Source organism: Spodoptera frugiperda, chromosome 31 (genome assembly GCF_023101765.2).
Source record: "Spodoptera frugiperda isolate SF20-4 chromosome 31, AGI-APGP_CSIRO_Sfru_2.0, whole genome shotgun sequence".
Classification (NCBI taxonomy): Eukaryota; Metazoa; Arthropoda; class Insecta; order Lepidoptera; family Noctuidae; genus Spodoptera; species Spodoptera frugiperda.
In genome coordinates, this window is record NC_064242.1 from 4,194,483 (window position 1) to 4,771,198 (window position 576,716).

Sequence of the window (576,716 nt, forward strand, 5' to 3'; positions counted from 1 at the left end):
TACATATGTAGCTTATGAACAGGTTACTGTTAGCTGTCGGCTCGGCAGATCATAAGTAAGGGTATCAGGTTAATATACATTTGAAAATAATGTAATTATGCGTCAATATGGATAGATATTAATATTATTCATTTACACGGCACTGTCTCATATGAGCAGAATAGGTCGACCCATACTCAAATAATTTATTCACTAAAAATCAAGAAATAAGAAACAATTTTAACAAAAAAAAACCGACTTCAAGAAATAAATATTCCAAAACAAATTAATATGCACTAAAAAGTAAAAGAAATAATTGCGTATTTTTCAACAACTTAATAGATCAACTAACTTTACTAACTCATCACACACATTATAATGTAAGTAGGTACAATTATTGTTATTTTTGGAGTCGGTGTCAGCCTAGGAAACGCCAACAACTAGCACGGCACGGGCACGGCACGGGCGGAGTGGTGGTTGAGTACCTACTTACAACTGGTGTAAAACTGCAATGTTTTGTTGTGATAATAGGTAAATAACAAACCTATCTTAGTTGGCTGACACCGACTCCAGAAATAACAATAATTGTACCTACTTACATTATAATGTGTGTGATGAGTTAGTAAAGTTAGTTGATCTATTAAGTTGTTGAAAAATACGCAATTATTTCTTTTACTTTTTAGTGCATATTAATTTGTTTTGGAATATTTATTTCTTGAAGTCGGTTTTTTTGTTAAAATTGTTAGTAATCTATTGTTAACGATTCTTCTAATTCAAATAAATCAAACGAAGAACAGATGTTTATTTTTCTACGAGCGAATTTATTGTAACTGTTTTCTAGTCATGGGGTGTTTTCTATTCACGGCTATTTTATTGCTGAACCAATTTATGCCTAGACTTTTACGAGACTGAGAAACTGTTTGTAGCCATTTAAATGTATTTCGTTTTCTCACATTATTTCGGAATAAAAATCGTATTAAATAGGGTTGGACGCCATGAGGACACATCAATAAGTCGTAGTAAACAATATTTAGATTAATTATTAATTTAGGTTTTGAATTATGACCTCGCTACGCTACAATAGGTACGGTACACTACGTTACAATAGAATTATAATTATAAGTAAGGACCAAGGTTTGACGTAATACGATATTTCAAATCAATAAAATTGTCGCCATAAGTACCTACATAGAAAAAATGCGTCCAATATTTTTAATAGATCAAATATTCCAGAAATATAGTCGACATCCCTATAAGCGGGCAAGAATAGAATATGTTTACTCTATTTTTACATTGATGCAATCGATGTTTCCGTCTTAAGATCTAAAAATATGCAATTATGTAATATTTTCTTTTCGGATATTTTCAGTTTACTTAGTTCTTCGTGAGTTATTTGAACATTAGATCAAGCAAAACTGACAAAAATGGCAAAACAGTGTTGTTTGGTTTAGAGGAATAGGCAAAAAGCTCAATCGTTTACTTTTGTCAACGAGTATTTTTGTCTGGTTGAGTGATTATTTAAATCTGAATTAAGTACGGTTTACAGCTTACTCACAATCACGAAATTATTTTACAAGGTAACTCGACTAGTTTCGAGTCACGCCAAGGGCTCATAGTCATAAGCAGCAATGCAGCATTGCGCTACAAGCTAGTTTGAAGAAGAAAATTGTGGTCTAATTTCTACTAATAATCTTAACACTACAAGTGTCATTTTTTGTAACGTCTTAACCTGGTTGTTCAAGTATGGGTGGAGTTATTTACATTGGGTCACAACTAGTCATCAGATAAGTGGAGCAGAAATGACATTTGACGAAACTCGACGATTGACTTCTTTTAATCATTACTTAGTGCCGACAAGTAAACGAAGTAATTATACCTTATTTGTAGAGGATTAATAAAATTGTACTTTCTTTAAAACACCTACGCAACCCGTAAGTTAAAAATAACTTCAGTATTTAAAAATAACTCTGGTTTAATTTTGTAGTTATTTTCGTAACTTTGAAAGCTTTTTGGAAGGCTATATTTATCTCTGATGTCTAAACTAAGTGGACTGATTAAAATTGAATGAGAAATAATTAATTTTCGGTTTTAATTATAACTTCACGCAAAGGACCAGTATAGTGATTACAAATAAGGTTTTACTTTGACGTTTACAGACGTTTAAAATAAAATTGCTGGCGTCAATTTATGATACAGTTGCGACAAATTAATTGCTTACACAGATTAAAATAAAAAAATCAGCAATTGCCAGCTATTTACTTTCACTAGGTTTTCATATAACATATTGCGTAATTAATAAATTCATTGTTTTTTCTCTAAAGGTCCATTTTACACTTGTTTTTTGTTTGTTCTATGTAATTGGGCGATGTTGTTTGCAAAACAGTTTCCTGCATATTATACATATTTGATTTCTACATGTAAAAAATCATACTTACTTTAAATAATTTGGACAATTGGAATAATAATATGATCAATTTTTTTCTATACCTATACTGCAGTATGGTTAGTGTAGTAGTGTGCACACTACTACACTAACCAGACTCCACAGTTACTATCTGCCGTATTCAGAGTCATTTAATAAGTACTTTCTCCAAACCTTAGAAATTGTTTTTGAAACAAAATAAAAGTAAAAGCTTTGTATTAGATGATCATAGAACTTACCTACTTAATTTGAAAAAATCTAATCTTTCCATCAACGAATCATTGACGCATGCAACTGACAAACCACTTTTTTTGAGGGGGGAAATTCAATGACGTCTCCCGCCTTGGGCGATACGAAAGGGAGTGTCATTCTACTACAATTCTCATAACTTCGTGTTTTCCCAGCTACACTACCTTCCAGCCAGACTAGTACTTTCTAGAAAAAAACCCAGAAACTTCCAACACTTTTAAAACCACTTCTATCTTTACGACAATTCAAGACATTGTCACGTACTTATCTGTCATCATCATTATACTTAATATAAATCCTATTAATTTATTGAATAAATTATTTATTTTGTTATTAACTACCATAAGTTGAGATATTTCCCGTGGGATATAAAGTAGGAATATAAAGAGAAGAAGAGCATAACCTACCCCTGTTCCAAATTTGACGTGTTTGATTAACAAACATACACACAAACATTCGCATTTATAATATTAGTAAAATTTGTAGGATAAACACCCAGATACCTAGATTAATGTCCAAACGTCCGATATTACTTTCGGTTATGTGGGTGTGGTCAGTACCTGTTATATATTAACATAAATTATGACGTACGTACGTCGCAAAGATCACATGACTTAGCAAAAACAAGTTGTTTAACTTGTGTTTCTATCATTTTAGTCGAGACGGTGTGTCCTTCAAGTTTTTTGTACATTTGTTCTAATCGAAGGCTCGTTCGTTGATGTCTTTTGTAACGCGAGCGTTGTTCAACACTCGAGAGGATTCTCATTTATTTCTAATGTTTCTTTTTATTTTTATTGTATCGAGATTTTTCTACTGATCATTAATATGTGATTTTATGGTAAACATGTAATTTATTTTTGTTTGTATGGAAAAGTTATTGATGGTCTTTTTTGTCTGCGTTAAATAAATTGAGTTATTTTGTATTTTCTGTCAAATCTAGAATTCGATTGGACTTTTGAATGAACTGTTGATTATTATGTTTATATTATTTACCTAATAAACTAATCAATGAAACCTTTATTGAGTATAATATTAAAGTGTTTTAGAACTGTCAAGCACGTGTATTATTTGTATGTCACATACAGAGTTATGCCACATATTATCCTGTATATGTATATGTATTCATAAATGGAATTATTGAATTTTAAACTTTAATCACTACCTACCAACCAACAATTTAACATAAAACAATTCTAACCAAATGTTTTAATTAACTTACAGATAAGCCGGCCAATTTAGTTACGAACACAGAACATGTTTGTCCAATTACAATGCTTTTCACATACAAGTTTCCTGTAATACTAAAATTAGGTAACATTCTGTCGATAAATTACGTAGTGGTCGATGTTAGGAATAAAGTAATTACCATTAACGTTACTTATTGGTATGCCTAGCGTCCAGAGTTAGGCACTGAGACCTAAGCTCGTGATCAGAAATCTTAGTATTCTATAGATGTGCTATGGTTAATGGTATTGTGACCTCTTAGTACCGAGCGAAGTTCTAAGTTTATTTACTAAGTACCTACAATAGCAGTACTTTGAGATGAGTCAATCTTTAGATCACCGGAGTTGTAACTGGCACCTCTTTGTAATTGAAACTTAATATCTTGTCTAATTTTAATTTTGCTTTATTATTTATGTAAGATTATTTTGTGTACCTAATTTATAATTAAGATAGCTATGGAATCGTCATTTATAAGAACATGTAGTCGATTTGGTGTGAAACTGTTAGTCTATATTGTTATAAATAAATAATATTTCAATATCTATAACTATTCGCAAGAAGCCTGAAATAAGTATGGTAAATACTCCTTGAAGGACCCTTATCATAGCACCTTAATAAACAAACCGTTAGGTGAATAATAAAAAAATAAGAGATAAAAATAACATTTGAATCCAAGCCACCTGAATTACCTAGATAACATCTATTATGTTAGTCCATTATTTGGTACAGATCTAGGTTTATTACCCATTCTTTTACATGGAACATACAAGGTTATGCGAGATGTAACGGTACATGGAATGTAAAATACGGGTAGATTCATTTAGTTATATCATATTATGTTCATGTTGCTATTGCTTTGAAAAAGTGAGTAAAAGTGAGTGTCCGTCCGATGCCTTACATGCAAAGTTTCTTAATCTGCATATTCGCATTATTGACAGATACCATCTGCCTTCCATCGATCGAACAATAGTCACATATATCATAATAATAAGTGCTTTTAGCTACACATATCTATGTATAATAAGTAGGTACCTAACCGCCGCACTCAGAATCATTAACTGCCAATTTCAATAACCTATCTATCTGTAGATTTGCCTACTAGCGATAGTATTTTGACATAAGCTCCTTACAAAAAGTGTCAAAATTCTATCTCTAGTAGGCAAATGTACAGATAGATAGGTTATTGAAATTGGACGTTAACGGTTACTATCCAGTCCTTAGCAATTGTTTTCGGCTCAAAATCGTTACCAAGGAATGGTTTAAGTAATTATTAAATGTCTCTGAGTATGGCAGTATATTTTATAACGAATGATAAGAGTGTTATTAGCTCTAGAAAGAAATATCTAGAATTGACCTCCCGGGTGTCAAACGTCAAACATCAATAGGTTAGGTTCAAACAGATAACCGCACTTCATTGATATTCATAACACTATAAAGTTTGTTTTTGAATTTAATCAGATGAATAATATTCTAACTACGTAAGCTACTACATAACAGCTGTTATTCTACGGAGAATATTCTCTTCCTTATGTGTTAGTACTTAGGTATTGATTTTTTAAGTATTAGTAGACCAGAAGGCGGTGATTACTAAATATCTACCATACCTATGCTCTATGATAGGATGTACTAAGACGTATGGTACCTACTGGGTAATAGGTACTTTTACCCGATCAAACTCGAAACTTCAATGTCGTTATTTTTTAATAATGTATCTAGTATTTTAATTTGTATTTTGTTCAAAATTAGAATCAATGTAAATACTAGGAAACTATAAAAATTATACCTAATGCCTCTATAATATCACTGGCAGTTGATATGAACTAAAAATAACAACTAACACAGACTTCTAGATCAAAAATCAACCTTATTACTTAAGATTTAAATTCGAAAGTACTTAAATACCTTAACTAGTAGGACCTACCCCAACATCTAGGTTTAGAATTCTAACAGTTTTTCCTCAATTATTGCCAACGAGAAAAACTAGAATGACGTAAATGTTGCCAGCAATTGGCTTTAATGCAGGTTAATTTATTCTGACTATGACAGATTTACTTACTGATGAGGATTTGAAACTGGTAATTTGTTTTAGTATTTTCCCTTTAGAAACTAGGCTTATTCTGGGCTTTTCCCTGAACCAGACTTTTGATACCTTTACCTACGTTTGGAGGTTCATGATCATTAATCTTTATAACCTTAGTGAAAGAAAAGTTTAACAAAGAAACACTAAAATCGAATACTGACTCATGACCATGATTTATTGGGTAGGTACCTATTTCACTGTTCAATCCACAATAGCGAGTGGAAAAAACGACTACTTTGTGTTAAAAAGCTTAATTATGATTCATATTACTATAATTAAAGCCGGCTAGTCTCTTAAGTTTTTGCGGTTAACCACCAAATAGGAAATATTATGGAAAGTAGAGTAACTAATACTGAGAACTGAACTAGGATGCCACTACCAAAAGCTTTTAGCAAAGAGGTTTTACCAAACTGTGCTATAGAGGAGGCCCATAGTCTAACAGTGGACTATCATGGATGATAATGAAACTAAGAGGAACAAAGAAAAAAAAATTAAAAATAACACAAACAATAAATAAATACTTATTTTCCCACGTTATATTACAATTAATATTTAATATAGGTAATAAGTTTTGCAGTCATTTGAAATCTCGTAATAATTGATCGGTATTGCACCAGACACAAGATGTTGCAATAGAATTATATAAATCAGTATCCGTCAACATTAGCTTAGATAAATATTGTGTAGCTTGACTTACGTAGGTACTTACATGGATCACTTGCGGAAAACATTATAAGTAAGTAAGCAAAGAAAGAAAGAAAAGAAAGAGATGAGTTAAAGTACATAATTAGTAAGAATTTAATGTAAAGATCCCTCTTGGAATAGGTTCACTTCCTAACTTATAATGCTCATAAGCACAACTGGTGAAATATGGGTGATTTCTATATAGATGCGCCTGATGTCTGCCTTCGGGAATCATATTTAAAAGGGTCGAAGTACATTACGTTGTGTCTTGATTTTCTTTACCAGATCTGTGAACCAACCTTGATTACCCAGAAAAGACAAGAAATCGGAACTATACATGAACAAATTGCTGCAAAGATGCATTCGAGGATAAATGCAGTAAACATATAACATGAACTTGTCAAAGGTCACTTTCGAACCTTATAAAAATCACATGTTACGGAACTACAGTTTGGCAGCAAAAACAATGTCAAGGCGTAAATAAGTGATCAGTATTCTCAGTCAACATCTCCAGGCGTTTCCTTTACAATGTAGCCTTAAGGGACCAAGGAAACAATCGTGCATTGTGCTTATTTAATTATGATGCACTGCGTAGGGAAAAATGGTGAGCAATGTATGAGACTTATAATATTAGTTGGTAGTTGTATGTTTTATGAACTGAATTTAGTGTGCCTTGTTGTCTTTTTTAAGCCAATAAGTAAACTGCTATAGTAGTTTCAAGAGACTAGTATGCTTATTTTACGAGACGTAATAGCAACTCTATCATCTCTTCAAGAAATCCACCTGGCTTATTATTAGTCTAACTGCCATACTCGGAGTCATTTGAACACGGTTCTTAGTAATTGTTTTCGTAACAAAATCGTTACTAAGGAATAGTTTAAATAATCGTTAAATGTCTCTAAGTACGGCAGTAAATCATGGTTAACTATAAAACATCAAGCAATATATAAGTGTTATATATATATACGTTTCCAATTACGACTCAGTATGGAAAAACGTGATGTCTTATTTAATAAAACCACTACTTATTATCTAAGCTACGAGTTAACAATAAATGTCTTCCGGGCTTTAATATAAATGACTATTATATTATTAATAAATACTTAATTAGACCTAATTAACTACTTTTTGCAGGAAGTTTAAAAATTTCGAAATAAATCTTGGCATTGGTACCGTATAATAGCAAAACAATTAAACAATGCCTGTTTTCAATTAAGTTTATATACTTTTTTCAAATAAAATAGTTAATTTGTCTCAGACGATCCGGAAAATTCTACTTGAATGCTGATAATAAACTAACTCGTTTACTTTTATTGCCGAAACCTGCAAAAAGTGCGATTCATTAAATAAGTAATTAATAAAACTTGTTTTCAACAAATGAAAACTTGTTGGGTTAGGTGTGGTATATTTAGATTAGTTAGTTATTCATTTTGTTGAATGAACACAAAATTCGATATATTTATTTGTTTTCAAATAAAAATCGTTTGTTAGTAAGCAAATGTAATCTTGAAAAAAACATTGAAGGAGCGGTCAGTGATTATAGATCGTTTTAAATTTATTCATAGAGCTATTTTCTTTGTAATCACAAAATGATTAATATAATGACTAAAAATTATTATATTCAGACGTAACAATTAATATAAAAACAACATTTGACACTGAAAGTCAGGAAACATACAGCAGACACCATTGAATCTAGGAAACTGAATTATCTATATATTTACATTCTTATAGAACTGTAACGAAAAGAAATTAACAGAAAAATGTCGTATGAAGTCGTGAGCAAAAGCTAGTTCTGTGTAAACTATTTTAAAAGCAATGGTGCAAGGGTTACAAAGGCCCACATTCCAACGAGGCGCGATGCACGCGTCTATTTTCGTCCGCTTAATTACACCACACATTATCTCACATTCTTCACTTAAACGTAGACGTGTTGAAAAGTGATAGATTAAAGTAAATTCGTTTTTCTCTTGAATTTACTTAGCTAATTAATAATCTAACTAAATTTAAACAAATGTATTTTCAATTTATTTGTTATAACTTACATAATTTTGTATTGTATAATCATATTTCCTAATTTTCAGAAATAGCACTGTAAAAAAATTGGTTCGAGTTAAAAGTATTGGGAATTTCGAAATTTTCAGTGGCATACAAGGGTGCATATGAAGCTTTTCTCTCTAAGAGTTCAAAGTCAAGATAAAATTGTTAGAAGATTATACAAATGCAAGTTTTCCCTGAAATGTATCTACCTATAATGCAAAAAGGTTACAGGATGTTTTATTTCCGAAAGAAATTTTCCTGATCCGACTATAGAGGGATATAGATTACGGATAAACTGAGGAAAAAGTTTAAAAAAATATACAAATTTTACCTTATCATAAGTTATGTTTCGACATTTCAATGTTATATTTCTTCAATATTAAGGACTTCACAATTGATGATTATTGATGATTGATGTTTTTGAACAAGTAGTTAAGACTGTATGACTGATTTTCAAAAGATGTTTTAATTGGAAGTGTTTGTTTGCATTAAATTAGTCACCACAACATAGGAATAATAAATAAATAGTACTATAACAAAATGTGCACGCATGAAGAGCATTCCTGTTTGTCCCTTTAGGGAATCACAGACATGTTCTATTTATAGATACTTAGCTGGCGCCCAGTAGGCAATAGTTGTGGTTTACAGAGTTCATACCTATTTCTTGAGGAAAACTTGAACAAATTCCTTATGAGCCCGCACACCTACCTACATTTAGCTGTCATGTTAATATTTAGTTAATAGCTTTTCATGAAAAGTTTTAGAATATTTTTAATTGGTTAGTCTGACAAAGATACGCGTAAATACATTCGTCTATTTATAGTCGGTGCACCTATTATTATCGTCTTGTCGTCGTGGCCCGAAGGTTTAAGACGCTCATCCTGCATGAGAGTGCGGGTCCGAAACCTACCAACATTCAATGTTACTTTTTCCGATTTAAATGTAGTTTTATACTAGTCTATATGCGCTTTTATTGCTATGATTATTTAGAACCTACTGACAAACGGTGAAGGACACTGGACAACATCGTGAAGAAACTTGGTCTTTTAAATTTGAAATCACCAACCCGCATTGTGCACATCAATGATCAATCATCATCATTGGTGATGATTTATTCATCTCTCATACTCAAACCTTCTCTATCCGAGAAGAGGCTTAGATTACCAGTGCCACTAATAGGCTGTTGACGACATGACGACGACACACCTATCATTGCACAAAGAAATCGGTCTACAAACTATTGTGACCCGTAGAAACTGGAAACTACCAACTGATAATCTTATCTAGTTTAAAAGTAATAAAAAACGAAGGCTGTAGTTAAATAGTTGTTGTTTACAACACAATTAGCTGTGACACAGATACTATAATAATGGGGTATTCTACTCATATGTCGTGTACAATTATCTCATTACTTTAGTAAAACCTATTAATGTGTGTTTACATACACATTAGCATAATTAGTATACCTACAAACCTACATAAAATTGCCCTATAGGTACTTGTTATAAACGATCCGTTATTCTACAGTAGTAAATAATGAAGGTTAATGTTCTTTTAGGCTTACTAAGTCTCGCGAAAATAAGCTTTACTATTTAGATACCTAGGTTCTTATAGCCTTTATTGTGGGTGTCCAAAAAGTTTAACTATCTAAACTAATCCACAGTTCAAATATCTAATTCTTTACTAGAATTCTTTATAGATGCCGCCTGAATTATAATAAAATTGCTTTAAATGCCAGACGAATAAAATTTTGGAAATCTAAAACATAGAAAATCACCGCTAATGGAGCGGTATTTCCTGTAAAGGTGTACTTAAAACGATTGTTTAAATAACTAATAGACGTTTTACGTCAGTTATATTCAACGAAATCGTCATATTTTTTAACGATGTTTTGAACTGCAGATATCATAACATAAATTGTGCCTAGGTATTCCCACGATTTAATATCTCAATAAAATGGTTACAACTACAAAAAAATAACATAAAAATAATGTGATTTTCGTATAAACGACGGCGAGGTTTTATACAGACTCCTAGGGAAATACTAAAAAGCTCTTCCTACAATTTCAGTAGGTAAACAATTTTACACAACTAGGCACTAAACAACAGGAAACCAAATACAGAGTAACACAAATTAACAAAAAAATAATAATAATAAAATTACGGAATCAAATTCTTCAAATACGTCACTGTCAACGGAAATAATTACGATGTAGGAAATAAAATAATGACAGACTACTTCCATTTAATATTTTACTGCATTATTATATGCAGTTGCAATGACATTGAATGCCTTAGTACCTGGCAATACCTATGTTGTTAGCGAAACAAGCTGATTTTATCACAAATCCGTGCATTGTTAGCAATGGCTATGCTTAACTTGTTATAATCTCATTTTCCATAAAAAACGTGACTTGTGAGTTAAGATTAAAGTGGGATTATGGAAAACCCAGAGCTAGATTTGTCCACCGGCTGAACCCATAATGGCCTTGATGACACACCGATCTAATTCTTGCATCGTTAATGTCAATTTATATTGACAATCATTTATCATTCGATTCTTTGAAGAACACTGAAGTAAGAAAACGATACCAAGAATTTTGATACCGGAAAAAATCAACGATATGTTGTTTGTTACGAGTACATGGAATCTAATCGAGCCCCAATTGCGTACTCGGAATTGGACCGAATCAGTAAATATCGAACTAAATATAACATTATGTATGACAAATTTCAGATAAATAAAAAAATACGTACATAATTAGGTACATAGGATTTGGTATTTCATTACTTTTTAAATCAAGTGAATTAATAAATGCAAGAGTACCTTAGCTATAATTTCTTTTTATTTGTTGATGTTTGACAATCAATTTGAAAACTTTACAAAACTAGACGTTAAGTAGAGGTAAATAAACTTAAATTTAATTGTAGTTACGCACTAAACAAGTTACTTACATGCACTTCAATTGGACAGTAGCATGAGGAAAACCGTGGGGTTTTTAGCTCGTAGAAATTCTATGGGTAAATCATAAACTTAGTGGATATTTCAAAATTACATAGTTTTTGGCTTATTTACTATATAAGTATATGTATAACAAAAACATTCACGTGAAAACACGCTACCATTGACAATTGATTCAATAAATTTAATCGGTAACCTAATAATATGAGGCCTCCTATTGAAATCTACTTCTATTTACTTACTTAGGGGGATTTTGGTAGATGATCAAGGATTAGAATCAATAATAAAGTAACACCTAAGTAGTTAAAACAAATTCAATATAGAAGGAGGTGCATTGTTGATATTATTAAGTAATACTTAATATCTAAATGAGTAACATCAATAACTGTTTGGAAAAACTACTCCGAAAAATATTTCAGAATAACCAAATAATAGATTATGAATTGCATATTTTATTTTCCTTCATCAGATTTACTTTAAGAAAGGATATAAGGTAAATCCCATGTGAAGGGAATAAACATACCTAATCTCCTTTAGTTCAGAGAATTAGCGACCGGTTTATCATCTCGAGGTCTTGGCCCAATAATATTATTATTATTATCAACGTTAATTAACTGTTTGCGTTAAATTCGCTTCATTAATACTTATTTATTAAGGATATTGTACATTTTTAACAGATAAAAAGGTGTTTGTTTTCATAATCTACGAAAACAATTTACCTATATATTGCGTTCTAGTTTTTGTTTTGCTTTTGAGTTTAAAGTACTAAGATTTTTCTTTGTGTGAGTGTTTTCACCTAAGTGTTAATAGATTATGAGTAAATGAAAAAAAACCCATTTTTTTTCTGCTAAAACCTATACGGGTGTTTACAGTGTTGTGTACATTTGGAAAAAATGCAACTTAGATAAATTAGATTTTACTAGAACTGGATTAAGGATAATACTTGTGAATGAGTTGGCCGGACAGACAGATCTTTATCACATCATAAGTAAGTACTTATAAGTAAGCAGTGGTCCGATTTGCGTACATAGGTACGTGTCGAATTATTCAATAGACCATTATGACGTTAACTTCCGCTGCGTCAGAAAATTGACCATTGTTTATACTTTTAAGTGCGTATAAAATAAAATACGCAAGTTCATATTTGCATAATTATTTAGGTAGGTTGTTGTAAAGTTGAGTTGGTTGAGTGTGAGTGAGTTCAAAACCTAGGTAATTAAATAATATAGATCTCTGAAGTCTGAGTGGTAAAATGTTCGTTAGTTTAACGTCAGATTCAGCTGCATCGCACTTCTTTTGTTACACCAAAATGTAATCTAAATTTTATAAAAATAGAAATAATTTCTATGAAAATGTAGAACAAAATTCATATAAGAGCAGCTATACCATATTTTGTCCGTTGCGTTGCGTTGCGTCCTTGCAGCGTCGTTTTCCATATATTTTATGACATGCTCCATGCATCGTCGCGACGCAACGCAGCGCAACGAACAAAACAAAAATATGGTTGGGGCCTAAAAAGTATATAAACAATAACCAAATTCCAAAACCAAATAAAAATTATTTTACATGATCATCACGACTCTTTAATGGGTAACATTAACATGTCTACCTATTGTATGCAACAACAATACAATACAAATACAATACATTAGTAGCACTATGATACATGTGATCGGAACTACGGTTCCGGTTGTAAAGGTCTGTGATGTGATGACGGAAACAACTTCACATTATTTTCTATATTAGTAATTGTGTATAAAATAATTTATTTTTTATACATTATCGTTATACGATTGAATGAGCACTGTGTGTGGTATTATGTATTGTATCATGAATGTGTGTACAGGTGGTTCTAAAATGTTAGTGACGTTCTAAAACTCTGATGTGAATAGCAAATTCATGTGTTTTTGTTCATTGTTTCTTTATGTATTCTATTGTGAAAGGTCTATGAAAAGGTTCGTTTGAAAATATAATATTATGTTGTAATTATGTAGCCATATAAGAAATTAAAGACAACTTTTTCTTAATATATTTTTAATAGACCTCATCATGTTCACATTAGATATTATTTGAAACAAATCAAACAAAATATGTGAAAACATGCATCGTGTTGATTACCTAGTGTTAATTCAATTGATGGAATACGTCTGAAATTATTACTTCGTAAGAGCCTGAATAAACAGTTAATTAGTAAGTAATTGATAATACCTAAAGAAAATGCCTAACGAGTAATTGTTCAAGTATCTGTTGACCTCCTCAGGTCGCCTTGGCCGAATTACCCACTTGGTGGAAAATCTTCTGATGATATTACGGTTTTGAGTCAAAGTATTATGATCATAAAAAAACTTGCGTGTTGTCAACGTTTATCAACGAAAGTATCCATTACTCATTCAAGCTAACTCGATCCTGACGGTGTAGGGCTACCATAAACGTCAGTGACAAATTTAAGGACATTTTTTTAGATGCCTTTTTAATTTTTTGCCATATGACGTTGTTAGGATCTAAGATCGTGTTTAAGATCTCATTCAGAGATACAATACTCATTTTATTTGTAACTGTTACTTCCCGCTTGCTTTAGTTTTCATGTTATTTTTTAATTGCCTCCGGGCGATTTATTGGCTGAGCTGTCAACCGCCAAGGCTGATGCAGACCAGTTGCATTTTTTTGCTAATAAAACTTCAAATGTTTCATTCACAAGAATTCGTCTGGTGTAAGTTTGAAAGATGTTACATCATCCACGTGAGTCAGCGATGATCTACTGATGAATTTGTTTCGAGCTTCATTGCCGTTAATATTTGAGACATTTGTATGCAAATGAGGCTGTAGTGTTCAATGGAAGGCGTGTCTTGTTGATGTTGTCGTCACGGAGTGGTCGCAGTACGCGTGTGTGCACATGTTTGGCATCATATAGCGTGTTCTCTTTTGTTCACGGCTATTCGGAATTTCATCCGAGAGTTGTTGACATACGACCGTGCTATTTTCGTTGGATAGTTAAGCTGAGCATGCATTTTTCTGCTCCCAACATCCGCATTCATCAGCGTATTGTCCGACTCTAGATATTTCACTTGTCGCAGACGCGAATGTGAGCTATTGACCTTCAACTATTAACTAGCAATGAATGTAAAACTTAATTATTTTTAACTACACAGCAATCTTGGAAAGAAAATCCAATCCGGTTGATGTAATTTAATTATAAAATTACGTGATATATTACCTGGTTTTTCACAGTTATTGAACACGATGAAGAACAATTTTATTGAAGCAAAAAGTTTAATATAATAGCCAGCGCAGGAACCTAATTAGTTGCGGTTTTAAAAATAAAAGACATTGAAATAAAAACATCCGCTGTTCGCCTGAAAAATAAGGTAATTAACAACTAATTTATATTTTAAAGACATTTACACTTAATTTTATATAATTAATATACCTAAAGCTTATTTAACCTCACTATACATATATTATGATTGTGTTTGTGTGTATGTTTGTTACTCAATTACGTCAAAACGGCTGAAAGGATCGGGATGAAATTTGGAACAGGGATAGATTGTGAAAAAACACATAGACTACTTTTATCCTACGGAAACGCGAGCGAAGTCGCGGGCAGAAGCTAGTAATTATGTATATTTTCCAATTTTCAGTTTTACCACCAAGTCTGGAATTCCCCGGTTCATATACCCGTCACCGCTGTCACCTCTGCCTACCCTTTTGATGAGTAGTAGACGCGACGTTATGTTAATTAGAAATATAGAAATGGCCTTTTTTAGCTTTACTTTCACTTGTCAATCAGATGTGAATTAGTTTTAATATTCAAAGAAATGATTCGTTGTTTGAACTTGTTTGTATAGCGAGAGTGAGCATAACTATTAATTACAAGTTGAAATTGTTCTGCTGAAACATAATATCAAATCTTATTGGTAGGTTTCAATCTTGGGAAGAAAAAGAGCAATTTTAAAATAGAAATTCTGAAGGCAACAGACGATGTAGTTCTTTAAGGTCTAAAACTAAATAAATCCTCGGAAGTCTTCAATAACTAAACACTAAAACAATACCTTGCAAATTGCAATCCAGTTAAGCCAATCTTGCAAAAGTCCTGAGTTTATTATCCTTAAAGCCCCGTGCTCATAACTGCAAACTGCATCCGGACTCGAACAAAAAGACAGCCAAATCCAAAAACATCAGCCGTCATGGGGTCAAATATTTCTGTACCGTTTCAAAGGCATTCAACTCCGAAGCAAGATCATCACAAACATCTGTAGCTATTACCAGTTTTTCTCAACAGAGCTTTTTATTTACAAAACATCAATATGACTCACCGTGTAAAAAGTGAGGTCAGTACAGATTATGTACGAATTACAAGATTTAAACGGGGGTTTTGGAAATCCTCAGGCATCTATGACGCACTTAGTAAAGCCTCTACTTAATTGCGAAAGATAATAATCAATCTGTCAAAGTCTGCGGTTTTCTCAATAACGTCGGTAACTCAATTTTATCAATATGCAAAGAATGATCAGATTATGCAGAAACGACTAAGTATTTATAATAAGTATCTAGAAATACGAAAGATTATGAATATTGAATTTCCACAACGGATTTTCTTTCTGTTATAATAATTTCTAGTTTTATATTTAAATAATTACTAGCTTCCGCCCGCGGCTTCGCCCGCGTGAAATTAGTTTTTGTCAATCCTGGTCCTTTATGTCTAAGAGACTCTTACAGGAGCCAGCCTCACGTTGTGTACAAAAATTACCTAATTTAAAACATTTTTGTACACAACGTTTGCTGTTTTGTTATCATTTGTTAAAAATTAAATGAGGAGATTGTTTGGACTCGACACTCGCGAGCAGGCCACGTACAGTTGGCCATGCGAAAAACAGTTTTTCTCTAAATGGACACCTGCTACTTTAAGTGTTTGCCCTTGCGCTTTGTTAATGGTCATTGCGAAGGCTGGTTTGAGGGGAAACTGGATTCTTTTAAACTGAAACGGTAAATCTGTAGGGATCATGGGTATGCGTGGAATCAAAACTTCTTCATCTTTAGCTATACCTGACATTATAATTGCTCCAATAATATTGCATCCTAGCTGCGTAATTTGCAATCGAGTCCCGTTGCATAGTCTCGGCGCTTCGAGATTTCTCATTAATAAAACTGGAACCCCAACTTTCAGACTCAGCTTATGAGACGGCACTCCTGACAGCTCTAAAGAGTTTAGAAACTCGGTAGGATAAGACGTCACCTGTTCACTGTCCATGACAATATCTACTGACAAATATTCGACAACATCGCCTTGCACATGTGACATCATTCTTTCATTGATCTTTCCCACGATTTCATTGGTCGGTGCTAATATTGCCCTTTCACACAGCCATTCTCTATTCCTCATGTTATATTCTAAACCGGGATAGACGTTGTTTTTAAGATCTTCCAAGTTTTGGACAGCATTACAAAATTCTTGATTTAATGTAATCATGCCGTTAGCGTCCGTAGTCATTCGACCTTCACCGATTTTCAATAGAGCAGCTGCATATTACCCCGATTGCGTATCATTATGTAGTTGTACTCGCATGTTTTTAGTGAGACAACATTTTTTTACATGCACCCATAATGTAGACGCTTACAAACATGCATTTATCTCATCTGCTGGAGTGCCTCTAGTAATGACAGGTAGTGTCTGTCGAAAATCACCAGCAAGCAGCACTACCATCCCACCCATTAAACTCGGGTTACTTCTGATATCTTTCAGAGTCCGATTTTTATAGTCCGATATTTATTTACAACCAATGCATAAAAAAGTAGGAGATTAGTAGCTTAGGTTAGTTTTACACCTACTACGACCTCTTAGATTAATTAAAAAAAGGAAATAAAAGCAAATCGGATTTTTTTAAAGTAACGGAAACTATCTTAACTACTTTTAACTATGAACTAAAAAAATATCAAGTATGTACAAAATTAATTTACAGGACCTAATTAATAAAAAACACTTAAAAAGTTATACGAAACAAAAAAAATAATTTTACTGGATCGAAAAATGTAATTCTCTATAGCGCAAATTTCTCTAATCGCATGCGTCCGACAACGATGTCTGCCCTCACGTGTCTGCCCGTTCGGGTAGGCATAGTTAGATTCGTGCGCTCCCCCACCACACGACAGCGCCGCGCCGTTGCCTGCCGCAGATGCCGCCACACTTCGGCGAATGTGCGCGACGACGACCGACGGCAGCGGCGGCGATGCAGAGTATTCGTTAAAAGGAATTTAAACTTCAAAAACGAACTTTTTTGTAACTTGATACACCCAAAACTTCTAAATTACATGTTCCTAGGTTCAGTGATTAAGATTTCGTATACAAAAAGTTTGGCTTTGTAGTTCCAGTTCCGAATCCGTTCCGTTCGAATTTCGGGAATTCCGTTTGTAGAAAAATTCTGCACATCCTTTGAGACCTACGTACCAAGATTCATGGTCTTATCTCCAATTCAACCCCTATTTCACCCCCAAACTGGTAAAAATTTCAAAATGCTAGAACAAACGATTTTTTGTTTCTTATGACGTGATATTTGACGAACTTGCATACTAACTTTCAACCCTTATTTCACCCCTTAGCTGGTCGAAATTTCAAAAATGCTAGAACAAATGTTTAATGATTTCTTATCAAGTGCTTAAATATAAAGTTTCATGGTTTTATCTTTTAAAATTAAGAAATCCCATACAAACTTTCAACCTCTATTTCAACCCCTTCATCCCTTTTTTTCGAAATAAAAAGTAGCCTATGTTCTGTCTCAGGGTCTAAAGATTGTCTGTACCAAATTTCATCAAAATCGGTTGCGAGGTTTAAGCGGGAAAGCGTAACAGACAGACAGACAGACAGAGTTACTTTCGCATTTATAATATTAGTTGGGATGTATTTTTAGTTTTAGCATTTGTAATGAATAGAGTAATAATATATCCTTGTGTCATCAGAATCAAAAATGTAGTTGCACGAGATTTTCCGTAAGAATTTTCGAATGTCTTTGAGATATTTAAATTTATTTATTTATCTTTATTGGCCCTCAAACAATAGTATGCATTATTTCGTTTAATAATAAACATTTCCAATATGTTTAGGTAAAATGTTGCAATCGATTACAGGTGAGCGCAGCATTCGTAAATAATATTCTTTAAATAAAATTATCTATTAATAGAACTAGCAATAGAAATAAATTAATTGTTCCTTCAAGTATTTAAGAAAGTAAATCCTAAAGTCCCAATAAATCAACATTATGTATAAGTATAGTTTTTTAAGATAACTTTTTATACGTCTGTGATTAAATGACGTTATGTACAAGACATAAGAGGTGTGTCGATAATATAAATGGATTTGCGTATTTCTGATTGGGTGTGAGTGTGAGACGAAACATTCAAGCACAATTCAAGTGCGAGGTGGCGACAATTGATTCTGACGAGACGTTCAACAAACGTGACCTTGAATAGGGTGTCCACGCCACGAAAATTTCGAAAGACTCTCCCTAAAAATAATTAAAACGAAGTTGGTTGATTGTATAAAAATTGATTGTGTAACCATTGTCGTTTACACAGGAACTGCGATAAATAAAAAAATATCGATTTAAAATATAATTTACTCGGAAAAAATATCTATATTTATTTTAATTTAATTCAATGTTACGATACGATATTGTGAATGTTATTGTATTTTTTTAGTCTCTAGCTGAAATAATAAGTTCTAGTAATGTTCTAGACTGAAGTTAACAAGGCCTAAGCTAGGGCCGCTGAAAGCCAGGGGCGCTATTACAGTGGCTGTCATTGTTCCGTGTCGGGCAAGGCCGGCTGATGTAATAAACGCGCTCGTTGCACCAGACGGGCCGGTCAATGACCTTGCGACCGGCACGGTCTATCGTAAATGGAAATTATGGTGAACATCGCGAATGTTAATGTAATGGGTAAGAGAGTCTGACTTGATAATACTTATTGTACATTTTGCGTGTAATTGACTACCTACTTGACTAGTGATTACATGGTATGCCTTTGACCATGGAATTTGCTTGTCAGGTTGAGGTTAAGGACTCTTAATTCGCTTACATAATTAATTAGCTTTTTTCACTTTTTTTCTATAGTTATCTAGTGTAGTCGGTTTAGTAGTTTATACTGCTTTGCTGGTGTGAGACCGAAAGTTTGCAGTTTCTCCTAGACTTTGACAATATTTTTATTTTTCGCTTTTCGTAAAGGTTAAAAAGGATCATTTTATACAACCTGGTGCACAAAACGATCCCAAGTAAATTCTAGGGCTGATAATTTTACCCTTTTTGTGTCTTTCAGAAATATTTAATCTGCATGCAAATTCCGTTGGAGATTAGATTAGTAAAATCAGAGCTGTTAATTTTCTCGCATGTCGTAAATCCTCCCTGTCTCTCATCATGGTACCTCGGTACCAGGTCTCTCACAGCAGCTTTTTGAAAAAGTTAATCAATAATTCTAAATCTGTAATGAAAAAACAATTCACTATCACTATAATGTCACAACACAAACATTTTTCCCGGGAACAAAAGACGGAACCAACTAAGGTCAAAGTCGGTTATTTTCTATGAACTTTTTAATCACTTGTGACCAACTAAATTCGCAACTCGCTTTTACGTCACCTTGAGAAACAATCGTAATCTTTTTCGGAAGTAAATATTTATCTGCAAGATCGGACTCAGTCTGTAGTTCACACTTCTCATAACTACCCAACCCACTTAGTACGGAACTAAAAGTAGGAAGCAATATACGGAAAGACCTAATGATATCTTTATATGCGTACGCATTAAAAATAAACTTATATTGTCATCTTGTCATCAGTGCGAACAGTCAGTCGACCACACGTTTAATCAGACTTAAATAGAACCTTAATCCATATGTAATAAGGGTGATATTAATAGACATTAATAGTAAATAGGTGGACTATACGTAGGTAAATGTATCAGGTAAATAAATAAATAATAGGTACGATCAATCACACATACAACGTAGACTATAAATTATTATGTATTTATAGGTTCTAACACGCATATTAATAAATTCTACATAAGGCTTTATGTAGACTGAAGTGAGCTGTAATTGATAGTCTTACTTCTTATAAATTGCAGTCAAGAAATCCCGTAGACATAGTAAACTTAGCTATACTTTATTTAATTTATTCTAAACCTATCTAGTTCAAGTTCGTATCGTAATTACTTTGTGACGTGGATTTTCCGTAAAAGGGGAATTGATTTAAATTGAAGCAACTCATGGATTATTTAGCCGACTCGATGATCGATTGGATCAGATGCTCTATTTTATCGTCATATAAATTACTTTCTACTCGGACTTTCGTACCTATTCGTAGATACGTACGTACATACCTATCTAGTCTCCACATTGTAGGTATCTGAAATCATATTTAACTGAAAACAAAAATATAACATGAATTTTACCTAAGTATAACATTTTCAGAAGTTCAGACTATAAGCACAGGGCATATTTCAGCGGAAAAACCTAAGTAAGATTCCGATTCGACCTTCACTAACAAGACAGTCCCTAATAAATTAATTCAATTCTCTCTTAAAAAGGCCAATAACGATACATTATAAATCAAATACGCTTTACAGACAGACTAAATGGGTTGTTTAATTAAAATTCCTAACCCTTGGAGGCCGGAGGAAACAATTGAAAGTGTTGAACTGCTGATGTAATGAATTAACCCGTTACAGCAGACAGTTGAATGTATCAATGTAACAAGGGGGTCAAATGTACCATTGCTCCGTTAGACATTATTGATAGATATGCTCTACGACAGACGTGAAGGCTGTTCCGATGACCTGAGGGTAATTTGTACCTAAATGAATATTTACACGTAGTGATTCGTGAATGGTGACATAGTTGTTTTTTTTTTGCTTAAGTGGTTGGTACTACACATCTTTGATTGCATATTCTCATACTAAGTTTGTCGTACTAGATTCTAGTACGATAGATAGTAGGTACCTACTCTAGATGTATCAGGATCAATTCTCTAGTAACTACATCTGTGGATTTGATGTTTGCATATAATAATTAATAAAAATGTGCCTTGTGTATTCCGATTTATGTTTATTTTTTACACGCTCAGTTTCATATCACACAAATATGTACGTATCAAATAACATTATGTCATAGATACATCCATAAAACAAAGCTCATAAGCTTATATTATGTAAGTACTTATCGTCTGTTATATAACAACAATAATAATAATTATGGTCATTATGATAGTCATGAACATGAATATGATGAACATCATGGCCTTCATGTGGCTACGTTTTTCTGTAGGTAGAGGTACTAAAGGTTGACATTGAATAGTTCACACTATGACTACAAAATCATAAAAAAAAATTCTAGAGATTTTTTTTGGAAATTGACGGTAATAATTTGGTTATTATTATTAATAATCAATTCTTGTTCTGGGTCCGAGTATAGTGTCTGTGAAATAGTCTAAATAAACTCACGATACAAGCGAAAATTCTAGAAGTGTTTAAAAACATCTTCAAAAATATTGCAACTTACTTGGAAAATTAATTCTATACTTACATCTTAAATTATTTATGTGTGGAAAATAAAGATTGATTCAGTTCAGAGATGACAAGCAATAGATCCGAGATACTGAGTGCTTGCATACATACAATATAACCTCACGCCTGTCTCCCATGGGGTTAGGCAGAGACAATGGAACGCAAATTGCTACGAATCTTACAATAGTGTTTGCAAAGGTAGTAAAAATAAAACTGCGAATATCAGTCATCATTATCATTTAATGAATCTGTTATTTACAAAAGATTTCGGTGGACTTTGTCAACAATAAGCTTCTTTGCATCATGTACCATTAGCGCAAGCCAGCGTGCGCTAGGCTCCATTGAATTAACATCGTTTTTATTCATTAACATTTTAACTGAATGTAGTTGATTTTGTTTCAACTTTCAAGTTATATATTTTTGTATCTAATATTACAAACTTTTGATTCTATATCAATATAAAAATTGAAGAAACGAGTTGTGGTAGGATAAACCAATCAGAGAAAAAATTACATTTTACCGACCACAATTAAGTTGATAAGGACAGTAAGAAGAAAAGCATTGTTTGAGGCAAATGTATTGTGAAGTAAAGCCATGTTAATAGCTAAAAGAACAAGTTTGTGACTTAATCTGTTCTCTCCATACAAATTGAGCTGATGAGAACGTTAATAAATAATTCAAAACAAAAGAAAATACAGCAATTCAGACATAATATGAAGTTACTATTACCATGTTAATTTTACATTACACGATTATAAACCATGCCTAAGGCAAAAGTTCTACTAAAAACACGATTTAATGCTACACACAGTTAAAATGCTAACTACAAAATACATTGACTGAGCTGTTTACACACACGAGTCAAAATAAAACTATTATATCGATTTTATTATTTAATAATTCATAATTTAATGCATGCGCTCATCAAAACATATCTAACAAATACATAATCACATGTTTAACTAAAAGGTAAACAGCTCAATAACACATCATGTGAATAAACAATACTTTGAGCCAATACTGAATCAAAATGTAATTAAATAATATAAAGACATTCACTTAGAATGACACCATATAATTATGTGCTTCTCCGTTCAAAGTTAATACATAAAAATCGCCTCTAAAAATAATCATGAGATATTACAAATTCATGATTGTATTCACGGTCGTAGAAATTAGACCAAAATATGTAGTCAACAGAGTTGGTTTTACTTTGTCACATTACGACCAACTATAAACTCTTCGGTTGCATCGATACTTCGGTTACCTTCATTCGACACCTAAATAATTTTTAATCTTAAAAACATAATAACACTTTTGGTTTTTACATAAAGCTATATAACAACAGTAACATTAATTCATATTTTTTCTGAATATTTCTTAATACGTTCTATACACTTTGTAACGTCATATCAGATTACATTATCTTATAAAAGAAACTTCATTAAAATTATCATTTACTTATAGGCATACAATACAGGTTGTTAAAAAAAGAAATATAATATTCTCAATATTTTTTCACTTTTATCACATAATATACCATCTCCTAACATCTAATTTCCTTTCACGTCCTAATGATAGAGTACACCTAATGCTTAAAGCTAAATTATGCAGTTTATTGACAGAAAAAATATCTATGACAAAAATATATATCCTATAGTTCAGATATATACATACTAATGTGGCAAGTACATAAGCCTATGACGACACCTAACGAGTGTTTGGTATTGTGTTAGATGCTCGTACAAATTGACTGCGTTACATTCCCTCACTTCTATGTAAACTCACTTAATATTAGCGGATTTACACAAGTACTTGTTCGTCACAATGGCACTACAGGAGTTCTATACAATGTCAAAGATTTAGTGGGAGCGGTCACTATGCGCATTGTACTTTCAAAAATAACTGTACGCAAATGACGCTTAAGATCTGCTTCATACATTTCTCTCGTCGTTGAGTCGTATAGAAAAAAGCCAAGCTCGAAAAGTTATCATATTCTAGCAAGTTTAAAGGCAAAATGCTACATTAACACGATGTACACACACTATAAAATATGTTAATAGGGTTTAATCGTATAAATTGATAGTCCCTTGCCTCGTTTCAAAATTCATACCAAGAAGGAGTCATATTGAAAACTGGCGCTACCTAAGTGTAATAGAAAAGTGTGTTCATACTTTAAGGTACCATTTTCCAAATAGATACACAAACATTTTATATAACTTTAGGTCCAAGACGACTACTCATAGCTACTCTATTAAAATATTTGGAGCAACTAGAAGTATGACCCTTAAAATATGACACACTTCTATTGCACGTCCTACTAACTGTCAGTACATTCATCAAGTGTCGACGAAAGAGTCCTAACATTAAGCCGCTTCATAACCAACGGGACATAAAATTTGTTTCACTAAGTACCCGACGCCTATCCGCAACTTATATTTACAACTGTGCATCTATTTACATTGTTATATTTGTATAAATCGATTTAAAACTCTTGTCAATGAAAACATGAATAAATTTAGACCTCTTTATATAATCTTATTGTCCGTTTCGAAAGAAATCAATCCAGTATGATATGATTGTATAGAAGGTGAGAATAGTGCCTACATATCTATGTATCATTCTATATCTTCTAAGTACTTAATAGCCTATAAGTACTAACATTATTGCTAATGACAATTATGGACATTTTTAGTTTCTGATCACAAAAACTGCAGTTTGAGTATTAGTTACACATGATTGTTTAAACATCGCTTGTTGACGTAGCACCACGACACATATATGGCACGTTGGAATACAGAACCTCACATATCCCTTCTATTTTCGAAATGCAAAGCGAATATACATAGACGCTTTATTGCTTGCAGTCAATTCCAGTTATTATTTATGTCATTAACTTATGGTAACTTCGTATAAATCTTCGCATTTATGTTTCATAATATTTTCTTCAACAAAATGAGTTATTTTCTAATATTAACTTAATATTTAATAGCACTGTACATTACTGTTAGAAAATAATTCATTTCGTTGGCTCCTTTTCGTGTCGTACATATACGACATAATAATAAATACCTAATGGATTTCAAGAAACCTTATCACAGCGTCTCCAATATAGTGAGATCGTATTATTTTAGTTATTGGAGAATAAAAAGGGTTCGTGAAATCTAATTGTATATCAAATCACCTATATTTTCGTTAAGACGCCCAATATTTGGAGGTAGAATACCGTCGGCTAATCGGCATTAACGTAGCATCAATTTGGCGATATCAAATCGACGTACAAAGTAATAATTTCGAATAATTACTAACTAGTACTCAAACGTACTGGTTCGATAGGAAGACGAAAAGTTTAATTTTATGAAAAGTAAAGTAAGTACTACGTTTCCTCATTTAAAATACATCAGAGATCGTTGACGAAAAAATAAAGGTTCTATCTCACCTAATCAGCCGACTACTCTTCATAACAGTTTATCTCATAAGATTAGTTGTTTCCTGATCTACAGGTCATATTAAATTTTATAACCACCGCCGTAGATGTCAATTTTGATTACCCTCTGATAAACACTAAAAAAGTTATTAAGAAAACCGTTGATTGTTAGCTTGATAACTTTGTTTAGAGTTCTGATAAATAAAAATAAAATATTGCACTATATTCAAAAGTGATACTGTTACAAAAATGCATTTCCACTACCTAAATTGGCTTTTGTGACTTCTATAAATCAGAAATACAAAACGATCAATAATATTTTGTACTCTATTATTATCTGCTAGTAGGAAATTTATAGTCTTTGAATAATAGTGTAATATTTTACAATCTATCAAACGTGAGGATTATGCCCCCTTCCCCCTTTGAGGGGGAGGTGTTCAGCAGTGGACTTCCTTAATGATCAGAGGATAAAATTAACATTACATAATCTAACGGTGGAACTGCGTGATTTACCTTGAAAATTAATACTCGATCATAATCCAAAATTTCATTATAGACAGAAACTTCTAACTAGTAATGTCAAAAATCGAACTTAATCTAAAGATTTTGGATTGAGATCGGATATTAATTAAGATTGTAAGTGGTTTGTGGGTTTAGAGTACGCTTTCTCTTTGTGGGGTTGGTTGGTCGGGCGAGGGGGGGTCGGAGGGGGAGGCAGCGGTGCGCACGATGGCGGGGGGGCGCTGTGCTAGCGCGGCACCCATCGTGATGGGGGTGTCGTCCTCGTCCTCCTCCTCACCTTCTTCCAAGTCCTCGTCAATAGGGGTTAAGACGTCCATAGGTTGCTGCACTTCTTCTTGTTTTCTGAAATTTATAGTGTTTCATTACATAATGTGTTTCTTTTTGTAGTCTGTAATTTCTTTTTCTTGCATATTCAGTTCAATAATCGAATATTACACGCCTAACCAATCATTAATTACGATCCTACTCTCCATAAGAAAACCATTAGCGACAGTGTAATATCCACTGTTCAAATAACACGATTATTACAACATTTTTAGTTTAATTTTCTCGTTGATCGATGGTGTATTTATAATAGTTTACTACTTCTTATTAAAGCCTTTAAACATTTGAAAGCTCAAGTTCACACTACATGAGTTTATAACATAATTTAAATTAAATAAATAGTGATATCCCTATAATATACTTTTAGTAAGCAAACTAATAATAATATCTTACCTGCGGAACAGAGGCGCAGCAAAAGACGTGAGAGTACTAGCTAAGAAGAATGCGGCAGCCATGTAGAAGGAAGCATCATAATTCTTAGTAGCGTCGTACACGGCGCCGGCGAGGGGGGAACCTATCATGGCGGCCGCGCCACGGAACAAGATCAGAAGACCGAAGGCATTCGTTAACTTGTCCAGACCTAGTAAGTCTACTAGAATGATCGATGTCAGGGAGATGTAGCCAGCTGGAAAAGAGAAATGTTAATTAAATATCATGTCATCATCATCAGCCGGAAAAAAGGTAATTTTTCACATTTCGGAACAAAATCATGTCATGGTTGCAAAATTATTGACATAAACTTTTCTTAAAGATCGACTGGAAAATACAATTCAATTAGATTATTTTCTTACATGTTTGTTAGCATGAAAAATAGCTTCAAAATAACCAAAGGTATGTACTCCTCAAATGACCAATGCAGAGATGCATAATGATAAGGTACCTGAGTTATATGCACCAAATTAGTTCTATAAGGAATTGGTTTTCATTGATCAGAGTTTTGAAATTTCATAAAGTTAGAAAAGTATCTAAAGTACTTACATATGGCGATACCAAAAGCGATTGCAATAGCGACGTACGTAGCGTATGTAGTGCAGAAAGGAGTCAGTCCAACTGATATCTGGAACATAATTACAAACATTATAAGTAATGCGCAAAAAATAAGATTTTTATATCATTGATTTTATAAGTAACTAGCAAACTCGGCGAACTCCGTTTCGCCACAATTTTTTTTTCCTGATTTTTCTATAAATTTATTTTTCTATAGATTATTCTTTTTGCTATAAACCTCACGGAGCCCGAGATCTTTCCAACGAATGCAAAACCGTGTAAATCAGTTCGTATGTTCTGGAGTTATAGCGTCAGGAAGGAAAACCCGACTTATTTTTATATAATAGATAAAAAAGAAAACTTGCGTAAAATTATGAAACCAACTATTATTTATGAGACGCGCGAGTGACGCGAAGGGAAGCCTGCTTCCTTCTTCAGATCTACTATGCGTACGCGAAAATTTCAAGAATACTGATTGAATACATAAAGCATGACTAACACACTTATTTTTGCATTTGTAACATTACTTATTCACAGAAATACGCAAATTAGCAAGACAATACGTATATTTTTAAAATGTACAAAATATTACAAGTAACTTACCGTAGCGATAACAAGGCAGACGTTATTGAGCAACAGCGAGTCCATCCAAGGGAAGTCAGCCACCCAGCCACAGGCGATACGACCGATCGTATTGGTTATACCGATGATTGACAACAGGAACGAAGCTTGAGACGGTTCTACACCCTGGAAAATGTATACAAACACTTATTAAATCATTTGTAGGTGATGGATTTTTAGAAAGAAGAAATGCCTTAATAAATAAAAGCATACGAATTCTTATTCGTATGCTTTTAGCTATATGATGGTACTTATTAACAAGTTTAGATCATATCGACACGACGACAAATCGGGAAAACCAATTGCCTAAAATTTCGTTGATTGAATGATCTCAATTGTGATGGACGAACGTGACCAATAGACATTGCACGTATCGTATGCCAGAAGTAAAACCCAACCACTACCTATCCCAATAATTTGTTAGGTGTTATGTGTTTGTAAATACACATACAACAAAGAAAAAAACTTGCAGTCATACTCTCGCTCTCATTTATTTTAGTCAATAATTAGAATGAGAGAGAAAGGGAAGTTCTGATTGACACCAAAAATATGACTACACGCAATATATAGTCCTTTGTGGTTTGTTTACTGGAAACATAACCCTTTAATTTTAAAATGTGAAACTTTGAAAAATATACTTACACTAAGCCGAGCAGCATCGACGATGTATACAAAAGGTACGTAGAGTCCCGCCATGCCGAATATATTGGAAACTCCGATCAACATGAAGGCTGGGTCGCGTAGTAAGCTTACATCCAACATCGATGATAGGGCTGATTTGAATGAGTCAGGAAGCGACAGACAGGGGCATAGGTCGTATTCTGAAAATATTAAAATATTTTTTTGTTAAAATGTTAGGGTATTTTTGGGCCAATGGCTATTTAACTAAGTGAGCTTAGCAAAGGACGAATTTCGAATAGTAGTAGTAAGATTTTTGGTCCTAAACTACACCACAACTTAATCTAATTCTGTTTCATTCATAGGATCTATTTCAAAAGATCAGGCAGGTAGTAACTAACTTTTGATTACGTAAATATTCACGTATATACGTATACATAAAAATACGTATATTTATCTGCCAATGCAAATGCACACAACATTTTCATGCCATATAAAGATTGAATATGCAAGCACATGACCTATTCTATGCAAATATTCTATGGTGTCTTGACACAAGTCCAAGTGTGTCAGCGATGAACTCAACCTACTGCCTTAGTTATCATATTTACAACATTATTATTACAAATTATGTAGTTATTCTGATAAAATATTCTGTACCATCAAAATAGTAGAATAAAAAATTTAATAACACCTACAAACTTTGTAATACGCAATATCTATATCTAATCTCTTGTCAGAAACCACAGCCTAAAAATTAATTGAAATTATACTTACGTTCTTGTCTCTCCAAGTCCCCAGTTTGTCTACTCTGTGGCAGACTCAGTACAGAGTTCCTATATCCTTGCAGGGACTTCTGGCTCTGATACTGAGGTAGATTGAGCACAGATCCTGAATAGAAGATATCTTTCCTGGACATTGGGCGAACCATGCGAGAAGGCTCTTTAGGACCAGACACCGAGAGTTTAGAATTGTACATCATGCTTTCTGTGTCACCCTGGAAAAAGAAAAAATGGTTTATTGTAGATATAATTATGAATGTTGCTGTATTGAAGATAATGCGTTATGTTCCATTTGGTTAACATTTTGTTGCCCAACAGGTAAGCGAAAATTTTGAGTTTCTAGATGATAAGTAGCACTTTAAAGTCTACGAGACTTAGATGTAACAATTTTTACCTTTTTAGAGAGTTATAAAAGAGCCATATCGTAATACCAGCCAACTAATGTCACACTTAAGCCATGGTTTAGTTTTCATTATTATTGCTTTGGGTCATAAATATTCATTTTAATGCATTTGGATGCAAATTGTTACAGAGAAGATATGGTTTTGGAAGACACTTGTGCTGACCGTGTCATGATTAATGGTACATTGTTTATAGATGTTGTGGCCTTGTTGGCCTCGTAGTTTAGTCTTCTCGTACAAAAGTACAGCAATACATATTTTTGTAGCGATGTGAGCTAGTACATAATTTTGATTGCGATATTCTATCTTGATGTATAGTAATCTTTATTAATCAAACCATTATTAACCTTTATTTCGAAAACAAATCTCCTCAAAGACCGACAACGCACTTGTAATGCCTCTGGTTTTTCGGATGTCTATGGGCGGCGTCGATTGCTTACCATCAGGTGATACATCAGCTAGTTAACCGGCTTATTTCATAAATTAAAAATTAGAGTTTGTGTCCAATATAGAATGGCTAGACTAGACTAAGATAATACAAACTATAAGACGTCGAATTGTCTAGTTACTTCTACAATTTCTTCAAGGGAAAAGCCATGACATAATCTGGTACTTAGTTTCATAACACAAGTCGTGTTTTCCTCCAAATATCAGTCACTAGCTCAAATTCAAAGTTAAAATGTTCTAAAAAAGTCTAGAATGATTGACGACGTGTATATTCGAGTAAACTAATGACATCTATTTTAAAAGTTTTCGCGATATACACAAAGTCTGACACATATTTTGGACTTTATTACAGAAGTTTAAGATTGAAAATGTTCTAAAGAAAATTGGCAGAAAGGTGTAGCTTGTTTTGCGGTATTTGTACACAGGAACAGTTTTCTTGGATGGTTGCCAGTCGACTATTTGGCAGACAATTACAAAAGTTCAAGGTCACGCGTATTGAGGAACACATTATTATCACATGTCAGTATTATGACCATATGTACGCCCTTGACAACAATTCAGTTGTCATATCTGAACCAGGTCAATTGGTTTGAACTAAATACAATTTCAACACTGACATATTTAGTTGGAATTGGTTAAGTGTTTACATAAATTAGTTGTATTTAGTGTCTGTGTAAACAAAGTACTTTCGTTGTCTAGTGGGAATTACATTTCGGATTTTTTCATCCAAGTCTTACAGAAGGTACTGACTCATGTCAATTTCTAATTATTATCTACTTATTGGTTCTAGGACCATATCTAGCTAACATTGATGGAATATCCGTCTGTATAGTGATTAAATTACACTATAAAAGCTGGAAAATCTTGTTCATTATTATGTAGTATGTTTTCCCGCAAAGAATCAGTAGAGTCGTTGTCTAGTATTACTTTTATAAAGTAATTTACTTTATACTAATAACTTACATCAGCATTCCTGTATTGACTGTTCATTGAAGTTTTGGACGTAGCTTTGATTGCAGCCAGGGACGGTTTGAATCTGAAATTACAAATAAATTATAATTAATACACACGGAGGTGACTTGTGAGTTTTGTCACGCAGCACGTGGGGAAAACCGAAATGCATTCTGGACTGGACTGAGTGATATTTAAAATAACTTTGTTCTTATTAGGCATCAGGGAATCAAATCACCTGGGTTTGATTATATAGTAAAGGAGGAAGAAGACGGTATACTTTATTAAAACTCATTGTTGACAACAAAATAAATGAATTAGTCATCGACACACACACACCCACATGCATTGCACTAACATACAATTAGTTGTTACCCGCTTCTAGTACTTTCCTACATATTCAAAACATACATATGTGACAAATCAACTAACAGAATGACTCATTACAATAAACATGCAAAATTAAACATAACCGATCACCTATAAACACAAAATCTAACATAAAATATTTACATATAAAGCGTCTCCATTGATTTCTATGTTATGCGGCACTACGCGGCGTGTTCAATCAAAACATTTGTAGAATTAAATCAAATCGTTACGGCGCCATTCATGCTTGTGTTCTCCAATCAATTCTACTATTGACCGTCTGTCGTTATACACTGACAATTGATCTTGAGAAATGAAAATAAAAACATGGATTGCTAATGCGCAATTTTTAAGGCAACGTTTAGACAATAGTAGGAGAATTGATAGGAGTGTAGTGCGTTAATAAATCGATCTACTTTCATGGAAATATTTGAAAAGCTAACTACGGTTTACTAATAAACTGTGCATCTACAAACAAACAAATTGAACCACACAACACATAACATTAAGTTTGGACTGTCAACTGAGCGGTATAAAGTGCGAAAATAAAACTTAAAACCGATAGTATAACCCCATCTCAAAATATCTTGATTTCGTTATAGTGCACTTGATACAACTCAGTTAACATTCAGGACTTTCTAGAACAGTGGTAAACTAACTTCTCTTGGCTCAACACCCAAACATAAAAATGTAAATGAATACTGTGTAACACACAATATAGGTCTCTGTCTAAAGTAAACTTTGGCTCGATTGTTGGCTAGACAATGTTGCTCATCAGTTTCTCTCGAGGGCTCGAGTATGAGCCCCAAAGTGTGAAACTAGTCGAGTTGCCTCGAAGAGTGCAAATGTTACGAGTGCAAAGAAAGTCTTACAAAGAAAAGTTAGCCCACCACAGTTCTAGAACATAGTACTAGTTACTTCCACCACCGAACATCCCACGAAGACCAGACCCTTGACCAGCGTACCCTATAAAAAAAAAACTATCTACTACCTATCACCGGACCTGTCGCCAGTGCTCTGTTTGCGCTGCCTGTCGAAGAATGGTACGGAGCCGTTCTTGGGCAGACCCGGCGCATGCGCACTGAACGCGGGGGATGATACGTTGCGGGACATCAACTGCTGTTGCGGGTTTACTGTTACGTTGCCGTTTTCGCCCTGGAACAGAAAGAGTAAGGTTAAGTTACATTTTTATAATAGTCGTTTATAAACTGAAAAACAAAGTATGTATTAATAATGGTTATGGAAAAGAAAGGATTAATAACGGGTTATTTAAAAATGAAAGCATTTGTGTCGACTATACTGACACTTGAGCCGCAGAAGATCTGACCGGGCTCCGGCTCGAGGAGCAGTAATAGAAACAGGGTGGGTTTTAGTCAGTAAGAGTCTGACACTCCCTCTCGCCTCACTCCAGGTGGAAGATCTGACCGGGCTCCGGCTCGAGGAGCAGTAATAGAAACAGGGTGGGTTTTAGTCAGTAAGAGTCTGACACTCCCTCTCGCCTCACTCCAGGTGGGTGGATGGGGGATTTCATTGGATTATTTTCCACCCTCAAAAAAGTAGGAAATGTCTGTTAATGAAGCTTTCAGGTCGTTGCACCTCCTATATTATATGCGTAAAGAGAAGAATGAGCTACCACTCTACTGTTCGATTTTTAGTGAATGTAGATTTTATGATCAAGTGTGAATAGTTTTATTGGGTTTTCATTTGATAATTTTCGGTTTCCCCTTTGTATTTTGATGCAAAACAACAATACTATCAGTTAATTCATAAAATAGTTTCCTCTATCTAGAATCTTAATATAAAACAGATTAAAGTTATAAATAAAGAACTAAGTAATTTATCACATATTTTTTAAATGATATATTGCTATATTGGTAGGTATGTTTGACAAAAATTCCCCAATAGCACTTATCATATAAACATTTATCACTCGGTTGGAGAATTTGAGTCACGTGCGTATTGAATTTATTTTAATCAGAATAACACCTACATATTACTGGACAATGTGATTGTTTGTAATTTGACTCACTGTCTAGTTATATCGTTTTATTTATGTTATTTATATGTATAATATGAATTTTTATTTACATTACAATGTATAATGTTGTGTTGACTTGGTATTATGACTAAATAATGCAGTTTTATTTGTTTAATGTTGTGAAAAAAGTTAGAATCTTATTTTTATTACATATTATTATTCATTTACTTTCCACATTAGCCAGAAAGTTACAATTTGATATTGAATTAATAAAGAAATCAATCCCATAATTATGACTATATTTTATTCTGTATCTTTTAACTAAAAAACGAAGCAGCACAGCATCATTAATAAAAATGTCACTTCACCGTTTCCGGCAAAGTATAATATGGTCGATTCCATATTAGGTTTGACTCCAAGTCCAAAATATATCTACATACTGTTAGGCTAGACATAAAGTTTCTTGTTATTATAACACCATTATCATCAAATGATATAACTTGTATTGAACTAGAATCAGTTTGATCTCATTCTTCAGAATTAAATTAGAGTTATGAGACATGGAGGTATAGACACCCAGAGAATATTCAAGTAGGTACGTTGCCGGCCTTTAAAAAGGAGAACGCCATTTTCTTGGAGATTCCAACCGCCGGGAGAAAATTAACAATATACATCCTAGCCTCATAAAGCAGACTAATCAATTAGAGCTACAAACTGAAACTTAGATTGCTAATTAACATTTAAATAAGAAAACTTACACCCAACGTTGATTAATATTCTCTAAAGGGTAAGGAATGCGTCTACCGTAACTTAATGCTGTATTTTCTTTACATTACAACTTGGTGTAAACAGTTACATAAGACTTTTAATTACAGAATAGAAATATTTTCAAAAACAAAATATGTGCTTAAAACAGGAAGAAGTAAAATACATTTATGTTTATGTGCGTTTTATATATTTTAAACGTATAGATGTTAGTTAATTGTACGCAGACTCGTGCACTGTTATTAAATGCTAAGAACGAGTGTCATCACATTAATATATTCGCACGTTTCTTGCCGACTCATGTCTGTCCTAGCTAGAATCGTGCGATCTTACTGAAGGACTTTCAAAGGCATTTTCTACGCAGCCAACGTCCGCAGACAACGTCCCAGACCTGCCTCAATAATATTTATTTTTAAACTTTATTTCTCCTCCTTTACACTGGGTTTTCCTAAAACAAATCTTGCATGTAATGAACAAAGAGGTCGACTCAGAGAAACTAAGAAAATATTTGTTTCGTGCGTAATGTTCCACAAATCGTCCAACGTACCTACGCTTTGTTATGAGCACAGGTATGTATTACAGGTAATTTAAAGTAAGTTAATGTAAAAATTTCGTTCTGGGTCAATGGCCTTTAGTACCTTATTATTACCTGCATATCTATAAGGGTAGATTTAAAGATTTATATTTAAAGTCCTGTTGAATAATTTTGATACAGGGACTGTGTATGTCACACATGGATCAAATTAGCCTGGTCGTGTAATACCAGTGCACCGCCCACATAAATATCTTTGACCCGTGGAACTGTGAAACACGTGTAGAGAAGTACATAACATACGTTACTTGCATTCTCGCAAGTGTAAATATTTGCTGGCAAATGGTGTGCTACTATGTTATATGATTTGATCATTTGTGAGCATGTAAGGGTATGTCCAACAAACTTCAGAGTAATGATGTTTGATTTTACTCGTATTCTGAGTGATATATTATGAAACTCATAGGGGGAGGTCTATCTTAGGGTTGACATGATGATGATGTTAGTTTTTATATCTCAAGACTGTGACATCATACATACATACATAACCTTACCTCTGTCTCCCATGGGTATGGGCAGAGAATATGCAACGCCAATTGCTACGAATCTTACACACTTCTTTCGCTTCATCAACAGCAACAATCATGAGTCTTTTTTATGCATATTCGTCAGTTAAGGGTACTTTTAATTGTCACATTACAGGCTATTAATGATGATAATGTATAAAAAAATACATACCTTCTTTTTCTCCTCGCCATCATCAGCAACTTTAGCCTCAGTGATTGTGGGTAAAGTAGGCACAGTCGGTACTCCAGGCATATTAGGAACAGTCGGTACTCGCGCCAACGCTTCCAAGTTTAGCGAAGAGTGCACTCCAGGATCAATGTTTAGCGGCGCCTGGTAATAACAACTTTATGTTCAGTAATCAAGGTCGATTTTAGTTTGGGAAGTCATACTTCGAATTGTGGAGTTAAGTCCTTTTGGAAGAGATAGGTAAACGTTACTTAAATTGCACTTTCATGCAATTGCCATGTATTTGCATCTGTGTTTTGAATTAATGGACACCGTAGCGATGATAGAAATGTTTAAGTTTGACTAAAGCACACTTTTAGTAACGTTTACTTATTTCGACCTTAAATCTCGGAGTAACTTATTTTCTTTATTATTGTCTCTCCTGTTTATAACCCTTTTAGTTATATTGTATCATTAAAATTTCATTCTAATTTACTACTGAATTAAATTGAATTTTGTATAACGCGGACGGATTAAATTTCGAGGTATGACTGTAACACAACCACGGAGCAAATCTTTTCATTCGCTCCATGATTCCAACTACCAATCGGTAGACTTCATGCACCACAATATCCAATGCGATAGTAGAATTTGAAAGATAGCATTCACAGAAAATGTTCGCGTGCTTCCCGTACAGGTAGGAAAGTTTGTGGAATTACAATCAATACCAGACTACTCACTTAGCGATAATAACAGCGACAAAGAAAGGGGAATAAAGCTTGCCAATCGTACGAAGCCATTGCCCTCAATATGGCATACAAATGCTGCATAATATATGAACATTGTCCACAAAAGGAGGCGACTTGTTAAATCAATTTCATTATAAAATATTAATATCTTTTGTCAATTTGTGATTGTCATCTATTATGCAGCATTATAAGGCTCCAGCATAAATAAAATTTTGCTATTAGTTCTAGCTAATCTAACATCGATCAAAACTAAAAATATTAGGGTTGAAATGTGCTAAGACCATCAAAAGCCAATTTTTCTAATGATTCGCACTTTGGAAGGATAAAGGCGTAAAAGATTTGTCCAATTTATATATTTTCATGCAATTTTATTTCAATTTCAATTTATACCCAAAATGGACCGCATGATAATACCATGTGTAAAATAATCTTATAGGCTCTACATGATCCACAAAAAAATATTCGAAATATGAAAGTGTGTGAGTGAAATTTGTAATGTTTGTACACTCTTAAGAACTACTTATTTCATAATCTCAATAAAAGAAACGTTTTTATAAAACTTAGTTATAAAAAAAAACAAAATAAAAAATCTAATTCTATTCTAAAATCATAGAAGATTCTTAATTTAACAAAAATAAATATATCTAGTTACGTCCATATTCTTCACCCAGTGCAAAATCAGCTAAAATTTTCATGCACAAAGTACGTACGTTGCCAAAACATGCTTCCTAATAATTTTGTTAGCACATCAAGCCGAGAGACAGGACTTAAAGTACCTAGCAGTCTGCTAGATATAGTATACCACCACCTCAAGGGAACGATGCGTTTCGTCTGCATTGTGATAAAGTTCATTTTAGGCCAAATTAAGATTAACATTTTTATAAATGTTCTCTTTTCAATATTTAGGACTGATTAATATTTAAGCGTGAGTTTTCAATGTGTATAAATGTGATATTGATAGTCTAAACAATTAACATTCCAGTTTGTATCTGCTTTGAATAAAATGGCCAATTCATATATGTAGGTAATTAGAATTAGATTGTGATAATACTTAAATTAGATTAATTCCAAAAACAATCAAACATCAAAATCGGAGCATTTACTTAACTCATTTACTAATTTCGTCAAGTTCGTAACTCAAAAACAATTTCAATTATTAAATAGAATTTAAAAAAAAAACATCTAAAACTAACATCTCTATTTTAGTGACAGCAAAGAGTTTCAATACTTTTAAAACAACGAAACTCATTTCACCTCATATTCCTTTCGCAAGACGAAACGCATCACTTTAAAAAGAGTACTTAGAATAGTAATATTAGTGAAAAGCATCTACATACAGTATCGTCTACAACGTTCACCTTCAACCGCTTCTCCATAGTACCGTCTGGGAGCTGGACTACGAAGTATGAACCTCCTATGGACCCTCGTTCCATTTGTAACCTCTTTTCTTCAGCCATACGCTGTAGTAGCGGCTTTTCGCCTGATGTCTGTAAGTTTGAGGTAATGTTTATAATGGGTAAAGAAATTATAATAAAGAACTAAAAATGTGTAAAAGAAAAGTGTAAGAATAATTTAAGATGTTCATCGCAGTAATCTTGGGTTGAAGTTCCTAAATCTTAGATAGGTTGAAATTGTTAGTTTGAATAGGAGGTTGACGTGTTGAAGTCGATTAAACTAAACTATCGATGCAATCATCAATAAATTGCCATTATTATTTATTACTGTGTAAATGTCAGTATTTCTATGTAAACAAATTAATTAATTAAGTCAAATAATGATGATCAGCAAATCAATCTGTTTATCATTCAATTACATTAAAATTATTATACCTACATACCTACTTAGTGCTTACTATTTAACTACTATAGGTATAAATACATATAGGTATTATACATACCTAGATTTTTTCTAATCACTACACTATGTAAACAATGCAATGGACAAATTCCTAGTAAATAACGTAGGTATATAAAATTATAGATGAGCAATGGTTTCCTTGTATTTTTGCATTGAGGTTTGTGGTAAAACACAAACTATTAACTAACAGTCTTAAGTACTTTGAAGAATAAGTATTTACTGTATCTAGGTGGTACACAGCAATTGATTTAATTACTACAAGTAACTACATAGAGGAATTAAATAATTTATACTATACCAATATTATAGAAGGGAAAGATTTTATTATTTGTTCGAGATAAGAGAGAAATCATCTAAATTCTACGTTAGAGAAACTGTAGGCAGAAAGTCAGCTACTTCTGGGCGGTTTTGCCCACACCGCTCAGCTTCTTTTGATGGTAGCGTGATGTTTTTTACCTTCCTCCCTTCATAAATGAACTATCTAACACGAATATTTCAAATCGTATCAGTTGTTTCGGAGAGTAGCGCGTTCAAACCAAGAAACAAACTCTTCAGCTTTAATAAGTATAAATATATAAAATTATAAGAATACAGCTTGTATGAGTTATTAATGATGTAGGTATAGCTGTATACCTATAAACTATAGATCGAATAGGTATTTCCTTAAGTCTGTTCTATGTATATACGAGTCTATTTTATTTAAATACACAGTAGTTACATAGAGCATTTACCAACTAGGTGATCCTAGGAGCTTAACTAAAATAGGACAGAGACCGACTGTATACATTTGTATAGTAAGACCAAGAAATCCTTATTAATTGACACGAACACCCAGCTTAATGAGTAAGCCAGTGTATCCTACTCACATGTAACGTAACATTGTGCCTTTTCATTTATAAAGGAGATGAGAGAGTGCAGAGGTGATCAAATTAAATGTATCACTCAATTTTTCACTAATTACGTTTAGAATACCATCCTATATTAGGTTGATCCTACATTGCTAATAACTGGGAAGGGTTGTCAAAGTAGTCAAACTATTGACGTGTACCTATTTAAACATAAAAATGTACCAATACTATAAAAAAGCAAGACACAAACCTTAGGGTAGACCAAAGGTCTCATCAGGGCACCGAAAACAGCACAGTTAAGGATCAGGCCAGCCAACAACAAGTTAGCATTTTGCCAGGACCCAAATTCATTGAGCAGTAGGGCAGCTAAGGGTGCAAAACTGAAGGTTCCCACTCCTGAGCCACATACAGCGATACCCGTAGCGAGGGATCGCCGGGACTCGAAGTAGTAACCCACGGCAACCACAGACGGAAGGTAGATCATACCGAAGCCGAGACCTGAAACAAAGATCATATTTAATCGAGGAGGAAAATAACATATTTATTTATTTTAATGATATCAACTCGTAATGAACCTAATTCATAACAAATAATAAATGTTATAACCTACTTTGCAGTTCGTATATTCCTACTGCGTAATTTGAATTGACATACTGAAGCGTTCGTTGTTTTCAAAAAGTGCGGCTGTTACCATGTGTTTGTGTAAAAATATGTGTGACGGGTCATGCAAATTGTGTTACTAGGTTTTTTGCATTATCGGTAGTACTTTCTTAGTGTATATCCTCATCGTGAATAATAATAAAGGCATCAATGACAATAACTATGTTATAGACTATAGTTATAAGGTCGGATGTGACAAAAACCTTCAGTAAATTAGACTTTGTTCCCAATTAAACCAGGAGTTCATTCATCCGTGACTCACGAAACGTCCAGTACATTTTCGCAGACTAAGTAGGAACCATCATCACAAGTCCACAACCGGCATTTGCATATGTTTGGAACTCACGCCGCTATGCAAAACAAAATCTTCAAAGAGGTGAAACACTATGATTAGTGGCAGTTGCTCAATTTGGCACCCTCCCAAATTACAGAGAACTTTGACCAATTTGCCTGAGATGCCTACGTCACATAATTTGGCGTGCGATAAAAAACACAGACCGTCATCCAGTCGCCGGTATTCCACTGCCTGACTCGTGGGCATTGACATCAGATTCGTATCGTTAGGACCAAGCCATCGATGCCTTAATAAACAAAGAAATCTTACATTTCATGAATAAAAAATACTTTTACACCCCACTCGAACGATAAACGCTTTCGAAAGAATACATTATGGTATATAAGTCGGTACAGACAATATGCTAATGAACTCCTTATCGATTATTCAAATATGCCTATAATATAATATTTCGTTTAATAATTAGAGCAAAATGGGTCAGATAAGATATAAGAGTTATTCACTTGTCACAATTATGCAATTATCGCACATCCTCAGAACTGTACCAGTCGCATAATTTTTATTAGTTAGTTTTATTACTAAAATCGTTGTAGCCGTCCCCACGTTTATCCTCATTGATTCTCAAACAAGTAACACCCCCTTTTAACTTCGTCCCTGTAGACGGCCTTGGCTAGTTACCGAGCAACATCTTAATGTAGTCGTTAAAAGCCGTTAACGACATAAGTGAATAGGAAAAACATTATCCCATTAACGTTTAATTTTATGATAACATTTTAGTACAGTATTAGTTTCATAATACGTGAAAATAATTCAGAATATGATATGGAGTGAGTCAGTGTTTGTTGTCGGCCCACAAATCAGTATTTGAAACCACACAAAGGAGCATATGGGTTGTTGCCTGCTACAAAGAGGTCGTCGCCACTTTATAAACGCATGCGTCACTTCCCAGTACAATATTCCACATTTCTCATCAAATAAATTAATCATCAATTTACACACAATGTTGTGTTCAGCTGGAAACGGTACAATGAATCGACATTTCACCCAGATTCTTTTCAAACGAAGAAAACTATGTAAACCACTATGTTTATAGGTTAGGTGTAATTACTCAACAAAGTAATACTATGTAATTATCTAACCAATGCAAATAGTTGATTTAAGTGGGCACTTAGTACTTTTATATATACCTACATAAAATGTTTTAAGTCACAAAGAGATAAGAAAATCTTCTTCAAAACAGCCACAAACACACTGACCTATTTCCGTACGTTAGTCAGCGTGATACGAATGCGAAATAAAAACAAACTTTAATTTAAAGTTCAACCATTCTGCTGAGGAAATAATGAAAAACTCCAAGTGTTTCAAAGTAAATTTCCTATAGACTTGTTTGTAAACAAATAATTGGCAGCAAAATTGAAAAGTTGTACGAATTTTTTGAACTGCTTCTTGGAAACTTCGGACAACAGAAGCAATCGACATCGAGGTCAAAAGTCTTTGTGAAGAAAATGTTTCCTTGGCATCTCGTGTTTTCTTTTTTCAAGACTTAAAGACTACACTCTTTTTTTGCAGTCTACAATCTTTGTTCACGTTGCTACTTCGAGTATTTTAAAAATACTTTTTCTAATATTCTTTAAGATTGGGTGCAAGCAAACGAGGTATTATGTTTTTGTTAGCAACTAACGATAAGGTATTTTCCTATCGAATTATATACAGCGCGTCAACTTGTCAATGTTTACTTAGTGCGACTTGAGGAATATAATGGGCAAATAAAATAGGTTTGTTCAATACCTCGCACATCAAACAGTTATGGATATTTTTTTTTCATCTCTAATTGGTAAATTCATTCAACAAATTCCCTTACGTCCAATTTTGAATAGTCAGACTATATTATTTCTATCGACATTGAAACTTGATGACCTCATCGTTTAGTTGCGAACTGGGATCACTAAAATTTGTGTTAAATAGACGTGCTAATCATCGAAACCTTTATGATTTCGGAAATACTAACAAGATGATGTCTCTGTGTATTTCTTCGGATTTTGATATACTAACCACTGATTTCATATTCACGATTTTCCTTACAACTCGGAAAATGGATCATGAATCTTACGCTTTATGCGACAGTGACATAACCGTAACATGAATAATATTTTAGACGAGAATATTTGAACGGGGAACCAAGACGACGTATTTTTCCATCGTTAAAACCTTGAATGGCCGGCCGTACGGTATAAGAATTAGGTCACATTGGATATTCTATTAACGATCCCATACGGGATTGAAAATAATCATTTGCCAGCTATTAAATCTTAAAATAGATGAAGTGTGTAAGTTGTAATGTGTGTACAATTAAAGACAATATAATATTCTAGCCTAGTAAGGCGCCATGTTGTCTGCAACAGTTGGCAGTTTGCCAAGCGTCCTATGTTCTTAATGACCTTGAAGTTAGTTTCAATGTACACCACAGACTCTTCATTTGTCATGTAATTAAGCCAATCGGGCGAACGAAGATCAATTTACTACCAATTAGAGAAATGTTTATTTTTGTATGAGCACTGGCTGAAAAGGGCTCTTCAAATACAAGTTCTTTTCATTAATAACACTCACTTGCATCCTCTGTACCAACGAGACAATCGAGTAAAAGTATCTTATAAAGTTCTGCGAATGTAGATTCCATTTTCAAGAAACTTTTCCCTTTCATAAAACAGGGACTTGTAACTACAAAGCGACAACCATAGCTGTAGTCTAGCGAGTCAGTATTAGTTATTAAAACGTCGGGCGACAGCAGTGCATTCGGCGAATGGAAAACCCCGCTTTTCCTCGAATTCAGTTAATTGCCAGAAGGGCTTAACACTTCGAACTAAAGCGACATTTAAACCTTTTCGTTTACATAAGTGTCAGTTGGCAAATGTCCAATTTCACACTCGGGCTGTTGCCTCTGTTTTCAAGGGTTTGAGAGAACAAAGAACGTGTCGAAACTCTTTAATATTGGAAGCATCTCGGTTTATCGAACAAAAGACAGGATAAAAACCGAATGAATATTTCTCGAGGTACAAGTTTGTTTGAATAAAGGACAAATATTGTCTCTTCTGAGGGTCGACGGTACGGATTACATACAAACATACCTAAATCTTCTTTTACAAGTTTCGCAAAATGTGTGGTGACAAAAAGCTCACGCAAAGGCTGCCCCAATTTTCGAATGCTAAGGTAACGAGCTGTCAAATCTCATATCTAATACTGTGATTTTTTGGTCTAACAATCATACTGGTTGTCGTTCGATGCGACAACAGATTAAATTGATCAGCCAACTAGAAAGGGATATAGAGTTTCCCATTCATATTGTGTCCTTGGCACTTCAACCCCTTATAGTTTATAGTGGCCACGGCCATGACAGTGACATACAAGTAATTACGGTAGTGGAAAGCCATACGTTTGCGTAATTAACAAGTTGCAACACTCCTATATCGATCCCTATATAGTAATTTCCTCTGGGATCTCGAAGGTTATCAGACAATATTGTTATAACATCACTTTGAGAGGTTTATGCGTAAGTCACAGAAATCGATTGAAAGAATTACAAACGTACAGTTACTAAGAGTGTGTAATTTAAATATTTAAATAGAATTGCAATTGGTGTTAAAATTTCCTGCATTCAAATGAACCGACAAATAATTCGCAATAAAGATTTCGCGCTCAATTGAACAGCAGAATATGCAGTAGATCGTCGGAGTAGTCGAAATATCTTCTATACATATAAGCGAGGTTTAAGTTAACAAAATAGTATTGTAATAATAATAATAATAAGTCCGCAAGGCAGCTTGTGGCGAGCTGTTGGGCAGTGGCGACCCCACGGACCTGACTCCCGGGAGAGGCCCTACTTTTTAACTCCGGTTGGTACTCGTGACTATCCGGAGTGGCCTCTCCTACCTCACTCTTGCCTTAATCGGCTGGTTTGAGTGGAGATTCGCAAGAGTGGAGTTGCCTTCAGCTCCACTTGGGGGAAGGACGTATCCCAGTAAGATGCTGGTAGGGGTCTTGACCGTACTTCCGGGATTGCTCTGATAGCCGTGGGATGCCTCCCCTTCCTCAAGCAGCTCAACGGATGTTGCTTCCCTTGTCGCTACATGCTAGCGGCCGTTTCCGGGGGCCCACTATTGAGTTTGCGAGTCACCCCCTGCCTGTTTATCCGTATTTTTCAATATTGGTCAGGGGCAGGGGCCATAGTCCCCATAGTTAACCGGTTAACTATTCCACAGCCACCCACACCCATATCCCTATCATTTCCTTTTACCATATCTCACAATAGTCCTGCATCAACCGGGGATTGTCCTTTGGTGTACTTTCATAGTGCATACAGGGATAATCGCCGGATGATGTCCCATTACATTTAGATTAAAATTGTTCAACGGGCCTCTGCGAGTTGGCTTCGGCCCCTCGTACGCCTTCCAAAGGTCCGGGACCCTGTGGTCCCGTGATTATGTAATGAACATACATAATAATAAACCGCTAACAGAACCGCTTACAGAAAACAACTACATACTACCATAACGCAACAATTCCCTGTCATAGCGCATGTTTCCGAACAGCGTATTGCTGACCAGCGCAGAGTAATCATTAATAATAGACTTATATCAGACGACAGATTAGAGGAAATAAAAAGAGAAGTAAGAAATAGCCTTAGTCTTAGCATACAGATAACACAAAATACTCAACATGACAACATATCAGCAAACAGTACAAATGTAAACGCCTCAAACCCTATTAGTGAATATGATCAAATTGGCATCCAAAATAGCACAGCAGATAATACAAATATAGATACAACAACATTGCAGGATGAAACTACTACTATGCTAGTTGATGAAACACTAGATACGAAAATAGAAAAGACCTTCGAAGAAATTTACCAAAAATATTTATCTACAGATCCTACCCATAGACCATTTATACCCAAACAAAAAACGTCAAAAAGATTCGCGCACATAATCTCATATTTAAACAGCACAGTTTTACCAAAGTATAGCTCTACAGAAGACGACTTTCTTAAAACTCACACACTCGTATACTGTGCGGCTCATACTGCCGCCCTATGTAATGGCACTAAATTCAAAGAACGTAACAATCAAACATCATCGCCTACACAAACACAATGTAACGAAACTTCATCTGATACTCAACACACCCAAACATCATCTACTACACAACACAACCAAACATCATCTACTACACAACACAACCAAACATCATCTACTGCACAACACAACCAAACATCATCTTCTACACAATATACTGACAACATAAGAGATAAGAGACCAAACTGGTTGAGACGACTAGACCAAAAAATACTTATAATCCGTAAAGAAATAGGTAGAATGACTCAATATATCAACGGCAACAGACATTTAAGACTAATTACACACATCGAAAAAATTAAACATAAATATAGAACACATTCCAGCTATGAAGAACCAAACACAACGAATGAGCAGTTCATGGACAGTCTAAAGCAGAAACTTACAGCTATAACAAGTAGGCGACGTAGGTACTTTTACTGCACTAAACGAAAAGACCAAAACACTCAGTTCACAAACAACGAAAGACACTTTTATAGAACATTAACTACCGACACTGCACATACACAAGACAGACAACAAGCAACAGAAATACCACATCCCAACTCTGAACAGCTACACAGTTACTGGTCGAATATTTGGTCAAAGACATCTAATCACAATCAAACTGCCAGATGGATACAAGACGACAAAGAGAAATTAGAGCAGTTACCACAAATGTCATTTGATGCTATTCCACTTGAGGTGTTTGTTAATGTCATCCAAAAAGCACACAATTGGAAGTCTCCGGGCACAGATCATATTCATAATTACTACTACAAGAAACTCACTTCCCTACACCCCTCTATCTATAAGCATATTAACGACTTCATAAAAAACCCCTACAACATCCCAGACTTTATTACACAAGGCCTAACATATATGATTCCCAAAGACTCTGACCACATGAACCCAGCCAAATACAGACCCATAACTTGCCTACAAACTTTCTATAAATTAACCACGGGATGCATTTCAGAAATAATTTACAAACATGTATCACAAAACAACATTCTAGCCGAGGAACAGAAAGGATGCCGTAAATACAGTCAGGGGTGCAAAGAACAGTTGACGATAGACCTCATAGCCCTAAAACATAATGTTAAACAAAAAAACGACATTTTCACAATGTATATTGACTACCAAAAGGCCTTTGACTCAGTCCCCCATAGCTGGTTACTATATATATTAGACCATTATAAAATACACCCAGATTTAATATTTTTTTTAACCGAAACTATGAAACATTGGTCCACTAAAATAAAATTAGGTAAAGTAGTGCAAACAGATCACATACCCATTAGACGGGGTATTTTCCAAGGCGATGCTCTGAGCCCTCTTTGGTTCTGCCTCGCTTTGAACCCTCTTTCCAATCTCCTAAACTCTTCTGACTACGGTCTCACCCTTAAAGATACCACCACCGGGCAAAACTTTAATTTAACGCACTTGATGTTCATGGATGACATAAAACTCTACAGTAATAATATATCAGGACTTTCTTCACTTGCAGACCTCACCCAAACCTTTTCAGATGACATAAAAATGACTTTTGGCATTGATAAATGCAAGACATTCACTCTCCTAAAAGGACAACACATCGAAAACAATCCGTACACTCTGGAATCTGGTGAAATAATAGAATCAATGACACAAAATTGTAACTATAAATACTTAGGATTTGAACAAACACACCAAATAGACAAAAAACTCACCAAAAATAAGATAACCACCAAATATAAACACAGACTTAATATGCTAATAAGATCCCAATTAACATCCCGTAATCTATTCAAAGCCATAAATTCATTTGCCATCCCAATACTCACATACTCTTTTGGAATTGTAAGCTGGTCAAAAACCGACCTAATCAAATTACAGCGGTCCATCAATACATCTTTGACCATAAACAGAAAGCACCACCCACGATCCTGTGTGCAAAGACTTACGCTACCGAGAGAAGATGGAGGGCGGGGTCTTATAGACATTGAAAACCTACATAACCAGCAGATTGCCAACTTGAGAAAGTTTTTCTTCCATAAAGCCCAACAATCCCCCTTCACAAACTCATTTCATGCCTTGATAAAAATTTCACCCCACTGAATTTGCAATCTTCTGACCCACAACGTAATGAGCGTATTTCCACCAAATCTGACAAAATTGTAGCCTGGGAACGTAAATCCCTTCATGGAAGACATCGCCTCGACCTGCAGCAACCTCATGTCGATATGAAAGCATCGAACGCGTGGCTGCGGCGAGGCGAACTCTTCCCTGAAACGGAGGGATTTATGATTGCCATACAAGATCAGGTTATTGACACAGCAAACTATCAAAAATTTATCATCCGTAGACCCAACTATAATGACACTTGTAGACGATGTCACAGTGCCTCAGAGACTATCCAACACATCACAGGTGCCTGCAGAGCCATAGCCCAGACAGATTATAAACACCGTCATGACCAAGTTGCCGCAATTATCCATCAATCCCTAGCTATACAAACAAAGTTAGTCACCGATAAAGTACCGTACTATAAATATAAACCACAGACCGTATTAGAAAATAATAATTTTAAACTATATTGGGACAGAACCATCATCACGGATAAAACAATATATAACAATAGACCAGATATAACTATGTTAGATAAACAAAAGAAATTAGTTTACATCATAGATATAGCAATATGCAACACCCACAATCTCACCAACACACATTCCGAAAAAATAGCAAAATACACAGACTTATCAATAGAGATAAAAACTCAGTGGAACGTTACCCACACCAAAACTGTCCCAATTATTTTATCCACCACGGGAGTAATCCCTAAAACCCTCCATAACAGTCTAAACCAGTTAAATATCAGTCCATCAACCTACCTTCTTCTTCAAAAAGCAGTAATTTTAAATACTTGCCGTTTAACCAGAAAATTCCTCAATACTTAGAAAAATATATTTCATTTACAGCACTTGGCTTTGGCCCGTGCTTTTTACAACCCCACAAGATGGGAGAAAACATAAATGTTTTAAAGAAATAATAATAAGTCCGCAAGGCAGCTTGTGGCGAGCTGTTGGGCAGTGGCGACCCCACGGACCTGACTCCCGGGAGAGGCCCTACTTTTTAACTCCGGTTGGTACTCGTGACTATCCGGAGTGGCCTCTCCTACCTCACTCTTGCCTTAATCGGCTGGTTTGAGTGGAGATTCGCAAGAGTGGAGTTGCCTTCAGCTCCACTTGGGGGAAGGACGTATCCCAGTAAGATGCTGGTAGGGGTCTTGACCGTACTTCCGGGATTGCTCTGATAGCCGTGGGATGCCCCCCCTTCCTCAAGCAGCTCAACGGATGTTGCTTCCCTTGTCGCTACATGCTAGCGGCCGTTTCCGGGGGCCCACTATTGAGTTTGCGAGTCACCCCCTGCCTGTTTATCCGTATTTTTCAATATTGGTCAGGGGCAGGGGCCATAGTCCCCATAGTTAACCGGTTAACTATTCCACAGCCACCCACACCCATATCCCTATCATTTCCTTTTACCATATCTCGCAATAGTCCTGCATCAACCGGGGATTGTCCTTTGGTGTACTTCCATAGTGCATACAGGGATAATCGCCGGCTGATGTCCCCTTACATTTAGATTAAAATTGTTCAACGGGCCTCTGCGAGTTGGCTTCGGCCCCTCGTACGCCTTCCAAAGGTCCGGGACCCTGTGGTCCCGTGATTATGTAATGAACAAACATAATAATAATAATAAGTCCGCAAGGCAGCTTGTGGCGAGCTGTTGGGCAGTGGCGACCCCACGGACCTGACTCCCGGGAGAGGCCCTACTTTTTAACTCCGGTTAGTACTTGTGACTATCCGGAGTGGCCTCTCCTACCTCACTCTTGCCTTAATCGGCTGGTTTGAGTGGAGATTCGCAAGAGTGGAGTTGCCTTCAGCTCCACTTGGGGGAAGGACGTATCCCAGTAAGATGCTGGTAGGGGTCTTGACCGTACTTCCGGGATTGCTCTGATAGCCGTGGGATGCCCCCCCTTCCTCAAGCAGCTCAACGGATGTTGCTTCCCTTGTCGCTACATGCTAGCGGCCGTTTCCGGGGGCCCACTATTGAGTTTGCGAGTCACCCCCTGCCTGTTTATCCGTATTTTTCAATATTGGTCAGGGGCAGGGGCCATAGTCCCCATAGTAAACCGGTTAACTATTCCACAGCCACCCACACCCATATCCCTATCATTTCCTTTTACCATATCTCGCAATAGTCCTGCATCAACCGGGGATTGTCCTTTGGTGTACTTCCTATAGTGCATACAGGGATAATCGCCGGCTGATGTCCCATTACATTTAGATCAAAATTGTTCAACGGGCCTCTGCGAGTTGGCTTCGGCCCCTCGTACGCCTTCCAAAGGTCCGGGACCCTGTGGTCCCGAGATTATGTAAAGAACAGACATAATAATAATAAGTACCTGGGATATGAGCAAGCAAAAGGATTAGATCACAAAGATATTAAAAATAAACTAACTTTAGAATACAAAAGAAGATTAAATAGAATTTGTAAGAGCCGATTAACAGGGAAAAATCTAATAAAAGCAATTAATACATATGCTATCCCAGTGCTGACATATTCGTTTGGGATCATCAAGTGGAGTCAAAGTAATATAAATAGTATAGAAAGGACTACTCGTACAACTCTCACAAAATACAATCATCATCATCCAAAATCAGCAATAGAAAGACTTAATATTAAGCGACAAAATGGAGGTAGAGGTCTTATATATATAACTAACCTATGGAAAAAGCAAATTAACTCGTTGCATAAATTCTTTAAGCAGAAATCTCTCATCAGTAATATCCATAAAGCAATAACAACGAATGACAATAGCTACACACCTCTTAACTTACAGCAAACTTATGAAGAAAATATTCTAACACCCAGCGAACAAGAAACAGTTCTGAAAGAAGCATGGCAGAAAAAAGCCCTACACGGGCGACATTATAATGACCTCGAACAAACACCCATAGATAAAGAAGCATCAAATAAATGGCTCAAATTAGGTACTCTCTTTCCGGAAACAGAAGGTTTCATAATAGCTATCCAGGATCAAATAATCAACACTAGAAATTATAGAAAATTCATAATTAAAGACCCTACACTTACAAATGACAAATGCAGAAAATGTCACATTCACTCCGAGACAATCCAGCACATCACTGGAGCTTGTCCTCATCTCACACAAACGGATTACACTCATCGTCACAACCAAGTCGCTAACATCATTCACCAGTCACTCGCCATTCAACACAACCTCATAGCAGACACACACACTCCATACTACAAATACACTCCTAGCACCATCCTCGAAAACTCCACTCACAAAATGTACTACGACCGCGCAATACTTACAGACAGAACCATCCACTACAACAGACCTGACATCACTCTACAAGATAAAATAAATAAAACCACTTACCTGATTGATATCGCCGTCCCCAACACGCACAATCTAACAAAAACAATAACTGAAAAAGTACACAAATATGCAGACCTTAAGGATGAAGTAACCAGAATATGGAGACAGGATAAAGTGTACATTGTGCCAATTGTCCTGTCTACTACTGGAGTAATCCCAAAACACCTTTTCCACAGTTTAAAATTATTAAATATCAAAGACACTACATACATCAAATTACAAAAAGCAGCTATACTAAATACGTGTCGTATAGTTAGGAAATTTATGCAGATAGATGAAAATGAAATCTCAGCAGCACCACCACCACCACCACCACTACCCCAAACTACAGAACCAATAGATAACCACAGACCACAAGCAGCTACAGAAACCGAATAATATTCTTCATAATATGTCCTTTACTTGGCGCGCGCCCGTAAAGGACATTAAAACCGGCCTTAGAGCCGAGAGCAAATAAGATTGCCAAAAAAATAATAATAATAGACATTATCTTTAGACATTTATCAATAGACATTTTCTTTTTATAAAAAGTAATCTAACTTGGACAATAAGAACAAACTTCAATCAAATCACAATAAACCGTATTCACGTGGATATAAGAGCACTGAAGAAAACTTTCTCGTGTATGAACAATAAAAGTTTTCAAGTACAAGATCTTGCACTCGAAATACGAATTGTATTCTCAACGATGAAGCTGTACATAGAAGTAACAAAGAACATGTTGAATGGCATCACGACAATGCATTTTCAAAAACAAATTATTTCTGTATCTAATGCACAAATACTTTGTCTTGAAATGAAATAATTGTGACGAATTGTATGAAAAAGAGATAGAGTCACATAGGAAAATGTATTATGCTGTAGCCACCATTTGCAGTTCATGACCCGCTTCTACATGCCAGTGATATTATAAGGCAACTGGACTTTGGAAAAAGGTAATGATAGTTACACTCGGGACCCAAGGCAATGAGTCAGTCAAATACTAAATACAAAAATAAAATTGTATGCACATATTATTGCAATTTTACTCCCATAAATTCATTGTTTATTTGACTCATGTGTTGATGACGGAAATAATTTGAGTCATGACTATGAGTTAGCTGTTATAATAATTAATCTGCACATATATTCGCATAAATATGATAAGTAGTTGTTGCTACGTCGAATTTGAAACCTGAAGCGTTAATTATTCATGTTCATGTCGCCATATTGTACCTATGTATCTCAATACCGACATTACCAGTTGTATAATTATTATCTAACAGTCACAGAATGGTACCGGTTGGTTGTGACCTTATTTTACATCTGTTATTATGGCCATTTGCGGGTAATGTCAGTCAGATGTACAAACGGGTATATCCTTTAAGTCTGTGTGGTTCGAAGGACGGGTGGCCGCGACTTGGTGACGCCACCCCATAACTGTGCTAACGTGCCAAGGCCGGCGGGCATTTACATAACTCACACGTTCCACATGAGTCCTGCACAGCCATTTTATTGCCAAGCCATTCTAAATATACTTGAAGTCGATACATATAGTGTGTTTACAGCTCAAACTTAATTAACTGAGACAAGAATTTTAGTGCACAACCTAAAACAGCAAATCACTGTAGCACTTTCTGAGGGAAAATGTACTAGAAAAATGGTTCGGTTTGGCCATACATTTCACAATGCTAATCTGTTTGTCTCTCCGACGTAAACTGAATGACGTGTTTCCGCTCGGGTGAAATATTTCAGCCATTTTATGCTGGAAATTCCAGTAAAAGAGGGCATAAAAATAAAAATCTCGTTAATTTTTATGTGGATATCAGAGTACATACTTAAACCTGACGTGGGTAAACATGTAAGGTATATGAGCATTCCAGGAATTTTCTATCAATATCTAATTTTAGGGAAAACAATATTTTGATCACAGGATCTCAGAATTCATCCCCGTAAGCGTCGTTGGTAAACACTTCGGACTGCCGAAGTGATTTTACCACCCAATTTGTACATATAAAACATACTGATGTAGATACAAATTGGGTGGTAAAATTATGTGTTTAATATTTATCTTGTAAAAATTACAAGACAATATGACGGCCTTAAATCTGCACCAAGAATTACACTCAATAGGCAAAATATTTTTTTGGTGTTTAGTAGAGGAAAATATAAAATTGCCAAAAGATTTCCTTTCCTATGAGTGACGACACCTGCTAGGTAACGAATTACGTCAATGTAACCCCGACATTGATTGATGGCAATACATGAGATTATTCCTCGTCCTTATAGTTTACTTCCCACATGGTTGATTTATCAAGAAATATCAATAAAATCAAACGCTTCCGCAGTTTATAGTTCTAAGAATCGCTTGCCAGGTAAAGTAAAAGCTCACTTCTATAAATATGAATTAATTTGTCTCTATAGTTTACTGTGAGCTATTACTTTAAAACTTTTGATCAATACATCAGAATTCATAATTGCAGTAACTACATATAATATCCCAAACGACAAAGCCCATCGTATTATTTGTTAGTCATTGGCAGATTGAAGAAGAAAGAGATACAGATTTATCTTACTTCCCACACCGGTCTATTTTCAGATTTGTGTTCATTGTAACTAAAAAAGTGCAAAATCATCCTGAAGAACAAAGAAAATAAAGACTCACCTCCGATCAACCCGTAAGTGATCATCATCATGGTGACACTTTTACTGAACGTGGATAGGACGAAAGCAGCAGCTGCTACAAACGACCCAGCCACGCAAACTGCTCGGCACCCAAACTTGTTGCATAACGCCGAAACTACAGGACCTGCGAACAAATTAATTTACTTCAAAAACAGCCCCAAGAAAACGAAACTCTACGTAACTATTTACATAATTCCAATCTCGAGGGGTTCCATTTAAATAAACAGCTGAATATACCATTTTGATTAACGCTCGAGCTTTAATCAAATCGCAATTAATTACGACCAAATTAATTTTGCTAACAGTGAAACTAATTAAGAAAACTATATTTCAGAATCGTTAGAAATCTACCCTACCTAATGGAGCTAAAGTGTTTATGTAAACAACTTCAAGATTCGAAGTTAAATTATAGAAACCTAATAAAATTGTTGCAATGTAAACTTGTACATTTTCTTGTTAAGGATTCTCTTAGTAGGTCATTGATATTGTGCCAACAGAATCAATGATACTTAGTACTTAGATATTATCTTAAATATACAATTAACATGTCAAATGTAATATCGGTTTCTCACGCAAGCTATGGTATGAAGATATTAAAGTAGGATCATTATCAATGACAGTCAGGTGACCACCTTGGTACTGAAACCTACATTACAAACTTGATCTGAGCTACTCGTATTATTTAAATACATTCTTAGAAATGAGTCCAAGGAATCGATGAATCGTCGCAAAGGATGTAACTTCATTGTAAACACGAGTTTTTATTCTTGTAAAGACTTTTATTTACTGTGCGTGACAGTCGAACTTTGTTTTAAAGTGAAACGAGTGTCGGAATTGGTGTAACAATCTACTCCTGCAGTGGAATGCAGATGTAGAATTTAGACTCCAATACTTGATCCAGATCATCAGCATTTTCTAAACTATAAGTTTCCTATTTTTTAGGATTTTTTTAGCTCTGGGCTAAAAAAAACCCATGATTATTTTTAGTTGTAACCTTATCGTAAACATCAGTAGCTACAAATGAAGCTATAATCACGAGGGATTTGATTACGTCATGTTAAATATGTGACAAGCATTATTTTTGATATTAGTAAAGATAATTTATACTAATCATGTGTTACCGAGTAGATAAACGCATGAAACTACGTAAAGACAAGATCTAAATTACTGATTAACGAAAACGCTGGGTCTTACTGACGAAAATGTAACCTGTTTTTTTTTTTATTTAACCAGGATGTCCGAACTTAGGGACCAGCATAAGAATTCCCGACAAAAAGTGAAAACTTTTTTCAACAAAAACGTAGGCAGATTGTTACTGTACATTATTTACATACGTCATAAACATACATTTAACTATATGTCGTGTGTCGTATCCTAAATCAAAGTTCGCGCGAAGATAAGGGTTCATCGAAATGTTGGGTCAGTATGCTAGGTCATCCTGTTTCAGACACTTTTGTTGCGAACACAAAATTATATAACACACTTCTATCTACATAGCAAAATTGTTTTCTAGGACACATTTTTTATCGGATCACCGCCGTATCTATGATCGTAATCGAGTACTTTCAATCAGGTCAATGGCAATTTAAAATAGATAAAATATGATAGCGTTCCACAGATAAAATACTGATGGGTAAGCCAACAAAACGATGACAGTCAGCAATTAAGTTGATAAGCAATTTCTACCAGTTTCGCATAGAAACAAATAAAATTATCAATCTTTGAGTCATGGGTTTTAGTCTCAGATTGGTTTGATTGTGTGGTTTATAAACCGCAACGAAATATAATTAATATTTCTATGTTAAGTGTTACATAAAACTTGTTAGTGTGGGCCTTTTCCAACTAATCCGGACGGATTTACGTATCTGCCACTAATGCTGTGTACTCACTTAGTTATCACAACGGCATCGAGGTACCACTCATAATGAACTACGTTTAACATCGACACGGTTATTTCATTTTACTGCATACGCTTCAAATGTAAATTACTATACGTATACGATATCAGTGGAACAGATTTAAGTATATATCTTGCCAGATAATCTTGTGTAAAAACGCAAACACGAGTAATCAAAGGAGTGACATGTTTTATAAATATTTGTTGTGGGCTACTGGGTTTTCTAGATTTTATAGATATGATGTTTTTGGAGGTTAATAGATAAAAAGAACTAAGTACGAACGTTAAACACTATCACAAATTAAAACCCCTAACAGGCAATAAGCCACGATTGTAGAGCGGTTAATTTACTACTTCTAGAATATGCTAATACCGCAATTTATTACAATATTAATGGACTGGTGTCCTCATGAACACTAGATGCTTACATTTCTAGTTAAATACGTAGGTATAAACAAGCCCCACATGAATAATGGATAGATGCATGTGACAACGTGACCCGAATTGAAAGGAAATGAACGAACGATTCGATTGCAATGTCGTCCAAAAAGGAGGAATTTAAAGGTAAAGCCAATTACCGTTTGTCAATTTAGATCCATCCGTCAGATGAAGGTACATCCTTCATTTCATATAATGTATTAATTACTTCCCATGAATGAGTAGAACAGAAGTATCTAATGGTCATCTACACTACTCTAATATACCTAGATACAGATGTTCGTGATACACGAACGCACTTAGTATCGGCAATTACAACACAAAGAGTAAGCAATAAATTATTATCAATCATAATAAATCTTACCAGCCGCTAGATAAAATCCTGATAGAAGACTGCCGACCCACGCGACAGTGCCTTTACCCTCGCCGAAGTAAGTTACTAGTTCTGGTAGGAATATGCCGAATGTGTAGGCTATGCCGTCAACAATCATGTTACACATGAAGGATGCGAAGACCACGACCCAGCCGTAGCCCCCGTCGGGGGGAGGGGGCAGGGCTCCATAGTCGTAGGCCTCATCGTCGTCGGCGTCTGCGGCTGCGCCTTCCGCCGTCAGTCTTGCTGCTTCTTCGCATGACGTCTCACTTTCCGTCTGTAACAAAGACATTATAGTTTAAAAACGTATATTTTTTTAATCACCACTGCGGCTCTCGATAATGGCGACGCGCGCACCCTGAACCACAATGCAGTTACGTTGCAGTATTCTGTATAATACTATAGGGAAGTCACAGCTGCTATGTGAGTGACTAAATGGCCATTTACTTTTCTGAATGTATTGACGATAGTCATTGATTTCAAATTCACGGAAGATGCAAACATTATTAATAGAAATTAATATTTCATAGCTATGAGTTATCATGCCCACCCAAAGCGCCAGTTTCAACGATCAAAATTAATTTGCGCAAACATTCCAGTCACTTCATGGACGAGTCATATCATAACGGCAAACAAAATCATCTAAAAATAAACCGCTGAGACGTTATGTTTAGGGTACCATATCAATCATCCGAATAGTTTCACTCCTTTTCCATTAAAATGATAAAATATTAGTTTCGACAGGGTTTACAAACATTTGTGGCTGACAAGTACAATAATATGTCATAGCATAGCTGTTTCCAAACAATTACACATTAGTTTTACTTTGTCATTAAAATTAACGCGTCGTAAATTCAAATCTATGACGTAATGTACGATTTCATTATTATTGTTTGTATTTAGCTTGCTTTATTATTGTCGTCTGTCGTAAATTTTATAAACGTCAGTAATAAAACGTTTGCTCTTAACGAGCCTCCGGAATTTTACCGTAGCCTGTCGGTAACTTAATTTCCTTAGCCTGGCAAACTTTTATTTTGAACTGCGTCGCTAACGCCTACGTGGGACTTCACGATCAATATGCTACCAAGTTTCAATATACATACAAAAAAGGACTATCAGCGTATGTTAATAAGGTTGTTCGTTAATTTCACGGCCATTGTCACTATCATTGCCAAAGGCTTTATTGTGATTAACATGCATGCTGAATGTTAAATGCGAGCAACTGCATGCGTCTATTATAGATAACTTGAAAACAATGAGACCACATTATACGTACTGGCAATCAGTTCTTTGTTCGTGTTAAAAAACAACGCGTTGTGGATGGAAAAGTGTGGAATAAGCTTTGTAAGAAATTGAAAACAACATTAAATGAATAAAGATAGATACATAAATACAATATATGCAACTACAGGAAGTTTCGAAGCACAGTGTATTAATAATGTTAGAATTGTAAACATTCTTACGTATTATCTGTTTCCAACCTAGTTCTAACTGCAATAACTGTACAAAGAGGCATGTTTACAATAAACACTAGATAAAACAATCTAGAAGCACATGTGTCGTTTAGTCACTCATGTCACAGTTGAAAATACTAATGTGGACATCCCTTTGTTGGCAGCATGAGCGGCGTTTCATTATCGTTTTATCATTTCTTTGTTTGCGGCCGTGGCAATAACAGTTGTCATGTTGGAAACTACAACTATCTGACACTTGGACACGTATAAAGAGGAGTGTTCTATACACGTTATCAAATATGAATAGCTGTTACAGGATAGCCATACAATAAATGTGCTAAAGTACCATTTAGAAAGGAATATGTTTGAAATGTTTGTACAAAATTCATCTTTTACTACATTACGTAGAATACCGTTTACCTGTCGAAGGTAACGTTACCTACTGAAATACGAGTAGTTCGCTACTAGAAGCTTATTAGTTTGGCGCGGTTGTTTACATTGAAGTTCGAACACGTGCTGCCAACCTGCTGTTTCTACACAGCGTATCTCAAATGATACCAATTTAAAATAATATAAACAATGCGGCAGCGGTGACTCACGACGCCAGAGGAAAATTACTCTAGTCCGAACCGCGAAGTGTTTACTAAGCGCGGATTAGTGTGAACTTTGGTGTTTGTCAACGGCATATTATATTAGATATTATCAGTGAAAACAGTTAACAGATAATAAACAATAATGAATTGAAAGTGTTAAACAATGCAACGTTTATTGCTACTGATAAAAGAAGAGCCAAAAGACATTTGTTTATATGATAACATTTAGTTGATCACTTTTAAGAAAACGAGCTGCAAATTAGGCCACGGCCTCAATAATAATTTGATATAACTCTAACAGTACATTACGATAATACAGCTCTAGAAGTTAAATAAAGCTTATGAAAAGAAATGATGAATGTATTTTATTGTGCTTCTTTCCTTTTATTTTTTTAACTGAAATTAACGTCTATTCATACGTTGACATGTCCACGGGTTTCTCATGGTGTCCAGAACAGAACAGGTTTGTTTTGAACAATATGAATATGGCTACCATTGTAACAGTCCATCACTTTATTTGCAGCAGACGGGTGCTCGACCTTGTCCGTGTTTACTCCACAAACCGCTCCGGCATAGTGATTTATTTTGTTAACATAGATTATGGAATATGTACACTACACACTTCCTAGTTTTCACTTAGGTGATAAACCGATTTGAAAGAACGTGGAAATCTTATAAGAATCGAATAGAATCGTTGAAACTATAGTTTAACATCCAATAATTGCATGATTTCCCTAGGTCGCATAACGAGTAATAGGTACATAAGTATGAAGCATAATTATTTCTATCCATTATGAACAATTAAAACGAGCATGACATGAGGAACACTGACAGTTGAAATTAAAATAACTCATTGCCTCATAGCAGTATGTGAAGGCGGAAAATTCGATCAAATCGAACGAGGAAGCCCAAATGGCCTTAGCACTTTGTACTTCAACATACCAAGACAAAGAATCTGTAAGGTTCGATTAGAATTCATTATGGGAAACATTCCGCGTTGCTATAAAATTGATACAATTTAACAATAATTCCTGGTGCCCTTCGATAGAACCGTGTAGTCTACACTCGGCCCCCGATAATTTATCACTCTCGTTTTTAACACATGCAGACTGAATATTTGAATAAGAATGGTAACATACCAGATGGAAAAATAATTTCTTTGTTAGGGTTGTCGCTTGAATAAACGACGACACAATTTATTATTTGGAATGTACAAAAACTTGGCTTAAACAAAAAGGGTCAATACACTACTCAGAAATGCGCAACAATGGGAATATTCCAAAATTTGTGCGCAACAAATAAGTAGAACATAGACCAAGAAGTTTAATCATACAAGTGCGTGAGCCAACAAGATGAGTATTAAAAGATTTATCTAAACCTAAGCAAAATATTAACAAAGAACGTTTATACAAGGATTTTGGAGAATATTGACTTACAAGTATTCATTCAACAGATGTTACACGTAATTTCACTTTAAAATTTACAACCTCGGTCGGTAGTGGGGGTTATTGACCCAACATTTACATATAGGTACGAAGTCTTAAATAAAATTTCACTGCAACAGCTCGTATTACACTCTGAAATGCAACTACATTAAAATAATCATAAGGGAGATGAAACATACTTAGAAGTTTTATAAGGAGTCGTTACTACGCCAACTACGACTAAGCTCTAATTGAATTCACAGAATCGTTTAAAGTATAAAAGGCTACTATAATGCTCGTAAAGTTTAATAAATAGAACTAATATCGCACTTTTTCAGACTGAAACCAGTTAAGGGCAGCATGAATCGGTTTAAAAATGAAAATAACTTTGAATAGAAAAAACTCTTTTCCTAACACACGAACAATGGTAATGTAACAGTGCTGAAATATCGTAGAGTCATAACAATAGCTATTTCATTTCCAGTTCCAAACTAAGCAAATTATTTGAATTTCTTCAGAAATGGAGATTTAAAGTGTATGTCGTTTAGTAAATTATTTATTTTAGTTAATTATATCTTGATAATAGTATTAAACTGGGCCACTGCGTACAATAGAAGGCAACGTGGTCGCGGCGCCGGCGCACGTGATCTCGATTGCCATTAATTGATTAGTACCGCACGCCTGTCGCAGGCTGCTTCTTTCAACCTATTATAACTATATGAAGACTTACTCGGGACTCAATTATGTGTAGAAAATGAAATAATTGACCCTTTCCGAGCATAGACGTGCACTGTTACTAGGTATATTCTCAAAGTATGTTAGTTGTTTTTTAAAGATTTAAAATGAAGAATTAAGCAATGAATCGTGTATGTGTTCGTGTGATCTCGTAATTATAAATTATCGATTTTCGTCGATGTAACTATTTAATTTGATTAGTCGGAAACATCCCTTTTGTATTTTTTTCTAGATGCCAACCTAATGTGAGATATGAAAAAATACGCAGTGAAGATTTTATACAGCCACACATCTAATATCTAGCTAATGATGTGGGTCAAAATGATGGTCTTTGAAAGGAATATGTCACCCGTGCTCAGTTTAATTAAGTGAGCTCTTTCGTCAAACCTCATTCTGAAAGAACGTGTGACTCTGGGGTTTATTTCTCATTAGAAACTTCGTTTGCAAAAACCTCGGTTAATTAGACGACGAAAAACATAAAGCAGAAGATTTGAAATGTTCACACTTTTAACTGCGTACATTTAATACACGTAATTATGCGAAACGATCTATGTGAGAACGAAAAGCGGTCGACAATTTTCACTGAAGTAGTTAAAACAGAAATTATGCCAATTAGAATATATAGGCTAATGAATGCTAATGCAATCCAATTACATGTCACAGTTCTGTAACCTAGTATAGAAGAATGTAATGAACAATCGCTAATCGTTGAGTAGTTAACTGATTATAGCTACAGTTTATTCATCATCATGTAAATAAGCCGGCCAACGATTTACAACTCCATGTTCTTTTTAAACATCGCTATAGAGGATAAATCATTCAACAAATTAAACGCACTCACCCTCTTTTTTGCACTCATATTTCAAGAAGCACTTAATAAATAGCACAGTTCAATTACACAGCACCCACTTCAGTTGCAATACCAACCGACAATGCCAGTGATAAGCCTCGAGTCTTTATACTAGATAATTCGATATCTTAATCAACACGTCTTGATAGTAACAAAACATTAATTATTTCGATATCTAAAAGATCCGGCCGACTACCTATAAAAGCCATTATAAAGGACTGACTGTATTTGAGGAATATAATCTTAGTGGAGCCATTGAATAATGTAGTCATACAGCACAGTGGACAATTAAACCGTCATTAATAATAAATGCATCATGTTACACGTGCACTACAGATTTAAATGCACCTTGAACACCTATGAATGTAAAGTATAAGTAAATAATATAGACGTACTCGCTTGTCGGTTTATGGTTTAAGTCAGCAGTGTCTTGGCATCGCACAGTGTTTTAGAAACCCTTGGGGGAGGACATTTTTAGCTAATAGCGTATATCGATGTAGTTAGTCTTAATAACACAAATTGCAAAAGAACCCCCATGTCAATTATTTTTAGTTTTCGAGAAAAAAATACTAAAGTTGCTAATTCGGAGTGTGGTTTAAATAGGTTTTTCTTTTATTTTTCTTTTATCTTTAAAATAAAGAGCAAAATTTGATATCCTGATTTTATGACATGTATTTATGTGTTATTCAAGCTTTACAACAGGTATGAATTGTAACTAGGTACAAAGATATTTATAAAAAATCCAATTTTAGTTTCTATTTTTTATTTTTGTATTGACATAGTTTCCGCACGAAATCTTCATGGCAAATGATAGTTAGCCTTTTGTACTATGTATTTTAAAAATCAGCCACATAATCCGTGGTATTACAAAATTATGTACAATTGAAAAAAAAACTAAGCGCCTTTATTATTACAAATAGCAAAGTCAACAATCAGCACTTTGCTTTTTAAATGATACAATAATTTTATCTAGAGAAGTCGACATTTTAGAAGATGATGATTAAAATAAATTCTTATTTAATCTACCATATAGCAAAAGTCATGTCATGATAGTTTGCAATTAAAAATCGTGTGGTGACTATTACTAGGACCTACGTAATTGAAAGAAATACACAATAAAACATGAACATATTAAACATAGGTATCTATATAAGAATTTATTTTAAGCATCATCTTCTAAAATGTCGACTTCTCTAGATAAAATTATTGTATCATTTAAAAAGCAAAGTGCTGATTGTTGACTTTGCTATTTGTAATAATAAAGGCGCTTAGTTTTTTTTTCAATTGTACATAATTTTGTAATACCACGGATTATGTGGCTGATTTTATTTAAGTACATAGTACAAAAGGCTAACTATCATTTACCATGAAGATTTCGTGCGGAAACTATGTCAATACAAAAATAAAAAATAGAAACTAAAATTGGATTTTTTGCAAATATCTTTGTACCTAGTTACAATTCATACGTGTTGTAAAGCTTGAATAACACATAAATATATGTGATAAAATCCGGATATCAAATTTTGATCTTTATTTTAAAGATAAAAGAAAAATAAAAGAAAAACCTATTTAAACCACACTCCGAATTAGCAACTTTAGTAATTTTTTTCTCGAAAACTAAAAATAATTGACATGGGGTTTCTTTTGCAATTTGTGTTATTAAGACTAACTACATCGATATACGCTATTAGCTAAAAATGTCCTCCCCAAGGGTTTCTAAAACACTGTGCATCGTCTACTATTAAATTATTAAGTTTATGTTAGAATCACGCCATGTTTCCATTGTCTGGCGCAGTATTCGAATGCTTACAATTAATCTGAAATACGATACGAGTGAATTTCTATGGATTGTTTCAAATTCATTTAATTTAATAATTACGTGAAAAGTCTTTAGTTATCCACAATTGTCTAGACTTACAAATGTGTCTCTGAAATGTCCAGTTTTTATTACTACTGCACAATTTATGGGAAGTTTACAAATACAGAAATAGATCGCAGTTAACGTTTAAACACGAAATTGCATGCATGATATTTATAACGAATTGAACTGCTGCATGCCGGTGGCTCACTGGCTCTGTGCCCGTTGGTTTTCACAACTCAATTTGAGGTAAGTCGGACGAAGAGACAATATTTCCACACTACTCCACTATGCTTTAGCTACGTACGCACAAGAAGATTTACACCACACAAAAATGGACACCAACCGTCAGCAATGCCCAAACTGAACTGATCAATGATTCCCAAAGAACTTTCAGTATCTAAATAATTTGCAAACAATACAAAATCGGAGCGAGTGATAATAGACATGTGCTCCAAACAAGGAGGCGGCCGGATGAACACGAAGGTTATAAAAATAAGACGTGACATATCAACTGAAACTTTAAACACAGTTTTATTACAGCAGGTGCCTATTCGTGATCCGTGTTAAATGTTAAATAATATCTTATATTACTTAAAACAATTTGAAACGCTTGTAGCGTTTCTATACCAAAGAATTTCCGACTGGATTTTAAGGAACCTCCAGAATTTTCATCTGGAATCATGAATCGGAGCTAATATTTGAAGAATGTACTATTTGAAGATAAGTTTGCCGCTCTTAAAACAATTACCTACGAAACTAAAATTTGAACAAGAGAAGTCAATAACTATAATGCAAACTAACATTAGACCAAAGCAACGCCATAGACCAACGAATAAAGAATTGATACAGATGTTGACCTAGCAATCAGTTACTATTAACCCATATATTGTTGGTTGCTTATCCAAGTATCCAAAGGACAAAAACGTGACTGATTCATAAACAACGCTGTTTCCTTTAACAACGCTTCCAAGTAGAAGTAAAATGTAGAACAGAGACAACTACATTGTACCTATAAGTTTTCATGAAAAATTTTGCAAAAAGATTAGGGTATGTTTGCAACAGTTAGGAGTAGTTTGGACATATATCGGTCGAATTAGTCACCCTAAAAAATGGAAGGAAGTGCAGATATGGGTACACCCACTTTTTGTCAGTTATGATCCGAGTACCGAGTATTAGGGGAATAAAATTGTCCTATGCATTGAATAATTGACTAAACCACAGAAAACCAATAATATTAATTAGTAAATAGACATTTCTATTATCGTACTAGTTATTTGATATGATCTTCTGGTGAACTGACTGAATAGTGATAGATATTTTACACAAACCAATCCCGTCGAAGTGCAGTGACCCAAATTAATCACTGTGATTGTTTACCCGAGCGCTTCGCAGATAGACATTGTTACAATATAGTTATTAATTCATCACTCTATTAAAAAAATGTAACATAGGTACATAACAATTAAAATTCCGATACAAGTGACATTGTAACAGAAATCAAGATATAAGTATAACTGATTAACTATTTTTATAATTGCGTCCTTAGCGACAAAGCATATCGATATAAGGCTTAAAATAATAATGAAGATAATACATTATATGTATTATCAACAGTATCGGGGTATTAAATCTTTTTCACCGTCTGCAAAACGTGTTAACATTTACCTAATCGAAAATTATAAGCAATCGTTCGGTTTTTAGGGATCAAGATTGTCAATTCGTGCGTCGATATTGTGTAACTATTAATCTGTTTTATTTTTTAGGAAATAGAGCTAATACGTTGTCTTTAATGAACTTTATCAAAATGGGTTAATTCAAGTTTATAAATAGAAATAATAGGTGAAATGTATAAGTGATTTTGTGGCACACGTGATGCCAGTTGAGCAAGTACTCCTGCATTCGATCAACAGAACATTTTTGTGTCCAGTCCGGTACAAAGATTGAAGTTGATAATCTACAGTAATTGAAATTAAATTAGTGATAAGAATTTTATTACTATTGGTGGGATAAATACAAGAGACAAGATTGTAATAAGTATAATGCGTATTTTTTTAATTTTATAAGTTCTACAGCAACTTTCATTTTGGTGTAACTAGCCTGTGATTGTGGCAGAAGAATTAGTATTTTTTTAACAAATATGACCTAGTTACCTCTACCTAGCTACGTAGACAGCAACGATGCGATTTTGTTAACCAAACCCTGAACATAGAATTACGAAGCCATAATCGTTTTGTCGATGAAACAAAAATTGATGTAGTTAGTACAATTTTTCTGAACGCTCAAACATAATAGTTACTAGCTAGACAAGAGATAGCATAATCGCTCAATTAAGTACAGGATTCCAGAGAACAATAGTTGAATAAATAGTACATACAACCTTTTTGACAGACTTCAAAAAAGAAGTTCTTAGTTTTCTCTATTTCGATATTAACTGCTAAGAGTGATACCAGTGTAGTAAGGTTTTATTACTTGGTACTAAATCATTGTCTTACCTAAAGTAACGTGCTATTCTAGGAATACCAAGAACAATAAATATTGCGGTTCTACAACAGATACCTAATAATTAGTTATAATAACACATTAATAGACTGATGTAATAATGTGAAAATTGGTAAATCCCATGGTACTGATTCCGTCACTGTTGTATAAGTACGTATGACACTTATTTTAATTACTTTATTTTTACAGCAGATAATGACTTAATAGTTACCTAGATCTTTGTTAGTTAAAACTATTCTGTCTTTAACTTGTCGATTTAAAAGTACCTAATCTATTTTTATTCTGATCGGAACACGGACGTTACTATCGATTATTCTCCTTTAATAATTCAATACAACGTAGCTATGTTATCCCTGTGAGGAATCTCCGTGAACTTTGTTAGGTAACTATGATAAGTTTAATTATAAATCTTTCTTCGATAGCGATAGAGTCTAGTTTGCCTTGTGATCGATGTATAGAACCTTGAACAGTCCTCAGTCTTCACGAAGGTTTTCCTATAGCCTTGTGGGACTGTCATTGTCAAAGACACGAGCGCGGTTTGATAGTCATTTATAGGATACTTTTACGAAACTCATAAATACTAGTAGTTACTCAGTAGAAAATGTATTTTTCTTTTATAGATGCAATAAAGTATAGACTTGGACTTTCAACCTTACAGTCTTGCAGTAAAATTTAAGATCCCTTGAATATTTTTTGCTGTTTTGGGCACCTACCTTATTGTAAGAGAAAATTTGCAACGACGTCTACCTACAATGCACATTGGTTTCGTTTCGTAACACTGGTTATGTATCATCCGCGCCATATAAAGTGTTTATTGGTGAATAACCATATTTTTAAATTTTATAATCTGTGTTTGTCATATACGGATGACTAACGATTATTTTTATCTGCAGCGGAGTCTCTACGTAACAAAATATTCTGAAATTCATTTAAGTGCAAGTATACATTATTATTACGTATTATATGAATTAAAATAAGGCATTATACAAGAATGATAGGGACTTAAGTACACATTTTTATTGTACTTTCTCGCAAACAAGTTTATCTTTCTTTGCGTATTGTATTATCCTTGATAATTAAGATAAGAAGCCTGAGCACTTGTTTTGTTTGTGATAAGAAATATTTTTACGAAATCAACTATTGCCACTTGATACTTCTACACCAATGATTGGTACATATTGCAGACTGTAGATCGCTTCACTGTAAGACAACCATTGGGATTATATGGGACTTGGTAGGAACTCCCTTTCTAGAAATTGTATTCGCAGTGTTTTCGTACCAGCAAATTCGACACTGGTACTTTAGGTAGCTAGTTTCTCCAAGAGCAAAATATTATCATAGAAACACTTCGCATAAAGACCTGTCTAGACAGCAAATTAAGAGCCCGAATAAAGCAAAGTCTCGAGTCTCTAATCCGGGGGAACGTGGATACATTAGGGTTTCTATTCTAAGAGTAAAATTTTAGCTAGACAGCAACCTCATCCATATTTGCCAACACGATTTTGATAGACGTATAGTGCTTGCTGAATTTGGAATTCAGGAGAATATTTTCCCAGCAAACAGTACAAAATTTGTGCGCGCCACAAATGCCGATTCGAGAGAAAATCTCATTTGCGTGGGTATACGGCTATATGCGAATATCTACTGGAAGCAATTTACGACGCGATTTTCATTTGTACACACGGTTTTATAAAGAACACCTGAAAATATTGAAGCTAGGTACTTCTTGAAAAAAAAAATCTCATATCCTCCTTTTTTCTTTACTTTTAAATTGAAACTGTTGGTTCAGTGAGACCGTAAGTTTTTAAAACAAAAACAGCGAACCGGGTCGCCATGAATCCGTATAACCCAGAACACGACTGTCTAAACTCACCATTAAAAACCGCAACATTAAAATTCCTTCTAACTATTTATGAGTAAAGGGAAACGTCTAAGAATATTTTTTACTACACAATTCGAAATACCGAAAATTGGCAACTAGCGCCGGACTATTACTCAGTCATTGATAAAACGGTGACCGCATAACAGTTTGTGCCAATTGCCGGCACCCGCATGCCACTAGAGCTGATTATTACGACACCGGTCAGAGTAAACCGCGGCAAACAAAATAATGGAGTTAATAGAGTTTCGGGGACACTCACAGGAAGGATGGAATGTCTAGTCGAGTATTCCTTCTGACTCAGAAAGCATTGTATAGTTAGTAGGTGTTGTCCCACAGAAATCATTAGAAGATATCGATGTAACTAACAGTAACAAATAGGTCATGATAGTGGATGATTTGCCATCAACAGGTGTCTGCTGTCAAATCTTTAATGGACCATAGCAATATTTTTTCACGGTAGTTTACGTAGTTAGTAGTACCTAGTAGTACAAAATTTGACTTTGGAAAAAATATGAGAATAACTTCACTATTTGCCTTTTAGATTTTCTCCTGTATCTTTTAACTAACTAATCCACCTAATAAAAACCCCGCTAAATTTTCCCTGTGTGCTTCTATTAAAATTAACACAATTCAATCTAAAATTGGTGTATCTGGTTAGTTATTTCGATTTAAAGAATCCATTTGACAGAGTACTAATGGAAATAGATTGAAATGTGAAAATGGATACATTCATCACATCTAAGTATTAACATGACATTGATGTATGTAAGGTATGTTATAATATATAGAAACTAGTTTATGTATCAGTGCCATTCTATGTACTCATCACTATCTATGCACATCTATTCTATACATTACACTACCATAAGTTGTTGTAACTAATGCATGTGCACGGTATTAGATTTTAATCTGTAACTACCTTAGGTATAATTTAATGGTTTAAATATAAAAAATAACAACAAAAAAATATAATAAATTCTTAAAAACTTCATAAAAAAAATATAAATCAAGCTGTAACTATTGATGCAATAAAAAGTTTAAGAGGCATAATTTCACATGAAACTAATAAAGAAATATAATCTAAGGAAATATGTACCAACAGACAATTGCAGGAAACCATATAATACCTAGTCAAATGAATATTTCCATTCCTTTTATTTCATTTACTTCAGATGTACTTCATTCCTTTCAATCTAATGACACTTATTCATCTTATTCATGCCTTATCACTCATCATTTTCATGTGAAGTGCTACTGTGCTATATTGGAAGATTCAATTCTATACCTACTTCACCAGAAATGATCTCTATTTTTATAAGGTAGGTACTTACATCCCTTTTTAGAATTATTCAAATTGATAATAAAATATTGAATTTACTTGTTTATTTAAAATGTGTTCATAAATTAATTGCCTCACTTATGAACAAAGAACAAAAGATTTTAATAAACTATACTAATATAAAAATAAATTAGTGATAAATTATAATTAATTTAAATAAATCATAATTTATAGTTTACAAACATAACAATAATTTACTACCTTATTACCTTTTCAAGTGTTGGCGGTGGTGGCGGTGGTACTATGACCATTTCCATGTTTTAGAATTCACTCTAACGAATTAACGGAACGCGTGCAACACAAGTCTGATTTACAAATGAAAAGGCTATTAGCATAATACCTGTACTATTATCAGTTCCGTTGCAGAATGCCGTTATGGTGATTAGACCTGATCATGATATGAAGTGTTGCGTGGACAATGTTTTTAGAACAAAGTGGATATGACCAATATCATACACGGCGTGATATAAGCAATTATAACTGGAGATGCATACCTATATTATTTGTATTAAATATAAATTATAAAATCTGATTTATTTAGTTTAAATGTTAATAAGTAACATTTGAATACAAAAATATTTTTAAATTTAACTAGGTAAATATCTACCTAGTATAGACAAGTTAAGATTTAACATAAAGTTAAATAATCCACTTTTCCTGTAACAATAAACTCACAAAACAATGTACCTAGTACCTATTTGTTATTGTGAGAATTAAATTCGGGATACCAGATAAATATTAAAACTATGTATATTATTACGCTAAACTAACCTTGGTCATCTTTAGTTATTCCACTCTTCACCACAAACACAGCACTTATTTTATTATTTATGAAGAACACAAGTAAGATGTGTACTAAGCAACAGTTAAAGAAATACTGAGTTATTTCAATTTGAAAATACCTATTTATCTACAAGTGATAAATAAATCGTTAGTAACATCCCCAAACGATTTCTTTGTAATTTAATGGAGTGCTATCTAATTATCAATCAATTACTAAATAAATGTAAATATTAAGAATATTAAGACTAATCATTCCTAAAGGGTTTTTAATGGAAATGTGTGTATAGTAAACAATGGTATAATTAACTAATATGTAGTTAACATGAATAAAAACCAAATTATGTGAATTATTTCCTATAAAAAAAATTAACATTGCTCTGTTTTAAAACATAATACTGGCACCTTTGTAGTTATTAGGGTCAGTGAGTATTGAGACTTTTTGGTGGTACAAAAAAACAAAAGATATGCAAAAAAATCACAAATAGAATTCAGAGACAAAAATAGTTTTGATTGAGACTTTGACAGATGGTTAGTTGAGTAAAAAGATGTTCTGAAAAGAATTTCTAAGATAAAAACACAGTGAATAAATGAAATGACTGAAGATATAAACGTCTGTTTTGATGTCACGGTTTAGATAACCCTAACACGAAAACTGTTATAGCTTGTGATTACTATACGAACGTAACCTCAAAATTAATCTAATATTAGCTCAATCTCTTGTCTGTTTTCATGCAAAGAGAATTTATAGTACTTATTATGCTGAACACTTACCCTGGAAAATGTTCTCAAACGATTGATACGAGGATTCGATGGCACATTATTCAGGGAGACCTTCGACATATTTCTTTAGGTATTTTCTTACTTCTTCACACAACAACAGAAAATAGAACGTTTAGTCACTTTCCAGCTGGCACTGGCTGGTTTGAAATTACACCAAGTTCAAGGGAAAACAGATGAATATTAACACCTTACTTTACAATAACAAAAGTTTAATTTTGACAGCACAAAAACGAGTTGCACAATCCCATATTTAACGGTTTAGTCTTTTATATACTGTTCTAATATATACACTGATCGAAATTAATTGTGCTCTGAATTTTACAAATAGAGATAACTTTTTTAATTCATTAACAAAACATTGAAAAATAAAATAAATTCAATTTGACAGATGTGCTTACGAGTCTGTGACGTTTCGTTTCACAGTAGGTACGCACGCGGTTAGACCGTTCTTCCTGCCGCCAGGCCGACAACTGCTAAACGTCAAACAAAAACGCGCGAAGTGCGTATGTACGGCGCGAAAATTGTTTTCGAGCGCATGTCGTATAAAATATTTCCACATTCATTATACTTGGCGATTAAATACCTCGTTAAGCACATTAAAAATTCCGTCAACAATATATTGCTGACCATAGATTTAATGGCATATTTATTAATAGCAATTAACTTCAGTTTTCAGTCAAACTATACTCTTTCGTCTACAATAATTATAAATTATATTTCGTTTTATGTAATGTTGTGTCTATTAGGTTATTTTATGTATTAATGTTTTTTACTTGTGGCTAGTATTTAATATGGACCATATAAGCCTGAAATAAAGGAATTATAAATAAATAAAATGAGTAAGTAAATAATCACTAGGTATTCCCAAACGACATGATCATATGATTTAAAAATGGTTTACCTATTGAAGAATTATATTAAAATACTGAGTTTTACCTAGACATCCACAAGTCTCTAAAGATAACCCGAGGTTTTGCGTAAGCAGGATATTCTATTTATAATCCGGCCTCTCATTGAATTATACGGATTCATGACGAAGGGCAATTTTCGATTGCTCGCTTTTAGGCGCAGGTCGTAAAATCCTACTTTTGTTTTATTTCCTTGTTGTTGTGGTACAAGAACAATTGGATAGATACATGTAAATTATGGTTGGCCTATAAATATATCTATAGTCTTTATAGTTAACTGCAGGCTATAGAATAGGTATGTAACTATGTACTTATCTACTAGGTAAGGCTCCTGACAAAATAAGACCGAAAGTATGTACCTACTTGGGTACGTGACAAGTTAGTTCATTTCAAACGTACTCATCTATACTTGGCATTTTCTTGTATCGCCTACAATTCTTTGTTCACTATTTTTATCCTAAGAAGACCTCCAAAAGTCCTTTTGAATGCCTAGAGAGCTTTAGAATAAGAAACTCAAACCGTTCAGCCTTCGACCCCTTGGATAGGTATCTACCTATTAAAATATTGCGTAGGAATTTTCAATAACCTATTTTAAAACCTGGCATAAACATTTTAAAGCCTCCGAGAGCATAATAGTATTACGTATAGGTCCCTAAGTACGCACTTTTTTAATGTGGCCGATTAAATTTTGGTCGAGTTTTTCTTTTTATTTATTCAGCCTTTGTTTTTTAGGCCTTAAAACCATTTGATTGTTTTTGTGCGCAATAAAACGACGTCTTACCTAGGTAAGTACATAATAAACGTATCCACACGTGACATTATTATTGATTTTCTATAAGTATCTGCAGAAAGAAGAAAATAAAACAGCCGCGGGCTTAGTAACGATTTTGTAATGAATGAAAAGTTAAGACCTATACAAAGCCTTTGTAATTACAGTCAACAAGAAAATTTACTGAGATAAATATATTTAAATAAATATGAAGCTACAAGCAAAAGTAAACCCAATACTTACTTATTAAAAAGTTAACTTACTCGATGAAATTTCAAGAACCTTAGTACCTACACCTATAAAAGCTACAGAATGTGTACCCTTAAACGTGCCTATTACGTAAATGGTTTTATGAACACATGAATGTTAAATTATTTCAGCAATTAGTTCAGTTTTAAAGTTAACAGCCTCATTAACATTGAACGTCTGCTTAAAAGTTTTGCGATGCGTGAATGCGGCTCATTTTGTGTGTGGAAAAAGAAAGTTCCCTTTGTATGACTTACCAATGATTTTTCCGTAGGGTTGACACGGATGCGTGGCTCCGAGTCTTCGTCTTCAGGCGTGCATTCGGCGCCGGCTGTTTGGCCCATGGTGACGGTTTCTGGGCGTGTGGTGTGGGCCGAAGCGGGGCCGCGTAGAGCAGCCCGCGCGTCTGTCGCGCGTCCACTGCCGCGCCGCCTTGGCTCCTCACAATTCACACGTATGGCGGGGAAAACTATCGATGTTAGAAAAAAAGTTAATGGAAATCTTTCGCTGTCACGACATTTTAGTTAGTGTTTATAGATTGTAAGGAAGTTGTATTTAGGTACTTTGTGCAGTTTGTATACTCATGTAAGTGCTTTAGTACTATACTAATTCTAAACTGGGGTACATAATAACATATTATACAACAGTGAGTACCTATTGGTCTTACAAAGAAACTTCTGTAAAATAATACACTTAGAATGAAAATAATACACTTGTAATTATTTTAAGAAACTTACTCTTAATGTAAGTTTCTAAAAAGCATATAATTTTCATAACACCATTCTGCCTACACTTTTACATACAACAGTAAGTTAAACTTAACTCTAACCAAGAATCACCAACCAACAACAACCAAACATGTATAAGCCGTTATCCCTAATTACTGTTTATCGATACCGGCCCATCCCTAGAGGTTGGCGCGGTCGATACAGCGAGCGCAGGTCCGCAACATACAGCTGGGACCTCTGACAGTTCGAACATGCCAACTTAACCACTTATGTGTTTTAAACGTTTGAAAAAAGAATAGAACATGCAGAACTCTTAAAACAGAAAAAAAATGTTTAAAAAAGAAACTGATTATTTAAATTTAAAAAAAATGCTTTTACAGGTAGAGATAGTCTATGGGTATATGTAAAGGGTGATTTTCCAGTGGATGGATAAAAGTCATTATGGGAGAACAAACTTCTTCGTACCTACGTAATTTAATCAGCTTCCCCATCAAAACGGCTTGACTTTAGAACTTTTAATTGAAGCGACTTAATTAAAACTAAGTCAATAAGTTATTGCATAGTAGGTAAATCTCAGCTTATTGGTTTATTCTTTATTATTGTTGCTGAGAAAGTGGTTCTCATTCTCGTTTCGACATTTGTAAAAAGTAGTTATTATTTAAAAAAAAATCGAATGACCTATATTTGCAAAAGTTCTTCCAATATTAACAGGCAATGGACTAATATAGTCAATCTAAGAACTGTTAGACCAACGCAGTGTCCCATTCTCTTCGACTGACTGCACAAACTGCAAAATGTATCGCAAGTCACAAGTTCACTCCCTGCACGGAATAAAATATTAGTATTAGGTATGGATCTTTTGTATGATTTTATTATGTTATAAATGTACAGTACAGTGTATTTATTTTCTGAAAAGAAATCCAGTGTGGTAGAAATGCACACTTTCACTAGTTATTTGTTAATTATACGTTTTATGCTAGAAAATTGTTAGAATTTTCTACAAAATTAACAAAAAAAAAGTATATTTAAGCATCTTTATTCATTTAACAAATATTCATAAATAATTTAATTATTTTTACTGTTTATAACATCTAGCGACATCTTGTATTCAATAGCGGAACTATAGCAGTACCGCCATCTACAACTAACGTAATTAATGCAAGTAAATGATTATAGATGGCTCTGATGGCTTTCCTTTTTAGCTAAAATGTAGGTTTTATTATTATTATTAAACAGTACTTATTAGGGTAGGCAGAAACTCAAAGAAATATTTAAAAAAATAACATAAATAGTTAAGTATTCATTTTGCCTAAGTGCATGCCTAATTACCTATATTATCACTATTTGCGTATTTTTTTAGAAATCACAGGACAATAAATATATAATCTGGCAGTTAAGTAGTTAAGTAATTGCTACAATAAATCTATTTAATAAGTAGGTATCTAAAATAAGTAATAGCCTATGTAAAACATAAACCTAGGTATTGAGTCATTATGAAAACAGTAATAAACTGATAGATATCGACGTATTTACCCATCAATCATCAAAACACATAAATTTTAGTTAGTCACTTGTGTACATAATGTACAAAAATATAGGTACTTCGCCTAATTGCATACACAAATATTAGTGTTATTGAATCAACTCATACCAATTTTTAATTTGATAAGGTGCTAGGCATGTACCTTAGTACTATGTATTAAAACAGTGGCAACAAATTGTATTAATCCATTCATCGAGAGTTCCATCAAACTTTTAATTATAGTAATGGAATTTTTATTTTATTAAACAATGTAACTTGGTGCTAGCAAAAACTTCAGTACAATATCAGCCTTGGCATATTCAAAAACGTACGCTCTTCATGCGCTTTCGCTAAGCGAAATGGCTAAAGAAAAGTTCATCGATCCAAAGTTAGAAAACGCGCGAGTGTACAAGAAGGCGTTGTGTAACGTGATTTACTCAATAAAACCGTTATTATTTATCGAATATCTCTATGGGATATACAGATTTTACTTCACCCGTGGAGAACTACGGCTATGTAATCGGAAAATGAAAACCTACAGCGTTTTAACGATCCTTAGCTTTCTCATTACTGTCTTCGCTTCCATAGACTTCCCGACGCTAGTGTCTGGCACGGCCAAGTCCGTGGTCGTAATGGAAGAGGTTCCCGTGTTCGTGGTCCTTGTCCAGTACACCACATCAACAATAACAGCTTCTTTCCTAGTCAACTCAGCCAACATCGGCATTTTCAATAAGCTCGCTAAAATAGATGCGGTGTTGGAAGCAGAATCAATCAGTGACTACTACAAAAGGTCCCGCATGGAAACGTATGGATTTCTATTTGTTCTAGTTTTATCTCACTTAATCAATATCATAATAGAATTAGTGACAGCAGAAGAAATAACAGTACACGCATTGATTGTCCTGCCATTATACTTCATACAGAAACTCGAAATAGTGGCTTTTTGCAAGTACATTTCTATGGTGAAACGCAGATTGGCATTGATAAATGACCATTTGAAAGTATTTGTCCAAGAGCAGGAGCAAAAGAAGAATAAGACAATATTTAGTGTATCGAAAAATAAACCTGATTCTAAAGAGAATATTGAAATTAACTTTATTGGTCGAGCTGTAGATGGCAATACCAAAATACGGGATCTAGCATCGATGTACGACGTAATTGGGAGGATTTGTTCCGTGATCAATGAAGTGTTTAACTTCCAAATATTTATGACGCTTGTTTCAACCTTTACTTACGTGGTAATAACGATATGGTCATCGTTGTACTACTATCGTACGCCAGCAAGTAATTCAGGGGAGTTGATAAACACAGCGATTTGGTGTTTCAGCGCGATCTACACTGTTGGTGTCATGTCGTTGGCTTGTGAACGATTGCTCTTAGTACGTAATCAGACTAGAGTACTAGTAAACAAGATAATAATGAACTACGATCTGCCGAACTCAATGAGGGTGCAGGCTAAAGCGTTCATGGAGCTGGTTGAGGCTTGGTCGCTACGCATTTACATTTACGACTTATTTTCAGTCGACATAACTTTGATGTTGAAGTTCATTAGCGTTGCTACCACATACTTGATTGTTATTATTCAAATCTCACATTTTGTTTAAATAATCTACTGTTATTTCTGCACTTTAGTTATGGGATTTAGCAATCGTATTTATAATGATAGCTTCTTTAATAAAGGGTGGAGATCGATTATGTTTGTTGCCCTATTTTAATTAACATTGACATTATATTTTAATTAACCACGTTTATTACGTATTAGATATATACATACTACGGTTGATATCCAATATCGTGTACTGAATTTACTTGTCCTTTAAAGCTATTAAATCAATCAATGAATCAATTAAATAGATGAAATTCCAAATTTTTTTAACTCGTGCAATCATTTCAATGAACTACAAACAATGAGAAATGAATTCAGTAGTAGTCTGTTTCTATAGTAACTAGATGCATAACATTTGTTTTATAAGTACCTTCATATTAATGTTTTCAAATACGCTAAGTACATAATACATAATTTAAAGCAAGTACCTGACAATATTTCTGGAGTTTACTTAGGGTATCTCATCTAACTTAAATGGAGCCATATTTTCTTCATCACAGATATCAAAATCGGTTTCTTCCCTTCAACATTATGATTAAGTACACGTTAATTTTGGATTTCTAAGATTGTGTGTGAGTTATCTACAATATCATATCTTTCTTAAAACGAATTTAGGTTGTCAGTCGGCCTAGCTAGAAGGTTAGATAATATGAAAAACGTAATAACTTTAATAGTTTAACAAACAATTCTATGTTTATTAAGTGATATTACTCTTCATTTCTTACTGTCGTATATTCTGAAGTAGACGTCTCATAGAAAATTTATTGAAAGTATATTTGTATTTATTCAGATAAACATGACAAAGACAAAAAGACAATCAAATAAGACAACCATCGAAGAGACTGAAGTCAGTAATGAAGAAAATGGAATAGGAAAAGTTATGCACACAATAAAACCTGTAATAATAACGGAATATTTTTTCGGAATCTTTAAATGTCGTCTAGTGAAGGGACAATTACTGCCGCCAAGCTGGAAAATGAGAATATTTGCAATCCTGTACATGGCAACGTACGGCTCACTGTTTTTGAAAACTTATTGCGATCTAGTTATGATAAATCAGATGAGAGGTTGGCAAGAGTTTTCTGCCTTGGTGGTGTTAAGTCAATATGTAATCACATCAGTCTTGGCTGGTTTTCCCGTCTATTCGGTGCCGTATATTCGCATTTATACATTATTTACGGAACTGGACAAGATGCTGCATGGAGAAACTCTGGACGTGTTTTATAAACAATCACGCGGTCGAACTTACTTATACTTATTCATACTCTTTATCTATAATGTTTTCAATTTCCTTTTAGATATGTTCAGCGAAACTAACTATACATGGGCGTTCATGATATTCCACGTATATTTGTTTCAAAAGTTAGTAGTTTTATCGTTTTCCAAACATATCGATATGATAACTTGTAGGCTGGAGGTGATTAATAGAAGTTTGAAAACGTTTGTTTTTGAACAAGATGTTAGAAAGACCACAATTTTCATTATGAGGAGTAGAAAGAAGGAAATGAAAGACAAAATGCATTTTATTGGACGGCCATCGGAGGACAATATGAAAGTCCGAGACTTGGCCCGAATGTATAACATTCTGGGAAAGATTGGTTTTCTAATTAACGAAGTTTACAACTTTCATATGTTCTTGATTCTGATAGCTGCCTTTGCGTACATAATAGTAACGATTTGGACGGCGCTTTACATTTATCGAAGCCTTGAATTTTCTGCGAAAGATATTGTCAATCTTACTTTTTGGTGCATCGGCGCGTTTATCAACCCTGCAATATTTGCTTTGGTTTGCGAGAACCTACTTCGAGTGCGTAATGAGACAAAGGTTTTTGTAAACAAAATAATAATGAACTATGATCTGCCGAGGACCATGAGGGTGCAGGCTAAAGTATTCATGGAGCTAATCGAAGCTTGGCCGTTACGCATTTATGTTTATGATATGTTTTCTGTAGATATAACAATGATATTAAAGTTTATAAGTGTTGGGACGACATATTTGATCATTATTATTCAATTATTTCATTTGGTTTAAATATATTTATAGTATAATGGTCCATCTGGTATCACTCGCGAACAGCTCGGGAATGGCGTACAACATGACTCGTATTAAAAAATATTGTTCTCAAAATCTTAATTAAAATGCAAATAAATTATATTACTACTTAACAAAACTGTGTTTCATTTTATGTAAATCACCTCAATGAAGATATCTGGTTCTGATAAATGGAACATCGAATCATCGAAAGTCACACAAATTCTAAAATGGAAATAGTCTTCAGATAATAATTTCTCTATTCTATAATAATATGGAACCAAATAGTAATGAAAAAATATTCTGGAAATGAGAGTATATGCTACAGAATAAATAGTACAAGTACTTATAACATGACAGGTCAATTACATAGTACCTACATAAGGACATACTTTTAACATGTGCCTTCTACCTAACCGTTGAGGATCTACAGCCTCTGTTAGTGCTCTCGGGTAGACTCTGTGGTCTACCACCGTATGTCTATACATATAACGCTTTTGATTGCAATATTAACCATCATTTTAGGATTTGGAAGTATTGAGGGTGATAACCATTTAACGCTATAAACCCATTATGTAAAACTATGTGACAAAATATATATATTTTTAGAGATTATTCTCTTTTTGATGGGGTAGGAGGTGTGTGAGCAAGCGCATCGCCTGACCAGGGGCCTTAGTCTGCTATTACAATTGTGTCAGAATGGTCGATCATTGAGCAGTGCGAGAGGGACGGAGCTATACAACCTACATAGCTCCGTCCCTCTCCCGTCCAGACTAAGGCCCCAGAGGAGTAACATGGGTGTTGCTGACCAACAGGCTAGCTAGCATTATTAACAACAGCTGATATTCAGTCAATTCAAAATAATGACACCACAATAAAATTAAGACTACTTAAATTGTCTATCATAACCTAGTTGATGTATAGACTGAAACAAAAAACAAATTTCAACAAGTCACAAAGTCAATAAATTTTATTCTCATTCATTTGATCACGACTATGATGAGTGAACACTTACTTCATTATCGTAATGGAAACTTGTCACTTCGAGTTTTATATTGCGAGGGAATTCAATGCTGAAAAATATATACCAACTATCGGACGTCTTTTAAAAAACTTTTGAAGTTATCTACTTAGAATCTGACATGGAAGAAGTAAAAGAAGGAGACAATGAATCGAATGGAGAGAAGAAAAACGCTAGCAATAGCGAGAAGAAGAAAATCATAGCGATATTTAATAATTTTAAAACAGAAATTTTAATAGAATACTGCTTCGGTATCTACAGGTTTCAAAACATCGACGGAGAACTACGACCCCCAAATTGGAAAATGAAAGTTTACGGAATTTTTATTTTCTTCATATACACCATTGCGTTTTGCTGGTTCATGTACTTTACTCCAGACGCAGAAGCTTCATCAGAACAGAGTGACATCATGACTAATCTGGACAACATCCCTTCCTTCGTCGTACTTTTTCAATACGCATCCTTGATAGTAGCCACCAATTTCTTCAGCTCAATGAACATTCGAATGATCACATTGCTTGCAGAAGTAGACAAGACATTACAATTAGAGATCTGTACTGATTTCTACAAAAAAATGAGTTCCCGTCTCAACAAATTCTTAATTTTTATAACCATCTCACACGTAGCCAATGGCTTGATGGACCTCATCACTGTAGCAGATAGGGCTTGGGCGATAACAGTTTTTCCACTATACTTTCTACAAAGATTCGAAGTATTCATTTTCTGTGCGTACGTAATTGTGGTGAACGGGAGGTTGGCAGTTATCAATAACTATTTGAGGGAATTTAATCAAGAACAGGACAAGAAGAACGTTACAGTTTTTACAGTTAAAGACACGAAAATTAAAACTGAGAAGTCTTTCAACTATATCGGACGCCCATCAGTAAGGAATATGAAAATCCGTGACTTGGCAACCACGTACGATAATATTGGGGAGATTTGTTTCATGATGAACGACGTTTTTAACTTCCAGATCTTTCTGACCCTAGTGTCTGCATTCGTGTACATTGTCATAACTATTTGGACGTCTCTAAGTTTCTATCGGGCAACAGCTTATAGCGCAAATACGTTGATTAATAATGCAATTTGGTGTTTTAACACTATTTGCAACGTTGCTACTATGTCTTTTACTTGTGAACGACTTCTTATTTCCCGTAATGAGACCAGAATTCTAGTAAACAAGATAATAATGAATTATGATTTACCGAAGACGATGAGGGTGCAGGCTAAAGCGTTCATGGAGCTGGTTGAGGCTTGGCCGCTGAGGATTTACGTATATGACATGTTTTCAATTGATATCAAACTCATGTTGAAGTTTATAAGCGTAGCAACCACTTATTTAATTGTTATTATACAGATTTCTCACTTCGTTTAAAATGTTTTTGAGATGATCTGTGTATTTAATTGGTCTTGTAGTCACTTATTAATACTATGTTTTCTGTGAATGATACCTAAGTGTGTTAATAAAATAATTTGCACAATTTGAAATTGGGGTTTAAATGCTGTATGTGTACCTAGTATCACCGTAATTTTCAGTCTTTTTAAGATTTGTTGTGCTTGTAATTTGTAAGTTATTGTAGGAAATAATAAAAATTATTTTACATTGATAGATGTTTATTCATTTTTCAATCAAATTTCTACTCTTTTCAAATAAATTCAAAAACGCAGACAGCCTATCATTTTTTCTATTAATCTATTACTTAGAATTTTACATGCATGCATACATAAAATTGTAAGCAATCTGAAGTTGAACAATGGAATTTTATTGATTTTTATATCAACATTTTTAGTACGGGGCTCCTTACCTTTAATAGCCTGAAAACGTCTCTTGACGATTAATTAGTACATGTAGATGGTTAGGAGTCGGCAAAGACTAAAATGAGTTTAAAAACCGAATATGTATCATAGTCAAAGTTATTTGGTTTAGTTTTGACTTTGACTCTGGTAATGGCTTTGTAAATTAATATTATAACAATTGACGAAGGAGTGGAACAGATAGGCATATGATTAGTTTCGTTTAATGACAGATTTATACAGTATCACAAGTGGTGCTTTTATCAACAACATTGTATATGTACATTGTATAAGTTGTTGAGAAAAGCACCACTGTTTTGTTAGTCTTAACTATCAAAACATTTTATCTTTGTGCATGTATTTAATAATATTAATAGTATCCTTAAAACGTGAGCGCGTTATACGCTCTGATTGGTTGGTTTATTCGAGCCGGCCAATCAGAGCGCCTAACGTGCTCTTGTTTCGATTACTTTAAGCGTAAAGAAAACTCGTACTAAGGGTACTGGATACCGAAAACTTTGTCTCCGCTAGAAGTGATAATAAACAAGTCTAATTATACATATTTCCAGGAAAATAACACGTGTTAAAGACAAACTCATTAGTGATATTAGAGAAAGCTATGGAACATATGAGGTTTAGGTAGCATGAATATTTTATGTACAAGCGAGACTTCATTAAAATAATGGAATATACCATAAATAAGACCCTGACAAGAACATAACATTAGTCATATTCAAGTACTCAACTACGAACAAACGTTTCGGTTCTTTTAAAGCCATAAAAATTGAGGCGACTATCATCATGGAAGCTGAAAAAGAAGATAAAAAGAAATCTCCAGGAGAAAAAAAGAAAGTTGCAGATGAAAGTGAGAAGCAAATTGTAGAATCAATAAACATTATCATATTCATCGAATACATTCATGGCATTTTTAGATTCTCTCTAGTAAATGAGAAACTACGTACACCAGATTGGAAAATGAAGGCGTTCACCGTTTTTATTATAGCAGCTTTTATTGTATTATTCACTACTTACTTCTTACTGCCAACTGATATCACGCATTATAACAGTGAGAATTACGTTCAGACTGCTGACAAGGTGCGCATCATCATATTGTTCATCCAATATGCAGTTTGCACCTTCACTGCATCTTTCCTCGTCAACTCCAACAACATCCGCATCATCACTACCCTTGCTAACTTAGATAACATGTTGCAAGTGGGAAAGTCCAGTAACTTCTACAGCAAGTCGCGTTGGGAAACTTATAAGTACATGGTTCTTGTCGTCATAAGTCAACTGGCTACCAGCATTTTAGATTTTGTTGCTATCGGAGATGTTGCTTGGGCAATAGCAGCTACACCCTTGAACTTCATCCAAAAACTGGAAATAATAACTTTTTGCAAATACGTGGACTTCTTAAGACGTAGACTATTGATGATCAACAGCTATTTGAAGACATTTGTCGATGAACAAGATCAAGAGACTGCTACGGTTTTTACAATACGATCCAGGACGGTGGAAACTACAGACAAGTTCAACTTTATTGGACGAGCATCAGATAGTAACACTAAAATAAGAGATGCAGCAAAGATGTACGATGTCATCGGTCAAATCTGTACCATGGTTAATGAAGTGTTCAACTTTCAAATACTGACAATCCTCATGAGTACTTTTGCCTTCATCATTATTATCATGTGGACCTCCCTCTACTACTACCGATCGGCCATTAGCGAATTGCCCCTATTGATGAATGTTATAGTTTCATCATTCTTTTGGATTTGCTATGTTGCTATCATGTCGATTGCCTGTGAACGACTGCTTCTTGTCCGCAACGAAACGAAGATTCTTGTGAATAAGGTGATCATGAACTATGATCTGCCGAAGACGATGAGAGTGCAGGCTAAAGCATTCATGGAGCTTGTCGAAGCTTGGACTCTACGTATCTACATTTACGACATGTTTTCCGTTGACATTACACTGATGTTAAAGTTTATCAGTGTTGCGACCACTTATTTGATTGTTGTTATTCAAATATTCAACTTCTTTTAAGCTTGAATTTGCATTACCCTCGCACTTTAGTATATGCAATATGTGTGAGTGTATGAATTTTCAAATAAAAGCATTGTGTTTGGAGTTTTGTTTTTATTTTACACTTATTTTATCATAGGTCTGTACAAAATTAATTAAAACTATTTAAATACTATATCTTATTACAATTTTTCAAGTTCATCAATGGGTAGTACGTCAAAAAGTTGTTTTACGTTTTTCATTATCGATTTAACGCCGAATTCTACCATAGGAGTTCCGAATTCTTCTGCTACCATCTTCCAGTTGCTATTCATGAAGTCGAGGACAGCGTTGCCTGGGAAAAAGAGATTTACCATCATTAATGAGTTGAAACGTATATTACCTTCTATAAAGTAATTAGTTAATGAGACCATAACCTAAATGGAGTTAACTCGTAGTTACTTAATGGGCAATAAACATTAATAGATTATATAGTATGGAAACTTTTAAAAGTTCAACAAAAAATAACAACAGGATATCTCACTACTAGACTAAAATGAACATGAAATAAACATTAAACCTATATGAGTATAAATAAGATTCAAACATTTTTAACAATACTCACTCATGGCGGGGTTTCCCTTAAACAGGTTCGTCATGCTATACATAACTCTGCCATCATAGCCGTGTTCGATTCTGGAATCCTTGATATCGATATACCGACGGCCGTCTGACCTTACAACTGACCCCAGTTGAAGTTGACTATGAAGCTTGAGATTTCCTAAAAAGTATAGGTATAAAATTAACAAAGGTTGCTAATTGAGGAAAAAACTTCATGCATAAAGGATAAAGGCTAATTTTAGTATCATTTTATATGATAATCTCTGTAACGAATGAACAAAAAGCAGAACGATTAACCGTTTATAAATTCTTGGAAAATAACAGATATAGCATTTGATTAAAGGGAAAATCGATCAAAATAATTATGGTTAGTATTTTCAATTGGGAAATTGAAGCAGACATACACATTAAATTAATTAAATTTTGGAAAGATAGGTTAAGCGATACTTACTGCACTTAATAATGGATTCTCCGTCTCCATTAATGGGGAACAACAGAAGCCTTCCAGAAGACCTGTACTTTCCTTTGATAGTCAGATTGCAATGCATCTGAGACTCAAATAAACCTCCTCCAAAACTGTAAATACAGTAAAAGTAAAAATAAATAAGCCATCAGAATATTGTTGACCTTTGTGAAATGTCTTATACGGATATAATAGCAAAAAATAAGCTATAGATTAAGCATTGGAGTCGTCTGATGACACAGAGTTTTTAGGGAGTCATCGCCAACTAATTGTGGTGCAGTCTAAAAATTTATAATTTTAAATATGACTAAATATTATAAATTTTACACCATATTTGTATATCCTCTAAGAAGCAGGAAGCTTTGAACTCAAATTAAATTGTACAGAAATGCTTACCTAGCATAATCGACGTTGCATGTTTTTAAACCTTTAGCGTAACCATTGCTAAAGGCTATATCGATTCCAGGTAATTTCAATTGAAGTTTCTTCAGTTCGTAAGGATCCAAAGATTCAATGCCTAGGTCGGGAATGCCATCAGCAATTGTTGGTAGGGCTGCTTGCACTGTTTTCCTTAAACATTCTGGTGATAGGTCTCTGCATGGTCTTCTAAATGATACTGAAATGCGAGAAAGGTCTTTAGATAAAAATTCATAAAGGAACTAAACAAACAATGTCCAGCTTCCAACTGCTCAAATCAATAAAAAGGTACAGAAAAAAAAAGATACTTACCGGAATAAGCTGATGTTAATCCAATAACCGATGCTAATGCAACACTGTAAAATAACGCGTCAACAACCATTTTTTGTAAACCTTAATTTTATAAAATAACTTAAGATAAGTTCTCTAGGAGAGTAAGTTTTGAACTGATAATCCTAACACTGCCCTTTCAATTTATATAGATACAAATGAAATGCAATTAGGCATAATTTGCGTTAATTACATAAATGACACCATAAGTTAATTAAAATTTAATGCAGGTATGATTAATGGGGGTATTGCAATTTGCTTAATGGGTTAAATAAAATTGCGTTTTAAGTCTAATTAGTCTTTATTCGGGGAATGTTATATTACTACTGCTTCTACCTTGTTTTGTTTCTTTGTCAGACTTATCTTGGTCAGGCTTTTTTGTTTCTGATTTATCTTTGTCAAGTTTATCTTTATCAGTCTCATCTTTGTTAGATTCAACTTTGCCAGATTTATCTGTTTCAGACTTATCTGTTTCAGACTTATCTTTTTCAGATTTATCTTTTTCAGATTTATCTTTTTCAGATTTATCTTTTTCAGATTTATCTTTTTCAGATTTATCTTTTTCAGATTTATCTTTTTCAGATTTATCTTTTTCAGATTTATCTTTATCTACATCAATTGTATGACCTGGACCAAATCTAGAATCTAAATCGAGATCTTCATCTTCATCGTCAGGATTAATTGGTTTTTTTGTTGTATGTGGTTTCTTTGTTCCAAAAATGTCATCTAGTACGTCAGGTGGAATGGTGAAACCTAGCGTTGTAGACCATTTAGGAGTGACAGGGGGATTATAGGTGGTCGGTTCAGTTTTCCAAGTTTGGGTCACCTCCTTATTGCCATCAACCTCTGGAGTAGTAGGTCGGAGATCAAATTCGTCGGAACATCTTGATTTATATCTGAATCTCACGTCTGAAACGAAAAATATACAAATTAGTAAACCAAAATGTTTATTTTATTTATGACTTTCGATAAACCTACTGTCTTAGTCGAATTTAAATTGAATGCTTTGACTTCGACATTGATGTAAAATATAATCGATAAAGAGTATTTTTTTTGTTAATAGAAACTTCTTTACTTACCAACACCACAAAATTTAGAACACACCAGATTTCCCATATTAGTGTAGGTAAGACCGTCTGTCCCGCAGACTGGGTCATATTCAGATGTCACGGGGCAATTCCGTATACAAGTCGCGATACTAGGAGGCAAAGTGACTGGAGGAGGTTCAATTGTTGTTGGTGGCCGAGGTGTTGGTGGCTGAGGTGTAGGTGGCTGAGGTGTAGGTGGCTGACGTGTTGGTGGCTGAGGTGTTGGCTCAGAGTTACATGGAGCAAATTTAGCTGCCCACACATCTGAAATAAAAATTGTGTATATCAAGTAATGTATAGGTACAATAGCTATATGAACCATATGTTATGGCGAAGTACCAAAATTACTTACCAATTCCACACATTTGAGCACACAACAAGTATCCAGGATTCTTGAATGTAACGCCATTTGTTCCGCAAACAGGGTTAAATTCTTGTGTTAAAGGACAATTTTTAATACATCTGTGCACATCTGGATCTGGAATGACTCTACCACATGGGTTTTGAGTTGTTGGTGGTGACACTGTAGGTGGTGGATGGGTTGATGGTGGAATTGTTGGTGGTGGAACTGTTGGTGGTGGAATTGTTGGTGGTGGAACTGTTGGTGGTGGAATTGTTGGTGGCTTAACTGTCGGTGGGGGCGTCGTCTTAGGCACGATACCACAAGCAATACACGCTTTGTCACACACAACTTGAACATCTGCGGATAAACAATCGACATTAAATTAACATCAAGGTCATACGTGTAACTAAGTAAACTAAATTATTATGCGCTACTGAATAGAACAACTTAGGGAAACTGATAGGTAATCTCTCAGATAAAAGAAACTAAATGAGAAATTCATCAAGGATAAGTCTCACCTTGACCGCAACTTCGAGCGCACATCAATCGATCTATGTTCATGTAAGTTATTAGGTCTGAACCGCAAACAGGTTGGAATGTTGAAGTTATGCGACAACTCTTCATGCAATGTTGGAATTCGGAGAAAGGTGTGGTTCGGCCCATGGGAGGTGTTGGTGAGGGACGAGCCGTGGTCCTCTGAGTAGGAGGCGGATCACCACCATTATCGACGGGCGGTGGGCAAACAGATCTCCGTCTTATCTCCACATCTGAAATTAAAAATTATTATTGTATTATTAAAAAAACTACTGATTATATTATTTTGCGAGTTAAACTGTTCCCTTTTTCTGATTCAAAGAATTTCTCTGAACTAGCATGTTTCATAAACCTGACCGTTGCACAAAAAACTAAAATTCAAGTTTTCAATTCACGCTAAAACATTTTTAAATATTTTTTTCCTCATACAAATAATGCCAGATCATATCTAAGTGCAAATTATTTTGAGTTTAGTGAACATCAAACTGTCTCAACAGTAGCTATTGCGAGATTTTAAACTGATAACTGGGTAGTCCGAATTAAGAATTAAAACTACATGAACGACTACCTTAATTGGTTTTTTATGTCAGGTAATATCCCTATACCCTTTTCCCGAGGCTGAAAAATACTATGCCGAAAACCGCATCAAAACCTGTTCAGCAAAACACGCGATAATCGCGCACGAACATACATACATACATACATACAGGACAAACCGTGAACCCGTTTTTTTTAAGTTATTAACAACGATTTACTCACGTCAATATATTGAGAAAATCTCTAATAGACGTAAATATATTGAGAAAAGCTCTGCTCATAATGAAGAGTTCCTGTGTAACTCGAAACTAGTAGAGCTTTTCACAATCTTTATATATATAATTCTTCTGTAAGTGTGTATGTCACTGAACTTCTCTTAAACGACTGGACCGATTTTGATGAAATTTTTTGTGTGTGTTCAAGGGGATCTGAGAATGGTTTAGATTCACAATTTTAGCCACTGGACAATGTTTTTTTTAATTAATTTTTAATTTATTAGTAGTTGTTGATTTCGAAATGTTTTACATTGGATCCGACAAATTTTCAAATTAAAGACGTGTAGACAGGACAACGTCTGTCGGGTCGGCTAGTATATTTATGTGAGTAAACCGTTGTTTTTTGTTAATTTAGTATGTTCACTATAGTTATTATAAAAATATGTTTTATTTATTGCTAACATATTGTAAAAATCTCACTTTTCACTGGAGATATCTAAAGAAAAGCTTACATATGTAAAAAGTTATTATTTTAACTTACTGACTCCACAGCTTTTAGCACAGAACAGTTTCCCTTCATTAGGATAAGTTTCTCCATCAGTACCACAGACAGGATTAAACTCAGGCGTTGAGGGACAGGATTCTATGCAACTTTCAATCTCTGGTGATAAGGTAGTAAATATTTCTTCTGCATCCGTTGTTGTTTCAGGTACCACTTCAGTTGTGGGTTCCCGTGTAGGCCTTGTTGGCCAGATGGGTCCTGTGGGCCATGTGTTTTTGGTGGGTGCTGGATGAGGTTCAGGATGCATAGTTGGCCATGATGGTTCTGAAGGTACAGTTCTTGTAGGACGGGGTTTTTCTGTGGTCACAGGAGGAATGGTTGGTGGCTCTGTTGGTGAAGTGTATGGAGGATGGTAGGTGGTTATCGGCGGTTCTTTTGTTGGAGGCTTTGTTGGTTCCGTCGGCGGTTTTGTTGGTACCGTCGGCGGTTTTGTTGGTGCAGTTGTTGGTTGTGTTGTTTTATCTGGTCTCCCGCAACTGTACAAAGAAATATCATGTTCTAATTCATCTGTGATCATGGCGCTTGCAACAGTGCGGATATATTGGAAATTCATAGGCATAAATATCGTGTTGTTGTTATACTGACATTTAAATTCTTTAAATTGAGACAGGGATGTTAAGAAGATAGTCACTTTTTTTGATAATTTTCGAAATGTGTCTATGACGTCACGTTTTTTGGTATAATAACATGCACCGGAATTATTAATGCTAATAATGATCCAATCAATTAATGAACATATCATTATTTTAATAGCTCGTGCAGTAAATGAGTCATTTGTAAAGTACCGAGGGATTCCTGTTACTGGTAAGGACAAAGCATGGGGATATTCGTTTCAAAATTATCGTATACTACGAACAAGATAACGATGTTTTGATCGTCGTTGATAAAATGTGCGTGGACTCCTGTTATTCTAAAAATGTTGTCAGTTTTTTTTAATAATATTGATTAGTTCTCCACGGACTGTTGGTCCGTGCAATTGTCATATGTACAATGTTGTCAGTTAACAGACACTTACATAGATCCTTTACAAGGTTTGCGGTGCCAATCATCGTCTGGATCATATTTTTCGAAGCTATCTTCGTCAGAGTCATCAGGTCCACTGTCATTTTCACCGGAATCTCCCCACATGTGTCCGTGTGGTCCTCCAGGTCCGTGACCCCACGGATGGCCGTGGGGACCGGGAGGACCACCGTGAGGACCTCCGTGAGGACCACCGTGTCCCCACGGACCACCACGACCTCCGTGGCCCCAAGGGCCGCCAGGTCCACCATGGCCCCAACCTCGCCCAGGACCACCACCACCGCCTCCTGGACCGTAACTTTCTACGACCACCATCCCTAATACTGCAAACGCTGAAAATCATAATTGAACCTAGTTAGGTGCCTTTTATAAATATTAAAGAGATACATTTCACATTGAATTGTCAACATGCAAAATTTTACAACTTTTGATTATTTGACAGTTTAGAAAAATGTACATCATTTTGAGGGTATTAGGCATCTTAGTTAAAATAATAAATATTAGGAAAGTAGGTGTAACATAAAATAAATCAATAGATATTTACTACCTACATTTGAAATAAAAAATACCATGAAGAGATGTGGGCGGTACACCTGTTAAAGCGTATCTTTATCTTAAATTCATGAAATTTAACTATACACCAAAAGTTTAATAAACACTCAGTAGTGTTTATTGTCTTGTATTCTGAATATAGAGTTCAAAGAAAATCTTCGTTTATAAGTAGCAAAAGGTTTCTGGCTAATGATGACGATGATGCTGGTGATCGTGATGATAATTATGGCGATGAGGATGATGATGATGTAACGAAGACATTTATATATCACATGATGCAGGATTGTGCTTCAGTTTGGCAATAAGTCAACAAATGCAACACGATCGATGCATCGTGCGACATATAATTCGAAGACAACTTGTGTTATTGTTACATGCTAGTGATAAAACAAAATACAACTATAAAGTTTAAAAAGTAGGTAGTACAGATGCCAGTAGAAGCTACTTTATTGCAAAGTAATAAGGTAGAAAATCGATTATAAAGACAGTTAAATCTACTGGTATCTGTAACGAAATCGAAGAGTAATCATCGCACACATAAACGGCACGGCCACGTCACGGTTGCAGCACAGCGTCTTTGGTTTTAGAAACAATACGAAAATACTGTAAGCGCGTTGTCAGCGGGCGGACCGCACGCTTACAGCCTTTTTGTATCTTAAACTTGTCATTTAAATTTGAACATTAAAACATTAATGTTCAAATTTAAATGAAAAGTTTATTGCTGTACTTCCACATGGCGATGCCGTTAATGTGTGATATGTGCTTAAGAATTGACAAATAACATAAATTGACATTAGTTGTATGGAGTTTTGTCAAAAGTCAAGACCGATCCAGAGGTATTGGAATAAGATCGGTTTTGAAAAGCGGCTGTAAATGTATGTTTTAAAATCACTTGCAGCCGAAGTTAAAAACCGACCTAAATTCATTTTTTTAGATCAAGATCGACTTTTCACAATAGTTAGTAGTAGTAGTTAGTATAAAGTTTTTGTAAAACACCAAGATCGATCAGAGATCTTAAATTAAGATTAGTTAAAGACTTGGTTTACAATCAATCAAAATAAGGTTAAATACCAACATAGGAGCTATTTTGGCTATAAGAGCAAGGCATTGACCAGAGGTTCTAAGTGAAGAAAATCATTACAATAATATAACCGCACTTCGATTTAAAGCACGCCGTATAATATACACGTATTAAATATCAGGTAAATATTGAGAAGTATTTGCGTACTTATAGGCAAGTACAGATTTACTAAACATGTATATTTTTACAGCTTAAGCTAAATACATGCTACACTAACAATACAATAGATTTTTAGTTTTAGTATAAGTGGAATTAAAACTAAAAATCTATTGTATTGTTAGTGTAGCATGGATTTCCGCAAAATAACGCCTGATTCTATTTTATATAAATACAGTTAAAGTAATGATGCAGGTACTATTTGTTCCTTGAAGCTAAATATCCTATATTGCATATAACATAATGTATATGGAGGTACAATCACATTAGCGACTACCCCCATTAATGAAAAATACTAAACAATTAAGAAGGTAAAAACACATTTAATAATTATTGTTGATGAAGCTAAAGAAGTATGTAAGATTCGTAGCAACTGGTGTTCCATAGTCTCTACCTACCTCTATGGGAGACAGGCGTGAGGTTATGTGTGTATGTATGTTATTATTAGTAAGAAAGGCGGAACTATAAAGTTATCTATTTTAAAATCAGATGGTCTAGATTGGGTGGACTATTCATTACATAATTGTATCTACTTTAACACGCAACATCACGCCTTCTCTGAAAGAGAATCTTTAACAACAAACTGACTCGTTAGTCAATTAGCCACAAGGTTCATTACCTTACAGGTGGACACAGGTACGATACTCAAGATAAGCAAAGTATGATTGGGGTTTATGGTTATTCAAAACCAAAATTCAGGGGACCCACCGATCAAAACTTATCTCAGTAATAGAACGATATCTCAAATTGTTACCAGCGTATGGATACATAATGGGCTCACATTTTATATAAACACTTCTGTCTACCGCTTAGGGCTTATCAAAAACCATTACGGTAACCTACTTAAGTAGACAAGAGTTACTTTCAGTTTACCCTCATCTAGAACATTTCGTATTACCTACATCTGCCAAAATATATTAAAAACTGTTAGGATTTAAATTATATATAGTACTGTCATAAATATCATGATATTTGTATATTCTCTTTAATTGATTAACATAGGTTTTCCCACAATCTCAGCTCACGATGAAGTGTGCATCAATAGTTATACAATTTATAGGTGACATTGACCGCAAATTATGACATTTGCCGGTAAAGCAAAACTGCACAAATATTGTATCTTCAATCGGAAGATTTTATATTTTATTGTATATATATATGCAACGTTACGCCTTTTATCCCTGAAGGGGTAGGTAGAGCTGCACATTACGGCACGTAATGCCGCTAAACAGTGTACACCCATATTTCATTTCGTGTTACAATTTTCATGTAATAAAGGGTGAGCCCATTGCCATTTAAAGTTAATTAAAAGTAAAAAATTAAGTTACTATTTTATTGTTACTTTTTATTTTATTTCATGTCCCAATCTTTAAAAAAAACCTTTAATCCTGTATAACACCATATATTAAGCTGAACGATTAAGTGACGAGATCGTACCTAATAGCGAGTACTAAAATATTTCTTGAAATCACAACACATCACGTTATAAAACTTAGAAAAACCAACTAGAGTTACTACCATAAAAATATAACGAAGCTAATAACGTGTATTAGTGCAAGCATGTGAGAACTAACGTACCAACTAGTTTTAAACTGCAAGAAAATAATATGGAGGTAGGTCAGTTACCCTCAGTGCTCATCTGTAATTACCCGTACTATACAATCAGGTTTTGAAATTACATTATCTCGCTAGTAAGTATTATAAAACATTATATAAACTTATATAAACTAGGTACCTTCGTTCTGAAGAATAGTATACCCATATCGAATAACTAATTACATGATTATCAATTCTAAAGTATAAAACGTACGATTGAAATTACTATGCACGTTTGATTTATAAGAAATCATAGCAGGTAAATCACAAAATATGTATCTAAAAACTTGACCATCCTTGAATGTCTATCTTACTTTTAATTAGGTTCCGGTTTCTAAGCACAGATACGACTTATCATTTCAAGATGAGTACGAAAATAATAACAAGAAATTACTTACCTATATACAAAAACGTCTTCATTTTTTCCACTGTGGCACTGTGTAGTTATTGTAAATAAGTCCTATTATACTAAATGCTAAACACAGTCACCCAATTCGAGGTCGATTCACAAAATGAGCTGTGTCTTCAAAACACGTGCGATCATACTTTGTTCTTTAAACAAATCCCCTCTCCATTTTCCTCTTACAACCCGTTTCCATCTTGTATCATTTTCGTTAAATATTAATAACCAATCAAAATATTTAATACGAATTAATTTATTTGTCTATGTAACAATTTCATCCACCAATTCTAAGTTTACGTCAAACGAAAATTATACTTGTCTCATTGTAATAAATGTCAATTTAATTTATCACTACTTAAATCCTACTGATGCGTTTGAAAATATGGAGTATTCGATAAATTGTTCCGCGGATTTATGAAGTCCGTCCGTCACTCGCCACATAAAGTCGTAAACTCGAAGGAGACACAATGTAAAAAACTGAGATAATGTGATGTTTCAACAGGTTTAAAAAAAAACAAAGTGTAGGACTCAACTCGCGAGTTTTCAACGCACTAATGACATCGACCAGTTCTATTGCAGCTTTTTAAATAGCTGCATTCACAGTTTGACTAAACAAGGTATTATATTTTTACTACTACCCTTTACGCATGACTTCTGTTACTAAGATTAAAACTATTCTGAATATGAATCTACACTCGGCGTCACAAAAATCGCACCTCTTTAAAAGTTCCCTTCATAGTCATTTTAACCCTATTAATCAATGGCAGACATATGACTGTAAGGTATCATTGGAAAGGTAATTCATTTAAGTTTAAGAATAAATCAATGGATTTGGTTTTTTGTTTACCAGGGAATAAAAAAGCAAGCAAATGCAAATGATTAAAAAGTTACATTTTATTTTATCAGCAAATAAGTTCTTAAAACAACTTAAAACCTAGTGTTACCCTCCCTAGCCCTGATGACTGCTTCCATGCTTTCTCTCATGGACGAATTAATGTGACAACAGTCTCTTGAGGAATGTTATCCCATTCTGAATATTTTGACAACATTTTTTTAACGTTACGTGCTGATGAGATCTGTTATGTTTAGGAATTCTAACTGTTGTTAATTTAAAGGTCGTTAAACGTACTTTTAATTGATACCAATATTAATAAGGTGTAATGTATTCGTTACTGGCGGGACATGTTTTAAACTTACAATTTTCCAAGAGGTGCGATTTTTGTGACGCCGAGTGTATATTAGGTTTACTTTTTGCATTCTCCCATGTACGTGACAGCAGTCAATTATTATTTGTTTTATTTAATTGTATTAGCAAGGACAATTAAATAAAACACTGACGAAAAATTATTTATATGTGAAATCATCCTATTTAAATATACCTTCCCAGTTCCTTGTTCTAAAGAACTTCATGGTTTTCATTGAAAACTAACTAACACTGACGACACCTTAAAAAGGAGTAGTTACTGCATATCCCCATTAGAAATAATGCTGATTGGTCGCTTTTACTTTTTTATAATTAAGAATCTTACGGGTTTCCTTAACCTCTTGTCTGTTAGTATGAGCCACAATAGAAAACACATTGTCTTGAGTATATCATTCCATCACACCATGGGTTAAAAAAAGGAATGAAATAAAGGACTGAACTGTCTTATAAAAAAATTAAAGGCTATTTGTCTTCATTTACAAAACTACTTTTAAATATTTTTATTCGTCCACCGACAAAAAACCCAAAATGGTTCTTTCACAAAAACCATTTTGGTGGACGGAAGTAATATTTTAAATATTCATTCATAGGTAGAAAATTTATATTTAACATTTCATCCATGAAAAAATAATTTAGAGGTACAAAAGTTCTAAAGGTAAAATAAATGTTTAATCCTCGCTTAGGTCTACGTTCCGGCAAACAACGGGTTAATTGTTTCATAAAAACATTAAATGGGCACCTCAATACATACATATAGATAGATGCATTTAATTACCCAATTAACTTAACATTTTCTTTAAATAAAAATATTTCTTCGAAAACTCGTCGAATCCGTATCAGTTAATTTACCTTTCCAAATATATAGATAACTGGATATTTTTAGGTTGTAACTAACTTTAGTATCGAAATTGCATCGTATTAATAAATATGATAGAAGGTAGTAGAAATGCGGCCTCCATCCCACTTGCCATGGCTTATAGAAGACGCTGACGCTCTTATGTAGAAGAGGTTTATATTACAAAATCTATAGCAATCTCACCCCTGTTTCCCATGGGGTAGACAGATAATACGGAACGCTAATTTTGCTTCATCATCAGTCATTAATATTTTCATATACATATGCTCGTCGGGTACTTTTAATTTGGCCCTTCTTTAATATATTGCCAATCTGGTCAGAAGATACACATTCAATAAGTATAAATATTAATAATAGATAGTATGTCAGAAAGCACTGACACCCTAAAAAAAAAATTAGATCTGGATTTTAAACCTTATACGAATAAAATTAAACTTAGTTGATTAGATTCGCATCATTAAGATCAATTGATGATTATAACGCATTTTAACGGCCATTGAATTTAACTGTAAGTATTATAAACACACGTAAACTATTTGTCAAGGGTAGCCATGTATGTGTAAATCATTAGGTTAACCAAAGAGTCAGCAAATGGACCTGGATTCTTCACAAAAAATGTAAGTACCAACAAATAATACTTGTACCGAACTGATTACCATTTTACTTCATGTATAACATTTGTCCAATCAAGAAGTGATAATAAATCAATCGTAGTACCTACATAAGTAGATGTGTCAAACTGCAACTAAATATGTTTTGTAATTTTAGGAATAAAAATTAACAAATATACCCACAAATTAAGGTAATGTCAACTTTTTGCAATATTGGCTCAAACGTTGGAGCAAACACCACTCATCCAATCTTTGTAGGAAAATAATCACAAACGTTGTGGATTGGAGAAAAGGCATTTACTGCCAACCTTTGGGCCAATAAGTTAAGCTGGTGTTAACATTGTGGTGACCGCTGTTCCACACTTGATACCTTCTGTCCATAAGACTAAACGACAACGGGTTATCTAAAATCAGACAGAACCCATTTTTTTCCTTTTTCGAGGCTCGTAAGCGCATCTGTACCCTTAGTACGAGTTTGTTTTACGTTTAACGAAATCGAAATGAGACCGCGTTCGGCGCTTTGATTGGTTGGTTCATTCGCACCGGCCAATCAGAGCGCCGAATGCGCTCTCGAAGCAGCAGCAGTCTCGTAAGCAGTAGCTTAGCACAAAAGGCTGATTCCGATCCTGGCAGCTAGTCATTTTTAATTTGGTAATTGTATATTTGTATTGTTAGCATAATATAAAAACAATGGAGGTAGTTGGTTTAGTATCACTACATTTTGGAACCTCAAACATTGCATATCTTTGATGCTTAAATATTATTTGAGGTTTTTGTAATATACCGTTATGGGACACAGGGATTTTCCTTTACTTAAAATAAAACCAAATTCTTTTAGTTGTATCATTAATTCCGTGTCCCTGCCGCTCGTGTCGTATTGCTGCGACAGAGAACATGCATGATTTTTTCCTTAAATTCACACGATCGCTTCTGTTTATTTAGTATCTATATTTATTATTTTTTTCGATTTGTAGCCGCACGCTTTAAAGGGTTAACAGGTAAATCATTGTAAGGAGACATTTTTATAATATGTTAGTATCCTAATTTTCTAGTCTGTCTGTTAGATTATTTTAAAACATTCGACACATATTTTTCTTTTCTTACAAAGTTAAAGTACCTTCAACGAAACATTGTATACCCTATTAAACAGGGTAGAAGTACTCTTCACACGTTTTCAAATTTCATATCCATCTTATGGTTACGTACCTGAAAAAGCAAGGTACTTACTTTACAAGGTACTTTCTTTACAGTATTATGTGTTTAAACGCTGGAGATAATATTAGTCTGTTTGATGGTTTTTTAACGGAACAGTTTTTATGTATGTATTTCATATACATACATAACATTTCTAATCAATGAATATCACATAATAACACAATTACAAACTAGTCTCTTAAAAGGTTGATTGTTTCGACCTTTTAACTATAAATATTGATTACTCACTAACACAATGGGAATTTCATCAAAACCTATAAATGGGTGCCGGTGAACCCAAGTGCATAACCTTCTGTATGTCTTCTGTATACAACCAATCGGGTTTCCCATACCGGTATCCGGTACCAACAAGTTAACTTAATTTCAACATTTATTAGTCACTCGAAACTCTTAGTGACCATTAAGTCAAAGTAAAATTACTTTATATTCGCACGAAATAAAACAAAATGCAACGTTTAAAACGCAGCCATTTTTAAATCTTTTAATGTGTGTTCGTAATTTAAATGGTATGAATCATCGCATGTAACAGAGATTGTAACATTTTTTTCAACTGACTGAATAGATAGCCTTTTGTTTTAAGGTCTCAAAGATACGATAAAAAGCTAATTAGCTAAACTAATTCGTGATTACTTCTTTATTATTATTATTCCTGTGATTCCTCTGGTGTTGCAGGTGTCCCTGGACGGCACTGATCGCTTACCAACAGGTGATCCGTCAACTCGTTTGCTTCTTATTCCATAAACAAAATGTTTGATATAACATGCTCAAACATATATTTACGAAATTAAATATATCCATTTACTAATTTCTCTTGGATTCTTACGTTCTCCTATTAGAGAATCTACTTAATAAGGTCAGATGTGTCATGGAAAAATAATCACTAAAACTTTCAAATAATTGAAACAACAATACAAAACGCTTTGGATTTTTAATATCTGTATTCTGTATTCTGCGTCCTGTAACGTGAAACCTGTAAAATTGTTCTCATGTACAAGTAAGTATACAGGCCATGTGAGTAACCGCAGTAGTACTTATTCAGAATATGGCGACTTAACCCAGTGCATTTCTTGTCGGAACAAAATCTTGCAAAGGAAGAGGTAGTCATAAAAGTCATACTTAAATGTCTCTAAGTAGCCATACATTTAAGGTTCTTTCTCTTTGAGCTTTGGGATAATCATTTAGGTACTTCACTTTGGGGAAAAACACAAAAATTTAATGTTGTTTGGCATCATTAAACACAAACACAAACGTTTAAAAGTTTGAGGTAAAAATTTAAATTCTTTTACCTGCAGTATCGTAAAGATGAAGAAGACAAAAGAGCCTAATTTAGGATTAATTGAATTAAATGCTTTGACTTTGACTTCGTTATATGGTTATTTTTTTAGAAAATTTGTTCTACCTTAAATTCTACCCAATTGTAAGCTGTGTTTTATTGCTACGCTTGCATTAGTTGAACAAAAGCAATGCATAGCCCATACTAGGCTTAAAAATACATCTGGTATAACTTGTAAGTACGACGATGATGAACTTAATTACATAGCAATCATAAACACGACCATAGCCACGTCGTCACATTTAGAAATATTGAATTATCTATGTACTCAAGCTACGCAATTACTTATTTAGTCTGGGATTCGAACCCACGACCCGAAAATAAATCGTATACAAATAACATGTCAGTCGAGCTGTCAGCCTTCTGGATCTTTGCTGAAAAGGGTTTTCAAAATAATGTATTTTTCATACGTACATAAAAACTGTATTAAACACCTATTCTTAGCAAAATGTTAATTCTATTTATATAACCATATTACATTATTGATTTTTATTATGTTCATAAACAATTGTTTCAAGACGTAATTATGTGATACCATTAAATAGATATTGATCAATATGACCCTTTATATTTTTCATTGGGTTCGTATTTTATACCGTATGGGTAAACCTTTTCCGACTTATTTAAAATACATATTTGTTATCATCTTGATATCTCATCGTGCGAAATAGGTCCAGTAGTTTATCCAAAAAGTGCATTATTCTCTTTGATCTAATTTGAACACTTTTTACAAATACGGCATTATAACAACCACGCCGCATGTCCGTAACATTTCTAGGCAACCTACAACATTACAGCTCTTCTATGGTCAAGAAACATGAAGCTGATCCCACAGAATTTAATACTTGATTAATTTCATTATTTATTTTGTTTGAAAATTTCATTTTTTATTTTCGGTTTTCGTTGAAATATTTAGTTGTATTATGCTTCTGTGGACGAGTACTACTTGTAGTTTCATTAGAATATAAGATAACTACAGAATATATTAATGATTTACTAAAAATGAATTTAGAAAGGAAATCTTTCTACATCTATATCTATACTTATAATAAATCTGTAGAGAGGTCAATTCTGTACATGAAATATATTTCCAAAATAACTATCAGCGGGTGATTAGTGATCGATACTGACGCCAAAAATGCAATCAGAAAATTTTTTGTCTGTCTGTCTGTCTGTCTGTCTGTATGTTCTTTATAGAAATAAAAACCACTCGACAGATTTCAATGAAACTTGGTACAATTGTTCTTCATACTCCTGGGCAGGTTATAGTAAAACAGGAGAACTTACTCCATTTTTGAAGCTTCCGTCGCGTGTGCAGCCTTAATGGTTAAAGCTACACAGAAATCATGTATGACGGATATATTCTCCTTAATTTTTTTTAATAAATATTCCACGACAGCAAATGTGTATCTTTTATGGTTGATTCACAATAACACGTATAACTCCCGATAGCTTAGCAGTTCGGAGCTTTCAGATTATATTTGTCTACTCTTACGTTTATAACACTCTCAGTCAGCCCTAATTAAAAATTTTCACATTATTATCTATTTAATAAAAAAAGAATCATAGAAAACGGTACAGAAACACCAAAGATATACATGAATTACGCTTAGTTTATATTAAGTAGGTAAAGCCGTAGTACTTTTATTAATTATAGGTATAGGTATTCTTAATTATAGTAGTTATAGGTATTTAGTTTTATCTAAAAATATAATAAATCTGTAGAAGGGTCAATTCTGTACATTTAAAATATTGAAAAAATTAATAGCAATATGGGAATGTTACTGGATCGATACCAATTTTTGTCTGTCCGTCTGTCTGTCTATCTCTATGTTCAGGCATCACGTGAAAACTAACGGTTCGATTTCGATGAAACTTGGTATAATTATACCTTATTATCCTGGGCATAAAATAAGATACATTTTACCCTGGAAAAATATGTAGAAAAAAAAAATCTTAATTCACTTTTATACTACAGAACGCAAGCTTAACAGCAGTAGAGGGATATCTTTAATTATTATGGGCCTCGCCGTATTTGGGTCCAATAGATATTTATAAGATGTCATTGTTAGAGTTACTCAAAATGGAGAAATAAAACATCCACGCGAAGACCGACATCCACGCGGACGGAGTCGCGGGCGGAAGCTAGTATAATATAAGCATAGAGGACTTGTTGTCATTTTGGATAAAAGGTAAAGTTATTCTGAAAAATACTATGCTGAAAACCAGAATCGGTTCAGCCAAACACGAGATAATAGCGCACAAAAATACATACATACAGAGTAAACCTCCTTTTTTAAGTTGGTTAAAAACGATTGTCAGGAAAATTCATTTCCACCTGAGCTTTCAAATGTTCAATAGAGTACAAAAATGAAACGACATATTATTATACTGTCAAAAATATTCAAATTATAATTTATTCAGTCCTATTATTAAATATTAAAATAATAAATTAGTTGGTTTGGGGGACGCCGTCAACGGTCGGTGGCGGGGTGGGGCAAGGCGATGATCTTTGTAGGTTCACAGCTGAAATTAAAAGAAAAATATATGTTAGAAATTGTTATATAAGTGAAGAAAAGCTGGCAATCACTACAATCAATTGATATAGCCTCAGATCTATGTGGACGACAAGATTCATTAATGTTGATTATGTGTAATCTTTTAAACAAAGATATATTGAATACCAATAGTCTTTAGGAGCATATTATATATTTTGCTGTAATGAATATTTCTAGAAAATCGGGTAATCATAGTATAAACTAAAGACTATGGGATAAATGCATACGATTCAAGTAAAATTAACGGTTTGCGAAAGGGCATGGCATTTTTCCGACTTGCCACCCTGTAGTTACGCCACTGCGTAGAAGCAATTAGTTGTAAGCGTTTCGTCTATGTCATGTAGTACCTACATATTATACCATTATTTTACTAAATAAATACCGTACCATTACATATTCCTATTTTCCTTATTATTATCTGCTAGGCAACAATTGGTCGTTTTACTATGACTAGTAGTCATATGTAATTAAAGTTATATGTTTGTGGTTATAACTATTGATTGACATGAAGATGAGTTGAGCTCATAATTGTATACATAAACCGTACACAAATTGCTTATAACATAACATATTAGTTTGCCTTTATAAGTCTGATGTGCTTTCTGTACAGAGTCTATAATTTCCTGATTATACACATGTGTATAATCTAACGGGATACTTAATCAGATGATAGATTTAAAAAAAACATACTAAATTAACTAAAACCAACGGCTTTCTCAGGGAAATATATTAAGCTCTACTAGTTTCGAGGTACAGAAGGACTCTTCATTATGAGCAGCATGCGCAGACGCGGCGACGTGTGACTGAAAGCTAATAATGCTTTTTCTCAATATATTTACGAGTACACCGTTGTTTTTAGTGATTGTTTACGAAAGGTAAATTTTTTATGCATTTTTGTGGAGGTTACCAAAAATCAAATCAGTATACTGTCCAACTGACTGTTGATTATAGCCATAAAGTGCTATAGTAATGTTAAAAATCCCTTAGAATTTCAGAAACAACAAATCCAAATAATACTTTGTCTACTAGAACAATGAGGCAGTCTTAAACTTGACATCCTTAAATCAATCACTCAACCTGATCAAAATAGTTGACTAATATAAGTACATATTTACATTGATCGATATTCTAGGTCGCTATACACAATGAGATCACTTAGTAAATCCCAGACTACTCACAAACCCACGTCAGATCTCTCTAAGGTCAGATCATGACGTTTAAACAATTTAATTCATTAAAAATAAAGTAATTCTTTGTCACCAATGACACACACAAGGTCTTTAAATAAGCAAGAATCAATTACACAACACAATTCCAATATTGTACCTGTATTTTCAAGGAAAAAGTTTCAACGTCGAATGTCAAGAATACCGGATTTTGAGACGTTGAATGTGATGATATTTAAATTCGGGGTTTATTACCAGTTTACCTGTTGCTTCAATTTCTTATTATTTAAAATGATCATTTTAGTTGTTGCATGTATAATAATAAGCTCAGTCTAGACAAGACAACAACCTTTTAATAGGCGATCAAATCTGAAATCGCATTTGGGACACTTTTGACTTAGGATTCTGACTGAGAATCTGATTCGAACTGGAGATTTGATTTTCTCATTTTAACGGGGTTCTCATTCTGACTGTGGATCTGATTTTAAACAGTGAAACGACCACTAAATTACCGATGCAGAATTAATCTATGTATATTTAAAAGTATATTGTATTTTTTTGTTAAAATGTTTCAGATACTTACAGACACCACACATTTGAGCACAGGACAGTCTTCCAGGGTTAGTGTAAGTGACACCGTTAGAACCGCAAACAGGGTTGTATTCAGCAGTCACAGGGCAAGACCTGATGCACTGTTGCTGAGCTGGCGACATGGTTGTGGTTGTGGTACTGGAATGGTAAAACATTTTTTATGAGATAAGCTGGAACGAGCAGATGATAAGCGAACGACGCTACCTGTCGACAATCGAAACTTTAGAGAAGTTACATGTGCGTTGCCGGCCTTTTAGAGGGTTAGAAATTTGCGCATTGGAGAGATTGAGGGTAATTTTAAATAAATTTATTCGCTAATTCCTTTCCTAGTATAAACCCAAAAGTGGTATAACTACTTAAAATCATGTCATTGATACCAGATTTATTGCATAATCAATAACAATCACGACATGCATTATAATCGAATAACATGTTTTTTTTTATAAAACGTATTTTCGACATTTTATGCACAATTTTCCTGATAAAATATCACATAACTTAACTATAAACTTTTGTATATTTAAAACAACTATAATACAAGTACATGATCCTAACATTACTTAATAACAATTAGTTGGCTTTTTATTTCATCGATGTTCGACCTAAATAGATAATATCGATTGATGTGCGTCATTCCCAATGCCATTCAGTAATAGTTCAGTTCAATAAAAATATGTCAAGTCAAACTTAAAGCAATGATAACATTTCAAATGAAACCACAACAACAATTGAGAACAACTAAGTGGGTATTTTAAAAAATGTGTTTATTCCTACTCACCCACTGGCAGATGTAGTTGTTTGTGGTCTCTGGGTAGTCCATCCAGGGAACTGATTCTGACCGGGGAACTGATTCTGACCGGGGAACTGATTCTGACCGGGGAACTGATTCTGACCGGGGAACTGATTCTGACCGGGGAACTGATTCTGACCGGGGAACTGATTCTGACCGGGGAATTGCCCTGGGAATTGGTTCTGACCGGGGAATTGATTCTGACCGGGGAATTGCCCTGGGAATTGGTTCTGGCCAGGGAATTGCCCTGGGAATCCGTTTGGCCTCTGTTGGCCTTGGTTCCCAAACCAATTTTGGTTATACCTGTCTTCTAAGTCATCGGGATTTTGTGCATCTTGTCCCAGAGCGCTGGCGAAAAGAGCTGTAAAGAACAAAACAATAATATTAATATTTTTCATACGACAAAATGCCCTGAGTACGAGTTAGCTTTACGTTGAACGAGATCGAAACGAGAGTGCTTTCGGCGCTGATTGGTTGGTTTAGTGGAGCGGGCCAATCAGAACGCCGAACGCAGTCTCGTTTCAATCGCGTGACCATGATCTGACTAATAAGCATAGTTAAACTCTTTAAACTTTTGGTATACCCTCAACAACCGTCGAGGAAATTACAATACAAAAAATAATAACCTTCCAACAGTCGGGTAAAAAGGCTTCATGTTTTTGGAGATGGGTTAAAAATATTTTACCTAATTACTAAGACAAATTAATTAGAAATTCCTAAGAAAAACATGTGTATGTGCGACAGCTTTAAATCTTGTTAAATTTAGCTTTGTGTATATTAAGTTCAGGTTACATTGTTAATGTACCAATAATTATGAATAAATTGTATAAAATAGGTTTTACATCACATACATATCATTTATTTTCATAAGTACTAACATAAGAAATGAATAATAACATTGTCAAGAAGTAGGAAGGTAAGATAAATGGACATTACGAGTCATCTAAATTAATTAACACGACCGTTACACTTAACGTCATAAGCAGAGGTTGTATGGGAATCCCCAAATTTGTATTTAATGTTTTACTGAATGAGCTCATTTTTCTTTAGAATTCATACTTTAATAAACGTTTTAGTTGTGGTCAATTTGCTTTTGGTCCTAGTTCTTACGTCACGTCTAGATTTGAAAAGCAACCGTCTTGTAGCGATTGCCTTTACACGCTCAAGCTATGATAAAATAGATACCGACTAGTATCTCTTCTCTCATAAAATCAGAATTCATTTAATTATAACATATTTGTTAACTTTTCTGCTAAATATTTCATCTCCATTTTTCTTAACTGTATGTATTCAACGATTTTGTGAACCTTCTGTTAAGCAATTTATTATGTTCCTAACAAAAGCAGACATGTTCGTTTGTAAACAAATATTGCGGTTTCTACTTCTAATAGATTACATTGAATATTATTCACAAAAAGAAACAACAAAAACTCGTTATACTACAAAACTGACGTTTGTGTGCTACCTGCGTCTGCGGATTAATAAATTATATTAACATTCAAAAACGTGCTTTAGCTTTAATTTAAATAAAAACCAGTTTCGCAAAATCTAGTTTTCATTACTTATTTAGTCCAAAACATAGATTAGCATAAATATTGGCCAAATAACACGTTTTAGTGTTAATGGATCACGAGTAAGTATGCAGATTTTATAAAGAGGGTACAATCGGATGATTGTTACCAAAAATGGCTTCTTCTAATAAATATTTATACAAATACGATAAAAATGGGTATTCTGCTATTATCTAATTCAAAGAGTTATCGCTACCTCAATTATCTACTACCAAACTATAAAACAAAAGAGGTTAGAAATAAAATGATTAAAAAAAACTTACCAATTACGAAAAAAAGGCACAGCTTCTCCATTTTAAAAAAAGAATAATTATGTTACTTTGATGGTAGTTGTGTTAAAGTTTTTGTCGAATAAGTACAACGTTCGAGACGCTTGTCGGCCACTGACTGTCCACTAGGAGACACCGGTTTTGTTTATAAACTCACGCGCATACGACCAACGAGTATGCGTCCGAGAATTAGTGTTGGGGTACAGTTATTCGATGTGAATTTCCCAATCCCTGTGACGTTTTTCCTTATAATTATTGAAAGATGTAAATGAGGAAAAGTTAATTTGTATCTTTAAATGAGTAATTTTTCTTGGTAAATCGATTAATGTCTCGAAACAATGTACAATCCTGTCACAATGTGTTAATTGATATATTTTATAGTTATCAACTGTTATAAGAATGGGTTCCTTGAGTTTAGTTATCATTTTCTTTTATTTTTTAAATTTATGCATTTATAATTGTACAGAGGCTGACTTAATGCTACAGATATTCTAATTTCTAACGTGTCAAGCTTTAAGTGATGGAATTTCATTATTAGCATTTATATGATTTAGAAACGATAATAGTTTAAAATTGATGTACCTAATATCTTAACATATACTTATATATCGGCTGTTTTGACTTTTTTTTGAAAAAGAAAAGGGTGCTTTGAAACTTTTACTGACTGGAAATCCTGGTATCCCGTCTCAAAAACATCTTCGAATTAACTCAGTTTGAAATCGTAATCTTGTTCAATTAATTATTTAAACTGAAAACTATTGTGACTAAGCAAAGAGTCTCGGGTTCAATTCACTTGGGTAAAGAATTTATTATTGGGGCTTATTTGATTATTCAAAATTTCTCAGTAATATCACGGAGTCTGGGATGGTGCCCGGTATGGAAATAGACTCACCACCTACTTATAATATTTTCGTATATTATATGGGACTCTTAACATACTTATGACATGTGGGTCTTACATTGTATTCTATGTATAATATTATTATTGTCAATATACAGGATCAATAAATCAAATTATCGATATATTCTCAACACTAAAGTATAAATTAATGACTTCGTCACCTATGTTCAAGAATTCCTGAGAACCTTTTTCCTCTAAAGGGGGATGAACCTTTGCATTGCTATAAGCATCAGACCAGATCTTCAACTGGTCTAACTGCTATAAATAGTGTTTTAATAAAACTCATATCCACAGTATTGTAGGGTATCAATAGAAGTACACACCTTTTTATTTTCGTGTATGTATAAAAAAACAGATTACCCGTAATGGTAACTTGCTCGCTTTTCTGAAGTCGTTTAGAAATGTAACCTATTACCAAAAATATAATTTGTTCTTTTGTTCGACCTTTTTTTATAAAGTACAATGGTAATTTAGTTCGAAAGTAAAATAGGTGTCTTAAGTAGGTGAGAAAATCAAGACAGGTAGGTGATTAGAAAATTTAGAGATGTGGAACCCCAATAAAAATAACATACCCTCTATATGCCTCAAACAAGGAAAATACAAAAAAAAATGTATCAGGGATTTTTTTATTAACTAAGTTATTTGGATGCTGTCTTTTTAGGCATGGAAATATATTTGCACGCTGGAAATACCTGGCATTTTTTATATGCATTTAACATATCTTGACCACTCAACCCACAATACACTCGTCCTTATTATCACTCATGGATATGTAATTCCTACATAGTATATCTTGTGAACAGGAGAGTACGTAGCTAGCGCCGTGTCTGCCGTATCAATTATACGGGAACAACGTGCTTAGGCAAAAAATAAAAACTTCTTCATAAACGTCAGTCTGACACTTTATCTCGCCTCACCGAAGGACGGTATCAGTCATCGGATGATTTTCATCCCCTAAAAATAGGGAACCCAAATTTTTTTTTGTACGGGGCCCAGCTAAGCCACGCTGTGCCACTGCTTATGAGTAGTTTCTGTTACAATTCCTGAGTACTATAATTACCTCATATGGTAAAGCGTGATGATACCATTATAGAACCATTAAACAACAGGATCTCCGTGAAACAATTTTCATTAATCTATAATTTTGTTCGCACATAATCATTGTATACTTCGATCTCGAACACATAAACTGTACTTAAATTAATAGATACTAAATAGTAATTGCAAAAATAAAATCATATAACAAACACTTATTTGAACAAAACATTTAATAGTTTCCTCAATTATCGATGGCTTAGAATATAGCTTCTTAACTGTTTTACGTTATGTACAAACCACAATTACGTCTTGTGGCGTCAATCAAATAACAAATACTTAGTTACATTACATATGTACCTATCTACTTATTAAATAAATCGATACCTGCGTATATACATAAGTGCCTACTTACAAAAGCCCCAAACAATAAAAGAGTAACGTATTATCAAGTCATTTTCTCACTTATTTTTGACTAGCTTCTGCCAGTGGCTTTGTCCGCGTTCCCGTGATATAAATAGTATCCTATCACCCAAGTCAGCTCATACCCTGTCTGTATACCAAATTTCATCAAAATCCGTTCAGTAGTTTCAGCGTGATTGACGAACAAATATCCAAATAAACTTTCACATTTATAATATTAATGTTATGTACTTAACTTATTTCAAGTACAAAGTAGTAAATAAACATAATATTAACACTTATTAAAATCCTCATTTATCTTAATCCTGCTCATCCATCTAACTCCACCATCAGACAATTATGAGTCGTGAGCTAAATTTAAATGAAAAGATAATTGATTTCACACTTTGATGTTGAGGTGTCCATACACACACGTCATCTCTACAGCACTCATGTCTCCCAAAAGGATAGAAACCTCTTACATACATACCTTTTTTTTCATTCAACCTCCATCTTTATTAGGAACCCCTAAAAGACTAGCACTAGTAACTCATCTGAAGTCGTCGTTTGCCGGTCTGTCGTATCGAAAATAAGCAGGTTTAATTACAATGTAAACATCTCATTACTAAGGTAAAGCCCTTTAAACACTAATAGTGCTGGATAACTATTTAAAGGTGTTAACCTTATAATATTTTATCATAATACCGTTTCTAGATACGTTACATACATACATATGTATCTTTATTATTGTATATCTTTGTGACGTCAATGAACATGATTCGCTAGCAAAGTATCGATGTCTCAGTAACTGTTGACCTCTAGCCTAAGTAATTATTATCACATATATTAGCACATTTTCATTGTTTTTTAATATTCTTACAGTAAAGTACATATTGTTTTTTATTCCAAGTTCAGTGCTTAGTGTCTTTGTGTTTACGTAATAGTGTCAACAAGTGATATTTTAGTGATGTTACTGATATATTTACATAGGTAATATAAACACTAGACAGGTTTAGAATAATTTGCACATGCCTATTATACACATAAGCTTGTGATCTTTATAGTTTTAACACATTACACATCTCTAAATTCTATCTAAAAAAAGAATCCCATCAAAAACATCCTGTAAAAAACCCAAGTCTCGCAGCTCAGTCTTTCTACCGTCAAAAGTTGTGAGATCCATGTAATACCAAGTCGGTTAATCTATTTAGTGTCTACTTGAAGGACCTTCTGTCTTAAGTTATTACATAAGTTATTATCATGCCAATATTAAAAATATTTAACGTTTTAAACAAATAGATCGACTTGGACATCGCTTGATTTGATTATTAGTATGTATCACACTACACAGCACGACGGGCCAGCGACCAACAGGAACGAGAGTTTCAATCGCGTGAGGCGCGAGAGACTAAAGAATCTAATATAATATTGTAATATTCATTTTGTTTTCATGCGATGTCCAAGTCGATCTATTTGTTTAAAACGTTAAATATTTTTAATATTGGCATGATAATAACTTATGTAATAACTTAAGACAGAAGGTCCTTCAAGTAGACACTAAATAGATTAACCGACTTGGTATTACATGGATCTCACAACTTTTGACGGTAGAAAGACTGAGCTGCGAGACTTGGGTTTTTTACAGGATGTTTTTGATGGGATCTCACTTCTTTTTGTAGAGCCTTTCTTTTTGATACCATCTACTTCTAACGAATTTTGTTAAAGGTCTTATGATATTTTCTTATTTTTATATGTAGTCTTCCTCTTTTTCTTTTCACATGTCCAATCATGTGTTTTTCATTACGTCGACCATTTTACAAGTAATAATGTTGTTCAGTTTCATGGGCTAAACACACCCTTACCCACCCTATATCCATATGAGGCAAGGGAGGGGGCCCTTGCCTCATATGGTAGGTACCTATCTACACCTATTAAATTTATAACCACCACCAACCACCAACTGCATAAATAACTTTGTAATCCCATACATTTATATGGGATTACAAAGTTATTGATGCAGTTGGTGTATTTGGAAAACTGGACCGAAATTACAAAATATTTAAGTTTTCCCATGATTAAGACACTAAACTCTATATGTATTCCAAATATGAAGCTTCTAAGTCTGCTAGAAGTGCCTTGGACTTTTGATGATCGGTGAGTCAGTGAGTGACAAAATTTAGAAACTTTAACAAGTTGTCATTCTTAAACTACTGGTTCAAATTGACTGAAATTTTAAATATTCCGTGTTTATACAATGCCGGATTAGTTACTGAAGATTCAGGTTTCTTGCTTTATCCACAGCCGAATTATAGGGGGTCGAAAAAGGCCCGAATTGCTTCGAGAAAAGGATGGTACGGCCGTGCCGCTTTTTTTTTGCTCGACTTGGCGGGGGCACTGCCGTGCCCCCAGAATGGAACATTTAGGCACCACAACGTCTACTTAGAATTTTAAGAAAAACGTAAAATTAAAAAGACTCCTGTACCCTTAGTACGAGTTGTCTTTACGTTTAAAGTAATCGAAACGAGCTCGTTTGGTGCATTGATTGGCCGGCTCGAATAAACCAACCAATCACAGCGCCGAACGCGCTCTCGTTTTGATTACTTTAAACATAAAACAAACTCGTACTTAGTCCGCTGGATTGGTAACGTGTAGCAGATTCAAATCCCGCATGAAACAACTTTTTGTTTCGGGTCTGGGTGTCATGTTTATGCGAACTTGTATGTTTGTAAACGCATCCACAGCAAAGGAGGAAATCCTATAGTGGAGTAATGTTTTATTTAAAAATAAAGTCTACCTACATATTTCGATCTTGTTATTAAATGCCGATTGAAGGAAGGAGAAATAAAATTAATTACAGTGTGGATGACGTCGTTATAAGGAATAATGGAATACAACTGTTAGGGGATTAACTCCAAGTTCCAGGTACAGTTCTATAAATATACTATAAATAATTATTAACATGGAACACAGATTATAATAATGGAACTTGTACCTAACATTAACCTCTCCTTTAAAGCTGTATTACAATCATGTATATTTTATGACAACTTAGAACCTAGAACTTGTCTTGGCTAGAGACGACTTTAATAAAGCCCTTAATACACGTCCCAATTCGACATGACACGACCATGACCAAATTGCGGTTGGCCTGACATAATTATTATGAATACTGGTCGGCCGTGGTCGGTTCCCCGATACAGACCAACTTAAAGGCAACTGATGTTTGGGTGCCCGACCGTTGTAACGTGTGTAGTAAGATCGGGGTAGTTGCTGCGTTCAGCCCAATTTGGTCGGGTACAACCAAATTGGGACGTGTATTAAGAGGTTAAGTCAATAACCAGTTAATATTATTTAAACATTAATAAGTTAATGTGTAATCTTTTTCTGAATGGTTTTTGAAAAAAAAATCTGACACCAAAACAGGTAAATGTTCTGAAAAATATCAATATGGAGGAAGGAAACATTGACAATTAATTTTAAAGACGTCACGTTTGTGAGTTCCCAAAAATATAAAAGTTAGGTATACTTAATATAAAACGCAAAATAACACCTTTTCCTTGAAAAAGAAAAATGTATCGTAATGAAACATGCCTATAGCCTTAAAACGAACCTATTGTCAAACTATCAAAATATTTATTATTTATGAAATTCCTTAATCAAATATTATTCGCATACAAGTCCAATCACGGGTACAAACTTTAACGTCACGCGTTTCACAAACAAAACTCAATACCTACTGGAATTCCCATTTGTCATTTATCACAGCTTGTTCCTAAAATATAGATACATACGTACAAGGTACCTACTTCCTAGGAATTAGATTGTCATTAAATGAAACACTAAATGATATAATGACTATTCATTTTTCAATCTATAGTTATGGTCAATATGTTAGTAAATTATAAGGCCACCATGCTTTTGAAAATGGTATGTATGATGTCATTATAGAGCATCTCTTATGTAGTGTAAGTGCTTAACACTTGCTAATAACGCTACCTTGCTTGCGAAAAAAAGAAACAAAAAATATTTTATGACGTAGGTGTGCGCAGACGTCATGTCATGTTGTACTATAAATGTGACTTTAAACGTCATACGTTTTTATTATGTGACGTAGATTATTTTAGTAGCAGCTACATTCAAAAATAGAACTAAGGAATAAATTTCTTTTAGGGGGAAAATCATCCCGTGGCTTCCCCGTCTTGGGCGAGGCGAGAGGGAGTATAAGACTTACTGCTACCCGGTAACCCGCTAGGCAGACCGCAGCTCCGGGTCGTTGACGTAGGTGCGTAGACGTCATAATTATATGATTCATGTTCAAAAATCATGTTGTGTTGTACTATAATGTGACTTTTAACGTCATACGTCATTTTTTTATTACGTGACGTAGATGAGTTTAGTAGCATTTTCAGTAAAAAAATAGAACTAAGAACGCACTGTACTAATAACTGACACAAACAGTATTGAGTACTATTTTTTAAGAGGTAACTTACTGAACACTTCATTAAGTGTATCCAGCACTTGAATAAAATATCATTTTTATGTATCTTTGACTGAATCATCATCCCAAATAAAGAATTGTAATCACACAGATCTGGGAATCAAATGAAACCTCGAACTCAGTACCTATTGACGCTTATCAGCGCTCGACCAAGAAAACGACAATACAATTTAATAACAATGTCCGGACACCTACACGCTTCATAACGATATTAATTACCGCCTTCCACGAACAATTATAAAATATATAAAACTTAAAATACATTAAAAATATCCATAAAGACTAAAAAGTAAAATACCCACAGAATGGCTATTAATAAAGGTGCAGCCATTAACTTCTAAAAACCAATAATTAAAATTAAAAGATTAAAAAAAAAACAATCCTCGAAGCCGTTCCTTTATCTGTAGCGAAAGAATACTCGCTCTCATTTGAAAGTCGAAGCCGTTATCAGAGGTTCGTCCTCCGGCCGAGTCAGAGGTTATCGCTGCCACCACTACTGTCATCCCCCCTTCCGCCCATCCTGGAACAGTCACTGATGCACCAGTGAACAGATAAGTTCTATACAACGTCGCTTACAATAAAAAAAAAAAAAACAATTCAAATCTTCGAACACTTTTGACAGGCGTTCGAATTTTGCTTGCTACAGATAAAAAATAAAAGTATCTAAAGAGGTTTTAATAATAGTAGTGTCGCGACAGTGGTGTCTCCAATATTTGGACTGAATTAGTTGGAAATGTTAAACGGGAAGTTTTTATTGTGCCTAGTTTTAGTTGCTGGTGAGTTATACAGTGATATTTTATCTTTTTAATGGAATCATTTAAATGTTTTTACTTCTTTGTTGTTGCTTTTTAATCAAACGAATGAGGAAAAAGATGTTTTATAAAATCAGGTTTATATAAACATCATTATTACACCTTAGATCATGCTTGAAATTAACCTATAATACTGTGTATAAGGAAAACTGTTTGAAGCTTTTAATTTAATTTGCCATAAAAGGATATAGAAATACAGATATTATTTTAGTTAATTGTTATTCAATGATGTTATTTCATAAAAACTCGTAAACATTGTATTATTTCTTTGTTTGAATTGTGAAAGGATTTATTATTGTCACCACTACAATACACTATGTACTCAGTCGCTTGCTTTCAAAGATCACAGTTTACAACTAAAATATCTTACATAGGTACTATATCTGTAACAAAAGCAACTCATCAACACATGTGCCTCTAAGAAATAACATAACCTGATCTAGTAAAAGCCCAAAACATTACAAAGATCTCATATTTACTATGAAGCAACACAAAGACGATTACTTGAAGTAGAATCGAGTGAAACATTAGACCGTTTGGCGGCTTGAGCCTAAGGTTATCGTAACACGCCCACCGAGGGCAGCGCACATTTATTATTAGCTGTGAGTAATCGATCATAGGGCAGACATACGGACGACGGTGACTGCAATCACTTTACACTCACTACTGCGAAAATCATCTCAATTTCAACCATTTATGTACTTCATTCATTCAGACTAGAATACATTTTTCACATCACATCACATCCCATATAAAGTGGTGATTGCTGACTAAAGGCACAAAGCCACACACTCCTCGCACGGAGAAGGTTTAAGCATTTATCACCACGCTTGATCAATCAATGCGGGTTGATGATTTCCAATGTATATTTAGAAATTTTTCCTCACGATTTTTTCCTTCGCCGTTTGTCAGCGGTATCTTATTATAGCCTTAGAAAGTACATATAATTCGGAAAATGTCACATTGATGCTTGTCGATGGTAGTTTTGAAAACCGCGCTCGCATGCATGAGAAGCGGGCATCTTAAACATCCGAGCCACCACGACATCTTGTCACCATCCTTATTCTTCTCAAGAACCCAGACTACATTAATTAACAAAGAACATCAGAGAACGCTGTTTCTCGATCTCCAATCCACCCTACTCGCTTTAATCATCGCCTATCACCAGGCAGCCTATTAAGTATAAAGAAAACCCTGCCAAGCGTGTTGATTATAGGTACCACTTGTTTTGTAGAGGAGGCCCACAGTCTATAAATAGACACTTCGTAGAACATTGATTAGTAATATGACGTTAGTTTCCCATTCTGAGAATAAATGAATATCCTGCTGTTGGTCATTGCTTCGGGACTGTTTCAGAAATCGGGACTTCGTGATACATGGACTTTGAGTTTTGACAATGTTGATTCTGAATCACTTAGTCAAAGGTTTAAGTCGACATTATTTACGTATATTTCACTTGGGGCCAGTGAAATACCAGCGCAAGGCCCTGTCTTGCACATGCTGAACTGGTCCCATTTCACATCGTCATTTTACCATTGTTTTTTTTTTAGTGTGAAATAAATATTTTTTCTTTCTTTCTCACTTGTGGCCACAGGAGAAGACCTGTCATCAAATCTGACTAAGCTTAACATGCTTTTAGATAAGGTTGTACATAAAAACAAATAAACAAATGACAACCACACATGACATAGAAGAATAACATGAGTAAAGATTGGTCAAAACAAATCTCATCATCATACCAATCAAAACCAAACTACTACATTGACACAAAAACACTAATCATCGACAAATTATCTCTGTCATACAGCCAATTTTTTACGGCCAGTGTTTTTATAAAGGAACCACAGATTACATATATGGATAAATGATGAGTGATGACGTGATAAGATCTATCTATGTATGTGTGATAGATACTGCCTCGTTGGTCTAATGCTCACAAAAAGAACAAGAAGTTTTAAGTTCGATTCCCGGATTAGAAACAGTATTATTGGGTTTTTGTGCCCGGTATAATGTCATAGGGTCACCTCCTATTACATGAGATTCATAACATTAAATAATAAGCTGATGTTGTATATATTAACGTGACCTGGGGATAAAAGGTGTGACGTTATTAAAAATACTATCGATCTTATCTGTGTACATATGTTTATGTGCCTGTATGTGCTACACGTATTAAACATTGCCTATCAACAATCTTTTAATGTTTATATTTAACATTGCATTAACGTAATCATTATTTATTTCATTTAATCTGTTGCCAAAGAAAAACGTAGTCTACGCCTACGCCGTAGCAGCTACGGCGTAGCTAAAAGTGGGCCCACTACGAAATATTCAAGTTTTTTTTCTTAACGTGACAATCTGAAACAATATGCTTTATTCAAGACTATGTTTGGTCTCTTATTTTAGAACTTATCATTAAAACTCAAACAATTAACTAGCTCAAAAATGTGAGACAAGCGGCGACGGCTTTATTCTCACCTCTATACTTAATCCCATTACAAAAACACTCTTATTACACATGTAACAAGTTACAATATTAAGCAAACATAAGGAGGTTAATAGCCTGCAGTGGACTGTAGACTACCAAGTCTGCATCATCATGTATCCACATGTCCGGGTCATATTCCTCCGGTTGTAAATCGTCAGCATAATATGACATCAGGCTTATCTCAAGGCACAAGCCACCAGATAGCCTGCAATATAGTAATTGTAAAGTCTAAGTCAATGAACTAGTGCACACGTGATCGAATCTTAACTTGAAACTATCTGTCATGTGACAGATTTTAACTGAAGACCAGGAAATAAAGCATTATTTTAAACATAATGAAGAATATTATTATTAATTTGTTTGATTTTAAAATATACATATAGTTTATTAGTCAAAAACATTGAGATATCAGACACACGTGCTACTAAGTTAGATTAATAAAAATAACTATTCTAACTTTAATAATTACAACAAACAATTTCTTATTTTTTCTAGCCTACAGGAAGTTATATGTACTATATAGGACTTCAATGCAGTCACATTCTTTAAATGTGACTTGCCCCCATTGACATTTATACGTTGAAAGAAATAATAAATATTTCAATTAGATGTGTTAAAATCAAATACAGTCGCCTCTTGTTAATTCGACACTGGAAGGACTCTTAAAATATTTCGAATTAGTGAATGATCGAAATATCAATAATCCGAAATTTTAAATTTATCTCTGTCAAAATGTCGCAACTGTTTTAAAAAGTCACGTAGTTGATTACGTAGAATTATTTTCTTCGTTCGAATTACCAAGTGTTTCAAAATTAGAAGAGATTTTCTAGAGACCTCTTCATAACTTGGAATTATAGAGAGACGTTCGAATTATCGATAGTTTGATATAACGATAGTCGACTGTAGTTGCAATGCATAGCTATTCGTACGTATTTGTCTACCAGGAAGTCTTAAAGCAGCTTGAGATTTTTTACTAGCTATCCACCCACGACTTTGTCGTATATTATATACATTCATACATACAACATACATGTCGTGAAGTTTCTGTCTAATCTAGTTAACCACAGATATTGGAAAGCCAAATTATACAATTCTGGTCTGGAGGGTGCTTCAGTAGTCATTATGAAGATAATCTTATATACAGTTAAAGAATTTGTTTGTTTATTTGATCGCGCTAATCTCCTGAACTACTATTCCGATTCGAATAATTATTTTTATGTTACACGTTAGTTAATGCTAGTTAAACATAAAACCTCCTTCATATAAAATAAATAAAATACTTTTATAATTCTTTAAAATTAAATTATTTTCAAACTTAACATTAATATAGTTTTAAAGGAAAATAACGTTTAGGTACTTAAGATATATTTCTCATAAAAATTAACGTAAACTCGTAATTCAATAAATAATACATAATTATTATATACAGTGTTATATACATTATCAATGGCATAGTATATAACATTTGTATTAATACATCCGTTAACCCAGTTGATTGCACCACAATGCATTATTAATATACTAATTAAATATTAATTTGGACGCGATTTACTCAAATATATCGTTTCTAATGTAGGTAAACTAGTTCTAACCGGATTTTGTCATTACTATCGATTAACTTGTTGATGTCATAAACCCTTTTTTCTAAAAATATGGGGTAAATATGTAAATTCTATTTACCTAGGGTAAATAGAGGTATATGACTTTTACTTCTTAAAAATATCACACTATACTATACTTAATGATACACATTATAAATTAGTTAAATAGTTTTTTTGTTCGGATGTTTGAATGTTTGGATATTTGTCCGTCAATCACGCTGAAACTATTGGACGGACTGACTTGAGTGATAGGATGCTATTTATCACACGGGAACTAGAAGCTATTTTAAAAATAAAACTGTAAATGAAAAATAGGATCAAAATACCGTTGTTTTTAGGACAAAGTTACATAGTATCTACTTAATATCTACTTTGACGTCATAGTTAATGTAAAACCCCATATTTAATACTTACTAGTGACTACAACTACATCATTAAACGATCCATAAAATAAACCACACACATATAGCAAAAACCTCAACAACACATACATACAAGTTACTATAGCCTGGGAAATTCAACATACGACAATCAACACAGAGATTAGTCACATACCTAATTATTTAACGCGTAGTACAACCGGTGAGTCACTGAGGAAGTGACCCTTATCTTGATATTACCCTTTCTGGAAACCAAACCGACATAGTATGATAAAAAAATCATAGTCATTACTCCATCCTGGGTCACTACGCAGTTAATAGTGAAGCTTCATTCGATATTATGCAATTGTTTTATCTACAATGCTATGGATCGCTTTGGATTTTTACCCGACTGCCACAAAGAGGGTTGTGTTTTCAGTGTCTGTATTTGTATGCTACGACTTGATGGAATTAAACGTGTTAGGTATCGTTGAATTCATCTTGATAGCGCCAATTGGTAACACCAAGTAAAAAAAATCTAGATATTAAAGTATACCTAAATCTCACAACAAGCTTTTAGATGATTTGAATTCAGCTAAGCATTTATTATCATGCAAACTAAGCGGGTATCTATACAAAGTTTAAGCTCAATTGATTAAAGATATCTGCTTCAAAACTCTGTTGCAAGACACATACATACAATCATTAACTATAAGGTAAACAAACTAAATGGGATTCATACAATGGTTACTTAGTAATTGTTTTCGGATCAATATCGTTACTAAGGAATAATTAAAGTATTCATTAAATTTCTCTAAGTACGGCAGTGAGAGTCATAATTTGTTAAACACTTCATCCTGGGTCACTGCGCAGTTGACAGTGTGAAGCATCATTGGATGTTATGCAATTGTTTTATCTACAATGCTACGGATCGCTTCGGATTTCTGATAACTTTTTAATGGACTGTTGGATTGGGCGTGGAGGAAGGTCGTACGATGTTTATGTAGCCATTGGGCAATGTAAGGTCATAGGGAATAGATAAGGATATTTTGGTAATAAAGTGAAATTACGTATCATTTCACAGTATGAACGAAGTATAAGATACCCTTTTGTATGTATTTTAATCGGCTTCTTTCTGACGGGGGAAAATCACCAATGACTTCTCCCGCCTTGAGCGAGGTGGGAAGGAGTGTCAGACTCTTACTGTCTACAAACCACCCTGTTCCTCCTCTTGCTTTTCAAGGCGGAGCCCCGGTAAAGTAAATCCGCTAGGTAGTCCGCAGCTCCGGATCAGGCATCAGCCCTACTAGACCCCATCTGTAGTGGTCTGATGGCTCTTTGAGGCGCGCGTAGAACGCGACGTTACAAATGTAATAAGATTTTATAAAATAATTTAACTATGAAACTATACGTTGACTTTAAATCAGAATGCAGTCAATATCGAGTATAATTATGTATAACTAGATACGTGCAATAAAAATTGTGGCAAGTTACATCAATTTCAATAAAGTGAGCACATGTGATCAACTTTCATTGTAATACCTGCCTTACAATAAATAATAATGTAACAAAAGTGGCCATGGAATATTTCCTTCACTTCATTTAATGGAAACCTTAACCTCTTATCAAGGTCAACGATGCCCGCTAGTGAATACAATGATAAATTACAGTTTTACAAATAAATATAGAAAAAATGTAAACAACAATTTGATCAAACACATTACACAACGCCTATGCGTCGAGCAATAAAAACCATTTTATCATGATCCCGCTTTATACCGTATGGGAAAATCTCATATGACTTAATTTAAACCACATAACTATGTATTTTTTTTCAATAACAAACAAAGCATTTTTTCTTTATGAGTTGTAACATTCCTAGACAACCTACAACATTACAGCTCTTCTATGGTCAAAGTACATGGAGCTGTTCATACAGAATTTAATACTTGATTAATTTAATTATCTCTTAAGTTGAAATATTTTGTTGTATTATAATATTATACTTCTGTGGACTAGTAATACTTGTAGTTCCATTTAAGTCATATGAGTGATCTTCATACTGTATGATCTTTCCGCACATTCAATGTTCATTTTATATTGGTTTTGCATAGTTTGATATGCATCTCTGTGTACTAATAAGTATAGATTAGTTCAAAGCACTTTTCATTGCAATTAAAAGATAAAGACTAATGCTAAGTCATTTCCAATTGACCTATACACTAGACCAAAGTTTAGAACGTAATAACTCGTAACTCTAAACAATGATTAAAGTGCAATGTGCAAACATATACAAAGTAATCTTTGTATAGTTCCCGGCACAAACTATAGTAATATTTTGTCGTGGTCAGGGGAAGTTCGCTCTTTTTATTTCTCATTCGGTATTTGCCCTTCATTTAGTTTTAATAATGTATATTTAGAAGAAAGTACGTGACATAAGACTAAGAATGAAGGAGTTGGTGTTGATTGTTAAATAAATTAGAAAAAGACGATGTGCGAACTTCATCTCCATCGTGACAAAATAATGCCGGAGTTTGACGGGTATTATACGATAATAACTATTTCTAAGACTCTTGTGATTCCACTAAGTGTCCAGGAAACAGTTGTTTAACAAATAAGCGACATTCCTAAGCATGTTTGTCCATCAAATACGAGTCAATGAGAAGGGGCGTGTGCACTATGCATTACAAACAATGTTTACATATTGTACGGAGCCGATAGGACATCACAAATGCGTAATATGAGGATGAGATCACAGGAAAAGTTTAGGAAAATAAATAACACTGATTAGATTGAGAGGTCAAATGAAATGTCAAACATTAATCAAGAACAACTGTTGAAAAACAATAATGGAATAAAACAAGAAACAATTAAGCTACGTTTATGTCCCCATTAATTTTATTATCATCGGTTAAGCAGTTATCGCGAATGAGTTGAGCGGCGCGCGCGCTTTGTTTTGATGGAGATTTGCGTTTGTTTGGTTGCAGGTCAAATTATGTCATAGTTTTATTTAGTCATTGTTTATGTCTCCGTTGTTTAACGTTTGTCTTTTACCGTTATGTATTGATTATTTTCTTATCTTTTTAATTCAAATCCTGTTTTTATTAAAACAATAATACTGTCAGTATTCATATTGATTCAAATCAACTTTTATTTACATAATTATTTAACTCTAATTAAAAATAGATATACTCAATTTCAATCCATTCTCCTTATAAGAGTTGAACTTCTTTTTACCAACTTATGATATACCAGACACTTATCCGAAATTCCTCATCTTTCCAGCATGGAACGAAGTACAACCAGCCAGCGTCCCGTTCCTGCCATCCCGCATCGGTGACGCCAATGACATCGGGGAGGCTGCTGACATGAGGGCGCCGGCTGAGCTGATGAGGGCACGAGTGAGGGAGGGCGTCCCTCCTCCTCTCTGTGCCGGCAGATGTGCGTCACCACCAGCAGGACCAGTGTGTGCTTTCGATGCTACGGGAACTGCTCGGACGTTTGAAACCTTGTGCGAATTAGAAGAGGTCTCATGTCGCGAGAGCACGTGTAAGTTACCGTTTTTACAACTCTTAGTAATTATGTTTAATGAATTTTTGAATTCTCTTTATCTTTCCTAAACAACTATAATGTCAACTGGTGTCACGAGACTGGTTAGGTCAATTTTGGTAACACATTTTTTGTAAATATAAGATAGTGGATCTGTAACTAGACAAGCTGAAACCTCCTAAAAATCAATGCTAATTGTAAAAATATTACTTCTCCTAGAATCGGATAAAACTGATAGATCAACGTAGTATTCCTTGTACAACGCTAACATCACATAATACTTTTAACATCTAAATTATGACCGCCATTTTTCTCATTCCAGATTACGCGATCACGGGTCTCGGAGAATGCTGATGCGGCGCCAGAACACGCAAAGTGCATTGGTTCTCACATAAGTGTAAGCATTACGTACCGCACAGCCTGAGGACGGTCGCTATATTAATGTTCAACTATATGTATTACTATTTAGTGTCAAATTAGCACAGCATCTGTCTCATAACAGTAGTCAAAATGACGTCACAATTTCTTCCTCATCACGCTTAAAATATTTCTTCATTTAAATCGATATCGGCAAATGCTTGCTACCAAAATAAAGTGACGTCAACATTGACCTCAATAATAAATTGAAAAGGTCTTAAATGTCACAGTGTCATCCGAATAAGCCAGAAATTGACAACTCAAATGTCAGCTGTCATGCGTCCCATTTTCAAGATGGCTGCCGTTGTTCGTGGCGCGAAATATTTGCATTATCGTACTGTTTTGAGTTGGGTAAACTGTGATGGTAGTCAGAGATATATTTAGTATGTACCTGTTTTGATCTAAAAATCTAATGTATGTATAAAGAACGCTTAATTAATTATTATATTATCGGTTTACTCACATAACTGTTTGACGAGGACTCGACCAGTTTCAAGCTATGCTAGAAGCTCATATTCATAACCAGCATTCCGCGACATACGACGCGGCGATTGTCGCGCTGCTACTGAGTAATGAGTAAGCCGATAACATAATAGTTAATTTAGTATGTCTCACGAAAGTTATAATATTCTTATTATAAACGCTTAAGCTCAAAATCGCTAATTAAGCTAGGATGTACTTACAATATTGTATCGAAGTTTATATTCTGAACCCTTTTTGGTTTACAAATTTGTGGATTGCATATATCTGATTGATTTTAATGAACTACCCATTATTAATAGCAATATGTGACGTGGTAATATAAGGTATTCAGGTAATATAATGCTTACGCTCTAAAAAATACTGTTCTTGTAATAACGTATGATAATTTAGTCTAATTTGCCTGCATATGTTGGTATGATATCTTTGATGGCCAAAGCTTTAAAAGCAGGATTTCTAGATTTTTAACCAAGATAATGAACATTGCTTTATGTATATGCTGATGAAAATTGATAATATTATTTGTTATATTTGGTTTAATCTCTGTGGTAGATTTAAAGGGCAGTAGCACACTTCGAAAAACTAATTCGATAAAAAGATCAAGGACACAATTTCACAAGAGGTTGTCTTGTGAAGTTTTCCTGCTGCAGTATATTTTGATTTAGAATTAGAATTATTTTTATGTACCTACTAGCTTTCTTAGCGTTGCGTTGCTTCGATGTTTTAACCACGGTCAAATAACAAAATGTAACCTATATCACTTCTCTCCAGCTCTATAAAAAAATCTGACCAGAACAACACTTCGTAGCGACGTGAAAGAAAGTTGCTGCTGGCCAAAGGCCTTCTCGGAAAAGATTGAAGCATTAAAACTGTGCTTGCTCAATGCGAGTTAGTGATTTCAAACTCATAATTAGAAACATAAGTCCAGGTTTCTTCGCCGTTTGCCAGTGGTTTCTAAAAAATCTCAGAAAGTACAGATAAATCGGAAAAAGTCACATTGGTATTTCCATTGGTAGGTTTTGAACCCGCACTATCATGCTTAAACCTCCGGGTCACCACGATATTTTCAAATACTCTTTCAAATTGATGATATTAAGGATTATTGTGCAATATTCTAAAATATACGAGTGATCTGTAAAAGCATTGTAATTTACAATTTGAAAGGACATCAAACCAACAAATATTTTTGGAGATATATGTTCGATACTTTTAAATATTAGCACTAAGACTTTGGTCGAAAAGTTCCTACAAATTCCAAATTTTAATCTTAATACCTTAAGAAAATTAGTGTGTAAGTAGTTTTAAAATTAATGCCAAAGTCATGTTCAAATAAAATAAAATACTCTAGTAATGTTTGTATTTGTAAGGTTACTGTGTAAGTCAATATTTTTTTTATTTATTTTGTACAAAGTACGGATCTTCATGACTGTTTATAGACTGGCCAGTGCCAGTTGCAACAATGTCATCATAGACAAAATTTAGCTTCAATAAAGATTTTACAATGTACAGAATTTGATTTTTATTTATTGTTATATTTTACTATACATGCTTTCATGAAACCCATTCTCATGTGCACCGACAGCAGGGTGGGTGTAAGAGGGCGCACTTACAACGCCGTTAGGAGAAAAACCAATAAAATGCTTATTTTTTTCTAATCTTCTAATCCTTGTATATAAGAGAGAGGTCCACAACCCCTGTGAAGACATATATGCTGATTGATGAAGGATGCAGAGACATCGGGTGAAATGGCCTTCTTTAAAAAACTCAACACTAAAAGATTAATGTCGTTTAGGTTTGGGTTAGGGCTGAACTTTTTAAACCTAGCTTAATCTAACCCAACATTCGGGAATCATACATAATAGTGTGGTAATGAAGTCACGGATCGGATAAAATATTATTGGAATATTTTCAATTATTCAAAAACTCATTCATTTAATTATTCAATAGCTCAGAGTCTGAATTTGTGTCCAGTATAAAGCAATAAGCTCACCCTCTATATCACAGATGAAAAGTTGAGCTCGACGTGACACTATTTTCGAAATATCAAATAACAGAATTTTACCATAAAAACGTGACTGATTCGTTCTACTATACGTGTATAGGCGACAAGCAGTCTATGTCACGACATGTAGGCCACGCCCGCCCTCATGACCTCAGATCTAGGTAATGTCAGAAGTGAAGTAAATACCCGATAATCCGGGATAACAAACATAGTGCGCTATCTAGCTGATATCATTTGTTTATATCTTTGGTACGCGTTGTATCATGTGACCGTATTGCGTTGATAGTTGCATACGTTTGCATTTTTGTGGAGTAATTACATTAGTAAGACTATAATCATTATTTACTATCATCTTCATAAGACAGTAGCAATCAACCCTAAGGCGTCCACTTAGGTTTTTATCTAATTCGTTTGTGAGATCCCCAATGACTTCAAAATCAGTTGGTTGGAGGGCTCATGCATTCAACGGTTTTCTGCAATCTTTACTAACCTGGAACACGATTTCTTACTGAGTCTCTTAAAAAAACTCAAAGTCACCAAACTCTGAGATAAAAATGGGTTATGTTCCGTATTTTATTGCAAGATTGAACACACACAATATTGTAATTCACTCCGAAATTAACAAAGCAATCAAACTCTTCCTGACCTAATTGTAAAAGAAAACACATATTTAACAGGAGCTTACAACCAACTAGACAGTTTAAACAACTAAAGAAAGGAAAATTCAGGACAGAGCTGTTCCAAGAGTATATTACAAAGGAGGTAGCGTTAAGCTGAAGAAAGTACTTTACACCTTTGTGTTATCAAAGATGTTCCACAAGAAAAGGAAATGAGGACGAAAGGAAATAGGACAGCGTTTTTTGAAGAACTCGTCATTACTACACATATATTATTTTTTAAATTGTAGTGGTTTTCAGTAATTTGTTATTACTAGGTACGTGAGTGAGTTAGTAAACAAACATTTTAATGTCTAACCCCCAAAAGGCTGGCAACGCACTTGTAACGCTTCTGGTGTTTCTGGGATGATCGACAGGCGGTGGCTATTGCTTACCATCAGGTGATTCGTTTGTTCGTGTGCCGGCTTAAAAATATGTCAGATATGAGCCTTCCCTTTATATACAGTGTCAGAGGTTTCCCTTACAAATAAAACAATGAATAATTAATTAAACTTACATAGTTTTAATAATATAATACGTACTAAATACGCCAATTACAAAAGTAAAACACACATTAGATCTGAGAGTACACAGCTAAACGCTTATTTTAATCACAGCTTCTTTGATGTTAGTCGATAAGCAAAGACAATTACAAACAAATATATATTTTTAATAAAATGCAGTCATGGAAAGCGGTTGACATCCTCCTCAGGTTTCATCTCTGGTTTAAGAGAGGCGGATACCGTCGGAGCCAGCACACTGACCCTTGCTGATCTTGTGGAGAGCTGGAAAATAAATAAAAATGTGTTACAATACTATATTTTTTATTTCTAAAGGAACGCAGTAATGTTTTAGTCATCGTAGTTTCTATACACCCCTTTGGGTTAAACATATAACAAGAGGTTGTCCCATATAACAAGAGAACAAGAGACAGGTATATTTCTAGCTTATCTAGAAATACTGTTATATGAAACGATGTTAATTTTCTAACATTTTTTTAACATACAATCCATTATGAATACCAAAAACTTAGTAAAGATGTTATATTAATGTCAGTAGTTTATCAAGACAATCTAGCTTAAAAACTTTTCTAGACAAGAATCTATAAAAAAGTAGAACATGGTTATTTTAGTACACCCACATATTTATCGACTAGACGTCTGACATGTTTGCTGTCTCAAAAACTTGTTCAATAAGTTCATTGCCCCTGTTATTTCCTAGTTCTAGTATTATAGGATGGTGTTTTCTAAGAACCACATCGTACAAATATCTATAGGTGTAACTTTTAGCACATTTACACTTGGCATTGGCTCAACTGTTAAGAATAATTAATATACACGTTGCTTATTTTGAATAAAGAAAATATTGTCAGATTCAAGTGACGACCTAGTAATATACCAGTCACAAAAAGTTCAGTTAGTTAATATAAGTCCTAAAAGTAACTAAAAGTTTTATGAAAACGTACTCCTTTTCTTAATACTTTTTTTTGATACCATTTCTTTGATTCCTTTTTTTATAGGACTGATCTGATATATCGCGATATCGATATCGATTTATCCATGTTATACCCCGGGAGCGCAGATATACGCGAGACACAATGTGTTTTCTATTATATACACACGTGGCATACAAGAGGTTAATGTCATAAGCAATTCGAACAATTTTCTATGACTATTAAAAAAACATCCTCATACAATAATCACCAGGTATAGGTACACTTTATACCTTGTTATGTAAAATTAAAATAACAAAATGTAGTGACTTTGTGAGTCACATTCCGGTCAGGCACAATGGTTGCCATTACCACGGTTACATGCCGCGTCACACCTAGCTGGCCACAGGTTTATATAGGCTCTGTTGTAAATTGTATTTTTATAGTGTTACGTTTTTAATTTACTGGTATGTACATGTATATTGTATACAACAAGCTTGTATAATTTTTGTTTGAAAGTTTCAAAGGCTACCTAAATACAGTTCGTTTACTAAAAGAACCACTGCTATAGACGCGTGTGGCGTGCAGTTCGAAAAAAGAAGAATTTTGTTTAGTTAATTAAACAATAGATAATTATAGGATATTTATAGAACACATATTTTAGATTTGTTTGTCCTTTACCTACGTTAATATCATCAGAATTAGATAATTATAATTTATTTAAACTATTTATTTAACATGACTCCATACATAAGAATTGGTTTCATAAAATGCACTACGAACGAATGACGAAAGGTTAAACTACGAAAATGTTATGTTTTAAAAAAACTCTCTTTTAAATCTGTTAACAATGCATGTCAATGATCTTTGTATGAACTGATTTTATTAGTGACTGTACCAACAGTTATGGGTATGGGGTATTTACCCATATTACAGAACAGTTTCGCAAAATCATGGGCCACCGACACGCCTTTGTTATAATAAATGAATATAACCATGTCTCTGTTATTGTACTTTTCCATTGAACAAGCTCTGAATGTGGAAACATTTCGATTACGACGCAAAATCGATAATGTAATTTGTTAACAACCCAACAATGAACTTTTTTTAACTGACCTTTAAAAGAAACTTATAGGGGACTATGTCATAGTCAAGTTTTTTTTTATGTATATGAGTATATTGAAGTTTATCGACCCTTTTGCTCTATAGTACATTGTTAAAGTTCATGTTGTAATCAAAATATTGTATTCTATTATTTTCTTCTTATTTTATACATGTACTAGCTGACCCGGCAAACGTTGTTTTGCCATATAAACAATTTCTATGTACTTTCTAGTGCCGACAGAAAATAACTAACCTATTTTAAGTGTGTAAGGATGTGGTATATGCACGAAATAGGTGTGTAATGCTGTGAACGATAAGGGAATATAGAAATAACAAACGCCAAGCACTATATTTATTAATAATTCATCATAATTTATTTCTGTAATATATATATACGTATCATTATTCGATAAGAACGGTAACACTATCAAAAAATATCAGTCTCTTAATGCTACAGCGTGAACAATATTTTTTGTTAGCCCATCTTTAGCTAACACAAACAAACTTGATGGTTTACCCACTCGTGAGCATGCTACGTATAATTGTCCGTGTGAAAAACATGGCGTGCTTAAATCTAAACCACAAACCGACATCGTTTGGCCTTGGGATTTATTGATGGTCATGGCAAATGCCAATCGAACTGGAAACTGAACACGTTTTAATTGAATTGGCACATCCGTAGGTATTATAGGAATCCGTGGTATTAATATGTTTTCACCTCGGAACTTTCCACTTAAAATGCTAGCTTCGATGACGTTCTTCATTAATTTTCGAATGACCAATCGCGTACCGTTGCACAGCCGTGGCGGGTTCAAATTGCGAAGCAAGATAATCGGAGATCCAACCTTTAATTGTAAATTATGCGGTGGCACACCTGGCAAATCCAGTGAGTTCAAAAACTCTGTCGGAAAATTTACAGATTCGCTCGCATCGCAAACTGTGTCAATAGATTTATATGATTCCAAGTTCCCTGGCAATAACTGTTGTATCTTCAGATTCAAATTGTCAACGTCTACATTTTTTGCCGCTAAAATTGCTCTTTCTGCAAGCCACTCATGATTTAAGTACTGTGTGTGTACATCGGGAAATATTTTATTAATGAGAGTGTCTTGTGAGTCAACGATTGTGCAAAAATCTGTCGGTAATTTTACGCATCCAGTCTCATCTATAGTTACTTTTCCATCACCGATATCTAGAAGTTGTTTTGAGAATGTTTCAGCGGATGGATCTTGAAGCATTTGAACGCGCATATTTACTTTCAGCTGTACTTTTTCAACATTACGCCACAGTGTAGATGATTTTAAGCAAGCATTAATCTCATCAGCGTATGTTGAACGTGGAATGACAGGAAGTGTTTGCCTGAAATCACCTGAAAGGACTAACAGAGTGCCGCCAAATAGTTTGTCGTTGTTTTTGATATCTTTTAACGTCCTGTTCAACGCCTCAAGTGAATGTTTGTGCGCCATAGTACATTCATCCCAGATGATAATTTTACATTGTTTCAGCACGGTGGCCATGGACGATTGTTTTTTTATGTTGCACACTCCGTCAGGATTAATTGTATAATTAATTTAAGAGAGTTATTATTAGTATTATTTATAATTAATAATGAGAGATACACTGACAGTAAACGTCACTACTAAGTTTGATGCATAAACACACATAAACATTAATGATGGCCGACAACTGTGGAGGGAGTGAGAGAAACAGGAGACCGGCTTCGGTCTCATCCCCACTCCGCGTTGTTCACTGGGTAGTTACACCGATATAGTCTGGCCAATGAGTATCCAGAGTAAAAGCGCGGAAAATTTTAAAAATTAATTAAATTACTAAAATGATTAATAAAAAATAGGGGTTGGTGATAGAAGGGCAAAAACTTAGGGTTGTATGTATTTTTAAATATCGTATCATAAAAAAATAAATAAAAAAAATTTTGTCGAAAAAATGAAAAAAAAAATTTGAGGGGTGGACCACCCTTATTATTTAGGGGTGTGAAAAATAGATGTTAGCCGATTCTCAGACCTACTCAATATGCTTACCAAATTTCAGAGGAATCGGTCGAGCCGTTTCGGAGGAGTTTGGACACTAACTTTGTGACACGAGAATTTTATATATAAGATAATTAAATTACTAAAATGATTAATAAAAAATAGGGGTTGGTGATAGAAGGGCAAAAACTTAGGGTTGTATGTATTTTTGAATACCGTATCATAAAAAAAAAATAAAAAAAATTTTGTCGAAAAAATGAAAAAAAAAAATTGAGGGGTGGACCACCCTTATTATTTAGGGGTGTGAAAAATAGATGTTAGCCGATTCTCAGACCTACTCAATATGCTTACCAAATTTCAGAGGAATCGGTCGAGCCGTTTCGGAGGAGTTTGGAGACTAACTTTGTGACACGAGAATTTTATATATAAGATAAAGGTTTTGTACATATCTACTGAACTAGCTACCATCTTATCGTTTTGCCAGCCACTAAGTTTTACTTTTACATCATTTCATACCTTATGTTCATATCCTTTATTGGAAATAAATAAACAAATCGTATATTTATGTTGTCACCCAAAAAAGGGTGAGCAAGGCTTTTCTTATTATGCAATGTTTACGTTACACAGCTGCAGATGTTGTGCAGTTGTCACAATAAACGCGAGGTTGCATAATTTGTATTGATGTTGTTTTGTTTTTTATTTACATGAGGAACAAGTACTGTTGCATAACATTAGGTAAACCTTTTTATCTGAAGACTTCTTAATACATTTTATTACCTCAAATACTTTCTAAAATTAATAGCTATCTTTCTAAAGATCTTTCCTTGACTTTCAAAACTTTCTTGACTATAAATTCCTAACTTTTGACTAATGATCAAATTAATGAAGACAATTATCTTCATAATCTTATTTTAAAGGTAAAGCTACTTACTATCATGGTGTTCACAGTTGTAGTTGTTCATGACGCATTCATTGCCGAAGGACTTGGGTTTCTCGCCAGTCTTGCCGGCGCAGATGGGGTCCAGTGCAACTGAGCTGCAGTCGTGCATGCACGCCTTCTTGCGAGCCGCCTCAGCCTTGACTTGCTTGAGGTCAGGCTTGTCTGGACGACAGGACACCGCCACTATCACCAGAGCTGGAACACGATAGCCAGGTAGTTAGGATCTTGTTTGAGCATATGAGCAGCTTTAGTAACAGAACAGCAGATTCAGTGATGGACAATTCTATTTTTGATGTTTCAAAAGTGCCTGTATCTGGTTTAATTGAAATAAATGCTTTGACTTTGAAGTTGAACCTGATTCGAATGTCAATAAATTGGTTTGTTATTGTCAGGTACGTTCGTTTTATAATTAGGTAGGTACATATATGTATTGTACCAAAAGTAATGTACATGTTACCAAGTTATAAGTACCATGTTTGCTGTTTGCATGCTTAATTGAAGTAAGGAACTATTAATTGAAAATATATTTTGTTATCTCAATGTCAATCTTTACAGCATCATACCACACACAGAAGTATTTTATGAGTGTTTTAGACAATCTACGTAACAATTGAAAAACAAGTTTAAAATGTGAGATTTTTTGGGATTGGTACCTACTGCAAATAAGATAAAATATTTTATGCAAGATACAAAAATCCATTAACACATTCAATAAATTGTATAAGAAACCACAGAAAAGATAATTGCTATTACACCCATATTAGCAAACACAAACTAGTTGTTAATTAGCATTTCGGAGTAGGATGTAAGACTGAATATATAATTTCATTACCACATACCTCATCATCACAGACAAAAAATAGTTGCAAACACATTGTATTCGCTTCACGTGAACAATATGAACGTTCTAGAAAAATGGGGACCTACATGATGAGTCATTACTTGAATTAGGATTCATTACAATTTTGCTTGTTTCCTGCCTCAATGACCTCGTTGGTCATGTACGTAGTAAGTGCAACTGCAGTGTACAGAGCATGAAAAACAACCCATCTGCCATTGAACCTGGTCAATCTCTTCTTTAGTTAATTCTACATAGTGTTTATTAGTGTAAGCTTAACAACTATAAATACATATTTAGAAATTGTCATTGTTACTAGGCAAACTATTTAGAGCCATCTCCTCCAAGGATTATTCGGTTAATGATGTTGTTCTTCAGTATCTCTGCGCTTGATCTCTCAAGGGTGATTCTTCTGATCCGGAGCTGCGGACTACCTAGCGGGTTTACCGGAGCTCCGCGTCGAAAAGCAGGAGAAGGAACGGGGTGGTTTTTAGTCAGTAAGAGTCTGACACTCCCTCTCGCCTTACCCAAGGCGGGAGAAGTCATTGGATGATTTTCCCCCTCAAAAAAAAGGGTGATTCTTGTTCCATGGAATTTAAGAAAGAGAAAGGTGTATACCTAAGAACAGTTCTAAGGAAGGAGAAAGGTCTACCTATACCTAAGAATAGCTCTGTTTATTCCTTGCAGGAACACAATAGGCAATAATACACAAATGCTAATGTCAAAACAACAACAACAACGTTAACCCTAGAAACAAAGTAAACAATAACAATACGGAGTGACTTGTATTTCGACGTATTCCTCTTGGGAGGTGATAATACAACTAATTTCCTACAAAATTTGCCCTGAGGTCCCTGGTCCGAAAGTGGCTAGTTACTGCAATATTTAACATTTTATTCAACAATTACGAACTGTCTACAAAAACATCGATAAATAAAAAACTGGATGAATACATGAAATGAAATTAGTTGTATTATCACCTCTCTGTATAATATAACAAGTCTCAAAATTATACAACTCCTTAACAAAACGGAAGTATTTAGAGCTCATCATGTAATCTAGTTAAAGGATCATGCGCACACGCAGCTGACCTTAACCAGGCCATTAAGGTCGTCAAATGGTCATCTAGGTAATGACAGGAAGAGGGACCACTTTGCACCAATGAGTACTAGTTTTTGAATGACGTAGGACTTGAATTAGGACTAAGAGTGTGATGAGTTGTAAACAGTTTATACCTAGGTACTACTTCTGTCGATGATCTTCTGTAATATGGTGATAATGAAATTAAAAGGAGTGTTTTAAATCTTATAATGCTAAAATTGCATGGCTTTTACAAACCAAAGGATGTTTTCTAAACCAAAGGAGAGTATTATTTATGTTATTTAAATAAAATATATAATCTATCTAGGTACTCATATTGACCGAAGTTTCGTCAAAAATTATAGGAAATATTATCAGTTATAAAGCGCTTTTTAAATTAAAATATGTTTTTAACGTTTGCTAGTGCGTTGCTATGCTAAAAGGACCATATTATTACTTCTGAATGCAGGGGATGACTCTTAGCCCTTTTTATTAACGTTTAATCAAAAATAACCCTTATTTATCTGTCGTATTAAGTTTATAATATCTTGCTAACGCCGGTTTTTCCTCAACCCTAATTAGATGCAGCCTTCTACATCAACAATATTTGCACACACAATTCTTAGAAGTCCTCTCTAGTATAACAACACTACTTATATATTCAAACAATACGAAACCAGTTCACAATTTTTTACTAAACTGGAAAAAATATGATATCTCTCCGTCCAAAAATTTCCAGCAAAAAGTTCATATGAATGATAACATTGAACTACATAATAACATTGAATGTACCTAACATATCACCTATCTATATATATGTAAACTTATTTAAGAAACTTTCGAAATGTTTTCTACGTTTTAAAATTTATATTTTCTATAGAAAAGGTAAATAAAACTCACCAAAAACAAACAAAGTAGCTGCCTTCATTGTTATTTCACACGATTCCGCGTTTGACCACAAGATGCGAATAACTAACAGGCGAGAGGGCCAGCCAATCCGCTTTATATCAACTTAGTGGGGAGCCCCAACGACCGTGATTGATGCAAATCTTACACTCCACGTCCATTACTCCTCATTCTAGATAATTTTGCCCACTCGCCAGTTAAAACCGGCAATGTACAGCGTTTTATGAGTACTCACTTAATGTACGAGTCTGTAATAGGTATATGTTGATTTTAACGCTAGTAGTTCATTGTTCAGAGACAGTTATTTTTTATTGAATGATTTTATTTAATCTTGAAACTTGTTTGTGATACATTGTAGGCACTTACACCCACAGTGGATAAGTAATATTTTATGTTCGTTACAATAATCTATCTACGCAGTCAAACACATTTATATTCTCAAATGAACTTCATGTCTGTAGACATCAATCTAGACTCACACAATGGTGTGGTTTGCTTAAGTTTTGAGTAGATTATCCACAATAGGCCTTTTTGCGGGGGGAAAATCATCCATTGACTTCTCCCGGCTTGGGTGAGGCGAGAGGGAGTGTCAGACTCTTACTGACTAAAAACCACCCAGTTCCTTCTCCTGCTTTTATGTACTTACGTAGGCACTGTATTGATGAAAATTAAGGATTTTCAGATACACACATAAACCTACTTGGCTTGGCAATGGCCTGAGCCAAAAATGTGCGTTAGCACCTTTTAGGGAGCACTAGGTCCTCTAAAGAGACCAGTCCCAAGCCGTCTACGACCTATCATTCCTTCTTCATTTTGTATTCAATTTCTTATAAACGGTAGACTTAAAGAATAAATAGTAATCTTAGAAACCGTTTTAATCAAAGCTTGTGGACTACACAGTGACAATGAACGGCTTGTTATTAAACCAGTTGCGGGACTCAGTTACTTTATTGAGATACATTTGATAACAGCGGCAAGATTTATTACAGGCACCGTTATAGTCTCTTTATGAACAGATCAGACTTGTATTAATATTGGTATATTTATCTGCCTATAGGTATCTCTTCCATATACTGTTATTTTCTTTATTTAGGTACCTGTTTAGCTTATCTTTATATATATAATTCTTCTGTAAGTGTGTATGTCACTGAACTTCTCTTAAACGACTGGACTGATTTTGATGAAATTTTTTGTGTGTGTTCAAGGGGATCTGAGAATGGTTTAGATTCACAATTTTGTCCGCTGGACAATGTTTTTTTAATTAATTTTTAATTAATTAGTAGTTGTTGATTTTGGAATTTTTACATCGGATCCGACGGACGGCGCTACCATCGCAGTGTCAAATATTAATGACGTTAGATATTGTCATAACATTTGAATAATAATTTTCATCAAAAACATAACCCTCCTTCTGGCGCAGTCGGGTAAAAAGGTCCAGAATGTTTTAGCTTATTAAAAAACTTTTAAATTTTCAAATTAACGTGTAGACGGGACAACGTCTGTCGGGTCCGCTAGTACACCTATATGAACATATCCGCTCTTTAAACTTAATACCTATAAACTGGACCGTCGATAGAGGGCGCCATAGACGAACGTAAATTGTATCGACCAGTTTGGCAATATATTAAAGAAGGGCCAAATTAACAGACAATTCCAAAATTCTCTCCATCTTCTAGTTTACTTTTATAAAATAATTAAGGTGATACAAAAGAACATCGATCCAGTTGTTTCAGAAGCAAGTTTTAGGGCAATATTAGCGAATCAAATCTAGTCTAATCTATGTATATTTGAATCAATTAAACACTGAAAACTCATAGGTAATTGTACCGTCTCGTCGTCTTACCAAATATTACTAACACTAATGTGTTCATTGTCTCATCACGATGACGAACCCTTCAAGTCTAATTTGTTGTAATCTGATATTCTTCCTACTTTACTTACAAACGGTAGGCTTGAGTCATTCTTCCGCTAGGTAAGCAGTAATTTAAATAATTCCACGAAATTGCTAGTTTTTGTAGATTATCCTGTTATATAAAATGAAGGAAGTGAACTTGAGAGTTATTCAGTTCCTAGCTACATTTAAAAAAGAACTTATTTACTTATTATAAGGAAAAATATGTATAAATAAGTAGGTGTTTATGTATTAGGTAATGCTTGTAAACAAAATAAAAATTACACTATCAACTAAAAGTGCAAGTTCTTTGAACTTAGGATAGATAACATTTTGAAAACAAAATCATTATTAAATAAAGTGTTATAAGAATCGCGAATAATTTTACAGAACATACTAGTAGATGGCGCTATAACATACTGCAAAATAGTTTGTTATAGCGCCATCTACCGGGGAGTAGCGAAACCAATACAAAAATTATTAAATACGGCTTCGTAACATAGATGGCGCTGATAAAATACACGCAAAAGTTCAAGTAGTTAGTCTTTCACATATTTTTAGTTTTTAATTAAGTACTACAACCTTTTTATAGCAAAACTAAGGAATTTAATCACATAATAAAGTCTACAATGAACAGCGAGAGCGGTCAGCGGTGACCGTTCTGGGATGTAGAATTTTATTCAAGTATCGGTTTTCTCTTCTCTTCCTCTCAATTCCTTCTCTTAGGTTTATGGTAACTAGGCATATGGCGCCCGCCAGGTTACAGAAGGTCGCCCCGAGACGCGCGTGTTTTGTGCTTTTTCTACTGCCCATAAAGTGATAACGGCGTCAAAATATTAGGGGCGCATATGAAACGTTTTGCATAGGGCGCTATCTAGGTTTCTAGGTATTAACTTATTATTCTGTGATACTACTCCCATATACTAAGCTCAGTATCAGATTATAATCAGGTCTAATAAGATTTAGTTAGGATGACACAGATACAATTACTTTATGGCCAATTTATAGCTGATAATATAGCACAGGTAGATCTTTGGTACGAAATAATTAAAACAACTTTTTCATATAAACATCTTTTTTTTATTCCAACTTATAACCATACATAATATACACAGTACAAAAAAAAACTTCCTAATACAGCAATAAGGACAAAAAGAAATTGTCACATACTTTATCTATCATTTTGTAACATAACCAAATTGAGAAATCTAGTAATAGGATAAACTTATCTACATGCCGTGTTGTAATGTACAATGCTTCGAGCGAATACGTTTGTTTTACTTCAATACAATAACTTAAAAGTATACAATTCTTAATATGTACTCGATGGAATTCGAATTAAAATTTACACAATACATACATATCACTATAGCTACAATTAAGCTGTAAATAACCTGAAGAGTTTTATTTGTATTTCAATTAAGGAACATAAAACATATCCACATCTCAACGATATCACCATAATCAGACTAATTTACATTGCACATACTCCGATCGCGACCGTCGGACTAAATCACATTTCGAGTACACTTACACACATAACTGGTACACAATCGACTCGGACGCTTAATAATGGCATCTTATACACGAAACGGCGCACAGCGCGTATCATACTCGCTCCCAATCTTACGTTTAAATGCGGAACTTAGCAATTAATGTTACGTTCGAGGTTGAGATCAAATGCGGGAGGCCCGCTCGTCTTCACTTGGCTTCGGCGAGCGCCTCCTCCAGGCAGCACAGAGAATCCTTTACCGCGTGATACACGATATTCTTAATCTGTAGCTTATCTTCTTTGTTAGAGTGCTGGCGAGACAACCGCCTGAACTGCTGCGCGAGCTCGAAACACCGCGAGACGTTCTCGGGTGAGACGAAGTCCTCGGCCACTTTGATACAGTCCAGCAAGTTCCTGACTTGATGCGGCGCTCCGGCCGGAATGAAGACAGCGTCTCCGGGGCACTGCAGGATCGCGTAGCCCTCCACGCCGTACTCGCGGTAGAGGCGCTCACGGAGCGCAGCGTCCAGGTACCAGGTCTGGTCGTGCACCGGGTCGTGCTGCGGCCGCGGCCGCGCGCCGCGCTCCAGCTCGGCTCGCACGAGGAAGTCGCGGATCTTGTCCGCGTCCTTCGCAGCGTAGATGTGCCACAGCGCCGCGGGGGGCTTGAGCCGCGCGCGGCGCCGCGACAGGACGTCGACGCCGGCCTCCTCCGCGGCCCGCGCCGCCTCGCGCGCTCGCTCGGGCGCGTCGGCGGGAGCGCTGGCGTGCACCATGACGTTGACGGCGTCGCTGACGTCGAGGTGCAGGTTGGTGGTGCCGCCCGCGCCGCCGTACGCGGTGTACATCTTGGGCCCGAGGTCTGGCCGTACGAAACATTCAGGTAACCGCGCGGCCAGATTGAGTTTGCCGGTGCGCGATGTGTATTCGCTGAGTGGTAACGCTCGCATGAGATCGTCGAAACGTCCGGGCAGAAGCTCCGCAAAGTCTTCGCCCGGTGGCCAGTCTTTTAATTTGAGCACCATTGGAGCGCCGCGTTCGTCTCGCAGCCTCTTGGCGGCTAGATCGAACCCGTCCCAGAATTTCTTGCCCAGTTGGTACGGTACCACTAAACCGGACGCACAATTAACCAAGTCGACTCTCTCTTCACCGAAATCCCGGGAGAAACTCTCAGGACTCCATAAGTTTTTATCGAGAATCGTCGATACGTCGGAGACTAGAACTGGTTGGCCACGTTTCCACTGGTCCTGTAACAACAAACAAAACACATTAATAAAATGAAGTAAAGATACGTTTAGCAAACCCTATTTTTAAATTGAGTCTAATATTTCTTTCAATTAAAAATAAAGTAGGTATTTACCTGGAACGGTTTATAATTGCCGGCGTGCATGGGGTCTGTGAGATGTAGAAGTTTCCCGTCGCAGAGCCAGGCGTGAGGCACGTCTGGGTAGAGCAGCTTGGACTCAGTGAGCGTCATGATACGGATGGGGAGCTCCTCGCGGCCTCGCCCACTCCTGTCGTACCGCTTCACTACGTTGGACAGCGCGAACGGTTTCGATTCTTCATCTTCATCTTTCTTTTCGTCTACAACGCTGGATATGACGTCATCGAGAATATCGCTTTTACTCTTCTTCTGCTTTTTCTTAGGCTGAGTCTCGCCACCCTCGGGCGCTGGTCGGATGAGTAGTTCCCGTAACGTTGAGAAGTTGCCTCCCTCCTCAGAGTCAGACGAGCTAGAATCAGACTTCTCTTCTTCGGCTTCAGTCTTGAGTGGTATGTCGGACAGCCAGCTAACGACAGAGCTGCCAGTCTTGCCGTTCTCCGACTTGACTGGCGACGAGCCGTTGGCGGCTGGCTCTTCCTTGATCTCTTCTTTCTTAACATTCTGTAAAAAGAAACATCAGTTGGTTAAAATACGAAAATTTAAATTGATTTTGAAGATTTGTCGGCAGGTTATGACAAATTCAAACATTGGCTTTCTTCCATTTTAATCGACTAATGTTAACGGTTGCACAAGTTTTGCTGAGTTTTATTATTAACATTGATTTGACAATCCACTACTGGACTATGGGCATCATCTAAGGAGACAAGACCCTCCTCTCCTCTAAGAGGTGGTGGTGGTGGTTGTGATAGCATAAGTGTTGTGTAACAAACCTTCTGCAGCGCGCGTTGCAGCAGCCTCCTTGCGGCGGTGCGCATGTTGTTGTTGGGCGCGGGCGCGGCGCCGCAGGAGCAGGGCGGCAGCGCGAAGGCGTCGCGCATGGCGTGCGCGCGCGCCGCCGCCGCGTCCAGCGCGCCGCCCGCCGCTATCTGCGTCAGCAGCAGGCGTCGCGCGGGGTGGGCGCCGCCACTCGTGCATGTTAGCCAACTGTGGACCAAAAATAAAGTTATACTACTGCTTCACTGGTCACTTATAAGCACTATTGCTTATGAAGTTTTATATTTCGTCTCCAGGCCTAAATTGGGATTAGGTCCAAGTCTGTAAGTTTTATTGGACTTTCCAATTAAAGAAACATTTCTAAATTCTAAAGCAGTAATTCTAGTTCTAAGTCGTAATTATTCTAGAATCATTTAGTATTCTAGCAATCTCTAATTTAGCTGATTGTTTCACCTTTCCTACTTTCAACCTGTTATGGTCTATAGCCTATGCAAAAGTAAACTTTGCGCAATCGAATTGCGAGATCGCAATAGCACAGCAATAGTGTTTATTGTATTTTGTTATCTCTTATTCACTATAATAACGAAGTTCAATAACCTTGTGATTACTAATCTAGAACTTAGAGATAGTTAAGCCAAGATATGTAAGGTTTCCGATAACTATAGATTTGAGACGTTATTTATGTTCCTGAACTTTAAAGTATTTACGTTTCTGATTGTCATAATGATAACATAATAAAAGTACTTATAGCTATGTGAAAACAAAAATAGTTTTGTAACAAAACTCACCCAAAGGAATCTCTTTCGCCGTTGGCATTGGCGTTTGAGGAGTTATTTGTTTCGGTCGTGGCTGGGGGAGTGTCGCCGCCTGATGTCCGTGACTGTAACAAACACGAAAACATTTTAGAAAATCAATCGCAATTACAGTTTGTGTTATTCAAAACTGACTAACACGATAGATTGCACCAATTAGGGAAGTGTGTTTTATAATAGTATTTACCTTATAACAGTCCAAACATACGACGAAGCCGCACTTTCCGCACGTCCAATGGAAGTTGAACAAGGTGGTCTCACACACATCGCATATTTCCCTGACTCCTTGCACCACTCGTTTCCATGCTATCGTCTTGTCTGGAAATAAACAAAACCTCATTAGCAATCGTTCAAAACTTAGAAGTGTTAGCTTGTAATTTTTTTTGTCATATTAAAGAAACTTACCATCGTTCAAATGATGGGATTCCGCCTCTTTCTCCTGTTGTAGCAGTTCACAGAACTGGTCTCCAATCTCCCTCAGTAGGAAGCAACTCATCTCGATATCTAACTCAGCTGCACCCGCGGATGATGATAGCCATAGCTTTTTATCATCCTGTAGACAAATAAAACAAATTATTATTATTTGTAACAAAATCAATTGACTGCGATTTTGAATTATCAAGCAATATCACCACAAAGATCAAACTCAGTGGAAAAAATAAGAAGCTCACCTCTTCAGCATCTTTGTAAGGATCCGAGAAGCCGGCTATCGCCAGCTGCCTGTTTTTGGCGTACTTCAGTCTTCGGAAAGCGTAAAATCTGCAGAAGATGTTTGGCAAGTCCTTGTCACGTTGGGCAGGTGACCAACGACACTCACGGCACTTGGCGAGGCGCGGGGCTACCTCGAAACAAGGACCGTTCTGTAGGAAGGAGTCGGGCTGCGCGCGGGACGCGGGCGTGGCGGGGGCCACACGGCGCGGGGGCTCGTCCCGCCGCCTGCCGCCGCGGCCGCCGCCGCGCGTGCGTCGCCCGCGAGCTCGCCCGGCTCCTCCGCGTCTACTAGACGTACTTCCACTGCCACTCCCACTTCCGCCAGAATCTGAGTCTTTATCGTCACTCTCTTTATCACTTTCGCTCCCACTTTCGGAAGCCTTCTTTCTCTTCGGTTCATCTCCAGCTTTCCTTGGTACGGCACCTTTTTTCCGTTTCGCCTTTGGCGGTTTTCTTTTTGGAGGTGTTGCAGACTCACGATCGGAACTAGAACTATCCTCCTCTGCATCGTCTACTCGACCGTTAACCTCTTTCGGCTTCCTTGGTTTAGTGGTCTTTCGTGCGCCTCGCTGTATTGACTTGGCAGCTACGGGCACGACAATATTTGAACTGGAATCGTCTGGTTCTGACACTCGGTTGATTGTCATCGGCAGTGTAATACATGTTCCACCGCCTCCTGAACAGTCACCTTCTCCGATTGGCGCGGTCTCATGCCGCTGTAACCACGCCTTCTTGCCAAGATGCCGGACGGGCGCACCGCCATTATCTCGAGGGGATTGTGCTGCTTTCGCAGGAGTATCACCGTCAGCTCCAGTAGTGACTGGTGGCGTCGCAGGCGGTGCAGGCGGCGTCGGAGCTGTGGGCGGCGCGGCCGCCACTGGAGGGGACGCGGCTACTGGAGGTACAGGGGTCGCGGGCGCCGGGCTGGCCGCGGGGGTGAGGTGCGGCGCGGGGGATGCTCCGGCAGCTCGCTCGGGTGTGGCGACGCTACCGTCTGCAGACGGTACGCGCACGTCACAAGGTGGGCCCGGAGCTTGTGGCGCGGGCTCCGAGCCGTGCGGTGTCCGTCCAGTACCGGCCGCTGCTGCTATTAGAGGTTCTGGAGCAGCAGATTCCTCAAGTCTTCGCCGCTTGGCATCAGCCTCGGGAGGGTCTGACGCACCACGTCGTCTAGGCGACAGGCGGTCAGGGTCGTCACGCGACACTCCTAAGTCTAGAGGTTGCAACTGGCACGGTGAGGTGGAATTAGAATCCACGACAGCGCGTTGTGGCGGGCGAGGCTCTGGAGTGCGCGAGTGCGCAGGGGGAGGTGGTCTTGAGCGTTGCGCGTATGGTGGAGGGTACGGGACTGGCGGTTGCTCTACCTTGCTATGTGGCATCGGAGGCTCGACAGCTACAGCGTAGTGCGCAGGCCCTGGTCCAGGACCCGGTGAATTGCACGGAGGTTTGCCATAAATGTGTGGAGGTGCAGGGCTCGAAACCTTAGGCTTCACGGGTTGTGCAGTCTGATAGTAGGCAGGAGAGCGAGGCGGCGGAGGTTGGTACAGCCGCCGCGCGTTCTTATCCTGGGCAGGTAGCGCCGCGTGTGGTGACGTCTGTAGGGTTGCGTGCGGATGTGGCGGCGCGTGTGGTGAGGGACCCGTTCTATACGTCCGAGATGGCAGGTAATGAGGGTTAGGTTCATTCCGAGGTTTGCTCGGATATGGGTGTTTCTGTTCTAGGTGGATCTGTTTAGGATCGTGCTTGACTATCACAGAGTTTTTCTCTGGGACCAGCGGTGGCGGTGCCGGTAGATGCTGGTCCTTAATTTTATCGTATCGATAAGGGTAATTGTAGGGAGCAAAGTTAGGTTCACCTTTGGGTAAGGAGGGATGTGATTGTTTGTCTGGTTTAGAAGGGATGGAGATGCGAGCGTGTTGCGCATGGTAATCTGCGGGGGAGGTGGCGGGAGGGCGAGTGGAGGGATGCGCGGGGTGCGCTGGGTGCCCTGGGGGGGAGTAGTACGCGCGGTCTGTCGGGGGAACTCGTAGTCGCTCGTGTTCCTGCGCCGCGGCACCTCGGCTCGGCGCCAGGCTGTGCAGTAACGACCATGACCGCTGTGAGCAAACAAACACATTCGTTAACATTGTGAAACATATTTCATACAATAACTTATATCATAAAAAGAAACATTGCCAGAAGAATTTATTCTCACAGATAATATTGATTAAGGGTTACTATTAAAATATCTATAAACAGGAACTACCTTTTGATTCGCCAGCCTAAGAGATTCTTCGAAATGCCTCGACACTAGTTTTGAGGCGGCGTTCTCATGATCTCTTCGTTCCTTTTCTTCCCTCTCTTGTTTTTCCCTCTCCCGTTCTCTTTCTCTTTCCCTCTCCCTCTCACGTTCCTGTTCTATCCGTTCTCTCTCCTTTCTTTCTTTTTGTTGCTTCTCCATCTCTCGTTGCTCCTGTTCCCTTCGATCTCTGTAACAAAGAAAAAATATTCGAATAAGTGAAATGAAAAACAACAAAAAAAAAAACGTTAACTGTAACCAAAAATGGAATTGATTATTTCTTAATTATGCCGTTTACTTCATCTTATCAGCTTACATAACAATATGTAATCACCGTCAGTGCATTATGGCCAGTAGTTAGCTAACATGCGTTTGCGCAACCTTCCAAGTGATAAATATAGGTAGGTATACGTGAAGATTAAGTGGGTCAAGGTCATTTATTTCACAAATGAAAATTACATGTTTTAAGAAACCATTCATTATGTATGGTTTCGAGAATAAAATCAGTACATTACTTTCGAGCTAATCTAAGTTTTAAAATACCAAAAAGCCTATAATTCAGTTCAAGATAAACAAAGGCACGTAACAGTTTAAGTGAATTTTCGTGTAAATAAATTAAACCATTAAGGTTTAATTTCGCAGACATTCTTAACTTAAATAAGGAAAACTAAAGAGCATAGACATTAACAAAGCACTTTTTATTTTTATTTTTAGTTCACGAATTGACGACAAAAAAATCTTTAGAAAATTACTAAGATATTTCAGGGCTGGTGTGTCATAATCTCATTGTCCTAATTCCAAATGGTTACTTGTTTACTAATACGCGTTGTGGTAATTGTAATCGGATGAAACGCGGATCGAATTACGTATACGGAAAAGTTTTATTGGCTTCGACTTTCAACCTTTAGGGGCACAACACTACTTACCTATATTTCGCTACCGTAACTCGTAACCCAATGAAAATAAAACGTTACGTAAAAAAGAAATCGATGGAGGTAGTCGTGGCCAAATACTATTTGGACACACGACATTGGATTATGTCATTAATGGTCAAGGTTCTATATTAAATTCCACACGCTTCGCATGATACGAAATTACTGCCAAGAATTTATTCGTATAATAAATATTTACATTTGAATATCAATATTTTGTAAACAAGAATCGAATGAAGGAAGTACACAAAGATCTTTACGAAAAGGAAAACAAAAACAGGAAAGTAAACAGTAAAGATTGCAACAATGCATTTGCATTTAATGTTTTGGTCCCTGTTTAATAAACAATATCAAACTTACGGATACACTACTCTTCGAACAATAATAGGACGTAAATACTCTGATTTCTTCATTTTAATTCAGTTTGAACTTAATCACTATCGAAACCGTATATGAAGAACTGAACTGTGTAATAAAACCACTGTTTTTAGTACAAAATCACTAATAAAGATTAATAATAATAACACAACGCTTGAAATCTTCAATTATAAATACGTCACTGTCAATGTCAAACAGATTTATTTTTAAACACATTACACAAATGGCATTCAGTTTTGTTATAATCAGCCAGTAATTTTGTTAAAACCTCTTTGTTGTAATAATTATAATCCTTTTATCAGTTTCCTGATTTTAATAATTCGTAAATATTTTTTCTTGCAATTTGGTGATAGTTATGTTATGAATTATGATAATATTTAAAATATTTATTGCATTTGCAATCGATTATCAAGAATAAAAAGCTTAATCGATTTTATGCAAATGATAAAGATATTAAACCGACCTATCAATTTGTGAATAACAATATTAATCCGGTGACTACCTAGTTTGAAACATAAAAAGTAGAGTATGATTGCGATAAATTCAAAACCAAGTGCATAAAAATGCAATCGAGCACAAACAAGCAATAAAACAAGCGCATATCGGATTTGCACATTACCACCGTCTGTCATTACCGTTCAATGACCTTGGCCTACAGCAACTTTTGGATGCTGACGTCATTAGGAACCTTGAACGCATCCATAGCACTTCTGGCACTTCATTGTTGACAGCTTTCCGGCTTCAAATGGCCAGATATTTATGGAATTCATACCTACTTCAAATGCGTGGCAAAATTGTATTCATAATTCGCCATCCACGTGAATAATTTATTCTTTCGAAACAGTTATTAAGATTACGAAATAGAAGAACTTGTTTTCCAATGAACAATGACTTATGTATTGTTAAAACAAATCAAGGTTTTATATAATAATACAACACATTTTTCTTAACAATGGGAGCAATATAGGCTATAGAACACTTTATTACTGCTTTTCAATAGATAATACAATTATTTGTTAAGTTGGTTGTGTATTGTGAACGTTTATTCTTTTCTTACAGAGAAAGCTATGCAAACATTGTTGTGTGGCATTTCTTTAAAATTACATGGGATTTTCCTAAAAACGAACAAAACGCACTCTTAATAAAAATAAGCCAAAAAGGACGAAAACTTAAGTCTTAATGACATTTAAATCTATTTTAATACCTAGATAATCGTACAGCACTATGTAGATTCTTACTGTTACCACCGAAAAAAACGCAAGTCATTCCAAATTATATCATATCACTGCAGGCATAGATATCAAAATACATATGATTAGTTATCATTCATAAATAATAATCTAACATTCTTATGTCATGGAAGATTTTATTATATCTAGGTATAATTATTTATTATCTGTTTAAAATGTATAACTTCCGAGCGTTATATTTTTTTTGCTACAGATTATACAATGATTCATAATTAATTCAATGTTGGCCTTATGTAGGTGTAACCTGATTATCTCGTAATATCAAATTAATTTATTAATTTTTTCATGTTATCTAAGAAATTATATACATTTTTTATTATCATATCTCTCTCTTACGATTTTATCTTGAGTAATAGGTATTAGGAACATACCTTAAAATATCATGATAAATTAGAATTACATATTTTTTTAATCACGTGAAATACAGATACGTATTTGTAGTGTCTTGTTTAATCTTAATATGAATTCCACAAGATTGTGTTAGAAGAGTATTATTGTACCAAAATATTGTGTATGTCGCTTGATCTTGGAATTAAAATAACCTACGAAAATTAACTTACGTTACAACTGTTAAGTATTCCTTTCAGAAGGTATTAACACCACGTAATTACGATGTACAGCTTAAGGTATCTAAGAAGCTTGAGTAAACCGCTAGTAAAACTAGAATATCAAATAAGTACCTACTAACAACAAAATTATAGGATATCCCGCTCGTTTAATCTGCTATTTACACCGACAACGACCTTAATAAACTGCCACAGGCCACTGATATAACTTTTAATAATAACGTGCGTGCAGACATGCTAAATTTTCAACACAAGAAGTCAAGGATAAAAACAACATCTTAATAACTTTAAGTTATTCATTCGAGATATTCGTTTTATTATTATGAACAATAAGAACCGGATAAAACCTACAAGGTTACATTAATACGAACGTAAATAGATTTTCCTCGTACATATACAAGTAGTTATAAAACCTGCTTCTTGTTTACAGCGATTTGTTGAGCGATAATATTTTGATTAGCTGACCTTCTACATTGATATTTATAGAAGAATAAAAACTATAGTTACTAGCAATAATAATAAGTCATTCATAGGGCATATTAACACGACAGTACAATGACCAGGTGTATTTTTATCTACGCGATCGATTGCCACAAAAGGACTCATGTCTTGCAACCTTTAAAAGGGCAGTAAACAATAACGAAGTTTCTAATAATAATAGTAGTTTATAACTAAGTCTTTATAAAATAGAATGATACGTCAATAAAATTACAAAAGGCTTTTCTTTTCAAAAGAACGATGTTTCAACTGCAGGTACCTAAATCTGTCTACAAAGGGTACAAGCGTCATATAAAATGTAACATCACCCAGGTAACAGCTGCGAAAGTCAATAGCAAAAAAAAAGTAATAAAAATAACCTTGTATGGTATGGGAGCGATGAATATTTAGCATAGCAATGTTAATACACAGCTTTTAGTTATAAAACGGGAAAATACTGACACGTCAAGCATACATATTTCCTCATAATCGACTTAAAGTTGTTAACATTCTAGTCACGTGAGGTTAAATGAGGAATTATTTATTTTATTGTGGCCTGGGTAATCACGAGTGAGTGGATTTATGACGTAGGGTAAAGAAGACTCATGAATTGTGTTAATTTGTATGCCTCAGCATGTTTAGACGATTGTGAATTATTATTTGCCATATCTGTAACTCCCTCACGATTATTCATGAAACGTGTCTCAGACGAATTAGCATTTCAATTCAATATTGCCAATAACTTATCGCCACGATAAATTTATTGAAAACGGGAAATATTCATGATTTATTATGTGTGTGTTATAATAGAGATGTGAATACATAATGTATTAAAATATGCATGTAAATTACGTCTTCATGTTTAGAGTGTCTATTCGTAGTTCAATAACCTTTGCATAATGATTTACTCAAACACAATTAACATGATATGGCCTTGGCTATGAATTCTGCGTGATGATGAAAGATATCATAATATTGCGATGATAATAATGTGTTTCAAGGTAATATCAATTTTAATTTATAGTTTGCAAAAAACCGATGAGAGACGACCCGATATGTACAATAAAACATTAATATCAGGGGTTTTTCTACCGGTCAAATGGCAAGGTTAAAAATACATTATCAGGTTTCGTTTAATTTATTAAAGATACGGTATTATCCAGTTTTCCTGTTCCTATAATGATTAATTTAAAAGCAAAATGTAGTCTGGTTTTTTGTCGATACTTGGTATTTTATTATTACGAGGAACTTTTGTATCTTACTTTTTGAATTATTTATAGACGCCTTCAAACCGTTCGGAAAACCCCGATAATGATAATATGGTACAAAATTTTAAGAGGCTTTGAAAGTGCATACGTTTTTAAATTTGTGCATAAGTACTACTACCTAATTTACACAATATTTCTTGACTTAGTAATAATTCAAATGTTTCAAATTATTTTAAACATTCACGATCTCAGTTAAATGTTGGACTTGCCTACACCTAAACACAAAATTACTGCCAATTATTCCATTATTCGCAATAAATAACTATAATTTTATTGTAATGGCAGGAAAATTCATAAACAAACACATAGATTAAAATAAATTACAGAAAATAAATTTTAGTTAATTTATTAAAACATTCCACGATTATTTTAAGTCCGTCATGTAAATAATAAAGTACCTATTTCCTAAACATTGTTTGAGAATAACACGAGAGTTGGCAAGCCACCAATTATGTTAATGTTTATCATTGCTAAGATTTTCTTGCATGTCGACAACCCTATTTCTGTCTGGAAAATGCTAATGTATTTTAGCTGTGGCCTTGCAAGTTTTAAATACAAAACTCGGATAGTTTTAGTCTTTTTAACCTTTGTTTTTATAACAAAAGCATTGTTATTTTGTGTATTTATTTGTTCTAATTATACACTTTTAATGCTGTGTTTAAAAATATCTACAGACAGTCTAGACGGATACTTTTAATAAGAATAGAATAGCTATTATCGTTGATGGTGTAGGTAGTATCATAATGTAAGAAAATTCTTGTTATTACATTTCTGCGAAGGTTAATTTTAGCCAAGGTCAGAGCTGTAACGTAAATAACAGATCGGAGACCATTGATAAATGTTTGCAAAAAATACAAACTGCCAAAGAGATTATGACGATATTCTTAGAATTCTAACAATCTCAAGGTTATGATGGGCTTTTACGAGTTATATGACGCCTATAAAATCTATAAATCAATACGTGGGTTACTCTAATCTGACCCATTATTTATAGAAGATACGTTCTTTTTTTCAAAGGAGAACAGGGTTCTGGCTCTGAATGTGGTTGTGTACGTGAAATTGTAACACGTTAATAATCTTGAATTTGAACTTAATAGTTTTAACTATTTAGAACACATTTCAAACCTTAATTACTAGATATCAGAGATACATTTGTCTTAACAGTAAAGTTTTTAAAGGTATAATTATAAAACCATTTACTAAATTGCCGAATTCATATTGATTATAGCTAGTAGTATAAATCGTTATTTCTGAATGCCTTCGTAAATAAATCAGTTTCTATAAATAAAATATAAAAACAGTATCATTTCACAGAATCATCAATAAATTACCCACCTATTTATTATGTTTGAAAAACCTCCTTCATAATAAAAAAAAGTAGGTAGTTTTATTTGACATTCGTTTAAATTTAGAATATTAATAGACAAATGCGATAAAGAAGTTTGTTTCCATTTACCACACACGTTTCTTTAATCACGTTCCAATTTCGTTCAAAATCTGTTTTTAATTAGGAACGTGATTACATCATCGTTTAATATAGATATTCTAAACATGACTAACATTCCCAATTGAGTTTATAATGAATAAAAATATAGCCTATTCATATAGCCTATACAGTACACCATGTGCTTAATGCTATTAAAAGCGAAAATTATTGGCTACATAAGTATGAATTCATCATTATTTATCGTTACCATAAGCTTTCAACTTTTTCTAATTTATAATCATGGCACAATACTATGATAATTTGTGCTCCCGTTATTTATAAATGAAACTTAAAACAAACAAGCTTGAACGAAACGCCTGGAGTGATTCGAAATTAGAACACGAGAAAAAATTTGATCCTGACATTCAACCATTTTTTACGCTCGTCAATCAGTATTTAGCACAGACAGTAATCACATTAAAAACAACTTTTATTTATTGCTCTACCAAGTTATTTATTTACAAAAATAGTGTAGGTATATTTATTATCACAACAATTTAAAGAATTTCGGATAACGAGCGGATGAAATCAGGTTAAGTACTTTTTGAAAGTGTTTCTTTAGGTATTTAGAAGTAATGGGTGACTACACGTAGTGCTTGTGTCATGACTCACTAAAGAAATAGCTTGTTTGTAAAGTAAAGATTAATTCAAAGAACTGACTCACGATAAACATGCCTAGCTATTAACAAATTCCTCGTTTTCATAGAAAAAAATCGGTTAGTCACGGGTGTGGTTGGTTTGCCAATGAATTTAATTGATTTATTTGTGAAGGCGTTATAACCATACCTAAACTGAAATACCGGTTTATTCGTAATACGTATTATTTATTCCGCATTTAATATTGTAAGAATTTCATGCTAACTTTGAAATACCGAGAAATTGTGATTATTACGTCTCGGTATGATAATCGTGTGCCTATTGAAACGGTCAATATTTGTCAATAATTTTGTTATTTACCCAAACATCATTCGATATTATCTTATCGACAATGTTATGTTATAAACAACATACTGCGTCTGTGTTGTTTATCTACTGTCCTTTCATTTCACTATGAGTACTAAACTGATAGCGATAAAAAGGAAAGTAAGACAAGGCTTCAAAGCCGGTAAACAATCCACGATTTACAGATTATAGTTTCGCAGATGTTTACAGAACCCAGTTCTTAATCTCGGGGTGTATGACCCCACTTAAATCTAGTAGGTTATTATCCTGATACCACTGTTGGCTACACATTGTTACTATCCGCAATTTAGGTAGTCTATAACACATTTCCTGGTATTAATCTTTTATCTCCGCAATACCTCATTTCTGTACACTAACTAATGCCACAACCTACGCCACGGCACTAACTATATCTAACCTAACTTGATTCAGGGGTATACTGTAAAATAGACTCACCGTAGCAGTCTTTCATGTCTCTCTCTATCGTAGGTCGCCGCCGCGAGGTAGTCATCGGCGATGGCATGATGCAGCGGCGCATGTAATGGCGGTTGATACCGCTGCTTCCACAGCAGCTCGCTGGAGTAGAGCGTGGGTGGCGGTGGGGGTGGCAGGTGCAGCAGGGGCGGCGGGGGACCTCCGCCGTAGCCGTGCGCCATGCCGCGCCACTCGCGCTCCTCCACCGAACTCGCTGAGCCGCCCGAACGGACTCCGCTCACTCCCGAGTCGGACCTATCGTCCGCATCTCGCGCGCACACTATCACACAGTCGTCCTCCTCGGAGGCCACGGCGCTGGCAACACCATCCGCGCCCGCACTCACTTCACTCTTCACTTCACACTCACTTGTCTTCACTTCCTCCTGTTTCACGCACTTGTCAGTTTCCTCACTGACTTCGACGACATCACTTGCACTGACACTTTCGGTAACAACTGAACCTGAAACAAGCGAAACGAACTATTAGAACAAGGTACTTAATACAATGATCAACAAATAAGTAGGTGCTATAGCTAGGTGTAAATTACGAAGGCAAATCATCATTTCAATCAATTAACAAATCATCCGGAATGATCACTATATTTCATGTAATTTATCAAAGCGCGTCTCCCTGTCAAAACGGATTAATATCGCGTTATCAACGAGTTGCCAGCTGCATATTTTCAAACGGCTGACGTCAGTGTTCAGTTCGTCGGTCAGTCGGCACGTTTGGGACGATGCCAATGTAAGCCCATTCACACTACACCCACGCGAATAAGTAGGTACGTAAAAAATAAAGTATTGTATGGACAATAATAAATAATTCATTAGCTTCCACGAAAAAATGTTGCAACACGTGAAAATAAACGTCTCGTATGTTTTATTTTTAGCTGAAGTAAGTAAACATCATTGTTACGTAGCCGCTAATGTTGTCAGCACACGTGACTATATAATCAATTTACTATTGCGCAACGCTTCACAGAGTACACATTCTACAACATATTGATTTACATAATATTAGGTATTTATGTTTGATGTGATAAACACCAAGTCAATATTTCTACTGTTGTACAGATCCCCACCATTTGTTACACGACAGATAGCGAAGAAATTATTCAAATGGATGGTTTATTAGTAACCGGAACAGGAAGATAGGCTACGAAGAGATATGGTGGCGTGGGTGGAAGTAACATGTTGGGTGTTGGCAGTAAGGCCCGGCGAGCCGCACGTGAATGACGTCTGGAGATGCGCCAAGCAACGTCGCCAACGACAGCCCGGACATTTGGCGCTTCACCAGAACGAGGGCAATGTGATAAAATCCCGGGGTGACGCGTCACATTTATACAAATTACTAACACAGCATAATAAGGAAGACTAGTTGCATATCTTTACCGAAGTCCTAATCGAAAATACACTTTTCGCATCTGAAGTCAAATTGAGGTACCTACATATCCAAACCATGGCACATGCTAAATAAAGTAGGCTATTTTATAGTTAATGTTACTATTGATCTTATAAACGTTAATTTTTCGAGGTTTTTCTTATTATTAACACGCGATTGCAATTTAATTTCCATATACATACATGCACAAAAACAACCGATAAAATAGAGGCGGGTAGGTAATTTAATTCATACCTATCATAAAATTCTAAATATTGCTCATATTAAATTTTCAAAGCAGATTGGGTTCACTATAATGCTTACCTAAATATTCTAAATAGGTACAACTCCGACACGACACCTACACAAAAGAGCGAGTCTGCATGTCGAGCGAACAATGGAATTTTAATGAGAAAGCTGTTAACGAGGATCCTCATCTACATAATCGCACAAATAATTATTCATAACAAACATAAACAGAGAAGAAACCGGCGGTGGTGTGCTGCCTACAGCTGGTCATTATTCACTGGGTGCGTGAGCCGGGAGATCTCATCTCAGCCGAAGCATAATGATATGATAATGTATCACGATACGGTTGCGGTCGTGCCGCCATATTTAATGCACTCGAAGATTACTCATCGGTGCACCGCGTCGGGAACCGGTTACGGCGAAATCCGTCAACTATGCTCGCTAACAGACCCTCGCAAACGACATTCCTTTCCAGTTATGATGACGCATCTACATTAAATAAATTGGTCATTCTAAATATAGGTGCACTGTAATTTGACACTAATCGCTGTACAAGTAGGTAGGTTGTTCGCACTAATTAACTAGCTATTAGACCGACAAGAATATGAAAACACGCACGAAGGCACAAAGTCGACGATAAACAAACCTTATAATAAATCACACGTAATATTTAACACACAAATAAAAGTACGTAACTGGGTACCTATTCAATCCAATCGAAGAACAAGCAAGTTGGCGTAATTCACTGCGAAACGTAAACGCGGAGTAGGCGTGCAGATAAAAAGAAATGCAAAATCACAATGGCTACGATAGCGTTACTTATTGCTTGCAAATGAAACGATAGTTGTTTTAGTCAACAATATTCGATAACAAGAAATTCAACAAGCCCCAGCTGTTTACAATGTTAAAAGAATACACGAGGCGGAGAAAACAAACCCGCCGCTTTACAAACAAACGACCATTGAACGAATGTAAACAAAAGTTGTGAAACAATGCGACAGTGATCAGCGGGAGGGGACAATGGGGTAACAAATAACTCGATGGGGAAGTGCGGCAACGTCGCAGAACGACAACGGTTGATTGACAAGACAAACGCCGAGGCGGAACCGGTGAGAGAGCTTTTCATTAGATGGAAAGGAAGGGCAAAAAGTTGACACGAAGGCTCTGGCTCTGAGAAGCGCGGCCGCTTGCCGCTCTACCTCGACGGTCGACGCAGTAAATCCTGACCACGACAATTTGAATTATTCATGAAGGGCGGGCCCCGGCAGCCGTAACTCAGACCGACTATTGCAGCAACCTCGCTAACTTATCTCCATATTATACCTATTACCTATACTTTGTAGGTATTTGCACCTGTACAAAAACTACAGAAGCAGCTACTTCTACGCATTTCAATAATTGGGTTAATGCAAAACCGATTTAAATAAATTCTAAGTAGCTATAGGCACATACAACACAGTTTGTTTAAATAAATTATCTACCTACTTATTTACTTCACACATTCACAGGTAGGTACGCAAGCTCGTGTAAATAACTACATAAATTATTAGCGCGGTTTTGAATTATTCATATAAAAGCGCAATACCGTTTACTGTGTCATTAGCGAACCACGTTTGCAGGTTTTCCGAGAATAGTTATCCGCAAACCCACAGTTACCAATTACGTCAACCGTATTTTAAGTAGCCGTTCAAACAAGAACGCGTCAATTGAGTTTCACCATTCTATTATGATGAGTCTTGATGAGGTTAAAAGGTCAAAATCATCAGACATTGTGTAGTTGAACAATGTAGATGTGGGTGATATTCTGTGTACACGTAGACCTTAGTACTCACGACTTTACGACTAGTTACTTGGAAGAAATCGAGTGCGTGACTAGCAACGATCAATCAAAGTTCCAATATCCCCTGAGCCACGGAATCGGTATTGAGCGTTATACAGGTAAGCAACTAATGACGGGAAGTTACGTAAAAGCCTATTAGATGTAGACCGTGGAACATTAAACGCATCGTTGAATACAGGTTATGTGGGACTACGAAAACAATTGTAACGTTTTTTGTTCTCATATATGTAATTGGGTACATAGAAATTAATTACTTTATAACTGGTTGAAACATCTTAAGCTTTTGTAATCAAAGACTAGCTAGCTACATAATAAAACTAAGTTCTTATGATTTGATATGCTATAATGAAAATTACGGTAACGATTCATAGTTACTTTATGCAAATTATCACGCCAAAGTAATACCTACACGTGTGTAATAGACAAATCGTTTGTACGTCAATAATCTCAAATAACCTGTTACCGTGTTATCTGAGCGCGTTTGCAGACTCAAAGCCATCTCGTTAAAACCACTGGAGCGTTTCTACTCGCCGACCGTGTAATGAAACACTTCCACTCAGAGAGAAGAGAGAACAGAACCGTTATTGGGACATTTTAGTCGTGAATTTGTGACAAAGCTTTCTCTGTATTGTCTAAACGTAGTCAATTAAAACAATTTACTAAGATTAATTAACGGCGTCGTCGTGTGTCGTCGTATAAGGTTCATTTTATTTTCTCAAATCAGTATACGTCTGCCGCAAACCACAAATGAATCTCACTTTCTAAACGAAGCTCGCAAATTACTTATTCGATCTAAGTCGACGTTCGCTTTTGAAATATCAACCTAGATTTAGATCGTTAAGCGTGCGACCGACACTTACGGAAGGCGGTCTCGTCCATATAGAGTTGAAATGGACGATTTCCTTTTACGTTATTTATTTTATAGCTTCTATGAAATGTAAGACAGCAGACAATGTAGCGGAGTATAGTAGCGCATCAGTTATCGTGACTACAGAATGCAATACCACCTTGAAGATACGATGTAGTGTAGCCAGATATCACGAGTGCCGGAGCTCGTGCAGTAAATTGCGCAATGTGCTATTGAAAGCGCGCGGAGGCGAGCGAGTTGCAATCTCCCTCGCATCTCACGACATGTCCCGATTGTTCGTGACCGGAATTCTTGATTTTCAGCATAGACAATACACAATCATGGCATATTTTTAAACGTAACAATCTAGGTTTATCGTCAAAATAGTTATGTTCAAAACTATTTCATTGAACAAATTAAATAGTTAATTAGGCACGTACCTATTAAATATTTTGCGATTTCCTGCCTGATTTTATCGTGTGTAACATTACGTGTCTATATTTTACTCAAGTTATCACTTTACTCGCCATATTTTGGTTGAAACGAACTGTTACGACTAGGTTCTTTATTACCTTCTGTAAGTACCTATTCTGTATTAACACACGGTTCAATTGAAATACGGAAAGCCTATGAATACCTAATCGATTATCGCTATCAAGGAATTAGAACAAACACTACGGGTCACTATACAATAAACAATAGTGTGATAAAACACGCGAATCGATAACGAATCGCTGTTTATGGTAACAATGCACACTCGGAAAGCATTCTCGATAACATCGACGATATGAAAGGTCATTCAGTGCACGACTAGCCGTTATAACGTAACGTAATAAATAACTAGTTATTTATCGTGCGAGCACAACACGATGATCTGATTGCCTGCTCGTTAGGTATGCGATTATCTAACAGGTAATGTTAGTAACGTATACAAGGTAATTAACACAGTTTTACAGCATTATCTCATGTGGTTAATTAATGGTAACTGTATGTACCTAATGACGTTGGTAAACCGAGATAACGTTTAATTTGAGTTTAATAATGATTGCATTCTAATGCATTTTGGCTTAAGATTTTGACTGCCAACAAAAAGCTGTTTAAGGCAAATCTTTGGTTACTGTCGGTCACTTTTGCCCCCCATGGCGTTTAATGTGTTAATTAATCTAATCGCATTTTAGACAGTGTGTATACCTAAGTATTTGATGAGTATTAACCTTTGAACACATATAACATAAAATACCTACTCAGCTTAATGTAAATAGGCAATTTATACCATAAATGCTTACAAGGCCAAATAAAATTAGAGACTCGTTTGTTAAACATGTTGACGACACCAATCATGATGAATAAGCACAAGTTTATTCTCACAAAATGTAATAATAAACATTACACATTTACGATTACGATATATCACGTCGTAGTTATTATTTAGTCCATGACGCTTTATGAATTATTACCGAATTAAGAACAATTTCTAGTTACCGGATATCGTTAAAATAACACTATTTAGTACGTCACAAAGTTCACGACCTAACAATGGCTGTTTAAATTTTTTGAAATAACCGTCGTTAACTATTGACCATTGGCTAACAAATTTTTAATTTTCAGTAAAATAATATTAAGTATCAAAAATACTTACAGCGCTCAATTAATTAATCACTCAGTATATCTTTCTTCAATTAGTTTTAATTTTTAAACAGCTTCGTCAATTTATAATAAACCACTTTAACTTCTTTAAAATCTTTCAAACACAACTCTTCAATACCAGGAAAACACCACAAATGACCTAAGTCACTATCACAGATTTTTCACCAAAATCCGAGTGAATCTTCCAAAGCTTGAAATCCTTCCAAGTTATATGCAGCAGGTCGCGTTTAAAATATTGTAGAACTTAGGTATTCACCAGCACACACTCACAAATTCCAGTAGGCTACGCTATTTATTATGTACAATTCACGACTATGACAAAATGATTCGTTGCGAACGTAATGTGGCACAGCACAGACGTGCAAAAGCCTCAGTGGCGCACAAAGAACTGAAATGCGCGGGGAAGGGAAGTGGTGTACGGAGGAAAGGGGGCGGGGGGGACGTGTGCGGCAGTCTAGCGGCGACGACGTAGCACTACGTAGCAACAAGTGAACGGCGCGGGTGTACGACGCGGGGTAGGCAGATGGGGAGCCGTCGCCCGGAGTCCCCCTCACGCACAAAGAGCACCTGACGCTCATGTGCACCCGTCCTGTCTTCCACCTCTATCTAAGGGACTCCGTGTCCCCACATTATACGACAGGAAGGGCAGATGTCGCTAATCACAGCGCTCGATTTACATAATCAAACAGCTGAACGATAACAATGTTTAAGTAGTCACAGCTCACAAGTAAATATTACCCCGTTAGAATCAAGATTGTAATGTTTGTAGTTCTTGTTCTAATTCTATTTTTATTTTCGTATTGAAATTAAACATATGGCTTGGACTTCCCCGGCTTGAATTGCTAAATTCTTTGAATTAGAATACGATAATAAAGCAATTACTTACACAAATATTATTACTAGATCGTGTTAGTATTTAGTTTTAGGTGCTCTGTGGAGGCGTATGAAAAGTTCTATTTACTTTTAATTAAAAATGGAGCCAGGTTAATCAATCGTGTCAAAACGCAATACAATGACTAAGAAACATACGGATCATGACTTAAAAATATTATTGTTATCTGCTAATAAACATTTAACGAAATTGAATGACAATAAGGCGGAAACGAAATTAATTCCAAGAAAAACACACTTGTTCATGATGAACAATGGAGTTTCATGTCATTACGTAAGCTTATTGATACAAACAGAATATTTGCTTAGCATTTCTGTTGCATGTTCATTTGCATTCGTCAGGCGAACATTTGAACACTACTGTAAATAATTACTAAGTCATAGTAAACATAACATTGGATGATACATACTTCCAAATACTTAATCATTAGTTAATTACATTGAATTCAGCTGCTCGATAATTAATTGGGTTATTGGCAATAAAATATTTCGTGAGCTGATTCAATATCCTACTAGAAACTCCGTTCTAAGGTTAGATTATCAATTAATTAAATTTTAATTGAGTATTTTAACGTCTGATTAAACTTATTAGCACGACAATAAATCAATCGACGTAGTAGGTATATAGAAACAAGCATTGTTACTCGTATAATAGGTATAAACAAATAGCGATCGTTGACCAACATACCGAAAACATTTTACAACGAGGTAACGATTTGGCACGTTTCCAACTATTCCGTGACAAGCTATACGTTCTACGTTTGCTTTATAAATAACACAAAGAGTTCAGCTCACAGGTCACATAAATAAAATTGATGTTTAACCAAAGGTATTCGCATTAAAAAATAATGTTAAACAAGCTATTTTTGCTCTTCGCAGACAAAAACATTTACTCTAATTACGTACGACGATAACAAAAACCCAATAAAGTTCTACGAAGTTGGATTGTTTTTTGTTTACCATACGATTTACTGCGAACTCAGTTAAAAAATCTAATTACTTTTTTAGTTAAGTAGATCATGCATTAACAATTTGTATAGAGTCATTATTAGTAAGTACCTAGTTGTTTTTATCAGTCTGCCTGCATGCGGGCAGGCGGATACGTGAGGATACATAGCTAAATTGCTAGGCAAAACCCGTTCGAAGTTTTTGTAAAAACAAGCAAAGAGGTCGCATACCTTGTTTTGGCCTTGTGCTAATCGAGTTAGCGGTTACATGCGAATAACTAATGCTCTGTAATTTGCACATACAATACGATGAAAAAACGGCGATATTTCAAGTGGAACGCGTTCATGTTTCATGTTAAGTGACTCGTATCCACCTACTTGTGAGTCTAATGTCTCGCGTTCCAAATAACAATGATAAGTAGTTAATGTCATTGAGATAACTGCGTGTCTATACAGAATCACGTATGTGATATGTTTTATAAGGAACACTACATCACTGTTCGAGATAATCTCCTAAAAATAGGTGTTTTATCATACAATAGTTTGCATATAGAGATAAAGCTTTGATAGTGAGAGGCGGGAATGTGTAGATAAGAGAATACAAACACGGCAGTCGATAGCCTGGTTGCAGGCTGATAACGGGCCCGTTACCAGCCGCCTGTTTGTACAAAGACCTGTATAAATAAACCTGAGAGCGTTTGTGAACTTCTCAGAATTTCAATAGGTGTATGTATGCTTCGTTTCATTTCATTTACGCTTGAGAAACTCAAACAAGTTATAAAAATGTTTTCCACGTGTGTTTGTACGGTTTACGAGTTATCTCAAGCTATGCTTGTTAACTTGTGTGAAACATTACAGGTTAATTAGACGTTGAAGGTTTTTAGTCGGTGAACACGGTCTGATATAGCGGAATATTAAATAAACATGTTTACATAAAAATTATGAAGTATTTTAGAGAAACATATTTTATTAATAACACCTTTAAGTGACATAGATAACGTTATCTTGTGAATTTGCGGTTGTTTGTTATGTTATGAGTACTTCGAGGTTACGATATTCTCTGTATTTAATCGGTAGTATTTACACAACACAGCTTCTTCAGAAATAAAATGTATCTATAATTCTTGGGTGTGTGCGAATGACTGGGTATCTACTCAAATGACTACAAGTCTGACTCAGATTACACGAGGGGAAAATAGTTCTTGCGTCAGAATTTGTAAAAGCATTTGGCTGGTTTTTACAATTTCCTCTAAGACAATGTAACACGTCATAAATAACCTACACACCAGATGATGATGTATAAAATAATCAAATGCAAGTTAGGTAAATATTTTTCTATACCTAAGTATAGGATAGGAACACTACCGACAACTTTGACAATAATAAAGCTAAGTAAGTATTTAGCTCTTATCAATAGTTACTCAGCTGCGGACGAGCTGTAGCTATTATTACGATTAAATTAATTCGACGATTGCCTGATGCAATAATAAAATGTGACTCAAGCCTTTATTTTATGAACATGAACGACACACGACTCGTACTTGGCATTCATGGACGTATTTTTATTATAGTATTGTTCGTGAACTGTGTGAATTGATTGTATTATTAGCCACGCCACGAGGGAGTGTCAAACTAAGTCAAAGCATAGATCAAAGAAAACAATAGACTTACGTTAGTGATGCTTGAAATATTAGGATGTAAGTACCTATTTTGGTCATCGGCCATTACAAAACAGATCGTACACAAGTTAAAAGACACCTACACACACTACATATTATCACACCCGTACCTACCTGTACGACAATCATGTTGACTGATGCATTTAAGCATTCAATCAGTGCGGACGTAAATCGTAAGTATTTCGTCATCATTGTCGAGATCACCGGACCGGTCTCCGATCGGATGTCAAAAACCGCACGACGCAATAAATTGTTGTCTCATGGAGAGTAAACATCGGCGTTCGGCCGCATTCATGCATAATTGATGAGGGTTCGGAACGAGCGCGTGGATTCCTGGCGGTCACGACTCGGTCGGCCCGCGCGCCTCCGGCAGCCATTTTGTGAAGCCTGCCCGCCCCGGGTGCGCCGCATCGTGAATATTAATACGACCTTATGATGAACACTCCGTACTGCTCGGATAATACCCCCAATTTAAAAAGAACTCATTTATTTCTAGTCCGTTTCGCTTCCGCTGCGCTCCATCGATCGCACGTAACGATCATGACACGATAAGTATTGCAAACAGTCTTTACTGTGGCACGCAACGTGCAATTAATACAGAATGATCATTATTAGTTTCTATTGTTACCGCCCGGCTAAATAGAGCATGCGCCAGTGTAATACATAATTTTAATGGCACAATACAACGCGTCCAACTCTCACGCACGGCCATTGTACCGTGTAATCGTAATCAAAAGTATTTTCTCTCGGAACGAAAGACTCGTCATTAATAGAGACGTTTCACAACAATTAGCGGGTAACCATTGGAACTAAAGAATAGAACTCGAGACCTTCTGATTGATGAGCGATACCCTTTGTGATGGGTTCTTACACAACTAATAGTTGCGCGGAGATGACGACGAGTTATTCTGTTTGAAGTTTAAACAATTAGGCATAGGTACTAATAACATTCAATTGTTCTAAGGTTGTAAACACTATCTGTGAAGGTATGTTTCCTTTCGCGGAGCTCTTGAATTTACGTTGAATACATTTGCGGTCGAGGCCTACCCTTCGGCGGAGCACTCATTACTGATGAAAGTCTACCGCCGCCGACTCGTAATAATGTGAAATGAAATACCGCGCTCGTCCGTCTGTGCGGTGACCGCAAGTGTAGGCTAACAAACATACGCAAACGTTGAATAAAACGAATGCGTAACCGTGAACTACGAATTATTGCATCGCAGTTCATACTGAAAAATACAAAGCCCGGCTCCGAATAGAAATATGCTCATATTTTACTTTTGACGAGCGTCAGCATACAAAATACACTATGCATTTTTATCACGTCCATCAAGCAAAATGCAAATTCAAGCTTTGTGATTTGTGATTATTTACTGAAATTTGACCACAATTTGAACATTCATAACGAGCGTATTATGTAAGTATAAGAAAAACTGCAGTAGGAAAAAAATAATAACAATAGGTACGCTTTTCTTGACGTATATACATATAGGAATAGATAACTTAATTACATGTAAAATGTATGTATATTAAATATGTCCAATACCCAACCCTAACAAACAGACAACAGGAAAAATATATGTAGTTGCACCTATACCTAAATAACAATTAATAATAACGGAGTAACTACATACATATATTGGATGTTATATTATTGACAAAGATACTGGAATACGCTGTTACAAAAACAGTGTTGTCTCCTAGATTTCCGTTACTTTTAGCGACAATGCCTTCGAAAAGGTGTGTAAAATACGATAAAACATATCTATGTTCCCGCCTCGTATGTCGTGTTTGAAGTCGAGCAATAGTGTGGGGTACCCAGACAGCTGCGGGCTACAGCCCCACTTCCTGTAAATCCAACGACCCATTGTTACAAGTTACAACTCACCATACATACTACCTTCATACTTTTTATGACGCATTATCTAAGAATAGCGACACAACAATCCAACCTTACGATCATATGACATTGTACATTATCTGCGTGACAAACAATGTTTTCAACAATCTCCTTTCTTCATACCACATTCATGTCTTGCCTGCAAAATGTTATCTATGCAGATAAAACATTTCACTTCAAACATCTTGCTATCTTCGTTCTCAGACTGTACAAAAGAATAAACAAACCGCGCCTCGCCAATTTAATGCACATTATCTCAAGAATGTTAATGTGTAATTTCAATTTCTTTCACGTAACTATATGAATCAAAACCATCATTGGTAGTTTCATCTCGGTATACGCGTATCGTGCAAACCGGTAATAGGGAGGATGCGTCTTTCTTTTTTGCACATACGAGTGAGTAGTGATGTCCAAACAATTTGTAGCGAAGCGCTGGGAACCTGGCTGGCGTGAGATCAGAAAGTCGTGATCGTCCGCCACGACGCGACGCCCCTGTACCTCAATTCACTAATCAAACCCCACAATGACTCCATTGTTACCGAGATGCTTTATACTTTTCGCTACACATAACAATCGCTTCCTTGAGCTCAAAACGGCAATGCAAGATATCAAAACATCTAGCACATAGTTTACTATTATAATAATGGCTGTGGAAAATACCATTGATAAATATAATCGCGAACGCTTTGTTTGTTTTAACGATTGAATGAAAAGTCAATAATGATGGAGCAACCTATTACTATGACAAAGAGGTAATAATGTGTGTCTACATTACATAATGGTGTCTATTCTTGTTTCAGCCACGTCATTAAGCAGTAATTATCGTAGACTAGAGGCATGACGATAAATCGTTGTTTAATATACGTACGTGAGGACAGAATGATATATCAATAGCAAATACAACATAATGGCGTTAGGTGTGGCGTGTGGTGTTCGGTCGTACATCATGGTCCTCGGTGGCGGACTGTCTGAACCCCCTCACTGGGGAGGGTTACAGCCGCAAGGGGCCCCTACTTTATTCATAGCAACATTAAGCCTACCATTAATGGTTAACTGGTGCAGGTTATCAAGGGCTTTCTCTTAGAAGCACATTCAGTGTTGGAACTGCGCCAAGAAATGTTTCAACGAGTTACATTGACCGTTATCGGCTACCTGGCTGGCAGCGCACGTACTCAGCCGGTTTAAACGTTCCTGAGAAAATCTATAGAGCACGAGCAGTGTGCTCAATTTAATAGCGTATTTGATGTACTTGGTAAATGTTAGGCTAGTATTCACAATGTTTCCGTTAAATGTTTCATTTTATTAAGATAGGAAAATAACTATGTATCTCCGTGTGTAATACTGTAATTAAGTCTCCCACAGCCCCGTGCGTCTACCTCATTTTGTCATAATTTACTGTTTACGAGGAAAATATTCGTATTAGAATTTGTTTGTCATCACTAAATTGTTTACGTAGGCGCATAAATATAACGAGTTTTAAAGAAACTTAGGCAAAATTTATTCAAATTACCCAATTATTTCCACAGATGCTTACGTGAACCCGTGGTTACGCAAAAACGCTTATTTCGGTAAGCAAACCTGCTTCCCAAGAGCCGACATTACGTCATTCAATCTATTTCTATAAAAAGTTGGGAAACACAGCTATTTGATACTATTAAAACGGCTCAATGAACAGATCCTTTAAAAATCTTAAGAAGTATATAATAATAACCTAATACTTGAAAAATAAAATGGAAATACAAAGATGAAGGACCTACATTAAGAAGGGGAGCGCGTTTAATTTTCAAATTTCATGTCGTTGAAAGATTATTGAACTGTGAGGGGGCGACAAGAGGAAAATGTCACAATTGAGGCGCCGAAGGGGCGAATGAGGGTTCCACGGGGCGGAGGGGTGGAGGGGTGGCCTCCACAGACCGCTCGCAGCTTGTTTACGTTGTCACCCATGAATCGAAGTAAATCCAGGGGCAAAGTTTGATTAGTTATTCTTTTATTTATGACGACAAGAGGCCATTTATTGTACAGCTTGATCTCTGTACTTTGAAACTCGTGATAAGAGGTATTTTGTTCTACTTATCTAATGGATGTGGGTGGTGATAAGGCATGGATTGTGGCATGAAATCATCGCATTGATATAAATAGGTTTCAGATATCACCAGCTTAATTGATTACTTTTATATCAGATCTACTGTTGTTTGGCTGATTGTTTAACGTATTTACCTAAATGTCACACCTTTTACGAGCCGATTTAAAAATAAAAATACCACAAATAAATTAGGGCGTATGTTATAAAGGTTGAGAGATTGAGACTACGCAGTGACCTCATTTGGGCCGTGTTCGAATTTGGCTAAAGATCTAAAAATAAACTGTTATACAATAACAATACAGTTTTCTGGGAATTTATGCCTACATTAATTAACAGGCCTCGTATTATTTCCCTAAAACAATAACCCAGAACAGTTTATCGTCTAACAAAGGATTGTATATTTGCTCAGTGTTATTGGCCCTTTTACAACAGCGGGTGTCTGTATCCGACCCTGGTTGCTAGGCAACAAATACCTATATGCCGTCTCTCAGAATTCCCCTTGCTTATTTATTCTCTCATTGCACCCCGAGCAGCTGATTCCATTCATAAATAGTGGAGGATTCCGTATTCTTTTGTATCTAGAGGTACCTCTTGAATGATGACATAAGGTAAGGGTCATGTAGTAAAAGATATTAATTGAAAAGTTCTAATGTACCCACACGAATACTATTAGCTTATGTGTTATTCAACACACATTAAAATAATTGGTTTAGATTAGTGTAATTATTACCTACTAAGTACACCTATACAACGTAATTTCAGCTTTTACAGCAGTTATAAAGTCGACAGCAGCGCTTCGTCTGTTTTTGTAACGTAATTGGTAGCTAATCATTGAAGTTTGTTTGTAATGTTTGGGATTATAAAGCGTTCAAGTAGTCCCTTTGCGCCCGATACCTAGTATTCTGTGCCGATACGTAGTATTTTACGAAACAATGAATAATTCTTAGTACTCCAACGGGGTTTTCCACGAATCATAGAAATACACAAAGCACTATTTGTTCTAATTCGAAAAGCATTCTAAAAATATCTTCAATAGATAGATAGGAATTATGTTTATGTCTCTAGCTAGAGAATAATTTAACAATTACGCAGTTTTGTTGACACTGCCCTATACCCAAGTATCAAGGAAAATAAACCTTAATGTTAGCGTTTTACGAATCAAAAGTTCAATTAAAATGGAATGAACGCGAAGCTAGGTACATAATTGCGCTAAATATAGTATGAAATAGAAAAGCCACGTCAACCCTTCTCGTGGAGGGCCCCAGGGAACAAAGGGACTCCACCTCACCCTCCCAATATTCACGTATAAAAGAAAACATTGATGTAAGATATGAGATAGACATTTCCGAGGGTGAACTCAAAATTATTATTCTTATAAGTGAGCGATTTGCCTCCTCTCAGTTTCTTTTGTGATTTAAAAATGGAGTTAAATAACGGGGTTATTATAATAAACAAAGCTAGCGTCTTGTTTAAGCTGAATAACAAAATGATCTAATTTCGCAAATTAATCAAACTTCTCTAAAAAGCAAACAAAAACACTTCAATTCGCACAAATATCTGAATTACGTTCACGTTTTCGTGTCCGCATCACGTTTGGACATTCCATTATCAACTCACGACGACCTACATCCATATTGGATTTCTATTTCACCAATAGACAAATCGACCCACGCCACGTCACAGACTCGTAACAAAGATGAAGTTTTACGAACTTTTTGCCGTCGACAATGCAGACCTTGATGCGAAATCAAATCATTCAAACGTCTGTTTCTTTTTGTTATTATTACTAATCTTGTTAACATTTCTCGGTAAAAAATAATCGGATCAATGTCGGTATGTCAGTATGACATCATTCTTCATTTGATACTCCAACTTAATTTGATACATTCACAACATGCGTTATGATATTTAATATCTAGAGCATGTGTTGTACTTACAATGACTCATTCTCCGCTACTAACGATGGCGATAATCGCCTCGTGAATTAAATTACATGAGAACCGGTTGCATCGAGTAAATTGCATGGTTTCAATTCGATTTATGCAATTTAAATGCCAGTGCGGTTAAAACGCAAGGCCAGCGTTATCAAGTCGAAAATCGACACGTTTTATGTAGGCCAGACTCGGTGGCGATAAGTGAGTAGCATAATAGCATTCCTTTAACCGTGCAGTAGCCAATTACGAGCGTGATAGTTTCGTTTTCACGTTCCGACGACTCGTTGTTTGCGCTTTTATTTGTCGAATTTAAATGGCGTCTGCGACCACTTACTGGAGACCTTTGATAGTTCAATAGGTCGCCTCGTTTCGCTTGGTGACAGTGACTTCTGGACGGACGTAGTAGGCCGTGTTAAGATTGTCATTGTTTTTTTAGCAGGGAGCCGTGATGCGTGACGTCCGCTCTCCATAATCGTAGACAATTTGTTGCGCAACCGAAGCTACGCGACAAGCCCAAGCAGTTTGTTATTCATTCGTCGCCGTTTGGCCTTTACTTTCTCGAATTCCATATAAAAAAGTCGCCAAATGGCCCGTTGGCGTTGACTAAAACATTAATTAGTCTGCTACGAGCGCTACATAGACTCGTCGTAATTACACTACGCTTACGGCAAGTAACTTATTTGCTCAGCTCTTATCGTTGTATGCTTTAAATCTACGTTAGTCTAAACAAAAGCGGGTTGCTGTAAGACATTAACCGAACATATTACACATTTATATTTCAACAAGTGTGAAAACAGGCCTGAGATACAGATATATCTCACAAAAAATTATAGTGTTCAAAACATGACAGAAATAGCGAGAGGTTTATGAAGTAATCAACCTTGACGCAATGTAAATTGGTTTGTATTAAGAGTTCAATACAGCAGTTAACCAATAGGATTGTCCGTGTGTTGCATGGCTAACAATTTGTATTGAAGGATGGCTCGGTGCGACCTCGTGGCATTTGGTCGCATGGCCGCTTCTGAATTTCTATTGACAATCGACGCATACCTATCTACTATGTGTAGTGTAGTGTACACATATGTAAACGAATTGATTCGTGACACTTTCTATGTATAGGATGGTTATGTAAGCCTTTGTTTTACGATTTCCCTTTACTTTAAAGCGTCACAATCACATTGTAATTGTAAACAAATATAAATTCGAACTGATAATTTCTTCTTCGGGTTTTTTGACAATCGATTTATAATACCGTATTTATTTATTTTAAAGAATCAGCTAATTACATGCTTACGTCACCGTCATTACTTATATCGTATTTTTTTGTTAATAAGATTAATAAAATTAAAATTGTTATGTCATTTTTACCATGAAAAACAAGTGTGACTTCAAAACGTATGTAGATCTTATCTACAATATGTTGACTTAACAATACAGTATGTTTGTCAAAAGAGTCAAAACATATTTAAAGCGATATAAAAACAGCTGTTTAATGAGGTAAAGTACCTAGTACCCAGTATACGGGCATAATATTGACAAAAACGAATAGTATGGAACATTTTTTGCTTGTTCATAGCTTTATTGATTCGATTGTCTGTTTTTTTAATACGAGCAAATAAATGCCTAGTAGGTAAGGTACTGGCCGCATTTGCATATTCAGGCCGTTGACGTCTATCGTATTTGGCCTCGAATAATAAAAGAATTTAATAGAAGTTTCTACTATATCTACATTAGTTAAGTTACATATTTATTTTTACTCAGATTTGCTTAACTTTTTGATTTATGAGATTATAATGAGTACAAAAGACAACTTATCAGTCATTTAATTTACAAAACTAAAAATTTTTATAGGTACAATAACATAACAAGTCATTAATTAATTATTTATTGTTATTGTCAATCATTAATGATTGTTGATTACGTATTCATGACCAAACATTGGTAGTTATTTTTGGATATCTCATGTATTTACTATCTAAGTACCTATTAGTAGTCATTTGCAATTTAAAATTAAATGTTGCCAGTTTAAAGTGAACGTGTAGGTTAGGTAGGTACCTACACCTTGCTAACACGGATAATTATAACAGTTTCGTACTTACGTATGTACTTAATTTACATAAATATATTACATATGTAGTACTTACCCAGAAACAGTTGGTAATTCGATGTTTATGGTAGGTAGGTACTTGTGTGAATATATAAGTTTCCTTCCTGGTACAAGCATAAGTAATTAAATTACAACATTATAATTCACTGGAATTCTAAAAACAACAGTGTTTTAACCGTTTACCTAACTTGAAACTGAAAATATTTAAAACTTTATTCACCGTCTGCCTTTACATTTTTATATTTAATTTCAAAACTTTCGTAAGTATTTTCATTCAATTAAGAATACCAAGTTTATTGTAAATGTCAAAAGCAACTTACTTTAGCTACAGACAGACAAAAAAAAACAAATGACTAAAATTTTAACATTGTAAATACTAAACGACCTCCATACAGAGAGATAATAAATCCTTAATCCTTATTCTCAACCATAATAAAAAAATAATAAAATGACATTTATTTATTCAAAAATCGTGTTTTAAATTTTGAAATTCGAAACATGTGTGTTCCAATTCTAGAACAAGTTTCGCCATATTTAAATGACATCTACCTATTAACTATAAGTTATTTATTTTCTTTATATGAATAAAATTATTGTTACAAATTGTACGAACAGCCGTATAATAATTATTATTATTGAGTTCTATTTGGTGTCCTCGGAAATATCATCAATAACTTTTATTCAGATTTTTATGTTCCTCGTTTTATTTATAGATATGAATGGGTACATCATATGTCTGTGTGTATTCTACATAATATACCTAACAACATATTAAAAATAGTATTACAGGATTTTCCCCTAATGAGATTGTAGAAATATTTAACCAAAAGTGTTGAATAAGTTTAATTAAATATTCTAAACTTAGGAACATTACATAAGTTTAGGTCCTATACAAAATAAACGCTATTTATAAACCACATCGTATAAATAATTTTGAGGAAACTTAATAGAAATAACACTGTTAATAGAATAATAACGATGTGAGCAGAAATGTAGGTATACCTATACTATACTCAAATAACAAACAACACGCACGTATTTTGATACCATAAATCTTACATAAGCCGGTTTTATTTATAAACACGTAATTAACATTATTAATTCAATTATAATAAATGTGAGGGAAAAATATCAACATTCGACGAAACCGGTTTCGTTAATATTCGCTTTAACATGTAAATTGAGGGGTCATATCAATAACAGGAAAAGAAATCGAGGTGAAACAAGGTGTCTTGAGAAACAACCGCTAAATATTCAATAATTTGTATTACGATCGCAAAGGAAAACCTGATTCGGTACAATCGGTACGGCATTCACGAAAGTTTCATCACATTATTGTAGTACCATTTCGTCTTTCGTCTTTTATTCAATGTCAAACACATCAAACGCTATTTTACTGCGCACATAACGTAGCGTACAATGTCCTTTAGACGCTCCACTCAAAAGCTTTTAGCGAACAACGACTACAAATAAACCCGAAATAGACAAACAAAAGTCTGCCCATGACATCACCAAATTGGTTGACAAATTAATTAATATGACGAAACAATTAGAAAATAAATTAACTTAGTTATTTAAATCAGGTTGACAGTTACGACTGTTATTGATATCGCATTTAATAGTAATCAATTTATATAGTAATACTATGGAAAACCAATGTAACCGGTCTAATGAACACCTTTCATATACATTACGGCATATCCGGTCAAGCGGGATCAAGATTGCGAACTAAACGCAACATATACCGTTTTAAATTAATATAATCGAGGAAAATGGTCACCCTATCATTTAATCCATGGCAGTTCGTTTCCACAGGAAACTATTCGTATTTACCCACACCACAAACATTTAGTATAATACTCATAGGTATGACTATGACTTGAAGTTTGATTGCATGCTAATGAATCAAAAGCCAGAAGTCATTGGCTTACAACCGTAGGCGTTTCATAACTCATGCCTAATTAAATGTCGAGGTTCTTGACTTGATAGGCAATAATACCATACAAGCGAGAGCCACTAGAGTCAAAGTGTACTGTATAAAATAACTCGTATTGACAGACTTCGGATGTGTTCGACGGACGACCCACGCGCATGGCTGCGCTACCATTATTCATATTGCTATGTCGACATCCCGTAATGGTCGGCATCAGTCGTTCATCTCCGCGCACCGCCGACGCCTATCTACATCTAGACTCGACACCTAGCCCGTCAAAAGGCCGTTGGCCCGCTTTACACGGGCGGCGTGGGTCGCGTGTTATGTGCATGCCACATCACAGAGGATACAGTTACGTCTAACTAACGTTTCCTATAGCCCCACATTGTTTTCGTATCGTATGTTTTAATTATCTAATTACGCAAGTGCAACGTCTCGTCACGAATATCTATTTGCGCCGGCCGCGAACGCTCACTTGCCAAAAGCTATTAATTACGACCGAAGAACAGAATATCTCGCCGGCTAATCCCCCGGAGACGGTTACGGTTACCGACAACGTTGATTAATGCCCGCAGCGTTCGTTTAACTCTTCTTTGTATACGTTCATGGGTTGTGTAAACGTGGATAACCTTCTTTCGGGTTGCTCAGACGTAAATAGGCTCGCATCCGCCATACAAATAAATAAATTATACGCATTGATCCGGCACAGACGCGCTCCGTTTGAAACCTTGAAGACGTATCCGTATGAATATTGGACCAGAATTAGTGGATGAAGCAATAATGGAAAGTGGCCGATGTTACCGATGTAAGATAGCTGCGCGCATCGACGTCGGATATTGGTGCCAAATAGCGCGCGATTTTCACTCGCATGGCAACAACACGTTAAGGCGGTCCTCTAAGCCAGAACAATAGAGAATGGAGATGGGCTCTCGTTGTATAGTTACGTGGTTCTCGCTGACATTGTGGCGATAGCGGGCGTGCGAAGAATGCCAATGGAAACAACTTTACTGTTGGTTTCCTCGAAGCCGACACGCGTGACGAACCGAGAACCGGTTACACGACACCGCGCAGAAACAATGCATTAGCAATGCTTTTCATTAATTTTAGACCCGCTCGCCATTTTATTTATAAAAACTTGCAGAAAATACTGAGAATTGCGACATTATACGTGTACGGTAAGCGTAAGCATGAATATTGACGAGTAGAACGAAAGTTTACACGTAAGTTAAACGAGTCTTATTAATAGCTACGAAACTAGTTCAGAGCGTGTTGCAATATCATCGCACCTTGTGTGAGTACACTTTCAAAAGGTGCATCCTGCGGCTGTAGATCATTCCCCTCACAAACGGGTTCGATACTGAGAAAGCAATCAAACTTGATCTACACGTAAACTGTGAAAACTATGCGAACATACACGACCTACATACGTGCAAGTATTGTTTAAATTTGTAATGTAACAAAATCCATGCGGTGCTCAACTAATATTTAAATCTGCTGCACCGTATCGTATAATCGCAGGATTAAAATAGGTCACCCGGGAGGCAAATAAAACGAGAGTTATTGAGCAAGTGCGGTGCGAACACGCTACATCCGCATATATTTCATTGGCTGTTAATTCAAACAGCAAATATCACGTTAAATATGGCCTGAAATGTATTCAGTCCACGCCGCTTAATCACACAAATCATTTACATATTTTATTAACGTTCTTAATTATAAAGTTACTGATCTATAATCTCATTATATGGCCATCTGCTGTGTGTAAACAGGTAACGTGACCTAAGACACCCTGAAGAGTATTTGAAGGTGAGCAAGCGAGCATAATTGAAAATATAAAACATCTTTGTTGTTGCAGAATGCTGTCTAGACGGGGGCATGACAAATAGAAAAATTAGTCTTGTAACAAGACGGGCAAAATTCATTTAATATTTTGCAAAAGTTGTATAAAATGCCTTAATATAGTTCCCATGAAAACAAAAGTTGCTAGAGCGTCGAGTGGTAACAAGTTATATAGTTGACAATTGTTCAAACAGTGTTGCGCAATGCATCATCGCATTGTCGATAGTCGCCAGGGAATTCAAGCAAGGTTAATAGATTACAGACGTTGTAAATTCAACGTGCTCCGCGTGACTATAAATACCTCTCAACTCTATGCAAATAGCGAACGAATTTACCTGTTTGTATCTTGATAAATGACGTATACATATTTATTATACACAATGGAAAATATGTTTCGTTTAGAATAAACGTCTAGGGTAACATAAATGGTAATTATATTGGCATTTTATGTGCCAAGAATTTAAGAATTTCCGATACATATTTTTAAACGTTTGGTATGTAAGTATGTCAGTTATAAGATTATAGAAATGATGAAGTGATACCTGTCATGAATTATTCACAATATAGAATTTAGATGACCACGAGACGTGTTCGTTGGCAGTTAATAATAAATTATAAAAACATAAAAGACAGAAGAACAGGAATAAAATGAGATGTCGTATAGCGAAAAGTTTACGAGGGGAGCGCGAGCCGCCGTCTACGCACACCAGTTGGCGTGGGTTCAATTCCTGTTTGAAGTATTTTAGGAGCCACGCACGCCGTTCACGGTGCGCCGCCGGCCTGTTTACAAATACTAGCGCAGACTCGATTCAATTCCACGAGATTTTGTAAACATTGTGCCAAAAGAGATTGGCTGGCGCGTTTGTTTAGTATATACCCCGCAGTAATATTTCCCTGCTGTTCTCTGTTGAGTCGTTTGCATTAAGTAAACATTCTTAGCATACTGTTAAACAATTGCCCACTGATGTTTGTTACAATAAATAATAAAATAAGGCTCATCAATACATAACACAATATACAAATATTTGTTTTCCTTCCTCAACACTGCGTGTGGTGCGGTACTGCGGTGGCATACATGTGACCCACTTTAAATAACCAGCCTTATTTGGTCAGAGGAACAAATAATACCCTATTTACTGTATAAAATTAATCGCTTAATTTACTGCTTCAAATATTATTATTTAATGTCCCATCGTCAGCTTGCATTATTGTTATGATGTAAAACCAAGTCATCTGTCATCGTAAATACTCCTTTTAAAAATCAAGCGAAGTATAAATAATTGATGAATGAGCCGGCCGTCCGGTTCGCTGTCGCGGAAGAAGAAATCGAGCGAAACGAGTGCCCCGGTATCGATAAACCGACCGGTTACAAGCACATCACTATGTATATTCGTGGGAGAGAAGTGCTAAATAAAACGACACAAAGAAGCCAAGTTCTCTGACATAAAACTGATTTATTTGTGCACGTAGAATAAAGGAGAAATAAATACAGTATCGTATCATATTCGACAATGAGACGGCAAAAACATGGAAGATTCCCTTCTACCTGCTCTAAGTCAAATCAAAAAGTCCTTAACAGGTTCTCGGAACGAAATTCCAAGGCAGACATTTCATTCCACGGATTCAATTCAGAGTATTGGTTTACGAATTTCAATTAGGTATTTTTGATTGATAAATTCGCAGTCGGTATTTCGAACAAGCAACTTGAAATAAGTGCTTTTTGTCCAAATTCTAAACTTACGGCACGAGTATTAATTGTGTTCGATTAAAATCGCAGCATAATGGCAAAAACCTTATAGATTTAATGGTTCCAGTGGCCATGTTTATTCATATACCTGCCGAAATCATAGCTGAGAAAAAAAAGAATGCTTGAAACGAGCAAAAAACAGTCCGAGACCACAATACAAGTTTTACTGGTTCCTTTATAGCTTCGGCAAACACGTTTCACGGGGAACGCACGATTTGGTCCGTCGGTCGCGCGACTTCACCGGCTATAATTGAGAGTAACCGCCCACGGTGAGAATTTAAAATGCAATGTACACAACTACTGTAGAGTTGGATTTCGTTTGGACAAGTTTCGCACATTATCTAAATATAGCAGAGAAACAAAAAGTCTCAAATCTCGTAAATATTTCGACATTTTTGCCTCGAGCGAGAAGTTATTTTGCGTTTATTGAGTCGGCTCTTGATTGCTCCGCTAAACGATTACTGGAGCATTGAACTTGGTAGTTTAGATTCTTTTTATGATTCCATACATTATTTATAGCGAATGATACTCGTTTAATATTAAAATTTAACTTTTTATCTATGATTGTTACTTATTTACAAAGTCATAATAAAGCAATAAAAGTGTTATTTTGTCAGGCATCAGATCACCGACCAAACAAGCAAAGCCCAATATAGTTTTTTATACAAACGAGAATATACGTTCACATGGGACTTGTTATTTGTTTGTTAAACAAAAATATTTCTCAAATTAGGGCCATGCTCTAAAATATTTCGTTAGAAAAATAAATGTAACCTAATTTAAATATTAGTATGTCACTTAACATAATAACAGACAGCTGTTTGTTTGTCTGTAACAACCTTGGGACCTGTCTACTTTCATCGAGTGATCACCCTCCAGGAACCATGGCGTGTAACATGTGGTCGATCAACGCGGAGTTTATTTATAGCAAGTCACTGAACATTAATATCTGCTTTATTTTTACTTACGTCTCTTCATAGAACAGCGGCATAATTTATTACGCAAGTCATGTTAATGATGAAAACATAAAAATATTAAACTTTTTCAAGAAATATTCCAAGTTTTGAAAACAAAAACAATGGAGAAACCAGTAGCCTTAAAAACTCAAATAGCTATTCTTAACTCAAGAACAACAGCAACAAGTGAATTTCGAAATACCAAGAAGCAGGTCAAAAACAGATGTAATACCGTTCGCAACGACAAAAAGGGGTCAGTGACTGTACGCTGGGGTGTTGAGGGGCGAAGGCCGGGTCGGGGGCGGAGGACTCATAATAATACATTTGAAAAAATAACCCCAAACATCTGCCACACATGTGCGTTCCATTTCATAGTGGAATAATGCAAGTGGTGCGCGCAACCACCGTGCACCGATACGGTCGAGCCTTTTTGTGCAGTAGCTTTTTGTAGTCTTCACGCTTTGTGCTCGCGAGCTTTCAAACGGACAAAGCTTTTTTTTATTCGAAAGGAAATCAATACGTTAGTGATGTGAAATTGAATGTATGCGCTCTGCAGTTGTATACGTAGTAACATTCGGTCACTGTTTTCAAATAGTTCCAAAATTAGCGACCACATGTTGTGCTAATGAGTTACATTTACAATATTACATTAAAACATGCATCGTTTAGGTGACGTAACAGAAAACATCGTAGTTGATGTGCGTAATTAGCAAGTTGGCGCTGGACACCACGCTCGTGGTCCGATGCATTTCTTAGAAGTTCGACATGCGACATGTATTGGATCGACGCCAGAATCGTCGTGAACCAGGGGAGAAAAGCGGCACTTGAATCTACACAGATTGAATTACAGCAGCTAAGAAGATGAATCATATTAAGATTAATATAGCTATCGATATAGAAACAAATGTTCTAAGAATACTAATAATAAAATGCTTTCGTGAGAAACATTGCAATATAAAATTTAAATCTCCGGTAAAATTAATGCTAAATTATAATAAGATAGGTCCGTAAGTGGACTGAATTGAATAAAAAAATGACCTTAATTTTGTTGACGTAGCTGTGTTCGGTGACTGTGACTTAATAACAAAAAGTGGCAGCAAAAAAGAAATTGTACAAGTTAATTTCTTCATAGGAATGGCAGTTTGTTTGGTTGAATACAATGAACCAAGAATGCCAGCAGGTATTGCTAAAGCTAAAGCCATAGAAGCAAAGTTCGTGACTCCTGGCCTTTGACTGCAAGTCCCCCGGGGCGACGAGGGCGCGAAGAACTTGTCTGCTCACGACCGGTCTCGTAAAACCACCTTCCAGCTGTATCGTATTGGAATCAGACAATGTACAAAATTGTCTTTAAAGGTATTTCACCAACAGGTTTCTGCCATTTAGAAATCTTGCTTCATTATGTTGGCGAGCAGACCATTTCCAAATAAGCTAAGAGTTCATTCGACTTTCTAGGTGTAAACAGTAGTCAGGCACTCCAATTATTTATTTATAAAGGATGCTGTTATGTATTATGGTTATAGAAACTAACCAACATCAGATTAAATAATATTTAACAAACACACATTCGAAGTGCGCAGATTATTTCACAACGTATAACATTATCATCATCGTGATTCCGCAGTTAATAAAATTCAAAATGGATGTCGTAATCGTAATCGGCGTCTGCGCAGCCGACAGCTACTTGAGGGGGAGGGCGGTGAGGTAAATCCCGTTAGGAGAAAGTAGCTGCCTACACTCCGGCGCACGGATCGTGACGAGCACTGGACCGACCGCCTCCGACGAGATACATTCAATTCGATTTTATCGTGACCAACCTAATACGGACCGTTTATGTCGCGCACAATACACGGATGACGGGTTATTTTTATATCACGACTTCCACATTCGGTCCCAAAAAAGCTCTTTTGATGCTTATCGTAACGCTCATTCTAATTGATTCCATTTCATTAAATGACCTTTAAAAATTGGACACAAACAGCAGCTTGTTGATAGTGACGGAAATTACTTTCTCTTTTGTCGTTAAGGGAACAAAGAATTGAAAAATCACTAGACTGTGACGTGGCAAAAAACATGTCAATCATCTCCTATTGTTGCAGAATTTGGACGAAAAGTGCTTGTTGAGTTTTGGTTTGAATGTCACTGATTGAAGTCAACGTTTTTTGATCTCATGTCACTCAATATTTTAACTTGACATCTGGAGGAAAAAATAAAATGGTTCATAGACATCACAACGAGTTTTTGCTTCAATACCATGGTACTAAGGTAACTTCTATCAAGAACATGGAACACCTTGCAGTACCGAATGTAGGCCTGCAATAAATATTCTTAACGAGCAGTGGTTTAACTGCTGCTTCTGTTTCAAGTTAAAAATTATATATCATTAGAACTGAATAAATTGCCAATGAAGCTAAGTCTTATTAAAGAAGATCGGAGGCAGACACGATGGACGATGCCACTCAACATCGTGGCGTGTCTGTGTTCTCAGCAATTATTGCGCAAGCGGTAAAATAAAATCATGGCGGTGATAAATAAATGTTTCATAACTACACGACTCGGCACTTGACGGCGATCGGAACTCGTTCCACCGGTTGGCTTGCAGGTGGCGCAGGCGTCGCGTTGACACTTGCCTCCCGCGACCCTGACAACTGCATTGCTCATTTCTGCACCGCATGAAGGCGCAATTAACTTGAAATCTCAAGTATGCCACGACACAGCACTAACCAGTGGAAAATTTGGTCAGGCATTCGATTCAAAGGTCACAATTACATTTGTTGTTAATAAAATTATAAGATCGGTTATTATTGAAAGTCTAGTAATGCTTGATAAAATTCTTTACATTGACTATCACTTCGATGAATCAACAAACTGCTGTAAATGATGGCATATGAATTGCACTCATTACTCCACAACAAGTGAAAGGATTAGGCAAACTCGGCTCACCTTCCAGGAAGCAATAAAACAATCATTATGTCGTAAATTGTCTATACGATGGTTGCCTGTACGCCTTATGAATACACCTATGGAGTTCATGTTTTCCCCTTGTCTCGTTTAATATTCAATTTGAATCACAACGAGGCATTATCATACGATCATTATTCAGTAACATCTCATGCTCGATATCATATCCCTTGTTCTTTTGTTTCAATTGTCTATTCATGTGTATCTTGGCTGTTTACCACGATAGTTCCTGTATAATATTTTCCCCACGAACAAATGACAAACGGATGTTCGATGATCACGTGTAATAAATTAACTTTATGTTATCATTTACTTTGAACTTATCGTTTCTTTTAAAAGTCGTCGTGTCAGTTGAACAACATTTACATAGTGGTTCGTTACCAGTATTATAATTCGTTGACTGGTTTAATTTGCTGTGTTCGTGAATGCGCGCGATTCAGGCATGAGTCGCGAGTGCGATAGAAAGTCGTGCAAAATTGCATGTTATGTGTAACCGGTCTGAGCCCGGGCAATGTGCTGGAAACTCGACCATCGCCGCACCATAAACACCCATGCGGGTGAATTAATTTAAATGACGTCATACGCATTACATTTTGAAGGCTCATTAACTCTAGCCACGCTCAAATTGCTCATGAATAAAATGTATCGTTAAAAATTTCATGAAACGTGTAAGAGTCGAATTTAATGCAGTGACAGTAAGCTTATCTTCAGCAAAAATTAAACTCATAATCGGCTTATATCAGCATGCGGGCTTGTTAATTGCACTCGTTTCACAAGGGCAACAAATATGGCGGATCATTATGCAAAAATATATCATTTGTAATTGTAATTTTAAAGATTTTGTTTGTTACATTTCTGTAAATTTATATTTTATAATAAAGAACAGGATTACTTGTGATTTACTATAATGCTTCTACTTTTATTATCACATTAAAGTTACGACTTTCAAAAGCAGATAATAATAATAAAACAAAACAGCTGTCTTATAAAGGGAACAAAAACTCAAGGACATTCCAATCTAAAGCACCCCATCAGTCAAACAGGTAATTCAAAAATAACAGTAACGGTTCCAAAGGCGATCCCGAATCTATTCAACGACATAATAGCCGACCCCTACCCTCGTCCCGATCCCAACAAAAGGGACAGGTTCGCTTTACAAATCTCTGAACTTATAAAACCGGTTTAGTTACGACTTACGAGTCGTGTTATGAAACTCATTTAATAATTCTGTCGGACGAATTAGCCGCGGCTTGGTACTTTCACCGGTGACTTTCTTACTCGTGCATACAACACGAAATACGAGTTTGTCTTGTTCGTTTGACCTCCTCTAGTATTGAAATTGTACGGTACTGTTCTTATCTCCGAATATCTCTTTGTTCGTTGTCAATCTAAATGCGCGATCAATTGTGTGGCTGTCAATGTCAATGGTACCTTGATGGAGATAGAATTCTTGGGAACAATTTACTTTGCTTCTTTTCAATTTTAAATTCACGTCTTTGTTATATTTCGTAACAGGGGCGTGGAGATGAAATTGAAGCTGTATTTAATGCAAATGGTAATGTGCGTGGATTCTACAGAAGCGTTTGATAAAGTGAACAATATTCTGAGATGAGTTTTTTGATGGTAGAGTTATGCTTATTATTGGTATTTTGAATTGGAAATAGTTACATTACTGTAAACTCTATACTCTATTATATTATTGATTGTCTTACGAATAAGCGCTTCTATTGAGTGTAAACATTTATGTATATAGCTAACATTCTGTAGTTCTATTCCAACATTGTGTCAAATGGTGCGTTCACAACTAATTATACAGACACACAGGTATACCTATAAAGTTCTGTGCGTGTGCGTCATCAAATAATCGAGCTATCACACGGTATAAACGCGTTCCTTCCAATTAATTACGAGTTGTAGATTAATCGTATCCGTCGGACTCACTGACGCGCCTTCACGCACGCATATAAAGCAGGTGTTTATGAAAAATAAATGTGAATTTTATTATGCAGACGCAGTTATAATAACTTGTAATCAGTCTCAGTCCCAATATACCAAGTTAAATATGGTCAACAAAAAATTAAGCCAACTCTTGGCATCACCACAAATTGATCCGGCTCGAACGCGCTATGAATATTCATTTAATTACACATCTCTATACGAGATTCAAGATGACGCACACCTACTTAATCGGAGCCGTTACAGGTTTAGTATCGTATTTATTTTTATTTATAGCTCAGGTCGATAAAGTAACAACACGATTTCGTGGAAAAACTGACGCCGCGTGCCGCCTCTATACTCTAAATTGAATAGGTATCATTTTATGATCCCTAATTCAACTTAAACAGTAAATTTCTGGTTTCAATTCTGATACAAGACAAGAATTCATAATTTAATACTGAGCAGTGAGCCATAAACACGTTCTGTAGGCGTTTAATAATCTCAATGAAAATACGTGGTATTATTGTTACAAGGTACGAATGAGCGAGAATGTAGAGACAGTTAAGGCCAGCTCCGAGCTCACATACATTACAAACAAAGGTTTCAGTTCAGTTTCGAGTGACCCTGCCTGTACGTACCTACTTAATTACCTACGTTGGAGCTCGGAAAAGGTGCGGTGAACGTGGTGAAAAGAAAATAAAGTTACAGCAGCGAGGGTGGCACCTCGTGTGTGGCGGCCTTTAACAGCCGGAGGGAGAACGGGACGTGTTGTTTTAACCTACTCCAAACAAGAACCAGTCAAATAAAACATGAAACCGAGACGACTGAGTTGTAGGAACACGAATTCAATGATACATGAATATCATAAATAACAATTAGCCACGTACCGTTGCACAAAATAGTATACAGTGTAAACCTATTTACCATAAACGAAACGGACGCACGAATAAAGAAATATGTAGAAACATCTATCGAAAACGCTGTGACCCCGTTACTCGGATGCTGAATTGAAATTCAGATTGTGAAATGATAATAACAAATGTATTTGTCGTCCGCTGTGACCTCTGGCTTTTAAAGTCGTGTTGTGAAGCATAAATACTCCATACATACGCAGATGAGGGCTGGACAAACAAAGGTACAGATTTGAATGTGAAATTAAGGATGGTGATCTCAATTTTTCAACGTAAACACGTTTATGAGACTCGTGAAGGTGGCGGCAGACTGAGAGTAATAAAATAAAATCCTTAATAGGTTATAAGTATGATAACGAGATTCTCATTTTATTTAAAGAATATAAATTATTCGGTAAGCATAACATACGTAGAATTTTGAGTAAACCGGTTTTTTCATTGGAGACATCAACATCTTTTGTTGTCAACAACTTTTTATTAAATTATCTCATTCCCTACAAAGCTGTGCTCTCGTTCGTCTAAATTGATATTCACTTCATCAATGTCAGATTTACTGAACTTTCATCATGACATCTCATCTATTTTTATATCACCTAGTTTATCACGAAAAACAGAAATTCTAGTCCAAACGGACTATTTTAATGCCTTTATTATTTTTTTGTACGCGACCAGCCTAAAATAAAAAAAAAAAACAACAGTTGCGTTATGGAGGCTGAGGTACGGTTATTTGGTATTAAAATTAGAAGAACGATGTGATCGATATGTTCCACTGAATACATGTTTGTATGAATAATTTTAATATATCATTGGATCAAGATTTTAATATTTATTTTCTACCTTTTTTGTTAATTTCGCTGGAATCACGTTCTGGCGAGGAACCTGAAACAAAAGAAACGATTGTTAAAACGAGTTGTTTTTCAAGTAAGTTTTACATTCTTAAAACATTGAAATGTTTATAGGTAACTCCTATTTGTAATAAGCCTAACAAAAATATTTGGTTACACGTAAAAACCAAGCAAAGCTCTTAGAAATGTACAAACAGATTTTTATCGTCAGACCAAGAGAGGTTTATCCACAAATCCCAGAATTATGAATAGTGAATCTATAAATAAATTGAGGAAAATATTTCTAATAACAAACCATGTTATGATAAACTGAGTTAAGATATGTATGGATTTAAAAAGTGTTCAGAATAAAGAAACTGAGGCCTAAAACTCGATGAATAATACTGTTATAGAGTTTCTTGGAATTATTAAAATGAAATACAAAGTTATTACGCCACGCTCAGCCGTTGACGTCAAATTTACGACTTCGTTTTAATTAGATAAACTTACATTAAAATTTATTCTTCGAAAGATATTAAGTTTATTTTGCCACCAAAACGGAACCTTTTTCGATTCAAAGGTCAATTATTACCCACTGAATATTTATAATGCTGTCAAGAATAGCAGACAAGGACCGGTTACGATAAACCCGTTTCGGTGAGTAAAAGGTATGCGAAACAACCTTCTTTTTTTGTCACGTATATTAAAAAAATGGAGTGGTCTGTTATTTATAAGTAAGTTTATTATGGCCAATTTGGTATTTAAATATGGCCGTATCCTTGCAAAGTTTTCGAAGTTGAATAATTTAACTGAATAAATAACATAATGAGTTATCGATTTGGAACGATTTCGAGCCGAAATGAGGTAGAAAGGGAATGGTAATTCTTGAAATGAATGTTCAAAATTGGTTCAATATGTCTACGTTAACGATATCTGCAGTAGCGATTATCTGCAGTTTCAGACATAAATTATGGTGAAGTAATGCGGAGAACTGATGGTCAAATCAGACAAGGGTTGGTGAATGCGGCAGGTGGGCGAATGGCAGTCTCTCGTGTTTCTATTTGCCCGCATGGCCGTCACTTGCAGCTGCCGGTTCACTAACCCGTGGACTCACATTATGCGACTCGACACCGACGTGGACACGCCTAATGGATTTGTGATACCATTTTCTTTACATCCTTTATTGGTTCGTTACTTTCCAATCTTTGGGTGGCCATCGCTTTTTATGGTTAACTTATTGAATTAATATTCGTTTACACTCCAATTGAGCTTGCATTAATGTCAAGTTAACCCGCTGTCATAACAACGATAATGCTTTCCGCATTTACATAGTCACGCGTAATCATTTCGTTATCTGTAATTTAGAAATGGACGCTATCATTATTCAAATTACATAATAACAATGATTCATTTTAGTAAACACAATCCCAAATTAGGAAAGTGGACCGCTTAGTCTGCAATCAATTCATAAAAAAAGACCTTCCATCCATAATTGTGGCGTGGGCGTACAAGAAACAGCTGAGTATAAATGCTTGTATGTCTCGTCTGACATTTTATACGAACCTGTTTTTAAGTTATGCAATAGAAAACATTATCCAGTTAATGGCACGTCGGCTCGGTTGGTTGTTTAGCATAATCACCTGTCAATTGTAGTGAAATACATGAGGTGCGCTATAATTACATAGATTTAGTAGTTTTTGTCCTGCGGTTGGACTTTAATTGTATTGCGTTACTTGTTTTATTAATACACCGTCGTATATGTTCACAGTTTGTTGTACTTCATTTCTGTCTAATGGCCGGTTATGATTAGTTTTGTGTTTTTGCTTTTATTCAAATATTTTTTCTTGTATCAATTTTTTGTGGCTATGTTGTTGATAAAAGTAATTATTAAGCGTGTACAACTCTTCTGTATATTTCCAGTCCAGTCAAGGCCGAGTTACACAGGTGGCTGGTTCTAGAGATAAAGTAAATTAATTAATCATAGTTAGTTGACGCAAAATATCGTTAGTCAAGACAAATTGTGATTGGCGTACTATCATGTCGGATCTATTCTGTCGATTGCTGCGAAACTAGTTTGAGATTACATACTAATCTGTTTATAGGATTAATAATAAACTTTATAGTTAGTTTTATACTTGTTTGAAAGTTATTATAGTTGACTAATCTTTAGGGAATTGAAAGCACAAAGTCAAGGTAAGTACGATATGTGCTCTATCGTGCAAATAAAATTAAAAGTCAAAACTAACACGTAATCTCACAAAATAAAATCATTCTAAATAGCAACAGGTTAATCTTTTTATTCCTAATAAACCCGAAGGCCAGACAGACAATAATAAAATTTTCTAAAGCCTTATTCTTTGGAATGAATTGCTATTTTATATTTTAATAGTGTCTGCTTTTTATACGCATATTTCCAAAGGCAATTTGGAGCCAATGACCAAGTATGGCTGTCTAACAAAAAGACACTTTCTGCCGAAATTAATTTTCAAAGGTTATAATGTACTGGGCAATTCTGGAGAAGGTCAATACAAATAATGAATCAATCGTAGCTGTCTCATAGCTACTACGCCTAATACCTACGTGGCGTAGCACTTAGCGCAGCGTAGCATGGCGTAGCACGTAGCGTAGTGTAGCATGACGTAGCACATAGCGTAGCGTACTTGAAAACTCCGGAGTTTCTTAGGAATTGTTTTATTATTTAGTTAATAAATTTAACCATAAAAACCTAATAAACTTAAAAACCCCAAAATTAAATTAAAATTAAGTATTTTAATAAACCTGTCTAGATTTTTATCACTTTTGACTTTGTAGAGTACACAAAAATAGCGTACATGTCTGCAACTCATCAGCTTAAAATCCGTCTAACTTAATACGTGAGAGGTTGCGAGACTTGAGAAGCTAAATCTAATCATGAGTAGAGGCTCACGCACGGACTAATGGTAGTGGCTGTCGGCATACTTGGAGGGAACAAAAAAACATGCCGTTTTACCCTTTAAGGCACCGCACCACTGCCTTTCTTGATCGGTATGTCGACCGACAAGTCTGCAACTGGTCTGGACGTGAGAAATGGGGACTCGACTGCGTTCATTGCCCGATATACCCCGTGCTGGATACTACGCCCTGCCCATTACTCGGCAATTTGACCGAACGAAATGAGCGAATTAATCTGTAATGTTTAGCGTACGCCGGTCATAAATTATTGGTAAAGAGGCGTTTTACTTCAGTGAATTGTGGTGTGCTGCGGTTAGTGTTTCATTACTAAGAAATGAGATGATCTTCTCATCGGCTACAAAACGGATGCTTGGTCGTGATTTAGATTTAACTCTATTGAACATTTTATCTGTTTGGCTAACGAACCTAGATAGATCAACTGAAAGCGACCATTCTGTAGAAATTAATCTAAAGTCTGATCTGATTCTAATGGCAAAAACAATTTTAACTTCATCGATCAAAATGTCGCTTTTGTCAGATAATGTTTAACTTTCTAATTGAGATAAGATGCCATAAGAACTGGTTGTGGTGTGTCGTCTAGTTAACGGATGTCGTCTGACCACTAGACCAGACACCAGTGGGACCAACCGACCCAACCGGATGAAGCTCATTGAATTTATACTCGTAATATATCGGAGTCCACTAATTCGGCCTCACATGTCGAAACATCTCATGTTACCAACACAAACATAATCGGACTCACTTAGTGGAATGTATGAGTATTGCAGTATAAATATTTTACATGTTACGAGAATGGTGTAATGAATCGATGTCGGGAAAAAACGAGTTATAAACGAGTTATCTCTCATCGGTGCCTTTCTCTCGATTTGTTTATAGTAAATCAGACTGAGTAACGTCGAACATTGAAAACACGCATACACTTGGCTCACGTTCCAGCTGTAACACAAACAAATAATAAGTTGGACCGGTCTGCCGCTTTATATAGTCTTAAAATAGGTATGTTTTCATAAACCCGATATGAGAGTTTACGCAGAACTAGTCTCGGGAATGAGGTCAAACGAGTTGGCATGCGATCCTCTGTCGGTCTGCTGAAATATGCCAACGGTAATAAACAATACGTTGGCATCTTAATGTTAATACCCACTGTAGAAACTTGGGAACAAATGTTGCGAACTCGCTGTTTGTTTCGTAACCAAACTCAACTTTATAATAATAGAAAAGAAGTAAACATAGGTTATTATTATTCAGGGTACTTTCAACTAGTAACACAACGTAAACCAGCAGTGGAGGTCGTAAATACGTGACGCGACGGTACATTCATTACGATAACAATAGCAATTGAAATGCAATCGAGTTACGAGTAGGAGTATTATATTTATCAATCGTGTCGTGTCGTTCAATGCACCGCCTTATCGTCTTTGTAATTAACTTGAATGGAGACTTGTTTATAAATCATGTTGATCACGTTGCAGACTCATCGATACTTATAACTTCAAAGACGTAACATTAAACTTCGGAACGAGGATGACAACGTGATTTATACATTAAGTATTTCGGAGGAACACGATAATATAATTTACTTACAAATATTGAGAACTCTGAAATATAATCTCTGGAGAGAAATGAATATTTTATTGGTTGAGGCTATAAATAAAGTAGCAATTTACAACGTTAAAACCAGCCATTGAATGTATTCCTTATGAATGAAGCATGACTAAAAACAATAAAAACAAACAGCTTTTTTGTTTACTTTTGTTTATTTTGTATTGCGCTGGCTCATGTTGAAAGGATTTTTTATTTTCCGGGTTGAAGCAAACCTTCACGGGCGGTCGGTCGAAAAAGGAAGCCAATGCAATGCACAGAATTCAGCTTTATTTCATAGACGAAAAAATAGAACAAAACCTTAATCGATTGTACAGAGACCGTGGCAAGAGATTCTTCCTTCGTTTATTTTATGTATAAAAACACTCAAGTGACAACTGTTGCGTTGTAAGATAAATAAAAAATATTGGAAACGAGGTCATTTTACATCGTCTAGTGATGCGCGTTCCTCGTAAAAGTCGTAAAAGTTACGATCCATTACTTTATTATAAGCATCGATTGTAGGCCGCCCACTCTGCTCAGGCTATCTGCACTTATTTGTCCGCTGATAATAACTGGCTGGCCATGAATTCCAATAAATTTGTGCAGTAACATTTATACCATGTGTGGTGTCGCAATCAAGTCGTAAATTCAAGGTAGACACGACTGTGTTATCTGGTAAATATGCAGCCATTTTAGATACTTTATAATAAATGTTGATTGGCATTGTAAATGGAACAGATTTAAATAACTGAGCAAGAAGTTTAAAAACATTTTAGGAATCGTATGTACCTATTTATTACTTAAAAAGAAGAAAATATCATAATCATAATATTTGCGTACTTAATAACTTATTTACGTGCAAAAAATGACTAAAACTTAATCTACCTAAAAGCTGAAATTTACATTGAAACAATCTAAAAGAGGAAATGGGGCATTAAATGTTGATTAACGAGAAAATGTTGGCGTTTCGTGGAAGCCAATAACTCATCGAGCTATTTGAGAAGCGAGACGCGACACCTACCCGACCGTAAGTATGCTGTGAGTACAGCCACCCAACGTCTGCTTGGATTTGTTTGCCAACATTCTCAAACCGATTGATGAGATGTTTACATATTAAATGCAAATCACGTAACGGATATAACACGGATGAATATTTATGTACAATGTAGAATCGAATATCAATAACATGCATGAACGTACTTACATGAAAGACAATCACTCTTGAATTGAAGACTACGAGATGGTAATAAATACAGCTCAAAGAATTAATAATTAATATGTATGTGAAACAAGATGCTCACGTTTTGAAATGGTTGACCAGAATAGTATTAGAGTCGAACGTATGTAACCATTCTGTTTTATTTATGAATGTTTACATTATTTATTTTCCTCTGTCGTACAGTGGAAGGCGTAGATACCCACCTACCTATGTTATGTATGTGCTAAACGCTTTTAGAATCAACTTGGAGCTATAAACATTGTCTATAAATGGAAACAGATCAAGGTGGAGGAAATTTATTCAGTATACCTATGTATTATCTTCCCGGTGGTTGACTGAATAATCCGATCAATTTGCGTCATTGGTGCATTAGAATTTCATGACTGTATCTTGTCTACATTATCTACCTTGTATTACGTTACGAAAGTCTAAACAAACATCAAATGGTAATCAAGACCAGTTTGTAAATAAATAAGTGGGTAGTTACTAAAGCGACCTTATTTGCATTTAAAAGAAAATGTCGTGAACTTGAACTGTGAACAAAAATTCATTTAGTTGAGAGTCGTATAAGCAATAAAGGTCATTGAGAACCCACGCAAACTCGGTTCCCATGGCCCTCGGAAACAATACCAGAATCGCGAGACTCGAGCGCATAAAGCTGAGAACAATCGAGCGAATGGAAACAAGAGAGCGATATAAATCAAGCTAAGCATTGCGTGCATCGGCCGGCCATAGATCCTCGCGTTTCAGCCCGACTACCCGCCGCGCCGCACCGCGCCGCTTATAATTACCAATACCGACTACTTTCGCCAACCGACGGCCCGCCGCCATCTTGCTATTTATATTGCAAAATGGCGGACGGCGCGCAGCACGTGTTCCTCTTTCTTTTGTTATTTGAAGGAACTGGCGCTCGTGCATTTCAAAGCAGAATGTGCTAATAATTTATTTGATGCATAAGTGCGTCCGCGTCCGACTCTAAAATTCTATAGTTGTAACTTCGTATGGATTTAGAGCTCGAGTCGTGAACAAGGTCTCTCAGAATTTACATTGAATAGGGAGCCGTTAAGTTGCGATGTGACTGGACGCGAGGAAGGTCACCTTGACCGAACAAGCGCGGCAGTTTGTCTTGTTGACTGAATAACATGGAATTAAATTACACTTAAATGTTTCATTTCTAAAATAACACATTAAAGATGTTAATGAACTAACCTTATAAGAAGTCGTTATTATAGGTCACGTAATTTGATGCGAGTCATTTTGGCTCAAAGTCAAAGACGTGCCACACTGACGCTAAATTAGTAATTGCTGCCAATTAGGTGCAAATGAATAGACCAGAAAAAGGGAACACAGATGTAAGCATGTTAAAAGTTATCTACAATTTAAAAAATAAATACTATAATAATGAATACGTACGGATTACGTAAGTAGTAATAGGATTACACATTCTAGTAAAAGTAGTGCGTCATTATACTTATCTATGTACATATTTGTATATAAGTCCACTGTGTACTAAACAAATATCGGAACATTAACGATGTTTACACAATTCTGAATAAGGACAAAGGATATTGATGAACTTGAAAAATCAACAATGTTATCAATCCATCAATAAATAGGTATTTTGATAAGAAAATTGCACAACTAATACATCATATTCATAACGAATTGATAACTCTTATCTGTAGTTGTAGCAACTAGGTCAACTCTAACTATGCCGGTGGTAAATGTACGATCCTTGTGATAATAACGTAATATGTTTTCCACTGAATATTCATTGTGATAAATTGTTTTCATATTATTTTGATTTATAGCACCCAATCCCTAGAAATCTTAGTAACTATGACGCAGTGTGCAAAAATAGAATACCTACGCCAACGTATTAAATTTCAATGGGGTAATGTGTAGATTTGATGGCTTCCTGCTAGTAAACCGATCGTGGATCGTGGCACAGGAAACCGAAATCGAATATAATTTCAATGCAGATCTTGCAAAGGCGTTCACTTAGTATTCAGCGAGTTTGCGGGCCAATGGCGAGTGACTATGATCGCAGTCCGGCGCCGCTTGAATATGTATGAGCTCGTCGAACACAATACACGCACGGGCTTAGCCGTGACACACATCCTCAGCAAATATCTAACCGATTCTTCACACTTTACATACTTTATTGAAAGTTTCCGCACCATTAAACTTCATTTAAATGTTTATTAGGACAACAGATTAACTTGTCCATCATTTAATGAGTTCAGAAATGTTTAATTCATTGTTGTGGAAGTGAAACAACAATGAGCTATTGTAGCAATGTCTAGGTAATCTTGTATAAATAATATGTTATTACAATTACAATTGATTATTCAATTCAATTCGATGAATACAATAGACTGATTCAGATTTCTTTTTAGCTCCTCGTGTCGTGTCATCAGCTGTGTCGTGGTTCATATTGACCTTACCGAGTGACCGACGATGGCCCCTTTTATACAAACTTCACTTAATTGAATTATAGAACTTTGCGGGTCATAAATTGCCTACTCGATGGCTGTTAATCTATTATTTCAGTTATTTCCGTTCACCGGTGTCCTTAATGTGCGATAATTGAGTTGCGCCGAAGGCCAACGGCCTCATTTCGTGGCATCGCATTTATCAATATTTGATTAAGCGTAGTGTGTGGTTATTAAAAAGCTTAATATGTTTATATAAAAGGCAAAAAAGGTTAAGTCGATGTTCTGAGAACGGTGAGCATGACATCACATCGTGCGAGTCGAGTACAATGTGAAGAACTCCATATTAATGCGTCGGGGAACAATGAATAGATAATAAAAAATGCAAATTAAACGACGACACGACGCTTAGATAAGAACATTACAAGCAACCTCGAATGTGAGATGAAATAAGTGTATTGTATTGCCTAAGCTTAATAATGATATCCGGAAAGAAGACAATAGTAGCCTAATTTATGTCAATCAACCGACACTTATTCAGCAATTTTAATGAGTCATTAGTATTTGTGGAAAACATATGTCGTCCAGCTATTCTCTGTCTCATAAAGTCATAAGTCTCGTTACCCACATCTGTCATGCTCACGGTTACGTTGCGTTGTTAACACATGTTGGCTAATGGGCCCTACCCGACATGCCACGTGTATGTTAACACTCGCTACGTGGTTTTGAAAGAAACTCATGCTCGTAAAATATTCATGGTTAAGCATCTCTTATTTCCAAAATAATGACTTGGCAATTTCCTCCAAAGTGAATTTAACGGTAACAAAGCTAATAAACGCAATCATCAAAACGGAGTTAGTGCAAAAATGCAATAGCGAATTGCGATGCACAATAGAAAAGAAACGAGAATGAAGCGTGCGAAGTGGTGGTGCGCGACGTGGGAAAGCGAATGGCGGCTTTGGTGCTGGCGGCCATCTTGGATTGGGCTCGTTCGGAAAACATCACGTGTCCACGCGTCCGCCTGGCAACAGCGTACAAGCGCTAAACGGAGCGGAACAATTCGTGTACACCATGTGCTTTTTTATTTGTGCAACATTCCGATGGCCGACGGCTATTGATTATATTGATTGGTTTGCGGTCTTTTTTAGTAGCTGCATTGATACAGTCGTTTCAGCAAATTTTAATAACTAACCTTGCGTAAATGTTTATTAAATGTGCGTCCACATTTAGCCTACTCTACTACGATACGGTAGGTATTTACCATTTATGCGAACCATATTTGGTTCATAACTAAATAGGCATCAAATGATAGCATATTTACTGTGGAAGGTCAATAAAACTTACAGGAAATTCAAGCACTTTTTACCAATTTATGCACAAATGTAGGTTGCCTATAGTGGTATAAGTAACTAATAAAAAAACTGATTTACCGATTTCAATAACGGTTGATAGCAGTATTTGTGTCTTGTTACGTACAAAATAGGGACATATTGCCTTACAGAGAATTCCAAAATCGAAAATCAAATGAGATTTATTTTCAGCAATCGCACTTATGACCTCTCAACCAACGAGGCAGTCAGCGAAGAAGTGGCAAAGTATCGATAGGTTCAAAAGAAACAAAAGAGGACGTCGGGAACTTTATCGTGTTGAGGTGCTCCAATTCTCAAGTTCATTTCGCTTTCTTTTGAACGCCCGTTTGACGGTAAATTAGTAGGTCATTCTACCAAGGTGCGCCTATGTTTACAGACATTTTCCTAGGGAGGGCAGATGAATACGGTATTTAAGTTCGGTTATTTGTCATCAGTTGGTTTATTAGTTTCATTTAATGTTGACAGACCCTTTTGCCCTACATCGGGTAAAGACCCCTGACTCACGTTTCTGCTGTTCATTTCCAAATGAGGTAAAATATAAATTTGCTACCTACTTGATATTTAATAAGCATTTTCCTCAACGGTTTCCTTTACTTTTTGATCGAGCTTCATATGTGCGGTTATGTAGAAATGCTTAAAGGTATTTCCGAATCTATATTACCACTGATATTTCCTACATCGAAAAATTCTAATATTCCTCAACGTCATCGCGGATATAACTTATATTTGTGTAAATACAGCATTTGCAATGGTCACTATCTGACGATGCAAAAGAGCCAAGCATGACATTTAGTTGCAACTAAAATACTAATACCGAAATTGTATATATTTTGTATAGAATGACTAATACGTATGGTATTGTGACATCCCATTCTATATATTTATATGTTGGTACATTTATTATGTAGGAGGTTAAAGCAAGTCGTTTATTGTTTTTCGTGACAAACGTTTCCCCGTCGACTCGCCACGCGTGACTCACTACGCTGCTAGTGTTATGTTGTTATTACGTCTACGCGATGTTGCCAGCTCAACACTCTAAACCTTCTATAGCACATTTTTTTTATGCATGGTTCGATCTTTTGTTATATTTGTGAGTAAACCTGCTTGTTTTTTAAGTGTCAATAAGTTCTATTTTTTATGAAGCAGTTAAGTTTGCTGACTTTAAGGACGATCTTGATATTCGTAGTCACATTCCAAGCAAATTCACATCAAAATTCTAACGTGAGCATTAGTATGTGTGGCGCGTCTCGACAGCTGATAGGCTGGGGTAGGCAAGAGCATCAATCTTGAGACGATCCTAAAAAGGTAGGCTCCGTTATGTAACTTGCTTTTGTGCCAACGTAAACATGCGCTCAGACCGAATACATTATGTAAAGAGTTTTTATCTCGCCTTTTTAGGAGACGCATTTGGTTTGGTTTCTCTCTACCTAGTATTGCATGTTAATATGGCTAACGATTCCTAGTTCAGCAGCAGACAACCGTTTCATTCTAACATACTCAATTAAACTACACGCAACAGAATGTCTGTGTCAGGAACGTGCAAACATTTTTGCAAATCTTATCTAATCTGGCTGGTTCACGACTGTACTAAATATATTTTATGATAAATAAGCATTTGAATAATATCCTGGGGTTATCATTACATAACCTCAAAAGATAACAAAAAAGTCAACAAAAGACAACTCGAACGCGGAGCTCTCGCCAGCTCGCTACCATCACGTAATTCGTGAAATTCAATGACAAAAAAGTGGATAAAAAACTAGCCAGTTGGCAAAAAAATTAACGGCAACCAAATCTGATAGAACGGGATAGATGTAGTAGATTGCAACCGTTAGAAGGAGACGGATGTGCACGCCATCTTGCCTGCATCGAGTCTTTAGTCACGCGCGGTAAAACAGCGTTTCTATTTTTTGCGCGCTCTCGTCTGACCTCGTTGGTTTATCGTTATCATACGGCTCTAATAATAAATGGATTTCGCTCGTCATGGACTGCGCGCTCGCACAACAAGCGGGCATGGCAATAACGCAGATAACCTTCGCCCCAGGCGCATCAAATTTATTGGCTTGCAATATGCAGCCGCTCGATTAATTGCACAAATTACCTTATCCACTAAATCAATTTGCATTATGTACGCACTGTGCTCAAACTGACTTCCCGTTGTAATGGTTATTGCGTAGATTAGTTAAGATTACTCGTATAACGTGCTCTATATTGTTGAATCTACTGTTGTTTTCGATAAACTACGTCCCACTTAACCCCTTAATGGTAAAGTTCATAGTCAATTAGTACAGCAACACAATTGTGAACTTTCGACGTCTGTGTGCAAACGAGACACAATTGGCCGCCTTTCGAGCGAGACTGTCCTGTTTAATAGAGACGTTTTAAACTAACAATCACGATATTTCGTGACTCAATGCTCAATAAGTAGATATAAGTTATGTATCTGCTTGTTAATGACGTTGCGTGACTATTTATAATTTAGCATAAAGTATTTAATTCAAAAATTATTAGAATTAATTCGTTGTTAGTTTTGAAAGCCCAGTTTTTATATTAGCTCCGTGGATATAGCGGTGACAAGTCAAGGACGAACTGAACACGAAGCCATTCAGAACAGTGATCATTCGTGATCATTCGCTGTTGAAGCGTCTTTATATCGGAAGGAATGATTTACTATCTCAATAATGTGCCATTTTGTCATTAATCATTTTACCCAGACGTGATTTGTAACGTAGAGCGACGTAAAATCGTGCAATATCCATAAAACACAGTTAGTGTTGTTTCCAGACGGACTATGTCTGACTATGACTTGTAAGCGACATAAAATTCCATTAGAGCAATAAAGTTCGTCTTAGTTAGTTGCACAAACTTCATGACCTAATATAAATAAATGTGGAGAAAAATAAGATTCTTTGTTTTCAGAAGACAAAGGAAGGAATAAATCGACTGGAGAGAACTACGCAATGTTAAGAAAGACGTGTGCACTTATACCTAGACTAGATCAAAACCTACACACAGTACTTTTAAGAAAACTTTACTAGTTAGAATAACTCGGGTCGTTTGGAAAACAAAACTAACTTTAAGCAATGAATAAGAAGACACTATAAATTAACTCGGGTAATGTAATACAAAGTTTATTCGCAGCCAGACAGCAATTACGTCGAGAACTTTAAGCGGTATTCACGAACACCAAAGAGGAGGGAGGTTACCCACGCCGTCGTCCCTCCCGTCGCTCACCCCTTTGAAACGGTTCAAACTCACAGCAGGGGGTAAAATTGTCAAAGTTCCACCACCCTCGGATTCTATCCGATTATTTTGGAATCTTTTAGGGTTTCTAACTTTGTTTGACACTTGGAACTGAGAGAAAAAGTGGTTCGTTCAGTGGATTAATTGAATTCATCGCGATTTCATTACACATTGTTGTCGGTGGGCCCGAAACAGAAGTTTTGGGTACTTGTTGAACGGATACAAACATTACTGCCAGTTGAATTGACACCCTTCACCATTTTACTGTTACGTATCGCTTGTCGCTTCATGACTGGTATCGGTGGAGAATGAATTCAGCTTACACAATCCAATTAAAATGTTAACCGAAACTGAGTGGTTTCAATGTTTCATAACGAAACAAACAAACCATTAAGTGGTAGTAGTAAATAAACACTTTATTTTAAAGCAGGAAGGCTGCGAAGAGACAGGAGTTGGGCGCAGTCCACAAAGTTGGCAAGTTCAGAACTTGTGCCGGCTGGAACTCGGCTGCTTCAAAACTGTAATGGCTGGAAGCAGATAATCTGCAAGTTTGTCACTGTAAGCAAACTTCGCTAATATGATCCGTAATTACTTTCCAAGCATGATCTTGATAACGCCCAAGAATATTTTACTGAGAGAGAAAATTAAATTTCAACTCCAGTCTAATCAATTATTAATGAACATGTTAAAATTGAAGTGATTTTGTAAAATTAAGTCGTCGCTAAGATTCACAGGTCTGCACCGGTTTTCCCCTTTTAATTTTGATGATTGATTTAGATAGATTTTAGGGCGCTGATTACAGGAAAAATATTCAAAAAATTCCATCACGTCAGAATTTTTAGTTATTTAACATTGTTTTTTTTTTGTAAAAATTGCATAGGCCTTCCCAGTTATTAATTGATATTTTATTCCAATCGTTTCTTACTGACCAAAAAACACACTAAATGGTTGCAGTAGACAATAATGAATATGTTCTCACAAATAAAATTAGTTAAATATAACTTAATTAACTAAGTGGCATGCCCTTATTATCAAAAATGGTCGTTTTTTAACTCATTTGCTAATGACCTCATTTCTTGTACAATTAACGTTTGTTTTAATTGAAATTAACTTAAATCGTTAGAAGAGAGTTAATGACGGTACATTAATATTTTTGTATAAATAGTATCATCATTGTTTTTATAAAATCAGTAGGTACTTCCGTGCAATTCGAAACGCTCTCTTGAAAAATGTCATCGCGAAAGTGTTTAAACTCTCCGGACACCTTTTGCTACATTTGTGGGCATTTTATGCTGAAAAAACAGCAGCATAACATTAGCGAATTAATAAGTAACGTTTATAATATGTATTTCGGCCTACCAATCGCCAATCAAGATAAACAGTGGGTCCCGCATAAAGTTTGTACGACATGTGTTCGTGAACTTCGAAAGTGGTCAAAAGGGAAGAGTAATAGCTTTGATCTCCTATCGCCTGTGCTTTGGCGAGAACCTCAGAACCAAATTGTGAAGAAAATGATTGAGAATTTTGGATAAATGGGATGTTCGATGAGCATTAAACTTCACTTCCTTAATTCGCATTTAGACTACTTTCCTGATAACTTGGGAGCTGTAAGTGAAGAGCAAGGCGAAAGATTTCACCAGGATTTGAAGGAGATAGAACGTCGCTATCAAGGGAAGTGGAATAAAAGAATGATGGCAGACTAGTTGGCTATTAAAGCGAGATGATCCTAGTCGCAATTTTAAACGAAAATCTCACAATAGGAGCTTCACTGAAAAGAAAGCAAGATACCACAAGAATATTTAATATTATTTATTGATTTATTGCTCTCCCTTAAGTGTATTTTTATATTTTGAAGTTATGTAAGTGTTTCCTTTTTGTAATAAAAAAAATAATACTTGGTAAAGTCGTCTTTTTTTTGCGAATTCACATAAAGGGATTTTTCAAAAAAACTGAGGGTGATAGGAAAAATCTAAGTACATATTCGTAATCAGCGCACCTGATTACCCCAAGATCAGCAATCAAATCTAAAAGGGGAAAATAAAAGTTAAAATTTGCAGACCTGTGTTATCTTTGATTGAGATCGTTAACCTTTAATTAATTCGACATCTGGTGTTGAGGTATTTCATCGAAATAACAAATGAAAGTCACGCAATGTTGACTGTTGTTGTATGCGAATACAATAAAAGAAAAGTTAAGAGTTTGCGTCAGTAAGTTACTTAACACAATTACACAGTAGACGAAGATAAATGAAACAGTAACAATAAAATTTAAACAATAAACGTCTCGTATAAAAATAGGACAATCCGTTCAAACTTTCATTTTAATGAAATGTAGAAACAAAGAATATTCAGAAAGTTTCATAACGAGCCACTCTTTGGAAATATAAACTGAACGTCATCTTGCGAAATGTAAAACCTTATAAAGTTAAACTTTCAAGTGTAAGTTGAAATGTAAATGTAATAAACAGTGGTACTGAATGTAAAATTGTATGTCAAAGAAAAAATGTAATTAAAACAACAAAGGTGAATGCAAAGTTACAAAAGACACAGGTGATAGGAACGTGGTTAATGATACTAGAGAAGAATATAAAACCAAAGTAGATGATAAAAGTCTTATTTCAAAACAACACAATGTCGGAGATAAGTAAATCTCAAGCCAAACAAGTATACGTGAAGGGGAGTTCACATCTATCTTGATGAATAAGTTACTGACACAGAACTTCCAATCAGCCTTAGTTTATATACCTAATTGAGTTGTACGGGTTCACCAACTTGGAGAATTGATTATTAACGTAGGAATTGCTATTGCAAAGTAAAGAGAGACCCCATTTAATACTGTCTTCAGTTAAAACTTTGGCGAAAACATGAAATTGTTCCTTAAGTTATTACAACCAGGGGAAAATAATATTTATGGCTCAGAGAATTGAGTTTGTAATGCCATAACAGGTCACAATATTGATTAGTTTTCCTTAGTGTACGTAGGTAAATTAGTTTGTAGATTACTGGTCTCCGTTTCTCCTTATTAGTCTGGGACGATTAGGGTCTTAGCAGCTAGATTACTTCATGCGATCGTTATGTTGAAACAACAAGTAATGAACTTCGATGTTACGTCAATAAATAATCTTCGATAAACTCATTATGATTACTGGCAGGTGAGTTACTAAGCGGGGTCGTAATCAGAAATTAATTAAAAGTAATTAAAGCAGACATCACTAATTACATTTTCAATTAGATAGAGTGAAAGTCAAATGTTTGTAGAGAATTACCTATTTAAGTTGTGTGAGTAGAAGATAAGAGAAGTGTAATTAAAATTTTACCAGGGCACGTATGAGATAGGTGTCATACATATCTAATCAATTTTCACTCAAGATAAAATGTCTATATTAGATATTGTTTTCCACAATTAGGTACTAGATGTAGATAAACGTCTATCAGTAATCGTTGAGTTTATGATCGATTATTTTAAGTACGTCTGTGATAGGTAATTCCGCATTGATACGTGGTAAGTCACGAGTTTTTATCGAAATATCGAATGAGTTTTGAACAAAGACAATTATTATTATTAACGATATCATATCTAATGTAGAGCAAAACATTCCACATCGATTTAATATATCATTAAATAATGATTAAGGTAAATAACTTCACTAACCTCGAACTAATATCAGTATTTAAGTTAATCTCGTATTACAATCGGCGTGACCACTAAAGTTCCAACAAACCCTATTTGGTATTCAGCGGATGTAACGAGTCCCGAATCCACGGCCACTGGGGTAAAACAATAACTGTAAATTAAGCTGGAAACTCATTAAAAGCGAGCTGAGAGAGGACGGTGCGGTGCTTCAACATGTTTTATACGATCGAACTTTAATTGGGCGGACCGAGGTTCACTTGATATTTTGTCAACTTACTCAAATTGGTTCGAATTCTCAGTACAAGTTTCAACCAACTGCCACTTTTTAACTTTGGATGTTTACAACTGCGCTCCGTTACATAACGTATCATTTTTTTCATTTGAGTTTGTATTACTGTTTATGTAAACTGTTCTTTTACGACACGAAAGCATTTAAAGCAACTCTCTTCTCTTGTTTTTGTTTAAAATTCAGAATTTTATTACCATTACGACCTTTACGATGTTTATTTTCCTACCATGTATGTGGCATATGAGTAATCACAGCAGGTATGATGGCTCGAGGCACTTGATTCCGTGAAAATGATTCTACATTTACATTCAAGTTAACTGCTCCAGCAAAGGTCGATCCGGTCGTTTACAGAGAAGGGAAACCATCAATCAACATTTAGTTGATACGACCACTTGGAATACGATTACTTGTACATCGACGTTGGCGCATTTCCAATTCCACTTCAGATAGTTATTTACAACCGTAGAGTTCATGTGCTGGATATAAATATAAATGTTTTAATTGCAATAAAAATTTAAATACCATGTCGTAACGATAAGCTACGAGTGTTGTTTATAGAAATGTCAGCAAGCGACGTGAAGTGATTAAATTATGTTGAAATGTGTATTCAAGATAAGTGGAGAAAGTCATTTAAAATATGTTGAACAATACACTATTAACAATACAATGTACGATTGAAAAGAGAATTATGTAAAAACTCAGTACACGTACGTATTTTGTGCATAAAGGCTTGTTAGTTATCTGCTATCTGAGTCACAGAATTTATGGTTTGTTTTCCTTTCTCTTACGATGCTCCGAATTGGGATGTATAATTTATAGCTCCTAGTTTAATGTGTAACGACTGCTGAGAATCGTATGAAGTTTATTCGTAAACAAACAATCCATTAACGTGGGGTACGTTCACTAGTTTATTACACAAAGGCGATATTTTATACAAACAACGATTAATTTTATTAGCACTTGAGATGACCCACAACAAAAACCACAAAATAAGAATAAAGTTCTCGTATGTATGTACCTATTATGTATCTATATAATATTCTTAAAAGTAATGCGTAATCTTGAGCAATAACAACAGACAAGAGCTCATTCAAATAAACATAAAAATTCCAGCAGCGATACGATACGACTAATAAAAAACTACGATAGTAACAACCTTTCATGACTTTCAATAATTTGAATTAAAGATAATATAGGACGGTTTACTGTCCTTAATATAAGCGGTTACATTTGCGAAACAAACGTAATTCGTAAAGTCTAAATGCCCTTGAGATTGCAACCATATTCTGTCGTTGGAGCGCAGCCAACCAATTCGCGATACCGCATTAATTCGCTTACTTAACACACAGTTTTATCGTATTCAGCATCGGTCTGTGACATTGCATATTGTAAGGAAATGTTAATATGTACAATAACTAAATCGCTACGTCTACAAAGATCAGCAATTTAATATAATACAAAGTGACACTTCAATAAAATATCTAGCATAATCTGTAGTAGGTAATCATGGTCGCCATAATTGCCCTGTTCATGGCTCCGATCTTTGTGGATGTAATAAAATTGTCTCCACTCGACGTTTCCTCATTCGCGAGGGTCACGACCTCTTACGTCGTATCTTTATGTATTTCATCTCCATTTTATACGTCAAACAAATTACTGGAGTTTTCCCAACGCTCAAAGTCAAATTATACTCATTGAAGTTTATTTGAAAGAACGATGCGAACGCTGTCGCTCGTAAATATTGTCCTCTGTTCATTGTTTCCAATAAAAAATATGATAAATGGCATCCATTACGGGGTGGGCACGTTTGGCGTGCCGCCACGGTCGTCAGCCTCGCCTTGACCAAGATCGAGACGTGATCCGAGATGTCCGTTTCACTGTATGCGCATATTGATTACCAGATTACAGTACTCCTTTGCATAATTCGCCAGATGTATATTGATAGCACGCCGTTTAAAAACATATTGAATTTAAATTTCAATGAAGATGGAAACGAGGTTTTACACAACAGTTAATGACATTGAGGTTAACAATATTGTGAATAAAAATATTTCAGTACAATAAAAATATGTGAGGATTGATAATTTATTTGCCGTGTTATTGTATTGTACATTTATCACAATAGAAGCGTCTAGTTCATACGTAACAACAACACATTTTATTGTCTGACGTAATGTCAAGAAACCACGTGGGCGCGTTCCCACATTTTATTCAATTCTTGTCACATTTGTCGCTGGAACTCGCCCGTTCTCTTGATTAAATATGCAAATAGAAACGTTTTATTTCCAAACTAGCAATTATTTTAGTTCATTGGTAATCTAGAATATAATTAGAATGCCGATTAACACGGGAAATGAAGTAAATTCATTAGCATAACCGTAATAATGTCGTGTTTAGTTTTAATGATAATTTGTTTTTACAAGACGATTTAGTGTTTATAGTCGTAAACAAACGACTAAGCAGGCGATGAACTGAATGGAAATATTTTGTTAACGACGTAGTTTTAATTAATGATAAAACTTTGTAAACACTCAAAGTTTTAGAAGCGATTTATTAAATTTCTATTAGACAAATGTTTGTTGCGAAGTTTATGCTTTTAAACAATGATAAAACGATGTGCTGAATAGTTACCAGACGAGTTTATTAAGAGTCAACATTGATTGTGCGTGTGTAATATAAGCGTAATGAAAATAAACGGTATTTGTGACCTAGTTCGCAATCATACGCCAGTTTGTTTAAAATGATAACACGCCGTTACCAATGATAAATTTAATAATGAGGATTTATGTTATCAGCAACACTTGAGAGATAACACGGGTATGTAAAAACACGAGTGAACGCTCGTACGACTAAGTATATCAGAAGACAAACTAAATTATCAAAAAGTAATCAAATATGTACAAAATCACATGATTTTATGAGGATATTCAGTTATTTATGCAGGGTAAAGTACCGTAAGGTTTTTGTTTACGTAGATTGTTCCAATAACACGGAAAACTGAGGTGAGTGACGTAGTATCTTTGTTTACAATAAGCGTACCTAATAGGCTCGTATTTCATGTAGCCTCTACTTTACCTATGAGCAATATGAACGTGTCAGAGGTACCTATTTTCTCGATGTAGTACCACCAACTTGCTTTATAAACTTTTTCCTCTGAATTAAACTAAAGAAAAAACAGTGTCAGTAATTTTATTAGTCAACATTTTACCTGTAATTTGTGTTAACAACCTACTCCAAAGGGCAGACCGTGTACTAAATATTCAATAAGGCTAATAAATACACTAGTAAGTGCTTTAGCAAAGAACTTGATGACTAATTTTATTTACAAAGGAACGAATATTAATAGGGAAAACGGAATGCGAATATTCACGGAGCAGACAATCAATTTCATGTTCGTGGAACATAAGACTAATAATGCTTCATCATTTTCCTATACGTGTTGGAACGCCCGGGAAGTATTAATACTCCATACGAGTACTAATGAAAACTTCTCCATCAATTCCCTTAATTATAATTATGGATGTTTACACGAAAGGTTTCCATTGTGTATTGTTGTGATTTCCAACCGAATGCATTAGTTCTACACATGGCTTTTAACAAGCACACACTTCTCCTTTTGTTTACAGTCTTATGGTTCCGCAAAAGAAATACAACAAGCAATAAGTAAGTTCTGAGAAAATTTCTAATGCGATCTATTGTCACGGTGTGGTAATGAGTTCAATATCGTAAGATATCTTGATAGGCCGATATCGTTATATGTATTTCCTATCGTGTTAATGACGCCATTTTTTGCGATCGTAAAATGTATTGCAATGTTTTATTAAACACGAGATCGATATCAACACGAACAATTTAACGATCAATATTTCTTTTAGTAGAGTATTTTTATTCTCATTAGCAACCAACGCTATGAGTTCTTGATTTATAATTTTATCAAATAAAAAACCGTTATAGCTGGTATCGTTAATTTTATCTATAGCCATTCGCAAGGTGTGTCAATGACATCATTTGAGATCAATTGTAATGATATATGTAGGTATAAGAGATAACGTTCTGTTTTTTATTCCGCTGTGATTTACAATGGAAACATTTGGGCGATGTCTGGCAAATGTTTTGGCATGGAGCCCGACATAACACATGCATAGTATGAATATATGCATGGTTAAGAGTCTGGAAATGTAGTTACACTAAACGAAAACTGACGCTGGCTGATTTATAGCGCAAAATTCATGACAGTTGAGTGCATTACGAGCTGTTTTGATCAAATGCTTGTTTCTGACGCATAAGGACGTGGTAAAGTATGAATGAATTAAGACAAAACGCACAATAAAAACATAGTAGAACGTAAATCGTAAGTACAAAGGGAATATCCTTGTATATTTATTTAAATTGTTCGAAAGGTATGCAGAGACACTACAACTGAAAATAAAGCAACCAAACAAAACCGGAGAAGCGAAGAACCTTGATGTAAATGTGTCACCACGTGTATAATTGTTTCAAACTTCCTTATTACATATCATCGCCAAAAATAGTTCACTACGTGTTGATAACCTTTAATCTCATAAGAGAATACACAAGATATGAGACTCTTAATCAACATCAACACACAAACGGATATAGAAAATATCAATGTTTTCAAAACATAAAACGAACACAAACACGCTCACTGCTTTAAAAATATTTGCACAATGGAAGTGGCGTGGATATAATGGAAGAAATATAGCTGAAACTTTGCTGAAACGGCGAAAAAATCCGTTTGCATCGTTATTCGCCCCCATTTCATTCAATCAATTCCAAGTATCAAAGGGGACAAATGCCTATTGATTTTCCGTGGTCACAAATGCGTCAGAACTGTTGACGTCAAATGTTTATTTTTGATCCACACTGGTTTATTGCTCAGTCATGAATCTAGCCAATTTTGCATTGTGCCCGCTGTGACAGCGTGCTGGCAATGTTTCATCGTACTGTAGAAATCTTATAATGAATTTTCTAGAAAACCTTCCTTACTCGTACTTTCAACTTTATTGAGTTTTATAATTAGTACTTCCTGGAAGTGCTACACACAATTAATGTTGATAGACAAGAGCTGTATTTTCAATAACACTAGATACGAGGAGAGTGTTCTAGACTCGAGCATAATACCTACTATCTACAATTGATCAGGGAAAATCATATTATGATACAATGAAATTATGTAAAGTGCTTGCACTTTCCAATACACGTGTTGAGATTATGACTTTACTCAACGATAGCGTCAATGAGAACTAATTGGAATACTTCACACAAATCTAAATCGAAGTAAATCGAAAGATTCGAAACAGATTAGCGTGTTATCACTAATGATTCGGAAAGTCACGACCGTTTAACATGGATAACAGACCAAACCGTAATCAGGTCGACAAATATCGTTTTACGTACAATGGACGAGACTCATGGGAAATTAATTCTCCACGCGGCTTCCAGGGCGTGATGACCTCGCAAACACCACTTATTAGATAGGAATATAAAACAGCTTGGGTATACCGACGAAGGTAAACAAACTAGTGACGACAAAATTGTTAAATATGGTAATGTATCACCGGATTCAGCTAGACGTCGAGACACAGAGACTTAAAAGGAGCAATTTAGTAGAATCTTATTGCAAGCGATAAGTAATAGTATTAAGAGATGTTTTTAATCGAGCGAAAATGAGTAAAAATTCCACAAACGAGTGTGGGAACGGCGGACAATTGGGTAGGTACTGTAAGAGACGACCATTATAATGTTTCAAAAACTAAAGTGTTATGTTTTGATAATAAAATGGAGAGACAATGATCTGTGCGTGGTAACAATAGTATTGTGTGTCTCAAAATGAAATGTAGAGAAGAATGTGAAAAGTATTTGCACCTTGTTGGTTATTAGCAAGTGCGACTTGCACAGCATGACGTCTCAAGGGCAAAGATTGCGGAGTCTGATTTCAAAACGCTCAATAAGAGCATGTTGTCTAGAGTTGTGGCAGGTGTCTCACAACTGACAATAGAAATGGGAGTAAGAGCGTAGTACAAAAAATGTCTACACCCTGGGATGAAATTATTGTTGCTATGCTACGATGTTAACTATCTGTACCTTTGGATACTGCTGTCAAGTCATTTCTCTCTTTACCTGAAACAGAAAACAATAAGAATTTTAAAGACGTTAAATTAAACGAACAATTACTTCTTAATGTCAGGGTGTGAGTTAAGGAAAATTCATGGCCTCGTTTTCTTTACGATAACAGTTATTATAAATAATGTCGTCTTTGATGACAACCACATTTCTCATCTGAACAGATAAGAGTACAAGGAAAATTGTAAAAATGACGTTTTATCGTACGACAGTGATAAAGTTATTTACTTACTAGACGATAAATATTTAATAGAGGAAGTAATCGTTTGTGAAGTTGTTTTTTTTATTTAATCCAATCTACAATCACTATCTACAGTCATGATTATATAAAAAATGTCATTGTTAAAAACATGTCGCATGCAATTCGCAGAAATGTATTCGATAAAAAATCATAACCGAACTTACAGTTAGAGCGGAATTAAATACGTCGTACAAACATTCCCACCGCGATAACCTCTACGATAAGATGCAAGTTCCCGGTTTAAATTAATTAAGTTTCCAGAATTACACGAGTGTATCTTTGATCTATTTTAGAATTTTATAATGGCAAGGAGCTTTAGCACAATATATCAATGAATTAACTTTCGCTAATTTGAATTTTAATAGCACTATAAATCGTTTGTCTGACGTCGTCGGTTAATGAGACTGCCACTCCTTCGGGTCACTCCACCCAACGGTCCATTGCGCTAATTAATTGCCTGTTAAACTGCAGTTCCTTGTATGTTAATTCTTGATGGTGTAACTGACTCACGTTCATTCAAACCGGATTAGTTTATACTTGAGTTAGCACTCATAGTATCTTGTACAACTATAATGTTCCCAGGCTCGAGAAGTTTCACCGGTCCGATTGGTTTATGATTTCATTACTGTGAGTCACGGACTAGATTTAATGTTGTTTTTAATTACTTATCAGTGTTTGTGCGATAAGTAAAGTAATATCTAATGGTTTTAGTTATTAATAATATTTTTCGATTATCGATAATTTTAATGCTCGTGTTGCTACTCAGGTGTCAGCTGTAAGATCATCCGTTCTTTTTCCGCAGTAATGCAGTTTCCGTTGTGCATTACAGTTACCAATAGCAATAGAAAGTGAGTGCGGAACACTATGGTTTCCACGGCGCAAACATTCTCTTAGTAACGGTACAGTGGTCCATCTATCATATTCAATTGCATGTCCGCCGACAGTCACTGCTATAGCCACTTAAGTGTAGCTCTCGTCATGTGTCCGCTTGATGAGGATGGATTTATTTATCGTTGGGACGCTTTTGACGTCTCTGAATTGGATCAAACTGCTTTTATATTTTTAACCCACTTAAAAGGAAAGAATTTTAAAACTATATTTAATTCACGTCAGCTTAGTCATTTTGAATTGGTACTAAATGCCTACGAAGCCTACGCAAATGAATAATGAAACGAGTTTTCGAAAACGCGTCACGACGAAGCACATTCCTTTGCACATACTTGAGAAATTCGCAAACATTGAGTATTGCTTCACATCAACTCAAGCGAAATTGTACACTATTTTAAATGTAGTACTTGAAAACAAAGATATGTTATATTATGAAGGAAATACGATAGCTGTGTCATCATAACGCTAACGGATATATAACATGAACATGATAAACTATAATTATAATGCTGTCATAGGAAGTGACAATAAAAAATCCTCGTTTGCTATCGGAGTATTGCGACAAAGGGATACTTAGAGCTCTTATCGTACGTGCGATAAACGCGATAAGTATTCGATATCATGCACTTATGATACAGATAACGGTAACAATCTAGTAGATTGCAAAACGCATGAATGTTTACTTATGGAAGATTTGACTGATAGTATAAAAAACGATAAGGATTTTCCGTTGACAGTCCAATCAATAACAATGTTGCACGATGATTGGATTTTAATGGAAACCGTCCTGACTTTGTAATTATAGGTAGTAAACATAATTTCAATTTGTAACCTCCGTCATTACCATATTGACCTTTACTCAAAATAACTTCTACAAATTAATGTTCTCGTTTCTAAGTTTATTTTGATACGTTCATCGTTTGTTTGTTTTTAGTAGAATACCCTAATTGAACGTATTGACCTTGAGAAGTTATTTTTTGTAAAGGTTATGAAGCCGAGCTTGGGGTTGGGTGTAGGGAGGAATGTGTCGACAGGTGTGAAGCATATGGTCTATATTTACTCCTAAAATGTGTTGAGTCAAAGTAAAGGTTGCAAAAACATTTTATATGATCTTTGGAATATGAACATGAGCCGTTTCTAACTTAGAACTAATAATAATATCTTCTTTGTTATTGTAGTAAACATGAGATGTATGGATGTATTTTTAGAGATTATGAAACAGAAACAAAACTTGAAAGATTCGGTATAAAATAACATTAAGGTTAGAATCATAAAAGCTTGGTAAACGATAATAATATGTATTAAAATACAAGTTATTTATAATTGTAGGTAGAGTATATTTGTGCTTCGAAAATGTTTTTCACTAAGAAGTTAACAAGTTCTTTTGTGAATAACCGTTTGCCAGTCCAATACGGGCTATTGTAGTAGAAAATTGTTGTTTCTTTTATAGTATTCAGCTGAAATTATACAAGATTTCAGCGGAAAGTATTAAACTTTCAGATTTTCTATTGTATTGGAGCTAGCTATTTCCGCATAACAGTCTTTTTAGTGTTACGTTTTTATTTGAAAGCCTTTATTGAGAAATACTAGGAAAAATATCTACTTTTAGTTGGAAGTAGAGATTGGTACCTACTCTGAAAGAATCACTTAATAATTTAATGTTTTGTTAAGAATTCCGTGACGGAGTTTAATGTCACTTAATTACATCTTTGTGTTCTTAACCGTCTGATGATAATTTTATTGATTCCTCAATTAACGATCACGAACGATCATTTGCTGAACAATTATGTTAAATCATTAAAATATCTGAAGGTTGACTGCATTATTTCATCAGAAAACTAGTAACAATATCTGTGGGCGAAAAGTAGGTAAAGATACAATTAACAATGTAAATAAGTATCAAAATACATGAACTGAAGCACCAGATATTGTAATAACAGTAACGGTATGGGGTCCAGCTGTATGAGGATCAAATGTCAAAATTCGTGATAAACTTAAAGGTCACGTGGTAAGTCAAAACATAATAAGGCTTATCTTACAGCGAGCTCGTTTAGTGGAAGTCGGCCATCTGATCTAACACAAGTGAGGGCATGACCCCGGCATGCCGCTGTAATGGGACCAAACACTACAGATCGGGTTTCTAAATAAACATTGACGTCTTTAACTATGCACTGAGAAACTCCTTCACTTAACGAGTTTGTACAGCATTAACTATCAAATAACACACTCATTTATTTTTAACTACACACGAATGTTAAAGGTCATCAGTCTATTTCTTAAATACATATATGTACCTGTCTGCATTGCTAGTTTCCTTGCGATTGCTAAAGACAAAATTATTAAAAACTTAAAAACACAATTCAGTGTCAAATTGGAGGTCACATCGCTAGCATTCGACGCTAACACTGTTAATAACAATTCTGTACAAAATTAACACATATTTGCATATTCTGAACATTCAACATGTGTTTACCATATTAATGAGAAACTTGAATGTTTAAACGATCTCATATCTGACATAAGCCAAAGCATCTTAATGAAAACAAAAAGCCGCACGTAAGAATCTTGATGATGTTAGATTATTGTAATTTAATTCATTATTTAAAGGCAGTTTCTGATGTTACCTAACCAAGTTCTTATATAATCATTTATAATATTTTTCTGTAAAGTGTAATAAAGAACCGCAAAAGACGAAGTTTCTCCCCCTATTATTAGAATCCGAGGAAAGAGCATTAAAAGTTTGGCATTTCTTTTGAGAAGTTTGTTGGGCTGGCAGGAGCAGTTGCGGGCAATATCGAACTAAACTGAGATTTATATCCGCTTACAACTTCTTTGACAACTGTCTGTAATGTTTCACTTGATTGAGAAACTTTGTTAACTCTTAATTTGTTAGCCGGCTTTGTGCTGATAACATTTCACTTTTCATTTTCAAGATCTTTGTTGCATGGCTCGGCATTTCAAACTTGTTTCTGACTTGAAATTAAATTTAAATATTACACATTACGTCCGTCACTTAAAATAACAGAATGCAAATTGCATATAATGGCCGTATTCAGGTATTCTTGAACAGGTTTCATAATACTTCTCATTTGCATTTTAAGATTTAAAATCTTTTAAAAACACGGCAATGAGGAAAACGTTATCCACTATTGAGTTAACCTCGATTTAGAAAAACAAAGTCAAAATGTCATGAAAGATTATCATTCACTTGAAACTAATTGCTTTGGAATGGCAGACAATAGTTATAATCGTGGCTCATTAAAATTTAATTAAGCTGGGTTAATTAAACGAATAGCATTGTATTACTAAATACCTAAAGACATTAACCTGGATGCGGAAGGTGACAAATCGAGAATCCTTTGGCATGACCTATATTTCTGTCAAATTGTATGCATATATGTTCAGTTGTTTTTGCGGATGTAACATTGTACAGATACCAAGCACACTTAATGTATTCATCTATCCGTTTTTTTTATATTTTAAATGTGCTCCCATGTTGAACACAGAGAATTTCATTGAAAATATTATTTCATTCTTGGAAATTATAATTACGTAGTTAGGCAGAAGTGGGAAATACCACACACAAAACAAAACATTAGCAATACATTTTAGCAAATATAAAAAAGAGGTTATGAAACTTAAAATACCATGTGACAAATCAGAACTTAAAACTATGACCACGTGCACGATGCACGTTAAAACCACGTGAACAACAAGACAGTCTGTCATGTTATGGTATTGATAACAAAACATGCAATACAGCTGATATACAATATCTAGATGTTTCTGATTAAGTATTAGCTCAGCCGCCACTAAGGTTATGTCAAAGTGACCTACCACTGTACTAAACAAAGAAACTGCAATGTCGAAATCGCATAATTTTATTGGCATTTTTACGCCATTTTCATTGTTAATTTTAAATTAAATTATAAAGTGGAGTTTTATATGTTTTAATTCTTTGTTTTGTTGACTAGTTATTTTTAAAAACAGCTCCAAGTCTGCCGTTTTTTTTTGGTATTAAATTCTGTGGGCTTTGTTCGGCAATCGATTTTGACGCTTTCTATCGAAATTTAACTTTTTATTTTCAGGTATTTTTTTATTGTTACTTTTCGAATCTATGTTTTGGCTGGAATGTGTAATTTGGTATCTGGATTTGGCTGGATACAACCGAAATGAAACGATACGGGAAAAAATAACACATCGTGGGAAAGAGACAGCTGCTCTATAGAGTTTACAAAAACATTGCGGATTGCAATTCAATTATTCAATCAACCGCAGACTGTCCAACTCTTCGTGATAATATCTCGATTGTCATTGAAACCAAAATTAATTGTCTTCTGGAAATAAATTTCAATAACTATTCATTTCCTTTTCCTTCCTTACTGTTGACAATGGAAATAATTTACAGTCCATTATAACCTGAGTCACGGTTGATATCAAAGGACGCTTGAATTTCAATTAAGACGTTGATTTGCAAATTCAAGAAATCAAATATAAATTGTTTGAAAACCTTGGAAGTTCAGTTGTAGCAAGAGCGAGTAGACCTCGTATTAATTTTGTTTTTATTCCAAAGATGGGTAAAGTTTATATGTACAAGGATTTTAGATTCAAAAATTGTCAGTAATATTAACAATAGGTATTTTTGGTAAAAGGACATTTGACATAAGTAATAAAATGTGTTCAATAAACCTGCGACGAGGAAAAACGGGCACGTTGTAACTAAGGCATGTTGTATTCAACAAATAACAAGCTTAATTAATTCCTGATTAAATGTTTATAATTACACAACGAAATCTCAAAGATAACCTCTACTAAACAAGTCCATGTAGACATAATAATTTCGTGATTCTTATCAACAAGAAACAATGACAAAGTTATCAGTAACATGATTAGTTTTATTACTTTTTGTTCTAGAAAGCCTTTTAATAACAAATAATGTGTTATCAGCATCTCACAAAGCTTGTTATCGTGAAATTACACACGGTCGGTGTAATGATAACGTGTTCAATTCACTACACCTAAACATGTTGCAAGATGTGTAAATAAACAGCAGATTTGTATTTTAGTCACTGTTACCAAGTGGAAAGCGAACAGTTACGGTTATGTCCCACGACATTGTGACCTGCCCACAACTTAGCCACTTACATTCACAATACTAACGTAAATTTGTAATACAATCACAATTTTCCATCCATTGTTATCGAACATTTGAACGAAACGGTCGGATAACACATCGATCTCACAGTAAATCCCGATTCCGCAACGCTCCAACGAATTGTTTACATTTTTTTTTGCACACGAAAAAAGCAGGTCCATATAGCCCCATATTTAAACTGGAGAATGCTTCTATCCAAAGAATTAAAGGGCGTTTTTTTGTTGGCCGAAAAAAAGCGGTGCTTTCTGCCCCGAAACGCTTTGTGAGGCTGTAATTATAAGTAAGAATAACTTTGGGAATATCTTTTGTTACAGGAGGGGGAGTTTTTCTGTCCGGGTAACGACCGCGGCAGGTGGTATATAAAATGGCGGCTGATAAATAAATTACGTGAAAAAAGTGCAACAAAAACTGTAGTAGAAGCGAGGACGGGCGAGCCGCCAATGTCAAATAGAGGTCGACTGTACATTTACAACGATTTATCAATTAAATGTTATTGCTTTGTGGTTTTATTTTGAGGAAAACAGGTACATATTTAATTTATCAAGCATTATGTTTAATAATAGCACATAACATGGTCGAAGCAGCTTATTTACCTTATACAAATTAAAGTAATAATAATATCAGAGAGCATGGAAGCCTTTGTATTTACATACACGCTAGTATACATATATAAGAACGTTACTTATTATAACCATAAAATTATTAAATTAAAATTATTATGTTTCGGTCTTTGCACAGTTGGACAAAGAAGTATACATGTTTGTTTTTACATTATACCCGTGTACTAATTACAGATAACAACGCAACTCTCGAGCAAGAATTCCGACAACAGCAACAAGACAATTAATTTGAATACCATTAAGTGTTATTAATTTACGTTTGTTATTCGTACTTTAAAAATAGTTCCATGATCACTATCATGTGAATCATAAATTCAATTTCATGCTGCGTGTACCGGGGAACACGTATTCTACACGCGATAAAGTTTAAAGGCCCCGTCTTTGTATTCATCCGGTCGAGTCCATTAATATAATGAAGCCACAACGCCAGCACATCACGTTCCTAGCACTGGCCACGTCCGCATGTGCTACAAAAGGAATGCTTAGTATTATTATTACGAAAGAAAAAAGCTGACACTATATTTTTTCCGCGGCATCCAGGTAGCGCAACAAAAACTGAGCGGGGGAGAGGCGGGAAAACCGGTCCATAGACTGGTAAAAAACACTCTTTGTAAAAGCAAAGGCATAAATCATGCGGGCTCACGACCGAGACCGGTTTGATGCGTAGTCTCGCTCGTCTTGACTCTGCACGGCTAATGAGCCTTCAATCAAGGTCGACTCTTCGAAAACGGCGACGACGTTTCCACGATGTAATTTATAACCTGTTTTGTACTATTGTGTAGTATTTTATAGTTGGGTTTAAACTATTTATATCCGTAATTGTATTACTTATTGGTCACAACCTGTTCTGCTAATAAGAATATTCATGAATGTGTTTGCGTCTAACAATAATGATATCAATAAAGTATTCCGCTTTATAATAATAACCTTGATAAAGGAAAAATAATTTACATTAAAACAGACGAGAGAAAATGTATAAGGAAGTTGAGATGAACAAATGTAGACAATTATTATTTTTTTACGTCGGAACTGAAGGATAATAATAAAAGCAACAATGAGCAGTAGCCATTGTATGAAGCTGAAAAACAAACATTTCTCATTAGGCGAGTAGCGCGAACAATCTATTGTTCTCTGAGAGGACATAACGGACCGTGTCGGATTTACGTCAACTGCGCCGACCGACGACCTTTGGAATGCCAAGTAATACAATGGTCCCTTTCCTCGATAAGATTTACTATTTTATGTCCTTAATCCTAAACGTAAACTGATAGTTTATACTTTATAGAAACACGTTTAGATTCCTTTTTGAGAAGTGTTAATGTTGATACACTTGAACAACACTCCCACTGACACTACTGTGTAAGTTCAATTAACAGGTATGTGCGAAAAACAAACAAAAAAATAGACATGAACAGCAGTAATAACCAGTAACATTACGTTCTTTTGCGTGGTCAGTAGTATACAAATAAAAAAGATGTACAAAAACTACATTATGCGCAAAGAGAAAAATAATTACATACGTTACGTAATTTAATCTATCAGCCTAGGGGCACGACGTTAACAACGAGTGGAGTGGAACCAATGGGTCAACGGCCGGCGGACCTCGGACCAATTCGCGACATGAGATTGAATAATAAGTTGATTGCGAGTACAGCCCAAGGCCGGCGGCCATTACTGCGCGTGTCGTGGCGGCCATTTTGCGCAGCGTGCACCCTTTGGAGATTTTCGTGTAATGTTCGTCCATGTGACCTAATTTCCCCCATTATCCCCTGAGAGATGCGACCTCTATTTGAATATTTTGGAGTGAACGCGTGAATCAAAAATACTCCCCTTCAAATTAGATTAAATTGGTGTTTTGTTGCGATGCCTCATTATTTATGCATGCGGATTTATAAATTCAATAAAATAAAAATAGAAGAGCTGTTTAGTTGTAAATTAGCAGATGAGACCGGTTATGTCCATTAATAGGCAGTTAATATTATAGAGTGACGTATGTGTTCTAAAACTATTCAGATTCGACAGTTGATTAAAATGTATTTGGGGAGCGATGATTCCATATATTATCATGAATAAATAGCTATTAATAATTAACGAACTGATTTTAATAAAAAATATGGAAGTGGAATATGAACAATGTTTGTTATGGTAATTTAATTCGATATGTGGCAAGGCAATGTCAGTTTCCTGCGTTATAATCGTCATATGAATTATATAACAATGCTCTAGGAGTATAAGAAGAAACGTTCTAAAACCAATTTGTTTGATTATACCTAGGTATGCTATCATAATTGTGGTTACACAAATAACTGCGGAAGTGAAACATAATTATATTTATTAGATTCTAATAGTACCTATGTTTATAATTTATCGTACAAATGAAGAAAATTATATTGATTAAATTCTAATAGTTTGTTTATAATTTTTTGCTTATTAAACAATAAGTAAATTGTGTATTTATAAATTATGCTTATGTTGTAGGTATAATATTGTTTTGATGACAATACCAGTCATTGTTCAGAGAGAATAAATTAACTTGAAGCGTTGTTTGTGAGGCTATTTTGAGAAAATGATGTGTCTACATTCCAGACGATGTCATTAAACCTTGTAAAAAGACGTTTCGAGACTTCGTAAAATATCAAAACTTGTTAATAAAGCTATCAAGATAAGTTTAGTAATAAACTTTAGTATTTCGAAAACCAGATTTACTATAAATTCGTAGGTATTGAATAAGTTGTATTCTTTGATCAAAAAAATGTGTATTTAAATAAGCGTTCAGTTCACAGCTGTTGGCATTTGAATGGCAAATACATACTTAATTAGGCAGTTATTTTGTAAGCTGTTAACGTGTGGAATTCTATAATAAATGGTTGCTATGACACGATAACAATTATATTAATATTACTTACCTGTTTTGTTAACATACCTACCAAACTATGAGTATATGGTTAACAAATTAATGTGTTTCTAATGAAACATTATTATATACATATTACATATACAGAGGAAAATTTTGTCAAGGATAATTTTATTTGTTATTTATTGTGTGAATTGAAATTCAAGTTAAAATTGTGGCTAACCGTTGCGTGTTAGCAAGCAATACCCGTATACTCAACGTAAATTACAAATTGTTCTTTGCGAGCCTGTTCCAACGTAGGCTATCGTCCTCTTTTATTATAACGGAATATTCCATTAAATAGCTGAAGGTTTAAAGGAGCGTTTTTTGTTCATTCACAAAAATATTACTTGAAAATCTTTTGATCAAATCGCATACCTACAAAGGTGCGAACTTTTTGTTTACGTGTCGTTATTTTTTATCAAAAAGGAAAAACACGTTTATTTTATTACCAAACAGATTAAAGGAAAAAGAGGTATACCTATTCCAATGAGCAATAACAAGGCAATGACTATATAATAACATGTAGGTAAATAGATTCAACAATAAATTATAAATTTAATAGACTTCAATTAATTATTGTCATTAGCATTCGTCATGCCATTACTGATAATAGCCACTATTGTAACAGACAATCTATTCGTTTTTCCTATTAATGTCCTTCACATAGTTGAGTGCGACACAGATCTGTATTTATACACTGCAAAAAAGGCCGTGAGCGTCAATCAACACAACGATCAATTTAATGCGCCCGCGCACCATCCGATGACGTCACACCCGCAGCCATCTTGAAAACTAGTATATTCTAACTTTAAACTATATTTAATTTAAATGTATGCTGTAAGTGGTTACGATTTTTTACTTTGCGTTCGCGTTCCAAGGAAATCGTGTGGTTATTCCTCTATGTACTTAATTATCTGCTAATTTTTCGTGCAAATATCAAGACGTAGCGTCAGCAGCGTATTCTCGCGAAACTTGAAACAAAAGCACGTTTTGTTCTTTATAACTGTGAATAAAACTTAATAATGTGGGAAGTTGCCTCATAAACATGCAGCAATCTGTTAAGAATAATTTTATGAATGTCTTCATGAGTACCTATCTTTTCTTAAGAGCTCATTTATGAGGAACAAGTTCTAATAATCTACCCTTTTATGATTCTTCCTTTTTGTCTAACGAAGACTGCATTCCAACCCAATTAACGGTCCATTCGATTCGATAGTCGTTTAAAATAAAAATACAAGCCCACAACCCTTTAATGTGAAGCCGGCATCGGAAGAGGTTCTACGAAAAGGCTGGTGATAAATTCTTCTAGGAACCGATTACGATTCGACAGCAAAATTCCCTTTAAGGGCACCATGAATCTTCCCGTTTACGGCGATTAGAGGGAGATGAATGTATGTGAGAGATTATCCAGATAGGGCCTGCATGCCTCGCCCTACTCGTATTTATGGAGCTGGTTTCAAAACCTGTTTGCACTGGACATGCGTTCTACGGAGGGCAAATAAAAGTCATAACGGAGCGAGAGTAGCCACCGGCAGCATGGCGTGATAATTGTGTGAGGAATGCATTCGCGCTGACGTGTGAAGAATACACAAACTCCGTGGTTTCAAGTGTCATTTGAATAATGTCGTAAATTAGAAACAAAACATTTTGGTGTGATACAATCAAGTTCTGATTTCACTTGTTAAAAGCTTGCGCAGAATTAGCCGGGTCGCCTTGACTCTTGATTACGATACGACCTTATTAGGGACTCTTTCACAATGCAGCGATTGAGGTTAAATCATCGATAGAATAGTAAAAGCGTGTTTTGAAGGCAATTTACATTGTAACTTCATTGACTTTAAATTACGACGATGAACAATTGATATTTGTGTTGGTATTTTCAATATTAAATTGAATGCTGTTTGTAATTCGTTATTTACGTATCTATGCGATGAATAAGAATAATTATGTTCAGTGGGTAGTGTAGGTACCTTTATGAATAGACATTTAAGAGACCTTTGTTTCCATTCAAAGCATGTTTAAACGAGGCCAGAGACTCGGCCTGAATAAACATATAAATCGCACTGTTTCTGTCCGTTCAATAAATTTCTAAAGAGGACAAAATAAAGGCAGATACGTTATAGCGGCTATTACTAATCTAGTCTCTTCGTCGGGGCCATTTAGATACGAGAACACCTACTGAGAGAATCTATTCACGTTTTACAGTACTTGTGCTAACATCCATGATGAATATGTAGAGATGATAACACAATTTCCTCTCGGTGATACTCAAAACCGGATTACCATCAGATATCCATATAAATAACGATATTCTGATTGAAAAAATGTCATGGATTATTCTGATAAATTTGGGTTTTAAATGCCTATTTAATAATAACAAAAAACGTTAAGCGGTGAATTAATTTCTAGACCCGTTATTTAGTATAACAAACAGCTGGTTTAACAGAGATTGTGATCGCGATGTGCGAGTGAGATGGCGTGTATTCAGTAGTTCAAGTAACGGTGTATTGGGGTGAAAGTACACATAATAACGTAACGTCCGTCGAAGCAAGTGTGTAAAGGACTGTTTGACTTCCAGTTTACATTAAAAATATTTACACACAAAAATATAAAGTTTAAAAACTTCTTGGAAATTGTGCCTTTATTGAGCCGTAAAACGATATCCTTTGCATAATGGTTTTAAATTGAGTATGAGTACCTACCTACTTACGAAATACCGTTTGTTAAAACGTAACTAAATAAGTGCCTTCTTATGGGGTATTTTATATTACTTATAAGTACCTATTATCCGCGTACTAAAAATTAAAACGATCAGAATGATTTTAATGGCATCAACACGTAGGAAATTGCGCACGCCGATCCGCCATGGGCGTACGAAAATATGCAAATCGCTATTTGTCCCACAGTAAGGACGGAAACGGTACTGCCGGCCATTTGCGATTCCACACCGATATTGTTAAGGCTGAGACGTCACTCTGAATAAATAAATGGCATAGATTCCGTGTAGAGGATTCGCGTCGCGTTCACGGCCGCGTTCCCAGCCGGCCATTGTTCTTTACGTAATGCCAACATGACGCGCCGGCAACCATTTATTATGCTTACGCAGGTGCCGACTCTTCACCGTGTCGATTTCCACCCGACTATTGTTCTTGTAATCGCGCTAATCTGCATATAAACACGGATATTATAAGACTGTTTCTAATAATGCAGTCACACTTGAATCATAATTAAGTCGTTCAACATAAATACATGTTAATTAGTCGTAGTGACTGAAGATCAATGCGTGACGTAATGTTAAACAATGTTCAATATTCAATGTGATTGTTTGTCAATAGGTGCTGTCATTAATGGCAAGCTGCTACTATCACGTTTTTAACACGACCTCGATGCAATAAAAATTAAATGAGCTCGGAAAGCCCGCTCCAGCGTGCCCTCATAAATCTTCCATAACGGTCGACCCAACATAAAAAGGGCATTCGGCTGTCTATTGAGGGTTCGAAAAATATAGTAACCATTATTTTTTACACTATCATTCGTTCTTATTCGTCTTTCAGTATGGAAAAGTTATTAAACTGTAGGTATACTACGAGTATTTATTATACTTATATGTCGTATAAACTTAAGGGAAATAATAATATATGCCATTGAAGCCTGAGTAGGTTTTGATGAAGATAAGGATAAGCTGTAACGAGGAAAACAATTACCTGAAGGCCAAACGCTACAAGTAGCGACATCTATACTTCAATATCGAAACTAATGTTTATAAAACCATCAAACTGTCTGCGATTGCAAGAGCTTCATTGAAATGCCATATAATATTACCTAAAATAACTATAGATAAATTACGCTATAAAATATCGACCATAATAAAATAGAAAAAGAGCAATAAACTGTTGATAATTTTAAAAGATACTTGAGAAAATGTGAGATTAATAGAGTGGAGTGTTCGTGTCTTACAGCCTTTTCTTCTAATTAAGTAGTAAGTTGATTCACGCGCACGCTCGCGTTGCGTCGCGTGTCACTGACCTTCGCACAATTGCGCGCCGGATACGGCTGTCATGCGTTTGTGTACTTCATCACAAGCGCTGCCTGCTTTATATCAAAACAAAACATCGCGAACACGTTCTGACTCATTATTTAAGTGTTAATTAATACAATTGCCTTTTGTTTACACGCACTTTCACGCACTTGATAACTGGAATCAGGTTACGTGGGCTTCGATGATAAATATCTTCTGTGTAATATTTTATACACAAAAAATAATGATGTAGAAATGTGATCGATCGCAAATAGCTACCTACGTGTTTTGGTATTGTAAATGGGTCTATTCCTCTCTCTCTAACAGCCAAGTTTCGCATGGGAACTCTCTTTTATTTTAAAGCTCTATCTATCAACGGTTAACGACTTTAATGGCTCTAATGTTTTTGTTCAACTACAGTTACTATCTACCTACGTGGGATTTCAAACAGCCAGTTTTTATCTGCATTTATATTCAATTAAATGTAAATGACTTCAAACGGTTTGCCAAGTTAATAAAGTACCCCGTAGCCTAAATAACATGTCTGTGCAGACAAAAATTGCATAATTTAACCCCATTGTCTCGACCTCTGCGTCATTATAGTCAGGTGAGGGTTATTATGGAGGTAAAGATTAGGGTGACACTGCATTCCTGCACGAATTTCTAACGCCACCCTACAAAACGTGCGCTAGACGTGTCACAATTTCCCTGTTCACCCCCATTCCACCCCGCCCACGGCATTCGCCCCGGGGTGGGGTTGTCGCGTGCCTCAGCCAGTTTCGTCGGCATGCAAATTTAATATTGTTATTTTTATTCCAACTTTACAAGGGCAGTGGGGGAAGCAAAGTATGATAAAGGAGCATAATGTGTATTAATGTATGCCTGGTTTCCTAAACTCGTATAATATTCACATGTAAAGGGGTTGCCTTGAGGATGTTTTATTATTGAATACAACGTTTTGCACTTAGTATGATAACGTCTGAATACAACCGCAAGGAATTGCATAACCATTTTACAGTTGAAACAAGTTTTTGGGTTGCGAACTCACGGTAATTAATTTCTTTGTTTAATTTAATTTCCTTTATTCTGATAACAAAGAAAATGTACTTTAGAGTTTCTTTATTTGGGTTAACGTTTTGTATGGACGTCGGGTTCTATCCCAGGGTCTTTCTCTATACATACATAGAACGTGTTATTTGCTAAACGTACCCCAGTCTCGGCGCACGTCTGATGCATTTAAAGGTGAATATGTAAAGTTATGCTAACTACATGAGCAAACGGGCGCGCACGCAAAATTTGCGATGTTCCGCCAACGGAATGCAGATTACTTCGTTACCGAATATCAAGATTGTATAAATCTGTCAATGAGATAAAATTTGCTCGAATCGTACCGGAGCTATCGTCTTCATTTGCAATTTAGAATGACCTTTCAATTGGGGGCGAACAAGACATTTAGTTACCTAAAGAGGACGAGTGGTGATTAATCTGTCATGTTGAGTGAGTGAGTCGAGAACAACATTATTTTCACAAAATTCTGACCGTAGCTTTCTAGGAATATTAGCATGAATATGTTAATGTACTTCAAAAGAAGGGGTTCATACGGTTGAAATGTGCAAATTGGTATGACGCGACACGCTTGTCAAACATCGTTACGTAATATTAAAGGACTTGTAACTGACTTGACATGACATTAGATTAACTAATGTACATTATTAATCTGCACATTGAATTATCGCTGACAAATATCTAAGACAGGCGTACAATTAGTTGAATTACACGGCGTGTTCGATCGCAATCTTGTTACGAGTCATTATATCAGTTCAATGTACTTGCTTGTTTATTATACCGTCATTTGTTAATATTAAATACCAGTAGAACATTTCCGTCGCACAAATTGAAACCCAGTTTAATAAACAAGGCCACCCAAACATCAATTAGCAACATAAACACGAACTATGATTACAATACGATAATTGAGTGTACGGGTTTTAAACGCACGAGTGACGCGACGCGGCGTCGGGGCGACGTGCGGCCGACACGACGCGCAGTCCTGGGAAACCAATTAAAATCAAATTGTTAGGTAAACAAACAGCCCCGCACCGCGGAAGCTTATCCAATATCCGAATTCCGTTAACTGACACAAAGGACTGTCGCTTCCACCGTCGCTTTGTGAATACACAACAACGCATATGTATTTGAAGAGGTATACGGTTGATAGCTCTCTGCCGCTAGTTGCCGCTATCGACGGAGTTATGTACAACGATTGTTCGGTTATCAAATTGAACATAATGTACTCTCAAAACAGAGTTAATCGATTGAGCTCAAGTTTAAACTAATTTAACGTCGATATTGTGTTCCTCGTCGTAAATAGGTTGTTTACCTTCTTCTAATAAACCGTAACGCTTGTTGATGTTATTTCAGGGAATGTAATATCAATACTGTTTTTACCCGAAGGAGTAGTCTCTTAGGATTACTTCCACTTTTCCCCAGTAATTTTATTACGCCCATGAACTGGGACGAGCTTGTTATTATAGATTGCGAAATAAATGCCATTGCTGATGCTGAGAAATAAAAAATACTTTAGTAACAGCTATTTTCAATCTGTTTCAGCACTTTGCGGCAGCTATTAGATCAATGTGCCAGTAGGGCATAATATCCATTTGCATAGTAAAACATTTCATTAAAAGTACTTCATTGTTTTAGCCTCGATAACCACGTAGAAATCAACAACATAAACATATTCTAAAATAAAAAGTAGTAGCGTCGTATCGTATTTGACTACAAAAATATTAGACACAAATATCTCCACATTTTCGCAACCAAATACGACTTAGAAACGTGACTGCCAAACCAAACGTATACAACAACGTTTTTCCATATAAGCAAAACAACAAAACATTCTCAATTATGTAAAGCGTTAGGTATTGTTTACTGAACAGTTCCGAGTAAGAAACAAGGCGCTACCAACCTTGGAAACTTAACTAGTTTCACATTGAAAAGTTGGTCCCACTGGCCAATGGGGCAGGTCGCGAACACTGAACGAAAGTGACCGAACTTGTGAAGTTGGAACGATGAACAACAATGTGAACAAAGTTCGAGCGATCCGAGCAATATTTGCTCGAAGCCCTGGCTGTTCACAACTCTAGACCAATATAAAGTTAGTTACGTGAACACAAGCATATAAATACAATGGAGCGCTAACCAACACTAAACTTGCCGACTAGCAAGTAAACAATAACTTTGGTATAGTTTTATGTAAACGCATCATTAAGGAATTGATGAACACTGGATTAGAACTTCTAGTCAGTTTATGTGGAGTGTACAATGTACTAAAGAAACTTTCATATTCTCATATAGCTACTTTAGAAGTCTTTTCAGACGAAAATCAGTATATAAGTTTGCGGTTATTTCCAAAGCTATTTTTGTCTTGTTTTGTAAAACAAGTATGTCACAAACACTTTCGTCTATTACTTTTATCATTCCACTTAGATCAGAACAGACTTTATTATTTTCACAACGCAAAAATGTCAGCCGGTATTAAATAAGGTTTTTGAAATCGCAAACGTAGTGTGTCTACGCAGAATAATGAAAACCGAAGAAGCCGCTCGCAGCCTACGTTATTAGATCTCAACTCTTTATTATGTAAATATAATATACGTTGGCCCAGAGGCGACGAAATTTAATATAAACGTACTTTGAATTATTCAAGGAATAATCAAAAAGACTCTTTCATTCTCAAAATAAGTCTTTAATATGTATGTGATTTTTAAAGACAGGTCAAACGGTTTCTTCACGAATAAATTGAATACAGATTTGCTCTCAAATATGCTTCTGTATGAATAACTGTAGCAGGCATATGTAAATTAGAAATACACACATTCGGGCAACAAAACAAGCCATGTTTAGGAGATAAAGAACAGATGAGATATGTAGAACCCATTTCTATTGAGTCAGAGTTAGTGTCAAAGCGAGCACAAAATAATTACACAAGGCAGTTCTCTGATTTATATGACACATGTATGTATCACATGTATCATCCCCGCTGCTGGCCTGGGGGCAGGCGGCCATTCTGTGACGTCACGCTACTGTCACTCGCACCCCGAGCACGAAATGAAAGCACGTTTTTATCTCCCTTTATCGCAGACATATTATTTTACTCAAAGGATAACATCCCATATCACTGGACATACAAAGGGGAATTTCAAGCTTCAGGTTCCCTATTTAATTTTTCTTTCCAACTTTTTCTTTTTTGAAGTCAAACATTAAGACGTTACAAAAGAGCAAATGGATTTCAAAAAACACTGAAAGTTTTAGAAAGTTTTTTAAAAAGGAACAAAAGATTCCTGAGCTCGTGTCGGGTTTTTACTCGTTTAGATTAAGCAGGTAGGTAATTAAACTCACAAAGGAAACGATAATTTATCTCTGTAGTCTTGTTAAACAAATACACTGTACCTAGACGGCGTCCCAGGTAATTTGCTGCTTGAAATTAAATCGTATGCGAAGCTCACACAGAAATCCCAATTCTCGCTGAAATTTAGTTGAAACTGGAGCTGGAGCGTATTCAGAGGTATAAATGGGACGTTTGTATCCCAAAGTGGTCGAGTTCGTTTGGCTGAAACCGTAGGCTTGTGGGTCTTGAATTCGGCTTTGGCTCGGATTAAAGGCACGATATAGTACCTACGTAAAGTCTGTATAGTCAAGCTTGTTTTTATCTATCTACCTCTAGAATAAAAGGAAAACATAAAAATAACTTGAGTATTTATTGATATCATATTCAATATAAAAAAATGTAGTAAAAGACTATAATTTATTATTGTATTGTAAATATTTTTCACCTTGTCTATAAATAAAAAAGGTGACAGAATTAACCTACAATAATGGAATCTCAACTTATTCTCATTGTTACGTAATCTGGTAAACAAAACATCGTCTACGTTTTAGTTACATCCAAGATTTCATACAAAACTTCACACAACTGTGTTTAAACTTTAAAGTAACGAGACAAGAGACAAAACATTTAAAGATCTCAGTTCACACAGATGTAGGAAACAAAAGATAATTGAATACAGACAATTCACACAGTAAAGAATTTCGCATTATAAAATATTCTTTTGTTGTGATGAACTGTTTCCAAAGACTATTAAGATTAAGAGGTTCAATCAAGAATAATGTAACAAAGACCTAGAATATTTATATCTACGTATTGATAAGTACATCTCTATTGCAAATGGCCGCAATCCATCTTTAGTGCAGTCAAAGGCGAGGCGGGATCATCCATTAAGGGGATGTTTGGGGAAAATGTACATCTTAAATTTATTACTACAGCAACACAGACTTATTTATTACACATCTATTTTTATTCGTTCAGAAAAAGACGTACACTGACCGTAAATTGAAATGATTAATATTTATTTATACAAACGATATTTGAAATTGTCCGTGATACATATCGTCTGCGCTGTGAATATGAACGAAATAAATGACCGTAAAATATGTTTACTGCTCCGTTGGAAACTAATTCGTATCCTAAAAAAATCTCAAAGAAATAGCAAACTCTTTTTTTGTTTCAAATTATTTATCGAATTGTACAACCGAGATTCTTATGCCAAGAAAAGTATAATTTGCTTTCTAAGAACATTGTATTGTATTTACGTTTGTATGGAAAAAGCAATTTCATTTGCATTTGAACAAATTCAGAAGCACTGTATTCAGTGTACATTTCACGAGTTAGGTGCAACTGCACAAAACCCAGCTGTGTGAGAATTTACTATTTAAGTTTAAGTAACCCGTTTATAGCCGTCGACTGGCGTCGTGCCAACGTATGGAGTAAAAGCCGTAAAATTTGAAACTCTCTTATCTATACATTCACCTAAGTATATATGTAGTACCTAAAGACGTCCGAGTAACGACCCACAATTTACACTGACCCAAAAACTTATCTGAACTCATATTTCAGGTGGTAAATTAAGACGCGTATTTTCCGTTAGCTACACGTAACGCCAAACAACAGGAGATAAACGAACGGTTCTTGGTTTAAGATTAAATTTAAAAGCAAAGTACATTGACTTTGTCTCCATCGTGAAAAGGATAGCAGATAATTTTACTATATCTCTTCTGATTATGAAACAAAGTATTCTGATAAAATGCACTCACATGCCAACGAAACTCATTAGTTTAAAACTCTTTGCAACGTGACAGTAAAACATAAGATTATCTCGCTTGAATTGCAGCATGTTTTCATACATTTCAATTTAAACGAAAGCTTTAGAGAATACTGCATTCAATCTAATAGGAATTACAAATGGAACGGTCACAGGCACCACCGTAGTCAGCACACCTGAATGCTCTGAATTCTATCCTATTAAGCGGGCAGCCGGCTAACTCCCGGGGGAGCTTTTGTAACTCTCCCCTTTGGTACATCGCACGCTGCGTCAATTGTGACGATACTGAAGATACCCTCTTATGTCTCGTGTGGGTTGGGGAAACATCCAATCAATACACAGTTAAAAGGAACGAGACGTGTTTTTATTACGGTTCAAAGCACAATTTTTACTATGCTATTCATGTAGTTTTTACTTCCACTTAATTTTTTTCTCTCATCAATCATCCACATTCGCTTTTTATACAATGTTTTGGTATGGTTCTAAATTACCCAACATTCTTCTTGATTAATAGGATGAAGTTATAATTGACTTTCAGATAACACCCGTGAGTATTACCGGAGGTGATCCATCAAATAACTTTCACTACAAAAACATTCTTTTATGACGTGGCCATCGACAGCAATTCTAACCTCTTCAAGAATAATATATTCACAGCTAAAATAGATAGCATTGTAATGGCGCCATAAATTTTGGCTTTTTATTGCCTTCTTGAGAGTTGGCAAGTTTATGTGATGAACAAAGGAGATTTGTTACGGAGGTGATATAAAAAAAGTTTTGTTTACCTGCAGGTTGCGGAGGTGGCTCTGTGGGTGCAATTTGCCCGTTGCTTCTCACGGCCGATGACTTCTTCCTGCCACCGGTAGTCGCTGGACTTTTTGTGGTCTCGCGCTCAACTCTCTGGAAATAAAAAAATAAATTTAATGATTCGAAATCTGAAAATAAACATGTTCTCAAAATATTAAAGACAAAAATAAAACGTGATTGTATTACAACGGTTTCGAGTTAATCTGAGCCGTATCTTATATCCTCTTGTCCTTTTTTCGTTTTATTATGTGATTTGATGTTTAATTATGTTTTTATTTTGTCAACGTACTAAAACATTCAAATTATTTCGGTACCTTATACAAAAAGTAAAGTAGACATATGGACCTATTTCAATAACGAACTTGAGTCAAAGTAAACAAAGGACTTTGTGCTCAAAACACAATGTTAATTCGAAACCCTTCAGACCTTTGATGTTTGAATAAATGCGGGGGCCGCCCTATACATATTTTAATGAACTTCTAAACTTTTAAGTTATCGCAAACGGCCTTGTATTACATTGATGTTAATTGAAAATCGCTTCGTTTGACATTCAAAGCGGCAAAACGTTACTAAGTCATCATTCATCATTATCATTAGTATTAATTTGTGATACGATCGGAGAACCAAGAACGTTAATGCACGATCATTTCGAATTAACTTAAGTCATTACATGGTCCAAAAGACCTTTATTATGCATAGTTAAAGGTTTATTATGATTCATTTTAAATAATATCTTACTTATTTCAAGCCAATGAGCTAAGCATAATATTTCACTTTAATTCTCATAAACGAGTGAAAAATGTAATTATTGCGGTGACTTGACCTCCATTAATATGAATATTTACATACAAGTTGAGTCATTTGCGTACATTCAGCATTCTCATCGAAATGTAATTCAGGTCGCATACCAATTTCCTACGCTCTTTGCAAAAATACAATCGGAAGGCGTTAACCTCGTAACATAAAGAAAGATCACACAATCAAACGAACGTTTTGTGGAAACTCCGCCAAGATGAAATTAATGGAACATAAGCATGAAGTAACGACATCAGAGCGCCCTTTGAAATGGAATCATTCAGCTGTGAAGCAGCAATCCACTTATTTCGGCTGACGGCGGGCGATCCCAGTCCGAATTACGTCGAGTCATGACTCATGGCGTTTCATGTCGGCTCGTGCTGACTCACGCCCGAGTCGGCAAGACCTCGCGACTAGGACTGCCGAGTCAGCGGCGCACCTCCACAGCGGTTATTGCGCTGACAGAACGGAATAAGCCGTTCACTGTTATGCATTAATATTGATTGATACCCAGTAATCACAAACTAAATCTTTAACAACAACGTTCGCCTTCCCTGTATTTATACAGCCGTAGAATCATGAAATGAGGATTACTCCCAATCTTTGAGAATTATTAATAGTGATTTTGTTTTGTAGACCGAAGATTAATAAAAGAGCCAAAGAACTCAATAAATCACGATGTCAAGAAGTGAAACACGAGATTTAATAAAACACCGGGTAGAGCTGACAGGCTGCCAAAAGAACCAGACGAGCTTGTATTTTTAATTAATGACACAGTCCACTGAAGACTACATTACAAACTCGAATAAATCCTGAAATAATTGTAATAACAGTTGAGAAAGTAAATTCAAAAGTAGTTAATTATGTTAAGTTATTGTGTAATCAAAACAAAATGTCTTTTATTATGTTCATACGCGTACTGAATAAATGTATGGCTCAGCTGACCGCGTGTTGTCATAACAAAAATTTATGGTATAAACATGCGAAACTCGGGGAGGCTAGGGATGGGGGAGCCGGCCACGACATGCTAAGTACTCGTGAAAAATGGGGCAGTGAGGGAGGTTGGGATGTTCTCCCTTTTGGGGAGGCTCCACCCTGGAGTCGGCGGTCGCGACTGAACTGTTTATGTGCACAAGCGAGCTATGCTTTGACAACGCGCTGCGTCATCGGGAAATTGACAAACAACCTGTTTATATGGATCGAGGAACATTGTTGGCTCAGTGTGGGTCGGTATGATGGTTTGAATACCTATACTAACTTTGTTTATGATAGGTGTTTCTCAGTAGGAAAAACCTTTATTGCATACGTACTGACATAATGATTAATATAATAATACTGAAACATATGTATTACCAATGCATTGTTTTCTGGAAAATTCAAGTACCTACGAGTAAACAATCATGACGTGCTAATACCTAGTTAGTGCAATACATTTCTTGTTGCAGTAACAAAATAATAAACGACAATAATCTTCTAAAGTAACAATCTTTAATCAAAGCGATCAAACTCGAGAATCACATTTAAACTCAAACAATCAACATCGCTGAAACTTTTGTGTATGAATAGAAAGTTTTTAAAACGTTAATTAAAACTTTGCATTGGCAGTCAAGCTGAGCGGGCGCCGGAGAAAGTTATGAGTCATTTGGTTCACTTTAGTATTGACTCTTGGTCTGTCTGTGTACGTTATGAGTTACATCACACTTTAATCATACGATTGTACTCCTACGATTGACAGGCCGATCGAAATGTTGATTGGACAGCTAAAGTAACACAAAATTATCTTATGAATGATTTATTCATCATAACGAACGTTAATGATCATTATCTCCATCCAATTTGCACAATACCGCGTGGCAGTTTTTGTGATTATAAATAATAATTAAGAACGCGCTAATTGCTGCTCTTAACATTTCTGCTGCATGAAACGCATTTCCGTCAGTTTCAATTCAATTATATTTATATTTTAACATCTTACTTCCGCATGAAATTAAACAGATATGGTAAGAAATTGCGTTTTTGTATTACGGATTAAAATGTTCTGAAAAATGACATTAAAATGGTTGATCGGCGAGTGAAAGTGAAATGGTGCATTAAAGAGAAAGCGTGGTCGCGCGATACATGACTGACCTACGCAATGCGACTTGCAAACTAGGCCATGGGCCCGCGCCTGAGCTTGCACAAGAAATGCATACTTTGCATTACACTTCTTACTCTATGCTAATAGTCTTAAGTGTTTCTCGGAGTATTTGCACAGGATAAATTAAAGTATTTCAACATAGTGACAGAGACGTGAGATGCTATTTAAATAGTGACTGTGATGACTCCATTTTGTTTTATTTTGGTTTTGTTCTTTTCATGCTTCACGAAGTTTTCGGTAATTAAATGTTTATTGTCTATTGTTACTTACAGTTGTTGTCAGTTGGTACATTATCATTAGGTTTTATAAACGTTGTGCATATTTATTTAATTTAATTCATTTAAATTAACTAAAAATAACGGTTTACTCACATAAATACATCCAGAAAAGCTCTACTAATTTCGAGTCACAGAGGGACACTTCATCACAAACAGGGTGTGTGGACAATTCATCAATTTGCATTTAATGTTAAATAAGTGAAATAATTCACTAATGTGTATATGTATAAGTTGCTATTTACACAGAATTAGAATTAGAATTCACACATTCTGACCTCTAGTTCTGGGTAGGTAAGACCGAATTTATTTATGTAAATACATGTTATGTGGAAAACCCCTAATGAATGATTCATCAACGACTACAGGTCGTTTGTTTAATCTTTACCTAATAGGTAAACGACTATGTTTAATTACAGTGTTTACTTTGAGCACTTGTTTGCTCTTAAATGTTGTTATAAAAATGGGATAGAGGTGATGGAACGTGTTTCAACCTCCATGGGTGGTCCCGCTGGACTGGGCAGTAGTAACCTGTAATAGGAGCTATTAGAGTCCACCCACACACTATCCATAGCTTTATAGATCACTCCGTTTACACACTCTATGAAGAAATAAATGCTTCGTGTTTTTTCATAGAATTTTCCCTCAAATATTTTGGCAAAGTTCCATGGTAATGTTTGATTGTTCCTCGCGTCATGTTTAAAAACCGTCGAGCGAATACATCGATGATAAAACTTACAATTGAATATTGTTATGAGTATTGCGACTTATTTACGATGTTGTTGTGCCAATTTAGTAAATAGATGACATCAGCATGATACACGCTTATAACCTCTTTGCGTTATGTAGGCAGGTTCGAAGTACTATGAGATATTACTCTCAAAATAAAGGATCGATCATTTTGTGACAAAATGAGATAAGTATGATTGATGGTAAACAATTAGGTTTTGTATTGAAGGCAGATGGTGTTGTTGAATGATATTGGTATGTAAACAGAACCCTGAATAGTATTAGTAAGCGATCCAACATTTTTTGTTGACATTTCTTCGGTTAGTAATGTTACATTCGAAGCTTTTGTGAAATAACGCGGAAGAGTATCTTTGTCTTGTCGAATCATAATGCTTTTTGGTTATCTTATCTTTGTGAGAACTAGGAATTTACTGTTCATTTCTGGTAATCTAGTCTTATCATGTTAATGGACATTTGTGAACAGAAATATTATTGCAGTTTTAAGCTTGAATCGTGTTGTGTTTAACAATCAACCGTTCAAACCAAACAAAGCGCCTGGCTTTGACGGGCTGGGAAATGGCTTACTGAAAAACCTTCCTCAGAAACTTATTGTCTACTTAACTAAAGTGTTTAATGGATGTTTACGAATTGCATACTTCCCAAGTACACTAAAACACGCTAAAATCATCCCTATCAAAAAACCTGGGAAAGATCAGTCGATCCCCTCTAGCTACCGACCAATTAGTCTCCTGCCAAGCATAGGGAAACTCCTAGAAGCCATTATCCTATCCCGCCTCATTAAAGTAACTGAACACAAGTTGATGCCAGAACAGTTTGGATTCCGAAGCTCACACTCAACCACACAACAGCTTGCCAGAGTGGCTGAACACATAGCCCACGGGTTAAACGGCGGCCTCTCCACAGGCATGATTTTGTTGGATGTAGAAAAAGCTTTCGATTCTGTTTGGCATGAAGGTCTATTACACAAATTAATAAAACTCGAAGTACCTCAGTGTCTAGTGAAAGTCATTCAAAACTACTTAAGAGACCGATCATTTTCCGTTTATATTGGCAAAGATCACTCTGCTCCTAAGACCATCCCAGCCGGTGTGCCTCAAGGCTCGCTGGTAGGCCCTTACGCATTTATCCTTTATCTAAATGATATACCTAAACAGCCTCACACGCACCTTGCAATCTATGCTGACGATACGGCAACATTTACAACACACAGCGATATTGATGTAGTGGCTGGACGTCTACAGTATTCACTGGAACTACTCAGCAGTTATTTTAAAACCTGGAAACTTAAACTTAACTCAGCGAAAACCGAAGGCATTCTGTTTACTAGAAAACGCGCACTTCCCAACACACCTGTAATAATTGACAACTTTCATATTAGATGGAGTGTTTCGGTAAAATATCTGGGAGTTATTTTAGACAAAACCCTCAACTGGAACAAGAACACTGAACTAATCATAAGCAAAGGTGTAAAGGCCCTAAATTCGTTAAAACCAATTTTAAACCGCAAATCAGTCCTTAGCCCCTCAACCAAATTGCTCATTTACTCTACACTTGTTAGACCTTGTCTTACTTACGCAGCACCTGTCTGGTCCAGTCTCACAGAAAATAAATATAACAAAATCCAAACTATTCAAAATAAAGCATTAAGATTGGCATATAACACACCATTTCGAACAAACCTTAAAAGATTACACAAGCGTTTAAAATATCCATTCATAAAAGAATTCATTTTAAAAATCTCACGTAAATTTTATCTAAAGAAAAACCCAGCACATCATAACATTCTCATATCGTCAATAGGTAAAACTCGTCTCAGCACACTATCGTACGCGCGCACGTATAATCGATACCGACTACCCCATCACTACTTCCTACGTGACGCATCATGACGACAGCTCGCTTACTACCCGACGCCCGCGCCGTTCTTACGGCCGGTGAATACTCGTTCTTTTACGAAGTACCCGCTACTTACCACATTACTATAATATTTAACATTATTGTTGGAATAATAATAGTACATTGCGTAACCTAAACATAATAAATATATGTGAGTCCTTCCTAAGACTTGCACATAATACACAGTAATATAATAATATTAATAAGCAATAACTTAGTTAACTCAAGATAATTAATATTTAATAATAATATGTTGTAATGTTTGTAAAGGCGTTTAGCCTATGTAACAACTTAAATCCTGATTTGTGTACAAATAGAATAAGATCATTTGTAAACTGTATATTTGAACCATGTAACTAATAAAGACCTTGAAAAATCAAAATCAATCAAAATCAATCAATCAACCGTTTTTCCCCACTGTGCGGAAAGAATGTTTTGTATGATATTGTTTGAAAAACTAGTTAAAACATTTAAGATTTATTCCGTTGCAAATAGTTGAAATACCAGAAGATCACCTAAATTCTATGACAGCTTCAATAACATCAAAATTCTCTTGACCCCTTTCACTCAACGTCTTTAATCTTAACAATTTACGAGCGAAATATAAAGAAATTTTGTTGGCTGCATTTCACAAAAATCTTTCGACTAACGACCTTGGTCTACAACGGTTTCAAATAAACACATTTTACTTGGCACGTCTTCTTGTAAAGTGGCCGGTGTATTTTATGTCGTTTCATCCTTTATTGTGTCATTCACCCCCAACACGGGGCGTGTTACACCCCTTAACCCTTTATCGCTATGTACGGTACGTTGTGCGTGACAGATCAAAACCATCTTTCGCTTTAATGAGATTTCGCACGGAGCGGAGGGTTGAAACCCGTATTTTTACCCTCCCTTTAATTATAACGTTAGACTGGAAAACATTGCGTGGTTGGAACTTTTGAGGTATGTGTGTAACAGTGATGAAATAAATGAACGTTAGAACTTGTTTATCTGACAATGTTTGGAAGTAACGTGTTTTTAGATACCGATAAAAAACGATATATCAATATTATGTTGTGATACGACAAAATAAAATAAGAACAAAAGGAAAGTAACAATAAACATAAGCAAAAACATAACTAATCAAATCTCTTCCGTGTTTAGACAATTACAAAGCATTTAAGGTCTTAATTGAACTGAAACCTCAATTCGAATCGTATTCAATGGGCTCGGCACAAATTGCTTCTGAACGAAATGCAATACTGAATACATTCACTGTACAAGCAAAACCAATTAATTCTGTATAGACTCTATAGACTATAGACGTTATATAGGTATCGGTCTTATAGTAGTTCTAAACAGGTACACATATTAGCAAATATTTTATTGTTTAATGACTGATGTTGATTTTCTACATTATGGTTATCATCACTACTACATCCACAAACATACATGACCCAATATCACCTTGGCACCCAAAGCCACAATCCATCGTAAACCAAAGTTCACACACTATAAATCTTTACATGACATAAAGATAACTTTGCTAAAGCAGAATTATGTGGACCTCGTGAAAAAGGGTATAAGTTCAATTTTGTCCAAAATGAGTTAATGTTTCCTAAATAATCTCTAAGCTTAGCAAAATTCAGTTCAAAGTAATGTCAAGTAAAAGGTATAACAGGCGAAACAGGTAACACGCATAATGATAAGCTTACGTTATGTCATGATAAAATTCAAAAATTCAAATACCTAACGGTAATCGCAAATAAATATACATTTTTATTTCCACGTACGTTTAACGAGTGCCAAGAAGTTGTGGTTTTCCAAGAATATCAAAGAATGTACGTCTCACTAAGTGACGCCATGTCTTTTTATATTATGTCACATTAATTCAAAGAAATACGTCTGTGGAAGACGTAATGGTGGACGCCCTACCTAGTCGACACGACCCGTATCAAATTTATCCTTATTAGAAACGCCATTCTAAAAGAAAACTTATTCACTACATAATTAAGTCGTTTAGCAAAAATTCGAATTGGGCGAATATTTGAAATTGGGAATACCATATACGATACAAGAATTGGTGCCAATTCTATCCTTATTAGATTCTTAAAAACCTACACAATTAAGTTGTTTGCTAAAAAAGGAAACTTGGTCAATATAAATGGCGAATGCCATGTATGGGTGAATACTATTAATAATTTGTTTGTTTTTTATTTATGAACTACGCTCAGCTGTTTGCTCAAAGCAATCCTGTTTTATGTCCCGTAATGGAGTGATGTAGTACAACGTTTACGGGGGTCAATGACACACCCCTCCATTTCGACAACGCCAAATATGCACATAATGCAAGGGAGTTAATAGAAAATGCAGCTGACAAGGAATTTAAATCAATTCGATTTACTACTATTCATTAAATTGCCCTTTGTTTGGTAGATAGTGCAAATTGCGAATTATCTATTCTTCAGGAGTAATTTAAAACAATGCAACGATTATGTCTTCAAGTTAATGACATTATAGTAACCTAATGAAAATAATAAAATAATGCAACTATAAAATTGTCTACGTTATATTGCTGTTTATGAGACATTATCAATCAGAAACGACTTTGAAATGTGAAAGGTATGAACTTCAATTGATGATTTTATCCAACTAAGTACACAAAAGGCCGGATTTCATTCAATTTCCTATGTACATAAGCTATTAAATGAATTTCCCGAAGACCAGTCCCTCGGAAACGCTTTCTCGTGCCCGAAAACGGTACATTCACCCTATTCAAATCCTTGGGACCGTTATGAGATAAAATTGACTTAAAGGAAATGTCCGCCATATAATGTTGAATAAAGTGTAGTAGATAGTGTAACATACCGGTTCGGTAGCCATGAAGTGTAACCTAGATTCAATCTGCGATTCATTAATAACAATTTGCATTATGATAATGAACAGGATATGTTCGACATCTAGTTGTAAGTATTTGTATGTTGACACAGATATATATTGAATGGATAAACTAACCTATACATGTGTCTCAAGGAAATAGTTCCCTACATTTAAAGTCGTGCTTTACAATTCTGTGTAAACATTAGTAACTTTGTATCGAAAGACCTTTTGAGAAACGCTCTAAATAGAAGTTATAAACGATTAATATTCCGCCATCATGAAAGCTGTATAGTGCGATTCAATGGGAACACAATCAGATCGTTTATATTCTCCGTGGTGGCGTTGTACCGCACGTTACACTCTGTGTATCGGGCCTTTGTGTATTTCCCTTTGAAACACACAATAAACAAGCTGAGCATTGTGGACGGAGTGTACTGAACCATGTTCTATAGCAACGGTACTACCAAGTCGCTTATCTACTAAAGTCAACTTGTCCCGGCCTATGTACTATGTACTGTAGTACCTACGTCCGGACTCCTAGCTGATTACTCAGACGCGTACGTATTATACTAGACGTCTGAGTGCTTTCAATGTGGAATCTAAAGTTAACTGCTTCAGTTCCAAATATAATTGTGTTCAGTTCCGACAAACGTACCATCACAAAATGGAAATCGAAATTGAAGTTTAAAACGAAAATGTTAACAGCCGTAAACAACGAAAAGAAACGTAATGACTACCAATTTGCCTTGAGCTATAAAAAGAAACACGTTAAAAATTACTTGATCGCTTAAATCTTAAAGAGCTTTACAAGCCGAGGGAGACGCAATTTCCCGGGAAAATCTTGGCGGGAATATTCTTCGAAGACTCCCTGCCTAGCAACGGTGCTCCAGCGCCTAATACCGAAATATTTAAGAAAATGTGAATATTATTCTGCATATTTAATAAACGACGGAATAAAGTAGATCTTATTCCACTCACCGAGTAACAACATTTGGCACAATACGACCTGTCGTCTCCATACACTTACGCGCGATAAAATAAATCGAAATTACTTGGCGATAAAGATTGAGTACTTTTCGCAATTAACGAATGTGTACACAAATAAAAGATACGGTAGAGATCAAATTGGAGCACGCTATACGCCATTAAAAAGAGAAGGATTTATCATTAGTGGCACGTTTTATGCGAAAACTAAATGAACGACAAAAAACTAAGCGGATTATCGACACGAGGCAGGACCGCATTCAGAACATAAGTCCTAGTTTAAATTCCAAACAACGTGTGAGAAAGCAAAAGCGAAGAACATAAAGGACCCCATCAATCCGTCACGCGTGTAATATTTTCAAAGAGCAGCAGGTGAACGCCCCAGCAACAGTACAGTGATTTATCCCCAAATTCACCTCCTAGGCACCCGACCGCTCCCTGAAGGGTAATATCGACAAAATAACCAAGATAAATGGAACAATCCTGCCTTCACAAGATCGTGATAATAGATACGTGGGTACACAATAGACGAAGCTTTGATGAATTGGTTAATTTGAACATGAGGTTAACGGCACCGCTCTATTTCGGAGCGATGAAGTGCCTTTAAGACATAACTCTGCAAACACTCAATTGAATACTTAATTACGTAAATATTAAACGAGTCACGATTTTGCGAGATAAAGAAAATCTTGTTATACATATACAAAGCTTCAGCAAACTCTATTAACTCGCTATATCAAACATGAACCTACGAGTTTATATCCTTTAATGACATAAGCCGTGTTATGAAGACGTTCTCTAGATAACAAAGTTAAAAGTGACCCCATAATAAAGATTTGTAATGATAATAAATATCTAATAAAGTCTCAAGATGCCACTGGAGCTCACTGTTCTAATTTCGAGATAACAAGATCAGTGTAGCATTACGTAAGCAACAAAGCGTGTAAGAGATGAGCATCTTCCTCATATTTCCAACATATTTCAACCGCCCGACACACGTCTGAATCATCCAGCCTGTCTGCAAAGAAAGACTTGTCTGCATTGAAGAGAAAGATTGCATAATGCAGATGTACGGAACACCGTCTGAGTTACACTTTACAAGTGTTACGCAAGTGCACGCTCGCCTGACCTTTGTCTACCGATGAATGCGCCTAACATAATTTATATAACACAGCAACATTCTCCTTTGTGTGTACAGTACTACCAGTAATTGGTTTAAGAGGATCAGGACACTTAATCCGTTCAAGCGTACAATGCTCCATCCATACAATATTATCTGTCGTAAATAAATTGTCTTTGTAATCACTCATTTGTACTACTCCTACGTTAAACACTTCAGCTTATTCATGAAAAAACATTGTTATCAATTCAACTCGACTTACAATAAAAACATCGTGTTATCATAAACACCAAGTACTTGTAAATGCATTGTAATCGTTCTAAGTTGTTACAACTTGCATTACATAACTCGAAGTAGGATTGTTGTGATTACTCAAGATGATTAAGCGTTTATCATTGTTGAGAGTAATATTACGCGGTTCGTTCCGTATACACGGGTATACAATTTCACGTACTTTCTCAAGCTCGTGAAGAGAAAAAACATAGTGCCTCGAGCGGTTATATGCTTATATAGTGTTCGTACGAGCAGTTCCCAGTACGTTTATCTCTCAATCTTGTGGAGCCGGGGGCAGGAGTGCAACTCGACTGGTCGAGTCAGCTCGCCCCCCGCCTCCTTGCTTCCACTAGAAACTGGTATTCCTAGTCCGGTCCTAAGCCTTTGAGGCTAGACTCGCTAACTAGATTATAAATATCGATACGGTCACTAACTGGCAATAATTATTATGACAACATTACCTTGTTTTATATTAAGTTTATTTTTGTAAGCAATATCTTGCAGTGTATTAAAATAAATCATTATTCTCCTGTTATGCGTATTGCTAACGTTTAAAAATAACGTATTGACTAATGTTTATATTCATGGTATTTATTAGCATGCTAAAGCAAGTGCCTACATAAGTTGATTACATTATGTACCGGCAAACAGGAAACAGTAATGACTAACTTGAAAATGTTAACCAAATAGCGTTTCTGCAATGTTGTACCAAGTAATAAGCATAATACTCAGATAATAAATGTTCTGAACAGTGTATTCTTGTATAAGGATAAAATTAATCTAAGTTTGAAGGACCTTACTGCCAGTAGAGGATAAAGTAATAACAATATTAATAACGCGAAGGCAAATGGCGGAAACAAGGTAAAAGATAAAGAAAAGGTTATCAAAATTCCACACATACGTGCAAAGTTACACGCAACAGAAACTTGGATCAAGCCCAAATGTATTTCATGAACGTCTTGTAGTAGCAAGTAAAAAGCAATATGCAATTAATCTAAAAGACGAACGGAAAGTGGGTCAGTACAATAAAGAAGATATTAATTTTATAACAACGTTTGGAAGTTACATTGCTTCATCGCATTTTAATGGTCATGGTCGAACAGAATTACCAAGTCTAGTCTAGCCAAGTTAAGAGAATAACTAAGTACATATTTTATGTAGATTACCCTGTTCTCTTTGTAAAACGAACTTATCAGAGTTATTAGGTTAAATTCTCGATGTTTATCAGACCAAAGTCAAAACTAATTAAGATGTAGGCAACGAAATGAATAATACAATAAATCAAAGTTACGACGAGGTTAATACAAGCAACGGGTATTTTATAACTCGTATCGTTTTATGACGTCAATATAATAAGTGTATGTGGTTTACATACACAATAATGGCACGACTCCATTGCGGTTAGAGATGGCTAAACATAAAATAAGATGGGTTTATCGTGACTCTCGCGTGTCGCTCGGAACTTATGCCTTTGGCACCGTCTATTGCGTTCCAGACTTCGTCAACTCTGAATAACATTATTCTGTTACATTTTTTGTCACCGAACAATTGAATTGGTTGGGAATTTCGCGTCGCGTCTACTTATTGTTGTGTTGTCACAATCAGAATGCTTGATAAAATTGTATATCAAAATGTAATAGGTAAGTATTTTCTCAAAGAAAACATTGTTATATCATTGTATTGGAAAATAACTCGGCAATTTCTTAGAATCGCTCACGTTTCTATTATATCCGCAAGCGTAAGATAAAGCTTGCTGTGTGGAAGTTTCGGTGCGGGGCTCGTAGTCCAGACTCCGGCGTTGTCAGGTGAGATTTATTCACGTACAGCCTCAACATGCGGAGTGGGCGTACGTGGGACGTAGACGGGCCGTGGTATTCGTGTACCGCCTTTATGTCGTTGCGTCTAGCGAACTATTCAACTCCCTATTTGGACTTTATTGCTCTTTACGGCCATATTTTATTTCGTAAACGCAGAACAACAAAAGTTTAAATTATGCCAGCACCTGCTTCGTAATATGGCCACAACACGTTGGTTTCTTTCTATTGTAGTTTGGAATCAAAGAAAGTAGCGCGCGTGACCTTTCTGAATTCTTTTGTAATTGTGGGAGTAACGCAATAGAAAATAATCCATTCGGAGATCCAATGTTTATAAATAGTATCCTCCGCAGCGACTGCTTTATCATGCCGAACAAAGGAACAATAACGACCAACAAAGAAGTTAGAAAAGAACAAAAGCAAACATCGAGACCGAGTCAAACGAGCAGTTTCCTTCTAAGGCGATGTAATAACAATAACAATATGGCGCACATTGTGCGTGCGTGCGTCGATTAGTGATGCGCAACACACGAACTGATCTAATTCCGGTCTCCGCGGTCCCGGGACTGCGCTCACGCGAATACTTTCAGAAAGTATCATAAACATATCTTCGGCATTAACGCTCTGTTAGCCTTTATAATCTATTAAATATATATGTGTATGTGAGACAGAGGCTATCCTCTTATCGGGGTGTGGCTATCTCTACTTAGTATGCACTGCGTCTACATAGTTGCATGCGAGCATTATACAGAATGCATATAATGTCATGTACTATACGTATGTACTAGCCGGTCGTGCTCAAACCATTATATGCTAATTAGCTTTCTGACGCTTGTTCACTGTTGCAGATTAGGCTACGGCTTTTACTTTATCATTTTTTAAACAAAAGAACCGATTGTTGAAATGAGGTTACAGGTGAGTTACAGGTGTACAGGTGGCCGAACAATAAAATACTAAATGTGAGGACGTCATCCTCACCCAGTTTCGTAGGACTATAATTCATAAACATTTAAAAAAACCCTAAAACAAGAAAGTCATCGTAAAATTTAAGCAGTCGGGACCCATTCTAAATATGGGTACATGCGGCTGGCTTTGTAGAATGGGTCCCGACTGCTTAAATTTTACGATGACTTTCTTGTTTTAGGGTTTTTTCATTTTAAAATATTATAAAGAAATGCAGTCGGGTTTTTTAGTTTTTTAAATTACCTTTTTTTATTTTTATTTTTTTTTAGTTTTATTATTTTTGTAATTTGATGTATCTAGTGTCACTCTCACAGTCAATACGAATCAAACGACCCCTATCAAGCGGAAATCCATCCAGGCTAGAGAGTGAGAAATATTCGAATTTGGCGCCAAACATCCGCCATTTTGTTTTTTTTTATTATTTTGATATATTCAGTGTCACTCTCACAGTAAATACGAATCTAACGACACCTCTCAAGTTAAAATCCATCAAGTCGTTTAGGCTAGAGAGTGAGAAATATTCGAATTTGGCGCCAAACATCCGCCATTTTGTTTTTTTTATTATTTTGATATATTCAGTGTCACTCTCACAGTAAATACGAATCTAACGACACCTCTCAAGTTAAAATCCATCAAGTCGTTTAGGCTAGAGAGTGAGAAATATTCGAATTTGGCGCCAAAAATCCGCCATTTTGTTTTTTTATTATTTTGATATACCCAGTGTCACTCTCACAGTAAATACGAATCTAACGACACCTCTCAAGTTAAAATCCATCAAGTCGTTTAGGCTAGAGAGTGAGAAATATTCGAATTTGGCGCCAAAAATCCGCCATTTTGTTTTTTTATTATTTTGATATACCCAGTGTCACTCTCACAGTAAATACGAATCTAACGACACCTCTCAAGTCAAAATCCATCAAGCCGTTTAGGCTGTAGAGCGTGCCAAACAATTATACATACATACATACATACATACATACATACTTACATACATACATACATACACTCGAAAAACATAACCCTCCTTCTGGCGCAGTCGGGTAAAAACAGGAAGCATAAGATAAAGCAGCAGTTATGAGCATCATAAATTCTTTGAAGTAATATTTGTGGTATATAAACTACATGACACAATGTGATACGATAATAACACGTAATACCTAATAGCCCAACGAAATAAAGTATGTATAATTGCTGTTATAAATATATACAATAAATCATTATGTAAGCCGGCATTAACTAATAGGCGATAGTAAACAATGAGTCATGACAAGTACCGGTGGCTCGGCGGGGGACGTTCCACGTTCCACAATGGCCACTAAGCACCAAAATCACTTCACGACGTCACGCGGCACATTAGAAATTGGAAAAAACATGTGACGCTAGTGCGGTGAAAGGTAAGATGCGTTCAGTAAACCGTTCCGAGTAACGAGTAACCGAGCGTAGTGATGCCGACGCGGGAGAATGGCGCAAACTGGCTGGCCGGGAGGGGGGGGAGGGCTCCCCGCCGGCACACCCCCGCCCGACGCAAGCCTGGCCAACAGACACAGGCTTGCATAATTAATTATACTTCACACACGTTGCGCCTTCCGCACAAGCAAGGTCATCTTTTTAGTGATATAGATTCGTGATGTGCTTATCTCTGTGCAGTAACTGACGGATCGTGTCCACTGTTGATAAACAAGATAAATCCGTACAATAATAGCTTACGATGTAAATAAAGATTATATTTTATCTCAGTAATAAAGTATTCTACAATTATTTATACACGTAACAAAGTGATTTATTATTAACGTAAGAAACATCTCAAGTTTGACAATAAAATATTTAAACAGTTTTTTAAAAGAAAAACATTTTAGGCTGATCCATAAAATGTTTAGTTAAGAGACTTAACACCAATATAATGATTGATGAGATTTATTCTCGTTAAAAGTTTTGCCAATCCATTTTCGATTGAATGGGCACACATTATTCAACGCCTACAAGAAACATTCATCATCTAAAGAAACATAATTTCAACAACTAGTTCTGAAATTCTAAATCCTGGCTTAAACAAGGAACTCCGTCATTCAGGTCAAAATGAATATTAACCTTCAAACAAAACAAGAACAAAGTAGTGAGTGGCACGTTAATACAGACCCTTTTGGCGGGCGGTGGGTAGGGTGGGGCGAGGGTGTTCGGTTACCCGGGACTGCCAGACGAATCCCGGGCGTCCCGCACTTGTCGCGATCGATATCCGTATCCGCTGCACGCCACGGGAACTCGCATTAACTAACTTCACCGATGGAGGTGGAAAGTCGACCGATGTTGTTACAAAGTTTACCGATTACAGTTTCACGAGATACTCTCTCTTGTTATTCTAAATGAATCAACAACTCGTTACTGGATAGACTAACAATATTGACGCCTTCGCTCTAGTGTTCAAGTTTTGTTCGGTAGTTAGCTAACAAAAACTTTTCTTATATAAATCAAGTTAATGTAAGTTCCAAAGTTGGAGTTTACTTGCTATTTTTGTTAGAATATTAAAGGTTTCAAATTGCTACGGTACGGGGAAACTTATTACAAAACAAGATGGTTTCCAAGATTAAAATTATATTTTGTTTCTCTTTTACATTCCGTCATCTTGAAAGAGATGTTGCTTCGATACCTATTCATGAGTATGAGATTAGGTGCGTTAATTTTGGCAAAGGTTCAAATGAATCTGAATGGGATCTATAAAGAGTGAAGCTTACGGAACAACCGACAGACAGATTGGCTGGAAATTTGGCGTGTGTGTGAGAGAATTTACTAGAATAAAGTTTGAAGAGGATCAACCATGAGTAACATGACTTTCATGTAGGTGTGTAATACGAGTAGGTAGGTAGGTTTATACATACATGTGTAGGTTTTTCCTGCTATATATGAATTATATTATGAAAATACTGATGTAATCTGGAACATGATATAGAATTCGAAATCATTAAAATTGTCTGTACGATTACAGAAATGCTGAACGAACTTGAGTCGACTTTAATAAATTAATCACGTCTTCTTGCAGTGAATGAACATAGATAATTATATTATTTCGTAATAATTATATTCAAAGAGCATTATAAACTTTTGTATTCGTATATAAATGTCATTCGTAACCATTCGCAATTTATATTTGCAGCAGACTTAATTATAATGTAATTTATGCAATGTTCTATCGCGTTCAATAGATATATTGAATGCTATAATAAATTAAGCAACGATTATAATTGATTCTGGGAACTAATACCGGTACCAGTATTATAATTTAATTATTAAGTGTTTCTGTGATGAAATCTTACTAATATTATGAATGCGAAAGTTTATGTGTTTGTGTGTATGTTTGTTACTCAATCACGTCAAAACGGCTAAAGGGATCGGGATGAAATTTGGAACAGGGGTAGATAATGGTCTGGCATAACACATAGGCTACTTTTTATCCCACGAGAACGCGGTTGAAGCCGCTAGCAGAAGCTAGTACTATATAATATCAAAAGCGAAATATATTCCACATATTTTTACTGTTCTCAGCCGTGAAAGTCTTTGTCGTGTTGATTTACCTTTAGATTATTGACGTTTTTACAGGGGCTAAAAATTGTAGAGTAAAAAAGCACTTTAGTAAACCCTAATAAAAGTTTTCCATTTAATTTATATTTATACAACAAGGATATTTATTAACAGCAGCGTAACATGTAGTAAATACACGCTAAAGTTATAAAAAAGCAATTAAGTGCAATTTTAATGCGTAGATGCGAAAGTACGGTACTGAGATAGCATACGAAGAAAATGTTCTTCATAAATTATTTCAAGCGCATGAATCATGCTTACTTACTGTTACGACTCTCAGGTTAACTACGTTTGTTTTTACTCACAACAAAAGTTCTGGCGCGTTGCCAAAAACAAAAACGATGACCAATGGTGAGTATCGAAATTGTTCAATATGCCCTTGATCTGTCAGGCGAATTGATTCACGTACAAACGAGTTTCCGAACAACCATTAAACACAATGAAGCGAAATGGGCCACGCTCAGCGAACATCTCCAAAACGAATATGACGATAGCGGAATAAATTGCAAATGCCGACCATTAATCCTTGTTACAGTGTCGCCGGTGACCCGGTTGTAGAGGGGAACTTTATTTATTCGACACTTACGGTATTTACATACAAAAACTCCTATTCAAGCATATTCGACTTTTTATGGGAAACGAACACAAAGGAATCATGATCGACGTACCCCATTTTGATGTTTATGTTATTTTTTACTAGTTCACAGTTTACGGAAGAAACTAGATCACACTACATAAAAGCTGGGAATGTATTTTTACTATCCCCGTTTCTTTATATTGGCATCACATAAAAAATATCGGACCGCTGGCAAAAAAATATCCCTTGTTTGTGTACGGTATATTTTGAAGCCAAAGAATGGATAGAATACGTCTGAAAGATTGATAGCGGATTTTTTTATTGTTCACAATAACATTAAAAGCAAACTTTATTTTGACGAAGAACTTCCCCGTCTTTACATTAACTTTGAGTAGACTCTAGTGAGTAATAAATTCAAAATTTAACAAACATTCCCAATTCGTCTGAAGATATTATGGAAAATTCCAAAAGACATTTCAAGAGAATTCTGCAGACGTTTAAATGAGGGAAAATTAATTATTTCGGTATTGTTACAAAGAAAACGGTGGCAAATTCCATTTAATAAAAAAATATCTGAATGAAATCCAATATTGAATGAGAATAAATAAGTAGAAAGTTTATGTAAAAATCGCACCTGTTACAATTGGAGAGAAGAGACAATGCATATGTATTGGCAAAAACAAGTGTGACGGTCGAAGCCAATTCCATGGTAATAGGAAAAGTTAGAATCGATTCACGAAGCAAGTTCCACGGCGGGCGTGCGACATGAGAACGATGCTCGAGAACTAAGGGCCCTACATTTTCCAAACATGCTCCGATACGGCACAGTCCGCAATTGAATTTGCATGCCGTGCTCTATTTTCAATCAATTCCCATTTTGTAAACTTATCGCTTTTACCATCCAATAGACACTAATCTCCACAGTCATTCTCTTTAACACGTTTTATGAATTTATTTGTCGTTCAACTGATATTCAGTGAGAAAACATGAACGTTATTTTAACTCGTGCCACCGATAGCTGACTTATCTCTGATATTTCCCTTGGGAAATTTCCATTAATAACTTTTACATTGACTCAAAGTTCTCCAATAAACAGTGTATAGGTTACGTCGAGTGTTACCCTAAATAACGTTTAATAGAAGACCTACAAATAGATGTTCATATTTCAAAATGAAATGAAATATTATTAAATTTTCATTTCACTTGTGTTCATGTTTATCAACACTCAGTCTCAAATGATAATTTATTTGAATTGACCAGGAGGTGAAGAGTTGTTCTTGGCACTTCTCCAACTCGAAATGGTTTCTCTGAAATGTTAGTGCGAATGCAAAACTTCCTTACGTCTTTAATAAGTATGTCTGCATGTACATGTATATGTATGTGTTTACAACGAGTAAGTATATTTCTTGTTTAGACTGACTTTTATTTTATGGCCTTACTATTTCGCTCTTGTCTTCCATTTACAATGTCTCACGGAAAATCTAATTCTCATGTGGGCGGGCGGTATTAACTTTATCAAACACAAAATAATTTATCATTAGATTTCTATGAATAATGTTTACAACCTCCAGTCCAAATATATTATCTGGTTCTAAAGTTAGTAAGGGCTCGTTATTAACTGAATCGAGTTGTGTAACTCCTGTCGTAAATATTTAAAATTATATCTTGGGTAATATAGTTTTAATTGCTTGACGTAACATAAATGTTCGGTTATCCGATAATTAAGACCCTAGAAACCGGTATATTATAGGACCAATAAGAAATATTTTACTTCCCTAGAAGCATATAAAAAACCTTTCAAACTAATGAGTCCCATTTCTGTTAATCGGATATTAATTAGTAGGACATTAAAACGACGTATTTAGCGGCAACCTACATCAGTAAAAAGTCGGTTATAATAAGAAATGACTACATTTTATGTCATAAAAAACTAGTGCAAATAAAATGTATTGAGTAACTTATTTTTATAATCCGTATCTAACGAGTTACAACAGCTGCAAAAGTGTCAGATTTATTACAGAGTCGCGTTCACGAGCAACACAAAGCAATAGGTAAGGTTGCCAAAACGATTACGTCAAACAATGTTTTCATTTAGTAAATTACTGAAGACTGCCTGATCGTGACTAACCGGATTTCCCACACCAAAGACCAGGTCATTAGCAAAGTTTAAAACGAGTTGTAAATAAATGTTTACGACGCAACCGGCGCCAACTTTCGATTGAAATCTTTATAACAAGTGGGGCTAGAGTTAGACAAAAAGCTATTCCAGATGCTTCTTGACCGTTCAATTCTGTAAAGTTAATGGAAAAAGAACCAAGCACTGGTCGTTTCACGATCACGGAACACCTGCACTTCAAGTTGTCGCGTGCAAACTAAAAACACTCTAAAAGTGCACTTTTCAAAGTCCCTTTTAGTATTCTCGTGGAACGTGCAGGAACAACTTGAGTTAGGATTACAGTTTAGCATTCCACTCACGTGCGGAAAGAGACGGTGCTATTGCTGCACGGCAAGGGGGAAAAGTGGAGATGGTTTGTTTGAATGTAGTTTTTGAATCGATAGTCTAAGAGCATTCATAATGGCCCCGTTCAGATCTACTATCGCTGTGCGTAGATTTCGCAAGATGAATTGTTTATGGGTTCTGAGCCGGGAGAATACTCATGTCTCCGAAAAGGGTCACTGAACCAGACAAATTGCTACGAAGCGAATTGCTTCGCTCCCCCTTTGTCAAATCGGAGCGCAATGTTCGGCTTAATCGCGTTATTTGCAGGATTTACGTCGAGCTGAATTTTCGGGTGAATTAAAATTAGAGGTAAGAGGAACAAGAATTTGCACTAATTGAGCATAAATTATTAAATTGCGCCTTTATGAATGTCAAACTAGGTTTCCGTTGGGTATGCAAATGTGGGATTGTTTTGACTGCTTTGTTGCCGGCCGGAGTGGATGCGATGTGAATTATTCACGTCACAAACTACAAGAGCTTTCAAATGTCTTTTTCATATTTTGGTACGTGGAAAGTAGTGCAGTGTTCGAAGCTAAACAATGTTAGCGCCATTGTTGGATATGCGAGTGAGACCTTTTGTTGTAGAATTGATTGACATTGTTAACTCGTGTAGTGGTATTTTGAAAGAGTATTTTGAGGAACGAGGCGCGTGTCGCCAGCTCGGTGCGGCAAACATGGCCAGATGAGATCTATTGCCCAGTGTAGTGGTGGCATACGAGATGAGCACTATCGGCCATTGCACGGCTGTACGTGACGTCCATGTACAATGCACCAATAAATCTCGCTCATTGCCTCCTGGCTTTCAAAAAGAAATATGTTTTATAGAGGGTGACACGAATTCAGACGACTGTACCTACTCACCATTATACAACACATTTTCATTTCTGTTTAAAGTATATTTTCACGAAGTTAATATTATTTTTGACAGAGCAATTTAAATGTAAAACAGATATTTCGCAGTCCAGTTTGGCAATGAAAGCTAATTAATCATGTTATTTGAGACTTACACTCAAACTACATAATGTAATTGCTAGACTCGAGACCTCGTTTATGTTCTCGACCAAAGATTATTCAAATAGGCACATTCGTATATGGGTTCAAAGGAATATGAAAGTAAGCGTGGGTGTTCTAAATAGGACCAGTTTAAAGAGACCCTTTTGGCGATGTTGATAGAGCGACCTACAAAATAAAGGTAACCACTAGTTTGGCGGCCCGAGTTCCAGAACGATTGGTCTCTGTGAATAATAACTACACATCCTGAGGCTTGAATGGGTCACTGCGTAGTTACTGACGACTTTCTTTGTCTTCGTTTTATGTTAATCTGTATATGTTGTTACTCTGTTATTATCTATACATTTGTACCGTTCTTTGTTCTTCAAATATACCTGTTTTTTTACTATTTACATTTTGGGCATCAACATGTTAAGGTATTTAGTGGAGATAAAGTTGACGATGATTCTAAATAACTAAGACACTTATACCCGATATAATTAAACACCAATATTATTGATCAACTTAGTACTTAACAACACAGGACAAAGAAGACAAAGCATAAGTTAGTCTATTAACAGAACTTTGATTTGACCCTAAAACGCAATCACTCTTCTAGAATAACAAGATTAGTAACATCGTAATAGTCTATAAGGTTTTGACAAGAACGACAAGATTATCTGAAGGTGAGCCACATAATTAGTCATTCCTATTCAGAAACTAATTCCATCTGAGGGTAGAAGAAGCGTCCTTCGTGAATGTCGGGACCTTGGAGCGCCCGATCTTTAAGACCTTGGACCCTGTCTTGAGCAAGACAAATATTTTAATAAAAATAAAATCCGAAGTATCTCAGACGTTTACAAGGTCTTTGATTTTCTTAAACGTGGAAGCGAAATTGCTGTTTCGCCTTCATGTAAGGATAAGGTAATGGATAGAGCTATTCATGTGATATAGAGGTTTCCGGACAATAAAGCTAGTAGAGAAATCGACTATGTATCTAAGATAAATCCAATTATTTTATAAAATTATTTAACTTTTCACAAACATAGAAAAAGGAAAACGAAGATTGGATATTAAGTAGTTCAATAAAGCACCACAACTGGCTTAACATTCGAAACCGATCTGCAGTTAAATAAAAAGACAGCAGTCGTCTGCTTCTAAACTGCTAGTATATTATGTCCACTCCACTGCATTAGCGAAAGTCCTTTGAATTAAGTTCACAAATACATCCACTCAGAATCAAAATTAGACTGGACATATTTATGGACGCAAATCTAATTATCTTACACTTGTAACCGTACTCGTACTATAATTGGATCTCCCGAGAAGTTTAAAAGCCAACACATACGTACGTATTTCAATATTATTATTCAAATGGCGTATTCCGATTGTATCTTTAGTCTTTACTCTAAACCTTTGATTAACATTAAAACAATACGAGAGCAAAACTTCTTAGTACGGGACTATTCCAATATTCAAATGAGTTCAGTAGTGCAGAAACTCCATCGTTTAGAATTTGGAGTTCGAGCGACAGAGCTTGTTTCTATTGAAACAATGTTCGGGCAACATTTTGCGGTTGACTACAAGTCTACAACACGGTTGTCATAAATGTTTAGTGGATTAGAGCACAATGGCGTATGGCTGGAGACGATCGATTTGTTCCACAATAGCGTATACTATGTATTTATGCTATTCTAATACAAAGTTATTACTTCTTCTTTGTCTCAATATCTGTTCTTCCAAAATCATCTCTAACGTAAACAAATGTAAGCACTATTTTTACTCTATTTATGAGAACATCAATATCACTTTAATCTAACGATTCATTCTCATCTAATTCCCAACCAGTACCATCCAACGAGATCGTAGCTACACCTACCAGTTAGTCATTTATACCATATTTAGCTGAACCGGTGCGGGTTCAGGATAATGGCGGCGAGTGCGTCATCAGGCGCCGGGACTTGTCGCGACATGAACACCAAAATAACCGACGGATAGACAGACAAACGCTACTTGAATAAACATACATATACACTTAACTAATTTGCATTCGACGCACATTTTAAAGTAGGCTCGGCTCAACCAAATCTTGTTTGCTTTGAAGAAATTAACTGTAGATACGTTCTTTACATTTGGAACTACTATACTGGGAATGTAAATTCCAACGAAGTTTGTATTACGCAGTTCGCAGTAATAGGTGTTATATTTAAATGTCTTATATTTTTGAGCTTGGAAATCCTTGAAGATTCAATTATACGAACGACGGTAAGTAACAAGTAATGTGGGCACATGAACGTTGAACGTAATACAGTTAACTTCCAGAAACATCGTCTCGTTGAAACTGGATAAATTTCCTTTATGCTGCCGGAGCTCGGCTCTCTGACTTAATTAAATATTCAAGACAGATTATTAGCTAGTCAACTTACTTGGAGGTTGGACCGGGATCTTCGTGGCATTACGCCCACCACTTCTCCCTTCATGATCGATTCGATTACTGAAAATAAAAACGTGAAGTCAACATTGGATTTATGGAGGAAAAACAGCTTTTTAAGTAAGTAGAGTTTGTGACGAAAATATCCATTTCTTCAATGAAATATGTTATTATAACATCTTTCAGCGAATTACCTCATAGTATTACTTCAAAATAATCCTTTAATTAGCTTTCTTCTATAAATAAACCTAACATATTTTCATATTACATAATTGTCTCTTTCGATGTTAGTCAGTTCTTATTAGACCTAAGCCATTTGTAAGCGCATATTCTTTGCAGCATAATATTGCAACGTCAATTACTAAGGTTTCAATCCAATTATGCACGTAAAAGTATTTACAACACCCATCCTATGTTCTCATTGCAATAGCCGTTGGCACACACGGTTGCACAATATAATAATGCACTGCTATTAGTCTGTCAGCTGCTATCTAAACAAAGGATCGATTTATAAAAGATATCTTCGCATTCATAGCTCTACGGTGCCCCGAGCTATATTCATTGTTTCAAGAAACTTGTACGTGTACTTAATAAATTCTCAGACAAACTAAACAAAAGACAATCTCAAGTTATGAACTTTCTATTATTAGATTAAAGTAAATGCTTCAAAGACTCGGCAAATTGACTTTTGTGGCTTTTTCTGAACAAAGGTCGCGTGTACGAGATACGAGTGTTTATGCGTTGTCTCCTAATCGGGTCAGCAGTTAAGATATACATTTTTAATGTCGACCTTAAAACAAGCCGAGCGATATCTATTTAAAAACACATTAAGAATAAATCATAACTGTGCGTGGTGAAACACAGCCATTGTTCCACAGATGGCTGGACGAAGATTGTTCACTGCAGCGTGTAGGTTATGTAACCAGATCCCATTGTTTCCATGTACCCACATAAATGTTATCGTAATCAATCATGACGATCCTTTTAATCGTTAACCAGAATAATGGTGCGTAATGCGACAAAGGGAAACGGTTTCGCATTGTTTCAACTCCATTGGTTGATTGCTTTTCGAATGAATAGTCTGTGTTGTGTACGGGAGGTAATGTAAACATAGTTTGTAATTACCTCCATCGCCCAGGAGTCTCATCTGCACCAGCGATGGGTCTTCGCTGTGCTCCTCCAAAACTGTATCATCTGTTACAGTCAGCTCCTGTGAACAAAATATATTAAAAATAAATTTAATTTCGTCTATAAAACTTCTACGTAGACCGGATTCATAGAAATCATCTTGTTTATAGAACCAGATATGGAAATACGATCAACTATGATGATCCGATACCGTTATTACTGCTCACGTCTGCTTCGTTCGATCATGGTTCACACAGCTACCACTAACGCCATCTAGTTTAGAACGGTAGACATCGATTTTCCTAGAACTGCGTGGTTACTCGATAGTTAATACCTTTGATATTTATTTATAAGATTCCATACAGAATTTGTAAACGAGTTTGAAAGAAGCCAAAAAGACCGTCTCATAAATATTTAATTTAGCTCTTTCATCGATGTTATTAATAAATTCCATAGCATCGTACAAACAAGAATACTCTCGGTATAAAAATAAGCAATTTCTTTGGAAGTAAAACACGAAGTTTGGCAGGTGTTTTATATTCGTAAGCAAACAAGATTCCCTAAATTCCCATCTAAACTTTCTCACGCCCGAGTTCGGTTCGGGAGAAGATGGCGTAAACAAATACGTCTCTGTTTTATGTCGCTCGGCGACTGGGTACAGGTGTTATAAGCGAATGTAACCTTGAACGTACTTATCCACCCACAGGAGTTAAATCGATAATGCCGCAAAGAAAAAGGACTCGGATCAGGCCATGACAATACTCTGACATTTAATACACCAGCTAGAATATTTACACTTACACAATGTAATAATAGAACAATAATTGAATAGTGAAGAACGACACGCCGTGTAATTGTATTGTAAATGAAAAACATAAAGTATTAACGAAATGAAAAAACGATTCTCGACATGTCTATAGAATAAACAAATAGAGTTGTCGATAAACATGTCGACAGTGAGACAAAGTTAGACGCAAACTTGCTGGAAACAAAGAAGTAAGTTTAAGAAAGTTACTTGCGAAACAAGGAATGGGGGTTGGACGAGGGGGGTTACTCAAAACTTCGACGTTTCGGACGCCAGTAATACGAACCCGAGGCAAGTACGAACGAAGTTTTCCACTCGCTAATTCGCAGTATAAATTTGTTTAACGTCTCAACTTTTTAACTGTAATTACTTAGTAAAGTTCGAGATAGATTGAAGTACTCCGAAACTCTGACGGAGTCTGTGAAGAGTTTGATGAGTAATTGTAATAATTGTAGTTGGCAGTTCACAATCACCTTCTCAACAAGGACGGGTAGAAGTCGGGTTATGTGACTTGTTAAATAAACATGAGGGTATTTCATTTTGTATCTCATCTATTAACATTTCTTAGGGAAAACCGACAAGAAATGTTTTATTATTCCTAACATTTACCGTGAATACATTTGTGTGGTAGTATTTCCTTCTTGATTATCCTGCAAATCAGTACCTAAATTTGTGTGAGTAGTACGCCATGTTGACTCTTGAATTTGAGGAAGATCGATAACGTTGATTAAATCTTGAATTTGAATTATATTAATAGCCTATTTTCAAGTAGATACTATCTAATGTAATATGATATATGTACGTGTAATAAAATTAACTACAGCAACACACTTAAGAAAAAAATGGAAAACCAAAACATGAACCACAAAAATGATTCAGACAATACAAAGAAAAGTTACGAAAACATTTTAAACCAAATAGTCCCGAAACAAAAACATTTAACAAGCAATCCAAACAGTAACATTTCGTTTAGATACGAACAATACAACTTCGACATCGCCATCCTCAAAGGAGAGGAGATGAAAGAAAAACAATAAAGTGTTTCAATAACGCAAAACAACAAAGTTTGTTTAGAGAAGTTAGTGAAGGGGTGAATGGGGTGAAACGGGGCGCGCCCAACCCCAACCCACCCACACGCCACGGTATTTTCGATACAGTTCTGTTAAACTAACATAATGAATTGGTCGAACACGATATGGATTACCTAACCTGATTAAACTGGATCTCATTAATGTTTTCACGTTAACCAAGTATTTAATTAATTTATATCGATCCTAAAGCGTGTAAAAGCAATTAAAGGAAATGATTGTACAATAATAAATTAATAAGCATCAAGAACGAACACGCAGGCAGACGGTTACAACTTCCTCTCATAAATAATTATGACCGATGGCCGTAATAAATATGTATCAGATAATGTGGTTAGCGGTTCAACTTGTAAAAAACGTTGGGTACAAAATAATAACATACCTCTAGGAGTTGATAATATCAGAGTAGGCAGTAGGTACTGTTTGACGCAAACAAAATATTCTTCCGATGGAATTTATTATAATAATCCACCATTGGTGTTGTTTTGAAAGGTATATTAAACGTTTACAATAAATATTTCACAAGACGTAAGCATGAATTTTTCATTACGATCGTAATATACCTATGTGGGTGTACGGACTTGTTTACATGTGTTTTCATTCGATACTTGTTTACATTCCCTGCTAATGAATATCAAGGTAAGGTACATGATACTTGAGTTTACATGGGAAACTAATATTATGTAACAAGTTAAGCTGTTGCTGAATCCCAGTTAATATCATGAGCCGGCCTTGATCCGCAAACAATGTACGGTTGGCGTTTCAAGTACTATACGGGTGGAATTTGAAATTATGGATATTAATATTCAACTACAACAAGCTCTCGCCGCTCGCATAGATTAATCCTGGGGCAGACATGCGTAAATTTTGTATCCTCAGGATATTATCGTTGTAAACTAAAAGTACCGACCATGTTACTTTCCCAAACATTAATATTCGCCTCCAAAGTTTTCTCGTTTTCATTCTCATCAGAATAATTCGTTTTAACTTTACCAGTTTTGATAGGACAACACTTGTAGGGCAAACTTTGACATTAAAGACAATTTAATGGACTGCCATTAATCGAACAGCACTTGGTACTACGCATGACACATCGATCACAGATTTCAATTAAATCTCCATCAATGTTACCTCACATGGACGCTGTCGACATTAATTGAGTGGCTGCTTTACTAACTTCTTATACATCTACATGTTACTCGACATCGGCAGTTACTTGAACGTGTCGTACGTCCATATCTGCCTTCGAATTAACGACTTCCATCGAAGTACTTGGCTATCCGTCAATAAGAGGTGAACAGGTTTCGTACATTTCCAACAGGCGCCGTTGGACCAATACAGAGGCAGCTTTATAATTGGTAGCATGTGGAAAGTTCAGGATTCCGTGTAGACTTTTATGGCGCGACACGACGTTCTGCAGAACTGGTTTGTACATGTTGATCGAGTAACGAACACGCTGTTCAAGTTGTTTCGTTACTTATGAGCGCCCTTATAAATTGAACATCGTTGTCGGATGCCATCGCGTTCAATAAACCAAACAGGTTCTCTACAGAACTTCCCGCTTCGAAATTATCTCGTAGAATTCCTTGTACAGTTACCTGTACATGTTATAGTGCTCACCTGCACTCAATTATTTAAGGTATTCCTTAGAGATGGTGGACCTATTGTTAGCTAAAGCTTATAGCTAAGCGATAAGAAAATTCTCTCGTGTATTCCTCTCATTAAAGTAAATGGATTTTGTTAACTGTTGAAATAAATAATTGGAAACGATTTGATCTCGAACAAGACAAGAACATAAATAGAAGTTGAACAACTAAATGTTAATGTTGAACTTACTGATATTAAAACTATACATTTACTTTTCTTTTTTATTTGTATTAATATTAAATTAAACTGTAGAATTACTCGTTTATACAACATAAACTTTAAGGTTTATTGCAATATTCAGTTTAAAGACCTCAAAAGCAAATGCTTGTCTTTCAAAACCTATTACGTATCGATGCACGATTGAAATAGCGATTCAATTGGTTCCCTCAAAGAGACTCTCATATGTATATCATTACTTTAACATCAGTCCTGTTTGCTCTATAATACCTACGGAGCTTTTAACCACTCATTCGAACCAACCGACGTTTGCATTTATTATGAAAAAAACATGTCTGATTTTATGGAGTCGTTCTACCCTTTGGTTGGCTGATAGAATAAATTGAAGCGGTACAAACGTATGTAATATTACATAATATACATGTGTAAGTATTGTGGACTTTTCCAGATATGCATATTTAATTGGTAAATTGATTAGTTTATAGTCTAATAGACCTACACTACCTACAGTTAGAGAAAAATTAAGAGAACTTGAAAAGAAAAATCTGGAGGTCATTCACATACCGTCTAATATTATATGTATACGTGCCTACGTTTCTTCAGTAGCATATCCTACTAATAAATTAGTTTGCATATATCTGTACAGACCTGATTTAATTTAGATAAATGATAAATGATATTTATTTCTGTAAATAGGTCATAAAATAACACTTTTACACGTCAATATTTCAAATAGCTAGATGAGGCCGGATAATGCGAGCAAAACCACTGGTAGAAGCTACTCTATGATAAACTCAAATTTCATACTCACTCCAGTATGTTCGTTGACTCCAACGATGACGGCAGTGTACCATTGTGTGGCACCAGCCGACCGGTAGACTTGAGCTCTACAGCCACCCAAGACCGAAGGAGTCGTGGTCAGGATACGCTGGCCATCTTGTATGGTCCGCCAGTCTGCGGCCTCGGAAGACAAAGTGGAGAGCAATGTGGTATCGAGACCAGCGTCTGCTCCTGCTTGTTTTGGGTCCCATTCCTGGAAATAAATAAAAAGTTTAGAAGAGAACAGAGGTGATTGAACAAGAAGTGATAAAAGAAGAATTGGCATTTTTCATAGCAGTATAGTTTTTATAGTTGCATAGCAGCTTTTTGACCTTCACAAAGCCACAGCTTTGTGAAGGTCAAAAAATATCTATCCATTAAGGTTTACTTCTCGTTCATTTTGTCTATCTTTTGATTCTGTTATTCTATTATGATGGTCTTGTGATAATGGAGGAGTTAGAAAAATGGCTTTTAACTTGACATTTTAACCGACTATCAGTCAAGGCAAAAGGTAAAAGAGATTATATTAAGTTTCATGATTCCCAACAGCTTAACAAAACCAATTTCATTTTAAGCCTTGAACTTTACCCTTCACATAAAAAACACTAGATTTTTTGGAAGAAATTCGTGGATTTTGTAGAACGCTTATTTTCGCCATCTTCTAAGAAAGGGAAGATAGTAGAACTATTAGATTATGTTTCCGAGAATCTACTGTTTGTGTTAAGTTTAGTCCCATTATTGCTTGAATCTTTGTTACTAATGCGACAAAACCAGCCTTCGTATTCGCTAAAGACTTTCTTTTGTTACTTCAACAATAATACAGCTAAATATAGAACCAACTTTCTTAAAAGCAATTTCCCCTCGTGTCCAAATACTTATTTATGTAAGAAAAAAACTTCGATTATGTTAATCTTATGAAACGAGAAATGTTAATCAATTCTAACAGTAATAATTTCCAGTTGAGCTGCCACAATTTCAACATAATTGAACGCCTATTTAAGTATAATGTTTATGTATCTATGTAGTAGGTAGCAACTCGTTTAATTAGCATCATGCATGCTGGTAGCACACATACCTAATTCCGAGCAGAACATAAATCTGTATTTATATATTAATTAATGCAGAACATCGATAGTTGCCTTTACGACCTCGTATCACATGTAAACATTATGCCCCACATTATGGTACACCTCCACAAATCAACATTAGTATAGTTGCCCACGTATATCGTGCTAAGTGCAGCAATAATTCACCGTACACATACAATCTACATACACACACTCGGATACCTATTTGTACGGCGGAGTTAAACGTGCACACGATTGCACTAGTATTTATGTCAATGTTACAACACACACATTGACATGAAACGCACACCTGTTCCAGTGTATTGCATATAAGCCAGTGCCCGGCGACAGACGTATCCGGTGCGTTGAACCCGCCCCCCTCCCCCCGTCTCCCCCTACAAACGGCTGTTATACTACATGTAGACCTACTGTATCCGTCTGTTTGCTAACTAACGCTATTGGACCATTCAGGGTCACCCGCGCTGTGTGGACAGCTTGCTCGAAACTATTTGTGGGGCGCAACAACGAATTTTAACACTAAACCCAACAAAGACAATGGAATAACAATTGTGTAATTATAAATGTAAAGGATACAGTTAGTATCTCTATAACGCGCAGCTCAAGGCGACGGTATCGAGCATGATTGTAAATGTTTGCTAATGTAATTTAGAAAAGCAGAAACGTTGCTTAGTTTGCTCAGTATCGTAACATTATATCGTGGAACGAATGAGAACGCTTTACGGATGAAACAGTGGAATACAATGAAGCCCTTTTCACGGTCAAATCATTTTCCGATATTATGGGCTGGAAAGGCTACGTAGTAATCGTAAGCGGTAAGTATTTGTGAAGTCACGCACTGATGAGCGTGGCGGAGCGGCGTGGCGGCGGCGTGGCGGCGGCGCGGTGACTCAGCACAGCTCAGCACGGTTACGCAACGTTGCCTGCAGCCATTACTGTTTATTTTGCTCGCGGGTCGCTCTATTTGGTGAGATTACGTCGTGATTAATACCGGCCCATGGCCCCGGGATCAGGGGACGGATTTAGCTGGTTTTTGTTTGCGAAAGTGATGGAAATTAATATCGTAGCCTTTAAACCTGCTAGTGGTCGTTCTGACAAAGGAAAGTTCGAAGTTTATTATGCTCATCAATTATATCACTTTGTGAGTTAACTTGTTTACGACACGCTTGACAAGTTTATGTATTCGAAATTTAACCTTTAGAGGTATCAAGTTATTTGACACTTTTTATGTCTAGTGCTAATACCAGTCGTTTACTATCCATACTCAGACAGAAGTTGCTAAATGTGTACACACACATACAATACATGTTATGTATTGTCAATTTATAAATGTGGCTCTAACGGAAATTTCTCAGGAATAGTCATCACGGTGTGTAACTTTAAATCGAAATGCTATCATGTACATATCTCCCAGAATCTATTAAAAGTTTTACTGCCTGGCTTTAGTCTGTAGAAGCGAGTAGATAGCTAGTAGCTAGTAGTCGACCAGGAAACCATTACGTCTATGGCACACATTCGCGTCTCTCGCGACTCTCATTCAATTTCCTGCTGGCGTACCGACTAGCTCCCAGTTCGTGATACCGCAGATAACAGGTTTAGATACTACACCTATCTATAAGCCTCGGTGGAATTTATTCCGCTTCTGCTCAAATATACTGCCTGTATTGGGTAACGCACATGCAAGTACTTTACCTCTAACGGTATCTCTAACAATTACCTTCAATACCCCTATTAATGTACCACCACTATCCACAATCTAAAGATCACATAACAGTCGTATAACCGCCGATAAACACGAAAACGGATACCTCACATCCGTATAGAAATTCGACTACAAAACGAAGCACTACGCTACTCTATAGAGAGTAAAAACAAATATTAAATATTCGTTCATTCACCGAACCACAGTTGAGCGACGGATTTTCCAAATAAAAACAAAATACGATGCGCAAAAAAAATCGTGTGGAGTTTCGCAAGTGGCTTTATTGCGAACTGTAAAACTTCCCGAAGCGGTTATAAGCGAAAGGTTTTAGTTCCCTAGACAATGCACTCATACTGTATCCATCAACTGAGATGAAACGTCTGGCGTGGCTCGTGGCCCGTGGCTCCCACCCCACAACACCGAGGAAAATGCAAATACTTATAACGGAAAACATAAATTGTGCTTTTGTTAGTGTAGCTCCGTTACAAGAATGTATAAAATTATAATGAGCCATTGTATCACTCTCTGAAAAGCTTGACAAATTAATCGCAGAAGCTCAAAGCGTTGCGAAATCTTAAGAATTAATTCGTTAAGTAATGAAACATACAATGGAGGCTAGATTCATTGTTCTAAATTGTGTTTAAGTAAACAATGGAATAGAAAATAACCTTTTCGTAGTCCTAAAATAAGACCATTATTATATTATCCATTTCTCAAAGGTGCGTACATTTTTGCCGCACGTGGCCGGGATGTTATGTGAAGTGAAGATGTGCCTATTTTTACACGAGGATTTCCTTTTCTTTTGAAGATTACTCGTAATACTCACATTGTGTTAAAGGGCAGCTTTCTATCAATAAGTGTCTAAATATAAAATTCAGCTCACCATTTTTATCAGTGGTAATTTGGGAAAATATTGTAACATTTATACACAATGAAAGAATGTAATAAGAAAACAGAATCAAAGAACAAAGAGAATCCCTCAACAATTCCATATCATATTTTCTTTCAATAGAATTAGTAACAAAGAATTTTCGCTTCTTTGGTATTGATGTCCTTCATAAAACAGGGGCACGATCAAAGTAACATTGTCTCGTGTCTAACACACGCCTATATCAGCCGGCGGACCCCCACACCCCCTTTTGCCCCCCGACTGCGGAGGGTGGGGGGTACCGGACAGTTGAGTAAGCTAACTGAAACAAACTTTACTCGTTTAAATTTTGCGGGGAACAGTTTCAGAGTTGGGTTGCGTGCATGCTGACGACAAAGTTAAGAAACTCGCGATAAACTTTCATTGCCGGCTGGCTAATTGAGTTTTTTAATTATAAATACTTTTCCAACTAAGTTTCGGTGATTTAATTATGTATATTTATCGTATAACGCTTAAGTTTTGAATAACAGTCGCGTAATAAAATATTTATGAATTCGCTCGCTCCGAGTTGATTTGTGGTGTTTGTGTTTATTTTTACAACTTGTTTATTGTAAACACTGCCATATTGTGATAAAATATAATAGTAGAAATAATTTCGTGGGTCGTTGAGAAATGTAAATGTTAGGATTCCCTAATCTACTTTAATATAATATAGCTCTTAAGGTAAGTACGCGAGAATTCAGAACAATGTTCGCTCACCCGTATATCTGACCAATAGCACCCACCCCAGTCGCCAAGGCAATAAGGAGTTACGTAACTTCCATTGTTCTCGACTTGTTTCACTAATAACAGAGCAAACAACTCCCTTTATCTCGAATACCATAGATTACACATAGTACCTACTTGACTTCAAAACTCTTACAAGAATTCTACCAAAGACAATATTCCTAGTTGATAAACTTTTTCATTTGTAACGTCAATCTTTTTCTATCAAGACAAATGATAGCTAAACTTTCCTTCTTACACACAAACAAAGAAAATCTACCAGGTTTAAGTTTACTTGTACTTTTTCTAATTCCACTAAAAGTTTTTATACTGTAATTGATACTGCGTATGATTACATAAAAGAGTAATTATTCACATGCCGGCAGACGTTCCAACTTTAAAAACACTGGAAAATGCGAGCAAATTCTTTCCGGTTTCCCTTACTTAATTGGCATAATTAAACTTCCATAAAATAAGCGAAGGATGCCTTTCTCAAATAAATTTAATTTAATATCAAGTTAAATGTCAAAGAAAAGAAAAAAACAACTAAAGATCTGGAGCACGGCTCGCTGGCGTTGAAAGGAAATTTAACATTAATGAACATCCCTTTTCGTAATAATATTCTGCTTAGGGCCACTGGAGCGTTTGTATGTAATCTACACAAAATAAATTACTTTCTCAAATCTCGACGTAACGACATTTTAACTGTCGAGGCTAAAAGAAAATGGCTTTTATATAAAGTCAATAATATAATTATACGCAACGTAACTCTATAAAAACAAATTCTTACAGGTACATAACATAACTTAGAATAACTGAAAACATGTTAGTTAATTGAAAACGAACAAAACTTGTAGAGCCCGCGCCTACACTTTGTGATGAAATTGCAAAACAAAAAAGAAATTGGCTTTTGTAGGGTAGCAGCCGATCAATCATAACGTTTCCACGGGTGCGACGTGGCCGGGGCTAACCGAAAATAGCACGGCAGTCGGCAATACCACCATCCACCTGGCGCGGAATATGTATATAATAAAGGGGAGGCTCGGGCGAAGCGGGCGCGGAAAATCAATAAAGCGGGCGGCGAGCATCAAAACATACCGCGCCCCGCTCGCCAGATCACCTCCACCCGACTCTCCCCTGCGGCCCCGTCTCCCGGGGAAACCCTCCCCATGTTTGGCAGACATCGTCCTTGATCTCCCCACTTCGGCAAAGCGCGCAACTTTGGATAAACACTCGTGTCGTCGTCTCACTGAAAATTGGGTCGCTTATGCGTTCTGCTTTTTACCATTCGTCCGTCTTTCATCTCGCCTGCTAATAGGGTTTGGCATTTCATACGTAATCCTTTTCATGAAAGTAAACTTTGATTTTCCTTTAGATATTTTTATAATCTTTCACGAATATTGCGTAAATCGTATTTTTAGGCTGAACGTATTGAAAAAACTGGGGGCTACGAAGTTCTTTGTTTATTTATTTCGATGGTTGTATAGTTTCGTTAATAGAGCGCTATTGATTCCATTAAAAGGGTGGTCCACAGTATTATTTTTATATTTTACTCAGAATTAGATTTTACCTAAACTTTAGTTAACCAGGAAAAAGTGGGCGTAGCTACTAATGAAATATTTGTCTGCTCTACGGTAACATACCAATAATATGTATTTCAACTAAAGTGTTCTTGTGTTGTTATTTAATTTATAAACACACGTGTAGTACGCTTGATTAGCTACATTATTAAAAATAAATGTACCTAATACGGTTGATTGGTTACAGTATAAATTAATCACAGCAAGCATAACAATAAATACATACATACATACATACATACATAACCTCACGCCTGTCTTTCATAGGGGTATACAGAGACAATGGAACGCCAATTGCTACGATTCCTCTTAACAATAATTATGTTTTTATAACATAACATTTACCTACATAACAAACAAAATAACGTAATAATAACAATAGTTTATTACAAAACAAAAAGTTGTTTGTTCAATAACAAAATATCCCACGTAAGTATTACACTCATATATTCGAAGACTAGATTGAACACAATAAAGAAGAATACTTACTTCAAAACTCGAGCTATTTTTGTTAACGTCCGTAAACTCTGACGATTTTTCTTTGAGAAAATTAATCTTTGTTAAATGTCAAGGACCGATTTGTAGGCAATGAATGTTATTATATTTATGCTAATAACGAAAATATACATTACAGTATTTATACCAATCAAACAAACTCAATTTGTTTAGGGAAATGACATGAATAAATAAAAGAAACCTACATAAATAATAACATTATAGCTTGAACTTATTCTTGTCGTTAAGTAGGTATTATATCTTTTTAAATATCCTACACAGGTACCTATGTACTTTCACTTAGCACTTAAAACTTAATTTATTTACTCAGGATTTCCGCAACAATCTAAAAAATATAGTACCCAAAATTACCAGTTAAATGAAGTCGGTTAATGAAATAAAGAGTAATTTATCCAAATATTACTGTTATTACAACCATTTCCTTAAAGATTGGCATTCAGCAGAAATATTCAAAAATGTCGATCGGATTCGATACAGTAACGCCATCTGTCGGCTAATAGCAAAACATTATTTTTGTGCGGTTACTTTTTAAACGATTTTCTGAATTACTTTCATTGTTACATTTATCATGGAGGACAAAATAAAATAATTTTAACTATAAAATAGAAACGAATTATTACTTTACAATCTTTCCACACTTCACTAAAGTACTTATTATTCATCAGTTCTGTGCAAAGTGAGCAGTAAAATTACCATTCGATAAGTTATTAAAAATATCTCATAACAACATTTTGACTTTTAAAACCACAACTATTCACATAACAACTATTCATAAGGCATCACAAATTCTCTATAACAGCGTTATGTCACCTTCAAATAATGTTATGTAAGTCATTGACAGATATAACATGGTCGTTACATAATGCCATGCAGTTGATTGGAGTCACGCAAATGACTATAACTTGACCTACAACCGGCTTAGCAACTGAGCCAGCCACTTATCTCACGATTTTTGTTGCATGATAAATTAATTCATTATTTATTAATGCATTAAATAAAATTATAATTATTTATCGCACTTTAATAATGTGTCAGTATTATTTTTTATATTAAACTTTATTTATTTCGTATTTTGCTACGTGAGTGCTTGTTAGTCATTTTGATAGGTACACTTAAGGAAAAAATCTTTATTGTTTGTTTTAAGAAGTTGTATTGTGGTCGCTGTGCATTTGACGTAGTTTTTATTGTGATACATATTTACAAATAAAAATAATTCTTCAAACGTAGTTGGTCGAGTAACATAAATCTGTTTACTATTTTAAAAGCAGAACAATTTGACTTTTATTTCATTGCAAGTCATAACCCGCACAATTAAATATTTATAGTTTATAGTACCTACATACCTATGTATTCAATTTAAAGCCTCAGTGAGACCCTACGTGAGGAAATGTGCCCGCATAATAATAATATATTCAATAATGTATGCCGATGCATGCGTCAACATTCGAACAATGACCCCTAGCGCCACCTGTCCTGTTAGACTCGAACTACCGGTTCAACATGGCTGCTTTGAAAATTTCTTCATCATTATCATTAATAGCGCGTGAGAGTCCACAGCTGTAGACTATGGGGGCTTCTCTATACAAGAGGGGTTTGCCATTTTGTCTTATTCTGCACATTTGACGAGTATGTTAGGTTTGGAGAAGTTCAAACCCTTAAATGTTATTTTAGCAACTACGATTGGGGTTGTATAGTTTTGATATTGAATAATTATTGAAATTTTATTGGATTGCAATTCCATTAAGATTGGTATGAAGAGTAAGTACCCTGATCATTTTATTCTATCAAAGAACGTTGCTGCTTGGAAAATATGTAGTTCCTTGTCGACTTTTGTATCTTTGTCTTTAAAAATGTATTCTATTGTCTTGATCACAAGGCTCACTTTTTATGAATTGATTAATTATTTTTTTATTTGCCTGTCACATCATGTGTGTTTTATTTATAAGGTTCTTTCAATCATGACTGTGATTAATTTTGTTTATTTTGGTACCTATGTAGGTAGGTTAAAGGTTTCTATACAGTTACGTGATAAGGAAAGTTAAAATGACACGAACTTCTACGTGAATATATTGATGGACGAAAGAACTTTGACATAGGTATTATTGTTTTTATGTGAAAAGGTCATTGACCGCTATTTCGCCTGGTAGTAAACGATGAAGCGAAAGGTAAACCAGCTTTACTAATTAATTGTTGGTCAAAGGTTAATTGACTATTTACCTATTGAATAAATAAATAAATTGCAAAATAACCTCTAATACAAACACTGCACAATAACAAAATACTAGCAATTCATATTCGGACTCCGGCTCGAAAAGTAGGAGAAGGAACGGGGTGGTTTTTAGTCAGTAAGAGTCTGACAATCCCTCTCGCCTCGCCCAAGGTGGGAAAAGTCATTGGATGATTTTCCCCCCTCAAAAAAAAGCAATTCATATTCATAAACACGTCACGCTTTTTATCCCTGAAGGCATAGGCAGGTGCGTATTTCGGCACGTAATGCCACTATACAATATACACCACTTTTCATAATTTGTGTTACCAGTCCCATGTAATAGATGAGCCTATTGCCATACACCGAACACAATTACAGACTCCGTGCTACTACTGAGAAATTTTCGATAAACCGAAAAAGTCCAGTAATACTTTGCCCGACCCAGGAATCAAACTTGAGACCCCTTGCCCGGCAGTCGCATATGCGACCACATTCATATTCATAATTACTACAGCTTCAAATAACAGAATTTGAATACGGAAGAACAAATTATTACAGTACAGTAATGTAACTATATGTAACGATTATGGGTATAAAATGCGTGGCATCTAGTCTTACCTGATAAGGAAGTAGGTTGGCATAGTCCAAGAAGTCCAGGTGTTTGTCGTGGAGGAACTCCACCGGCTGCGCGTCGGCCTGCAGCGTCAGGTCAGCTGCCAGCGGCATGAACGTCTACAACAATTTGCATCATTCATTACATCGTACAGATAAATTAAATAAGTAATTCCAAGGATGGTATGAAATTTGTTTTATTAAGAAAATAACTCAGATTATCCCATGTTATAGGAAAATAGGGATATATGATAATGTGATTGTAAAATAGTAATTAGAACTATGTTTTTGTAAAATTGTAATTGGTATCTAACCTACCTAGTTTTCTTATTTGACTCTATATTAGGTACGTCTAAAATTTACATAACCGATTATACATTTATACTGTACGGTTAAAATAAGTATTATACTAGTAGTTTTGGAGATTAGTGTCTTCAAACAAACAAACACAAACTTTTCAGCTGCACATAAAAAAAGAGTAAATTATGGTCTCATAGAAATAAGAATGTCTCGATTAATATACTACATATTAGAACCTCGGTAAACTGATGTGATACTGAAGATGATGTTAGCTCTATATGACTACACATCATTATCATTATTCCTCGAATAGCTGATGTTTTAGGTTTCTACCTCTACTTAGTCTAGTCTAAATAACCAAGACCATAAAATAACAATTAGGTACCCGGCAATTTAGTGCCATTTATATTTCTTAAAATAAAGTGCTTTAACATTTAGACAGTTTATATTAAGTAATTAAAATGTAAAGGTCAGCTCTTAAACTTTAAATTTTCTTTCAAAATACTACCTACTACCTAGGTAACCTATTTATATATTCACAACGCAAAACTAGCTAGCCGCCTACCTAAAACAAGTTTAAGTTATACTTTGTTTTAAAACTATCCAGTTAGGGTACCTAGAATAACTAATTTAATTTATGAAACCCAAATGATGATGAATATTACACAGAAAGTTTTTTTCTACTACTTGAAAAAGTATATGCTACTCACTACTAGATGGCGCTGTTTGTGGAAACAGCGCAACATTGGATTAATAAGCTTTAAATACCATACCTACTGTTGCTGTTACATACATAAAATTTAGATAGAATAGTATACAGGTTTTATTTGTTTGTTCTAATAGAACTGCCTAACTGTGCAGTTAGTCGTGATTTATTGCAGAAGTATGACTAAATATTGCTATTTACATTGAAATAGATTTTATCAATGCATACCATTAAGCTTAGCATTCAATTTGTTTATTGATAGTTTGTATTGGTTTATTTAATTACGCAATTTTGGTAGTAGATAGTAAATGTAATATTCAGCTATCAATAGCATTAATAACTAGTAGTTTGATTCTTTCAATGTATAAAAAGCAAAGATTTTGTAATATATCAGCGTCAGCGTCAGAAAAAATTATAATAATTTACACATTTAAATCCTGAAAAATCCCGCATCACATTAAGGGCATTCTATATGGAAGGTAAAGCACATGTTAGACGACCCCTATAACATGGAATTAATAAATACCTAGATATATCCATGTTCTGTATGTGTAGGACGCTCGTATGTGCAGAACAGAAAAAAACCTTTCTTTGTGTATTTTTTCCCAGAAAAAATACACTTCTACAGGAAATAATGAATGTATCAACGAATCTTGAATTTGATATTTTTAATTTATTTATTTATTTTAATTCTATACAATTGCATAAAGAGAAGCGTTTGAGTAGTGTAGAAATATACGTAAGCTGGGTAGTAATCTACAAAAGGTTATGGGAGGTGTGCTACAATTACTAAAATATAAAAATCAATCGTAGAAATAAATTAATCCCATAAACATCTTCAATAGCCACGAACACTTACGTTCGCGTGTCAGACACAAAAATTTACGTACAAAATCAAAATGTGGCGACCTCAGACGTATGTAGACTTGCACAAAACGTGACCGACATACGTAAATAGGGGTGCGTGTGCGTGTGAATCTGACACGAATGGAGGTCGGCGAGGACACGTGTGGAGCCACGTAACCTTATAAACATATATAAACCATACCCGTGTTTATTGAGTTTATTTACTCATCCTTTTATGTACAGAGGTGTAGGTTTCAGTAATTTCATTTTGGATGTTGGTGTTGGGGTGCTAAAAATTCTTTATAGATTTTTTGTATCGTGATTTTTTTTTTATTTGGATAATAATAACTTGCTACTGCACCTGTAGGTACATCTTTACTTCATACAAATAGTGATTCTTAATTCTATTAGTCTTTGATTTCTGATTAGAAATAAAGACGGCATCATTATAAGTCATTTATAATTAAAGGTAATTGATCAGGTTAGGTATTCATTCATTATTCCAATTCCAAATAGTTTTGCTCAGTTTACTTCAGAATGAATCTTTGGTTCCGACTGACAGCGCCATCTATCGTAAATTGTAAGAACAAAATAATATTTACCAAAGCCGGCCATTTCACGTCCTTTCCTTCGTGTGTTCTAGGAGCCCAAACAAGAGTTCTTTCCACTAAAAAAACACGAAACGTCCGTCGTGAATAAACAGCCACCCACTCGCGACGTTGCCAATCTACACCATCATATTCCACTAACACCTGAAACAAAGAAATTAAAAATAAATAATAGAATTATTAAACTTATTCAAATTATTATATAAGATTTAAAAATATCTAATTATTACATAATTATTATTTTAATTAGAATTGAATATATTTTTCATCATGTGACCAGCAACGCCATCTCGTGGCGAGTAGCGACACTACTACAACCAGAGTGTAAAACAAGTTTTTGTCGAGTCAAATGTAGAATGTTGAGAATATTCTGCCACTAGATGGCGGGACCAGTACTCGGCTTCACAATGCAGTAGTTCGACCCCGCCCAAATAAGCGTGCGAAAGAGACTTGCATTTTGAAAGAGACAAGAATAATAACAAATCAACTTTCTATCGTACATAACTACCTCATAACGTAGTATTACTATCAAAGTTGAGTAAGTTGCAGCGATACAAACTGTTTGAATAAAGTTGGCGCGGAGCGAACAAACAAAACGCTATAGATTATGAGTTTACTCTTTACTTGGCAAATAGCTAGTTTATCTTAACGCAGACGTTGGAACAATAATATCTTGGTAACAAGAAACTGATAGTTTATTATCTAACTGTAGAATCCCTTTGCGTAAAATCTATGTAAATTAGTGGGGAGATGGTAACTTGAGATAGATGGTTCCAACGTACATTAGACAGAACATAATGTATGTTCTCTGAGTACCTAGTAGCTGTTTATATATGTATGGTAGGCATATATATCCGTCGTTTAATGCGAACGCCAATTAAGATCATGATTACGGAAAGTAGGTAGATATGTATTAATTATGAATTATATACTAGCGTATAGCTATAGATAGCTACTTCAAATAAATCCACGCTAGCTGTTTACTTTACAAGTGGGTAAGACTTTATTAGTGGCGTCTAAATTATTCAATAATTTGGATCTTTAATGAATTAATGATATAATTAGACTAGAACCTTTTCACTTCTGCCAATTAATTTACTTCTCTATTCCAGCTATTTATAAATTTGTCTGTCAATTAAAGGGAACATAGGGGTGCTTTTCCAACAGATATGTGCTATGCTACGTTGCTGTGGATGCGTTTGGCTTCCACCAATCATATTCATTGGTACACATAGCTGAACACTGGCGGAAAAGGACTCAGCTATGTTTTTTTAAAAATATGCGTGATATGGATGATTGGATGCGTGCTATGGATGTGTGCTATAAATAGCTTTCTTAATATCGCATATTCGAGCTGCGCATCTACTTCGCATAGCTACATAGCTGAGTATCAGTTGAAACAGACACATGGTTTCACAAATTAGCTATTACATTTTCGTAGCATAGCTAGCTACATAGCACATCTCTGGCGGAAAAGCATCTGTAAGGGCTCAGGGTGGCGGGCTACCACGATATTTTTCAAGTTTAACAAACATTAATAATATTCAGTTATGAGAAACAGGTCCAGAGTATCAATCGGTTTCATTCTCATTATACATCAACGTTAAACTCAAGAACCATTTTTAATCATCATTAAAATAACTGCTATTTCAAGGATACAATAAAAAATCGATTCAACTAATTAAAAACGAACAATTTACATAGTAATCAGTTAAGATGTTGATGCTTTTGAAGATGTAGTTTAAATTTTAATAACAAAATCGTGTGCGTAACGTTGTGATACATATCTATGATAGTTATCACGAGTATGATCATCATACTTGTAGGTAATGGTAGGTTATATAAGGTAGATAGTGACCCTCAGGCAAATACCAGTGTTATGATTGTCCAATGTCACTGGTAACGCCTACTGACACTATTCTACTGAATAAACGTTTATTTTTATAGTAGTGGTGTGCTCTCACGATTCGAAAACTTAGCTAAAGACTACATAAGCTTTGTTTTTGTTTTTGAAGACCTTGTTCTGTATTTTTCTATGTTAGGAAGGAAGATTAAGTACCTTAGTTGATAGAAAACTAAACACACACATACAAAGATTTCAAACGGTACAAAGAGTGACATTGTCTTTAATTTCCACGTATTGACACAATACATAAAATATTTTAGAAGAAACTGTGTAAAATATTAAGGTGTTTGAAATTGTGTTGTCTATAGTTGATTATACCGTGCTTTTTTTTAAGGGGGAAAATCATCCAATTAATTCTCCCGCCTTGGGCGAGGCGAGACAGAGTGTCAGACTCTAACTGACTAAAAACCACCCTGTTCCTACTCTTGTCCTTCGAGCCGGAGCCCCGGTAAACCCGCTAGGTAGTCTGCAGCTACGGCTACAGCAATTTTGAGAGCGAAAACTCAGTAAAAATATCGATTCTTTAGTATCGAAACCGAGTTTCTTATGCCAAGACCAAAGTGGCAATTATGAACTTAAAATAAGTTTACCAACTCCACTATAAAAAACGTCGAATAAACGATTATTATTACCTAGTAGTATAATTAATGAATACAGAAAATATGATGTATTTTATTTCCGAGTTTCAAAGTTAATTACCATAACGAGGCAAAAGTAACAAGCTGTCGTGCCGTGGCGTGTCAACACTCGTCCTAGTTCGAATCGAAGCCCTACTGTCAATGCGACCTTGTCACAATATCTGAGTCCCTATGTACCTATAAAATAAAGTATATAGTAACATTACAGCTACAGTTTCGTTGGTGGAGTAAGTATGAGGAATTACGATGTATATGTACATACATATATTAGAACTAGGTATGTATGTATAGATAGGTTAAAGTGCTCGCAAATTATGATGGTCGAGAATGAACACTATTCATAAGTAGCTAAAAGACTAAAAAAAATTTCAATTTCAAATTTCTTACTGGCCAATATGGAGTCTGGTATGCAGTTGGTTGACCGTTGTTTGGTAAACTCCTAAAATCACGTATAAAATCATATAGGTATACCTATATCTGCTTTTCCCTGATTTGTTATGAAAGTTATAACTTTACAATTTTTACAATAACTAGAGCGCTGTCTATAAATTTGAATTTTGTTTAGTGCTCAAACCTACCCCGTATGAGAAGAGGCTTGATGATGATGATGATGGTGTACACTACTAAACATAAACCTCCCCCAATCATGATAATAATGTTGGAACCTTACATAATTATGTTCTTAAATAAAGTATCCATTTACTAAGTTACTTATATTTACTCAATGTCTGTCTAAAAACATTTCTAATGGACTCAAAGAGAAACCCTGATTTGCTCTTGGCAGGCGACCAAGGAAAGTGCCATGAAAGAGATTACTGTTTAAATAAGCGGAAAGGAAATTAAATGGTATTGCCAAAAATGTACGAATATTTTATATGTTTGGTAGTACCTATTATGTATGTCATTTTGGTTGATGTTATTTGTTGAAGGCCAGGGTAGGAGAGTAGTCCAGGAGTACACACTGCTATGGCACACAATTTCATATTAGGTAATCGTAGGTACTATACTATATGTAGGTATAAGTAATCTAGTACTATTCTGTAATTGGCTTAGTGTTGCTATTTTCACTGTTAAAAAATCTTTTAATACATTAAAAGATTGCTTTATTACAGAAAACGCATATTTTCCTAATAGGTACGATTGAAACTCGTGGAAAATCTCTTCTGCTATTGCTTATTCTAATAAGTAACCTTATTACAATAATAGTCATCAATTTTCATCTAAATCATAGTAAATTAATAGATCAACGTCAATTATTTGGCTGCTTTGTCGACAAAGTGACATAATAATTATGCAATATTCAGGATAATTCCACAGTATAGTTGCAAATCGCCTTAGTTTATCCAATTATAGCTCACTCGTAATTATGATATAATCTAGGTAGGTTACACTAACGACATCCACGGAAATAGAGGTAGATTTATTATTAGTAGGAAACCACACGGCGACTGAGCTAACAAATCTCGAAATATAAACAGAAAACTGAGTCATATTCCAGCGTACACTAAGTCTAATACTGGCAGTCCCTCAAACAAACTCGTAAAATGTACACAACACAGAATAAATACATACTTTGATATCACACAATAAGCACAGATTAATTAATATCCACAGTTTAATATTCAGGTCATTGAATTCAATAAATTTTTCAAATGAAACCGACGTCAAAACAATTCTAAACGGACATCTCATTACACAAATACCCGAAAACAAATTGAAATGTCACCTTCGAAAATAAAAAAATGCAAATTGATTCGGATTTTGGCTCCTAAGTGTGAAACCGGTTTCGTTCCCGAAATAGTGACTTAGTGCTTACGAATACCGATCACGTCAGCGCAATGTGTAAACAAACATTTGTAGATACTGCACCGCTTTCGATGCAATGGAAACCACACGTTCTGATTTGTATTCACGTCTAACATCTAAGGCACTTCGTGTCACACAAAAAGATTGTACGAACCACGTAACGTTGTATAACCTCGATTCGTTTCTAAGAAATAAGCCGTACTTCTCGAATGTTGGAATGGAACAAGTCATCCGACTCACGCGAATGGGAGACCATAATATTTGCAATCTAAATGCCACTTTGGTACCCCCTGATTGTTATTTTATTACCTACTGCATAGTTTCGCAGTTTGGAAAAGTAGGGAACGCCTGTACTTTTAAGGTCGATAAAAAATGTGATATAGGTACTATTATATCCGCGTATTTAGTAGTTATGTCATCAATGTCAGTTATCTACGAGGGCGGGTCAATAAGTCCGTGACTTTTTGAATAAAATACAGGATTACGGATATTTTTTCATTTTATTTTTCAACATACTCCCCTTTGAGATCCATACACTTTGTCCAAAGATTCTCCTATTTTTTTATCCCTTCCAAAAATATGATTTCTCGAGGTCATCAAAATGAGCATTACTTTGTGAAATGATTTCATCATTGGACTCAAATCTCTTTCCACCAAGCCACTTCTTTAAGTTTGGGAACAGGAAATAGTCACTTGGGGCTAAATCCGGAGAATAGGGTGGATGAGATAGCAATTCGTAGCCCAATTCTTGAATTTTGGACATGGAAACTGCACAAGTGTGCACCCTTGCATTGTCCTGTGAAAAAGAACTTTCTTCTTGGTTAAATGCGGTCGTTTTTTTTTAAAACTCACATTAAATTGACCCAATAAGTTGACAAAATATTCACCATTTATTGTTTTACCCTTTTGAAGGTAGTTCATATGGGTAATGCCGCGTGCATCCCAAAAAACGGTCGCCATGACTTTATTGGCTGACAAACCCACCTTGGCCTTCTTTGGGGCCGATTCACCCCGAGAAACCCACTGTTTTGGGTGGTGGTGTGTTGTAGTGGATCCATGTTTCGTCCACGGTTATGAAACGATGCAAAAACTCGTCCATATTACGGTTGAACAACGCCAAACACGCTTGCGAAGTTGTCACACGTTTGCGTTTGTGGTCGATTGTGAGCAATCGCGGCAGCCATCTTGCGGAATGCTTTCTCATAGCCAAGTGATCATTTAAAATTGTAACCACTGAGCCATATGAGATGCCTATGGCTTCCACAATCTCCCTCACTTTCAATCTCCGATCGACCAACACCATATCGTGGATTTTTTCAATGATTTCGGGTGTAGAGACGTCAATTGGGCGTCCGGAACGTTCAGCATCTTCCGTGCTCCTTAGGCCACAACGAAATACTGTGAACCACTTTTTACCATTGAAATTGATGGTCCAGAGTCCCCATAATATTTATCAAGCTTAGCCTTGGTTTGCGTGATGGTTTTTTTTCTCAAAAAATAATGCTTAATGAGCACACGAAAATCACTTCTTTCCATTTTCTTTAAATTACGCGGTAGTCTGCTCAATCAAGGGCTCTCAAAGACAAACCTAAAGCTGCAGCTTCTTCAAATTTTGCCAGTAGTCAACTGATAGATGCCTGTTGATAGGAGCAGTGTTGCCTTTTTAATTAAATAACAAGAAATAAAAAAAGTCACGGACTTATTGACCCACCCTGGTACAATGTACAATAAGTATAATTCACGATTAGTTACATTTGTTGGTCTAAAAGGTCATAGTGTTGCAGAGACGTGCATAAGACGCCAACGTAGAAACCAACCGGTCGTTTAATTACCTCAAATTAACGCACAACGTGAGTTATGAGACATTTCCCTTTGTTAGTATATCACTGTCGAGAATTATGCGAGAATTTTAACGAGGTATAAAGCAGATATAGACGTAGTTTCGTAACATTCGTAGTGATGATTGAAGAGCTGCAGCAGCCTCAACGTTATGTCTTCCTTAACATCGTTTGAAGTTAAACTCGGTCACGTTAACCCATAAACAAAGATTTGTAATATGACAGAGAACTTAGCATTTTTGTTGATTAACATACACCAGGCTCCATTTCATATAAATGTATGTAAACAAATCACACGAGACACCGCAATGTTTGTTTTCATAACCCGAATGAATAAATGCGAAACTTTATACAGTTTCAAAATAAGATAGTCGTAGTTATTTCCGTAGCGCGCGGTATAATTTTTACATTAAATACGAGAAAGAACAGATATTTTGACTGAACGATGAATCAAGGTCGGAGGAAAAACGCGGCAACTGCGTACTTACTTAGTTCGTAAAAGTAACTTTACTGAGAATAACAAAAACAAGACATTTTCACAAGAAAAACAACATCCTATTGAACTAGGGAGTATTTAGATATTTTCATTCAATGTTTTCGATACGTACTGGGTCTGCCCTAAATCAATGTTATCGTAAATTTATTTATTTATTCAAGCATCTCTTGGCTAAGCGCTGGAAACGAGTCTGCCATTATTATTAGAAACACCAAGTACCTACGTCAAGGTTGCGAAACTAGGCCAAACGCGAGATTATACCTACGCTATTATGTTTATCTAGCTGAATGCAATATTTGAAAATGAACTATCGATAAACGTCAATTGAATGGGCGTCCGTAGGACGATCGAATTAATATAGGGCGCGATATAAGGGCAGGACGTACTTACGCTTTCGGATATCAGCGCGGGCGGGAGCGACGAACGTGAATAAATATAACTTGCTATACAACGCTCCCAACCAGGATCAAAGTCCGGACTACAAAGTTTGTACATATTATAATAAGTAGAACAAGTTTCTATAACGACCCGTAGTACGCCGGCATATAATTACGAGCGATATATTTCATATTATACATTTAACTATAGGTGCACAGCAGCCCCTTTGTATTTATAATTTTAAATTGAAACAAGTCCAACATATCAATACCAATAGACCTCGCTTGCGAAAATTTAAAAATAATGTTCGCCTACGTACTACGTTGCTACGACAAGACCACCTCTAATTCTATTTTCATATTCACAAAACCAGATGTTTCCTTTGTTTCAGCACTCGGCGGTAAAAAAGAACAGTTTCCCGCCAAAAGAATCGATCATACAAAGTTGTGTGTTAGGGCTCCGGCGCGACGCCGACAGCGCGAGGCAGTGGCGGCGGTGGCGGCGGGCTCGAGGCGCAGCCCCCGTAAGGCCGGGTTCAGTGGGTCAATGAACGCTGTGCAGACGCGGGCGCGCGGACCTGTCGTGCGATCCGTTGCAAAACATTGTCACCGCCCGACCTTGGTTTGTGCCACGAGCGTGTCTCAGTGAAACTAAACAAAAGATTACTAATGGCGCGACTATGCTCTTTTATAAACACAGACGGGTTCAAATTTTTTATTGACAGAATAAGATTGTTTGGCTATTATCCATTCTATTATTGAATTGCGGATACAATACAATACAATACTCTAATTTTGTAAGGAATGAAAAAATTACATTGAAGCAATTCGTATTTTAATCCTTCTCTTCGAAAGATATGTAGGTAAGTAAAATAGCAAAAAAACAGTAATTTAAATTAACGTCGAATCGGGGTCAAGTTAAAACATTCAGACGAACAAAACGTCGTGTCAGACAGTGTAATATTATAGCGGGTAATAAATGGGCATCTTGCAATAAAATAACTTGTAATTGCGACTACGCTATTATCGATAGTCTGATAGACAAGTAGGTACTAGGTATGCATTATCATTGCAGAGGTCTTCGACACCCAATCGCACCTAATGAATGACACTTGACGGACAAATTCTATCGTTCTGATAATTTCGCGTCACTACTTCGGATGCACTTATATTTGATACTACTCTAGAATGAACTTGAATAAAGAGATTGTGAATCTGTTCATTTGTTTCTCCAAAATTTATTTAGTCACGCTTGCTTTTATGAAATTATATTATTAAAGTTTTATTCTATTACTCTATTTTTATTACTCAATACCTGTTTTAATACTTCGATTTTATTTAGCCTGTAGGTAAAATTAGGTTTTTACAAGTACAAATGCGCACCAGTAAAAAAAGAATACCTACATTTTGAATGTAGTTCTTTTTTACATTTTCGCAGTTGTACCTATTTATTTTTAAACTGTATTCTCGGCCAAGATAAAGAGTTCAAAGACTGCTATGTTCCAAGATATACCAGCTATAATCTTGAAATGTTTAACACTAAATTATGTAGAATGCCTACGCACTCAACGCTCCGTTCAGATTCACAGGTACGTTGAACGTTATCTGGCGTGTAAAAATACTAAAAGAATTTCTTCTTACATTTATTTTGACTAGAAAACGGGTGAACTTTTTCACGCTTTAACCCTTCGTGTGTCGGAACGCGGATCCAGACGAAACACAATGTGTTTTCTATTATTGTCTTATATACGGCATACTAGAAGTTAATCATCTTTATTATCAACTAGCTTTTGCCCGCGACTTCGTTCGCGTGGAATAGTGACTTCCGGCAAATTTTTGGTTTTAACCACATAGTTCCCGATCTCGCGGGATCTCTTCAAAAATGAGACGTGGAAGATATTCCAGGGAACTCTTCAAAAATCAACATAATGAGCTCTGCGTTTGAATTTAATAGATGTATACTCACTTAGGGCATTGAAAAAATAGTTTAAAAACGGACTTAAACTAACTTAAAACTAAAGAAAGCTACGAATTACGAATTTATAACAATTAAAAAAGAAACTATATTACAACCTATCCTCTATGCTATAATAACCAAGCTTAAACTAAATAATTTAAAAGAAACGACTTAAATCTAATCTAATTAATTTATAAATTAGACTTACAATTTTATTAAATAGTTTAACCAAAAAACCAGGAAAACCCAACAAATAAACTTATTAATTGACAAATACAACGAAACCAATTTAGAATATACGAAACAGCAGGACCACTACAGACAAATAATATAATCATACGACTGATAATACACTTTTTCTACGATAGTACCGAAGCGCTCGGTTGATACCCAACCAAATGAATGTAACGAAACCATAGCGCGATCTATTTCGATCCCAACGCCATCTATCGAGGATAAAGACAACTTGGATTACATATTTATTTATACTCCGTTCGGGCATTTTCTTTGTACTAAAAGTTTAATTATATTTTTCATACCTTTTTACTATTTATTTACTTTTTTTCGATGAATTAAAACAATAACATGAACCGAAGTCGTGTAACGATCGACATAGAATTATCTATACTCCGTTAGAGCATTTTCTTTGTACTAAATGTTTTATTATATTGATATTATTTTTTTCATACCTTTTTACTATTTATTTACTTTTTTTCGATGAATTAAAACAATAACATGAACCGAAGTCGTGTAACGATCGACATAGAATTATTTATAAATAATTTATTTCTTATTTTTATTTTTTGATTTTTGAAATAAAAATATATCTATGTCCTTTCTAAGGTTCTAAACTATATCTGTACCAAATTTCAACCAAATCCGTCAAATAGTTGCGGAGATTAATGGTATAAGCATAGAATGTTCGACGTGATTCTTTAATTTGACATAACTTTTTTATTTATGAACCGATTGACATGAAACAAACACTAAATGTAAATTTAAGCATCCCACAATATATTCGTGAAAACCGCATCCAACTCGGATCAGCCGTTTCTGAGATTAGCGCGCACAGACGAACAGACAAACAGACAAACAGACAAAAAAAAAGTTAATTACATTTTTGGGTTCGACATCGACATAACAATAACCCCTGCTATTTTTTTTATTTTTATTTTCAATGTACAGACAGCACTTTTCTACGATTTTATTATATGTATTTTTAGGATCAGAAGCCGGAGTTTATTAAAAAAAAACAAACTAGTAACACAAAATACAACTAATTTATTCTTATGTCTACACAATTTTATTAAATAACCAAAATCACAAGAAAATAACAAATTGAATCGTGATTGACAAACAACCGTTAATCAAAAATAATAATCACAAATAATAATCACAAATGCATTAAATAATCACAAAAGAAATAACTCACAGCAAATAGCGCCGACACCTCACGACCGTCCTGTGCGAAAGCCAACCGACAAATGACCTGTTCGGCAAGCTTACCCCACTTTAAATAGATTCGTGAGATGACGTCACCAAATGCAGTAAACAAATCCTAATTATCCTAACACGGCCTCTCCTGACCGTGCGCCGTCCTCGGGCACATCATCAGCAGGGTCTTGAGTGACGTCTTCAGTGTCATCAGCGGCAGGTGAGGGAGGTACAGGCTCTGATGAGGGTCCTGCGAACTCATCGTCATCGTTTCCGTCTTCTGCGTCTAGAAGAAGAGATATTTGTTTTATTAAGCTGTAACTCGCAAAATGTTGCCTACAATTTCATACTTCACGCTACCAAGGCCCTCTGTCATAGAATCATACGAGTAAATAAGAATCATCTGTCACACCTAATAAGCATCTCATGCACGCATCTCCATTTGATCATATACTCGTACTCTCATACATCACTTCCTACACATATCACACGATATGTCTGCCGGACCGAGGTCCACACGTGTAACAACGTGTCTGCCGGGACAAAGCCCACACGCGCATAGCGTGTCTGCCGGGACAAAGCCCACACACGCATAGCGTGTCTGCCGGGACAAAGCCCACACACTCAAAGAGTGGCTACCGGGTGAAGACCCACACACACACCATACGGCATGTCTACCAGGATTGCCTCCGGGACCTCACACCGAACGTCCGATCTTTCATAACTTCGTAGATATGCTTCGTGACAAGGCGAATCCTTGTACATTCCTTAAATTCACACGGAACGTACCTAAAAGCTGTAACATAGGACATTTGTTAGGCATATAACAAATAACAACAGTTACTTACTTTCAAAGAAAGCCGCACAACAAAAGCTGTAACATAGGACATTTGTTAGGCATATAACAAATAACAACAGTTACTTACTTTCAAAGAAAGCCGCACAACAAAAGCTGTAACATAGGACATTTGTTAGGCATATAACAAATAACAACAGTTACTTACTTTCAAAGAAAGCCGCACAACTCTCGGGACACCACTCCCCTTTCCAGGGCACCATATACTGCGCAGCTGCTTGTGTGGTCTTTCCACGAGCACCGCCCAATAACTTGAGCTCATACCGGCCACTTGGAAGCACCTTGATTACTCGGTAAGGGCCTCTCATCCCCGAGTCAAGTTTTCCGGTGGATTGAGAGTATTTGATGACAAATACGCAGTCGTTAACCTGGAAAGACCTGGGAGGGCGCCGACTCGGCCTAACCTGACCGCGACTAATAATGCGGCCAAGATACTCCACTTCGGTGGTTAGGAACGAGAATTGCGGCGGTGCCGACGCGATCCGCTACTCCTGCGCTTTGTTTTGCGGCGCGGTGACACATCAGAATCGTTACAAGAGGAACGTGGCATTTTAATTACGAATTAACGGCTGTTTTTCAAAACGAATCTAGTAATTTAATTTATGTGGGTATGTAGGCGAATCCCACTTCTGATTTTAGGATCAGAAGCCGGAATTTATTAAAAAAAAACAAACTAGTAACACAAAATACAACTAATTTATTCTTATGTCTACACAATTTTATTAAATAACCAAAATCACAAGAAAATAACAAATTGAATCGTGATTGACAAACAACCGTTAATCAAAAATAATAATCACAAATAATAATCACAAATGCATTAAATAATCACAAAAGAAATAACTCACAGCAAATAGCGCCGACACCTCACGACCGTCCTGTGCGAAAGCCAACCGACAAATGACCTGTTCGGCAAGCTTACCCCACTTTAAATAGATTCGTGAGATGACGTCACCAAATGCAGTAAACAAATCCTAATTATCCTAACAGTATAGATTTCAAAAGGAAGATTTTGCCTTGCAAGGAAGTAATCTTTATAAGATTGCATTAAACAGATATGTGAGGGAACAAACCATAGTAGCTTCCAAGAAAAGCATTATCTACGATCGGTATGCACCTTGCACAATGTTCGTCCACCCACACGCGGCGCGAAGTACAACAATTACGAAAGTAAATGTTTAGACGTTGTAGGAAATACCAGTTTCTGAAGCAAAGCTTTAGCTTTCAACATAATGGCAGACAGTTGTGTGATGCGATCAAAAGTGTCAACTGTCTGTCTGTCTCGTACGACAGACTGAGATACAAGCTTAGAACAGGACAATTGGACACCTGTATGTGTGGATCTTGTGATATTCATACTTCCAAGTAATGTTCAGAATGGGGCCCAGTAGGGCTGATGCCTGATCCCGAGCTGCGGACTACCTAGCGGGTTTACCGGGATCCGGCTCGAAGGGCAGAAGTAGGAACGGGTGGTTTTTAGTCAGTAAGAGTCTGACACTCCCTCTCACCTCGCCCAAAGCGGGAGAAGTAATTGGATGAATTTCCTCCTTAAAAAAAAGTAAAGTTCAGATGGAATGGGGTGGTTTTTATTCAGTAAGTCTGTCTCTCGCCTCACCCAAGGCGGGAGAATTCATTTGATGATTTTCCCTTTAAAAAAAAAGTAAATGTTCAGACCTTTTTACATAACATAACACTCGTAAGAACAAAGAAAAATCTCGAAACGAAGGAAAGTTCTCTTGCTTTATTAAAAAGTAGATGTTAAATTACCAAGTACAAAATTCAAACCTTCTCCAGTCTGTGTAATTAAAATTTAATTCGAGACTATTCGAGAGTAGTCGTTTCGATGTATATGTGTTGGTTGGTTGTACTCTGAGAATGAATAAGTCAAGCTACAAGTGCGCGTACACTTGTTTATTCGGACGTGTAAATATTACTCTGTACTGCATTCTGAATATTGTAGCGATGAAACAGATTTATTGTGGCGAAGTTCTGGGGTACTCTTAATTATTAAGTTAAATAATAACTCTTCGTCTGAGTATGTTTCTGTTTTTCAACTGATGGGTAATTTAATGTATTTACCATACAAAATGTGTCATGAATCCGATGCTGTGAAACAGGCCATGAACCACCACCAATAAAAACCATGGGCTACGCAATTATGCAAACGTTTCACGGTAATGTGTATCTACTACGCACTCGCTACGTATCTACTACGCGTATGCTACACAGGAGCTACGTCCGTGCTACACTTCCGATACGCAGCTACGTGTATCTGCTACGCCGTGCACGCGCTATGAATCTACTACACGAGTGCTACGTCCACGTTACGTATCTACTACGCGTAGACTACACAAATGTTACGCTTACGCTACACATTTGCTACGTACTCGCTACACTTTTAACGTTAGAGTTTTATTATTTGTAACCTTAAAAAACAACAACGCCAAACATTTCGCTTTTGGCATATTTGCGTGATCGCTGGGGAATACTTTATACAAGTTTACATGAAACCGAATTCGCAAAATAAAACTATTTACTCGAAAATTATTTTCAAACATTACCTATTTTATACTTATACGAGTTGTTAATTCAAAACGTAGAGCTTGCGATGTGAAAACCTTCGGATACACTATAATTAAAGTACCTCGCAGACATATGAGTACTTGCGTGCTGATATTTATGCGTATCTGAGACCGGTCATTAATAACAGACGTATAGACCATGTTGATAGCTCAAACGTCTCGCTTCGTGTGAAAACTTAGCGTCATTTATCATCGCCGTGCCGCGTGACCCTAATTTGTAGATACCCTCGAACTAAAATTGGTTTGAAGGACTTTTGTTTGGTTACTTATGGGATCACATCCTTTCTCCATAAGCCTATATAATGTTGGACTGAAGAGACTAGTAGGGATTATTATCTATTTATGTCTTGTGTTGGTTAGAAAAGGCTCGTTAATACCAGGTAATAACGCAATAAAAACCGAACACATCTTTAATGTTCAAATATAACCAGTAATTAAAAGTTCATAAAGTATAATTTACTACGAATCTCTTAAGTTTTCCATTACCATTCAAAGGTTTTAGATATACAGGTTCTACCGCTAATCTTTGAGTAAATTACTATCAGATTGCGAGCTGAAGTATTTATTTATCTTAGTAAGATATAAATCACTGCCTGAAGGTACTTCACACGTGCCCCGTAGAGCTACACACATATATATGTTGTATGTTGGGAGATATATACAGGGCGATACAACCCTCCGAGTTCCTTTCACGGACTAATAAATTGAGCTCTCCCCTATCCTTTGGCGTTAATATTTCTTCATTGAGCTTAATCCCCGAAAGCGTTGAAATGTAAATAACTATCGGCCTTAGGCTAGGCATTATTAATACTTTTCTATATAAAGGTTTTATAGCACTGAATAGAAGTTATGAATTGAATTAGGAATATTTTAGAGAGTTTCAAATTTGTTAAGTTCACAATGGAAATTAATATTCAACCCTAAATAAAGAAAACATTAAATTTAAAAAGTAATTTAAAATAAACTCGTTTAGAATATTTAAGAAACCATTTGAAAGGAACCTAATTGATTAATGAGGACTAAGATTTAGGTGACTGAAGACAAAAATCTCAAGGTCAAAAGATACACACAGATAAAATAAAATTCCAATAGACAAGGAAGAAAAGCCATATTCGAAAAACAATCAAAGATCGAAAACCGATGCGAAGTACCACTCCGGGACAGCGCAAAACAAAAGAAAGACATTCCATTTTCAAATAATCATAACAACCAGCGAAATATGACACGAACCCACGCCAGCCAGTTACAATCTCAAAACTAACATAGCGTGAGAATATCAGATAAAGAATTGTACTTACATCACAAAAAGACATGATAACGATAACCTTGACGTGTTACGCTTAGTTTAACTACACAACCAATATTTAATTAGGACTACGCATTTGGAGACGAAAATCATTCGGACATAACTACTTCCTCCTTTTTTTTCCTAAACTTAATAATCTATGAATCTATGTTCGTATCAAACGGGTTTTACAGATCACATTGATATCCACCGAACTTTTAAGTTTTGTACAATTATAGAAATTATAAAAACTTTAAAAGATTCTGGCAGTAAACTTTTCTAACAAGCTGAAGTATTAGTATTTCTACTCTTTTATCGGAATTGCACAAACTAGAGTGATAATAAAAAAGTGTCAAAAAAGTTAAGTCATAAATTCTGCCTAATCTTAAGGAAATAAGTACCAGACATGAGCTGATAGTATGTGTCTAAAAAACAAATGCCTAAAATATATATCAGTATCGTGCTATTTCGATCCATACACAAGACGCAGCGACCATCTGACCTTTGTTCCTCATTGAACTGAAGGATATCGATAACGAGTAATTTTGGAACGCGGGAAAATAGGGGCTTGCTCAACATAAACAGGACCATTCATGGAGACGTCTCGCCGATGAACTAATTAATAATGTCGCTTGTGACTGTGAGCCCATTCATGATAATTTCTCTCAACGATAAGGCAATTTTCCTCTGTTTGGAATACGTAGGAGTTGCGTATGGGAGTTTAGAGATTCCTAAAGCTCACGATCCTACGCTAAGTGTGGTCTTAATATCAGATTCCAGCTCAGTTTACTATGCTGAATCACTGTCATAGCTAGCCGCCTGACAACAGCGACCGTCTCCGTTAAATATTCACCTTCATTAATCTTTGAATGAAGGGCAACGTCCTCCAGACAAATTAATCCATTGAAACCCAGCTTTGACAGAGCTGTAGGTACTTGGTACGAATATTAAAATTGAAGTTGACAAATGGGTTCACAAGACTAAGCCCGAGAAAATACGCTTTTAAGTTATCTCGGGAGTAAAAATAGAATACTTTATAGAATTTTCTGTAAGCACTCCACAAAATTGAAGTTTAATGATGTAGTAACTGGGACTGATTGTTTGGACGCCGAAATCTGCTAAAAACTTTTGATGAAATGAACAGCAATCCCTTGGAGAAAACATTACCGTTATCTCAAAAGAAAGTTATGAAATTAAAGCGTAAATTACTACATAATGACGCTCCGTCTTACATAAGAGATCTAATGGTAAACAAATAGCGAGATAAAGCAGTAAATGAAGTTTGTACGTGTGTACATATAATTTTCCATTAGATACGAGCCACAATCCCGCGCTCTGTGCTGCTCTAAACAACATTATCACATCCTACTTGACGAGTTTTTCGCTCTTATCGCCGCATTATGCAACATTACTAGAAGTTAATCTAAAATGCAAATGTGCACACTCTTCGACTTTCTTACATTCAATAAAGAAACGCGAATCATTTTCACTTACATGTAAGTTTTTTCTCAGTATAATTTACTTCCTACACGGAATGTTAAATGATGTCAAACGTGAAGAATTTATAAGTAAAGACAGTAAATGAAATCAAAAGAAAACTGTTAGCATGACTTAGCTTTCATGTTTTATACAAATAAAATCGTTGATTCGTTGTAGTGACCTTGCTGGCACTGACCGACCTCGGCGTGATACATATTCAATGAGACTATTCCGCAGTTAAAAACGTATGTGATGTATACATCAAAACAAACTTTGTATTTTGTTCTATATTACACGGCGTCCCGTATTCGGATGCACTCAAATTTAGGTTACCCCGTAGCGTCGTGTCGGTGTAGTCAAACAAGACCCTTTCGCTCTCGGAGTCTCGGCCTAGTTCACTGAATGGGGCTGCTGAAAGAATTTTTACGAGAAAATAATCTTAGCTTCCATGAATGTTTACGCGAGTAATTTTAAGCCAAGAATACATTGCAAAGTCGCGAAAATAACAGCCGACTCAGTCAGGGTTACTTTTGCAAATATAATTGTGTTTAATACATCATCCATTTAGACAATACGATATGTTCTAAAATTCTAAGTCACATACGATCGATCTCTTTTATCGGTAATTTTCTTGGAACAGAGATGAGACACACAGTGTAACAGTATCATGAAATATTTACGAGTACTTCCCAACGATTTTTCCTTCAGGGGAGAAGGGGCATTGGCAGTAAAGCCAGATTCCATTTATAAGTGCGCCAGCTTCTGATGTTGCTCATAAAGCGTCCCTGATAAAGCCTCTGGTCCTGAGGGATAAGGGGGCAGACCGGGTGAAGTGGGGGGGACGAATACGTACAGAGAAGTTTGGAAATGTGTCTATGTTGTAAAGAAGTTGTCAAATTTGGGAGCTCGGGAGCTCGATACAAAGTTATATTGAAGGACTGCTTGAAATAACTTGAGTGCTCGGCTCAATGTATGATCGATGAGACGTGATACTTGTTTAATTACTTACATTAATTTCGATATCGTTCCAATACATTCTAGAACGTTTAGATTGACCTAAAAGGCTGATTCTGCAGTGTAATGTTAGAAAACATTTAGTTCTGGCATCATATATCACAGGGTGAAGCTATCTACTGTTTTCTGTCGTATCCCCAGAGTGTATCCTGTTACGCGGCCGTTCGTAAGCGGTTCCTAGTTCCGAGGGCACTTCCTTACTGCGCACCACTCCCCCTGATGCTGATCCTAATCTACATGTACATGGAATAATATCGTGTTGTTTGTACCGCTGTTGTTCCCACGGACATTAAAATATGTATATGCGGTTTCTGAGAAGAAATGTACAGTTCTGAAAACGATGTCGCATGTTTTAGAAAATGTACAACAAGTCACGAATTGTTTCGGTTATGAGCTTTTGTTTGCTGTTCATTGCTGTTCTGTGTAGCCATTTGCATTGAGATCACTTCCATGTAAACTTAAAATGAGGGATAGAAATAAGTTCTCATTTTCGTATACTTAATTATTATCCTTTTGAAATTAGTAAGAAGGAACATGTAATATACTGGTTTACGAACAACAGTCTTTTTTAAACTGTGGTTTCCAAAGTCAAATTCTCGCATTAATGCACAAGCATACGTGGTTTGTTTGTAATTATTTTCGAACTTAATATTCACAGCAACAACCGTCCAAACGCCAGCGGAACAGGGAACAGCTGTGAGCGCGCATGCGCGTGCGATGCATTCCTAGCGGTCAACGCACGCGCACCGCTGTCACACCGCATGACTTTACTATAGTGGATGGTGGTTATAGTCTATTCTCTTGTGTTGAAATTAATTTTACACTAAATTTAACATTGCCTCCATTGTTATGTGTTTCTGGTTACAACTTCATTAGAATTTGTATCAGAATAGAATTATTGTTGGAAACTAAAATATTACATACCTACCTAATATAAAATCTCCGTAGTTTGAAATACTTTTTGTACTGATACAAAAAGTATTCTTAAAGGTTTTTATATGTTGATGTAATCACGCTTATCACGCATTACCTACAAACAGAAACTTTAAAACATGGGACATGTATTCAAATTACCGAGGTAACAGCTACTTTACTTTAAAGGAAAGGATATTGATAGTAGTTAGGTACGTTAAATATACATCCAGAAATGAGCACATTGGGTTTTAGATTCGCAACTGCTTATAAATACAGTTGTTAAATTCACACTGAATTCCGGATGATTTTAGTTGTGTAATTTACATAATTGTCTGGTCTATAGTTACTTATATCTCTGGCTTCTAGGAATGAAAGCAGAATGAAGACTGTCTACATTAGACTGACAAGCAACTGTAGTAGTTAGTTACCAAAATTGGATTTTAAGTTAACATATAACCAAAATTACTTTCAACATGTTATTATAATAACAGATAGTAGACACCATGAAATTGTAGACGTTCCAAAAACATTTAGATTTATCTGCGAATTAACCGTGCAGTTTCAACAGACATGTAGACGCCAGCACATGAAAATATACCAATCAATCGAATTTCTATAATACAATTTTAATTCTACTACCAAAATCACAAAGTTGAAAATCAATTAAACCACAGATAAGGATATATCTACGTACGGTCTGTACAAACAAGTACGTAGTTATTTCGCGGCAAATTAAGCGGTCTACCGACGATTAAAAAACAACCACTCGTATACCGCCTCTAGATTGGCGAGACGGGCCCAGCATAGCAATTAGAAAGATTGAGACACAAAAAGTCCCGTTCCTTTGAAAAAGGCGTTAATTTTTCATTCGCGGTGAATTAGACGTGGAAGTCCGTGGAACGGGTTGAGTCTCGACGGCTGGCGACGATCGATAGAACCGAGTTATAGGAGTTTTGTGTGGTCTTGTTAAGAATTTTCGTGATTCAAGTAACTTCGTATCACCACACAGAAGGAAACTCGAGTAAATAATGTTTATAAGGAAAAGAGACGTATTTTGTGTTACTTTACTGGCGAAAGTGATGGTACTAATGTACAATATACATTACCGTGCCAGGAAGTAAAAGTAATCTTACTCGTACATTGTAATCTAGAATTTATTTTAAAACAACGCGGCAATAAATAAACTAAGCAAATACTTGTATTGTTTTTATTTAAAAATAAATCGGAGAACACAACATTGACATCAATTTTCCGCTCCGTCTGGGAAGTATGTAAAAATATGCATTAAGCCAAAATTATGTATTTATGTTACGATGAGAAGAAATTTGCATATTTACAATTTGTTTTGCATTTATATTTTGACTAACACACCGTGTCCGCGACGTTTTCTCATTCAAACGTAAACAGTGATCATGACTTCTAATATTTTAACTGTTTTTGTTTACTTACTTTTAAAACTTTCAAAGATAGCAAACTGCTTATAGTTTCAGTTACAGGAGTTTGTTTTTATTAGAATACGCTAATAAATACGTTTACCTAGCTTTCTGAGCAATTTGTTTTGTAGATTTATCAGAAGCTAAGATCAGGAGCTTAAGTTTTAAAAAGCAATTTTATTTTGAAAGCGGTTTTTTTTAATTGAGGTCGGGCCTGTCCTATGTAAAATTACAATACCTTAATTCTTAAATTTTGTTTTAAACTCAAGTAACTATGTTTAGAGCTCAAGACAAATATCAGTAGTCGCCGTACTCAAGGAAATAAAACAGTTCCTATATATCTACTATTAATATTAAGAATACATATTCAGTTTCTCACCACAAAATAAACAAAAGTCCCTACATATTTGCGTTATCATTAATTATATTATTTTATACATTATTGTTTAAAGTACAATCCAGTGTCCCTGTTTTAAAATTAAACTGTTTAACCTTAGATCTTTGCAGGTAACTAAGTATTTGCAGGAATTACGTCAAGCCGCATCTTCAATGAATAATTCATGTACAACTGTAAGCATTAAAAATGATCGGAATACGCAACCGCTTTCCTTGAACGTACAAACTTATGAATTATACAGAATTAACACACGATGCATTCCGCTATTCTACTATACAACAACGTACCGTGTTTGCAATTCATGTACAACGACATTAAATATTTACTCAGCTACCCTACAGTTTTTACAATCGTGAATTGGAACGAATTCAGTATTAACTTATTAAGATAAGAGTGGAATGCTTGGTGTTTAGTACTATTACTATGAGTAGGTATTACAAACAAGTACCTTTATAGAAATTTCTACTGCAGCACACATCTGAGAATATAATATAGAATGCTTGATTTAGCGAGACAATAACTAACTATCAAGATGTATAGAACTGAGAAAATCACTTTGAGTTCATTTAATTATAAGAATAAATGGAAATAATAACCTTAACTAGAAATCTTATAAACTTTATTCAATCACTTAAACCGTCGACGTCATATACCGCAAACCACAGAAAGCATGCAATGTTTCATTGAATTTTGCAAGCTTGCCCAACATCCAGCACATTATCTTCAGTAAATAATAAAATGTACTATAAATAAAGTATCTATCGAATGCATGTCACGTATTCGATGAAATAAAATTAGTTGTTACGAAACACAATTGTTGCGACACCGCGCTATAGTAGCTGGCCTCAAAATTTTCAACGTGAGCTGACTTTTTACAACAACCAGGTAATGATTGTAGAATAAAATTGAATACAGTACTTAGTACTTGCTATTCTTCGTTGCATACTAATTAATTTAGAGAAACATGGGAAGTTGAATGTAACATTCATGGTTGTCCTCGGATTTTCCTACGATATCGTGCGTGAGACTCAACAATGACAGTATAAATATTCAAAAGAATTTCTCTAGTCCACATCACAGTTACATCAAGACCTGAATCAATAAAATCCTTTAATATATCGATCACTTGTAATATAACATCAATAAAATGGACAAAATATTTAACAAGGTATGAAGTTTTTAAGCATTTTTGAGCAAGAACTAAATGCCAATGAAGTTTGCATCATGTTCAACATGTCATGTTAAACAACTTGTACCAGTAAAGTCAGTTTAACACACCTCACTATAGTATGTAACCTTGAAAAAAAAAACGTCAATACAATATGTTCAATAATTTATGTTATAAATGTTTTACACACTACCATAACTTCGAAATCAAAAAATCAAGAATGATCACCACGGAAACGAAAATTTTAACAATGAATTTTCCAACAAAAATTCTATCAAATTCAATCTTGATTTTTTTTTTGTATTCCAAAAGCGAACACCAGCAATATCATTAGGCAAATCCCTTGGAAGCTGAATAGCATTAAAATGAAATTTAAAGTCAATACAATTTCAAATAGCGACGTAGGAAAGCAGTAACTAACCAGCCCTCATCTCTCCCCTAGGGTTCGTCCCAATTTCGTCCCTTCACGCTGTGACCCAGTTCTGAAAGCCGCTCATTTGCCACCGTAGGTTTAAAATGGGGTTGCATGTAATCGTTCTTTGCCCTCATACTCGGAGGGTTTCAGTACTCAGCTGGAAATGTCCCTTCTCTTTCACACGAATTGATCTTTCGGTAATGGAGGACACGGTATTGTTGATCCACAAACAAGTTTTTGTCGATTCTTTTTTTCTACAGCCAGTATTATCGCAAGGTTAGATAATTCATAAACTGCTACAGCAAAAAACATCTGTTAACCACTTAATCATGATATCATAAAAACGGAAATTTGAAAAGCAATAAAAATCTTTCCATAATTGTGTTTTTGGGAAATTTTATTTATCGTCCGGCAAATTGCAGGCCCAGCAAGAAATTATAACTTTCTATTCGTTTTTAATTACGAGTCATAACGAAAATACTTGTAACACATTTAATTGGAGACATAAAACGTACATACTATTGCATCAGAAAATTAATAAACGGCTAGAATATGAAAATATTTCTAGGCGAGTTGCTTAAACGGGATTTTGTTCGGTACGCTACTCTGGACGTTGTTTACCTCGACACGAGAGGCAAACGGCGCAGAATTCACTTGCGTCACATTTTCACTTATCTATCTTTAGTATTTAACAACAAATCATACCAAAATGTCAAACGAAAAACAAGGTCCACTTACACGCAGGTGAATGACCGAAGAATGTTGCAAGACTGCCGCAAGGTTGATACCTCGGACCAGTAAAAGAATTTAACATCATGAAAATTACGATAATGAGTATTGCAATGAACATAGCAAATGATGTAAATACTAATTATAATTGCATGGAATAACCTGGTCACACAATACTAGATGTTCTTGGAAAAGATAAAAATGTAGATAAATCTGACATTTTCACTGATTTGATAAAAGATTATGAGAGAGATATTTTTTAAAGTTAACTGACGTTAGTTCAAGACGTAAATAGAACGTAATTGACCTGCTTTAACGAACATTACAATTGTTACTCTTGTCAAGATTAAAAGATAAATAAAACACTTAAGCGACAGGTAAACCAGAGGCTGCATAGTCTCTAAATCATTCCGAGTCACGAATAAAAATCTTTGCAACATGTTTTTGAAATAACGCGACAGTCTACAATTATTACGATAAAATATTTGGTCACTAAAAAAGTAAACTTTAAAAAACAACGTGACATTTCGGAAGAATTTACTACTACTAAAATATTCAACGCAAGTGAAGACATAAATATGAGCAATAAAATCGAGTCAAACCGAGAAACAGATGTTTCTAACTTTATAAAGAAAGCTGAAAAGAACAACGATAAGGTTTACGAGTGATTTCTCCATGAAGTTCGTTAAATATTGGAATACGATATTATGACTAGAAGTTGCGTAACTGCACTACGAATGCAGTCAACCGAAATACCACGGTAGCTTATTGAGCCGTATAAACAAAGATTTATCTCATGACCGTGTCAAACGAAACGTTATAATTACTAAGCTAACATAAACCTAAATTGATCAACTAAATTTACACAAATTCCTACCGTAAATTAGTAGGTTTAAGGTCCATAAAATGAATGAAACAAGTAGTTTGTAATTACAAACCAGACACTAATCATAATGATGGAGTTTAGATTGTTAGAATACTTATTTGGGCATTTGAAATGAATTTAAATTCAACTGACTTTATGAGAGTTTCTGTGGTTTAGAATGATATTATGAAAGTTGTAAATACAATTTTAAACCAAAACGAACTGAAAAGTACAAGACGTAGACAGACGAATGATATAAATACTTTTCGCCCACAGGCATTAATCAGTATCACTAATGAATATTTTCCTATTAAAGCTGGGACTAGTAGTGATCGTATTTTAACCATACTTTAATGAATGCAGTATTATAATTTACTGGTTTCATCAACCGTTTACAACCGACTAGAAGGTTTGCTGTCATGGTATTAACTGTTCATTTTGAAATATTAACCGTTAGATTAACTAAAGTACACAACAAAACAAAATCTTAGAAATGTTATGGAGGGAACACTGGGAAAGTTTTACAATTAAAGTGAGTTAATGCGTAAAATTGATTTTGTTTGATTCAACGAAAGAACTGTACAATACACTTTCGTTTTCATTTCACAGAGTGTTATGTGGTATGGAAGAAACGATTGCTTATACGTATTGAAATATCACTACAAGGTTAAGTGGTTTTTTGAAAGCATTCGCAGGAAAATGCTAAGGTAGGTTACTTGAATTTTGCATTTTCAGATTCTTGAAAGGTAAACTGAATCTTAACTTGTTGATCTAAGATTCATATTTAGATCAAAGGATTATAAACAGAACTGGATAACCTAATTCTATTTCTCCATCATCGTAAACCTAAGCAATGTATTTTCTTTCGTCATTGATGTTAGTATCAACTTATTAACCTTCGTCAAATGTTGTCCAAATTAATATATATTTGACATATATATACGTTCTTTTAGCGATTAATTCCACACCATGTACTTCCACACTACACATATGTATCTACCTATAGTTATGTTGTCATCTTATAGATCGCCGTCAAGAATTTTCCTTGTCTCCGTCGCTGACATGTGAATTCCTTGACCTCAATACATACATTACATAGTATCACGATTCGTTTCCCACTATGGAACACATAGATAGTGTAAAAAATGGCACTAGCTATGTTCACATTTGATTATAGTACAGTTCCAATATAGAATACGTCACTCATGAGGAGGAATCGTTCTCAGGTTTAAAATGAAGCTTGACACTACAAAAATCCACCATATCTGACTAAGACATTTGTTTCAATTCCGGAATCAAGTCATTGACCTCGACCTTAGTAGTGATTAACCAAAACCGAAACGTTAAGGTAAACTTGTACGAGTATTAGGTACTTATGTGATTTTCAGAGGAATCAAATCATAGTATTAAATAATGTCTATGATTTGAACAGATTATGCTCATGTATAATTTAGCCCAATCAAATAACATAATAACATCGTCACCATCGATAAAATACATTTGAATGATTGGTGTTTTTCTTCATCAGACAGGGAACATGTCGCCATCACGACACCTTGGCTCATTAGCTTATTAGAAACAAATTATAGTAAATAACAGGTTAAGGAAACCAGTTATAAGAGTGATACTTCGTAAAGGTACGGTTAGACTGTGACCTGTGACACAAATTGCCTACAGAAGAGTTCATAACTGAGAACCGTTGAACAATTTCCTTTACTTGAGTGGTGTCTGCAAATGGGCGTAAAGCTTCTTATGTTCCTGTGAGAGTAGCTACAGTATGGAAGCTGTAATAGCCTTCTTAATGTGAGTCGTTTATGCCAAAACAGCTGAATGGATTTTGAGGAGGTTTTAGAAGTAAGTATAGATTAATTTAAAGTAACTGCAAATGAGAAGCGTGTAAGTTAGACGTATATATAATAAACTTATTTGTTTTCTTATTATCATATTCTTAAGTCTTAGTCTACGTCTAGGCAAGCAGGTGTGACTTACCTCATCAAGAATTTATTAGATTCCAATGCAAAACTATCATATTAAAATCTAAAAATATCTATTTAAACTACGTTTTTATTATAAACGTTACTTAATATTATGCAAAACACTTCATCAGTCTCGGTTGTACGACGTGACATTGATATATTTTGCTTATATCATAAACAAATAATACTAGCTATTCGGGTCACACCTACTTACATCTTTAATTTAATCTGTTATGGTCAGACAACATTTGTATTCATGTTATTGGAAATCCTAATAACATTTCGCGGTCGAACACCAAACTTTAGATTAAAACTCTCAAACGTCCAAAGGGTCTGGACGTTTAGGATCATTGTACCCGCAAAAAACCCCAAAAGAACCGGGTGGCCGGCTTTTAAAGGATAACGACCTTAAAGGATTTCATATTAAAAATAGCTTTAAATTGAGCTCCATTTCATTAGTCAGATAAAATTCAAATTCAGACATTATTGGACCAAACATTCAATTATTGGATTTGTTTGAATCGTCATCGATTCAAACACAGAAAATATAGCTTTCAGAAACGCAATTACTAGGAAACCTACTCTCGATAAGAATTCGAGACGTCTCCAGAAAACATTAATAAAAGAAACGTAATAAACGCAAAATATCCGTAAAATTAGTTTTATGTCAAAACCAACAGCCTCACAGTTTAAGGAGCTATTATGATCGCGCTGAATAAACGATATTCAAATTTGTTTGCTGAACGAAGTATGCCTTGTAGAACTTCATACGTTCAATAATAATAGTGGAATAGAATTCTTTGAGATAATTTTATTGTTTCCTAGTAATTTTCCGTAATCGGAACATTTAGTTTAAGTAATTTGTGTTGTGAAAGTGGCTAGTGTTTACCGGCGGGGTAAAGAACGAAGTACCTCTACTCTTGGACCGGTTTAGTGGACTGACCCCGGCTGTCAGGCAAGATTGTGTCGTATTGCACAACTACACGCTCGATTTATCGATCTCGGATCAAGATTACTTGTGAATAACGATTATCTGATTGATTTTAACCTATAAGTGTAGGTGTTAGATGAACAATTAGCGTCTATTGTCCAATAAATTCATTTCAAAAATCTCTTTGTTCTAGGCGTTGCTTGTAAACTTGAACTATAAAAATTATAATTAAAAGACTTGTTTACAGCTTTGAACAATATCGTTAATGATGATGCTATGAATTCTGTTTCACTTCAAATAACACGAAGTTTAACATTGTTCACTAAAACGCTGTTTTCTCCTTGTGATAACAACAAATATGATTTAACATGACTGCAAATACTTGTGGTAGGTAAAGAACATAACCAGATAAACGACAAGGCATCAAGAAATTGAGAAACCTAGATGGATATCTGAGATTAGACGCACAACTAAAACATCAAGATTCTTTACATCGTGTGATAATAGTTACGATCGAAGTATCTCATGCACTCGTTGTACTCATAGTTACTCATAGATATTCAATATCACGCTACAAAGGAACGCAAGTCGATCTGTTTACTTGATTGACATTCATACCTAGTGCGTACATACACATATCACGTTATTTATAGAGGCTGGCGTGATAAAACCCCAGCAGTTGTTATCAGAGACAAACAATAAAGACATAAACACCACACAGTTGCATAGTTATGTGCACATTATCTTAATTGCGTTGTCGTAACAAATATGATAATAGTCTCAACTCTCAAGACAAGACTAAAAACAGTGATTTAAGTTTAGAAGGTACCTAAAGCAGCTATTGTTCAAGATAATGTACATGAAGGCTAAGTAAATTTTCTTTTCATCGCTTAATGTACCAGAAAATGGTGCTCTTTAGTCTACAACGCCTTTCTTGTGAGGTCAATACATTTTGAAGACAGTGAGTTCTTTCTTCAAAATGTTACAAGCTTTAGTTTCACAAAGATGGTCTGTGGACTGTAGGTAATGGCTGATGTCATCAGTCAACTTCGCGAATAGGAAGAGGCTAATACATTATCATCAAATCAACTGGAATGTTTTTTTCGGACGTTAGTCATCATAAATAGTACAGGGAAGAGTCTGGACCATTCTGTATGGAAAACGTAAGACAAGTAACGCAATTTATTTTCAATGTCAACTATTGAACAATCGATCGTAACTGCACTATGATTGCGTATTTAAGTAAGGAAAGAGCCTGACTGAGAACTCGTGCATTTTATTGTTAGTACAAGAAAATCTAAATAAAGCATTGTACCGAGCGATTTGTTTACATTCCTTTTTTAATCATTTTCATTGTTTGCGTTCACTTTGGCCTCAATGATGCGACTGTGAATCACAATGGAACTTAACCTTCTTCCATAAAGTTACAGCCATTACAAAACCATTATATCATCAGGCCAAACGATTCGTGAGATCAATATAAACATACTTATATTACACTAGTAACGTATCTTCGCATACCACCAGAGTCTGGGAGGTATACAGATGTCTACGTGGCTCATTCAATAAGTTTAATTAGTCCAAAGGTTTCATTAGTAGCAGTGGTGGACTGGTGGACCGTTGCGTAATTACGATCGTCAGCTACAGGCGGTGTCAGTCCTCTGTTGTCAGGATCCAGTCTTCATATTGCGTATTTAAAAATATTCCTGTGGTTTAATTATTCCAGTCGTAAATGTTTACTAGCCAACAATTTCTTTTTATACCCCGCTATAGGATGAATTCTAATTGGTACCTAGTCCTACATATAATGTTTACGAGAAAAGACGCCGTAATTACAGCACTTGGCAGGCAATTTGGTGACCGTCATTGCTATGATTTGATTAGAGTGCATTTGCACGTGATTCCCTAGCCTCGTAAAGTAAGAATAGATTATCGTGACTTTTGCTAAGCAACTAAAAGCGTTAATTATTAAGACAGCTCGATATGATGTGAAATCCACCTCAGTATCTTAAAATTAGATACCAAATAGAATATTTTGAACTGTCTTGTCTGTATTTACTTAGCCAAACAAACAATCTAAAAATCTATCCCACCACTAGTATGCAGACGTTGACGTTGCAAAATCATCAGGCAGAAACCTTTGAAATGAGCCTTCAGTCTGAACCGCTCACCAATCAAGGCCGACGGTCATGGCTGGTCATGGTACTACATAACAATATAATACAAGATCGAACGAAAAGATAATAAAGTAGAAAATCTGTGTAGTAAAGATAACGAGGACGTAACAATACATAATGCGATAACGCTGTTAATATATCGTAAACACAAGATAATTGATGCATCAAAAGTGAAGCAGCCACTTTTTCACAGATTTTATAGACGGTTGTTAAACGTTAAAATGCGGACATTAGAGTTGTCGTTATAATCCGAAATCGATGCCGAAATACTTTCGTCGGTGTTGTAACAGGTTATTTCAACCGGGCCATCGTTGTTGGTATAAATAACAGTTAATTTCTCGTGTCACGCTCCGTTAGATCGCGTCGCGTGCCCACTGATGCTTCCTGGTTTGCCTCGACAGATTCCAATGCATTTGACTATAGTTTGTGTCTCTATCGACAGATTTGTGATGAAAAAAGCCGTCTTATGCCACAGACTATATTTGGAAATAATTTAAGACGTAATAACAATACTGTCTCGCAATATTGCATCAAGCACTTGATGATGGACAAGTAAAAACTGTCATTAGCATTTTATTGCATATTTTAAAAACAGTATCTCATTATAAGTCTCATCAACATGGATCGCCCAATACACATTAGCAACATGATTACATTGGTACACAGTAACTACATCATCAACAAATATAGAATCATCATTATTACACTTGGCTCATTGAGCGTAATTGAAATCGCATCATTACTTCTCATATTTTGATACTTGTTATGTAAGAAGGTTGCTAAGAATGCAGGGCAAGTAACACACGGGCGGAAGGGGCATGGTGCGTGACCACCGGCTGTGTGTTCTCGGCTTTGTTCTGCAGAATATAAAATAACGGTGCCGATCGATGGCCCTAGAGGTCCCTTCATCACTTGAAGGTTTATTACTGAAGCAAGTTTGCTAAACTGGTTTGTTTCTTTAGAAATCATAACTAACTAACATGATAATTGATAACCAACAACTAACTTTGCATTTTGACTGTGATTTATTTTGGTAACTAGTTAGTTTCCAAAGACATAACACCAATTATAATTTTTAATTAGTAACATATTCATTGAATAATAATTATTAACTTTATGAATTTTCTGTAACTATATTGTATAATGCATTTATAGGTACTTATAACTTCGGATAATAATACTAAAGTAAGTTTATTTTAACTTTTCACCAAGTTTTAAAATGTGTTTACACAATTACCTTCGTCGATACCAGAAATAACTTCTTATTTAAAGAAAAGTATATTGGATTTATAAAAGTAAAGATTCACTGAGAATTCAGGTCGTGCAGTTTGGGCGGCAAGCTATTTCCAATCTTCCCGTGCAGTGGATTCCTCCCGCGTGAAACTGTACTTGTTAATATATATCTATCTCATTTCCACCTTTCATTTCTCTATAGGAGTGAGTTATACACACTACTTACCTACCATCAGTTCAGATTTACTTTCTTTCAGTACAATTTAACAGAAGCTTTACATGCTTGACCTTTATACCATTCTAAATGATAAGTAGCTGGAAATAGAACACGATTAACAAAATACTTGTATTTACTCAAATAATGGGTACAAGATCTACATTCACGAATTCAAAGCAAATACAGGCTCCTAAAGATTACATAAATGATTATAACAAAACAGTAACAAACCTTGGTTTCTAGATCCAACTCTATATTATCTTCGGAACGAACAGTTCGAATAAGAAAATAACAATTGAACTACGTATTTAAAGAAAACATCGGCTCGCTCAGAGAACAATAACATTATATTCAGCAACAAAGAAATTGACTCGAATCAAGTGTTTATTATGTGTCTTTGTTCATTGCACCTTGCAGCCACAGTTACTTACATAAACAAACAGGAAACACTTGTTTTACAGAACCTACTTACTAGAAAATGTGATTAATATTGATATATCTTCGGCCTAGATTACCACCTACAAAAGAAACGGTGAAATAATCTGCGATTGTCTGGTGAGAACAAATAGTGAGTAAGACACATGACCTAAATTTTCTCCATACATAGACTGCATTGAATCTAAAATTAAAAAAAAAGCAGTCTAGTAAGAATATGTCCAAAAATAAAGCATCACTTGAAACACGACTAGTACAGATCTAACTGTGACATACTTAGTTAATTGTATTTTAAGAGAAGAAAAGCACCTTAGAATTGATAAAGTTTATTAAAGGTGCGATAGATAAATAAAAGAAAAACGAAGTCGCTAAGTAACCCATTGAATCGTTCTCAAACGTCAACATAAAATAGACAAACAAACTTTATAACAAGTATTATTTTTGTTGATGGCACTGAGAATCGGGGGCCGCACAGGTTGTTCGACGCGAAGGGCTTTGCGAGGTTACAATAGCTAAACCTTATTTGGACGGTAAACATCGAACAAAAACTAGGTACAATTAAGTACTTTAAGTTCTACAAACTTAGATGTCTCTGTAATTTTGATAGCAGTTGCTTTTACTCGTGAAACAATATGTGCAATCAATACATGTTTGACAGAGATTGGCTTTCATTTCTTTTATACCCACCATCACTGTCTAACGGGCTTTTACTGCACCGAGTTGATCTGTTCAGCAATCAAAATATTTACTTCCTTTCCCCTAAGATCTCTGGGCTTCTTTGAAGCTCTTTATCTTTTGAGGGCAAACGAGAAGTGTGGTACTAGATAACTACCTAACTAGTTTGCCAGCTGCCTCCACTTTGTCAAGCCCACTCAAACTGGTATCAGGGCAGATGGAAAGCGACTCACGCGTGAATACGAGTGATTTCACCTCTACTTAGCCAATGGACAGTTGTTTCAAAACATTTAGAAAGTTTAGTAATTTATTTATAAATTGATAGACAGGAGATGATACAGTCTACAATCAAGCATAACAACAGCTCTGAAACGTAATTAATTAAGAAGTTGCATTAAAATAATTTACCTTGTACTGGCGCTGACAAAGTTTCTACGGTTTGAGAAGGACGGAGGCTTCTACAGTACAAATGAAGGTAAAATATAATTATCTCATCTGTGGAGAAGCATTAAGCTCGAACCAGCGAGCACAACAGTGCCAGATATCTACCAACAAAAATTTCAAGAGACAAACTCGCTTTCCCCGCTAGCCGCGGCCCCGGTCGCTCGCTTGATAAGTGGCCTAAGGGCTCCCCCCTCACTTCTGTGACCTACTTCCCGCCCTCGCCCTCGCGATCTTTGTGCTGCCACTTGCACAACTCGTTTGATATCAGCTGGATGATAATGTTGATTGGATCATAGGTACCAGCTCTATTCTGAATTTGGATCGCATTGCGAAACTCTCCCAGCGAGTTTGTTGAACTTGTCCTCTTCGTCGCACATGTATTGGTTGTTATTACGATTTAGATAACATGTTACACTTCACTCGATTGCTATTACAACTTTCTTTATGTCAACGATCAGTAGTTACATGGGCTCCAAATAACTTTCCAAGTAACTTTTTGTTGATGACAATCGTCTATATTCTTACTTGTTTTGGTGGTTTATTTGCAAGACATACCTGTCATGTTTTGTAAACATTACGGTGTACGCAACCGCCAATTTTGTTTGCAATTGCAAGTTTTGTTTTTAGAATGTACTCGTAAACGTCAGGCTATTTCCCAGTTCCAAGTGTTTCGAAGGTCGACTTCTAATGGATATTTTACAGCTGAACTTTTTGCCATCTTCCGCTTCCATGATTGTGTTTTGATTACGAAACTGTTAAAACTTTGTCGTGATTGTCAACTTTTTATTTATAAGGGCCCATTTTACGTTAAGGTGATGTGATGTGAACAAAGTTTCAACAAAAACGGTCTGACGTAATACAACAAATAATTTGCTCAGACTGAGAAAAGTCGTTGATGACTGACAGGATTTTACGAGAAAAAATGCACATTTTAAGGAAAAACCCAAAAGCCAAAGACTGGGTTTTATTCCTTTGCAGTTTTTCCACAAAATCAATTGGAGTAAAATTCAATATTTACAAGTAGAAGCTAAATAATGACCGTACAACAATATGATGGTGCGTCAAATTGCTAATGAACCTGAGTTAGATCAATAAAACACCTGTGAAGGTCACCTGAATCCTGACTCGGCAATGTCAACAATCAAACTCTGTAGGCACGTATTCAAAGACGTGTTCCATAATTCTGAATCAAATTCCAACACATCACTGAATTGGAGGTATTGTTGCAGAAACATTCCTATTCAGAATAGCTAGGTTATTTTTATCATAGAACATTTGTTAAATTAATTTTGCAATCGTTAAAATAACATTTACGTTTATGCATGTGTCTTGGTCAACTAGTATCATTGAGGACGACTCAAGGGCTGGAAGAATTGAGCCGAGTTTGGTATTTTGGTCAGCTAACCTGATAAATGTAAACGTAACGTGAGCAAAACATCTTAAAATCGCACTGGAATTTTGGTTGGAACCTTTCCAAAAAACCACAGGAAGGTGACCGTAAGTTTTGCCCTAGTGACAAGGTCATCCTTGACAATTGTAACTATGTAGTAGCTACAACTTGTACGTCCTAATAAAACTGTGTCGCAGTTAACCGGCGTTCGTACGATCGTTTCAATAATCACAAAGAACAAAGACTGATAAATAAATAACATTCTATTGTTAACTAATAACTGAATGGCGTGGACAACTTGCAACAAGTTTTTTAAACATTCAGTTAACATAGTTCAGACAGGCACTAATGCATTTTAAGAACGTTAACTGACATACAGGAGTTCATAGGACCTATTTATTACAGTTAAGGGAACCAAATTCTGAGTTCAAAGCGTTTCAGCAATCAAGCGTATAGTTATATGTATTACCTAGTAACGTGTATGATTCATACTGCCCTCTACTGTAATGCAGACTTGACTCATTTCGAGGTGATTATAATTTATTAGTGACGTTCTAAATAAGACCAAAGAACACACGAGCAAAATCAGCACGAGCATATTATATTACATTTGAGTTTATAACGAAGTCGTAGCACATATAACTACAGGTGGAGTCCAGTAGGGCTGATACCCGACCCGGAGCTGCGGACTACCTAGCGGGTTTACCGGAGATATGGCTCAAAGAGCAGGAGTAGGAACGGGGTGGTTTTTTAGTCAGTAAAAGTCTGACACTGCCTGTCGCCACGCCCAAGGCTGGAGAAGTAATTGGATGATTGTCCTCCATTGAAAAAAGCACAGATAACTTACTGTAAGGCAGGTATTACACAATCATCCTACAAAAGCAGTTGCCTAGGTGACGATGACGTAATCGTTTACTAGGAATAAAATAGAATGGATTAACAAACCGGTCTCTCTCTGGCCACAGTTCAATTAAGAACAAATGACCTATTAATATTGACATCTGGTTCGGCTCAATTGATTTGACATCACTTTGATAATTGTCTAATTAATTTGGAGGATAAAAGTTATGTTCGTTTAAATAAACGCTATTTAGTTCCACTTAGTTGGAGTGAAGACAACCGTCTTTAGAATTGATATTCTGGCCAACAGCAAAGCCGGTATGAAGTGTAATGCGCATGTACTCGTAAAATTAACAAAAGAAAAACAATGTAAAGTACACAATATTATCGAAACCGGTGTGGCCTATAAGAATGTAAGTATCGTGTATATTTAAACTCGTTTGATCGGGTTTAAAAACAAGTATGTTTAAACAGGATTATTTGTCCATGAAAGAAACCTACCAACACTAACTTATTACTCATCAACAGAAAAAACTTGAGAATTAAATATTAACTAAAATTCAAGTTTTAACTTGCTTGAAGGCTCCAGATACATTATTTTATGTGTTATTCTTTACAAAATAGAATATAAATCCCTGGAACGAATACACGAATTACTCCATTAACGCCCTTTAAATAAAAGCCTTTAAATATATTCTTTTAATCTCGCACATCAAAGGGTTGTTTACTCCGAGCGTATTTAGGACACCAGTTTCTCTACCAGCTTGTAAAATATTGACTTTTTGGAGTTTTACATACTAAGCATTTTAGCGTAAGGTAAAGGTTGGTTCAGTTTAAAATAAAACAAATAAGCACTTACGCTTTAACAACTGCAATATTATCTTTAATTAATTTAATAGGGTCGATAATGGAATGAAAACTTAAGAAAACAATATGGCTGATTACAGGACCAGCTACAAAAACTTATAGTAGCCAGCTCCTGCATGATTTCACTACTACTAAACATGATACAAATGAAACTACTGTTTTCATGTTTGGTAGAAAGTAAAAGACACCTGTGCTCGAAACCAGTGTTCAAAACGCGTAGGTAATCTAAACAAATTATCTTTCATGTGGCGTATAGTTGTGTGAAGTTGGTCTGGCGTCTCTCACTCGGCGGGAGAGCAGGCGAATAGCGATGCAGTGGTATAAAGATATGTCGTCTATTTATAACAGACGAGTAATGCAGGCGTGCGGACGCATCACAGAACAACTTGGCTTTTGTCGTGTATCTTGATTTTGAATGTTTTGTATTATACCTGAAGTTATACTACAGAACACAGACACTACAGAAATCTGCCAGTCATTGTACTCACTGCATTATCTCTACTCATGTTAAGTCATTGTCCGTTGCACTGATAAGAGCAATCAAACTCGTAAACTAAAGTAATGCAAGGACAAACTTTAATAATGAGATCACATGTGTAGTTAATAACGAACTCTCATTATGTGAGAAGTTGCCAATTTCAATAACTGATTACGCAACACACGCAACGAACGAGATATTTATAGGTGTTTTATAATTAGATGGGCTACATCACACAGGCTCGGTGGCCGAATAAAATATGGTAAATAAAATGGTAGAGAATATTTAAAACCAACATAGGTAATCCATGAGTTTAAGTATATAGTGGAATTAAACTGTGAATACTAGTTATGTTAAAATAAGTTTGTAATTTATTGGATCGTTTCATTAGGATTCTCATTAGTTAGTTAAGTCTTTATGTTAGTCAAATAATTATAACTACTGTATCGTTTTCAGAACTGTAGTTCCCAAAGGATTGGCCAAGCATAATGTCAAACAGAATTCAAGACCAATTAAAAACTTTTTGTTGATCGTAATAAAGAATTATTACTCGTAAGACAAAATGCGAAACATTACTACGTAGTTGTGTACCAGTTCTTATGTTACGATTAAATTGAATTAAATTTTTATTACATTTTAATATTCGACTAATTAATTTTAACAACATTAATGTTGTGCATTTTGTTTAATGTACTTAATATTGTACAGGTCATTGTTTTTTTTTATAACAATGCTACCTCAGCAGAACCACTTTTGTAATAACTAGGTAGCAACATAATACCTTGGCTTGGCAAATATTTCAATACAAGACGAATGTCAGTAAGAAAGTGAAATTATAATTCGTGTATGATGTAAGCAACGAATTACATGTGTTACACAGATTTACAAATATCTCCCTGATTTGATACCTTTTTTGAAAGTACGCGTAACTGCTACTTATAGTTACTTTCGTCTGTTTTTCTAATTGTTTCTGAATAACTTTCATATTGAAGATTGTGTTTAGTAACTTACCCAAACCTGCTTGCGTATCTATGCTGAGTTATCTTAAAATAGACGAAATATACTACTGGCTTTGTTGGCCTTATTGCGTTAAGATCAAAGACCGCGATTTCGAAACACGCCCGAATGAGAAGACATGGCGGAAGAAAGGCTGTTTTCCCAAAATTTCATAAGTTACACGAATTAAAAGTTGATTAAATCTCATACATCTCAATGGGAGCTCAAAAATCGAATAAGATTTCGTATAATATTGCTACCAACTTACTAACACATTCTAATAAAGATTGGGAGAAGGGACAAGTCAATTGGTATCATTAACATCCAAATCGGAATTTTTGTCGTTCAAGTTAAAATTGAGCCCAGAAAACTTTACCATGTCTAATAACTTTTTTTTTACTTCTTCCAAAAACTGATTGGGCCGAGTCGACACAGCCAGCGGTGCGTACGGACGGTGCATCGAACGCGGTGAGAGCGGGGTCGTTGAACCTCGCGCCATGTGCATTTAGATTTGTACAGTTTTATACCTAATTGCAATTTCGAACTAACTAATTAAATTGTGAATAATGATTGCTCATCAGTTTCTCGTATTACGTACAACAGCAAAATTGTAGGATTAAAATTATTACGAATATGCATTTTAATCATATTAGCTACGTTTCTTTTTTAGGTAAGAATCTAAGTGCGTTATTTGCTGGCACACAAGAATGCTATAAAAATAATGAAGTAAATGCCGTAACATCTTTCCCTAATCTACTTTAAGCAGAAGGTAGGTACGTATACTTTATATTCTTCTACATAATAATATAAATTAAATCTGCTCCTTTCATTACGACTTTACGAGGGTGTGACGAAGACAGATGCCTCATACTACCTTTTCTTTTATCTTATAAAAGAGCACTCATGTCTCAAATTATGTTTTCGTACAAAGAACACGACCTAAGTCTACCTATGTTTTATTCACGATTATTTGAGAAAGATCTCCACCTAAAGGCGGTTGCTATCATGTGTTGCATACATTCGATTTTAAACTGTACGAAAATAGCTTAAGATCTACATAGTTATACCAAATATATTTTTTACAATTTTTGTCTGTCTGTTTGTTCCGGCTAATCTCTGAAACGACTGGACCGATTTTGACGGGACTTAACTATAGGCAGTTAGCTGATGTACTAAGGAGTAACCGAGTTTATTTTAGAAAATGAAGTCACAAACTTCGTAATCCTTGCAAGTGAAGCTGCGGTTATCAGCTAGTATTAAATAAAATACATTCTCAACTGCATTCAGCAGTGAGAATTTCATCTATTTCTTAGATAAAAGTGCAGTAGTTAGTTACTTTAACGTACTTTGTCTATCTGACTGTTTACTATGCTTTATGCTAAAGGTCACGAAAGTGTTAATTAAGCGAGCTATTACACAGGATAGTTTGCTTCTGTCTGCCATTGAGCTATTTCACAATAACTAGTTAGTCATTTTTATCGCAATTTGCAATTAATATGGAAAGGTAGATCAAATACCAACCTTTTTTTAATAAGGGCCTATTTCACTGTCTCATTAAGGTACTGTTAGCGTGTCTAAGACATACTAAGAAACATTATCTATGGAAAGTATAGAATGCATTAAATTCTAAACATCATTGGAACAACCATTGTTTGATTCACCATTATAAGAGGGTAGTAATAACTAGCAGTTTGGCACCTAGGTATCTAGATGTATAAAAGGTCTTATTTCTGATGCATTCTTTGTAGGTAGGTAGCAAGGTGCTATAACAGTACCTTAATAGCAACAATGAACACGCAAGTGTCGATTCCGTGTCTGTCTCATTGTATGTAACTTGATAAACAAAAGACTACCTAAGTAACTAAGTAGTTAGGTACCTTATGCATTATCGACTTGATTTTGTACATCCCGTGCATCTAATTAAGGTACTGTTCTAGATATTGGTAATAATTTAATGTAACTAGACATTCGTCCTGCTTTCCTGTCCCTAAATAAAACTAATTAATCTTAAGTAGGTCTAAAAGAAGCGAACCTTCTTTAATCATATCGATGTAAGGAATGCTTTAGCGTCATATAGGTACATGTACCTACATACATATAGCGGTTGTATAAATAGGTAGATATATACAATATAAGGGCCGCAATATTCCAGGGTTTACAAGTCCCAGGCCCTTCCCAACTGCCCGTAGCTCGGGAGCCCTTTCGTGATACCCCCCCCCACCCTACTCCTCCCGCGCTTGTAGGACGAAATGTAGGTACATAGCTAAGCACAGATATAATACCTATCTACTTTATGAAATACCTATTTTATATTTTCTCCATATTTGGTACACCTATATGCATTCATCATAATATACGAAGGTCAAGTAGAAATTACAGAAACAAACAGCAATCACATCAAGTAAAATACTAATAAATTTTCTTGGCATTGATTCGCATTTTACGACATTGATAACATCTTCTGAAGTTGGCTATGAAAAGCAATGAGATTATGGAAAGTAGCCAATGAAGTTTTATTCTCAATAAGTTACCCGTAGCGCAGCACGAAAAAACCGCGCAACTTGCCGGCCAGTTCGAACCGCGTAATTACTTTTTTAATTAAACAGCGAAATTATCAAAAGATATGAATGAAACTCCTTGTTATTTTAATCGAATATACCATTATATATTCATTTTTACCTGAAGCTCCTTATTCTTGTTATCTTTGAGCGATGCTGCTCTGATAATACCAGCTTTCCATCCCCATTCGGAAACTTTATTCACGTTAATTTTTGTCACACCACTCACAGCGAGAAATCGTTTGCCAACTAAATCTTCACGGTACTTATAAGCCATAACGAACTACACAATCACATTATTCACATTAAAAACTACACAAACGTCAAGAAACTCAGCGTTATACGCACCACACGTCACACTCTTCGTTGAGCGAAGGGAAACTACGTGGAAAACACAAGAAACGTTTCTGCGGAACGTACATATTATCCGACTCAATGTAAAACACCCCACTCTCTATGAGAGTTGTTCTCTTGTACAGTCATCTACAATCGGTAGTACTTTATCGAAACTTGTTATAAGCCGACCAGTTGAAATAGTCACATGATTGTAGGGAATGATTGTTAAAATTAAGAGCGTCTCAATTTTTTCGCCTTATATTCTCATTTTACAAGGACGTAGTATTTACGTTTTAGTTCATAGCAATACCAATAGAGGGCAGTTTTTCAGAGCTATATTTTTGAACACATAATATATATTTACCTTTTTATGTACAATATTATGGCTAAATATTTTAAGTTACAGACAATTTTATAGCGATCTAGCCGGATCTAGCCATGTTGTTAAAATAATAATCGTGACAATTATTTCCACTATACGGTTGGTTCGTAAATTTTCAGATAGACTGAAGCTGCATTTGTATGTACCACAACCATAAAGCGCAAACTTCGTAACACGCAGGAAGTAAAACAAATAAATATTATTCACTTTATTATTTTTACAATAGGAAAAAAATATTGTTATTATTTTTTCCATTCAAACATAGATGGCGTTAAACTTACTTTGGTTCAAATGTGTAAAATTTTATTTTTTAGAAATAAATGTGTGAAATATATTACTGTACTACATAACAAAATTTTATCTTAAATCTTTTATACAATTAATTCTTAACTTCGATTTTATTATTTTTTAATTGGACCACACTTTGAAGCCATATTGATTTGGGCGATCACGTGATCAAAACAACTGTCAATTCAATATCATCATGGCGCATTAGACTTTTCATCGGGCGGTTGTGTTTTGCTATGTTTTGTATTGTGATAATTTGAGAGTGGATTTTCATGTGTGACTATTAATATGATATCGTCGATAATTTCTCGACTCGTCATGTAAGTATACATTTTAACCTCCCACAATTGTCATATTTTACGACTAAAAATTATTTTTGACTGCTTACTCCTTTGTTTGAAAAATGAAAAAAATATTAATGAATAATTTCCTGCGTCAATTGGTCGTTATACTACAAGAACAAAAGCTCATTTTGATGAACTAAACTTATTTCGACATGTTAAGTAATAATTAGTTCACGTTGAACGTTTTAAATTGAATCGTCATCAAGCATATTGCTAGTTTAATTTTTTCTTTATTTCCCCTCAATGTAATAACAAGAAGTTGTGTTACATAGCTTGAAATACATACCAATCGGTTATATTGCCTGGTGTTTTCACTACATTCGTCAGTCATTTATATTTTCGAGGTGATTTCTACACAGATGTGGTAATCATAATTCCATCACTTATGATGCACAGATTATTCCATCGAAATGTTTTTTTTTAAATGATTCCTAAGAAGAGAATATTATTAAATATCAGCTCGTCTCTTTCGTCCTTGCCTCTTTATTGACCTTCTGACCTATTCTTATAGGTCAAATCATTCAGGTTCTGTTATAAAACAATACAATGCCAGCAATCTGTTATACCTATATGAGTTTCATTTAAAAACTAAACCTACTTCAATAATGCTACACCTTTTATTTTTATGTCCGATTCTATGAACTAAAAATGTACTTAATTCTAATCAGTCCTAATACCAGTTTAAGTTATATTTAGAAATGATTAGGGAAGTGAATGTATTTTGATACTATTTTGTTGTCTAATTTAATCAAATTTCCTTGTATGATTCAGAAGAGATATTATAAAATTGAATAGGATAATAAATAGATAGTTACACATTTATAATAGTGATCAGTACTAAGTAAATAATTTTTAAATACCTAAATGATGGTACAAATTTTATTATTTTGATGTTATTACTGAATTTGAAGTTATCTTACACATTTTGTTTTTGTTTGTAAGATTATCCAAAATAGAAATTGAAATAAGTGGTCTTCGTTTCATCCTAGTAAAGCTAGTCCACAGCTCTGACAAGGTCTTATTGGATGTATATAAAAATTAACCCTTTAATTCTCGAACAATTATGCAGAGATGTATGTTAATAATTTAACTTCAATTCAATTTCAATTAAGGATCAAGATACATTAACAGTCAGTTGCAGGAACGATCATTAAATTTTTAAAGTGACTTTAAATATTAATGAAGCTTTAAAGTGTTGCACAAAGAAGTATTTCTATCTCATTTTAATGCCGGATTAACTTTAATTAAAGAAACGTCAAAACGGGGCTTTAGCCTATTTTTTACGTTGCACAAAACGTCATTAGCGCTAAAGGAGCATTAAATTGACAGTTTGGGGTTATAATTTTTAATGCCTAGTCAAACATCCATTAAACTTGTTATTAAACTCTGAATTCTTTTGTAAATAGTGCTAGTAATATTTTTTTACTTTATTACAGTATTATTTTGTCCCTTTCATCTTTATCCGCTCCTTCCACGACGACGTCGTGTAATTCCAGATAGGATAAATTTATTTGAAAAACATGACGGAGAAGAGTTTCGTGTGAGATACAGGATTTCTAAAGCTTTACACATTTGCGAGATACTCAATTTACAAACAAACTCGAAGAAATAGAGCCATTGATGGCCTCACATAGTTATTGATATGTTTGAGATTCTTCGCTACTGGATCTGCCGAAGATCAGCTTCCTGCCAAACATAGGCCTTCCTTAGTGTTAACAACCACTAGCAACACCAGACAGATATAATGTAGGATGTAATTATAATATAATAGTATTTAATTACTGAGAAATTATTCATAGGAATAAATATATTAAACCTTTTTCGTCATTTCATATTAAACCTTTTTCGTCATTTCATAGACTACATAAACTGTTTAAAATAAATGTTAGCTGAAATGGAACGTCAAATGATATATTTAAAAACCGGCCAAGTGCGAGTCGGACTCGCCCATGAAGGGTTCCGTAACAGCAAGTAGATGACATATTATAAAAGTTACAAAATAACTTGGTTTTACATAGTGTTTGTATGAACGACAAAGTTATATTTACGGTTTTTGATATCTCGTTCAAACCAATTTTCGTTGTTAGTTTCTATTGAAATCTACACCATATATTTTTTTTTTGTTTTTTCACTCTCTTATTTTAAAAGTTAGAGGGGGGGGGCACTCATTTTTCCTCTTTGGAAGCGTCTAACTTTCAAACGGTTGATTTTGACGAAAAATGGTTTTGGGAACCTTTGTCTTTTTTAAAGACATATCCATAGACACCCATCACGGGTATGTTAGCTGAAAAAAAATTTTTTTGAATCAGTTCCATGTATGGATGTAAAAACCCTTTAATTTTTAAATTTAATAATTTTTATTCAAAATTCGAATAGCGGTTATCGAAATACATCAACCTACAGAGTTTCAACTATGTAGGCCCAACAGTTTCGGAAATAAATGGCTGTGACATACGGACGGACAGACAGACAGACAAACATGACGAATCTATAAGGGTTCCGTTTTTTGCCATTGGCTACGGAACCCTAAAAATGGCGGAAAATAATTAATTCGAATATTGGTCGATGAGACCGATTGTTGGTTTATAATAGTTCTGTAAAAATAAATTGTAATTCCTGAAATGTTATGAATTTCATTTAATTTTCTCGCATCTTGAAATAACATTCGGTATTTCCATATCATGCTAGGGGAATAGGTGTATTAATAGATGTATATACCTTGTATATTTTTAAGAATAAATAAAACGACTAATCTTGTTTTAAATTAATTTATTTTATTAGATATTTATTTTACTAAAATACCATACCGTCATTACATGGGGGCAATTCGTACTTCCTCTGTGGGTGCAATATTATACCATTCTTTGGTTAATTCTTTGCTTAAAAAGTTAGTACAAGGGCGATGCATACTGCCTGAACCAGCCTGTATTGCACCAGATACCATGGTTAATGAATAATGCTGAAAATTCTTTCTACAAAAGGAAAACTCGAGACGAGTCCAATTCTCAATTAATCACAACAATAACAAACACCTGGAAGCTACGTTAAATCTTCTCTCTTACAAACGCTGTTACGATACCAATGAAAGATAATTCAACACCACATTAAAGCAATTGATAATATTTTTATCGTAAAAAATTGGATTTTTCCTAAATACAGAGATGACAGAAACGCTCATGATGTCAATATTGACAACTAGGGCTGGCGATCTAGGAATTTCTTCCCGCGAACCAAAAAGGTTGATACCTATTTTAAATCGGAACACATAATTGAATCGGTCAGTGAATTAGAAAGGGATTTGATATTTATATGTATTCCACTATTAAGACACTACAAAATACATTTAATAGTAGCTAATTAAATTAACACATATGCTTAATCTGTCAAATATAGAGATATTTAATCAAATACAAAATATAGATATAGGTATTACGTAAATAATGTAATTAGCTCTGAAAAAACTCATAACTGAGTCTTAATTTACAAGTAACTAAGTAGTAACAAATGGTATTGTATTGATTTTTATAGTGTCCTTTAACTACATGAAATAAATCCAACACAATCGATAAATCGTCATTTTAAAAAATCGGTTTCTTTCGAAGCGGGATTCGCTTCCTTCCATCCTTAATGACAATTTACATTCAATCAGTTCCAGAGAGTATACAAATACTACGTAATCAGTTCATTCAAAATATGTGTTTTAACTTGCAACACTTTTTAATGTCGTCTTTAGTTAAAGTCCCATTAAAGGGACCCGCAACAGTTTTGTGCAACGTCTTTAAATTTAATGGAATATTAGCGATAATGACGGATTAACTAATGTCGATTTTAAAGAAAGTTTTCTGCAACTGACTGTCAATCTTTTATTGATACTAAGTTTTTATAGCATCTGAAATTGAGGCCATTAACAATCCTAAATCAAATAACTATGATCTAATGATGTGTGTTACATTTTTATTTCAAAGTCACTTATTTGTATACATAATTATGTTTCTGGTACAAGTAATAATGCATAATGTTACAGAATTTTTACTTTGTAATCAGCACATTATTTGAGGTGTAAATGTGTAATTAATAAATAAGTTAATCAATTTAACCACAATCACCAAACCACAGTTGAAGTTCATACTGCTTAAAATTGAAATTATTTCACATTGGCTAGTAGACTAATCAAGTATTTTTATTACCATATGGATTGCAAGTTAGCGACTGTTACTAATATTACAGTATAATTTTCAAATCAATAATCTACTATTCCTACTCCTCTGTTAAGAGATCACAAGTGTGTTTGGCTGGACAAAGAGTCTTGGCTTCAATTTCTGTGTTGGAGAAAATAGTAAAACCTACTCTGTGGTTTTTGAAGCAATCATAACAAGCAAAAATTGGATGTTACATTTAATTGTACACTGTGACTATTTATGCACAAAAAATCACACAGTGACTGCAATGTGGCACAAGTTATTATTCAATACAATAACAACAGTTAGCAATTGTTTGAATGTTCAAATTAGCTGTCAGTGTAGTTCAATACTGGCAATGTTCCAATAATCTCGATTTTAGGAGCGCCAGCTATCCCAAAATTTGGCAACACTTTAAGACTTGTGTTCGCCTTTTATCATTCTTTTCACCTTCAGACGTAAACTAGCTTGCTTAAAGAATAGTTGTGTTTTCTGGATCAAATTCCAATTTCATCATTTCATCCGATATTTTGAGATTATTTACCCGTTTGGGTGCAAGTGAAGTACATTTGTAACTGAATACGTGGTGACGCATTAAACAAAGAAAAGTTAAGCTTCGTTGCGGAATTCGTCACTAGGGTATCCCAGTGCACTGCCGGGTGCTATTTTCGGCAAAGCTCGGCCGTTCGCCTCTGGTGCAGCGAAGAGAAGATTTAGTCTGTGGCGCTCACGGCTTGCGTCCGCGTCGTTGTTCTATGCAACAAGTGAAGTGCGTTGACACCTAACTGTAGAGTGATTCATTTATCGACATTCGGTCTTGAGTTATTAGTGTCTGTTCCGAGTGCGCTCAATCTGTAGACTGTTCGCGCTGTCAGGAGGTCGTATACCTTGACTGCGCCACGTTATGTGCTTATTAAGAGCGCTTGTCTTACCTTTTTAGGAACAGCCTCGGCTGAATTACGTGTACCTTTACCCAGTTTTGCTGGTGACATATTTTTTGTACGTAATATTTAAATGTCTTCGCGTACGAAACTTGACATAAGAATAACTATTTATTACGAGAATCATGTTGTTGTGGTTTATATTTAACTAACGGTATGTAAATGCTATATTAATTCAAATGTAAGTTCCTGTAAATATAATAATGAGTTGTACCCTGTGTTTATTTTCGAATGCCTTGCGACATGTTTGTAATGCAACACGGCAAGTAACATAAGAGAGCACGAAATCCTTCAGAAACAGGATAATGTTCCCTTTTCTATTTACAACAGGTTTGAAGCCCAAGCTTTACGGTGCGATAAGTTTGAATTTTTGTTAATAACATCTTTAATGTAATTGCACATACTGAATGAAGTATCACAGTTCATACGAATAGTAAATGGGTTACTGTCCCAAAATAACTGTGGCATAATTTACTCGACTTACTTTTGCTGAACGGTCGTCTAGCACCGGCACCGTGTACACATCATACACAACATTTCAATAAACATTATAAAGTAAATATTTATAAAATAAAAATAACCGCCTGTTTACCTACCTGCTTACCAACTTACGTTTCGTGTTTCGATATAAATTACCTATAAACTAGAATTGTTAATGTGTAACGCAATTTAATATGAATAGGTAGCTAGGTATTTTTCTACTACGTTTAGTTTTCTATTACCTATTTTATTTACAACTGTTGTAGGTACACACTGTTACCAGTATTTTTTTTTTGATATCTAGACTAGTTACAGTCCAGCTAGATCATGGTTTAAATTCCTACCATAATGTATAACAAAGATCTGATCTCAATAGACAAAGATTTCTTTACCATTTATAGTTTTGACGTCCATTTTTTGTCACTGCAAACCACGAACCGAGGCCATATTTGGCTGATTTGTACTCAAGATTTGAATATTAAAAGTCATTCATTCAGTCAGTCAAATTCTATAGAATTCATAGTAATAATCTCTGCTAAAGGAGTGTTTTCAACAAACACCGATGTAGGTACCTACTTAGCTACCTAATTTAAAATTGTAATGAACCAATGGCACGCTTGACCGATTCTTACAATATACAGGAAGTTTACATATTACTAGGGCCGTTTACGCAAACTTGTGTATAGTTGGGTACAATTTGATAAGATGCAAAGACAGCATTACGATGAGAGTGTTTACATCTTGAGATCTCAATGATGACGTAAAGCGACCTGAAATGTACATAAAGAACGAAATGATCCGGATGTCTGAGTAATAAATACACTTTCAAAAGATCTGGTTTATTGTGTTATTGTTTATAATGGCAATAGGGATAATTCTAAAATTAAAAACGAATTCATCTAGGTCATGTTGCGAGGGGCATGTTCAACTGTATGCATAAATACATGGAATCCAAGAGGAAAAAGGATACAAAGTTACTGATCTGAACAAGAGTCTGCTTATTCCACCACAAATTGCTACAATATTTATTGCAAGAAGTAAGAATACTAAATAGAATAATGTTCTAAATGGTTTCCAAAGAATGAATGAAAAAGCAATACCCGTTATCCAATACGCCTAATCATAACCCACTCTGGCCACGCTCAACTGACTGTTACATCGACCCTGAAGAACATACTGATGTGCACGATACGATGCGCATGCGCACACTCCTTATTTAGTCCACCAATAGCCGTTCACGATCGATAGAAAGGATCATGCCGTTTCATTATCGATATAACAGGATGCATTCCAATAAAACGTGATTTGAATATGGGAAGCTAGAAACCGGTTTCCATAAAATAAACCATAGGCCGGATCAAAACAACCTGCTCCGATTTTATGAGTTTTTTTAAAGACTTGTAAAACCAGATGTTTACTTACTTCATTCTGAAATCAATTTATACATAGATAGGTCTATTGGATGACTAAATATCACGACAAAGAAGTTCGGCATACAGTTTAATGATTCATAACTCATTTATAAGAATAGATAACCTTTTGTGTAAAGCCCACAAGGGTATAATTTGTTCTGCGATGCACAGCACAATGCAAGTAACAAGTAGATACGAATTAGCCTTGCAAACTCAACGTAGGGTTGCTAAACGTTGACGTGTAATGCTTATTGGATTAATAGTATTGTGATTTTACGCTTTACTTATGCTGTAGCACATGTATTGGATTGCAGGCCTTCTGCCAACCCTGAAGTTAAAACTGAACAAAGGTTTCTAACATCGCGTGAGATGTTCGGATGCACCACTCGGTATTAGAGGTTCTTGACCTATATGCGTGGTGTTTATTTATGTAACTAATAATTTTTGTTCACATTTAACACGGTCGCTGTTTATAAAAAATGTTTAAAAATTAAAAGTTGTACTAATTTGGATTGAATAATTTTCCTCTTACTATAAAAGGCATAATGCCGTTATGGATAACTTCTATTACTTAAAGTGGTTACGCCCACGTTAATATCAGAATCCAAGATTGAACTAGTTATTTCGACATTCAGGAAACAAATATTGGTAGTCTGTTTTCACAGTTGATCGAATGTAACGCATCATTCGTTTGTTGCATTTGTGTAATAATTTCTACTAGTGGTCGCCTAGTGGTCGAAATTCGACCATATACGATTTAATTTACAATACCACTTAACATACGTTCAAGGATAATTTTTATTTAACTCAAACTCAAACAAACTCTTTTATAAAACTCTATTCATATGAGACGTGAAAATATCATCGCAATGTCTATTGATTTTGACGTTTTGTCAAATACGATCAGATACTATGCATGTGTGTGTAATGTTTTATTTATTGATTTAATGTACTTTATAAGCATTATTTTTGAAAAATATTAACGGTCCGCACTTCTCCTTCACATAAACTATAAGTGTACCAAATTTTATGCTCCTACGTCCGCGCAATTTTTGTAAAAAGCGGTCCAAAGTTTTTGCATCACGTATTAATATATAGATTAATGCTCCAGAGTCCAATTTGTAAATCGATTTTTGTGAAACGAATCTTATTACTTCTGGTTAGTCTTTTTGGGATAGGCCATGATCGTTGATCAAGCAAAACTGATTAAATGTTGCACAACACAACTTACTGAGCGAATAATTAAATTGTAAAGGTCACTGGGTGTCCCGTGGACATTAAATTTACTTCAATACAGACTTCTTAAAACGTTTTATTATCCATCTTGAAAAGTAGAACCCTTTCAGGTGATTTTATTAGCTTCTCAGATAGGTCATTGAAACCGAATTTGGTTAGGTTACCTACTTCAGTTCCCATATATCCAATATAGATATTTTTTACGCCTACCTCGTATGCGAGGTTCGTAAAATGATATATATGAACTTTAGCTTTACTACACAGCTTGTTGGCTTTTGCAGTTCGGAAGGGCATGGCCGTACAATACGCATGCTTTGGCAACAGTTACAGATTTAGACCAAATGGGTCGAGTTTCTCGCCTATTTTATTTTAGGACGTTATTAGGGAGTTGTGAAATCGAACCATGTGCGTGCGTGTTCGTTTCGCACGCATGATGATCTAGTTTTATCCACATTTAGTGTTCCACTTGGTCTGATACGAAACAGATACATTCCTTGTACATTTCCGATTTTGAAATAATACAAATGCATTCGGGCTGCGAATGGAAACTTGAATAAATAAGTCGTTTGGATCAATACAAAAGAGACGTTATTATTAAATAATGACTGGCATTCAAACAATTGACAATTATGGTATAAGCAAGCATACACAAAATTTTCAAGAATAATTTATGAGGCCATTAAAATTTTGCATAACACATGTGATTTATGAATATGATTATTCCGTCAATGGTAACATAGCTTCAGCTTCCCTCACGTGGGTGGATTTTCTGAAGAATGACATCACACGATTACTTAAATGGATGTTCATTGTTGTACCGATTGGGTGTTGCGAGACTTGCATTATCTTTTCTTTCTTCAATGCAAAAATATTTTTAAACCATTTACGAGTCACCAGGTTTATTATTTATCAAACCAGTACAGAAACTGAAAATGTTTTGTCTATTACTGATAGGGAAAATTATCTAATCTCATTCTCAATAGCTAACTAATGTAGGTAGGGGGTACAATGTAGACCAGTTATTTATCTTAATAGCTGTAGATAATGTATGAAAACAATGAAAAAATATTATACAAACTAATAAATATTCACTTACAACATCCTTCTTTGTGGTAATATAAAAAAACAATTTTAACAAAAAAAAAACCGACTTCAAAAAATAAATATTCCAAAACAAATTAATATGCACTAAAAAGTAAAAGAAATAATTGCTTATTTTTCAACAACTTAATAGATCAACTAACTTTACTAACTCATCACACACATTATAATGTAAGTAGGTACAATTACTGTTATTTCTGGAGTCGGTGTCAGCCAACTAAGATGGGTTTGTTATTTACCTATTATCACAACAAAACATTACAGTTTTACACCAGTTGCAAGTAGATAGTTAACCACCACTCCGCCCGTGCCGTGCCCGTGCCGTGCAAGTTGTTGGCGTTTCCTAGACTGACACCGACTCCAAAAATAACAATAATTGTACCTACTTACATTATAATGTGTGTGATGAGTTAGTAAAGTTAGTTGATCTATTAAGTTGTTGAAAAATAAGCAATTATTTCTTTTACTTTTTAGTGCATATTAATTTGTTTTGGAATATTTATTTTTTGAAGTCGGTTTTTTTTTGTTAAAATTGTTTTTTATTTCTTGATTTTTAGTGAATAACTTATTTGAGTATGGGTGGACCTATTAAACGCGCTGCTCATATGAGACAGCGCCGTTTAAATGAATAATATTAATATCTATCCATATTGACGCATAATTACATTATTTTCAAATGTATATTAACCTGATACCCTTACTTATGATCTGCTGAGCCGACAGCTAACAGTAACCTGTGCATAAGCTACATACATAGTCAGTTGTCAAACACACAAACAGATTAGATACCCACATAGGTATACAGTCATGTAACTCAGACAGCACATCAAGCTACCCATCATTTTATACCAGATATGCTACTATCTGTCCTGAATTTTATGGCTACTGAGAAAGATAAGCTATTATGCATCACTTCAACGTAAACGCAGAGCTAATTCTGCTCATTTTTAAGGAGTTCCCTGGATTATCTTCCACATTTATGGTCAGACTTTAAAAACAATTATATGGAACCACACTGCCATCGTACTCTTTCAAACACAAAAAGAATTTCTCAAATCGGACTATAACTGCCAGAGATATGCATTTGTCAAACACAAACAGATTAGGTACCTACATACACATGTAAATCAGAAAGCACATCAAGCTACCCATCAGTCTATACCAGATATGCTACTATTTGTCCTGAATTGTATGGTTACTCAGAAAGATAAGCTATATAGAATATACATCACTTAAACTCAAATGCAGAGCACATTCTGTTCATTTTTGAGGAGTTCCCTGGATTATCTTCCACATTTATGGTCAGACTTTAAAAAAAATTACATGGGACCACACGGACATCGTACTCTTTCAAACACAAAAAAAAATAATTTCTCAAATCGGACTATAACTGCCAGAGATATGCATTTGTCAAACACAAACAGATTAGGTACCTACATACACATGTAAATCAGACAGCACATCAAGCTACCCATCATTCTATACCAGATATGCTACTATCTGTCCTGAATTGTATGGTTACTCAGAAAGATAAGCTAATATACATCACTTAAACTCAAACGCAGAGCACATTCTGTTCATTTTTGAGGAGTTCCCTGGATTATCTTCGACATTTATGGTCAGACTTTAAAAAAAATTATATGGGACCACACTGACATCGTACTCTTTCAAACACAAAAAGAATTTCTCAAATCGGTCTATAACTGCCGGAGATATCGATTAACATACATAAAAAAAAAATACGGTCGAATTGAGAACCTCCTCCTTTTTTTGAAGTCGGTTAAAAACAATACTGATTGTTGCTCCAGACTAAACTTGGACTTATCCGCAGGTAGATATAGACCTATCTACGTATAGTACGTGTACACGATATAGCAGTCGAGTGCAATTGTGTTTATTTTTAAAGTCGTCCAGTGTAATAGGAATCTTGATATCCTATCGGTCTAAGCTGTAAGACTAGCAGGGTGGCTCATATTAAACTGGCGGGGATTCCTAGCCATCTTCCATTTATTATTCATTTGGACCGTCCACGCTTGCATTGCTCGCTTCCGTTGTGCTGTCGTTGTAGCCTGAATGCTCTCATATTACATTATGCCTGCTACATCGTGATACTAGTTCCTCGCGCATTGACTGAAATTAATACCTCTAATACTATCAGTGCCTACTTTCAGTAAGCACTAACTCATTAAAATTTCACGCAGTCTTGCACATAACTGGTTAGTGAGCAAGTAGTATACTGTACGATGTAAAATTCAACAATGTTTGAACGGCTAAATGGTGAATTGCAGACAAGTGAAGCATTTTTATTCAGTTATTAATTTGTGGCATGATGGTCGTTCGTATTTGTTTAACATTTTACTGTTGGCCGTGGCACATCTAAACCTTGCAAATCGCCCACACGCTTTGTACCGTTTACCAATTACAACGAGATAGGCACCTATTATAATTACCGCGTTATGTACAATTAGTTGAACTAACCAACTCAGTTACTTAACAGTATAATTGATCAGTAAGGTGTTTCGAACACAGCAGTACCACTTATAAAATTAAGAAACCTTTTTTTCACTCGAAGGTCGTGCTCTTATACCTTTTTGGTGACTATAACTTTCAATCTAAACACCAGTATACACGGCCTTACTGTGCACCGAGCACGTTGGTATTGATTTACAAGGTAGCTAACAACTCGCCAATCACGCCGAGACAGATCTTTATTCAATCAGTCTTTGGTCTGCGATTCATCTAGAGCGTGGTCTTAAATATTAATGTGTAGTGTACTCGAACAGACACATGTAACAAAAGATAAACAATAAACAGTGCATTGATAAATATGTGTTGCTAGAAAACAAATGACGTGGATACCGTATCCATGGCGGTGGGTCGCGCGACCGGTAACCGTGACGACAGTTCTCGCCTGCCGCCACTGAGCCTCGGACTGTCCAGCGTCCGATTCATTGTCAACAAACTCGAAGCGGAATACGCACGTGTTACAGCGGCCGACACTTTTGAATCCTGCCAAGAACTTGTCAAATACGACCCGAACGTCGACGAGGGCTACGACGATTACGATGACTCTCTTCTCGCTCAGCCGAGAGGACAAGTCTGGAATCGCATCGTAACGAACCTAGGACTGGCTCTGAACAAATGCATTCCTAGTGTCTCGTTTGGGAACTTTGGCCTGTTCGCCATAACGACAGGATTCTTCGCACCGAAAATGATCACTTATCTGGTGGTGTATCCGTTTTGCAGATTGGTTTTCGGGACCCTCTACCCGGCTTATGCATCATATAAAGCTGTCCGGACGAAGAACTTAAAGGAATACGTAAGTGCAGTTACTGATACTTATATTTATTTAATAATAGCCCATTCCTTGTGCTCCATTTTCTGTGACGCTTGAACCATTACGACACAATTGAGTAACATTACTGTCTATAAGCTTCAAAAGGCAAGTAATTGTCAAACGACGAATTACCATTCGTTGAGAGTCAATTTGGCGTTGAAATGAAAAAATGTGTAATTTGCTGTAAATGGTTCAGTAAAGTACGACGGCGGCCTTGTAATGGGCGTTCGCTCGTGTTTGAAACGCTTCGGTTCCCACTCTGTCCTTTACCTTGTTCCCGGCTTCCTATGACTAATTAACTAGCCGCCACCACGCCGGTAGCTCAACCCAGTTCGCATTATTGTTTTAACTATAAACAATACCCAGAATAGTAGGGTGCCATGATCTATGAATATTTGGTCGCTGATGTCAGGCTTGGTGCATTTTTTTTTGCAATAAGTTACTATGAATTCTGTTTCTTAATAGGTATTACAAATTATTTATACTCCATTTTCCTTATTATTGAAATAGTATTCGGATTTGTGTTCTAATAACCGTTGTTTTAATGTTCTTTGTAAACACCTCACTTATTTTCCGATGTTGAAATACGACGGTCGGTTTGCTTTCCGTCACCTTGGAAACCGATTTAATTGACTAGGGTTCGCGAATACATTGTACATAAGTAGACCTATTATTTTCACGTCTCCTATTCACATCCACACTATGTCGGTTATCCTGTTTGAACTACGTATGTATAAATATTTTAGTCCTCGAATTAAAAATACTCATATTAAACCTTTCTATAGTTAGGGTTGTCAGTTTCCGGAGGACGTGGAGAGCGGAGCTATTATTATACAAACATATCCCCTTGAAGTTTGGAATTCCTAGCGAAGAATTTATAAACACTCAAATTGTTTTTGTCATTTTCAGGTAAAATGGATGATGTATTGGATAGTGTTCGCTTTATTCACTTGCACGGAGACGTTTACGGACGTGTTCCTGTCATGGTTCCCCTTCTATTACGAGGTGAAGATAGTCCTGGTACTGTGGCTGTTGTCTCCAGCCACCAAGGGCTCCTCCATACTGTACAGGAAGTTTGTGCACCCGGCGCTCTGCAGGCGGGAACAAGTAAGTAACGATCATCTTACTTTAGTTGTAAAATATTTTAGTTCTATGTTATTTTAAAATCCCCAGTCTCTCAGAATATAATCATTAAGCTCATTAGTAAAATGAATATAGATTTAAATTAAATAATTATGGCATTTAGTTAACTTAGCTTGTCGTGTTCTGACAAATTAAACAAAATCGATGTTGTTACATTTTCACAGTAGTATAATACGAGGTGACTGTTAGCCTTTTGTCCTGGGTTTTTCCGTCAACAATCGATACGTCGGTCTAGCGTCTATAAGTACTATTCATATAGGTAATCATCATAGTACGATTATACGATGTTGATAGTAAACAAACAGATCTATTGTATACTCACACATCTTGTTTTTATTTCTTTTAGACTTAGAAGACCTTTTGTATACACAATGAAATTCATACAATGAAACAATGCATTAGAATAGTTACTTAATACATAGAAACATTGCTTAATAACGGAAACCTTGAGTTCTTAGTTCCTCAGTACTATAAAAATATTAACACAAAAGGTATTAAGGCTATGCGAACCATAACTATAATTTTGACTAGCCACATTTCGAAATAGATATGCGGAAACTCATAACTGTAGCAAATAACTGAGATGCATTCAAATTAATTGAGTAGGCGCGTGAAATAGGCATAAAGAAATCCTTGACTCGTGCCTACTGTTGTTATACGGATAAATTGGGTTTGTTTGGAGTTGATTTAGAGGTAAACTAATGGTACGAATTTGTTACAATCGGATTTTCGGTTATAGGGATAAGCTTGTTCCTATAATATGACTTGCCTAAGAAATTGTTTTATATAAAGAAATTCACGTTAAACTCAAAATAGGTAGTATTATTGTATTGTAATTTTGTTTTAAATATAAATTTGTAATTTTCCAGGAAATAGATGAGTACATAGCGAAGGCCAAAGATCAGGGTTACCACACAGTGCTCAATTTGGGCACTAAAGGCGTCAACTATGCGACCACAGTAATCATGCAGACTGCCATAAAAGTAAGTTTCGACAACCTTGCAATAATCATTGTGGCATGCTTAGTTTAATAACGACGCGCTCTCATTATAAGATCTGTAGATAAACAAGAGGTTTATACTTCCGGCAGTTCTTTAATGAGCCAAATAAGGGTGTCGGTGGGCTTTAACCCTTAACAAAATACACAATTACAAGTGTTAATTAGTTGTTTAACTTTGTGTTGTTTTCATACCACTTAAAATTTGTCACAGAACAATAGGTTTACCAAAGCAACAGTGTGGCATGTTTGATTACAGTGTGTATAATGTAAATAAGCTAGCAAAACATTGAATTACACTCACGGTGCTGATTTGCACACAGCTTTACGTGTTTTTTTTTTTTTGTATTTTCCAAATTGGCCTTATCGCACTTAGCAAGCTAGCCATCCAGTAGACACCAGTCATCGGGCATGACCACGTAATATCTCAACTCTCACATCAATTAGCCCAAACCACATAGCCGCTTTGTTTAATTTCGTCTTTTTTAATTTTATTAACACGCTTTTTTAATTTCTCCCCTTCCACCCCCATCTTTTCCAAATATCCTTTCCATTGCTGCTTCACGCAGAACTTCAATCTGCCGAGTCCCGAGCAAGATAAAGAGGCACGCGGTAGACAAGCGATCAAAGGCCGTGACGTCCCTGACGGCGGCTACCAGGATACCTATGAAGACTTGGAGTACCAGCGTTCAGACCTGCCTGGCATTGTGGAGATAGTAGAGTTAGATCGTGATGATGAGCCACAAGACTATCGGGTTGGAGCTGGGGACGATCATGATCCAGATTACGAACCTGAAGACACGTCGGCGCGGAGTCGAGGCAACGTCGTTCGTAAACGTAAAGTTGCCAAAGAGAAACGACCTCGCAGCAAGTCCCGAGGTCGCCGTACCAGGTCCCAAACGGCCGTAGACAAAGAAAACAATGAAATTATGGTCGACTGAATAACGAGTGCGAACGAAGCTCAACTGTGATGTTTAGATAGTTTTAGACAACGATTTTGGTGACCCGTTGTTTTTAAAGTATCAAGTGTATCACAATATTTTTTTAGTTCGAATAGCTACGAAATTTCAAATTAACGGTCGCCGTGGCCGCGGTATTGGGCATTACTTTGGTTTACACGTGTATTTGTCAATAAGAAAGTCTGTCGTGGATTGTATGACGAATCTTGCAATGTATAGCTGCTTCGCATTTTCCACAAGTTGTAAGAAATTGTTTAGATTTTCCTACTACGACGGACTGGAAAATAGACGTAATTTTATTGCTTCGGATTAGTTTCGTGTTTCGGTAAGATATTTTATCGCTACCACATCCGACATAGTAGGAAAACATATTTGGGCTATTGACTCATGTTGATAATCTGGATGACGAATTTCAGTAGCACCGCCCGCGCCAATACCTTTATAAAAATATCATATCCCTAGATGTTAAATAAAATAAAAAAATACTAGGTATGTGAGCTTTACTACCAAAAGATTTCGAGATCTTGATAATGTCTAGTTATACTTTTTTATTCGTTTTTACCACGAGGCTATGCTGGACAAAAGCCTCTCGCATTAATTCTGAGAAATATAAGGTCCATATATTTTTTTTACCAATTTTCTTATTTTGTAAATGATACCTAACTCAACATAAACCAAAGTATCTTATTCGTGCCACTGTTTATACGCCATTTTGTTTTTACTATTTTATTCTAAGATTCTTTTTTCTTCTTACCTTTTGAAATTGTCAAATATTTGTTATTTTAATTTAAATTATGAATTAGTACAATTTCCACAAAAATACAAACATTTCATTGAACAATGCAACGCGTCTACTATGTTTTTTAATGATTTTAGTTATAATTTTTTGCTTTAAATTATCTGTTCCTAAACTGTCCAGCACAAACTCATAGACAAATCAGCATATTTAATGTTATTTTTACATCGCATGACGTTTGTAATTAATTACATGACTAGTTTATATTTACGTAGATGTAACATACATGGCTTTGGCAAGTTACGGGAAGTTTTAAAAATAAACTGTGACAGAGAGATAAATATGTACTATGTCGTTGAATTATATTACAGGTATATTTTGATAATGCTCATTGTTAGTACTTTATCCGGCTTTGCAAGTCAACTCTGAAGGCTTAATACGAGTTTGTTTTACGTTCAACGAGATCGAAACGAGACTGTGTTCAGCACTCTGATTGGCCTGTCCTAATGAACCAACCAATCGGAGCGCCGAGCGCGGCAACGTTTCGGTCTTGTTAAATGTAAAACAAACTCGTACTAAGCTCTTTGTAAACTTGTTTGCATGAATGTTACACCTATAAATAACCTATTTGTAAAGAACGCATGTGTTGTGAAACCACCAATGTTGTGTATTGTGTTACTTAGATTTAGTTGTGTGACTGATTTAGTTTTATAATCGATGATTTCTCAATAAATAAATATATCATAGTGCCCTAGCCATCGTTTATTATTGTTTAAAGCGTAAAATATCATCGCTTCAATAAAAATTATGGTAGCATGCGCTTTGCCTCACAAAGCTTTGTGTAACAGAAACCATACTGCTGATTTCACGTGAGTATTATTTTTGTATTATTTTTTCAACATCAATCTTTGCATTAGAGCTTGAAATTAAATCACCATCTGCTAGCAAGACGCTATAATGATTCGCCTTTGAGAAACCGAATAGCAATGTTTATTTACAAACCAGTATTACCTGCTATATTACTGCAGGCGCGTCAAGTGTAATTAAAACTTTTCCTTTATAATGTTTATTAAAACTATCTATAATTGGCTTTATCTACCTTACGTATTATAAATATATGAATATAATTTCCCAGGGTGGCGGCGGGCTAGTTCAGCAAATACGCAAGAGTTACAGCCTGTCAGACCTGACGGAGTGCGAGCCGCGTGAGGAGAGAGGAAGCGATGAAGCTGATGATGTTCTCACAGAACCTAGGCTTCTGCGACGAGGTGGTAAAAGGTGAGGAATGATTTTAAACTGTATTTTATTGTTTCATTGTATGTAAAATTCTCAATGTAGTGGAGATGAAATAATAGAGTCTACCATCACAGTGGAAAACAGGCGTGTTGAAGTGTATGTTTCTTTTAAAAACATAATATGTTACTTACCATCATGTAGATTTCACTGGCCCTTTGGCGTAAAAAAATCCCCAAGTGTCCGCAAACAAACAAACATATTTCCATATATTTATTTAAAACACTCTAAAATTATATTTTTAAACATTACTTATAAAAATAAAAAACTACATTAACTACATTTACAGTAAATAAGTTGTGTATCTTTTTGCAGTGGTTTCTCCACCCGTCGCAGCGCTTCAGAGTCGAACAGCCGTTCTCCCATGTATTTCCCTGAGGTCGATGTTGATGTCAGACCTCGACCAAGATCTGACGAACCAGATTTCAGGTAATTTATGTTATAAATAGATATAGTTTTAACACATACAATTGTTGAGACTCTATACGTTATATATTATTACTAGCTGACCCGACAAACTTCATACTGCCTGTATATTCTTTTCTCACCTTTTAAACCTTCCCTGGACTTCCACAAATAATTCAAGACCAAAATTAGTCAAATCGGTCCAGCTGTTTTCGAGTTTTAGCGAGACTAACGAACAACAATTGATTTTTATATATAGAGATGTATAGTGTCTCTTATACATAGTAATAGTAGTCATCAATAATGAACAGTTTGAGTGACAAATTCTGTTATACAGTGCTATTCTAGTGTCTTTTATTGTTCTTGCGATGCACAGAGTGTCTATTGCTACTTTTTCACCGATTTATTAAGCTTAACTACGTTTTTGCTTGCATTCTGAAGTTTAAAATAAAATTTTCTTGCCTTACAGTCACATAAAATCAACAGAGGACATAAGTTCGGGCTATTCAAGCGCGGACAACAGTGCATCACTCACTCGTACGGCGTCGCTCGGCGCAGGCGCCCGTGCGCGCGGCCGTACTACCCGTACTACTGTTACTACCATCAAGCGACCACAAGCTGCTGAGGTCTGGTAACACCGATAATATAATAACATTCTGCTTGAGCGTAGTTATTTGGATCTGTTAAATAATTTTGTAATAGAGTATATATAGTCAGTGAAGCGATGTGACTCCTATGTTATGCCGATTGGTGTTTAACGTTTTAAACTTGATTTTTGTTTACGACAGCGAGAGCTTCATCCCTTGTCGTAGATGCATTTACAAACATAAATTCTGGACAAATGTCACAACCAAACTCGAAGTAACAATCCATGTAACAGTGAACTTTAACATGTCGCAGTAAAGTATGTATGTATACAAAGTACGCAAGTAAAGTTTATAATCGTAAAACTTAAGTTGTATCGTTTCATTGACTTAACATACCAACCAATAACTACGCTCACGCGCCAAGACAAGGATTGCATAAGCTACAGAAACTTCACTTGGTATAAACATTCGATGGTGTTTAAATTATATTCGTCGGCTTTGTGTGTGTTGAAAAAAAACAATGTTAAATTAAGTCTCTGTATAGTATGTAATCTATGGACAAGCCCTTGTTCAAGACATGTTTCATTAAAATATGAATGCCGGTTTCAAGATTTTAAATATTTATACAAGGTGATCACTAAGCTTATGCCCTTTGTAAAAATCATGTACTTTCATGTTTTATTTTTCATTCAATTTTGACATTTTGATGAGACACACATGCTTCAATTTAGATTAAGTAATTTGTTTATTAAGGCTTAGCATTAAGTTACCTTGAACATAAAAATAAAGGAGGATATTGTTGTTTATGAAATTGTAACAGTCTACTTATTTTGTTGAAACTGGCATTTAACATAACTTACAATACAACATACGACAATGCAAAATGTGTTCAATGCAAACGCACAAAAACAAAAGTACCTGATATTTCGTACTGGCAACTTTCGCAGATAAAAAAAAAAACAAGTGACATGTTTTGAACAACGGCTTTTGGCATTACTGATTTTGAATCATTGAACTGTCATAATTGTTTCGTTCGCATAAAAATTCTGTTTCCTAATTTATGGATGAAACAATTATAACTTTAACTCGACATTTATATCACGTTCCATACACTAATTTTATTTAAATATTTTATTGGAGTATTGTACTATCAAATGTTCTATGGGGATGCATTTATGTGGGGGAGTTTCGTATTGACTTGCTTTCTGACTTACGTTATAATTGTTATAAATGTAGCTATGTGCCTATGTGGGTCTTTTGTGTATCACTTTAGATAAAGTTATACAAGGTGTTACAGAATAAACAAGACTAAACAGATGTTGTTTCAGGCAACGAAAGAGAATTTGTTTTAGCACATGCAAATTTTCATACGAATTTAAATTAGTAAGGGATGGTACTTTTCAAGTTACGAAATTGCTAAAACATAGTGGTTCTGTTTCATGGCTTGATCCAGCATCTACAAGACCTTGAATTTATTCTAATACGCCTTTTGTTGTACAATAACTCTCCCACATAAATGTTTTATATTGTTTGGTGTGCCAGGGTATGATTGGTGCTGGATCTTGGTTGTAGCCAGAACATTTCTAAGCAATGTGTGAAAATCAATTAAATATTGGCTATTTGACTGAACAAATATATCTTTAAAAGAATGATGTCTTTTTGGCGGCTAGGTATGTGTAATGGCTCAAATGTAGAATTACATACCTACCTATCGTTATTGCTATTGGCTTTGAAATATATTTATGATTGTTTGTGTAAGATAAAATATATCGAAAAGTATTATTACTAGTTCTAGTTAAACAGATTGGCTTATTAAATAAGGATTATCCTTCACATTAAAATAATTTCGGATTCTTATTTAATTTTATTTTAGAAATAACTTTACTGAGTTTTTATAGAACATAGTTTTCTCATTGCATGAGTTAGTGTCAATATCAATGGTTACACCACTTTATTACTAGCATCACTATGTTATGCCAATAAGTCTGTTTAATGCATTTATTAGCTTATATTTATATTTTGTTTGAGTTTTTCTTTATTTTGATATAGACTTAAGAACTTTTTATTTAAAGGAAAATGAAGTAATCATCGAGGAGCTACACGACGACGATAGTTTTGAATATTCGAATATGCCCGCTCTAATTAATCTCCCGTCTCCTCTCTATTTGTCCCACACGCAACCTCCCTTCATATACCAATATGTTGGCGACCAAGTAAAGATCCTCCAAGTACTAGGTAATTACCCATTCGCTGCAAATGTTAATAATCAAACTAATAACAATACAGATCACTGGGACCAAAAAGAAGTCATTTCCGAAGAAGCTTCAGTAATTAGTTCAGTAGATAAAGATAATGCGAATAATAAAAGTTCTGAAGAAGTTGTTAAGAGTAACGAAAGCGATGTTGTTTCGGACATTCCTATTGCAAGTCAACCAAAAGACAATAATGATGACCAATCTAGTTCAAATAATGAAGATGTAGTGTTTGAGACTGCCCTGGATACTAATGATAAACAATCCGTAGATAGAGAAATGAAAGAAGCAATAACTGCAATTTTAGAAGAACACACTGATGCTACTAGTCTTGACACCTCTATAAACGACAATGACTCTGCCGAAAGTGATGACGAGGCGTCTTTTGGAACTCCCGAAGACTCTCCTAAAAGCAAGAGAAAAACTCCAAAAGGAAAATATGGCAAAAGCAAGGCGCCACCACCACCGCCCAAAATTGATGCGGGAAACGTACCACAAGATGATAGTAAAGAAACTTCTAGTAAATCAGAGACAGATACAGTTATAAAAAGTACGACGTCCCAAGAAAGTTTAAATGATATTGTAAATAAACTACCAAATACAACCATTAAGGAATCTGGATCATCAAAAAGCCTACAAGTCATTAATCCCATAGCTGAAAACAAAAAGAGGCATAAATCCAAATCGCCAGCTCGAATCCCAAAAGGCAACAGTTCTGGATTAGGAAAACTATTACAGTTGCCAGGCAAATTTGCTTTTTGGAATAAGAGTGAAGAGAAACCAAAAGTAGATGAAACATCAACTTCGTCAGATGATCACAGTCGAAGGTCATCAACCATTGAAAAGGGTGTTGATGACTTTCAAGATTGTACGGAGTTGGACACTGTCGGCACTGACGAAGCCAAACCTGATGATTTACCACAGATTGAAAAATCAGATGATCAAATTAGTTTCAAAGATGCATCTGGTTTAGACGAAGAAGTCATATTATCTCAAAACATTATAGATAAGAGTGATGCTCTGCAGAAGCTCATTGAAGCTAAGATAGCTGGTCATCCAGAATATAAGTTTATATCTTTACACGAAGAAACGCCCACTTCGTCGAAAAGTACAGACGTGTAGGGCTATTCCTAAATTCCCAAGCCGCTTTTATTTGCAGCTGAAGTTAGCCAAAACAGTATGTTTATTTTAGTTTCGTTTTGTGAGTGTTATTTACATGCATGGTTTTAGTTTGTTCGCCTTTTATAACAATACTACACCAAAGTTAATCTCAAAATGTATGTTACACCTAAACAAATGCTTAGCATTTCATAATGAGTGTAGTGTTGTATTTTATTTTTATATTTATTTAAATCAATGTTTCCTAATCCTGTGTAATCACTTACAACCTAAGCCAATTTATAACTCTATGTATAATATGGTTGCACTTTTAGTAATTGTTAATACTTTTTACTGGACTGAGTGTTAAAAAATGCCACCATCTTCTACTACAAATGAGTAGTGCTTGTGCTTTTTTGAGTTAGTTATCAATTTACTCCTTTTATTTTCAGGCAATGCTGACGGCCTCTGCTACCATTCCTCGCGCAAAAAAATCTAATAAAAGGAAAACACAGTAGATCGTATCCAAATAAGTATTACGTTATCCTTCTAGCCGAGCTTCGTGCAAGAACGATTTATGCTCTCTATATTCTGGAAAATTATACTATACATTTTATTTTAAAAGAATAAAAATTTAAGTAAACATAAAATGTGCAGCTATTAGGGAGCATAATGTTTTTCCAATCTTCCGCGCTTTGACATTGTTGAATGTATACTATTTAACCTACACCACATTGGCCAAAGGTAGACCTGCATGCGAATCTCACTTAGCTGTTAATTTCACGAAACGGTATTTAGTGATTGGTAATATAATTACAAAAGATGCGGTTAAACTCAACCGATTGAATGGTCTTCTCCTTCATTATGCCCGATCTTGACTGTACTTCTTTGTAAACACTTATTATAACTAATAGGTATTGTTTGACATAAGTAACTACGTAGTTTAATTTCGTATAAAACTATTTCCTGGCTATGGGTTTCTTAGCCAACGGTTAGTCTATTAATTTATATTTTCGCGACTGTCATTAGCGGATTAAAAAATGCATCATTCTTCCTCTGAAAAAATAAAATCGAATCAATTTTTTTACTACATAAAGTGGCTTCCAGATACGGTTTTTTTTTCAATTGATGCAAAATTAATTCGATTGAATTCATGCTGATCTCAACCAAGTCGCGGTTTGATTATTAAATGTTAACTCAACGATGACTAACCGTCTATTTATTATATTAGGCATCAAATGCGTGATTGTTTTTATGGATATTATTTATGAGATACAAATTCTCAATAATTCTCCTTTTACTCTTAACGCCAGTATTTGTATTAGTTTTTGTATGGCTATGTCATTGAGAATCTTATAAAGAAATTGTAGTGAAGTGAAGTTAGTCAATCATTACTATTAAAATATCATAGTGACCATCAAGAGGCCGTAATAATAGGACATATCAGTCCTACATATTTACTATTATAGTATTACTAAGCATTGTTACCCAAATATTACTATAATACCACATTCGCGTTCTAATTATCGGTAATTTATAATTTTAGCCAAAAATTGCCAAATTGACACTAAACGACTCAACAATTAGCAGAAGTTATTTTGTATTAGTCATATTTATTATAGAATTAGTTTATAGAAAAATAAAACTAGTCGTTAATAATGAATTTAATTGATAAACAGCTTCAATGAGGCTTCATATCGGAATTGTATGAGAATGTCAGGCGAGATGCGGTAAGGCAAAAATTATGAAATCACAAACTGGAGTCTGCTTTGAATAAAAAGCATTTTCTTATTCTAATGAAGTTTTACAGATATTTTATGAAACCTTGGTTTTGTGATACCGAATTTGAGCTCATTTACACCAGGATTATAGATAAGAGAAAGGTACAGCACAAAATGCAAACAATGTGGAATATTGAATAAAGATTTATTTTTACAGATCACTACAATAGTATGTCCCTTTTTCTCAGAAGATTATGAAAGTTCCTCATTATAATTATTTACAAATAATTTGTAATTCAATAATTATTATGAAAGTAATAGTTGATTGAACTTATTGTAACACAGTATGTCAATATTTCCAAATTAGTTGGTTGTGCAGCTAGCATTTTGTGTCCTTTTCAATGGAATGTTACTGCATTTTTATTCATTTGATGTTACCCTATAATTTAGTTACCTCGTTACATAAAAATGTATATTTATTTACTAGTTGACTGTCACATTTTTGCGTAATAATTTGTGTTTGAGTTTATTGAAATAAATGACTATCATAATTATACATTTTGATTTTATTTCGTCAAAGTAATAAACTTGTGGCTATACATGACATATTGTCTACTTTCTGTTGCCTAAACAATAAAAGTAGACTTAATTACATTTCACCTGATTTCAATTTTAATGTTTCGAAAATATAATTATTATAATCACTTTTGTATACACTATTTATTATTTGATCTCTAAGTAAATTTAGGGTTTCATCATCCCATTTTTTAACATAGTATAGCAGTGAAAATAACTTGTAATAGCTACTTTGATTACTGTCTACATCAGATATTATAATGTTTGGCAGATTTTGTACAATTTCTAATAACTTAGGCCTAACAACAGAGTTGAATGTTTTGTTATTTCTAACAGCAAACTTGTGAATGATGTCTACAGTTTGTACCTCCACTGTCTTCTCCAGCAAAATATCTGGCAGATTTTTTACCCAAGTGTTGTAAGCATCACAATCATGAAAATGGCCCAGTTTGTCATTGAGAGCAATCTTACATAAAAGGCTAAAGATCTTTTGCCTAAATGAGCTAGGCAATTCTTTGTTGAAATATGCCCAAACAATCTTTTGAAACAGATCATTCATCACTGAAATACTTCTGGTCCAATTATTCACTTCATTTGAGAATATTGTGTGTAAAATCTTAATGATTATGTCATTAATTTCAGCTTGTGTGTTCTTATTAAATGTTTTCTCAATATACTTCAGTACTGACAAAACATCCTTATTTTGGTTTTTCACATTAATATTTGGATTTAGTAAAATAAACAGTTCACATATTACCAAATTCTGGGCAACTAATTTGGGATCTGTGATTGTGTTTTCAAATTCTGAACTAGACACATTTCTCTGTTTGGTCCTTATATTTGTTACATAAGGGAAGGCATTAACAAAATGCTGCAAATATGGCTTCCTGTATTTTTGAGAAAATGTATTTTGTATGTTTGAGCTAGGACTCTTTATGTTGAAATGCTTTACGAGTGACCAAATCAGTGATATGACATCAAGAGTATGGTTGAGCAAGGCAGCTGCATCTTCACTGACTACAGTTTCAATGTTCTTCTCTGAGCTGATATTAGGGCATACTTCTAGCCATGTTTCAAATAACAAAGGCATTAAAGTGTCAGTATATTCTCTGAATTTTTCCACTTCATCTAATGGCACTGTTTCTTGCAGGTTTTTAGATGAGAAGCAAGACAATGGGCACTTTTGTATGTAACTTGGATTAAATAAAGAATAGTGGTTCATTTTAGAGGCATCAAATATCTTAGTTGTGTCAATAACTGGTCCATAGTCTTGAATTTTGTTGTATTTCACAAACTCCTGTAGGTAGTCTTTGAGGCGGTGTAATACTTTGACTCTCCATTTCACACTAGTTATTTGGCTTCCCAAGTTAACAGTCAGTGTTCTTCCAGGCTTTGAATCAACTCTTAACTTTGATATCATGTCCAGAAAGTTTGGAATTATTTTGTGGAAGTCCTGTGCAACTTTTACAGGTGTACACAAGAGTAGTGTATCCAGAAACAGTAGGGAATCCTCTTGTATTCTCCCATCTATGTGAGTCATAGCACTCCTTAAATATGTACACATGATGTCAAAAAAGGGATCAATTCTTTCAATGTTTGCTTTTGACAGTATTACATGTAAAGTTTTCAAGGATTCATGTCGTACCTGAAAATATTTTAAAATTTAAATAGAATATTCGAACAATTGGCCGATTGGTTGCAAGTGTGACTGCTGGGCAAGGGGTCTGGGGTTTGATTCCCGGACCGGGCGAAGTATTGCCGGCCTCTTTTCGGTTCTTGGAAATTTTCTCAGTAGTAGCATGGAGTCTGGAATCATGCCTGTTATATGGCAATAGGCTCATCACCTATTACATGTGACTTAATCATAAGTTGTAAAAAGTGTGGGTGTACATTTTACAGTGGCATTACAATGCCATAATGTGTACCTCTGCCTACCCATTCAGGGATAAAGGGTGTGATGATATACAATGTGTAATGGGACTTCTAACCCATTAAGGCTGAGTACTACATCTAATTTTATCGACAAAAAAAATAATATGGTGGGTTGAACCCCTAACTGAAAATATTGAAAAATAGTGATTTTTTCGGTAAAAATAATTCAAAAATGATTTTTTTCTCACCAAAACATATGAAAAGAGTAATGAATTAGTTAGCCAAGGTTATTAGCTACCGTTTGTCGTTTTTTTTTGTTTCTACGACGCATACAACCTTTGATATCAAAAAAAGTAAACAAAATATTAAAATAGCCATAATTTTTAGGGGGAGGGGATTCGACCCCTTCGACCCCCGACTTTTGTTGATATAATTAGATGTAGTACTCAGCCTTAATGGGTTAGAAGTCTCAGCCCTATCACATTGTATAAAAAAATATTCAAACAACATAAAAACCGACAGGTAAGTACTACATAATGGTATGTGCAGATTAAGTTGAGGTAAGACAGTATAGCATGGTAAGTAGGTACCTACGGAAACTGTATATTTAAACATGAGGAAATGCAAAACTGGTCAGAGTGTAGCAAAGGGAGTTTAGATAATAAAATAAGAATTAAGATAACTTACAACTTTTTCAATATTCAATACTAAGGGTGTTACGCCATGAACTAGCTCTCCTAGATTGGTTTCCAAGACTTCAGGATGCAATTCGATGAGTTCTTTTATTCCATTTAGTGCTTCAGTACGAGAGTGAGTGTTAAAATGGTTGAGACGAGACAACAGTTCCTTTATACTAAGCTTTCTTGTAGATAATGCTTCTGTTTCACCATGCTTTTTCAGCTGCTCTCTTAGCACGATTTTCTTTACTTTAAAGTTCGTCTTGGTCACATTTGTACCTTTTGGAAGTTCCTTGTTTTTGCCTTTTAGCTTTGTTTTTGACTTCTCTGATTTGAGAAATTTTTGGCGTCTAGTTGCTCCTGTTTGAGGCATATTTATTTTTTAAGGTTACGACCCTAACCAATCAATCACAACATAACCTAAAATATTAGAGGAATGACATTCGTTTGACTTTTTATCTTTTGACAACCAAAATTTTGACATAATTGTTGTAAGAAACTAAACGTGACAGTCTGTTGTGAATGTTTTCATGATGAAACACTTTTTATTTCTAAGTTCCTGTTTAGGTTCGAGTTCGAAGATAGTATTATAATGAGATAAACAATTTTAAAATGTGAATTTTAATCGCAGATAAATGTTTTAAAATATATTATGTAAAAAAGGTATTTTTATCAACGTATCTGTGAGTAGTCAAAAACGTTTACCTAACTTGACATTTTCATCACTGTCAATACTTCAATAGTGTCATTTTTGCCAAACTGTCAAATTCTCACGTGGAACGTGGTGTTGTGGTGTATTATCAAACTGAGTGCATTAATTTCTTTTTACATTAAAAGTAAGATATAATTTAAAATGAAGATCAAGAAGCAGCATCGTAAAAAGAAGTATCTTCACAAACTAAATCGGAAGCGAATGCATCTTAAACAACGTAGTACCGGCGAAGTTAATTGGTTAGAATACATATCATATTGTTTTACCTATTATTGTGTCTTATAACTAATAATTATGTAGAATAATATTTAACTTTAAATTTACAGTAAACCAATAAAGGATGCATGGGATTTTAAGAAGTCTTCTCTGCGTAATATGAAAGAAATGGGACTGGCTAATGATCCTAATAAAGTCATAAAAATACCTAACTTCAAACAGGAGAAAGTAAAGCAGGCTAAGAAGATAGTAAATCAAGAAGAATCTGATGAAGATACTGAGGAAGAGGAAGTAGTACAACCAGTGGTTAAAAAAGAGGTTGTTGAAATGTTAGAGAAGGAAGCTAGAGCTCCACGACCAAGGAGATTTATGTAAGTTTTTAATTTTTTAATACATAAAGTAATTCTATTTTATTTCCAAATACAAAAATATGTTGATCAAGCAATTACAATTAATTGAAAATGAGCCATTAAAGTTTCACAACAATTTGTAATTGAATTCTCTTTATTTCAGGTTACCTAAAGGACAAGTTGAATTTATAACATATTTACTAGACAAATATGGCCATGATTACAAAGCTATGGAAAGAGATAAGAAGAACTATTATCAAGAGACTTGGAAACAGTTGAGAGCAAAGATCAAGACATTTATGGGTATCCCTAAGCAGTATGGGGAATATTTAGCTTCCAAAGGTTTACTTGATAAAGATGATGATGATGAGGAATTGAAGAAAATAGCAAAAAGTTTAATTGTTGATGATTAGTCTGTAAACCTATTTATAAGTACTTGATCTTCTGTTTTTGAAGAATCACTGACATATATTTTTAAGTGTAAATAAAATAATTTTAAGTACAACATTTTTGTTTTAGTTTTTACATGTATGTAGCATTGTCTATATTACATTTTAGGATGAACATCATTGATTTGTTATTCAGCCAGAAGAATTCTTCTATGTATCTTTTAAACAAAAGCCCCTTCTCTTAGTTCTCAGTGAAAGCACATTTACAGAGAAGTATAGTTTATGACATGACTAGATTATTAAAATAAAATAAAACAAATGTAGATAATATATTATCAAATATTATAATATTAAAGTTTTATTGTGTTTTGCAATCATTTGGGATATCTTTGATGGGCTTCACTTTGTTCAGCTCTAGATACCACTCTTTATCCATATCCAACAACTGCTGAGGTTTTTTATACTGAAAGAAGAAAATAATACATTATACATTAATATGTAGTAAAATAGTGTAGTACATATATAAAAAGTAATAAAAGTCAGTATAACTTAAAATTTGAGGGGTAAAATCATTCAATGATTTCTACTAAAAGCCACCCCGTTCCAACTCCTGCTTTTTAAGACGGAGCCATGGTAACCCACTAGCTAGTTCGCAGCTCCAGATAATTTAATTTACTTACTGCAATAATCAATGTATTGAATGAATGACTGCATTGTATATTTGCTTGTTCTATGGGTAAGTTCAGTCTGTCCAGTTCAGGCACTTGTAGTCTTTTGAAGTACTTCTTATTGGTGGTCCGGATAACAATGCATCTTTCATCATTGTTGGCACTAACAGAATATGTTTCAATAGGGTATGGCAAGTTTCTGATTCTCCATTCTAAGTTTATTCTTGTATTACGTCTTGTTAATATAGGCTGGAATAAAAAGCAAGTTAAGAATTAGAATGTAAATATGTAAGTGCAGCGGTATGATTTAATTTATGAATTAAGATGGTTGTAGATACCTGATCCTTACTCTCCATGAAATCAGCACCAATTCCTTCAATATGAGGAGTAGCATCAGGTATGGGATCTCCAATTTCCACATCCCATTTCCCTTCTCCCCCAAGCTTTCCCTTTACTTTCCAAGCCCGACGCAACAACACCTGCGTGTCTACATTATACTCTTCCACCATCTCTTTGTCATCTTGAAACTTATAATGAATCTTTTTTAACTTATCCTCTTTAAGACACGACTTCTCTGCATCGAGCAGGGAGCGATACCAAATCGTATTCCTGAACATCTTCGAATTATTACCTTCGATAAAGCTAGTTTTAATACGTTTCGAGAAGCTATCAAAATCTTCACAGACTTCGATCAAACAATTACTTCTTTTCATAATGTTTCTATAGCAACGAATTAAAGTTATCGCTCATATTTTTACGATCTAACTTCGTGGTATATAACCTACTTAGACCCATGCTGTGAAAAGTTTGAAAGAATAAACAATGTGTTTATTTAGTAGGTATTCACGTTATAATAATGCAATATATCTACCCTTCTTTGTGAAATTATAACAATACTTTTCAAAAACTTTAATTTATTATTTTGTTACGAAGTGCACTTTGTAAACAAAAACAATACCATAGACAGCAAGACACCTTAGATAATTTCTTCATAAATCAATACAATAAAAACAGTACAGTCTGTCTGTGGTCATGGTGAGATTTTTACATGAATTTCTTTGCATCTCCATCTTTCTAAAAAATATACAAAATATTAATTAAAATGTAATACAACTTAAGTTATAATTTTTATTTTATTAATTAAAAAAAATTTGACAACCATTTTTATATGGCATGGCTGTCAAAATTGTCAAATAGGTGATATAGGTTATGATAGGTGTCAATATTATGTTTAGTATAGAAAAATAATAAAGATTTGTTCATTTTTCTAAATTATTTTATGTATTAACAACGATAAAGTAGCATATACATCTTAGTAAAGATGCCTGCTATCCCCGATCGGTAAATATTATTTTTAATTGCAAAAGTGAAATGTGTTGACAACATTGTCATTGTGTATATTTTGTGGTTTAATTTTTATTTCAGATGGATTCCATACAAAGCCTGTGGAAAGGTTATTGAAGGTACCAGATTGGTATGCTTCAAGGTACCACTTAGAAAGGTACGTACAACATTTTGTTATTATACTGTAACATGTAAACAAAAGCATCGTTGAATTGAAGACTATGTATTGTTATATTAAAGCTACTAATTTATAGTTTAGTTTAACTCCAGTTCATACTAACCTTATTAGATTACTGCTTGTATTTACATGAGTGTTATGTACATAAAGACAGGTGACAACTGCTTGTACATTGAAAGTAGGTACACAGTTGTTGTTCTGTGACTATCGGATGACTTAAGATAGTGTATTAAATTTTGTTTTGTGATGATTTAACTGTAATTATGTTCAGGGAGTGAAATTGCTTCTCATTTAAGTAAATATAAAGTAAGTCATAGTATGCATACAAAGTAAGTATTGCGGCTGCATTTTTGTAATCATTATTATTGGTCATAGATGTCTTATATCTATGTTGTTGGTATTGTAATGTATGTGAATATTTTGGAGAATAATTGGTATTTTAAATAATGAATTTCAACAACATAAAATAGTGGCTAATTTATTTAACAGTGCAGACTTTAAGTGAGTTTTCATTCATAAGCATATTAATTAGTAATACTTCATTAATCTGAAACCACAAAGTTAATGAGTAGACCACAGGTAAGAAAGACATTTTTATAATTATATTTTCTTGTCTTAAAATATTTCCCTACAAGTAGATTGAGATTTTAATTTGTAACAATGCCATCTATTATTCGTTTTTAACATCTGTTGAAAAGTTTCCTGCTATTTGCTCTAGATGGCGTTACAATACTTACGTTTGATCGTTTTACATTTAGTGGTACATTTTAGGTTACATACATACAAAACCTTACGCTTTTCTCCCACGGGAGTAAGCAGAGGCAATAGATCGACATTTGCTATGTCTTGTATACTATGTATCTTATATACCTACCTCTTTCGTTTCGTCAGTAGTCATCAGTCTTTATTTAGGTTAGATACATTTTCAATAGGTATTTACTAAAATAATTTTTGGTCGTGTTTCTCTTATGTTATTTTATTAAGACAAGTATTTTATTATTTCACAACAGTTAAAGCCAGTTTCTGTTGGATAGGTAGACATCTATTAGCTAGTTTCTTAAATCTGATATCGCAGTAGCAGTAAGAAATATTATGCGCATACCTTTCTACTTGTCGTTATATTTTTAACTCTATAGATATTCTCAGAAGTGAAAACAACAGTCCCATAAAACTATACTTAAAATGGTAGCATTTGCACCTGCATTAGCAGAGGTAAGCCGACAATGAAATGCATTATTGGTTCATAAGCGCGACGCACAATGGGTGTTTGTATAACTGTCCGTCTGCCTGGGCGTTCACTTGACCGTACCACAGTTAGATGGCAAACAGACTCGGCGATCTGTGTTAATTTGTTCTGCATAGCGCTTGCATCGCGGCGATATCAGAAGAGTGTTTGCGATCCCTCTCGAGATCGCACGATAATCGATCGGTGCGGGAGATCGATTTATTTGCGCGCGTAAAGGTTTCAGTGGGCCAAGCACCTGCAAACAAAGATTACTTTTTGAACTCACATGAGGACACAATGTGTCTATTCGTATTTATTTAACTTTTTGGGCTGTTGAAATATTGTGATACGAAAAATGCTGTTCTATTACGCATACAATTTTGAAAGCAGTATTTCATGCGCAATCTTAAATGCCCCATACATGAGTATAGAAATAACTTATCCGATAAGTAAACTACAGAATAGTGAAGGTTGCAATACATGCCACACTACTATTTAAATCGAAAGCTCTTGTAATAAGCCTTCTTACTGCAGCTAAGAGGACGAAACATGAAAGTCAATGGAACAGCACTTTCTTCTCTCATGTTTAATTTGTAGGAAGTCCTCCAGGTTTCGCCACTTGACATAAAAGATTAATACTACTCCGTATCAGCCTTCATATTTGTTGAAACTGTAGGTTTAACTCGCCACGTTATTGTTACAGTCAACAAAACATTCTCGGTAATACAAGCACATGTACTTGGTGCCTTAATCGAGGTGCTTGAGCAATGTTTCAAGAAAGAAATGATGGGAATTATGGTGAAACATTTTTAAGTTTGTTTGCACCAGTTTGTACAGAGATGTCGTCTGGTTTGTGTCAAAAGTTTGCTTTAGTGTTCTAATTCACACACCTAACCTCTTTGGAAGACTTATGGGTCCGAGAAAGTGTGTACGAATTTTAGAGGCAAATGAGTGAAGCTAAAAGTAAAAGAATATTTTGAAAATGCTTTATTCCCTTAGTATTCAGTCTATTGCGCAGCCAGCCTCGTCAACTATGCGGTCAAAATTTAACACTGGGATAGGGCGCATGCCATTGTACGCGATTATCCCCAACCAAGGAATCTAAACGTGAATAATCGTGCTTGTTGCAACAGCCAAAGAAAAAAAATGTTTTTGTCTAAATTTTTCGTAAACGAATGCAATCATGACTGAAGTTTCAGCTAACCGCTAACGCTAACGCTCTGATTTGTGAATTATTGCTACGCTTTCGAGCGACATGTAATATTACGAGTTTCTCTTGCACCCCTATTCGCAAACACACGGTCATGCAATGAGTTTTGTTGATGTGAGTCAATTAGAACACATGTATAGGATAATAATTAGTGCAAGTTTAAGTGCCTAATTATTCGTAGGAAATAAGAATACCTAGGTACTTAAGCTGGAACATTACAAAATTAACAGTATTCAAGCGATTTTTAAGTTTTCTGTTTGTCAAGATTTACTTCCGTCACACAAATATTTCGGCTTTATTTGCCGAACCTCGTGTCATAATATTTGTTTGTTACAAAAGAAACGTGTCCCAACATCGAAAGGACTAATCCCGTATTTGATAAAGCAGCGGGTGCCTCGCACGCCTCTCTATGAATACTTGATTCTTTTTATCTACACATCTTTTGATTTTTTTTTCGAAATATAGCCCTTTATACGGTATCCGTGGCGCTTTGATTCCGTTTCTTTATTCAACGGTATCTGGCTATAAATTTAGATAGTTTTGTTCTCTTTGAGTTATAAAGGGTATTACGTTAATGGCAATCGGTAGGTGTAATTTGATATCATTCATGGATCCACAACTGTTACTGTGTTATGATTCACGATCGATCTTTAATTTCCCATCGTTAAGCCGAATTCTTTATCTATCTTGTTATCTGAATGCTTATTCTGAGAAATTTTACCCATCTGCGAATTAGTTTTGCTTTATTACATTACTTTTAAAACACTTTTCATTCAAGATATTTCTATCATAGGAAACGTTTTTCATACTGGTATATTCTACTGCCTTTGAAGACCGTTTAGTCACATTTTTTTCATTTTCATTATAATTATGATGAATGGTGACAGTTACAAGGGCGTTCGCTATTCATTCAGGTGGCAGATGGCACTTTTTCGGCTTGTCATTTATTTGGTTGTACCTACGTACAGCTCGGTGCTTGACTCGACATCTGAGTGAGAGTTTATTAGAGTGTTGAAAGATGTTTAATATTCGTCGTGCTGTTGATACTGCTGTGATCAGTATTTCTTTTGATATCGTGTCGTGTTTTGACTTTCATCAGTAAGAGCGATGTATTGAACAGATGCCAGACGTAACACATTGTATCAATCAGTCAAATATTTCATCGTCTTAACCATAACAATATTTTCTTTTCGCAATGTATTTTTACGATATCACCTCTAGGGCTGGCGAACACAATTGGTCCGTGACTTTGATGTACGCTCATGTTTTCATTATGCACACAAGAACATATAAAGTTTAAGCGACAACCATTTCTTATTGCGGTCGCGGTAATTTTGTTTTGACCAGATGTATGAGTAGAGTACAAGAAAAATAAACATGTCTTCTCCTTTTATATATTTGCCTACGTTTGATAATGTTCTGTAATGTCAACCAGACTTGGACCTCCCACACCTGAAATGTTATCTGTCTTCAAACAATTAGAAAGAAACGATTACCTTCGACTTTACTGTGAAGGTGTCAATCGGTAATGCATTATCCGATTTAATGTTATTGACCGATATCTCACATCTAATCGATTTAGTGGGTAATTACTATGCGCTTGTAATAGCTACGAAACTAAATCGGTGTCAATATCTATTCGTCTCCGGTTTAATGTGTAATGTGTGGTCCTATGAACTTTAAAAAAATATGTTGAAAAGAGCCCTTTGAAGGTATTCGAACCAGAAAAATCTCAGAACTAAATGTGTCCCCTTCAAAATATATTGTACGTCTGGTTTTGTTTTACATTCTGACTGTTATGACAGCACGCCATAATAAGACATGATTATTACTAAGTTATCCGTTGTAGTATCGAATTTCAATTTTTGTCCTTTTATTATCTGAATGCCAGGATTTACTTTTATTACTTTGTTTAGGAATGTCTAATAGTTATATAGCATTAAAAATATTTGGTTAATCTTGAAACGACATAGTGTTTGGTTTGGTGTATTGACCGACTTTATCAAACGGTGATTGGTCTACAACGATTCATTTCCACATTTTATAGGACATCCCACTTCAGTATCGGTGTGGAAATCGGGAATGGTGTTGCATTTCTGTGGCCATCAGGCCAAATAAAAAAGTCATAAAACGATGACAGGCTTGGGAACACAGGGTAGTAATGTAGGTCGATATCAGCCGTTTATTTTATTGAGCCGACAACAGCGAAAGCTCCACTACGTTGCACTTATCGTTTATCGACATGTAATGATATAGCGTTACACGCTCGTAAAACGAACTAAAAACTAGTCCGACCTCCGCCGTATTAAGGTCGGGTTGAATTAGTTCTCGCACCGTGTTGAATATTCATTAGGGTGTAAAGGATTTAGTAATTAATAAAGAAACCGACCGAGCGTCAGTAACGAAGGTGTTACTAGCGGACTTCAATCATTCTTCAGCGCCAGTTTGATCCACGTCCCATAACGGTATCCTTTGAAATACAAAGTTCCGTGCCCACTCCCCGGCAAAACGACCGCTTTTGTTAAATGGTTTAGAAACGTTAAGTTTGCATTGACAATCCATAATATCTTCTATTACGTTTACGGCTCAATATTATTTTGTGTAAGATCCCGTGTCTAGAATGGCGTAAATTATGATCATCAGTAGACTCTTTGGACAAAAGAACTGTCTAATTCAGCTTTATTCGTTTTGTCCCCTAACGTCTGGTTGCGCCACCGGTTTCTATCGTCCAATTGTTTGGCATTGTCCGCGAAATTACACCTCAATTATACGTCGAAATTCAGAAAAAAAACTCGAGACTTCTTTGTATTTGGGCAAAAGGAGAGTAATAATTTATTCTCCGTCTTGTTTCCGGCTGGCGTCAAACGGTGGGCTTGGGGGCTGTTCGGGAATCCATCTGTTTACTGTGGTAGGGTAGGTACTTATTTGTTTTTCTTTAAGAGTAAATTATATTATATTCGCGTATAAAATTAGACTAAATAGGGTCAGCTCTTATGGATATGTTAATATTATTTTGGCTGTCATTATAAGTACGTACTTGGTCAAATGTCTTGATCATGGCGCGTGGTAATTGGTAATTAGTATCGATGTGCTAAAATCAAGTCCGCTGCGGAGTCGATTAGCATTGTATAGATTGCGTCGCCGATAGCGGTGGGCAGTGTTAATGGCCTCTTATTTAGCGAGTTGTTTGATCTTAAAATTGCCGTTCGGGAACACTTTGTTTTTGTGATATATGCATTTTTGGTGTGTTAATGTGTAAGCAAAACAATGATCATACATAGTCTGTAACGTGTGTTATTGCGTCAAACGCAACGTACTTACTGTTGGTGTAGTGCTGTCATCGTTTCATTTTGTTGGATGTGTTATGATATTTTTTTCTCATAAAGAATCATTACGGTGATGTCACCGACGGTTTCTGGACACGATAATCGTGATGGTAACGCCCTGTCTGCTATTACCATGCTAACTTATGAGCTCATTTATTTAGCCAGTTGTAATTTTTTTGATCATATTGTTAGTCATTGTTAAGGAGGGGTTGACATTAAGCGGTCTGTGGGAAATTGATATACGATTATTAAGGTTGGCAATTAATTAATGTGTGCATTATGTGGCGCCTTACTGCAGCTGTATAGGGATATATGCGTGGTAGAAGTGGAGGGACCCCTACGGCGACGGCGCTGCGCCACGATTCCCGCTAATCAATGCCCGTTGATTGCCAATTTGCACCGTGATATATCGCCGATTGCTGCGTTTAATTGTCTGGGATATAAACTAACGGGTGCGCTCTGTATACACACAAATATTGAATGCGATTTCAATTAACTTCTGATGAATCATTAGCACATGCTAAACAAAAGAAAGCTTGCTGAATATTTTCTAGGTGCGCATTGAATCAACGCATTCTAATTGTTTAAACATTTTCAAGCCTTGTGTCCTCCAATTAGAGTTAATTAAAATTTATGGTATGTGACAAGTGAATTACGTATTGAACTCATATCTACGTACGTCCCCAATTATAATTGACACAGTTTTGTTTATTGATTTATTCCAGTCTCCGGAATTTATTGTTTTGGCTACAGCAACATTGTACGTAGTGGAAGTGTAAGTTTCCATTACGGTGTCCTTATTTTCGACCATAATATATAAATGGACCACCGTGCGATCCCGTCTGAAGAGATATCCTCTCTTTATTACGAACAACTGTGTACAATGCAAATGACAGCCGGTGGGTGGCGCAGTTTATGCGATCCTCAATCAGTGACGGTTGTTCGGCGCACGCGCCGGCTACGAATTATACCACGAATTATTATTGGCACTATTTGTCGCAATACGCGTCCCGGTGGCATTTCTATTACGGCGCTCCGTTTATTATGGATGGACCACCGAGGCTTAGTGCGGTTTAAAAATGATGCTCTCCGTTCTATGCATTTTATTACGATCGTTTCAAATGATCTGTTTGTTTCCGCATACTTCAATGTATTTTTTATTAATGTATCTAATAAAACTGATCTATATTTTAAGTGAACATGCTATCACTTAATGCTTTTTTTGGCATAAATGTGGGAAATTACGTATATGATTGCAATTCATCGTTTTAAGTAAACTGAATACGTATTTATGAGCAGTCGTAGGGTCCGTCAGAGGCGCGCCATGATTGTGCCCGTATCAATTACGCAGATCGTCTGATAAACCAGCGATAAATTATCTGTGGCCACACGATAACATCTCCCTGTGATCGGGTGCAGCCATCTTGAAATTTTTGTTCTTTGTCGATGATTTACTGAAGGGGTTATGAATGCTACTGTCATTGATCAAATTGGGGTGCTTATAGGATATTCCAACATGTTTAAAATAGGGTGTTTAGAGGAAATTTCAGAATATGTTAATTAGATACGTATTTATTTGTAGTTTTCATTACCAAATCATTTACTGCTAAAACTACCAAAAATAGTATGTAACCAACCTGTTTAGTGGTACCAACGTCTTATTCAGTTTCTTTAAACAAGGACATCTTCTTCAAACCACACATGGTATCAACAAACAAAATAATCAACCACCTGGAACCTCCAGACTAAGTAAAGGAAACAATACGGAGGCCTATTAAGTCAATTGTCCGCGGTGTCCGCCACGTGGTACTAATTCTCGTGTCCAGACCGCGTGTTTGTAAAGGTGCACAAGACCACACAGTAAGCAGGCAATCACCTGAACATCGCTCACCCCGCTCCCGCTCTCACTCTGTAATCACGCCATCATTACTTCTAATGACGTGTTAACGTTGCTTTATGGGAATGCCAAACATGACGTTCACATTTCGGTCATTTACATTTGTTTGTCGACTATCTTCGTAATGTTTGTCTTCGTCTCTAGAACAGAGGGCGGCGTTTCGGCCAGCCACCGGTGTGTTTAAGGCATTTTTTAAGTGCAACGCGGTTTCGGGTTTTGTTTAGATTTTGTACTGTCGCTTCTGTCTTTGTGGCCTCAAATTACTTCGGTTTATTGGTTTTATTTGTTACAAGTTTTCCGTTGCGGCTTTTTTTGTCTGCACCATTGAGTACTTATACGGTTTTCTTTAATCGAATGAAAGTTTTCACTTTAGTAGATAATTGCCTTGAATTTCCGTTGTCCTTCAACTCGGAATAATGATTCTCAAGAAGATTTTCACAGTTATATTTTCTAGACCACATGAATAGAAAATATTTAAAAAAACCTACAAAAAGCAATCATTATCCTTTTCATAACCATTTGATTTTTCTACTAAACTAACCAAAGTACTCGTACAATACTATCTTACAATTCATTAACGTCCAGTCTACGAACGGCTTTATCAGAGTTATGCACATTACCGTGTGTTTTTTTCTTATTCACATGTATTACAAAATATGCTTGCGGTAGTTAGTGTATACAAAAATACGACTGGTTAGGAACACCCACGGATTTCCACCTTCCGGCTGGTGTTAATACGTCCCTGTTGATTTTGTGGCTATACCACATTCTTTTCTCTGTTGCCAAGAGCAATAATGCTCTTTAATATAACGCAGTAAAAGTTCCGCTAGGTCTAAAGAAAGTTTGTCGTTCGCAAGTCTTGCCTAATTCACACTATGTATTTAGCTGAACTTTGTGAAACACAACAAAGATGTAATCATGGCCGTGGTAATGCTTTTTTTCGTGTACTTAAATACGTCCGTCTCAATGCAGATGTTAATCAAATTATCAATCCAGACATCCGTGTTATTATTTAAAACAGGTTTATGTCCATATTATAGGCTAAGAGATGTCCCCAAAACATCAGTGTTAATTTTTAGAACAAGATATTTTGTGAAATGGTTTCGTCCAAGCCTGTGATTGGGGTTATTAAAATGAAACGTATACGCACTTAAATGAATTGATAATGTATTCAAAAATCCATATTGAGCTGTCGGCGGCATCCGTTAAACAGTACAGTCACGTTCCTTATAAAGAATATTGGAAAAAATCTATAAAAGCCGCAACTCATAATAGGTAGTGGTCACGAAGGTGCTTGTATTGTCCGAGGCGCCAGCAGTTGATGCTACCCGCTGCGATACCTTTCCCCTACCAGATTAACTTGAGCCGTTTCTCTTGCCAAGCGATTCTTCTTCAGTGACTAAGTAGAGAGCGTTAGTTTTTGTGCCAGAGATCTTAAATGCTGGTCTTGTTTGCCCCGGGACATTGAGACTCGCCGATTGAATTCACACCCGCAGTTCTCGTGTCCCCTCCTCGTTATAAATCAAACGCAGGTATGATTCCGTCTGGGGCAGTCGTGTGGAATTCTGCAAACCCTTGCGGGGGTGGTTTCTGCAACGATGCTTGCTATTATGCTTATGTTTTTGGGATATATTTAATTACGCACGCAATTCAGCGCTACAATGTTCAAAACTAACTTTGAATGCGTGTAGTGTAAATAACGTCTGTTTATTATTGATGGTCTGTTTAAAATCTCCATAATCACTTTAAAACTGAATACTTATGCAATATACTATTTAAAGAATAAATTAAAAGATTAACTATTAAGAATACGTGACCTATTTTTTGCGTTTCTATAAATAAGCCAGATTGATAAAAATGGGTCAGTTTTACAATAACCTAAATAAATAATAAATTATTGGATTACCACAACGAATAATAGAGCTGTAATATTATTTTACCCGAACGTGTAGAATGGGTTATTTCAATAAAGTTTATTCATCGTTGAATATGAATGTTTCTTTAAACTTTTTGTAGGGTCTGATATTAGTTTAACCTCGTTTCTTTTCTTTGATAATGTGTCACGTTCGTAATAGATCGTGGAAGTGTCTCGGCTCGACAATGAACTTGCCAGTCAGACGCTAGCCGGGCCGCGGCCGATGGCTTCTCACACAGACGCGACTATAACGTGAACCCTCCTCACGTGTGACGGGACTATGCATTTGTTTGTCCGCAGCTGCGGTGCCGACAACATATTTATTGTGCTCATTAACCTTCAAGAACGCTATTTAATTGTTGGCCGTTTTTTATTCACTTCACCTCTGACCCGTCCGCGACTTATTGCTCCCCGGTCTCACTTTGAAAGCGAGAACTGGATGTTATTTATTATCCTGAGACGAGGATGCGTGTCGCTTCTATCTTCGTGGCGCTTGTGAACTCGTCTTTATGATTTATTGAGCTTATAAGGACGTAATTACGGTCATATGAATTGGTGCGGTTTGCCGTTCTAAAACGTTTGAAATAAGGTTAATGGTGACAGTGATTTCTCCTATTAATCACTACTATTGGTGATTTTACTTACTATGATTACTTTGATAATATATCCCTAACAATAATCTTTGAGATGGGTTAAGGAATAGGGATGATGGCGGGGTATGAACATTAAAAATCTATTTAGTCCGTCAGTTACGTAGGTAATGAAAAAATATTAGACACGTATTTTTAGGTAACAATACTTAGGTAAAACAAATCGAAGTTAAGGAGTAGAGAGAAATACGGCATTTCTACGTATAAAACGTACCTAGGACGCGGTGATGAGGTGATGTCACGCGATATTCCAAAACAATATATCTTTAAAAAAATATATATATTTCCGTAAAATAAAAACTATTCATCTACCCTATTGTAAATATAGTTAAAACTATTCTATGTATGTAGGCAGTTAATAGCATTACTTAGGTAATATGAGAAATATGCTGAGAGCCATAAGGAAATTTAGCTTGTGTGTAATCCTAGACGTTTTTATTTACTATCTACCCGAGCAGCAAACAGGATTTGTCCATTCACAAGTAGTTTGTAGTGAGATCCGCCGCCAGGAGATAATGAAGTCCTGGGTAATATAATGCGATGGAATATTGGCCGGGTAACGTGGAATATATTTGTAGCGACGATATTGTCAAATGACCATCTATTTCTCACGCAGTGTGAGCCTCTACTCGTGGGGGTCTAATATCTATAGCTAATAATCAAAACACACGGTTCACAGGAATTTGTGTATACAAATGTGTTTATTGAATAATAAGCCTGTTGCGCAATTTAAAATGTTACTACATGAGGATTATGACGGTACTCACGTATATTTTATAGCGATGTAACGTCGCATTTTGCTTTGCCTCCCTGTGCGACTGTCTTTTGATGTTTTATTCACACTCGTAAACTGATCGTTTGATAACTTTAGTAATGCGTTCATGTTGAGATTTATTTTATTTGAGGTTTTTTAGGCTTCAGTATTAAGCTTCAAGTTTCTTTATAAATCGATACCTATTTTTATTAAATATAATTATTTTTAGTCACATGTTAAGGTGGCATGTGATAGATCATCAACGGGTGTGCTTTACATTATTTTGTTACAAGGGATTCGTATCACAATGAAAATGTAGCTACCATTGTTCCGAGCCTTTCTATCTAAGTGTGTTATTCACTCCCGGCTTTGACGTCTTCATATGTACTATCGGCAACAGTAAATTGTGGTATCGTGTCGGTACCGTCGTCGGTATGGAACCGTTTATTGATTGGTATCGTAGTTTGTCCGCTGTTCACTTTGAATAAAATTCGAATTATAATTAATCACGGTTGTGCCGCGTGGGAGAGCGTCGTCGCACGCCCGACGATCTATCATATTTTGTGATAACGCCACTAGGACGCATCTCGTAAACGTATTGAGTCGATCTGGTTTGAAGCTAAGCTATGCGACAATAGTCGTGTGCAACGGTACAATGCTATTTCACACTGAGTAACCGTACGCAAGTATTTATTACAACAATGTGGATACAGACGCGTGTCAATAATGTTATCATTGAGCGGTTCCTGCTGCTAGGCGTTACTATGTAACTAGCAGGTCAGCGTATGTCGAAGCTGTTAAGCGTTCAATTTTCCGGTCCATTTAAAGGATTCTACCGCAATGTTGCGGCGTTTATAAAGACGACAGTGTCGATGACAACAATAAAATCGGATCATAAAGTTGCGATCGCATCCTTTGAGAGTTCCTATGCAATCTCGCCGCTCAATTTTATTTCCAATACCAGCGTAAATAGATAGGCGGGTAGATGTAAACGAGGGACACCCTGGGGCTCCGGCGGAGGCTCTTGTCAATTGAATTTGTCTGCAAGCGCTCGGTGCATTAATAGCGCACTAAACTAAGTTGAATACTATTATTGATATTTTCATAAAAGCGCGCATCCATTGTGTGGTGACGATGCTCAATACACGTCTAGTTTTAGTGTATTTTCGTTATGGTATTTTGATATTTTATTGCCGGTATGTGCGTTCTGGAAGCTGCATCAGTCGTTTTATTGCTTTTTATGTATACCTTGAGTTTATTTTTAATCGAAGGCTTCCGTAATATTTATAATATAGATATTTTCTCCCGTATCCGACAGCTACATACCATAAATATTAATATTAATTCTTTGTGCTGCTGACTACAACATTAAAAGTCTCTTAAGTGATGTTGTGAACATAGCTTGTAAAATGTTAACAGCGCAGGCTATTTGTTTGTCGCAATAACTATCCCCTTTCATCGTTCTCTTTCTCTGTCTGTTCCCACGTTCTTGACGCTTAATCACGTCGGCTCTGCGCTCGCGCCTAATATTGCACTGTAATGTGTTTATTAAGCGCCGTTCCCTTTAATGGTGGACCATTTAACATACAATGTGCAGTGGTCCGATTTGCGTGTTCGCCCTTCATGGATGCGACGCAATATCTATAATCTGAATATCAGTAACGACTCTCATGCACGTCATTGGCGTCGACTTTCAGTTAAGCATTGCTACTTAAGTTGTTGATGTTTTTTACTTACTGTTTCTTAATCCTTTGTTAAGTTACTCTTGTTTTTTGAGATTTCGGTTCATCTCATTTCTTCTCTAGTAAGTAAAATATGCAAATATTTTTAGACTAGAACTTTGGTTTCAGATATCTTATCTAGTAAGAGTAATACCGGTTATAGCAAAAAAAAAGAGAGAAACTGGCATCTCCACATCTTGATGTCGGTGTGTGAACTACAGTTTGCAGCTTGCTTTCTTTGCGTTTCGTCATCGCTACCACGCTATGAATAAAACTGTATTAATTATGCTGTGGTTGTTTGATGACTGACTTTATTCATGAGTTTGGCACTGATTCTCATGCGTGTTGGCTCACTTCTTTTTTCATGTTGACACGCTTACATACGTGGATGGACTAGTGCTAATTTATGACATTGTCTGTCTCTCGTTTAGAATTATTACTATGATTAGAATTCTGATATCATCATTTTTCTATTTTTACAACTTCGAGGTTATCGATTAAAGTCCTCATTTGCATAATAATCGCTAAAGTAACTTCGATCTTTGGGCTTAATTTGCGGAATTTGATTGACAATTCTTTTGTAGCACTAGCAAGCTGTGCTGATTTGTTAACGGTATCACAATTAGGCGTATGTAGTAAATATTTATGTACTCCTCTTCGCTTTCGAGAAAAGTGACAGAAAAATTCTGTAATTGTTTATTTATTATCGTCCAAGTTTGAAGTGCCTAAGTACTAGATAAATAATAGTCTCGTTTGACTCCGTTTGCTCGGTCATTATGTCAACACGAATACCCTAATCACCGCACATAAGTTGTGGAACGAAAGTGTTTGATAAATCTTCACATGTCATCATTACCCGAATGTGATCTACGCCGCTCATTAGCTCCCTCCTAAATAAGATATCCACTGTTGATTAAGTGCCAACGTACCGGTGATTATTTTATTGCATTCTAGAGGCAATAAACAATCTATCGATTTATGTTTTGTCCATATTACGGTATATTGTCAACGGATGTTTCCTAATTACGCTCCAAATGTATGTTTGACGTCAGAAATCTTAATTAGCATACAATCGCGAAATAATAAATAGCCTAGGGAAAGTTGTATGATTACCTATCTACGTAATATATATAAAATTCATGGCGTCGGCTCTGTCTTAATTAACTTTAAAGACTCTATGATTGAAAATTAATGAACATGACATTAGCCACACATATAAAATGTCTTTGGCGATGTTTTTCGGTTTTTTAAATGAAGCTTTTGGGGACACAAAAATTGATAGTTCCATTCCGTTGTTTTCGTTAGTGGATCGTTAGTGTCACCGGTTGGCTCGCAGCGATGCAAATTAAGATGTTCGGTCGGAATTTGGTTTTGATTTATGACCTTATAAAGCGATGGTACGACGCAGGTACTTCCTCCTCGAATAATTCATGTAGGGCATTGTTTTTACCAGTGTTACAGGTAATTGATCGTACTCTTTAAAGAGCTTTTTTAGACATTTTCTTCAATTTCTTTTCTTATTGTGGTTTTTAGTGCTCTCGTATAAATTACCTTTGGTGGTAATTATCAATTTCATGTGTGTGAATTTGTAAGTTCATCCCTTCTACCAGATCCTTTACTTGATATTGTATTTTGTGAACTGTTCTTTGTTAATAACCAGCTAACTATGTGTGTATGTATTTTTGCAACTGACTTCATGAGTTTGGCATCTTTTGTAGTGTTGATCTAAAGTCTGGTGTACCTTTGATACGGATGTGACGTGTTATTGTAGTTGATGATCTAAATCGAACAAGGTTGTATATTGTTCTGCAGATTCCTTAAATTCTATCATTCCATGCTATTTTTTATTATCTTTATAATTTATTGACTGTACACATTTTTATTGCCGGCACGTCGTAAAAATTGTGTCTTGCTTATTATTTTTCGTTTTAGAAATTCCTATACATATTCATTATTAAGTTTGTCAGCTAATTTTTAACCATCGTGTTGATTGAACATCGTCGTCACATAATTAATTAATTAACGTATACATAATTGCGTCATTAATTTATATTTTAATGCTTTCTCGTTTTATTACTTTATTCGAACATGCATATTCGGTCGGTTAGGAAATATGTGAGACACGTAAATCATACATATTGGAATAAGTTATGTTGCGAGTGACTTGTTATTGCTTAATAATTTAAATAAAGCTAATGAAGCATTGCCCGTTGTTGGCCAGTAGTTTTATGATAAATATATTATGTTTTCATTAACAAGATATAATGACACGTTCAAAATATTATGCATTTATGAGTTTAATCGTGACATTTTCGTATGTTATGTTTTTCTTATATTCCACGATGTTATTTTGGACTATGATATAATTCGGTTTGCGAATGTAGGTATTTGACATTTTGAGGTCACAGTTCAGGTCAAGAATGGCTGAGTTAATATAACGTTGTGTTTCATACCGGATTTGTTAAGTCGATATTTGTTGGTTCGGTCCGTTGTTAATTTTAGAATGTCCTTGTAACGGACACTTTTTATTATTCTTCTATCTCACTTCAATTGTATGTGATACTTGTACACAGAGACATTTAATGATTACTTAAACTATTTCTTAGTAATGATTCTGTTCCGTAAAAATGCAAAAGACTGGGTTAAGTAACCATTAAATGAGTTTGAGTACGGCGGTTAGAAATTATCTCTAAGTTTTTCTGCACTCAGATGACCCTTTTCTGCATCGTATTCTGAATGTATCAGATCGTTTTCAATCGCGAAACCTGCGTGCGGTACTCACTTATCTTTTAATTCAATTTACACGCGTACGCACCTTGTTGTCCAATAATTTATTTATAAGTACAGTAGAGCCTCGATAATCCGTACTCAAGCTAATCCGAACGCCGCTGTAATCCGAACTGCCGCTGTCTCTCTCTTGCCGTGATCGCTGATCTTATGTTTCGTTTTTAATTGCGAATGAGCCACTGATGTTTAGATTGGGCTGATGAAAATGACTTGTCCTTACCCGAAAAGATGATGCTGCGTAATTTGAGGGACAAAGCCTTTGTTTGGTCAGTAAATAGAACTCGCCAAACTAAAATTGACGACTTTATTAATAAGTAACTTGTGTAAAATGTGGTTTAAATGTGTATTTTACTAAACCTCAATAAATATATTTATATCAAAATATAACTAAATTTTTTTCTATACTGTATTATTTATTTCTATAGTAGGTACATATTATAATCCGAACGCTCCGTGAGTCCGAACAGGGGTAATTTTTTGGTAGTTCGGATTATCGAGGCTCTACTGTACTATGTAATTCGGTTCTTGTCTTGTCAAGATCTCAATGCATTTATCTGTTTGCATTCGGTAATGTCGTTTTACTGGCTCATCCGTTTTATTTATTACCGAAGATTTATTTTCGTAATGACCAATGTTTTAAAATAATTTTCTTTAATCGTTTTTTAAGAATGTTGGTTCAGAGCTCTTTGAAGTTGTCATTAATTGGTGTCAAAGTGTATGTATTAAGAGTTTGCTAATTATTACATGGATTTAAACAAGTATGCTTGCTACTTACGCTGTTTATATAATGCAAAACAATTTTAATGAAGTGTACATAGCCAGCCTGTAGCACCTGCGACGGGTACAGTAATAGAGAGGTGTGTCGCCACGCCTTACCGCTGATGTGCCGACGACAAGCTCGCAAGTACAGGCAACTTGCCGTGTTGATTTTGTTCTACCATGTACCTATTACCTATTAAACGATAATTGTATATTGGATCATGAATAAATCCTTTTAGATGGTGTTCTTGCTGTAGTGATAGAGCCTATAGACTTTGAAGAATGTCTGATTTGCCGCCTTTTAAACATAGGTCAAAAAACAAATAGACGAATTGATAATCTCCTTCTTTTTGGCAAGTCGGTCAATAAAATTGATTTATTTGGACTAGACCAGTTACTTTTTTGTTATGAACGACTAAAATCTGTGTGACAATAAGCTCACCATAAGATGAAACCCTTTCAATAATTTTCAAAAGCTGCGCGAAAAAAGATAGCGAGTTTGGTTTTAGGATATGTTAAATGTTTTAAACCAGGCTTTGAGAGACGCAATGACATACTCTATGAAATAATAATTTGACAACCTAGCTACGATAAGTCACCTGCTTACCAACGTGGGCTCATAACAAAAGTTTCTTAAAATAATGGAAATGGTTCAAAAATTAACTTATTTAAACTCATGACGATAAAGACGATGAAAGTTAAATAATCTAAGATTTATAATAACTATCGTGGGACATACTAAATAAACTAAAAATCACGGTTTGTTCACGTAAATTAAAGGAGAAAAGCTCTAGTAGTTTCGAGCCACAGAGGGACTCATCATCATGAGCAGTGTGCGCAGACGCGGCTTACTCAAATAGGCTGCGCATCGTCGCCGCTTATAGTAGAGCTTTTCTCCATTAATGCTCGTGGGTAAATTGTGATTTTTAGTTAATCTAAGATTTGCAGAAGTTTTACTGAATCTTTTACTAAAATACAATTAATTAGTCTGTCTACTAAACTCCTCCTGCTCATACAACTAATTTATTGAAAGTAAATAACAATTTGTCGTAAAATACGACGCGCTATTGAATCTCAAGTGGTCTTAACATAATTAGTCTATTCAATTTTTGTTGTGATGTCTTCGTTATGTTTAGCGAGACCGATCAACTCAAGTGTTTGTTTTGCGGTTATGACTAATTTAAGTATACTTTGGTCTGATCATTTATGTATTCATACATTTGTTTTGCTCATTTTCTACTGTTACTTCATAGTATTACTGTAATGTTTAAACCTAATCGTTAATTCCTGGGAATTGTAATACCTATTGAGTTATTTAATTTCTAAATTCTCGTTAGTAGCTCAAAAGTTTGCCTTAGGTAAGTAGTACAGTTTTTGTTCCCTAGTGTGCTTATATGAGAAATACGTTTAATATGTGGTAACATTATGTATTGTGAACTCCAGTCACACAATTTTTATATAGCATGTGATTTAAGAGTAACATTGCATATCAAAGTAAATAATTATGTCTGTTGCGTTTCCAATGAGGACTTGCATTCTTGAACGTGAATCAGGATGGCCTGCTTTTTAAAGGATTTAAGATCAAGTAATCTTGTTATGTAATATAATGCATGGTTAAATAACATCCTCCATTTTGTTGAGTACTTAATATTATCAAAATATAACCTTAATTATGTAAAACTTCCATGTGATAAGATACAACAAAAATCTCACTCTTTTGGCTTAATTCGTTCGAATACTGCTCTCTGTAAAAGGATATTAAATTAAATAAAAACTTGAGGTCTGTGAACGACTGAATTTTTTATCGTAGCTACTGATACGTAATTGCAAACATCTTTAATCAATTGTATGGGAAAGGATGGTAGGGAAGTTAGTATACAAAGTTTATTTCAGAGAGGTACAAAAGACTACATTTATATTTCAAGTAGTTTTATTGTGAGAACACAATATAAAATGCTGAGATATTTTACCTCCTCTATACCGTGACTGTATTATGAGAGTCGCCGGCGCCGGCGCAGCTCTCACGAATTTCGCGGCGCGGCGCCTGCGCGTGGGCGGCCTATCGTGTACCGCCATCACACATACACTTGCCACCACACCTGTAACATCTCCCCTACATTAACCCTCACAAATAAGGTCCAATTTCCCATAGCATGACTGAACAGTGAAATCCGTTTGACGGCCCTTTGTAGTCCAAGTGCCTAGTACGTCTAATTAGTCAGCCTGTTTAGTTGTACTCGCCGCAGGCATTTCACTGTGCAAAATGCAGTGTGAAATCGTGTGATTTATTGATATCTTATGCGTGTTATGAATTTTATGTGAATTAATGTGAAATAACAATTTATTAGTCGTTGTAGATGTTTAAAAATATGGATTATCATAGGAGGCTCCGTACGCCTACAACAATACAATGATATGTGCTTTATGTTGAGCGTCTGGCGAGTGGAGACGTCGTATTTCAACAGTCGTGTACAGATTCATCTGCCAGTGCTTATTCATAAGAATATTCACAAGTGACATTAAAACTCCTTGTATGACGTTTTTGTTCAGTCTTGTCGACGGATATCAAAGAGTATATTTCGTTGAATTTATTGCGCTAGCCCGCGGTATCGTCTGCGTTGAATAGCTTGTATCGTCTGATATATTTTTCCTCAAACCGTCTTTTAACTGTTCGCCTTGTACACCGAGTCGCGACTCGTGTTTGCTCTTTGTGTTGATATTGGCTGGATATTGGACGTTCTGCGGAGCACTTTTCGACCCAACAATGCTACTTTCATTCCCGTGTAAGTTATAGTTGAAAGTTATCATTGAACTTATTACACCACTCGTTTGAGTCACGCGTGAGGTCCTGAATCAGAAATATGGACTGAAAAACGGCGGCACGGTGGCGCCGACGTTGAAATTAATCTGAATCGTGTATCAGCAACTTCCAATTTAAAAATGTTTATTGAGATTAAATGAAAGCAGTTGTAAATATTGTGCTCATTGTAAGTAACGATGTTCTCATTACTGGTTTGGTTATCTCATACAAAATTATGGTAGTGGTATGAGACATTCGGCTGCTAAGCTTGTCTAATAAAATACAATTGCAGATTGAGTTAACTGATATCTGACATAATGGAACTTTTGGCGGATTTCCTTCCAATTTTTTATACCAACTACGGTTAGCTATGGTCTATGAAAGTCATTACAGATTCTGAAAGTTTAAAAGTAGATGTCAAACGTATTCGCAGTCATCTTCTAACATTAGGGAAAGATCTGAAACCAATTAGCAAGTAGCTAACAAAGTAAAAAAAACTACATAAATTACTTTTGATGTAAATAAAGGCAACACAGTAATGATACTGTTTATTAGAATCACGATATTGATGGTATCGAACACCCACGTGTCGAATTACCGTCTCTGTAGGTATCGTTTCGCCGCCTAAAATTAACAAAGGGTCCGTTGTTGCTACCGATTTGTCGCGACCGGGTGATTTATCTTCAATAAATTTATCGCTCAATCAACGTCGACGTACGCGCAAGTTCGCGCCGCCGCTGATTGGATTTCTTCATAATTACATCTTTTGACACGTACGCGCCAAGTTTCGTACTTCAAGTCGGGGCATGAGATCGTGGGAGCACCGTGTAATCAGCTTTCTTGACTGTCTTGTTTTGATCTGATACCAAGGAAATATCATTTAACAGAGCTGATATCGTTAGGTTCTTCCGAATTGTTTGTTTCCGTAAAGATACGAAGTATTTGGAAACGTTTTTCAGCTTCAACCTCGGACTTGGGTGCATTCATTTTAGTTTTTCAAAGAAACTTATCTTTTGCAGTCTAAATCAATCTATTATCAAAGTTCACATATCTCAGCACCACACCGTTATTATCCTTATAGATGAAGGATGTAGTAGATGGAAGAAAACTAGGCTTTTTAGATCCTGACTTGTTTGAATTACCTGGTTACAAAGCATATCCAGATATTCTTAATTCCATGTTAATTGTGTGCGCGATGCATTTAAGGAACGCGTTGAAGGGCGGAGAGTTTTAGCATGGTTTCGTTTACACGTCGTCCGGTTGTCATGTCTGATAATATTTTGGTGGTTATTAACAGAGATCACCGCCTCTGATAGCGCCCATATCACATTATGAACACGTGAAATTAAACGTTTCTTGACAATTATTCGCACTTTCATAACCATTAAGGGTTTTGAATGAACGCCCCTTCATGTCTCATTGGTAGGTATCACGTTGTACAAGACACAAGATATTTTGAAAATTATTGAAGCTGTTGTCTTATTTAAGATTTGAACTATCCTGAAAATGATATGTGTCAATGTGCAGAAAAGTTAGTTTTATGTAGCAAATACCAATTCTCCATGTCGCATTTCTAGCAGTCAATTCCTCTCCGCCGTGTGATTTTCATAAACCGTTTTATAAAATAAATGAATATCATGCAACTACAGAGCTCTCGCTTTAATCAACTTACGAGGTATCATCACCTGTTATTACTCCTGTAACATGCGGTAAATGATTTAGTTGAAATTGAACGTCCAAACACCGGTCCGGCGGATGCTCTGTGGATTTTTATGATTGCACCGTCATTGCCGCACAACGGGTGTAATTTCTCAACTAAGCCACACCTTCCAATGTATGTAATATGCAGCAAGTCATCTCAAACGAGCCGACCGTTTTATGTAAATATTTGCTGCAATACATTCAAAAGGATAACAAGCTTTCAAAATTAAAGTCCTAAAATATTTGCTTATTAGTTGCCTTAAAAGGTGCTTACATACTTTTGGCGTTGATCCGGAAGTATTTAAAAGGAGATATTTGTATTTCGATCACTGTCTTCTTAATTTTGATCGGTTCCATACTGAGAAAGCGACTAAGTAATATTAAGTAAGGACACCGTTTGGTAATCCGTTGCGATTCAGGCAACCACTCTCTTTAATTGTCATAAAACATCTGGGAGATTCAAGCTCGTGCGCGAACGCACAAAAAGAATACAATTAACTCTTAATTTTGCAACACCCGAAAAGCGACGGCTCATGGGGTGACCATTAAATCCTCCGATATCTTGAGGAATGGTTCTGATTTGCGGTTTTCGGTAGCACGAACATTAGTGTTTCTGAATTCCAGATTCGGGTGCAGAGTGCAGATACCAGTCCAATTAAAATTTTATCAACATGTAATGTGATCATTTCGAAAATAAAGCGATATGGATCCTTTCGATATTGAATATTCAAGTTCCATTTAAAATAACTTTTTGCATGTATAACTTGCTTTCTGGAACATAACTGACATTATTTTCGAATTGTTGAATTATGGATTTACTTGATTTATTACTGCATTCCCTTAATTTGTGTATTGTATCATTCGCAACATCTGTCTTCGTTTGTAACTTTCTTTAAAAATATTTCGATACTTTAAATCTACCGCATTCAAAAAAGGGCTGACACGATCATCCTCCTTATTTTAAGTATTAAATAAATAAAACGATTCGTTTCAAATTGATTGGAATGGAAAAACATTATTGTCATTATCATAAGAAGGGTTAGTTATTATCCTTGAGATTCGATAAAGTCCGAATGACTCTTATGCCATCATAATCGATTTGTAGGTGTCTGGAAGGGGTTTTCATTATCCCATAACTTATAAGACGTTTGGTTACACGAGGAGTATCATCGGTGCCCATCACGCCACCCAGTACGTTCTTAAACTGAATTTCGGCGCGGTGGTCGCAATTAGGCGCGATAAATGCCCCCGACATACGATACCGGCTTTTCATTCGATTAATCGGTCGAAACGAATAAGGAATTCGATTTTAACAGGTCGCACCTTTTAGTTTTTTGATGCAGCACTTTGTGCGATATTTTGATACTTATCTTAGTTTGTTCTTTTATGATCTTCAAATTTTAATCTCGATGGTTTCACTTTTGATTGCGGTTACTTTTTCCCAACGATACCTTACTAATAGTATTGAGTACCGTGGTCAAGCAAGTTGTACTAAGTTCAACGTTCTATCTCATTTCCTGACGAATTTCTTAGAAATCTTATATTAATTGATGTTATTGAAACCCCTATGTTTTTTTAACACGTTTGACTCTTAAATTAGTTAACAGCGAGTACCACAAGTGTTTTCTGTATTGACTCAGCCCGCATAAGTAAGAAGTCAGCCACATATCAATATTATTTTGACATCGAATGCTTTTTTGATCATTACTCAATTACCTTGTTAAATTTTATGTCTTACTCTCAATATTCGAACATAACGAGGGTCATACGCGTGACATTAATATTGGTTGATTGTGGTTTGTAATATGAATTGAACTACGTTTATTTTATAGCGTTTAGATTATTATTTCTTGTTAGAATGTAATGTACTCATGTAAGAATTTACGACACGTCACGTGCGCTACATATGTTCCTATAATATCAGAATATAATTAGTATAATTCGAACAATTCTAAGACGGGTCACTATGAGTCAACTCCACCCTTTTTAAATCTACCGAAGCAGTCGACTGGGTGTCAAAAGAGAACAAGTCCGTAACGATCCATAAAACAATACAAAAAGCTAAACCATTACAAGGCGACAAAACTGTAATATCAATAGAACACAATGGGAACAATAGTTGCTCTCTGTCAATTATGCCATCATTACCATTGGAATAAACGACGTAACGGATCAGATGATTGTCAAAAAACAACATGATGACAACGCAATGCGGCCACGACTGCATATCGCAACGTGTACAATCAAAAACAGTTCTTATTAACAAATAAATAAAATATCTAATTCTTTTCCAAAAACTAACGATGATCTTGCATATTTTAAAATGTCGAAACAGTTACCCTATAAATGATTTATAGACCGCGGCGCCGTCTTAATTTTTGTCACTTAACAATGTACAATGAATCTGAATAATTAAGTGTCTCGCGATGCTTAATAAGCTTCGTTGTACATTGTAATTAGACGATTACGAAATTAGGAAGATGGTGTAGACGAGCTTGTTTTACTGGCTTGTCCTATTACTAGTTAAAAGTTATGCCGTGTGCTTCAAACCGGGCATGATTATCCAAACGTGATTATGTTGTTCCGTCTGCATACTGCAGTAGCATATGACTTTCAAGTAGTCGCAAAACTACCGTGGATCGTCTAGAGAAAGTCACAATAGTCATTTGGTGTTTGTGTCGTGATAAGCAGCTACAAGCTCTTTCTTGTTCCCTCGTAAATTCTATTTGGTATCGGTACAGATTTGTTCCCTGAACATTTCATTGAAATTTAATACTCGAACTTTACGTGACTCACCCAAAACGTTTCAATTTTGCGAAATGTCTACATGCTTTTGTGTCTCTGTCTCTGTTCAGTATTGTGTTGACATTGTTCAATTTGTATTTTGTGTTTAGCTTCCTTCATTGACTTGAAAGAACTACGTAAGCTCTATTAACCATTGAGTCTACATCATTTCTTAACATATTCTGATCTTTATCACGAAGGCTGTTGCGCTATTCCAATTCTTATTATTTATTATTAAGGTTGGATTTGTTTTGCGCATTCATTAGAATATTGTGTTTGCAATTTATTTGATCCTCACATTTGTCAAATATGATCGAGGCGTGCGAAGGTGTTATTCGTTTTGTCGACACGCGATCGTTCAGATAAGTCCAGAGCTTGCCACTTGTAATTTGATGGGAGGTCCTCGCGCTTTATTTAACCTTTTATTTTTTTGTTTAACACTCGTACTGTTTATGTTGTGGTCTGTTTTTTATTATAAATTGATTTGAGCGATTTAATATCTGGTTTGCGAACACTCAGCCAAGGGGAATATGTTGGTGTTAATTTAAGATGCTGTAAGTTTTTGGGTAACCAGGCTGCATTAATTAATAAATCAAAAAGCATGGGAACTGTGGCAGCAGGTGCCAAGGGATTGGGCATATTTCATATCAATTTGGTTATATGCAGTGATAAAGATCTTGCATGTTTTACTTTAAGATATGCTTATCTCCAAATGAATACATCTCAATACCGTCACATCTCTGCAGGTGGTAATCCTCCCCCTCCGTGTTTGCAAATCTACGTAGACATGTTGTACGTCGTAAAAATGACATTCTTACATTTATTGCGTTGTAGGACACGTGTAAGTAATGTCTTGTCGTGTCGTATGGTTTTTGTCAGCGGGCAATCGGCGATTTATTGAATCGCATTGTTGATTATTTTATTAACGACTTCTTTCGATTGCGTGAACGTTATTCGTAATCACAGCTTGAATCACGGTGCCACATTGTGCCACATGTTTCACTGTTGAGAGACTTGACGAAGCAATGTTTATCACAACTTATAAATAAAACATTTTTTACTTATGACCAAGTTTTACTAATTTAAGAACTACATACATATTTGTAGTTCAGTAGATGCTGTAATAAGTTTTAATCGTTTAGTATTTCAACTTCTGTAACTTGTCAGACAAAAAATATTATAATCATATTCCTTGTTTTTAATATTCCATCCTATAATTTAAGTTGTAGGATGTAAACACCATAGCCCTTTATTTTTGACATCCGAGATCTAGAACAATGAAAACGGTCGCGGTGGCCAAATCTTATTTGTGGACCCCACAGCAATATAATAACGATTCGACAGTCACCAAAATAAAATGTCATATTTAAATACACCTTTATAAATATTGTATTTTGTTGACATTAATCGAAGGTACAGCCAATAATGTAACTGCGTATCGATGCGTGCAAAACCAACTTGTGATTGAGAGTTACGATTGTCATTAATATTGTAATGAAATCGATTTATGATCGGGTATCATCTCATCGATTTTATTGCGCGGTCTGCGGTACTGCATTTAATTCTAAATACGTTCCAAGGTAACCTTATTATAGAGCGCTAATTCGCAATCATGTTTGCGATGTGTATGCTTGTTATCGATTTGTTTTATCCATATTTACTTACAGTGTTTACCTATAGTCTCGGGACAGATTTTAGCTATTTTGTTTCTTCATTCGTCTCGACTAATGAGCGTCTAAATAAAAAGGTCGCCATCTTTGCCGTCACCCTTTCAAAGTCCTCATTATTACTTCGCCACAGGGCAGTAAAATCAAATTGCGTTGTTTTTCGAGTGCATGTATGGAGTCAAGGTTTAATTTTGTGTGCCACCGCATTTTTTACATTGATATTCGCGGTTTCAATAAACTCCTTTGTCCAGACTGCGTTTTATTTGTTCCGGTGCTTTAATGTTAATTGAAAATCGTGGTAAGTGCACCCGATGAGGTCGCGATTGTTATTGCCGAACCTCTGTTTATGTTGAACCGACAAATATTCATCTGTCGTATTTTCTCATCAATTTATTATACCTACTTAACTTGGATAAATCATTTAGGTTTATTTTTTTAGTAAGAAAATAGTCATTACCAGAATACCAAAAGAAACCAACTTACCTGAATATGTTAACTTACTCCTGAACGAATAACTTTATAATCCATCCAATATATTCGCAATTTATTGCCTGTATTTACATTTATATGAAAGTAATTGTCAGATTGTTAAGCAATTAATTAATTGCACGATTGCTTCTCGTTACTTACTTCGTTTTGAAGAAGATGTTGGCGAAATATTTCGACGACTTTCACATGTCACCGATTAATTTTAATCGATCACATAAAATGTTTTTAATCAAGGAACGATATTTAATATTTATGCGTGTTTCTCCGTATCATAACTACGTGGATTTATTTAAATTGCTGTCCGTTAATTTATAAAGGCCACCGGCGAATCCAAATTGAAAATTAACCCCATTTAGACACACCTCCTGGCGCTCACTTTTTTACAATCTTTTTACATCGTGTCAACACCGTCGATAAATTATTACCACTCTAACAAGCTATTATTATCGACCCTGACATTTTATTTAACGTAATTTTGGGCAAAATTGAAAATTTTCACCCAAAATTTTTGGCCTGCGGTGCAACAGGAATGGGTTTTAAGATTTATGTCCAACGATTTTAGTGTTATTTAAAATTCTAATTCATTGTTTAAACTGCCGATATAAAATCTTATCGATTTCTGGGAATGGTTAAATGTTTGGTTATCTGTTCCAATATAAGTTAAATGCTGACGTTTTCATACGATTAGCATATTAATTTTAGATTTTAACCTGTGTCGTATGTCGAAAGGTCTCCAAAGTGGATCGTGTCAGGTGGCCCTCATTGGACATAGTTCATTGACACCGGTCAGGTAGGGCCAGCAAATGATTGATCTGCTCCCTTATCACACGCCGTCGCCTACGTGCGGCTTTCTCAAAGACACATTGTCTACGACCATAGAAGCATGAGCTAATACCAATACAACTTTACCCGAAACTCAATCAAACACATCATTAACTTAATTTAGTCTCTATAAATATTACTTTTATTTGTTACAGAAGGTCCAAGCGCACAAGGAGATTAAAGAAATGTAAGTCCTTTTTTCTATGAGCTCTTGGCTTATTCAAATGTCCCGTAAAGATAATTTATTGATTAGTGAAAGTGTGGACAGCACAAATGAAATAAATATTGGTAATTAGCGTCAGTACCAGGGTTGGGATCAATTTCACGGATATCATTTTACCTTTTCAATTCACATTTGAATGCGATCCTTAATGATATGTAAATAAGGCTGAGTATCACATTCCTGTAGTCCGTAGTGCCATCTGAATGTAAGTGGACATTTTGTAAATTGAAAAACCGACAGTTTACAGTAAGAGGCTCTTATCAGGACCCCTTCATCGTAATGATGATGAGATAATTAAATTTTCAATGAGAATTAATTGGTTGGATGTAGTAAATTAGGAATAAATTAGACCGTACATTAATTTAATTTGTCTCTAAGTTATTCTAAACATACTATACTTTAAAACTTATGTAAGGAAGGTTGTGCTGAAAAGGTGTTATTACATACTCTCATTTTCATGATTGATTTCAGCTGAAGGTTGATAATTCAGAGTGTTTTATTGTTTAAAGAAAAACTTGTTAAAACGCCATAATTATGCAAATGTTTGCCGACGTGCAGTAGGTAGGCCGGCGCCGCAACTAATTTAGAAAGTTATTTTTGTATTTAAACTGTTGCGTTGAACGTTTTTCTTCAAGTTATTTATTTAACGCCGACGGGTACACAGTTTTCTGTAATTGGACACTATTTGGGTTTACTCCTACGTATCAATCCGTCATAATTTCATGTTGCACTTAGTTATCACATACATACTTATAAAGATTCTTTTTTATTTACAGATGGGACATTCCAGCTCTACTCGAGAAAATTCCAAAATTGGGAGCAGTCATTGATTTGACTAACACTGCTCGTTATTATGACCCTTCGGTAAGTAGTAATGATACCAGACAAGCCTCACACAAATCTCGAAGACTCCTGAAAAGCGCTTAGTAATAAAGAGAGAAATACTCACTTTCGCACATACCGCATACCAAACCCGACATCTTAGTTCAATAAACATTCCTCGGTGGGTCGTTAATAATAATGAAAGGTAACAAGCACTCTGTACTAACAAGTAAGACAACGTGTAGTGCTTGTAACGACTCTTACTTGCTCGGATAGCGCCTGTAGGAATCTCGGCCCGCCCGCCATGTGTTACAATACCGGGAAGCTATAAAATTATGTTCAGTTTTACGATTGAAAGTCACATTTTCCAGTACGATGCTTTGTTCGTTCTTACGTCTGATTGCCTTGCATTCATCTTCTAGCATAATCCGATCGTAAAACATGGTTTCCATGGAGCAGTTGACTTTAGCCTGTTATGCTCTAACTCAGCATACATCGCAGACAAGCTTAGGGCGTTACCAGGTCTTTATATTCTCTAATTTATAGTTACACTGTAACTTACATACTGTAGGTGTTAATTGAGCGATGATAAATTTGACGAGGTTTGCACAGACTATATATTCAGTTAGCTTCAAAACAAAGATGTTAAACAAGCTTGCTTGCTAGTTGGTTGCCATAGAAAACTTCATTGAAGGTCTTTCAGCTGTCATTCAAATAGTTACATTCAGTTCCCTGACTGCGTTTTATTACCTTACGAACAGTGAGATTAATTTTAATGTCCCGTTGTTTTAAAATGATTGATAGGTATTATTAGTATAATTCTGATCCTAGACGACTTATAGAAATAGGGTGCACAATAAACTCCTAGGCCAACAATACGTTATCTGCTAAATGAGTAACAAGCTACGAACATCGGAGAGACAAGCCTGGAGCTGGGACGGTAAATTCTATGAAGAATGTCCATTGGATAGCTGTGAAACAGCAAAGCTAGTTGTGACACAACTGTGACTTGTTGGCCCATTATTCACACTTCAACACTCGTAATAAACGTTTAGGGTTCTCCTGATACATTCGTCGCCATTGTGACGTCCCATGGTTCTTTGCTAATGTGTATGACGAGTGGGCCCCGTTATTCCTCTGTCGGGTGTGAAATTTTGCTGCCTTCGTGGAGATGTGAAGTGCATGAGCGAAGTTCGAAGGTGAAGTCAAAGGGCAGACGGCATTTTAATTTTGTTTTTATTGGTTGCTTTATGTTAAATCGTTATTGTGAATGTGAATAGAGGTATGAATAGAAATATTGGTTGTTAGCTGCGTTTAGCGAAGTGATTAGGCTCATTATACATATTTATTTAATATACTTATGTCTTGCTAGATAAACAGTTTTCTTTTTTTACAAATATGTTGTTTTCGAGTTTTAAATTCAAATTAGTCTGCAACCATTTTCTCACGGTTCGTTTTTCATTCAAACAAGATTTAGACATTGATGAAGTATAAATCATTTTCTAGCTTTCGGGGGCTTTATAGAAGTGATACTATGTAATTATATTATGTTAAAGTGTCGAAGGCTTGTCGAGTAGCCAAGCATACAAATCATGTAGTTGATTGAATGAGGCAGGTTGCTGCGTGCTGTCGCTTTGGGGCATAAGACTACAACACTTTTATACTAACGGGCTTGACGGATACGATACAAGTCATATTGAAGTAGGTGAAGCCGCGGAATTTGTGTTAGTATTTCAACAAATTGGGTTTATTTAGGAGGGAAATGCTGGAAAATTAGGGAGCATATTTATAAAATTAGTAGGATAGGGAAAAGTAACGATTATATTTATTTATAATAGAAACCGCATTATGTAGTATGGACATTTAGGGTTAGAAGACAAATTGTGTCAGTACGTTCGTTTGCTATTCTACAAACAATGACTAGCAAAAAATATGTAAGCACAAGCACATACATACCTACAACAAAATAAATGTGATCCCAATACAAGACTTCTGTAATTGTCATCAAATGATACATGATAAATCGCTCAACCATGCCAACGAACTCATCATTTCATTTCAATGATGTTCTTATTTAAACAACTTATTCGCTTCAAGTCCGATTTATTAAGAAGTTTTAAATAAGCTATTAATTAAGCCGAAGTAAAGTTGACTGGCTTATATTTCGACACCTCTCTAATCTGATTGGTAATTGTCATCAGTTGACGTCTAGTGACTTGTCGCTCACTTCATTATTATTGTGGCACGGATTTATTAAACCAATGGAGAGTCCACACTTGTACTTGGACTGCTCAGATTTTTTATTTTGTTGATTAGACTAAAGTTTACTTAATTTGCCTATGATGTTTTTGAAATATACTGTGGATAACTAAGTAATTTGGCATATACCGGGTAAAATTTGTATTTACAATGGTGATTCTTATAATCACAATCAGTTCTCATCTGCACATGACCGCTGTCTCATATACAACAACTTGTCCACATGTTAGTTCTCCATTTATTATCTCCTCCGTGCACTGTATAAGATCGACTGTTCCATGCTCTACTTACATTCTATAATCTCATTATCAAACGCGTATCTTTAATAACACGATCATTTGGAACCGGCTTAAAAACTAATGTGTACTTACTTAACATTTCATTCCAATACTTGTTACTCGAGGTTTGGCGGCCCGTTTGTTCCGAGTCGGATTTACAAGTTATTTGATTTTATTGAATTAATATAAAAATGTGTTTAAATACTGTAATAAATTATTATGTCAAACATACGTACGTAATGCAGCAAGTAACAAACGCTATACTATGCAGATATAATTATTGGTTTCTTTGTTATAGGAATTACAAGCGGCGGGTATACTACACAAGAAAATTTTAATGCCAGGCCGCATAATACCTCCCGAGGACAAAGTGACAGAGTAAGTCCATCTTCCCCGGCGCTGTTTACGTGCGATTAATCGCGCTCTCGTGTAAGACGTCTTCACGACCGACGCCGAGCCTTTTTAGCTCGCCCAAGTAGAAGATGTATCTCACACATACACATACGTTCTCCAGACGTAATCTTTATCACATAAACCTTTGAAAGTCAGGCATTGAGAAGTGACGTATTATTTGTTGTGTTAATATCGAACCGCCACAATATTTCTCGCTGAAATATTGTAGAGATTGCGGCGTACCGAGTATCGACATTCTTTAAAAGCACTGAAACCATCACGCGCTTAAAATGATGGCAGTCATAAAAAGTAAAAAAAAACCACAGAACAGTAAAGACTCGTGATTGATATTGACTTAATTCAGCGACATTTAGCCTAAGGATGATACGTCTTAACAAGTTTACACTCCCCTTATACGGTGGTGCGTAAATCAGAAACAGAACAGCTATCTATCAAAGCGCGAAGTTTTCGTTTTGCATTCGCGGTGGATTTTAATTTGAAGCGTCGAATTGGCGCCATTCGTAGGCCGAATATGGGTAATGTTATAAATCTACGCGCATGCGTGGGCGGTGCGGCGCGCGCGCCTTAGGGCCGCCGTCGAGCCGACCGGTGCCGGTAGAGGTACCTATTCTCGAATTCAATTGAACTTGGTCACATCTAGCGCTTGTGTCGATGGCGTCTGCCTCCCACGCGGGATCCGATGCCTTTCGGAATTTGAAAGGCATTTGTCGCAGCAACGATGCGTGCCGGCTCACGTGTAGCAGTTGTCCCCTGGAACTAAAACACACGGCGTTTTATTATGTCGTAAACTTTGACACTATCGAAGAAGTCATATTACATATTTTTGTTAATTGATATGTCTATTAAAATACTAAATAACTCAATTTCAGTCGACTTTTCCTCGTTGAAGGAATTTTGTCAAGAATTTTCTGAAAATCTTCTTACACTATATTTTCCTAGTTTTCCAAAAGCAACAGCAAACAATCAGATTTGTTCTATGAACTTTAAATAAATGTTCAAATCGATATTTGTACAGATTATCTACATGATAAATGGCTCTATCGCACTACATATCACTTTGTAAAATGATTTGCTCAGCTTTAAATCTCAGATTATCTCGATCATTTGTCTGATCTTTTGTTCGTCGCTGAGGCCCCTCATCGGCTGTCATAGACATAAATAACCATCGGCATTTCTGAGATAGTTCGCTGTTGTTATCACGGTGCGGACCTCGCATCTGTTTGTCAGTTAACATTAGACAAATGCGCCACCCGTACAGCTACTTCGATTTTAACTAAAAGCCACGTCCACTTAATGACAGGTCTATTTGTTTTGAGAATAGGGTCCCTTTGACTGCTATTTTGCGTATGGATTCAATATTGTTATTCTTCAGTAATTAAGTTACTAACATGTATTTTGTAAAGGTAAAGTTCTATAGAAAAAAAAAAATTGTAGAAAATGAATATCTTACTAAGTTACCTAAACGTTTTAGAAAAATCCGTCGCGAACGTGCGAATTTTCGACGCAAATTCCATCACAGTGCAATTTAGTCTAGACAGGTAATGTCGTCGGGACGAACAAGAAGACTAATAAAATGGCGCTATTATTTTATTATAATAATAAATTGAGGATAAATATATTGTCATGAGACCTTCATTTATACGACCTTTTACTGGACGTAGATGATCAGAGCCGCGCTCGTAATGATGCTCGCGTGCTCACTCGGTTCATTTATCACGGCTGTATTTTTACTTGTTTTCCATGTCGACTGTCGACAATCATGTCGTCATTACAAACCCGTTCGTGTACATATCACCCCGTCTATAAATTGTGAACACCGCCGGTGGTACCGATTGTCCGTTTAATAGATTTTTACTGCTCCGCTTTTAAGGGTTTTATTGTTTTGACGATTTATTCGCTGTTACCGATTCCTCTAAAGCTACGCCCATTACAGGCCTATTTTCCGGGAAGTTGGTGATAAAGTTAATGTTTCACTCGACAAAACAATCGTATCGATAAACAATCGTGTCGTATCGTCATTTATGTATTTTACTATCTCAAAAAATGCATACGATGAAATACGAGATATGATACACCCACGGCTAAAGTCATCGCTTGGTCCAATATTGGTACATCAGATTCTATGTCATCCACACTTGTTAAATCCGCTTCTGAGCTTTTTTCGCCTTTGTTTTTTATTTGTGATAATATTAGCGCATGATTGAGACTTATAACGAGACAATTTAACAAAGTATTAAGTCATTTTTTTATTTTTAGTCGGTTCAATCATGGCCGGGAAAACCGAAAGAATGTATAGACTTTGAACCTGGCGTCTACGAGACGGTCAAGTGCTGTGACATCAATCGTAGATAGTTTGCATACTTAGTAATCAAATATTGTTCGACGCGTGTGCAAAAAGTTAACTTGACGTAATCGCAGTGGGAAGCTTTAAGTGTGGCTCGTAATCTGAAATTGTTTTGAACTGTTTCACTGGGTAAATACTTGTTCTATAATGATAGTTGACTCGATAAAGTACAGTGCCCTCCAAAAGTTAGTTGAAATGATCAATAATGTAGTAAATGTGAGGAAATTATAATAAAACCAAAGAAAATCGTGGCTTCAAGAATTATATATTAAAATATAATCAATTTAGAATATTTCTGTCAGTAAGAGAATCATAACAAATTTTATAATTATAATTTATGCAGATTAACAATGAAATCACGTTACCAAAAGTTAGTTGAAATTGTTGAAAAAATATTTTAAGGCTTGTGTCTTTGCAAATATTTTAACTTTTAATATTTTGTATGACCGCCATTATTCTGTAGAACTGCTTTAAGTCGTCTAGGCATTGATTCTACAAGATTCTGTAATGTTTCGACCGGTATAATCGACCATGTTTCAAGAATTTTATTTATAAACAAATTCCTGTTGCGTCTTATGGAAACAGGGATCCTGCGGTCTAATTCATCCCATAAATGTTCAATGGGGTTAAGGTCGGGTGACATCGAAGGCCATTCCAGTAAATCCACTTCGTTATCTTCAAAATATTGTTTAGTTATCCTTGCTGTATGCTTCGGATCGTTGTCTTGTTGGAACTTGAAAATCCCACCTAACCCCATTGTTTCAGCAGATTGTTTTAAATTGTCACGGAGAATATTACAATGGCCCTTTGCTGTCATCTTGCCTTCAATTACTTGCAGTCGGCCCACACCATGCCAAGAAAAACACCCCCAAACCATCACACTCCCACCGCCGTGTTTCACAGTGGGCTGCAAGTATTTGTCGTCGTAAGAGTTATCATTGCTTGTGCGCCATACAGTTTGCCGACGGCGATTTCCAAATAGTTCGAACTTCGATTCATCGCTAAAGACTACTCTCTTCCAAAATTCTATTGGTTTATCCGAATACTTGCGGGCGAACTCCAACCTTCTTTTTTATGGATCGATGTTAAAAGAGGTTTCTTTCTGGCAATGTGACCTCGTAAATTAGCATCATGCAGGCGTCGCCTGATGGTAGTTTCTGAAACCGAGGTCCCTGCTTCCTGTAACTGATCTTTGATCTCTCGTACCACAATCTTGGGATTAATTTTACACTGCCGCACTATTAGTCGATCATCAACAGAAGTAGTAGCCCTAGGACGCCCCGACCGTGGCCTATCTGCAAGACTAGGACATTCTAAACTTTTCTTTATTATTTTTCGGACACCTTCTGGACTAACTTTAAATAATTTTCCCACAGCACTAAAGTTTTTAATTTTTTCGTATTCATACACAATCTTTATTCTTTCTTCGACAGTTAATTTTCGCCTCGGAGCCATTATTAATTTAAAAACAGTCAAATCACCTTACAATATCTTATAATTAAATTTAAACTACGCACACTGCCCTAACAATAATAATAAATGAATTTAAAACCGCGAGAGTATCGGATATCGTTTAAAGTTTGCTATTTCAACTGACTTTTGACGCGCTCAATTCAAGTAGTGCACACATAAACATAGATTTTGAAAGAAATCAAAATGAATTTCGGGGAATTCCCTACTGTTCGTATTAGAATAGTGTATCTAAACATAAATAGTAAACAGTTCATTCATCAAAACTGCGTATTTTGGAAAATATATAACATCATTGATAAGGTGAACTAATTTCAACTAACTTTTGGAGGGCACTGTATGTCCACGTACGTTTGTAACGAGCTGTGAACTCGTTTATCGCACTAAAGGTGTTAAAAGTAAATTCTCACGTTGTTGACTGTTTGTCCAGTAAGAGTCTAGTGTAAATCAGAGTAAGATAGGAGACTTCCGAGCGTGATAACAAACACATAAATATAGAGACCGCCAGCCATTGTCCAAATTTACTGTCACCAACCCATTCTACTAACACCGAACGGTTATTTTTCTCTAACCGTCCGACGATAATATGGTGTTGAACGTTGAATTATTCAGGTTTTGATCAACTGCGATAGTTATAATTATATTGAAGTGTTCTAACAACCTTTATTCGTGTTCATTTTTGTGAAAATGCAAAAATATTTTAATGGAACGAATGTTCCAGATCTTAGTAACGCATTTGTTTTAGGGTCCTTTGAGACGTCTAATAAACTACATTACCATCGAGTTCATAATATGTACTTACGTTTAAAATGTACCTACAAATAAATTCTCCCACCGTACTACAATTCCTCCCTATATCAATATTAACTTTCATATTTATTACACTACACATAACTTGCTCAACTATAATAACACGAATTCAATACAATGATGAAACGAATTGCCGATTTTCTATAATGTCCATAATAATGCTAATAACTTGTCTATTACAAGTTGGTTGAGCGTAATAGCTGTTCTAAATATCGACAATGTTATAGTTTTTTTTATTACAGTCTATGTATAATCATTTGGACCACACAGGTCGGGTGTAATTGAGACATTGTATATGTTATTATATAGTTGTCCTATTATTATACCTAGTTTTATCCAGCAGTTACGAAAGTTCGTGGTTGCATCGTTCACAGAGTTAATTAAACGCTTACGAAACCCAGTACATGATTTGATTAGAACGTGCCCTTGTTTTAATACAAGTAATTATTTTCTGGTCTCGCCGAGTAATGATGACAAGTTTGATGTATTTGAGCGACATTTTGTAGATTAAAATATTCATTATACGATGCTGAACAAATGTATAGACGTAAAGTGTTCTGTTTCAGATTATTATGTAATTAGTTTGATAACTGTCGCTAAGATTTTTAATAATTCATCATCCTTGTTTGTTTTTAAAGTAATTAACACTATACTATCACTTCATAATAGTTAATAGAAGCTTTCTTTTCCAAATTGTTTGGGAGCCTTTCGAATGATTATGAATGCTGATTATTATGAAATTGTTCATCTTGATTGTAAAGTCGAGAAATAGTCAGGACTTTTGTATGACTATTATGTACCTAATTGTTAACAATTTAAATAATTTTCGAACTTAGGTTGCTTTTCCACCAGAGATGTGCTATGCTACGTTGCTGTGGATGCGTTTGGTTTCCATCAATCATATTCATTGGTGCACATGGCTTAGCACTGCATAAGCTGAGCATCTTCCTCGTACAGCTACATAGCTTAGTGTCGGTGGAAATGGTCACATAGTTTCACAGCTTAGCTATTACATCTTCGTAGCATAGCGAAATAGCACGTCTCCGATGGAAAATCACCCTTATTTAATACATAATACATACATAGTTCGCAAAGTTTTGCGACTTTGATTACCATAACAATGACTATAACATCATCATTATTTTAACCGATTACCGCTTCTTATAAAAATTCCAAATAATAAACAAATGACAATACAGTATCTATGATTCACTCAATTTATCTCGTATACTGTGAATAAAATAATAACATCACAATCTAAAACATATCAAATGATCTCATCATTAAGAATGAAATTTGAATGATAAGGACATGAGTGTACCTATATAATTATTGCACTAATTACACAGTCAAACTTCACAGGAATTTTGATGATTATGTGGTACATCTACATACTTATAATTAATTCGTTAGTCACGTGTGTAATATTATGATCAATGTATTGAGTAAAGCGAACATAATACGGTAGTTTTATGTGTCATTGGCGCCGTTCCTAATGATCCTGCTAATTAATTTGCACATCCTACATCTTTAATTGGTGACGAATCGCATTGTTGCGGTTAAATAACTATTATGCCGTATTACCATATAAGGATGGCCGGATTTTCGCGTTTTTGTATTTGGTTTATTGTTTTATTGTTGTATTTTTTCTTGTTATTGCTCCTATAAAGTATTTGTTTGGTTTCTGTTGTTGTAAATCCTCTTTTATGTGAAGCTAGCACTTGTGTTTTTATTGTTTGTTTCTTATAAGTGTGTTTGAATTTTGGTTTTGGGTATAAATTCTAGGTACCTAATAAGGTCAATAACATCAGAAATATATAAGTAAGATACGACATCAGTTCTGGGTACTGGGACTAAAGTATTTTCTAAATTAATTAACAAAATTAACCATCTTCAGTTTATCTCACTCTTTATGTAATCAACCGAATTCTCTTACCCTTAAAAGCATAAGAACAACTGTTTAATTCAAATGCCTCGAACGAAGACTGCTCAATAGAATCGACATTAAAATGTAATAATGACCAGTTTGTAATAATCATTGTACTGTATTGTTGCCGGCGGCACCTCGACTACACCGCAAAGGAGGCTGTATTCTCAGAATCGGTACATAATCGCAACTATTGTAGACTTAAACCTCCTATAAACGACGCGATTTGTCGCCTCGAATAATCGTTAGGAGAATCGCAATGTTTTGTTAACATTGTTTGTTGTATTTGATGATCTGTTGCTGTAATCGATAGTTCAAGTAATAAAGGTTTGTGTGAATTTTATTGTTAGGTGTTGTTGTTACCTACAAGATATAGAGAATATTCATATTATGTATTTCAGAGTCCTTTCGGATACTTTTCTGTGTTCAGAGATATTCTATTTTTCACTACTAATTAAGTAAGCTCTTCAAAGCACTTCAGATCATGGCGCTTGGTTTTATAATATAAGTATCGCAAAGCTTTAAAACAAAGTATAGGTACTTTAGGTTTACTTTTTCAGTAACACAGAATTCATGCTTGTTTGTACGAAACTACGTCACTCGTTTATCTCGTGACCTAAGAAGCACGATTATAAGTCACAGTTTTCATACAATTAAAAGAATCGCTTAATGGAATCCGACGCGAAGGATCGTGACTAAAAATCGTACCGTGAATAGTCATAGTATGTACTATGTACTAGACATACTGATTCACAGCGTAATTGGGATAGTTTTTTACGAGTACCAGACTATTATGGGACACGTAATGTGTGAGTCAGCGTCGGTATACCAGATGTAGATGAGTATGGGACTCGCGCTGGATGGCTAATATGTTAATCATTTTAATGAATTGGTTTTGTATTCGTGGTTTTGTTTAGTGGGTGTTTGTATTTAGTGTCACCAGAAAATAAAAGTTTAAATTTAGTTTAAAGAGTTTTGTTACTATGTCGTGACTTTGTTAGAGGTGAATTGGGAGAAGCCAATGCGTCGATCCTGTAAGGGAAGGAAGATGATGATAGCTTTAGTGAGTATCATTATCTTAGTGCTTATGACATATTATAGCGACCAGATTGGCGATATATTAAAGAAGGAACTAATTAAAACTACCTTTAACCGACGAGTATGCATGAAAAGACTGATGACTGTTGATGAAACGAAAGAGATGTGTAAGAATCGTAGCAATTGGCGTTCCATTGGCGTCTGTCCCATAGGAGACAGGCGTGAGGTTATGTATGTATGTTTATGATCATCTTCCTTTCTTGTACTGCAGTACAATACAATAGCGTGGGCCATTTTTCATGTGCCATGGAAAATCGAATCTAAGAACTATATTTTATTTTAAGTCCCTATGATAGATTTCTTTGTTTTTCACAACGCCCTAATCCTTACTTCTTATTATCTGCCACATAAACACTTCTAAAAGTAAAATGGACGACCGAACATACGACTAGATAAATATGACGGACTAATTCATAGCTTTTGAGTAAATATAAAAGAAAGTTAATTTGGAAAGTTGGAATCAGATGATATGTTAGCTTTCAGTATAAATCACCTGCTTTGAGATGTTTTCGTAGTTTAGTTTCAGAAACTGAATATACTTGGGAAACTAGTCGTTTAAATCAAACACTATTAGAGAAAATGATAAAATCTTTTTCTTCCTTAGCAGGACAGTGGTGTACAATGCACGTATTAAATGCAGCAATAATAGCGAAGAGCCTATTGCCATTCAAGAATAAAATTATTTAGGATTTTTGAAATTTGAACAATCTCGGCGTTCATACTTAAGGTTAGCTAGAATCATTCTTGTTTAAGAAATTATTGAACCTTTATCTAGAAAATTTTGTAAACAACCTGTACGTATGTTTCTGAACCGTTAACTGTCTTGTGAGACGTGAAATCGTACAGCGTATTTAAGAACACCCTGCACACAAGTTCTCTAGATGACGTCATACGTACGTTGTTTTATAAACTTATTTGCCATGTCAATCTACTGTCTGCTGCCTTGATTGAGTAGTAGTCGCCTAAAAAAGTGTTATTCTACTTTTTCCTATTTGAAAGCATGTTTATTACTTATCTAATGAATGTTTAAAGTTCGGTAGAACCACGAGGGTGCTTTTCCACCTCAGACTGTGAATCCTGTATTGAGAGAAGTATATACATTTCATTTAGTTGAAAATACATTAATAATAAACCGTGTGTTCTTTAGCTCCTACTTCACCGTAATCAAAATAAGCCTCGTATTATGTTAACATTGACATGCTTATACTGTCTACGTCATATTGCCTACTAAGGCTGAACTTTACATCTACAATTTTCGAGAATGTTCTTTGGAAGTATTCTTTTTAGTATATTTTTCCCCGAGTTTATTTCTACCTAGTTTTATTGAACTTGTTTTCAAAATTATTATAGAGTCAAATCCAGTCTGGGTCTATATTTTCTGTTTTCTTTTATTAGGCTGTCTTAGTTCATTTATTACATTTTTAATACAAGGACGGAAATTATTCTGATCGTTCGTATTTTGTAGTCCCATGTAAAATTGGTATAGAATTGTCACCATTTTATTGTTGTTTGTCCGTCATTATATTGATGGATATTCTTTACAAATGCTCGCGGTTTTTCTTTTGAATGTCACAATGGGTGATTTTATATTTTTACTTCTGAAGATACATTGGATATCATGATCTGTCTATTGTCGTATATAATGTAGCAATTTCGCCCTAATAATACTTATTGCAAAAATGTTTTGAAAGAAGACGTGTTGGTAAATAAGTAAACTAATCAATATGATGAGAAAATAAAGTTGCTATTAAACATTCTTATATGGCAAGTTATAGTCAGGAGAACAGCTATTATTTACATCTATATATCATTTCTATTAATCCCATACCACACCTTTGTCCAAACAGTCCGTTGACGCTGAATGCCGTCAAGGTTATCCAGGAACTTTGTGGAACTTGTAAAACTTGTCCAGAAACTTTCCCGACGTAAACATTTAAGGAATGGGGTGTCATGGCTTTTGTGCTGATTGAACGACGCTACTTTTGACAATCACTCTCTTGTGATCACAGAATTTATATAGGGATGTCACAACTCACACGACGATATATTTTTCAAAGAAACTTCCGTGGGAAATTGCTATCTCCGAGTAGATTCACGAAGTAAATCATTCTAACCCTAGATGTTATTCATTTATCATTTTTAATGCTTCCGCAAAACTTATTCTTTAGCTTAGTTTTCTTGTTTAATGAATTATAACGCAAGTTTGTGATCGATTTACTTATCTACGTTACATTAGATTTAGTTCTCAAAGTAATCTTTCTCTACACGAAACAGATTTGGACGTTTCCCAAAATTATTTTTTAATGATACTTTCTCTAAAAGTCCTGGTAACTTGGATTGTATCCAGATTCAAAGAGACAGATGACAACCCTACATTTAAAAATCTGGACAATAGTGTGACTAATGTTTGTGGTCTAGTCTATTGTCGTTAAAATTTCAGACAGTTTTGCTATAAATATATAACATCGGTACTGTAGTTATCATAAAAGTATTATTGCTTATTTATTGAATACAGTACATAGCGTCAAAACAACTTTAGTAACGCTACTTGATATAAAATACTTATATCATAAATTCCTTTTGAATATTTGCTTTACGAAAATGACACTTACCATATAATACCAATTTTAATAATATTTAAAATCTTTTAATTTTCGTAAGTCACTAAATGTTTCCATTATCGCCCTTCTGGTGTACTTCGAAAGTATCAATATAATCGAAAACAATCAGCTTCTGCAATTTCCTAATAAAAATATTTCTTTATAGTTCTGTCCACACTTAAAATGGTGTCGATATTACTGTTATTTTAAGAAATCCATAAAATTATCATTAATATTATATGTATCAAAGAATGAATTGGTTTTTGGTGCGAAATATGCCATTAAATTATCTCTTGGCAACACTTGTAACTAATTTACCTTTATAAAGCTAACCTTTAACATTATTTGTGTTAGTTTTATGTTTTAACGCTAATATTTTTGTCAAATTATGTTCTTTTTTATGTAAATGAGTATTTAGTGAGGTCTGCAATCATTATTAGTTTTGTTTATGTATTTTAATACGGTTGTAATTCCTTTTGACGCTTTATAGTTTTTCTTTATTTAACTTAGTGACATTGATTTGTACTTATTACTATCGTACAGATCACATTAAACTGTCAATATAAACCGTCTCTAAATTATGAACCCAATCTCTTTATAAACTTTCCTTTTAACTTTCCAGATTTTATAGTCTTTTAAAGTACATTGATATTCATAGCCGTTAAATAATTTTCATAGGAACTTTTACTAATGCGCCGTACGACGATTTTAATCTGTGAATATGTGAACAGAACTATTTCAATGAATAAAACTTTGGAAACGTATTTCGACTAAACTTTACTCATTTAGCTTCATGTTCGTATCTACTGTTGAATTAATGGTCACAAGAACAATATGAAGTTGGAACCTAAATTATTTATTTTGTTAGACTAATGGAAGCACGTATGAGCCTTTTCAATTTAGCTCGTGGATCAGTGAATAATACCGTGTGTGTACCATGATTGTTACTGAAAGCGATTTATATTAAGTGATCGAATATAGGATATTAAGGATAATAACTGCTGTAGCTAAAGTTATATAATATGATATCCATCATTACCTAAAGGACAGACAGCTTGTTGGGTAACATAGCATTAGTTATACACGATCGCGTGCGCATCTCGGATCAAGGCGATGTATCACTGGGTAATTACTTCGCGACGGCAGTCTGCCACCGACAGTCGTGCAGTTTGCACGCCGTAAACACGAACTTGATGACATGCCTACGATACTACGCAGCATAAATTTATATTACAACCACACACAACACTAAAGCTTCGTTAAATTTATGTTTAAATCATTAAAATAGTTTTGATAGTCTCGTAGTCCTTCGTGTCTTCATGTTTAATAACTTTGTAATATTAATGATCGGGACGACCTCACTGTCTGCACTGTATATAATGAATTAACCGATAAATCTCTTAATTACTCTCCTATTTGTGGCGAGTGAGATACTTAAAGTAAAGGTGTACTGTTTTATTTGTCACCGGATGCATATTTTCTGCTTGTATTTAATCCACGTCTGACCTTTGGCCTGTTGTTTTTCAACATTGTTCGTAGTTGTGTAGTGAGGACGCCCTGGATCGCATGGGAACCTCCTGCTGCCTTATCTCGCGTTGTATCAAAATGTCGCCTATTATCTTTGTTTGGGGCACTTTCGGCGCTTGTTGGGTACCGACACATAACGACATGTACGCGTCTACCATGATGGATGCGTTCGCGTCGCCTATGTGAGGTCCGGTGTCTTGTGAAAGCATGTTTGTCATTTTCTATTCTACGCAGTAACTGGATTACTTGATGGAATTTATTAAATCATTGTATGATGGACGCATTTTATTAGTGCCCATAAAATCATTCCGGAAGGTTTTTTAATGTCGAATTGCGACCGACTTTATTGACAATGACAATAAACCAGGAACAAGTTTGGAAATGTTGAAATTATAATAAATGTCGTAATTAATTTGCAATAAAATTATTACACAGTTTATACGCATGTTTTATGGCCGCGTGTCGTCAAACTCATGTAATGGTCTTGTAAATTTGACATTTTATGGTCTACAAAATTTTAAAGCTTATGATCTTTTTCATTAAAACCACGGCTTATCGATTAACGTTCGAGTTTAAAATATTTAGGTTCTGCTGGCAGGTAATGTTCAGATAACGTCAGGAGATTAATCAGTGTAATCCGAGAGATTTGCATACTTATAGCAGTTATTCTACTTTATGCATTTTAATTCAATGTGTTGTGTGAATCACCATATACCATAACTGACAAATACAGCGAAACAGTAGAATATCTGGGTAGTTCTTGGTGATCATCACAAATATTGTTAGTTACTGAGGGCAAGGAATAATAATTGCAGCGATGCCTCCTGGTAGTTACATAAATTTTCCAATAACGCCAGGCAGGGGCACGGCAGTGGCACCGCAGTCGGTGTGCCATGAAAAATACCCGGATTATAACTCGGGAGCGATCTTACCGTATAGATAACGCCGCTAGATATAAATTATCTCACAAACGCAAGACCCTACTAATATTAAATAAGAAAGCATGTAATTCACGTTGCTCCGATCTGCCGCCCGAGTAATAAAATACACAATTTTGACAGATTTTAAATAATGACGTCCGCGTTGCCCAGGAAATGCTTAGAAAGTTTATATGTTACAATGTTCAATGTACTGCTTTGAAGTCGTTCAGTGGTCATGTCGACCTTGCCAGTGATTAATTGTAGCCATTTGTAGAACATATCGTGTTTTGTCGTTAACATAAGTTTGTTCTGTAACTTGTAAGCATAAATAAATAAAAAAATGACACGCCATTTTAGGATTAATAAGGATTAGATGAGACGAAAACTATGTCAGATATTTTATTTCATATAAAATTATTAACCTGTTCATATAAATTAATATTTAAATAAGAAATAAGGTTTAATAGTGTATAAATTACCAGATTATCATGTTTCTGACATGTGCATAATATGATAATGGGTATTAATACCGAATGGTCAAAATAATATTGTTAATTTTTTTTTACATACGCCAAAAATTAGTTAACTAATAAAGTTCAGTGTTTCCAAAGTGTGAGACCTTGTTCAGTAATGCTTTACCTAATTATTAAATATATTGCTTTGTAATCAAGTGTTACGTGTTTTCATTTATACACACTGTATCGTGACAAATCGAAATGTGTTGTAAAACGAATTATCTTAGAAAGTTAGCTATGTAATAATAATATTGATCCTTATTCGAATTATACTTAAATTATTTTAATTGATCTGTCACGGCTTCATATTTATGTATCTAAGGTTATCGGGTCATCACACTTGTGTCTAAAACACGTAAGATTGTGATTATAGAAAAAAATATGTTGACAATGAATCCGGATCTTGGAGCTTGTATTGGTAGCTTCATAAACTCATTTCTAGGCAAAAGTAGTGTTGATTTTGTGAGATACTTGAGAAAATACGACAAAAGCTAAAATTCACGTTGGTTAGGACCTTGGTGAAGATATTCTTCGAATTTGTTGAATCGTGACTTAATACACAATTAAACTGTTTGCGTTTTGGCGCCACACGTCGCGGCCAGGTTCATTTGTAAATGTTATTGGAGTACAGATTAAATTCCATTGAATTGCCTTGTTAACATACCTCTGTTTGAGTTTAACTGACATCGTTTTTAATTACTGTCTCATAGGTAATTCGTTTCCTGTGTTTTATGTTTCGCCAACTAGAATTGTCAGTTTGTCTTACCAAAAGTTGTTACTTTTGCGATCATGACAAATAAGGTGTATACGTACTCGTTCACAACCCCTATTTGTAGTCATAAAATATTTACGAAGCCACCATTCGCCGCCATCGCCATTCCAATAACTCATCTACGTGCTAAATGAAGAGCTCGTTTGCACCGTTTTAGATGGTAATATTGACGATGATGATAAACTGAATTGTAAATTTGGTTTGAATGCAACTAGTCGCGGCGCCGCTGTCGGCTCCCGTGTCGCTCGAGGGGAGTCTCTACAATAATTAGAAAATGATGGCGCTTAGTAAACGCTTGCAATTTTGCATGACAAGACTTAATCACGACCCTCGGCAACACTCAGAATTTCTTTTATGTCAAAACTTATACTTTATGCGACACATTTATATTTCTGTAGAAAGAAAATTGTGAGCCGAAATATCAACATTGGACCACCCTTGCAAGTTATTTAAGAAAACATTCCAATAATGCCAAGTTGGGGTTTGGCGGCGCCCCCTCGTAGCAAATATTAAAAGACATTTGTTATGATGAAAACAAACATATTTCACCAAATAGGTCGACCTGGCAGTTTGGTCGGCAAAACGCCTTGTAATTCTGAACGCCCACTGATCGTGCGGTTTTAGGTGTAAAAAAATCGATTAAAGTATGGCGACACGCTGCGATCGATACAAGATAATATTTCATCTGGTTCTTGACGGGTGCCGTAGATTCTATACATATTTTTGTGAAATTCAATTAAATGTTTTACGGCGGAATAACTGTTGCTACGTATCACTTTACATCGTTTTTAACTTTTATAGTTTATTGTGTTAGGAACTAAACGCAACTGGAATGTGGAAAATTTACCTACGTTGTCGTCCATAACTTGATTGAGTGAAATATTATGATTTCATCTCCCAGTCACCGTCTTCTAGTTTGCCCTCTATATCATAATGGTACTTCAATGTGTACTTCAATCATTATTTGCCAAAACATCTTCACGGACCATAGTATCAAAACACGTATTACTCAGAACACTACTTATGCGAGTGTTTGGAGTTGTTATTAAATTGACTTTGTTTTTTTCCAGATTTATGGATACCGTTGACGAGTTCCTGGGAAAAGATTGTGGTGAGTCAAAATTTTGTTTGCACTAAATGTTAGCGCACTTGATTATTTTTGGGCCGTGCTTAATGACGGCTTGTGTGTGTGAACTTACATTGGTGTTGCGGTTTTCTCTTTAGTGGCTGTGCAAGTAAAGAGAGCCAGTCTCGGTTTGTCGACCACAGGTAAGATCCGTCCATACATTCAATCTAAACAAACGCTCAAAATTGGGTGTGTTGTTAGCTCGGCGCACTGTAAACGCGCATGTAGGTTAAAGTCATGATGGCACAAGTACACTTATTTCGCGTGGGTGAAAACTTTGTGGTGAGGTGTTAATGCACACCCATTGCTTAATTGTATTGCTTTACGAGAATACCATTTAGGGTAGACTGTTGTACTCACTTTTTATAGTCGCTAATCGTTTCTATTAAAAATAAGCACGTATTATTTAAAAGCAGAAGCTCATGACATATTCGTTTTCGGCACAACGATGATTAGATATATTAACTGCGTCCAAATAAGGTTGACTAAACAACACTAATGGGTGGATCTTTACATGCAATTCTTTAGATTATCGCAACAGAAATTGTTATATCAAAGAATAAAGCCATAAGCTAATAAACTACTATTACGACAAAATGTAGCAGTACAGATCTTTAGAGCTTTCACTCTCAATTAATATGAATGCAAACGAAGCGTATGAATCAACACAACAAGAATGATATATGTATTTATTAAAATGAATATAACGTAATTTAAATTTCATTGCGTCTCAATTTGCATCACCAGTCGGTTATGTCATTGCGTCAACAGAACCGTATACGGCTTTATCAGTGACGTTCGACACAACATACGATTTCAATTAAAGGCCGCTTCGATTTTAACGAGAAATGTGATTCGTGTTCACTCTTCAAAGAACTCATATTCCTTTTCCGTTTCACCTGTCTTGTACGGGGCGAGAGCAATGGAGAGCTCCTCAAACTTTGGTTGATCGACGTAGTCAAAACTAGTAGGTTCAGTCTACATGTCCAGTTTATCGGCAGCCACGCTTTTAATTACAGTGACACAAATCGTAGTTATCGTCGGACTTCTCACGGTGCCGAACTCAATATTCCGAATGTTCATTAAGTTCTAATTACGAATGGGCGCCCTTGTTTGTCTTGATCACAAAAACTAGCTTTTATTAGATTACGTGGGCAGTTTCAATTAATTGTGAGCATGCGACTATCTGTCGGCGTTTTCATTGGTAATGGCCGGTTATCGGTGTCGCTAAGTAGATTGAGTGAGATGTATATTATACTGGTTTGCTAAGGCTGGCGCCAGATTCTTGAAGAATGTAAGTCGATCCATGTGGTTTGATCCGTTTCCTTAATTGCGACCAACAAATAAATTGGAATTTATTGTACGTGTGAAATAAAAAGAACTTGTGTAAATAAATGAGACATTAGTAACGTTCGTTCGTTGCGGCGCGTGGTAATGCGACGATATTCGTATTTCACCTGTTATCTGAGGTAAAATCGCGCTCGCGTCCTGATTTACACGATATCGCATGCGCGGGAATGTTGTTACACTTGCTACTGTTTGTGCACCCTGTAGTAGCCACGATCGTGCTTTACGTGTAATCAAATTAAGAAATGTTTCCATTTTCCATTTTATTTACTAGACGTTTTACAATTCGTATATTACTTTTATTGCCAGTTAGTCCTACATGCATAAGCAATTTTGTGTCTACTACATCTTTAAGTTCCCTTTCTCGTGTTTGATCTTAGTACATTAGAAATGCTGTTATCATTTCATACGTCACATTTACATCGTTATACATAATTTATCGTGCTCGCTTCGAATTAAAAATCAATTTTATCATCGAGCATTTTTATCGTTGTTTCTAACAGATGGATAGTACTGAAATCAATTATGGAAGTTATCGGTATTATAAATGTTTTACAAGAAGTTATTTGACGTGTCTTGCAGATGTCCCAGTGTCGCATGTCGCATACTTGATGGATGGATTTATTTTACTGTTACATAGATGACTTGCTACTTTCGATGTAACATTGATAAACGATGGGGATTTTGCTTACTTTTTGTGTAAGTTGTAGGAAAATTACTAGACTTGGGTAAATAACATTTCTACTATATATGGCATTAGATATATGCACTGACTTAATGATTGCATTTGATTCTATTTAGGCAGCACTAACAACATTGTTTTCGTATGTCTTGAATAATTGAACTTGCAGATAAAATACGATTTCTTTTTATATTATTGAGATGGCGTCACGTAAAAATGAGTTTGTCCAACTTAGTTTGGAAGTTTGTTGATATGGCTGGTGGATATATCGCTGCGTTTCGAGCAGTTTACTTACTCCAAGATAGTTGTAGACAAAGTTGCACTTTTGGAATAGAAACAGTACCAGTGACAAATGTTGCTGAGGAATCTGTTTGTCTATCTATTTGTGGAGTGATAACGTACTTTAACAGTTGTTCAAAATATATTGCGATTGTTATTTCGTAAATTATTGTGTTGTTTTAAAATTATTCTTTTGAAACTCTATATTTATTTATCGTTTTCTTGAACTCTCCGGTATTATCTACTTTGTCTTTTATTTAAAGAGAAATAATTTAGTTCCGATGAGTTTTCATTGTTTAAGAAATATTTTAGAAGTATTGGTTAGTAGCTATTGTTCATCTTTTGTATTTGAGCCGCTTCTTCCTCCAGCTATAATTAGAGGTTTATTTAAGGGCATTTGTTTCTCCTGTTTGATTATTGTTTTGTTGACTGCCTGAGACAAAACTTCAGGTCAGAATAATATGGATTCTTAGTTATATTTTAGTGTTCTTTGTTTTCTATGAAATATGTTGTAGTCTATTGTGTATTTCATGCGTGTCCATACTCCATACATTATAAACAATATTGGAAAGCAGTCTTAACTTCGTATTTCTTTATAACTTCAAATTCTTGATAAATTATTTTAAATTTGTCATGTGTGACCACTTTTTTACCAGCAGTTACTAATTTTCTGGTATTTCTTACGATCGTGTTCAATAAAAATTCCGAACGAAGAATGTAGAGCCATTGCGACAATTAATATTCTTAAATACCTAATCAGTCATCTGATCATCACATCACTGCCCACGCGTGGCGCCGCGGACGATGTGGCAATATGCAACAAGTTCTTACACACAGCTTTTAGGATGAGGTTTCAATACAAGCGTTTTAGTTAGACCTCTTCCTCTTAACGTAATAGATGACATTGAAACAATTATTTCTATGCATAACTCGCTAATAGCGGTCAGCGATCGCTATCCGCTTTTCCCAAATCTAACCCGTAACTTTTTAAATTGTTATCATAAAAATATCAATGTATTAATACGTAATAAGACCTTTATCGTCCGAAAAATGTTGTTTGCGTCAAGTGGCGTCTCAAATGAAGGCAACATTTATTGCGTCCCGCGGCGCTTTTGGTTTGTTTTACTACTCATATCTGTAATGGTATAGTTTTAATGTAAGTTTATTTGCTTATCGTGATTTCTAAGTATCTATTAGCGGGTTTATAGCTAACTCTGTTACTGGCCAGTTAAAGCGACTCATGATCAAATCGTCTGTTCGAAGAATTTGCGTGAGTGTTAGAGGTTTCGTATCGAAACCAATTTAAAACGATCTACAACCACTTAATTGTATAAAAATATATTTAGGACTTTTTATTGATACCTGCTCTTAGCTATCTTCTGGAGCGTTTACGCAATTGTTAAGTGCAATGTAATAGGATAAGTACAATAAGGAGATACCTAGGTCGACATCGTAACATTGTTAACACACCGCAGTCACATGGATGCGTGTGGTAAAATCCTAATAAGCCGATTACGATGTAAGGGGGTCGTGCGTAGGCGAACTATCGCGTATCGATATCGACTCGTTTCGTTCACAATGCATCGATTGTCGACAATCGATATGAAACGCGATGCGCTCACCTATTCGTCTCGGTAAAGACATACCATAATAATTGATGTAACATTCATCATTAAACTGTCACTATGTGTAAAATGTTGCATTAAAATGTCGTGTACCGTTTTACCAATTATTATAATACGTTCTAGATTGACATCAAATAAATATAATGCTAATTTATAAACCAAAATATTACAAGTTCAAAGATTTTCTTGCTTATGAAAATATTCAGCTCAGTAGTTAAGACACGTTTTGTTAATATTGTTTTGTTTCGTTAAAAGACTAATATATGACTTATTCACCTGTGGTAGGTCTCAATATTACGCAATAACAGTTCAATTCATCAATGTATTGTTATTATAATTACGTCACGCCCTCTTTTGATACCTCTTGTCCATTTGTTTGGGCTGTGCGTCGGAATACCAGTGTTGTTTATTTTCTATCAAGTTTATTACATTACAAATACAGTACGCTTTCTATGCTAAGTGACTTGCAAGTGGTAACACGTTTTGGGCTTATTGTATTGTCAGCTGCAATTTGCATGTGAATCGATGCAACGCAACGTAACGTAATAGTTGACATTTGAAATGTCACCAAACGCTACTTTGAGAACCTGAAACGGCAGCCCTTTTTGATGTGAGCAACATTATTATGATGATATTGAAGCCGCTGTTACTTTATTATGCAGGCTGACAATGGGTGAGAAAGCATTAGACACGTTATTTATTAGGAGCAAAAATATATAAGCGTCCAAATACAAAATGCACTTTATTGCTTAACCACAAGTTTTAGTCTATCGTGTAAGCAATTATCACTGAAATCTATACCTAAATATTTCACTATTTTAAGCCTTTAGTCTACACGTCAAAACTTAAACGAAACGCTACTAAAGAAGTTTAACTTAGTCTGAGCTGCGTCGTATATCTTCAGCTCATAAATATTATCTCATAAACGTACCTCTGAGTGAGTTCTCATAATTATCATTGCATTGTTTGTTTCTATAATTGAAAACATGTACTTACATACGTTAATTAAGTTGCTGGCAAAAGCTTGCCTTGATGGATTGTTGTAAATGAAATTGTTTTTTTGTCTGTCCCGACTTGGCATGAATTTGCATGTGTAATGCCTCAAATGCATTACTCCTTGGCCGCTCTGCGTGGGAATTTTGCATCGACAATAAGGTTTTTGCTCGTTTTTTGTCTCGTGCTAAGGAACTTACGAGGTGCATATATGTAGCGGACAAAGTCAGGTCGTAACATCTGTATTGTGTTCGTGTATTTTCTCCGTTTATGATTTTGTTCGTCGTCTGAAACGTATTCTTTGATTGTATAATGAAAATGTCAAGTTGTGTAAGCCTTTGTGTAGTTTTTCTTTTATTCGTCTGAGAGTAGTCAGAAACTGTAATATATCAAATCTTGAATGTAGTCTAAAATGACTTTAACTCCATACAATTTTAAACGTAATAATTTTAAAGGCCGTTTTGTACAATTGTGTGCGATGTAAAGGTACATCTTGGTTGCTACTTCAAAGGTCTTCCTGAGGAAGTGTGAAACCGCGGCCACGACTTCCTTTCTCCGCGGCGCCACCCGGTTGCACCGCCCTCGCTTAGCGATGGGGTGCGATGGGGGCGGGAGTCAACGACCTCCAGTCGATGTTTGCCGTGCGATTTTGAAGACACAAACATGAGGTTTTCGTTTATTTTCCGCGGTTCGCTTTAGTGGCTATCGATCGTGATTGCATTACTGTTTGTCTTTTCACATTATTGTATTCTGGTTTTGTTTGTTGGCTAAGGTCCTGGTTTCGTTTTCTTTTACAGATGTAATATTTGTTACATTATTTTTACTTAACCTCAAAATTGATTTTCAAAATGTTCTACACATTATTGAATATTGTATTTGTTACAGAATTCCTGATCGGTGTCCACTGCACGCACGGGCTGAATCGCACCGGTTACATGGTGTGCCGATACATGCGCGACCGCCTCGGGATCCCTGCCAAGGACGCTATTAAGAGTTAGTTATTGTCTATAAATATTACTACATGAACTATTTATTGCTTCACCACTGCTGGCTGGTTCGCACGGCCCGTCATTGTAACTCTATCTTAGTCTACGATGAAAGTTGTTAGGACAGGTGAAAATATTGGGAAATATATCTTCACCGTAACTCGTATTCTAACGAGCCTATCGTAAAAATTAATGTCAATATAAAAACAAAATGCATTGTTACAGAGTTCGAGAAAGCTCGTGGATATCAAATAGAGCGGGAGAACTATATAGCTGACTTACTAGGTGAGGAGCCTCCGCCGCCTGATGTGGGGAAAGACACAAAAATAAAACCGTTGAACTTCCAGACTACATACAAACGTTCACCATTAGAGGATGATGAGGACAGAAATGAAGATCAAACACAACGGGATATGTATAACAGATACAATAGATATAATAGAAATAATGACAGGTACAACAATAGTCGAAGGCATAGCGATAACTCCTACCGTAGGGACAGATCGGATAATGATACATACAGGCGGAGAAGGCCAGAATCAGAAAGTACATCTCGCGGGTATAGACGCGATTGATAGAAAATAGACATTTTGATACTTTTGAGGTTTGTATATACTTTTATATTTATCATTTTACATACGTTTAATGTAATGATTGGTCTGTATGTCTGAGATGAGTCTCTTATGAACTTAGGTTCTATTAGCAGGTCTGTCTCTTGCCACTTATGCAATATTTGTCCATTGAGGAAAAGCCAAATTATTTTCTTGTCAACTCTACTTGCGCCATGTGTGAGTTTATTTTAGTTGTACATTTTTGATAGCAATGTTTTGTTGAACTATTTGTCATAATACCATTTACTTATAGTGATTATATTGTACGAGTTTCAAATGTATAAAATAGTGATTTTTCTGTCTTTCATCCCGAGTATTCATAGACTAAGTTTTTGTGTCTATATAAATAGTAAAATGCGGTATGAACTTAATCTTCTGCAATAGAATTAAATACAGTACATATAACTATTAAAATTAATCAATGTTTTGTAAAACTATGTTGTTTATGATTGCTAGTCAAATTATTGTAACATTTTGACTTGCACATAAAAATTTGATTTTAAATTGGTAATTTTTTCCATATGCGTATACAATTTGTCAACTATAATTTATTGCTCGAAAATAAGATCTTTCTAGACTGCAATTAACAGTGACAAAATAAATGTATGTCTCGATAAATAAATGTCTCGATTTCATTAAAGTCAATACATAACATAACAATATGAAAACTTTTTGAAATAAATCGTATGTAACCATAACTTTTGTTTTTAATACTTTTTTTCCTTACATTTTTGGCTGAGCCAAACATTTTATTTAATTGTAGTCGATTCTGCCTGGATTGCAGGCGAGCCGTATACTGCGCCCTGGCAGAATCGAAAGAAGAGTAAGAGTTGAAACGCTACCCGCCTTGCGTTAACTAAAAATGGGTGGTTTTTAGTCAGCACAAGGCGGGTAGAGCCATTCGATGATTTTCCATTTAAAAAAAGTAATAGTAGTACTTGATACTACCGCCAAGAAAAAATCTAACCTAATGTATTGAAGATGGTCATTATGTCACAGTTCAGAGTGAGACAGATCAAGATATTCATGTGAACAAGACTTGTTATAGTCAAAATGGTGAGATCACGTATTTGAAACATGGTTTCGATCCTATCAGATCATGCTTTGAAGATTGGGTGCTGCTGACAAGTGCATGTGATGCGCCATGGAACTTTTCATTCATGCTGACACATCTGTCAGGAATTCTGGGGTAATTTAAAATGAGTCAGTTACAACCGGTTTAGGTGATTTTAGGTCTTGGGCGGTCTGGTAAGTTGATTCACCAAGCAAACGTAGATTCATCTGATTTCTTGCAGTTTACAGAGTAATGGATGTTCAGCTATATTGAAGTTTGGCGTTGTGTTTGGAAGCTGCATTTTTTATGGAATAGGTGGCAAACGAGACGAGTCACCTGATGGTAAGTGACCAGCGCCACCCAAGGACACCCGCAATACCAGAGGAGTCACAGGTGCGTTGCCGGCCTTTTAAAAAGGAGTACGCTCTTTTCTTGAAGGTTCAACGTTCGTGTTCAAAATAAAATGGTTATAATTATTGTAAAAGAAAATGGTTATAAATCTTGATGATTTCTAAGTTGACAGATATAATTGAAGTACTTTTATCTGTAATAAAATAATTTCATCATAGCTACTAGCTTATTTAAATAAATGACAAAGAAAAAGCCGATTGCATCAAAAAGAGTTTTAAGAAGACTGCTGTAATTGTTAATGTCGTGGAGCAATGCAATAATGTAGGTTTCTCTTCTACCAGATCCGATGCCCTTAAGATTACCTTTGTTTACGAAATGTATCGTGAAAGAATTCCGGACAATATGTTTTTGGGTAATTGTACCGAAATTTTATTACTCTTTGTGACTTCTACGACCGTAAATGTTGATGCGATCTTCGAATCTGCACTTTGTTCTCTAGTTCTTGAATTACTGCTTATTAAGAGGCAGAGAAACATGTTTTTATTTGATACTAGCTTCCGCCGACCGACCGACTAATTATTGCAGAAAATATACAGAGATCTTGATTGCGCCAACAAATTCCTGTGAACCTAAAATCAACGCAAAATATTTCTACTGACGTAACTTGCTTAAAAACTCTACTCATTGTAAAAAAACACTGGAATGCCAATAGTCTATTCCATAAACAGTAACCCAAAGCAGAAAATTAAGTTGCTAATACTTTGTCAACTTCAGCAAATATAAATCAAGGGATAGATGAGACAGATAGTGCGAAGTGCGGATAGTTCGGTGTGACAGGGATCTATTTCTATGAAACAGAGTATTTTATGTTACAGAAAACTGAATTATGTGCCAGTGTTTGGTCGGTAACGTCCACAAATATATTCCTGGGTTGCTTCAAGTAGTAACGCTCGAGGTTGTCTCTGATTTATATGTTGTCGATAGGTTTGTTGCTTTCTCGCGTTGCCGGGTGCAGTTGCTTTTATTGCTCTATTGTTTGCCTCCTGGGCGTAGATTACGAGTACTTCGAGTAATTTACTTGTAACCACTGTGTATTGTAACTATCGGTTTCTAACGTTAGTGTTGTAATGAATTGCAATACATTCGCGTGTGGTATGACCCACAGCAATAATTTAAGATGAGCGATTGCTGTGAAGAAATTTTATGTTCTGTTTGTGTCTAGAATTGTAGCCTGACAAAATTGTGAGTGGTTAGACTTGGCGTTCGGCGCGGTTAAAGAGATTTCTCACGATGTGTATTGAGGATCTGAATCGTTAAATGAGAATACTGTTATCCTTATCTTACGACCCAAAAAGGACGTAAATTACTGTCGCTTTGTTGGCTCCTAATAAAATGTAACATCTTAACTGTTGTTATCTTATATTTTTGTTTCGAATCTTAACTACCTGGCTTCCGTCAGGGCGTATTTCTTCAGATCCTGCATCTTGAGTGACGTGGACGACTATTTAATTTATGTCCATTACTGTGAGGCGTTTCATTTTAATGTGCTCGTTCATTTGGGTGACAGCCGGTGACGCTCCGGGCGCCATATTGATTGTTATCTGCTAACCGACGCTTTCAAATATAGTGACTGTAGGTCACTGATATTGTTTGGATTTTTGATTAAATGGAATTGATACAGCTTTGTTTAATTAGTTTTGATTGGATAATATACGAATTAATTTGATGAAATATTGGAGGCTCAGAGAATCACGTACTCTGAGCTGACGTATTATTTAGGTTGCGTGTTAGTGATTAAAATAGCGTTTAGAATATTATCACCTTAATATAAGCATTTATAAGATTATACCTTTGGAAAAATTACAAAAACCTGTGACTAATATTCAAAACAAAACCACAAAACAATAAGCTTTCATTTAGAAATTATCAGCTCAGCTCGAGAAGTGTTTAATAAACAAGGTGGTTCAATAGCTCCCATAATTAAAGTAGCAAGAACAATATATAGGGGCATTACTCTTGCGATCCTATTATCGGATCGATAATTCAATCTGGAGCGATATTGTCTGTGTGCCTTGGGGCTGCGGACGCCGACGTCGCGCGTCGCTTCTGTCCTGAGTGAAGAAAGGTAATTGAGTTTGAGGTTTGTACATGTAAGGAGGTTCACTCTGTGAGGACTTGTATGTTGATCGCGTAATGTAACATCCGTATAAATAATTAGTGATTAAGGACGAGTAAGTTTTATTTAAAACATTTTTGATAATTCTCCAATTTGATATGTATCTATACGAGTTTCCTTCACGTGATCTACAAAAAATAGTATCGTATTATAATTTTCGTGAAATATACTAAATTAATTATTATATGGTTAAGGGCTTACTCACGTAAGTATTTGAACATCAGTATCGTCTACCTATTTAAGTACTACGTTTAATAGAAAATTGAGACATTTTAATAATGATTTTGTCCGATTAAAAGTTTTAATCTATGACAAATATAGCGATTAATAAAGTCGATCGATAATACGAACGAAGCCACTATAACATTCAGCTGTACAAACGACGAATGCGTCAGCGGGACGCAGAAAAAGGAGAAGGGGCGCAGCGGATCAGCAGGCAGCCCCAGCCACAGGCGTGCCTACCCCAGCGGCAAGGGGTAGTGAGTGGCAAGTGGTAGGCGAGGCGAGGAGGGTCGCCAAAGAAGCAAGGAAGCGCCGCAAGAAAGAGCAGCGGCAGCGGCGGCAGCAGCAGCGCAGAGAAAAGCGCGCTGCGGCCTTGCTTCTCGCCCCTAAGACCGCGGCTGTAGTTATAACGCTACAGCCTGATGCGGTCCAGAGAGGCGTGACGTATGGCGACGTCCTCGCCAAATTAAAGGGGGCGGTGACTCCCGCGGAGTTCGGGGCCCCTGACGGGTTCGCGATGAAGGTGACGGCAACTGGAGCCCGTCTACTTGAGGTCCCCGGCGCGACCAGCGGTCCAACCGCTGACGCTCTAGCCGAAAAGATTAGGGCGTGTCTCGGTGCGGACGAGGCTCGCGTGTCCAGGCCCACCAAGTGCCTAGACTTGCGAATATTGGGTCTGGACGACTCCGTGACGGAGCATGAAGTGGTGGCCGCTGTCGCCAGGACGGGAGGGTGCCCTGTTGACCAAGTCAAAACAGGCACCATCCGTCCGGACAACTCGGGGCTGCGCACGGTGGTAGTAAGCTGCCCCGTCACAGCGGCCAAAAAAATCAAAGAGGGCAAAAGACTCCTGGTGGGTTGGGTCTCGGCGCAGGTCAAGCTGCTCGAGGTCCGGCCTCTGAGGTGCTACCGCTGCCACGTGGGTCACCATGTGAGCGTTAAATGCACCTCGGAGGTTGACCGCAGCGACCGCTGCTTCCGTTGCGGTCAGCCCGGTCACAAGGCCGGCTCATGCACTGCCCCGCTGCACTGCGACGCATGTGCGGCGGCTGGCAAGCCGGCCAACCACCGGGTCGGAAGCAAGGCCTGCTCCCCGCCTACCAAACCCAGGGGTAAGAGTAGGCCCTCCGCCGCCCCCGTCGTTCCCGCCGCCGCCACCGTGGCAGTCGCCACTGCCACCGCCGCCACGGCCACCGCCGGCTGTAATGCCGCCAGGGGGGAGGTTGTAATGGATTGCCATTAATGCATCCATTCCGCCTCCTCCAGGCGAACATTAACCACTGCGCCGCTGCTCAGGATCTCCTGCTCCAGAGCATGGCGCAGTGGTCGATCAATGTCGCCGTAGTCTCCGAGCCGTATTTCGTCCCGCCCAGGGATCACTGGGTGGCGGACTTAGACGGCTCGGTGACCATCATCTCGTCGGCCGCCGCCGGTACCCCGACTCTCGAGAGCGCTCAGAGAGGCCGGGGTTGCGTCGCAGCACGGTTCGGAGAGATCGCTGTGGTGGGCGTGTATTTCTCTCCGAACCGAACTCTCGCCGAGTTCCACAACTCCCTTAGGGAGTTGGTCGCCGTCGTCGTCGGGTTCCGTTCCCTCCCCGTGCTTGTCCTCGGGGACTTCAATGCCAAAAACTTGGCTTGGGGTTCCCGGTTCACTGACGTTCGGGGTAGGATGGTGGAAGACTGGGCTCTGGAGACAGGCCTAGTCGTCCTGAACCGGGGTTCTGTCCCCACGTGTGTGCGGATGCAGGGTGAGTCGGTGGTGGACATCTCGTTCGCCAGCCCCGCTCTGTCACCGCGTGTTGTTGACTGGCGCGTTATGGAGGAGGTGGAGACGTTTTCTGACCACCGGTACATCCGGTTCAACGTCTCCGCCGAGTCCGCGGACCCGCCAGTCAGACAGGCCCCATGTGGCCCGCGTTGGGCGCTAAGACAGCTGGACCGGGAGCTTTTCCTGGAAGCCGCAATCGTGCAGGCCTGGGTGATACCACCAGACAGGCCTGCCGACATCGATGAGGAGGCAAGATGGCTCCAGGACGCCATGTCCAGAATATGTGACGTGGCGATGCCCCGGGTCCGGCCAGGTCAGCGCAAGCGCCAGGTGTACTGGTGGTCGCAAGAGCTGGCTGCTCTGCGCAGTGCGTGCGTTACTGCGCGACGTCAGTACACCAGGCACCGCAGGCTCCGTATCCGCCCACCAGAGGCGGAGATTAGAGAGGCGGAGTTGTACGAGGGGTACAAGGTGGCGAAGGCCGCCCTCAAGGCGGAGATTTGGCGGGCTAAGGAGGAAGCCCGCCGGGAGATGCTGGAGACTCTGAACAGAGATCCATGGGGGCGCCCCTATCGGATGGTGCGTGATAAGCTCCGCACATGGGCCCCCCCGCTGACTCAGAGTCTCCGGCCTGAGGTCGTAGAGGAAGTAGTCGGCGCCTTGTTCCCCCGACTACAGAGGGGTTTCACCCCTCCATCCATGACTCCGCCCCCTGCGGTGCCCAATGCGGGCCACAGTGACGACGACGACGACATCGTTCCGGAGGTGACCGAGGCAGAAATGAGAGCGGCGGTGCGCCGAATGGGCGCCAAGAACACCGCCCCAGGACCCGATGGCCTGCATGGCAAGGCGTGGGTCCTGGCTTCGGAGGCTCTCGGGTCTCGATTAATCGGTCTCTACAGCGCATGCTTGGAGAGGGGCCAGTTCCCACTTCAGTGGAAGACGGGAAAACTGGTCCTCGTGAAGAAGCCGGGGCGCCCTGCGGACTCTCCGTCCGCATACCGGCCCATTGTGCTGCTCGACGAGGTGGGAAAAGTCTTCGAACGGATAATTTCGAACCGCCTCGTCGCGCACTTGTCCGGAATTGGGCCGGACCTCGCGGATGGCCAGTTCGGCTTCCGCAGAGGGCGCTCCACGGTGGACGCCATCATGCGCGTAAGGGACCTCACGACGGGGACTGCAGTGTCCAGGGGTAAGGTCGTAGTGGCGGTGTCTCTCGACATCGCCAACGCCTTCAACTCCCTACCCTGGAGCTGCATACTGGAGGCACTCCGGTATCACCGGGTTCCTACCTACCTCCGTCGTATAATCGAGGCCTACCTGACAGACAGGTATGTCACATACCCCGGTCACCAGGGCGAATGGAAACGGCGAGAGATGTCGCGCGGTGTTCCACAGGGTTCGGTTTTGGGACCGCTCCTGTGGGATATCGGTTACGACTGGGTGCTGCGCACCGACCTCCCGAACGGCGTTGGCGTAATTTGTTACGCCGACGATACGCTAGTGTTAGCGCACGGGAGGTCGCACCAGGCGGCGGCCAACTTAATGGCGAGAGCGGTTGCGACAGTTGTTGATAGGATCCGGCAATTGGGACTCGAGGTGGCGCTCCACAAGTCCGAGGCCATGTGCTTTCATGGCCGCGGGAACGCGCCACCTCTGGGTGGGTCCCAAATAACGGCGGGAGGAGTTTCCATCGGCGTCGAGACGACGATGAAGTATCTAGGACTCGTCCTCGACAGTCGATGGAACTTCGTGGAACACTTTCGACGTTTGGCTCCTAAGTTGGAACGGACGGGGGCTGCGCTTAAGCGGCTCCTGCCAAACCTCGGGGGCCAAATGCCTCCTGCCGGAGGTTGTACGCGGGGATCGTGCGGTCCATGGCCCTCTACGGCGCCCCTGTGTGGGCGCCGAACCTGATGCGGAGGCCAGCTCGGGCGCTGCTCACATCTCAGAGGGTCATGGCCATCCGGGTGATCCGTGGATATCGCACGATCTCCGGGGAGGCGGCGAACCTCCTTGCCGGATTACCGCCGTGGGATTTGGAGGCGAAGGTGCTCGCGCGCATGTTCAGTTTGCGCGCCGACGCGTGTCGCCGGGGCGAAACTCCACTGCCGCGCCAGATCAGTGCGTGGCGGGACGAGCTCCGGCGCGATCTCATGGCGGAATGGCAGCAACGACTGTCGCAACCGAGGGCTGGGCTCGCTGTCATTGCAGCGGTAAGACCCCTCTTTGAGGAGTGGCTAGAGAGGCGCCACGGCGTCCTCACCTACCGCCTGACGCAGGTGCTTACCGGACATGGGAGTTTCGGTAGGTTCCTGTTCCTTATTGGGCGGGAGGAAACGCCCGGGTGTCATCACTGCGAGGACCGCCCGGAGGACACAGTAGAACATACAGTGGCGGTGTGCCCTGCGTGGGCCGAGCACCGCCATGTCCTCAGGGATGTGGTCGGCGACGGCGACCTCTCGCGCCCGGCACTGGTTCAGGCCATGGTGCGGAGCGAGAGGGATTGGGATGCCGTCTCCTCCTTTGCGAAGCAGTCATGCTAGCTAAGGAGGAGGCGGGGCGCGTGAGGGAACAAACCTCCTCACGCCCCAGCCGTCGCGAGAGACACTCTGGGCGTCGGGGATCGCGGGACGATCTCCGGCCACCGTAAGTGCGGGCCTGTGGACGGCGAGCAAGGGTAGCTCATCGCCCGAACAGAACCAGACCCGTGCGTGCGGCGCGTCGCGTTCCGCGCGCGCCTCAAAGAGCCATCAGACCACCACAGATGGGGCCCAGTAGGGCTGATGCCTGATCCGGAGCTGCGGACTACCTAGCGGGTTTACCGGGGCTCCGGCTCGAAAAGCAGGAGAAGGAACGGGGTGGTTTTTAGTCAGTAAGAGTCTGACACTCCCTCTCGCCTCGCCCAAGGCGGGAGAAGTCATTGGATGATTTTCCCCCCTCAAAAAAAAAAAAAAAAAAAAAAGCCACTATAACATTAGGTTTCGATTTGATCACAATTAAAGGGTTGTGCCGCTTCGGTCATGGATACGTATATTTGTGACAGTGGGTCATGTTTTAATTATTACGTTTGGACCAAGGAATACCAGATTGATATATTATCATAAATTACAGGTTCCGTTACAAAGGGATTCGGGATTTTTGAAGCAGATAATTATTTTATCTTTGTTTGAATAATGCTTTCTTTTTATGGTGATTTGGTTTCATGTGTGGTATTGAATAAGAAACTTGTGGTGTTAGGTTAGTTTAGTTTATCTTCTTTTAACGCAATTTTAGCTGTACATGCTGTGGATAATGAGGAGAGGTGGTCTTGTCGTTCGTTGTATTTGGGAACTACCTATAATACTAGACCTTCTAATTACATAATACCTAAGACAGGTCTATGTTCTACTCAATAGGGAAGCTCGAAGAATATCTTAAGTATCTATGAGGTAATAATAATAATAAAATAAATACGCTATTTACGCACATTACCTACCTATTACGGAATTTGTAAGTTTGTCTGTGAGTAGGCGAAGTCTGCTTCTTCACCTGTATTTCCATCAGCCTTGAAGACACGCCTCAATAACATAATGGAATGATGAAGAAGATAGTTGAGACATTTTTGGTTTAGTTGGAATATATGATATTTTGACTTTGACTTTGATTAAAAGCGGGTTGGTGGCCAAACGCAGACTTATCAAGGCCAAAAAGAAAATGCTCTTTAGACACATGGAAGTCTCCACCATCTGAGCAAAGTCGCGGGCAGGCGCTAGTAATTAATAACAGTTTGTTCAAATGTCGTATTTATTGATTACCATGTCCACGACCTCGCTTCATTCAAGGGCTAAGGACACATTCTTAGAAACTATAAAAGGTTGGAAACTTGAGGACGCCATTTGTTTTGTGTGTTCATGTCCAAATTTTCCTTATAACGATCTGTTAAATGAGTTTTTAAGGAGTGCTGCCTTTATTGATGGCTTTTTTACCGTGCAATAAACATTTGGTTTCCGTGTTTGACATCATTGTCCTAAGGCCCTGATTCACAATGTCTGTTGGTCTATCATACGGTTAAATTAACATACCTATTTTCCTTACGAAATGTGTCAAATTATTAGTCAGCTAAGGAAGCTAATAGCTTAATCAAATATTGTGAAATCAGATGTAAATTGTATTAATAGTGAGCAGGAAAATAGAAGTGTAAATCTCGACTCACGTAGGTGGTGGCTCTTTGGTACAGATTCGTAGATTGTGTACCAAACTAAGCACTGGGGGAAACCTAAAGAACAACTACTTGTCGAGTCTGAATCATTTTAAGTACCTAACTACTTAAATGATTCGTTTACTAAAATCGCATTTAATAAACTGCACTTGTTTTCTTCTATTCTATTCTAATTTCCATATTATTTTACCATCATCATTATCGACACTTTATGACAGTAATAACTGCTAGTCTATAAGCCTCTATCTAACTATCTACTAAGGAGGGGTGGTTACAAGTGTAAGCACTCTTCTCTACTGTCGTCACACCGCCTATAAATTCTGATTATCCGTAGTAACTTCACATTTCTTGTAAGACGTACCTACTGCTTATTTGTCATAAATAAAAATATCAATTTTCCACTTCAACCTCTTTCTGAAGTCGGTTAAAAACGTTAGAACGAATAACAATATAGGCACCTATCAAAGTGCATGAAGCAGTAATGGGGGTGATGTCATAAGGGTTCCGTTTTACCGTTTAAGGCGTAGAATCCTTACTAGCGATACATTTCCGGTGACTAATCATAAGTATGTTTGACTCATGTTATTTATTCAACGGTTTAATGCAAGCCTTTGAAGTTTATAGACATGTTTTTAGTAAGTTAGTGACAAATGCCTAACCTTCGCTGTGGACTGAATGGAAGGCTCGGTTATAATGGTCACGCGTGGCGTCATGACCAAGAATAAGGTTGAATGTTTTTGAAGCTTTCGAATGGGAGCGCTATGAGAAGATTTTCCGTAATTCCTATGAGAATGGAGAAATTATATTATTGTTCGTGCGAAGTTGCAGGCAAAAGCTAGATGAAACTTCTAAAGACTCATAATCAAGGCCTGTTTTAATTTTATAGAAGCTAATGAAAAAAAGAAATGCTAAAAACAAGTGACGTGTACAGATTTTCAGATTTTTAAACATTATGAGGTATTATGGGTACATGTTGGCCGTCTTTGGCAAACCTGGCGGGTACAGTGATAGCAGAAGCGGCGGGCATCGGAATGACCTGGAGCGAGGTGAAGCGGGAAGCTCAAGAACGATCGAGACGGAGGACATCTGTGGACGCCCTCTGCCCCATTTAGGGGACATAGGACTTTAAGTCAAGTAAGTCATGAGTATATGTTGATGTCTTAGTCTGCTGCGAAATGGGATCAGTTCAGCAGTGGTTGAAATAAAATAGGAATTAGCTCGATAAACTGACGCTGATCATTAACACTGATTCATTCACACACTTAAAGAGTTCTAGAGTAGTCTCTATACACACATTTCGTGTATCAAAATCAAAAGATAAATTCGAAATAATATCGATAAGTGAGACAGGAAACGATTTATTAAAGTTCGTCCGATCACAATGTATCGGATAAAAAACTTACATGATCTTTGTCAACGTTTCTGATACAAACCTCGTTATAATTTAATTCGTTTATTTTTCTTTTTTTTATTAAAAACGAAAGTGTGTGGAATACGACAGGTGTTTATTATCTGCTTTTTTTTACTTTCGATTTTTTATAGTTCTTCATCTAATAAGTAAAGTAGCTATGATTACCACATTACCGGCAATCGAAAGTAGGTTTAATTATTTATTTTTTTAATCAATTTTTTTTTATAATCTGGTATCGGACATCAAAAATGTTTTCTACGAGTATAACAGTGTTAAATCTGTATGTGATTTTCGAGCAGCATTAAAATAAAACGTTAATCTTTTAATAATATCGTTCAGAATTTTCATATCAATTAGGCCATAATATCTTAACAGTTCCATTAATACTGTGGACACATTCAGCCTTCAGTAACAAAATAGGGCTCGTCCGGGATTCGAACCCGGGGCCTCTCGCACCCAAAGCGAGAATCATACCACTAGACCAACGAGCCGATGTTTTGCAGCCTGAAAAGTGGCTTTATATAATATTTAGAAACAATCGTTCAGCCGTTTAAAGGGTCTCTTATGGCCTACGGTTCACTAAAAGCGTGTAAACTTAGTTACAGGTGCGTAACTACTTGTAACTTCCCTGGTGTTGAAAGTGACTGCGTTGCGCTGATTACCAACCTCTATCCGATGTAAATCCTTACCTATGTACTGATTCAATAGGATAAAAGAAATAAACTGTGTACTTACTGAACCTTAAACCCTTAGGTGTCAATAAACCTAAACCCATAACAATTCTTAAACCCAAAATAAACTAACAAACTCATTCACAGTATCATAAATCGAAATTTTCCGCTTCAAAGAATTCCTTTCTTATTCTTCGAGCGTTATTCAATTCCCCACAAACCAGTAACAAACAGGTGGAACTAAATACTCCTTTAATCTTATTAATAGACATGTAAATACCGGATACATTTCAACAGGTCAAATAAAACATTATTCTTTCCTTGTCGTTTCGACCGATAAGTATAATGTATTGGTAATTAGGTTCTAATATATTGAGCTTCCATGTCTCCCTCATCAACGACCCATAATTCTTACTTTACGGATTTAAAATTATTTATATACTATTTATTATGGATCCCACTGTTATATAGATAGAATTCGGCTCTGTGTATAATTAATTTCTTATTTTGTCGCGATGTTGTGAAATATCTGCCGATCGTCAGCCATTTGTGTGTGATTTAGAATAGTGTCAAATACCAAAAGATACGAAAATCTTAATTTATTAGCGAATTAGTATTAGCATTTGGAAATGTTTATGTTTTATTCAAAATTGAGACGCAGTCATAAATTAAATAATGTCCAGTAGATAAAAAGGTTAATATTTTGAATTTTTATTTTGTTTTTAACGCGTTGAAGCTTACTGTTTTTAATTTAAGATTTGATACTGTGTTTCCTTGAGTATTTTATATGTTTTGTGTAAAAACAGGGCTCGTCCGGGATTTGAACCCGGGACCTCTCACACCCAAAGCGAGAATCATACCACTAGACCAACGAGCCGCTTGTTTTCAGCCTGAAAAGAAACCTTCATAAACGAATGGAGCCGACTCTACGTTATTTGTTTTGCTCTGAATAGAATTCAGGAAATTTCAATTATCAACAACGGGGAAGCTTAAGTTATACTTAGCACAAAATATTAGTATTGTTCGAAGATCTCACGACCAAACACCACTGTAAAATATATAAAACTCTCATACAAATTATCATGACACCCATATTCCGTACACAATAAAGTCCATTTTCGCATGGTTTTAATTTTAACAATTGCAGTGTGGATTACGGTGTATTAAACTTGCGGTGTTTTCAAATCAAAGTGGTTGATCTTTTACACGGTGGTCTTAACATCAGCGGGAAACAGGAAAACTTAACAGATTGAAATAATTATCGGAAATATACTACTGGTTATATTATTTGACTACATAATTATATCATAGGTATTTCCGTGTATGAGCAGTTCTCGTAGTTGCCATAGTGTAGGCTACAACCATGGAACAATTCCTGAATCGCTTCTTCATGCTATGTAATGGTATCAATAATTTGGTAACCGATTTTATTTTTGGGGATCCGAATATCGTCCAATGTCGTCCGTCCTGAGCGGGGCGAGAGTGTCAGGCTCTTACTAACTAAAAAACTTCCCTGTTCCTACTTCTGCTTTTAGCACCGGTAACCTTTAATAGGTTGTCGTCAGGATTTGGATTATGTAAGGATTTGAAAGCTAAAAAAATATCAACAAGCATGATGATGATGAAGATATTGGTATCCTATCCATGATTGTGTTTATAAAAATCCCCGTATACATATCCGTCGTATCATATCCAAGTGTAAAATCCCGTCGCAAATCAACTCACACACCTCATGGCCTCAAACACGTGCTATGCGCTAGAGTCGACCGCAGCTTTACGATGCGCAGTGCGAATTGGACGGCGGAACATCACAAACGGATCGTTCGGCATAAACACCCACCGTGGGACTTGGCGGAGACGGTGCCATGCTTACTATCTACGAACCTGTATAGTGAAATTTTACCGAGTTGTACTAACTAATTGGTGGCTAGTGTCAATAATGTAAATACCTATAATAATAAACTAATTTTGTGTCTCGTTCTAAAGCGAGGTGACAAGGGATGACTAGCCTTTTGGAGATGACCAGGAGCAGCGGACCATTTACCGGGTTGCCGGGACTCCGGCTCGAAAAGCAGGAGTAGAAACGGAGTGGTTTTTGATCAGTATAACTCTGACACTACTATTTACTAAGCTATTTACGAAGCTATTAGGATGATTTTCCCCCCTCAAAAAAGCTTTTGGAAGTTTAGCGGCTTCATTTACATATTATTTTGTTTCAGAAAATAAAACAATTCATAAATGATGCAGGATATGTTGTTAAAGATTGTTTTCAACTTTTTAAATATGTTTCTTAGGTACTTTGGCGTGCTTTTTACGAAAAATTATGCTAGAAAATGTAGGTTTTCAGTGTAATAACCGTGAATGCTAATTACTTATTTATATACCATCTTAATGGACCTTGAACAATACACTTTAGTACTTAGTCGGACCATCATATATTTTTATTAGTAGGTTACATACAGCTGTTAAAGTAAGTTAGGTGTGAAATTGTGAAATTCCTGACTTTGTGCTAACAACACCCAAATGACGCTTTTAAGCTGTACTTTACTTAATTTATTGTAGGTTTATGTTTTTCTAACTAAAGATTAAAGGTTTTAGATACAATATTAATGTTTAACATAATATTAATATTTCGGTATTTTTTTATGGAAGAAACCGGTACCTGATGGTAAGCAATCGCCGCCGCCCATGGACACTTGAAACACCAGAGGCGTTACAAGTGCGTTACCGGCCTTTTGGGGGTTAGGAATGTAAGGGTTATTGGGGAATTGGGCCTCCGGTAACCTCACTTACACAACGAAACACAACGCAAGCGTTGTTTCACGTTTGTTTTCTGTGAGGCCGTGGTATCACTCCGGTCGAGCTGGCTCATTTGTGCTGAAGCATGGTTCTCCCACATTTGAAACATACCTTAAAAAAGCCATTGTTTAACTTTTGTTGATAAATATGATTTTGAACAACCCTTTGATTTATTCGGTTTAAGAATTAAATACGTGATCTCGTATTAGACAGGTAATCGTAGCCGTATACTGTCCACCTTCTTGTGGTACAAATACAAAGTTGCTTGTCTGATTTTTTTTTGTACATTTTCAGTCACAATTATGTGACAAAACGTAAACAGTTATTGCATCACATTTGGATAGCAGCCATGGTAACTCAATTTGTAATGAGGTACCAACCAACTGTTAAGCTGAAATAAAATTTAAGTTACAAGGGTTAAGGTTTAAAGTCGTGCTTCTTGTAAAGTGTAATACGTGACTGATATTACTGGAAACTAACTCTTTAAGCCTATGTCTGCCACATTGTCGAATACTGTTTTATAATGTGGTGAGTTGCACAACACAAAAAAAAATTAAAATAACAATTAAGGGGTAGACAGAGGTGCACATTACGGCACATAATGCCACTGTACAATGCACACCCACTTTTCACCATTTGTGTTATAAGTTCCATGTAATAGGGGGTGAGTCTATTGCCATATACCTACTGAAAGAATACTAAAATTGAAAAAAAAGCGATAAAAGCCCAGTAATAAATACTTTGCGTGGTCCGGAAATTGAACCCGAGACCACTTTCCCGGCGATTGCACTTGCGACCACTCGACCATCGTGGCATTCATGAATGATAACTGTGTTACAATTAGGTTGAAAAAGATTTGAATTTCATTTCAATTGCATTGCTTGCATTGCATTTATTCTAAAATAATCAGTGGCCATCAGTGATTGTACTTCGTTTACTCGAATAATTTTTAAGAATGTGTGTTGTGTATAATAAATTCTTATAAATTGTTAAAATATAAATATATATAAAATTAAAACTAACCTAAACTTAATTCCAACACTTTTATCTCTACACCAAGAAATACCAATGAATCTTTTCCTATTGAAATTAAAATAAATCCCCACATTAATCCGAGATCAGAGCTAACCAAATACGGTGCCGGCACCTCATTTCGTCAGCTCGCGACCATCCAGCGGAAAGATGGCAATTTTGGCACGGGTTCGAACTGCAAACACATTGCACATGCATACAAGCCGCTGAAGGAACCCCAAATTGCTCACCGAGACACCCTTCCCGCAGTAACTCATATGCTGTTCACGACATTCCGTGTAAGTACGAATGTTGCAGCTAGTATTTGAATTTAGGATATTTTGCTAATACTAGAATTAGAACTCAAAACGGAATATTTACGACAGTTCATCCGTGATCATGGCGCTTGCAACAGTGACGAAATATCGGAAACTCATAGAAATAGAAAAACATGGTAAATATCCCGTTTCGGTTCTAATACTAGTGTTAGTGACCATGTCAGTTTAAAAACTTATATTTTGCTAATAATAAGTACTTTTACAATTAACTTAATTAAATTTAGTCACAATTAAGAATGATTAATTTGATTTAGATTTGTGAAGTTGACGTTTGGCCGCAATCTCACCTGATGGTAAGTGATGATGCGGCTTACGATTGAGCACGTCGGCCCAAAAGCAACATATTCACTTGGCTTTGAAGACACCGAGGTTATACCCATCAGGAAACACTCCGGCAAAGAATTCCACGCCCTAGCAGTTCGCACAAGGAAGCTTGAAGCGAAGCGCTTCGTGCAAGTGGGAGATATTACCAATATTATTTTTATTATACCTGGATTAAGTAAAGGATTCAAGAACTCGCTCCACTAGTGAACCAAGATCCAAGTATAACGTGTTATATAAACTGCTAGTTTCAAGAATCTATTAAAGGAAAACGTAGGTAATAAAAGTAAAGTTTAATTGTCTAGATACCTATCGCGGTAGAATACTAAAGAGCGCCGTGATTAACACCTTACTTTGACTCATTTTATGTATTGTAATATACGTCGAAGTTTACGAACAATTAACGACAGCCAGTCAGAGGTCAGTAGCAAGTCATCATGATTGTAAAACGACAATCCTTAAATACCTTCGTTTTATTGCTACCAGTATACTTGGCAAACATTAGTTGTATCTAACGAAGCAATTCCTGGTACGATAGCGAGATCTGTACGTACTTATAACATAGGTACTGTTTGAAAGATTTTAGCAGCATTACAATAGGGTATTGACCTTTTACCAAACTCCAAAACAACACCAGAGAAGAATAGTAGAATTTGGATAATCGAAAAATTCTGACTTTTTTCCCGATTCATGTAGCCCTAGACGGACTTGTAGCGACCAGATTGGCGATATATTAAAGAAGGGATAAATTAAAAGTACCTTTAACAGATGAGCATGCATGAAAAGACAGATAACTGTTGATGAAGCGAAAGAGTTGTGTAAGAATTGTAGCAATTATTGTTCCATTGTCTCTGCCTACCCCGATGGGAGAAAGGCGTGAGGGTATGTATGTATGTATTTCCGATTTATAACTAACAAATACAAAACCTAGGATTATCTTTAAAATTCTGAATGAGGCAAGTGTCTGCAGCATTTCTGTTTATTCCTCATGTAATTGTCGTAGTGTAGCGCATTGTCAGATTTTATTGCCCATATCAACTTTGTGTGTACTGTCGAAATTACTACGCAGTTAAAGTCGGCGAGTGGAAACGTAGCAGTTATGACTGCGGTTATGAAATTTCAGTTTTTGATGACATCGTTAGTAATTTTAATAAGTTTTTTAGTTTAAAAATGTTAGTTTTTCTTTGATTGGTATAATGATAAGTTTTATTTTCATGTTTGTGCCGTTTATCATGCGTAAGTTATAGGTTATATACGTATTTGTAGGTATAATCTGTGATAGGCAAGCGACAAGTGAATTAATGTTATAATAAAAAACTAAATTCTAGTATAACCTCACAAGCACTAAACACGTTAGATGACGCAAAAGCTTAGCATTTTCAGAAACATTACTAAACACCTTTCTAATTTATGATAACTTGCATAGAACAAAACATTCTTCGGAAGCGGTAGCTGGTTATTGGCCGAAGAGATAATTTAAGCGATTTCACCAATAGTTAATCACGTTTCACGACTAAACACGTATTGAAGGGAATACGTATGAAAAGCCTCGTTTTTGCCACACGACAAGCATTATGTCGATTATTTACGGCACTGCTATAAAACTCAACGTATGCAAATGACACAGGGAGTGATTCTCTAAAGATTCATCGTACATACCCCTCTCCGGGAATGGCTACAAAACTTATTGACGGCTAAAATGACGCTTTGCACTAGTAATAATTGTTTCAAAATATCCAGATAAAAATCTTAAAAAAATACATTCCTGTGAAGCATGTTAAGGACGTAAAAAATATAATTTTATAAACGTAGCTGCTTAATTAAACCAGGTACCTAACTAAAATAATCGCAACACAAATATTGCTTTCTTCTGCAAAATTGTCATTGCTGTCAAAAGTGTGTGTACAAGTAACACATATATTGTATGGGCATAGAATACAATCAAAATTAAGTGTAAACTATTGCTATATACTCACAAATTCCTTGTCAATATTGACTCGAGTACTACTATTAATAAACAATTCTTTAGAACTAGTCGGAACAATGACGTCGAGTGTTCTTAACGTCATTATGCGTACATTCGTCTCGAAGCGTGATTTTACGGCTGCAAGTGGTCACTCCGTGATGTGGCATACAGAACACGATTAGCAACATGTTCACTAAAGTCATACAACTTCAGGAATGTGAGGTCACATTGTTTTCTATATTTAAAAGGCATTTTCTTAGCTATAAAACTGCGAACGCAACCTTGTTTGTATTAGAAGTTTGCGAGGACGCGTTTACTGCTCGTCTGAATATATTAGTGATAGTATAAATTAATATTAGTACCTATTTATTGCTTACTTTATTTTCAGTATACATCATACAAAAATGAATGGGGTCGTTGGTAGAGGACGCCCTAGACGGATATATAGAGACCAGATTGACCATTGTAGAAGGGCCAAATTAAAAGTACCTTTAACCGACGAGCAAGCATATAAAGACTGATGAAGCGAAAGAGGTATGTAAGAGTCGTAGTAATTGGCGGTCCATTGTCTCTGCCTACCCCCATGGGAGACAGGCGTGAAGTTATGTATGTATATATCATACAAAAATTTATCTGACAAGAAATAGATTTCTCGAAATTTGAATACATATTTCACGTGGTTACTAAATATATTTTTCGTTATACATTTAAGGTCAAAGTTAAACACTCTTTAATTAAATGTAGAATCAAAAAAAAAAAAAAAACTAACAAATTCTATTCTGTTCTAATTCCAATACACGTGTTAAACGTTTTGCTACAAAAAAAAACAGATTAATCAAATCTGCGTCTAATTTAAATTACATATAAGGATGTTTAAAGATAACACGTTGAAGCGTGAATTCAGTCGTTAATAAATCTAATAAAATATTATGTTTACGATATTGACATGTCAAAGGTAACGAGTAACTCCATAATCGGGTAATAACTGTCCGATTAAATCAATCACGTGCAGGCGCACTCAGAACTGGCATGTTTTCAAATTGACGTATTTCGTTTTTTGTCTGCCACTCAACAGTTTGATGATGCGGAAATTATTTTGTGACTTTATTAAATCTGATTTATTGTTGATCTGTTTTAATGGCGTATTATTGAAATGCATTTTTTTTTCGATATTATTTCGTGTGTTGCCGATTACAAATGTCTTTTTTGTGTTGTTACATCTTATCGGAGATTAGGTTTATGTTCGAAAAATCATACTTAAACGTAACTTACTTACGTATTATATTGCGTATTTGTAGCAAAGCTTATGAAATCTACATATTTATGAATGGAACAGAATTCTATTTAGCATAGACTGTAGTAAAACACACAATAATGAAACTCGGAGTCGAGTCGTATGTAAAGAGTTGGCGGTGTGGCCAGTGCTACAAAAAAATCTACCTGCACTCAGGGCTCGTTCCGAGAACATTAAATTGTTAAGTCAAACAAGCGGCTAGTTTGTTCTACAGAGCCGAGGAGCGTTCAATATTGTATTATTTCTATTTATCACTTTAAATTGCCCCTACTTAGTAGACGCGTGGTACATGAATTTGTATTGTTACCCCTAAAAGGAGAAAGTTTGTTCGCTCGTAGCTAATGTTGATTCTAATGTGGCATAATCGTGTCATAATCAGTATTACTTTTCTGTGTTCATAGATGCTGTGTTGTAGTTGATCTGCGATCGGTTCTAAGTCCTAAGTTATAGGTATAGTATACCTAACTAATAAATTTGTTGTTGTTTGACACCAATACTCAGGCTAGGCGACGTCCGCGTCTGCGCACGCTGCTCATGATGAAGAATCCCTCTGTGACTTGAAGCTGTTATTTATTCTTAGCTTTGCTCCATTAATTTACGATTTGAGTAAAGCGTGGTTTTTTGTTAATACTCAGGATTTTCGGTCTAAAATGATTTATGAAAATTGACATAGATATTGGTTTAGATTCTGTTGCATTACTTTTTGAGAAATATGTCAATTATCAGCTATAACATCATTTGCTTGAGCTTTTCTATATAGAAAGATAACATCAATTAGACATTGATAATACGGATTATTATACAATACTTACGCAGACACATTGCATCAAATATTTGAAATACAATCAGGAGAATCTTCACTTTTGTTCGTGTTCATAGAATGCAGTTAGTCTTGTTTGTAGTAATTAACTTTTATATAGGTATTGCAATTAAATAATTATGTCTTTAATAAGTATGTTTCAACCTTGTAAGGTCTGTGAAGTAAAGTACAGGCTCATCAACTTAATATAATTATAATTATAATATATATCTACCTATATATTGGTTACAAAATTCCAATTTACGATATTATAATATTAGAACATTATCAAAAACCATGAAACCACGTGTGATAAATAAAAAGTTACTACTAATGGAACACGTCTCTGCATCACCTTGCATTTGGCTTCAGGGTAAGCTAACTGGCATTACGTCTAACCATGTATACTAAAATCATTAAGTAAGTATAGTTAAAGTCTTTTTTTCCTTCTTCCTAGTTGTTATACTCTTGGCAGAGTGGTCGTGCTCGTCATGTAGGTGTGGTTCTAAGCTTCAAAATTCGTCGCCACTCCTCGCGTACTGCAGACTTCCTCGTGCATTGGTAAATTAGACCATTAATATACACACATAACCTCACGCCTGTCTCCCATGGGGGTAGGCAAAGACAATAGAACGCCACTTGCTACGATTCTTACACATCTCTTTCGCTTCATCAACAGTCATCAGTATTTTCATTAGACCATTGAGTGCAGTTTTAATTGGATTCGTCCGTCGCATTAGTGACTTGCCACGAGTTACTATACTCTCAACACTGTTATATATAATCTGTAAACCTTAAAACGTTAGCATAGATAAATCTAATAAAACTACAGCCCAACAAAGTCCCTTCATTTATGACGACCTAAAAAAACTCCTTTGAACAAACAAATTCGCGCCAAAACACACCGCACAGAGAAACTATTATAACTAATCTGTGCCGTTACATGCCAGTGTGAATTGGGCCACCTTTGAAATATTTTAATTCGCAAACAAAACCTCAATGGGTATTTTTTACCATCCGGTGACCATTCATGGGTCCTAAGCTGTATGGGGCACTCGTGCGAACGCGTGATGACGTCACTCCTGTTAATCCCTTGCAAGTGGACAGTTGGACACGTTTGCAATTAACAAAGCATCCTAAGGATTTGTACGTGATGTTAGAAAATAGTGTAACGGTAGATATGGCAGGTTGGAGATCGGTATTGTACTTTTTTTTGCAAGTTTACATAACTTGTAGTGATTTTGTCTTGTCGGATCTCGGATGTGATTTGTAGTTCGTGTGGGGCTGTGTTTATTACTGTTTTTGATGATAATAATTGATTTTAGGATTTTTTTATTGGTTTTTAAATAAAGTTAAGAATAGTAGTGGTGGTTAAAGATTATCAACGCTTCTTTTTAGCTTATTATTTCCAAAGTCTTAAGTTTGTCACAATTATTTTTCTTCTCACATATCTTACACATATTTCTTGACTAATCTCTATTAGACTTTAATCAGACTGTTCAACATTATCAACTTCTTATTAGACAGAACCGTATTGACTGCGATGTATTCATTAAAAAACTCGAAATATCGGAATATTGATCGGTTTGTCGCAGTAGAAAGAATCTTATCACTGTTCTAATCCCGTTCCGAACATTTAATTTTTTGAATAGGAACATCGTAAACATTTTATTGGCTCATCAATATTTTATTCATACTCTGTGACGCGTCGTTCGTGGTCCGTGACTAACAAATCAGTTTTAGCGTTTAGTTCATATTAACTAAATAATACGCGGCTCTTTTGATCCAAACAACCACTGCAGTATACCAATCACAGTTATATTCATATTATTCAAAGCATTCATTTAATTTAACTAATCTTATATTAAGTCTTTGTCGGTAACAGACAATTTGGTGCGGTTCCAAAATATTAATTAAAATGTGTGAAATTGAAAGTGGGTTTTAGTGAATTCACACACAGAATTATGTTTATAAATTATTCTTGAATGGATTGAGCACACAATTAGTGTCAGTGTAATTACTGAGAGATCATTTAGCATAATTAATTAGGTAAATTGGTACAGTAGCGCTGTGGAGAGAGAAATCATTCGATGCAATTTATTTCTTCTCTTACGGCTTACTTATTTGTTTTTAATAGACTACAAAAAAGGCCGATATTCCTTAATTTGACTCTAATAAGTTTCTTTAAAACTGATATACTTTATAAAAAAAATATTATTAATAATACTTATGCAAATCCGCCGCTTATTGAGGATACCTTAAAAACATTGCAACGCAACTGAAACTCTTTTGGTGTTCCGGGTGTCCAGGTCGCTTATCATCAGCTTGTTTGCTTTCTATCATACGTTAATAATCTCGTTAATTAATCTCACTGGCTTCTATAAGATCTCACACTCAACAAGAGTCAAATAGTTCCTTCATAAAAATATAATTTAACACAGACCAGTATTTTCGGTACTATTCAGATAGAAACGATTGAAACCAGTAACCACCAGTAAGTACTATGACAAAACATACTTTATTCTGAAATATTTCATGGTTCTTAATCATCATGAACAATTTTCAAATAGGTCGTTAAATAGTCACATGAGTATGTGCGTAGAGTACCTATGTGTAGAATCCGTGTCTTTTTGGCGGGGTTATTATGTAATTTTCTTCTAAAACTAAGACATCACTAATATTATAAATGTGAAAATTGTTTGTTCGAAACTACTAAATCGATTTTGATGAAATTTCATTAACAGACAGGAGAGCTAACTTGAGTGATAGAATAAGACTTTTTATCCCATGGGTACGCGTGAGAAGCCGCTGGCAGAAGCCATTTATTAATAAAGTTACTTAAAAATACTGTCACTTCATTGAAAGGTTTTCTATGAATCAAGTAATGCTCACTTACCTAACCACTTTGGTCTTATTATTTGTTGGCATAATACATCTCTCCTTCATTTAAATATTTTTATTGGGAGAAGTTAATATAAAATTATGCCTTATTTTTCTAGTTATCGAAGTATCTTCTCGACTGTCTAGACTAGACTAAAAACACAAATAAATAAATTGCGAATTTCTAAAAATCATAATAAACCTTCATGAAAATAAACTCAAATAACATAACAGATATCATCACTAACTTATTGTATCAAGTTTATGAATGAAATCTAATACACAAATTCGCCTAAAAATAGACATCCCATTGTTACTTAACACTCATATCATTAGTATAAATTTCTACCCAAATAGCAGGGTAATAGGGGTGGGTTTGGGGTAGTTTCTTCCCCGTCAATGGAAAGTGTGTCGGCGTTCGAGCCGCGTCGACGCCACCGCACCGCTTTCGTATGCACAGCGTGTTTAAAGAGAAACGCTTTAGCTCAACGTTCTTAGAATTCAGAAGAATGAAGTGAACCACTTTGAGCGTAAAAGGATTTTTGGATTTCTTGCCTTTGTAACTTCTGTTTATGGAAAGTTTTGGTTTCAATAAATGTTTTTGAACTGGTTCTTAAATTAGTGGTTTTTAAGTAACGAATTTTGTTTGTTTGAACTTGAAAAATACTTTCCAGTATGTGCTGAATTTTCTCTCTCTTTCAAGTTATGCAATTTTTTTATGTAAGAATTAAAATTATTAAGGTCACTGTTACTTCAGCATGGTTTTTACCATTAAAAGTGAAAGTTAAACATTTTCCATAAACCGATGGACTTACATCATTTTCAAAATTAGAACATCATGTAGACAACATTCAGATACTCCCACGCAGTTTTCAGCTCGTAGGCGACGTTGCAAACACATTGCTAGTATATTAATACTGCTTAGTCATTGGCTGAGCAGGCTCGGCGCCGACTGTCCTTGTGACGTCACGATACCAGACCAGGGAAAGAGGGAGACGACATGATACAATGGAAATTTGCTTATTGTTTACATTGCTTTTTATTTGGGTCTCGGAGCGTGGGTGTTAAATGTTTTCGTAATTTTCCGTAGATTTTTGTTTTTGCTTAGGTGGCCACATAGAAATGAATGAAGATCAGGTGAATGTCGCAAATATTCAAATTCAAGACAGAAACTTTTTGTGTAGGCAAGCAGTATTGTGACACAATTTTTGCTTGTTATATTTTTTTGTTTCATTGCTTCTTGTATATGTATAGAGATAAGGATAGCTGGGGGCTTTCGGTAATTTACATATGGATCCCGAAGCCGAACATTAGTTTAGAAGTCACCCTTTAAAATTTCAATTAAATTGAAAATTCATTTACCACATTACAAAAACAATTTCATGAATTACTAGGTATCCCAAAAGCATTTTCCTAGGGACCTCATCTTCGGGAATTGCCATTCCTTTGGGAATTTAGAGGATTCCTTTCTTAGTACTCACCTACGTAATCCGAGGAATGTCAGAGCAAAAATTTAATCCTCCTAGACCCAGTTTAGGCTACCCTTTGCCTATCTATCAATTTAAGATATTTACTAAGAAGAACCGATGGAATTTTCTCGAAGGAATTAGACCTATTTACTATGAAATAGCTATAGTAGTATGTAGTACCTACATAAGCACGGGTATAAAATAAAACCTTTAGAAAATTAGGTTACATTTTCATACTGAAAACGGAAATTTTAGAATCAAGTTCAACGATACTTTCCGCTGTCCCGTGAAACAAATTTGAGACTCCTAAGTCGGCGCAGTCATCACGCTAAAAATTGTGTCGACAAAGGGTTTAAATAATAATAAGAGTTGTCTATGTGTTTGTCTGTATGGTTATTGGGTGTTTGTATAGCTTTCAATTATTTGTCATATGTTTGTACACACATACATAATGTAGTAAATATAGCTGATGTATTAATGAAACCGTCGCTTAGATATTTTATTGTATCGTAAACATTTTAGTGCGTGTGCTCGCACGTCTTGTGTGTACTACTGCGAGAGTAAACAATGTTATTTATTTATTTTAGTATTAATTCCTTCGTGTGATTCAATGTCTCTATTAGCTAATTGGAATTCTTGTGTTATTAGGGGGTCAAGTTATTTATATTGATACTTCGGATTCTCTAACAGAAGTAAGGGCAACTGTCCACTATGCGTCAATTGACGAATGCATGCATTCGTCAAAAACGACAGGCGCATTTAATGTTGTCGCTTCGTAGATAGGTTTTATTGTTTCTAAACAAGATGCATTTGTCAATTGCCAGCCGCCTGTTGTTTGATAAAGATGCAAGAAAATCTCAAATAATTCTATGTGAACAATTTCCCTAAGTGAACTAATGGAAAACGTACAAAAAATCTAGTAATGCAAAAAATAAAAATGTGTAAACAGAAACAAATGTGTCAAGAACTGACCTAAAAACGCTTACACTAAACGAACAATCATAAACGAAGACGTAAAAAGACAAAATATCCCAAAAAACTCTCGTCGTCTTTCACAAAGAACATCGACTGTAGTAGATAAATATCCGAATATCTGCAACGGTCCATTGGACAAACGCCCACAGCCCACAGTCCACAAGTCACGTCCATTCCTAAATGTCTATTTGTAATGAAAGTAGTTGGTAACATTATTTTTGTCACCCTTAACCTTTGGCAAAATTGTTAGGAGCAGACAAGCCTAACCACAACATTTGGCTGTCAGCCAAAATTTTACCATGAACGTCAGAAACCATGTTTTGCGAAGTTCAAGTTGCGTAAGACTTTGATTGGAATGATTAATTGAATGATTCTAGTAGTCTAGTCTAGTCTAGGTCTCACAAACCTAACTGATTAGCAATATGTCCTTCGTAATATTTGTTTAGTTAATAGAAAATAACGATTTTTTATCTATAGTCTGGAGCTGCGGACTACCTAGCGGGTTTACCGGGGCTCCGGCTCAAAGAACAGGAGTAGGAACGGAGTGGTTTTTAGTCAGTAAGAGTCTGACACTCCCTCTCGCCTCACTCAAAGCGAGAGAAGTCATTTTGCCCCAGCGAGGCGAGAGAGACTCTGACTGAATCTCTCTCGACTGAATTTATGTGTAATAACAACAAAGAATATAAAAAAATGCTAAATTCACTAGCAATCCGTAGAAATTGGAAGCACAGAATTCACGTAGATCATAAAATTAGTTCGTAGTAGGTGTGCTACGAATTCTCGTAGCACTTTATTTCCTCCAGTTATTTTGTTACTCTCATTCTATAGTTTGTTTTTCTGAGAAAATATAGCATTTTTGTGTTATTTAGACGATACAATAGTTGAATTCAGGTTTCCTATCTTTCTAAGTAGTTATTAAATAACTTGAAGTGTTCCTAAAGACATCAAAAGAAAAATTTTAAAAAAATAAATCGAAATTAACTGATTTCATGGCTTTTTGTCATGAGAATCATATAATCGTAATGATATTACACAGTTTTAAAACCGTGAGGAGTCAAGCTCCAAAATTGTCTAGTTTTTGAGAATTAGAGGCATATAACCCGACCGAAGATTTCATTTTCATTCCGTTACGCGAGTAAATAAATATGTACTGACAGATAAGGTTACTCAATGTAGAAGAAAAAAATATAGGAGCATACAATTTACTTAACAACAAAACAGTTTCTAAACAATAATCAAGATAAAACATCTGCAATGTTAGAGAAATTTCGAGAACAATTTGCCAAACTGTTTCGTTCTGCGAAATCAACGCGATAGCTTTAACTGCAAATAGTTTGCGCTAAACTTGCCACTTGAAAGGTCATCACATTTAATTTCTTGACCTTTGATATTTGGCTATATTTGTCTACCCACATATTGAAGGTACTGGCGTGATGCCAACGCTTGTGACGTAGGCAATAGGCATCCCTCGGTCATGTTCATTCATAATTTTCTTTTGCGTAGGGGAATGACTTGCATGACATCATTGTACATGATAAAATATTTTATGATTAGCTGTCGCCTGAAATTATTTACTTCTTTTTTCATGTGGGAGAACCATGATTTGTCACTAATGGGTTGATTCGACCGAAGAGATACCAGGGTTTCATAAACACCCGATATGAAACAACGCCTTTTTTATTATTTTTTATGGGTGGAAATTATTCAATGACTTCTCCCGCCTTGGGCGAGGCGAGAGGGACTGTCAGACTCTTGCTGACTAAAATCCACCCCGTTCCTACTTCTGCTTTTCGCTGGCTAGTAAAACTATTGCTAGTACGTTTCTAAAATAATAATTTACTTTATTTAGTTTTTAAATGCCTGTATATTAAGTCTTTAAGTCTATTTATTGAAATTGAAAATGAAATGGTTTCAACTAAGATTTAATTAAAAGATTCCTTATGAAAATGTAAATTCTACTTCAAGAGGCATTTAACGAAAATAAATTCAAATAGGGCCGTAGAATTGTATAAGAGACCCAGTTAGCAATTGAATCGCCTGGGCAAGGCTTAAATAATAAACGGAGTTCCCAAGTTTTGACTAATTCCTCCTTTTGCTGCTAGTAAAAGTCAATTCTATAATTAAAATGACTGTGTTCTAAAAACAAGTAATGGAAAGTTAAATTCTGATGTGGTAATAGTTTAACTTACCTATCACCCCAGTATAGGTACTCCATTTTTAACTCATCTGTGGTTTTGCAGGTTCATCGCATACGAATTCAATTTATGCCGACCGCGAATCGGGAATTGTATCGCGTACATTTTGTTCGTAGCTCTGTTCATTTATGAAAAACGCTGACAGTACCGCTTTCGATTATTACTTCATTCCTCAATTTGTGTCAGGGAAATAAACTTAATATTATGTTTTTATATCTAAATGAACAATTATTTCTTGATTTTGAACATATCTTTGAAAATAAATCTTTGTTTCCTGTTAATGATAACTTAGGTACTAAATGGATTATGAAGGTACATACGTGGCTTCTATAAGAAAATAAAAATGAAAAATATTTTTCAGTAACCAATGAAGGCCAAATAATATCAAAACGTTTTTCTACAGTTCTATGCTTTTCAGATATAGTAATAAAAACAACGGCTTAATATATCTTATTAAGCCGTTGTTTACACTTAGATAACTTTTTAAAAGGCCGGCAGCGCACCTTTTACTTTTCTGGTGTTACGGGTGTCCATGGGAGGCGCTGATCGCTGACTATCAGGTGACTCGTCTGGTTATTTGTCACATATTCCATAAAATAACACAGGTGAAAAACAATAGCAAATAAAAAAAGAATATCATCCAAAAATAACGAGACACTGGCTGAAAAATAGGAAATTTGTTACCGGCGACAAATAAAAACAAAAATACGACGTTGAATATTTCGAAAATCGAATCATACGCGCCATAACATGATTTGTTTGGGAAGCGAGCACCTGCTAAATGCTGACTTGCGATTGTGACGTCCCTGGATTTTTTACGACCACGTTTGATTATGATTAACGAGATATCACCGATTTTTATGGAAGTTTCTATGAGTTGAAATCAATGAAATATGTTTGTGGTCTTGTGCAAGGTGGAGTAGATTATCATCTGTGTAAATAAAATAAATTAAAATTGTCTTTGACATAGGCGGCGTCGATTGCTTACCATCGATATGATGACATCAAACTTGATGATCTGTCTGCTCGTGTACTAGGTTATGTCATAAAAAAAGTATTATTGTAGACACGGTTCTTCTTAACACAGGCTAAGAATAAGTGCACTATTTTACCTCACCTTTTGAGGTTTACCTAAGCCATGTAAGTCACACAAATAAGACTCCACACAGACGAAAACTAAGACTTAGTTTTAGGAAAACAACCCCAGTTATATTTACAGCGGTGGCCGCGTCTTACATTGTAAGTGGGTAAGTTCTTATTTGTTCCACGCACCTGAGAAAAGTTTGGCTATTCCTTTACTGTTAGTGCTATAAAATACTAACTGTGGTTCGCGACTATGTTCGTATAGATTTTATGGAACTGGCTGGTAATTTTCTTGTGAGTAAAGACTGTCCAGAAAATACCTATGTGTAATTCGGTGACTTTGTCAATCAGTGAAACCAAATAGTAAGTAATCTTGGTGGAAACGTTAAAAATAAAAGAAAATGAAAGAGTGAGTCACTGTTACTTCCCTTCAGATTTATTTAGTTTGTCGTGAATAAAAAGTTGCCCACGAACTATTTCAGATTTATGTCTAGATCCATTCACCTATTTTAGTATGATTGTGTAACAAACACCCAAACATTTCGAAGAACCTTCGCCATTCATAAAAGTAGTGAGACTATTTTTAGGAAAGCAATCGCTGGCTGAATGTATTTTTCTGCTGACACTAGAGCGAATATTTTTACTTGAATTATGATGGCGATGTTTACAGCTCGTCCGATTTTATTGCCAGCCTGTATTATAAAGTTTAAAGGTGCCTCTTACGACGTAGTAAATAAACTATATTTTGGAAATCGACTGGACAATCGAACTATTTTTTTTATCTTTCTAATAATACTAATGCGAAAGTTTGTGCGTTTTTGTGTATGTTTGTTACTCAATCACGTCAAAATGGCTAAAGGAATCAGGATGAAATTTGGAACAAGGGGAGATTATAGTCCAGAATAACACATAGGGTACTTTCAATTCTATAGGAACGCGGGCAGAAGCTAGCATTCGATTAAAAGACACAAAAACGTCTATATTTCAACAAGAATGTATCTAACAATTCACTAGCCTCCCAAACCGTCTCAAGATGGCCACCAGACTAGACAAGCTCGTATATAAAACTGTCATCGTTAAGTCCAGTAAGTAAAGGTGTTTACAGCATAAAAGGCTCCGAAGTATAAGTCATATCTAGTCAATGAGACAGCCGACGAAACGACTGATTGATACGCATTCAAGCCGCGACGTTAAATTTTTATGTCACCTATCAATCAATTTTAATTCTTCACTTGGGGGAGCTAATGAATCGTGTGGCTATTATGGAGAGCGTCGACGATGTTTTTAATAATGTACTGGTTTTTATACTAGACGTTTGTTGAGTTGGTTTAGATTTTCTCGGTTGTTGTTTGGTAGATTTTTTAAACTGGAATATACGATAGCAGTTTAAGTTAGCAATAGCTTATGGGTTATTTTGTGGATTTAATTCTCATATAAATCTGAATTTCATTCAATGCTTTAATTTATGTTTGTTTAACAATTCGCTACTTCTGGGTATATTGAGTTAGTAATATGTATACGTCACATTTCTAGTTTTGGAGATAGGCTCAAATATGCACGATTGAGTTATAAAACGTAACATTTTATTAATATTTTCCATTCGTTCTCTATCGTTGTATTTCTTATTCTTTACTATTCGATTGTAGTATAATAATATTATAACAGAAACAGTTTTCTCAATAAACTTCGCGAATAAACAGTTCACTATTCTATTGATAAATCACAATATTTCTCGTTAAATCACCGTAGATAACACACGAGTATACCAATAAACTTCGTCTATACTAACTTTTCACAAAAGTAAGTTGTCAGTGTTCTTGACAGATAAAGAAAGCTGTGTATTGATTTATGTGAGAAACATACAATTCATGTGCAAATGTTTGTTTACAACGTATAATAATGTCGTCATTATATCTTTATTGATTTTCATATCAGTCGTTGATCTTTGCTTTTTGACATGCGAGAAAATTTATACATATTCCGCTTGTATATGTAGGCGGTTCGGTTTCCTCAATTACTTCACATTTTACAAGCTTATATTCGTGTTTTCTTTGTGTTTCCGATATAGGTTAAGTATCATTTGTTTAAAATGCTTTTTGTAGGTAACGTTTTGTTCCCATTCATATAAAATTGGTATTATATTGTTTGTGAATCAAAAATACATGAAGAATTCACATTACGATCGATTTTAATGCCATGTAAGTGTTGACTATGAGCCATAGAATGGAAAATGACATACAAAAATGAATTTTAAAGTTATTTTAAAAGAGATTCGTTTAGCGGTTCGTGCAATGTTTATGGACATTGTAGATAAGAGCTTGTGGTTTGCTATTCAGATTCAAATTTTATCGTTATTTATTGTTTATGTGCTTATAATCTGTGAATATGTTTTGCTTCACTAGAATTTAAAGTCAATAAGTATGAATGCTTTTATGATTTATTGCTTAGCAGTAATATTACTAAGTACAGTTGGGTTTTCTGATTACGAAAATCTTTGAATACTTAGTACAAAGTCGGTTTTGTATTTTTTTAAAGCATACGCTGGTGAACAAGATATTGTTAGGATACAAAATTCATAAATTTCAGTTATAGATAGCAACTATGCGATAGATGAGTCAATTAGCATTGTATAAGTCTTATCACATTGATTTACAAATTACAAGTCAACGGTCGAATCAATTCGTTGCATATTGAATATTTAATGGCGTATTCATTAATATATATTTTTTTCTTTAAACAATTTTGATAAGTTTTATCTAAACCGTTAAAAATTGAGATTAGCCTTCCGAAAAGAAATATATCGTGAGTGTTTAAAGCTAAAGAGGTTCAATCATAATCGTAGTCACAAAAAAAGTATTTCACTAGGTTTTAGTTAACTGATTACATTACGGTGCCTTGGGTTACTTAACGGCACTAACTGTTACGACTAACCGCGTTTTATAATATCAATACGATAATTATATGGATGCGACTCCTAATCATACATACTCGTACTCCGCACTAGCAACTCTCAACTTATAATTATCGACCTTATTGCCCCATAATAATAAGGCACTTAATATCAATCTGTACCCACTTATCAGTACGAAGTTTTTGTAACGAACAAACAAGTAATAAATTTAAATAAAATAACTGTTTGTTGACAAGGAAGTCGTTCTAGTTTGTCCGCTCATTACTTTTTGTTCGATGATGTTTTTTTGTCGAACATTATATTTGTACTATATACGAGTATTTTTTTCGCGACTTATCTAATGATAGAGAAATCATATACTTATTAATAGTACACCAGTTTTTTTATAAGGTCTTCGGTCGTGTTTCCTCAATTCCCAGACCTTGGGTCGCCCAGATGTTCTGTCTAGGAGTTACAATGTAATTAGGAGTGGATTTAAATTTCAAATTGTACGAGTACGAACAAGGAAACGTGTGGAGGTTATGTGTACTCAAGGATTTAATGGTGCAATTAATCTGATTCGGATGTGACTTTGATTGTGCTTTATGGATTTTGGTTTGTTTTTGTTTGCCCTAGAAATGCTGCTATGGTTTTGTTTATTAGTTGAGTAATTAAAGAGTGTTTACTACTGTTTTGTTCTAGTTTTCTCTGGTAATGTTTAAGAGGATTTTATTTCTATTTTTGGTTTACTAGTACGGCTGATGGCTATCAGACTGGATGACAATAAACTAATGATGCGATGCTATTTCTGTTGTTTTCAAACCTGGGTTAAATTATCACTCAGTTCTTAAAAAACTTTTGACAAAATATTAGGGGAAGAAAGCTCATGTCTTAAAGTTTCCGAACTAGTTAATTGGTTGACTTTAATTATCATAAGTCAACACCTTTTTTGTGTTGACACGATGTCAAACCCCGTTACTTGTGTCAAAAACTGGATTGTGGACTTGATATGCAGGTACTCGTACTTCATCAATAAAAAATTAGCTCATTATTCCGCTTTAAAGGAAACTTGGTTATTTTTGTACTTATTATGTAACTACAAATATTGACAGTAAATGAAATTTTAAAGTATTTTTTTTTGTATACACTTGAAATAATTATTACTCATTTAGAAAAATATCTCGTGAATTTAGAATGATTATTTTGATTAGATTGATTTTTATGATTATTTTGTTGTTTCGTGATTTGTTCATAAACATGGACGATTCCTGAATAAAATTAAAAATATTGAAGTTAATTTAGTAACAATTTAACTTATTTTTAAATTCTCTATTTAGAAGCGAACTTATAACAAACAAAACCAGACGTTTTACCTTATTTCCCAGACTAATCCTACACGAAACTTAGACCACTACAAGACTAAATAAAATATTCTAACAACAACAGCCTAGAAATTGCGTCCTTCATATAAAATACACTTCGTAACTCCACGTTCCACGTCCACGTCACCTAGATTAGTTAGCAACACTCGCGGCACGCTGTCTGCCAATTGATTACAGCCTGCGTCTATTATGAGCCACACTTTTTGCGCCACACAAAGACGAGCTCTACATCATAATGGCACAATGAACACCTAACAAGTACGTGATTAACAAATAAAATAGTCAATTAATTAGACGAGACACTTGTGTACCGAGGAAATTAGCCATTTTTGAAGCACCTGGCTTAGCTATCGGTTGGTGTCACCTTTTAATGTTTTTTTGTTGAAATTGTTCTCTTTAATTAGAGTAATAAAGTTGATTTTTGAGTGTGATTGACAAATAAAACTTTTAGGTACACCTGGTACATTTTGTCTTACGCGACGATTTTTTGTTTTAAGCTACCGAGGTCAGTGTCGTATGACACACTTAGTAATTATGCTTTTTTATTTACATACACGTTCATTTATCTTCAGTTTTTATTGCGATTGTACTCAATACATTTGGATGCTACGTACAGACGTTACCACGTATACCAACTCTAATCTTTGAAATGCTTTCATTGATTATCGACTCTAACGTTTTGTTATAAAGTTGAAAATCTTGTGACGATATTTGAATGTTTAGCATAGCTTGATGTGCAGGCGTCTAAGGAAAATATACATGGTACGCTTATACAACAGCAATACTTCTTAGAATAGCCACAAAGATGTCGGCACGAGGACAAGAGGTTTATTTATGTTAATAAAAAGCCATAAAGGCTTTGTATCATGACCAGGCTAAAATACTTCGGCTTAGTAACTGAACTAGATCATCACCTACGGGGTTACCTAATCAACTATACAAGTCTAGACAAGCGGCACTTTTTATTATAAGTATTCACGAAAAACAAAAACAGTACTATCAAGGTTTGTTTAGTGCACGCGTACTTACCTACTTTATTTTTGGTAGTCAATTAAAATGTATACGATGTTCCATTATTGACATTTGAATGAGTGATGCGATTAAGTTAAGCCTTTGATACGACAATATATTTCGCACAAATGATAAAGCAATCGTTAAGCAGGAAGCTCAGAGATAATCATGTCAGGATTTAACTAAATAAACTTAACTAACGTTCAATATTTTGACGTTAATAATACCTTTAATACCTCTCATTGTCCATTCGATATAACCGCAACCCCAAAATTCGATGAAGTTCGAAAATAAAATTTAATGATTTGGAAAATTCCACGTCTATTCCGGAATAGTGTCCATCCGATTGACCACAATACCAAAGAATTATTGCCCATTTGACACGTATTGTGGCAATCATAATAAGATTTATTCAATACATACCATTTGACAGGACACGTGGCAAAAAGATTTCTTTACAAATACTCCGGACAGATGGTGAAAGTTTTCATTGTTATAAAATTATTATACCATTTGTATTTATACGATTTGTCAAGCAAAGGTGGTATCATTAGTTAAGCGGATCCCTTTCTTGACACCTATAAATAATGTAGTAATTAACCTTCTAAAATATATTGTTGTTATTAATGGCTAAATGAAACTACGTTTTAGATTAATTTAGATTGATTGTTTAGTTAATCTTCATTACTTACTTTAATTTGACTTTCTTTTGTTTAGTACAGGGTATTTCAACAAGAACTTTGTTTTTTAAAACAAAATAAAATAAAGAATTTGGTGGAAACTGAATAAAATTTTTATTGTATTAAAAAGAGAAAAGTTCGGCAATTATTAATGAAAAATTATATCTCACAAATGTCCACCAGGACCACGCTGATAGATGTTGATTCTTTCATCAAATTTTTTAATCACTTTCCTAACAATCACACCTCCAGACCACATAGCACACCACACAGTGACACGGTGAGCATGCAAAGACTTCTCAATAATTGCTTTAGGATATTCAGAAGCCCAAATGCGGCAATTTTGCTTATTGACAAATGAAAATGTGCTTCGTCTGGAAAATTATTTTTTGAGAAAAAACCAGCAGGTTGTTCTGAGCAAATCTACGGCGATTTGAATGGTCGGTCAGCTTCAATTCCTGCACCAGTTGAATCTTGTAAGGCTTCAAAGCCAAATCCTTTCGCAAAATTCGCCATGTTGTGCTTTTGGATAACCCCAATTGTTGAGAACGTCGTGAAATTGATAACTTTTGATCTTCTTCAACACTGTGGCTCACGGCAGCGATGTTTTCTGTTGAACGACCCGGTCGAACACGTGTTGGTGTTGGCACATTTTGTACCGAGCCTGTCGACTCAAATTTCGCGACAAAATTCTTGATAGCGATCTCAGAAGGACGATTATGTTGCCCAAAAATATCACGAATTTTACGAAATGTAACTTTAACAGAACGACCATTTTCATGGTGAATTTGAACTATTTTAATGCATTTTTTGAGCGAAATTGAATTCATTGTAGCAATTGCCAAAGCACCTACTACGAATACCGCCAAAAATTAAATGTGAAAAACTGCCACGTTCTTGGTGTTGCTCTAATTAAAAACAAAGTTCTTGATGAAAACCCCTTTACAATATTCAAACGGTGATGAATAAGTTTCATATTTTGCACTACTAAAATCTTCGCTACGATAAATAACCCTTTAACAAATTACTGACTTTAAACTTCTATAAATACGGATCAAAATCCATTGTCCATACCATGTCGAATTGAGTCGTCGATTTTGTACGGAAATAGAGCAATTTGGTCGAGAATTATGCGTTTCCTATTTATGATATACTGGGGTGACAGTGTTGGTCATTCGACGGCTCTGTGATAGGGGGGAGTGATGAATGCAATCGATGATGTAGGTAAATCGATTAGTTCTCGATTTTGGGTTCCCCTCTCTAATATATTTTCACTAATTGTCGCTTCTCTTTTAAATTAATAGTGGCAGATGAACGGACCGCGTTAATGCTCAGTTTATACAGATTCAGCTGTTGTGGTCGGATTGTGGTTAAAACTATTTTGAAGCAATTTATTGATAGTACACAATGGGACTGTGCGGACATCCATAATGTGTTTTGTATAATTTAATTTTAATTTGTGTGTTAGATCACAATGGAGGAAAGAAATCAATTCTTTGTTTAATAGAATAACGTTTAAACAATCTTTTATTTTATAAATAATTCGTTACTATTTCAATGTTTGTTTGTTATGCAAATATCATTGGGTCTTGTCTACCAAGGGAGAAACAAGATACGACAATCATAAACGATCTTACCGAAGATATAATGAATAACCAAATGCTAAAAATAATAGAAATCGATTAGATATATAAAAATAAATATATATATTATTGTATAAAACTTATTATACTACACATATTATACTACATATTATATATATTTACTAAACATTATACTTCTGTGTAAACATTTACCACTAATACATAATATTTATCTAATATATACCTTTTGGATCCGACAGACAAACTACATATATAGTTTTGTCGGACTGTATACTAGTTTATAAGTTCATAACATGTACCTTTTAATAAAATAAATAAATAAATAAAATAATAGAGTGTACGACAACAGATTATCCTTATAGTAATTTTTGGCGATAAAGAGTCCCTCTGTGACTTGAAATTAGTAGATCTTTCCACCATTAATTTACGTGAGTAAATCGTATTTTTTAGCACTACCACCAAAGCGAAGTTTTGTTTCCAATCCAAAACACAAATAACATACTCCTGTATGTTATTCTTAGTCTACCAAGTCCTTTGATTATAGCGTTAAATTCCACTATTTAATATTCTAAGTCAGCTCATCATCTGTTGTAACGTAGCTATAAACCGGACCACAGTGCTCGCAATACTTACGTGAGTGAAATAAACATTCAGACATGAACATTATCGTTTTATGTATTGATATTGTGGAGTATTGCGTGGATAACGTTTTGTGTGTACTAATTAAATGGTTGCGGTTATTGGAGATTATTGTTTGTGTTCAAATTTGGGGTCTTATTTTAATTTACTTGTATTACTTGTGGTGAGACATACTCCTAATATGTATATTATTACGTTTTCGGCTTACATACGCATTACGCTGGAGTAGTAGCGCGACAGTTCGCACGTTCAACACACGACGTTTTGTTGCGGAATACTGCATGAGCAGCAGGAGTGTTTATGGAAATGACTCTAGAATAGCTTGAAACTAGTCGAGTTCCTCGTCAAACAGTTACGTGAGTAAACCGAAAAACATAACACTTGACTCAATAACCTTAAGTAGATAGCTGATAAAAGGTTGGTTCTTGGCAGTTCTTCGCCAATAGCTAGCTAACATCCACTTCCACCACATCAATCCAGCACTACCTTTGTTTGCCAACTGAGTATGGTTACTTAATCATTATATTCCGAAATTAAGTATTCTGCACATTCATTAGCTATACTAAACGATCACGAATAATATAATAAGACAAATCTAGACTCTAAATATCTTATTAAAACCTCCACCGTTTAACACATGCGTTCTAAATACTTCAATCATAAACTGATTGACGATCGGCGCGTGCGCTGCTTACCGAACTAATTATTTAATATTAATTGGTTTTTGCGTCAACACCTACGGTTTATGGCACTGAGATAGTGGATTTGGGTCAAAATTTATTTTTTATGACTTTTTAGTGTAGTGTTGTGAGTTTGATGATGGATTAATTTTTAATAGAGTGGTTTAATGAGCTGTCGTGTGTGCCAGGTGTGGTCGCAAGTGCGACTGACGATTTCTACTGCTAATAGTCTCGAGTATGGTGTTATTAGGTGTTGAACCTACACACATATTTTTGTCGAAACGAGATTCTAATTCAGGGCTTTAAAATTCCTCACGCGCCAGCCGTCGCAAGAGACACTTCGGGCGTCAGGGACCGCACGACGATCTCCGGCCACCATAAGTGCGGGTCCGCGAACGGCGAGCAAGGGTAGCTCGCTGCCCGAGCAGAACCAGACCGGTGTGCGCGGCGCGTCAAAGAGCCATTAAACCACCACAGATGGGGCTCAGTAAGGCTGACGCCTGATCCGAAGCTGCGGACTATATAGGGGTTTACCGGGGCTCCGGCTCGAAAAGCAGGAGTAGGAACGGGTTTGTTTTTAGTCAGTAAGAGTCTGACACTCCCTCTCGCCGCGCCCAAGGCGAGAGAAATTATTGTATGATTACCCTACCTTAAAAAAAAGGGAGTTAAATCCAAAGTCCTATGTTCTACCTAATAATTTAGATCGATAGATAAATGAACACTCTATAATCTAATTACCCAGTTTTGTTGTTCCTCTATTGAACACTTGACATTAAAACACGGCGGAAAACCGTGATTAATTATGAAATTATGTTACAAATTACAACACACCTCTTTTCTAGGAATACCTACTCTACAATAACGCGTATATAGATAACTTTGATATCCTCAACACTTCTTATTAAGCGCCACTTAGAAATTATACTATCAGACCATTTGCGTATCTATAAGTAGATGGACTAGGTAGCATTTGTCCCAGGTTTTACCTTCCTGCTCTATTATTAAACTAAACTACTTTAAGATTTGTCCAGAATTTTATCTATAATATGTAAAAAGATGCTTAGCTAGCACTAAGCAGATGAACAAACAAACATGTTTTTAAATTTTATTATGATTTTGGTCAATTGATAATTAACAAAAATTGGTAGACTTCATTTAATAGCTTTAGTTTCATTATCTTTAATAAATTGTTTACTCTTTCACAATCATTTTAAGCATTTGGGAAATTCTGATGAAAATCTGCTCAGGAGATTCATAGTTTATAGCGTTTTGATAAACAAACACTTCACTATACCATGACGAAACACTTCATAATATTATGTAGCGATAGTTGATAATGAAAGATAACAAGCAATAATATACTTAAAATTAAATTATTATTTAAAGGGGGTTCACCTAACATTGTTCGTTTACATTTAGGTTACGTGAGAGCTACTTGAACTAGTTGTTTAATATTGACATCCTAAATTGTTTTACAATTAAGTATCTGTCTGTATTTGTAAGCACTTGTGTCTGTAAGTAATTTGTAATTAATCGATACGATTTCCTTTTCTCAACTACTTATATATTTTGATATTTTCATATCCGATGAGTCATTTAAGAACTTCCAATATGTTTCTATAATAATGATACAAACTTTATTTGAAAAAATATTTTTTGTAGAATTGCCACAAGTTTTGAGTATTATATAACACTTGTTTTAGTTTTCCAACTTGTATATTTTTTTAAGACAAAACATGCTTATATGCCTTTTTTTTTTAGGGTGGAAAATCATCCAATGACTTCTCCCGCCTTGGGCGAGGCGAGAGGGAGTGTCAGACTCTTACTGACTAAAAACCACCCCGTTCCTATTCCTGCCCGTCGAGCCGGAGCCCCGGTAAACCCGCTAGGTAGTCCGCAGCTCCGGATGCTTATATGCCTACATGAAAAAGTCGTAAACTTTTTACGTCTACACTTCTAACTTTGAAGCCTTATTTATATCTGAAAGTATATCAAAACTTTCGCGAAAAACTTACTTTTACATGTTAGATAAACAATGTTGACTTTGAAGATCATTATCTGGTCTAATTTAACGCAACGTACCTTTGATAGGAGGTGTACGGAAATCCTTACGATGTTTTTTCCTATTTCTTCTGATTTCGATATAAAAATCACGGGTCCTGAGTGAAACAATGGGGCCGGCTGGAACCTGTCTCCGAAAACAAAGCAATATTACTTCATAGACGTTATTATTCTGCCTTTTATAGGCAGACGTTGCGTAAGAAAAATATAACAAGATATTTTTACTTTTACAAGTTTGTTTCAGACGAGACGTATTATGTCAAGGTATTTTTTTTACTTGTTGTTTTAACATGTAATGTTGTTTTTTCGCAACATCAGACACTATATTTTCTATAAATTTTGTATGAAATAATGCATTATGACGTCTTCGATTTTTACGTCAAATAGCAGACTTATTTCTAGAAAATATCGAAAATTAATTAGATCATCAAATCAGTGAATGAAATTCTGATTGTTTTTTAATATTTTATTGTATTGAAAAGTTTAAACAATTTATTTTTAACTGAGGAAACTACCTAATAATGTAATTTTCAAAACAACACAATAGGCAGCTTAAACTGGTGGTATCCTTTAAAAAATTGAAGTCGCAGAAAATTACCCAGCCTTTACATAATCTTATTATAAATCTAAACATCCTCACAGAAAAGTAACCATAGGTAGTAGTCTTATTTATATTAGAACAAGATGCCAAAACTATTTGCAAAATATTTCCTTTTAAAAACCCAATATTACAGTAACGTACCTAGAATAACAGAGGAAACGCCGCGACAACAGTTAGTCTTTATAAACTCCGTTGTACAAGTGCGTGACTGGTCACTCAGTACACTCAGAAGTACTCTCTACAACATGTTTTAGCCACATTAAGATTTGCGCCTTGTCTAAGCACTAGAAGAGCTTACAATTGAGCTACTATGTATTCTAGTTTTTGTCTACGATTTCCTGTTTTTCAATTATATTTGTTCAACTTCTGTTAAGCTGTGTCCAACACACTCGACTAAAGTGAATTGTTTTATGTAAACATTGCTATGTATGTAAGAGTGGTTTTTATATTTTAATTAGATATTGGTTAGTGTTTGTGTGCTGTGTATTTGTGTGTTTTGATTTAATAGGTGTTATAGAGGTCAATGGTTACTGTTTTGCTTTTTTTTTCTATGAGTTGGTTACGTCTGAGTTTATTGCAAAAAGTATGTACGATTGACGTTTTTGTGATAAAGGTTGGACGATGTTTTGGATAAATACTCAAAATGTATAAATACTGAGTAAAAACGGATAAATATTTAGTATTTATTATTCATTCTGAGTATTTGTTCAAAAACTCGCCAATGTAGGAATAGTTATAACTAATGTAAGACATAATAAATTAATATGAGGGTAAGCATGATTATGGGCCCTCAGCGTAGCTTGAAACTAGTCGAGTCACCTCAACGAATACCGTCCAATGGGATTATTTATGTCGTGGAATGTGGAAAGGTTTAAGATATTTTAGTTTCTTGCACTTGATTAATATTTTTACTTGCCTTTATAATTATGGGTATCAAAATACTTCCCAAATAACCTAATTTGTGTTCAACCATGTCGTCACATATGTCGTCCATGTTTTTCTCCCAGTAATTAAGTCACTTGATTCCAATTAAAGGCGTCAAGGACACGATACTATAACATACAATTACATCCGACTTTCCCCAAATTACTCTTTATTGGTCATCGAAGTTTATTGAGTGATATTGGTTTCGCAGTTACATGGTAATTGTTACAAGGAGTATAATGATGGCCAGGCCAGTGTCGTGAGATTTAAGGCTACAGGCTTTAAAGGCCCTTCCTTATTTATTTATTAAAAAGTTTTGGATCTTATTGTATTGTTTACTGTTAAAGTTTAAGGCAGTGGTAGGATTGGAAAATGTATGTTAGTCGTTGTATGTTATGAATATTTTCTTTATTTTATGTCCTTTTTCTTTAGCTTACAGTATTTACTGAAGAACCAAGTAACCTCGATCACTGATATATTGGTACTGAGAATTTTGGAAAACTTTTTTTTTCTTGTTGTGTTTGGCCAATATTTCTCGAAGTCGGCCTTGCGGTCACTAGACACACGAAGCAGTATTCTGTTTTATTTCTTCTCGCCGGCAAAGGTATTATTTAATGTAGGTATTACATAATTATTTCTATCTACATCTACTGATAACAAAAACATCGTATTTGTAAATGTTGTTTTTTGTATAATGTGAACTATTATGAAGATGTTGTGGTCTGATGAAGGCGACAACTACATTATGTCATGTTAAACAGGTTCAAAGTTCTAGGCATAAGTTTATAGGGTTGGCGAAAACAGTGTTAGTTACAAAGCAATAGCTTCGTTCGTTCAAACCTGGTGTCTAAGCGGTAGATCATTAAACGATCGGAGCTGCGGACTACCTACGGGTTTACTGAGGCTCCGGCTCGAAAAGCAGGAGTAGGAACAGGGTGGTATTTAGTCAGTAAGAGCCTGACACTCTCTTTAGCTTCGCGAGAAGTCGTTGGATGATTTCCCCTCCTCAAAAAAGATCATTAAACGAAATTAATTTAATTCTGATTGCTTAAATAAATTACCGTATTCTTCACACGGGTGTCGTATGAGCAAAGTTAGGGATTGCATATTTGACAGAGAATGAGCAGCGGCGTTCTCTGATAAATCTAAACCTTTAAAAATGCGATCTCCAACCAACTTGCCATATGAGAGATTATACTAAACCCATCTAATGCAGAAGTCCAAAAGGATGTGTGCAGTAGGCACAATAGTTCTGTACTTAGCGGCTGTTGCAATTAATGTTTCGATAAAGGAGGATGCAAATCCTGGCCCCACCTTCCAATAGCTATGTGTGTTACATCATTGGATAGGTCAGTGAACGGACTAAGATTTGGAACTTGGCACCATAGTAACTTTTATTCAGCTCAAAATTACCTATCCAATTATGTAACACACATACCTATTGGAAGTGGGACCAGATTTCATAGAAACTGGCATCCTCCTTTCCTTTAGCTTCTGCCAGCCCTAAGCCCGTATTAATATGATGACGATGTACTCGGATACCTTCTGTTGCAAGATAAGGGTTTTCCAGCGAAACAACTTCACTTCACGCCATTTCCGATAACGATTTGTAAGGAAATTTGTTCTTCGCATGCCACTACCCGTCGACCTGGAAGTGAAATGTACAGACAAAGTGAAATTATATTTTATTATTTGTGTATTACGGTGTATTATTGGTCGAAATTCTATTTGTGACGTCAAAATTTTGAAATAAATTCTCTTTTGTTTATGAATTTGATGGGTTTCTCTTTTGTTTTTTTTTTCATACAGAGATTACTTGACTCTTTGTTGTAGTTCATCTAGGACATGTTTCACAATGTCTGAATAGCCGCTATGTATCAGATAACTTTGAATTAAGAACGTAATTTATATGCACTATCTGTCACAATAGTTTATCAGGCACTATGATATCTACATGAAGGTGGTGAAACAGGCGCTTAGTGTAAAAAGTATTTTAAAGTTAATTATGTACCTTAGTATTTAGTATTAAAGTTAAAAATTATATTTTGTTTATTTCTAATAATATGTTTTATTATCTTGACGTACTGGCGTCTAAACAATAAGATTACAATACTAACTGTTGATAAACGATAAACTGAAGTTACTAATAATAGAGAATCGTATATAAAGTGTTTGTACAGGATTTTATTAGGTCCAATTATGTCCTCTTGTTGAGAGATAAGTTTACGGCGCTACACTTACGTTAAGGAGGCCAATGCACTGCCCTGTACTAGCCATCGACGCTAATGATTACAACAATCATTGTCTCACTGATAACACTTAAGTTCAGGCTCAATTCTGTCTAAATGATAATTATCAATTATGCTGAATAATTCCTTTAGTCATTGAAGACATCATTTCTTTTCAAGATTAGATAAAACGAAAACATACATGATTTAATTTGCTGATTGCGTTCCTAGTAAAACTGTTTTAGGTTAAGTTCGTTCACTCATTGTAGGTGTGTGATTCTCTAGAAAATTCGCTTAATATTATCATGAGGCCTAAAATATTAGTTGGTAAATGTTATTGTATGAACTATTATTCTCACTGCCTCGTTAGTCGAGTGGTTTGATGGCCGGGTTGGGGCAAGCACTTTTTGATTTTTAGGTTTTTCAAAAATGAAAATGGAAATTGTGCCCAGTATATGGTAAATAGACTCACCCCCTACACTACATCGGACTTATAACAAAAATGGTTGAAATGTGGCTGTACATTTTACAATGGCATTACATGTCATAATGTCCACCTCCGCCTACCCCTTCGGGGGAAAAGGCGTGACGATACGAGTATCATTTATAATTCCAAAAGATAAAAAATCAATTATGACAGATTAAGGCATTGAGTAACGATTAGTACATAGAATCACTGTCTAACTGAAGATTATGTCAAGCCGAGACAAGAAAGACCGATTCGATATAAGTTCATCACTTCAAGAAGGAAAATTTGATCACATAAGGTGAAAAATGTTGGAAAATTTTCTAAAGAATCACCCTCCTAATATTTAACTAAGATTGCAGTGAGGAAGTAGACGCGTGAAGATAACGTGCATGGAAACCACATTTAATATTTTACAACCGACTCATTTCTAATGTGTATACAAACATCGATTGATGGTGTTACAAGATTTTTGACAAGTTAATTTTGATAATATTTTGGTACATTGATCGAAAATATCAAAGCATTTCGACACGTCCTAAGTATAAGTAAGTAACTGAAAAAGTTAAATTTTACAGGAGAGCGAATTTAAGATTGCAAAAATTATAAATTGTCATATCTTTGTCATTTTAAGGATTTATGGTTTGAAATTTGGTAACTGAGTTTAAAATTAAGTACAGTTTATGTTTACAAGGAAATTTTGTTTGTAAAGGTTTATGGTTTTGTTTTATAACACATAGATAATTTTACTCCGGTCTTAGAATGTATCAAAATACTCTAACTGCCACATCCACACTTTTTCAATGGACTATTTATCGAATATTTTACGCGATATCCATGGAATAAGTAGTTAAGTGCCTAGATACATTTTACAATTAAAATTGAATCCAGTGTATAAATGTGTAACTACGTAGATACACACTTATGCACCGGGAATGGCTAAAATTCCATAATAATTATCATTAGGACTTACCTTGTCTAGGTGACGAATAAATCTCATTTGGTGGTGACATGGTGAGATTCTGTCGCCTTTTAATTGCATTTTGCTTTAACGATACTAAGAATTTATAGCGTTCACTATATTAATAAAATATAACGCACCGCTCGCGCGTGCCGCTCGCTGTTACCGCGAAGAACTGAGCGAGCGGCAGATGCCCGCACCCCGCGTCTCGATCCCCCCGCGTACTACTATTTAACTGGAACTTACATATTTGTACGTTGTATTTATTTCCTAGCTAATTCAGATAAATACTTATGCGTCTGAAAAAAACCATGTTCGGCTGTTACAATTTTTTTGATATTTTTTTATTGGATAGATACAGGTACGTTGAAGCTAAAAATGCAATAAAAACCATTTCGTGTATCTGGCAGATACATACTTATACTTAGCGGGTGTCGATTTGAAGAAAAGTAAAGAGATGATTTGTAATAAAAAAGCATTTAATTAACGAACTTATTTTGGAATCTTTGATCACTTGAATGAATAATGTAATATAATATAATAATAATGAATAAGAAAATCTGATCTAAACTGTTGCATGAATATGAGCCTCTAGCATGGCTTGAAACCAGTCGAGTTCCTCGTCAAACAATTACGTGAGTAAGCCGATAACACAATAATTAATTTAGTATGTCTCACGAAAGTTATAATAAAATTATTGTTTTGTTTAAATAAATATCGACTGATTGATAAGTAATTCTAATTATTGTGAACCACCGTCTGAAGTCATCGAACAGTTATTTCCTTTGCATCATTATATCGAACGGAAATCTTCACTCGATGCTTCGGATTCATAGAAAGATGGAAGCGCTTTAATCGGTACACTATTTCAAGAGCCGATGTCGAGTTCTGTCGTGGAGAGTTCTTCAGTTTAGAATTAATGTCAGTACGAATAGTTCTAAATCTGTTCCAGTACGTAAGTACTTTTTTTTATAGTAAACGAGCAGACGGATCAGCTGATAGCAAGCAATCGGCGCCGCCCATGGACACCCGCAACATCAGATGCGTTACAATTGTGTTGCAGGCGTTTTGGAGGTTAGGAATTTAAGGGTTGTTGGGAAATCGGGAATTGGGAAGGGGATTATAGGGCTCTGGTAACATATCTCCACACAACCCAAGTGTCAGTTTTCTGTGAGGCCGTGATATCACTCCGGTCGAGCTGGCCCATTCGTGCCGAAGCATGGCTCTCCCACACTTAGATTAATTTAGATTTTGCTATTTTCTGATTAACTCTGTCTGGGTCGATAATTAGGATTGTGGTAAATGGCCCTGATTACGTATTTAAGTATGTCTGTCTCTATGCACCTGTCTTGTTTTGTACAGTATAAGTGGTAATATTGATAATTTCAATGATTTGGCGCCAATGTGTACTTATTAGAAGTAAGTACTGTTTCATGGTTTATTCTATTTTAAACTACTATTATATAATGTTACCAATGTCACTTTTTCCGAGTTATATTTATTTTATTATTTATTTATAATATATACTTTCTACCACCACTGACAAACGGCGAAGGAAAACATCATGAGGGACTTGGGCTTATAATTTCTAATTATATGTTTGAAATCGTCAACCCGCATTGAGTAAGCGTGGTAATTAGACAGGTCCTTCATCAATGACTGATCCTATTATTATAGGTACATCACTAGATTACAAAATCCCAAATAAATTATTACAAAAACAACTTAGTTATTTACGTCATCGTACTTAAATCTAATAACAGAATATTATTTTTGCTTAAAAACGTATGTCTTAAGTTAACCACAAATAAGACCTTCTTGGTACACTGTCGTAACTTTCCTTACAAATACATAATACGCTACTTTCTTTACACAAAGTTATGATTATTCTCTCCCATATGTTTCTTTAATCCAAAAGTCCGGGGTTTGACCTTGAAAGACAGACTTTGTGTACTTAATATTTCACATAAAGACTTATATGGTAAGTAAATAGTGACACAATGGAAATCTCGCTTTTATTTTGTTGTTTTTGAAACGAAATATTTTTGTGAAGTCTCAAGGTCATTGGACCAGTATGCGTGTAATCCTATTATACATGAAAATGTATTTGCTAGTATAATTTTTTGAAGTAATTTTTTTTTAAACGTTTCCCCACATTAGGATTTTCTCCTGTGTCGTGGGTGCGTTTACAAACAAACAAGTTCATATACACATGACACCCAGACCCGAAACAACAATTTGTGGATCACACAAAGAGTTGCTCCGTGCGGGAATCGAACCCGCTACCCGTTGCGGGGCAGCCAGTTGCCCAGCCACCGCACCAACCGTGCAGTCTAAAATTGTCAAGTCAACTGTCGCCATTCACTTTTACTACAACAATCAGATACATTAATAGCTGTCGAAACGCCTGTGGGGGTAGGAAGGTCTGAAAGCCGTTTGAATTCTGGCTCTTACAGGGACAGACATCGCCAGTCGCGGTTGATAGTCACATTTACTTCTAGGCTATTCTGTAACTTTTAATTCAAGAGATCGAAGTGAACTCCAAGCCATGTCTTTGATTAATGACAGGCGAGAATGCAAACGAGCTCAGTTCGGAGAAAAGTTTGAATGCTTATATTTTAACCACTTGACTGGGAGTATATAAGGCGTTAACTACCTAATCCTTTCTTTTTGTTATATGTTTTTGCTTTAAAAAAGAAATCAATACATACAGAAGAAGGCTTTTAAATATCTTATTTTTTAATTTCTATTTAACGGTTTATTTTCTAAAAGGAAAATGTCAGCCTTCAATATCCTATGAATCATTAAGTTCACAAATTTAAACATTTCTCAACACAATTTACCTTCATCCGTTGATTTACAAGAGTATGCTAACATTTGCACTTACTTTATTTTTATTGAATTATTAATGAGATTTTTATAACGCCTATTTAAGTACTTTAACCTCAAACGGGGAACTACCAAAAGGGTCTTAAGAGTTGAGGGTCACAGTACGTCATTTATGTACAAAAATGTCGGTATTTATATGTAATTAGTCTGTGCAACTGTTATGTGACTTTGACGAGGCGAATAAACAATCGAATGTCAACACTTGAAGGAGCGATGACTCGCGCGCCGGCGCATGCGCATGGGCACGATGTTTGCGGCTGCCTTCGACTCGACAGGCTAGCAAACTATACTCTTTACAAACCAAGTTATATGTATGGATGTAAAATACCATTTTTGGAACGCATTGTGTTAATTAAGTGGGTAAGGTAAGTTTTATTATCTGCTAATTGATTTTTGCTTGCTATTCATATGTTCAATAAATAATATTTGTAAAACAATATTTTCAAATAAGTAACAATCTTTAAGAGAATAGTTTAGAGTAAACTTTCGTGATGCTTTTATGGGTCATGGAGTAAAACGAGTGTCGATTTTCTATGAGGTAATGGTATCACTACGCTTGAGCTGACTCACTTGCATATCCGTGCTCTACGAAAATGCAAGGGCATTTATATTCGGAGCTGCAGACTGCCTAGCGAAGCAGGAATAAGAACTAGGTCGCTTTTATTCAGTAAGAGTCTGACTCTCTCTCTCGGTTCGCCCAAGACGGGAGAAGTCCTTGGATGATTTACTTCCTCTAAAAAAAGGGAATTGATATGAATTTAGTTTCTCACTTGTTTGTACTAAAGTAAGCTTAGCTACTTATCCCGGTTCTCTACTAGCACAATGAATAGATGCCCCTTCTCATACCTCTAATCCTTATCGTCACCTTTTGAATCCGATACCCAACAATAAACACCACTGTATCTAAGTATTAAACATTGTCACTGTTATCAAAAGAAATTCCATTTGTGATTTTAAAAATTTTACGATCGAAAAATAAATTAATTTCAATAGATACGAGTTCTAACGGGTAGAGATATAAGCTTAGATTATGGTCCGGGACACACTCGATAAAATATTGAATAAACAAAATGTATGAATAGAATATGTTTCAAGCAAATTACGTATTTATGGAAAAGTTATGTGTACCTCTTTGGTTGGGGTATGATAATGCTGTTGTAATCAGTAGATTAGGGCCGCCCACCCGACTTCCCATAGTGAGCCTATACACCATAAGAGATACGGAAAAGACGTTAATGTACGAATTTATAGTTTTTGATGTGAACCGTGCGCCGGGCGGTGACTACGGTTTTGTGGAATCGGTATAACTGACGAGATAACGAAAGATTAAGCTTGTAGTTGGAGTATTTAAGCTTATGGTGTTAGTAAGAGAATTATATTGATATCTGTTTTATTGTGATGTTAAAATCCTTTGATTACCCTAATTAATATCAGTTGTTGGTTAAGTTTGGAGTTAAACGATTATAGGGTTCTTGGTGACTTACCTATAGGAACTTTTTTGAATTATTGTTTCTGCAAATAAGAGTATTTTACACAATTAATATATTCTTATATTGCGTGTCTGTATGTTACTTGGACATTTGCACTGAAATTTGATTGGCCGTAAATAATATTTTCAGTTCCAATTATCACTTGAAATTACTACATCTTTAACGATTCACACCTATAGTATGGTATACTTTTAATGTTCTAATTATGTGCCTCAGTGCCTTTATGAACACTATACAAACGCTGTTCACCTCTACACTTTCACAACTCTACCAAGTCTTTTCTACAAAATTTTAAAGCTTAGCTCTATGTGACATTGAATAAATTATTGTCAATAACTTTTTTATATTGTTTTATGACTATGAAAGCTCGTGAGTTTTCGTTATAACCCGCTATCGGCTATATGAACACCATGGTCAGTATATATGGTCACCTTACGAAACACGTTGTTTTATGTCCCTTGAGACTTTACTAAGTGTTGTATCTAATGATAATGGCCCATGCGCATGTCATACTATCACTAATAATATTATAAATATAGTAAAGACTAGCTTTTGCCCGCGACTTCGTTCGCGTGGAATAGTGACTTCCGGCAAATTTTTGGTTTTAATCACATAGTTCCCGATCTCGCGGGATCTCTTCAAAAATGAGATGTGGAAGATATTCCAGGGAACTCTTCAAAAATCAACATAATGAGCTCTGCGTTTGAATTTAATAGATGTATACTCACTTAGGGCATTGAAAAAATAGTTTAAAAACGGACTTAAACTAACTTAAAACTAAAGAAAGCTACGAATTACGAATTTATAACAATTAAAAAAGAAACTATATTACAACCTATCCTCTATGCTATAATAACCAAGCTTAAACTAAATAATTTAAAAGAAACGACTTAAATCTTAATTAGATTAATTAAAAAAAAATTAGACTTACAATTTTATTAAAAAAACTAACTACAGTAACTACTAATAATCGATATCAAACTAAACCTACGTTAAATAGTTTAACCAAAAAACCAGGAAAACCCAACAAATAAACTTATTAATTGACAAATACAACGAAACCAATTTAGAATATACGAAACAGCAGGACCACTACAGACAAATAATCATACGGCTGATAATACACTTTTTCTACGATAGTACCGAAGCGCTCGGCCGATACCCAACCAAATGAATGTAACGAAACCATAGCGCGATCTATTTCGATCCCAACGCCATCTATCGAGGATAAAGACAACTTGGATTATTTATTTATACTCCGTTCGGGCATTTTCTTTGTACTAAAAGTTTAATTATATTGATATTATTTTTTTCATACCTTTTTACTATTTATTTACTTTTTTTCGATGAATTAAAACAATAACATGAACCGAAGTCGTGTAACGATCGACATAGAATTATCTATACTCCGTTAGAGCATTTTCTTTGTACTAAATGTTTTATTATATTGATATTATTTTTTTCATACCTTTTTACTATTTATTTACTTTTTTTCGATGAATTAAAACAATAATATGAACCGAAGTCGTGTAACGATCGACATAGAATTATTTATAAATAATTTATTTCTTATTTTTATTTTTTGATTTTTGAAATAAAAATATATCTCTGTCCTTTCTAAGGTTCTAAACTATATCTGTACCAAATTTCAACCAAATCCGTCAAATAGTTGCGGAGATTAATGGTGTAAGCATAGAATGTTCGACGTGATTCTTTAATTTGACATAACTTTTTTATTTATGAACCGATTGACATGAAACAAACACTAAATGTAAATTTAAGCATCCCACAATATATTCGTGAAAACCGCATTCAACTCGGATCAGCCGTTTCTGAGATTAGCGCGCACAGACGAACAGACAAACAGACAAACAGACAAACAGACAAACAGACAAACAGACAAAAAAAAAGTTAATTACATTTTTGGGTTCGACATCGACATAACAATAACCCCTGCTATTTTTTTTATTTTTATTTTCAATGTACAGACAGCACTTTTCTACGATTTTATTATATGTATAGATAATATGATAATTATTTGTAGGAATGTTTAAGAGTTTATTAGGAATGTTGTTTTTGTGGAAGCACGCGATCGTATTTTGTTTAAAGTATGTTTGAATATGTTTTAGTACCTATTGGAACGGTAGCTAGATAGTTGTTGTTTTTGGTTCTGATATTTGGGAGACTTTTTTAGTTACTTGGTTGTTGTTTTTGCAAAAAATGTACGATGGGTTTAAAAAAAATGCATAATTAAACAGTCATATAGTTTATCACGGATTATTATACAAATATTACTTATTCAATCGTTCTACGAATGAAAAATATGTTAATTTTTAGTATAGGTGATTTCCGGCAGAGAGTCGCAGGAGAACCATTCCATCCCGTGGTGTTTTTACTCAGTAAAAGTCTGACAGTCACTTTCACCTCGCCCAAGGCGGGAGAACGCATTGGATGATTTCCCTCCCTTTAAAAAAGAAAAGGTAGATCAGCATAAACTATGAGCTTGGTAACTTTTGTTTGCACTTTATACGTAAAGGTAACTTTTGTAATATATACCACTTCAATGATATCATCTAAATCCAGATTTCCTTACACTTGTTTTGAACAGAAAAGCCAACAGCTAATTGCAATAAAGGTTATTTTTGCATGCATATCTGCTCATTCAACCCAGTAGCGATACTGTCACTACAAAGAAGTTGTCATACGATTTTAATACTTATTAACGACTACTAATGCAAGAGGACGCTAGTAAAATATGTAGCTTATGACATGGCGTACATTCTTTCTTACTTTGTTTAATGAAGATGTAACATGACCAGTTAAACGCCTTTGATACAACGTTACGTATGTATGTGTCCGTTTTACTATCTACAAAACTAAATTAAATTTTAATACTAATTATAAATGTTAAAGTTTTCCAAAATACCTATAAAAATTTCAACAAGATTGCTACAGTACTGCGAACTACAGATTAGGTACTATAACCTAAATAAATAAAATGCTACGACCGGTGAAACTTCTACAGCTGTTTCAATGTGCTACGAATATAACACTACCTAGCTACGAATTTTCAAGTTAAAGAAATCAGAGGATTTTTTTATGGTATAAGCCGGTAAACGAGCAGACGGTCACCCGAAACACCAGGGGCTTTTCAGACTAAGGCCCCTGAGGTGTTACAAATGCGTTGCCTACCTTTTGGAGATGGAGGACTTTTAAGCATTATATCTCCTATCCCTAAAAGTCCAGTATGACATACCCGAGAAATACTTTGCCCATGTACCTCATATACAATTATAATTATACCTAGTACACATCATTCAATTGCCTATACGCAACAGGTATAACAACCAATATGTAATCTTACAAATAATGCATTACTTCAAAGTCAAGTAAAGTCACGGACTATAAAACGCACAGAAGTTCTTCCAAATATTATGTTTACGATCAGAGAACATTTATCGTTTACTTCAAAATCGTTTCAGATTATACGGGACGGCTGCGCTTGCGCAAGTGGTCTCTCTATTGTTAATCATTTGACGTTTCACAATACGCTCTGCAGTGTTACAGCTCATCCGTTTATTGAGATTTTACCGATGTTTAATATGCCATAAATATTTATTTATTACCTAGCCACTAATACGCTATATCATTCATTTTATTGCGTTGCGTTAAAAATTTATATCCCACGATACTTCGTTTTACTAATTTGATTTTGTTGAATATGAAATTAAAGACTGATTAGATAGCTTTTATTGTACTTTGCATAATGAATTTGAAACAGTGAAAACACAGAAACATAGTTTTTTGTTTATATAACTCGTAACTTAGGGGCTACTGTGTGAAAAACTGAGAAATGAAAGCTCCGTTAGATATAAAAATGCACTTAAACAAAAGTAGGACAAATATATGCGGATTAATAATGTCAGAAAGAGTCAAAATATGTATTTTCTTAATCTGATCCGATTAAGTATGGAGGTCGTTGATCAGATTTCTATCAATCTGGTTACATCACATATGTTAATGGGATGTCGTGTCGATAATGCCTTTAATCCTGGGCCGTTTATATCTGGCCTAAATGGTATTAAGGAGAAACTGTTTCATCGGCTACTTTGTTTATAATGGACAAGCTTAGTAAGTGGTAGAACTAATTCACAAAATTAAATAGCTTCAGTAACGTACGTCACCGGTAATATCAATGCCAGAAGTTTTAAATACATGCATCAAACTTACCTATATATTTGATGAGTCAAATGCCAGCACTTCTATCCCGTTCATATAGATGGTTGGTAGGCTACAACTGTTCTCTGTGGGTTTCTCTCGAGACTTTCTGGCTCGCAGAGCAAATCTGTGAAATGAGCTGTTGTCGGTGGTATTTCCGAACGTATACAACCTTAAAGTAAAGAGCATATTCTATTTTGAATGGCCGACAACGCACCTGAGACTCCTGTGGTGTTGCTAGTGTCCATGGGTGGCGCTACTCGCTTACCATCAGGAGATCCGTTCGCTTGTTTTCCTCCTATTCCTTAAAAACAATATTTTGAAAATAGACAAAGCCACTTTCAAACTAAGCTTTTCGTCAATCATTATTGCAACACCAAATATACAGATTGATAGCTCTGATCGCCTACAAAGAACAATAAACGTTGACATTCCATCCTACATCTTGCGAAGGCAGATAAGCTGCTAATACTAATCAAATTCACATAAAACTATCAATTACTTATACTTTTAACATATTTATAGTCGATAATCTAAATTTATTTTAACAGTTACTCCATTTACGAGCGCATTTATCTAATACTGGGAGCAGGAAGGTTAAATTCTTTGTGACCCTCGCCCTTATGCTAATACAGCAATGTTAATGCCAATTAAAATGTTGACAATAGAACTGTTGTTAAAGCTACAACTTTATTGAAAGTAGACCGGTTTGGCACACGACTACAGCCGCTCATATCTTCATTCTTTAAACTAGGGACCCATAGCTTTGCATAATAATGTTTCCCTAATTAAAATTTCAAGTTTCAAATGCTGTATGGGTTTTCGATTGAGTTGTATATTTGTATAGTTCGTTGCGGTTCTAAGTGTGATTTTATCGCACTTTATGCAGATTATTTGCAGATGTCTGCTTCTGAATAGATTGCATACAATTTGGTACAAATAATTGCCTAGTGTTATTCAAATTCAAATTTAGTTTATTTGTAGGTTCCCTTCGATCGTTACGTGAACACTGAAACAACGATGACAGACGATGTTGAATAGCCGTTTCTCCATAAACGTAATTTGAAATTCTTAGGTATAACTAAATGCTAATTATGGTAATAGGCTATATCTGAAATTACCTAAAGTTATTCATGGCTTCGTAGAATGTGTTGTTTTGTTCGTGCTGAAATCACGTCTGAATTAATCTCCGTAATTAGCAATAACCATCAAATATTTCTTTGATAATAGAGTTCTGTAAACACGACATACACAAAAATAGCCTATAAGTGGCCACTGTTGACCAGAGACCTCTTCTCGCACGGAGAAGGTTTGAGCTTTAATCACCACGCTTGCTCAATGCGGGTTAGCGATTTCAAATTATAAGCCCAGGTTTCCTCACTATGTTTTTCTAAACCGTGATTTAGACACCACTGATAAATAGTGGTGTCTAAATAATCTTAGAAAGTACATATCACTCAGAAAATGTCACATTGGTACTTGCCGTTGGTAGGTTTCGAACCCGCACCCTCATGCATGAGAAGCGGACGTCTTAAGCCCCCGGGCCACTACGACAATTAACACAACATACCTACCCGAAAATTATCCAAACAATAATTCGCTAAGCCGCACACAAAAAAGGATTATAATAAAAACCCAAAATGTAAATAACAGAAAAAATAATCATCAACGAAAATTATTTGTTTGTCAGATTCGAATCAATATTCTTTTGATTCGCGCACCAACAATACAGGGTGTAACATCAATCAAAATGATTTCTAAAGTAACACCCCGTTGCGGTGACAGCGGGGAATCAATACATAGTGTATGGACGGATATAAAAACCGGTATCACTTCCTATTTCACCCTTCGGCTTCCGTACGAACCACAACCACTTTTTTTGTTCAAGATCTATTTGTGCCAAAGCTACCACCCCTCACAGAATTTGTATAGAACGAGGGTTACGCACGATGTTCGTTTCACTGCGAAATAATTAAAAAGTAAATGACACGTTCCCTCATTAACGCTATTAAATATGAATCGTAAAACGGTACCTGTACACTTCGCTTTCCGTAATTTGTTTGTTTATTTCTTTACAATATTCTCTTAAGTTCTACCAGTGAGCATAACTGGCAAGCGAAGTATCACACCAGAATAAAGTGGATAGGAAGACAGCAATAAATTATTATTAAGATAATAATAATCGCTGTTAAATCTTCCAGCTTCTGGTACCGGTTTCAAAGAGATCCGCACATGAAACAACATTATCTTTCTTTAATTATGATCTATGGTCTATGTGCAATATTTAACATTCCACAGTCCCAAACAGGTCGTTTGTTAAGCTCCCTCTGTTAAAGATGTTGCACGACTGGCTGATATTAAATTTTACCGATCGCTATCTGTAATTAATTAACAACAACGATAATATCAAGCAGAAATAATTACGTGGTTGCTCGTACTTATTCCGCAAAAAGTATAATAAAGCAACTACACGATATAAAACTTATGATATGTCAACAACTTTTATTTGCAATAAAATATTCTAATAAAAAGGATATCTGTTTAACTGCGGTAGTTAATTTTGACGGTTTAGAGGAATATCTCTGATTGAATCAGGAACAGTAGCCCGTTAAAGTGATAGAACAAATTGGTGATCGTGAAATAACAAATCACGCGTGCTTACAAATCGATTTGCTTCGCATCGTGTATGATGGATGGGCCGGCGCACGCGGCGACGCGCATCGACCCCTTTTATTCATCACCACCGAGGGATTTAGGGCGTGAAGGGTAAATGAATAAATTAATACGAGGCCTTAGAATTTGTAGTTTAGGCCGCAGCTGTTGCCGTGTTTGAATTTGTAATGCGATTCCACTATCAACGATATGAATTCACTATGCGATTAGTTTACAGAAAGCGAATCTGCTCTATAAATAAAACTGATATCAATTTTGGCGTAATGAACGACAGGCTACAGGTTGTAAATAATAAAAGGAACGATCTTGTTATCGGAGATCTGGTAGTTTAAATGGTAGTCGTAGCAAGGGTATCGGATTTCTGTTTATTACTGCAGTCGGTAGCTCTGCAGAAGCTGCCTCTACGAGTGAGTTGTCTGCGAGATCAAGATAGATGAACGATAACGTATAATTTCCAAATCAAGTTTGTCATTAAACTGGTACCTGACTTGCAACTCCGATAATTTTAACTAATGCTGGAGTTGTATTTAATATTAATAACAGATGTTATGATACGCCAACACCTACACAGGAAAGCTGCTTGCGTCTACAGTTGCGTGAACATCTTGTACTAGTCTCGTTTGATGATATTCTAATGATGGATCGATTTTGGAAATTCAAATGTAATTAACTACGCTGATAAAATCACATATTCAAAGTTCAGTTTGAATGAAGCATTCGAGAATATTCTACGTGAGTACCTAAGCTCGGTGTAAGGGCTCGGAACCTAAACAAGCAAATTAAGGGGCACGCGTTAAGTAGTTACTCATACCCAATTCTGGTTATGGTTTCTTAGTAGGCTATCAATTGAGGCGAACATTTTAAGCCTATTTGTTGAGGGCCCATTGATATCAGTCAAAGGGCGTCACACTCGAGAGAAAGTTTAATGAATGACACTGTAGTCACACATTCAAATATTTATGTCAGTCGAGCGAAACGTCTTCGTTTGGGTTAGAGGCGAATCAGTCTGGTACAAAAGAAAAGTGTGGGGAAGATTTGTTCGCGTAGAAAAACGTGGAATGTTTTCAAGCTGGAGGGAAATGGATGAAATAGGCAGAAACACTAAATGTGGAAGAAGACTAACCACCGTACTCAGAGACATTTAATGGTTACTTAAACTATCCTTTAGTAACAATTTTGTTCCGAAAACAATTGCTAAGAACTGGGTTAAGTAATCAGTAAATTACTCTGAGTACGGCAATAAGAGTTTGTTCAGCGATAGTCACTTTTATTACTAGGTAGACAGTCTCTAATTAAAAGCAACTTTAGGCAGTGATGTATATTGCCCAAGAATTCTATTTCTTCAGAGTACATATGGCATAACTTTATAATACCAAGTAATGTTCTTCAAAAATATTAAAAACGAAATTCGAAATGTCCAAACTACCTTTTGTGTTCTGCGCTAAGGATTTGAAATTACGGGTTTTACGCAGAAGAACATTCCATTACAAGAATTCAGGTAAATTCTAGTAGTATGTATATGAAACACAATGCGTAATTATTAGAATAGGTATGTTCTATATGATGTCAACAATAACTATTTACCATTAGTATTTGTTATATTGTTTCCTTGACGTGAAACAAAGACACGTAAAATTATTGTGACCATCAATATCTATTCTTCTTTGACGGATATGTTCAGTTTAGACAGTAGACTTAGATAATAAAGTACGAAGATATTTCTTAGGCCTCCGAATGCTGTGCTATGAATTGTGAAAATGTTTATGTGATGTAAATGTCTATTGTCAAGATGCGTCGCGAGGCACACTATGTACTAGTCTATCAAAGAGTTTCATCATCAAACACCGATACAGTCTAGCCGTAACTGCTAGACTGGACTAAAGGCCGGTTTTCTATATAAGAGGGTTTGCCTATTTATTTCGCTTCACTTTAAAAACATCAAAATAAATTGTGCCTCAGTATGTCTGTCAGTGAAGCTAGGCTCGTTCCAAAGTTTAGCTTCGAATGAAGAAGAAAGAGCAAGAAACTTCATCGTTACTCTTTAAAAAAAATGTATGGTGGTGATTTTAGCTTAAGAGTTTCAGGACTTCTGGGGGTAGAGTTTGGGTGATATCATTTTTTTAAATGGAGGTAACGTTAAACATTCAAAAATAAAATCAGATATTGTAGTGATTATGCAAACAAACTTGATCTTATAATATTTAGAGACATCATGGGGTCACTAATGCAGTCGTTTTCCACATCTTGATGAGATGTTTTGCTCTCCGAGTAGCGGATCTTAGGAAAACGCATCATTATGTATACGTTTTATAGACCACAGTTAAATTAATTAATAATTAATTTTGTTCGACAGAAAATTAGACTTTCAAATAGGTATTTAATTTTCACGCTGTAGTAGGCAACCGATTTGTATCGATGTCAAAAGACACCCACTCTTTGTCAGTTATGTTACTATTGCCTTACATTCGATACAAATTCATTTCGGGAATTTCGAAAACGAAGTCTCGTTAACAAGTCTTTATAATATTAACAATTGTAAATTTATAGACTATCGATTTATCACATCATTAGTATTAAATAAACATTAAAATTAAGTCATCGTATTTACTTTTATTTCTCGTATTAAAAATAATATTTATGTAGCGTTAATACTCCGGATAGAGAAACCGTGGTACCAGGCGATCATAAATAGTACGGAGAACTATGCAACTGTTGTAAACTCCGCGGCTCCGTCGTAGTTCGACTTGCAGTCGGAATATCCTGCTCCTGTCACTTCCTGCGGTCCCTGCAATCCTTGTTCTAACTTCGCATTGTACTCAAACTGGGTTACTGGTGACATAATACTAGATAACGTCTTTATTACTATTGTGTACCGTTTATTCATAAATGTATGCTACTATTTTCCTTTAATATTTATTTGTGGTCAGTTTTCCCTTTACTAGTTACATCACCCTATGTAATGTCACTTTTATGATAATCAGGTTCTCATTACTTCTTTAAATAGCCTCCGCATTTATAAGTTGGAGAAAAAATGATTCAGATTTTATTAATTAAAATGTGCCGCTTTCCTTCCAGGCACTTAAACTTTTACGTTCATAGATTGTATGATAACATTTGCAAATACACAGTTAGCAGCTTAGGTTACGAGATTTTTATATAAATAAATAGTCATCTTGTGTTATTTTAAACTTGCCGCACCATATAAGTCGAGTGGGTATTGCGGTTTTTCTATTCGTCATTCAGTAGTTATTATTAAAATAGCCTTTAATTGTTTTTCTCGCTACTCGGTAATTTGATGTTGTTACTAAACAATAATTTTCGTCGTAAAATAACTGACCCAGTTTTAACCTAAATTATGCTTAGACACAAAACAATTGATGCGTAATACTTGTCTTGTTAAGTTCAAAAATGATGAATTGACTTATTGTGTACGAACTAATCGATATCAAAATATTTGTGTATCAACACGCACGCATATTGCAACGCATCAATTTCTTGCAATGACACCGCACTTCCGATTGAAAAATAAGAATGTGAAATAAATAATGACGTTGAATAAAATAATGCACACTTGCAAATTGATGGTGGCAGCAACATTCATTCATAGAGTGGCCCTTAGTTTGTTTTACGCTTCAAATACAATATAATAAAAAAATCTAACAAATAGTAATGAGATTGTTAGCAAAGGACCTAGCGTGTATGAATATCCCAAGAAAAAAATTTAGTCATGGCGTTAAATATAGTAAATTAACAGAGTTCCTGGATGCGTCACCGGTCGCCAGAGCTGTAGGGCGACCGGTCGGGGCGAAAGTCGGCTTCGGCCACACAGTTGGATCGACGCGGTACCACACCACAGTCTCATCTAAGCCACAGCTATGCGAGCATCTTCCCCCTCATAGCCGAAAATTCCACATTCCCGGAGACACGCGCGGCGACGCGACGCGAAAGTTGAAATTCGAATTCGCGAAATATTTAACGAAAAAATTCGAACTTTATTTTTTTTCTGAAATCGAAAATTTGGAGCAGTTGGCGGCAAACGGTAAAGTTGTGTGTTAGTGTCCTTAACAGTGTTTAGATAACTTTCAGAGCTTTTTAAGATTTTTTTATGATTTACTTGTGTGCTGTACCGGTGTGCCGAAACATACTATTGATGTGAAGTGATTTTTATTTTGTGCACTATTTGATTTGGATTTTTTGTTCCGGAGTTTTTGGTTGGTTATTGTTTTTTTTCTTTTTTATTTTATCTTTTAAAACTTTATGCGTACTTTGATTAGTTAATAAGTGCTTGGTTTTATTGCTGCAGTTAGATATAATGTTAATTATGTGTTTGCGGAAACTATGTGAAACTGCGTAGGTCGGCAGTTATTGGGCCGTTAAGTGGAATGTGCTTTAATATTAGTTTATGATTATGATAAACGCATTATTATCGAAGATAGATGACTTAAATGTCTTTTTTAACTGGATAAGTTATCGTTTTTGAGTTATAGGAGTTTCTCTTTTAAATAAAAACGTTATAGCAAAGTGATATATAGGTTTTTAACTACTTTTGCTACTTGAGAAACTTATGGAAAAATGCGTTTATTGGTCGAGTGATAGTTCGATGGACTTTGCCTACTTTGTAAACTTTTATTTATTAATTGAAGTACTCGACAAAAAATCCTATTACAAAATCTATTTGTCGCGTTGACGGAGCCTTCGCGTTAACGGTCACTTAGGAAATTGTTTTACTCGATCAGCCTTGCACGTCATTACTTTATAATTATAAAAAAATCTACGTTATTATACAAAATTGTGTTTAGCGAAACCCCTTTTATAGTTTGAATAAAATTACGTTTATTAGTTTTTGGTACCGTAGTGGTTATTTATAAAAGTTTTTGGTATAATAAAATATTGAACAAATTAAATACCTAAGTATTTTTTGGAAGCTTAATTCTTATGTAACTTAACTGTGGTATAATAATTTTTCATAATTTTATGTAGATAGCTAATATTTTTACACCGTTTTTTATAACATAGCTAATATTTTACACCGTTTTTTTTATAAGATCATTAAACTTCTTATAGGTATGCATGTTTGTGTATTTATGGTTAGGTAATTTAGTACTTTCCCTCTATTTAGGTACATAAAAGGTTTTTTTTTTTAAAAAAATCTTGTAATCATGATTTTCTAAAAAAAAGTTATAAAAAAGTCATCAGCTATGCAAAAAGTTCCTACAATGATTATGTAGTCAGGCATTTTTTTTATGGCGGGTCCAGTCAAGACATGCATCGTAGCGGTTCTGTCCCTTACATTTAGGTAAATTAGTTACTACTTGGTAGAGATGCTAACGGAGAGTTTCACATTTTCTTCAGTTATCTCAGCGTAGTATTCTATACCATGTTATGGGAATAATAGCTAGAATAATTAGGTAAATATAATTTTAGTAATAGGGATAATAACGTCATCACAACGATCTAATTATACAGATAGGGTTAAAAATAGCAGTTTGGACATTTTTTTCTTCAATTTATTAAAGACTGAGAATAAATCAAATTAGAGTGAGCTTAGAATTTGTTTCCCGGATAGATTTCGCATTTAAGAGTTTTAAAATAAAAACTTTGCAATTAAATTGAAGTTAATTTCATACTAAAAAAATATTATTATACTTATTTTGAAAGTTTTCTCAAAAGACGTTTTCTTTACACAATCAGGTTAATTTCCTTATTTATTTGTCTGTTTGTGAGACCAACAGAAAATTCTAGAACAATATTAAGTCTGGATTCTGGAATTAGTGTCTTATAAAATTTGGGTAATAAACTTATTTTTCATAATTTTGGGTAACCGTAAAACGTTCGATAGTACAATGGATTTTAATGGTTTCTACTTAGATTGACAAATAAAAATCTTTTTAGATTTTCGGAGTGTAATAATTTCGGAAAGGTTTGTTCAACTGTCTCATTGATTGAGTAAATGCTGTTTACGTACAAGTCCCCGGTCGGGCAAGGGACTGTGGGTATTCTCTGGTTTTCGAAAGTTCTTATAAGTACTAGCTTAGAGTTTGGATTAGTGCCGGGTTATGGAAATATGATTAACGATTAAAAATATTTTCTATTTATTTATTCCCGTTTTTATTACTTTTAACGTTTCATAGTTGCTGTAATATGCACCTCTGCCTACCCCTTCGGTGATAAAAGGCGTGATATTAATGGCTTGGATTTAAAATACCTGTCTATTTGATTTCCTAATCGAATTGGAAATTTGCGCAATTACAGTTATTGTGTAATGTTAGATACGGCACAAATAGAAAGAAATACTTTGACTGTCGCGGTGTCACGTCGGTTTGATTGAGTGCAATTGGTTAGTGAGCGAGAGGTCTCGAGTTTGATTTCTGAGAACGAAAAATTTTACTTTTTTAACCGAAGTAGAATATTTTGTTACAATTGATTTAAACAAGTAACACATTTGTCACGTTTCGCTTTGGGAAGCGAGTTAACCCAAATGTAAAAAGAAAGCATCGATTAAACGTTTAACTGTTAATCGATTACGATTACAATTTCGTATGTAATCAAACGCAAACAGAACGTTTCAAAGCTTTACCATCTAAACGCAATAAAACTGAAACTGGAAACTACTAAACACGTTAATACCTGCCCAGCGTGTACTGCTATAATCGACTAATCGACTAAACGACGACTATATTCGTTTCAGTAATTAAAATCGACTAAACGTATCGTATGAAGGGAAATTACCGTTCATACATATGTTTGTGTCTCTCATGACGGGAAAATGTGTAATGGGATACGATGAGATCGAAAATTATGAAAATTTTAGTTTTATCTGCATCGTTGGTTACTCCATCTTTAGTTCGTTAACTGCATGGTCGCAAACACAACTGTCCAGCAAAGTAAATACTATTAGGTACTTCGATTTTAAAAAAGGTTCCTTGTAACACGGTGTTTGGGATTGAGCACGATATAAGGCAATAGGCTTACTCCCACCATCACATGAGATTCAGAACATGGTTGGCCAAGGGTTTGGGGTCCTTGTGTGCCCATTTGAGGAGCAAATCGCGTACCTTATATTATTTAAAGCATTTTATTTAAAATAATCTTGACGAACAGTTATGAATTTGGAATAATCTAAAAACTATTAAAATTTATCTTTATTTATTCATCGATTATTAAATAACTGATTTTATGGGGCTATTAATAAATTTATTTTATTAATGCACAGAGTTGAAGGCATGAAGTATTTATTAGAGACGATGTATATAAACTGCGTTATTTATGACATCAAAGTCCAAGGGCTGTTTCAAAGTCGCCTAAGGAAATCAAATGTTTCCCCAGTTTAATTTGAAACTAAAATATTTTAATTTAGAGCTCATTTTACTACCTTCAGTCTACACGTAATGGGCAAGTCTCAAGGCTGTTCTGTACTAAGATTTTCGCTTTAAATTAGGCTCTATAAAACATTCTCTAGGTATACTTTGACCTACTTAATTTACTTAGTTTTTATGTTTAACAAAAAAAAGAGTACAAAATGAAGTCAAGTTACATAACAAGGCTTAGGGTAGAACTATAACACGCAAATGTATTAAGGATGTCACCAAAATGAACAGTAAAATTCTCATAAATCCGAATGTAGGCAGGATACTTTATTAGAATGACTACAAAAGTTGGTATTTTTGTGCATAAGAATAACCACGTTTTTCCTTGTACGAAAGACAAATATCACATCTCTGCGGTAGGTATCTCACATTGAGAAATCAATTTGGAGTGAGTGTTAATCCTTTACTGATTTCAATAAAAAATTAAATCGAATTAGGATTAACGTCATTTTAAATTTAGATAGACTTGAATATATCAAAACTAATCCAAAGATATAGACATTAGTGTCAGCAATTTCGAAACCGTCCTTGTCAAAACAAAATGGCTGACGAAAAAGAACGAACCGTTAGAGTTTAAAAATAAAGTACAACGTAGCTAGAATATGTCTCAGGTAAAATGTTGTTCAGCGTACACAGGAATAAGTTGGAATGGGTATTAAACTCGCTATCCCATATATTTCGCGAAACGGTGTTATTGACTCGTAAGAATAAGTTTGCGGGTAACTGTTTGCAACGACTGTACCTGCTTCCGAAAACGTAGCGTATCTAAGAAACTGCATCTACGATTCGGAAAGTTTCAGAGCATATAAACATTGTTATGTACGTGCAACCAAATGTATATGGTCGGGACGTTATTTCCGCGAAATAAAAGTTATATTTAGATAGTTATTTGTTATCATTCGGTGTTATTTTTCTTGTTTGTTATTTGTGTATTCTGGTTTCGTTTCTTAGATTGGCAACGTAATAAAGAAATGAGATGCCATTTGAGGTAATTATCTCTATAGTCGGACTGTTTTCAGATTCGTGTCAAATATTCCTTATGAAATTCCATATCCACCTCTAGGTAAACTGTCCAAACAAATATCCTATTCTTTCAAGGAAAAACAGTCATGATGCTTATCGAATATGATTCCTAAAAGTACTAACATAAAATGCAAATCAGTTTGAGCAACTTTTGTCCTACTTTTTCCGCTGAAGCTGTTGATAGAATATCTCGATCGCTTAAGTCAATACCCTTAAAGGCGTGTGACGGAATAATTAGGGGGAGTTTTATAATGAGTGTCGTAATTGAAGGATTACTAAGTATTTATAAGTTCATCGACTTGTAACACTGGGAATGAATCATCAATGTCTTTGTAGGGAGATCCCTTCTTATCATGAGTAGGTTTATGGTATTTGGAGGTATCTATGACAGATCGTTTGAGCAATTTAACCAGAGTTTGACTCTAATTAGTTACTTTTTATTTTTTTAACAAAGAAGTGCTTAGCTTATTTCAATAATCACACCAATTAACATAGCATTCTTATTATGTTATCTATATTTCTATCGGTATCTATAGAAAAATTACTTCTGCACTTTTTTCACTATCACACTAATATCATAAATGTGAAAGTTTGTTAGTTTCGATGTTTGTCCGTCACGTCACTCCGCTGAAACTAGTAAACGGATTATGATGAAATTTGGTATACAGACAGAGTATGAGTTAACTTGGGCGATAGGATACTTTTTATCTCACGACAACACGGGCAAAGCCGCTGGCAGAAGCTAGTATTAAATTAAGTCTAAACTAGCTTAGTTCAGTATCTAACATAAAATAAACACCAAGCTCAATACCTTTAAGGCCGTAGAGTAATTAAGTTGAGTATGCCAATGTAGTGTAGTGGTCACAGATTGATTAATTACCGACTGTTCATACTTCAACACTGTTTAGCTAACCGACTTCTGACTTGCGCAACTTTGTATCGTCTACAAGATTTGATCGTTGGTCAATAATTTGGCTTTATGTAACTTAATTTTATGCTTGGTTTTCCCCGATAAGGTATGCTGAAATGTACTATTGAATATGTTGTTGAAGAGCGTAAACAAAAAAGAGTACATATATACATATAACTTCATGCCTGTCTCCAATAGGGAGTAGGCAGATGCAATGGAACGCCAATGAATCTTACATACTTCTTTCGGTTCATCATCAGTCAAAAGGTGTGGTAGCAATATTACACAATCACATCTTAGAAAAGAATTATAGAATTATTCTTTACTTGACCCAGGTTTCTAGTATTTCATGACAAGCTCAAAAATGATTATGAGTAGTCTACTTTTTCTAAATTGCCACATCGGTTATCTCAACTCACTCTGATGTCCAAGAATATAAATATTCTTCACCAAAAGATTTTAATGATCGAATTGTTTCGTAACTCTATATTATGTTTTTATTATCAAAATAAACCTCTTTACTGACAAATTCTGCCAATACATCAATATTTCCAAAATACCCGTCCCTTTATTTTGTTCACGCAAGTCGAACAAAAACATGTTATGATACGTATTCCAATGAAATAAAAACAATTTATAAATCCTTGCTTGTTTGTGTGCTTTCTATGAATACAACCATAAAGCATGTATTTGTTAAGCTTACCATGTATTTAGTTTAAAATATGTATTATTTGTATGTACTTTATTTTATCTGGAGTTTCGATACATTGAAAGTTCTGACAAATTGCGTCTGGATGTCTCCTTGTCTCATTATAATAACGTATAGTGCACACTCGCGGTTTCGATACATAAAGTTATTGGTTGTATTTTGGAAAATGTCCTTTTTCTATTTCGTTATGGTATAGATGCATGTTTAAATTACTTGCTGTTTACTTACTCTTTGATAAAAATCTACCAATATAGAATATACAATACATAATTAGTTATTTTACACTAAAATTAAATGCCTTGTTTTGCGATAAAACATGAAAAACCGATGGTAATGTTATTCGATGACCAAAAAGACTTATAAACCAAAAGTTTTCTACTGAAAAATCAACCATTTCTATCTATAGGTTCAAATTCAGCTCTTTCGTGCGCAGCTATGCGCCACCGGTAATATTCTGAGACTGGATAGCGCCATGTGTCACCTGCGCATGAGTTACTGGCGTATTAGAATACGCAATCTAATAGCCAGCCTGTCAATTGATTCTCTGCAGAAGTGCTATGAAACTTGTTTATGATTTTCTTAGGCTGTGGTTGGTTTTGAACCTTAAGTATTTGTGATAATCAGATGTAGTGGGTTTTTATGTAAATGTTTAATAGGGACAATATGGACAATGTTAAAACATAACAGTTGATTAATGGCGTTTGCAATCAGTTTACCTTTACCACTTTTAACTTTCAGGAGAAACAAGCATAATCATTTATGTGAACCCTAAAAGTGTGCACCTAAACATAAAAGTATACTGGGATCAAAAAATCCCAGCTGTATAAAATTATCTAACAACGTGACCCATTCATCTCGAATCACTAAAACTTCCAAAACCCTTTGTTTCAAAGCAAAATTCAATTTACATACAGCGAAATCTTAATCCCGAACTATGGGGAAAATATCTCACACATTCGCAATTTGTCGTGTTAAATCGTCCGAGTTTATTCTACCTAAAACGTTCGTTGCACTCCACTTCGGCAACGTTCGACAATTTCCGATGTCTTAGTCATTCCTTACTACGTTACCGTACCGATGTTTACATTCACAGTGATAACTCGATTCTCAATTAGCGTACACATTACACCTCTTAAAACCTCAACAAAACATTTTCGGAAAACGTTTCTTAAAGAAATTACCAAGAAACTTATCAATATTACTTATAAGTATATGATAAACTACAAGAAAATCTTGTTGTGTAAGGTCATACCGTTTTATAGCTTTGCATAGATCTTATTTCAATACGAATAAAGTTGGAGTTTATACACGTGACTAAACCAGAACATTAATTACTGATTTTAATTGTTTATGACAATTTTATAACTGGATTCTTAAACATCAAAGTGTGTAACAAATGTTGAATCAATTTAAATGCTATACATATAGAAATAGAAGTGCTTTTACACAATCCAATTTGGAACAGAGGGTTGTATTTTTAAATGGTGGTATCAACATTTCGCAGTGAACTCGTTCGTTGCACTATTGATGTCATTTGAACTCGCCGGCGACAAACGTTCACAATTTCCGAATACGTTACTCACTTTGCACCGCGTAGTACCTACTCCGTGCGTATTTTCGGATCGTGTGCACGGCACTTACCATAACAACTCGATTGACATTCGATTAAACGATTTAAGTGATCGAGTTTGTATTTTACGTGTTCTATTTTGGTTTCATTCAATTATGGAAGCTTATTTTCGGGTGTAACTGTCAGAGTGAAGAGTAAAATGCTTTAGTAGAGTGTCGCTTCTGTAAGGTTGACACAATAGGCCGTCGGGAAAGGTTGAAATAAAATCCAATTTAATGATTACTTTGATTGATTTTAACAACATGTTTAATAATGATACCTCTGGGAGAATATTGTCATTTAGCGACATAAGTTCCATATTAATTTAACTATCGGTGTTTTGTTTCATCGCCTATTAAATTTTCATTTACGATACAAATGGGCAATAACTGATCCATTGATACGTTCAATGATGAAATAACTTATCGATTAAGTTTCTGTAGAAATGTAGTAATTATTTCATGGTTTAGAACGCAATAAAATCATTCCTAAAACTTTGACATTTTTACAATTTTATAGACCAATTTAGATATTGTTACGTCTATAAAAATGATCTATTGTTTGTGCATCTAAGTCTATAACAATATGTCAAATATTTCTGTCATATAAACGGGATATTTTTCATGAAAATGCGTGTTTACAGAATATTCAATTTTTTGTACAATGATTTTAAAATAAATAATAATATTCATGTAACTTCTATAAACATACCCTTATACTAATGTTGGTATTCTCGAAAAAAAATATGACTTTACTTCTCATAATTTCGAGAACATTCCGACTTTAGCTCCAATAGTACTTTCAACCCTAGTAAACAGACACGTCTAACTGGTAACTTCCGTACGTTTTGGTATAAAATTTCGATTGAGAAATGTTTTGTGATTTATTGTTGGTTCGGATATTTTCGCCGCTAGATGGATGGTTGTTTTCGGTGTACATAAACGAGATGGGATTGTATGTCCCTCTCATGTGTCTCGTGCAATTTGTCTAGTGAAAAATGTTCAGTGTCCGTGTCCGTCTTGTGTTACTGTGTTGAATTGTGGTTTGTGTTTTGGTCTAGAATTACTTTGTTTAAATCTGCTAGTCTTTAGTGATGCTTAACGTAAAGTTGGGGATATGAACATTGATTTATTATGAAGTTAGGAATTGGGTAGGTTTAATAGAGAACTTTCCACATTACATCAATAGCCTATAAATGGGCATGATTGACCATAAGCCTCTTCCCACACGGAGACTTGTGCTCAAAAAGCAGTAGGAACAGGGTGGTTTTAGTCAGTAAGAGTCTGACACTCCCTCTCGTCTCGCCCAAAGCGGGAGAAGTCATTGGATGATTTTTCTCCTTCAAAAAGGTTTTATAAGTCTCATTAAATGGAGTATGAATAATCTAAGTTCAACATCATGTTCCAACTAAACCAATCTCCTCCGTTAATAAGATAAACAGTTCACGTAACAGTGAATACCCAGGCAATGTACTCGTACTCACAATGAATCTAGCCAATCTAGGTAAATAAATATTTGACAACAATTCTGTCAGCAATGTGCGAATATATTAAGTCAATTTATTTGTCTACGTCATTATCAACCATTAAAGGCTCTTTATGTGGACAATTTTTTTAACGCCATACCCGGATTTTCATCCTAGTTAATGTGGTCATTGATAAATAAGAAGCCGTGATTTAAAAAAAAGTTATTTGGATTGAAGTCTAGTTATTACTGTATCATATCACGATTTGAAAGTAACTAGACTACATTCCATAGATTTAAAAAAAAGCCTATTGTCCATCTCTGAATATAGTCCATACTCAGCAGTGAATGTCTTGGGGCTGAGAAGATTGTGATGATCGTGGTGGAAATATCATGTAACGAGATAGAAATATGGGTATTTAAGGTTCAAGGCAAAATTTTGAAATAGCAATCTGTTAAAACCTTCTTTTGGTGGTTAGACAAGGAATATACAGACAGAGTAGTTATTGTTATAAGAAAAACAAAAGAAACATCCGCAATAAATTGACCATAATAAAAACAAATAAATCGTAAATACTAAATCAATGCTTAATTGATAATAACATCCTCATTGGTTAGTTCATTAATATATTTCCTTAAATACTAAAAAATATACAGAAAATTGATTCGAAATCGGATCTCCCAGACGCATAAATAACTAAATTGACTGCGCACAAGACTTCTTAAGGAGCGAATGTCACATTTGGTCCAAAAAAATGACAATTTCCAACGTCATATTGGAAAAATATGGACAGAAAATGTCAGACTAATTAATCCATTGCTAAACGTATTTGGTTATCAAAATAAAATAAACTGAATTTAGCTAAATGACGTTTATATCTTTGTTTTTTATTGGAATTATGTCCGTATTGATCTTCCTAATTATGCTGATCTTTGACTGAGAAACGGTAAGGTTAAGCATCTTTTTTCCTAATTAGATGTTGGGGACTAATTGGTTTAGTGCTTTAGCTATCTTAATTTTGATTCAAATTAGTAGAATTTTTATACAAAACCGTAGAAGTTTCGTTTGAGTCTACTTAGAATACTCACTCTCCTATAGATACTTAAACATAGTTTAAAAAAAACACCATTATTTAAATTAAACTAAACGGTGTTATATTTTCAACTCCCACTTTAAATAAATTGAATGTAAACTGCCTTAAATGTAACTATAATAATTTATTACTACGAAAACAAATAAAAAGTGGTTCCAGTAACTAATATAAGGGGTATCATATTACTTCAATACATAATTATGTATATACAGTCGTTAAAATACACCCACGTTAAGAGGAGGATTTAGGAAGCATTGTTAGAATGACAATAGTGTTGTAAGTACCTAATATAATTAGCATAATTTAAATGCCTTTATGGCGTTAGTGGTCGAGTGAGATGGGTAAACTACGTAGTAAAAATGTCGTCCCCCTTTTTTTCCAATGGGAAGAAACCAAAGTCAAAGTCAAAGTATTTATTTCAATTAATCTCAAGTTAGGTATTTTAGAAACGTCAAATTGAATTGTCCGTCAGTCTGTCTGTCAACCTTTCTAAATATTACCTTCTAAACGTTGTAGTTACTACTCAAAGAGAAAGAGAGAATGAGAACCTTTTACAATAATATTTAACACTGGATACATTTCCAAATTAAAAAAATCGAAACCTGAAAACCCATGATCCAATACTTGGCAATTACTACTAAGACAAATGTATAAGTTCGGTATACACAATAATTTAGCTTGAATTATCTCCGACGATACCACCTTCAAACCTTCAAGAAAAGAGCGTACTTCTTTTTAAATGGCCGGCAACGCACCTGTGATTCCTCTGGTGTTGCGGGTGTCCATGGGCGGCACTGTCAGGTGAACGGTCTGCTAATTTGCCACAAATTCCATAAAAAAAAACTCTCAACATCTTTTTTAACAAACAGATTGACTTTTAATGGCTACTATAAACACTCCATACACTACATCTGCCAACACTTTTAGTATCTACTCGTACAATGTTACAAAATAAAATTACACTACAGGCTTCGAGCAGTTTTCCGCATGACTCCCCCAGCTTGAAATATCGACAATATTTCCAATAAAGTTTTCCAATATTTTTTCATACAGTTGCCAAATGAATTTGGTGGCTGTCGCGTTCGATGAATAGTGGCCGTGTTACTGCCAACGTAGGCTGTGTATTACGTAAATTAAGTTTTTAATTTGTTTTTTTTTAAGTAATGTGTACTCAGTTATCAGTTGAGTTTTATGAATGTAGTGAGAATCTAGTAACTTTTGTGAAAATGAATCATCCACTGGCTTCTCCTGCCTTGGGTGAGGCGAGAGGAAGTGTCAGACTCTTACTGACTAAAAGCCACCCCGTTCATTCTCCTGCTTTGAGCCGGAGCCCCGGTAACTTGTTAAATTGTTCAAGCTCCGGATCGGGCATCAGCCCTACTGAGCCTTTCATCACGTAGTTATAGCTTTAAGATGGCATTATTTGCAATAATATTTATAGTTGTAGTATTTATTCTTGTAGCCAAATTTTTATGAGGTCTATTAAGTTTTTGGAATAAAACTAAAAAACACCAATTACTTTGCTGCTACCGGACCATAAATTATCTCATTCTTTTTTAAAACGTTTTATTTTAACCCTACCTTACCTTTTTTGTTAAAGAAGCCCATTGAAGCAAACAGTAAAAAAGTAAAAGTCTTGTGGTCCTTCAAAATTTAAACAATTCAAAGTATTGAGTGTCGTTCGTCGTTCCTTTATGACTCTTATTTGTAACACGATGAAACGTAAAAATGGACCACCCACTGTATTACGTTTATTGCTTTGTTAATATAATTAGGTTACCGATATTGGATCCGATTTATTTTTAAAACTATACCAAAAAGCCTCGGGTATTTCGGCACCAACTCACATACACTAATTCTGAAATCACGATTCAACACGTTCGAAAAAATCTCAATGTTTTCAATTCAAGTATTTGGTTCTAAAAGCAGTAGAATACAATACAAAACTTATTTAAGTAAATACTTAGAAAATAAGTGTCAAGCAAAAAGCAAAAACACCATTATGGTTTTCAATTGACTGCACGGTTGGCGCGGTGGCTGGGCAACTGGCTGCCGTGCAACGTGTAGCGGGTTCGATTCCCGCACGGAGCAACTCTGTGTGATCCACAAATTGTTGTTTCGGGTCTGGGTGTAATGTGCATGTGAACTTGTATGTTTGTAAACGCACCCGCGACACAGGAGAAAATCCTAATGTGGGGGAACGTTTTTTTTTAAAAAAAAAAAAAAAAAAAATTAGTTCGCAAAATACCCCAGCAGTATTACGTTAAACGTAGTAATATTGCCATGTTTGTTGCAGCAACGTGTCTCTAGTTACTGTATTCGTTACTGCAACTATTAATGTTGCTGTGGTAATTACAACTTCTAATATTAATTACAATACAATGACATGGTCTGTTGCCGTATCTGTTACAGTAACGTGTTCGAAGTGTACGTTAAGCACATTTGTTGCAGCTAGTTATTCAACAAACGCGTGTCGTTTGTAAACGCAACAATCTATAGTGTGGTCACCACACCGCAAGCGTACGATTTACAATGATTTGATATTAACTGAAAGTGAATTTATTTTTAAGCTTTTTTAGATTCCAATAATTATCATTCAGTAAAATTACTTTTTCACATTGAACTTTTCCTTTTATGACTGCTATATAATTTGTCGCATGTTATATCGTACTACGTTAAAATTTCTTGGTAGGTACGAATTCAAAGACCTTCACTTGAAATCCTGGTTAGCGCCAGGTTCGCTCCATGAAACTTCATGTTAAGAAGCCGGATAAATTACATTCAACACACAGAGTATCGGGAATAGTACTACAAGCGTGCCATTTCCAGTAACACAATCTTTGTGTACTCAACTTCAAACCAAAAGTACCTGGGATCCGCACTCAGAACCTTCACCTTTATTTATGTACACTCAGACAGAAATCACCCTTTGCGTCGCCCGACGCATGGGAACCAAGAAAGCATTCAAAATGATTTATTGTAAATGGTTTTCTACTTTGTTGGCTAAAATAATAAGCCCGCGCCCGGATTGCTGTTCTAAATTCGATATTTTATTGTTACGTTTTTTTCCTTCGCCGCACACCGACGAAAAAATTATAATTTGCAATCCTTTGTTAGTCCATTAGCGGCACTTCCAATGAGTCAGCGATATGGTAATTAACGGTTGAGACAAATAAGCACATACGATAGTGCGAAGAAATTTTCGCTAAAGCTATAAAGGCATCTCGAGATGAGTCTGAATGAGACGTCTAAAATGCAAATAATAAAAACGTTAAAGGCCCGGTAGGAATTGCGGGTGGCTTTGTCCACTTACACAATAGGATCGTCCGCCGGGAGATTGACGCTTTAACTCCGGAGGTGTTAGGAGAATTAGTGGCCCATTATTGCTCTATAGAAAACGCTATGGTCAAGCAGAAAGCAGATAACAATAATTAGCTCGGACGCAACAAAAAGTGACATAAATCCCGCATAATAAGTTCCCGGGTGCAAAAAAAGACGTAGTAACAGTTTACCTGGGCTCTCCGTTTTTTGCAGAAATCACTCCGTCCACGTTCCGACCGACATAATAAACACCTCAATTCCTAGCAGAGGCATTGTTTAATGATTTTTCTGTTGTGATCTTGCACAATTCTCGGTCAGTTTTATTTTTTTTAACGCAGCTTGCCAGAATATACGGTTTTTGTATGCTTGGTAGCATTTAAACAAAAGGGACTCGGGGCTTGTGTGAAGGTGCGATTTATTTATGACCTTACCTTCTAAAGCGATCTTTTGACCAACTTTGGGTGGTTTCTGATTTGTTATGTTAGTTTAAATTGAATTGAATGTTTATATGTGATCGGAAGAAATAAAATGTTTAACGGATCATTTCTTTTGTTGCAGGAACAATATGGAAATGTCTTATTGGATCGGCATGCTGCTAGGAGACTCTGAATAAGTTTATTTTAAATAAAAACCTTATTTTTAAATCGGTTCGAAAAACAAAGATGCTGGGGTGTGCTCTTAGGAGAGTTACCTCGTTTACCTCTTCCCCTACAGACATCAGCTTCAGCTCGGCTAACGATAGCCGGTGCATAGACAAATAGATGATAATAAGACAAACTTTTATAAACATTCGGCCCAATAATCCAAAAATCTAAATTGACGTGTAGGGATAAAACTGGAGATTTTGAAACTAAACTAGTCAGAGTAGCTAAAATCGTTGAATAGTGAGTTACCAGAAGTTGCGTTAGTCGGTTCGGGGTGGCCACTGCGGTGGTATGCTTTATATTGCATCTTGGATCGACTGTGCGCTGTCAGGTCGCTACGTCACGTGGCTTCCCAGCGCGCGACTGCAGTGCTGGATGCTACTAACTGTATACACGTGAGTATTGCATGCTTTTTAACATTAACTAAATATAGGATTTTCTTCGTGCGTCTTTTTGTGTTTAATTTATTAGTGTGTCATTTATAAATGGAACCGATTTTGACTACATGTTTTATAATTTTCAGTGTAAACATAACGTATTCTCTTTTGCGTCATTAAGATTGATTAATGGAAATGGAAACATTTACAGTTATCCAGTAAGAATCTTAAAATTAGATTCTGCTCAGATATAATACAAAAATAAAATAGTAAAAAATGGATGCTCTAAGTCTCCTAAAATTACTTTCAACCGGAATAAATCTTAAATGGTAATTAGTACTTTTACTGTCCTACAACAGTCCCTTTTGCTATACGCCCATCAATGTAAAGGACATAAAACCTGTCAATACATTCCGTTAAATTCTTCAACGTGTCTCACAGGAGTGGCTAGTTACTGTTCGATTTATTGCGCGGTTTCTTCAAGCACTTCAGCCTTTGTCAACTCACAAACTCCTTTGAATACATCTTCCATATTACTGTCATTATCTTCAACACTGCCTTTACTAAGTCTATTTACAATAGAAACATAAATACTAATTTAAATACTCATACTTGCGTGTTCATAATGTTTTAGCCTAACAATGCGTGATTTAATGAACCCTACATTAGATTCGGTTATAAGTCAAATTTTAACTACCAGATTTCGTGAAGAAAATGTCGTGTTTAGGGAATATATTTCACATTATTCTAACATTAATGTTCTGTTGCTAGTTGTTAGTGTAGAAATAAATTTCTATCGACAGATTACGGTAAGTGCTCTTCGATAAGACAGATAAAGTTCGTTCACACAGCGGAGTTACGGTGAAATGCTCCCGACTGTTTGGGTGTATTAGGATTTAGATAGTCTTGTACTCGTATGCGTCGAGTCGTTGAGTTTATGTCAAGAAAATTGTACATACTCGTACGACATGAGAAAGTTTTGTTTCCACGGATGATTGATTGTCCGATGACTTTGCAAATATCTTGCCAATATCATTCAATAACCAAATGTGGGTCTTACGTGATCAGTTAATATAATCAACAGGAGATGCAAAAAGTCTTTGGCAACAACATGGCATGTTTGTACAAAGCGTTTGTCAAAAAAGTCACGGAGACGTGTCAAGATGTAAGGAATGCTATATTGTTTGATGTTTAAACAGATAATTCGTTATTACAAGATTAATTTACATTTTACGGGTCATCTGTACTAAGATATCGATTATCGGCTAACCGATGATATCGATTCTACTTTGAATATGGATTTGGGCTTTCATTTATTTTTTAATCTTGATACCAAAGTGCTTAAACTTGTGTTTAGATTGGAATACTGATAGGTTTTAGAATTCATTAATTGTATTGCTCAATACGTATTGGATTTTAATTTTAACTAAAAATAAGTTGAAAACAAAGTTAGAAAGATTTCTCTAAAACGATTATGGTGGCATATAAAACTTTAAAATAACTCCATTATAGCTCATTTACAATCATAGAAAAATCAATAAAACTGTCATATTAAATTTTATAACATTTACAACATTTATTGAAATGGCGAACTCTAGCAAGTCCACACGTCCTTATATGGTGTTAGTGAACAATACTACATTGTTAATATCGAAATTTGTATTTCAAAACAGCAGTTATATATGTTTTTATCTTTGTATCGCCTTAATATATATAATAAACAATGAATAACTGACTTTTATGGTGTCTTGTCTTAAATTTTAAAGGTCACAGGAGGATTTTGGCTGCACGTAGCCCAATTATACCCTTGACCGATCTGTTCCACCCACTCTGTGTATTCAAGTCATACCAAAAGTGGACACAATAGGCTAATTAATGACAACAGTTGTCTGGGACGATGCATAGCTAATGAAACACAGAGGCGCATTTGGGACACTAATTTGTATGAAGTATTTAGTCTAGTTAGGAAGTTGAAGATTTAAAAAATAAAAACAACATTGTGAATTGTATTATATTTTTATGTGGTCACGTACCGTACTCAAGTCGATAATATTATACTTGCCTAATATGTTAAATGTTTCTTAACTCAACTTGTGTTTCTTCTATTATGTTTTTAATATAAAAAAAAACATGTTTTTTTAATATACACAAACAAGAAGAACAATTTTATTGTCACAACACAAAAGTTTTTTTTTTATTGACACGTATTTCGTAACACGAGTCTCAATGTGCAAGCCGCTGCATATGAGCCGACCAGTGCTTGCCCCAAATACGGCCCTGTGAAGACATTTGCAAAGCCATTGCTATAGTGTAACACAGTAGGTTATTTTATCATGTAAATACATCGTACAGAAGCGTTACTATTAGCATATATATTGCTTTTTTGTTGCTCGATGTGTCTAATTAGAATTTGGCATTTGAATTGGGATGCGTGACATCTGTTTTTGGGGTGGGTGAACTGATTTAAGTGAGGTCTAAATAAACAATAACGTGTGCCGTTTTCTTCTCTTCGGTCATGAACTTTGCTAATAGTGAAACAAAGACGTTTTGAAATGAAAACAGTTACTTATGTGATTGTTTTTAATACACGAATAGTGGTAAAGACGTCATGCAATCTTGACACCGTTGACGAAACCATTTCAGTAAGTACTGGGTTAGTTTTGACACTAAAAGGCAACTTATATCAACTATTTATTTGACATAATCATTTCGCTTTCGCATTCATAGAACTAAATTACATTTTACTACTTCAATATTGCTTCAACTTCCCTCACAGTTTTAATAAATTACGTCCAGATCAAAGGTGCAACAGTGTGGCACATCAAATATCATGAAACCAGTAACTAATTGTAACTTGGGGAACTTTTGCAAGAGATTAGAATATTAGTGAGTGGATGTTGCACGATCAATACTTTAATTAAGTAAAGTGTGAGTTCGTGTAATGAACTGTCATGAAATGTAGGCTGATTAAGGAACCACTCGCGTTGAAGCTAAGTTTTGAGGAAAGGTGATTGCCGTTTGTCTATTTCTTTTTGGGGCTATAAAAAAGTCATTATTTTCTTTTCAACAAACATTTTCTCTGACGGTATATTTTGATTGAAATTCATATCTAAAGGCTAATTTTCTCGATTTCAAATTGCACAATTGTCTTACAGTGTAGGGTTTCTAGGAGTCTTAATATTGTCATAATATTGTGCCCAATATATACCTCAACAGTTTTACTGCCAACGGCGTAGATTACGCAGTCAGTGATAAAAGTATAAATGTCCAATAATCTGAAATAAGTGTAAATCTATCCCCATTATCTGAGCTGGTAGCTTCATGATCGTCCATTGAGTAGTAGTATTTTGCATGAACCAACTGCCGTGTGACCTCTACATAACAACTGGTTGCTACGAATATTGGAACACGTGATAACGAGGAATTCTACATATTCGTTTGCTGTGAAACTTATATAAATATTACTTTATAGATACTTAAGTCTCAGTTATTGGGCATGTTTGTAAGTCCAATACGATTTTAAAGGCTTATTGGTTTAAATGAGAGTTTATGACTAATAAAATGTGTGTCATCTGTATTTACTTATTTGAAATATTTACTATATGTTAATAGTGTTATTGGTTTGCGAATTGCAAGCCAAATATTATTAGTTTTTTTTTTAATAGACATAAATTGTTATATAACAATTTGCGTATAACAAAGAAGTACGTGTTAATTTCGTGTGTGGTTTGCACGGTACTTTTTTGGTTGAGTGAGCTTTGTAAAGGAGATTTAACTAGTTATGTCGAAATTTGACACAAAAATAAGGAACATGGCATGCAAACATATGAACCTGAATTCAAGGTCTTGTTAGAGCATGAATGAAAGATATAGATATTAAGTGAGAGAGCGTAAAAGAGACAAATGTTTCTAGAATGCCGCTGTGATATACGATTAGGTAGATTCATCCAACTTTGAGCTTTATAAAAAGAGATGAAGGCATAAATTAAAATGTTAGAATCAGCATCTATTTACCTCTAATAGCTACGTTTAGAGATATATACATCACACATTTACCTCATTGCTTCTAAAGGTTTTAAAATAACCAGACACACCTAAATATTGTCTATTTTTAGCAACAAAAACTTTAATCTTCACCTCTAAATTACTCTTTAGTACCTAATATCAAGTTTTTTAACCATCACGACCGAATCACGTGCAATATAAGTTAGTAATGCATATTTTTCTATTTTTAATTCTGAGTTAATATATCTTTTATCAAAAGATTATGTCACCTTCACGACTATTAATTTGTATGACAATGTCTATGACAAATATTGTACATGAATCACAAATGTAATTCTGATTGGAGATATATTGTGTTGGAGATTGATAAGATCTAAACTGGACTAGAGGGATTAGTGGAGTGTGTATTACATTTTTATTTGTCATTTTTTTATAGCTAGTACACGATATAGTTGGTTGGATATGTTAGTAGCAAGTATAGCGAAAAAAATCTAATGTTGACGATTTTGGGCTCGCAGTCATTGCAGCAATAACTGCCTACAGAGGGTAATTAAGGAGTGACTTAAGAGATGCCAAGAGACCTCACCTTATGATGAAGAGTCCCTCTGTAACTCGAAACTAGTAGAGCTTTCCTCCATTAATGCACGCGAGTAAACCGTGATTTTTAGTTAACCTTTTCTTCATTAACCTTTCAGTTGCTTTCTATACCACAAAATTCCCGTCAAATCTTTACAAACAGGTGAAATTGAACACAAAGTCGGTTCAATGGAAGCCGCGATGTAATAAATTGACAATAACGTGGCGCTTCGGAATTTATTGCAACTTGCGTTTATGGTCTTATAGCCTATAGCCTATTTTGAGTAGCCATTTAAGGATATAATTGAATGAAGTAATAACATTTGACATCTTGTCTTAGTGAAAGCGATGATTTTAAATCAAACGCTGTGTTTGATGTTGAGAATGTAAAGTTTTGCACGCTTACAAGTTGTATGCAATTAAGGGGAAGTTATACCGAAGATGTGGGTTACTGATCTCATGTCGTATAAACGCAGTTATTTATGGAATAAAAATACATTTTTTGCAAGCCGCAAAGTAGCTGTTCGAAGAAGATACGCAGCTCGAGTTTCGATATATCGATAGTGGGGAAGCTATCCATCGCACACATCCATAGCACGCATCTTTCTATGTACAAAAAGAACATAAATAGATAGAGTTTATCCGTGATCATACCGCTTGCAACAGTGCCGAAATATCGGAAACTCATAGACATAAAAAAAAACATAGCTTAGCTGCTGAGTCCGTTTCCACCAGTGCTAAACTATGTGTACCAATGATAATGATTGGTGGAATCCAAACACATCCACAGCAACGTAGCATAGCACATCTCTGGTGACAAAGCACCCTAAAACAGAACAATGCATATTTTGTTTAATAAATGAAGTGCTAACGTTTTTAGTCTATGATACGATCTACATTACAAACACGGCTTAGTACTATTGAAAAAAGCCAGTAGGTACTCAAACTTCAACAATGTAGACTGTCAGATGTAATTCATTAATCTCTCGCCAACGAATCATACATTTACATACATTTAAATAATGCTACTTCCATGTCTACAGCACATCATGCTACCCCAAATTCACACTTTTCTAAATTGATTTTCAACCTTGACGTTTGGTGATAGAGTTGAAATTTTAGTAGAGAAATTTTACAGTTTAGGGTTTGTACAATGGTTATTATTCCAACTGCCTGTCTTCACTTACACGTATCTACAAGATTTAATGGTCTTAGACGATTTTTTATTTGCACATTAAGAAAAACGAGAGCCGTCGCCAGTAACAATAACTGTTATAATATGTGGGTAGAAGAATATTGTTTGTGGGATCACGTTACTGCGTGTTGGAGCCAATGTTTGCCAAACATGTTGGTGATTGAATGGAAGTTGGGTTGACGAAAAACTATTTACTTTTTAATAACTTCCCAATTGAAAAAAATATAAAAAGTCCAAACTAAACATATTAGTTACTAGTTATTAGGATTACTCCAAAGTTCTAGAAAGATTCAAGTAGGTGTTATTGGATTTTCTTGATTGTAATTCTTCAGATAAAGTAAATATTATAATATTTCAAATAAAGTATATATATATAAAGTATATACTTACTTTAAAGGAGGCTTTTGCCCTGCAGTGGGAAGACTATGGCTAAAAATAAATAAATACAATAAAATAATATACTTACTTTACCTGAATTTGATTTGAGTCGTGAGACCCAGTGACATTAAAATTGATGTGATTGAGTGAATTATTATAATCGACAGCTATGTTATATGGAACTATGATAACTATACCTTTGTCTACTAACTAGGGAAAATAAATACGTAGGTGTGATATAAAAATGATCAAATTTCGTGACAGCATACATTATTTTGTATAGTATATTACATACATAATATCTAGGTATGTAGACCAACAGCCAATAGCCAACAAAAGCACAAACGTTGGCGCCAATTAGCGGACAACGTTACCGATTACAAAAGTACCGTCTAGACATTGTGAGGCAGACATTTTTTATTTCAGCTACTTGTAAGCGTGGGCGGGATTTAAAAAACAAACAGACATAATTGATTCGGTTTTGTTAATGCTTTTTGTGCATTATTTATTATTCACTTCGGTATAATAAGTACCTAGTTTATTATTAGAACTTGTTATGTAAAGGCGGAGAGGTACATTGCACTTATGTGAATGTTAATCACAAAGTAATATAAGGCTTTTGGAAATTATACAAGAATAGCTTCTGCCAGCTTCGTCCGCGATCCCGTAGGATAAAAAGTATCCTATCACCCAAGTCAGCTCGCCTTGTCTGTATACCAAATTTCATCAAAATCCGTTCAGTAGTTTCAGCGTAATTGTCGGACAAACATCCAAACAAATAAACTTTCACATTTATAATATTACTGTGATTTATCCATTAATTAATTAGTAAATTATTATTATAATAATAAAAAAACATTACACAATCTATTAACAAAGTAATAACCCTACCTATATTTACTTTTCACTATAAAGCGATGTGTACGTGACACAGAGCCTATGATAGCAGACACAATGTAATTCATATGTCACACGTATCAAAATGGCACCCAAATATGGAGGCTGTTGAATTATTGAGACGGCAACTGTTAAGTAGACGCTATTAGAAGCCTTAATTATTTGTTGATTGATTGAAATTCTACTTACTTTGTTGGTAGTTAAGGCTAATTTTAGCTTGAGTTAAACAGTCAGAATAGTAAAATCTAAAATTTATTTGTGTTCAGTAAATAGCTACCCACTTACACACTACTGTCTAGGAATAATCCTATTAGATCCAATCCAAAATCTAATCTATTTTTATTTTTGATAATTTATTTGTATAAATATAAATAATTTTGTGGTGACTGTTTTGGTTAATCCCCTGTTTAAAAGAGCGGTTTTATATATCTCGTTTTAAAAGAAAAACAAGTGGGAGCTATGTTTTTCTATGAAAAATACCATATTTCTTATCTGTTTTGTGCCCTAAATAGCAAAATAATAATGAGATTGTTTCTTCCGAGAAATTCCGAAAATATAACTTAGTATCTTATTTATCAGATCGACGTGTTTTGGTTTATGTTTTCCTCGAATAAGTAAATGCGTGTAATATATAAAATATGTCAGTTTATTATAGTCCTTTGTATATAAATAGGTTATTCCTTAGTTAAACAGGGGAAAAAATATTGTATCAACTAAATTGACTTACGAAAAAGATGATTATCCATTGATGAAAAAATTAAGTAATTTTCTATTCTATACGGTTTAGTAAATTTTCCTATTGCATGGAAAATTGTTACAACACGTGTATTTACTAGTAATGTATTCCGCTATAAGTAGACAAGCATTATATAATACAATATTTACAAATAATATAAACACCACTATTATTATAATGTGTATTTGTTATGTATTATTATAAGGGGAAAGACAAACAGTAGGTAGGTAGTATAAAAGTCTGATCCAGAGCTGTGGACTTTTTAGCTGGCTTACAGGGGCTCCTGCTCGAGAAGCAGGAGTAGGAACGGGGGTTTTTAACCAGTAAGAGTCTGTGCTGAGTCAGAGTCTCGGCTCGCACGAGGCGAAAGAAGATATTGGATGATTTTGCCCCCTTTTAATAAAAGGTAGTATAAAAATGTGCATAAATAGAAAATTGTACGTGTAGCTTCGCCTTAACGCTACCTACTCAAGAATTGAATGCTATAAGTGGCGCGATGGGACTCAAATACTAATAGACGGATTAGTTTTCTTTACTGATTGTCGTCAATGGTGAAATGATACCTTAGACTCCCATATATGTTGTTATGAAACCGTACTGCATTAATAATATCACACCTTTAACTTTAGGGTAGACAGAGGGACTAATTCTATCTAGTTATGTTAAGATTGTATTGTACATAGTTGTGATCGCGTCTATAGTTACTAAGCGTAAATTTTGACATTACTGAAAATCGCAAAAATGTAGTAGGGTACTGATGCCTGATCAGGAGCTGCGGACTACCCACCGGGTTTACGTAAGTTCCGGCTAAATAGCAGGAGTAAAAACGGGGTGGTTTTTAGTCAGTAAGAGTCTGACACTCCCTCTTGCCTCGTTTAAGGCGGAAAAACGCACTAGATGATTGCCTTCCTTAAAAAAGTCGAATCTATAGTGAAGTTATCACCAAAGAACACAAAAGACAGTGTAGGTTACTTGAAACCCAAGAAATAACTGTGCACACAATGTGCATCATTGTATGAACCGCTTTTTTGATATAAAATAAACACGTATGAGTACTCGTATATTCCGAGAATCCTTTCCCAAAGGTAGGCGAAGTTTTAGTCATCCACAGAACAAAAGAACCACAAAATATTTGACATATATTCGAGGAAATATACCCAAAACTTATACTACTCCTTGACATAAGTCATCACATGTCCCGCCCACGTTCTGACCAATAGCTAATTGCTTAACCTTAGTGTGAATTCGTAATGGCAGTTTAATTTAACAGTAGTGATGTATGTATCTAATTACAATTTGTTTGGCTAATAGGTGTCGTGGTGGGCGGACGGACGAGGCAATATGTTCATTATTATACGGCATATTAGCTGTGACTACTATCGACATGGATTATGAGCATGAAATGGACAGAGTGCCAATAAAAGCTTTTTTTATTTATGCAATTTTATTTAATTTTTTTAAACACTACTACTACACTAGAATTTTCTCCTGTGTCCTTCCCACACACATAAAACCCAGACCCGAAACAACCGTGCAGTCATGTAAGAAAATACTAAATATCTTATTTAGTTTCTACACAGATCATTATTTTTATGGCAGTAGTCTGGTTTTCGAGTACTCACCAGTCTTTTTCATTATTATTCATGGTTGTACATTTCAAGTTAGTGATCCATTTTTCATACTCTTTGGCAATTATAATTAAATACAACACCCATTAGAATTAGCAATTCATTGCTTACAGTTGTAGAATAAACGGCTTCATCAATAAAAACTGATGAGTATGAGAGGTATTTTAATATTCTATTTAATTGTTTGATATCAATTAGGTGCCTTTTAGAATAATAATGACGTTACGTTATGATTAAAATAAAAAAGAATTGAAGAAGTAAGTTTTCCATCAGTCAAAAATCACTCTCAAATTGGTTTATTAGTTAATGAGCTACGGTGTCATAGATTTTTTTTTTGAGGGGCAATATCATCCAATGAATTGAGAGGGAGTGTCAGACTCTTACTGACTAAAAACCACCCCGTTCCTACCCCTGCTTTTCAAACAGCGGTATCACAGATAGACAGGTCAGTAATAACTCTGTTTTTGCTTTAGACTGTTTTTTTTTATTTTCATAGGAGGAAAAAAGCACTTATAACTATGTAAAGAAAAACATATTATAACTTAACTGACTACATAGTAACTTGGTAGGTAGGAAAGCACGTTTTTTGAACTCGTCACGCCATACAATTGCATTTGGAAAGCAGCTTTTACCCAGACTGCGTGGGCGCATATATTCGATACAAGAAGGAGCCTTTTATATAAAGTAATTTTTATGATCTATGACTTACTGTTTATTTAATTTTTGTCATAAAATATTTTTTATTGTGTTCGTGAATGTTTGGATGACGGATGTGAATTTGAATGGATGTTGTAATGTTTAGGGATTGGCTTTGTATTCTTTTTATGTAAATGTTCGTTTTAAGTTATAATTTTAGTTGTGGAGTTAGAAGTAACACTTATAATATGCTAAGCCAAAAAAAAGAGTGAGATTATGAGAATCAGAAAATGTTTTAAAACATGAAATGTAAAGGTTGTCCTTCCTACGTAGCTGGTACATATCGGTAAAGGTTCTTTGATTTAGGTGAAAATAGTAACAAATTTAAACTTTATCCCCATATAAATAAAGGCACACTGCAAATAAATTTCCGTCCCCTTTATACCCAACTGTTCCCATTCCATTGCATTTCAATAATAATTAACATGGCTATTTCACAAAAGCTGCACATAATATAGAAAGTACGGACGTGACAGTAAATTAATTAACACAGCTATGTGATTCGGACCCATTCTGGAACACGGCTAATGAATCTTAATGCGAACTGTGGGATACAGGTGTGTGATACTTTGAACTTTGTATCAACAGTTCATAGTTCACTGGTGGACTTTATATACAAGTAATAAATAGAAATATGTACCATAATATCCACGCGAACGACGCTGCGGGCATTTTTTTATAGAATAAAGCCTGTAAACGAGCCCACGGATCAAGTGATGGTAAGCATTCCCCGCCGCCCATGGACACTTGGTACACCAGAGGCGATACAAGTGCGTTGCCGGCCTTTTGTAGGTTAGGAATTTAAGGGTTGTTGGGGAATCGGGGATTGGGAAGATTGAGAAGGAGAGAACGACGAAACACAATGCAACCGTTGTTTCAAGTCTGTTTTCTGTGAGGCCGTGGTATCACTCCGGTCGAGCCGCCTATTCGTGCCGAAGCATGGCTCTCTCACACTTGCAATAAAATGTTAAAACAAAACCAACCTCAGTTATACGATCAATTTTAAAATTCTAATTCAACAAACAATACAATCTCACAAATAATACCGTTTTCTACAAAATTTCCATTTGTTTACTCACAAGTATGTCCTTTTATCAGTTCGCTGAGGTTGTTGCCTTCGAGTTGTACGACAAAGTTTGCACCATAGCTTGTTACAAAGTTGGTACAATGGTATCAGCCAGCAGCTAGTTAGTGCGGGGAACTTACTTTTCTTTAGTCAGCGAACCAACTCAAACTTATGTGGTTTCAATGATTGTTGTTCTCGAATGTTTCGGAGTTGGGTTCAACGTTTGATATTGTGTTGTATCGGATCGAGTTAGATTGGTCTTTAGGGGTTTTTAACTGACTACATTGAGTAGACAATATATGGCTTTGTAAAGCTTGAACGATTTTATCGATAGTACCAAAGTACGAATTATGTGGGATTGTGTTTTAAAAATTGTAGTTTCTGACTGAAATAATGAAACAAAATAATGAATGAAATTAGCGAAGAAAGTTAGTAGGTACGTATTTACATAAAGTAGAGAAATAGGATTAAAGAGTTTTGTAAGCGTTAACTAGAAAAGCTGAAAGAACATTTTAGCATTTTGCCTATTAAAGAATTGTTTTCTATGTATTATGACTAGCTAAGTAGGTGCTTAATGAAGATAGTCAATTGTTGACTTGCAGTGGTGTTTCTAACGGCGTGACCCACTTTTCCAATGTCTTAGTTTTATGGGAGAAGGCAAAGAAAAACATATTAAATGTAATGAAGCATTTACCCTGAGTTGACAGAAAGTATGTGTATGTCGTAAATATTTATGTATGAAGTTTATCACTTTCTATTTTAGTGCGAAGATGATTGCAATCAGTGGTCTATTGATTTGTTTTAAGTGGCATGTCTGGGAAATATGCGTTGCGTGAAGTATAACGGAGCGGTCTTTTACACATGAAAATATTATGCTATGAGGTTGTAATATCACAAAGAATGTCAGCCTGTCGGTCATTCTATACATTTGAAATTAATTTTAATCCATACTTGAACTAAATACATCCATTCATTCTAAAAAAAGTTTCACTGATGTAAATAAATGATGTATCCTACTGAATAAGGCGCAGCAGCCGATAGATAACTTGAAGACAAATGAACTAGAAACGTCCAAAAATAGTCTTTAAACTAAAATCCTTAGAGAATGAAAATGCTCAGCAAAAATACTATTAGTTTATTACGCTGTAAACGTCCATTACAATAAAGACTCGATGTAACTTTGTCCTAACATTTTAAATGGCGAAAGCAAAAGAATTTATACGTAAGTAACTTCGACTCGCTATTTCCTAGAACGGAGACTGGAAAACAAAACTATTTGGAAGAGAACGAAAAGTTTTATAATCTACGCAATTGAGGGTTTTATTTAAAAATATCGCTTCTTTTTCCCTTTTATAGTTCTGATGTCTTCTAGTCATTTTCTTTGATTTAAGGTTGAAAGTTTCGGTGGTTATTTGAATGATTACAATTGATAGATATTGAGGGAACATGATTGGCTTACAAAGTAAAACAATTTGATTTGTTTGTAGAAAAATGTTTGGGAAAGTTCTTTTTGCTACTTTGATACAGAAATAGAACATTGTAAATCATTTGAATAATGCTATACCTACCACTTCAGTTATAATTAGGTAGTTATTTGGTATCCTCAATTTGTTGTCCAAGATTTACGAACTGTACCGAGTTTTACTTACAAAGTCAACCATATTAAAGCTCATAGTGCATGTTTAACATGTTTTAATAGCAATATTAAATGTTTTCATTTAAATTTCTTGGCCCGCGTCATAATCCCTGTCGGCTGGGCTTTTGATGTGATCAGGCAATATGCGTAATTGTGGGTTTACTGTTTAACACCTCGGCGCAAGTGACGAGATCACGCGTGGGCGGAGAAAGCGACATTGAAATTTGACAAAGGCATTTTTTTGTTCATCGAATGTTAAAAGACAGAAGGTTCGGTTAAAATGTTAGTTAAATAACGCCTAATTCATACATAATAAAATTATGTTTGTGTTTTTCCGAGGAGGGTAATTCAAAAGCCTTTTCACGATTTTTGTCATTAGTTAAAGGAAATCGGTATGAATTTTTGCTACTTATAGTTTTATATTAGCAACGGATCAGCTCTTTCCAGTAATATAGTTCTTTTTAACCATTAACAACCATTTAAATACTAACAAAACATTGAATATTGAATATTTGTTCATAGAATCAAGATTCCATTAGTTCTTTTGATTGCCTATTGTTTTTATGTTTGGCCGTTAAAAAGTTTGCCTTCTGGAAGTTTCTACGAGACGTACCTAATGATCACACCTGTTACTGAGACAGAGAGGTGTAGGCGTAATAATAGAGAGAAAAATATACACTATTCAAACAAGTTATACGTTGGTACCTACTTAACTGGTGTTAGGTGTTTTGACAATTACACCACAACCACTATCCAGAGATGTTGTTCCATGAATTTTCTTCGAACACAATCGTGAGTGGGAATTGTAAATTTAATGTATGTAAGAAAAATATTTTCGTCGAATTTTATTCAGCCAGTTGTGTGAAATATAACTGTTTAAACTAAACAGTTATTTTAAGAGGGTTTACGTACTTGACATTATAAATAACTATGTCTGGTTGCTTCTTCGCTTACGTATTAGACCTTTCATATTTTGGCTACCGTAATCCTAGAGATTAAATTTTTCTAATCTATTTCATACATTTTCTCATTTATTTTTGAGTTTTCATATATTATTACATTATTTATATTACATTATTTTTTTCATATTACAAACATGTTATAATGTACATTAACCCGGTATTTAAGACAACAATAGAAAACATATTGTGTTTCGTGTGCATCCGCGTTTCGGCACACGAAACCAAATTATAAACCAATTTTTTTATAAGTGTAGGATATTGCTACGTTTTCTGTTATTATTCATAATGTATGCGTCAAGTCTGTTTTTTCCTAAAAAATGTTAGCTGAAATCCAACTCTCCGCTCCCGCTCCCGCTTTGAAATTGTACCAAACGCAAACTGCAGCATTTTTACATGGCGCAAGTGTTTTTAATGAATAGGTATTACATATTAAGTTGGAGGCAGGATTTTTAAACCATAAGCTGTTGATGTCTTATTAACGGCGACCATCAGGCTATCTCGATTATACGTGAAATATATTCAGCGTTAAGGTTTTAATTAAATGGATTATTTCTACCTTTTTCTTCAGTAAAACTATGTAGATGATGGATTACTTTTGTAAGAGTTGTGTATAAAGGGTTTTCATTTACTTACGTGAAATAAATATTGGTAACAAAACACTCAACTTTCAGTTATAAAAAAACAGATAACCGTAAATGTAAAATCATGTTAAAGTTATTGATTAGTAAACATACAATTTACTTTAGTGAGAAAATTGTTTTATGTTTCCACAATGAAAATTGCTAAATATGTAAATATTTTGCCATAGTAGGTAAAGAAATCGAGTAAAGAATATGAAATCTTAGCTTCAATACTGGACCGTGTTAATTGTTCATTAGACTTATTTTTACGATAAATATCAATAAGATTAACTAACTAGGTGAGTGTGACGCCATTTTAAAACTATTTGCAAATAATTAATCTAGGCGTTGGTTAGAGAATTGGGTGAAGGCCTTAGTTATCTTGCGTGACCTGTGCCTAGATTATGACAACCTAGAAATATTTTTTAAGGCTAGTCACAAAGCTTGTGGTATGTGTGTGATCCAAACAAACATGTTATTGCGTGGAATTTTATTTCTTTTTTTCATGAATTAGAGAAAATATTTCTGCCCACATAGCCACAAATAAGCTATAGGTAAAGGTATTTATTTCAGTTTAAATGTATTTATATGAATTTGAATGTTTATTTTCTCACAAAAGAAATATTCGATGAGTTACAAACTATTGCCATTACATTAGTTCCATGTTTCAGTTAGTAAAGTGTTGTGTAACCCATCCCATAAGATCTGGACTATGGCGTATGCATTTCTGTCTAACCAGAAACTCTACCAACGAGCCGACATAATGAATATTAAAAAGAGCACCGCGTTAATCGTTCAGGGCGTAAAGAATTCGGCATATAAATTACCTACCGATTACCTCAACGCGTTATTAGTTGTCAGAAAATAGTTAAGAAACGAGAAAAATGGCCGCCAACCAGCCGTGTCTGTAATTAAAGATAATTATAATCTTTTAGGGTGTTTAGTAAAATGATCGATTCACGTGAAAGCGGCAACTTATATGCAATAATTATATCGCTTTATGGGTTTTTAAAGAACTTTTAAAATACTACAGTTTTATCGCTTCTTAGTTTAACTAATACGATATTGCTCCATTGATCGTAAAACTCGCTCAATGAGCGTCTAAATTTTTTAGATAAACAACCTATGTAATTGCCACTTAAAGTCATAAAATCAATATCAACATGCTGATGTGTCACACGCGCATGAGACGCAGCGTGTTATTAATATTATTTTAATAAATTTAAGCTCTCTAGGTATTTTCCTATATTTAGTAACTTATACCAACACACTGCATCATTTGTTTTACATTTTTATTACCCTATTTGTTAAATAAAAATTCTTGCATTTTTATTAACACCGGATAAGTTGGTTTATTTCCAACAAGAATTATGGTTCTATACGAATGGATATTTTTATTAAGCTCAGTAGTTAAATCAGTTCATTGACATTTAAGTGTCTCTAGTTAATAAATCTTGCAATCAATAAAAATAGTGTGATACACAAAACATGCCCAAACACGATCACGCGGCATGAGTAGATCAAAAAACATTTTACGATTATTAAACCCTCGGATTGACAACCGGGAAGGCATTCTCGTCGTTCCCATATTTTTATTGCGTGTAAACCCGTCGGCGCTTTTTTATATCATCTCTTTTAAGTGACATAAATTCTAATACAAAGTCCATTTGTGTATCTCGGACGTCTTAAAAGGTATAGGGATAATCGTTTTTCTGCTTTTTACAAGGAACTCATTTCAATTATCGGTCGATTTGATGGGTATAAAACGCTATGGTATGTGTCGTGAGGACGGCGCCCCACGGCGGTCGGTAGGACGCCCCGTGTGTTCTTTTCCATTTTTAATTTCCAACACGCTAATTTAATTATGGAATCTTGTGTTCTTTTTTCCAGCGCAGCTGTATCCTGCCAGCGGTTAATAATTTTCATAAAATAACTGTTGTTATTCAAATCGATTTTTACATGTCTGATGTAATATTGGAAATTAATTTTATTTATTATTTTTTTAGTAGCTTAATCGTGGAATTTATTGTTTAATTTTAATAACTTTTGGAGATAAAAATCCTTGATTAAAGGTATTTTTATGAAGTTTCATTTATTACCATCTTGTTCTTATCTGTGGGGGACTATTACGAATGGATTTGAAATAATGTAAGGAGATAGGGATCTGTGTAGGTGTATCATAGTTAATTTGATGTGGGATAGTGAGATTAATTTTACAAAGCGAGCAAGGACTTTGATGTCTCACGACAAATCGTTTAAGTTTCGATGATATCTACATGGAACGATGAATGAACGAAAGTTTAATACACGTCTCGGACATTCTTTCATAAAAATGTGTTTTTATTAATTTCTTTTTAATTGTTGTTATCTTATTTTATTTATACCTAGTATCGAGTTTAAAAATCACTAGTTTTTATTTTTGTGCTTAACAAAAGTATTCGGTTTAGGGAATTCCCCTGCCTTGAAAAAATAAATTTAAATAAATTAAATGAATAAAAGTGAAAACAACAAATATAAATAGCTATTTGTTATTTAAATAAAACTAAGAAGTGTGCCGAGCTAATAATTTTAGTTTTGAACAAACATATAAATACCTCTTTTCAAATTAAGTGCAAAATATTTGTGTAAAATCAATTTGCTTTTTTAACAAATTGCCTCATCCTCATCTTCATTTTGATTATGATCCTTGGTCACCGTTGTGAGGTTAGGACGGTAGAGTAATGTCAACTTCTCGCCTCACTGATACTACTTTAGACAGTCGCTTTGTTTTTATTCCTTTTTGATACTTTAAAGCATTCCTTATAGTTTTGATACAGTCCCGTTATATGGCCATTGAAAGGATTCATTTATTGAAAGTTTTTTTTTAGCTTCTACAGAACGTCGTAAACGAAAATGATAGGCTCATATTTGATGTATCAAAATGGATTACCTATTTGATCGAAAATATTTTAGATTAGCTCATAAAATTGATAGAAATTAAGTTTAAGCTGAATTTACATGTTTTTATCGATCATTGAAAGGTAAAAAGCATTCTTCGATATCACTGTATCGGACTAACAGATTAAGAATGCAATTTTCAACAGTAAATGAGTAAAGAGAAATCTTGAAGTCTTATAAAATTTCACCATATCGGTGAAACAAACAAACATAAAGAATTCGTGAGCCCATACGATATATCACTCATAGATTTAACATCAAATTAAACCTTTCGAATATACGGCTAAAGTGCCAAGAAAGACAGATGGGCTCTAGTTATAACATAACAAGGAGGTTGGAGTGATTCATCAAGAGCTTGTCAATTACTACTGGCCGTTTGCCATCGTGACACTGTTCGATTTTCGAATTAATTAAAATTTATTTGACATTAAACCGCGGTGGCCATATTTGGTGTTAGGAACTTGAATTTTGGAACGTGTTAGTTCGAAAGTTGAATTCTAGAAGTGTCAGCATTATCAACGGTGAGATTGATTCGTTTAGATAATTACCGAGTTATGTGTACTGATACTCAACTATTGATATCAGGTTAGTGTTATCAGATAGAGATAAGGAAGTGTAATAATATGAACCCGATACGGCTGTGAAAACTTTCACCGAAATCATAATTAAGATAAATCATTCAAAAATCTTGCTTTGAGATATTATTTACCGTCACGGTGAATAGTTTGATGTGTTCATTAAATTTTATTAAACTACCTAATTAAATTGTGAATGATCTTCTGATAAGGATTTTGTGGATGAAGGTGAATAAACGCCTTTACAAACACTTTTACGTACATGTTTCCCCGATCAAAGATAAATAAATATATTGAATTTGCACATCGTACCGAAATACATAATGTTCCGTACTCCACCTGTAATACGCAATCTCCTATCCACTTCGCCTTCCTGCACACGGAGCTGTTGCCGCGCTGCCACCGCGCCGCCACCGAGCTGCCTCCGCGCTTGTTCCCTCTGTTTAATTCATTCCATTATCGGACTTGTCTGCAGGTTCGTACGTGGCCAGTAATGGAATGGGAACAAGGAAGGAGTGCAGGAACGCTTCTCCTTATTATTAAATTAATTTATTAGTATACAAAATTTCTCACTTCAAGCGTTATTCTCCAACACTTTCATATCCTATACTACATATAATCTACATAGTTTCAACACACTCCCACATTTCGATCGAATAACCATATCTTTGAGTATAAGTGAATAAACCAGCGTTCATAGTTACCAATATTTATAGCCGTAAAATCATCTCATGGTTTGTTAATTTAAATTAAAAGCCGCGTAATTATAATGTTCGTGGTTCGATTCGATTTTCTTGTCGCTCAATGTATGATTTAAATGTCGGTGTGAAATTTTATAGTCGTAGTGTTTTGTTGCGTTTCGCGTTTTATGCAAGACAGAACAATCAAGTTTTGTATGGTGATTTTATGTTGGGGAAATTTTAATTGATATGTTTTTTATGGTTGATTTTGCAAGTCAAATTATTTTTAGACTGTCTTGATAGTCACTATCTACTACTAGTGACATGGACTCTGGTTTGTTGTTCTGTTGGGTCTTTTAAAATTTCTCGTAGCATCATGAAGACTAAAAATATGCCAGCTAATCCTCCATTATATCAGTAGGTCTCAATGCAAGTGTTATGGCCGAAATTCCCATAGTCAAGGTTTGACAAGCTTTTTAAAAAACTTCAAAAATTAATTTAGGACACAATAACTACATTGTCCATTGAATATGCGATCCAATCGTCCCTTTTGTATAAGTCAGGTCTCTTATAAAACATTACATTGAAGCAGTTCACTTTGTTTTACTCGAGACAGCTAGGCGACGCTAATTGTTAGTTTGCTTTTCACCAATTAGACTTTGCTAATACAACGCTAACTTCTAAAGGTGTTTGACAGCATTTCCTGGTTTAATACTTTTTCTTCTATTTGACTAAAACTGCATACCATACTACTCTTGAAGAGGTCAAAAATAATAATACCCGAATGACCAAATGTCCAAATGAGATACTTTCGGTCATTCGGGTGAAGCGAAGTGTGGTAATAATTGTAAAGGGCTTTTGGGTTTAGGAAATTTTCAGGTTTTCCACAAAGCCAATCAAGAATTGTACTCAATGTGACAATAACGTCACTCATAACATAACTGGCGAAAAGTCGGTATGGATACTCCTTTGTCTCCCTCTACAAGGGTTATAAATTAACCAAATCATGGCTCTTTAGTTACAGAAGAACAATCCTAGCCTGATCATTGAACTTTACATATTGACTTAGGTCAACCTCGCACCTGTTTCAACGGAACCAATTTTCTAATTTCTTGTACAAACTTGTTGGACGAATGGTATAGTTTGACTGTGGAAGTGGACGCTTCAGGATTAATACCAAAGAATTTTTGGTGGTTTTATCTTTCAAAATTCGCAGTCATAGGTTCTATAGGAATGGTGACTGGAGCTATTTTCATTGCTTTTTCAGAATAGGTGAACATGTTAATAGGTTTTTCTTCTGTGTCATGAATGCATTTACAAATACAAAAAAGGTCATACTTTTTTTAACAGGTGAAAATCATCCAATGATTTCTCCCACTTTGGACGAGGCGAGAGGGAGTATCAGACTCTTACTGACTAAAAACCACCTCGTTCCTACTCCTGCTGTTCGAGCCGGAGCCCCGGTAAACCCGCTAGGTAGTCCGCAGTTCCGTCATACTTTTTTTTTTTTTTTTTTTTTTTGGGGGGGAAAATCATCCAATGACTTTTCTCGCCTTGGGCGAGGCGAGAGGGAGTGTCAGACTCTTACTGACTAAAAACCACCCCGTTCCTTCTCCTGCTTTTCGAGCCGGAGCCCCGGTAAACCCGCTAGGTAGTCCGCAGCTCCGGATCAGGCATCAGCCCTATTGGGCCCCATCTGTGGTGGTCTGATGGCTCTTTGAGGCGCGCGCGGAACGCGACGTGCCGCACGCACGGGTCTGGTTCTGTTCGGGCGGTGAGCTACCCTTGCTCGCTGTCCGCAGGCCCTGCTCGCCGTCCGCAGGCCCAGTTCCGTCATACTTAGACTTTAAAAATATGATTTGTGTGTAGAAAATAGTTTGGTAATGGACGTGTTGTCACAATTTGAATTACGATTTAGGTAGCTAATTAAGCAGATTCTATCTAAGTATTCCTTAGTTGATTCTGCTTAATTAGCTACCTAAATCGTAATTCAAAGCAGATTCTATCTAAGTATTCCTTAGTTGATTCTTTTGGCCTATAACACAAGTCATATTACGTATTTATTTCACACAACAACCCCTCATATCTCCGCAGACATAGAGCTTCACTTTCCGCCACTATTTCGTTAAAACCCTGACCCGTTTCCAGGTTTCAAGTTTCCGTCTTATCTAGATTCAAGATCTAAGCTAGACTTTTTATCGTACCCGAAGATCTAGGCTTTATACACCAACTTCAAGTTCAGTTTGATGTTTATCGATTCAGTCGGTTCTTTGAGGTCGTGTGAATATTTCTTTACGTACGTTTTAAGGTTTTTATATTGAATATGAATATTTAAGAAATGAGTTATGTTTCTGATTGTAGATAGGTTAGCTGTATGGATATGTTTGTTTTTTAATGGGTTGTGGTTGGTAGTAGAATTTTTAATTCCATGTATCTGTATGGATTTTATCTTACACACTTTATATGTACCTATATCCCTCCTAAGAATACTTATTTAGATACTTAACCTTCTATTAAGAAGGAGATCTTTATTGAAAAAAATTTTTAAAGAGTCCAACAATAACAGAGGGCTTAGTACTAGTTTGTTTTACGTTAACAAAAGCGTGTTCGGCGCTCTGATTGGTTGGTTCTTTCGAACCGGCCAATCAAAGGGCTGTCGTTTCGATGTCGATAAACGTAAAGCCAACTTCTACTAAGGATACAGTTATATAATCATCCTGTTTCCGTCCACAGCTGGACATAAATACGAGTCTGAGGTTACCCACCTTACATGGTATAGACCTCAGTATGTTAAAGGAAAGGAAACAATTTCATAATATAGATTCAAGTGTAAGTTTTTGTTTATGTATCTATTTAAATATTATCAAATCCATGGTAACCTAAGGTACTAATCCTAAGATGTTTTCAAGCGAGCAAGCATCGTTTTTTAAACAAAGCCCTATTTTCCACAAGTTTAATAAAAAAATAAGAGAATCTAATGAACAATAATGTAACAACCACCATTTGAAACACATTAATCGAGCATTTAAGAAAACATAAACAATTTACTTCAGCATTTAAATAACCTGCTACAAACGTACATTGATAAAACAGCAATCAAAATCAATTAGTATTGCAAGCCAACGGCAAAACATGTATTGAGAAGTACAAACTAAATTGAACGTCACACTATCTAATCCCGCCCCAAGGGTGACTAAGCTTCTATAAAATCGACATTTTAATACGATTCTCTACTATCTGGGATTTAAACGAAGCCTTATAAGCTATTGGTAACTATGAAACATGCTTGCCTATCCCACCCTATTTAAATAATAATCTGTATCAATTGCATTAAAGTAAGAAAGAAATAAAAGATCTTGGACAGTCGTAAGACTAGTAACCAATTAGCAAGAATACATGCCAATGATGTTGGATGTTTTGTAAGGGGTATCGCATTATAACGTCCTTATTGCGACGAGTTTTATTGGTTGTGCTGCTGTATAAATAGAGAGGTTCTGTACACATACTTGGTGTAATGATCGGTAGCATGTTTAAGTTTAAATAATCATGTAGGCACGTCTCTGATTAAATTAATGTGATTCCTAATTTAAATATCGCTTCACAAATTTACTTTACTATTTTTTTTTGTTTACATAATAAGTATAATTTATACAACAGTGATTCCTGTTTAGTAATGTCTTAATAAGTCCCCAACACTACATGCCTTACACGGTCATTGTAGCAAAAAAGTCATTGGAAGTCAATTTGTAATCGACATGTCTCGAATGAGCAAGAGTGTCGCTTTTAATGATAATAAAATTCTTATTTTATTGCTTCGAAGTTTACAATTAAAGTAATTGTTAGTTAATAAAATGTTTACAACATTGAACAATTTTTATGAAATGAAAAAATGATTTTATCTCAATGTAATATCGCAGTATCTGATCTGTTTAAGCGTTTACACACTATAAAAACTTTTTGCTGCAAAGCTTGTTTTATATTGTCTATAGTTTGAGTATCATGTTTATGGTTGTTACTTTTTTTTTCTTAATTTGTATAATGTTCGAATTTCAATTTTAATTGTTGCAGATTCTGATCATCGATTGTTTTTGCTATGGATAAGTTTGATTGATTATTTTGACTCACTGGGAATTTTGTATCGAATTAATTATCTAACTTTTTATACTGCACGTTGTGTTAATTTGTTTAAAAAAAAACTTAATAATATAAACAAATGAATCGCAAAAAAGCTGTGTAGTGTACAATCCTCTTTATGACAATTATATTTCGAACTATTTCTTGGTAATTAATTTTTATGAGTTATAAAAAATTAAGCAATTGATGTTTTTCCGTGTATTGATATGGTTAATTGAGCGGTTTTTTGTATTTACGTCATATTCGCTCAGGCGGACAATAACTTATAGTAAATTATGACATACAGATCATCGTTAAGATAAGGGGGAATGTCAGATATTTGCCGCTTGTGCGAAAATATTTTTACGATCAGAATATCATTTTCATACCGAGTTAATAGAGGTACTTGACTGCTGTATATGTCTATTAGTCGATTCGTTATCTTGGGAAGGACTAATCTAATTCTGCTATTTTTTGAAACTCGACTGAAAGAAATAAAAAATATTTGAGAAAATACCAAAGCCCTACGTTGCCTTACCCGACAGTCAAACCGACCACTCAGACTCAGTTTCCGACCACTAGAACATAAATAGAAGCAAATAACTCCACGCTTCAACTAAATTAACTTACAAATTATAATGACATTAATAACCATTTAAAAGCCAAATTACCTCATAATCAATGTGTTACTAATTAATAAAAATCTCTACAATTCTACATGCATACGAAACACCTTATAAATAAATCAATTTCAAATTTTTATGCGCAATCATATAAAATCACATATATTAAGAATCAGAATGTCCTAACATTACTTAAACACCGCTCTAATATTTATTAGGAGGTGTAACGAACCAGCAATTAAATTGGACATAACGCGAATCAAATGAACGCTAAATACTCAGCGGTTAATTGATAACACGCCCTGTCTTTGATTTAATGACATTCTGTAATAAACAGAGAAAGTTATTAAAGACTAGAAATATTTTGTATCGATGTTATTGTGCAAGATGTTTGTAATATGCGGAATTGGATTTTCTGTTTCATTTGGTACATTGTTGTACAATGTAGGAATGTCAATGACCTAGTAGCTAATTTTATTGCACGTGGTGATCAATGGATCGATACTTATTCCTTATTTGTATGAGAAGATACCTCTGTCAACAATGCCATAATAAGCTGATAAAAAGAAGCAGTAGATACTAATGGGAAACAGGATATTAAAAAAAATCCTTTTACTTATTACGATCCGCTATACATTTTAGCATTAGACAATTCAGATCTCAATGTTAATAAACCTTTTTTAAAACAAGGGAACTGCTTCGAATATTAATGTGCGAACCTCCAATTTTAAGTCAAAACCTTCTTATAATCTGAAAAATACTATGCTGAAAACGTTATCAAAATTGGTTCAGCCATACACGACAAAATTGCGCACAAATATACATACAGGTCAAACTGCAAGAATCCTTTTTTGTAGTCGGTTACAAATGAAAGTAATCACACAGCTTTAAATCCAAATGTTAGTATCTGTTACTTAATAAGACTCCTGTTCTAGCTGGTGACAGAACAAATGGCCGCTTTAATGAAGAAACACGACCAGCCATTACGGTAGCCTATAAAATATATTATTTTAATGAAAACCGTTCTGCGTACACGATTGTCTATGAGACTATTAGTCTTAGACAAGTTCCGGGACAATCACAGTCAATACAATAAGTTACAGGTTCAATACAAAACATAATTAATAATAAACTTCAATGTAAAGGCTGTTGAAGCCATTCAATATGAAGAATAGCCCGACGATACAATCATATATTACGATCATGTCAAACAACACTAAACCAATAAAATCGAGAGAATTACACGATCTTCAATAAATGATAAATGATAAATGATATTTATTTCTGTAAATAGATTATAAAATAACACTTTTACACGTCAATATTTCAAATAGCTAGATGAGGCCGGCATTTCCTATCCGACTACTCTGAGAAGAAATGCCGAAACAAACTCAGAGGTCATAGTCTCTTTTAAAGTCCAGACAAAAACAATTAGAGATGTCGGAGAACCGTGCAAGTTTATTCTGTAGTGGTCTTTTGAAGAAAGAACCACAGCAGTTTGAGCGGACCTGTTCAGATGGCAGCACGCATGTGTCAGTTTACAATTAGCTCAGCTGACGGCTGTTGCTGAATGATCCGACGAACAATACTTACCAAAAGAACATTTGGGTAGGCCACACAAATGCTCACACTGTCAGAATATAATTAACTAAAAGTGAAATGACTAGGCAAACTCTCGCACGGTCCTCAAACTAACAATTTTAAAAATAATATGTAAAAAAAAAAAAAAATATCGAATGATATTAATGTATATCATGTCAAATTGTATAAAAATGTAACTTGTGTTACAAACATGTCAACATGACCTGTGTGGACATTATAGCGGCTCACTCCCAAGCCTGACTATCATCTAAGTAGTCTTTAATTTTATAAAAAGCTTTACTATACAGTTTTTCTTTAATAACATTTTTAAATTTATTCAGGCTCAAACTTTGAATATCGCTGGGAATTTTATTGTAAAAGCGTATGCATTGACATCTGAACGAACCACTTATTTTCTTAAGTCTAGTAGTGGGAACAATATATTTGTTTTTACTTCTAGTGTTTATATTATGTATATCACAATACTTTTTGAATAAATTAATGTTTTTGTGAGCATACACTACATTTTCATAAATGTATTGAGAAGGAACAGTCAATATATTAATTTCTTTAAATAGTTCCCTTAGAGAGTGCAATAGATCGTATTTCAAAACAAATATTGATAAAGATCAAACAATTTGTTGGGAAACAAAACACGAATACAAGAACAAGAACAATGCGGAAATGAGCAATCAATATCAAAATCAATCCGTTAATGATCACGCAACAAATAAATGATTATGAAATGAATATTTAGCTGACCGGCTAACACGAAGCTTAGATTTCGGTCCCGACCAATCACGATTTGATAGACAACACTCATTAGCATTGTTTATTTTCTTTTCAAACCATGTTTTAGATATGGAGGCGCCAGACCTTCAATTTCGACTTCTATATCGCCTTATTTTTCTTTTGCTCTTAGCTTATAGCGAGAATTCTGAAGCGGCAACTCAAGATGTGATTATAAACATTACTTTCACAATAAATCACGTTTATATTTTTCGCGAAACATTTTATGGTTACAGAAGCTATAAAGATATCGGTGGGTATGTTAAATAAGTTTGAATTTACAGTAAAATATTCTTGTTGTTCATTTAAGAAGATATTGAGACATTTGGTCGGGACAGGACAACTTTATACAAAAAGCAGTATTTTTAGGTTTGTCTTGACGGTGTTACGACATGAGTTGTTAGCCTTAGGCCTGGCTTGAAGAAGTGTTTATTTGTCGAGCCCACATTCCATCTCCAAATAAGACAATACAATAATTGGCAGTCATTGCCTAATCACAATTCCTGTCGTTATAGACAAATACGCTTTTAAGTGGATTTGTGGTAGCGGCTTCTGTTCAAAGACTTGTTGATTTATATGCAATTCATGTTTATTGACAAATATTTTGATTGTATTATTTATTGTAATGTTGTTCTACATTTGTCGCGTTATTAATAAACAATTAATAATCCCGAATATAGTATCTGTTGGTAGAAGGTATTCAAACAATTTGTTTCAATTTACAAAGTGACACTGCAAACGGTAGCATAATTTTATATAAGTAAACTGTGAAGTATATCATTTTAAACATAACGGTTTTGAAGTTACATGAACAGCGTTGAGAATCTTTTTAGCACGTGAAGCAGACGTTCCCTGTTCCCACATGACTCATCTTAAGAGGTTCTGAATGTATACAATTTTAATAGTTAAAGTACAAGAAAAGAAGAAGAAAATTCCTATGAATGAAATTACCTCTAAACATAAAAACCCCTCCAAAGAGTTCCGTTCTATAATATTGTCATCTGTCTTCGCTAATAATGTAGCAGACAAACACTTTGAACAATCGGAAGTCTTTACCTTCGCCATTCATATTTACATTGTACCTGACAATAGTCATATTTGCTGTGCCCATCCTAACTATGTCCGTGACACAAATAGTACCACGAACAATAGGGGTTTGTCCGTCGGTATGTAAAGCACCGATGCGCTGTTAAGATGGCCCTGTTAATGTTCGAAGGAAATTAACACTGCTTTTGCAAACCTCCATTATTCTTTATGTCTTCATTTTAACTCCCTAAAGATTTGACGGCTGTTTTACAAATCGGCCGCCTTTAGGATGATTTTTATGAGTCAGTTCTCAGTATTTTAAAGCCTTTGTGCTTCACTTTCATAAGTAGAAAATTGGTGGTTATGCGTTTTGTGTTCTCCTTTGAAATGCATGAGGAGTATGAGTATATTTCTCTTTATTTTATTGTGTTCGTCCTCCGTCAAAACATTCGCAGCTTTGACCAGAATGTTATAAATATGAAAGTGCACCGCTGTAACCTGATTCCCATATAAATTCAGTACGACCCGAGACAGTAGTTCGGCGCCATTTAGCACTAAATCTTCATCTTTCTCAGTTTTTATTGTCCGAAGTTCATTGGGGATCGATGTCTTTTTGTGAACAACACTTGTTTCTCCCGTATCAATGAACGAACTGCAATAAATTTGAAATTGCCAATATTAATCTTATCTTGACATAATTTTTAAAAATGTTGCTGCTTCGGGAAACTGGACCGCAGCCAGTACAAAAACTACTATTAAACAGTAAGCGATAGATTAATATTGTTGCCTCCCCTCGTAACTCAACTACTAGTAGGACGTGATGAAGCCTAATGATATAGTTCACAAAATTAGCCCCCTTATCAAAATGAAATCTTAATTGATCCGACTATGAATTCATAAAACAATTTTAATTGTCATGTTTTGCATAAAACACATTGGAAATAAATTGTTCACGTTGAGAGTGGACATCGTGAGATGACGTGGGAGGGGGCAGCCGTCCAATGCGCCAGCGCAACAAAATGTCACTTGGCAACTTGTTGAACAATATTTATTCAATACCGACTTGAAAGATGGACACTCGAAACTCTTGTGCAGGAAATGGTTAATGACATTCAGTTCTTAGATACACAATCGTGGAGTATGTTAATATTTCCTCAGTGTGCTACGCGCCCGTCTGGTCTGGTCACGGTGATCAATTAATTGAATGAAAAACTTTGACAAATTGTGGCAGTCTGTTCGGCGGTCTCTTAAAGAGACGTGGTGATGGAGTCAGCAGCAAAAAATCTTGATACAGTTGAAAGTGTGATTGATGGACGAACCGTCCGCGCACTCGCCAAGGACGGTGTAATTGAATTATGATACCAAAGTTATTTAGTACTTAGGCTTTGTCAACTTTTTCATGTGTCGGCGGCATAAAGTTCAAAGTGTGTTTTGTGATGTGCATCTTTCGTTTGTCTGACGCACGTCGGAAGTTCAAGTAAACTGGACAGTGGCGGGATTCCATTTGATCATTAATTTGCCTCGCATCAGCTGCACAGAAGTGGTTGCGCGATATGCAAAACAATCGAGATATAGCGAAGAGCGACTCGAGAATCTTTGTCATTCGGCACGGGACACACAGGGGACGGCGATTGCGCAGTTACATATTAAAAAACGAATAAGAAGTCGAGAGTGGAACTAAAAAACGTTAGTGATGCTTTAGTGTATGCTAACAGTTGATAGTCGTTTATACAAATATCATTAGCAAGCAGTAAATAAAACTAATCCTAAACAACTTTGTACACGTTTGGTAACCGTTAGTCGAGTTTGTACCGGACAACCGAACATAAAGACCATTGGCGTACAGTTGTCGACTCAATGTTAAATTTCGCTTGTTTAACCATTACACTGCTGTGTTTTTGTCTTTGTGTACATACCGTAACATGCTAATTATGAACAAAGTCTGTGACACCGATGTGTGTTTGCCTTCACGTAATTAATTACATATACTTATGATGACATTTATTTTTGTACGTTTGGAATTTTGTATTTCGAACGCTACAGTTAATTAATGATTTGTGTGCGCACGCGCTGGCTGTTGATAGAATTTCCTTTTACGATACGGTAACTGTTTCTGTTTTACAATATATGTATGGGATGTCACTATTGTTTCCATTTTATTTGTTTTATGTAATCCAATGTTTACATTATATTTTATTATATTTGTACTAGAAGCTTTATGTTCAGATATTATTCTATTCTTCCGAAGAAGTCAACGTAACTTAGATGCCTTTGTTTCATATTCATAAAACGCTGCAAGGAAAGTTATATTGAAGAGTTTTCAACGAAATATTGTCATCGTGTGAGATCTTTAAATTGTCACTAAAAGATTCATTTAGTTTCATTACAAATGAAATTATTTAAACATAATCTAATTTTCCTTTAAGAAAATATAATAAATTCTCAGTGTACATCCAGCCTACGATAAATTTGCGGCGGTGTTCAAAGCATCGATATACCTGAGAGATATCTTCCGACGGCAGCGCCCCCGTGCGGCACAACTTAGTACTACACTTGTAACATTTGCTACTGATTACTGAGTAATGTGACAGCTGGACAAGTTTATTTAAAGCTAATTAGTGTTCAAAATAAGACACATTTATTTAAAGAAATGCATTAAGTGTATCTCGGTTTTGCTATAAATTGGGCCTCAATTTGTGATTGACTGGTTTCGAATAAATTAAGAGATAAATATAAAGTGTTATAAAATAAGAATCACTTATAAAAGTTACAGTCAGTGGTGAGTTTCTTCTATAAAAGGGACTCTTGAGATATGTAAAATATTAAGTGTTTTAATATACGTTCAAATGAGAAAATCTTGATGCTTCCTGCACATATTTTAGTCAGACAGATAGCGAACTACCATTACAGATAGACATTAATTCAATTATAAATACGAAATCTATTGTATTTGTTATATTTCCTCTTAAACTGCTAACTCAATTTTGTAAAATTCTGGTATAAGAGATTGCACTGGATATTGTTTTAGGTCATCATTTTTAATCACGTATTTAAGATTAAGAAAAAAATCTATATGTAAAAAAAATAAGACATTCTCTTTTAAAATAAGCAAACTAGCGAGAAAAACCTAGTGCTCAATTCATTGATAAATATAGGTATATTGACAGATATCAGACGTAGTACAATCTAGACTATCTTAACATACATATTCATGGTCATACTTAGAGTCTGCTTTATCGCAGCTTTGACATTGGAAGGAGGTTACGCTGTTAAGTGATTTTCATATTTAATGCTTAGAGCAATTGAAATGGCACAAACTTTGCGTTTGTTTTTCCTGAAGCTAAGGTTCAGAGATGATTAATTTTGTATACGTTTGGTATAGTCATCCGTTTAGCATGTCATTTAAGTAAACGGGAGCTTCTAACTAAAAACTTACTTGAATAAAATTAAATACTAATAAGTATCAATAATAATAATTAAAACCACTGCCAACATAGACCAAAGAATTTAGTAAAACCATTCTACCGCATCATTAAAATAACTTTAAACCGCATTGCTATAGAAAAAAATCATTAAATTAAATTGTCAAAGCTAATAGATAGAACACATGTCCAATACGAGATCTCAGAACATTATTTTACATTAACAACATTTTTACCGAATCTGTCGTTTGTACCGAACTTGTCACACGTTCTATACCGAACAAGACCGTACCGACAATAAATATTAATAATCGTAATAAAAATATACAAAAACAAATCGTTAACCCATCGTGTTTATGTATGCAACGCTTTTTCACTCAAATTTATTACGTGTACATTGCGTTTAATATTCCATTCGCGTGCTTAACTACAAATTGATATCAGTTCTAAATCGACAATGTATAGTGTTTTAGGAATACTAAAATGGACACACTGGTTGCGGTCACATTGTGAATACGAAATGACGTTATTTTGGAAGAGGTGTCCGACTATAATTGAGGTCGGTAGAGGTGTGATTTACCTTTAAATAGTTCCAATGTTGGTCGCATACTAATTTATTCCCAAATTTTATTACTTTTGGAAGGATGTGATAAAGTCATTGTCTTGTGAGTCATTAGAAAAAACCCTCCGTCATTAATGATTGAAATTTTCCCGTAGGGATTTTCTGGAAAATTCTGTGACACGCATTTGTATGGTATTTTAAATGTACATTGCATCATCGTCATAGGTATGTAATTGTAGATATGTGATGATCATCTTTATCGCTGTTTGACTTAGGCATTTTTGTTCTTGGGAAATTTGAACGGAGGCATAGTCATAGGTCAGACATATGTTTTCCTTATGTCGAACAAGACTTTAGAAAAACCCTCTAATTCAAGGAAACTATGTCAATTGCCTCTATTCCTCAGAAACTGCCTTATAGATAATTTTCCGAGTAAACATGAAATATGCTCAGTGAGGACCTACAACTAATGTTTATTATGCGAACTTTACTCGTTTGGTGGTCTCAAAGGTCCAAAAATTTGCATACACGTATCCATTGTATTTAGCAAGACAAAACCAGTATAATCAAATAAGGTGTTAACTCCGATCTCATCTGTCAAATTAAAGTCGTAAAATTGGAATTCATAAAGCCCACATATTAATTAATTATGGGCAAGTGTTGCTAGCCTACAGTAGCACAGCAAAAAAATAAGAGAACGTCACTATAGAAGGAATGTCGTAAACTTAGTATAATTGATTAAAACGGTTGGGTACATTGTTTGTCTTGCCAATTTACTTGACATCTATGTAGCTATAGGTAAAAACCAACTTAAGAACGACTGAACCGAATTTCATGGTACTTAATTTTAGTTTGGATTGATTTGAACTTCAAATTGGTTCAAATAATAATTAACGATCGAAAAAAATTGGGAAATTCAGGAATTAATGAGATTACTTTCTCCTATTTTATTTCATGAAAAATGTAAAGATATTTAAAGAAATATGTTTTAAGTATAATTATACGCATTTTGTTAGCCAGTGTACGAGATGTGCGAATCGTGAATGTCGTAAAAGTTTCTTATATTTTTTGTGTAACAAGTAATAATCGCACAGCTTGATTGGTCGGCCGATTTAAATATTTACTATTACTATCGTGCAACACGCGCTCGTAAAACCATTTTAATTTCATCGAAGAAATTATTTTAAATATTTTAACATCTAGCGATTTGAGCTCAGATTTTTACCTAATAAAATAATTATTATCTATTTATGAGACATGAGCAGGAATCTTCACATTCCGAACATAAAACAATAAAAAAGATAATGAAAATTCCATAAAACCAGCTTATCTACTACTTGTCTCTATATTTGCATATATGTACAATAAATTATTGTTTCGACAAATAGTTATTAGTATATAGCCGGTATCGGTTGTAGCATCTCCGGTATTTGCAGTATTATGTCAAATAAAATATAATTAATTACCCACACCTTTGTTTTTCACATAATTAACAATTTAAATTTGGTATTTTATGTGGCTGTTATTAATTTGGAATGTCCTGGTTATTGAAATCGAAACTGTTTCTTTGGGTCACTCTGTGTTTATTTGGATTTAGTTGTCGTGTTATTTTTGTTTTACAAATTTTATAGCTAGTTTATCACTGTCAACAACCACAACTTATGAATTTAAATGCAATACTATAGCTGACTTGGATGATAGGATATTTTTTATCCCACGGTAACGCGGGCGAAAGCCGCTGGTAAAAGCTAGTAAACAAAATTATAAGTGTACCATTATATGTATTCCATTTCTTTCAAAGTGAAAGAGCTGTTACCTTTGCCTACCGTTTCAGTGGATATACAAAGTATATTACGTTGTATTATAAATAAATAAAGAAAATTAGACAAAACAAAAAACGCATTTATTCCTTAGGAAAAAATCCAAGTGAAGAGGTTTCAGAACGAACGTCTTCGAATAGTATAATATCGTGTTTTCCTCTTGACATCACCATAAATTACTGCAGTTTGACCAACATATTCACAAATCATGATAAACATAATGTCCCGAAATATACACGGGATTGATATACTGCCTCATTTCACTTACTACATTTACTTATACAAAAATAAATCCCCTTTCGCATCTGTCTGTTTGAACGCTCAAAAAATACTGGACGGATTTAAGTACAAATGGTTTTCACCAATAGTAAGTTTAATACCTCTGGAAGGTTTATGTGATTGGGGCGAGGTCACGGTCGGATACCTAGTTACCTATATTCGTATGAGAAAACAAAGTAAATGCTGGGACATGTACTATGTAAGGTCTACTAAATATAGCTTTCTCTAAGCACAATGGGTAACACTGAACTGTAGAAACGGTGCATGAAACCAACATACTGGTGTTTTTAACATAGTATTAGCAACTACTGTTTTTCTCTAAAGGCCTTAGTAATAATATGTATTTTCTTTTTGTTGAGGCATGTGTACGTACAAAGCCAATTAATGTAATTTTCGGTAGCTAATGTTAAAGTCAGAAAATAATAATAAAGTTACTTTTTTAGTTAATAATACAATATGAGAAATTGTCCTCATTGGACTCGTGAGGTAGGGTGCCCAAAATACGGGCAGCGTTGCAACGTTGAATGGCAAAATGTTACTTAAAATTAATTTATTGCATCTTTCTTTTTAAAATAAGCAACTGTAAGAAAAGGCTAGATCACAGCAAAATAAAAATAAAAACTATAAATAATTTCAAACCAAAATCTCACTTTTAATAAGGTCAAAGAAAGCAGTGCCATATATCATAGTAAAATATATTTTCCTTTGTCATTCATGATATATCCAAACGAAAATAGACCATTTGCATTAGTTACGATACCATTTCGATTTCGATATCGATTCAACAGTCGTAAACCTAACTCGATGGTCGTTATCGATTCAATTCGATGGTTCCATGTTGTGTTATGCTTCTGTTCTTAATGTTGCACTTTGTGATACAGGGTGTTGGAGCAATCGAGTGGGTGATCGTTGTGGGAGGATAGCCACTTGACACACAGATACAGATACTTGATTCTTGTCTTAAATTAGGGAGTTTTAAGTATTATTCTTTTCAGTTTTTACTTTTCTTTAAATTTTAGATATGATTTTCTTCCTGAATTTCATTTTTTCAATAAAGGAAAATCCTTGCATATGCCCAAAATATATAAAGGAAAGTCCTTTCCATATTTGTTACTTGCATATAGTCATGAACTAGTGTCCGTAAGATACCGTCCCTCGTTAAACCTAACACCCTGTACATTGATGGCATTTCCCACGCGTCACATTCTTGTTGGAACACAGAATTAGCATTTGGTATCGAATTGAAAGTTGAGCTACCGACGATACACATTTTATTGATTTTTATATTTATTGCTTTAAGTAAGTGTATTTTAAATAAACTGGATTTTTTATTGGAATCTGTGATCAATGCTCGAGCAAATCATGTTTTTCAATTAGTCTAACAAAACCAGATTTTCTATTTAATGTATTGAATAATAAGTGTGTCAGAATTGAGTGAAAAAAAAAATTGTCTACATTATCTTGTTTTCCGCATATTTTTGATTAAATCCATCTGTTCTCTACATAATTTATGCTTAGCAACTACCGATACAAAAACGAAACATAGGAACGTTCAAAAACTTTTCTTCAAACCTCCTTCCTTCACTGAGTAACCACAAAAAAACACAAAATATACAAGTTCGTACATCTCTCTCATCTCTTGATTTGTAGTACATACAAATCTCCGTTACATACACACATACAAGGGAAGTATTTTATTAGTGTTTCCTCTTTATCTTACTTTTATCCCATTAACGATGGTATATTGTCTGCTGATGCAAAAACTGGAATAAATCGAGATGGCCACACGCGTTCGTGTCCTTAATGTTGAATTCCCGTATATTTTTTGGTGTTTCTTCATTTGAAGATAGCAGAAAATATTACACAAAAAAGTGCAGTAAAGTTTCGTTATTTATTCTACTACGTATATTGTTTGAATATTGAGCGAGGTTATATATTATATTGACGAACATTAGGTATTCTTACTACTATTATTTTTACTTTAGACAAAAACTGGTTAACAGTGTTTAAACCTTGTTGAAACGAGACACTTCTAAAAACTTATTTATGTAGTCACATTCCAAATCTAACGTGCATCATCATCTAATTTCATATTCAGTTTAAAATATTCGGTATCGCTAAAATATTCGGAAAATTACCTCAATTAAACCGCAGCACGTTCAAGAAATTAACCGGTAATTAAACGGCGCTTAGCTATTTAGCCGAACATAATTAACCTATAAGCCGAACAGTTGTAATTGCATGTTGCGTATACCGAAAACGGGATTTCCTAACAAAATAATGTGCAGTAGAAATTCGAAATTTACATAGACATGGTTTCTGAGATGTCACCGTGCAGACGGACAGGTCCCCCTGGTCAAGGTACCCTAATGAATATTCAAAAGTCGATAGCTTCCATAGATGTCGGTGTACATAGACACGTAGGCTGTAAACTGATGGTTTATTACAACTAAATGTCATAAAACTTGGCATTTGATTTTATTGACATCTCTAAAGAAATTAATCGTAAAATCTTTAGATTCCTTCCTGTGAGTGCTGTTAGTACGTTGATCGGACTGACTGTTGTCACACTCATGGGTTGATACGAAATGCGGCTTTGTTTTTGATTAAGAATCATATACCTTTATAGATAGTAGAATATCAGTTGAACTTTAAACCAATCATCAACGGCAAATCAGTTACCAAACAAAATATTAAAGTACAAAATTCAAATAACCCAGAATCTCAGCTACCAACCAACCTACTTGGCTCTATCAGCAGGTTTATCTCCAACACTATAAAACACGACTTAAACAAATACTTGAAATGAATTTATCTTAATTATAATGCAAGCAATTTATTTCCACACATCTGTAGATGTCCCCTAGAACGACGGTTACAGCTATCACTGCAAGCCGGGTCTTGTCAGATGAGTATGATAATTGTGCTGGCGAAATCAAATATTTGTATTTATCAATCGTATCCAACAATGTTCCGAAGATCTCTTGTTATTTATACACCTACCATACAAGTTCTAAGATCCGGATAAAACTGGAGTTGAAAGCTCTTAATAGGAGAATATTTAATATGTTTTTGTGCATTGATTGGTAGGTGAGGTTACCGCTTAATACTATTTGGTTTTCAATTAAGTAGTAATTGAAAAAGGTGGTTAGGAATTTATCTTAGGATTTAACTAAACATCCTATACTTTGTGAATGGTTGATTTTTCTTTGCATCGAATAGTTTTATTGCGTAAAGAGCATGAAAAACTTACACGGCAGGTAGATAGTAACTATCGCTGAAGATACATATCTTCATTAAAGTTTCTTTTTAGCAATTAAATATTTATTAGACTACTGGAAAAGTACAGGTTTTGTGGATTCTATGGATGTAACTGGTTACCGTCTTAAAGAAGAATGTTTATTTACCCCGTAATGATAAGTAAGCCATGAAAAATTCATATTAGCTCCAAAGTTTCAAAGAAGCATTTTTTGAACTGTTGCATTACCACTGACTGGTCTAGCTATCTATCTAAATACTTCATAATTACACATAATTAATCTTCTTAAACAAATGAAACGTCAGTTTTTCCAAATTTTCATTGCCTTACTCACAGCCAGGTTGACGTCAAGCAGTCTGACTAAAATGTTCTATACGGGAATTTCTATGAAAATATAATTAATCAAGATAATACTGCGACACTTATTCGGAGAAATTAAACTTGGCGTCATCTAGATTAAATTAATGTCAGTGCATATTTTTGGATATGATGTCAAATCAGCTAACGTAGGTCTCAAAGTGACGTTGAAATTTTTTTCTGTAGACATCAACTGTTGCTTGAGTTACCAGGTTCAAATTTTAAGTCTAAGAAAGTAGTGTTGTGCAGATAATAAATGCAAATGTCATCGTTTTCTATACAAGACACAGATCCTGTATCCTTGCGATTAATCCGAAGCTGCGGACTACCTAGCGGGTTTAACGGGACTCCGGCTCAAAGGGCAGGAGTAGAAACGTGGTGATTTTTAGTCAGAAGAGTTTGACACGCCCTTCCGCCTCGCCCAAGGCCGGAGAAGCCATTGGATGATTTTCCCCTGTTAAAAAAGTATCCGTACGATGTTACCGAGGCAGCCAACAAACAAGTAATGTTAATAACATAGCTAGGTAGGTATGTAATAAGGTTATTGAAATATGAAACAATAAGGTTTAACCCGTCTGACCTCCAAACCATATCGACTAACAATTAGGAACAAAACTATTCCATTTTCCAGTATAAACCTAGTTACAATCAAATCGTAACTCGCGTGACTTTGAATGTCGGCTAACGGGGTTGGGGTCACTGAATTAATCCAATTCTAGAAGCCTCTGCAACGTTTTATTTCTACACAATTCGTGTAACCTTTCAACACAGTGCTCCTAATTCGATAGAGTTCAGTGTGCTCAACTAATTATCCGTTTGGCCACGAAAATCGGAAGGCGTGTTTAGTACAATCCGCAAATTTGAATTATGAACCGTCAGGAGTTTGTTTTTGGAGGAATGTTTTCGTTGTACGTCCTGAAAATTGGATCGACGTCATCGTCAGAGTCGTATTTAAGCCATTTTGAGGGGTGAAAATCATCTAATGGCTTCGCCCGCCTAGGGCGAGGCTCAAAAAAGAGTATCAGACTCTTACTGACTAAAAAACCCGCTAGTTAGTTCGAAGCTCCGTAATTAAACCATAGGCTAAAAAGCGCAAGTTGTCGTTCAGCACAGACGATTAAGAGGCAATGAACGTCTTCTGGCTGGTGATGTATTTTGTATTATTGGCGGTTTTGCGCCATAAAAGGTGATAGTTTGGATTTGATGATTGTACTTTTCTTTCCATTCTTTTTTCGCTTCTCGCTGTCGCGAGTTTCCGTGGCCAGGCTGTTAGGTTCAAGCCAGTTTGTTAGGTTGAAAATGTTTCAGTACGTTTTCCTACTACAGTGTGTTTGAAATTTGATTAGAGTGTTCAGTTGTTCAGCTTGGATTAGTTTTAGTTTTAATTAAGTTTAGTTTGCTGTGAAATTTGATTTCAAATGTTTATTTTGTAGATAAGTATCTTTGTCTTTGTATTTGGACTTTAATTATAATGAAGACTGCCTCGTTTTGTGGTCACAAGTAGAACTACTGAACAAGATTTTGGATAGTCCGGAATCTAGTCTCATATTGAGTTAATTCACCTTTCCAGTTGGTAAATTAAGTTTAAAACAATTTCAAGAACTTAATTACAGCACTTTTTGTGCATGCCGTAACTTTACCTCAAACTCGGATCTCATTAGTTAAACGAACCTTGACTTTACGCTTTTTGAAACAAATTTATGCACAAAGCTTGCTAAGTAAATGGGGAATGCAAGAAAAACGCGCTTTTTAATAGCATAAGTACTTTAATTTATGCGATGCAGTCATTTTATCCACAACTCGTGATTTTGGAAAATAAAATCTATATTAGTTTTGTTAAAACACAAAACTTATTATCATCAGGATAATGTTTTTAAAAACACTAATGGTGGAATTACCTGATCTGAATTTGCATCGGTAAGTTTAGCGACAAAGATTATGTAATTGGAAAAACCACTATTGATTGGTTCGTTCACCACTTAAAATACTAGAAGATATAAGAGGTTTAAGGATCTTAGGAATCTATTTGCACTAAAAATTATTGTTTGTAAGTCAACATCAAGTTTAATACCTTTGTTTAGAAGTCTTTCAGCTGATGATGATGCGGTTAATGCACTCTACTTTTTATGATATAAGCCGGAAAACGAGTAGACGGATCACCTGACGGTAAGCAATCGTCGCCGCCCATGGACACTCGAAACACCAGAGGCGTTACCAGTGGGTTGCCGGCCTTTTGGGGGTTAGAAATTTAAGGGTTGATGGGGAATCGGGATTGGGAACATTGGGGATAAACCTCAATCACATAATGAAACACAACTCATGCGTTGTTTCATGTCAGTTTTCTGTGAGACCGTGGTACTTATCTATCACTCCGATATGGGAACGGACCCATTCGTGCCAAAAAAAAGTTTTTTTTTTATATTATATTTCGTTTTACACAAAGCAAGCCCATTGTCGTAAAATGCAGAGTCTCCCCCTAAAATCAAATAAATATTTCACCCACAATTATCTAATTGTTCAATTGTCTAGCACTAACAAATTCAACCAACGTTTTTCGTAATTCATACTTCCACACGTTTAAATTCTTCAGTTCTGTATTCTATCGTACAGTCACCGGCAGATCAACATACTCCAATCTGCCTATTTTAAACATTGAAATTTCGACTTTATATCAAAAAAATAAAGTTGAAAAATCTTTTCACAAAGGTATTGGTGGACGTGCTGCCACTGTATTACTGGCCTTCCTACTTTCTATGCACCCCTACCCATTGTGAATGTCACTAATTGATGGTTCCCTCTTTAGCCATCGTTCCAATTAATTATTTTAAGTAATTAAATGCATTTTTCCTGTATTTTGTCTGAAGTGTGTTTTTATTAACAGATTTGAACAATTTATGAAGTGTTTAGTTTTGCTATTGTTATTTTATTGGGTGAATTTGTGAAACTGAATATAAGTACCTAGTCATATTGAGCCGATGTGACTGGAATCACAAAAAGAGTTGTTCAGTGCGGTAATCGAAACCGCTATACGTTGCGCGGCAGCCCAGCCACCGTGCAGTCAAACACAATAATTAATATACCTATAGTTTACCATACGGATATAATCCTGATTATTACGTTCGTTCTAAAAGTTTATAACGTAATAGATTTACGGGATTCTCAGAAATGATTAAAACCATAATACAGTGTTGCAATCACATAAAACACCATTTAAAACGGAATTCCGCGTATTTTATCTTAGGATGTGGTCTTTGATTGTTATATTGTAGTTAATTTAAATATCCTACTGGTAACCCTGTTATAAATGGTAAATAATAATTCGTGTCATTTTGAATTCATTTATTAATAATTTTCCCTGATTCTGCGAGGTTAAAACTCTTCTATATAATCTATACTTATCTCTTGTTTTAAACCTCCATCAGAATCTAAATTATTAACGCGTTTAAAGCCTGTAACAATGCCATTTAATTATCACAATAAAATAGTATTTTTAATAAATCTCCTAAAATTTATAAACGCTACTTAAAATAGATTAAACGTTCGTTATAGAAACATTCATAATCAAACGTTATTTTCATTAATATTAAATGAGAATATGATTTTTTTACAAGTAAATTGTATCTTTACAATTAAAACAAGACACCAAATTCGCTAATTGCTACGAAGACATTGTTATCGTTGGAATCCGCGCGTTAATGACAATGACAAACAATTAAATTACATTATGTTAACACTTGTCATAGTCATATCATCAAAATACATGCCATAAAATATTATGTCATAGTATGAATTAATTAACACTCAATTGTCGTGTGCATATTTTTTACTAATTTTGTGTCAAAATGTTTGATTTGTTCATTACGGATCCTGGATTTAGCATCTTATTTGAAGTAATGAAGTAGGTATTTGTTTTGTGGTTTATATATAGAAGTTTATTATTTTGGCCAGACGTATACAGAATGCTTCAAACAGTTGAGACCGACTGCTTGAAGCTGTGACATCAGTCGCGACCAGACGCGATCGCGCGGTGAACTATGGTCATTCTTTCGCTGCCGTACACACGACGAAGCAGTAAGTGCATGGCGACTTTTAGGGTGTTCAAACTGTTGTATCTTCGTTATCGGTTCGTAAGTGTCCACTGTTTGACATAGACTTCTACAACAGCACATCACTGACTACGATTTTTACGTTTCAATAGGTTTTAGCCAATCATAAATGTAAATATTGAAAAAACTGCTTGTTATCATTTCAAATGACTTACTTGACTTGACTTAAGGTCCTATGTCCCCTAGATGGGGCAGAGGGCGTCCACAGAGGTCCTCCATTTCGATCGGTCTTGAGCTTCCCGTTTCACCTCGCTCCACGTTATGCCGATGTCCGCCGCTTCCGCCACAAACACTTCAAATGGATTTCGTGAAATAGTATCTACAAGAAGCTAGAGCAAAATATGTTTTCTATATTCGGAACAAGTCATTATAATAAAATCTCTTGTGAGAAAAGAGCCTCTTTCCAATTCACCCATAGCTATTATTTACCATATTTCCACACGTCTAGACAATATAATTTGTAAGCAGAACTTGAAATATAGCTAAGATATATCCTGTGGTTCGCCACACATTGCCAAGCTATACTAGGTCAATAGCCGAAAATATTGCCTGGTTATGTCGCTAGAACCATTACTACCGAGCATTAAATCTTACAAGATGACACGCATTTAGAAGATTTGCATTAAAATACGTATGAGTTTATCATTCTTTTGACGTTAGTAGTAGATGTTGTGTTAAACTGAATAAACCTGTACTATCAATGGGAGTGAGGTGCAAAATACACGAACAATGTGTTTAACAGTACCTACGTATGCCACGGGTGGTCTTGCCAATGGAGTGACAATGTGTCATATAAAAATTTTCCATACATATGTTTGTTTGTTGTATTTTGTGTGGGTGTCATGCTCTCATGTGAAGGCTAAGCTCATCGAAGATTAAAGTTCGTTATTTTTGTTTTGATGCAGTGTTACTTACGCAGTTGTTTTTGAGGGCAAAGATCAAGTTCAGTTAGTTATAAAATGTGACATTTTGTATATTGTCTCATCTTTTGGCTGCATAAAACTTACACATGAGTAAATTAACTAAAAATCATAGTTTACTCGCGTAAATTAATGGAGAAAAGCTCTACTAGTTTCGAGTCACAGAGGGAATCTTCATCATGAACAGCGTGCGCAGACGTTGCGACGACACGCAGTCAACTCCCTAGTTTCGAGTCACAGAGGGACTCTCCTGTGACTCGACTTTTTCATTAATTTACGTGAATAAACCGTAATTTTTAGTTGATTTAGTATATCTGTCTCACGATATGTCTTATGAAAAAATACATATCATTACTAAACATGCAAAATCATCTTTTAAAAATCACAGTCTACACGGTGTAGACTCGATGGCATTTAGATCTGACTCTCCCAAGGTTGTGCTCACATTGATAAAACATTGTATCTTTAATCAGCGCTATAAAGATAAGTCTGCACTATTTGACTAAGATATACTTTGTAATAGGCTCATTAATAACAAAACATTGTTACCTAAACGTTACACGAAATTTCGTGAGCACATGTAAGTGTTATGTAGTGTTTATGACATTGTTCGTGGTCTAGTGTGACTTCTAGACCTGACTTATAAGTACTACAATACATTGGAATAATTGTTAAGAAAAATTGGTGATCAATTCGGGGTGTACATATAAAAAGTATGGGACATGTATAGACAGTTATTACAAGATTGACTGTATTCCAATTGATGTAGAAAAAGGACTACTGAATTTGGACTCACATAGAAATAAAACTTGTTTCAAAAAAAGGAAATCGCCTTAAATGTTCATTACCGCAAACATTTTTTCCCTGTCTAAATAACTATACTGAAAACCGCATCAAAATCGGTTCATCATCCAATGACGTCTCCCACCTTGGGTAAGGCCAAAGAGCTTAGAGCAGAATTTTCTTCGAAACATTATTTATTCTTATGTGACACATCATTCTGTTGTCCTTACTAGATATAATATGCATTTTTCCATGGAAATATATATTAGCATATTTCTTAACAATAAAATATAATATACTACAAGTCTGAAGCTTAACAAATGCATGTTGCGGTTTCCATTAGAGATGTAGAAGTAATCGGCGTGGCGTGCGGTCGGGCAGTGCCATCCCAATAATCATATCTTTTACGTTTGATACGTCGAACCTTGAAATGTTGGCAGTATGGCAGATAAATGAGTCGGTTATTGCGACTTTACATGCTCAAGATTACTTGTATTATAACTAGGTTTATAAAACTAATAATATATTGTAGCTCTTCTAGCTTAGTCATGTACTTATGAGTATCTATCATTGTTTTGTTGAGAAAAAGCGCTACATGCTGTTCTTCCCTTATATATAATTTGAGATTTCACATTTCTTTTTTGGTAAAATCTTTTTTATTATAATGTGTTTTGGTTAGTATTCGATTAAGCTTAAGTAGCTAGTACCTACCTACTACTACTAGTAAGCATGTATTGGTATGCTTACGAAATATTTTATGACATTTACTACAAGATCTTAATTATGTTTGACGGAGTAGCATTCATGCATGCATAAGTACTAAATCGATTTACTCTACAAAGAAGTTCAAATGATGAAATTGAATGACGAAAATCGAAAAAACGGAGGCGCCATTTGCTTTAAAATCGACTCATTCCCAAAAATAACGTACCCAAATGTTTATGTACTCAAAATACTTAAGTAATCATGATTCAATTAGAACGTGTTAATGAATTAAAGAGTTGATGTCACAATTCGTTAATACAGTGGAATGTTCACGTGACTGTTTACTCAAAATGTTTGCATAATAATTAAAAATAAAAATTTGACACGCTGCGTAAGATTATGTTAAGACGTTGAACGTGAGGGTGCATTAATTAGTTGGCTAATGTTTTCGACGAAATGTTTGTTGCGATGGGAAAACATTGGAAACACGGAAAAACTTATGGAATTGACCTCGATTTGTAAACATGTGTTTCGTGTGAGGATTCGTTTAGTAATTTGGGTGTGACTTTTGAGTGAGTCGCCATGACGCTTAAGTAGTCTAGAAAATGTCTACTTCATTTTTGCGATTGAGAAAGAAGCGCATATTAGTAAAAGTATTAGAACTGAGGTAGAGTTACATAAGACTCTTAAGGCTTTCCTTTTTTAGAGTTAAGTGAAAAAAGAAACAAACTTTACTCAACCAGTCATGTCCCTGTAAACAACTCTTTTAAGTTGCACCTTTTTCAAGTTCTACAGATACCCAAATAAACATACGAAAGTCAGAAGTCACAAGCCAAAGACTTAATCAATACAGCATTAAATAAACTAATTACAATCTTCGAATTAACACATTACTGCAGCGAAAACCATCTTGACCTCTTTGAATTAATTGAAAATGCAACGACTCTATCCAGTATGCAAGGACCATTTAATCCGGCGAACTTTAGATCGTAATCGTAAAAACTAGCCATTTCTATGTAGATAATTGAATTCGAAGTGCATTTTAATTAGTAGTTACAATTAGTTTCTGACATATTGACTTGACTGCTTCGTGGAAACTTAAGGTTTGAAAGTTTTTATATTGTTAACTATGATGTTATTGGGGCTTTTTAAACTCTTGTATGCCGCTCTAAAGTGTGTGTAAAATTATTTTATACTCACCAGAGCTGCGGACTGCCTAGCGGGTTACCGGAGCTCGAAAAGTAGAAATAGGAACGGGATGGTTTTTAGTCAGTTAGAGTCTGACACTCCCCCTCGCCTCGGCCGTGGCAAGAGAAGTTATTGGATGATGTTCTCCCCTCAACAACGCCTTAAAAACAGTATCCAATAATGTATCACTGATTCCATTACATCAAAAACCTCATTCTTTAAATAATGATTAACGATTTCCTTCATCTTACGACCTAATTACTAAGAAATAAACAAGAAAACCGCTGATTACACGCCGAATAAACAAAATAACCTCAAAATTAACTTAGGCATAAAGTATAAACATAAACGAATCGTTCCAAAAAAGCCACAAGTTATTGAACTTTTAAATAAATATTAATAAAAAGTGTTAATGTAGCAGTTTGAAGGAACCTCGTGTGTATTGTTTTAACCTTAAAACGTTCAGATTTGTTTAAAGGATTGACCTGACTCTGTTGGTTCTGTCCCTTTTATGAAAATCTTAATGTCGACGTAATTTTTAACGTGTTAGGTTTTTTGGGGGTAAAGTTTTGAGTTATTCGCACTAAGGTACGTATTAGTAGATGTTTACTTGACTGTCGACCAGGCAAAGAGTAATATTACAATAATAGCTAATAACACTTATATTATAGAAGTGATAGTTTGTTTGTTTGGAAACTACAGAACGGATTTTGATGTTTGGTATACAGACGGTATGAGCTCGTGTAGTATCCAATCACCTAAGTGGTGATTGGATACTTTTTATCCTATGAAATGTAGGCGAAGCCGGTGGTAGAAGCTAGTAACTAATAAAAAAAATAGTTATTAAGAAAAAAAAATAAGTAAGAATTTAGGTTCAGAAGGGGGCAAAGTAAAGTATTATAGGATATGCTTGGTTATGAGAATTTTTTTCTTGTACATCTTCATAAATATTAAAGGAATTGTCTTTTTACGTGCATTTCTTTGTGAATGTGCTAATTTTTTATTTTGTTTACCTTTTCTACAGATATGCTAAAGGTATGCATAAATAGTTATTCAGTGCATACCATGTATAATCTTTACAATTAAATGGAATACAAATTGTAATTGATGATGTAGTAAGTACTTACCGTAAATGTCATTTGTAATCAATTAATTATTTTATGCACATAAATATGTTTTCTCATTCATGATATATAAACAAATCATTACTATTAATTAATTTGTATATAACATTTGCTATTAAATTAATTGATTTCCTTTTGATAATTATCTAGCTTTAAAGGTCTTCTTCAAGAATATGTTGATTGAAAATTAGACACACTTAATTTATCTTTCATCACAATTAAAACTAATAATAGACATGAAAGAGATATGTTCATATATCTCTTTCTACTTTTTCAACTAAAATCACGGTATACTCACGTACATTGATGGAGAAAAACTCTACTAGTTTAGAGTCACAGAGGGACTCTTCATCATGAGCAGCGTGCGCAGACGCGGCGACGTCGCGCTGCCTACCGCATATTTTTACTGTAGCGATACCTATAGCGATACCTAATATGTGCCGTATTGTTTAAAAAAAATATCTATGTACTTACTAAAAAAATAGATTTACAAAACCCACAGAAAATAGAAAACTCCGACATACTTATGCAGTAAATCAAATTTCAAATTATTGACAAACCACGACTCGGCATTCTCGGACGAGCAGACACTAAGGTCCATTTTGTACCTTACAACGGTAGAACAACGACGTAAGGGTAAGGTCAGGCGCATCTTTTATGGCGTATCTATTTGCACAGTGGTCTTGCAACAATGCTAAGGCACGTCGTCGGCAAATAAACGTCAAGACAGAACATTAAAATACATGGGATTCAACTTAACACATTCTGCGAGGAATGTGATCAAAGATCAAACAAAATCTTAAATCTTTTTTAAACTTTTGAGATAAAATTAATCATTTTATCGAGGTTCGTCGAGAGATGGCGTTAAAATAAACATTGATTGTTTGCCCAAAGATCATGAACGGCCTGAATATTTTCCTCAATTAAAGTTTTGTTTTGTTTAGCGTGTTATTGGTCGTAAGAAAAACATGATTGCACATAAGTTTGTTGATTTAATCGTTACTTATCCGAAACAGTAGGATGGATTCATACTTCAAAGGATGAGAGATTAAGAAAATAAAACATGTTTACGAATTATGAGTGGATTTAAGAAGATAATTTTGGAAAAACAATTTTGTATACCTTCAATGTATAAACGAGGTAGTATCAAAAAATATGTCTGTTTCTATTTGATATACAAACAAATCTCCAGTCATGAAAAAGAACCTTCATAGTTTTTGCTGAAGTTTTGCAAATCCTTTTATCTATTTTATGGCCTCTACATACTTAAAAATTAAAAATAAATCAAAATGATGCCCTTGTAATAAATAACTGTTTTAGTCATCAAGCGATCTGCTATTGCGATTAACTATTTCTTAAGAGCCGACCGATGACTAACTCCTGACTTTGAGCGATAACAGTGCTATTTTTTTTTCTTCGTCAGTTTTTTGTTTTTACATATTTTTTCTTTTATTTGTAAGGACTGTATGTAGCTTGATTTAAATATCGGATATTTTTATGAATATTTTGTAGACACACTTCAATGAATACTACTTGTATGATTTATGTTTGTATTTGCGCGATTGAACGAAGTTATTTTTATTTATTTATTTAATCTTTAATGTACACAATACAATTAAGTGGTACATAAGGTGAACTTAATGCCGTATGACATTCTCTATCAGTCAACCATAGGGATCAAAGAAAAAGTTTGCAAAAAAAAGGTATGGATACCTACGTATTTCTGGAACAATTAATGAAAGGAACCTTTTTGGTCCTGTTTGAGGAAAATAAATAATATGTTGCGTTTGTTTATATATTACATACGTAAATGAATCGAATTAGTCACAAACACGACACCAAATCCGTTAATCAATTACGTAAACAGGATTCAAAATATAATTATGGGTTACTACGAATTTTTCCTTCTTCTACCAAAATAGGTAGTAATTCTATTTTCCAGTCATTTTTGGCATACATAGAATTTTAACTGTACCTATTTTCAGACCACAATCGGTATCGGTAGTGTGACTAAATCGCTTAGGTAATGTATTGGTCACCAATTTCAATGAATTTGTGCACATATATACCTACATTGCAGTTTTTGGTATTGTTCCCTGAGTGTTTATTACCGTTGTTGGAACTTATGTAATATTCTATGTACTATTGTTCTTTGTGTAGGTACAGATTTTTGATAACGTTATTTTGGTTTTTCTTATAAAGGTAGTAGTATATAACTTTAGGATATTTAGGTACTGCGGTTTTTAGAAAATCCTTGTAATAGGGAAAACTGGTACGATGCAACTATTTAGGCGTTAGGACAATATGTATGTACCTTTTTTATGACGGGGGAAACAGCACCGAAAAGGGGTACATAACCATAACGTACAATTTTGATTATCCCTTTTAATCCTATAATTTTATTGATACCTACGTTATTATCTACAATTTACATAATGGAAGAATTTGTAAACGAAATCTTTTACAGAATGCAGTTTTCTGCATCAAAAACATTTCAATTCTATCATTCAACTATCTACCACTAGTACTTCGAATGCAATTGAATTTGGACACAACAAGTTCATTGACACGTCACATGTGTCCACAGACAACCAATGACGCTTCTAACTTCCTCTATGGCATTGCGACACCTAAACTAATGCCACAGACTAAACATTCACAGTGTATTACTCCCCCAAACACACACAGCCCAACAAATTTTAACTACGGTTTCTTTTACTCTGTGGATCAATGAGTGCGCTTTAAATAGTTTATAGTTTATGCAATCCCTCTTATCTCTTATTAAATTGATTTTTTAATGTAAGCATTTGAGTGGTTTTGATTAGTCAGATGTCACTAGAAATTCTTTTAGTTAATTCTACTAATAAGTGTCGTAGATTATTGGTAATAGGTTAAATTAGATGTAGCGGTTTGGGTTAAGCTTTATATGGCGTGTATAAATATGCATTAAATAGTATAAATCGCTTTTATACGGTTTCTATTTTGATTTCGTTAATTTATTTATGTCCGATTTTGACCTATGGGACGATGATGTGAAGTTTAATTTATTTATTAGAAAACCTTTTTTGTTTTAAGCCTTTTCTAAGTAATGGCTAACCGCTATATTCAGATTCAATTCAAAGGGTTTTATTTAATTGTTTATTTGACAAATGATTTTTCTATTGAATAAACTAGAACCTATATTTAAACCACAAAAATGGAACAATACAAAAATAACAATTAATTCACACATCAAATTAGATAAACTGAAATGCAATAAATAAATGGACATGAAACACAGTTCCAACTAAATTGATGACACATTTGAATACATCATTACATTTCATATACAAAAATATGATTGTACCGGTTTTATTGGGTGCAATGCAGATACGCGTAGGTATTTATAAATCGTTAAGCCATAAATGATAGTGTGGCGCCAAGAATCAATGAGTGTGTGATAACACTGATAGTGATAGCGTGATAAGTTTGAAAGCAGGCGCGTTGCTGTGAACGCATTTATGTTTTTATTTGTGTCAATTTTTTTTTTCGAACCACAACTGAATTTATTTTTTTGGTGTTGTAACTGGCGGAAAAGAGACCTAATAAGTTTAATAATAAAATGATTGATAAAATATGAATATAAATACGTAGGTAGTAGGTACGTTCCTTTTTCATCCGCTTGTTATTTGTTGACTACGAATAATCTCATTAATCAGTCTAAGTAGTATTCTAGACCTAAGTTATCTTTCAGAAACTTCCTAATACTATCTCCGTCTTCTGACAGCTCATATAATACAAGGATAGGATTCCACATATTATTTGTTAGGAAAAAGAACCTTATTTGCTCTCTACGTAAGTCATTTATTAACTTCTTGAAAAATAACTAGATTAATTAATCAAAATATTATCTTTTTATAGATAGATAGATCTGTTGTATGTTGGTTTGGTTCTATTAAAATACATAGAGCACACAGTTGTTTATAATGAGAAGAAAAAAAAATGTTCAGATATACAAATAGGAAATAGCACATATGTATTGTATGTTATGGACACAAAACATATATTACAGAAGTTCAGCTTTGAACAACAATGATCAAACTTAATTCTGTGGACTTTACTCACTTATTTGTTAGTTTTGGACCAGTGTATAGTGTTTTTATTTTTGTCATCCCGCTATGTAGACTTAGAGACTTGCTTAAGAATTTGAAGTTCTTGGATACTGATAGCGAAAAATGGTTTTAAATTGCTAAGACAGTTGACTACAAATTTTGGTTCTTGATGTTTTACCCAATTCCCACTTTCAGACCAAGAGATGTTCAATAACTTTATAGTTTGAAGTATATCATTGTCCACAGGGCATTGAACTTCTGCATTAAACTGTATAGCAAATAATTCTCAACATATTTCTTCTATACGCGTTCAAAGTTTGTTGTAGTTATGTTTGTCGACTGGCGCCCGTTCTCTGTAATTGTTCGAACAAATAGATACACAGCGTCAAGACTCCTGATTTGCTAATGTACCTAGTTTTAGCACTTACTCAACACTGCGGATTATACGAAGATTATCTTTAGTGTGTATGGTGGACAATACTATTTTTGGCTGATTGTCTAGCGTCTACTATCTATGTAATTACCGTTGTGTTTAATTCTGTTTTGAGATAAGAATTAGTACCTGATTGTAGATAATACTGACTCATATATTATGTAAATGAATCGTTTGTAATTTTTATAATAACTATCGTGAGACATACTAATTAGAGAGTGTGTAGACGCGCTCATGGTGAAGAGTCCGTCTGTAACTCGAACTAGTAGAACTTCTCCATCAATAATACTTGAGTAAACCGTGATTTTTAGTTGAATATTTTGTAATCATAAACGAAGAATTTTTTTACATTTACCCACATTCACTCCCAAACTTTACATTTACTTAGGTATACCAACGGCCAATGCATAATATGCAACGCATAACGCAATACCTATACCCAGTAAACTAAACCAACCTATTTCGCATGGTTTTCAACAGTTTACAGGAAAAACACTAAAAGAAAGACCTGCTAACCTCCTTACAACCTTCGTCTTGTGGATTGATTAGCGGTACAAATTTTAGTGTTGGCTAACACAAATTTTCCTTTACACGTAACTATACCTTCTTCGAATTTTGTTATGAGAAGTGTTAGAATTCGATATCTAACTGAATTGCTACCAGCATTTCTAAGAAGTTTTACTTGTAACCAGTTTTAAAACTGTTACATACCTATATGTAGATAGGATTTCATTGAGAAAATGTCAAAGTATGGTCGTGTTACACAAGTTTTTCTGTTTAAGATATAGGCAATGGTATCGATAGGAACTAAAATTCCATCTACTTTAGTTACAGCGAGGGTTTATTTATTTACATATTATTTATTTATTTATATTTCTGGAGGAGGAGATGGCGAGACGAACTTGACACTATGATGAGGATTGACCGCGGGAAGCTCTGCACAGAGAGGAGTGGAAATAGGGTTGAGAAGCCTTTGCCATGTAGTAGGACGATCACAACTAAAAATAAATAAATAATTTAATATCATATTAATGGATATCTTTTTTCTCTGTAGCTGATTTATTGATGATGGCGGAGGCTGATGGTGGCCACTGAAATGATTTTAGTGAGGAAAGAATCCCATACTGCATCGTCTTTCTCTCCAATAGCTAGGTCTTGAAGGTTTCCTCCGTCAACGAAAAAAGGTGCATATAACATTAAATAGAGATTGATTGATACACTACTTAATCAAATCTAATCCAGATTAAATTCCAATTATAATGAATCAAAAGGACAATGAAACGAAGGACAAAATTACAAGGTCCCAGAAAAAAAATCGGATGACATAAAAACGTCACCAACAATAATTAGCTATGACATATATTTTCCTGTTATTCTGATTGTTTGTTAAACATTAACATAATATTTAGATAACGGGAAGCTTAATTTGCGAAATTCTTCGAACAATACATATCACTTGGATTGACATCATCAAATTTCTAATTTGTCACCGATTCGCTATCGATATGTTATAATACCTGCTTAGTGCTTACTAATATTTTAAAGAATAAATATGTAATTGTTCGTATTGAACAGGTTCTTTCAGGTTTCAAATACTTTTATTCAAAAGATTATATTTCTAGGACTATTTTTGATTACTTTTATTTTAAAATTCCTACTGTTCCTAATCTTAGTACGAATTTGGTTTTACGGTTAACATAATCGAAACGAGAGCGCATTCGGCCCTCAGATTGGTTGATTAATTTGAGCCGGCCAATCAGAGCGCCGAAGACGCTATCGTTTCGTTCGTCAAAAGCGTACTAAGGGTACAGGATTGGACTTAGTTGGAGAGAAATCGGTGAACGGATTTGCTGATGGAAAGCTAATCCAACTAAATAATCATTAAGTATAAATCCGAAAGTGAAATTTGTTTGTTACCACTTTACACTTTATCCACACAACAAGTCTTCGTAAAATTTAAGAAATTGGGAGTATGGAGAAGGACATAGAATATCTTTTCACTAAGGGAAAAGCTGCGGGTAAAAACTAGTATGTCATACTTTATGAGTTCATATTGTTACTTAGGTATAGATAAATTGGAAGGAAACGGAACATTTGTTCGGAATTCCTTTATCAGTTAACATATTCGGTATCAATGAACTGGGCCATGTATTATTTGATAAAATTATTTTAAATACTAATTAGGTACACGTTTTTGTATAAACGTTACTTAACGTTTTTGTTACTCGAATTGGTTTTAATTTGTTTCTACAGGTTTTATTTTGTTTATTCCGGAGCTTAAAAACGCCCCCTTTTTATTCCTCGATAAAAAAAATACGTTTGCGTTCGCCGAACGCTGGCAACGCACTAATTGCACCTTCGATGGTATTATGGTAGATATCCATAAGTGGCACTAATCTGTCTACTTGATTATCCACTAAACCATAAAAAATATGTGAATTCTGAAAATTGTACGAAGCTGCACATTGTCAATCTGATTTAAACTGAAACTGTATTAAAATGTTCGGTAATTAAGTATTTTAGAATTTGAAACAAAATGCTCTAGTTTCTATTACGTTCAAGCTAGATTCCAATTAGGAATTTTTTACCGTATATGCAGGTGTTAAAGGGAAAACATTTTTAGCACAGAATCTTTTCTTTGAGTATTTGTTAATTCATTCGATTAGAATTTTGCCAGATTTGGTTTAAAGTAAACATTGATAGTACCTACTTTAGCCATAAAAGAAATTTTACGTGAATATTTGTTCACATACTTAACACTTAAAAGATGCCTTAAACGTTAGAATTTCACACATTACGCCATCGCAGTTGTTAGTATGTTACGATCAGAATATAAAACTTGCAAATGATGCATTATAAATATTCCGGTGCCTCTTAAATAGTTATTACTGGCTTGTTTGGCTCTTGCAATACAATATTCTACGACATAGAGTGTGCAATGTTACAAAGATTTATGGATTTCAAACTATTTTAACAATACTTAATTACCTAATTGACTAATGGCCATTTTCGCCAACACCTAAAACACCTCTTAATTAAAGGTTACCTAGCACAACGTAGCACTTCAATTTACCCCTTGCTTTTATTGTTTTGACTGTTTATGAATGTTTTATAATTAATTATTATGTTTTTCGGCTTACTTACATAATTATTTGACGAGGAACTCGACTAGTTTCAAGTTATAATATTATAAACATTATATAATAATAAAAATGTGAACTCGTGTAGACAGAACCTTTTATTATTTATTTACTTTGAATACTTACGTGTTGACAAACGTTTAGCTAACACATAACAATAGAAATATAACTTTATTCACTTTGAAATAGGGTTGGTAATTCTTCGATAAATAAATATCTAAGTAAAATTTTCCAACGTTCGTGTTGCGGTCTTGACCTAAGAGCTACGAAAAGAATGATCGAATCAAACGCAATGGCGTCATATAAATAATATTGCCACTTGAAAAATGGAATATTTCCGCATTGATGAGTATTGTGGAATGTCTAATTGTCCTTGAGTTTATTTTTTAATACTCTTGTCCTAGTTATGAAGAAAAAATAAAATAGTATCTAATTGGCTCTAACTTATAACATATTTTATTTAAAACAGTCGTCACTAAATAGCTAATAACATCTCATTAAAGTAACCTGTGTTAAAATAGCTGATTGAGACAATTTAAACATATTCTTGAATACATTTTATTAGGTTTATGTTTGTAGGATCATGGATGCACCATGCCGCCTCTGAGGTGCACTCAAGCTTAGTAACTCCGCAACCCATTGTAATTTACATCACTGACTTAGACTTTTTCGTTGGATTTACCTGAAACATAAATTTACAGCATTGTTGGCTGTCGTGAGCTGGACAATGTAGTCGGCACTAAAACTGGAATAAGACGTCACATAGACGAGCCCTTTTATCGGCGTAAAACGTTAAGTAAAGGCCTCGTTTAAGCACTCGTACGTTAAGTGTCTTCACGAACCAAGTTTATTTACACAGAACATTCTGATTATAGCTTTTCAAGCGTAACTTTATTGTGCGATACGGGCATTGTAGTGCGACCAGTAAATAAACACTCGTAAACGCAGAAACGAGCAGCCGAGTCCGCCATTATTATGTGTTATTTAACCATTCCGCAATAAGGACCCGCTTTATTATTAGTTCGACGTTAATAGTGTATTAAATTGGACATTATTCAAATTGTAAAGCGATAGTTTGTTGACATATTCCGATGTCGATAGTTTTCAATAATAATCTTGGTGTAGCTTCGCCCTTCGCTTTCGTAACGTGACGAGAAAATTGGGAAATAAATTCGTATTCTGTCACGGTCAAGCTAATTAGTATAATTTTGATGTTTGAAAAATAACTGACAGTGGTGAAATTGTCAGTGATTAAATTTTCCGATTTTCGACCAGTCAATGAGTACCCCTCCTGCCCGTGTCTAGAGTTGTCGGCTTGGTAAATAAAGGAAACGAAATGAGTTTTAAAAGGTCACGATTTATTGGTCGACGATCAAGCGGTCATGCGCTGAGCCGGTCAAGGCGAGGCTGTCCAAACAATCCTCTTTACTTGCATACCTTCTACAACACTTTAAGTGTTCCTCGAGCCTAAACAAGGAAAAAAGAAACGTTACAGTACTCATTCCGACGAACTCGGAAGTAGTTGCACAATGTGACACACTGAGGTCGACTTTAAAATTAGGTTCTTAAAAATTCTTAAGAACTCACATTTTATTTCTACTTAAAATTCAACGCAGTGGTTTTTTTTCGATTCGGAGAAAATAATATTAAGCTAGAAATCACTGATGAGAAATTTTATTCGGAAATACCTACCAGCTTAAGTTTTGATGACTCAATATGTTTTATTACTAATTCATAATTTATGGCAGTAGTAAAAGCTTTTAAGATCATTCAGGGATTAGTAGTGTCGTAATCATTGAATATTGTTTTGAGCGTAGAGTTATTGCTAACCCTTCGTAGCTTCGTGGAGTCCAAAAGTCCACTGCATATTTATACGCATAAGGTACTTACATAGATTATACTTCACAAGCATACGTTACCAAATTAACCCAATGTGAAATGTTACATCATCTGGTTTTGGCATATCATTTTCATTTTCTTCATACAAATTCGTCGATTGAAAGTACTTTGTAAGAGTTTCTATAAAATAAATAATCCTAATATACAGAGTGTCAACGGAATACTCCCGAAAAATGCTACATTTATTTTCAGTTTTTATAATTTCAATCGTTTTTGTTTTCATGTTATTAATTCATTGAACATTGAATTCCTTCATTTTTTTCAAAATAAATCTCGTTTTTTACCATCACTTGTTTGCGGCTTTTGGGAGCGTTTCGTGTACACCCTATATAGGTATTTTACTTCCCTCTTGTTATTTTCCGTATACAGACGTTACGGCATTGAAAAGTTAAACTTCAGCAATGCCAGTTTTGTACAAACAAACAGAGGTTTTACTGTGTTAGTACGTAAAGTACAAATAAAAATATCCACAAGGTAATGTTTGTAAACACGTGATAATCCGCAAATGCATATATGATTAAAATTGTAAGTTTCTAATAGAGCTGTGCTATTAAACATCTTCACTAAATATTTTGCTAATAAACGTTGCTTAGGTTATCTTTATTATTGTGTCAAGGAGAAATATTAATTAATTTTTAGTGTTCTTCTTGTCAATACGCCGTGGTGGGCGGGAGGTTTAAGACGCCCGCAAAAGGTATACCAACAGCTTCTCTATAAAGAGTATAAAGTACAGCAAACACATATAAATCAGTTTAGGGTATACAGTCGCCAATTATAGGTTAACCAACAATTTACACTACATAACACTGACAGAAATATGCATGAATTTTAGAAGTAAACTACGTTAAATGAAAATAAGAAAAATAAAAAATTATTTAGGTATTACATGGGACTCATATAACTGGTGAAAAAATATTTCATCGTATATGGGTACTTCGAAAAGAATCTTTAAAGGTTCATTATTTAAGTCTAAATTCGATTTCCAATCATATTCTCAGACGCGTAAAAGAATTGACCACAAAATTTTTGCGACACATTTTTTGTTGCACTCTAGTGGTTATGAATTTTTTGGTTTTTAAAAAAAAAGGTTGTTTAATATATTCTGGTTTGACACCTGCATAAACAAACACCGTGTTTTAATATTTGTTGTTTGAACAAACGATTGTAGTCACTCTGGCTTTTGCGATTTAAGAAATTATATTTTTAAAATTCTTTTAAAGAATTTCTCATATTTTGGTAATAATGGTGTACGTACAAACCGGTGTACATTAAAATATTAAGTCCTTTTTTTATTAAACTCTTACGTCACCCACGACAAGAACAAGGCTAGTTAAGTGACAGAATGTATTCTTCTCTATTGTCACCACGAGGCTGATAATCTTCTGGACAATGGTGTATACAACTTAAGGCATCACTACCCTATTAAAAATTTCGAAATCGAAAAAAATACTCTCCTTAAACATTTACTCTAGGAACTTACGTAACGACATTAGTTCACATATCAACAAACTAACAGACATAACATTAATATCACTTAAGTTTTTTTATCAAATTTCTAACTCTATCTACAAAATTATAGGAATCAAACCAAATATCCAAAGCTACAAAACTACCACGTACTTTAAAAAAAGCAATCATACATTGCCGTTTTAAAGGTAGCAATGAAACCACAAAGCCCCAAAAATATGTAAAGAAAAAAATTTAAACCAGTAATGGACGTGTAACAAAGCGTTTGTGTCGTGCGATACGGGCCTACCGCATAAAGGAGTAACTGAGTGAGGTACTGCCGCATTGACCTATTTTGATAAACTCGTGAATAGATTACGTCCGTCCACTTTAATGCTCAGGTGTTGCATGCATCGCCTTTCCGTGTTTGAACTTTTTTTTTTCTTCATAATATCACGATTTTTATGCCTATTGGTGATAGCAGAGATGTAAAGAAATGTTTACTTTTTTATCATCATTTATGTTAATATCTCAGTAGTAGAACACCCTCTGTCATACAGCAATACCATTTTATATTTCATGCTATTGTTAAAAAAATAAATCAAAAATACTAACATAAAATTAAAAAAAAAAAAATACAATAAAACAACATCTCAGGTAAAAAATACACACACTAGATAAAAAAATCAGTTTACATTTGTTTTATTCTTTATTTCTACTTAAATAAATTCATACAGTAGTTCTAGGATATAATAATAATCGATACGACAATATCGATCGAAATCGAACATAATTTCAATAAAAGGACACTTCAATAAATAAAATTATAAAAAACCTCATTAAGCTAATATCACCTCTAATGGTTGTAGGAATTATAATTTTAATTATAATGGCTAAGTTATAAGTACAAATTAATTCCAAGATTCACATTCCTTCACTATAATTTGATTTGCATTTCGGTATATTGTGACTAAGAGTTTCCAAGTAAATTATGTATTTATGTGCATAAATAGATTACAATTTATTCAAAATGTTCATTAACACGTGTTTAATGTAGCTTTTAGTTAATTCTCTTCGTATGTATTTGTTAGGTGAAATGCGAGGTGCTATTTGTTGCTAAATATTACTAAGTTGTAAATTTTTAATTAAACACCTCTATACTGTAAGTAAAAAGACTGTTAAGTTGTTCTAAAAATATATTCTACAGTTTTTACAGTTTTTTTTTTTGTATATAAATATTAAATGAATTATTTTTATATATTATTATTATAAAAAGATTTACATAATATTGAAAATATTCCCCTTTGCCCGAAGATAATACAGAATTCTAAGAATTTATTATAATTTTATAATATTATAATTTTATTATACGATGACGCGATTCTATAGTTCCTAGAGGTAAAAAAGCGACTTTTCTACAAGAATAACTACGTAAGTGAAAACTTTGTAAGGTCACCAACAAAGCCTGGCGTGCACACCAATACAAAACGCACGCACACGAACAAAAAAGTTTAGCTTATAAGTTTATAATCAAGCGAGGTTTTTATCTCGTAGTCGTTGGCCGCACGCCGCGCAGCGCACATGTCGACCGTCCGCGCTGAAGCCTCACAAATACGCGCGTGAAAATACACCCACCCCGTATATGAAAAATTAAGAAAAAAATTCACACCCTGGATAATTCAAAGACGCGAGCACGTCAAAGGCGTTTGACAAAAAAAGGTGTTCCATTTTTAAATCGCGCTCGTCGGGCTTATTCGGAAAATTATGAAAGTGATGTGAAACGTAGGTGTTTCTCTTCAGAGTACGTTCAGCGCTTACTCTGTATTTTTTCTAGTGACTACAAAAGCTATTGTTTGCGTTTTGCTTGAATTGAAGCACAAAAAGTATACTATTTTCAGTGTTTTGTTCTATTGAATGAGAAGTGTGTTGAAAAAATATTACATAAAAGTGGATTGTTCAGTTTTAGTAAAGGAAAAGCGGCCGAGTAATTCAGTTAGATGAATGTTCTACATAATATACAACGGGACACAACATGACGGCAAAGTTCGGCTATGTAAGTGGACTTCACATTTTTTTTTCTAGTCCTCATTTTCATTTGCGTCACCAGTTGCCATGCGATTAGCGGTGTAACATGAATGAAGTGAGATAAAATTTTAGTTATTTTTCAATACTTTTATCGACGGAATTTATTTTTAACTTTCATAGATATCTGAACTATCGTATCTTTATACAAACTAAGATAATAATCTACATACATGAGCATTTACGTAAATTCGTCGTTGAAAGATGTTTGTTTTGAGTGGTTTTTACAGCATTTTTTATGATTGATTTTTTATCATTCTTGAGCGATTTATGTAGATAACATAATTCTCAATTGCATAACACAACAAAAGTGACGATTCTTGCCATATGTGTTTGCGTAATATATTAAATAAAATAGACATAATTACATTGCTCATTATTTTTCTGCTTACAAATCGTGCAGTTGCGTGCTTGTTAATTTGTAGCGTTGGCTAAAAAATCGTTTTTATTTTTTTTACAATTTAAGATAATTCTTTGTAAAACATAGTGTGTCTCGTACAGAAAATTGGTCGAGGTTTTGTCATCTACCTATGTATGTTTAGCAACTTAGTTATAATGTAATTTGAGGCACGTAGCCAAGCCGTAGGTATCTTCATGTGTGGTTTAAATGCTAAGTTCTAATATCTTATAAGTAAATTATTGTTGTTACCGCATTAGACTATTAATCGCAAGCTCAGCTGTGGAACTCAAGGTTTTAGCTTTGACACTAGGTTAAAAAAAAAATAGTTTTCTTTTAAAATTTTTATAGTTTATATTTCACGATGTCTGGAATTGTGTTCAGTTCTGTATATTATAGCTAGATGTTTAATATATCAACTTAAAAAAGGAGATGGGCACACTACTATTCGGTAAATTAATATTACAATGCTTTTTAATTTTCGTCCTTACTGGCCAATCTTCAACTAAGTATATAATGTAGAATACACGTGTCATTAAAGCTTGTTGTCCGTCGTCACTTGCTGGCTGAAGTAAATATGTTTATCACATAGGTTTTAAATATGCGCATACTGCTTTGAATTTATCGTTTAGTAAGCAGCTGACCTAGGTCACAACGTTACCCCCTGTAGCGAGGAAGACGCAACGATATAATTAAACTATTAAACTAAGGTACTAATAAAGTAATAACATCATACTGTATAATTGCGGCTTAATTAGTGTGCCTGGGTGTGTGAGAGGGAATATTTTTTTTTATATATTATAGTATAAAATATTATAGATTTTTTTTCGTATATTTCATAAATATATAATAAAAATGTGATAAAGTAATCATTATTATGATATATTACATTATGTTATAATTATTTTATATTATTACATTATGTTATATTATTAAAACATTAAAAATATTACATTATGTAATTAGAGATTTTGAATGTCAAACTTTCAGTAGATTTCAACGGATGTTTTTTCAAAGATCGTAAAGGAGATAAGTGACAAATCACGATAATTTCGAAAGATTAATATAGCGTGTATTACTTGTTGCATTTGATAGATATCATTTAAAAGATGTTTTTCGATAAATATGTAGTCTAATCAATCGGGTTTCCCTTTATGCAATCTGGTCTCTAGACATACGCACATGTAATTAGTTATTATCATTACTAATGTGTTTCTATATCGAATAATATCAACAATAAAAAAACGTTTAATAAAAGATTTTTTACCTCAAAAAATATAATTTTGTTTATTACATACGGTAATAGATTAAACTGAGTGAGTTATTCGGACCTGCGGCCTTCGGCTCGAAAAGCAGGAGTAGGAACGGGGTGGTTTTTAGTCAGTAAGAGTCTGACACTTCCTCTCGCCTCGCCCAAGGCGGGAGAAGTCATTGGCTGATTAACCCCTCGAAAAAAGTTATGTTACCTAATACTTTGTGCAACGTCACGCCCTATATCCCCGAAGATGTAGGCAGAGGTGCACATTACGGCATATTAGTAGTTTGTATTACATAAATATTATATATCAATAGTAATTCTATATAAATTCTTAATATTTATATATCAATAGTAATTCTATATAAATGTACTTCAATGGCGCTTAAATATTACAAAGTTTTCCGCCGTGGTGTTCTTATCTGTTGCTAAAAACAGTTATCAACGAGATATTGTTATAATATTGTTGTTAATAAAATTATTTAATATTCCGAATGATTGGGTTCTGTTTGGATTATTATTATCACTCTTGTAATAATTTATAAGTATCAACATGACTAGAAAGGGTCTAGATAGTCTTAAGTACTTGTTTGTTTCTGCTCCTGTTTATTAGTTTATTTTTTATTTAATACTTAATTATTTATCATAAAACAATTGTAGAGTACTTTTATATAATAACTAGCGATACTGGATGTTTTATAACTTTCTCGATAAAAAGGGCTATCAAATACAAAAAAAAAAATACAAATCGGGCCAGTAGTTCTGAAGATTAGCGCGTTCAAACAAACTTACTCTCCAGCTTATAATAAATATGTAATATATAATTATTACTATATAATTTTTTTTTCTGTAGCATCTACAAGAAATATTCAACCATTTTTTTACATGACATTTTATGAAAAACATAGAAATAATATTGTTTATTTGTTTGATTTTTATTTCCAATTTTATTAACTTGATTACATTTTCTCCATTTTGTCACAAGAAATGGATGTTAGGTTTAATTAAGTATAAATGTGATTAATCTTATTGTTATTAATCTCCATTCGATCAAGTATTATTTACAGTGTTAGCAATATCTTAATTATTGTTAATGTGATTACAAGGATTCTGATATCGGTTGTATTAGAAGGAAAATTTTAAATTAAACATGGCCAATGATTTATAAATTACATTTGATTTATTGTAACGTTTAAATATTTTTATACAATTATAAATTGTAGTTTATATGTAAGTTTATTAAAAAATAGGTAATAAAATTGTTACTTAAAAATATATGTTATTATAGTAAGTATCGCGAGACATATTAAATTCTCCGTTATTTAAAAAAAAACATCATTTTTGGAAGCATTTATTTTCATCTACATATTTTCATAATTTATTTATCTATTCATATTATGTAATATACACGAGTACGATAAAAACAAAATACAAATTGGCTGGTTGTATTTCATTGTAAAAATCAAATTTTAAAAAAGAAAATTTATTCCAAAAATTATGAGTACATAGTGAATTCGTTCGAAATGACATCACATCGAGATTATACAGCAAATACAATGAAATGAGAGATACGTGCTGCAAAATGTTACATTTATGAACGTGTGTTTACTATGTGCATATTTTCATGGCCAATCTCGTTAAGGCATTGTATCTTTACAAGGATTATCGTAAAAGAAATGTCTTATAAGTTTGTTCAACTTTATTTTGAATTGGCTAGGATTTACTTTTATACATACTAGATGCGATTAACGATTAATAATACATAATATAGTACCCTAACCAAATAAGGCCTATGCCCCAATAAAGCCTATTTTGAAAATTTCCCTCTTCCCGATGTCAAATGGTCGCCAAAGTTTGTAGAAGTGTGCATGCACATTACTTAACTAATTTGAGTACAGCAAGCAACCCGTGCCGCGATTATGTTGGAACCTACAGACGAAAACAATCACGACGTGGAGCGCACTTTAGTTTTTATAAAATTCGAGTAGCGTAAACTGTTAGTATTTTTATATTTATCAGTATACGACGTGCCGTGTTTTGTCTGTATGACAATTATACATTTAGCCATCTCCTCACATTAGTGAAATAGCTATAATATCGGTGTATTTCATATAATCGTTGTTTTGTTTACCTATGTGCCATGCCCTAATAAAGCCTACAAAAAAAACGTGTAGGCCTTATTACGGCATAGTTGTTTTTCAGTAATTTCAAAGAAAACGGATCACCAGCTTCTGTCAAAAAGAAAGCCAATGGATTTTGCAAAAGATGGAAAACGCTGTTAAAATGGTAGAAAGGGGTAAACGGGGTGAATAGATACAGAAAAGGGGTGAATGGATATCGGGAAATTCTTCATAGTATCTATTCACCCTTCGAATTTTATACACCCTGTTTTACCCGGTAGGCTGCTGCAGCCAGATATAACTTCCAAAGAAGTACGCATCATCTAAAGAGTGGTTTCCACTACACGAAAGCTAGGTCGGTCGCTAAATTGGCTACAGAACAAGAAGTTATTCTCATTCGTTTGACTGATGCTGGGGTGCCGATGACTTCAAAGATGTTACTTGGGTATTACATGATGAGAAACTCGTTTAGCCTGATGTATAATGACAAAAATTAATTAATAAGATCTCATTACATTTATTATAAACATTGACAAAGTTTTGTTATAATTAAGAAGTTGAATACTTACTAGTTTTTATTGAGGCCTTATTAAGACATAGGGTTCCCAATAAGGCCAAAGTGACACTTTAGTTATTTGTGTTTATAAAATTGTAAATTTTGTTTCTAAAGCCATTTTGATTCCATTATTACAAAGTTTAATAAATAAATATAAGATTTTGAAATTATCAGCCCATTGTCATTTTAAACCTACGAGCTAGGCGGTAATAAAAATAAGGTAGGCCTTATTTGGTTAGGTTACCTTACTAAAAAATACGTAGTGTTGCCTGGATATTTAAGACGCTCCTCATGCATGAGGACGTGGGTTCAACCCCTACCAACGGCTATTACCAATATGACCTTACATTTTCCGAATTATATATACTTTCTAAGACTATTTAGACACTTCTGACAAACGGTAAAGGAAAACATGTTGGGGAAACCGAGGACTCATTATTTCTATGTAATTTAAAGTTTGAAATCCGCATTGAGCAAGCGTGGTGTATAAACAACATATTACCATTTTAGTTAAATAATATTCCATCACGTGTAAAATATGACAAACAATTATTTTCTTTCAATACCATTCGTTACACACTTGTTTAATGATTTATCTCATCTAACAATTATAGTGGTCACACAAGAAAACGTACGAAACTATAGTTGAAATGATTTATTGCACATAAACAATAAGAAGACATAAAACACAATATATTTAATAAAACAATGCATAGTGAATAGTTTACAGCTGACATTATATGTAGTTTGCATATGAAAGCTTAGTGTATCTACCTGTTAATTATTATGTATTATCATGAAGTTATACGGATATGAAGATGTACATTAACTGTTCGACGAAATGTAATAAATACAAAGAAGGTTCAATAGTTTGTAGTTTGTACACTTTCTAACATCTGCCAGCAGCTTCGCCTGCGTTCATGTGGGACAATAAATGGCCTATGTGTTATTCCAGACAGTAATCTAGACTGTTCCAAATTTCATCTCAATCCCTTCAGTCGTTTTGACGTGAAGGGGTAGCAAACAAATAAACATACAAACTTTCGCATTTACTCGTATAATATTAGTAGGATCATACAGAATAAACTCTTGCTACTATAGCGTTATTTAATTATTGCAGTTCGATGATCAATTTTTCCGTTTCATTTCCACAGTATACGGTTCTCCTGATTTTCACAATCGTTGGTTTAATCATTCTGGCCACCGTTTTATATTTCAAAATTCGAACTTCAATATTAAAAGAAAACTAATAATCGAAATATCATCTTGTATGACAAGAAATCGGTACACGACAAGCATTTTTTTTATCTGTGGCGCTACATTTTTTTTTCAAGTCACGGGATACGATGACTTTCTGCCAAATCACAATCTTATAATTAATTATTTATTGATAGCTCCAATTAAGATTATTGCTGTTACCGACGTAAAACATCACATTTTACGTCACATTCTTCATTTGTTTTCGTATCAACTATTAATTTGCTTTGATTTCCAAATACAGATATGACTCATTAACATAAAATGTAGATAACATTGTCTCTATTCTGAATTATAGATCAATAAATTGTATTGATGTCTCAATATTTTAAAGTTTTCGTTGATTTAGCAGTCTTGTAACTGTTTCACAATGTTAGAAATAATAGGAATAGAAGTAGACAGATATCAAATATGGCGCCCACTAGGCGTCTTTCTTAACAATGATTGAGAATTAGTAAATACTGGATGTGACCTCAAGAAAAAAATTGTCACGCGAAAAATTTGCATAAATATGAAGAGCTTTGACGGTTGAAACATGAACTGGTTTTACAGTAAGTCTATGCACGTGGATAATCTTTGTACTACAGACGTCTACGCGTGTCATATCCAGAGTTCGATGGTCTTTAATCAGTTCTTTATGTTTTCGCGTAGACTCACATTGTTTTTATGTATAGAGTGAAAATATGACATTCATTTGTCTATTTTGTCTGGATTTCTGAAACGGTATTGAATAGCGGATTGGCAGTTTGCGTACTTTTGATATCAAAGTTTTTTTATATCCTTCGAATTTTCCATTGTTGAATTGGTCCATAACAAATATTTTATCACAAAAACGATCATGTAACTTAATATGCACAGAATGTTAGTAAGACAAATGCCAAATAACTCTTGTCATTATAAATATTAAATACCTTTATTTTTTCGCTACTACATGCGATGTTACGAATTCCCCAATATTTATGTTAGTTTTCGAAACATTTATGTTAATAGAGACCTCCCAGACACTCATTAGAATTTACAGTCGCTAGAAACAGTGCTCATTTTGTATTCACGGCACGTGAAGTTCAAGGTCGGAGCGAGAAAATTCATTACAAACTATTGAGGTATTTGCCTTAAACGTGGTTTGGGAAACTACCACATTGATACATGTGGCTTAGGTATTTGCTCTTCACCTATGTAGCTACAAACTTTTTTATAAGTAACAAAGATTTTATTTAAATTGAATTTTAAATAGTATTAGATTTGCGGTCATGGCACTTCCAGTCAGGATTGTATTCTCTGTAAGTTCCAAAATCAAATCAGATTTGAATGCTTATTGAGTTAGAAGTTCTATTGTCATATCCATTTCTTTTTTAATTTTACTTGCAACGTATTTCAACATTAAATAAATTATAATATTATTATTGTCCTTCAATGGAATCCATAGTTTTCAATAGCCTTGACATGTCACGCAAGCACACATTTATGTTATACGCTATGCAGTAAAAGTATTATTATGTTTGACATATTAATTTGTGAATTTTGCTTGATAGAATTGCGATATTTTTTTATCTTATCCTCTTATCATATTGCTTGAGAATATGTTGATGGAACTAGGTTACTGGGCTTAACCTGGTATTGTATAATAAGTTATCAGTTCTTGCAATCGTCTAGTTGTTTTTTTTTATTTGCACTGGATAACATCGACTCGCTGTCTTGGTCGAAAAAATTGTGTAAAAGGTTATTATTATATTGTATGTTCTTTCCTTGCACGGGACCACAGGATCCTGGACCTTTGGAAGGCGTACGAGGAGCCGAAGCCAACCCGCAAAGGCCCGTTGAACAATTTTAATCTAAATGTTCAATTGGAAAAACCATTTCAAAATATTTAAGCTTCATGTGTAGGTGACGAATCGAAATAATTATTCGCTACTAGTTATACTCGAACTGTAAAATTATGTATTTGAACAATGAGTTTATACATACATGCATATAAATGCTATGTGTATATGAGTACATGCGTACTGGCGGTGGCGTTTAGTTTTTTTTTAATTTCCATTCTTACGAAAACGTGCTCCCACGTGACACATTAACCTAGGCGGACGTTCATTTGTTTTTTTTTTGTTATAGCGCATAACACGCATTGTATCGCTCGACCTATAATAATTTTAATGAGAGTATCTTTTCTATAAATATTATTATGACAAATACATCAATTCAAAATTACGAGGAAAAATAAATAAGTAAATAATTCTAATATTAATGAAAACCTTTTGTCTTATGACTCACAATTACGTTTTCAAAGGTCTTTAGGCATACAGTTATTGATATTTAAATATAGGCTCGTGGTGAGTCGGATCATAAGTATTATGAAAATTAAATTACATTTAGCCAATCGTCAAATCATATTTATTGACTGTTAATAGGTTTTTTGACAAAATACGCCTATACGGCTTATTTTTTATTGATACTCAGCACTATAACTTTGACTTATGTTACAAAAGAATTTCCCGAGTTTGTGTGTTGCGTAAAAACGAAATTCTTCATCGATGACTCAAGTATGTAATTTAGTTGGAATTTACGTATGGTATCCTATGTCAATGTACAGGTGAAATTGAATTAATAATTACGCAGTGGTAACCCTACCCTTTGGTATGTTATTGTCGTATTTTTTATTATGCTAACAGACGCGGAATTAGGGTTGATACATGATTCGTATTTGTTTATGTTTTTTAGACATAGTTTTTTTGTAAATATATAAAGAAGAAAAGGTTAGAAATGAACTGTTGCAAAGGAAAAATAAAACCTAAGTATCTAAACACCGTACTTAGATGATCTGATCACGATGCTGATCGCTTACCTTTAGGTAACTCGTCTGCTCGTTTGCCACCTATTCTATTGAAAAAACAATTCCTTAGTATCAATTTCGTTGTGAAAACAATTTCTAAAGACTGGGTGAAGTAACAATTAGTAATTGACTCTGAGTACGTATATTATGTAGCTACAATTGTATATTTAATAAATATATTTATGTTATTTAATATAAATACAATAAGTACATACTACACATAAAGAGCCAATAGCTACTAAGACTATTCAATGTACACACAAGCCGCGTAAGTTACCTAAGGATGATTGCTTGGCCTATGAACCTTAGTTTTTGTTACGCATTATGGCGCCCGGTAGCATCGATACTTAGGTATCATGTTACCTAACGACTCACCGTGTTATAATCAATGATTAATGATATTACATGCCATATAGATATCGTCTGCAGTAGTTCGTTTGTGGTTTTAGCAATTTTGGCCATTTTTTAATTAAGATATTTGTGTGGTTAAGTGCATAAAATTTTGAAAAAGTTGAAGAAATCATGCTATATAACATATAATCCTACAGAAGGCACCTAGTTTTTTGGGGAGAAAGTTGGATTTTGAACTCACTAAAACGACTCCTGTGGCCACAGTACCGATAATGGGCACCGTGTCCTCGCGACTTTATGTAATATTTAATTATTAATATAATATTGTTGGTAGTATAATATAATGTGTATCATACATTTATCTATACAAATATAATTTACTACACGTGTACACAAATGAATTAATACGGAAAGTCGACCGATCGTGCGTCTGTTTCAGATAAATCTGACGTATCACGCATAACAGAAAAAAAATAATGTTATCTCCCAACATTTTATTGTATTAAAAAAAAACGTGATTTATGTTATATATTTTATTAAGTTTTTATGACATAAACATGTTTAGAACAGGCTGTAATTAAAATATTTATGTGAATCTAACTATGTAATAATTCTTTATTTATTTCTTTATTACAAGGACGATTGGTGGTGACGTATGTTTGTTTTATGGTATCAAATTACGGTGGTGTCAATGACCGGATTAGGGTACTTTTTGTAATACGTACTTATTGAGCTTCATCGGTCAAATGGTGGCACGAGGTGATTACTGTAATGTCAAGGGTGTGATTAGAAAGAAGAATTTTGTTGTCACTGAAAAATGTGTGTTTTAGAACCCGATTTCTATGTTGGAAGTTCAATAATGTTAAACTTAATGCCAATTATACATGTGTTAAACACAGTTATCATACGATGAATAACTAGATTAAAAAAGCATTAACTGCCGAAAGAAAACTGTTGAAGGTAAATCCTCCATTAAGTGTCGGCCACCAGAGAGCGACGTGGCGGTTAACGTGTTAAATAATTGTGTCTCTCTGAATTTGAAAATGCGTCTGCAGGAAAAGTATGAGTGTAAACAAAATCAAATATCACTCTGCTGTCAGCAATGACCACATAACAAAATTTGAAGTTAATAAACATTATTTTAGCCACAATTAAGTCGATATTATTTTCAGATCTAGCCTGATAATCAAGTAGAAATACTATAATTAGTTTAAGTACTTCCTAAACTTTTATGAGCCATTGTATGTAATGCAATTGTGAAGAACATGCTGAACAAACATACATACCTGCATATATACCATATTCATTCAATCGTAGCGTCTTTGAAATACCTAAGCACAGAACTGAGATAAGAAAAATACATTCTTGTTTTCTTTTATGGCGTAGATTTACTTCGTTTATGGTTCGGAAATACCAGTTATATGGGGATTTTCAGTATGTACTGCTGATGCTGTTTATTTAGAAATTACTATACTTTTGGTAGTTTATAGTAGTTTGGTAGTTTGAGGTAATGTTTAAATATAGAAATGTCATGTCTAATGAGGTAGACTGAGAAGTGCGTATGCAATGTAATGTCTGCTTTGCACCAGCTATGTTATTTGTCCCATATAATAGGGGGGAGTCTATAACCAAACACTGGGTACAACTTCAGATTCATCCTCATCATTATCATCAGCCGCAAGACGTCCACTGCTGAACATAGGCCTCCCCCAACGACTTGGAAGCAACATGCATCCAACTTCAGACTCTCTAAAATACATTATTAAGTAATTTTAATTTATTTCTTTAAGATAAAATTGTAATGAGTTTGAAAGAAGTAAGAGTTTCGTCAGACTATGTATTTAGATGAGGTATTACCTCACATTGTGAAATAGGCGGTTTTAATTAAAAACCTATTAATAAATAATTTAATCTCCAATTATCGTCTTAGATACTAATACGTATTAATATAATAGTTCATATATCAGAGAGATTAGTATATCTAATTTAGTTTTAATTGTGAATAATTAAATAGGCAGCTTGATTAAATTCATATCTTCAACTATTGATACAAAAATTATTTATATGTAATACCTATATACAACAACCTACGTATACGTCCCATTTTTGATAAGAACCTGTAATATGTACCTATATAAACTTTAAAAAATATAATAATCTCCACGTTTATACGGGTCGGAAACCACTATTTCAAAAGTCCAGGGAGGGCTGCTACGCCGGTTCTACAGGCTGCCTAGCGGGGCTCCGGCTCGAAAAGCAGGAGTAGGAACGGGGTGGTTTTTAGTAAATAAGAGTCTGACACCCCCTCTCGCCTTGCCCAAGCTGGGAGAAGTCATGGGATGATTACCTGCCTCAAAAAAAGGTATCGCTGCTCTGTTCTTCGATCTCCTAAGTGAGTTTTGAAGAGCATATAAAATGTAAAATAATGCTATATTAAAATACAAAATGACTGACCATAAAACAGTCATCTGTTTTACGCATTCATACAAGATAAACAGTGTTCATTGTTTGCGCATTTCATCTGACGGGAAAGATTAGGTACTTTCTACTCTTAATCTATACAACTTATACATATAATACCTATTTACTTTTGTTTAACATTACTCATAGCTTATACAATAATCTCAGACCAATGTCCTTTTTAATTTCGTTAGGATATAAGTTGTGGATAGCAATTTTGAATCTTCTTATAAGAGACATAAAGTTTAATTCCTGTTTCTTTTGTTTCCAGGTTACCACAGCTTGCCGTCTCTGCGAAGATATTGTGCCTCCTGATGGTAAGTTAAATCCCTTTCAATTTAATATTACACTTATAAAGGATAAGGTGAAAGAACCAAGCATATAGATATTTACAACACGTACAATAACATCAGCACATGTCACAAAAGTTCATGTGACAACCTTGAAAACTGATAAAAAAATTAATTTACCACATTCCACGATATAAAACGATGAGTAAATAATTAACAGCAGTGATAAACGCTGCCAAATAGCAACAAACTCCAATCTCTACTGTGACTAGTTCTCTTATCTTACTTTTTTATTTCTTTTGGTACTACAGAACTCAAAAATGTATCAAAAAAGCGATACGTTATTGCATTAATAGACAAAGAATCAGTGAGCAATTTAGCATAGAACATAAATTTAAAAATTAATTCCCAATTAATCTGCGATAAAATAAATTAACTGTGACCATAAAGTTTATTAATGTTGTGAGAGGTTTTAATTAAATAAAAATAAAGTCAGATGCTTTAAGGTTATCGGGTATAGTCATAAATGTTTAATTTGGTAGTGTGGCAGTTTATAAAATTTGCTACTGTATAATTATGGTCAATTAGTGGGCTCATTTATAACATGCTCCTAAATAACAAAGGTGTTAGAGAAAATGAAATATTATTACGAATCTTTAGAAGTTTCCAGTAGGCATCGTAATGTCTTTAAATTGAACACCAAAAGGTCATTTCACTTAACAACTCAATTATCAAAACGATTACTTGACACACATGTCATCGTTAGTATGATTTCTTAATAAAATTTCTCATTCACATATTGGAAATTAGCATCGGTTTTCGATTTGCCTAATTCGATCTTATCTAGGTTAGGCATACTCATAGCCCAAGTATGTAAGCTCTTAATAAAACCAATTTACGTAAGACGTAAAAAGGTCAGTTATCCGGTGTAAAAGGATTAGTAATTTCAATCGCAGCCATCATTTTATTCACATTAGCTGGGTGTAATGAGAAAACGTCTGCCGGTTACCCGTAAAGCGCATACGACGCGTTTCGATGCGATAAAAGTTCCAAGAAATACTTCAGAGGTATCGTACCACATTAAATATGCAACTAGTGCATTCTGTGTAAATAACATTGTAAAACAAAATCGTGCGATTGTTTACTTGCATTGTTAATTAGTTCTAAATACAAAAATGGAAACACATACAAGTGATTAGATTAAGGAAGCACGTCATAGTTCAAAATAAATACAATTATGTGTAGAATAATTTGCGAGATTGCATATTCATCTTGTCTATAAAACGATAACATAAAACGTAATTATGTAAATATTTCGACAAGTTAACAATTAAGATTAAGAACACCGACGTAGAGTAAATAACTAAGCTTTGGTATTTTGCGATTCGTAATCCGCCTTTGATTAGTTTCTACATCGCGTTTGTACGTATCTCAGGTATTTGTTGCTTTAACAGAGACAAACTGAATATATTTGCAATGATTAGACGGAATTCGTAGTTATACTATCAATCGTAAAACATTCCCAAACAAAATTTGCTTGAACACGTTGTTAGTTTGTGTGGGAGTTCCTCAAGGAATCTTATTAGGACCTACGTTGTGTCAGGATATAGAATATGTTCTACAACAATTATTTAGTGTCTTCTTGTATTTTCAAGTACGTTTACAACTACATCTTATCACTTTGTAGTATATTTTTAGTATTGTTTTCTTTTCCATATTGGTACAGCGTGACTGATTAGCATTTGCATACAAATAAACATACAACTTATTTTCTTGCAAATTATAAACAATTCTGTAGCCATTTTTCTTTTCTCTAAATATTAACGGGGCTATTGACAAATTTAGTACAATGCCAAATACAGTGTCAAAACAATTGTTTACAACACACAAGTCTGACTTTCCTAATTCTTAATAGAAAACATTGATTTCGTAAGCAACTTTGTTGACTATGTGATTTTGATGACTGAAATTGTTAAGGTATTACTTAAATTTGTCTAGGCAGTATACTGCCTAGACAAATTTAAAGTTAAAAATATAAAATTATAATTTTATATTTTTAACTTTAATTATTGTTACTAATCATCAAACATATTCATGGAAAATAAATTAGTGTTTATATTACATAGTTCCTTTTTCAATATCATCTTCTTTAACTTCTCCGTCCATTAAATGGCTAACAAATTGATTCCTAACAGGTATAATTGAATTGATTGCACAAATGTACTTTAGGGTTCCGCATTCGTTCGATACGGACGTCTAGACATTGACGTGACGTGTCCCGGCGTCACTATCGGACGCGCAACGATAATAAATCAATCATTCACATGTTTAATTAAATCAGTCAATTATCTTTCAATAACGTAATATTGATTTGCGATGTTGATTATAATCAGGGTTGTTACACTTGTTATGGATTTTTTAAATTTGTATTATGGCTTTAGTGGGGGCCATATTTTGTGTTATCTATTGGGCTGTTGATAAAAAATAGTTTTTATTATAGTGTTTGGGTTTCTTCGCTTTAATCCAATTTGTAACTCGACTATGCTAACAATGTGATAGGTTTATTATAATGTTTGGATAATATTTGATCTATTTGTACCATGGTGACGTCTACAGACAGAGATTTCTAATTTGTTGTTTGTTGAATCACTAAAGTTAGTATTTAGCATATTCATTTCCAAATTCTCATAAATAGCGACTGTTGTACGTGACCGCGGCTTAGTTGCCGTAATTATCACATTTGTGATGCGACACACATATTATGGTCAAAATACCAAGCGATGAAAAAAATATAACGAGGAACGTATGACGCTATTTACTTGGAATCCAGCTTTTTGGAAAATTGTAAAGATGTGTATGTAAATAGATAAACATTTGAAAATGAAAGAGACGTACTTTACGTAATTAGTCACTAATGTTTCCAAAAATAACAAAGGGAAACTATCTAATGAAAATGAACCCGAGAAACTTTTACTTAATAAAAAAGTCAAAGAAGCTCTCGTTGATAGAATCATTAACTACTTCATTATGTACCTTATAATAGTCTTAAAAGCCTTCACCACCATTATAAATGTTAAGGCTCCCTATTTTTCCGCGAACATATAATATTTGAAGTACATCATGAGAGAGTTTAGCGACCACCTATCATTTGCCATGATTACATAGGTAAACACTGCACGCTGTCCGATGAAGAAATTTGCTCTTATTGAATACCGCCTTTTACTAGCTTTTCAATTACAAAGCCTGCTATAAGAGTCAGGTTATGTTATTACGTAATATTATGTCGTTTATGATGAGGTTTAATATATTTTTTAATAGATTTTGATATAGCTTCAAGTTGGTGTCCATTTTGACAAATAGTAAACAGCTCTAATGGTTTACCTATGTTATGTATGCTTACAACAGATTTTCTTCACTAAAAATCAATTTATGAAATATTTAGTTCCAAATTTTCTTAGAAATGCATCAAAGACCACTGATGCATTTCTAACAAAATTTTGAAATTTGGAAGCCCGTTTCTCTAAACGGGCTATTAAATTTTTAGTTCCATGCCTAGTCAGATGTTAACGAAGATTATTCGGTTGATGATACGATAATGATGCTAAATTCATAACCTAAACTGATACAAATTGTAAAGTAAACTGTACAAGTAGCACAAATAGGGTATTGTTTTCTTTGTGATACAAAGGTAATCGTAGGTAGAAATTGGTAAGTGATATTGAAGTAACTGTGACAAAGTTTTGCCAATTTTTACTGTTAGTACCTCAGTACTTCTAATATCTAAATCTACACCTACTTACTTTAGATTGCTAATCTGTATTTACTCTTCAACTGAAGGCCTCCACTTAAGAGCTCTCGACATTTTGGCGACACATGTGACCTATATTTGGGTTATCAGAATCAAAAAGATTATTGATACCAAGTGCATTACTATTACAACTAAAGCCATATGGTATTACAATATGCGTCTAAAGTCCATTTAAAAACAGACTTTGAGCTGTTGCAGCTAAAACATCATATCGTTTAACTTAAATGTGAGAGAAGTTACATAACATGACATCGATATTTATCTTCACTTTGTCATAAAAATATCAAATTTTAAACATCGGCACATTCTCTTTTCGAGATAAGAACTGATTAACTATCATTAATATACAGATACATAAATCAAAATTGTATGGAATCGATAATATTCTCTGTTCAAAAGTTACAGTAGATATTGGGTTATTTAATTCAGAATTTATCGGTTGCCCAGTATCGATTGACGTCTCCGTGTAATCGATATGTAAACGTTTCGATTTAATAAATTGAGCAACATTTATTTTGCATTGAAATCTTGAAACGCATTATATTGTCGAATCAAATAGAGGAAGCGATCAGAAATCAAACAAGTTTTTTTTTATCTTAAATACTATACGGAAGAACGGATTCACACTTTACTGATATTATGCTAATTAAACATAGAAAAAAGATAGCTTAAAACGAACTAAATTAAAAGGATTTAATCTTATGAATTATGAACTCGAACTTTATAAAAAAGAAAAAAATAACGAGTTTGGTGTAAACAAAAATCCGTATACAACCACAAGTCAAGATAAAAAAGACAATTATGCATTCACACATAAACAGCAGAAATACGACAAAATAACACATTTGGACAAAAATGTCGTGAGACGGGTTCATGCAAGACAAGCGCCGATTCTGTGCAAATCATTTACACGATTTGTCGTTTAGCACTTTTGTGATCCGTTTTTCTCTTCTGAATCTTTAAAAGTACAATTCCTTATTCTGGATATACATTTTACTTGCCATTTAATGTGATATTGTTAACAAATGTGTTTTGATCATTTCCGAAAATTATTTTCCTTTACAAATTGGTTTTTACTTCATCTTTGTTAAAAATATTAGTTTTGTCTGTTACGTCAGCTTCATACACTATCATAGTAAAACAATTACTTTATCTTGTCGCGTGTGTGGCCGCTAATCCCTAAGTAATGATTATGATGATAAGAATTTGGAAACCAAACTGATCTTCAATGTGAGGTCTCACTTCTAGCTTAGCATCAGCCTCGTTGATACTTGAGAAAATTTAAGATAGTGTTTGAATTTGTCAAGAATGTATGTCCTTTCGTTGAGACAATGTATAGGGAATTACCTGAATAACGCTATTGTATAAATTCTGTATCACACAATTTACGTAGTCTGTATTACGTAGATTAATATTTTAAGACGTAAATCGTCTAATGTTGTCTTGATATATTTTATCGTTTGTCTAATAAGTTGTATGAATGCTTTTTCTTAGTACGTCTTTGCTAAAAGTTAAGTAACAGCTATTGAATCGTGCACTTCAACCCTGCATGGGGAAATGTGTGAAAATAAATCATTTAAAGCCATATTGCATGAACTAGTGAAATCTACCTGGACGTTTCACTCACTTTCTATTTCTACAATAGTTCGGTGACATATACGTCTGTCTGGTAGGCCGTAATCAAGTGTTTGAAACTAATCCACGATTAGCAATCATCGATATAGACACAAGGAAGTGATTACAATGTTGTATCGGACGGATTTAGGTCAGCGGTGTTCAAAGATTAGTTATTGTCTACAAACCTTCGTATTTCATAATAATATTTGATAAAAATAAGTACATAACCGTGTTCCTGTGTAGGTATGTAGGTAATGATAAAATTTAGTAACCTATAATTTTTATTGCACTTAACACGAATATATTCTCATGAAATACCCAGCCAGACCAAATAAAAAGTCACAATGTAATGAATGCTTATGTAAAACCTAACACGTTTTTGTCCGTCTCAAAATGGCGTAAATCCCTCTATAAATTTTGATGAACCCGGATTTTATAGACGGACACAATAAAATGATAATAACAGTCATGTAAGATAAAATTTTCTTGTAAGCCCATCAACATTAGTATAAAGGTGTGACTGAGAAATTACGCTATCGATATCTGCAGCTCAGTCTTCACACTTAAATGATACAATAATGAATATAATACTTTAAAAAATGTGTTACAACATAAAACTCCTCCTATTGATGGATTTGAAAAAACCTAACTGTCCATCTTTTAAAATACGACTGTTATTAAAAGAATTGGTTTTGTACTTTGGAAAATCCATGCCAAAAATGTCTTCCTCGTTTGTTTATATACAAATTGACGCGTAAATACACAAAGCATTACAGCGATAAGTGCCGAAAAATTATCATAGAGGACATGATAAGCTGAACATTATAATTAGTTTCCTAATTATAACGGCACTTGTACTGAAGATTACATGCTATTGAACACCGGTATCTGTGCTTCGTACCGTGAAAATTTCCGATACACTTGGTACCGGATAGTTTTGGTTGGCTGACATGTAATCAAGCGTACATAATGCGTTTGCTCGGGTCGACTAAGATAAGTCCAATGACAAAATGATCAGTGACCTCCAAATACACGATAATTGCATATTGTATCGACCTTCCTCTCGATACATGTAACACATGATCTCAAGTTCAAATATTTACTGAAAATTTGCAATATAGAAACTTTCCATAATTGTGTGAAAATTGAATAGTTTGTCTAGTTATTGCAAATATGGCTGTCGAGGTCTTGGTCACATTGTTGTCCATAGGTTAGGTTGTCCATCTGTTAGGTTGTTCAAAGACAAATATATTAGTAGTATGAGGATAAGGCCGTCACAGACTATTAGCTATGCTATACATCAATGTATCGAGCTATACGTTATAAAATAGTTAGCTACCACAGACAGCTGGTGCTATACTATAAATGGAATATATTATATACCAAAATATATTTCGTGAATAAATTTGACAGAAATATATCTTATAGCTCCACATGATTCTCGAAGATTTTTTTTATTGAATGTGTGATAATACGCCTTGCCCTGCCCAGGTTTGTGTTTACAACTTAGTATAAAGTAAAGAATATCTAAATAATGAATTCACACAAAAAAATCGATAATACACCTATAAAATTAATTTGGTAAATTATTACACAGACCGCTAATTTCGTAACAAAAAATATTTGGGTAGATGCAAAAAAATCTAAATCATCAGAAAGAAATATTGACGAAATAAATTAGTTCTCTACAAACTATATAGTATCATAGTATGTAACGCATAAATTACAACATAAAGATTATGATATCTCGATTAATTATCTTAATAGAATCAACTGTACAAAGTTTAATATCATATGATGTTACAACTAATTGAGATAAAACATAAGATTATTTATTTACTACTGTAAATAATATATGATTACGTTTTGTAGCTGTTCTAGCTTTATTTATTCTTGTATTTCGTTTTAAATGTTATGATATTTAAACAAGTAATTGATTTGATTATAAAAAAATATATAGCAATTTTTTTGTTGCTGTAACATGAGAAGTAGATCCAATATTACACGACAAAAGCCCTTATTTTTCCCTAAAAACATCAGCCAAGGATTACACCTTTTAACTTTTAAAAGTATATAGAAATCTGAATAATTCCCATTATCATAATTAACTCTCATATCGTATTTGGTAACAGCACCGTTACTTTTAAGTATGACTCGTTTTGATTATGTGTCAAGATTTTTAAAAACTAAAAGTATTTTTTTTTAATTAAACTTTCGTAATACAAGATCTCAAGCTGTACATGTCTCTACAGAACTAATAACGTTATCTATCTCATTTGCATTTACATGTATTGGTTTTACTAAATTGCTATGGCTACAACAACAATCCGAATAACTTAAACATTCAAAGCTAAAAAGTAAATGCAGTATTGTTTACAAAAAGTTCACGTGAAATGCAATATGGCTGAATAGTGACCGCGTCGCGGTAGCCTATGCTTTCCAACCTGAATATGACACCGGTCGTACAGTTATAAAAGGACCTAAAACAACTGTAGATAAATATGAAAAATCAACTTTGATGGACATCTAAATAGGATTTATTATTGCCTAAACGACGCAATCTGATCCCTCAGTCTGACGGATTAGCTGAGCTCGGCTGACCCATTAAAACGATCGATTGTTTCCTTATTGTGGTGCCTGCGACGCGTGGTTCTAGTAATAATTACAAAATTCAATATAAGTATTTTCTCCGAGCGCACACGTAACACCGTTTGAAATATGCAAGAACTGACATTATCACTGCATGGGCGTGTTTGTACAGTTGTTGCATTATAATTCGATTAGTAATACTAGATATCGCACGTAGTAATTTAATCAGCTGTAGTAGTTTTCAAAGTAAATCTAGACTGGTTCATGGAAATTAGAAGGAAAATTCGACGTGTTTCGGGGTTAACGAGTAAAATATTCAACAACTCAACTCGTGAAGTTCACAAGGTCATAGGAGATAGGGTTTGATCAATATCTGCGTAATGAGGTGTCGGTCGACACTGGCGCCATTAAAATCCCGGTGAAAGTACCAACAGAATAAGGAAACTAATTTAAACGACTTGACACTTAGCTGTTAGAGGGAGGAACGGACCACACGCAGCAGAAGAGTGTTGGACATTTTCTCCATAACATCAGTGTCGACTTTTATGCCGTACGCTTTCATTTGAATGGAAGTAAAATTTTAATCAAATACGATTCAATTCAATCCATTTCTAAGGTATGAAATTTTAATTCTGATTCAGTTTTCCCCCGGCTACGTAGGTACGGTAGCACGTTTGCGTTACGTCACGTCTATGACACAGTCGTCGATCATTAAAAAATGTGAGTAATCCTGACATAAATCAGTGCCTTACGACATAGTGTTATCGCAACGTCAATTTAGCATGACCATCAGTCAGTTCCAACGTAGTAGCAGCGAAAATATTCCGATACGAGAATACGTTTAAAATGGCTCAATAAGTTCATGAATTTAATGTGCATAGGTAGTCTTGCTAAATGTTTATTAAGATATCTTGTCGTGCTTGGTAATTTTCATAATTATCACCCTTACAAACCTGATTCACGATAAGCTAGACACATTAGAATATTCCGAATCGTTTGCGAATTTATTCCTACGCTGCATCGAATTGAAATCTTATCTCTAGCTGTTCGTTCTTCTAATTGTGCAATGAATTTGTGGATTGGCGATTATGTATTTTGTGAGTGATTTTGATTACATGGTTTGTTTTGTTTGTATGCAGGTGGTGGTCTGCGGTGCGGTGCCATCGATGGTAGTCCGGTCGGTTCGCCTCTACAGCCAGTGCTCCCATATGTACGTCAACGTGTTTCCAAACGGTACCGTCATGGCTCGCTCCGATGGAAACGACCAGCGTAAGTACCTTCTGTATTCACAATTTACATTCTAGTCAATATTATTATGTGATTTTTACTGCGACGTTAACACGTCACACTTTTGTTGTGATAATACAAATTTTCACACAAACATTATTATGGGTAGATAAAGTACGTAAACCTCAGTACTTACATAACTTGAGTAAAACCCCAAAGGACTAAAAAGCAAAAATGTGTACAATTAAGACGTAGAATAATAAACAAGGAAATATAAAGTAAATTCAGGTTATAAAATGATATCGATCCTGACACTGCCGTGTAAACATTAGATATGATTCACGATGTCCGATTACAATTTATCAATTACCTCCAATTGAATCACTAACAGACGACAATACAGACATTAGCAGTTGAATAAGTAATGCTGTAATTGGTAACAATCATCCGTTTAGTTTCGATGAGGTGGTTATAAAACAGGAGTTTGCTACCTGAGGGCTGTTATATTTTTTTGGATTGTAGTAAAAAATTAAGATTATAATTTGATACAAATTGCTCAGTTTACGTAGTTTTAATTAATTTATTGTGGTAGACCGACATACATACTTATGATGTTATAGAATAATAATAGAAAAACTGGAAGCAGATGTTATAGTAAACTAAAATAATAACATACATATTTACAACTGTTTATTCAAATGTTCCACTCTTTTGAAGTCCCAAAAATTTATTCGTCGCGCAAAAATGTTGATTATCTCTGCTTGCCGTGTTAGTAACCAGGTGTGCTGTTTCGCTTACTTTTTATTCAGTTGCCACCTGAAAATAAAACCAAAATGGTAGTACAAAATAAATTATTACAGCTGTTTATTCTCGCGGTAATAGTTAAAGATTTAGCCGGGGAATTCCATGAATAATGAACTGTGACTTACTGAATTTATTATCTTGTCCGTTGTTAATCATTCTGTAAAGCTGTTGAAAGGTGTTTTACAAGCAATTTATATAAAATATTTACATTCGTACCTACGACTACAAATAAAATCTGAGATATTACGAGTTAATTATGAGAATACTTTTGTGAATTATTGAGTTGGACCCAATATCGTTCCTTGGGGAATCCCTTGAAACTTCAATTTTATAAAAATATGTCATGTAGGAGAAGATTATATCTATTGCGGTCAGTTAATCTCATATTTTAGGTTAAGATACTTTCATAAAACTTATTTTAAAGTTAACGAAGAAAGTTTCACAAGTACTCATACTCAAAGATGTACGTCGAAGGCTGCATTCGCTAACACAGTAAAAGCACGCGGAGTAATAGTGTGTAGGGGCTAGACGTGAGAAACTATAGGAATATGTCAATACTTGACGGGTCAACGGCCAGTCACCGCAACAGGTAGAGACCACTGTGCGATATAGTAACGGGTACAGCATTGCTACGAAGTTATGACTGTAAAATGTGACTGTTCTTAGCATTTCGCATATTTATACCTGGTTTATTGGTGGAAAGGACTGGAGTTCAAGGATTTTGTAAGAATTTCTCCTCCATAAATGATACTTAGTATATTTATTACTTTGTATCTATATGATGATCAATTCTTACTTACTTTCTTGACTTAGGTGGTTGATTACAAATTATCAGATCATCGTGAAGCCTATGGATCAAAACAAAAGTAGGAGAGAAAAAAGTGTTAAAAACAATGTAGTTAATGTTCAAAGTATTGTGTGTGTTTGCTAACACATGTGTGACGTTACCAGAAATCTGGTTATAACCGATTCAATGGGTTATGTTATGTTTAACTTTAACAAGTATGTCTCGACATCTTTTAGCCTCATTATGGCATAGGTAATTAAAATTTTGTCTAATGTAGGTATAAAAAATATCTACCTATCATACATCTTAATTACTATCAAGTGCAGTCACGAATTCCTATTAAGTTTTGGAGTGCATCATAAAATAAATGTATTCAGATATAAATTAGTACCTATAATAATTTATTGCAAAAAACTGCACTGAGACGTTCAGCTCGCAGTAAAACCAGCGATAATTTAAGTCACGATAAGTTTTTTGGTTATTTTCTATCATTATTTCTCTCAGTTCCAACAAAAACATTGGCAAAAACTACCCTAACGACATCGGCGATAAATCGAGGACTTTTTCTATTTATACAAGACTTGGCTTTTAAGCTTGGCCAAGTGAAGGGCTTTCATTTTTTCTATTATTTGACGAAAGTAGTGTGTCGCGAATATGTAATAAATACTATTCTTACTTGCGAATTACTTAATGTTTATTTTAGTTTGACGCAACTTTGTCGACGCTTGTTTAAATTTGCTTTCACCTTTCGTTATTTTTCGTCTTTGCTTATTATGGACATTACGAAGCATTCTGTGTAATCACTAAACTATCTTTTAGTTATCATTTTCTTTTTCTGATCTCATACGTAGCACGTTGCATAATTCTTATTTGCAATTTCTTCCAGTCTTTCTCGAGTCGAAATTATTTTCTAAACCTACTGACGCTATGTTTTTATTATCAGATTGTTTCGCGTGAATTGCATTTTAAATATTCACTATTTTATTGTACCCAGTGCAGTCTGGATAAGTGCCAAGTTCTGCTTTCCAATTAAGTCTTCTCTTTTTGCTTCGACTACTATCTGGAAAGAGGAGCCACTAAAAAATTCAGTGAATGGATAATTCATGATTTTGATCTTTATTCTCGTACGTGAATAATGCCCGTATCGTTGGCATATTATAATTAGTAATCGCAAAAGGATCTTTGTCCCAAATCAGAGAAAGGGATTTGATGATCGTGAGCCATGCAGGCATATTGTTATGTTGTCTTTTATCTGCTTAATTGAAACAATATGCTTTAGCAACTCTATTTTCAACTTTATAATCAAGAAAGTAAAGTCTGAATTACGTCTTAGAGTATTTTGTAGTCGGTGCATAGCTATGTTTATGCACAATCTTTCTATTGTGAAGTTCACATTACAATGTACGACCGTCGTACAACCAGTGACCCAATAACTGCGACAGTTTCGTATCAGCATTTTGACACGTAATTTAATTATGAAGATGTTTGCTTTGTAATTGCGTCACCCACGCACAGTTCATTACGGGCTGATTCGATCATAAATTCTAATATCTAAATTACCACTTATAAAAATACCGATGCTCAATAATGTTATACATTACGTACCTTTTTTACATAACATCAATAAATAATACAGAACGGAAAGCCATTAATTTAATATGAACAATAATCGCGTGAGAATAAACATTTATTTGTTCCCAGAGTAAAAAATTTAATCACTTGACCCGTGTTAGCATACGTGTTAGTTGTGAAGCAATAAAAGAAACTACACAGCCAATATTAAATTTAACGATTTAATATTGCATCACCAGTTAAGAACGATCTCAAGATTATGACTGTTCTAATGAAAAAACTAATGGAATGCAGTTCAACTGAATTTGGTCAGCTGTACTCACCGGACACATTGCAACGCCTACCACCGAATACTGCGTGAAATATGTGACGCTTTTTAATTAAAATTAGATTCGAAGGCACTGATAACGAAATTTAATTATTCCCATCGAGTTAGAAACGGCGACTGGTTGGATCTAACGGCAATAGTGCAGACGCCGCGGGCTTTAAAAATATATTTTTGAAAATGGAACTTGGTTAAATATTTATGACGCTTTGTGTCACCAATGAACAGGTTCTTTTAAACAAATGGGATTAATTTTATTAATCGATTAATAATTCAAATGTGGAACACAAGAACATGAATCACTAATTACAGTAATAAAGCAGATATGATTGTCTCTTTATTTAATTTACTTTCACTAGGAATAATAAATGGTCCAATAAAGAAATGCTTCTAGACTAGTCAACGGTAATTTATTTTATTGTGACGGTAAAAAAACTAGACGGATTTATTATGTGTTTAACCAAAACTGCTCTGAATATCGTCGAGTCAGTTAAAAGCATAAACATCTTCATCGGAAACAACCTCTTAAGTTTTGATAGCTCGCACGGTGGTTTATTTTTTGTGGCAATTCATCGGATGATTGTTTGGCGGAACGAAAATTATATGAAATCAATCGACGTAGGCGGTGCGGCGCCTACCTAAATTAAGTTGTTACGTTTAAAACATAATAATGAAGGTCCATAAGGTTCCCTCTGTTTCGCAAAAAATATACCACACGCAGGTCCACAATAATGTGGTATAATCTAATAGGGAATTAGTAATTTAATTTGCACGCGCATTAAAAAAAAAAGAAAATAACAGACGTTCTAAATTCGAACGCTTTTTTTTCTTTCTTTTTTTTATTCCTGTGAATGCGTTTGGCGGGCATTTTTGGAAGCGTAGAAAATGTTGAATGAGCTTTTGATAGTTTTTTTTTAATGTTGACGTTTCTGTAGAAATACAAATTATTTTAACTATTATTAAAGTCATTTTGAACAGTTTTTTTTTGTAGTTATTCGCAAAGACATTGGGCGTTTTTGTTGTTAATAAGTAAGTGGCGCATGACTGGCGCATTTGTTTGTGTTATTTTTTCTATCTTGGGATAAACAAACAGACAGCAGTGCTCTTGTTTATTTCTTTACTAATTAATTGGTATTATGTTTTTTGTTATTTAATTATTGAATTTTATAAAAATACCATGAGGTTAAATATTGATTTTTTTTACCTGAAAACGAAAACGTATAAATCAGGACGATATGCTTATGCTTAAACGTTGATAAAACAGAATCCTTATTCATAGACAAACGATCATGTTTTTTTTTAACTGTAAGAGATAACAAATAGAATTCCACTCAGATAAATATTGAAACTAAACAATATTCACACTTCATACATCACAATCAATTATACCAAAACGTATATTTATCTATCGGAGTTTTTATTACGTATTACAATTTCAATTAACACTAGCCGATACGAATTTCAGGCTCATTATTATCAAAATGGCAGACAGATAGAGTTTTATCTGTGCTTTATTGCTGTTTTTATAACATGTGCTGAACAATTTCACATTGGGTGGTCTTGCGTGTATTTCCAGTGTTGATGTCGCGAAAAAAAAAACTCATGTTTAGTAAACATTCATACTTTGTACTTAATGTTATTGTTATTGCTACAAAGGGAATGCGTAGTTGGTACTTTTTCGGCTTGCATTGTAAATTGAAACTTATGTACTTTTGATTATGATTTATAATTGCGAAAGATATTTTTTTAAGAATTATTCTTCTTAGTGAGATATCAAAAGTAGGTCATCCGGTGTGCTAATCCAAGTTAATATCTAATTGTCCATCATGCAAATCTTTTAAGCCGTTAAGGCTATTTCAGCATCCTTGAATTAAGGCTATTATAGCTTCATTAATCTGATTAATGAATGGACAATTCAATTATTCAGCTTTTAAAATTTTACATAAACTTATCGCAATATATTATTTCGATCATTGTGTCTACATGTTGAAATAAAATCCGTTGACTTTGGCCAGTGTATCACAGGCAAAGTCACGGGTTGACAATAGTGAGATAAAACGCGGAAATTATTGGGTTATATTATGAACAAAAACATCAGTGTTATGACAGTTTACAAGGTTAATAATATGATGACCCAAATCCCAAGAGATTACGATTTCTGTGAAGATTCGTTTCATATGTAGATAAAGCGAAGCCAGAATTCTTAATGTTTAGCAAAATAAAAATATTTATATTATTATTATATACTAAATTAATTTCCTATTATGTAGTGCTGCTGATGAAGCCATGCTGACTCTCTAGCATGGCTTGAAACTAGTTGAGTTCCTCGTCAAATAATGAAGCCGAAAAACACAATAATTAATTCAAAATCAATATGTTAAAATTCAAAATGTTTACTGATTAAAACTAGATTTCTTTTATTAAGTATATAATATCTATTTTGTAATTTTTGATGCGCAAAATATCGCATTTTGTTACATTGAAAGCAAAATTATGTACGATACTGAAAACATAGTGCGATTTATTATCGTATCTCTAAGACATTTTGGTAAATTCGAAAATATTATCAACGTATGCGTTTGACCTGATTTCGATAGCCGCGACAATCCATACTTAATCATATCACAAGATAGCATAATACAGTTCAAGAAACTCTTATTCTTTACCCTGTAAAGTTCATTTTACATTGTCAGCGTTACACAAACAAGTTTGTTAGTTCAGTATTGACATAGATTTTTGGTAAAAACGTCTTCGATTTTACCTACACTCTAAGTCTAGATTTGTTAGACATATCTGTCATATCAATACTAGGTCAAAATGTAGGTGAACAATGTTTTTAAAATAAACAAACGCGCCTATACGAAATCATCCATTGACTTCTCCCGCCTTGGGCGAGGCAAGAGGGAGTGTCAGACTCTTATTGACTAAAAACCACCCCTACTCCTGCTTTTCGAGCTGGAGCCCCGGTAACCCGCTAGGCAGTCCGCAGCTCCGGGTCGGCATCAGCCCTACTGGGCCCCATCTGATTATGACACCCTGTGTTTTTTAGTGTTAAACTTTGTACTAGAGTATTATCTTAGTTCAAAAGTAATAGACAAACAAACAAATTAATCTCCTAAATACCTGACACTATTATTCATATACAATATGACTTTATCTCTAATTTGCGAATATTAGAGATCAGACTAGGGGGCGTCTAGTGTGTCATGTGCCAGATTCCACGTAAACACTGATAACTCAGGGGTGTGCCATAGATCATGAACGTGAAAATATTCCGTTATTGCGAAGTGGGACTCTGTCAAATGATACTCAGTGGTATATTAGAATTGTAGTACATATCTATACTAATATACTAAGAATATTATAAAGCTGAAGAGTTTGTTTGTTTGTTTGAACGCGCTAATCTCCGGAACTACTGGTCCGATTTGAATAATTCCTAAACCTAACTTTACCATTTGTGTTATAAGTCCTATTACATGGGACTTGGTTAAGAGTAAGAACCTATTGCCATATATTGGACACAATTTAAGATTCCGTGCTACCACTGAGAAATTTTCGAAAAACTGAAATGTTTTTTGTTTAGCATTCAGTTTAAAGTAGCCTAATACCAAAAAAATAAATGAAAATAAATTTCCAAGTTCCCCAACCATATTGTAAAGGTATCAGGCATATCTCGTATTAGTGTCAATGCCATATAATGTTTGTGGTCACATAATCTAGTCAGACTAGACGGTAACTTGATATCACTATCTAAGCTAATGTAATGTATTGCTAGTCTTAGGATGCGATTAGATGGAATCCTTCGTTTGCACTAAAGGTATTTTAGGAACTATTTACTAATACTTAGAAAGTAATTTTCGACAGATCTTTGCTTTGATAATAGTAAGTGAACATAGATTTCCATTGACTAATCCCGTATAGGATTTTCCAAAGCGCCGCAGCTCTTCTGTAGGACTGAGGGTTTGTGGGTCAAGTTTCTAATTATTTTCATTTATAAAAACGGGATGAATAAATACAGAAGAGGGGTGAATAAATTTTGGGAAACTATTGTAACATCTATTCACCATATTCTTGTGTTTATTCATCCATTCAATTCTATTTACCCCGTTTTACCGTAGTATCTCAATTGCATTTTCTGCCGGCTTGCAAAACACAAGAGAAAATGAGAGAATTTTCATTACAATAACAACCATTTAGCTAATGCTATAAATAACTAAATACGTTTAAATATTATTAGGTATATTATAATGTTATTGTTTTTAAACAAACCCAGACATTTCAGACAGCTCATTAGGAAAACTAAAATTAATTCCGTTCTCAGAAATTATGTAGATGATTAATTTTAATAATCATTAAGCGAATTGTCCATTTATAACTTTAACACTTTTTGTCACTTCAAGTTCACGGAAAACCAGTAGCATTTGACATTTGAAGAATGTGGCATCTATTTGATATTTTGACGTACCATGATATTTGTAATATTCAAATAGATACATTGAATTATTAAACGTTTGTTACCAAACCGTCGATGTGACATCGCCTTAAAATGTCAGGATTCTTATAAAGTACTTAGGTATTTAGGTACACTGGTGTAGGTACTGTGACGTCATTAAACACGAGGAAGATTTACAAGGAAAAGACTCGTGAAGGTTTTATGAACCCATACAATATAAGAGATAATAGGCGATTACCGTGCTTATGGTATAGTTCGACGAACATAATAATATTATTTATTCATAAGTATTTATTGGAATGTGCAGCACTTAATTATTATTAATATGAAAGAATCCATATATTGGTATTACTTATTCATCCTTTAAAGTTCTGGCATTAAAACATGGAATACGGCACGTATTTTCGGAATTCAATTTTCCAATGCGCTGGTATATTTAGTTTTAATTCTAATTTTAGTAAGAATTATTATACTTATTTATTGTTTCTGTGAATTAAGTGTCATATAAGGTTACTCATTGTTTTCATACATTGCTAACGTAACACATTCTTACAAACATGAATTCCTGGTACTTCGTGCGAATTGTGCCGTACTCTCGACTAATAAGGTATTTGCATTAACCACAATAATGAATCATAAATATTTAATGATAAACTACAACAGGTAATTGATAACAGTATTAAATTAATACATCCGTAACATATTTTTGAATACAATAATTTTATCAATCTAATGCTAAATTCCGGGAAAACCAAACGCAGTTGTTTCAAAACTGAACTTTACTCCTTTAAATAATAGTGTTCAAAATAGAATACACAGAGAAAAGGCTACTAATAAATTGTATCGTAGCCTACTATGTTGAAAGAAAGGCAGACCGACGAGTAATTCATGAGAATGAAGCCGTCTAAGATTAAGATAGGGGCAGACTAAAGGATTTGGCTAAAGGAGTGGAGGATTTCAATAGACCGTCTAATCCCTGTTTATAGTGCCTCTGTAAGTACATATCCTGTCGCCGAGAAGGCGCTAGGTGTTAGTTTCCACTGTTACAAGATACGGCGATAGAAAATGAAGTACGAAGTGAAATAGGGAAACCTACAGGACAGCATAACGTTGTGTTAAAAAAAAAACACAAATACAAAATCATATTAGATTTCGTAAAGGTTCTCATTTAATACTGACTTTATTGATGAAATAAAAATAATTTAATTGTATAAATATCGTACTTACAAAAATTACATTCTCTACAATTTAAAACAAAAATAAAACAGTATACTTCGTTCATTTTCTTTCGTCCGTCATTTCTCAAAATAACGTGAGTAACAATGCGAATGCACCCGCTACTAAAGCGGTCTGGAATTCAACACAAGATTCCCGACAAATACTTACCTACCGCAGCGGCTGTATCCTGTCGGATTTGGTCAGATTACGCGCGTTATCCACAGGGTTAAGACGCGTCGTACGCGCTTATACCCGTTTATATCTGTTTATCTGTCTACGACGGCTCTGTTAACTGGGATTTCGCTTTATCAACAACTGTAATTAGTATGTGGGAATCCGGTTGGTTAATTAAAATGGGTCTGGCGCCGGCGTGAATCTAATTCTAATTTTATGTATTAAATGTCTCTTTTCACAGTTTATGAAAGCATTATTGTCGGCGTTTTAAAGAAATGTGTCGAGCAGTTGCATAATTTTGTAATGTAATTGTAATTTCGTTCTAGGAATAAGTGAGTTAAAGCGAATATTTACTATTGATACTCTTTAGATTATAATTGGTTTGACAATTGAGGTTTCATTAAACTTATCGATATGTGTGTAAAATTATGTATGCGTCAATAGTTACGTAAATTATTGTTTACAAATAGATTACAATGTCCAAGGCTGAATACATTTGATAGAAACGAAATATCACAGACATGCTGGCAGCGTATCGTGTGACATGAAATACCTATATTGGCTTAACTTTATACATATTTATATTTGCTTTGTTTTGAATATACTGAGTACCTATGTACATATGTATAGCTGTTGTCCTATATATGCATAAACACTGCCTCGTTGGTCGAGTGATTGCAAGTGCGACTGCCGGACAAGGGGTTTGGGTTTATTTGGTTCGATTCCCGGGTCGGGCAAAGTATTACTGAGCTTTTTTCAGCACAGAAATCGAACTATAGTTTTAAGAATAAAATGTCTCAATGGAGATAATATTGCATCATTGGGCGTATCTTAATAAGATGATGGAGTTGCAAATTGAGTAAACAGATGGACAAATATCCCCATCCTTACTTGCAACCACTTTACCAAAAAGGCACTAAAAGATTTTTTTTTCAATTAACGTCTATTTAACAACAGCTTATAATAAGCCAACAATTTCCTAGAAACTCTTATACAATGACATTTTAAAAGCAATTCTATTAAGAGTTATATAAAGAAAGAAAAATAAATAGTTTTACTGTCGTGTAAAGTGATACATGAGATGTCGCTTAGTGAATTCAGGTAACAAGTACAGAGATTATCTATATCGTTATCGTATCGGTATCGATAGCAAGTCATTGACCCGACTACGGCGGCTAACTTCCAAATGTTTACTTATGTTATGTAGTTGCTTTCTAGAAAGTTTATAACATTTAATGTTAGATGAATTTTTAAGAATATATCCGGGTAAGATTTTTTGAAGATTGACTATTTTTGATATCACGAACTTCAAAAAGGGAGAGGAGTTCTTAAATTATTGGGATGTATTTTTGTTTTTCAACTGTCGATAAAAACTGTCAACTGTTTTTCAACTGTAACAACAATAGACGAAGCTATAATATTCAAAAGTCTACGAGTTAATATTATTTTATTTCAATTTTCAACATGCATTTCTAATTAATTATCCCATTAAAAAAATATCTTAACATCTCACCATCTCACTTAAAACTTAGTAACAAAAAAAAAATATCCAAGGATGTAGGTATCTATTTTTCCACTTATTTCTACAGTAACAATAAAATTTCCCAACTCCATCAATCACTGGAAGCTAGTTGGTGACCTTAAGGTACCTATAAAGACGGTTCTAGTGAAATTACAAGCGTCGGTCGGCACTTCAAAGCATATTTACTTTACAAACTTGAGATTATGTTGTCTTTTCAAAATTAGCCTATTACGAAGGTTGGGCAATGTTTACTCGCTTCGTTACGTCTGAAAGAAAGTCCCGGCGACCTTAAGTCGGTCATACGGCCCTTAGATCGACTTTGAACGATTTTTCCGTAAACATAGCTTTGGGGAAACTACTTTGAGAAACTTAGTTGATAGTTTTTTTCAAATTAAAACTTTCTTTGTTGAAATGAATAGAAAAGGTACACAATATCCAGTTATTTACTAATTTACTACGTACTTACCTAATACCTTTATACAAGTGATATGGATGAGATGGATATTACAGACAGTCGACTAGATTATACCGAAATTGAAACACATTTGCGCGAAGGTTCCAGAGAAAAAAAGGTGGTAAAAGATTAATCACTCAATTAAGACGATAATAGTTTTAAAACTGAAAAACTCCAAGCCACTAACATAGTCTTTTTTTAGGAGGATAATCATCTATTGACTTCTTCCGCCTTTGGTCAGGCAAGAGTGAATGTCAGACTCTTACTGACTAACATCCACCCTGTGCCTATTCCTACCCCACTAGGTAGTCCGCAGCTCTACGGTCTAACATCACAACTGCGTTTTCCCTTATTGTAAGCTGCTTGTAAGCGAAAAAAAATTAGATTTACATGAGACAGCAAACAATGATGTTGTAGTATTAATATTTGATCTGTCAGTTTCCATCATAAATAAATTATAATAAATATGTAGATAAGCGTTTGTTATGTAATTAGTTTCGATAAAATTCCAAGTTTACTGTTCTCGGTTCTTTGGACATTCAAGTGGCGGAAAAATAAATAATATCATTGTGTGTGTGTACGAAAATGTTGTAATGTGTGTTTCGATTATATAGACTCTGTGAGGTTTATAGGAGTATGTTAGAGGGACCTTAGCAGATTTTTTATAGGCTTAATAGTTACTAACAGCGGCTTCGCCTTCGTTTCCGTGGGATAAAAAGTATCCTATGTGTTATTACAGAACATAATGTACCTCTGTTACACATTTCATACCGAGCCCTTCAGCCGTTTTAACGTGATTGAGTGACAAACACATAAACTCACAAACCGTCGCATTCAAAATATGTATTAGGGGTTAATTTGATAGACATGAAGTCACCCTGGATTTGACCACTTCACAGAATATATTCATTAAATTCTCATACCATGAAGTCTGTACAAAAGTGTCCCGTCATTTAGGAATGAGTTCCCTTCCCATTTCCTACCTAACCCTTCAAAGGAATAAGAGACGTAATTACAACATTAATCATTAATATAAAAATAAATAAAGACCGAACCAACGCTAATCCAAGGACTAAATTATAATCTTTCATATAACAGATACCTAAATTAAAACACATTATTAACATTTGTCACGTGACGATATCTTATGTACAAATACGGATTAGATAATAAGAACATTAAAACACAGCTCCTTGTTATCTTTACCGTATTTACGAGTGTCGTAAAAGCAAAAGAAAATATTTAAGTAAGCCATTACGTACTTAAGCTACAGATTAACATTTTTCTTGTTTCTTGAATATTGTACTTACAATGATTGCAGATGTTTGATTTAACATATTCTGTACCCCTAGTACGAGTCTGCATTACGTTTAAAAAATCGAAACGAGAGCGCATTCGGAGTTCTGATTGGTTCATTTATTCGAGCCGGCCAATTAGAGCACCGAACGCGCTCTCGTTTCGATTATTATAAATGCAAAACAATTACTTAACATGTTTTCCAAATTAGAAAATGTAATGCAATATTATATATAAATTATCTTTAGAAACGTGCAACCTATGTAGTATTTTAGGAGCAGATAAAAAAATAACAATATAAAAAGTCTAGACGGCTGATAATATAAATATCCAATACCAATATTGGTTCATTAAATTCCAATACGTAGCCATATTTAAATTACATGAATGTAAAGTCTGTCAAACGTATGGACCGCTGCGTACATTTCCGCTTTCACACGCACACAACTATTCAGTCACACCGAAATTATAACGAATTTATGTTTCGTTCGAGTCAAAGCATTTTTATTTCTTTTAATGTTAATTGAAATGACACGGCCGGTGTCATAGGCGGCGTGTCCATAAGTACACAAGTTTTATTTTTATTCATTCTTTTAAAACCAGCCAGTTTGGACATCGAATACCATACATCGACTTTTCCCTTTCCTATAATATATGTTATCTTCGGAGAGTTATTGCCGTTTACATGCCGAGACAATATTACACGATTAACTTGAATTTATGAATAGTTTTCGGATATAATACGCATTTATTCAAGTGAGTAATTAGGCAAACGAGTTCTCATCGTAAATATTTGCCAGTGGACTGTTAAATTGATAAAAACATCGACTGTCAATGTCATTCTTTAATTCTAACCACTTATATTTCGTCTTTAGTTATCAGAACGCCTCATAAAATTCCAGATTTATTAGTAACTTTATCAATTCAATTTAAAACATTGTGTGTGGTCAAATTAAATTAAATATTTCACAATATCATTCAGTTCACAATGTCAATGACGATAAGTGAGCTGTTATTAAATTACTTATAATGTAGAAGATATTGTGTTAATACGATATAAAACTTAAATTGTTGTATGAACAATATTTAGTATTATTTCTTCTTAAAACTCATAAACTTATATGAATAGTTACAAAAGTAAATAAATAAAGATGGAGTACCTACGGCATGTAAGCCGTCCCTAACCCACCGTGTATTGGATGTCCAGCAATAGATTAATATTTATCGACATTTTATTTTTGTACTTTATTAGTGTTCAAATATCATTAACGATTAGTTTGTTGCACCTGACTCCGCCCGTAACCCTTCCACAATATAAATTGAATTTATTACGTGAGCACGGCCATCGGCGTTGATTGAAATTAGAAAATATGCACCTGGGGTGTTGTTATTACTACAAGCAGGAGTATCTTCGGGATATATTCTATCGGGAATTCTTTGAATATTTACTTTCTATTCATTAATTCCTACTCTTATGAGTTAATTAATTCTTCGGGAAGAAAGTTTGATTTATGTTTCATTAGTCCGTGTTTGTTGTAGTAATATTAGTGTTTCATAATGTGAACAGCATTCTTACAAACAAATTAATGTAATAAAAATATTAACTGTTACTACAAAATTTCATGTCATGCCCCATTTTATTCACGTTTGGAACATTTTGATTAATTTTAATTTTCTATTGTTTCAGCGAATCTCACCATGAGTATCAGCGGCATCAACTTAGAGCTGCTAATCCACTCTCCTATGCAGGACATGTACCTCTGCTTCAACCGGTCCCGTCTAGTGGGCAGACGATTGGTAAGTACCAATATCACATCACACTTTGATTTGTTTTTTGTAAAGTGGTAATAGGTACTTGTTATTAACATTTTTTTTTTCAATTGTCAACAGACCTACTTCCAAGCGGAGAGACAACCCAATTGCCTGTTCAAAGAGGAGTTTGTGGACGGCTACAACAGATACCATCTGGTGAAGAACGAAGACCGCTACATAGGGTTCAACCGGAGGGGCCTGCAGCTGCGGCGCGGGAAGAGCCGGCTCACGGAGCGCCTGCACAAGTGTTTCTCTTTCATGATCGAGGCCCAAGACTTCGACGTCGACAGGCACAACCTAGAGCGCGCCGGCAACATGCTCAGGTCCCGGCCAGTGCGTCCGCAGCGTAGGCACCGGCCGTCGGCGCCGTGCCACGGCACGCGTCACCACCACGGCCGGCCTCAGAGGCGGAGGAACTGCGACGGCACGTAGGCCGTGCGCACCCTCAACACATTAGCAGCATTTACGCTTCAACGCTTCGCGCGTTCCGTTGCCAGCTGTCGATGGACATTGTGAGTGGACAGAGTATTAGTCAACTATCGCAGTATTATTACAGTGACGTGAACTGGATAGCGTTAGGTTAGCTCGGCCGCGGTGGCCGCGGCGTTTCAAACGCCGCATGAATGGTAGCTGAAGCGAGAGAGTAAACATTTGAATGGGAAAAAAACGCCGAGCCGGGACGACGTCCGGAGCTGTGAAATTCCTTAAGCTCGTGTAACATTGTGGCGCTCGTTTGCTCTTGTGCCAGCGGTCGGACTCGTGCTCTAAAAGGAAAAAAGGTTTTTCTGTGGAAAGAGCAAATAGTAGTCTCGGCAGTCACGAGTGTTGCGCCGGACCACCGCTGCACCGACGTCGCGTGGGGAACAACTTGGTCAACGCGTTGGAAGTCTGGGTAGCCCTCGATTGTACCGGCTGGCTCGCCATCAGTGTAGCAAAAACGCCTTTACGTCAATTCTCAGTGTGTTATTATTTAAAATGCTTTATTATTAAGTACGGATCGTGTTATCTGCTTGTAAATATAATAAAAATAATTGTGTTTACTTATTTATCAAACAAAAGTTAATCAGAAATTTGTAAACGTAGGTTTTAGATGTAAAGTTGTATTAAAATGTTTTGTATTTAATTATGGGTATTTAATCTATCCGACCAACCGCTCTCTTGTGATTAGCCACAGTCGCTATGACCTAGTTTTCTTTACTAACTCCATGTACTGAAACTTTTCCTTACTAATGTTCATTTGAATATATTTTCCGGTCGATTTGTGAATTTGATTGTATGGTTTCGAGCGCTTTGTATATATTATTTTAAGAGTTTGTATGAGAGTGATAGGTACTTGAATCTCTTTTGTCGAAATCATCCCGATTTCTGGCGATTCTTAGGATGTTTTTTCTATGATAAAGTTGCCAGTTTTATTAACATTATGAGTTGGAACATGGTAGGAGTCAGTATCAAGTGTTCTGCTGTTATCCATATGTTTGTCACCGTCAATACATATAAAGGACATTTATAATCTTAATATTTTAATAAGATCTGTGCCATAGTGTCGTGGCAGTGTATCTATGTGTTCGCATTATAACTAGTGTGTTAATTTCGTCTGTAAACTTGGAGTAGATAAAAATATTAAACTTAAGAAAATATAACAGAATTTATTTGACTTTGCAATCATATTCAGGAGGAAAATCATATAATATTACGTAATTTTCTTATAGATAAGCAGTATTGGTACATAATTTTAGCGAAAATATTGGGAAATTTGTCGACAACAGATTACCTTTGAATGCCCACCCTTGAACAAATGCGTACATAAAGTGAACTGTTGGAAATGATTGCAGAGTCGATACAAAGATTTAGTGAAAATAATATTTGTATCATGTACCCAGTGTATTCAGATTACAAGTAAAGTTATCGATTAATGTCGAACATTAAAGTGGAGTGAGTAACCCGTTGATCGCGATAACACAAGACCTAGCAAGGTTTTCCAACCTTTAACATCTTGGCACTAATAGAAATGTGCTCATAACTCTACGTGCAACACATAAAACTGCTCTGAATATAATGTTCGCTATTAATCTCGAGTCGCCGTTGTCACCATCGATGTGTTATATACGTTGCTTTACATTCCACCATTATTCTATAATAAACATAGAAAACAAACTGTAAAAGACATTAAAACATTCCAAACAATGTATACAGTACAACCAATATAACTTGACTCGTCCGAAGTACGCCACAAGCGTATCGTTGTCACTGTCCCTCGCTGTCATTCGCGCTACTGACATCTCCCTCATTCACATTAACGCCTAACTTCATAGAGGTCAAGATATGTTAGCTGTGCTGTTTAATAGTTAACAAAATATGCGCTTATATACATAATAAATTTGTTATAATAACTTGACACTGTCTTATGTATTACTGTGTCTAATTATAAGTATTCCGATGCTGAGAACGAAATATAATTGCTAAGAAAAATTACGAAATTAAATCATATTTAACTCGCATTTATTGTATTATTTATTATTTTTCCTAACTGTAACCACTATAGGTAGCTACATAGATAGGTACTATATTTAAATAAAGTAGTAACTAACTGTAATTGAAAAAAATATTTGTTTGCTGTCAATTTATCCATTATAATGAATCCTAAAGTAAATGTGGTTAACCAAATACTGCAAAGGGATATTTTTCATACTTAACTAATGGATAGGTTTTCATACTTAAATAACGAATAATACGTCAGTCGTTGCTTACTTTCATAAAAAAAAAATACCAAAAGTCAGATATAAAAATTCCTTGAATCTCAATTCTGCTATCAAAACACACTCAGCACAATTAATATTTACCCAAAAGTAGCCAGACGGGTGCGGGTACAAAAAAGGCGATATTTCCAATAATCTCGCCGGAAGAGGGTGTTTGCGGGTAAAATGTAACATTTAGAACAAACAGGGTAAAGTGGGACTTACAGGGCGTGGTGCCGCGCGCGTGTGCGCACTCCATTTAGCACCTAGCTACGTCCGACCACAGAGTAGTCGAGATAAAACAGAGATAACAACTGCTTGCCTAGGAAAAGCGTTTGTAAATACTGTCGTGTCATAATAAATAAATGCTGTAAGTATAATTACGTTGAATTCAGACTTTCTAGTATAATGCATAATCGTGTGTAGTGATAAAATTATAAAGTAGTAAAAAATTGTCTTCAAATGGTTAGACAGTGACATTGAAATGATGGGTGTGTGTAGAGAGGATTTATTCGAGTAATGTGTGTATGTGTGTGTGAGGGTGTTTATGCAAAATAAAATAAACAAAATATGGTTTCGTCATTCGAAATACAGTTTAAAATACCTTAACCCACTGGTCTAAAAATACGAACGACAAATCAAATCACAATCGTGTATTTGCAAAGCGTTTTAATAAAACATGTCCTAAGAAAACATGCAATACAAGTAAATGTATGTTTAATTTTGAATGTTTGTGGATAATGTACAAGTACTTACGGCTATCGAGGTGTGCTAGGAGTAATCATTGATATGTTAGCAATGCATACTAGAGTGGTACGTACATTCTGAATTTGGTACAACAGTGTTTGGTCAACATTGCCAAGAGGATTTCAAATAAGTTGAGGTAAGAATAATATTATTTTAATCATTATGTTTACTGTTTTATAAATAGTGTCCAGACATTGACCTCTCGTGATATTCACTTTCAACAAGTGTTTCAGTTTCAATTACATAAACTATACCAAACCACAACATAGGTAATAGTAAAATTACACGATTTGTCGAAAGATTGACGAATGGCGACTGGATTCGATTGAAAAAAAAAACGAATAGGAGATACTATTGAATGAATAGAAAAAGATATGAACATAGGATATATTTATGTTTAATAGCTATTTGGTATAGATAAAACATTTTTAGGTATGTATGTGCACTTGAGAATTTCAGGCATATATATTACATACATCAACAGCCCATATATAAGTGGGCCACAGCTTCTCACACGGAGAAGGTTTAAGCATTAATTTCCCCCACGCGACAGACAAATTAATCTTATTAGAAAAGGTAGAATATTAGATAAGGTACTTCAATTCATATTATCAGAATAATTATTTAAATATTTACATTCATTGTTACATTACATTTACTGTATCAAATCGTTTAATAATTAGAAGCGTAACGTTTATAAAAAATACAATAACTTATAATTAAGTTATTCTTTGTTTTCTATATTGTACAAGTAAATGTGAACTGTATAGTTTAAGTCGTGATTTGACACGCCTTCGTCAGTACATTGTAATACTCGTACTATTATTTCTACGTATTTATTGTGAAGAATGAGAATTTGCGTCACTATTTTTTTACGTTATCATGATGCTATATTGCATCATTCAATGTTTATGTTTTCTAGACTTTTTTTAAGGGGGAAATATCCAACGACTTCTTCCTCGGGCGAGGCGAGAGGGAGTGTCAGACTTTTACTGACTAAAAACCACTCCGTTACTACTCCTATTTTTCGAGCTGGAGCCCCGGTAAACCCGCTAGGTAGTCCGCAGCTCCAGAGTTTTCTTGCTTATTGTTTGAATATCAGATTATTGTGACAGGGTTCCTTGTATGGTAATAATATCATCTAAAATGAAAAGCATGATACAGCTCGGTCTAGCCTCTGAATCCATTTGTTATAAATACTTTGAAAGTAATAAATGGCATCCCACTAATATTATTCATATTCATTTATTTGCTTTCCAGAATTATACGAAAGTTTGTATGTTTGTTTGTTTGTAACTTCTTCATTAGGTCTCCGAGTATGGCAGTAAGACACGCACATTTAAAATAATAACAATGCATTATTTAAGCATGGATTGTAATCGTTCAAAGTAGTTGTAATACGATACGTAAATGCGTGCATGCAGTTTGCGTATTACGTACTTTATGCTATTATTGAGTCATAATTCTTTGTGTTAGAAAATACGTAATTTAATGATAATTTCAGAAGTGAACAAAATAGTTGCCGATTATTTTTTTTTATAAAGAACCACAACAATGCAAAATCATGACATACATCACATAAATATGTGTAGCATCTTAAAATGAAATAAACCATTCCCTCTTCAAAGAAATCACTCGTAAAAACAGTTGCAGTCTCTGAACCGTAGACTACTCTATGTGCCCATGTAATAAGCAAGTTCGGGCAAGAGCACACCGCCGCATATGTAGTCGATTAATATGTTTGTCGATCCTAACATATGTACTGATGTATGTGTTAACTAGCTTATAGTACGTGCCAGTGCATACCACGGCTTATGCAGGTGTACAACGAGAGCCTCTCAAATATGTGGGAAGAATATTAATTTGTAATACTATTTAAGTACGTTAAAAGCTTATTAAATAACCAAGTTTATATAAGAGTGCACGTTGTTATTTAACATAATTAAGAACTTAATTGAAAGAAAATATAAAATGGAGATAATCCGCTAATCCTATCGTAAAATTTACATTTTTAAACACCAACGTAATATGAAAGAACCGTTTAAGAATTAAGTGGATAGGGATAATTGAAACGTATAGCGTAGTTACTACAGAATCCTGCTCAACTTCATAGTTAAACCCACCACGCAGACGTAATAACAAACATAAAATACACCTAGAGTTCTAAGCATTCACTTAAAAACGTGAATGAGGATCTAAAAAAATAATTCCAAAAACTAATCGTACGTTAATCGACTTAAGTTCGTAACCAGCCAAGGGACATGCTAACACCTTGGCCAAACATTTGGCTTAGACCGCACCAACCAGTGCCTTATGGACACACACAAATAAAACAGTTTTTTATTCATAAAATATTTTCGTAAATGGATTCTTTAGAAAAGGACCAGTTTGACGACCCTGGAACGCACGTGGCTTCCGAGGGTTAAGTACAATTAGATACAAATGTTGGTACCGTGTGCTTAAGTGATCCGTTGAGCTCATTGAATGAATGAATGATGAAGCTATTTAAGAAATTGTATATGGACAATTGGACATCAATGCTTTTGTAAAACGGTTTGTGGGTAGATAGTTACTGAGAATAGAACTGAACTATTTGATGGTAAAGTTTTTATGTAATGGGTACCTTTGAGCTCAGGAAATCAGGTCAAAATGAACTATAGTTCAAAACGAGTTACATTTTCTAGGTCAGCCATTTAATTTGGGGTGCGCAACTGCCCATTGATACTTTAAATTGAATATCACATCATCTTACGCCACTATTTGTCATACCACTCACTCGTAGACTATCTTATAGTGACCATAATCGCACAAAAAATCTGCAAGTACTTAAAGCCAGACAAAACAAAAATACGGAATTACTTAAACTCAATAATATTGACATTCAGTATTTGCTCCCAGGATTTATGGATCGAAAGCGTATTAAACAAAGAAAAGTGCTCCAACGAATAATATTTAACAGTAAGAAGTGGCCAAATAATAACCCTCTCATCGCTACGGGGCTTTAATAATCCCTCGTTACAAGGAAATTGAAGAGGCGAGCAAACAACTGATGTGCCAAAGCTAAGGTACTTTATTCATGAGCACAGCGAAAATGAGGCAAAAATTGTGAATATTCCAATAGGACCTCATAATCCTTTGGTTGGACAAGGTCTCTCTTTCATTTTGGTTGTTTTTGGTCCTAAGCTCCGCGATGGTTTTTCGAGTCGACTTCTAATTTAGGTTGTTTTTATTTGAATTTAAACGGAGATTTTTTCAAAGTTTTATCTAGAAATTACAACGCCAGAGAGGAAAATGCGATGCGTAAATCAACATTACTTTTCCTGTAGTATTAACTCTAGTTGAGCCAAATAAGTTAATTAGAGAATCAAACTCATTAGGCAGCAAGATGACGTTTAATATAAGTAAACACAAGTATAAACATTATGAACGTATACTAATTTAATTAGCAATGATTAAGAAAACGTAGAATATAAATAATTACATAGCTTTAACTCACATGATGGATCATGTGACTATCAATATGATGCGATGCATAGGATTCTCACACCCTTCAACCTTATTCTCAGACACAAAAGGACCAAAATATTCAAATACAAACTGCACAGCCCATCACGTAAATACAATGGCGTCCTATTATTTCGACGATAATTTTCCATGTCCTTAGGAAGGTTGCCTTGGTTGCCTTCACTCCAAATACCCTCAGCCATTCAACCCTTCCATTCGGGCTTGACAAAAAATACTCCACTTTGTAAATATTGGACATCCAGTGTCTAGAAGTGTGGTATGAAGTATAAACGGAAGCGATTCCTAATGTGGTTTATCTACTGTAGTAACTTGTATTTCCTAATGTCTAGTCTGTCTGATAGTCTTTTAAATTCAAGAAAGGTTTTGATAAGTTTATTATATTTAGAAATAACAGGGAAAGGAACCTTTAAGAAAATACTTATAGATATTCCCTGGTATTAATTGCAGATGATCACGGCGTTGATTGCTTACCCTTCCGTCCCGTCCCTTATTTTGCTACAAAAATAGACCCTCAGTACAAAACCCAATAATAATAATGATTCTACCATATGTATTATATAACATATTATTTTAATAATTGCTTTTTGATTAATTAAAAGTATATCGCAGAAAGCCAAATCACTAGATACACCTAACTTGTAGCTGTCGCTAGATCTTGTGCCTTATGCCACAAATCTATACATATTGTGTTGGCCCTTTGTCCTTTTAACGCCACTTGTTTGTTTGAAGTCGTCGGGTATTACAAGTCCATTAGGTTCCTCGCGGATATCTTGAACCATCACAGAGGTGCGGAGGAGACGAGGCATTCAAGAATGCTGATACTTTTTTCTTTTGGAATAACTACCGCTGTTTGAAGAAGAAATTTATGTACGTACGTGGTCTTTTGTGGTCCTTTTTCGCATGAGTGTTGAAACAATTATTTATTGACCTTGGAAAACTTGAACACTTCGTTTTAGCATGAATGGCAATGATTTGTTTAATAGAATATTTTTAATCTCCTAAACTTCTTTTTTTATTAGAGACGTGCTTGTGAAGATCAATAGAATATTCCACATAGCAAATTCGTACCCCAACAAAACTTTTAAAACGGACCTGTCAAAATTCATATCACTCAACAAAAAATGAAGACAATGCATTCTCCTATTCCCCAAATATCTAGCGCCGTCCATTCAAGTGTCCTTCTATTTTTATTTGTTTATCCCCATTACGTTTTTGGACAAAAGGCGTTGAGTGTTTGGTCGTCTTCGAGAGACCAACAAACGTTTCGGGCAAATAGCCCGGGTTCTCACGGTTGGTGCAACCAGTTTCTATGACCCTTATAACCGTAATAAGTGAAATAGTTCACCAGAAATTTTGATAACGGGAAGCGTGCTGTGATTGACGTTAAGGAGTATAGGTTTTGGTTTCGGGATTTCTATGAAGTTTGGTAAAATTTTTGGTCGTTTGTATTGAAAATGTTACTCAAATGTGAAACTAAAAGCGCCAAGGATTTGTTTAAAGTTTAAAAAAGTATCAATAAAATCGCCAACTATCGACTTTATTTTCTTTAATTCTTGAAAATTCCAGTTGAAAACCTTATTAAGTAATTTGTGTGATAACAATGTTTCTTAAAACGAATAACAATGTAAGAAGAAAATAAAATATCGTAAAAGTACAACGAGCAGTCTTATCACCGAGCAAGATAATAAACGTGGACAAAGTCTAAGATTGTAACAAGATAAAATTCTTTGATTGCCACACAGGAAATATTGAAAGAACATAAAACATCCGTCCGTATAGGTAACAATGAAAAACTAAATAAAAGAAAATTTAAAACACTAGTTTACAACGAACATTAAAATTCCATAACACGGAATTTCACCGACAACATTAATTCGAAAACAATCAAATGAAATCTCCAAACATAGATAAACGTTTAAAAGTCAATCGTTCATCCGATAGCATAGTAATGAGTGCTCGTTGAAAACAAACTTATCTTGATGAGACAGTTGAAGCGCAGGCGCACCATTAATAACCCCGTATAAATAATAACATCATTACTTCAAAGGTGGACCACCCAAAATCATCACCTCTACAATATCTACATTATATTATGATAATAACTTTTAAGATAAGGGAGAAAATCAAGGGGAAATTGGAGACGAAAAATTAAGAGAAATCGTCTCTCGGTCAGAATAATTGTAGGCTTGTGGTGTCGGCAATTTGCATACGATATGAGGCGCTAATGGATGTAAGATACGATTTTTTACTGAATATTCTTGCATGAACATGCACAATCGTTATTAGCATAGATAAGTCCAAAGAGAAAAGTTAGATGGTACATGAGGACGAGTTTTTAAACGATGAGCCTCGTTTGTAATCGATGAGGTACTTTGTAATCGGTACTTAATAGATGAAGATGGTAACAGAGATAATTTTTCATTAAATATAATTATAAAGCCGTAAAAATGTGCTTTTCTTTTTGGAATACTGCCTTAAAGAGCGGCTATTAAAATGTAATGTGCATGTAGCCTGCTCATAGGTACACAAATTAATTACTGTTTAAAGGAAGCCGATTTTGAAACAATCTCTTTGGAATGTTCATAGTAATTTTAAACGTAAACGATTTAATTTTTTTATATTAAGATCCTTTATCTCAGAATAAAAATCTCCTCAATATTTACCGAGATATACACGTAATTTTAATTAGTCATTCTTATCATGGTGGCGGTCGCTCTACGTGGAAGACTAAGGGGAGGCCTTTGTTCAGCAGTGCACGTCTCTCGGCTGATGATGATAATGATTCCTATCATCAAGGAGTTTTCAACCGATTATGCAACAATAAAATCACAGTAGTCGAGTCTCTGTTCAATTTAATTAATCTATGTTACTAACTGTACTTAAATCGCGTTACTAAAATATGCATCGACAGTTTTGGTAGGCGTTCCGTCATGTAATGAGCATATTTAATGGACATTACATTATTTAAAAATAATTTATTGTTTAAGTTGTTAAGGCGAATGCTATCGTTCATATTAATCGAGCTACCAGATCGTTAATCTGTTTTGGAGTTCACCGTTAATATTATCGTCATGCCGTTCGAGTAGTATGTAAAAAATATTTTGTTCAGTAGCGTCGTGTGTATGAGCCTTTAGCATGGCTTGAAACTAGTTGAGTTCCTTGTCAAACAGTTACGTTAGTTAGTAAGCCGATAACATAATAATTAATTTAGTATGTCTTACGAAAGTTATAATAAAATTAAAATAATTTTGATTCTTAACCGTCTTCTTTATTGTCTACACTATACGGTTTTCTAATCATCAAAATAATTGTGTACAGTGCTTTGTACTTAATTGTTTAATGACCTGGTTTTCCGATAAATCTCCAGACGCTACATTTGATATTTTGGCAATAAATACTAAGCCGATTATTTCGATTATATCTATTCGTAAGGACCCACTAAACTGTTTTATGTATATGTTATTGCAATAAAATTCTGTGAATATTTGAAAGACATCGATATATGCGGTAGCAAATGTGATTAAATTTCCTTTCGATATCCGCAACCACAAGCTATCACCTAGGCTAGTACTGGCTAGTAGCAAATGTAATCGATCAGCTGTGTCTGTGAATAGATAGTTTAATAGCTAATACTGCGACTGAATTTTTATTTCTATTCTGATCGTCACTTTTTTCTTACCTTATGTAAATGCCATTTTAAAACAGGGCGGTCTTCCTTTTTAATACGTCGGCGTCGTACTTGTGACTCCTCTGGTGTTGCGGGTGTCCATGGACGGCGCTGATTTTTTTTTTTTTTTTTTATATTGAATGGGCCGACGTTTGGCCGCTATCTCGCCTGATGGTAAGTGATGATGCGGCCTACGGTGGAGCACGTCTGCCCATAAGCAACCTATTCACTCGGGCTTTGAAGACACCCAGGTTGTACCCATCAGGAAACACAGACTCCGGCAAGGAGTTCCACTCCCTAGCAGTTCGCACAAAGAAGCTTGAAGCGAAGCGTTTCGTGCGAGTGGGTGGGATATCCACCATGAAACGGTGACGCCTCGCCGATTGTCTTGTGGTTCGTTGATGGAAAGGACTAGGGGAATCAAGTTGTGCAGTTCCCCTGCACACTCTCCGAAATGTATCCGGTAAAAAACGGAAAGGCTTGCGACCTTGCGCCTGTGTTCAAGGCTTTGAAGCCGGGCCTCCACAAGCGCATCATCATTGATGAGCTTCTTGGCACGCCTTTCAATGCGCTCGAGCGCATCCAACTGGTGTCTAGCCGAGCCGTCCCAAAGGTGAGAACAGTACTCCATACATGACCGAACCTGCGCCTGGTACAGGCTCAGTAGTTGTTTCGGTGTGAAGTACCGTCTCACCTTCGAGAGGATACCCAACTTCCTACCAGCCAGATGCGCCTTCGACTCTATATAAGAACCGAAGTTTAGCTCGCTTACCTGACCTGATTCCTTGATTCCTATTTAATAAAAAAAAACTGTATCTAGAAAATCTGATCGGTCTCCTTAACGTCAATCAAATACTCCATATGAAATGCAGGTAATGAAAAAAATTATTTATAGGTATCGTTAAAAATCTGAAGAAACACAAATGTAAGTATACATCAAGGACTAATTGGATAGGAACTTAATAGCAAAAGAAATACCTTTAGTTTTCCGTAAAGGTTCTAAGAAAAGATCTTATGACAAAACATGACCTACGTATGTATAAGACACACCCGCATCCTTATTTTTTCAACTTTGTTTCTTCTAATAAGAGAACCAACAGAGTCTGTATACTCTTTAATTAGTTACTGAGCATGTGCTCACGTCTAGTCAACAATTACAAACTGTAGTTTCTAAAAACAAATAAACACGAAAAGGATGTTAAGACAATGATGTAAGATTGAAATTAGCACAACACACGTGATGAGGTAAATGAGAAGGATTTGATTTTTCTGGAAAAAATTGATCTGTATTAGTGACTCTAGTCAGTCCACATACAGCTGGATTTTGTGTGTCGCCTTATATTAAAAAAACGTCTACATTATCACTATTATTTTCTTAGTAACTTACATGTGGGAGAGCCATGCTTCGGTACAAATGGGCCGGCTCGACCGGTGTGATACCACGGCCTTACAGAAAACCGACGTGAAACAACGCTTGCGTTGAATTTTCGTTGTCTGAGTAAGGTTACCGGAAACCCAATTAGCCCCAATCCCCGATTCCTCAACAACCCTTAAATTCCTAACCCCCAAAAGGCTGGCAATCCACTTGTAACGCCTCTGGTGTTTCAAGTGTCCATAGGCGGCGGCGATATCTTACCGTCAGGTGATCCGTCTGCTCGACCGGCTTACTGAATAAAAAAAACTTTCGTTAAATATCTTTCCATATTATCGTCTATGACCTTAATACTAATAGTAACCTTAACATTCATTGTATGTTCTTCACAATGGCTTAGACCAGGTCAATCAAATATGTATGAGATCGACCTTACCCTTATTTCATTTCGATCAAAAAGTCATCAATAAAGTCTCGGACAGATTTAATCGTTCAATTACCGCGTTTGTAGGAAGCCGACATCCTGTTTCGCAAAGTTTAAATTTTTCTTGATTCTTGTAAAAATTTAAGTGCTAAATTAACTACACTGTAAGTTTGTTTTGCGGTTAGAAGTGATTGGCGGCATTTAACCCCGTTTTTGGGTGAAAAGTCATCACATTGCTTCTCTCGGAGGCTTTTTTTTTTGAGGGGAAAAAGTTATCCTCTCTCTTTTTATTTGGGGGAAAAAGTCTAATAACTACAACTATTTACTCCCGCCTTGAGTAAGGCTCTTAATGATTAAGAAGCACCCCATTCCTACCTAGCGGATTTTCCAGGGCTCTAGTTCAAAAAGGAATAAGAACGGTTTTAAGTCAGTAAGAGTCTGACACTCCCTCTCGCCTCGCCCAAGGCCAACGCCCTAGTCATTGGATGATTTTCCATCCTCAAAAAAAGGCCTAGAACGATTCCGCCACAATCAGTTTCTGATTAAGTTTACAGTTTGTGATATATCTAGAAAGTTCCAATATTTTAAACAGATTATTAATGCACTGATAAACAGACGCCTTTTGTCTCCAAAAGTGACCTTGTGTCGGTATGAGTGCCTGAAACAATAGACATGAATAATTCATCGCTTCAAATGATCTCATCAAGGTTTTAATTTTCGTTTCACAACTGTTTACATCATTAAACTCGTAGATAACAATATTATTGTAGAGTACAGAGAACTAGTCGTTCTGTTGATTATAAAAAATATTTACTTCATTAGTGCAAATTGAATAAACAATCTGGTATCTTGACCTGTGTATGAGGTTAAGACTAAGATATCAATACCGCCTTGCATTGTGTTTCATCGTGTGAGTGAGATCACCATCCTACCCAACTATCCGCCATCCTTAACTCCTAAATCTTCAAATCACCAAAATCCAAAAGTTCTACGCATTTATAACTGTTTTGGTGTTGTAGGTGTCCAATTCGGAGCTGCGGACTACCTATCGGGTTTACCGGGGTTCCAACTCGAAAAGCAGGAGTAGGAACGGGGTGGTTTTTAGTCAGTAAGAGTCTGACACTCCCTCTCGCCTCGCCCAAGGCGGGAGAAGTTATTGGATGATTTTCCCCCTAAAAAAGGTGTCCAGTTACTTGAATGCACAGCCAAATATTTAGTATGCAGGTCACAAAATGAAGACTGAACAACACAGTAGACTGTTGGGCTTGCGTGGCTACTGAAGCGACTAATGATAACAAAAGATATGGTTTTATTTGAAAGCATACAATTTAGTATAACAAAAGCTACTGTCTCTGTACTGAATCAGTCGTTATTTTCTTACTTGCATACTAAATAAGTTAAGATATCTACTACATCAGATGCCATACATACTAAATGACTTAACTGACATGAAATGCTAAAGGTACTTTACGGATTATTATAAAAAATTTGAAATCTGCATGCTTACACTATCACCAGATATTTTTTAACAATTGATCATTTCTTTGACATGTTTTGACACTGTCTTTCAATTTTTTTATCTAATCGTCTCAATACTTTTATAGTGGGTATGGTAAAATTGAAAAATTTTAATGTCCCAAAACATATAATCTTGACCACTACGACTACCGAATTTGCTTTTGTCCATTTAAGCTTAAATTTAAGTCAGTCCGTAGTACGTACGTAGTCCATAGTACGTAGCTCCACATGTTTAATTACATAATGACTCTGTATTAGCTGTTTTATTATCAAACTAGCAACAAAATCACCTGTTTGCTTAATTCAAATTTATAGCCATTCATACCTATGCTTTGTATTTTTACTAACGTTATCGTTTCATGTAAATTTTTATCTGATATGCATGCGGCAAAATAACATAAGCTACATACGTGTTTTCATTCATCTTTTTCACTTTATCAGTTTTAGGTGTGAATGTAAATTCGTATTAATTTATGATGTGTTGTGTGTTACGTATTATTTTGGAAAATTTACTTTACACGTGTTATCAGTTGACAAGGTTGACGATCCCTGTTTTAACACGTGTCATCTTAATTGTTTGGGTTTCTGTCTTGAAACATAGTACTTATATATCTGAACACTCTTTCTTTATACCTTTTGTTAACACGTTAACATACCGATTATTTATTTACTTTTATTGATTAATTCTGTTATAATCTGCTTAATTACCTTCACATTTTGTATTACTAACCGATAATCCTTTACCTAAAGATTAGCTGATCTCTTGCCGCAAACATGAGAATTGCCCAATACCGTTATTTATTGCCCATACGAAAACGAAATTTCCTAATTTACCTTATACAGGTTGATTTTGATTGATTTCAACTACGAAGATTAAGCCAATGATTTGCGAAACATGCATTTTAATGAGCATGTGAGCTTTAACTTCGCTATCTATCTGTACATCCAACTTGGTTTCTCTCGTTTCTGCAATTAGCTTGTAAATACAAAGTTATAAGCTAAATACTGATTAGTGTATTTCTCAGTCTCATATAATTTCAATTACAAATATAATTATAACGTCATTAAGGTGAGGATGACTACAACATTTTCTGGAGCATATCTGTGTAATGTAACGTTCTTACGAATGGTACAATACAGACAAAAGCTCAGTTTCCAAAGCATTTTAGTTCGTAAAAGGATGATACACTAGAACATATCAAAGGGCGGATCGTTTTTCTGTTACAAGTAAATGTCTATACTCACCTTTATTCACTAATTTAGGTACCGTATCGAATCTTAAATATCTTGAACACTATTGAAACAATATCATATTCTAAGATAACCCACCATATAAATATGCAAAACGATTCATAAATACAATTAGATTATTTAATATCGATACTAATCTCCAAAGTTATATGATAGATTTTCTCGATTTCTTATAAATCGATTCGATTAAATTATACTGGGCGACATTACGGACCTTTTTAGAGTCAACTATGTTTTTAAATAAGATATTGAAGTAATATTAATACGAAATTGGAATACTGATTGGGAGTATCGAAGAAAGTTTTTGTATACCGTGGGAATTACACTATTCAAGTTTTGTTACAAAGAAATATTATGTAAATAAGGTTATACTTATTCATTTGTTTTTTGAGACAACTTTGTCGATAGATATATAATAATTTTCTCCTTTAATAATATCTTCTGATGTATTTCGTTACGGGATCCAAGACAGTCACAGATGTCCCTGAGACGCGCTGGACTTCAGCGTTCCGGCGTTTTCATGGTTGTAACTACTGTAGATCCTGGCTTACAGAAGTTGCAGCGGTTTTGGGAGGTTGTGGCAGACTTGTCCCATAATAATAATTATTATGTTTGAAATAGTGACTGTAAATAACCCATTTGTTTTGTTACTGATTAGTTTTTAATACCTTCTTTACTTTATTTCTATATGCCTTCTTCTTCCTTCAACTCCCGAGATGTTATTTTTCTAGATTCTATGTTCTAGATCTAGCTACAGCTATGGCTAGGTCTAAGCAACGTGTTCTTTTTTTCGTTCTCTTCAATAAGATACATTCAAATCATGATAATAAATAATAAATCAAATCATAATAGGTACTATGCCAGACCCATGTACCGGAATGGCCGTATATTTAGTCCTCCAGCAAGGTATCATCGGTATCGTCACAAGTAAATATGTAGGTACGCATGCACTGTACCTACGAACAAATTCCAAAAATGCAATTGTAACACAATAATAATCTCTTTGTAAAAACATTTAATCGGATAATCGTTCGATAACAAAAGGTTTAATATTAAACTAAGTAATAATTACAATGATATATTACCACAAACCTTTTATAGCATTAACACATTAATTGCGCTTTTTTCTGTCTTTTTTTCTTTTATTTTTCCCCTTAATCTGCAAAATTCTGGTATTAGTACTTACTTACACAACATGAGCTTAACCATATCTATATAATAATGATAAATTAAGTAAATAAAAGAATTATCTCTTTTAAAAAGAATTACCCGAGTTACATATATTTTTTTAGGTAACGCTGTAATTCAAAACAACTTTTTTTTTATGAGTAATCGAGTCGACGTATAACCTGATGGTAAGCAATCGCCGCCGCCCATGGATACTTGAAACACCGGAGGCTTTACAAGTGCGTTACCGGCTTTTTGGGAGTTAGGAATTTAAGGGTTGTTGTTCGGAAATGGGGATGGGGAAGATTGGAAAGGGGGGAATTGGGCCTCCGGTAACCTCACTCACACGACGAAACACAACGCAAGCGTTGTTTCACGTCGGTTTTCTGTGAGGCCGTGGTATTACTCCGGTCGAGCCGGCCCATTCGTGCCGAAGCATGGCTCTCCCACACTTACGTTTATTGATATATATATGTTCGATTAATTATACTTACGTAATATTTAGTTAAATATTTAAGTTACTTATGTAGGTATATCGAATATACACAGCATATTCCATGCTAAACCACATTTAATAAGAGCTATTTCACTATATCTGCACTAAGTATCACATTGAATGAAGAGCCTAATTTGTTCAAAATATGTGCTATATGAGTTTATCAAGGATTATTTATTTATTTCGCTGATATTGTGGTGGCCCAGAAGTTTAAGATGTCGTGGTGGACCGGAGGCTACAGAGTATTGGTTCATAACCTACCAACGGCAAGTACCAATGTGACCTATTCCGAATTATGTGTACTTTCTATGTTTATTGAGAAACCAATGACAAACGGTGAAATGTGAGGAAACCTGCGCTTATAAATTCTAATTATAAGGTGGAAATCACCAACTAATTGAGCAAGCGTGTTAATTAAAAATATGCTCAAACCTTCTTCGTGTGAAAGAAGCCTTTGGTCAGCAGTGGTCAACAGTGGTGATAAGCTGTTGATATGATAAGTATGACGCTGTAAGATAGGCACTTAAAAATGTCACATGATTATAAAAATGCATAGCTACAGATATTTGTATACATAGATATAATTCTATGCAACATCACGGTAATTATATGTACGTCATGCCTTTTTATCCCCGAAGGTGTAGGCAGAGGTGCACATTAAGGCACGTAATACCGCTATACAATGTACACCCATTTTCGCCATTGCTGTTTTAAGTCATATGTAATAGGGGTTGAGTCTATTGTCTTATACTAGGCACAATTTCAGACTCCGTGCTACTACTAAGAGTGACACTCGACCAACGAGGCAGAGGGATATTTATATTTCTCATCTTACATAATTTATAATCTGTATATCTAAGTATATACACATAAAACGAGTGTTCATAGAAGCCATTACACGAACAAATTGTATGATTTTCGAGTAGTCTCAGTACCTAGTAAACTTAAGTCTATTTTCCTTAACTCATTCATGCGTTATAATATCAATAAGGATCTTACTTGAGGAAAATAGGGTTATATAACATAGCTGTATATTTGCTTTAGGTAGGTATATATTTCTGTATGTGTTTATGTCACTGAACTTCTTTAGAACGCCTTCACCAATAATGATACCATTTTGCAGTAATTTGATTGAATTCTAAGGAGGTCTTTTTGTTTTGATGGGGATATTGAATAAGAGTTATAAAACTAGCGTAAGACATTTTTTGTGTGAAACTAGTGTAGCTGTGACCTGTGCGGTAATAGCAGGGGGTCTAGTACGACTTTGCTTTACGATTAGCAAGATCGAAACCAAACCGCAGCTGAACCAATGAACCAACCAATCGAATCGCCGAACGGGCGAAACGTAAAGCCATTGTCAATGCGTAAAGCAAACTCGTACTATGCCCACTTAACAACCGCTACTCTTTCTACCGTTATCTAAGGGACTGAGACCGGGCAGAAGGACTCCGATAGATTTGGACCCTGAACTTGTTAAACTATTATCTCTTATTATAGGGGAAGCCCACAGACTAGCAGTAGACTGTCGTTTTTTAATTTATCTTGTAATAAACGTAGTCTCACACTAGGATTTTCTCATGGATCGTGAATTTACAAACATACAAGTACACATTCACATAATACCCCGATCCAAAACAACAATTTGTGGAACACGCAAAGAGTTGCACCCACTACGAACTTTACGCGGCAGTCAATTGCCCAACAACCGCATCAATCGTGCAGTCACAAGTTTTTGATGATAATAAGGCAAATAGTAGGTACAGTAAACATGTATCAGTACCATTAGTATGAGTTTTCTTTACGTTTAAAGCAATCGAAACTTGAGCGCGTTCGGCGCTTTGATTGATTGATTTATTTTAACCGGCCAATCAGAGCGCCGAACGTGCTCTGTTTTCGATTACTTCAAACGTAATGCAAATTGATACTAAGAATACTGCACCTTTCGGGGAATAACTGGCAAGGTATTATTTATGACACTAGACATTGTACTTGATGTCAAGGTTTGATAACAGATAAGATATCAGCCATAATAGAATCAAAGTCAACATTCTAATCTTTATTTTGATCGTTATCAAATCGGAAGAATAAAGTCAGGGAGTCCCCTTGGTGTTTTCAAGGGAGTATCCTTGTGTTTACCATTGTAAATTGTATAAATAGGTTATCGTAAGTAATTATGTAGTAAAATTATTTTTACTGAATTACTCATTGATTGTTTTAGTGGTAGGTTTTTTCTTTGAAATAAGGTTGGGTTTTGCATGGTAACGAATTTCATGTTTGTCTCTCTTTTTGTACTATTATTTCTCTTTCGTTATTTAATATACAGTTACCGGTAGATTGTGACTCAATGTAATGTTTTTCCATTATTCCATCTTTACCACATTCACAACTCAATGAAAATTCGTTCAGTATTTTAGGCGATATAATGTAACAAACGAACGAAATTAATTTCATTTTCATTATCATTTAGATACATAACACAGGACACAGGAAATGAGATTATTTTTCCCGTTTTTCTAAGAAAATTTTACTCATACAAATTCTATAAATAGTTACAAGGGAATGGAAATGTATACAAGGAAGTGATAATTTATTGTATTTTCTTTGGTACTTTATCGTTCAAATACTTAGTATGCAAGTGATCTATTCTTATCTACGTAAGTGCAGGAACATTTAGCGGCATTTGAAGTGTGGATATGTAAACAATGATGATACATCTATTAGGACTCTAATAATACTACCAGCCGTGTGGTGACTGGTGATTGAACGTCACACTCTACAATTCTAACCCTCGTATCAAACTTTTATATGTGAAGGATGCCTCAATGCCCATAGTTTAACAGCGAAATGTAACGGGCTGTTGATAATGCCTTGTTTTTCTACTATGACATCTATAAAGGCTATATTTAAAACAGTAGGCCATAGCTTTCAAGCTTTTTTTTTGGGAAAAATGACTTCTCCCGACCTGGGCGAGGCGAGAGGGAGTGTCAGACTGACTAAAAACCACCCCGTTCCTACTCCTGCTTTTCGAGCCGGAGCCCCGGTAACCTACTAGGCAGTCCGCAGCTAGTTTTAAATCTTACTAAGAA

General features: G+C 35.1%; 19 protein-coding genes, 1 long non-coding RNA gene and 2 other non-coding genes across 40 annotated transcripts; 9 read left to right on the forward strand and 13 right to left on the reverse strand.

The window, feature by feature from the left end:
* Positions 1–16,444: 16,444 nt before the first annotated feature.
* On the reverse strand, positions 16,445–17,128 carry LOC126912865 (ATP-dependent DNA helicase PIF6-like). Its single transcript, XM_050707177.1, has one exon. The coding sequence runs from the start codon at positions 17,126–17,128 to the stop codon at positions 16,445–16,447; it is 684 nt and encodes a 227-aa protein (XP_050563134.1).
* A 5,281-nt stretch (positions 17,129–22,409) lies between these two features.
* Positions 22,410–72,527, reverse strand: LOC118275973 (monocarboxylate transporter 3). 9 transcript variants are annotated; one of them, XM_050707403.1, is made up of 14 exons: positions 70,182–70,663; positions 55,982–56,267; positions 53,263–53,406; positions 39,348–39,595; positions 37,751–37,879; positions 35,650–35,808; positions 32,640–32,791; positions 31,280–31,352; positions 29,464–29,683; positions 28,711–28,889; positions 28,051–28,194; positions 27,439–27,517; positions 26,854–27,085; positions 22,410–26,478 (listed from the first exon to the last, which is right to left on the reverse strand). In XM_050707403.1, the coding sequence occupies exons 1-14, from the start codon at positions 70,248–70,250 to the stop codon at positions 26,268–26,270; spliced, it is 2,325 nt and encodes a 774-aa protein (XP_050563360.1). In that variant the 5' UTR covers positions 70,251–70,663; the 3' UTR covers positions 22,410–26,267. The 9 variants fall into 9 exon arrangements, with proteins under 9 accessions (XP_050563360.1, XP_050563358.1, XP_050563357.1 ...); XM_050707401.1 differs by having other exon boundaries at positions 32,628–32,791; XM_050707400.1 differs by lacking the exon at positions 70,182–70,663 and adding an exon at positions 72,371–72,527 and having other exon boundaries at positions 26,030–26,478; positions 32,628–32,791.
* A 1,809-nt stretch (positions 72,528–74,336) lies between these two features.
* Positions 74,337–76,051, forward strand: LOC118276013 (uncharacterized). Its single transcript, XM_035594142.2, has one exon. The coding sequence runs from the start codon at positions 74,723–74,725 to the stop codon at positions 75,965–75,967; it is 1,245 nt and encodes a 414-aa protein (XP_035450035.2). The 5' UTR covers positions 74,337–74,722; the 3' UTR covers positions 75,968–76,051.
* A 120-nt stretch (positions 76,052–76,171) lies between these two features.
* Positions 76,172–78,030, forward strand: LOC126912922 (uncharacterized). Its single transcript, XM_050707408.1, has one exon. It carries the CDS (start codon positions 76,766–76,768, stop codon positions 77,999–78,001), a length of 1,236 nt encoding a protein of 411 aa, XP_050563365.1. The 5' UTR covers positions 76,172–76,765; the 3' UTR covers positions 78,002–78,030.
* A 1,057-nt stretch (positions 78,031–79,087) lies between these two features.
* On the forward strand, positions 79,088–80,397 carry LOC118276405 (uncharacterized). Its single transcript, XM_035594702.2, has one exon. The coding sequence runs from the start codon at positions 79,144–79,146 to the stop codon at positions 80,395–80,397; it is 1,254 nt and encodes a 417-aa protein (XP_035450595.2). The 5' UTR covers positions 79,088–79,143.
* Positions 80,398–81,473: 1,076 nt separating this feature from the next.
* LOC118276099 (uncharacterized) lies at positions 81,474–82,986 on the forward strand. Its single transcript, XM_035594263.2, has one exon. The coding sequence runs from the start codon at positions 81,618–81,620 to the stop codon at positions 82,860–82,862; it is 1,245 nt and encodes a 414-aa protein (XP_035450156.2). The 5' UTR covers positions 81,474–81,617; the 3' UTR covers positions 82,863–82,986.
* LOC118276100 (circadian clock-controlled protein daywake-like) lies at positions 82,936–84,937 on the reverse strand. Its single transcript, XM_035594264.2, has 5 exons — positions 84,634–84,937; positions 84,301–84,520; positions 83,893–84,017; positions 83,446–83,601; positions 82,936–83,175 (listed from the first exon to the last, which is right to left on the reverse strand). Exons 1-5 carry the CDS (start codon positions 84,701–84,703, stop codon positions 83,024–83,026), a joined length of 723 nt encoding a protein of 240 aa, XP_035450157.2. The 5' UTR covers positions 84,704–84,937; the 3' UTR covers positions 82,936–83,023.
* Positions 84,934–93,308, reverse strand: LOC118276098 (uncharacterized). 2 transcript variants are annotated; one of them, XM_050707226.1, is made up of 8 exons: positions 92,734–93,308; positions 88,946–89,282; positions 87,910–88,406; positions 86,601–86,849; positions 86,315–86,439; positions 86,092–86,284; positions 85,731–86,003; positions 84,934–85,560 (listed from the first exon to the last, which is right to left on the reverse strand). In XM_050707226.1, the coding sequence occupies exons 1-8, from the start codon at positions 92,753–92,755 to the stop codon at positions 84,953–84,955; spliced, it is 2,304 nt and encodes a 767-aa protein (XP_050563183.1). In that variant the 5' UTR covers positions 92,756–93,308; the 3' UTR covers positions 84,934–84,952. The 2 variants fall into 2 exon arrangements, with proteins under 2 accessions (XP_050563183.1, XP_035450155.2); XM_035594262.2 differs by having other exon boundaries at positions 86,092–86,439.
* A 7,032-nt stretch (positions 93,309–100,340) lies between these two features.
* On the reverse strand, positions 100,341–105,065 carry LOC118276097 (uncharacterized). 3 transcript variants are annotated; one of them, XM_050707232.1, is made up of 5 exons: positions 104,897–105,065; positions 103,258–103,423; positions 103,051–103,173; positions 102,265–102,410; positions 100,341–100,483 (listed from the first exon to the last, which is right to left on the reverse strand). In XM_050707232.1, the coding sequence occupies exons 1-5, from the start codon at positions 104,925–104,927 to the stop codon at positions 100,410–100,412; spliced, it is 540 nt and encodes a 179-aa protein (XP_050563189.1). In that variant the 5' UTR covers positions 104,928–105,065; the 3' UTR covers positions 100,341–100,409. The 3 variants fall into 3 exon arrangements, with proteins under 3 accessions (XP_050563189.1, XP_050563188.1, XP_035450152.1); XM_050707231.1 differs by having other exon boundaries at positions 103,051–103,209; XM_035594259.2 differs by having other exon boundaries at positions 103,051–103,423.
* Positions 105,066–112,250: 7,185 nt separating this feature from the next.
* LOC118276296 (uncharacterized) lies at positions 112,251–122,955 on the forward strand. 2 transcript variants are annotated; one of them, XM_035594554.2, is made up of 3 exons: positions 112,251–112,514; positions 120,284–120,547; positions 120,870–122,955. In XM_035594554.2, the coding sequence occupies exons 1-3, from the start codon at positions 112,472–112,474 to the stop codon at positions 120,899–120,901; spliced, it is 339 nt and encodes a 112-aa protein (XP_035450447.1). In that variant the 5' UTR covers positions 112,251–112,471; the 3' UTR covers positions 120,902–122,955. The 2 variants fall into 2 exon arrangements, with proteins under 2 accessions (XP_035450447.1, XP_035450448.1); XM_035594555.2 differs by lacking the exon at positions 112,251–112,514 and adding an exon at positions 119,598–119,985.
* Positions 122,956–124,602: 1,647 nt separating this feature from the next.
* On the reverse strand, positions 124,603–132,546 carry LOC118276458 (uncharacterized). Its single transcript, XM_035594784.2, has 3 exons — positions 132,385–132,546; positions 129,558–129,761; positions 124,603–124,887 (listed from the first exon to the last, which is right to left on the reverse strand). The coding sequence occupies exons 1-3, from the start codon at positions 132,410–132,412 to the stop codon at positions 124,829–124,831; spliced, it is 291 nt and encodes a 96-aa protein (XP_035450677.1). The 5' UTR covers positions 132,413–132,546; the 3' UTR covers positions 124,603–124,828.
* Positions 132,547–135,338: 2,792 nt separating this feature from the next.
* On the reverse strand, positions 135,339–304,361 carry LOC118276070 (lysine-specific demethylase 3A). 2 transcript variants are annotated; one of them, XM_050707295.1, is made up of 18 exons: positions 304,100–304,361; positions 265,166–265,315; positions 262,718–262,831; positions 253,367–253,588; positions 248,836–248,920; positions 247,706–247,773; positions 223,749–223,863; positions 202,946–202,981; positions 180,129–180,170; positions 149,488–149,965; positions 141,700–141,922; positions 139,415–141,550; positions 139,149–139,296; positions 138,931–139,061; positions 138,720–138,811; positions 137,928–138,141; positions 137,134–137,658; positions 135,339–137,020 (listed from the first exon to the last, which is right to left on the reverse strand). In XM_050707295.1, the coding sequence occupies exons 1-18, from the start codon at positions 304,253–304,255 to the stop codon at positions 135,983–135,985; spliced, it is 5,973 nt and encodes a 1,990-aa protein (XP_050563252.1). In that variant the 5' UTR covers positions 304,256–304,361; the 3' UTR covers positions 135,339–135,982. The 2 variants fall into 2 exon arrangements, with proteins under 2 accessions (XP_050563252.1, XP_035450104.2); XM_035594211.2 differs by lacking the exon at positions 202,946–202,981.
* LOC126912908 (uncharacterized) lies at positions 238,043–238,907 on the reverse strand. The gene is made up of 2 exons (XR_007707509.1): positions 238,254–238,907; positions 238,043–238,110 (listed from the first exon to the last, which is right to left on the reverse strand). It is a non-coding gene; the product is annotated as an uncharacterized LOC126912908 (long non-coding RNA).
* Positions 275,451–277,481, reverse strand: LOC126912907 (uncharacterized). The gene is made up of 2 exons (XM_050707305.1): positions 276,628–277,481; positions 275,451–275,909 (listed from the first exon to the last, which is right to left on the reverse strand). The coding sequence occupies exons 1-2, from the start codon at positions 276,785–276,787 to the stop codon at positions 275,752–275,754; spliced, it is 318 nt and encodes a 105-aa protein (XP_050563262.1). The 5' UTR covers positions 276,788–277,481; the 3' UTR covers positions 275,451–275,751.
* A 774-nt stretch (positions 304,362–305,135) lies between the features above and the next one.
* Positions 305,136–329,760, forward strand: LOC118276069 (uncharacterized). 2 transcript variants are annotated; one of them, XM_050707297.1, is made up of 8 exons: positions 305,136–305,304; positions 317,923–317,995; positions 318,923–319,120; positions 320,026–320,139; positions 322,984–323,126; positions 323,457–323,570; positions 324,016–324,172; positions 326,206–329,760. In XM_050707297.1, the coding sequence occupies exons 1-8, from the start codon at positions 305,273–305,275 to the stop codon at positions 327,505–327,507; spliced, it is 2,133 nt and encodes a 710-aa protein (XP_050563254.1). In that variant the 5' UTR covers positions 305,136–305,272; the 3' UTR covers positions 327,508–329,760. The 2 variants fall into 2 exon arrangements, with proteins under 2 accessions (XP_050563254.1, XP_050563255.1); XM_050707298.1 differs by lacking the exon at positions 305,136–305,304 and adding an exon at positions 309,923–310,275.
* On the reverse strand, positions 329,393–332,777 carry LOC126912904 (testis-expressed protein 10). Its single transcript, XM_050707299.1, has 2 exons — positions 332,340–332,777; positions 329,393–331,425 (listed from the first exon to the last, which is right to left on the reverse strand). The coding sequence occupies exons 1-2, from the start codon at positions 332,700–332,702 to the stop codon at positions 329,854–329,856; spliced, it is 1,935 nt and encodes a 644-aa protein (XP_050563256.1). The 5' UTR covers positions 332,703–332,777; the 3' UTR covers positions 329,393–329,853.
* A 295-nt stretch (positions 332,778–333,072) lies between these two features.
* On the forward strand, positions 333,073–334,112 carry LOC126912906 (nucleolar protein 16). The gene is made up of 3 exons (XM_050707303.1): positions 333,073–333,280; positions 333,368–333,628; positions 333,771–334,112. The coding sequence occupies exons 1-3, from the start codon at positions 333,183–333,185 to the stop codon at positions 334,018–334,020; spliced, it is 609 nt and encodes a 202-aa protein (XP_050563260.1). The 5' UTR covers positions 333,073–333,182; the 3' UTR covers positions 334,021–334,112.
* A 205-nt stretch (positions 334,113–334,317) lies between these two features.
* LOC126912905 (protein DPCD) lies at positions 334,318–335,646 on the reverse strand. 2 transcript variants are annotated; one of them, XM_050707302.1, is made up of 4 exons: positions 335,536–335,646; positions 335,003–335,460; positions 334,677–334,913; positions 334,318–334,459 (listed from the first exon to the last, which is right to left on the reverse strand). In XM_050707302.1, the coding sequence occupies exons 2-4, from the start codon at positions 335,375–335,377 to the stop codon at positions 334,355–334,357; spliced, it is 717 nt and encodes a 238-aa protein (XP_050563259.1). In that variant the 5' UTR covers positions 335,378–335,460; positions 335,536–335,646; the 3' UTR covers positions 334,318–334,354. The 2 variants fall into 2 exon arrangements, with proteins under 2 accessions (XP_050563259.1, XP_050563258.1); XM_050707301.1 differs by having other exon boundaries at positions 335,003–335,609.
* Positions 335,647–335,837: 191 nt separating this feature from the next.
* On the forward strand, positions 335,838–389,019 carry LOC118276068 (RNA/RNP complex-1-interacting phosphatase). The gene is made up of 8 exons (XM_050707300.1): positions 335,838–336,005; positions 336,090–336,165; positions 362,849–362,880; positions 363,693–363,780; positions 366,574–366,653; positions 381,743–381,783; positions 387,610–387,717; positions 387,936–389,019. Exons 1-8 carry the CDS (start codon positions 335,986–335,988, stop codon positions 388,283–388,285), a joined length of 795 nt encoding a protein of 264 aa, XP_050563257.1. The 5' UTR covers positions 335,838–335,985; the 3' UTR covers positions 388,286–389,019.
* Positions 389,020–399,925: 10,906 nt separating this feature from the next.
* Positions 399,926–399,997, reverse strand: Trnap-ugg (transfer RNA proline (anticodon UGG)). The gene has a single exon. It is a non-coding gene; the product is annotated as a tRNA-Pro (tRNA).
* A 985-nt stretch (positions 399,998–400,982) lies between these two features.
* On the reverse strand, positions 400,983–401,054 carry Trnap-ugg (transfer RNA proline (anticodon UGG)). The gene has a single exon. It is a non-coding gene; the product is annotated as a tRNA-Pro (tRNA).
* A 47,472-nt stretch (positions 401,055–448,526) lies between these two features.
* On the forward strand, positions 448,527–559,226 carry LOC118276226 (uncharacterized). Of its 4 annotated transcripts, none has more exons than XM_035594464.2 (6): positions 448,527–448,915; positions 462,760–463,240; positions 533,052–533,097; positions 542,224–542,353; positions 556,604–556,713; positions 556,807–559,226. In XM_035594464.2, the coding sequence occupies exons 2-6, from the start codon at positions 463,137–463,139 to the stop codon at positions 557,158–557,160; spliced, it is 744 nt and encodes a 247-aa protein (XP_035450357.1). In that variant the 5' UTR covers positions 448,527–448,915; positions 462,760–463,136; the 3' UTR covers positions 557,161–559,226. The 4 variants fall into 4 exon arrangements, with proteins under 4 accessions (XP_035450357.1, XP_035450358.1, XP_035450359.1 ...); XM_035594465.2 differs by having other exon boundaries at positions 448,527–448,755; XM_035594466.2 differs by having other exon boundaries at positions 448,527–448,743.
* Positions 559,227–576,716: the final 17,490 nt, after the last annotated feature.

What these genes read in the sequence shown, in the direction of transcription:
- LOC118276405 (XM_035594702.2), top strand. Translation starts at nt 79,144, where the DNA reads ATGGAAGAAGTAAAAGAAGGAGACAATGAATCGAATGGAGAGAAGAAA.
- LOC126912922 (XM_050707408.1), top strand. Translation starts at nt 76,766, where the DNA reads ATGACAAAGACAAAAAGACAATCAAATAAGACAACCATCGAAGAGACT.
- LOC126912907 (XM_050707305.1), bottom strand. Translation starts at nt 276,787, where the DNA reads ATGAGAGGCCCTTACCGAGTAATCAAGGTGCTTCCAAGTGGCCGGTAT. An exon ending in TTGTGCGGCTTTCTTTGAAA is followed by an intron (nt 275,910 to 276,627) that starts GTAAGTAACTGT and finishes CTCTTCTTCTAG; the next exon opens with ACGCAGAAGACGGAAACGAT.
- LOC118276069 (XM_050707297.1), top strand. Translation starts at nt 305,273, where the DNA reads ATGATATCGTCGATAATTTCTCGACTCGTCAT. An exon ending in TCATGCAGACTGCCATAAAA is followed by an intron (nt 320,140 to 322,983) that starts GTAAGTTTCGAC and finishes ATAATTTCCCAG; the next exon opens with GGTGGCGGCGGGCTAGTTCA. An exon ending in TCTGACGAACCAGATTTCAG is followed by an intron (nt 323,571 to 324,015) that starts GTAATTTATGTT and finishes CTTGCCTTACAG; the next exon opens with TCACATAAAATCAACAGAGG.
- LOC126912865 (XM_050707177.1), bottom strand. Translation starts at nt 17,128, where the DNA reads ATGACTACGGACGCTAACGGCATGATTACATTAAATCAAGAATTTTGT.
- LOC118276226 (XM_035594464.2), top strand. Translation starts at nt 463,137, where the DNA reads ATGCTTTATATTGCATCTTGGATCGACTGTGCGCTGTCAGGTCGCTAC. An exon ending in AGATATTGTGCCTCCTGATG is followed by an intron (nt 533,098 to 542,223) that starts GTAAGTTAAATC and finishes GTTTGTATGCAG; the next exon opens with GTGGTGGTCTGCGGTGCGGT. An exon ending in GTCTAGTGGGCAGACGATTG is followed by an intron (nt 556,714 to 556,806) that starts GTAAGTACCAAT and finishes AATTGTCAACAG; the next exon opens with ACCTACTTCCAAGCGGAGAG.
- LOC118276097 (XM_035594259.2), bottom strand. Translation starts at nt 104,927, where the DNA reads ATGGAGAAGCTGTGCCTTTTTTTCGTAATTG. An exon ending in GTGCCTTTTTTTCGTAATTG is followed by an intron (nt 103,424 to 104,896) that starts GTAAGTTTTTTT and finishes TGTTCTTTACAG; the next exon opens with CTCTTTTCGCCAGCGCTCTG. An exon ending in ACAACTACATCTGCCAGTGG is followed by an intron (nt 102,411 to 103,050) that starts GTGAGTAGGAAT and finishes TTACCATTCCAG; the next exon opens with TACCACAACCACAACCATGT.
- LOC118276013 (XM_035594142.2), top strand. Translation starts at nt 74,723, where the DNA reads ATGGCTAAAGAAAAGTTCATCGATCCAAAGTTAGAAAACGCGCGAGTG.
- LOC126912906 (XM_050707303.1), top strand. Translation starts at nt 333,183, where the DNA reads ATGAAGATCAAGAAGCAGCATCGTAAAAAGAAGTATCTTCACAAACTA. An exon ending in AGTACCGGCGAAGTTAATTG is followed by an intron (nt 333,281 to 333,367) that starts GTTAGAATACAT and finishes TTAAATTTACAG; the next exon opens with TAAACCAATAAAGGATGCAT. An exon ending in CCACGACCAAGGAGATTTAT is followed by an intron (nt 333,629 to 333,770) that starts GTAAGTTTTTAA and finishes TCTTTATTTCAG; the next exon opens with GTTACCTAAAGGACAAGTTG.
- LOC118276068 (XM_050707300.1), top strand. Translation starts at nt 335,986, where the DNA reads ATGCCTGCTATCCCCGATCG. An exon ending in TCAAGGTACCACTTAGAAAG is followed by an intron (nt 336,166 to 362,848) that starts GTACGTACAACA and finishes TATTTGTTACAG; the next exon opens with AAGGTCCAAGCGCACAAGGA. An exon ending in CCCGAGGACAAAGTGACAGA is followed by an intron (nt 366,654 to 381,742) that starts GTAAGTCCATCT and finishes GTTTTTTTCCAG; the next exon opens with ATTTATGGATACCGTTGACG.
- LOC118276100 (XM_035594264.2), bottom strand. Translation starts at nt 84,703, where the DNA reads ATGGTTGTTGACGCGTTATTTTACAGTGTTGCATTAGCATCGGTTATT. An exon ending in TGCAACGTCGATTATGCTAG is followed by an intron (nt 84,018 to 84,300) that starts GTAAGCATTTCT and finishes CTGTATTTACAG; the next exon opens with TTTTGGAGGAGGTTTATTTG. An exon ending in TAAGGGAAACCCCGCCATGA is followed by an intron (nt 83,176 to 83,445) that starts GTGAGTATTGTT and finishes TCTTTTTCCCAG; the next exon opens with GCAACGCTGTCCTCGACTTC.
- LOC126912905 (XM_050707302.1), bottom strand. Translation starts at nt 335,377, where the DNA reads ATGAAAAGAAGTAATTGTTTGATCGAAGTCTGTGAAGATTTTGATAGC. An exon ending in TCATGGAGAGTAAGGATCAG is followed by an intron (nt 334,914 to 335,002) that starts GTATCTACAACC and finishes TTTTTATTCCAG; the next exon opens with CCTATATTAACAAGACGTAA. An exon ending in TCAATACATTGATTATTGCA is followed by an intron (nt 334,460 to 334,676) that starts GTAAGTAAATTA and finishes TTCTTCTTTCAG; the next exon opens with TATAAAAAACCTCAGCAGTT.
- LOC118275973 (XM_035594096.2), bottom strand. Translation starts at nt 72,457, where the DNA reads ATGGGCCAAACAGCCGGCGCCGAATGCACGCCTGAAGACGAAGACTCG. An exon ending in ACCCTACGGAAAAATCATTG is followed by an intron (nt 56,268 to 72,370) that starts GTAAGTCATACA and finishes TCTTTGTTACAG; the next exon opens with ACGGAAAGTGAGACGTCATG. An exon ending in TCGATGCTGCTCGGCTTAGT is followed by an intron (nt 28,195 to 28,710) that starts GTAAGTATATTT and finishes TACATTTTCCAG; the next exon opens with GGTGTAGAACCGTCTCAAGC.
- LOC118276296 (XM_035594554.2), top strand. Translation starts at nt 112,472, where the DNA reads ATGTTAAACGGGAAGTTTTTATTGTGCCTAGTTTTAGTTGCTG. An exon ending in GTGCCTAGTTTTAGTTGCTG is followed by an intron (nt 112,515 to 120,283) that starts GTGAGTTATACA and finishes TCATCTTTCCAG; the next exon opens with CATGGAACGAAGTACAACCA. An exon ending in CTCATGTCGCGAGAGCACGT is followed by an intron (nt 120,548 to 120,869) that starts GTAAGTTACCGT and finishes TTCTCATTCCAG; the next exon opens with ATTACGCGATCACGGGTCTC.
- LOC118276458 (XM_035594784.2), bottom strand. Translation starts at nt 132,412, where the DNA reads ATGAAGGCAGCTACTTTGTTTGTTTTTG. An exon ending in AGCTACTTTGTTTGTTTTTG is followed by an intron (nt 129,762 to 132,384) that starts GTGAGTTTTATT and finishes ATCGTGTTCCAG; the next exon opens with CTCTGGTGATAGTGGCGGTG. An exon ending in CAACTGTGAACACCATGATA is followed by an intron (nt 124,888 to 129,557) that starts GTAAGTAGCTTT and finishes TTTATTTTCCAG; the next exon opens with CTCTCCACAAGATCAGCAAG.
- LOC118276098 (XM_035594262.2), bottom strand. Translation starts at nt 92,755, where the DNA reads ATGAAGACGTTTTTGTATATAG. An exon ending in GAAGACGTTTTTGTATATAG is followed by an intron (nt 89,283 to 92,733) that starts GTAAGTAATTTC and finishes TATGATTTTCAG; the next exon opens with CGTTTGCAGTATTAGGGATG. An exon ending in AAACCTTGTAAAGGATCTAT is followed by an intron (nt 88,407 to 88,945) that starts GTAAGTGTCTGT and finishes TTCTTTGTACAG; the next exon opens with TTGCGGGAGACCAGATAAAA.
- LOC126912904 (XM_050707299.1), bottom strand. Translation starts at nt 332,702, where the DNA reads ATGCCTCAAACAGGAGCAACTAGACGCCAAAAATTTCTCAAATCAGAG. An exon ending in TATTGAATATTGAAAAAGTT is followed by an intron (nt 331,426 to 332,339) that starts GTAAGTTATCTT and finishes AAATATTTTCAG; the next exon opens with GTACGACATGAATCCTTGAA.
- LOC118276070 (XM_050707295.1), bottom strand. Translation starts at nt 304,255, where the DNA reads ATGGCTTATAAGTACCGTGAAGATTTAGTTGGCAAACGATTTCTCGCT. An exon ending in TTAGGCTGGCGAATCAAAAG is followed by an intron (nt 141,551 to 141,699) that starts GTAGTTCCTGTT and finishes GTTTGCTCACAG; the next exon opens with CGGTCATGGTCGTTACTGCA. An exon ending in TATGTTTGGACTGTTATAAG is followed by an intron (nt 138,812 to 138,930) that starts GTAAATACTATT and finishes TGTTTGTTACAG; the next exon opens with TCACGGACATCAGGCGGCGA.
- LOC118276099 (XM_035594263.2), top strand. Translation starts at nt 81,618, where the DNA reads ATGGAAGCTGAAAAAGAAGATAAAAAGAAATCTCCAGGAGAAAAAAAG.